Source organism: Cladophialophora immunda (genome assembly GCF_000835495.1).
Source record: "Cladophialophora immunda strain CBS 83496 unplaced genomic scaffold supercont1.6, whole genome shotgun sequence".
NCBI classification, from domain to species: Eukaryota; Fungi; Ascomycota; class Eurotiomycetes; order Chaetothyriales; family Herpotrichiellaceae; genus Cladophialophora; species Cladophialophora immunda.
The window spans coordinates 3,138,431-3,557,082 of NW_015622546.1; the positions used below are offsets into that span (position 1 = coordinate 3,138,431).

Here is a 418,652-nt window from a genome sequence, read left to right on the forward strand (position 1 = left end):
GGTCGGACCGACGACGTTATCGTCCTCTCGAATGGAGAAAAGGTTCAGCCCATCTCTCTACAAACCCAGATTCAAGACCATCCTCTCCTGAGGTCGGCCGTGGTTGTCGGCCAAGGTAGATTCCAAGTTGCCCTGATCATCGAACCCGACTGGCAAAAATGGGACCCCAGTCTGCCCGACCAGGAGCTGATCGATGAAGTGTGGCCCACGGTCGAGAAGGCTTGCCAGTCCGTCACGGCGGTAGGAAAGATTTTCAAAAACATGATCATGGTCTCGAAGAAAGACAAGCCTTTTCCCCGCGCCGGAAAAGGTACCGTTCAGACGGCAAAGACCGTCGTCTTGTACAAGGATGAAATTGAGGATCTCTATGCCAATAGTGATAAGGTCGAGAACGCCATATCGTTGCCGGACCTGGTCAATCAGTCAGCGATAAAAGAGTTTGTCCGGCAGATTGTGTCATCATTTCTGGACGTCGATGATCTGCAGGACGACGACCACCTCTTCTCTCGCGGGCTGGACTCGCTACAAACCTTGGGCATGGCGAAGATGCTACGTTCCGGAATCGAACCTAAACTCAATGGTGCGGTCAAGAATGGGAAGCCCATTTTGACGCCCAGGACTATCTATCAGAACCCATCAATCACTGCGCTCACAACCCTGTTGATCACTCTCCTGACAAGCGCGGTGGCTCTTGACTCGAATGAGGCCAGCTCGCAGTTAGGGAACGTGCTACGAGAGACACAGATAGAGTCCATGGTACAGCGGTATACCAGCGATACCATACCCAAAACAAAGAGGAATCCAGCCCGCGGGAGACAAGATGGTCTGCACGTCATCATCACAGGCACTACCGGCTCTCTTGGGCCACACCTTCTACACAGTGTGCTGTCCGACTCTCGAGTGTCCAAGGTATACTGCTTCAACCGCTCATCCGATGCGCGGCAGAGGACGGAGCAGAGTTTCCAGACACAGAAACTGTTAAATTTGGGTCCCAAGACGGAGTTCTTGGTGGTAAAATTCGGTGCCAATGACTTTGGCTTGGACAATTCTAAGTATCAGGAGCTGCTGGAGAATGTGGACCTCATATTCCACAACGCATGGGCCGTGAACTTTAACTACATGCTGGAGACATTTGAACAGACATTCGTCAAGTCTGTCAGCGACTTCAAGGATCTCAGCCTGCGAAGCGTCCATGGTGCGCATGTGTTTTTCGTCTCATCGATCGGAACGGTGGGAGGCTGGAGGCCATCCCCGGACCGGAATACTAAGACAGAACGGATCACAGTACCCGAGTCCGTCATGTACAACGGGTCTGCCGCGATCCAGACAGGCTATGCTGAGAGCAAGCACGTCTCGGAGCGCGTCTTGGCCTTCGCGGCGGAAAATCTTGGTGTGCCCGTGAGTATCGCCAGACTGGGACAGATTGCGGGACCAACCACACCTCACGGCAAGTGGAATGACGCAGAGTGGCTGCCGAGAATCATCAAGACGTCCAAAGCAATCGGCAAGATTCCTTCGACGCTGGAGGCCATTCTGGGAGACGGTATCGACTGGATCCCCGTCGATCTCATAGCCGCCGCTTGCACTGAGCTAGGCTTCAAACGACTCGCCACTCAGGACACTGAGCCTCTGGACGTATTCCACCTCGAGAATCCGAATCTGTCACAGTGGCAGGACCTTCTTCCTGCTCTCCAGAAATACTTCGCTGCTAAAGACAGCCCGGCAGAAATCGTCCCTTACAACGACTGGCTGGACGCGATCCAACAATATGTCAACGACACAGGTGCCACCGCTGTTGATCTGCCGGTTTTGTCCATATGGGATTTCTACCAAGGGGCGAGAGACGCGCCGCAGCGTGTGAGGCCGGCAACCTCAAACACACAAGCAAAGTCGAAGGTCATCGCCAACCTCGAGCCGATCGGTCCTGAATCCATGGCCACTTGGCTAAAGCAATGGAGGTATTAAGCAAAGTTTGACAGATTTACAATGAGCTTTGACATGCCGTAGCAAAGGAATGTACTCGTAGGTAAGGGTCATGTGCGTACCAAGGACATTGAGAGTTGGGTTATTGTACAGACCAAAAGATCGCTGATGCTGTCACATACACACGCTGACTTTGACACTGCACATGTAAGAAAATTCCGGGGTATTTCGTCCGTCCATCCAGTCAAGTTCTCGCGGAACAACCTATACTTGGATCTGTACTCTGTACTCGTACCCTACAAACTTGATCCGAGGCTGGTGGTGGCCCGCCTTACGCAGCAGGTTTCAGTGGCGGGAGGGTTACTTAAGGAGGCTGTTTAAGGGTGGCGGTGATAGGCCTTGGAGGCGAGCTTGGCGTCGTCGTAACCCCCCAGAATCCCTACCATTAGGTGGCTGCGCCCCTCACTGCCAGTGCCAATGCACCATTCGCATCCCAGCCCAGCCCGTTCCGCTTCTCCTTGTGCCTCCTGGCACTACCGAAACCGAATCGATGCATCGTCAAATATCCTTCACTTGCTGCTACCTTAGGGCCTGCTTAGCTGAGCGCTTTTGAGAGCTTTTGGCCCCCAATCTGACCAAAAGCGCTTGTGCTAGATAGGTCTTTGGCTACACAGGCGCTTTTGATTATATCAAATCCATCAAATTTTTGGTGTAAAAGCTGTCGAACGCTATAGGTTATAGTACCTCTTATATATCCACAATTTTATAAGCGTATAAACGCGACGAATTACTAGATAAATCCACATCTAACAGTCAATTTATGGGTAAGAAGCGAGTAAGGCGCTCTTACGGAGCTTTGTGGTGGCCCATAGATTTAACGATTGACCAAGGCTTAACTGGGTTGAGCGAGCGAAAGGAAGAGACGAAATTTGCCAGGTGCGTTCGCTCGCAATACGCTAGATAGAGATTGATACGTTGCCAGTAACTTCAAGTCCTCTCGCGGTTCTCGGTTCCGGCTTTCCAGCGCTTGGAGCGCGATCTTGATCTCCGTCAGTTCAGTCCGAATCTCGCGGATGATGTCGCTTTGGCTCGCAATAGTTTCTTTCAGGTCAGCCACAAGGTGCACGACCGCGATGGTGGCTTCATTCGTCTCTTGAGCACCTCTGCATCCTCGGGCACAGGGTCCACCTTCCTCCCCGGCCACCGTGATTGTCTCCAAGTCTGAGTCTTCATCTCTGCTCAGCTGAAGCGCTTTAGCACTGGGCTTTCTCGCTCTGCTCGAAGGGGCTCGTTGTTGCTTTGGTGTCGCTGGTGTTGCAGTCTTGCGTGTGGGCGGGCATCGTCCAATCGGGAGTTGCCGACGCTAGCGCGCGTCGGGCGCGTCAGGGCCTGAGGCCTTCCGAAACGCCTCTCAAGGGTTCCTGTTCACGTTCTGCCCGAATATCTGATCCGTCCTTTCTCTTGATACCGTCGTTTTCTTTCCCGGTTGTACGATTATCGATAATTCTACAGTCGTTCCCGAAACTGCCCTCCCTTTCGCACACACATTGCAACTTTGTCCCAAAGAAAGCTAGTGAGAGAAGTGGATTAAATCTTACTGCATATGTAATAGTGCTCTCTAAAATATCCTCTAATTATCGATGATTTCCCTGTACCGTGGCATTACTAATGCGGTATGACTTACTGTAAAATACGTCGGATTAAAACCGGATCACTGCCAGGTTACACCTTCGAATGCTTACGCCACATCTGCGGGATGCTACATTTCTTTTACCCCTCATCCTACATGGTTTATTTCAACGGAGCCATGGGCAACTCATTGCCATCAAAGCCTTCTTTAAGGCGTCTCGAGGCACTCTGAAACTTCCAAGTAACGGGAAAGCTCTCTTTACTGATGAAGCAAGATGATTCTTCACAAAAGTAGACCCAACGCTGAGATTCACGACGTCTCGGAAGCCTTAGAGAAGCTCGCTATCCTAGATACATCTACTAAATCCGAACATACAGGGGAGTCGCCTAATGTAGTTTTACCTCTGGAATCTTACGGAGGACCGGATGAAGGGGGAATTATAGGGTCTTTAGACAGTGAGAGTAGTGACTAAAATCAGGGGTTAGAAGATGGCGACCAGTTGTTTCTTTTGAGCCTAATCAACACTGAACAACGTCACTGGTTACACGAAAGGCCAAATCTGGGACTTATCAGGTTTACGCTTAGCGAAAGCGTTTTTATTAAAGGATCGCCCATACTTACCGTTTACGCTCCGATTAGATAATTTCCAATTCGAAGGGCATCGCGGACTGCCTCGATATTGTATCGAGGTTCTCCCTTCCAGCGGTGCAAGCGTTAAGCGGCTGGAGTTACAGGGAAGATAAATTTACCTTATGCATTAGTGGCTGTCTCTGGACGGAGTAAGTTTTCGTTGCCGCAGACCTTATTAGCTTCACTTTGACGCCCGATGTTAACGACCATGGACGACTGGGATGGTTCAATGCCTCCCATGTAGAGAAGCAGGCTGTCGCATACACACTTTGGTACCATACAAGCTTTAAAAATGAATGGGCTAAGAGTATCACGGGGAACCTTAAAAAAAGTACTACGGCAACCACACGAAGCCTTATGAATGGCATAATCACCCCCGAAAAGCATCAAGAAACCGTCAAATATATTCGGGAGGTTACCAGTGAAATTGAGAACCCGAGGGATGAATTACAAAGCCAGCGAGAAGTGCTATTGAAACAGGTGGATATCATGATCAACAGAACCCAGTGCGCAGACTGCAAAGCCTTTATCGCGGCCGTGGAGGCGTTCTTCAATTTGCGCATCATAGTCCATGAGTGTTCGACATATCCAGACCACAAGCGGCCGATTGAAACGGGCCTATGAAGTTTTATCCATATACTGCCTTTTTGCGGTATTTTCTACTTCCAGTCGCTATAAAGCTGTTAGAAGGCGACTTGTTTATGCTGTCAGGAGATGATAATGAGGCCTGCGACAGGGAAGTTTCGTAGGTGCCGTGGTTCAGGTCCGCTGTCATAGTCAATGGTTAATTCAACCTCTTGAGAACGTGGTGGACGGCGATCTCTTTCGGGTGGGCAGGAATCAGAGTCAGATGACATTATTCGCGACAAGAGCCTCACAAGAGGCCATGGATTTCCATGTTCCGGAAGTCGCTTGTAACAAATAACGCCTTATGGAGGTATATGTGTGTAATATTCTTGCGTAATGTAATTCTGGGGTTGGCGGCGCGAAGTACGCAATTTAGAGTGCTATGGCCCTCGAGGCGCAGGAGCAAAACCTTGCAGAATGTCAGAGAAGGTGGCCGAAGTCAATGGAGTTGACCACAGGAAACCCGTGAATGGTTGCCAGGGTCAAAGGGCTCTCCCGACAGCTTTCATTTTCCTACCACGTCAGAGGCAGGCTCGAAATTACGTCTCATCAGGTGCGAAAGAGCCTTCCCTTCCTGTCCACACGCGAGGTATCAGTCTGGGACTTCGCTCCCGAAGCTCCGGTCGCGATCGTCACAATCGAAGCCTGGAACGTGAGCTGGCGAATCGCGGAGGTGTTGGCGTAAGGCCATCTCATTGGGAAAACCACGATCGCAATTGAAGCAATAGTCCCATGATATCTACCGCCTCTTGCTGGGGAATCACGAGTTTGTGTAACTGTAGCAGAGCTGTCGGCGTTGCATGACTGCCACAAAGGCGTTCATAACTAGGTACAGTACGATAACTATTGCGACTGTACTTGAAGCATTCGAATCGAGGTCTCCACAGTCTCCTGGTACAGCTGCCACGCCCGCGAGAACATGTTGTTAGGTTCGTTCGATGTCGATGGTGTGTCAAGGGTCTCTCTGGCGCACTGGATGATTCTGTCTACTGTCAGCGTATATTTCACATCCGGATTACGCTCACCACGTCTCACTTTCCAGGCATCGCCGCTCAACTCGAGGTGCTGGTGGGCTTGAAGTTCTTTCGCTAGGACACGGTTCTTCGGGGAACAGGCATACCATCGAATCTGCCCCATATCAGCTTCGTCACGAGCGGCGTTAAATTCCTGCCGCAGTAAATCTTCAATCTCGGCACGTGTGAGAAGTATCTTTGGTGCAGCTGGGTCAAAGACAATGTAGGAACCGTCCACCACCACACAGTTGTACAAACGTCCCGATCCTCTAGGATGTTGAGTCATATAGGCGGCGTCATTATAAACTGTTTGGAGTTGTACACGGCGTGAAGGCGTTTGAGCAGCTTTCCCGTAGCAGAAGCGGGCATGGTCGTAGAAAGGGAAAAGTTGATCAACGTGAGGCTTGAAGATAGACTTGATGAACGCTAAGCGGCTCGGAAACACTCTGTCGCTCTTTGCATCCCCAAACATTCAGCGACAACCCATCAATATGAGAAACTGGGTTGCCATGCCGCAGTCGAGAATGGTGGGTCCGAGGAATACCTCATTCATACCTCGGGAGAAATGCCCGATCCGTAGATGGACCAGCTCCCACGTGCCATTGTCAACAACGTGAGACCAGCTCTCCGGACAGCAGCGTGTCGCATCCGGTTCCCACCATGCGATAGGCTGGTCGGGATGTAATCAATTCCATGATGCGGTGAATCTTTTCGGATAATGGATCCCTTTTAATTCGTGCCCAAAATGCCGAGCCCTTTCAGTCTCGTTGAGGTTGAGATATACTGCCGCTTGCCGGACCCCTTCGATGAAAATCTCTTCATCACATGTTGGGGATCCTTCTCTGAGCCTCGTCAGATAATCATCCACCTGCTTCGAAAGTTTTGACCCAAACCAGACTTGTATGACAGCGCTTTGCCCCAACACATCGATCGGAGTGTCCGCCGTGATCTCGACAGAGCTGATCCTTACGGTGCCGATGGAGTTTTAAAATCCAGGAGGAAGATCGTTGTAAAAATGATGGAAAAGAGGGACGGATTTGTCACATCGCAGAAATTGTTGGAACGCTACGAGAAGATGCAGCCAAAGGTGGCAACTCCAGCTACGGCGAAAACCAGCCTGGACCGATCAAGAAGGAAGAAGAAACACCAGTTCTCTTGGAACATATACAGCTTGCAGAGCAAAGACACCGTTGCTGCAAGACAATAGATCACCGAAAGACATCGAACATGCAGTAGTTTCCCCGGAGGACGACAAGCTCGAGAAGAGTGAGCCAAATCCTACAAAAGAGTTATCACTCTATCCAGACCCTTTCAAGCAAGAGCTATTGCCAGAAGAAATAACATTACCAATTACTCCGATCTTACCGCCATTGATTGACAGCGCCATCAACGCTGCTAACATTGATCTTGCTGCAATATCCGGCACAGCAGAGACGTCTCAGCGTCCTTCCTTAAGCAGAGTGATTCCCAAAAATCCAGTCTTGGGCTTGAGGGTGGATGCTGCTAGGCGGTGGTCTAATATCATTTGCTCCAGAAACGAAGTCAATGCAGTCTCGAAGCATCACTAGAAACGAGCCCTCATAATCGGCCCTGATGACGGTAAACACAAGGCCCGCCAACACATTCTTGCATTGATCGAGTCCCGACTGCCCACAAGCGCTGGCGACGACATTTCGGAGGTTGAAAGCTATGAGGGCAACTTTTCCGATTCCGACCACGCGGAGAAAGCCTTCATCGAGAGCACACGAAGATGCGAGTGCTGACCCGCTCTTCTCACAAAGCATTCGGATTAAGCGGCGTTGAGAATCCAGACCCTGTCGGGATCTCACCGATGCTGCTAGTGTCTCAATCGATCGCCAGTGGGTTGTTAGGATGACGTCGGTAGTCTGTTTCTGCATGGCTGTCAAGGAACCGGGACTCAAAGTATGAGAAACTGCCTGATTGATGGCGATATATGAGGGGTCAAACGACGGCATTCCATCCAAGTGGAGCCACTGTAATGAGTCTGCCTGAGATTCTTGAGTAGCAGACCCTGTCGCTCCTGCGTGGACGATGGCCAATCTCAGGAGCAGATTATCAATGTGCCTCTCCCAGACATCGTCTGCGGCATTTTCTTGAAGGATTCTGGCGCTCGCGGCGACTGAGGTCGTTCTGTGTTTGTAGAAGCTCCCAGCACCATATATCGAAGATGTAGCAGCCTCAGCGATAAATAGGGTGAGCTCAATCCGAGCAGAGCGGCGCAAATCATCTCCTGTCGGGCGCTGTCCCAACATTTTCATAGTGACAAACCGAAAAAGATCTCTGGTTTCACTCAAGTAAAGAAACGCCCTATTATGTCTGCTCAAAACGTTATTGACACAAAACAGGAGGAAGGACACAACGACTGTGTCTAGATTCGGGCTCTCGGCGAAATCGTACTCAGCTCTACTTTGTTCTAGTGCCGTTATCTGAGCTTGGAGAGCGCTTTTGCAGTCTTCGCTAGGCTTCCGCCTACAGCTGCGTCCCAGATTGATCATCGGAATCGCGAGCAGAAGCATCTGGAAGTGAATATCCGATTCAGTATCGGTAGACATTATTCGTCGGTAAAGACTGCTTTTGTTTATAATCGGATAGACTGGGTATAGCTCATCAAAGAATTTGTTGATTTCTTCCATTCGGCCCTGACTGCTAGATATATTTGGGGCCGTCGATGCCGGGGCTTGCCAAGGAGAAGCTGGGCCCGTTGAATCAATATCTTGCACGGAAAATATATCTCTTTCGAACGCCGATGCCGTGCAGTCGCCCTCGAGTCGGAACGTTTGCGTGAATGGCGATTCAGCCATCGTCGAGAAATCCTTTTCGAGATCATCTTTGTTACACTCTCGGTCACGAAATGGGGAGTTATGGCACAGTCCGCCCAGGTCACCGTGGCACAGCCAGTTGGGCTCGTTTTCTCTCCCGCCGGTACGCGAATCTTGGACGTCGAATTGGAAAGCAGGAGGTAGGTTCATGTTAAGATAGGTGGTCAGATCTGAGGGTGAGGAATTTGGAGTATCTAAATCGTTGATCGAGTCGACACGTTGCGACGATGTGGTCTCGACACACCTGAATCCCGATCTCCTGTGTCAGTGGCAGCTATTAGCGTAATCTCGTACGACACAACTTGGGTCAATTACGACTCACTTATTTGTATAAGTCGTAGATGTCTCAGAATACGTGCAATTCCGACCACAACGCAAGCAACGAGAGCAAGAACGAGGTGAATTGGACTTTGTCAGAGACGGGTTGCGAAGAGTATTAGAACACTAGTTTGGTTACGTAGATTCAATAGCTGTTCATAGACAGTTTTGATTGGAATCATAACATACTCGCGCCTTGCGTACCCGGCACCCATCACAGGCTCGACTAAAGCGTCGAGCCGTCGTATTCTGTCCGATCGGGAGCACTGCGAACATACTATGAGAATTACTGCGAGAAATAGAAATCAGGAGGGCGATAGATACTATAGAAGAAGCATGGTTCCAAGGTAATGTCCAGCGCACGAAGACACGATGAAAATAGGTGCATGCTCCTTTTACATGAGCAGCAGAATTGAAGGGTTCCGAAGTACTTACAGTAGGGGAGATGTCTCGCTTGGCATGCGGGGTAGGACTAGTGCTTACCTGGGATCCTGAGAGAGCTGATTACGTAAAGTGATTTCATTGGTTGCAACTGCTCAACTGTGTCCCGGCCTGTCTCGTTCTGATCGAGACTCTTCTTGTTTATATACAAATTAGCCTGTGAGAACCAGCCCTCTCATGAACCAATCTTGACAGATCCAGATCTGTCAAGCCAATCGTCTCAGGTCGTAATCGTGAAAACGGTGGCAGGAACGAGGCTAGTGCTAGAGCCTTGGTGCCACATTGCCGCCTGTCAACATTACCGTAAGGAGACCCTCCTGACCCTCGAATACGCTCATAATACGGAGTACTGGAATCGCCTGATATGTGATCAGCCAACGCGAAGTCTTGCGCGGCAACTACTTAGCGTAGGCTTTAGGGAGATGGAAGGTAGTTTGTAAGATTGTGCGAGACACAGAGCGTTTGACGGGTTTGAAGAATTCCTTCACGGGCACGGAAAGACTGTTATTTGCTCGTGTTCTACATCACTATTCTAAGCTCAACACGTCTTGTCGGAATCCTCTGTGCCTCTGTTTCGACCTGAACGCTGTGCTACAGATGATCTGCCCTTTGTGAATGCTGTATTCAGTATCCTAACTTGATTTGCCGTCCATTGCTTTGTCGCATTCGATGTGACTGCCCAGACAAATCCATGTGGAACGCCAGGAAGAACCTCTAGGCTAGATTGTACTCCAGCATCACGTAACTTGAAGGCGTATGCAATGCCTTGGTCGCGGAGGAAATCGCATCCTGTAACCGTGGTGTGGACAACCGCATGAGACGCTGGAACATGGTGTACAAGCAATGGAGAAACAAGCGAATGTGTCCGAGAGAATGAAGATGGAGGTGCGATATAATCTTATTATGCGATCATTAGCTCCCGTCGGCTTCCCCAATTCCGAGTCGAAGTCACTCACCAAATATCTGTCTCATGCGTCCCAACCAAGTGCTATAATTTTTCAAATTTGTTTGGCGTTCTTGAAGGGAATGGATGCCGGTGTAACCAGCATTGAAGGCATCAGGATGACAGGTAACGGGTACCACGAGTGAAACCAGCTTGATGCGCGATGGGTTGTGCGTTTCCGCGTCCCTCATGGCAACAGTGGCCGCGAGATGCCCTCCAGCAGAACAGCCCCACAGTGCGATTCTTGATGGATCGATGTGGTAGGTTGTCGCATTCCCAATAACCCACTCGACCGCTTGAAAGCAATCGTTGTGGATGGTGCGAACATCATTTTCTGGCGCGAGGCGATAGTCAACGCTGAAAACGACGGCACGAAGGTCATTTGCAAAAAATGTCGCCAGATCTGTGAGTTACGAGCGTCGTCAGCCCAAACTTCGGGACACAAGACATAGAATCATGAATAATTGCACACCTTCATCACATGTCGGGTCACTATGGATCCAGCCACCGCCGTGGTACATGATCAACACCGGCCTTGGACCCGGATCACATCCATCTGATGGATTGTAGACGCGTATTCCAAAGGTCTCGGTGACATTATAGCAAATTGTGACGTTTGATATGGTGACAGGGACTGGCTCGCGAAGCGGCGTACACTGGGGCTTGTGATTATATTCGTGGTATACAGTCTTAGTCCACTGGCGCATGGCTTCAACATCGCCAGAAGCAGGGATAGCATTCCATTTCACGTCCATTTTGGCCATTTCCTGTCAGATTCGTCAAACCACACTCAATATACGTCTACATTATCAGGGGGTTCGTCAACTCTACTCACTGATAGCCAATTACGATCGTAGCATTCGATCATATTGTCTGTGAGTCGTGGCATGCCATGCCTTGTCAAGGCCATCAGCTCTGCTTCAGATAGCTCGATGGCCACACCATTTAGATTTTCGTTGAACATCGCAGGTTGAAGACGTGAGATGGAATTGAGACCTGTCTGTGTGTGGGAAAAAGCCATATCGAGGTGTGATTTGATGTGCAGCTCAATACCTGGATGGTGAGGGTTAAAATTGATATATTTGACCAGACTAGTTCGGTAACTAGTTAGTAGGATAACGACTTTCCAGGGTCGCTTACATGGCCAGGAGTAACACTTCTGTTTTGGGAAACTACGGGCCTGGCCTGCCTAATTTGGAAATTATGCCGGGCGCTGCAATTCTCTCCAGGTAATGGATCTCTTCCCATGACCTGCTCTTTCCGTGCTCAGGATCCAAGGGAACATTTATGCTCTTGGAGAGCCTCAGTGGATTGGAATATCTTTTGCTACGAGTAGAGTGCACTCTCCGCCCCTACCGAAATCGCACCCATCCTCCGCTCAACATTCCCTCAAGATGGGCAAAATACACGTCGACGAGAACAAATACGGGCATGTCGAAACCGCCATAGATGAGGCAGCTGGCGCGTTGGACAATGATGCCTACGCTCGTCAACGATGGTGGAATTGGCGAATTGCGGCCAATGGTAAGATTTCACCGCCTCGCGAAAATCTTAATCTGATTTAAACGTGGCTTTAGTGACAATAATTGGCATGTCTTGGGGACTTTTTGGCTATGACAATTCCTTCCTGTCATCCGAAATGGCCCTGCAACTGTTTGTCAAAAAGTATCAGGGCCATGGAACGACCTTCACAGCTGTCAATCTCAATGTTCTGACGGCAGTCCCAATGACCGGTGCAGCACTAGGGAGCTTCATTTCCGCTCCACTGCAGAGAAAAATTGGAAGAAAGCGGACCTTCCTGACAGCCTACATGTTTTTCTGCATCCCAGGCTCACTTCTCCAGCTGTTTTCTCCCAATATGGCAGCTTTTGTTATAGGACGAATCTGGAACAGTAGGGCTGGATCAGACCCGATCAGATGAATCTAATAGCTGACATACATTTAGATCTTGGTATTAGTATCCTGAACACGGCCTGCGGTCTCTACCTCGCCGAGTTGGTCCCTCCTTACATCCGGGCGAGGACCATCGGCTTGTGCGTCGCGTCTGGAAATGCCGTCAGCGTCATCGCAGCTACTGTTGTCTGGGCGAGCGAGAAGCTTGACAACGAACAACAATACAAAATTCCTCTCTACGTTCAGGTCGGCTTTCCCGTTATGTTGGGCTTGCTCACATTAATTACCGAAGAATCGCCAGCATGGTACATGCTTCGCGATGAGGAGGACAAGGCACGCAAGGCCTTGACGAAGCTACGGAAAGGGAATACCAAGATCGTCGAATCAGAGCTTTCCGTTCTCCGTACTCTTATTGCTGAGGACCGAGCGCGCCGCCAAAACATTCGATTTTGGGAAATATTAAACAAGGCCAACATTCTGCGCACGTTAACTGCTGGCGCGTGCTGGAGTCTCTGTCAAGTGGGTGGTCAGCTCTTGGTTCTCGTATATTCAACCGTGGTGCTCATCCAAAGCGGCGTCGCCAACCCTTTCGAAATCACGGTGATAATCTTCCTCATGTCCTTCCTAGGTGGACTAGTCGGGGGTTATCTCATGGACAGGATTGGCCGTAGGCCTGTGGCATTGACTGGGTTTGTGATTCTCTTTTTGTTGGATGTTGCAATCGGGGGTCTTGCTTGTGGACCACTCGCTACCGGGTCTCAGAGAATCGCACTGGCTGCTCTTTTTATTGTCTTCGCATTCTTCAATTCCATGAGTTTCTTATCACTGTAGGTCATCACTTACGGGTACTTACGAGACTGGACCGGACGCTAACCGCTTATACTTAGAGGAATCCTCCTACCGGCTGAAGTTCCAGCTTTGCAGTATCGAGAAGCAACTTCTGCGTGGGCTGTGTTTTTCAACTACGTTACCGCAACTATTACCCAGTTTGTCGTCCCCCAGCTCACCACCGCTGCCGGCTTGGGAGCCCGAACAGACTTGATCTTTGGTGGTTGCATGATATTCGTCATCATTGCAGCATACTTCTACCTGTAAGTGAGCAACGTGACCTGCTTGCATTCTAGGACGATATCACTAAAAGATGAGTGCCACTAACACTGGTTTGGCAGACCCGAAACAAAGGGGAGGACGTTGGCTGAGATCGATGAATTGTATCGCTTGAAGCTTCCCATGCGGAAGTGGAAAGGTATGTGCCTGATATTACCCTTCTATGGAGCGCACCTGTGTTCCCCGCCAAGATCTGGTCCAGTGCACCGGCTGAGAACATGTTTCCTCTAGACTATCGGCACCCAGTCATCACCCACCCAGGCATGTGATGACCACGCGACATTGGTGGGAGCGCAAGCCATCCAGCACCGCGGCGCGAACCCTCCGTTCCAGATCGTCAAGAATGTCCTTTCTCCCTGTAAACATAGTGTTGGGTGGACGGGGTACTACCCAATGCATATTGCTTCTCTCTAAGTTTGTGCCTAGAGAGGTTAGGTATGAGGTCAGTTGGGTGATGAATGGTAGACTTACTCTGCGGAGACCGACCGAGCTCTTTGTTAAGCCGGATGAAAGCGTGTTCTCCTTCTCCATAGATGAGAGGCATGATTATATCAAAGATCCCGAGTAAACAGTATGCCTGGTCCTCCTTCTTCTTCGTCTTCCGTTTAAGAGCCCACCGCATGCGCTCGTCCACACTAAATTGAGACAAGCGTGAGCCAAGCGCGGTAATAGGAATACCCGTGTACCGCAAGTTGTAGCTGCGGAGCTCTGCATGGATCGATAGTGGTTCCAACAATCCAAAAAATCCTGACCGCAGTGTGAGACCTTCGAGCATTCCAGAAGTGTATCGAAGGGCGTCTTATAGTAGGCCATTTAGGTTGCCGGGTCCCGTGGAAGTGGAGATATCTTCACTTTCCAGAGTAAGGGATGTTAGATTTTCGCAATGTACAAAGGGAAATATCCGACTAGAGGCCATAACGTTATGCAAAGAGAGATAGCGGAGCCTCGGGAAATGTATCTCGAGCTTCCCGATCAGATACGCGCCATAGTAGAAGAGGTATTGCAATCCAGCCGCTAATCGATCGAAGAATCTTCGGAGTCTATTACGAAGGGATCACAAGCTGTGACTGATACCTAACATGCAAGCAGATTAGATCTCTTGGAGGATATTCTAACGGGTCGATATGAGTGGGTAGGAAGCATGAATGGCATTCAAATTGCCATACAACAGTCGCGGTGGGCTGTTCAGGTCAATTCGTCCGACAATCTCGATCCGGTGGCCTTGCTGAGCTATCTAGGGAACATGCCTTACAGGCGATTCGAGAGGGTAGGGAGGATGGAAGACCTGGATGAGGCTTTTCAGGTGGCGCAGCAGGCTGTCGCAGTCGCTCCATCTGACCATCCTAACCTAGCAAGCTACCAAAACAATCTGACGGCTAAGCTTCAAAGACGATTCGAGTGGAAAGGCACAATAGATGATCTCAAAGAAGTGTCAAGTCTCACGGCTGGATTTAGATAACAAAAGAGCGATCTGGTTTTGAAAACGAGCTTCTATAAATGCAATGTGACACACCCGAGCGGTTATGGTCACTGAGCAGCTGTGAGGAGGAAATCCACCTCGATATGGCTAGACTATCATCCCTGGGGTGGCAACGGAGTCGTAATTGATAATATCATCTGTCAAATTGCGCTATCAATCTTTCATGGGCCTTGCGCTCTTTTCAGCTCAAGTAGAGGACCATCCCGTACAGCGATGAAACGGTCTGCCAGCTGGTATTCGCCACGCCGCCGTCGACCCCATTGCAGAGCTGGATCGCCTCCTCCTGTCCGCTCACTCGGAGCCTGGCGAAGATCGTACAAGAATAATGCTGTGGCAATGGCAAGTGAAAGCTCAACATACGCCAAGCTCTTTCCTATACAACCTCTCGATCCGACGCTAAAAGGACAGAAGGCTGACTGAGCCAGTGCCACATTCTCCTCGGTCACTCCAGCAGCATCATTCACTCTCCATCGTTCAGGTTTGAAACTGAAAGGCTCCGGAAAGTATTCTTCGTTATGGTGGATGGCGTAAGCGGAGACACCCAACTCTGTACCTTCCGGCAAGTGATAGCCATGCACGTCAAGTCCACCTGCGAGTACCTTACGGGTGAGAATCCCAGCAACAGGTGGGCTCATCCGCAAAGCTTCATCGATACAAGCTCGAAGATAGGTGAGGGAACTCAGCTTGGGACCAGTGCGGATTTCTTCAACGTCGTCAAATGTGGATCGGACGTCCCTGGTGAGCCGGTCAAGGATGTGCTTGTTATGGACCAGGTAAAAGAATGTTGCAGACAGTGCCGTGGAGGAAGTGTCTGTTCCAGCGACGATGAGCACAATAGAATCACCTTTTAGCTCGTCGAGTGAGATTGTGTCACCGCTTTCGCGGTCTTTGCCGCGGAGGAGGTAGTGGACGAAATCTCGCCTTCCAGCTAGGTCCTTGCCAGCATCACCTTTCACACGCTCTTCCATAGTCTTATGCGCCCAGCCAATGAACTTCAGGTTCTGCCTGTGACTCTCACCGCCCACTATTTCCATGAGTTTGCTTCTCATCAAGGGGGCAAGAAGTCTTTTGATGGGCGTGTTTCCAAGCTGCAATTCCACGTTGACCAGCATCAGTATCAGAGAGCTCCAAGAAGTGGGGAGATCAAGGGACCGTACCGAGTATAACATTCCCGAAAATGCCGGGATAAGGTCTAGAACAAAACGAAAGGCATCGGATGTCAGAACCTGGAATGGTTTTCCAAAGCACAGATCGCCCAATATGTCAAGTGCGAGGTAATTTGACCAGGAGCTCATATTGATTGCAGTACTCCATCCATCTTTGCCTGTGCTTTGGTCGATTTGCTTGTCAAAAATATCGGTCCATTGGCTGATATTCTTCACAATAAGCTCTTCGGCTCCACGCACAGCGTTGTCCGAGAAGGCATGAGACATGAGACGCCTTTTCTTCGCATGCATGTTCTTGTCAATGCTGCTGAACACAGTCCAATTCTGTTCGACTGCGTAGACAAAGTTATACCACCAACCTTTCTCGACATTTGCTCTGCCAGATAAATAGATTGCCTGTACCGCCTCCGCTGTATTGAATGAGACCAAATTTGGTGACAATCTCACCACGGGTCCTGCATCACACCCGATAAGTATTGTGTTGAATAAAAGGCCCGGTTTGATACTCACCATAGAGATCGTGATAGTGCAGAATACGAATGTGTCGATCACCAGAAAAATGATCAAGCGCATCGGGCCACCCGGAGATTCTGTGCAGCAATGGGCCAGGAATGCTCGCCAGCGGATGGATGTTAAGTCGATATAGGATTGCGCAAATGGCCTGTAGAACAGAACAAGTTAGAAAAGTGACCAGACCAGAGCAAGGATGCTGCAGGCCAGTTCAACTCCCTACATATAGTACGGCAAGCTCCAAGAAAATGGTCCCTGTGTGGATCGATGGCGCGAACCAGTCAAGAAAGTGCACGAGCTCCATTTTGTCCCTAGACAATCAATGATCCCATTGAGAGAGAATAGAGGATGCTCAGAAGACATTGATATCCTTTTATATGGCCCCCATCCTCGTGCTAAGTTGAGCGGTCAGCGGTCAGCACCATCACTGGTTCATCCAGGCATTTCGCTGTAACCGGGAACTTTTTGCTCCTATAGTTTGACGGCTTTGAAGCCGGCTAAGCCTCTAGTGATCTGATTGGCTACGTACCTAGTCAGACATGGTGCTAAGTATAGATGGTTATGGAAGCTTGACCTTTTGATTCATCAACAGATGCAACAACAATGACAATATCTGACTCATCCGTCAGATTTTGGATAACTGGTACTGTACAGGTACTCCAGGAAAGAGAAGGAAAGCGGTGCCGTCTGCCATAAACTCCCTTCACCAATCTCCTTTCAGCACCTTGATCATATCATCGAAGGCGTTAAACTCTTCCGCTTCATCGACAGTATCTGATCCAGTCATGTCCAAGAGATGGTAGATTTATTAGGACCTTAAACGAGTGGATTAAGTACTCTATTTTCTGTAAGAGAGAACGCTTCTCTTTAATCTATTTATATATTTTCTATATGTTGCAAGGGTTAAAATAGTACCGATAAATAGCTAGACGAGATAACGATTCCTAACGCTGGAAGGCCGTTCCTGAAGTGACAAGTCGGAACTCTCCTATTCCTAGAGGATTCCAAGTTAACGAATACGGCGGACGGAGTTCGATCTGATTAGCTAGTTAGTACTAATAATTAGGCTCTGACATGGGTGTTAGAAACGGCCTTACATGCGACCTAAGGGCGGGATGCCCAGGAGAAGGTCTACTAAGTGCGGTAGCTAGATAAGAGGTATAGGTAAAGGCAAGGTTAGGGTTACGTAGGGCACGTAACGCCTAAAAGAGGAAATATACGATATATTAGTATATTAGACTATACTATACTATACTAATATACTAATATACTAACGTGGTGCATAGCGAGCGACGCACTTTCCGCCCTATTTGTCACCTTTATCTTCTTCCCGCTACTACTCCACCACAAAACATAGAATCTACTCAGAAAGAAGCAAGAATACTCCTTGCCCTTTAAGCTCTTAAACGCGATCCAAAACAGAGCGTACGATCTATTGCTAAAGCCTATAATATCCCTAAAGCAACCCTCCGCCACCGAAGCTAAGGTCGACCTTCCCGACGCGACTAACTAGCGAATTCTCGAAATTTGACCGACTTTGAAGAATCAGTCCTCGTACGAGAGGAGGTCCTTAACCTATATTCGCGAGGATTTCCTCCCCGACTTAGTAGTGTAGGAGATATAGCTAATAAACTGCGTACGACGCGTAGCGCGTCACGCGTCGGACCGCGCTAGGTATCGAACTTTGTTAAACCATATTAAGAGCTACGAACGCGATTTACACGTAGATACGACTACTAGAGAGCCTAATGCGAAGATCTATATACTATACTCTTAGTTTCCGGCCTTGGCTACTTCGTCCCACTACTATATTACTAAGTAAACTACCTTGGGTTTACTTAGCACACCTCACGTGTTGTATAGCGGCTCGTAACACCTTCTAGTACCTTCTATGAGTCAGGGTTGATATCTCTTCTCGACTGGGAATCTCGGCAATCAACAGGTAGAGAAGGTCTTGCTGCATCTGGGTTGAATTCAAGTCACGATCATACAATGCAAATTATTCTGGTGGAATAATTCCTTATTCGCCTTGTCAAGATAAGAATTTGTCCGATGCGTGGCTTGAGCTTGTGCAGCGACTTCTGAGGCCCTCGACACGGCCGTCGTTACGATCGACGCAATCATGGATGGGGCGAAGCTGCACCAAATGCAGTGATGTTGATGGCGGTGAAGATCCCCGACGACTGAGACGATTTGTGTAATTCTTTCAGGAAGGCGAGAAATGCTGTCTCGTCGATATCCTTATACGTTCCGAGGTTGGGAGCGTGTGCGCGAAGAAAGCCTCTGGTTTTGTCGTGTGGACGTCTTTGAGGCAGGATAACCGGAGACGCTTTCGCTTCAGACCCTGTATCTCGATAAGCAGGAGGTCGCTCCTCTATCGCCTCGAAATACGAGTCGTCGTTGATGAGATCTTTCTGGCTTGGCCTTCCCTGAATGTTTTGCTCTGCTGCAGTTGTCTTACTCGCCTTCTTGTGCGCCTGGAACTCGGTCGCAAGCCCAACGGCAAAGCCGACGCCTTGGATGAGGTGACCTACTGTTCCACCACTCTGTTGCTTTGATCGACCCATGCTTTTCAGCCCTTGTATTTGTACCGGAGGTTTGAGTCTGTTTTCACCAGTGTAGAAGGGGCCTGTATGCGTCTTCCTGTTGTTTGAAGTTGACCGAGTTTTGATTGTTGCTGGGATTGCTTATTTATTTTGGTGGCAGGGGGGGGGGCAGTCGCGGATTTATATACCTGCCCTGACTGGGTTCACAACTGATACTCAAGTTACCTAGTAGCCTCATCGAGCTGAACCAAGCGCAACATCAATCTCACCCTGTACGATCTGAAGCATTACGGCGAACTCTCCTGATTTGTACACTGAGGGCCACGCTCATAGACTATTTACAGACACACGTCTCAACCTGGCAAGCAGCCACCCCACTGCGCAGTTCCGTTCATGAGGTAAAAGGCTCACAGGCATCTGCAGCTATATTGTGATCTTCAGAGTCGCCAACGATTCATATTCAGCCGTCCGGAGTGGAAATCAATCCCTTGGGCGACATGTGCCAAAGATCCAAAAGGACGAATTGGTCGATGTCCTGGTGGAGACACTAGGAACTTCTAGAGTGGTTTGATCGTCTCCTGGTACAGTCTCCGAATCAGGCAAAGAAACGTGAATGGTTACGCCAAAAGTGGGAAGCCAGATGAATAACATCGATGAACTCCTCAGATATTTGCCCCCCAAACCGATGTAATTTCCAAGCAGTTCCCGAGATCGCCTGATTTCCCCCCCCAGAAATGACGAGCGGATTCCTCGCTCAACAGCGCAATTCCAGACTGGCTTCCCATCACGTAAAAAGATTCGACTGGAATGCATGTGGCGGTCGTGTTGCTAAGAGGATCAGACGGTGGTACCGATAAAGCGGGAAAGCAAGAGAGTGAAGAAAGAAAATGGGAAAAGAGGGTCTAGGCAGCTTCATAGTAGCATGGTCGTCAAGTACCAAGCATCAGTCATTGATATTCCCGATTGCACCGTTCCTTCCATTTGGTGCTAGGCCTGGGAACTGGTGACCATCAGGCAACAAAGATCCCTCCCAAGAAAGACGACATATAGGACAAATTTCCAGATCCGTCAACCAGGTATGCTTCTCGAAAGGAAAGAGCAGAGCACCAGAAAGACTCAGCTAATCACTTCGGAGTCCACCCCGTCTGTTTGCAATACCGAGGATTGAATGTATTTGGTTCGTGGAGGTTCGCCAAACGAAGGACGCCATGCTCCTTCCATGGCGTACCAGTAAACCGCAGCAGCAAGAGGCCCTTCTGTACCGGACGAAGGCCAACAACCTTAAAGCGCTTTTCCGTACCTTTTCGCCATGACGTTGACCACATCTTCGGTGAAGGTGGAGGGCAGTAGGAGCTGGATTTGGAGTGCTTCGAGCTCATTTGCGTTGAGTAGGTATATGTGGTATCCTCAATCTTGATCGTCGTCCGTCTCATTTTAATAGGGATGAAGCTCAATGTGAGTTCAAGCCAGTCTCCTTCGTCGAGAGTCTTAATATGGAGTGGTCGATGGGTTGTGGCCGCCCCGTCGTATCTGCTCCCGGGCGATGGCAATGTGTTCCTCGAGCGTCTTCTTCCGCGGCGCGCCGTCCTCGCCCAACTGTGCCTGGCCCATGTCGACGTGGATTCCGTCCCTCTCGGCCCGCTCGCTGTCCATAATGTTCATCTCCTGTTCCACGCCCTTCTTGTAGCGGCGAGGGAACCACCAGCAGATGAAGAGGAACATTGCCACCGACAAGGCGGCGAGCACCGCCACGGGCACGACAACAGAGTTGTTCACCATTTTTGCGCCCCCCGGAGGTTGAAGATTGAGGGGACTTAGGAAGGGTTTCTGGACACAAGGAGCGTCCTGAATGGTTTTCGGCCAGCTAAATGAGAGAAAGCGCAAACAAGAGAAGTACTCGGCACCCAGAGAGTTGGGTTTACAGGATCGTGGACATAAGAAGGCACGGCTTTCAAGCAACACCAAGCTTTTGTTTAAACAATGGGGCAGGCTCTTCTTCGCTCAGATCCCACGGCGATGGAGGCAGGGTTGGGGCGAACTTATTATACCCTTTCGCAAAAGAAGGCGAAAAGAGAAGTAGATCCGGGGGCACCACACACCGCACCTATCAAGGTCTCCGCGCGAGGGCATCCACGAGGCCATGCATGGGGTTGAAAGGGCGGGGAGGAGGCCTGGAACCCTCAGGCCTTTTGGAAATCGACCCATTGACCCTTTTTCCTTTCTGGTGGTGGTGGGCGTTGCATCTGGGCGATTTCAAGGATGGCAGGTTTTCTAGAATGCAACGCTGAGACGACGCCCCCGCGGCGTGCAATTGGTGGGTGATGGAATGGCGGGGCGATGCGCTGATGGGCGCGACGGCGGGAGACTCCATAAAGGGCAGACCGTGCATATGATGTTCCACTGAAAAGCCACCTGTTAGACCACTAATTAGGGCTTGCTGCGAAGGGTGGTTGGTGGTGGGTTTTTCCAAGAGGCTTCTGGGTGGCACATCCGTCATGATGTGGGCAAATGCCCATAAACAAGCTCCCTGGGAAACATGTGCAGATTATTATATGTGTGGAATCCAACGAGTATCTCCCTGTTCACCGCGTTTACATTGGAGACTGAGGTTGGGATAGGCACACCCAAGCAGTCGCCGTCTCCAAACGAGCACCGACAGACACACCTCTCTAAGCCCATGCAGGGATAGACTCTCAGTCGAGGGAGGAAGTGCTAACCACCTCAGCTCATCACCTCATCACCTCATAATCTCAGAAAAGCAGGGCCACGATGGAAAGGCTAACCCTAAAATAACAGGCCAACCACCCCGCAACAAGGGGCGTGGTCGAGATCCCTTGCATTCCCGAGTCTCCGCGCACCCTCCCTTCCCAATCGCCTAGAAACGTCCCATTATGTAGGTAAGGGGAGTAGTACGAATACGACAATGTCTGGGTTCGCCCACACGTACATTTTGCGGGATCCCCGCTTCCTACAAATAAGTAATCAACTCGTTCGTATCGAGTGTGTGAGAGAACCAGGTGGAGTACGTACATAACCCGGGTAGTCAACCGGTTGACCGTCAGACGTGGTTGATTTGTCCGCCCATCGACATGTCCAAACTACTTGACAGCTTCGAAGAGTGACGTTCGTGGTGTGGATGAGCCGCAATGTATTCGCCGATAAAAGCCAGCATGTAATCCCATACAGCGCCGAGTTCACTCCAGCTTCAAAACATCCCAGACCCAAAGCCAAAGTAAGCTATTAGCAGGCCGCAGACCAGATAGACGGGACCTCGAAGACTAGCAGCGGAGTTGGTCGAGGAAGAACCTCCACTGCCGCTGCCGGAATTAGAACCAGAAGGACCGGACGTTGAGTTCGAGGGCGAGGCTTTCAAATTGGCGAGTCCGATGGTCCCATCGTCCAGGTTATGATCAATGTATTTGCCTTGAAAGAAAGCTGGAGAAAAGAGGCCGAAGAATAAGCGGGTTAGCATTTGACATCGATCTCAACAGGGGAAGGGCATTGCAGGTCATGGTCGCAATGGCGTCAAGCGAAAGGGGAATGAATTAAGAAAAGGCGACCGTAAAGGCGAGACAAAACGGACTCCACAAGGCAAGAGATCACGCAAAAAAAAGGGCAAGCAGAAGATACGTACATTGGCCCAACACCCACAAGCCCGGCAGGTCCGCAAAGTCCTGTCCGATCAGCGCAACGGTGCAGTTCGGATCCGAGGCGTTTGTCGAGGGAACCAGCAGGCTGGCGATGGCGACGTCGAAGGTCTGGGCTGTGACGCTCTGATCCGTGGCGGTGACATTGCTGGACGGGAAGCGGAACCCCACCGTGGCGTTGATCGAGCAGGAGACTTGCGCCGTCAAGAGAAGACCGTCAGGAGTCGATGCGGTGGAGACGACGGCACCGAGCGAGGTGAAGAGCTCGGTCACGGCGTCGGTTGGGCTGCGACACACATCCGCCGTCAGTACACAACATGCTGTTAGGGTTGGGAGAGGGACGGGGCAGAGGAGGACGTCGTATATACCCAACAACCGCGGCGCTGCCACTGTCGAACTCGACAATGGCGTCCTTTTCCAGCGTTTGCCCTCCCACGACGATGTCACCATACGTGAACCACTCTTCGGCGATTGGCGTGGTGGTCAAATTCCCATCAAACAAACCGCTACCGAGTGTGCCAACCACCAGCGATCCAGAGGCGGCGTCACTCAGTGCAAGCCCGAAACGGCACTCATCCACCAGGTCGTTCTCGCAGAGATTGTGGAACCAGGACGTGGCATTGTCTGCTGCAAAGCGTTGCGCCCCGAATCCGATGATGCCGTCGTGAGGATAGGTCGTCGACGAGTCGGACGCGTTGGCGACGCCGAGGGTCTGATTCTCGACCGCGAGACCCGAAAGGGTCACCGTGTCCTGATAGAGCGTCCCGTTGATCTATGTGACACCATCAACAATGAGATTTCTGGCTGCGAGCGGCGGCTGAATTGTAAGGGAGTCTTACAAACGCCGACCCCGTGCCATTGCCCTCGGCCGTTCCATAGGCGACGGCAAAAGGCTCATTCGTGTTCACCGAGTGTTTGGACGGCTTGTATCTTCCCGCGTTGAGAACCACGTTTGTCGAGCCGGTGTCGACAAGCAGATTCATGCCTGAGCCATCTCCGGCCTTCACGTCGGCGAACCAAAACCCCTGGCCTTGTATATCAGCGACGTTCATGCATGCAGTCCGTCACAAAAGCTTACACCATCAAAACTCAGCGACTGCGTAGCTTTCTTGGGGTCTCGTTTCGAGAAATTGTTTAGGGCGTTGTTTTCCGATGCGCAGGAGGGAATGGTGAGTATCGAAAAAAGGAATGCGGGCATGAGCCCTCGTCTTGACATCTGAGAGCCCATTGATCTGGGTAGTAAGCTTCCTAGCTATAGCTAGGACTTAGAAGTTGAATGATTGAAATGCCACAAATGGGCGCGCCCGGCGTAAGGAATGGCTAGAAGACTGCAGCCGTAGCCCAGCTCTGGTTGTATACTCAAAAAGGGAATGCTTGGGATGTTCTCCTGCCGGAACTGAGGGAAATGGAAGAAGAAATAAACAGAAGAGAATGAAGCTTGGAGAGCATCGCCCTGGCTGCTGCGAGATGGCGGCTCCTAATCTACCTTTGTCGTCGATGTATGGAGGTGCTCTTCTTCCATCACGTCCGCCCCAGTTTGAAAAGGCCCAGTTTCGACCAAAACGCAACAGCGAATGCGCGCCAGGCATTAGTTCATTGTCAGAGAACCCGAGTCGCTGGCTCCGTGCAGCATATCACGCCCCGAATAGCTGCTATTCGTAGAGAATCTCATAGAGAAGGGCCCTGCGTATCAGTCGTGCAAAACCAAAACGAGAAAGCTTAGGTGTGATATAGACGAATGTGCCGAATAAGTTAGAGTATACGAGCAGAAGCCAACAGAAAAGGGTGGTGACAAGGATAAGAGGGAGTTAGCTCCAAGAGGTGTTAGTCGGAAGATCGATGAGATGAGTGGAAGCGGGTCTTGGACTGTCGCCGGTGTATCAGATTCGTCCCAGCTGGACCTTGTCAATCTCAGCAATGCTTTCGTCTGGAGATTGACCTCCCAATTTGATACACTTCCAAGAACCGCTTGGGATGGGGCTTCCAGGAAGACAAGGTCTGGAGAACACGCCAGCAAGGTGAAGCACCTTTTGACATGTAGCTGGTCCCCCACCGCTACACCTGAGCGCATGTGCTTGAACACTTCTTTCTCCCTAATTCCGCCAGCTACCGAGCCGGGGAATAATATCCGTGTTGCTTCAAACCCTCCAGAAGCGTTAGTGCCCACGAGCGCCCAGACTTTTCGGTTCTGGGCGACCCAGGCGTCGAATTTTTCATCACCCAGGCCAGATCTTCTCGACATGGACCTGCAACCTGTTTGGCAGCATACTCTCACAGCCCATCGCGTCTGCTTGATAGAATGCTTTGCCGTTGGTCTGCTCAGATGGAGGGAATACTGGCTCACTTTATCGCTGATTTTAACCGCTTCGAGACGTTTGCTGTCACGCCGAGTCGAAGCATCCACAATCCAATCGTTCATTTGACACAGACTTGATGTGAGGGCGCATTTGAAATGGTGCTCTCGTGTCGAGCTTGACTGTGGACGGGCGGAGGATCTTCGACATGAACTTCGTCCACCACTCGGATGAACTCGTGGTAAAAGTGTACCATCTCCATGAGGCCTTTGATGGGCATCCTCTCATCCACCGTGTGCATCCGGGTCCCTCGGGGGTCATGACTCGCTCGCCAGGGAGACATGCGGTATATTTGTGGCGAAAGGTCCCAATAATATCTGGTGTCGGTGTTGCCTGCGGTTCTCAGCGTGTGATCGATGAAAATACGAACCCACTCGTCGAGTCGACTTACCACTCAACAGTTCTGGCGCAACGACAACGTCGTCCCCAAACACGCCTTTGATGGTACCTGCAAGCAATCTGAATCGAGCATCCTCTGCACAAGAAACCGGCGAAGATTCCAACTCATAATGTGCAGAAAGAGTGAGGTCGCCACAATCGGCAGTGTTGTTATCTGCCCTCTTTGGAACTCTTGGTTCATCTTGAGCCTTAGCACCGAAAGGATGCAGTTGGAAGCCTCGCTCCTGGGCCCAAGGCGCAAGGAGATGAACATAATGGTCTTTCACAGCCTGGACCGAATCCTGGATTGCAATGCGATGGTTGACAAGGACGCTGGCATTTTCTGGGAGCGAATTCACTAGAGACCTATTAGCCTCGCTGTCGACTGCAGTTCTACCCGTTTCGACAATGTCAAAGACCAGCACACGTTGACCTGCCTACCTTTGTCTCCACCTTGAATCACATCAACCGCCGTGGATGTTCTGACCATGGCACGTCTCTCGCGGTCGCTCTCCATATAATCGAGAAGCTTCTTCGAGCTCTGTGCGCCGAGAATCGCCTCTCGCAGATCTTCAGGCATCTGCTTGGAATACAGCGCTGCTTGTCGAAGGTAAGTCAGAGTTGGATTGTTTCGAACCAGCTGTGATTTGAATGGATGGTCTTCAATCAAGCGAATTATTTGAGCCAAAAAGCCAACTGTCTCTGGGTCAGAACGTTCCGCCCTGTCAAGTGAAATAGGGAGACAAACTAGCTGTATGGTCAGGTGGTGTAGACGAGTGACCTCCTGGCACATTGACAGTCACAGTGACATCGATATATCCCTTTTCTGCTGTTGCTGGTAGGGCGAAGTCGGTCCCAAAACGATTCTCAATGCCTGCGATACCCTCGTCGAACTGGCACTCGAGGTCAGCAATGGTCCAGCACGGTTGTCGAATCAACCCACAATCATTTCGATACCGTCCTTTCCATATCTGTCCAACAATGTCTCCGCGAGGCACCTGGCGCCGTAACTCTGTTCGGCTCCACCCTCCTCGTCGAAGCCGACCGAGACAATCACGGTCCGATGTGGTATGAAGTCGCACGCAAGTAAACAATCGATAGCTGTCAACATGGCAATGAGGTTCGACTTGTCGTCTTCAGAGCCACGACCCCAGATATATTCTCCGTCGTAGTGGCCCGAAAAAGGCGAATAGGTCCATTCTTCGGAGGTTGACTCGCCCGCGGGGACCACCTGAGCCATGTCAAACGAATTTATTTCAAGTGGTACAATATGTTACACCCACGTCTGAATGTGCCATGAACAAGAGGGGTTTCATGGCATTTTGTGAACCATGCCATGTATATAACAGGCCATGCTCATTGATCGTTTCGACTGTGAGTGCTTCATATCTGGGGAGATAGTTAGAACCACAGAGCATGTAATCGAAACGACATGCTCACACTCTGGGAAATGTCTTCCTCAGATAATCCGAGAACTGGAAGAAAACCTCCCACCGAGGATCTTGCCCAACGTGACCCATACTATCATACGTAACCGTTGGTATCCTGACCGACTCGGCTAGGCGTGCAGCCACGGCGTCTTGGAAACTTTGAGCTTGGAAGAGTTGGTGGACATTCTTGTGGGTGACGTCCTGCCGTCTCCGAGGATGCATGACAGGAGGCTGATGTAGAATTCTGTTCAAGACCATCTTCAATGACAGCCTGATTTCCCGAAGATTGGAAAGCTGCTAGAAGCAACTGAGTGATATCGAGATCAGAGCGAGCGTCAGGCGTAGAGCTTATATCGGAAGGCGGGGTACGGCCTTCTTGGTGAATCTGATAAACATCAAACGAAGGAATCGTGTTCAGGAAAGTCGCCGTCCTCTAGTCACCGTGCGGGTTTCGAGGGAATTAATGGGAACTTGTTGACTGAGGTTTCCGGTTTGCCTCTCTGCGTCCCACTTCCTCTGAGCTCGCGCGTTGACAGAGTGTCAGAGTCGGACTCGGCTTGACTATTGCAAACTGTGGAGTATTGATAACGATTGAACGAGGCCGGATTTTGAGGGGCGTTCGAGAACCATACCATACTAGGGAAACGTAGCATAGACACACCCGGGTTCGACCAACAGCCTGTTTGAGAATCTGACCGTCGGAGCCTCGAGCTCTCTCGACAGATGCCCAATCCAGCAGGTGGCGAGCGTGGAAACAAACAGGCGCCGTACGCAATCCACCTTCGTGTCGGGCCTTGGTTGACGTTATTTCTCTACCGAACGCCTTTTTGCGGTCTAGTGTTGTGTCATTTCCTTCGCGTATGATTGGGCCAATCTCAAAACATCAGGATGGATATATAAATTATGTTATGGAAATAGGCGTTGATAGGAGCCACACGAATCGATATCGCCCGGAAAAATGAGACCTCGATAGTCTTAAAATGATTCCTGCCTCTGTGCAACCTGGCAGCCTTGCCTGATCCTTCGGTATCGGAGGGAGAGGAGTGTCCAGACATCTGAAGGGATGCGCCTTGGACAGCTTAACAAGGTACGGACTCCGAAAGTACTTTTGAAAAAGGTAAAACCGGCACCCGGTTAGCGGTGCGATGGATCATCCCACAAGCTTACAGGGCAATATCAGCCTAAGCAGACGACAATCCGCACACGACGCGAGGTAGCTATGGACCAAGGCAAGCTGAGAAACGGTGGTCCAAACCTTCCTCGTCTGTCGCACTCGCGCACTCTGTGGTGCTTGGTACTCACTATCTTGGTGCCGCCCCTCAGATTTGTGAATTGGGGGATACCCCAAGACCGTCCTGAAGCTTCAGGGTGCAGTCCCATGGCAGACCAGGTTCACGGCTGACAAATCCAGTGAATTTCTGCTTGCGGGGGAAGGTATCATAAGTCTGACATCCGGCTCAATCGCATCTCTGAACGAGTCCTGGTGTTTGAGCCGTAGTCTATCTCGCCCAACACAGAAACGTGCTCGGTACGGATGTGATCGTCGCTGGTGATTGTAGTGATTCCTTGTTTTCGTAGACGAATGCCGGGAATTGTCAGGATGTCGGTACGCTATCACAGGCCCCAGAGACCAATCACTGTGCTCCCAATCAAGGCGTTGAGGATGGCACCCCGGAGGAGGATCGCGACAGTGTCGGCAGATGCAGAAGCCACATGGAGACTTTACTCCGGATTTGGTCCGGCGAGCCGGGAACCTAAGGTATGGTTCTCGAGTTTGCTGCCAACTTGGTCAGTTCCTGGATAGTAGGTGATGGAATCAACTTACTAACCGGAATAAGAGAAGTCGCATATCAGGGCACCACACATATCCGTGTCCATGTTGTGGATATGTCGCCAAACTTGCAGAGCAGCTGATGCTCTCATCAGGTGCCCTCGACCTCTCGGACATCCAAACAGCGCACCCTCACCCGTCGTCTTCTCACACCATCCTGCAAGAGTCGGAAATCATGAAGTGGGTAAAAGGTCAAACCCACGATGAATGGTTGGATGGCCTGTACAACACGGCGAGAGGTAATCGAGGCTATCAAGGCCGAGTCGTCTGCGTCATCATCAAACTCACAACATCTTCCTCAAACAGCAACGATTTTCTTTCCGCCTGCTTCATAACGGCACGCCAACTCGGTCCAGGTGGTGTCCTTGTTTGACCACAGATCTTGCAGAAAGTGAAGGATTCCAAGGTAGTACTTGAACCCCATATCCTGGGCGATGTCGGCATACGTTTTTGCTACAAATGCCTGGCGTTCCGGATCATCGCAGCATTCGGTGCCTGCAATAAACACTGGCCACGGCAAGTTTTGCAGGCATGATGGTTTGTCTTCAAGCTGATTCAACCTTTCAAACAAGACCATGGTGGAGGCGTCGACCTCCACTGGTTCGACTTGGCATCGGAAGAGGACTCTGTAAGTGTAAAGAAGCGCGGCATGGTGGTATATGTCGACGATCCGAACAAAATCCCTCCGCCTTGCGTCTCGCGGTAGCTCGAGGACACCGGCTGCCATTAGAGTAGACCCTCGGGCCTGCTCGAACCCGGCGCGTGCATCGGCAGAAGTTATTGGGAGGTCGGCAAGGTTGAAGTTCCCAGGTGACGCCTTTTTGGGTCGTTCTCGTGACCATACTGTCACCCTGTGCAAGAGAGACAGGAATTCGGAAAAGATCAAATTAGAATGATCGGGTGCCGGAAGGATCACCTCTACAGTGCTCAAAGGTCCGAAAATCGTGGTGCAGGCCAAGATGTCATAAATGGAAAGCTGGTTCCGGAGGAAGTGAAAGAGGGCGTTATTCTCTCGGTTTGTTGTTGCGAGGGCATTCACCAACGTCCTTGCAGCTTGACGGTGTGAGTCTGCCGCCGCGGCGCCCGTCTCTGTCTCTGTCATTTCGTAGTTAGCCAGGGTAAGCATTGAGGCCAGCATCCACACAGCAGTATCTGCGTCTATTTGGCTGCTCAGGTCAAAGCCTGCGGCCAACTGACCGGTCACCTGCTGAATCTGTTTTGATATCATGGTAACGGCAGCATCACGGGCGCGAGCGGGAAAGCTCGTTTCTTTGCCCGTGGTAACAGCAAGATGCTGAGCTGAGATGGCCAAGATGGCGAGGAGGAGCACCGGCTGCTGGTCGGCCAAGGGAAGGACCAGTCGGCGGTATTCGTTCTTCTCGGAGTCTATCCACACCATCAAGCCCGCAATCTGTTTGTCATAATGCTCCAGTAACCGCAACCTGGTGGCCAGGTCTGGAAACCCAGGAAACAGGGTTTCTAGAGGGTCCACGAACGGGGCGGGTCGAACAGTGCTGTTCTGTTCGGGCGATTTGACCGACTTGGGAGAGGTCGAGTCCTTGGAAGCAGTGCTGCTGGGTTTAGGCGGCGGTTTGTCAATGTGTGGCGTGGTGCGCCCCTTGAGGTGTCCACGAACGGCTATACCATTGGCCCATCTCAATCGAGGGCCGTAGCCGGGACAAACTAGTCCTTTCTTCGAGCATTTGAGACATTTGGGGAGAGATCTATCGCAGCGGATTCGTCTTTTGACACAGGTTGGACAATCTTTGCAACAGTCAGCCTCCTGATTGGCAACTTCCACCTTGTCCTCTGGCTCAGGGTCAGAGGAGAAATTGCAAGTATGCACCTTGTGGCCCGACGGTGGGCGGACTCGACCCTGAAGCCTGACTTGAAGCCTTCGCCTCGTCGTGGTGAACGGTATTCATGGCGTGGTCTCGGCAGTTAGCAGGGCCTGCAGGCGGTGTCGCTGCTCATGTTGGACTATCAGATGGGTTAGATGGAACCAGCAGAATGCCTCACGGTGTCACCGGGCACAACATGCTTTCGGCAAAAGACGATCCAGGCTGAGTGAAGGGGGGGGTTTGAACTCGAGGTGTGCAAAGAGCTTATCGGTTGCGGCTGGACATTTGCTTGGGGATGCCAGCACGTGGCATGTAACACGTGACACGGGCCAACGAGTCAACGAGTCCGGAGCAAATCCAGCCTCATTATTCAAACACCCCGCACGTCTGGCCAGTTGCACCATCAAAAGTGCCGTCACGAGATCAATCGGTATCAAATACGCCTTTATTTCCACCTAGAGTAGGTATCCTTGGCAGGTGGGCGTTCACAAACTTATGTGCTCATCATCTCCCGCTGCTATGGATGGAATCCCTATATCCCGGATCGGAAAAACATATTGCGACCAAAGTATCAACCAGACGATATCCACCGAGATCTGGGGAAGGGTGGCTATAGATCCGTCTTTCCGTCTTGTCGTCCTTCAGAGACTTCTTGTTCTGTTCGCCGTGCGACTCCATTTTGATTGTATCGCGGCTTACGCTTATCATCTTTGCAGCTAGGAGCACGCGGAAGGCGGAGAGCTCTCAAGACTAAGGCTAGAACGGGATATTGACGAGAGAAAAGCCCGGTTGTTCCCGTTCGTCTAAACCTCCTCTTTGATCATGGTGCTGGCCTTGATTTGCCCAGCTCCTCAGCGACGGGGCCAAAAGGACCTGGCCGTTGCAAACCAACCTCTTTGGGCACACGGGGGGCCCTTCCATCTGCACCCAGCAGAATCTGTCGACCCCCTCAAGATCCATCAGCGCGTTCTCCATACCCTATGCTATCATATTCCTTTCAAGCAATTCCATCCCCTCTTATCTCTTGACAACCCTACACCACCAGACGCTCGGCAGAGAGATAGCGAGTCTCGATAAGTGTGTCCAGCTAGACTCTCTTTGGTGGCAAAAAGGAGAACACGGTGGAGTGAGCAGGAGAGGAGCGAGCTCCCACGTGTACGCAGTAATTTAAACTTCAGCCATTTGACATCCTGGGTCACTCAATCTGAACTCGGATCAGAAAGCTGGTGCGAACATCTCTACAGCAAAGGGACGATATATTGTGCTCTATTCCATGAGTAGAATTACACCCTTCCGCCTCCTTCTTGCGCCCAGTGGTCCGCTTTTGGGACTCCCAACCGTTGTTGTTTCGTCGAGATGGACACGATCAAGGATGATACGGTCGGTCTGAGCAGCGATGAGAATACACTCATCAGCCTCGGCCACAAGCCAGAGCTGAAGCGGACATATAATTTCTGGAGCTGTGAGTCTCGTGAAATGCCAGTTCGGGACTATCAAGTGGCTAATAAGCGCTGGGGCAGTGATGGCGTACCAAACCACCATTCTATGCTCATGGAGTTGCAACATTGTCATGTTCTACTACATATTCACCCTCGGTGGACCGGTTTGCCTTGTCTGGGGAACGTGAGTTCAAGTGTCAAGGGCTTGTTTGTGGAGGCACGCCTCTAACGGATGCAACCTGCAGCGTCGTGGTCACGATCGGGCAACTCCTCGTCATGGCTTCACTGGCCGAATACTGCTCCATCTGGCCTACCGCAGGAGGTCAACAATTTTACACCCAGGTACGCTTCCTTGCCCCGGGGACAGATCGTTGGACACTAAATCCTCTAGGTTGTTGCCCCCAAGAACTCACGACGCTTCCTATCGTACCTAGTCGGCTGGTGCGTTCTGGTGGGAGAAATCTCAACCGCCAGCTCCTGTGCCTTGAACAGTGCAGAAATTGTGGCGGCTCTCGTTGAGATCATACATCCAAATGTCGACTGGAAGGTGAGGATCACTGTGATATTCCGTTAATGTTGTACCTACTAAATCATCATAGCCCTACATGACCTGGCTTATCTATACGGGCTTTTTAGTGGCTCCTGCGCTGTCGAATTTGCTTCCAAAATATCTTCCTGCCCTGCAACTCTTTGGTGCATTCTTCAACATCTCGAACGCGCTCATCTGGACAATTGTTTTTCTGGTACTAGCCGACAAGAACAGCTCCAAATTTGTCTTCACGGAATTCCTCAACACGTCAGGCTGGACCTCCAAGGGATGGGTCTTCATTCTGAGCATGTACGTTCCCATATACGGTCTCTATGGAAGTGATGGTGTGATGCACTTGGTCGAAGAGATGAAAAACGCTTCCCGTGATGCTCCTGTAAGTGCCCGCTTCATTGCCGTGGAGCAAGGTGTACTGACTATAGAACAGCGAGTCATGGTGTGGTCTATGGTGTGGGCTGGCGTAACTGCCTGGCTTTCGGCCATCGTTATGTGCTACACAGTGGGCCCCAACTGGGAAAATTATCTCGAAGCCACCTCCTCCTATGTGGTAAGGACCACAAACCACGCTGGCGATTGTGTCACTCAACTAATGACTCTTCAGGCATGGTTCATGGACGTGCTGAACTCGACATACGGCGGAGGAATATGGGTTGCTGTCATGATGATGGGCCTGAACGTACGTGGCTCAGTCAAGACCGGGGTGCCTGTAACAAAACGGCTGACCGTGGACAGTATCTGATCATTGTCAACATGAACACCGCCGGGTCACGTCTCGCGTGGTCAATGGCTCGCGACAGAGCTTTCCCTTACTCGGACTATTTTGCCCAAGTCAACAAGCGATTTGAGATGCCCCTCCGAGCCATGATGGCCTTTATTGTGCTGAACCTCCTCACAGGCCTCCTGGTCCTGGGGAGTTCGCTGGCCTTTTACGCCATCATCTCGGGCGGTGGCGTCGCCTTGCAGGTCTCTTACTGCGTGCCGATCCTTTGCGTGGTTCTGCGAGGTCGTCATCACCTGCCACCGCGACCCCACTTCGACCTTGGTCGATGGGGCTACGCCGTCAACATTGCGGGTTTGCTCTGGAGCATCATCGTGGTTCTCTTCTATGTCTTCCCCCAGTACGTCCCCGTCGTGGGCGAGATAGCGAACATGAACTGGGCCATTGTCATCCTTGCCGGAGTCGTGGTCTTCGGTGGAGTGTACTGGTTCTGGAAAGGCCGGCACGAGTACCTGATTTTCAGCAACTCGATCCTCGACGACAACGTTGTTATTCACGGAGAAGCGGTCGTCACTGGCCGGGATGCCGCCGCCACTTTTGGACAATCTCAGCCCGAAAAGAGACTCGACCTCGAGTGAATGTGTGTCTGGGAGAAAAGAGCAGGATCTCAACGGGTGGCACAATAGATGGGTTTCTGAGCGAACACGGACTTTTGGGATTTTCGGGCTCTAACTAGCCTACTTTCAGCGTGGATGGAAATGCGATTAAAAGGGATGTAAATTCGGAGGGCTTATGAGGGTCTTAGGGTCGTTGGCAAAGAATTGTCAGCGAAAAATGGATTGCAGATAGGAATTCCTACGAAGAATGATGCCTAGACCGGTAAATAGTGAATCAGCGAGCATGCCGAGTGGGTTTATGCAAGTCACTTGCGCGCGGGGACGCGGCGGCTTCGCGATCGCGTTTTGCTCAAAAGTCCGGAGCCTCAGTGCTCCCCCCCCCCCCTATTGCGACCTCCATGCCTAGGGATTAGTGGCTTGCGGCTGCGTCGAGTTCGCCAGGGATCGACTTCAATTCTGTGCAGGACGGCGTAGCTATTCCCATTTGTTCACTGTTCTCTGGCAACTGTCGACTCTGCCTGCCCTAGACTTCCCAAAATGACTCGAATCAGCGAATGGCGCAGGCTGCCCATCTCCCTGAACGAACTGTGCCTCGCAACCACCCTGCGCTGCGGGCAGTCCTTCCGCTGGCGCCAGTGCGACGACCAGACCTGGGCATGTACCCTTCGCGGTCGCATTGTGCAATTGTCTCAGCCCGACAAATCGCACATCCAGTACCGCTCGATATGGCCTGCATCTGCGACCACCGGCTCGGCTTTCGAAGCGCCTCTGACACCTCCCTCGTCCATCCCACCGAGTGCAGTTCCAGACGAGGACTGCGACGACAACGACGACACCAGATCCCTGATCCAGCACTACCTCAACCTGGAGCCGAATCTTGAAACCCTCTACGCCCAATGGTCGGCGTCGGACGCCAACTTTCGCAAGAAGGCGCCCAAGTTTACAGGAGTGAGGATCTTGCGGCAGGACGCTTGGGAAGCGTTGATCGGCTTCATTTGCAGCAGCAATAACAATATCATACGCATCTCGCAGATGGTGGACAAGCTGTGCACGCACTACGGGACATACATTGGCACTCTGGAGGGTCGACCGTACCATGACTTTCCGGAGCCGTCAGCACTGACGGGCAAGAATGTCGAGAGCCACCTCAGAGAGCTGGGATTTGGCTATCGCGCAAAATACATCTATCAGACTGCCAGAATCATTGCCGAGGATCGAGAAGCTGGCTGGATAGATACCCTTCGGAACCCGGAGTCTCCTGCGTACGGCACCACCAAGCCGTCCCCCGCCGGCGAAATGAAGCCTGAAGGCCGCGACGGCTATCGCCAGGCACATGAGCAACTCCTCGAGTTGCAAGGCGTGGGACCTAAAGTGGCGGATTGTGTGTGTTTGATGGGGTTGGGTTGGGGAGAAGCAGTGCCGGTCGACACACACGTATGGCAGATTGCGCAACGAGACTACAAGCTGGGGAAGGGGAAAAATAGCAGTATGACCAAGGGGACATACGACGCGGTCGCGAACCATTTCCGGAGGATATGGGGGAAGGAGGCTGGGTGGGCGCACAGTGTGTTGTTCACGGCGGACTTGAGGACGTTTGCCGAGAGACTCACAACACGAGTGGAAGTCAAAGTCGAGAAAGGGGAAGGAGAGAAAGGAGAGCAAGGAGATGATGAGGAGCAGAAGGTTGTAAAGAAAAAGACTGCGCAACGGGTATCCCTTAAGCGGAACCCTGAGGAGGAGGATGAGTCCAAGACCGTGGTGCACATTGAAGAAGAGATAACGACGACTTCCAGCGAAAGGGTCAAGCGGCGACGACGTAAATGATGGAGCTGCTTGTCCGTGGTGTTGCTAGCATCCAGGGTATCGGACTCTCGAAACACGGGTGTTGATCACGGATCACTCAATGGGGACCGTCACCACCATTCAGTGTTTCAGTATCACGTGTGTTCGTGTCTCCTCTTTCTCGTGGGGGGCTTGACGTGTGTCAGACAGTAGCACCTCGTATGTAGGAAAAGCAGCAGAGCAACATTGGCTGGTGCTACGGAATACGTGCTGGCCGTCGACTCGTCGAAGTCCGAAGGGCTCGAAGCATGGGGTTCCCTGACCGATGACGACGGTGTTCCAGCAGCCGAAGTGTCGAGTTCCTGGTTTTTCTCCCTGTGGACGAGTACTCGCACATTGTTAGTTTCGATCGTTTGATGGCAGCGATTACGCAGGTGACGGAAACTTTTGGCCAGTGCCACTCCGCCCGGAGGACGGAACCCAGCTGAAGGTCAAATCAAATTGCGCTTGGAGCCAGGAAGACTCGGTCCCTCCCTGTGCAAGCATGAGGTAGGGAGAGGCTATACTACACTCCTTTGGGGAAATTGCACTTGCCGCGGCGTCAGATTTGAGTTGAGGCAGAGAACCGGGCGAGAGCTGGACATTTTGGAACGTCTTGGGACGTCTTGCGTGTCTGGACGGGCGTTGGGCCTCTCGTACACAAACAAATCTGAGAAGTGCGCGGCCGCAGCCATCTCTGGTGATTTCATTCGAGAAGGGCAGAAGATTCTGTGGCCGTTCTGTTGTCCAGTCGATCGGAGAAGATGGGCGTTGAGGGGTGTTTCTGGGCCGCCATTGGCGGCAGCAATTTGGGGCCCAGATTGAGGCTGGGGAGATGGATGGAGGAGCCTCGAGCAGCTTACAGGTGGCCTCGGTGGGCTGCAGGCATTCCACGGGGCCTGACTGGGTGACTGGGTGACGCCGGGCATTTGGACATCCGACTCTGCAGCAACCGAAGGAGCCCAAAAGCTTCTTGCGGATTGTTCCTGGGCCTCCTGGGCCTGTCGTGCCAGATTGACCACTCTCGGGCCTCTGCTGGGTCGCACTTGTGCAGGTGGTACAAAGCCCACGCCGGCCACCCCCACTTAGCCTAATGGCCTTGTTTTCCTGCCCAGAACTTTCCCAGGCTCCCCCAGTGGCAGCTGGTGGCTTGCCCCGTCGCAGCCTCCAACATCTCCTCCCATCAATTGCGTTGCACATCCCATTGTTCGCATTTTCCGCTACGGACAATCTCCTTTCGTCACTGGCAGCTTCTTTTCCAAGGATCTTCATCTTGACCTTCCCGTTCCCTGCACCACCTCGCAAACCACCGCATCCTCAGCTTCACGACTGTCACTCCTTCCTACCCGTCGTCCTTTTTTCGCCATATCCCCCCCTCCCCGGCCTCTTGACCACAACACCGTCCCTAGGGTTTTGGTTTGGGTTTCGGTTGTGCAAAAACAACATCAACACACCCTCTTAATTCCTTGCTCCACCACCAGAGCACCACTCCGTTTCGTCCCATCCCTGCTCCTTCTCAGTCCTGTGCCCACGCGTGTTGTCTCCCGTCATCAGTTTAAATCCATCGCGCTCGACTACGTTGGACGACCCCCAACTCCGAGATCCCAGTTTTAGAAGCTCACCACCACCACCAGCACCAGGCCTGTGGTCCGCGTCGTCACCGACTGAGCATGCCTCTACGAATATCACCGTTGTAGCACCCTCCCTCCTCCGTCTGGTCGCTACGGCGCAGGCACAGATCGCGTCGAACCATGCATCTGCTGTCACGGTTCGGCTCCAAGGTGTCGACCGCTCTACTATTGCTCGCGGCGCAAGCGGTCTCACAGTCCGTTCCTCCACCTAATCTCGACATCAAGTCCCTGGGCCAAGTTACTCTCGCCGGCGACTTCGACGCCATTTCTATTTACACGTCAATTGGGCAACAAGAAGGATCTAATGGCACACAGTCGATATTGTCCCAGCTACCAAATGGGGGCTTCGACATTTTGTCCTCCACCGACGCCAGCATCGAAGCACTCTGTCCGCTGGTGGTTAATAGCACACTCATGGGAATCGTGGTTGGAGGTAATTTCACCAGTGTCGGAGGGGTCGCAGCGCGATCTCTAGCTTGGATCAACGCAACCACCCTGGAGGTCCAGGCGATCGGCGGGGTGCAAGGCACCGTCTCGGCGCTCTATTGTGACGAAGACAATTCAATCCTGTACGTTGGTGGTGCTTTTGACGCGGGTAATTCGACAAATGCAATTGGATGGGCGGCGGGTGGCTGGTCCAGCTTGCCCTTTGCGGGTTTCGATGGTCCAGTCAGCTCCATCACCAAAGCTCCCGACGGCCACATCATCTTTGGAGGTTCTTTCACGGGCCTGGGCAATATATCGTCCAGTTCCTTGAAGAACCCCGAATCTCAGGTGATCAATCTCTCGACCGCTAATCTCACCGCCCGCGGGAACACGAGCACGGCAGGCTTGGGCGATCCGAAGAACGTTGTCTGCCCCTCGAACAGCTCGGATGGCTCATCTGACTTTTTGCTGGCCGACAATACTGCAGGTAGTTGGCGTGCGGACTTGGCTTTCGGTTTCGAGCCAACCAAGCTCCGACTATGGCAGACAAGTCAGAGTGGAAAAGGTACAAAGACGTGGCGATTTACGGCACACCCTCTCGATGGCATCCTCAACTTCACCACCACAGACCCTGCCACTGGAGATCTCATTTCTTGCTCGTCAACATGTCCGCTGGCAAAGTACAACGCGTCCCAGCCGTATCAAGACTTTTATTTCGTCAATCTGGTAGGCATGAACAGCTTCACCATTGATATCTCGGCTTGGTACGGAAATGGAGGTGGCCTGGGGGGCATTGAACTCTTTCAAAATGACATCTTTTCTTACGCCGTCGAAGCGTTTAATGAACCCACCTGCGAAACCACTGGCATTCGATCCGAAGCCACTGCGACGGGATCTTGGTATACGACTCCTTCGAGGGAAAGCGTGTCCGACTATCTCACAGTTGTGGTAGGTCCCACAACCGTTGATACCACGCTCATAGTCTTCGAGCCCGACGTACCACAGAGTGGGAATTACTCCGTCATTGTCTATACCCCTGGCTGTCTGCAGGATAGCTCATGCTCAGCACGCGCCGTTGTTAATGTCACTGGCAGCCTGACGCAGGACGGAAAACAATCTTTCGGCACCACGCTCTTCCAAACCAACGATTTTGACAAGTACGACATAGTGTACCAAGGGCATGTGGACGCCACCACAACAGGTTTTCGACCATCTGTGACACTCAGGCCGTCAGGACAACAGGCTGCGCAACTGGTTGTCGCGTCTCGAGTCAAGTTTGGCTTCACCTCCACAACCGGTGGTTTAAATGGCTTGTTCGACTATGATCCCAACAATCACACTATCGACTACGCCACAGCCGACTTCTCCAAGTCTGCCATCAACAACGCCGGCACCACCCTCAAGGCCAATGCGAATGTTTTGGCACTGGCAACGCGTGACGACACCATTTACGCAGCGGGTCGGTTCTCCGACGACGTCTTCGAGAACATTATGGCATTCCACAACAATAATGCATCCTCTTTGCCCGACGGTGGTCTGAATGCGGCTGTGAACGACATGTACAGCTTAGATGACTTTCTGTATGTTGGGGGCAATTTCACCAACACTGCCCAGGGCAATGTGAACGGACTGAGGAATGTCGCTGCGTACCAGTATTCAAAAAATACATGGGTCCCACTGGGCGCTGGACTGGACGGCCCAGTGGAGGCGGTTGAACCGATGCAACTAAACATCTCCCAGAGTGGTGGTCCAGAGACTGTGGTCGCCTTCAGCGGCTCTTTCACGCGGATTCTCGCGTCTGATTCTACTTCGGTGTCTCGGGTGGACGGATTGGCAATCTGGGTTCCCTCACAGAAGGGCTGGCTGGCGAATCTGAACGTCCCAAAGGAGGCTTTGGTTGGTAAATTGTACGCTGCGACGTTCCTACCGAACAACACCTGGCTCGGTGCGGGAACAATCAACTCCCTCGGACTGGCCATCAGTGGCGCAGCCGGCCTCCAGTCTCAATCCGGTGGTCAGGTCGCACTTTCGCGACTTCCTGTCGATATCACGCCCAGCGATGCTCAGTCTAGCACAAGAAAACGAGCTGCCCAAGCCACGCAGAATGTGACTGGTGTCACTACAGGCCTCTATTACACCGGCAATGGACAAAATGTGACCGTCATGGGAGGACACTTCAGTGCAACTGCAACCGGTGGATCCGCCATCGAGAATCTCATGTTCTTGAATGGTTCCAATAACAACCGGGTGACGGGACCTCCCGCAGGGATGGATGCCAGTTCAACCGTTCTGGCCCTCGCTCTCTCGGAGAACATTCTTTTTGCTGGTGGCACCATCTCCGGGCGTGTTGAGAACACCAACATCAACGGCCTGGTTTTGTACGACATGAGCACCGCGGCATATCGAGCAATCCAACCGGCAGCTTTGCAAGGTGATAGCGTGGCAGTCAATGCCATAGCTCCCCGGTCAGGCACAACAGCCGTGTATGTGGGTGGCACATTTGACCGGACTTCGCAAGATCTCTCTTGTCCAGTTGTTTGCATGTACGACACCTCAACGAGCCAGTGGAATACAGTCGGGACTGGATTGCAAGGCACCGTTTCATCTCTGTTCTGGAGGACCGGTTCAGATCTTTTGGCTGCTGGCAATCTGAAGGTTCAAGGCAATCAGACGTCCCTTGCGACTTACAACACTGGCAGTCAAACGTGGTCTGTTTATGAAATTGCTGGTATTCCTGGACCCGTCACGGCGTTCTGTCCTGCCACCACCGATGCGAATCACATGTGGGTAGCAGGTACGGCGAATAACGGCTCAACATTTCTGGTAGAGATCGAAGGAGTCAACGTGAGACCAGTCGCGGATGCCTTTGGCGCTGGAACTACTATTCGCGGTCTGGAAATCATGCCCTTGACTCGCGATCACGGGTCGACCCCATACCTCGACAACGATTATGCCTTGCTGGTGACAGGTCAACTCAACATTCCTGGTTTCGGAAACGCAGCAGCAGCGTTGTTCAACGGCACCCACATGGAGCCTTTAATATTGGCTTCGACAGCGGATGGAAGCCCTGGCAGCATAAGCCAGGTATTCTCCTCTCATACCAATGTTCTCAGATCAAGTGGTAAGTAACTCTAGCTCTTCTCGAAACGATCACCGCTGACTTTTTTAAACAGAAGGTGGGCATTCCTTAGGGATTGTCATCCTTGTCGCCCTCTGTGCTGCGTTAGGCACCATCTTCCTAATAATATTAATCGGCATCATCCTGAACTACATCCAAAGAAAGCGCGCTGGATACAAGAGCGTTCCCAGCGTGCCTTACACGGACAAACATTCCAACATCCATCGGGTGCCTCCAGAAGCTCTATTGGGCAGTCTTGCCTCGAAGCCTGGAGTGCCGGCGGTGTGAACAATGGAAACAGAACATAAACGAGGCTTGAACCTCGCAAAAAGGGGATGATGATGATGCCATGATACCCACGATATTTTTTTTGTTGACGACTGCTGACTCGGCGCGGCGTTATTTCTTCTCCCCAATTCGAGGGGAGATGGAGGTCTGAGCGAATTGACTTTCTTCAGCCTCCCAAAAGCACGCTATTTTTGTTCATAGAACGGGTGGGCCACTGGACCATTCTTTACTAATGTCATCTTGCTGGCGACTGAAAGTTTCTTTCGTGTCATTTTCGGGGCGGACATGGGGACACATAGTGCATGGCGCTTTTGGCGTATGTTCCGAGGACAGGGAGATGACTATTGATATCCAATGTTTGTCAGCCGGGGTTTGCTTCCAGCCTAGAGCTGGAAGAAGTTGAGCGGAGGTCAAAGCTGTCGGGGGCGATGACAATGGGGCCAGGAAGAGATGGAGGGAGAAGAACGAGACGAGAGCACGACCCTCGGAGCTATGGTTTCCAGGCGATGCTGTAATGTAATTGAGCGACCAATCCAGAATCCGTTTGTGCCATGAGCATGTTGTTGTCGGTGGTCCTTCCCGGCTCTTATGCGCTTGAGGTACTTGTGTACCGAGTACCTCGTACTCGTCTCGCTGCCGCATCCCTCTGACGTTCCAGTCTTTCTCTGACGAGTCTAGTGCGTTGGCCCGCTTCTGCGACGGCGTCACCATGTGCTCCGCCCCCATTGGCTGGTGGTCCTTGTTCGGCCTGGTCAGTGGTGAGGCTTGTTCCGAGGCGTCTGGCTCGGCCGTGGCCCCAACGCGTTGCGTTCCCTGCACCGCCCGAAGGATTCGCGGATCTGGGGATCTCGGAGGCCCGAGGCCCTGATGTGTCCTTGTGCATGTAACTCGTATGCATGCATCCTCGTGCGTGGGTGGGCGAGTTGCTTCTTTGCCCTTCCTTCGGCAACGACGCGAGTAAGCGAATACGGGTTGAGGACGGTATGTAGTAAGACTCGGTATGCATGGGATGCATGGATGCATGGATGTGTGGATGTGTGGATAGATAAACCGGGAGAGAGGGAGAGACTGGGATGTAGGTAGGTATGGACCTATGTACTACCTACCCCCCGTAGACACGTACATACTCGGACATGACATGGGCGGGAGAGAATGGGAAGAAGAAGACGAAGACGAAGAGGTTCTTTTGTTATTTTTTTGTTTTTGTTTTGGCTGGCTGGCTGGATGACTCGCTCGCTACGTACCTGCTCATCGACCTTCCTTGGTATGTATGTCCTCGGTATGCATGTTCAAATCGCTGGTGTCCGTTCTGCTTCATCCTTCTGCTTACCTACCCGTTTCTCCCCTCCTGACTCTGTACCGACACTACCAACACTTCTCCTCTGTTATGCTATGCTATGCTCTACCATCCCATCCCATCCCATCCCACCCCAGCCCACACTAGGGTATAGACACCATGGCTGCACGACACCACGCTACTCGCACCCCCTACGTACAGGTACTCGGATTTTGGCCGTCCGCGAAACGACCCGGTTTCCTCCTCCGTGCTTTGGGAGCGAGGGATTTACAGTATGTATGTAGCGTGTGTATGTATGCATGTATGGATAGATAGAATGTGGGAGGATACAGCGTCCAGCAGTGCCAACCCCAACCCGCCACGGCAGACCGGGGCAAACACTTGACATTGCATTGCAGATTACACCGAATGCCTCGCTGCTCTTGATGCTTCTTTTCATCATGTACACCAGTACAGTCGGCACCTAGATGCCTAGGTATGTACTCGGGGAGGTCCTCGGGAGGTGGCTACTATGTAGCCCTAAACCCTAGGTCCTAGTCCTGGCTCTGGCCCTGGCCCCTGGCCCTGGTCCTTGAGGCGGGACGCAGATATAATATGCAGGGAGAATCCTTTGAGCCTTTGAGCGAGCGCGCGGAGTTCCCCTCGAGGCTTCGACGGGGCCCTGGCCTCGCGAGCTACGTAAATAACCTACATGCCTGCCTACCTGTCTACCTACCTACCTATACTAGTACAGTAGATTCCATGACTTCCCGTCAAGGCCTTGAACCACAGGACCATATGTAGGCTGGGAGCAAGAGACTCCCGCATATCAGAGAAGACGAGAGAAGAGGAGAGAGAGAAACAGACAGACAGACAGAGGGCAGGAGGGGAAGTGTGTGGGTGAGAGTGAATATCGTCCCAAGGGAAGAAGAGGCATTGGGATATCTCTCCTCTCTCTCAGTCCTTTGCATACCTGATCGTTCCCACGCTCCCTCTTTGGTGATGGTGGAGAGAATGACAGACTGGCTGTACCGCGTAGGATAGGAGCGTCGGATATTACAACACCTGGCTGCCCGAGGCGGGGATCTGGACGTGGAAAACCAAGAGTCGTCGCTATCCCCCGTGCTCCAGGCGAGCTGTCGTAGCTCAAGCTCCAACCTCGACATCACCCCTCGATACCTCGCCTATGCGTCGTCTCGTCTCGCTTCGCGTCGACTGCTGCAGCTTCGTTGTTCTTCCCCTCTCTCGTCTGTATGCACACGCATGCATGCATGCATGCATGCAAGAGTACCCAAGACACCCATGTACGGGCCCCCTCGCAGAGAGCTCCGGGGAGTAGCCGTGTAAGTTTCGCTAGCTACCTACATACCTAGGTAGAGCAGCCAACACCGGCGACGACAACAAAAAACGACAACAATGATGGATGACAAATTCCGAATCCTGGGGTAGGGGTGGAAGGGGGAGGGAGGGGGGGGGGGGAAGCAAGCACAGGCCAGCTCTTCTTTCCTGTTCCCCTCTTTGTCACTCTCGACCCGCATCCTGCATCTTGCCTTTTTGCTCTCTCGCCCTCTGGCTGGAGACTGTGCCTGGGTTTCATGACCCGAGGACGCACAGCGCGGCGTCGAGGACCAAGTATCAAGCCCAGGGTCTTCCCTCACGCAGGACGCGTCGGGATACAAGGTCCGTTCTTCCCCGGGTCGCGAAAAGGGGGGGGGGGGGCGGAGCCAGCCGGGGATGTTTATCCTTCCTTCTCCTTCTCCTTCTCCTTATTCCTCCCGGGCAGAAAAGGCGGGAATTGGAAGGGGGACAATGCCGGGGGTCAGCACTTACAATATCCCTATGAGTACATGACTGGTATGTAGCATGTATTCGTAGCACCGCGGAGGCCAGTGGTCGGCTCATTCCAGGGTGAGCGGAGAGGCGGAAAAGAGCATTACGTGCACTTGCACAGAGGCGAAGGGCATGCGCTAGCCAGGACTTCTCGTAGGTGGCAGAACAATCACACAAACAACCAGATGGAGGAAAAGGGGAGAGAACAAAGGACACTCAACACTCAACACTCAACACTCGGCCAGTCGAGGTGTTGGGCTGATCTGCAACCACTAGCGAATCGCCCCGGCATGACCGGGCACGACCAGGCAAAGACGGGCGGAAGCGCGGGGATGGAAACAAGCCGCGTCTTGGCGATCCACGCACAATGCCTCACTAGGCAGGAACTAGAAGTTAATCCCCGACACTGGGTGGCCGGTTGCCAGTTGCCAGTTGCCTGCTGCCCGCTGCCAACTTGCCACAAGGATACAGTAGTCCTCTTCCCCTACACCGTCCTTGATAGAGCGGCCCCTGGGGACATACTCGTACAAGTCAAACGCACCCATGTTTCCACGCCTCATGCCGGGTCGCGTGGGATGCGAAGCGGAAGCCGACGGGCACCACAGCCAACAGGGATCCGTCGTCGTCGTGCGGTGTCCGAGTCTCACGGCGATCCGTACCCACCGCGCCACCTCGTATCATGCATGGCTGCCCAAGGGAAACGTGGATCGTGCTTGATCGCTAAAGGGCTCTGAACAACGTCCCAAGAACCCGGACAGACGGTAAGGGAAAAAAGCTTGCTCTCCAGCCCGGCGGAGCCAAACATCGGCCCCTCCCTGTGCAAAGGTTGCAGCCAGTAATCCATGCACCGAGTTGGGGCCGAGCAAGACGCAACGAAAGGTGTCGTGATGGGTGCTCGGAACAAGAAACAGCACAGACCATGATCGATGAAAGGACAACGTTCTTTTTTTATGTCACGAACCCGGAGATTTTTCTCTTCCCCTATCCAACTCTTGGGTATAGTTCCAAAACCAGCCTTTCCCCGCAAATACACCATTGACATTCATTGCTCATACACTGCCCCTCGGACCAGACGGATTGGTGTCTAGGACACCTTGATCGCCCAGTCTGCCATCGCAGGCAGGCAACCACGTCGTAACTCTGTCCCCTAGAGGGCGGAGCCGAAGGCTCTGGAGTAATATTCGACCGTGAGGTGGCTAAGGTTAGTTGACAGCACACCGCCATACCACAACTGTGCCCAAGCTTGACTGCATCCGTGGGGTCCGGAACGACCCTTGTCCTGCAGAGTGAAGCACGGTGCAATGCTCTGCAGTACAGGAAGGTGATGTCGAGACACGCACTCGGCCTCGTGGCGGTCGATAGGACCTCGTGGAGACCGCCTGGGGAGAATCGCTTTTTAACTGTTCAAGCAATCAGAATGACTGGCACTCTCGCCTCTCTTCAACCATGACCGTACAGGCTCAACACTTGCTCTTCTTCTTTGGACGGCCTCCGTCCATATACCACGTAATGTCTCTGATAGGAATGCACTGACTTCGTGAGTGCTGCTTTGCGGACGTCGGCTAGATGCACCTCGATCTCGTCCCGGGACCACCTGAGGCCGTCGGCACCGAACAGCTTGTACGTAAAGCCTTGTAACCCAGCGAGCCAATTAGCAAGCCACCAGCCGCCAATGTTCTTGAGGCGTGGATCGCGGGGCCAGGGACCTAAAGGAATCTTGGAGATGTGCTCGTGAATGTCCACGTAGCCCGCTTCTTCCATCCAAGTCTTGATGTCGGCTGCAACTCGAACGGGTCGCGCGGGCTTGAGAGCTTTGGTGGCGGCATAGTCCAGATGCTCTTCCCAGGCCCTCATGGCCCAACCTTCGGGGATAGTGTTGTCGTCGGATACAGGCTGGGGATGGATTTCGTGACACTCCAACCATCCGGCCCCGGGACGAAGATATTTCCTGGACGTCCGGATCAAGTCTTCGTACGAGGTGAGGGATCCAGCCATGAACCGGACGTGGCAGTAATCGACACTTCCAGGTTCCCGGACCCAGTCCTCGTCGGCACAGTCTTGGATCTCAAAGTAGACGTTGGATGGGACGTCATCAGGCTGAACGGCTGAAAGGTCCACGCCTGTGATGGTGGCATTGGGGAGCGCGTTGGAGTCGGCAAGTTGAATCGGCCAAATCCCACTAGCATATAATCATTAGCAGAGCACAGAGGTGGGTCGAGCATGAATCCTATGCGGCACCGAGAAGAACTTACGTGCCCGTGCCTATATCCAACACCGTCAGGACAGAATCTGGGTCAAGAGGGGCAAAAAACAGGCGGCCATGGAGTCGATTGAGGATTTCGTGCTGCTCATCCAGTCGAACCTGTTCGTTTTCGTCGTTGGGGAATAGATATGCGCCTTCTTTATATCGGTGGTACCTTCGACCCCAATGGATCGGGTAGTCGGTGATACTGGCCGTCAAGGACCGGGTATCGTAGTGAGCACCGCCCTCGGAGGAATGCGTTGATTCTGAGTCTGGTACTAGAGGGGAATCCATGGTTTGAACGGGAGTAGTCGAGGGTACTGGGGTGGCCGAAGACGACATCTTGGAGCGAGGTACGAGCTGAAATGACCCTGCCAACCAGCCATAGGCCTCAAGGGAGGAGAACCTTAATGCACCTGACTTGGTGTCGTCAGAACCTGGCATACGATGATTCCCAAACTTTGTCGTGTTTGCGGCTGGATGGAAATAAGGTTGGCTCAGTCAGACAATTGGGAGAGCGAAGGGGGAGGGGGGGAGGTGGGTTTTCGGTCGAGGGTGGTAAGAGGGGACCTCGTATGCTTGGGGCGACAAGTGGCTGCAGGCGGACCCAAGAGGCCGGCAAAGGCTGATGCAGATGATGGAACCCGACAGCCAAGTGGCCACTTAGTCGAAGGATACCGTGCAGTAGGCTGGGCGGCAACAAGTTCCAAAGGGAAGCTTTTCGATGGGATGAACGTGGTGGAAGCCGGGGAGACGACGGCCTGGGCGGTTCGGTCGGAGAGATATTCGGCGGAAGGGCCTCAAGGCTTTCTTGAAGAGGTGGTTTGACCTGGAAGAAAAGGCTGTGAGAAGGCGGGGATCGAGCAGAAGAAGATTGAGAGTGAGAATGAGAATGAGAATGAGAGAAGTAGTTAGGAATGCAGTGGTTTTTGGTTGTGCGGTGCGGGCTGAATAATACTTGTCCAAGTCATCCACCACCACCACTGCCACACAGCCCAGCAGCCAGCAGCCAGCAGGTGTCGTTGTTGTTTTAGAAGTTCGAGTTGGATGTGGATGAGCACCCACGAGAGGGGAGGCCAGGAAAACCCGAAACTGAAGACCGACCAGACCAGACCATGAGTTCGAGTTCCACAACCTTGAGAGTCGAGGCCTGGCCTGTTGCTGGAAAGGTGTCGTGAGGCCGTGAGCCAGCCCGTGAGCCCGACACCCAAGGGAACGTGCAGCAGTATCCACCGACCGAGTGTTCAGTCGTGATGGAAGATCAAAGTGTGGAGATGGTACGAGAGCATGACAGTGACAAAGTGACAAGTGACTGGCCTGCAGATGGTGAGGGCGTCAAAAAGGCATCGAGGGGGAGAAGCCCGGCAAAGGATGATTTGCAGCGGCGCAGCACCGCACCAAAGTCACCAACCGACCAGCTAATCAGTAACAATACCCAGATACCCTAGGGCAGGTGCTTGGTATCCATTTACCACTCGAGGGCGGGGGAACGATTGACTTGACAGTGGTTATCAGTTGCGCAATGGCACCCACTAGCTCCGTCCCATGCTTAACCCCTCGCTCCCAAACCCACCCAAGATCCAGTGCCTAGTCCCCTGCTCCGGCCCCGGGGATACATACAAGGTATGCCGCACTGGGCACAGGGCATGGGCACTGGACACTGGGCAGTCTCCTAGAGAGTTCCACCAACGACAATCCCTACTGACCGGTGCTGGGTCTTTGGTGGTAGTACTAATTAAGTCTCAACTGCCCTGGTGGCCCCGGCCGCCCCCGCTTTCCACCTAACAGTTCATTTGCGTACCTAACTGATGCTCCTACATAATACCTAGACCTAGGTATGCACTTAGCCCTCCTTGCCTAAGCACCCCCCCGTGTCGCAGGTGTCACCAGACCCAGACTCATCATGCACAGGCACGTCGTGCGGACCATCTGCAGACCTCGGGACCCTCTGATTTAGCTACTGTATTATTGTTTCCATGGCCGACCCGAGTTTCTGGTTCAGGTGCAGACGGCCTGCAGGTGGTGCATGTGCCGCACATGCTGACAGGTTACACAATCGCCCCTCTGCTGTACACGGCGGCGTGTCTGGCCCAATTGCTTCATCAGTTCGCTTCTTGGGTGCCATCCATCTGGGCCTCTCCAGCAGTGCCGACTTTGTCTCCGTCCTTCACCGCCCTCGCTTCACCATCCGGTTGGCTCAGCCCAGCTTGCTTCCCAATTCCCTCGCCCTGGACACATCGCCGATGCCCGTTTTGGTGCCTGAACCATTCTCCTTGCCCTCGACTCTCGTCTATCATGTGCCGTTCACCCGCTCTCCAGGACGCTGGCATCCTCCCAGTGTTCGGAGCCGCTCACCAAAGCAGGCTTTGCACATCCCCCCACGCTTCCCGACGGCTTTGTTTACATTTTTCCCTAACCTCGCTTCCACTGGATTTCCGCAATGGTCGCATCCCGCGTGATCCCATATTGCGCTGTGAACCTCCCCGAGTCATTTACTCAGCAGGTCGCAAACCCCAATTCTCCGAGCCTGAATCAGTAGTTTCATGCACCTGGACGCTTTCGTCGGGCTTGCACGACGCGGCCCAGTATCGCAGAGTTGTCCCTTCCGTGTGCCCTGGTCCTCCCTCCTCACTTGCAGCGCTTTTCCACAATGCTGGCCCCATGTTCTTCATACTCCTTCTTGGATATCCACATCTGATGGAATGTGCCTAGACTGGCCACGATGCTGCCTCCAATCCAGCTTCCAAACTTGCGTTCCACCGGCATTCCCGAGGCTTGAATTCGCACTCGCGTACTGGGATATTGCTTGGTCAACTCCTGCTGGATCCGGTCTGGTAACCCCCGGATGAGCGATCCTGCTCCCGTCAGGACCACATTGCCAAGCAAAAACGGTCGGATGTCCACGTCCACCTGGTTAAGGCTGGCCTTGACCAGCCCTGTCACTGTGCCCTGCGCGTCGGGGGCTGGGTACAGTTGAGCTTCCTCGGACTCGGACGGGGGTGCATAGTAGCACTGCGGGTCGAATATTGACTCCACCAGTCTGAATCGTTCAGACGAAAATGTCTGGTTATACCCGTCGGGGAACTCAAAGGGATGCGCGTATTGTTGCTCCCGCGCTATCATTTCGCCCTGTCCTCGAAATGGCGTGTTGGGATTCGTCCATGCCTGCAGCGCGATCTCCTTGAATTCGAGAACGACCTTCTCTTCCTGATAGCGTCGGAACGATGGTCGTGGCGGTTGGAACCCTTCTGGGAATTGCTTCAACACCGCATTGGCCGGCTGGCCAGCATCCACAGGCTGTTTCGACTGAACAAGATAATGGGGCGTGATGGTTATCGGGTCTGGCTCGTTGGCTTCGAGCATGTTGCGCACCTGCGACGATAGGAAGTTTCCTCCGATGTTCGACCGCATGATACCCTTCTTCAAAATCATGCCATCATGCACCGGCGTGACTGAAACCTGGGACGCGCCAAAATCCAGCACCAGCGCAGTGGGCCTACCCGCGGCAAACGCGCCCATCACACCAGCCCTTCCAAGGTAGAATGCTGGCGCTGACCAGGACTCCAGCGCAATCTCCACGCACTTTTCTCGCGCCTTTGTAGGATTCCACGAAGGTTCGGTCATGAAGAGGGGGTGATCTTCCAGGCACCGCTCCGTGTCGACCGCATCTGCCATTGCCTTCTGGAGGTCTGGTACCGCCGTCGGGTCATTGAGCCAATCTTGGAGTGCCCGGTTCGGTCGCACGCCCGTCAGTTTGTGCGCGAACGAAAACTTCCACAGCGCCTCGGCTGCATCCCAGTCTTCCACAATGCCGTCTCTTCCCATGGGATTTTTGATCTCGACATCTTCACGCGGCAAATCGATTGCGTGGTCCCCAAAATATCGGGTTGAACCGGTCGAGGCGTAGAACGTAGGGACAATCGACTTGGGAGTATCTTCGCCCGCAAAGCCGGCGCGCACGCTGGAGTAGCCTGGGTCGAGCACCAAGGCAGCGACTTCATCTGTTCAGTTCCCCCAGGATTAGCAAGCAGACTAAGGAGGCATCAACGACGACATATTTGGGTCCCAAAAGGGACGTCCGATTCGTACCTCCAGCGTACTCTGCGGCTTTGGGCTCGTCTCGCGACGTCAAGGTAGTTGCCATTGTAGCCAGGTTTGATGCACGAGACGAAACGGATTCAGATGCGTGTCATCGAGTCGCCCAAATGCGTGTTTGCCTTGCCCCTCCAGACGGAATAGCTCTAGCTTGATCTCAAATGAGGTGCCGTCCCAAATAATTGGGAAGCCCTTTTGCGACGCGCCGCGAAAAGTGCCAAGGACGCTTTGCGGAAGCGGAAAAACGAGACGCCGCCCTCCCCTCTTCCCTCGCAGCCTTGCGCTGGGCTTGTCCAAGACCAAAGTCAATACTACTTGTCCATCGCAAGCTACAGGACTTAAATCACCCAGTTGATAGATGGAAAGACTTATAATGGGATAACGTGGCTCAGGGATTTCTACGTCTGGGCTCATAAAGTATCACGAGTTTCTGTGCTAAGATGGACATCGAGATTCCCCCGCCGCTGTCCGCTCACACTTATATCTGCATTGCACAGCAACCAAGCGTGAATATTGAAGAGGTTGGCGTGTGCACTCCACTCAACCAGGTGTTGATGTGTTCTCAATAGAAGGGGCTTTCAACCCGTGAGAAGCCCACATTAGCAGAAGTCACAGCTTTAGTTGACGATAGTCGCAAATACGTGATTCTTTGCGGCAGGAAGGGGTGGCGATGTGGAAAGGGAGAGCACTGAAACCAGAGCAGAAGTCGACGTATTCGGCAGATAAGACAAGAACTCCTACCTCGGTCATTATCAAGCTGGGATCCTAGCTCTCTTATGTCGCCGGCTGGTAGCTTGGAACCATCTTAAAAGAGATCTTGTCAGCAGTTTCGCAAAAGAGCTGGCAGACCAACGGCCTCAGCTGCCTGGGAAAACATCCAATTGGTGGCCCCCATGGGCATGCCGAATGACGATCAGCACAAACAGTGATTAGTTGAGCGAAAGATAAGGGATGATACACAATAAAACTGCACTCACACTTGTTCAAAAGGCAATTTGCAATGGCTTACCTGGATAATTCAATTTTCCCACCCCCTCCAAAGGCAACGGAAGAGCGACTTACCTCAGTCGATGTTCAATTTGGAGGCGATCCAACAACTTTATACCACGGCGCCCTTACCTAGAATCCCTTGCCACTGTTATGGTGCGTCTGTCATTTCCGCGTCGTCGGGCTGATGGGACTTGGCCACATATTCAAAATGTTTGTACCAAAACACTTTCCATAACTGATATGCCCAACGCCTGTGTTTGGAATCGGAAGAAAAGGCATGGGCAATACTAGGCCCGTTCGTGGCGTTCTGATTGGGGTGCAGCGACGACTTCAAGCGTATGACATGTTCCTCGTAGTGTTTAGCTGGACCGCTTTCGAAAACGTTGCTCCAGAGGACCAGATGCTCCTCTAGGATATCGATTGTCCAGAGTTCTTGTGGCCCTTCTTCTCGAGTCAGCGACCACCTGAGGAAGTCGGACATTGGGCTTCCCATGCGATCCAAAGCCCAACAGACGAGATGTGATTCCGAAGGTGGATTGCGACATTCCGCCAGGCGATCACGGTGGGCGCTAAGACACCCGATAAGTATGGCAAACTGAGTGCGAACAGCATGTTCGGGAGTGCAAAAATCGACAAACGCTTCCCAATCCCCGGTGGGATCAAAAAAGGCCTGTTCGGTGCCATGGTCCAAGACTTCTCCAGGTTCCATCATGCTACTGCAATAGAAATGGTCGTATGCACGGGTCTTTTCCAGCAAAGCAAACTGAACGATTGCTTGATTGAAGTTAGCGTGGACACTGTCTGTCTTTTTGCAGGAAAACCCGCAGTCGTGACCGCAGTTATGGCATCTAAATGTCGAATCGAAGCTTTGGTACATTCTTCTTAAGGCTGTATTTCAAAACTTTGTGGGAATGAGGACTGAAGGCGACCAGTAAATGATTATTCGTGTGAGCGTCTATAGGATGCTGTTCATAGACCGATTGATGGCGAGAGAAGTACAAACCATGGAATCAAAAGGCTGTCGATGGTCGGGGCAGTTTTATAAAGTTCGTTCTTTGAAGTATTGACCTTAGATTGTCGTCGAATGGGCTTTGTTTTATTAGCTCTTGTTGTCACAATGGTCGCAGTACAAGTCGGTGTCTGAAGGGTATTGTCATTGAAAGCCTGTTCCTTTATACACAACAGTCTTTGTGACGGTTGAGAACTCACCAACCTACGAGTAGACCGACCCTTGGTGATTTGGCCTCCAGAATGTGATCGGCCTAGAGAACGCTGCAAACCGGTCCTTTCTCTTTGGTGGAGCAGGGACTTCCACTTCATATCTTGCCCTCTTCAGCCAGCCTCCGGACTCGATTCAGCAACGCGGTGCCCTGGCGCCCGAGCTTTATTTTTCCGTCTTTACCGGGTCTTCTAGCCTTTGCCATGGCTTTGTTCTCCTTCTCACGAGCCTCTCTAGCTTTCCTTTTCGCTTCAAGTGCTGCTTTGTGTTCAGCTGCAAGGTTTATTTCTTTCTTGTACCGTGATTGTTTCGGAGGGCGTTTTCTCGATTGATTGTCGAAGTGGCTATTCTGTTTTCGAGCATCGTCCTGGTCGAGTTGCATTTGTCTGTCGCGCGCCTCTGGTCTTTCGAGCATTGCTTGTCGGTCCGGATGTAACTCAAGGCTTACGGGAGCATTTTCGGGAGGGAGGTCATTCGGGCCGCTCTCAGTGTTTTGTGCAATTCGTGCAGCCTCCTCTTGTGCCTTGACTTTGGCATAAGCCCTTTTCACCTTTGCTTTTTGGATGAGGTCGTTTTTGATTTTTTGTGCTAGCAAATGTCAGTTCAGGAGCACACTATACTGGGCGAGAGCATTACTCTTCCGCCGATATGTGCCATCAGGAAGATTCGCTGGTCCAACAGAGAATCCCTTGCGTTTCTTCTTGTCTGGCTGCTTTGCACCAGCAGATGAATCATCTCTGGCTCGCTTGACACTCATCGCGTTTGGTCAATCCTGGGTCCTTCAGAGCCAAAAGAACATATCAAGTTTGTGGCTAAGAAATATTGGCAGGAGGCGTTTTGCAGTTTGGTCGTGACTTGTAGAAAAATAAATTGGAGTGATGGTACATATGGGTTGGCTAGTTGTGGAGTCGGTGGTGCCTCGCAGTAATAAGTTCTCCAAGATCATGAGGGGTATTACTCTTGACGCACTCCGTACAACAACCTCTCACGTCGTCGCCTGACTAGTAAGTAGCAGAATGTCCAAGGTTGCAGCGCGATAGCACTTATACATGACTGATTTTCTTGGAAACGATGAATATTTCATCCCACTCATATACGCGATCAAGCGATCCTTCCACACTGACCGGTTTGCACGTAACCCAGATCTGTTCTCACTGTGATATCCGTTTTGCTCTATTTCTGCCACTGCAAGCCTATGAACAACTGGTACACACTCCAGAGCATCGACCGATGTAATTCACCAAAATATACGGTACAAGTCGCTGGAAAGTCAAGACCAGGTCAGACGATCTTGACCTCCATCCGGCGTGCTGCTTGAAACCACGAAGCGAGACAGAACGAAACTCCAAGACGAGTGTATGTTGCTTCGCCCGGAACCGCTTGGAGCACGAGGCATGTTCCCTGCCCACTGTTGATTCGAGGGTGCCATCTTTCAACTGCAATGCACACTGCCTGCTTGCCGTTGGCCGCTGCAGGCACGTCTAGTTGAAATGGCTGTCTTTCAGTACTGTGAGAAATAGGACTACCGCTGTGGGCACGTTCGGGATTTTCGACATTGCCAGTGGCTGCGTGGTTCTCGCCTGAGTCCATGAAGTTGTGAACAAGACTCATGAAACAGTCGCGTGTTTGATGGTGTCCAGAACCTTCTTGTTGAAGAGTAACGGAAACCGCGGGTCCTGCAAGGATCAGAAAAGCCGCATCTACGGCTCCAAAGGGATCCTCGAGGCTAGTCGGAATGGTTTGAACATCCAACACTTCTGCAACGACCTCGTTCTCAGGGTGCCAGTTGATGTGAGCTTCCATTCGAGCACGTACAGCGATCCACGACCACGACGGACCACAGTATTTCTCAGGACGATAGGTCTGGGTCTCTCCAGGGGGCGCTCGAACAGCTCGCCATAGCAGCCCTGATGGGAATTCATACCTCCATAGCCCGGCGCAATAGTTGCCCAGATCAGTCGAGGCAACCAGTCCAGCAAAAGCGGACAGGGCTGGCAGCCTATCCCTCTCGTTGTGTAGTGCGCATGCAGAGTATGGCTCCACCACAGAATACCACAGCTCAACCTGGGACGTTGGAGTTACAACGCGACTGAGAGATTTCAGAGTTTTGGTCTTGAACGTCCCTGATTGTCTTTGAGGTTTGATATACTTGCACTCACAATCAAGATTTTCTCCACACTCAAAAAAAATCTCCTCGGCTGAAAAATGCACTACTCTTTTTCCAAGGAGTCGCTCTTGAAAGCACCAGGCTCGTTCGAACAGTGGCGTTGTGTTGAAACAATAGGGGTCACTTGTCAAGAAAGCATCGTGTGAAATGGCCTCATTTACATGAAGGTAAGACCTCTTGCGTGGATGAGTGTCATGGATGGTTATTCTTTGCGCCCCTCGTCGATCGTGGAAGAGGCCCGCATCCCCAGTGCTCCCTCTGGTCGCAGCAATGACAACGTGTGCCTGGCTGTAGACCAAAGCCATGCGCGCCGCCTCTCGCGCAAAGTCTGCTGGATCGTCCTGCACGATGCAGAGCGAGTCGATCCAGACATATTTCAGCCCAAGCCGACGAACGACTGCGATGGTATCGCGAAATGTTGGTGTCAGATCCTCCCATTCGATCCTTTCCAGGTGTCGTTGTAATGTGTCAATCTTTGTCTTTGGGACTGCCTTGAGTCGATCTCTTTTGTCGCCCCAGCAATGGCTAAGTGCCGCAAATTGCGTGTCATTGCTCGTGATTTCTGAACCGATGGCAAGCCTAATACTTTCAGTCTGGTCGTCAGGACTCACATCTACCAGCCGCGTAGGGAGTCCTCTCTCAGTCATAACAAGTCCACACCCGTGCTCCCGCATGCACTCATCAATCCAGTGTTTGATCTTGTCAAAACAGAGATTATCGTCGGACCTTATTGGCGGTAGTGTCCGACAGAAAAGGCGATGATCCGTGGTATAACCTGCCGACAGGTAAGTGTCCATCGCAGAGGAGACGAAAATTCCCCACCTTCGTCCGCATACAGCTCGAGATCAATGCTCCCATATTCCTGGCGTAGCTGAGCCAAATTTGGTTCCAAAGTTGGAATCGAGCCGTCAAGGAGCCATCTGACTCGAATCCTAGAAAAATCGCCTTGATACTCGAGAAAACCACTGTTTCTTATGTGCACCTGAATTCGCCCAGGATCGATCCCAGTAAACCTCGTTTGGAACAGGGCGATACTCTGCACAATGAAACAACATCTTCCACACCCGGCCGTTGCAGTCCTCTGAAAATCAGAGAGTGTCGGCCAAAATGTGTGTACCCTCCTGTGGGCTAGCACGTCCGTACACGAGCAAACTCCACGAAACATGATGCGATACCGGAATCCATCCCAAATATCCCGGCACCTAACATAGGTCTTGGATGCTCTCTCCGCCGCCCATGCAGCAGAGTCCTCGAACCGAGAGCTATCATTGAATTGCTTCCAGCCTCTGACGCGGTTCACGTAACCGAGGAAATTCTCATTTTTCTTTGGTAATAGGCGTGTATCTCTTTTCCTGAAGCTGTTCCATTCGTCGGCAGTGATCTGCACCACCCTGGGTTTAAGACCATCGAGGCCGGGAGAGTTTGTGGTATACATATCAGAGCTCCTGGTCGTCATCGTGACCCCAAACAGAGGAACGGGCTAGAGCCTGCTTGCTGAAGGCTGTCGTATTGCGGATGTTCTAGAGAGGCATTGAATGGAATGGAGGCATATTTTAGTACCCTGTATCTCTAGGTCTGCTCTTTTGTGAGGGAAATCTATGGCGCCTGCACCTTTGTTTGCTAGTATCGGACAACTTCTTGGTGCTCGAAATTCTGGCGGCTCTTATGATGGTCAAGAACTTGGAATGTGTCATGTTTGCGGTGTCTGCGGTTGCCTTGCTGGACTGTACGAGGTACATTAGTATGCAAGGTGCTTTTGTGACCGCTCAGCCCCCTTTGTCCCAGATGACACTGACATTCCTCCATTCAAGTCGAGGAGACGTGCAGCTCGACGAGTCGTGGAATTCAGTTAGATACCTTCCCGTTACAAGGTGATTTTGGGGACTGAGGTCTGGGTGGGCTCTTACCCGGGCGTCGCGCAAAGCGGGTGAGGTGTGGGTGATCAGCAAGCGGTCTTCGCTCGCCCTCTAGGTTCAATCCGTATGACAATTCTGGTGTGTCTAGGTAGTCGGGGAATGGCGGGGTGGAGTTGACGGTTGAGCGCAGCAGCCAGCACAAAGGCGGGCGTGGGCGGGCCTTCTCCCCTTGGCGCCCATTGTTGGCGCATCCTAGGTGTGCTGGTGTGTCAAGGGTGTGACCGGATGACTCAATCACTCCACCACCTGCGGGCTGTTCTTGTACCTCTCATCCGGGCACCAGGCACTGGCTCTTCAAACCACTCTCTTCTGACCTCGTACCTGCATTCAACTCTCCTCTGTTGCTGCTTCTGCTTGACTATTTGACACTGGAACTGCAGTCTCTCATTTCCTCCCACCTGTCTGTATCGAAATCACCTCTAGAGAGTCTCCCACTCCTGCGTTCCCACCGCCCCGTCCACCGCCGGTAAACTCCTCAACGGATCAACTATGCAACAATAGCTTGAGCTATCTCGTCTCTCCTGGCCTCTCTGGTCCGGCCGTGATGTTTTCCACCTGTCAAACCATTCCACTTGGGGCTCATTTTGGCAGCCTATCACTTTTGGTGCCTGTGGTAAAGCGTCTGTGGTCTGCGGGGGGAGAGCATGCCCTTCGTCTGGGGTCGTGAACGATTTCCAGAGCCTCCAGCCAAAAGACGGAAAGTGTATTCGGATATGGCCCGGTACAGTGCACCACAGTATGAGGACAACGACGAGGAACAATTTCCATTTGAGGATGCACCAAGTTCGGAAGGATATATTGCCTCCAAACGAGAGGAGCACGGGGAGAAGCATGAGATATCAATCCGGACAAGTGATAGAGAAGAGCTGATCCAGTGCATTAAACGGGGCCAGCGGACGACATGGGTTCCCAAACCTGGACTGGAGGCTATATGTGCCGAAGTCAACGCCGACCAGGACGCTTCTTCACCGCCTACCTTGCTCTCGCAAAGGTCTGATATTCAACCTGAGCAAAGCACAAGGACTCGCGTGGGGAAGGAGGACACAGGGATAAGGCCCCCTCCACTCTCCGCAGCCGATGCTTTACGCCGTTCAATGTCGCCCTTGCAAACGGGCGAATTTCTTGGTGACCTCTGGGAGAGGACAACGCGGATTCCCCAGGAATCTGCACCTCTTTCCACACCCAGGAAGCAGGATGTTCGACACGAGTACGGTGACTCTCCTCCATTCTGGCAGACTGAAACTTCTCCAACATTGAGTCTCAAGTCGCATCAGGGTTCTCCTTCGGACATCCTCAGAAGGTCGCGTGCCCCCTCTCTCGGAAGCAGCTTGTCTTCAAGTTTCGTCATGAGAATCCCCACGAGTCCCCTCGTTCACGCGACGAACAATCCTACACTGGATTTCTCGCCGAGGGATCCACAGAAGGCTGAAATGGGAAAATCAGCAAGAAGGAGAACAATGCCTCCCAACGCCTTCGAATCTTTGCACATCTCACCCGTGGACGCTGCCACGCCGAACTTCAGCCGGCCATTACCATACGTCCAGTCGCAACACCGTGATGGTCCCTCGTTTCCCCATGGACACCGACCACGTCGTTCGTTAAGCTCTTTCACATATCAAGCTGCTATAGTTCCACAGGTCCCTCCCTGGCTGAAACAACGTCGACCTTCGCTGGCAGCTGACGGATCTCCGCGCCATCGGGCATCGATGGTCGGCTCTTTCGAGGAGTCGATTCTTCGAGGTAGGATGTCTACCCCGCCGTCGAAGCCTCTTGACTTTGTGGCACAAATTGGAGTTATGGGAAAAGGTAACTGCCCGGCCAGCCTGAAATGTCCGGCCCACGTAACTGTACCGTTTCCGGCGGTCTTTTATAACTATCCTTCGGCGAGTGCGTCCAGATCAATCTCAGACGATAATCCTAGTCCTTACGTTGGCAATATCGACCTGGAACATAATTTGAAAACACCGCAAGAACCACGCCGTCGCACGCGACGGTCTGAAGCTAACCTTGATCCCGAAGCATTGGCAGCCGAAATCACAAAGCCGGAAAATACGGCTATTGGCAGAGCTTTAGCTAAGGAAGCACGGGAAAAGAAGGAAAATACTACAGCATCGTCCAAAGTTCCTCCTGGTGGAGCATACCGCGTGCCGCAAAAAGGGCAACTGCAACTGATTATAAAGAATCCCAACAAGACCGCAGTCAAACTATTCTTGGTCCCATACGATCTGGAAGGCATGCTTCCTGGCACCAAGACATTCGTTCGACAGCGGAGTTACTCATCTGGTCCGATTCTCGAAACTGGAATCTTGGAGAAACAAGCTGCCTGGGCAGATCGAGACCCTTTGAGCACAAAGGACATCCTTCGCTATCTCATCCACCTCAAATTTTGCTGTACGGCAAAGGGTCGTTTCTATCTCTACGACAATATTCGCGTGGTCTTTGCCAACCGCGTGCCAGACGACAAGGAGAAGCTACGGAACGAAGTTCAGCTGCCGGAGCCTAGATACACTGCCTATAAACCGGCAGTGGGGCAGCATTCGCGAAGCCCGAGCGTGGCAGAAGAGAAACTCCCTGATCGATCGCAAGCTCGAGCTGCTCTTGATTTTGACAAGTTGGACGATGTCGTGCGTTCAGGCAGCAGAGACAACCATTTCATGCAAACGGAAAGCTCACCTCCTACCCCATTCGACCTTCCGGCAACCTCGACTTTCGACCATGACTCGACTGGGGTGGGGCACGACGAGGGATCTGGACTTGAGCGCACACTTTCTCCCACTCCTGGCTTTCTGCCTTCAACGTCGTCGCGAAGTTCGCCAGTGCCATGGCCGACTTCCAATGGTTCTTCCATAGCACAAGGCTTCACTTCCACTCCAGTCGAGGCTGGACATGGATTACTGTCGCGCAAGCTCAAGGAATTCAACGGGACAGTTGCGGGGCAAAGGGAGTAGCGCCCGATAGACGGCGCTTATCAGCAGAATGACGGAGTTCTGGGCGTCACAATCGGAACTGGGACTGAAATAATTGGAGATACCCCCCTGTTTCTACTACAAGGACTCGTAGAGAGGAGTACTGGCCAAAGGTCCGGAGACATACTCATACACAATTTCAAGGCATATTCTTTTCTCCTGGTAGCCTGATGCCTCACCCGAGTAATCATCCACCAAAGCCACAGCGGAATAGGTCATGGGGCCGACGAGGCAGGCTTCCACCCCCTGTGCTCCGTACCCCGTACATGTGCATCGAGCAGCTGATTGTGGCTGCTCCCCCTTGGGTAGGGCAACTGGCCTTGATTTTTTTCTAAGGGTGCGCGTGGGGGCGGAGCAAAGCATCATGCGTCCGCCGCACCAACGCTCCCCATTCGTCATCTTCCTTATGCACAGCCTAGGGACATGCAGCCACTGACAACCGCAGCTACGCCGGTCAAGCTCTTCCCATCTGGTTGCTTGTGGCATAGTTATGTGAGCTTACGGGGGCATCTCATGGGCCGGGCCCTAAGTTCCTGTCCTTTCAGAAGGGGTAAACTGTTCCACCTGGCCCTGCGAGTTGCTTCCTTGGACCCCTCCGTGTGTGCGGATGTGCGTGTCTGTGTGGAAGAACTGGAAGTTGTGCGGCGAACGGCTAGATTCCCGCCAGTGCCAGTGGTCCAACTAACCTGCCTGCGACGCACAGTCCACTCAAGTTACGACTTTCAACCGCAACTACTCTCCATCATTCCAACTTCACCTTCAACTCCAGCGAAACGCCGATAGCAATCCCTTCCTTTCCTTGACGCTATCTCTCCGAGCTTCCACCTCTCCCTGCCCAGACCTCCCTCTGTGTTCCATAGCCTTCTCGATGCAACAACCATAGCTCCTCCTTCCCGTCCCACTCCCTTCCGAACGTCGATGACCTGGGGAGTCGTCCCAAGCCGAAGATGCACAAGATCAGCAACTTCACTGGCCAGGCCCGTCATGGCTGGGAACGGATGACTCCTGCAGCGTTTGGCATGTCCAGATTCCACCAGGACCTGTCAACGCCGCAACCACTGAGACGTCCACAAGGCTCACCAGGAATTGTATCCCAACCGGCATCCGAGGCCACATCCGTCAACCTGTCCTTCAACGTACCCTTCGCCTCGAACCTTGCCGGCCCCAGTCCCGACGAGATCCTTCACTCGAGCCCTGGTGCTTTTCAACGATGGACGTTCCCAGCAGGTACCCCCGAAGGCACACCTATCCACAAACTGCCTGTCCATGTGCAAAACGAGGAGAGGCTACGCTCTTTGTGTGCATACATCAGTGACCAGAGTGGTGGCCACATCCAAGCGACTGTCACGTCGTCGGAGCCCAAGGCTGGTCCGGCCCTACACCGAAAATCCCAAGGCCTGGTGACAAACGTCTGCATATCAGGGGACGGGGACTTGGTCTACAAGATGAGATCGAAAATACTGAATGAGACACCAATCCTGATGGTATGAAGCATTCAAGCCCCCTCCATCCCACCGGTCTGGGTTGTTGCTGACAGGTGAAAGCGCTCTGCAATTGTGGACATCGACCCGGCATTGATCTTGGACGGTGCAGAGACCGGAATCCGCTCCAGTGTCCTTAGCCACATTGACCTTTGTGCCAAATATACCGGAACCGATATTTTCCTCCTCAAGCCTCGTAACGCCGAGTCGTCTGCTGCCAGTGCCTCTTACGGCAACGGTGTTGACAGCGGCCTGGATCAGCGGTATCGAGTAAACATCTTTGGGGATATGGAAAGTGTGGAACATGCAAAGACCCGGGCATTGATGATGATTGACCAGATAGTAAATCCTCCAGAGTCGCCGCCCGCATTGGATCGCAACTGACACATGGACAGCTCAAGCATAAGATTGACGTGATCAAACTCGAAGTATCGATGCACACTTTGGTTTCGGGCCGAACTGGCAAGAACATCAAGATGATTGAGTCGGCCACCAAGACTGCTATCTACTTCCCCCCTCCATTTCCCGGAGTGTTCGGTTACGTACCACCTCACGCCACGCGTCGAGCTGCGGACGAAGTTTTCATTACAGGAGAAACACAGGAACGTATCAACCAGGCGAAGCAGAAGCTGAAAGAGCTGGTCATGGGCATCAAACTCTACTCCAAAGACGCCGTTGTGTCTGCAAGCAAAATCGACAACATCCTCCTCGACCGCCTGGACAAGGTCCGGAAAATCATGGAGACGAACGGTTCTCACGTTCTTTTTCCACAGCTTGGCAGCCAACGTGGGCTCGTCCGAGTCCAGGGGACTGAAGTTCTCCATGTCGAGAGAACGGTGAAGGAGATCATGGCTCTTGTATATCGCCCGCCTCTCTAGATTGTGTCTGGCACGAGTGACTGACCATCGTTGAACAGGCTGGCCAGTTCTTCAGTGCTTCATGGTGGATCATGATGCCTGATCCTTCGCAAGGTCCCACTCTGCGAGCTCCGTCCCCCGAGGACATCCGAATCATGCTGAGCGACATTTGCACAAACTCTGGCGCCGATATCAGTTTCGAAAAATTCACCTTCACCATCAACGGCTCTGACGATGCGGTCAAGGCTGCAATGATGGTTATTAACCAGATCCCTTTCGTGAAGAGAACTCCATATCAGATGCGGGTCAAGATCGAGTTGGCAAACGAGCACAAAGAGTTCGTAAGTGGCAAGAAGAACGGCAAGATCAATAAGATTATGGGGCAGAGTACGAACCCTGGACCAAAGCCGAGTTTGACCCAAGTTAACTGTCTCCGCAGGCAATGTCCAAATCATCTTTGATGGTTTCAACGAGTACAATTTCTATATTGACGTGGTTGGAACTCAGTACGAGGCGACCAAGAATGGTTTGGATCTTGTGGAACAAGAGATGCCGGCGTCAATTTCGTTCCATGTTCCTGACCAATACCACAAACGCATCATTGGCATTGGTGGTCAACACATCCAACGCATCATGAAGAAGTATTCCGTTTTCGTGAAATTCTCCAATGCCATGGACCGCGGAGGAGTGGGTAAGGATGATGATGACATCAAAGTTGACAATGTCATCTGCCGCACACCAGCACGCAATGCGCAGAGTTTGGACTTGGTAAAACAGGAGATTATGGACATGGTGGAGAAAGCAGTAAGCGATGATGATTCCCTGAGTGATGCGTCCATGTCCTTATCAGATGATTAAATTTAGGACGCCGAGTTCGTCTCCGAGACCGTGGTGATCAATAGACTCTACCATCGCGAACTGATTGCCAGGCTGCCTGAGATTGAGGAGCTGGAGAAGAAATGGAACTGCAAGATTGACTTTCCCAACACCGAACAAGCCAGTGATGTGGTCACCATATCCGGTCCAGAATATCAAGTTCCACAAGCCGTCGACGCGTTTCTAGGAATGGTTCCAGAAAGCCACGAGATTGCTTTCCAGAAGTCGGACGAGCTGGATGCCTTTTTCAGCAGCGCGGAATTCTACAACGATCTTCGTCAGAAGTTCCGGAACCAGTACGAAGTAGACGTGCACGCGAACCCCGAGTTTAGCAGTCTACCGAAGTCAGCTACGGCGTCTGTGGAGCGCATTGTTGGACCCTCTGAAGGACGACTGGTTCTCACATACACGCGGAACAATGCCGGCGGCCTCAAAGACGCCATCGACTACCTCATTTCGCAGCTTGTGCCACACGGACTGGATGCTACCACTGTCAAGGGGGCAATTCCTCGCCCAAAATCCGACTCCTTTGAGGACTCGCTGCCTTTCTTCGAATCCAAGCTCTTGCAAAATGCGCCATCCCTCCACTCCACAGATTCACCAACCCGATCGAGCTTCGCTGATGGAGAGAACACATCGGTGTCTGAGCGAGCCTCTCTGTTTGACCGCCTCCGCAAGCCCGGCAGCATCTCGTCTTTTTCGTCATTCATGAGCCGCAAAAACCAGAACAATTCTCCAGGGACGTTCTTCAAGCATGCATCTTCTAACGCGAGCAAGGCATCTCTGATCTCCATGGAGAGTCGGGAGAGCGGATACAGAAACTTTTGGAACGACAGTGGCGTCAATCTCCCCGAGGAAGAAGTTTCCAATTCTTCAATGAGTGGTGGCTGGCCATCACGTTTTCGAGAAGACAAATTCCCCTTCGGCACGGGTGGCAGCATCTCCGGAGATCGAACTCCCAAGCATGAGCCTCGTGCAAGCTTCGACTCGGGCAGGCCACCAACATCACATTCTTTTTCTTCATACCCGGCACCGATTGGGCCACATCATCACAATCAGATCCTGGGCAGTTCGAACGGACCTGCCAGCAATTTGAATCTTCCTTTACGCTAGGCTTTGGAGAAGTCTGAGTTGATCAGAAAAAGTGAATGACCAATGATACCCCGACATCGATATGCAGTTATGATTATCTGCCATTATGTCTAGCGAGATACCCTTTGATGCTACAACGAAAAAGTCAAGAAGAGAAGGAGGAGGGCGCTGACAGTTTTGGATTTACCGCTTGTTATGGAACCCAAGCAATGAGTTGCACTTACGTTGTTTGCCTGAGGTCGGGCTTACCAAAAGACGATTTCCTTTACTTCCATGTCTGACAGACGCTCGTTAGGTCTCTGGTTTTCCAAGATACCCTACACGATTCACATGCGTGGGTGGTGGTTGCAAATTGTCCTGATTGAAGTCATGCAGACAAATTGCCGCTGCCGCTTGGAGTGGTGAAGTCGAAAAAAAAAAGAGATATACCCCAGAAAGCTATCTAGAGTAAAATGCATATCCACATGAACGGAGGCTTGTGATTGATGATAGATGTATGTATGTTACATTTGCACGAGCGAGACTGGGTCGTCGAGGCAGCCCCTTACATTAGTACTTGCAGGAGTATTTCTAGGGCCAGTCACGTGAACGCAATCAAGGCGGCGAGGCGGCTCCCCAACTGTTTCCGTGCGGCGCGACCCTTGCGGGCTTCCAAGTCGCGTCAAACCACTTTTGCTCACGCTTCCCAGTTTGTGTTGCAGGCAAACATTGACGTTGTTGTTGCATCCTCTATTCCCCCTCAACCGGCTCAAACTGGTGGACATCATCGTTTTCATGTCTCTCGTCGGCATTGGCTCCCTGTCATGCAACTCTCCGGCGATCAACTAGCTGCCAAAAATGGCAGATCTCAATGTCAAGGTTGGGCAAAGAGTAGAGACTCAGGACGGCAAGCAAGGCACCGTTCGTTACATTGGGCACATACATGTTGCCTCGGGAGAATGGCTGGGTCTCGAACTGGCCGATGACACAGGCAAGAATGATGGTTCCGTCAAAGGGGAGCGATACTTCAACTGCGCTCCGGGCCATGGCATCTTCGTCCGCAAGGAGTCGGCTGTGAGAATACTCAGTCAACCAGGTCCCGGTGCAAAGCCCAACGGAACATCGGCTTCCAATGGACCCGCACCAAAGCCGAGACCCTCCAGCATAGTTGCTGCAGACGTTGCTAGAAAGAGACAGAGTCTGATGAGCGCCGGTTCCAGTACGACTACAGGTTCAAGGTCTATGAGGATATCTGTGAGCCAACCCCCAAATGCTTGCGTTTTCCGGCTAACTTATTGTTGCCAGTCTCCAATCAAGTCCCCTACGAAGCCTGCCCCGTCTTCCGCTAGTTCATCCACCTCTACTCCGAGAACAGGTACTCCAGCGACCACTGCACGAACCTCTGATTCGAGTACAAAATCGAGGCTCAGTTTGGCTGGGAAATCTACAATGCCCCCACCCGCTTCAGCACACAGGCCGAGCGCCTCAGCGAGTAGGCAGTCAATAGGTGGTCCTGTCAAACCCCCGGCGACGAGGCCTTCTTCAATACAACCACGCCCTTCCATGGCCGCTTCCAGGCTGTCTATGACCCCCAAAGCTCCACCTCGGGCTGAGAAGAGCGAGCCCCTTGTCGACAGTGTTGATGTGAAACAACCACCCCCGGTCGTGGAAGAACGACCGACCCCGACCCCTTCCCCAGACGCAGAAGAACCCGAGCCTCAGGAGCCATCAGTTATTGAAGCGAGAGTTTCAGCCACTGCCACTCCACGTTCGCAACCGCCGGCCGGTCCAAGGAATGGGTTTAGTTCTGCTGCCGAAGACAGATCCCGACAAGCACAGGTCATCAAAGCGTTAGAGACGAAAGTTCGGGCACTCCAGAAGCAAAGGCAGGAGGATCAAGCTCAAATACAAAACGTGCAAGACCTTCAAAACCAAGCGACCCGCTACGAAGGAATCATCCAAACTTTGCAGAAAAAACTCAAGACCAACCAACAAGAGATTCAAGAACTGAAAGCCAAGTATGAGGACGCAGAATCTCGTGCTACTCAGGTACCAGACCGTAGTGCCGAACACGACTCAGAACTAGAGCTCGCGACACTTGACAAAGAGATGGCTGAAGAGCGTGCCGACATGTTTGAGAGTGAACTGGAGGCCCTGAAGCTCAAGCATGAGGAGTTGGAGCTGGAAGCTGAAATTCTGAGAGAAGAGAACCGGGAGTTGGCGTCAATCATGAGTCCTGAAGAGAAGGCAAGCGCCGGCTGGCTTCAGATGGAACGTGAGACGGAGAGGTTGCGTCAGGCACTAGTCATGCTCAGGGACGTGACGCAGCAGAACGAGGGTGATTTGAAGAACGAGATCAAGGAGCTCCATGAAACCATTGATGAGCTCGAGCATACAGCTTCGAAGTATGAGGAGGTTGCAGCGAAGCTCAGCAGGTCGGAGGAGACCAATCAGCACCTCAGAGAACAGCTAGAGGCTGCGGAGGCGAACGATGAAATCTTGGATACTCTGGGCCAAGAGCGTGACCAGAACCGAAACATGATTGAGCAGTTGAAGAGGCAGGTGCAGGATCTCGAGGAACACATCCAAGTCGCAGATGAGCTCGAGGCATTCCATGTCGAAGAGGAAAAGCGGCTACATTACCAATTGGACGAAAGCGAGGCGATGCTGCACGACAGACATCGACATGCTGCCGAGCAGGAAAAGACGATTGAAGACCTCGAATACACACTGACCAAATTCCGTGATGTCGTGCAGGGCCTCCAGGGGGACATTGACGAACTCCGACGCTCACGCGAGATTAGCGAACTCGAGGCGAGTGAGATGAGTAGCAAGTCCCGAGCGATGATGGATCTCAACCTGAAGTTACAGAACTCGGCGGCCAAAACTCAACTGAAGGCCATCGACCTCGAGCTTGGGAAGATGCGCGCTGAGCAGGCTAGTTTACATCTCGAAATCGTGCAGCACTTCGTTCCAGATACATTTGATGTCGACAAGAAACCTATCCTGGCTCTTTTATGTTTCAAAAGAATCCGGTCGAAGGCACAACTGTGCAAAGTCATACTGGCGGAGCGAATGCGCGACAGAGCTGAGTTGCATGAGAGTCCTATGGCAGTATTTGCTGTCATGGAAAGGATGAATTTCATTGCGAATCTCTGTGGACGATTTGTGGAACACCTATCTACATGCTCAACGGACGAGTTCATGAGATATGCTGGTGCCCCGTTCGAGCTGGAGCCTGTGGAACAGGCAATGACCAGCTGGGTGGAGGCCTTGCGCCGCGATGAACTCGGCCATGAAGGATCCGATTATCTCCAACGCATGGCTGACATTCTAGTCGATATGTCTGAGAAGTTTATTCCGGATACTCGCGAAACTAAAGCCATGGAGATGAACTCATCCATCTCGATGGTTGAGAACTACGCAGATAACATTGCCAGCCAAGCACAGATTTTGGGCAAAGCAGTACTAGCCAAGTTAGGAACACCGAAAGACGACGACGAAGACTCGATACTCTTCGAAAAGAAAATGGATCAGCTTGGTATCAAGGCCCGAACGATCAAATATGTTGCTGGCAAGGTGATACATGCAGTGAGCGATCTCTCGGCACGCTCAATGTGCCTGGGCGAGGCCATGTGGAATAAATTCACCGAAGCTGAATTGTGCGCCGAAGCACTGTCGCACTTGACTCAAAGAATCGGAGAGTCGGTTTTCGAGGAGCTTAACAAGATGGAGATGGATGAAGCACTTTCATATTCAAGGATTGTCGAGCTTATGACCGCGGTCGCATCTGGCGAGCAACAACGGAGTGAGCCACAAGGACCTACTTCAGATGACGTCTTCGAGATATTGTTGAAGCAATTGCAGGTCCTGCAAGGAAAGATTGACGACCTGAATGCGAAGTCGGGCGATATAAGTTGCGCCATCGAGTTCGAGAAATTTCCCGCGCCATGGACTGCTCGTGCCCGTGAAGTCAAGGCACAAAAGGCTCTGTCGCAAGATCTGCAGGACGAAATGTCTCGGTTGAAGCTGAAAATCCAAGAACAGACCATCAGGATCAGCGAAAAGGACAAAGAACTCGAGGAACAACAAGTCAAGGTCGAACTACTGGAATCGAGAGCCAAGGACACAAAGGCTAAGGATGACGGCGTGAAAGAGATGAAAGAAGAAATCACCAGGCTTCGCGCAGAGAATTTGGCGGCTGTTGAAAACGTCCAGCGGCTCGAGACAGAATACCAGGCCCTCCTCGAGTCTCAAGAGAGTCAAAAGATGGAACTGGAGGCAATCAAACACAAGAGAATGGCAGACGGACAAGGTCTACCACTTGGGCCTGCGGATGAATCGGCGTCGTTGCGCCTTAAGGCTGAGGTAGATCAGCTCAAGCTGGAGATCATCGGTCTGCAGGCAGCGGTACGCTTCCTGAAGTCCGAGAATCGGCAACTTAGGGTACCCGTTGGCGATATTGCGCAAAGAGCTGTCGAACATGAATGGCTTGGTCTCAACCATCTCAAGGCAACATCGACCAGAGACGCCAACACTCAACAATTGCGGACTGGATCGAAGGAAGTGTTTGCAAGTTTGATGGACATGGCAAAGACGGCGAAGCCTGTCAAACTCAAGCGCACAGCTGTTGCTAGTCAAGATGCGACTGCGAAGATGTCGTACTGGCGAGCACAAACAGACACCACATTGTATCAAGTGCTCCAGCGGAAAGAGGAGCTGGAGCGATGGAATGAGATGAAGGACGACTTGATTAAGAGAGCGAGGATCGTGGCTCGCTCGAAACATGTCCTCAACTCGAAAGCGCCAACGCAGAAATACCACTCAGCTCCCAAGGTTGGCGCCTTCAAGGTGGCTGATATGGAAGATGGCAACCTGGAATTCGGCATTCGAGTTGATGGAGTCTGTATAGTATGACAAGGAAGTCTGTTCTAGTGACTGGGGGTATCCAGGAGCATGTAGCCCCTTTGTGAATGTAATTTACGAGACTGCTGCTAGTCTCTCGAGGATATCATTAAGTCGATACGCCGTACGGTGCGGTATACGCGCGCCCATCAAAGGCTCTTCTTCAAGACCGTCTGCGACTCCGAAAATGGCAATGGTCACGAGCGAGGCTGAGATTTGAGGGCCAGCGCCTTTTCTGGAATCGGAGGGCGAGACGCGCAACGTCCGGCTCCAAGGACCGATAGAGCCTGATCAGGCACCAAGTTACCAAGACGAGGCTAAGCAACGTCTATGACGACGATCTTCGAGGACCCCATAACGGGAAGGCAATACGGAAACAATGCGGCTTGATTTGATTTACGGCCTTTAGTAACAGGGGATGGCGACAAGTACAGACCGGTTGTTCTGAGGCTGGGGCTTATGGCGACGGCAGGGTGAGCGAATATGTACTCCGTACTCCATGCTCGGCACCTGGGCAGTCTGCGCGAGTCTCTGATTACGACAGAATTACTTCGTATGGTTGCGGTTCCTGTCGCTCAGCAGTGGCGCCGCGAAGTCGCCGACTGCGATAGATTCGACCCCGGTGTTTCTATAGCCGCGATGGCCCCTTGTTCGGCTGGTTCTCGACGTTCGTCATATCCTGGCAGATTGTCGTCGGGTCGTGTGGGCGTAGCTCGTTAGCGTACTGGGAGGAATAACACGCGGATCGACGGAACCGTGAAGCGCCCTGCTTTTGTCCACCAACTTGTTCTAGAAAGTCATTCGTGTATTCCTCCTTTTAATTCCCCGCTCTTGCTCTTGTTTTCATGTTACCACGCCTTGGCACTCGAGGGATGTCTTTGTTGCTGTTTGCGGAAAGGTCTCTCGACGGTGATGGGTTTGTTCCGAAAAGCTTAGGGCCCCTGCTGGAAGGATCGAATGGATGAGATGAGAGGTCGATCGCGGAGTCAGGAAAGTCAAGGGAAAAGGCCAAGTGTGGCTGTGTAAGTTAGTGCCGTGATGCTGAGTGATGTGATGGGTTGAAGGCCAGTTGCGGGTGGGGAGCAGCTTTCTTGTCCTTCGCTTCACAAACGTATCGCACTTCCTTCTCTCACCACGCACCCGCTGCAACTATTCGATTTCCATCCCGGAGACCAGTTCTTGTCCATCTGCCTCTCCCCTCCCCGCCACACCACACCACACCGCGCCTGCCCATCCCGACCGAGCAGCAAAATCTCTCGTCCGCAGCGCCTCGCCCTCGCCAAGTCCACTTGGCGGGTACATCAGAAGGAGACAAGAAGCATCAAAGCTTCCTGCGTCGCTTTGCCCAAGAGGGTCCTCATCCTGGCTCGGGAGTAGGGCAAAGCTCTTTCTCCTTTGTTTGCCCAGCTTCAAACACGTTGTTGCTCAACTGGGTTTTTCTCTCTGCTCGGCTCTGTCTTGGTGGTAGATATTCCTGCCCCCCCAAGATATCGAATGGGTACGTGCATGTGCTATATTACACCAACTCCCTTCCCGTCGCAGCACATACCTTTCCCTGTCTGGTATTTCCTCCTGTTGCTTTGGTCGCATTCACTTTCCCCGTGCAGTATTGGCTGACTTGAATCTGGCGCCTGCTATGGCGTCGCTGCGGAAGACATCTCTAGCTGCTAGCAATCTCCGCAAACACTTTGCTCAAACTGCGCACCCTTCCCGCGACGATATCCATATCATGCCTGAAGACGGCGGCATCAACGGCCGCGCAGACCCAAACGAAAGAACCGGGTTGCTCTCCCGAATTACCACCACCGACTCGGGGACGCCCTTTCACAAGCATGAAAATGTCTGGATCAAATACCCTTTCCTCGTGCTACACTTGACCTGGGAGATTCTCAAGACCAACTACGTCAATGTCTTCTTGGTGTTTGTACCTGTGGGCATCCTGGCGGGAGTGTTGGACTGGTCACCTGTGCTTCAGTTCGTTTTCAATTTCATTGCCATCATCCCATTGGCGTCTCTCCTCGCTTTTGCCACGGAAGAGCTTGCCGTTCCTTTGGGCCAGACAATCGGAGGGCTTCTAAATGCGACATTCGGAAACGCCGTCGAGCTGATCGTAAGCATATACGGCAAGACCCCAAATTTGGACCAGGTGCTGACGCTGGAAATAGGTGAGCATCATCGCTCTCCAAAAGAACGAGATCCGCATTGTCCAAGCTAGCATGCTGGGCAGCATCTTGTCCAATATCCTTCTCGTCCTGGGGTGCTGCTTTTTCGCCGGCGGCCTCAGATATCCCGAACAGAGCTTCAACTCCACCGTGGCATCGACAATGTCGTCGCTCATGACGGTCGCCACCTCGTCATTGATCATTCCCGCCACCTTGTACGCTGTCATGTCCAACAACAAGGCACAAGATGATAATATCATGATTCTGTCTCGCGGGACGTCCATCATTCTACTGCTCATCTACGTGGCATATCTGTACTTCCAACTCAAATCGCATGCGAACCTGTTTGATGACTCTGAAGCGCAAGGGCAGGAGGGCGAGGAAGCTCAGCTTTTGGGGCCTTGGGCCGCCGGCCTTGTCTTGGTGGTCATCACCCTCCTTGTCGCTGTCTGCGCCGAATATCTCGTCGGCAGCATCGACTCCATTGTGGAAGAAGCTCACATTAGCAAAACCTTCATCGGCCTGATCTTGATCCCCATTGTCGGGAACGCCGCCGAGCACGTCACGGCCGTGATAGTTGCGTGGAAGAACAAGATGGACTTGGCCATTGGAGTCGCCATTGGATCCAGTCTACAAATTGCCATCTTTGTCACACCTTTCCTGGTGATATTGGGTTGGATTATGAATAAACCCATGACGCTGCACTTCGAGACGTTTGAGACAGTCAGCTTCTTTTTGGCCTCATTGGTCGTGGTGCTCTTGATTCAGGACGGAAAGTCCAACTATCTTGAGGGATTGCTCTGCCTGGGCATGTATTTCATCATCGCATTGGCGTTTTACGTCCTTCCGGACGACGCCGGCTCCGGCTTGAACTTGGGGAAACTCTTTGGCGGCAGCGGCAGCGGCAGCGGGTGAAAACTTTCAACAGCAGGGTTCTCACAGAGGTCCGGGATATGAAGAGGAGGGTATTTCAAAGCATCCTGCTCAATTTCTTTTCTTTCTTGTATTTTCATTTGTGGAAGGCTTTTCTATGGCATGCCGCCAACGGTTGTAGCTCTGGGGCGAACAGAGCAACGGCAGAAGGGCGACGAGGAACAGTCGTCAAATTTCGTGTCTCTTCGGGTTTGCACCTGCAAGGATTCAATCTAAACAGCAGGGATTGATCACATGGCGTTGGGACGGAATGGAAACAAATCATGGTCCTGTTGACTTGGAGGTTCACTCGATACCCCGGTTTTCCACAAAATTATACTCGGTTCGGCTTTGGGGAGGGCCTAGGGTTTCAGCGTCTCATATGTATATGGCTTACTCTGAAAACACCACAGATTGAACAATAAAGACTTGAAACCTGCGATTTGTACATATTCCTCTGTCCACCCATATTTTTTTGAAGCGGCAACAATCGCCTGCCAGAAGGGGAAGCGGCTCTTGGCCGCGGACGGAGCTGCACCTCCGCTTCAAAGGCCATTGACGAGAACTGCCTCTCCAAAACCTTGAATCACTCTCTATACCTGCGCACTTCACGCAACGGCAGTAATGGCGCCTCGACTATCCCTCTTCACAGTACGCTCAGTGCCCTTCAGGACGAAGCCTACGGTTCCGCAGAAAAGATTTGCCCCTGCTCCTAGTCTACTGCAGCGGCGTGCAGCAAGCGATGATGCAGCGTCCAAAAACCAGTCTCCCAAAAAGACGCCCCTTCACCCTCAGGCAGAGGGCCCCACCATGGACCAGTTGCCTCATGTGACAGAAGAAGCAGCTGCAATTGACAAATCGATGGGGAACACGCCTCCAGATGTGGAACAGGGAACGCCGGTGCAGGAGGTAGGTGCCGACGTTCGATGAACTGCTCGAATTGTAGTGCAGTTCAGTTGCAGTCTAGAGATACGGCGGCTGACATGTCTTTGTGACGGAATCTGTGCAGATATTCAAGCGCGATAAAGATGCCCAAGACAAAGCGCCTCAAGTCATGAAACAGGACTTGAACCCGGATTCTAGCAGCAACAACGAGTCCCCCTCCGGAAGCCGTTCCTTTTCGACCGCTGCCAGGAGGAATGCCGCAGAGATGGAGGTGGCACCAAACTTGGGAGGATCGGTAGATCACTTGGTTCAGTTTCAGGATACAAGAGTTGTCGGCCTGGAATACCCGGACGCGGGCTTCGGGCACAAGTTTGGGTTACCGGATCTGAAGCCGCTGGGCAAAGCGGTAAATCTCAAGCGAAGATATGATCCTGTGGTGGAGCAGGTGACACGAAGTCTCATGAGGGATGGCAAACTGAGTCGTGCGCAGAAGGTAAAATCCACTTCGTTGCCATTATACCTGGTGCAATATGTGCTAAAAGTGTTGCGCACAGAATATGCAGTTCATCCTCGATGCCCTGCGAACCTCATCCGCACCCCCCTCCAACAAGGATCTCATTAGTCCTTTACCCATGCAGTCACTTCCCTTGTCACCAGTCGCCTATCTCACCGCCATCATCGACTCTGTTGCCCCTCTTGTCAAGATCCGCCAACAAAGAGGTCTGCTGGGTGGTGGTGCTTCCATGCCCATTCCCGTCCCTCTACGCCTTCGTCAGCGGAGAAGGACAGCCATCCAATGGATATTAACTTCCGCGGAGGGGAGAAGAGAAGATAAACTGGCGGAACGTGTCGCGAAGGAGCTATTGGGGGTCGCTGAGGGTAGGAGCTCTGCGTGGGAGAAGCGAGCAAGGGTTCACAAGATGGCAATCAGTGCAAGAGCCAATGTTAAGATTGCGGCGAACGGGAGGAGGATCAGGACCAAGAGTATCAGAGGGAAGTGATTGTGCCCTGGTCTAAGTCTTGTGATGAACCCTCAGAAGAGCAAAAAGAGCAAAAACTTAACACGAAGCAGCTCATCTGGTTCGTGATAAGCGAAACTCGCCCTTACGGGTTGGTTTTTCTCGGCCGGTTTTACTACGGGTAATATATAAGTTGAGTCGGAGGAGGTTCGAGGGTTCAAATCGAGGTCCTGCTGCCTGCTAGCCCGTTATTGCTAGTTTGACCTGGCAGGACCCAGACTGGGTGTCGTCAGATACGAACTCGATTTCGCCCTAGTCGGGGTAGGGGGTCTTTGTGTGACAGAAATTGGGGGAAGAAACATGATAAAGGTGGAATTTCTGTGTGCATGTGTGTGGGTGGGTTTGTTGTACCGCACCCGGTACGTGGTGGTGGGCACAAGGCTGGCGATGGCGAGGCTGAGATGTGTATACAAACCGCGGGTCGGAAGAGACGAGACCGCTTCTCACGGGCGCGGCGTTGGCTCCATCATGTACAGTACAAAACTGGACCAAAAAGTTCGGGAATGGAATCCTGAGTTGCTCTTAACCTCAATTCAAGCTGGCGATTGAAACAGCACGGTTGACAGCGCCCTGTCAAAGAGCCCCAGTGAGATGCAGTATTTTCCCCCAATGGGCTGTCATGGTCGATTTTACCTTGCATGGATTTCGAGCCCCAGCGTCTTTTTCACCCACAGCCACCTCTCCAGGCCGACGGCCGCTTTCTGCTTTGCAGAGATGTTCCCGCTATGGCCCAGATCTCGGATGATCCTCAAGTGCGTCGTCCCCTTCGGCGTCCCTTCATCCTGCGGCTGATCATCGCCACCACCTCCGCCTCCACGACCAGCGTACTGTAACGCCGCGGCCATCTTGCAGCTGTGCGAATAGCTCACGAAGTCATCCTTGTCCCCGGCGGTCAGCAGCACAGGCGGATACCTCACGCCGGGCCGGACCTTGTCCAGCGGCGACCACTTGTGGATGAGGTCGAACTCGACGGGGTCGTGCACGTCGCCGATGTCGTGGGCCCCGCGGTCGCTCCGCGCCAGCCTCTGGCGGTGCAGGACGTCCACGACCCCGGCGTTGAGGATGGCCGCGTCGAACAGGTCGGGCTGCTGCACCATGGCCGCCGCGCAGTTCAGCCCGCCCATGCTCTCGCCCATGAGGATGATGGTGCGGCTGGCGTACCGGGCGCGGAGATGCGCCGCGGCGGCGTGGACGTCGTCGAACAGGTTCTGGCGCCGCTCCCGGCACGCCGCCTCGTACCACGTCTGGCCGTACTCGCCGCCGCCGCGGACGTTGGCGATGGCCAGCACGCCCCCGAACGTCCGCAGGAAGGCGACGAAGTCGGCGCGGAAATGCGGGATGACCGAGATCCCGAACCCGCCGTACAGGTACAGCAGCACGGGGTCGCCCGGTTGGATGGCCTCCGGGTCGGCCGAGGTGAGGAACATGGGCACCCTCGTGCCGTCGCGGGAGGTGTAGAAGATCTGCTTGGTCGACAGCTGGGGTGGCGGGTCCGCCCCCGTGAGGGAGTTCTGGTTCGGTGGGAACAGCTCGATCGGCTTGAAAGGAGAAATGTCCGGTCCGTCTCCCTTCCCATTGTCCCCGGCCGCTCGAGCACACCAGACCCGAGGGGGATAGCAAAAGGACGACTCGACCAGAAAGATCGTCTCGGTCGAGGGGTCGTATGAGGCGTCCAGGATGGTCCACACGGGGACACCCTCCAGGGTTTTCAGATGTCGGCCTGTCGGGGAGAAGATCTGGACCTGGTCCCGCACGTCGATTGAGCGCACGACCAGGATGTGTCCGGCCGAGAGCATTCGTGCCAGTCTCAGAGTCTGCTGGCTGTGGGGAGCTACCACTTCTTCCACCGCTCCGGTTTGCGGGCGGTACGCCATCACTTTGCCGTTGTCTGCATTGGTCCAGAAAAGATGTCCGCTGTCGCCGGCAGTCGTAGCGTCTGAAGCCGTGGTCTCAGAGAAAGTCCCGATGTACCTGGAGAATAAGTCAGCGTGGCATCACGCAGCACACACTGCGAGGATGTTTCTTTTTTGCTGAAAAGGAGCGAGAAACACGGAGGAACTTACTCCCACTCTGCATCAGACTGCCTTGACACCACACCATCGAATCTCAGCCCGAGCTTACCTCCCCCTTGGTGGCCAGTCTGTGCAGCGTCTTGCCCGGGCTCTTGCGCATTCACCGCGGCCGACCACACCTGACAACCTCTACCCCTGTCATAGACCTCCAGAAAGACAGACCTGTCGTCCTGAGAAACCACAGCCTTGAAATTGTACCCTGGATGTTCAGCATCTGCATAGACGACCTCGTCTTCTTCCTGCGGACGACCAATCTCGTGGAAGCGAAGTTGAGAGGCGCCATTGCCTCCCTGCCCTGAACTCTTTCCGCCCTGTCCGCCACCGGGTTGATGGGGATAGAAGAACCCTCGGTCCCCCAGCCACGGAACCACCGAGGAGGGTTTGCTCGTGAATCTGGTGCCGCGGATTTCATCGCTCAACACCTTCCCGGTCTGGACGTCCATGACGCGTATGACGCCCCAGTCTGCCCCTGCATCGCTGGTCGTGAATGCCCAGTACTTCCCGCTGCGGCTGGGTGACGAGGCCGTGAGCACGGCTTTCTGCTCTCCTTCATCGTAGAATATAGCAGGCTCATCCGCGTTGTGACCGTGGACATCGCCATTGCTCTTCCAGGCCTGTTCCCCGCCGCCGACGACATTGGATTTGGGAATCCGGTAAGACACCGCGAATTCCTTCCCTCTGCCTTGCACTCGGAAAACGAGATCCTCTTCTATCACCTGTGGCACGCTCGCGATCGCCGTCAACCCGGTCATCGCCAGCAGTCCCGTCGCCAATTGCTGCTTCGCTTTTCCCAGGCTCTCGTCGCCACTGTCGTCAACGTACGCCGCGAAAGCGGCATTCTGCGCCTCAACGAATGCTGCCGTCTCGGGACTGCTGGTGTCTTCAAGCCAGTCGTACGGGTTCGGGAGGTCGATGACGCCACGTTCAGCGCTGGCGAAAGTGTCGGTGGCCTGCGATCGGCGGGCGAGCGGGATGATCCCTTTCGCCATGCTTGAACGAGGTGCTGGATCTTGGTAGCACGGAAAACGACGCTCTACAGCGTCCGTATGAGAGGAGAAAGGGTGACGGGTTTATACTTCAACTAGTCTCCAAGATGTTCCAAGAACGCGGAATGCGAACCGGACCCTTGTCGCTTTGACGAGGTCTTTCAACCGCGGAAATCTTTTGGTTTTAACAAGAAGCTAGGAGAACCAAGGCACATCATTCAGAACGTTCTACCAGCCATCATCGCATCGTGGCCGTGTCGTGACATACCATACAGCGCTCTCCCGAGCAAACTCAGTCGAATCACTTCGCAACCAATTCCTTCGACGGGACTCTCACAGGACACTTCGGGCCCGAGACGGAGGGCGCAAAGACGTGCTGGAAGCCTGTCAGCATAAGAGGGAAAATGTATGCGCACAATTGCCTGTCTTCCTGTACACATAAAATGATTTTATGAGGGGCAGGAGCGACAAGAGGGAACCGGTGGGGTTAGTTGGGTACATGGGTGCGAATGTACCGTTCTTTTCTCCGGCCCCGAACTGGGACATATCTGCGAATACGATTCATGGGTTGTAGCGCACTAGTGAAATGGTCCAATGAAGATATTTCGGTACATCCTTTGCGAACTAATGCAATGCTGGCACTCCCTGCCGAGGTTGTGCTGTAAATCAGCGTGTGTGTGGCTTGAGTGGACGAGAGGATGATCGAAGTCGCTCTCGCGCTCCTCTTGGGAGATGTCAGCCTTGTCTCTAGCCTTGCCGGGTCTTGGCACCCAGGGTCCACCTTCTCCACCCAATCGAACCTCTGAGATATTGGCGAAAACGAATTCTGTACGGTGACCGGTCCGGGTCCGGGACCGGTACTCTACGAATCCTCTCCCCTGCAGGTGTATGCCGCACTCGTATTTCGTATCAATGAGCCCCCCGGGCGAGGCGGGCAGGATGGGGACAGGGAACGGCCGGCGGGGTAGCGGACAGTCAGTGCGGAGAAATCGTTCCTCTTGGTACGGAGGAGTCGGCTCTTCATCAAGAGTCTCCCGGACGAGGAAGTGTTTCGTTGAGGCACGGTATCGTTGGTTTTTTGAAACAAGATTTCCTTCACCGAGGAACACGAATGTGGGAGGACATGTATGTGTATCTGATCTAGTTTCATGGACAGCATATCTACACTGCCTGCAGAATACCACTGCAGTTTCTTCAAGGTGGATTTTCGCTTGTTCATCCAGCAATTGCTAGATTTCTGGTGGATGTATTTCTGTATGTGCTTCCCCTTTACCATATCTCCCTCGATAATGAACCCGCGAATACCTCCCCTCTCCGCTCTACACATCTCTTCTCTTCCCCTACGTGTTTGCTAAAAGACGCAAGATGGCGACGACTTAGCACATATAGCGAAACACCGGATTGACTTGATCGGTCATGTCTGCGAATGCGATGCTTGGATCTGTGATTAGCTCCGGGTGCTCTTCCCTCAGTGGAGCTTTCTTCTTGTTGCATCGGAGATAGTAGAGCCTGTGTTCCCCAGTAGGGTCACGATGGATCAGCAAATGGAGTTTGCTGATGAGGTGGAAAGGCGGTTCTGAAACGATGACCGTGCGGTGATCATTCAACGACTTACCAAAGGAGAGCAAAAACCCCCTCGCTCGCGCAGAGCAAGCTTAGCGTCGTGATCTGTCCCGTCGGATATCCTCGCGCTGCTTCATCGCCCTTGTAAGCCCACGGCCCAGAGAAGCCGCCTAGATTCGCGAGCACGAAGATGGTCGCGTTGGTGACTGTTTTCTTCGTATGTCCGGCTATATTGGAGGAGAGCAGGGCGAATTGCTGCACCAGAGCGCCATACAGGGTAGTTGACTGTCGCAGAGGAGTCAGGTAAAATGGTCACGCGTGCCCGGACCAGAGTCCAGGAAGAAAACAACTCACGATGTAGAGCCCTGCGAGAAGTGCTCCCTTGTTCGAGCGGTCGCTCTTCCATAGAAGAATGTTGCCAGCCATGCTGGGCAGGAGATAGAGCATAGCGATCAAAATCCGTCTTCGAGGAAATAGTGTCCCCAACACACCAGAGGACACCATGCAAACAATGGCTACCGCGCTGGCAGGCATTGAGAGGACGAGAGCCCTCGAGTTCGAATATCCGAAAGACGACACCAAAAAGCCGCCGAAGCTGCGAGCAAAGACACGATGTCAGTTGCGCGAAGACCATCATCACAGAAAGACGCCGAGCATCGCATTACTTACCTTCCAATCGCGTTGTTGACAAAGGCGAACGTGAAGCTGTAGATCCCATAGATGTACAGTTGAGGATCCATAAAAGCCTCCTTGACCTGCTTCCATTTGAACTTACGGGTCTGGATCCCGGTGTTGTTCTGAGCGAGTCTGCGTACTGCGATCTCTTTCTCCCTCGCCGTCAGAAACCACGCCTTCATCGGAGTGGCAGGAAAGATCAGCGTCGCAAGGACCCCATAGCCCATAGTCACCGAGCCGAGGATCACATAGATCCATTTCCAGGGGCTACTGGCATAGGCACCGTGAATCCGCACTGCCCCAAAGTCGATGCCTTGTCCCGCCAAAGAGCCGATTGCTGTGCCTGAAATGAAGATCCCGGCGCGCAGTGGTTGCTCTTTGTTCTTCCACCTGTGACGAAGCTTAGCCAAGCTGTGGGTGGTGTGGGTGAGGAAAAGTCATACCACATGGAGGTAATGATGATAGACAGCGGCTGGGTCGCCACGGCGAAGCCAGTAAAGAATCTGTCAAATCGTCAGACGAGATCCAACGTACTCTCTCACAGGTCTCACCGGAGAGCTGTGATTTCCGCAAAGTCGGTACAGGCAATAACCAAGATTGCCGTCATGCCGATGTATGCGATGAGAGCCCCGAAGAACTTCCCCACTGGCAGATATTGCGCGAGGAGGAGCAGTGGATATTGGCCCTATCCCATGTTGTCAGCTTTTGCGGAGTTTTCGGCCCTGTATCATCTCACAGCCACTGCGCCCAGTGTAGCGATGCTTGCGGAAAGCTGGTATTTCGAGGTTTCGATCACGGGCTGGCCCCCAACCAACTTGAGAACAAACAGCTTGAGGTCTTTGACCAATCCAAACAGAGCAGCGAAGCCATAGGCCTGGGTGTCTGCATATGAGACGATAGAGCCAATGAAGAGCTGGTGTACGAAACCCCGAGTCAGCCATCTTGGACAATGATAGTAGTCTCGATGCACTAGAAGCGTCTCATCTCACCAACGAGAGTATAACAGCGTCAATCTTCCAGACGACCTTTTTCTCCTCTGCCTCGGTCCATGTAATGCCTTCGCTCTCGGCTGCAAACCTCAAGGCATCGTCAACATCTCGAGTGCGTGGCTTCAAGTCGACATTCTCAACCACATCAGCCGAAGCATGCTCAACCGTATCAGTCTCTGTTTTCGCAGCCATAGCGAAGATTAGATTAAGGACTCCAAGGTCGGGTTTTGTTCTTGACAATCGCAGATTGTATGAGAGAAGAAGGACGATGCTTGTCAACGAGTGAGAAAGTTACCGCAAGAGCTTTTTGAATGTCGAACTTCCCCGGAGAAGATATGCAAGAGACCGGGCTTGAGCAGTTCATATGGTTCGAAGAAGTGCTACAGAGACATTGGACGATTATTCGTAGCGAAGCAGCCTCAACCAACAAACGTCCGGACAACTATCTGCTTCACACCTTCTTCACTATAGGACACCCACCGGGGCCCCGCATTTCGCCTGTCCAGGTGCCACGGGGACCTGTGATAGACAGTCTACTGGAGGTGGTGGCTCCGCAGAAGTACTGAGACGTCAAAGCATCTGGTTCAGGAGCCAGTTTACCAACGATGCCAGTCCGAAATTTCCTTCCTTAGGATAGTGGTATGAAAGAAACTTGGAGTGAAGGCCGTGGCAAAGAGTATCTGGGGACCGCTCGCCGGAGCCGGCAAATTGCGAGCATTGTCCAGTCTGGGGAAAAGACCACTAGTGGCGACGATGAGTAGGAATTTGCCTTATCAGGAAAGTGGAGAGCCTAGAAGAGGAATAGTTCATGAGGATTGCCCCCTTTGTTCTTTTCTGCGTTGGTGCCATGGCTTCCTTCTCTCCCGATCGATATACAGCACATCACTTAACATGTTCATCAAATATTCCGGCCAAGCATGAGCTTTGCTAGCCGTATGGCGCTCGATTAGCAATGTTTACCGATGATCTGGGTCACTAACATGGGGCGCAATCGAGTTTTCTGCGAGGCACCATGACATGCACGTCCGGTGACCGAGGCTGCATTAGTGCGAGCGCTAATTTCACGATGATCAGGGTCAAAGAGCCGGGGAACGGTGCTGGTCTGGCCTAGGCCTGTCTGTGGTGCCTCAGCTTCCCAAATCCGCAGAACCCCGACATGGTTGGAGGTTGGATATCTTGCTTCCCCGGATACACAGAATGTGTCGTCGAGAAGTTGCGGCCGAAATCTCGGATCAGAAATATCCAAGTCGAAAGTCACTAAAGCGCCCGCAAGATGAAAGCAATTAATACTTGCTTATGGTTTCTACCCGGGAAAAGCATTGGCTCATGATTCTGCGACAAATCCAGTACGTCGGGCAATGGCAGCAACTCGAAAGACTCTGCCGTTGCACAACGGCTGGAGATACAAAGCTCTCTCTCCCTCGACATCGTCACAGCTGAGCTCATCGCAACCGAGCAGACCTCTTCCTACAGAAATTCACCTGGATTTGCTGGCCAATGGAGTCATTCCAGACCCCTTCGTCGGGAAGAACGAGGAAGCTGTGCAATGGGTTGGAGAGCAGACCTGGTTGTACGAGCTATACTTCGAACTGCCTGCAGATGCAATTGGGACGCCACATCAACGTGCTGCACTGGTGTTCGACGGGCTCGATACCTTCGCCACGGTCAAGCTCAACGGTCAAGACATCCTCAAGTCCGACAATATGTTCGTGGGCCACAGAATCGAAATCTCGGAGGATATGCTTGTGAGGAAGAATGGTTGTTTGACTGCGCAGTGCCTGCAAATCATCTTCGAGAATGCAGAACGCATTGGGGACCAGGAGGTTCTCAAGTATCCGAGTCATGATTGGTTCACCTTCAATGCTGGAACGGCACGCTTGGCGACGAGGAAAGCACAATATCACTATGTAAGTGCTTGGTTATATCCGCCACATGCGACCTGGTTCTTGGCTGACCAGATGGACTGCAGGGTTGGGACTGGGGTCCGAAGTTGATGACCTGTGGACCTTGGAAGCCGATTTACCTGGATCTTTATTCTTCGCGTATATCAGACATTTCCGTGCACACAACTTTGGGCTCTGATCTACAGTATGCAGAGGTACAAGTTGTGGTGATAGTTGACGGGCCAGCCACACAAGCAAATCTGAAACTCTGCCGCGCCGGTGTGGTCCAGCAATCTCAAACAGTAGATGTTGAACAACATATCGCGCGGGCAGTTTTTAAACTACAGACCCCTGATCTTTGGTGGCCGTTCACCCTGGGAGAAGCAAATTTGTACGAAGCCAGCGTCTGTCTGTACCAGCCCCAGGATTCGGAAGTGAGTATCGTGGACGAAATGAGCAAGGCCTTTGGAATTCGGAAAGTGGAATTGGTTCAGCGTCCGCTACCCGACCAAGAAGGCAGCACTTTCTTCTTCAAGATCAACAACGTCCCGATCTTTGCTGCTGGCTCGTGTTGGATCCCGGCGGACTCCTTCCTGACCCGAATCTCTGCCCAGAGATACAGGGACTGGGTCAAGCTGGCTCGCGATTCCAATCAAGTTATGATCCGCATTTGGGGCGGCGGCGTATACGAGCACGGATCGTTTTATGATGCTTGTGACCAGATGGGCGTCCTTGTCTGGCAAGACTTCATGTTTGCTTGTGGGAACTTTCCAGCGCACGAGCAAATGCGAAACCGCGTCGCAGTGGAGGCGGAGCAGAACGTCCGGCGACTGAGACATCACCCATCCATTGTGCTATGGTGTGGGAACAACGAGGACTATATCATCCCAGTGCTCAGGCAGATCGAGTACGATCAGAGCGAACAGGACGCCGGGAAGATCCTCAAATCGTCCTTTCCTGCACGGTATTTCTACGAGCATATGCTGCCGGCCATTTGCAAGGACCTGAGCCCAGCTACCCCGTATTGGCCCGGATCTCCGTTCGGCGGCACCATGGCCAATTCCCAGCAGGTCGGTGATATACATCAATGGCACGTCTGGCATTTGGAAATGTTTCCATACCAAGACTTCCCCAGACTTGCTGGCAGGTTCGTCAGTGAGTTCGGCATGCAAGCATTACCCGGCCTCAAAACTGTCCAAGACTTCTTCCCTCCAGGATATAGTGTGACTGTGGATGGCGACATATCGGAGGATGAATGTTTGAAATGGCACAACAAAATGGAAGATGGAGGTGACCGGATAGCGCACTATGGGAATGCTAACATCAAGTTCGAGACGAGATCCCTCCCTGCGTACATCTACTCAACCCAGCTAATCCAGTCCGAGACGCTTTCTACGGCTTATCGATCCTGGCGACGGCTCTGGCGAGGCTCTGGAAAGGAGTATTGCGGCGGAGCTCTTGTTTGGCAACTCAATGACTGTTGGCCGGTGACATCCTGGGCTCTTGCCGATTACTATCTTCGACCTAAGATGGCATACTGGGCGGTGAAGCGTGAATGTGCTGGCATAACTGCCGGTATGGCAAGAGTCAAGAAAGATAACAGAACCGATGGTTTGGAGGTATGGGCGGTCAACATGACGCTGTCGGATATCAAGGTTGATGTTCACGTTGACGGGTGGAGCGTCGTGACAGGCGAGGCCGTTTTCCACCATGTGATGCTCAAAGCTGTCACTCTGAAGATGAATCAAAGCACGGAGCTTGGAAGGCTGGACCTGAATGCTTGCGTCCCTTCGCGGTTCCAGCCTTCCGACAAATACTCGGGGTTCGAAGCTGTAGTGTTTGCAGTTCGACTGGTCGAGCCTTTGTCAGATGGGAAAGAATCCGTCAGCAGTGCTACGAAGCGTGGAAGCCCTCCGAAGATACTGGCTCGTCACACCAATTTTCACGAACCGCTGAAGGAGGTACCTTTCCAGGCGAGGGCCAGAAATCTTGGTTTGAGGATTGTGAGAGATGGATCTGACACTGTGGTGGAGGCGACTGCCAATCTGCCCATCAAAGGCCTCCTGGTACAGGTCGCGGATGATCCAGATGCGAAGTGGGAGGACAATGGCGTTGATCTAGTCCCTGGGCAGCTTGCTGGCTTGAAATTCATGGGCAGAGGACTGGACGTCGGTCAAGAACATCGCCTGAGGGCTCGATGGATGGGTGGAGATTGGAGGGGAGAGGACAATGTCAGGCCGTCACTGTAGTGTTGAACCATGGCTTAGGGTATGGTCATCTCAAGGACGTCGATTGTCCAGTTGTGATAGATGCAGCAATGTGAACCGTGCTTATACCCAAATTGCAAGCTGCGGTAGTCAAACAGCTGGTCTGGGGCGAAGACTACGTGTAGCGCAGTTTGATGCACAGGAGAAACTTGGGTGAGAAGGATATTAGGGAATTAGGCAGCTGGGAAGGGCTGGCGATTATTGTTGCTAGGCTTGATCCTCACTGGGTTTTAGGCTCGTCTTTAACCAAACATGCCTCACCAACCACATGTCTTAGGCAGTAGGAGGCACCCCTTGAGTGTCCCTGGCGCCCCTAGAGTCAGCGCCTGCCCGTGCTTTGCCACCGGTAGCTTCATCCTGCATACCACGGCTTGCCACCTTTCCCTTTCCCTCTTTACTAAACCTGAGCCGCGCCTTACAAAGCATCTCGCACCACGTTTCTTCAACTTGATCAATTGAATAGAGACAGATGAAAATCTGCAACTACCCTTCGAGTGCCACATCGCCGCGGCGTTCACGATGGCGACGGCTGAATCGCTTCCGCAGAAGCCGCTTTTGGGCTCTGCGCCTGTAGCATGCTCCGCGTGTCGGCGGTTAAAGGTGAAAAGCCGCAACAATGAACCCCAGACCGCAGTAGTCACTGACTTGACGCCCGCAGATGCGCTGCATAGGAGCCGACAAGCCCCCATGCGTCCGCTGCTCCAGAACGGGTCGAAATTGCGTCGTCCATGCTTCTCGAAGAGGGCAACAACAATCGGCGAACTCTCTGCGCAAGAGGCAGCCACCAGTCTCATCACCACCTCCAGACGCTTTATACCAGCAGGCCAGTCAGAGTACGACATGTGCTGCCACCGGCTCGGTACAGCGCTCGCCCCTGGCTCATCCAACATCGCCGCCGGCATATTCACTTCAAAGCCCCTCCTACAAAAGCGGACGTGTGTCTCCTGCTAGCACTTCACGGCCGGACCAAAATGTCTCATCCAGCTTGCCATCAGTCTACTCCTCATCCCCCTTGGATGTGCTTGACTCGGTTGCATCCCAGCAACCGTTGCCAGAGCCTTGGTCCCAGCTTGAGTCGGATGGCAACGCAGCGCCCTTGGGGTCATCGTCCAGAAGAAACCCGAACGACATCCCCGACACCACTTTAGTGGAGCTCATTGAATTGTAAGGATCCATACATGTGCCTTAGCAAGGGACAAGCGCTGATCAACCCATTTGACGGCAGTTTCCGGGAGAAGATCCTGTACTATGTGCCTGTTATTGACGACGCAGATCTCAGGGACTCACTGTATGTGGTGAAGCACAAGCGGCCACTCGCTTATTGTGCAAGTTTCGTGGCATCGCAGTTCATCCCTGGAAGTACCAGTGTTCGCGAACAACTGATCTGGCCCATCTCAGAGTTCATCAGGGCCACGAGTGGACCTCTGGCAGAGAATGAAAACATTGTGTGGACGCAACTGCAGGCCTTTGCGATCCTCTACGCGTACCGCCCAGCAGCAGACATGTTTCACGTCGCAAGCGCTCCCCGGGCTCCGGGATTTCTGAATCATTGGGTGTTGAAATATTCTATCGAAGCATTTGCCTTGAGAGCCGGTCTTCACCGCTCTATCGATGGCCTAAAGACCCTGCTGCAGCAGAGCCCAACAGATATATCGGTCTCACCAGCCTTTCAGAGATACGTCTACTGGCTTTGGCTTGTCACCATGTCTCATCATTTCTCTTTGATGACGCGCACGCCTCCTACTATCAGGGAAGACAGCACTATCAGTTCAGCGGTTGACCTCCTGAGAGATGTGCCAAAGCCAACACGTGTGACTCGCATCCTCGCCGAGGTCGATCTTTACATGCTGTGGCAACAAGCAGGTCGAAGTGCCCCAGGCCTTGCAGAATGGTGGTGCAAGCCATCCGGCGCCATGAACATGGAGGAAGTGGCAGCAGTTCTGGAAGACATGGAGGGGGCGCTTGAGGTCTGGGGTCAGCGATGGGGACTCCGCGGAGAATCCAATATGACTATTTCGAATGTGGACGTGTCCAGGAACGGAGCTGTGGATTTCCACTTTCAGAGCACTCGCTTCTGCATCAGCACCTTCGGCACCAGGTACATTCTTGAAAAGGCAAGGTCAGCTCTCGACGCTCACACTGCATCTCGCCGAGCCCTGGCTCAAGTGGCCAGAGAATCCGTGGTGAAGTCTGTCGAAGCAGCCCATGCCTGTTCTCGATGTCTCATGGACATTCCACCTCTTAGACGCGAGAACATTCGATATATGGCCGACTTCGGGTATGCTCTGATAGCATTCTGCTGTCTCTACATAATTCAGGCTTGCGAACTATTCGGCCCCACCCTTCCCAACCCGACGAAATACCTAGATTCCGTTGAAGAAGTGGCAACGTTCATGAGAGAAATGGCGGTTGCGAATAACACCACCCCTCAGTTCTATGGCAACTCAATATTACAACAGCTCAAAAGGGTCCCTCGGAACACGGAGTATTCCGCCGTTGACAACCAATTATGGCCAGAACAGCATGAGCGAGCTGCAACGAGTCGTGCAACTATCTCCCAAAGCCCGGCAGCGTCGATCTCAGGAGGATACCAAGTTCGGATGGCAACCTTTGACGATTTACCCGAAGCCGATGGACCGGAAGGTTTTTCGCGGCCCAGCCCACAACTTTCTAACTGCCCCATTTTCGACCCTAGCTGGGGGACGCTTCTGAGATAGAGTCCAAGGAACAGCAGGCCTTGACAGTCGGTCCGGTGGTAAGTTGGAAGATGGGTATACACAGCTTCAGAGGTCACTGAAACAACTCGTATCTTCTGAAGCACCACGGCCGTGGATGTCGTGCCATGAGCATTGGTGCATTCCATTCCCCAGATTTGGAGCAAGCCCACCTTTAGTGATCGTCGCTTGGAGCTCACCAGTGTACCAATCAGAGCATTCCTTGACGGACGCCTCTCTGGCCAAACCAAGAAATCCGGATGGAACGGACAGATGAGCGTCCACTAACATTAGAATTGCCAACTGTTGGACGCGAGATTGGAGCAGGCCATGCAGCTCCAGCTTTCCAAGGGAAGGCAGCACAATTGACAGGGCGTCCTCTCGACATCTGACTGGCTGGATCGACCAAACCTTTGTGGCTGCCCCATTTGCAGATGCGAGCGAGGCAGATCTTACCAAATCACAGAGAGACATGGGGAGACCCTGGAGCAGCAGCAGGGAAACAGCCCACATGTTACCCAGCTTGGGCTTGGCTGCAACCTCGCCTCGACTTCTTCCCTCTCCATTGGCATACCGTCAATGCGGCAGCCCCCCGAGCTGCTGTGTCGCCCACCCACGACAAGAGATCGACTCGCAAAACTCGCATTCCAGCTGCCAGATAGAGTCCGTGTCTGACCTGGCGAGCTGGTCTCACAGTTGATCATCAGAGTCTTGCACCTTTACCTTTCACAGATCTTGCTCCAGCTTCTTTCAATGCTGAACGCTGTCAACCTGGCGTAACAGCAAGGATTGAAAAGTCCAGTACTTTCGCCCTCGCTTTCGCGGCCAATCCTGGGCGCCACATTCAACGCCCCAAAATTTCACGATCCAACGCTAGGCTCTAATCTCCAACTTTCTCTTAAGCCCACCTCGGAACGTTCATCCGGCATTCGCTGGACTCTTTCCTCGCAACTCTATCATTCTTGTCACTCTTCATAATCCTATCGAAGCTGGAATTTGTGCTTCTGGCTTTCTCTTTTCTGTGACGCAGCCCTCTATTCTCAGATTGGACATCCGACGCTTGCCGCAAGCCCGTTGGGAGGGTGCCAATCGAGCCAACATGCCAAAACTTCTGTACCATCCTTTAGCTTCGACTTTGACGGGCGACCAATTTCTCGACCCTGTCACTGACAGTGTACGAGTATGAGCTTTGCCACTCTATGGTGGGCCTGCCTAATGGCTTGCCGGGACTTGGGACCGCCCTTCCGTACCGCACCGCGAGGACGGGTTGGACCAGAATCAAAACTCTCAGCAAAGTCTAACAAGAACGACCTGGTGCCTTGCGATGTACATGGGATATGAAAGTCCCACTGGGCCCATCTCGGCCTACTCTAACCAGGTAGACACGATTCAGAAGACTTTCCATGGCTCGACGGCACGAAAACGCCGTGTTTCCGAGTTGACAGGTCGTGCACTCCACTCTCTCATCCTCATGAGGATGAGCGGGGAGAGCAAACAGTTTTGAACTCTGAATCGATCCCTTGCAAGTCTGGCATCCGAAGCTTCTTTCAAAATCGCCATTGGCCGGAGATAGCTGCGGTACTTCGCTAGCCCACAACTGACATCTTGGACTTGAACAATTCAGGTGCGAGCTTGTTCTACAGACCTCGCCACGGATTGAAGTGGCAAGGAATGGCATCTGGACCCATGAAAATATTAGCAAACCCAGGGCAACGGGGTCGTGGTGCACAGAAAGTTGCGAGCGCCTTCTATATATCGGGTGTTTGACACCCTTGGGTGTTCGGGTACGTCTACACCTTTTTCTGAGGTTACCTTTTCACGGCGACTTGCAGCACTTTCAAACATGTTGGATTCAAAGGATGCCGTCCTCGTGGCTACAAGCCTTGTGCTTGCCGTTTCGACAATCGTCTCAGTATCGATCGAGCTGGAAAGGCAATTGGCGACCGTTGGACGGTTGACCGCAAGCAAATGTGAGTGCCTCGCAGAAAAACGGGCGACTGATCCATCGACGATGGCTGACTTCTAGCAGGGTGTTTGGTGTTGAGTACGGTACGATAGACCCTCCTTGCAGTTTCAGACCGTCACTCATCTCGATCCAGTTCTTCGCTCTGGTGATGACTTCCATTGTCTGTGCCGGTAAGAAAGACAAACGAAGGTATACTGTTATGATGACTGAGACGTACTTCAGCGGCGGCCAAAGGACTTGGAGCTTCCATTCCTGCCATCGAGTTCCTCCGCAGAGAGACCCTGCAGAAGGTGAGTTCTCCTTTTCTCATCGGTTCCTTCCTGTCACGTCTGCTGACACGAAAATAGCTCATCATTGCGACCCTCCCCCCTTACTTCTTGTGCAACATGTTCGTCAAGCACGCATGGTTGACGTTCTACTACGGCCTGGCACAGACCCGTGCCCAGAGATATTTCATTCACTTCATGCAACTCACTGCAGTAGCCTTTGGCCTCAGTTCCGTTTTCGTCATATTGCTGCAATGCGTGCCCTTGAATTACGCGTGGCGCCAATACCACGAACCGACCAGTGAACTCGACAAGGGAAAGTGCATCAACTTGTTGGCCTACTTCTATTTCAATGCCAGCTTCATGATTGTCAACGATGTGGTCATGTACTTGATACCGATGGTGTTTCTCTGGAAGGTTCAAACAGTTCGTGAACATCGGTGGAGCTTATATGCGTTGTTTGGAATTTGTTTCGTGTAAGTGACAACTCTCTTCCGTTCAGTTGAAGGATAGTGCTAACGTATTGTTTACAATCAGGGTCATCTTGGCCAGTATCTTTCGGCTCGTCGCCGTCTATGAGATTGACACTTCACCCAATCTCTCAGGTATGCCCACCTTCACCTCGCCGCCGCCCCGCTCCACCCTGCTCCCACCGACTTTCTTTGAAATCTCTCTTCGTCTCCGGGATCCAGGCCATCGACATCTTGCTAATCAAACGTGCCCAACCAACAGAAAACTACGCGCTGGTCTTCATCTGGGCTAGCGTAGAGAACCACATCGGCATCTGCGCCGCCTGTGCCGGCGCACTCAAGGCAAGAGTGTGCTTGACGTACCGAAAGGTCAAGATGCTCTCGGTCGACCTGCGCAACAAGTCGTGGCTTGCGTCGATGTCGACACCCGGGTCCGGGTCGACATCCGCGGGGACACAAACGGAGACCCTTACCCGGAGCCAGGTCACAGAGGACCGAACTCTCTATGAGCGGACGGGCAGTCTACCGTCGTTGCACGTGGACCTTCCACTCGTGTTCGATAAAGAGCCCGCCGGCACGGTCACAGAACTGCTTGAGATCCAATCTCCCAAGTCGGTTAGCAGCCCGGCTACACATTCACGAGCGACGTCGGAGGACAGTCAGACCTCCACACTTCAGCACTGAGCTGAGAGAAGCTGGTGGTGGGGGATTCTTCCAGGACAAGCCCGAACGTCACACAGGCACCAGGCGTCCCTGAGTGGTACTAGTGGCATGGATCGTGTCCTTGTTGTTTGCACTAGCACACTCCCCCTCCCGCCTCACCCCCACTATCGGCTTCATGTATACGTGGCCATGTATCTTTATATGGATGGATGATTGAATGGTTGAACGATGGCTCTTATTGATGCTCACACGAAAAAAGGACAAAATGCAGCACGCGAGGAGTTTATGAATAATGTATGGAGCAAGACGAGAAGGGAAGCATGTGTGAATGACAAAAAGAAAAAGCAAATGGACTCGAGGGCTGTGTTTTGGCGTCTTGCTCTCTGGGGAGGTCATGGTGATGGCGATGGGTTACGGCTTATGGTTATAAGCCCAGGGATGGTTCAGGCGATGGTCAAGGGTGGTCATATAGCCATTGGCTGTTGGCTATGTGTTGGACGTGGGCATAGGATATAAGGGCTAGTTACGTAGGTACATAGTCCGTCACTACAGATGCGATGACACATTTAATACCTATCTTGCATTTGTGTTGTATTGAAGTGGTTCTGCCCAATGCTGAGGAGGGAGATGTCCTCTTGAGAAAGAGTGTCCGAGGGAGTGTCGGAGATGAGGTCTTGTCTTTCACTTCTAGTTAATTCGTTTTCTCTAGGGCCAATGGAGACACAAGGAAGCACATGCAAGGAATACTTATATTAGTTGGACCCACGCGTACATACGTCCACACATACGTCTGAGACATACTGCACATACTGCACATACTGCACACCACTTCCGTCCCTCCGCTTGAGTTTGAGCCACCCCTGAGACGCGAGCTATCCGATTCTTTACACGACGACGTGATAAATGGCATAGTCGACCTTCTCGACGCCCTTGGGGCCGAGGACCAGCGCGACCTTGGCGACCAGGACGGCGAAGTTCATCCACCAGTACTCCTTGCTGGACGTGTTGCACCAGAGCACCTCGGTGCCGTACAGCGCCGCGGGCATCTCCTCTGCCGCTTCATCCCCTCCTTCGCTGGCGGCTGGTGGTGGTGCCCCGTCCAGGGCGCCCATGACGGGCTTGATCAGCTTGTCGTACCCGACGCTCTGGAACTTGAACAGCGTCGAGGCGCCCGTGGCCGGGTCCGGCGCCGTCTGCGCAACTACCCGCAGGTCGACCTCGAGCATCAGCTCGTCGACGTGGCGCGTGCAGTAGTCGCCTCCGCCGGGCAGCACGGTGGCGACCGTCGCGCCCGCCGGCGTCGTCAGCTCGCCCGCCGGCGTTTCCACCCAGCTGATCCGCCCGCGCGGCGTGGCACCCGCGTCGAGCACCGTCGTCGGCGTGAGGCTGAGGTTGAGGACGTGTTTGAGCGTCGGCGCCGAGGTGTTGATCGAGGCCATGGTGTTCGATTTGCCTGTGGAGTGGTTGGACTTGACTCTGGTATCGCAGTATCTCAGGGTTAGGGGATCGGTTTTTGGTGCTGAAACAGATCTCTCGAGTAGCTATGTTGTGTTTTCTGGGTGTGGACTGGAGACCCTGGCCCTGCCGTGCCGTGCTGACCTGAGATGAGCCGTGGTGGAAAGACGGGAAGTTCAGCCCTCCCCCATCGTCCAGACAGGCGGTGGTTATATACGACCTCCAGCTGAATCTCACACTTTGAGCTAAGAACGATATCAGCCAGTGGTGGGCGACCCTTACCGCGAGATTTTGACTTTGAAACGACGAACCCGACCTGCCTGATCAGGACCACGTTCAGAGCCCGTTAAGTGGTTACGTGCGAACCGTTGTGCCGCTGGTGCTGGTGCTGGTGTTGCTGCTGACTGCGTCGGGTCGAGATACGCGCGATTGAACTTATCAGTATCCCTCACAGGCTCTCACACACCCCAGCTAAGTAAACAGGGCGCCTCAGTAAGAGGCTAAGAGCCTGGATCTCCCATTGCGATCTGCTTTACATGGTGGTGCTTACGGAATCGGGACCACTGGGGCGACCAACCAGGAAACAGAGACGGCAAAGAACGCGATCTGCTGTCCATAAACAGATACAGTTAGCAGCAGCAGCAGCAGCTGTGGTGGGCAGAGGGTTGGCCCGTTTGCCGAGCTGACATCAGGCAGAGTCGGTGGCGTAGAGCTGCTGTGGCCTATAAGCAGTGCGGCCCAGAGCTTCCCCAGCCTTTATCCGAATTCGAATTCGAAGTCTTTGATCTTGTTGGACACCCTGTGCGTGCTTCTACTCCGAGATTTCTCCCCAGCCCCTTTCCTTATCTGAGGCAAGAAGAAGATCTGGTCCGCCACCGTCGAATCCCGGGGTTTTGAATTTTGGCCACGGTCGGTCTGATCAGTAACCGGGCCTTCCATGAACCTCCCGGCGGACAAGAAACAAAAGTCACAGACGTGTGTTTGAGCTCCTCTCACGGGCGACGTGGAAACCAAATGGTCTCTTCAAGGGACGGAGCCTCATACGAATCAATCTCTAAATGGACTCAGCTGAAGAGCAAGGCGAATGTCGAACTCCAACTGGCTCATGGTTCCAAACATCCCATCCCCGATGGGCGATGGTTCTGCCTGCATTTGCTACCCTGACCGGAGCCCGTCAATGTTTCTTTCAGCAGCGTTGCACCGCTCTGCATCTCGAGATTCCAAGTTAAAAACCCGCAATAGAGCAAACTCACGCCACTTGACGATCATTGCAGTCGCTCGCTGACAAGGATGTCGTATCACACTCCGCGGAGGGCAGGAAATCTGTGAAAATCCACCCTCTCGCTCGCTGATTGGCATGCGCTTCCCGGGTTGGAGGCGAAGCGGTAAGAGAGCTGAAATGCTGAGGAGATCTTCGGTCACCGTATCGACGAGCAACCGGGCCGAGTGCCCATTGAGAAAAGCAGCCGTCTTCGCTTCGAGCTCTCAAACCACATTTCCAGCCTTGATGGGTGGTGACAAAGGTTCATGACTTCCTCACGGAGCCAACTCAATGAGCTTTGCAGCCTTTGGACCAGTAGAGATACACAGTCTACGAGACTTAGAGTTTGACTACTGGCGATGGATGACATTGCACTTGTCGTTACGTGGGGGCCGATGCGGTTGTTCAGTCTGGCAAATGGCAAGAAATACACATCCGAGCGCGGATAGAAGTTGCTGGCTGATGTGAAGGATAGAAACTTTGCGCAGCAACTGCAGAAACAGGCGATGCGCCTCCAGATTACGAGTAAGTCTTGCGATCCCGCTGTGGCTAGTCACCGAAGCACAGCCAAGGAGAAATAGCTTGTGCGCCATGATAAGTGGTATAGAGCAGATAGGAGGACGAATCAAGAGATGTTGGATGAGAGTTATGCATACGCATACAGTCCTGGGCTACTGGTGTTGGTGCAAGCACCGTACTCGATCTCTCCCTCGGTCGAGCCACGTATGAAAGGTTTGGGCACAATACATCCCGGTAACGTGCGCCTTTCAACCGTCGAGAGCCTTTCTGTCAGAGAGATTATGTTTTATTCGCTGAGAGAGACTTCTATGTTTCGCTTCAGAGATCATGGTTGCGGAACAACCTTGCCTTCACAGCCGCCGAAATCGACAACTGGTCTTCTGTTGCTGCCAGCGGTCCCGACCCTGAACTTGACGACGTCTCCATCCTCCAACCAGGCCCGACTAATCTTTCTCTTGTCTTCATTCAGCGCACTTCCTTCCAGTGAGTTTGAACCGTTACGAGTGGCTTCCAGGAGGCATCCAAGCTCAGATGGGGTGGAACCTGACAATGTTCCCGTCCCGATGAGATCTCCTGGTTTCAAGGGGCATCCGCCGGCCGTGTGATGGGCGATCATTTGGGCGAACGAAAAGAGGATATTTTTCGTGTTGCCTTGGACGAGGTGATACTCTTGGGAATTCACTGTGACTGTTAGTAATTTGACAGGCCCGGCTGCTTCTCTACCCACGTTCAAGAAAGACATCGACGGGGATGTCGTAAACAGTATCCTCACGAGCTTCCTGCAGATAGGGTAACAGCGAGGCATGCTTGTCAAAAACATGAGCGGTCGTTCCATCCAACAGGGGAGGAGTGCTTACCGATGGCACCGGCCTTGTCCGAAGTGGTTCCAGTGCATCTAACGGGACGACCCAGGGAGATATGGTGGTGCAGAAGTTCTTGCCGTTGAACGGTCCCAGCGGCGTCGCTTCGGTGCTTTGAATGTCTCTTGCCGACCAGTCATTCATAAGCACCACGCCAAAGATGTGCTCTTCGGCCTCGACCACTGGAATAGCGGTACCGTGTTCGTTCCCTTCCCCAATGAAGGCAGCAAACTCGACTTCGAAGTCCAATTTTTGGCTGGGCCCGAATGCTGGCGCCCCATTTACGAGAAATTGGCCTCGAGGTCGACGAACAGGTGTGCCTGATACCACGACCGAGGAGCTGCGCCCGTGATAGCCAAGAGGCATGTTATACATACTCTCAGGCGGCCGAGTTCCCGGCCGGAGAATGTCGGTGCACTACAGATTGGTGCGATTAGCATGTCAAGAAAAAAAAGGACAGGACCACGGTGCACCGACATTTTCAGCATGGTAGGGGCTGGTAAAGAAGTCGGTATAGTCACCAATGTCAAAGGGGAGATGCATCTGGGCTGTCTGTCTGGGGACAAGGGCTTCTTTCTTCAGCGCGGCGTCATCGCGCAGTATATGTCCAAGCGAGGTATCTGCCCTGAGGACGCTCTGCAAAAAGGCCCGCACTTTGCGGTGCACGCCCTGGCCCAGAGCGGCGTATCTGTTCAACGTCCGCTCTTCCAGCGTGGTTTTATCGATGTCGAGGGCAGCGAAAGCCCCCTTCTCGGCCAGAACCTTCAAATCGAGAATGTACCGTCCGATGGCGACGCCGATACGCCGGTCCTTCTCGGGAGCGCTAAAGATCCCATAAGGGAGGTTTTGCACCGAGAAGCCCGACTGGTCGTCGTCCTCCACCCAGGTGTCTATCGTCGACATACTTTCCCAAGACGATCCAATGTGCGGCGGCAATTTCACCCGCAGAAAAAAAACAAAATCAGGCGTGGGAGGCGACTATATATATCGACATGCAAGCCCCAACGCCACGGCGTCGGACACGCGTGTATGTAAGGCAGTCTCGCGCCAGTGACTCGATCTGTTCTAAGAACGACCTTGCGAATTCTCCGCCTCTGGCAGGTCGGCAGCTGCATCGAGTCGGGAAATCGCAAAAATTGCGGCAATTTCCCGACCATTCCCGTGTAAGGAAAAGCGACTATTGTCTGGGGCATTGGATAGAAACCAAACGATCTACACGTCCAAGCACCGTGATGTTTTGTCTTGAATGAGGTTCGACACCCTACATGAGCACAAAATTTGAACATGGGCTTCACTCTGCTTGTTTTGATATTGTAAAGACTCTCGGGAGAAGTCTTGTATCCCCAAAGGTGTCAATGCAATCACAAGAGGAAGATTTGTTGTGTAGCTGATCTTGCTGTTCGCGTGGACGTTCAGGAGAAGCTTGCCATTAGTATAGTGTCCGCAGGAGGTGCTTAGCAGTTAGATCCCTACACGAGACGAGTCCGCCGCATATCGACTGGCAAGGCTTGATTGAGACGTAGTCGGGCTGCGAGGTTCTTCTTCCAGGCCCACTTTTGCTGTCTTGTTTTCCTGGCTGACGCGACATCTCCATATGGGGCTCTCCTTTGGTTTGGAGGGAATGGAATGGAATCTGGCTTGATTGACGGGTCGACACAGCCGGTGTGTGGCTGGTTGATTCGTCGCCTGACTGCTCTACCCCAGTTGCCCCCGGAGTATCACGTGGATCTCCGTACCGGGAGTCCAACTTGTAGATTCCCTAGATTCCCCAGTTTTGCCGCCATCTCGCACTGTAGAGCGACTGTCATTTATAAAATGTTGTCACGCTGAATGTACAGAGCTTGAGCACGGCTCTCCTTGCAGTACGCAGAATATTGGCAAACCATTCCATCTTGTGGATGCTATCGACCTACTCTGGAATCCTCCCCCAAAGTCAGAATGTCTAGCACGTACTTCATCCGAGGAGCGACGGTGGTGTCCATCGACTCTGAGATCGGGACTGTGCCCAACTGCGATGTACTCATTCAGGGGGAGGACATCAAGGCCGTCGGCCCAAACCTCGAAGCCCCAAACGATGCTGTCATCATCGACGGTACCGATGCCATTGTATCGCCCGGCTTCGTCGACACCCATCGACACACTTGGCAGATCCAGTTACGTTGCGTTACTTGTGACTTCAGTCTGTTCGAGTATTTCCTTCACATCCGCAACAACTTTGGATCATGCTACCTGCCGGAGGATGTCTATCTGGGAAACTACTGTGGCGCGCTTGAGTCGCTGGACAACGGCATCACCTGCCTCGTGGATCATTGCCACATTCTGAACTCCCCGGAGCATTCAGACGCTGCCGTCCGCGGCTTGCAGGATGCTCACATCCGAGGAGCGTTCTGCTACGGGCTTTACAGAAATCCAAAGTACGCCTGGACGCCCGACGGAGTGCTCACGGACGCGGCCGAGCCTGACTGGCGGCTGGAAGATGCCAAACGGGTCCGAGAAAAGTTTTTCAGTCGAGCAAATGCAGCCACTGACCTTCTGCGTTTTGGTTTTGCGCCAGCCGAGATTGAGCGCTCTTCTTTGGAACAGAGCATCAAGGAAGTCGAGTTCGGGCGCTCGCTGGGGGCGGCGGTGATCACGGCACACGCGTCCATGGGAAAGTACGACAAAGGTTATCACCTGGTTCGCAGGCTACACGAGCGCAAACTCCTCAAGCCAGATCTGCTCCTGAGTCACTGTGCATCCCTCGATGATGACGAGCTGCAAGCGGTGCGGGAGACAGGCGTGAGCTTGTCATCGACGCCGGATACAGAGCTGCAGATGGGGATGGGCCAGCCCGTGGCCTTCAAAGCGCACAAGCACGGCTGCATTTGCAGCATCGGCGTGGACATTGTGTCGAATAACCCGGCCGACATGTTTCAGCAGATGCGCCTCCTCTTGCAAGCCCAACGACACAAGGACAATGAAGCGGCCGACGGCTCGCCCCTCAAGGTGTCGCATACGTGCCTGGAGGTGTTGACACTGGCCACTCTAGGCGGCGCCGAAGCGATGGGCCTTAAAGACGTCGTGGGAAGTGTCACTCCAGGAAAAAAGGCGGATCTGTTGATCACCAAGTGTACGAGCACTAGGATGACGCCGGTAAATGACCCGGTAGCGGCGCTGGTGCTGTATGCCAATGCCAGCGACATCGACACGGTGTTTGTCAACGGGAAGATTGTGAAGGAGAATGGCAAGCTCGCTGGAATCAAGTGGCCAGAGGTCCGGAAGAAGCTGGTTAAGTCGAGTAACGATATCATGGAGAGGGCCAGGGCGGCAGATATGGACGAGATCACCAATCGTGTTCTGAAGGTCTATAGCCCCGTTGGAGGCTTTGATGCTAAGAATTCTCATATGTAGTTCTCACAGGACATAGCTTGCCAGGACCGACTAATGGTAAAGAATGTCGAGCCCTGCATTCATCACACCGGGGGTCCGCTAGCCCACTAGCCGCCCATGGGGCAGCCTGGGAGTGGTCTGGAGCGACCGGGCGCGCTAACACGCAGCGCTAGTGGGCTCAGGCGGCCCCACAATCGCCCGCAATCAACGTTCTGGCGGAGCCTGCCAAGCTCCCCCGCGTCAAGCTGCTTAAAACGCCATGGCATGCTCGGATCATGGCCAACCACTTGTTCTTTCGACAGAAGACTATTTTACCATTTGATCCAAAAGTAATCTCTCCTTTCCCCCGACTGAATAATATAACGAGCCTGCTTGCAGAGGCGGGCGCTTTATCACTGGCCTTTCCACCTCTCCAGTTCACCTTACCATTGCTGTCTAGATGTCGCTCCTTGCTGGGGCTGGGCGACCCAGAACAGCCTGTCTTGAGTGCAAGACACGAAAGGTAAAATATTGTCCAAGCATGTCGAAACCCAACAACTGCTCACAATCGCTCAGCTCCGTTGCTCTGGTGAAGGCCCGAGCTGTGCTAGATGCATCAGGCTGCGCCTCGAGTGCAGATATATGACCAACAGCGCACCACGGCATGCACGGCACCGACAGATGTCCGCGGTCGACTCATGGGCGGACGCTCCCAGTAATCCCGTGCCAACGGAGCCAGCCAAGCTCTCTTCTATTCCTCCACCTTTAGCTCAGACCAGTTACATAGGAGTTCCTCCAGCTTTGCTCCGCGACCTGGTCGAAACCTATTTCAGCCATGCTTACAACGCACCGCTTCTGCTTCATAAGCAGACATTTCTAAATGAGGTTTCAGAAGGCACGGTCAAACCCTGGGTTGCACTCGCCGTATGTGCGTTTGCTTCCAGGTGAGACTCCCGGGACCTCCACCGTGCACAGAATTGTGATTGATTGTGGTGCAGTTTCCACCGTAACAGCAACGGAGATCTTCTGCTTAAGAGCAGCGGATTCGGGGTCGAGTGGGCAGAACGTGCTGGGAAACTCGTCTTCGACGTTATTGAGAGTCCGCATGAGGACAACGTCGTCACTTGCCTAATTCTTGCGCTGTTTTGGTACCAACAGGGCTCATGGCAACGGTCTTATATACACAAAGGTATGTTGTTCTGCAAAGTCCTGTCCTACAGGTTTTCCTTCTTGGCGTCGAACGAGTCTCTGTGCCGCAATGCTTACCACGAGTCCGGCCAGGAAACGCTGTACAAACAGCCCACCTCCTGGGCATGGGAAAACAGCCAAGGCTTGATAGACAAACTCTTAGAGCAGAGTTACGTCGCCGGCGCTTCTGGGCCTGCTACTTGATCGAGTGCCATACCTCGAACTCGACCCACGTCCTGGATGCCTCCGATCACATCTACAGCCTTCCCCTCCCGTGGACTGAGGAAGAATTCGAAAACGCAAAATCTGAACAACCCGACGTGCTTCTTGCCTGCGAGCAAAGCACTGGTGGAATCTTCTGTGAAATGATAAGAGCCCTCTGGTTCTGGTGAGTTGGGACGAAGCCTATTGGGATTACGTGACGTGGATTGACAGCATTTCAGGGCCCAGGTTTACCGTTTGATCAAGACGCCTGAGCTCCAGCATGAAGTAAGCATCCACGACATTCATTCCCTCGACACAAAAATATCAGACTGGTGGTCTAGAATCCCAGATTGGATGAAGCTCAATCCTGGTGACCTCGCGCGGACGCCGCCGGCATGCCTACCAAGGCTCTTGCTCGTTCACGCAGTTTACCGTCAGTGTCTCTGTGCCCTTCACTCTTCTATCATTCCCCTATTCTCTTGGGGCCGCGATGGGAAAAGTTCTCTCCTTGCACGGCAGATCTCCGCTCAAGCGGCCTATGAACATGCTTCCGCTGCCTCTGAACTGTTCAGCACCATTTTCGAATATCTACCCGATCCGAATGCTATGCCAAGCTTTGTCGCCTACAATGCTTATTGTGGTTGTGCTATCCAAGTACCCTTCATGAGCTCCCCGAACACGGCAGTCAGGGAGCGCGCGGTCCGTAACGTGGAGACCAACAGAAGAGTTATTCACTTGGTGGCGCAATCCTGGAAATATGCCGATCTCCTGGTGAGTCAGTTGTCTTCCACGACAGCGAGGAACTGAAATACTAAATTGCCCACAGGACCGTTACAGTTCTTACCTCCTGGCCGTGTTCGAAAAGCACCCTGTATCACTGACCGGAGAGCCCAAACATCTGGAGGCAAGCACGTTTCGGGGATTACGAGCGCCGGCGCCAAGGGCAAGACTTTCGATATTGTCTCACAATCGCATGGTGTGCGAAGACGACTGTTGGAGTTTGCCAGGCGAGGAACCGAAGGATCTTGACTTCGAGCACCCTCAGGAGGATCAGTCTACAAGTCCTTCGGGAGCAGAACCGCATGCTGGTAGGTCGAATGCTCCGTGTCGCATGGAAGAACCTCACCTCGGTTGAAGAACAAGACATGCTTACTTACATATTACGCAGGTGCAATGGCCAAAAACCAGGCCGCGGCAACTATTATGTCGGGTGTGCCACAGCTGCACAATCCGACGGTTCATTTTCAGCAGATGTTTGGAGGCTTCGACGGTCAACTGCCAGATGCTTCAGGGTCGTTTCTCGGCGGTACCGACATTTTTGTCCCATGGAACTCGAGCGACGAGGCGAACGCAGACTTGGCCCTGTTTGACATGGGTGTTCTCAATGGCACGTCAGCAGATTTATTGTCGTACCCAGGCTAGATCCACGCCGGCCGCACCGTGCGAGACGTCTGCGAAGCGAGCTTTCTATGAGACAAGTGTGACCATGGGACAACTTGTTCTCGTTCTATATATGTGCGGTAGATCCCCTGATCATTCGTTCCCACTTGCAGGGATCTCACCCTTGCCGACCCCCAAATCCTCCCCCAAAACGTCGTCTCCAAGCTTGAGCGCCCGAGAATCCTGCAACACAAACACCATTCTCGCCCACTCGGTCTTGCTTGGATTTTCCCACGCGTGCATGGTGGCTCTCTGCACCGCCACGTCGCCGCGTTTCATCGAATGCACCTCGCCAGAGTCGAGAACCATGTTGACCTCTCCCTCGACAACGATGCCGTAGTCGAGGGACTTGGTGCGGTGCATGATACCCTCGCTGCCCGGCGCGAAGTCGACCATGCGGCACACGGTGCCGTGGGCACGGACGAGGCCCAGCTTGCCCGAAGACATGACGGACTGGTGGGCCGAGATATCCTGGTCGCCGTTCATGTCCACTGGCATCTCGGATGTGGTGTAAATGACGTTGAAGCGGGTCTCAGGACGGACATCCTGGAATGTCGCCGGCGACGCCGTGTGGACTATCGAGGCGCCCTGCGCATCGTGGGTTGTGACGAACGTGGTGGGCGTGCGAAGGTTGGGCGGCGGGTGAGATACGCCGTTTGTTGCCATGCTTGGTGAAGTGAAGCTGATGAGATCACGGGGATGAGGACTGTGGTTGGGGGATGGATGGACAGAGCACGTGAATTTCTCGAGCTGGATCGACGCAGTGCTTTGGACATTATAATTCTGAGGAACGACGGGTCGTGGGAAATCTATATCAGGCGTCGACCCAGCGGATTGTCAGGCAATCTTGGTTAGGACTAGCTCCTGATGGTTGTGCCCCAGCTACAAAGCCCGGGCGGCCCTTGCAGACAAGCGGAATTTCGTCCTCCACTCGTCCAGGGCTGCCCATCCCATAAGCCGATTCAAGAATCCAACGTCGCCTCGGACTGTACTCCTCAATTTTCCGCGCCACGAACTGATCCCCGTCCAACATCGCGGAGTATCACGTGCAAGGCCCTGAGCAACAGGCCTCACTAGTCCGAACTAGGAAGTCCTTCGACGGCCTGTGGAGAACTTGGTGGGTCGGAAAAGTGCGGTAAATCTCCCCATCAGAACCGACAAAGCATCGACAGAACCGCTTCTACGCTTTTCAGGGCCTAGACTCATGACCGGTCGGAGGACGTCGACAGGACTGCGTAGAGTAGTCGTGCCGGAAGAGCAGGATAAATGAAGGCCGTACAGATCAAAGCGTAGAGTTGACTGGGAAGCTTGAGATGGGGTCGGCGCTGGCCATACACTCATTATTCCTGTCATAAGCTATGCATGCGACAAGCTTTGTGATCCTATATGACAATGTGATGGCATGCATTACGCGATACTACGTAAGGAGGGTGTCTCAAATATCTTGATCCAGAGCTGCTTGGGCCATGGCAACACTGAATTGTCACTGTGACAGTGGAGGCGCATATCTTAAAACATTCGAGTTCCAGTAAACCAACAGGGGACACGCGAAGCTCAGATCGTACAAGAGAACTTGTTCTGCACTAAATTGAGGTTTCGGTGCGTCGCCCACAGTCAGAAGCACCGCTATATTCGGTGGCCACGTGGGGTTGAGAAATGTTTAATTCATAGAAGACGTATTCGTCTAATGGCTCCATCCAAATTCGGGCATACAGATATGGCAAGGAGTGAGGCCTGGATCTTTGGCATATATGGATACGGCGTGCTCAAGACAACGTCAGGCTGTCTCTACCGATCAAACTGCCCATCTAGAGACGAGGCATGATAGGTCTTGTAGTACACGGACCAAAGCTAACATTGTCGATTCCAACACTTAACCAGATGACAATCAGTGAAGCTGACGAGGGGGCCCTAACAATAGTTCCGGCAAGCCTAAGTGACCAGCTTGGCAGTCCACTTCCTCGCCCTCGCGCCGTAAATGTACATGGGAATCGTGGTCAGGAAAAGCAGGCCCTCGATCAACACCATGTACCCCGAGACCTTGGCATACCCGTCGCGCGTGAGCCAGGGGTTCACGGCGAAGCTGACGGCGAAGGCAAACGTGTTCTTGAACGCCGTCAAAACGGTGATGGATTCGCCGCTCAGAGGCTTGTAGCAGTCGACGACGTACGTCATGCCCACCGCCGGGACCGCACACAGGACCCCGTACGTGATGCCCGAGCCGACGATGGCGATGTAGGGATCCAGATGGTTCCCCAGGCCGCAGCCCCACATCAGAAGGCCGACGGGGCCCAGGATGGCCGATGGGAGAATCAACCAGAGCCGGAACTCGGGCTCGAAGTAGCCCATCCGGCGCTTGGTGATCCAGTGCACGACCCAGTCACTGGTCGGGCCGCCAAAAGCACAGCCGAGGATGGCTCCGATCAGATACTGCGGAAATATGGTCAATGAGAGAGCGCAAGTTGTGAGAGTTTGGGAGGAGGGTTACCGAAATATTGAGGTTTCCCACGCCAAACTCGGTAAACCCGTAGATCTCGGGGAAGGCGGTGGCGTTCGCCGTTTGCTGGAGGACCACCCAGCCCAGCGTGATTCCGTAGGTGACGGAGCCCCAGACAACGGCCGGAAACTGGAGCAAGAGAAGTGGTCGCCACCACAAATGCCACATAGATGTACGGCTGCAGATGAAAGTCAGCAAGATCATGGGCAAAAAGATGCCATTACACCGGCAACAGGGTGTGCTTACCTATCGTACCAACCGGTCAAGCCTAGGCCTTTTGTCCAACGACCTCGAAGTTGAGCTCTGAGCTCGGCGAACTGCGAAGCTTCCATGCCCTCGCCAACCTCGCTTGCCAGGGGTCGGTTGAAATTTGTTTCGGCCTGGAAGACGACGGTCAGGAGCAGACAGACTCCAGTGAGAATGGTGTCCATCCAGAAGACCCATCTCCAGTCCGTGTTGTAGTGACCTATCAACCCGGCGAAGATGCCTCCGATGGCTGAGCCGGCCGCAATCATGAGGCTGCGCAACGTCAGAAATGCAGAGTCCACGAGACGGGGGGCTTTATATTGACGTACGTGTAAAGGCCGACCTTGGCGCCTCGCTCGTGTAGGAAGTACAAGTCGGCAACCTAGAGCAGGTCAAAGAGGGTGTCGCTGTCAGTTTGGGAACCGTAACTTACGATGGCCACACCAAGCGCTTCTGAACAGCTTGCTCCCCAACCTTGGACGATCCGCGCCCCCAACAGGGAGCCCCAGGAGCCCGCTTTGGCAGACCAGATGGCTGGTTCTCCATTAGTATGCAAGCCTGACGCGTGAGGAGTGATGGCATCGACCCACTGGAACCGAAGAAGACCGCGGCGCAGATCACCAGCACCGGTCGTTTTCCAATCTTCTGTGCCAGTGGCACCCAGAACAAATTCTGACAAGATGGATCAGCTATTTAGGCTTGTACCCGTAGGCCCATCTTATCACTCACCCCCAGACCCAAAGTCAGAATGTTGCAGGTGATCAGGTACGTGGCCTTTGTCACACTGATGTCGAACTCGACAATGATCGGGACGAGAATGGGCGAGATGCTCGCGGTGATGTAGTTGGACATGAAAACAAAGAAGCAGGTCGCAACCATGACGAGAGCCTTGCGCCAGGGGCTCCATGTCTATACGGAGGCACACGGTCAGAAGGTGCCAGCCAAATGAATGGGAGCTCCTGTGTCCTTACGAGTGGATCCGCCGGATCGTTGGTGGGACAAGGAATCAGATATTTGCCTGTGACCTTGCCATTGGTATCCTCTGAGCTCTGTTAATATGTTTGTCTCCTCATAAAGATGGTGGCCTTGTACCTCTGTACAAATGTGCAGCCTCTACGAGGCCGTGACTTTGAAGGTTGAGCCTTTCTTCCGGCTCAATCTCGAGATGGTCCGCCCAGAGACGAGGGTCGCCCTCTTTGGTGATTTGTGCCATTGTCGTGAACGTCGTGGATCAAGTAGCAGAAGATGCGCAGAGAAAGGGCACCATCGCTCCGTACACCAACGAGGTTTTCTCCTCCCTGGCTTTTATAATACGCCAGATGCCATTGACAATGGCAGGGACGGACGCAGAAGTCGATTCCAACCTCCACGTGATATTCCGAAACCCCGGACAAGGCAAAACCTGGAGAACAAGGATCAGAACAAGGATCCACTCCGTTACGAGGATGAATGTTCGAGGCGCCCACAGACAGCTAAGCCTCCGACGCGGAGAACGTGCGAGGTGACTGCCGTGGTCAAGTCGTGAAAGCATGAGAGTGCCCACCAAACGCAAGACTCTGCATTCGGCTAGCTCTTAGCTCAAGGGTTTTGAGGCTATTCTTATGGCCAGACCTCGGAACATGATTCTAGCCTCATAAATAAAATGACTGGGACTCAGAAGCGCAATAGATTCAGCCGGATCCTCTGCGCAGCCAGGGTTGCTGACTTGTTTCCAGAATGGGGGATTGGAGCAGCCGACTCAAGCACTTCTGGCGAAATACTCCACATCCCAATCGTCCGTAGTGCCCTGTATATAGACCGCAACGTAGCAATGAAATGCAAAGGCGAATCAATCTCTGGACGGGAGAAGTGTTGCAGTGCACAGAAATTTATCTACGAGGTAGACGGAACACGCCCGTGATTAATCCCAACCAGTCTGGCAAGACACCAGCGACTGCGACATGAACGTCGGTGAAGCCAAAACAGTTGGTGATGCATAGCACTGGCGCCATATTGGAGGAAGTCACTTTGAGGTCAAGCGCCCAACATATATAACTAAAATCGATACAACGAAGTCCGAGTCGAGCGAATAAGTGTTGTCGCAACTCGGCTACCCCCCGCTCACATACCACCGGATTCGGTGGCTATCCAATCAATCAGCAAAAAGGCAGCATGTCGTAGGCGACACGAATCTTGCCAGTCACGAAGTTCTGAATAAGGCGTGGGAAGTTTTTGAGAAAGGGTTGATATTTCAGTCCAAGCGGGAAACGCTCGGCAACGATTCCTCAATGTAATCCTGGTAACGTCGTAGAAGACCTCGAGTTGAATAGAGCTATAATCGGACATGGTGTTTCTATATGAAATGTAGCGGTATCATTTGGGGTTCTTCTGACACTCCCGAGCATGTTCAAGGGTTGGGCTGGTGAGGCTGAAGTGGAGTGGGAAAACCGACCTCCACTTTGTTCCTCTCGTCGAAATGTTGGAGAGTCTCATGTCTTTGCAACTCACCGCTGTGGCGAAGAGTTCTGTTCCTAACAAGGCTTCCAGCTAAACTCGGCGGCCCACTTTTGGGAGGTGTTCGAGATCGTTGATTTCGACCAGTACCTTCCCAGTCCAATACGTGGCTAATCTGGGTAACAGCTGGACTCTTCTCTTCATCACTTAGAGTCCGTGGATTGGAGATACCTCCAAGTCTTCATGTTAGCCACTACAAGCAATTTTTCTTGATGGGGACCCGGGACATGCATGGAATCAACATACATACCCCTATCGACTTCTTCTATGCCGCTCCACAACCCTGATTCGATATCGCGTGTCATTCTTGACGCTAGGTACTGAAAACTTCACACCCGGTGGCTGAGGCCGCGAGGCTCAGGCAGGACTCCGAGCTGGGAAGATCCACTCCGAATCGATCAAGCGCCAAAAGACCTTTGACGGGCTTCCCAAGGTCTCAATGGCACCGCTTTTGGCTTTGAAATCAAGCTCGGCGAATTCTGCGCGGCTGTCTCTGGTAGAAACCAAATGGGCGAGGCAGCCTCAGCCAGGCAACTGCAGATATGCAGTTGAGGCCGAGGGCCGCCTAGCCAGGCTAACCCAGGGCTGAATCCGATGAGGCGCTTCCAGAGTCCATGTGACTTGTGGCTTGCGAGAGAACCGGTGCCACTGCAGTAGCCTTCATCCCTCACAAGCCACTAGACGCCACGATCGCCCAATACTTGAGTTGTCCTTAACTGTCGCTACAATGGTCGCAACGTTTGAATACTCGTAAAGTAACGTCGGTACCGGGAAATCCGCCTTCGGTTTACTTGTAGGCGGTCCAGCCGGTTCGGTCATGGTCGTAGGCTGTGCACCCGCGCCTTTACGCCGCCCAACTTGGCCCACTCGGGAGTGAGCGGGTTGCGCGCGACGCAGCATACGAGGTTACAGAGTACGAGGTAGCTAGCCACCACCGAATTCATAGCATGGAGAAATATACACTAGCTAAATTTGGTGTAGCTCGATTCTGCCAAGCACTAAGCGAATTCGCGAATGCGCGGTCCCGAGTCATTCCCAACGGGACCTTCATCAACGTCATAATCGTCGTGACTATCGTGCACGAGTCTGCACGAGCAGCGCGCTGTTGCGCAAACCTTTTCGACACTGTAATTCGGTCCTATTGTACCTAAAGAAGGCTACGTCCTCCTAAGAGAACTTCCTCGCCCTTACCGGTAGCATCTCCTCTGACGGAGCTTCGGCGTGGACATGTGCCAGGGCGAACACAAATCCTGGCGAATACGCACCTCCAGCGTATCATGGCGAGCTTCTCTAACCAAGAGCAGGCAATGATGCTGTTGCAATTTCCGATGAATATGACAGCAGCAATGATTTAAAGAGTTCTAGCCCCCGGTACACGTCTCATCTTCTCACCGTCCTTTAGATTCCCCATTCCTCGCGCGATCTCAACTGTCTCTTACTATGCGACTGTTCTTCTCCTCTCTGCTTTGCCTGACAGCCTTAGCCCGAGGTTCTCCTATTGTCCCAGTGAAGGCCGTGAAATCATGTCAAGATTACACTGTTCCTCTTACTGTGACCACTCTGAACCTTAAGTGGGCCCTCGATACGCTCGAAACCAACGAGGATGCGGCGGCATACAGCATTCAAGGAGCACGTCGCGATGCCGTGACCGTTTTCCAGCCAGTCAATCCTCCCACTGCACCCGAGACAGCTGTCTACACGGTAGCCGGCACCTTCTGTCAGCCAGCCAGTGGAGGAAATGGAACGGTCCTGCTAGCCACACATGGCGGAGGATACGACAGATAGTACGCTTTCCAGCCCGCGGCCTACAAGTACGTGGTAACATCCAGAAGCTAACCGATGGCAAAGCTACTGGGATCCCTCCATCCAACCGGAGAATTACAGCTTCGTGGACTATGCCGTCGCGCGAGGCTATTCGATCTTCTACTATGACAGAGTAGGTCTCGGCCTATCCCAGAGGTAAATTCCCTCCCGAATCCTGCTCCGCTAATCATCACTAACCATTTTCCGCAGCCTCTCTGGATATGTCGCGCAGACTTCAATCCACACGGCCGTTGTCAGGGAACTTGTCAAGGTGATCCGCTCCGGCAAATTCGGGCATCCTCCCGCCAAGGTCGCCCTGGTGGGCCATAGTCTTGGAAGCGCGTACTCGAATGGTGTTCTAAACACCGATCCGGCTCTGGTCGATGCAGCGGTCCTCACCGGCATTGCTTACAACGTCCTTCCTCCCCCAGGAGGCGACACAACGCGACTCGCGAAGCTAGAAGATCCCTTTAGATTCGGAAGCTTCGACGGTGGCTGGACAACCTGGTCCGACGTCTACTCAAATATCCAGAGGTAAGACTCCCGGTGATGTACCTGCTGGCCATCGTCCATCGGCTGACCGAGTACTTACTCTTACTTAGCTTCTTCAAACCTCCCTTCTACGATCGAAAGGTGGTGCAATGGACCGAGGACAACAAACAGCCCACTGGCCTATTGGAAGGAATCAGTATTGGAGCGGCCAACTTCTCGTCTCCTGGCTTCACCGGCCCTGTCATGGTATGTCTCTGTTCGTCTGATTACGAAACCTTTATGCTGATCGTCCTTTAGGTTCTGAGGTAAAATTCGTCTAAGATGCGAGTTACGTTCCCGAGGCTAACATGATCGTAGCGGTGAGTACGACCTGATTGCCTGCGGAGGATACTGTCCGGGGTTCCTGGAAACAGGCCCGAGTCAAGTCTTCCCGGCGGCAAAGCCTCTTGTCACCTATATACAGCCGAAGAGTGGCCACGCTGTGAATTTTGCTGTAAGTTCACGTTTCGCTCCATGTTACCCCCCCTCCCATCCTCGAAACCAGGAACTACTAGTAATCGATATCCCCAAAATGCAGTTGAATGCCACTGGGTCGTTCGAGGTCATCACAAAGTTTCTGAAACAAAACGGCATTTAGCCGTGGCCTTTCCTTGACGAGGCCTATGCATCTACACGCCATACTAGAGCGACACCGCTGAAAAGGACGACTACTTAATTTGGAACCATGAAAAGCGAAGAACATGACATTTCAATTCGATACCTCGGCGGCCTTGGCTGAACGGGGACAGTTAATTATCAAACTAGGTATATAGGCTACCTAATAATACATACTGTACAGCCCATTTTCAGACTCTATGCTATAGGGTGCAGCCATCAATACCCACGGTTCTGTTCCTCGATTTTGATCGACATCGCTTTCCCAATGTCTAGGACTCTGAGCTCTAGTTAGAAAATAGGATGGCATGATAGTTCCTGCTTGCAGCTTTCGTTATTCACTGGCAAGCCCTACAGCTTCAGACGCCTTGTTCGCCGCCAGTGTTTTCGACCGCCATCCGCGACTGAAGATGGTAATTGGGGCACCACGGCACAATGATGCCGTTCCATCTGGATCGAGTGGGAAAGTCGCATAGGTTGGAAGCCAGTATCGAGGGAAATCCGGTCTTCAAAAGCGGCGATACCTGCCGCCAAATTCGGCGCGGGGCACCCGTTGGCACCTTACTAGATTAGGTGACGCGAGGAGAGCTCGCGGAGGCTAGCGACGGAGGCAGCCGTAGGACGTTGACATCCTGGATTATTATTGTTTCCGCAGCTCCTTCGGAAAACTGATGCAGTAACAACCACCACACCACTACCTTTACTCCTTTTACCTACACTTGTTGAATCCCTTCAATCCTCCCGGGAATGTAGACTGTATGCTCGGCAGCTGCTACTCCTGGAGCAGCCGCAGATATGGCACAATCACCTGGCGCCTTGTCCGAAATGTGACTGTAACCAGACACTTATGGTCTTCCTCGGCAGGATGTGCACGCAGAGCGCACACTGGGCTGCCACTCTTCTCGCGGAGGAGGGAGACGGTCAGACGGCTCACTCACTCTGCATCGGCGCATGAGAAGCCAGCATCGCCCTCGCTCTCCACACCGCAGACATCCTCACTCCTGGACCCGTCCTCCCCGCACAGTTCCCTGGACTCCTTCCACGCCTACGCCCGGCGCACCGGTCTGGCGCCGACCAGCACGGTCTACGCTGGCACGACCTACGAATACCTCGCACAGTCGACCCTCCGACCGTATGGGTTTAGTCTGCATCGAGTGGGCGGCCGAGGCGATCGCGGCGTCGACCTCGTAGGCATCTGGGAGGTGCCCGTCTTGTCACACTCGGGTGATTGGAAAGAGAAGAAGCACACCACCGGTCAGGGGCATCATTATGCGGGAACTGAAGACTTCGAGGGAGTGGAGACCCTGCAGCTCAAGGTCCTCGTCCAATGTAAACGGCTGGTGGGCAGGCACGCGAGGATTGGGCCGAACTTGGTCAGGGAACTGGACGGGGCCGTCAGAGCGACCAGAAGTGCAGCTTTGGTTAACATGGTCTACACTCAGAACAGGACCGCGAGCATGACAGCCGAAGATGGGAATTCGGGGAGCTGCAGCGAAGAAGAGCCACGACTGTCGGGATTGCGGTCTGGGCCCGCCATCGGCGTTCTGGTAGGCACGAGGCCAGCGACCAAGGGCGTGGTGGACAGTATGAGCCGGTCGACACGTGGCTTGGTCTGGGTCATGATGGAAGAAGTCACGGATCAGGACATGAGCCCTGGAGAAGAATTACCACATGCGAGTCGAGACGAGTCCGCTCCCCCAGCCAGACGCCCTCACTCCGCTGCGGGGCTGAAAGGCCGCATCAAGCAAATTCTCTGGAACCAGGCTGCGCGTGAGGCGGGACTAGAAGGCGTCGACGTGGTGAAGCGGTACGACTCAAAGGGCCAGGAAGAGGTGGTCCTGATGCGTGGCGGCCGAGTGTGGGGTGGAGGTTCAAGGAAATGAATCTTGAAACGTCGGCTTCAAAGTTTGCAATGTAATATAAATACCCCAGCAAACTGCAAAATAAACGGCAATATCAGTTATGGTATCGTACATTGCCTTCCCCTTCCCCCCTTGACACAACATCACCTGCGAATATGTCTGGCTCGCATCGATGTCTCTCCCCCATTCATTTCTCTATGCAAGCCCCCACGACATGGCGTATGTGCACTGTGCTGCCCATGAAAAGAAAAAGCAAAGCGATGCGGTGGGTGGGGCGCACCCACTGAACAAAAAAGCACACAAACACAAGATAGAGAGAGATCTATCCCCTCTTGGCTTTGTCCCGGACGTCAGATACCCTGCTGGTGGGAGCCAGCCTATCAAGCTCGGTCTCGGATCCCAGGCAACAAGAACAAATGCAACCATCTCGCATCCTCGGCACGACCACCCTCCGGGCTGGCTGACCCGTGGCTCGCGCATTATGTGCTCTTAGATGCTCGCGGCAGGCCAGCTGGGGTTGATGCGGTGTCTGCCACTCCACCCATCGTCAAACAAAGGAAAGTTTTTAAAGGTCGATCGCGCTGTGTCGCCGTTTACAGCTTGGCCTTGGGCGTCTCCATGCTGGGGAGGAGCATGTCTCTGACGTCGTTGGCGGCTTCGTTGAGGTAGAAGCTCATCCGTTCACAGCCGAGTTTCTTGGAGACAATGTTGAATTGTAAACTGCGGGTGATTTGTTAGAATATTCAACCACCAGCAAGAAACGTAGTGTCAGGGAGGCTAGACAATAGAAGGGCAAATGGGGGGGGGGGGGGGGGACAAAGAAGCACACATACCTGTTCTCATTAATCATATAAGCAATACCCCATCCTTGGTCCACAACTTGACTCCATCCGTAGCCGTTAAAGTACTCTGAACTCAGCTGGCTGCTCGAGATATACCAGGTGCTCGAGTAGGTGTACGCGGGATCGGTGAAGACCTCGGGCGTCTCCTCGCCGGGCTGGATGAGTTTCTTCAATCCGAATAGATGACGGTCCACGCCATACCCGTCGCTTGCATCAGCGGTATATTGGACATGTGCTTGAACAGCAGCACGGAAGAGACGTTCGCATTCCTCGCGAGAAACAGACGGGTCGGCCACGGCGTTGCAGAACGCCACGCTCTCATCGGAGACCGTGCGCGTGGTTTCTGTTCGGCCCTGCTGGTACTTGCGGGTTGCGGCGGATTCGTATGTGGGTCGGTTCTTGCCGTACATCTTGTGGTACGCCAACTGGATGACCATCTGCACGTACGCGTCCGGGGAGCACTTGAACTTCTTGATCAGTCCCTTGCCGTAGCCTTGGTATGCTTGCACGCGGAGGTCGTGGGAAGCAATGACTTGACGGAACTGGGCCTGCGCACTGGCCACGTCGTCAAGCACGGCTGCGGAGGTTTCAAACTTCAAGGCAACAGGGTCGGGCAGGTCGGAACGGATGGACGGGTTGTCAAAGTCAAGTTTGTTGTGAGTGATGTAGGCGTTCACTGTGTCGCAAAGACGGTGGGTCGGTGTGCCATCCATCATGGAATGTTCGCCCATGAAGCCGGCGGTGCCGTTATCGTTGATGATGAATTGGACAGGCTTGTCGTACCATCGGTTCGAGCCGTCGCCGTGCCAGTAGACGTGAGCGCGTTCTTCGAGGGTGATGGGCATGCTGGAATCTAAGCACACGAAAAAGGATGAAGACTCGATCTGTTTCAGGACTTCGGCGTTCAATGGAGATGCGGCCAGGAGGTTTTCGCGGGCTGTCGCGCCTTGATCGCGGGGGAAAGAAGTCAGGGCCCCGATGGGGTCGGCCAGCTGGGCATTTTTGTAGACCTTATTGAACTGGAGCTCGAGCTCGGAGGTGTTGAGTTGCCTGCCAGACACGTGGGTCTGAAGCTTCCAGAACTGGTTGTTTCGCATGACAATAATGTGCTCGTTGCCTGCGGCGGGGTACTGAATGGGATAATCGACGGGGTTGGCGGCGACTCGAGAGGTGTTGAACATGTACTGGTAGCTGCTCATGGCCATGGGCTTCTTGCGCATGTACTCGGGCTCCAGAGTCCCGTCGTCAACCTGTCTCTTGAACTCGAGAGCCGCGGTTGTTATGGCAGCGGCACGTTTGGCAGGGTTTCTTCTTCGGCGGTCGTCGCGGAAGGAGTAGAAGTAAGAGACATAGGGCACCACAGGGTCACGGTAGCCCAGGTATGCAGCCTCGTTCCACCAGTCAATTATCCAGTTCTTGACATTGGGATCTTGTGCCTTGGCTATTAATCTCTCCTGCAGCTTCTGGCCAATGCCTCCCGGTTTGTTCAAATCAGCTACGGCCTTTTCGGAAGCAGCATACTCCTCCTTGGTCAGGAGAGGGTGCAGGCTTTTCAGATAGCGGGCGGAGGTTTCTTCGAGGGAAGGGACCGGTAGTCTGGGGAGAGATTCCTCGAACCGGAGCATGGGGCCTTTGGAGAGGTCTTCTCGGTATTCTGCAGCCATCCGTGTGTGTCAAAAGTGTTTTCTTCTTCTGCCGGGTGTTTCCAGTGTCAACTCACCCTCAGTCACCCAGAATTGAGGCCTGTTCGAGGCCTTCCGCTTGTTTGTAGGAGCCATGGCGAAGGCCTGTGAGCGTGTCAGTTTCCCCCACCTGACGTCAACTGGCAGCGAAAGACGATCACCTACCTTGAGAGCAGCCGAAGATGGAGAAGCACGGGGGATGGCACGAAGAGTTGTTTGTGCTCCTAGTCGAGGCAGTGTGGGAAACATCCCCAAAAACACAAAGTCAAGAAAGAGTAAAAGCAAGGAGGGACACAGCACTGGCACCGAAAAAAAAAGTCTATGGCTGGATATAGCGAGCGATCGAAGGTGACGCGACAGTTTTTAGATCGGAGGGGATTCGGAGAGCATTGGACGAGAGATGCAGGCGAAGGGCACACGAGGCGAGAAAGAGGATTGAATTGCCGCGGCGAAGTCAGTTAGGACGGTGTTTTTCGCGCTGGAGTCAACGGCTTGACGGTTGCGAAAAGGGAGAGACCGAGAGCCGCCCAGGGCTGCGGGCTGCGGACTGGCACGCTGCGCAGATACAGGACGAGTTTGATGTCCGCTGAGCCGAGGCACATCACCTCAGCCCACGGCCACTGGCTGCTCGTACCTTGGGAAACGAGTGTCACAGCGAGGTTGCGTCACACGGGCAAACATCGGTAACCGGCCAGATGGGAAAACTCGGAGACCAGCAGCGACAGACACCCACACACCCACACAGCCCACGGCAGCCTCACAAACGACACCAGGATACGCACGGATGGCATGCGGAGCCACACGCTGGGTGACACCTCCCTCTCTCTTGGTGCCTTGTCCCTTTGATCCGCTCCATTGATATAGATGCTTTTCATTCCCTGGTATAAAATGGCCCAACCCCGTTCTAGTCCTCCGCCGCAAATCTGTGCAACGCCACTCCCAGACTGACTGCGTCCTCGTGTTCATCTTCTCCCTCACGCCATGGTTGCAGCGTGTCCAGACTGCACAGATGTCGCATCGTCGGTCGTCCATGCGGGCAGTTCCAGGGCTTGTCAATGGTCCCCATGTTTGCCACCACCTTCTTCATCTGCCTTTTGGACAGTGTCTTGCCGATCATAATGCTCGATCGACAGGCTCGCATGGCAAACATCTTCCTCACTTTGCTGGGGCGAGGAATATCAGATTCGCCACGCCCAGGTGCATCGGCCAACAGCTGAATTAGTTCCTCCAGGTCTTTCATACCAAAGACAACTTCTTTGCTGAGTGGCAGGCTCACGAGGTTGCAACGTTGTCCAACCATTCGTTCTCCGCTCGTGTCTATCTCTACGAGAAATCCGTTCTTCTCCAGAGCGTCGTTGTTCTCCAGGACGATTTCCTCTTCCACTGCCGTCAAGTCGAGTGTCACGGGTCGGACGAGCCTTTGGTTGCCCACGACAGTCTCGGCCTGCAGTCGTTCAAAGTTGTATTTTTCGTCGGATGCATGTTGGTCAATGATGAACAGTTCGTCCTGGGTGGTTTGGATCTTGTGGTCCGATCCCATCTTGGCGGGTCGCACAGCCAGAATGAAGCCGAGATTGAATTGTCCAACAATTCTCATTCTTGCGAAATCCGGCTTCGACACGGTCAGTGAAAGCCTTGCTTCTGGGTCTTGTGCAGCGCTGTCGTCAATTCCGTCAGCTTGCGAAGGTCGGCGGTTCATACTGGCCTTCGCTAATTCATCGTAGTCGCGCATTTGTCGGGACACGCTTGAGATCGAGAACCCAACTGTCGCTAACAGATTGGTTGTGGACTCCTTGGCTCGTCCTCCCGCCAGGGCTTTGGTTGCTCGTTTCAAGTTTTCTTTCGTTGGAACGGCAGAGCTGGCTTCAGCCGCCTGGATAAGCTCCGCCACTTTGGCTTCTTCGATCCTTTTCTTCTCCTCGTCATCCATATAGTCTGCGTCGGATTCTCCTTCCGTGTCTGGTGCTGCGTCTAACTCATTCTCGTCCGCAGCTTCGTCGTCCTCCACGCTCTGCTCGTCCGAATCGGATTCCTGCTCAGCGTGAAACTCCTCATTCACCTCTCTATCACTGTCGCCAAGTTCCGTGTCAGCTTGTTCAACAGCGTCACCTTCCGCTTCATCCAGAATATCGGAGCCTCGAGCACCAAATCTGCGCAACTTTTGAGAGAACTGCAAAGTGCCTGGACTTTTGGTGCGCTTTTGCATGTGGTTCGCGCCTTTCAGACTGTCAGGGACGTCACGGTTCTCATGCGGTTTGGGAAATTGACTGCCTAGAATTGTGGTAAAGGTCCGGTCTCCAATCGTGACAGTGGCAACTTCTGCTGGCATCCTCTTTGGCCTCATGCGGTCAAAAGCATTCTCTACGATCCCCTTCTCCTTGTCGTGTCTTGACTGCACAACGGCTTCGATCTCTGGCGACTGCTGTGCATTATCTTTGCGCGTAGTGGACTGGTCGTACAATCTGGGTTGAGCTTCAGCCATTCTCGCGTTGAAATCACCGACATGTATCTTGACTGGATCCGACTGGGAAGGCTCTTCTTCATCCTCGGACTCTTGGACCATTGCATCTGTCTCAGCCATTTCTTGCATAGTATCATCTTCAACCGCTCCTTCTGTTGGTGTATCTTGCCCGCCCATCCCTTCAGTTACTTCGTCCGCGAATTTTTCTCGTGGCTTTCCCAACTTTGACTGCAATCTTCCACTCGGTGCAGGCCTCTGTGGCGGACGGGAGAATTTTTGCAAGTCATCCTTCAATGATGCTGTCTGGGAGTGCTCTTCTTCAGATTCATCCTCGTCTTGATTGTCGTCGACGAGATTTGCGGGCTCCAGAAACGAGGTTTCTCGACTTACAATTTCGGAACTACGGGAGGACGTCTGGCGCTGGAAGTTCAATTTCTGAAAAGCAGGTAGCTTGGGCGTGACAAGCTGGGATTGAGGGACCGTTTGATCTTGCTGGTCAAACATTTCATTAAGTGCAGTCTTCAGACTCTCAACAAGCGATGCCGAGTCATGGATCAGTATTGTTCGTTTGTCTGGCGATACATTCACGTCGTAGGCATTGGTGTCCATTTGAAGATCAGCGACGATAAAGGGTGACTGGGAGACGTTAAAAGCCTTGTATACTTCATTGATGGCTTTTGCGATCTGAGGCAACCCGCATGGTCTTCCATTGACGAAAAACATTTGTCGATCAGGCGTCTGCCGGCCTTCTCCAAAAACTGGCTTTGAAATGTGGCCCTTGACAAGTATGTTTGTATGCTTTTCTTTTCGGGCCATTTGGGTCAATGTGGGGTGATAATCCAGCTCAAGGTCCAGAGCAACCAATGCGCTTAGTGTCTTAGCCCCAAAGACGTTTGCAATATTCTCCCGGGTTGTGGCATTGCCTTTGGTAGAAAAGACCGTCATGCTTTTCCCTTTGGGCATGGCATTCTTGACGGTGAATTTGACGTTGACGCCAATACAAGCATAGGCCTGGAGTAAGCCCAGGACTTTTCCATACTCCCGTTTGATATTCTTAGTCAGCTCTTTGCGTCGCACAGGAAGACTCTCGAACAGATTCTCCACGCTAGCAATAGTGCCTTTTTGGGCGGCAACGACGGTGACAGATTTGAGCTTGCCCAAGGAATCAAAGTCGAGCCGTTTGCCCTTGGGTGCCTCATCCGCTTGTGCGGTTACGACACCGAATTTGGATAGAGCACAGAGCGAAGAGAGTGCCTCGCCTCGAAAGCCAAAGGTCTGTAGACTAGAGAGGTCATCGAAGCTGGATAATTTGGAAGTGTAGTGCTTCAGGGCGAGTGTCTCATAGTTCGCTGGGGCAATGCCGGAGCCGTTGTCTTGTACTTCAATGGAATCCAAGCCATGGTTTTTGAAGCGGACTTCCACAGCAGTGGCACCTGCATCAAGACTGTTCTCAACCAGCTCTTTAACCACGGAACAAAGGTCGACGATGACTTGACCAGATTGAATCTGGTGAACTGATTTGGCCTCGATGGCCTTGATTGTGGCCATCCCAGGCCATGTTTCTTCCGCCGGACGACAGGGAAGGGCTTAGATCGATCAGCTCCGCCGTCTCCCGCTCAACCAAGATGGAAGGTCGATCGCAATGGATGATATTTGGGGGGAGCGCGGTCAACATGAAGGTGAAACCAGGCTGACGCTGATTCGCGGAGAATCGACGTCGCTGCCAAGCTTGCCAAGCATGACGTCAATTGGCCGATCTGAGCAGAGCGGCGATTTTCGACTTTGTAGATGTTGATGGCGAAACCAGGAGGCAACTTGCTCTCTGTCAACATCAAAAACAACAGGAGACGCTCGTTCTGGTGCCAAAATACTCGCTTTCTGTGAGATATAACACTTTCTCCAATGCTTCAAGATCTACCCGTTGAGGTAATACAACAGATCGCCGCCTACTTGCCTACGACTTCATCCATCATCAACCTCTCGCTCGCAAACCACAAGATCCATTCGATTATCTCAGCAGACGACTATAGCGTCTTTCGAAAATTTGTGCAGAGGGCCTTTCCGACAATCAATTCACCACCATATTGGAAAGATGTCGCGCGCACCTTGACGTCACGATCTCGGGCCTGGGACCGCAGGGCATTTATCGCTAGAGAATGCTGCCCACCCGTTGACAATAGCGACTATCCACCCCAAACGACCCCTGGTCTTCCGGTAGGCTACCGACCAGCCATCGACAGTTATGAGACATGGCAGGGAGGGTCATGGGCAGACCGGAAAGAAGTGCTCGCATGGGGAGCAGCTGGGAGACTGCAGCTTCGAAGTATTCAAAACGGTGTGACGACTTGGAGCTCATTCAGAGTTCCAGAAGACCATAGACAAGAACTGGATATTCTGGATGTCAAGCTTTTACGACCCCATCAGCACCAGAACTCAGATGGCGAGACAATTGTCCTGCAAAGAGCCAACCGTGAAGTCATCAGTGTCGAGACTTCCTCTAAACCTGTCGTCTTCACGCCAAAGTCTCGCTATTCGAACCTTCCCGATGAGTTCACCTGTTTAGATATCAGTCAGAGTGCTGAGCCTGTCCTTGCAGCTTGTGGAGGCCACTGCATCAACCTCTATCCGGTGCATAGTCCAGACCAAGCTGTGCGGCCCGTTAGCTCCCTCAAAGTGGAAAAGAGACACAGCCTTCGATCACGCATGCGATGCGTCAAGTTTCTGCCCGGAAAAATGATCGCAGTTGCCAACCAGTTCCTTGAGGGTCGCGAACACGCCCCGATCAATATCTACGACATCAACCCTGCTGGCCTCTCCTCGACGCCAGTAGCTGCATTAATGACTTTCACCGAGTCTAGTCATCCGTGGATGGGCCGCCATAGCGCCAATACCATTGCCCGGCTAGATGACGTGGGAGTAAGTGGAGGCCGCCCTCAACAGTTGTTCCTGTCCGGCTGGACCGATGGAATTGCTCGGCTCTATGACATTAGAGTCCCTCGGAGATCAGTGGCGGAGTACGTTGATCCCGTGGATGATGGGCAAATTCTTTCTCTCCTCCCAGTTGGCCACGAACGCTTCTTTGCCGGCAGTCATCAGAACGGCTGTCTGAAGTCCTTTGACTTCCGCATGCCAGGGGCTAGGGCGTACTCGTATCTCGATGCACGACCACCACAGACTGTCAAACGTCGGACGCCGCAGAGAGACATCAACATCTTCCTCACCCCCACAGTCAACATCGGTGAACGACTCTGGGAACCTCTCCCACGTCATCCTCGTAAACGCTCTCAACGCTACCGTGGCTGTGTGTATTCTCTGTCAAGCCCTTCGTCCAGCTCTCCCACGATCTTCGCTGGGATAGAGAACCATGTATTACAGCTTGACTTTACTTCCACTGATGACTTTCGCAATGCTCAGAGAATCTCGGGCACTAGTGATCCAAACGTCGATGACTGCCAGGATGAGAAGAACAGGATCACCCAGGATCAGATACTGAACTTTTCATGTTATGAGAGACCAAGGGAAGGCAAAGAATCCACGGATCCCGTTCTGCTGAGGAAGCAAACGGACTTGGTGGAAGGGTCAGTGGAGGATGGTGTAGACAGCTATGGGCGCAGGGAAGACGGATGGGACGAACGATGGCGGTTGAACACGTCCGGCAAAGACCGGGGGTTCAGGGATCCAGGCTGGCGCTCCGCTAGGCGACCGTCATGGGGTCGGCGCAGCCGATAGATCTTATAGAGGCCAAGTACGGCGGAGGAGTCAGGTCACTTCGAGCAAAAAAACCTGAAAAGACTTCGGCAAAAGGCTACAAATGTGGTATCAGTGATGCCGCGAGACAGAAGACATCATTTTTCGGGTACGGGTAGCCAACATTTGATGGTTCGTCAGTGCACAATTTCCCTTGGCCGCACAACTCACAATATGCTGCGGCTACACAAGGAGCAAAAATTCAAGTCCTTGCAAGAGCAGAAACGACCGTAGCAAGAGAAGGCCCTCCACTTTTGGAAAGTGCATTGTAGGCGGTATGGAGGAGGAACAAGGCTGGATGCCGTTGCGACGAGGCTGAGGTCGTTCCAAACATGCCAAGGCAAGACCTGGACGGGGAAACAGGTCGCAAAGACTTAGAGCTCATACACTCATGTTGACGCCCCTGTGCTTACCTGTCCTATAAGGCATCCTTACGTCTCCAAAGCTTTGGAGCAAACCCCCAGCGGCAGATGAGTCCCCCTTAACGTTCCCCAGCCGAGGGTAACCTGCCTACGACATGCGGAGAAACACAGCGGTCGTTCACCAGAAATCTCTCCTCACGGCGAAGCCTCACTCTGGGGCGGCATACTCCGACGTCGCGGGTCGACGCCAGAATATGGAGATGAATAGACAGGTAGGCTTCTCGGGGGTTGGAGACGAGACCATAAGTTCAGCCTCTCTCTCGATACATGCCACCTCGCATCATCCAAAGATCGTGCGCTGCGTAACAGGTTCGACCTCCAATCCGTGACTTGACCTGGGAAACGGAGCCAAGGATTCACTCAAAATACGTGGGGAGACATTGAGATCAACCACGAGCGAGAAGAAGGAGGGACAATATGGCAGCGCCAGAGAACGCCATCGCCTTCATAGGCAAGCATCCCCTTTCCTCGACTCTGGGTGTCCACCTTGCCAACGAAGCTCAGGCCTCGGCGTCATGGGTTACAACATGGCCGTCAACTTACGCACCAAGATGCCCAAGGACATGACCCTCGTTGTGGGCGACATGTCTCAGACCGCGATATCCAGGTTCCAAGAGCAAATGAAGGACGTGGGACCGGTGGCCGTTGCGGCAAACGGGTCCGAAGCGATCCAGAAGGCTGTAAGTATGCGTCGACGACAACGTATGGCTCACCTCAATTGAGCGCTTGCTTAGAACACGATCATCACGGTCCTCCCTAACGACGCCGCTTGTGACAGCGTCTATCTCGATCCGTCAACAGGGGTCCTCGCCGGCGTCAAGCAGGCAGGTTCTTCGCAGGCAAAGATTGCCATGGAGTGCGGCACCATGAGCCTCGAGATCATCAACAAAGTCCGGGACGCCTCCTCGGGAAGTGGCCTCACATTTATCGACAGCCCCATCTCTGGCGGGCCGCTCGGCGCCCAAGCAGGCACACTCACCATCATGGTCGGCTGTGACGAGGCCGTCTTCCCCAAGATCAAGCCTCTGCTCGAGCACATGGGCTCCGGCGTCCGGCGGTGCGGCGTCGTGGGGACAGGCACGGCGTTCAAGACGATCAACAACTACATGTCCATCAACAACGTGCTGGTGGCCAGCGAGGCGCTGAACATCGGGGCCAAGCTGGGCCTCAACATGGAGGACCTGATCGACACGGTCAACTCCAGCAGCGGCATGAGCTGGATCACGCTCAAGAACAACCCGGTGCCCGGCATCACGCCCGGCGGCGCCGCGAGTAACGACTACAACGGTGGTTTCCGGATAGAACTTGGCCAGAAGGATCTGACGCTGGGCGTGCAGTTGGCCAAGATGGTTGGGGCGAGGCCCGTGGTTTCGCTCGAGACACTGAAGACCTTGGGAGAGGTTGCGAGTGATCCGAGATACGCCGGAAAGGACTTGCGGGTAGTGTACAAGTGGCTGAACGAGCAGTAGCGAGAGATTCTTGTCGTGGCTTCTTCAGGCCGTGCTGCTGGAAGTACATCCTCTTATTGTACCGCAGTCGATGATGCTCGTCCGGTAGCATTACTAGCGGACAGCGTACCAACGTGCGAAATAGGTCAAGTAGATGGCATTAGAGATCACGAGCGTCTAAAAACACATCCGACAGCTAGATATCCTCTAGACTCTCCCTGTTCGGCCTTGTGCCGACGGTGAATGAGAAATGCGTCATATCTAAAAGCAGCGGAACCGTGTAGACCAGTTGGGCGAGTTATCGATAGCATGATGGCCTCGGCGTCTTTTGCCGCGAAGAAAATAAACTGCCCATTTCGAACTCAATCCAATCTCGAGACCTTCAATCAATCCAGCTCTCTTCTTCCCATCTTCCATCCCACAACCCAACACCACCGCCTCAATCTGCACCATGTCCACCGCTCCCGCCCCGTCCCTCCGGACCCTCTACCGCCGTCTGCTGCGCGAACTCCCTCCGACGTCTCAACCCCGGCACACGCTGCCGCGATCGCCCATCCACGCCTCGATCCGCTCGCACCTGCCTTCGCTCCAGCAACAACAACCCCCGTCAGAGACGAATGCCCCTTCGGACCAACAACGCGCCCGCCTGCAGGAGCTGGAGCAGTTCGTCATGTACCTGCGCGCGCAGCGCATGTACGGCACCCTGCTGCACCGGTATAACCCAGGGATGGGCATGGACGAGGAAGAGAGGGTGCGGTTGACCGCCCGGCGGGTGGGCATGGAGATGCCGGTCGAGTATGAGTGGAAGGTGAAGCGGTGAATACCCTCGTATGATATCACCAGAGAAAGGAGCTGGGAATGTGAGGTCTCGCCTTGGGGAATCGGTGGTGGAAAGTGGCAGAGGGAACGGGAGGGTGCCTCGCATCGGGAATCTTCGAGTTTCGATGCGCTGGTATTCTGGGCATGCCAGCGGGATTGCATTAAAGGAAGGTGTCGCCAGCACACTCAGTTGCTGCAGCCAACAGCTTCGAAACGCAGCACGCTTATGCATCGACTCGCCGCTCAATGAGATCAAGGGAACCGATACAAGACACCGGCGTCGACGGCCACAGCGACACAGCACCCCAGCTAAATTCATATACGCGGCAAATCATGAAGCAAAATGACCTGTCCTGAACAGACCGCAGGCGTCCCACTCAGCCGCATCAGAAGGTCCATTCAATCCCTATCTGTCCGCTGACTCAATACGTGCACAACAACCAGCGCACACCAGCCGACAAGATGATGCCAAGTCCTGGATCTCATCGGAAACTCGGCGAAAGACACGAAGAATAGTCGGCACGACCAAAAAAATCAAGCCACGCACATCCAGCCTAGTCCCGCTACGATGGGCGTCAGCTATATACATCCGCATTGGATCATACTCGCCAAAGGCAGAATCATTGCCCAGTCCACACCGGTGGAATTGTAAAGTTGTGTAGAGAACGGGTAGATATGGTCTGAGAAGACATGGTGTATGTAGATCGAGTCTAGAATTATTCATCGTGGGAGAATATCGACCAAACTATCCATGGACGGAATCAAGAGACATAGGTCCATTATGTGTTACCATACAATCTATCCAGAGAACCCAAATACTCCGCATATTGACAAAAACATTCATTCCTGCTTCGATCAAATCCAATACTCCGGAAATGTCTCTCGTCCCTTCGTCAGCCATTTCTCTCTTGACGTCTCTTGGTCGCATCCCGTCCCGTTTTCCATCCATCCTCAGTCAGTGAAATGCTTACCCAAAATGCGTGCAGCATCCGCCGTTCGATACTCTCTTTTGACGCCGTCCTCTCGAATTACTCCGCTCAAAACGCCGTGATCCTGTTCGATGTCCCCAGAAACCATTCCCACGCTCGTTGGCGCCCTCTATTTCAAAACGCAAAGAAATCTTGCACCCCATGAAGATCCTGGCCTTCAGTGGCGTGGAATGCTTGCAGGTCGACACCATCAGAGAAGTCAAGATCGAACATGCTGAAGCCGCCGTCAAAATCGAGCATCATGGGGTCAACGTCAAAGTTGTCGCCGGCATTCCCAACATTATCGAACTCTTCAAAGTCAGGGTCGTTGTTGAGGTTAGGGAGGGTCCCAATGTATGGCGACGCAGCGGATAAATCTTGCCCACTGGTTGGCAGTGACAGCGGATCAGCGGATTTCTCGGGCACGAACGCTGCTTGGGCTTCGTTGACCAGTCCGTGCGCATCAGTCAAAGGAGTCGACATAAAGTCCATTCCGTCCTCTCCAAATACTTCAAAAATCCCGCCCTGCTGAAGGCCTTCCAAGGACTGTGCGTGTGCTGACGGACCATGCTCGGTCCAGGTTCCATGGTCGTTTGTGCTGTCCCAAATCAGTGCCGTGTCAGGAGATGTGCTGTCCCCAGTGTCTGTGAATTCAGCTTGGGTCGGGTTCTGAGGGTCGTCTTCACCGAGCGTCTTGCTGGTAGTTGTAGCAACCTCCATCGGACCGGGATTCGGAGAGTTGGTGTTGTCCTCCTCATCAGGAACGTCCTCTTCCCACTCGTTCCACGGTTCAGCGCGTAACTTGGGGTTCCCAGATTCTTCACCTGCTTGTAATAACTGCAGCCGCGCGATCTCCACTTCAAGCTCCTCGAAGACGTCTTTATCGCCTACAGAATGGACCGCAGCCATCTCCCTCCCCTCTCTCAATTTTGCCCGCACTTGATTAAGGTCGTGTAAACGGAGTAACGATTCAGCGTCCTCTGGGCCATATACATGACAAGCAGCGTTGTAGGCTTTGAGATACCACTCCTCTGCCCCAGAAAGGTCTTGTGTCTCTTCACAAATCCTTGCAAGCCCCTCTAGAGCATTCAAGGTACCTTCCGATATATCCTCACCGCCTTGGATGTAGGCATCATCTCGCTCCAAAACTCGCTGCCAAAACTTTCTTGCCTGGTCGGTGAAATAGTGAACATAATTTAAAAACCCAATCTGGAACAATACCCTTCTGCAGGACTCGTGCTCTTCGCCAAATTCGTCCACGTTTCGGTGCAGCAAACTATGCCAATATTCGGAGGCTGTACGAAAATCCTCGTGCTCGGTCAAGGCCCTGCCAATATCAAATTCAATTTCGAAGACCAGCATAGAATCGCACTCCTCTTGCCTCCGGGTCACGTCTCGCATCAAGTTCAACAGCAGCCATGCTGACATTTGTTGTGTCTCGTGGCTTTGTATCACTTTTAGAATCATCGATATGGGGTGACTTTCTTGAAGAACGATCTTGGCTACACTGAAGAGGTAGGAGTATATCCACTGTTTCGCTGGATGACTATTGCCCCCAAAATTTAGGATCCAGTGATATAGCAGCAGTTCGGGGAGATCTCGGCGTTGCTGCTGGAGCAACAATGGTGCATGATTGTGCAGCGATCTCACTGCGTTCTGAGTGATATGTAACACACCACTTTCGAATGCAGTGCAGACGTGATAGGTAGTGTCGAAGAACACGACTGGAGTCGCTACATCCGAGTCGGCATGACGTCCGGTGTTGGCCATCTGTGGCAGAAAGTAGTCGTCACTTTGCTGAAGTCGCCATCCGTAATAATTGTTCACTTGAACTAACGCCAGCTCGAGGTCGTGCATGTCTTCAGACTGCTTCAAGAAGATCCTTGGCATAGCCGTTGGTCGGCGTGGATGGTCACAATTTGGCAGCTTGTGCCGATCCAGGAAACTCTTCAGAGTGTGCAGATAAGCCCTCCCTGGAGAAGACCTGATGTTTGTCGAGTTTCTCAATGGGTTGTTAGCAGACAAGGAGCCGACATATCGTTTGACACGTTGGATCGGAATAGGTTGACCATTGACAATGGCTGTCGGTGTTTTTAACCCAGCCTGCACAAAGATTTCGAGAATGTCTGCAACCGCGGCCAGTTCCTCCTTTTTGAAGTTCTTCCTTGTCCCCAGCTGCTTCATCCGGGTTTTGTACATGGACAATCTTCTGGAATTAGCAGATAATATAATTTAGAGAGCTGTCGCCTACCCTGCTTCAAAGTTGTGTTCTCGTGCAAGTCTCGCAGATACCTCCGACAGGGGAAGGTTCTCACGAATGTACAACTGATGCCAATATTTCCTGATACGTTGCCACTCTGCTTCGCTTGGAGCCCGCTTTCGAGACCGTTTGAACTGTGTACGAGCCATGTCGTCAGAGAGCAACTGATGTGATGGCAGGGAGGGTCGAGATTTGTCACTTCAGCCTGATTGAGAGCCGGGCCAGGGTAAAGGATGCTAAAAAGGCAGCAAATGTAGTAACAAGAGATGATTCACAACAAAAGGATACCGCACGGAAACGGAGAGATACCTAACGGCCCAGAGACATTGAGATAGGCGTGTGGAATATATAGCATACCTTGATCAGCTAGAAAGCTTAGCAAAAGTTGTTAACTTCAAAGGCAACCACGCTTAATCAGGTTAGATAGGTTGCGGGCAGTGAGGCTGTCATGGAACAGGTCAGCCATCTTGTGCCGTCAGGCTTCTGGCACAACAACTTTTGTCGCGGCCAATCATGATTGATCAGTGCTCGTGATCTGGTCGCACATATCACGGCACGAATTGATCGTCAACAGGCTGGTGAAATCTCAGTGCCCAGAGCAAGGTTTGGTTTACCTCGCCCTTCTATTCTTTCAAGCCCGTGAATGCCGTTCACTTGCATGCAATGAAAGATGAAAGGTAGTGGCCAGGCAATGGAGAAGAAGGACCTGAGAGAAAGAGAGCAAAAGTACTTGTCGAGCCTACCAAGAACTATTTCCTTGATAGGACTAGTGTAAATTCCAACCCATGCTAACCCAAGTAAGCGAGACGGCGAGGACGGTCCGTGTACCACCTGTCAAGAGCCGTTGACATGTTCTTCCACGGCCCCGTTTGGAACTTGCTACTTCAGTGTTTTCAGGAAGGAATGGCAGGTCTATCCAAGAAGATGCCTCGACCCTACGTATCATAATTCCCTGCTAAGTTGACATCTACGGCGCTCCGAAAATATCTGTCCGAGGGCTCCCTTTCCAGATAGTCAATATCTTACATCAGTGGAGAAAATAGCTGGGCACTGGGTCTATGTGATGAGTACTGCAGCTAAAATACCTATCATACAGCAGCTCCAGAGCGAATGACTACTACCTAGGTAGTTGGATAATAGATGTGGATTGAAAGGGTGTTTCGAATTGACGTTGGGGCTATAACAAAGTGAAAGCTAGTATTCGTGTTCAACATTCTCCCCATTTGCACACGTCCTCTGTCGCTGATCTCGATTCTTTTCTTGGTGACACAAGGTACAATGTCAAGATAGAGCTACAGAATGGAATAGGACCGTCCAAATATCCTCAATTCGAAAGGGAATTGAAACGGTGCTGTTCGGGTTTCTTGTGTGGGTCGGTTTCGAAGCTGCGCGGTCTGGCTAAGTCCTTACATGCCATCACAGCAAACTGTAAAGTGACTATATAGTCCACGACCTTCCCATTCAAGCAACACGGTCGTCCCTGTAATTGGCTGCCGCACAGACTATCTTGAAGTGGTAGCCGAGACGAAATCCAAGCGGCGAGAATCCACTTTCAGGGTCCGGGTGCTCAGCGGCAGGAAGGGGACGTAGCCTCGTCCCGAAAGCCAAATTCGACAATCCAACATTACTTCTTTGGGTGAAAGCTTTCATTCAACCCGTAACCATCATCAAGGCCAAGGACATACACTGGCTCTACTGCAAGGCCAGAAGCTGATTCATGTCGTCCATGTCAAAGTTGAACTCAGGCAGGTCATCCTGAAGGAAGGCCAATAGATTCTGTGGAGCAACAGCGACATGTCCGTCATACACTGGCTCAGCATCGAGGCTTTGCGGAACATCAGTCGCCACGGCATTGAAATCCCATGCACTAGGGGCGTGATCTTCCTGCACGTTTTCACGCCAGGGCTCTTGAGAATCTGTGTCCATGTAAGAGTCCAAGAACTCGGAGGGAAACGCCCCGTTGCCATCGTCCACGTCCTGCGCCGCTTCATTCGTCAAAGCGGGAAGCCAATCCGGTGCCAGCGGGGACAAAGTCTCCTCCCCAAACATGGCGAAAGACTCGTGACTGTAGTCGATGTCAACTTGCCCTTCGGGCGCTCCCCCACAAGCCTCCACATCCGGACAATCTTGTAGCGGGCTGCCTTTCGCTCCTTGAGCATCCTCTTTCTCTTCCATCTTGACCTCGACCAGACCGAGCTCCCCCAGTTTCTGAAGCGCTCTGAATTCCTTCAGCAGAACCGAAATATAGGGGTGTGAACGGCCGAACTTGTCGGCCGCCCAGACCAGGGCCTTGCAGTAATAGTCTTGCGCTTTCTCAAACTCTTGTCTCGCAAAGTGCAATTCCCCCAGGGCCGCCGCCGAGCTGATATAGATCCCGTTCCGTGAACAGTCGTGGGGATTCTTCTCGCCCATCTTCACGAGCTTGACAAAAATGTCCTCGGCTTCGCGCTGCGACATGCCTTCATTTTGCTTCTCCCTCGCCTTGCGTGCTCGCGCGGCGTCGTCCAAGTACAGTCTGCCCAGCGCCGCCTGCATGGATAACGTGTAATGATTGTGCTCGCCGAGGGTCCGTCTGTAGTGCGTAAACTTCCTCTCGAGCAGGTCTTTCGCGTCCCGCCACTCAAGCCTGGCCTGAACCCTGGAGATGTAGTTTGTCTCCACGGCGCAGATATAATCGCGGTCGAGCTTCACTCGATCCCCGCCTGCTTCTGCCAAATCCATCATGACTTTGAGCGCAAGCTCCGCAAATGTATCGAGGAGCTCCATGTGCTGCCCGAGATACGCAAAGACATCCAATATTGTTGTGAACGGATGGCATGGCCCGAGCGACGGGGAATTGGCAGACAAATTACGAACGTATTTGGCGACTTTGACAAATATGTCGGGCTGTCTGACCCAAGCCTTCGCAGTGAATATGTTAATGATTTCCTTCAACAGATCTGGCTCCCTCTGTTCGAGGGCTATCTCCAGATCGAGGCACAAGTTGTTCATCTCTCGTCGGCCGAGTGCCTCGTGGCCTTCCCGCAAGAGTTGTAAGGACGTGAGGAACCCGAGTGTGATCTCTCTGGGATCCGTTTCTGCGCGCGTCGTCGCCTTACGTTTTGCTCTCACCGAGGAAAGCGTTTCGGCTCTTTCAAGCGTGGTATACCAATGATTTTTGACTTCACCTAACACAAGCTCTATCTTGTGATCGGGAGGAGATGTTTTCAGGCAAATCTTTGACAAAATCGCTTTCCATCCCACGTCGCTCTGCAGCCAGGAGCACTTGTACTGAGGATCAGAACCAAAATGACGGTAAACACGATCCCACGCATACGGACGACCGTCTATTTCCATGCAGGTGGGCAGCGTAAGACCCGAGTCTGCACAGCGTTTTGCTTCTTCGGCAGCAGCTTTATGCTCCTTTTTCGTAAAGTTCTTTTTGTATCCCCACTGCTTGAGTCTCTCTTTCAACATGTGATCACTGCACAAAGTGTTAGCCTCGTCCACCTCAACATCTCTTTGTGACTAACGCCGCCTCAAGCTCATGTTCCTTAGACAAAAGGACGAGTATGTCCTTCAGTTTCTTCCCCTCTTCGATGTAGTATCGATGAATGAATGGTCTGACACGATCCCATTCTTCCAAAGATGGACCCTTTTTGCGAGACAAGTTTGGCTTCCTGACCGCGGAGCGGGTAGATCGAGTAGAGGTACGCGCTCGTAGAACGGGAGGGTTTGGCATAGTAAGATGTCTGTCGAATACGTGGGGAGAGGTTCATGCCCTAGTTCTGCAGGTTATCAGTATGAACGAACTGTGAGGTATCGTTAATAGCGCAGAGATGCGGACGCTGGTACTATCAAATAGGGCTGCACCCGTATGTGGTTAGGGGAAGGAAGCTGAGGAGAGATGAATAGCTAGGCCGCGATGTTTGCTCTGTGATGCCTGAGCGTCTCGCCCTGGGTCTCCATGACTCGACCTGTGAGGCTGCGCAACGAAAGCCTGCATCCGCTGTAACATGTTCCCTGTCAACCCGGCAGTGCAACACGCCATAGCCTGCTCAATAGCGGCCGGCAGTATTGTCTAAAGCAAACCTTTCAGAGTGACGAGATAACATTCTTCATGCTCGCAGGCCTGGTGTAATGGCATCCTCTTGCTCAGGAGATCCTTGCCATCTTCTCACGACTGAGGCCCATCCGGCACCGATCAGCCACTGAGGAGCGGCAACTTAGCGAGGAGGGAGTTGATTGGCGCCACTGCAGCCTCCCTTTCGAATGCGGTCCACAACATCGTTGTTTCTCAGTTTGAAAAGCTTGACCCGTACAGAGAACTTGTAGGACATCTATTATATGAGATTGTTCCAACATGCCAGCAGTTTCCTCCACGGATACCTTGCCTGAAACCTCAAGAAGAAGCCGACGTGGAAAACGTGAACGATAAACTCCTAGGCGAAGCAGACTTGCAAGGATCGGCAAGGGAAGTAAACAGGACCAAATACCCAGTATGGCACATCTATAACAACAGGTGAATGGTGGGAATAAGGAATATTCATACTCGATGGGCGACGTACTGCCAATACTCACCTTTGCCCTCTCCAAACTCATAAACCGGACCAGACTCCACGAAGCGACCAGCAAAAAGATCCCACCGCAGATTGGCAAACGCTTCAAGTCTCCCATTTCGAAGAAAATTATAACTTGTAGAATATATTTGGCATTCAAGACCTTGTGCGCAAGCTGCAGACAAGGCTGTATCATGAGAGCACATGCCAGGCGTATATGGGGTATAAGCAGGTAGAATACATTTAAGCTTCATGCCAAAAGAGCAATAACACCTGCCAACAGACCGGCGGCACTGAGGACGAGTTCACCACTTCGTCGTCTCTGACCGTTGGCGGTATTTGTGCTTCCAGTAGTTGGCGCAACAGCGCCGTTGGACTCGCTGCCTGCTTGGCTTGTTGTGCTGGTCGCAAAGCTGCTTCCAGTGCGTGAATTGGACGCAGAAGTTGTTGCTATACTTCCAGTCACTGTTCCTGGTAGGGTAACAACCCCAACCGAGTTGATCGTTGCCGTTGGGACGTTACTATCGGTACCATCGCGCCCAGCTGAAGCAGTGGAAGCAACTGGAACGACAGTTGCTGTTGTGACCATGGTCACCGGCCCATTATCTCCACTTGAACTCTGGCCACCTTTGGTACCGAATGTCAATCCAGTAATCTGGGCAAGGGTATCCCCATTTCCAACAGCCAATATCTTATAGCCCGACCCCGAGCCTTGTATGGTGCCGGCTGGTACAGTGTATGAGCCAGTATATGAAACGACTCCAGTTGCAATGGTTAGATCGGTGTCCGAATCGGAGCTGGTAAGTTTAAGGTCAATAGTTGATGGATCCGTATAACTGAGAGACCATGAAATGACCACGCTCTTGCTTGGGTCTATTTGTGAATTGGAGCTTGGGGCGGTGAATTCGAGCCCAAGAGAGGAGGACAGCAGTGTCGCCAGGCAGGCTACAAGGTGGAAGTGCGAGCGCATCGGCGGGATTGACGGGTTTTGGTGCGGTTTCCGCCTGCGAACTTCGATGGGGCTTAATGCGGGATGGGGTATCTCGTTGGCAATGCTCCGCAGATATTGGCAAAATGAGGGTACAACTAGCAAAGCAATAAAGAACGGACGCACTTGATGATGGTCAAATGCAGCACACAACTCCTCCGCTTTGAGAAAAACCACGAGGAGTGTGGAGGAATCGATGGAAGACGCGCAGGGAAGGGTGGAAACAAAAGGGAAACGCAGGCGTCATAAGGCCCGCGGACGCAATCAAACCCAGTTGCGCCTTCTGTCTGCATTGGGAAACTTGAGGCAGATGAGGCTGAGGGGCTTTACCCCTTCCGGCTTCCTCTAATTCATGCGTGTGCGCCTCATACGCGACAGTCCACGAGTATCTGACGGGGCAAGCGACAATAACCTGAAGTCCAGCTAAAAATAATTCGCTTAGAGCTCGCAGTTCGTAGGCACTGAGCGCTTTGGCACTCCGGATACCTTCATCCAAGACACCACGATCTGCTTTCAGCCTTGCGACAACCTGCACCGCGAAATTGAGAATGCTGAGCATCCCGAATTCGGGTTCGTCGGATAATTATACGATCGTGATTGCCATGTAATCCTCGAGCCCTAAGAATAAACTCCTGTCAAGCAATACATCGTATGTATAAACGATAGTTTACCAGAGGCCAATCTCGTAGCATGATAGTCCGGTGTGCAAAAGAATTCCGTCTCTTAGCCAGGGATCCCTCCCAAAATGTCAACACAATCGTACTTCCCCAGGTCTACAAGTCAATCAGGCTTCCGCCCTGTTGCCCCACCGGTCGGGCTCCAAATGGGTTACCGTTCTGCTGGCCATATCCGCCCGCAAAGCCACCTACTGGTCCAGTTTGAGCCGGCATTTGTTGGCCATATCCGCCTTGTCCCTGGCCGAACCCTGTAGCTTGCGCCGAAAAGAATGGATTGGTGCCGGTCTGAGCAGCACGGAGGCGATCGAGACCTTGCCCAGCCGAGTTGACAAAGGTCCCTGGCGCAGTGTGCTGGGCAGGAATACGCAAATCGCCCGTGTTTCCAAATGTATCCTGTCCTTCTCCCGAAGCCAGCAAGGCATTGAGTTTGGCATGCTGAGGATTGACTGGCTTCTGCTGTTGCTGAAAGGCCGGTTGCGGCGCCGAGAAATTCGTGATCGGGTTGGGTTGGAGGGGCTGTGTAAATTGCGTAGTTGGCTGCGACTCGAACAGAGTGCCCAACGAAGGTTGAGTGCTTGGCCGAGCGAAGGGCGAAGGGGATGACTGCGGCGGTTTTTGTGCGAAGGGATTGTTGGATCCGGTAGGCAACGGTTGTAGAGCATTAGGGACTTGGGGCGATGGAGAGGCCCAGGGATTATTGGTTCCAGGCTGCAGGTTATTTTGTTGAGATGGCTGTGCTCCGAACAGGTCACCGGAAGGCTGCACACCATACGGATTGTTGGTCTGAAAGGCAGTCTGCTGGGGTTGAATGGTGTTCTGCTGCTGCAGGAATGGCTGTTGGCCAAATTGATCGTATCCTGTCGGTTGCGTAGGTTGAAAGCCGTTAGGGAATCCGGCTTGGTAGCCGGTCTGTTGCGGTTGGGAATACTGATTGTTCAAGAACCCGGTGCTCTGTGGTTGCTGTTGAAGTGGATTGCCAAACCAATCCACAGCGGGCTGTTGCTGGTAGCCCTGATTGTATCCGGTTGGTTGACTTTGCGCCGGCGGAGGCGCAGGAGTATCGTCAAAAAGCGAAGTAGCGTTTTGATCCTCCAACTGCCGGGCGCGCTGATCTGCCTCTTCCTTACTGAGCTGGATGGCTCTCATTAATGCTGGATCATTATCATCGGCACTCTTGTCCTGGTTCTCTCTCCGAGCCCTTTCCTCCTCCTCAAGTTTGCTGAGTCTCGTCGCCTCCCGGATATCCCGCTCTTCCTGATCTTCGCGGGTGTCGGCGTGTCGGTCTGTGTGCCTTCGTTGTGGATACGTAGGACCAGCAATAGCCTGGGGCGCATATTCGTCGATCCCTGTGACACGGGTTTTCCACAGCTTCCGATCGGAGCGCTCGCTGCGAAGACGCTCCTCGTCCAGAATGAGCGAAGTCAATTCCTTGGCAGATGTACGGACTGCATCAATCAGCATATGCGATTTCGGTGAGTGTTGCGAAAGAGCTCACCATTCTGCCCGACGTCTCTGCCATCTTCGTCAATGTATTGGAACTCTCGCAATGTCTTGATGATGTAAATGTTCTTTCTGGCCCAGGTGACCACCAATTCGGAGCCCTCGTGCAGACAATAGTCGAGGACTTTCAGCGACTTCAGCACGTGTCGCCAATTCTTGCCCTTGTCGTTCAACCGCTTATCGAGCATATCCATGATCTCGTAAAAGTCACTTGGGCTGTACGGGCGGCGTCAGCACAGGCAGCAACCCCCTCATCAGTCGGATCTTACTTGTTGAACGTGAGGGCAGCGATCTCAGCCATGTCCGTGCCCGTCGGGCCCCACGGATCGTTGGAGGTAGCTGTTTTTCCATTGATTCAGCATCTGAATGAAGGCATCGGTGGGTGGCAGCCAACACGTACCATTTCGCACCTTGACCTGAACGCTGCTATATCCCTTTGTGACATTTTTCACACTCCTCACGACTTTCGACATACTTCCTCCTTTTCTGTAGATGGGCGCAGTCTGCAGCGATGTGCCTCTGTAGATGTTCTCGGGAGGCCGCTGGCCGCGGGAGTCCTGGCTGAGTTCGTTGGAAACTCCGACGACGGTGCGGCGACGCGAGGGTTGATCCCGAAACGAGCGGCTAGGCGTCTCAGTGACCGAATAGCTGCGGCCGGTTCGATCGGTCACTGTGCGCACAGTTGGGATGTTTTGGTAAAGAAGAGGTGAGGCGAAGAATGCCAGATTGACGGATGGCCAAGGTGAACGTCCGAAGAAGCCTTAAAGTCGTTAGGTAAGAGCAGTGAACGTCAGGTGGGCGGCAAGGCAAGCGCCCGCAACAGCCCACACAAAGCCCACAAAAAGTCTGAAATGAGCGGTGCCTTAGGGATGCTCTGTGCTGCTCCGGGGCGGCGTGGCGGAAGCAGAAGGCTGCTGACGATGATGACTATCGCCTAGACCGACTAGCCAGGTGGAGGGAGATGATGGCGTGGCGCAGTTGCTGCCCGTAGTGGCTAATGATGGGCAGTGAGGTCCACTGACTACTGAATACGCAGTTGATTCCTTGATCTGACGCGCAAAGTAATGGCTTTTTCTCTTCTGGTCAGGTACAAATTAGAAAAAAAGAGGCGGGAGGAGCAGCAAGGAGTCAGCGAGACATGATATCAAATACTATCAACACCTCCTCTTGGGCGAGGAGGAGGAGACGGTCCATGTGACAGATAGCTGGCGCTGGTTAGTGTGCTTTTTCCCTTCGTCCCCTTGTCTTCGTTTACTTTGCTCTCAACCACTCTGTGCGCGCTGTGCCACTGGAACTGCAGTTGGCGGCCGCGTCAAGCTTCCTGCTTGGCAGCTTGAGGCTTGAGCTCGCTCCAGCGGTGTCAGCGAGGCACCGACCGTCCCGAAGCAAGCCATGCAGCCATGTTGATCATCCCAAACAAAAATGCCTCGCGCAAATCAAGCACCGACTGCGCCTTTCCTCACCATGCCGCGGCTGATAGAATAGAAGAGCCCGTGGAACCGATGCTCTAGCCAGTGGCACTAGCGAGACCAGCTTCGTCCTTCACTGCCGCATCTCCCCAACCCGCATCAATCTCGCATGCTTGATATCCGATGCCTCCTCCATGTGGTTCCTGATCTGACTGTACTTCTGGAATTCTTCCGTGTTGGCAAACCCCAGGTGTTGTTCAATGCTGTCCCAGCCAGTCAAGAGCACGAACTGCTCCTTCGGTTCCTCCTCTTTGATGGATGGATCGTATCCTCTGTCGAGGCGCCATCCCCAGACAAGTCGGCCTGGTTCCCCCACGTAAGACTCCAATACATGTTTGTTGTCTCGGAACGTAGCCATGAATCGTTCCCTCTCACCACCTTTGACAATGTGTCGGCCAATTGAGAGGACGTCTCGCTGGAGAGGTAGTGGTTGTGTGCGTTGGTCGATATCGAGGTGGAACATCCATTCCACCGTGACCTGGTCTTTGAGCAGTTGTAGCAGTTCTTGGTTTTGAGGCCCAGGGATGAACTCGTGCATGTGGAAGTCGACAGAGGGCCACGATCCCAGAATGAAGATGACATTCGGCTCCTCGACACAATGGTAATACCAGAATTCAAATCCGCTGGCCTTTTCCATCACGTCTTTCGCCTTGGCCAAGTTGGCACGCAGCGATGGGGATGAGACATCGGTGCCACCTTGCAGCCGGAGTCGGGCCAGCTCGGTGACGGCCATGGTCAAAGAGGAATCAAACAGTACCTCCACTGCAATACAAGCGGTTCTGATGGAGAGGATCTAGTCATACTTCAATTTCTAGGTCGGGACTGTGGAAGTATTTACGGTTGAGCCTCAGGCATTCGTCACATGCCGTCTGCCTGTGGACTTCATCCTTCTCTCACTCCAGTTGCTCAAAACAGCACTTCATTCGGTATTTGTTAACCTTGGCCAGACCCACGAGACACGTGCCATTATCAATTATCAATTAGCTCTCATGGGGGTTTAGTCCGTGCGACTTCTCCAGGTAACGGACTCTTGGTCGGTTTGCTACCCCCTTTTGATGCCTTGCTATGTACAAACCCCTTGTCTGTTTCCCACTTTGCACAATCTCATGGCAGATATCCCTGGACCGCGGCACGTACATGAGCCAGCAAATCTAGCTTCCCTGCACGGAGCCCGGCGTCGGCTCATAGTAGTGTATGGCACCCTTGGCCTTCGCACAGGTGGTGTTTGGACTCGTGGCATTGACCGGGATAGAATTGCCGTCTTGAGGACGTCCAACGACCTGGACACGCGTAGTAATCGTTAGCCACTACAGCCCAAAGCAGCATTCCCCCGGAAACCCATCCTAGGGCCTTCAGCCTTGTTCTGGGAAAGGCTACTCACATGCATGTAATACCACACTTCGCTGATGACGGTGCGGCCACTGTCAGTACTATTTGCCGCTATTCCTTCTGCCGTCGTATTATACCTTGGCCCGGTACATCCGACATATGGCACCGCGCCGTATTTCTTCGCTAGTTGGCCCTGGATGTCCCTCAACGTATAGGTCGTGCTGTTGCTGGGAACGATCTTGGCCTCGTTTAGCCACTCCCACGTCGGCAATCTCTTGTAATACTTGATAGCCGTCTGGAAGAAGTCCAACACGTCTTCGTGTTCGACGTATTCAGGCCCATAACAAGGTAGATCAAAGGTCGAATAGCAGGTGGCGTGTTTGGAGAATTCGTGGCCCCAGAAGTCGTGATTTGGGCCGCCTTGGTTGATCCAATACTTGTTCATCCAGTCCAACAGGTCATACCGGCCGAACGGCTCAAGAAACGTTCCGATATTGGGACCAGTATAAGGAGGTACCACAGTCCCGTTGGGCAGACCGTTCGTGGTATTGGGCGAAGGAGCTGGGTCGTATTGTCTCGCTAGGTCGCAATACTGGCCTTAGAGTAAGAGTTAATTACTTACTATATCTATAGATAAGTTAGGTATATATAGCCATCGCCTTACCAAAGGAACCGTCACACTCATCTGGCCAAAGTCCATGAAGCGTGAAAGAGTTGGGTGGTAGCTTTTGGCCTTGAGCTTCGAGACCAGTATAGGTGTTCCAAAACTGTGTCGAGAGAAGAAGGCCCCCGAAAGTCTCCGTGCAACAGCTGTCGACTTGGTCAGGAGTAGCTCCTGGAGAACAGGAGAGGACAGCGGGGTCTGCCAGGTGACATTAGAGAGATCTCATGCAATTGTGGAAAGATAAGAGCCGGAAGATGTCCCTGAAACAGCTCTTCACTTACCTAGGATGCAAGTGTGGTTCTGATTACTTTCACCATAGAGAGAAGCTTGCACTGCGCTCACCAGAGCCACGAGGGACGCGGCAGACTTTATCGAGGCCATTCTTGAATCGAGCCTTTGGACCTGAAGGTATGGGGGACCCGGAGGAGTGATGAAGACACAACCACAACCACCCCCGAGATCGACATCCAGAAGACAGCTCATATATAGTATATGACATAGCTTGAGCAAGTCTGCAGTAGCTCCGGCGTCCTTCACTTACCTGGCCATGCCGCAGGGTTGCATCCCAAATCGATCTTGCATCCGCAGAAATCCATCATGGTCTCCACAAAGCAGATAAGGGACCGAAATGGTAGAGCTGGGCATTTGACGAGTCGCAATGCGTAGTTCAAGCACCTGTACACTGAAATCGAGCGCGGAGCATAAATAGGAAAACAGTCAAACGGTTCAAAAGCTCCCGCCAAGATGCAAGTATTCTATCCGGTGGCACCACGATGAATTCGAAGGTACATGGGCACAAAGCTGTTGGAAGCGTGCATAATTGATTGGCAGACGGCACCATGAAGGTGGGACTCTCGGGCGGCGAATTTGAGGGTGAGAAGAGAGTGATCAGTGGTAAAGTCTTGGGTGGCAGAAGTGACCATGGTGGATGCTAAATGACTGGCTCGGATCTTGCCGCCCTCGCAGAACAAAAGTGTCGAAGGGCCAAGACCGAGATTGGGCTTGTATCGTAGTCTTGTCAAAGGAAGTACAGAGGAGCAGAGTTAAGCTATAACATTCCAACATGCTGATACCATTCGGTAGGGAACAGAGGGAATCAGGATCTCTTGCCAGAAAGAATTATATATATATATATATATCTAATTTCCGCCCAGGGCAACCAATCACAGAAAGGAAGTCATTCATCTGGGCGATAGTCGGTTTGTCCGAGCATCTCTTGTCCTTTTGGCAAGTCGGGCGCACTCGTCGTGGTTGGCTGAACGGGCGCTCGACTGGCTGCAGCATTGAGCCGTTCATCTAATGCCTTGAGGGCCAGCGCGCGCCGTCGTTCGGCCTCTTCCCGTTTGCTCATGCCCCGTGCTCCGCGTGCGTGTTTGTTGAAACTCGGAAGGCCTGCTTCCCCTCTCGCAGCGGCTTGTTCATTTCCAGTCGCAATTTCTTCCTCCGAAAAAGGCGTGCAGATCTTCAGATTGCACAGTAGAATGTAGACTTGGTTGCAAAATGCGGCAATTGGTGGTTGGATGACATCAGGAAAGAACGTCGCAAAGGCGAATGTTTCGCTAGCATCGCCCTTCAAGCCCCGGCCATCGGTCCCCGTCCCTGATAGATCAGGCTGGCGCTTGTAGAAGCGGAGGTATGTCCAAGTTGTGATCAATCCGTACCAAGCGAGGAAAAGAGCAACGTCGGTGCCGATGATCAGACCCGACAAGGTGTTCAGCGCGAGGAAAACTGCCGGAAAGTGCTTGACGCGCATCTTGATCATGCCCTTGTATATGCTGACGGTATGTTCGGGGACGAGCTGCTTGAAGGCAACCAGGAATGCCGCCTGTGTCGAAATGCCCCCCGTTATGGGAATCATGGCGCTTTCAGGATTACCGGTAAGGGCGCCCCAGATGATGTAGGTCGCGACCATCAGGAGATTGGGTATTATAGAAGAAATCAGGATAACGTAGACAAAACCCTGAGTTCCCCACGCTCTTTCAAGGTATTTCCCACCAAAGAAAATATTGATGCCGTTGATCAGGAGGGTAAGGATATTTTGCTCGACAAAGGTTGCGCTGAGAAACGTCCAAGGATACCATATACATTGAGAAGGCACCAAGGCTAGATATGGGACAATGGGGCGCACGGGCGGATTCGTAGTTGCCGGGTCGCCAACACTCGCATTGTCTGTCGACAGCCTCCATCGGGCAATGTTGTAGAGGAAGGATAAGGACACAAGAATCCCAAGAAGGACCCGAGTAACGGGAGGGAGGTTGATGCGGATTGCCATTGCGCTGGGATCGAAGGCCTCAATCACATCCCGGCGCTGTCAAAGAAGACAGCGATCCTGATGACCGGGGGCGGCGCAGTCGAGATGTCTGAAGCACGGAGGATGGTCGTGGGATTGTGATGCAGGATCCTACACGATGTCAAAAAGTCGATTGAACCCGAGGAGGCCGGAGAGATTTGCGCAGCAGGGCCCAGGAGTCGCCTAGCCGCTTCTGAATCGCATGCAGGCGCTGCTAACTGTAACAGGCACGAACGGGGAGGTGGCTGAATTTCTTTGGCTTTGACCAGAAGAACGCCAGATGTTCAGGAATAATGCAGGACGACATCGAACATGAGATCTGGTGGTTATCGACAGCTGTCATATAATTTGATTACATTTGTCCCTCATGACCAGACACAGTTGGCATTGCGTTCACCCTCTTGACGGTCGCACAACAGGCTACGGTGGCAGCTGCTTCTCCCTGCCGCGGTCGTGGTCACGAGATACAGTGGCAGGTCGATGAAGATGATGTGGCGGATCGAGTCACTCAACGTCGATCTACGGGTAAGCTATGAGTAGTACCTAGTAGTAGTAGTAGTTGTACGAGAGGTGCAGCAGTTCGGGATTTTTGGGGTGGTGAGGCATAGGGCAGAGGCTGCGCGGACACCTGAAACTCGAACAGCCCGCTGCAGGTGATTGATTGGTTCCAGGCGGGGGGTCCCTGGGGGTTGCAGGTGGGTGCCAGGGATGCCGTGCTTGGCTCTCCCGCCCCAAACCCACTAACGAGGTGGTGCTACTGGGCCCCAAATGGCTAAATGGGTCCCCCCCAAACCGCTGCCACACATCCAGCCCAAGCGGCCTAAAGAGCCTAGCAGCCTAGCGGCCTAGCAGGCTGTTCTCTCGGTTCTCACAAGTGACAAAGTGACAACCTTGCCATTCCATCCATTGTAAAAGCCATCTCCATTCACCACTTTTCCCCGAGAAACCTGGTCAAAACACGTTGCGAACTGGCCATCGCCCATCTGCACGCCTTCAACTTCTTTTCCCCTTCAATCCTGTACAATTGTCACGCTCGAGACCGTGTGTCGATCATCTTAATACCTTTTGTTTCATTATTTTGTTGCGCCCTGCTAATAGCTTCCACCCTCACTTTTGTCCACCGGCAATCCATCCTCATTTTCCTCACCAACCAACGACATCGGGGACGAGCTAAATCATCTTGCGCATCTTTCCTTTCTGCAGTCTCTGTCGTCTAATTGACTTAGCATCCCAACCCCCGGTACAGGGGACTGCGATTTGCCGGCCAACGCTCCTCAAAACTTGGACACGAAGAGACGACTCAGTGCCGGGCTGCAATTCAAGCGGAATGTCGGCATGGAGACCGACGCTGCATCAACGTTCAGCGCAAAGCCGCCTCCACTGACTTCAGACCAACTGAATTATCTGATATGGAGGTGCGCGCGTCTGCTCTCGTCCCTTCTGAGCCATACTGACGAATTTTCGCAGATATCTTCAGGAATCAGGTAGGAACCGTGTTCCGGGATCCACCGCTGGCTGCAAAGCACTAAACCAATCCCAATAGGCTACGCCGAGGCTGCTGTCAAGCTTCAACGCGATTGGAATGTCGACGCTGAGAGCCTCCCATTTGCGAAGTGTGTCAAAGGCCACGCCCTGGTTTCTCTTGTGCAAAAGGGTCTCCGCTATCACCACTTATCGCTCACAATTGACGAGGTATTCTAATCCACTCACCTGTGGGTGGGAATTGTGCTCCCGCTAACCCCGATCCAGAATGGCCGGCCCTCCAAGCAGCTCAATCCGTCCATGTTCTTCTTTGGCCCTGAGAGCGAGAAACCCCCCCGAGAACTGCCCGATGAACCTGTCATTTCAGCACCTTCTCCAATTGAATCCGTCTCGGAGTCCCGAAGACAGCCTCGCGATGGCATTACAAACGGTCTTCAGGAAGCCTTGGCCGCACAACCCGCGCCCAAACGAGGCCGGAAGACAGCACCCAGCTCAGAACGTAATGGAAGCGTTGCGCGCAAACCTTCAGCGTCTGCGAACCGACACGGCCATGCATCCGCGATGGATGTGGACATGCTGAATGGCCACCTCGCCCCTCTTGTCGACGCCAGGTCACCGTCTGCCACCGAGCCTGGTGCGGACGAGAATGGCCCGGTTATTAATGGCATCAAAGCTGATGACCGAATGGACATTGACGAAGAATCACTAGCCGCAGATCACCACAATCACGAACCACATATTGAGCTTGTGCTACCGACTGTTCATACTCTAGCCACGGGCCAAAGCATCGGTGTTCAAGTTGCTCCTGCCAAAGTTGCAAACCTTAGCGCATCCACCACCATCCTTCAAATACCTTCCGGTAATAACCATGAAGCCTCGAAGCCCCTTACTCGTATTGCATGGCGTCCCAGAGACGACAAACTGCTAACAGCAATGGGAGACGATTTTTGCGGGTTCTGGAATGCTGCCGACCAGGCTCCAGATGCCATCGGACCACCTCGCTTCCAAGAGCTACTAGAATCCGGAGACGGGAAGCTGATAAGTGCGATGGCCTGGGAGCCAAATGGGGAGCTTCTTGCAGTCGCAACCTTTAGCGACCAGTCTGGACAGATACATTTGTTTGATGGCCAAGAACTTTCCATGCTTGAGGCGCTACCGGCGTCGCAAAGAGCGATCACATCGCTCCTGTGGCACCGAAAAGGCTCGCACTTACTCGGCATTGCTCCCTACGACTCCGACACTGCGGATCCTTCTCAAGCTGGAGGCTCCTCCATTCTCCTCTGGGATCTGTCCAAATTGTCGGGCCTTGCGGAACCGTCAACGGTCCCTGTGCCCGAGATTCTGGTCGACGTGGACAGTGCTTTTTTTGACGGCAATGGCATCATCTGCGCTGCCGGGCAGAATGCAGTCTACTGTTTTCGGGCCTTTACAGACATCGGGAGTAAAGAGAGGTGGACTTCGGGACCTAGCGACGGCGACCAATGGACCTTTATCAGATGCGCCTGGCACGGGGAACACGACGCCATCTTGGTTGCAGCATCCGCCGAGACTGGTTCTGTGTGGATGCCGGCCCAGAACGTTTTGAAGAGAGGGGCACATGATACACCTATCACAGGGCTTGAACTTCGGCCTCGCTTAACCAGCACGTTCAACCCTTCGTGGAAACAAGAGTTTGCCACTTCTTCCATGGACGGGACTATCAAAGTCTGGCAGTACGATAGGGAAAGCAATTCCATCACGTCAGTGTGCAAACTCATCATTGGACACGGCTCACCTATCATGGCGCTGTCGTATTCTCCCGATGGGTTCTGCTTAGCTGGAGCCAGCTACGATGCTGCTCGCATCTGGAACGCCGAGCATGGTCACAACCTGATGGCAACCTGGAAGGACGAGCAGAATTTATGGAGAGGGTCGCAACTGAAAGATGATGACATGATGAGCACCGGCGGCATTTCAAGTGTTAATGGCGATACGATGCAAACGAGTTCTGATCACGCACTGATTTGGGATGGCCAGAGCAGAAGGCTCGCCTTTGGCCTTGGATCTCAGGTAAGAGTTGTCCGTTTTACGCACTTCATTCGTGCTGGGCTCACATGTTCAGGTCGCTCTCATTGGCTTCCAACGGTGAAATATCTCACTCGCCTTGGCCAGCGTCGACTGGATTTGAAGAATCGATGTACTACTAATATGTATGACCATCAACATCCAGGGTATCGGAGCATGTCCAATTGTTGCTGGCGCTATACTGGATGATTGAACGCCGTGATCAGCAGGAATTAAAACATGGTATCATGGAAGGTACAGGTGGATGCAACGAAGACAGGAAATATCCAAGGTTGGGCAATGCCAATCAGCGTTGGACACCCATTAATCATGCTCCAGTGGCTGTCTCAAATTCACCCCATTCATTGTCGCTGTCCTCTGGGATTGTTCTGAAGTCCTTGGCTGGAGCAAATCTAGCGGCAGTCTGCGACGATCTCAACTCCTCCTCCACATCGCGGAAACCTCTAAGCCACGCTGTGACACCCTCCTGTAAGGCTCTCGCATCGGAAGCGCCATCGAGATTATAGTGGCCCCGAGCGTCAACTGGTTCTTCCACATAATAGCGGCCACGAAATCTACCTCGGCCTCTGGTAACAATTTTCCGGGGATGAGAAGTTCGGTCTGGTGTGGGAGAACCATTAATCCATCCTTCCAGACCGCTCACCGCGCTCGACATGGCCTTGACCGCCGTCTCCTTCTTGGCTGATTCGGAGTGGACCTCACTCAACTGGATGTTGAGACTCTCATTCTGTTGGGTCAGGGCGCGATTCTTCTTCCTCAGGGTGACTATCTCTTCGGCGAACTCTCGTACCCGCCGTTCTTGTTGGATACACCGCTGCGCGATCGCCTCGAGCTTTTCGACTGTCAATTGGTGCAGGTGTCGTTGTTCCTGCTGCCTCATGCGCATGGATTCGACCGTGGAGGTCAAGTGTGTGCGGATAAGCTCAAGATCGGCCTCTGTGGCACCCGACGTCTGAGGCAGAAGTGAGGGCGCAGCTTGACTTTGCTGCGTCGTCTCGGAATCACTCTCTTTGTCAGAGAGCGACTCGTCCTCCAGTGCAGCCTCAATCTCGTCCACGGCTTGTTCAATTCTCCGTCTCTTTCCACCTCGAATCGCTCCGTCCTGCTCGCAGGCCCAAATTTCAGAGACCAAGCCGTTGAGGCGGTCGGCAATTGCGGTTTCGTCGTGTGTCCCATCTGGCTGCGAAGGGTTTGATTCTTTCTCATGGGGAGCCGGTGACCGGGTCCTCATGCTGATGGCGGAGTCGGCGAAAAGCGAGTTGTTGGTCCAGGCCGAACTGGGTCGGGTTGGAGATGCGGCGGCGACGCTGTCAGGCTGATTGTCCGCGGGGGACATAATTGTGCGACTTTGGGGATGCTTTGTGCTTAAGTGACATGTGCGACTGTGTAAATAAACCTCCGAGTTCGATTGTAATGTTTCTTCTGGTGTTGTTCGAATGTAGAGAATGAGCGCAGCCTGCCAGCTCGAGCAGAATCCCGATCGTCAGGGCAGATGGGAAAATGTGCATGTGCCGCAGCTGGTCGTGGCTGGTGCTTGAGTGGCTGGTAACTGACAGACAATTGGCCTTGGAATGCGATGAGGGCCCTGCTCACTTCTGCCGAGGATATGCCGGGCCCATACTTGCTCCAAAACTCAAGACAGCGGTGACTCTCACGACAGTCTCACGCATAGTCCATGTTCCACTTGCTTACCGCAGCCCCTCCGTCAGGATACAAGATATGCAAACCCTCGTCTCCGAGGAATAGCTTCTCACCGACCGCGGGCCTGAAGAACCAAGGGTTGTGATCCGACATGCCCCGTTGCTAGAGTGACTCACCCCAATATCCCTCTACCTGTGGTGATTTCCTCCATGGTATTTCTCGTTGGCACCACTCTTTCCACCTGTCCTATGGCTCACCTATACCAGGCGAAAGTTCAGCCTTCCCTTGAGGAGGTCTCCTCTATCCTCTCAAAATCTCGATCGTCCAAATTCCCTCCGAACCTCGTGCCGCTCTGTGCCCAAATCCCCGCTGACCTTTTTACCCCTACACAAGCGTATCTAAAAGTATCAGAGGGCTCAAAACTCTCATTTCTGTACGAAAGTGCTGCAACTACCGGGACAATCGGGCGGTATAGTTTTGTCGGAGCAAATCCCCTCAAAGTCATCAAATCTGGCCCGGGCCATGGACCGGAAGAAGATCCCCTCCCCCGCCTCGAGCAGGAGCTGTCACAGTACAGAGTCGCGCCTGTGCCATCCCTTCGACTTCCGCCCTTGACGGGAGGGGTTATTGGATATGTTGGGTATGATTGTGTCCGATACTTCGAGCCCAAGACCGCTCGACCTATGAAAGACGTCTTGAAGCTACCCGAGAGCTTTTTCATGCTCTATGACACAATAGTGGCTTTTGACCATTTCTTCAACGTCTGCAAGGTCATTACATACCTGAGGGTACCATCATCAGGGTCGGCCCCAGATCTGCAGACGGCGTATGAGAAAGCATGCGGAACACTGCAGAGAACGATTTCCCTCCTGCAGGCGGAACACATACCTCTGCCATATCAGCCACCTATAGCCCTGAATCAGCCTTCGAAATCGAATTTTGGCAAGACAGGATACGAGGCGCATGTTACACGGCTTAAGAAGCATGTGTGCAAAGGAGATATCATTCAGGCCGTTCCCTCGCATCGAATATCGCGGCCTACGACGCTTCATCCGTTCAATATCTACCGGCATTTACGAACAGTCAACCCATCGCCGTACCTTTTCTATATCGACTGCGAGGACTTCAGCATTGTTGGTGCATCACCGGAACTGCTGGTAAAAGAAGAAGCCGGTCGGATCATAACTCATCCCATCGCCGGCACGGTTAAGCGAGGTCAAACTCCTGAAGAAGACGAGCGTTTGGCTGAGGAACTGAGCAATAGCATCAAAGACCGTGCCGAGCATGTCATGCTGGTCGACCTGGCCCGAAACGACATCAACCGCGTCTGTGACCCCTTATCCACTCGCGTCGACCGACTCATGGTCGTGGAGCGATTCAGTCACGTCCAGCATCTGGTTAGCCAAGTCTCGGGCGTCCTGAGGGAGGGCGAGAATCGCTTTACGGCTTTTCGGAGTATTTTCCCTGCGGGCACTGTGTCGGGGGCGCCCAAAGTGAAGGCTATGGAACTCATTGCAGAACTAGAGCAGGAGAAACGAGGTGTCTATGCCGGTGCGGTTGGGTATTTCGGCTTCTCCCGCGTGTCGCTCGACGGATCCAAGATTGAAGATGAAGGGGCAATGGATACCTGCATCGCGCTACGCACAATGGTGGTGAAAGATGGCGTTGCATACTTGCAGGCCGGCGGAGGTATTGTCTTTGATAGTGTGGAAGAAGATGAGTGGATCGAGACGATGAACAAGCTGGGGGCGAATATTAGGACCATTGAAGAAGCAGAGAAAAGGTATCTAGAGCTAGAAAAGCTGCGGAATGGGGCTGCGGCTACGCAGCCAAATGGTGTCGCTGTATAGATCAAGTGCACATCTAAACCAGAAAATACCACAGATTCAAGGGACTCTATCATCATCGAACACTGCCGAGTAGAAAACGGTGGGTCGGCCCTGAGTCCACCATAGCGAGGCTGGAGAATGTGCGTTCTGAAAACGGAGGAGTGTTTTGAACGTGAGCTAAACCGTTTATGGACTAGCATACTGAGGCTTGGCGAGAAATCGCACAGAGGAAATTATCCTGGGTCGATTGAACTTGCACTTGGTAGCATCTGCAGCCAACACTTCCGTCTTAACTTCGACAATCCTCAACCGCTGGTACCTGTCAAGGCTCTCCTTAGTCTTGACAGTCCTGATCAGCATATCATCGACAAGATGAAGTTGAATATTTCGTACCCGGCCAACGGGTCGCAGAAACTGATCGAAGTCGAAGATGACCGCAAGCTGCGCGTCTTCATGGAGAAGCGCATGGGCAACGAAGTCCCAGGTGACAGTCTAGGAGATGAATGGAAGGGCTATGTATGAGCAGCTTTTCATGTTTCTTCATGGTATACGGCAGATGAAAGGGAACTGACGGCTTTTGTGCGAAACAGATCTTCCGCATCACCGGTGGTAATGACAAGCAAGGCTTTCCCATGAAGCAGGGTGTCGTACGTGCTGCCATCCCTTAGCTTGGTGAAAGCGCCAGCGAATCCCGACGAAGAATCCTCGCTGAGACTTGTTCATAACAGATGCTTCCTACTCGTGTCAAACTCCTCCTTGCCGACGGCCACTCCTGCTACCGACCTCGACGAACCGGCGAACGCAAGCGCAAGTCTGTCCGTGGCTGCATTGTTGGCCAAGACCTTTCCGTTCTGGCTCTTTCCATCGTCAAGCAAGGCGATGGTGAGATTCCTGGTCTCACCGATGTGGTCAACCCCAAGCGCCTGGGTCCCAAGCGAGCCACCAAGATCCGAAGATTCTTTGGCTTGAGCAAGCAAGATGATGTCAGGTATGTGCCTTGATAAAGATTATTTGGATTTACACCGCCCAGTTGCCAACACGTTGTTTACAGGAAATTCGTCATCCGCCGCGAAGTCGTCCCCAAGAAAGAGGGCGCCAAGCCGTACACCAAGGCCCCTAAGATTCAGAGACTTGTCACTCCCCAACGCATGCAACACAAGCGACACCGCATTGCTCTCAAGAGAAGACGCGCCGAGGCCGCCAAAGACGCTGCGAACGACTATGCTCAATTGTTGGCTAAGCGTGTGCATGAGGAGCGTGAGAAGAGGACCGAGTTGAGGAAGAGACGTGCCTCCTCGATGAGGAAGGAGTAAACGCGCAAAATGTCCCAGCAAGATACCGTTTCCACAAAAGCTTCATGCATACCACCTCGCCCAAATCATGGAAAATGAAGGGTATCATCTGAGCTTATTGGAGAAAAGTTCTGACGTGGTGGTTCCGGGAGGCCAAACGCATAAACTGCCACCCAACGACTAAAGATCTCGGGGTTGAAGTTGAGGAGAGACATGGAGAACGGGGAATGGATAGTGCAGAACACGGACTGTGGTGTGGTGTCGCTGATACTGGTGGAGAGTCAAACATCAAAATCCAGTTTCGCAAGTGGCATGAGACTCATAGACCAGGTGAAAAGCTCAACTGGGCAAAAGGAAAGATCAAATACTACGTCCTTTTCCGCCAGTGCTACTCTACATCTCCTCCACTTGTTCTTTTGTTTCGTTTTCATGAGATTTCACCTCACCGCGCAGACCGAAGTACGATTCTGGCCATCGCGAGTCTCGTCCCTTGGTGACCCTTCGGTTCCCATCTTGCTCAAGAGTGGCAGACCAGTGACAGCGCTGCAAATTGCCAACCCGAGGAGCCCCGCCAACCAGGCGCCTGAGTCAGTTTCGCGGGGGATCCTGATCCGCGAAATTTTTCGGTTCAGCTTAACTTTTAACCTATGCCAGACTTAAATGTTCCTCCTGCTCTCGCTGCCGCCCTCCAGAATGCATCTTCGGTGACCGCATCTCCTCAAAACTTCTCTGAAGCCATGGCGTCAAACTCCATCAAGCTGTTGACTGGGAACAGTCACCCCGAGCTGGCGCATGCCGTCGCCAAAAGGTATTTGCTGCCTCCCACGACCGTTAAGATGCGCACAGTTGGGTTCATTTTCCGCGAAGCTGACTCTTTGGTCGCCCATGTCTCAGGCTAGGTATCGAGCTCGTCAAGATCATGGTCTTGCAATACTCGAACCAAGAGACCAGTGTCACGATCGGCGAATCTGTCAGAGACGAAGATGGTATAGCATCCCTTTGCTGCGCGAACATCATACCCTAAATCGCACCCTCTGTCTGTACTCGGGTTTGTCTGCAGAAGCCTAATCCATGGTGAAATAGTCTTCATCCTTCAGTCTACCCGCCCGAACGACATCAACGACGGCCTCATGGAACTCCTCATCATCTGCAACGCCTGCAAGACCGCCTCCGCCCGTCGTGTCACCGCGATCCTGCCGAATTTTCCATATGCGAGACAAGATAAAAAGGACAAATCGCGAGCTCCTATCACGGCAAAACTCATGGCAAATATGCTCCAGACTGCGGGTTGCAACCATGTCATTACGATGGACTTGCACGCCTCGCAGATCCAAGGCTTCTTCAACGTCCCGGTGGATAATCTCTACGCGGAGCCTAATAGTGTGAAATGGATTCGAGAAAACCTTATGCATGCGAGCGAGAGCGGCGTGGAGATGAACGGACCAAGGCAGGAGTGCGTCATTGTCAGCCCCGACGCTGGGGGAGCGAAGAGAGCTACTTCCATGGCCGACAAACTCGATTTGCCGTTCGCTTTGATCCACAAGGAACGATCTCGACCTAACGAAGTCTCGCGCATGACCCTCGTCGGCACTGTGAAAGACAAAGTTGCCATTGTGGTGGATGATATGGCAGATACGTGTGGCACGCTCGCAAAGGCCGCCGATACACTGATCAAACACGGTGCGAAGGATGTGGTTGCGCTGGTGACTCATGGGATCTTGTCCGGGAAGGCCGTCGAGACTCTGAAGAATTCGTCGCTGAGCCGCTTGGTCATGACAAATACCGTCCCAGTCAGCGAGGACAAGATCGAAGGTCTCAGGGTTCCCGAAGGCCAGAAAGGATGCAGGCTGGAGTTTATTGACATTGCTCCTGTCCTGGCAGAGGCCATCAGGCGGACGCACAATGGTGAAAGCGTGAGTTATCTGTTCAACAATCCGGTGTCATAGGCTGGAGGCCACATGTCGCACATGGCACGTTCGCCGCGGCAGACGTGGCATGGACGGATGGTGCATTCCTGTTCTCTTCACAGCCGATGATTTGAGATGCCGCGGGGATAATGCTGCTGGAAGCTTTAGGCATCAAGGCTGCCATCTCCTTGAAGACGTTGTTACTCGGATGAACTACCTATTTTCGCTAGGTTTGGAAGCCAGTCCCTTCCTTTCGATTTCTACGGATACAGAAATTCCCAGACCTGGCATTTGAATGGACTTGCCGGAAGCTTCTGATTACCAACATTCAATCCAAAGTTGTACCTGCTCGGGGTAATTTGAGAAAGAAAGACTCGGGGGCCTCGTCCCTTCTCAACCCCGATATGCGCCTATGGACTCAACGAGTGCTTGCTCGTCCGGGGTTACCCTGTGCCGCCGCGAGCAACGGGTCATACCACAGCCATGGAATACTCGAATCGGGGTTGGGAATGTATGGAAAGGCTATGAGAGACAAGATGAGATGGACATGACTGAAGAGAGGTCGAATAGGAGGAGAAGGAATCGGAGGGACAGGTGCAGGACTATAGATGCGCGAGTCGATGCAAATGGCTCCGTGGGAATGTGGTTCAGACAACCTTGGGTGTTCTTTCTGGCTATTTGCGCAGGGAATTAGACTTGGAACTCAGACCATACTATCACACATGTCATTAGAATCAATAGAGCTGGCCATCTAGGTATGTACCGAGCATGTTGGTGGGAATGTGTATGTGAGGTAGGAAAGACGGCATGGCTTCACAGCTTCAGCCAGCCACAAAATAAGCTCACTGCCAAGGCCGCTAGCGGCAGGTCCAGAGCTTGGCCTTTATCAACGTCCGCAGTCGATCCCTGATTCTCCATCATCTCCAGCATCTCCAGACGGACTCGGTTACATACTTTGCCTAAGCAGGCACAGAGAAACGCCACGAATGAACACGGAGAATCTCGAACCCAGATCTGTACTCGCACATTATGGCGTCGAGAATCTGTCTGCACCCGCTACTGGACGGAATTGAACCCCAGAAGTTGTACCTGACAGACTTTTCCACAGCTCATCCTCCACCCGCTTTCTCGTAACTGTTATTCCCTTAGCTGCCTACCCTTTACTCGTATCTTGCACCCAGCGGAGATTTTAGGTGAGACTTGACCGCAGCCATGGGCCTGAGTCCATGCCAGGACGGGAACGTTAGCGCAACCAGCATGCCTCTTCTGGGCACTAGTAGGGATGCCGTTGTCGTCCAGCATGGTCTCGACCGTGGGAATAATTCATGGCCTTCCTCTTCGAGAAGGAGGAGCTGGACAACATTCAGGGTCACAGCTCGCGCCAAAGCCCATGATCGCAATGCTCTTCACGACTTGCTGGCCAGATGCGTGCAAACCAGCTCGAGAATTCCTGCGTTGGTGGCAATAACGACCTGTGGATAGGAGGTTCAGCCGGTCTGGGGTGAAGCCACCACTGAAGATCACTGCTCTGTGCAGAAATTGAGATCGACATGGGAATTTGGAAATGCCCATACCACTCCAGGAGCACATGCAGGTAAGGATGGAGCTGAGCTATAAAACCAGCTCTGTACACCCTTCTCCTCGTTGTCTATTCCGTTCCGCGAGTGTAGGGAACTCCTCGACTTCCTGGTCTTTCATCCGATCTTTCAACATGAAGTCCTTCCCTCTTCTGCTCTCTTGCTTGATTGCGGCAGTCGCCGCAGCCGGTTCGGTTTGCTCTAGTGGAATTTACGGATTGCTCGCGCCTCTTAGCGGATATGCCCCTGCTCAATCCTTCTGCTCTAGCCACTATCCGCCTTCGACGGTGGTCACTACTGTGACATTGGTCAGCTCGGCCCCAGTCAAGGTCAAGAGAGGTGTCAGAACCACAACGACGACGAAGACAACCACCAAGCCACCTTCTACCACTACCACAAAGCCTCCCTCTACTACGACCACGAAGCCTTCTTCTACCACAACCACAAAGTCAACAACAACATCTGTTGATCCCAAAGCGGCACTTTTCTCGACTTTGTTGTCTGAAGCAGCCGCCATCGCCTCAACTTTCTGCTCCTGTATAGAGAGCATCCCTACTAGCACGGTACGCGGGTCATCTTTGCGACGTGAGGGCCTGAAGCCTAACTGCCGGTTTTTAGAAAACAATAACACCGTCCACGACGACGACAACCACAACCACAACTACGACGACGACGACGACCACCACCACCACCACCACAAGCACCATTCCGACCACTACACCAAGCACTACTACAACTACGACAACGACAACGGTAAGCGCGAGCTCAGCCAGCATATTATTTTGAATGCTAACACTCATTAGACGACCACCACCACCACGACAAGCACTGCACCATCTCCTTTCTGCACACAGTAAGTATACTCCCACTCACTGTCAACCCTCGCCACATCCATCAAAGTTCCCGTCATCCACCCCCTAATGGCCTCAATCGTATGCCGCTATGCGTTGCGGCCTCCCCAAAAGCCCGATCCCGTACAGCATCCAACTGACCCCCTTCCTTAGAAACTACTTTGCCTGCACCGGCAGCTCCGACTGTATCAGTCTCGACGGAGTGACAGATTGCACCTGCTACTCGCGCGCCTCGGGTTGCGGGACCGACGGGGACGGCGTTTGTCTCCCCACGGATCAGTACGGCAGCACCACATCCTGCACTGACGACTCGGACTGCTCGTCGAATAGTTACTGCGTGGCCGGCGACGGCGGCTCCTATTGCTACTACCCGTTCCCAGCCTGCGTCGGCGAGGCCGCGACCAAGCGTCTGTTCCGCAGAGAACAGGATGACATGACCAAGGCGAGGCTGCGGAGGAGGGATCGGGGCACGCCACTGTGAAACAGTTGGAGGCTTTGTCCTTCCTCACGCATCCTTGGGAGCTATGGGGTTGAAGGTTGGGTCACAGAACACGATGGGCTCTCCACCCAGAGAGGATGCTTGTGAATATGGTAGTGGACCGTCCTTGTTTGCAGCAGATGAATCTGAAAGGTGATAGTAATAAGTTACATTGAATGCCAGACAGACAGACAAAGGCAAATTCCCACCCCTTCATCGTAATTCTGAAGCACTGCAGACTTTCTCGGTTTTTCTCTACCTTCTTGCCTGAAGAGCAATCGAATTCTTCGAGAATTGTAAGATGGTGTTGCGTGATAATGGAGTAAGCGGGTAGTGCCTGTGGAGTAGAGTGAGGTCGCGAAGAAGGCGTTTATACCGAGTAACCGTGTCCGTGCCGTCAACCGCTAATATTGGTCCCACTGCCAGTCGCGGGGCTCCCAGGCACGCTCCAAAGGCCAGGCGCGAGCCAGCACAGCCTGGGCAGAAGGGTTGAAGAGGTGTGCGCTCTGAAAAGCACGAGACCAGCTTGGATCCCGAGGTGACGGGGTCGGGACTGGCCTGCTTAAAGCAAGGTCTTGTCTCTGACCACGAATGTCTGCTCTTGTGGCTCCAAGGAGGTGCTGGCTCGTGTTGACTCGCGTTGTACAACGGGCTCAACTGTCGCGTGCTACCCGATACGCTGATTTATATATACTTTGAGTGCGTCTACTTCAGACGTGTGAGGTTTGGGGTTGCTCATCCTCATGGACTGTTTGTGGATGGTAAAGCGAAGGCAGCTCTAGATCACTCTGAAAGAGAATTCAGCCCTAGGTATAGCTCTCCACTGGACGAGCTTGTTGGTCGCAGGCCTGGGCATCTTGAGCGATGCGGACTGTTGAGGAAGGAAGCTGTGCCAAAGCAAACATCCCTTCGGAAGGTCGTTAGCGTGTCCTTTGGTTCCCGAATCGAGCCCGTCCTGTTGTGTAACGCAAAGCGTTCGGGGTCCTGGATGTTCATGACAACGCTGAAATAATCCGACGGCAAGCTTGTGCAGTTTCCATGGCAAATGCTTTGTTCCGACGCCATGCCTTCCTTGTGCTCTCACTCACGCAATGTTGAGAGGTCGTGTACAGTCTGAAGTATCGGGCTCTTCAGATCTTGCTGTGAGGACTCCGTAAAGTCTACCACCGCACATCTGGCCAGAGCGTTCCATGGTTAAAGAGGCCAATACTGTTCCTGTCGACGGGTCTGCAACCTTCTCATCCGGTGTGAGCAGATATAGTTCATTGAGCCGCTGCTCTTCTTAGGCTTCCCCCAGGTAGCCGGCCGTGCAGACATCGGAGGAAAGGAGAGCCACATTCCAAAGAGATGGGCGCAGATAAAAGCAGTTCACAGAGTAAAGTGAGTGTTTGACGGTGTCGGTTGATATGATATTGGAGAGCTGAGGATTGAGGATTGACTCTGTGATGGTTGCAGACAAAGACAGAAGAGGTTGAGAACTGGAATTGGGAGAACGCAGAGGGCCTTTATATGAGAAGAAATGGCGCAGCTGAGGCCGCGATCGGAGAGCCGCGCTATACAAGTGAGGTGACACCCAATGTGAGGTGTGCAGCAGCAACAACACGTCACTCACTTGATCTTAACTTCAGGCTCAATGTGACGGGTACTCGACTCACATCCTGGTTTGAGGCATGGCTTATTACCGCAGATCTGTCTTCCTACCCGTCTTCATCGACGCCTACCTCCTCAGCTCCGAGTCAGTAGCTGGGATGGTTGGCGAACTGATCCTTCTCTGTCTCAACGCCGTGCCCTTGCAATACTCAAAGACGAAGAGGCAAAGAGCCACCAAGCAGAGGGCGCCCAAGAACGTGAACGTCCATCCGATTCCCACTGCATCTATCAGGTCCTGAAGAAAGGACACGGCAACTGCTGCCATTGTACAGCGCACAATGTTACTAGCAGCCTGAGCGGCAGCGGGAGTTCGATGGTTCTTATCCACCAGAAGTGTGTTATAGATCTTCAGGTTTTTTAATGCCTTAGTTAGCTTGGCTGATCAATGCCTTGGAAAACTCCTTACACTGAAGTCTAGTTGCATGCACAATCCCGCAACAAATTGTAGACATAGTGGAATAGCAATGTGCTGGAATGGTATTAGTTCACGGGGTGGGCAAAGGCGTGTGAGGGTTTCTAACCTGATGATAATCCAAGACCCAGCCGAAAGCGAGGACCGAGCATATGGTCACGAACATGGGTATCCATATAACACCGAGTCGCACCTTCTCGATGGCGAAGTTGTCCAGGTCATCTCCGGCCACTTTGTCGGTGCAAAGACCGCGGTTTGTTCTAGTTCTGCGGTAGGCATTGTCCATCAGCGGACCGGAAAAAAAAGTCGAAACTGTTCCACCTATACCGAATGGGAGGTATATGAGGCCTGCCTGCCACTGGTTCAATTTGTAGATGTCAATGAGGAGCGTCGAGAGTGATGTGTTGATACAGGTGTACACAACGTAGAGAAGGCCACAAGCGGTTGTGACAATGACATTGTCGAGACGGAGAAGTATCGCCAGCGATTTCATTGGATTTGGTATTCGCCAGTTGTGATTGGAAACAGAGTCCACGTATTCCCAATGACGCATCAGGCTGGTCACTGGCAATCTGAGGTATTTGGGCGGCTTGACTGATCCATTGCCCACGATTTCGCGTGACGTCTCCGGGAGGAAGAAAATCATCAAAAGTAAGCATGACCCTGCAGCAATGCACAGGAACCAGAAAATCCAAGTCCAACCTGCTGCGTAGGTCAGAGCTCCGCCCAGTATGGGACCGATGCTCGGCGCGATAGTTATGCTTGCCATAGTTCAGTCTCGGACACGATATGCCTGGGTTGCAAACTTACGCGAACGAGACCGCACTGGCGAAGGAACCTCTCTCCGCGGGAGACGCGACGTCAGTAACGACTCCATACGCAATCGAGAAGGTGCCTAAACCCATCAGTAACTCATGCGAGCCTCGGGTGGGAAGTCGAACCAGATATTGCCAAAGCTTGCAAAACTCGAAGCCCGAGGAGTGCTGAATATGTTTTCGACAGAGCAATGGCCATGTTTGCAACAAGATATAATGTCAAAGTAGCGACATAAATTGGCCGTCGACCTAATACATCAGCAGTGCTCCCTACCAGCGTAGGAGCGACCGTGGCGACGGCCATGTAGGTTGTGATGGTCAAATTGACTTTCTCAACGGAGACAGACAAGGCCTGAGACAATGCGTGTAAAGCCGGATAGTATATAAAGCTGCTTAAGGTCGAAAACCAGGCAGCATACGAAACCAGGGCGAGAATGCACCATTTCTCGGCCGTGGTACAGACTGAGTACCGCTCAACTGCCTCAATTTCAGGATTGCCGTTCATCTTTTCGGTAGCCATGATCTCAGCACCAGAGTCGACAGTTCAGGCTTTGAAATAGAGGTCTTTAGAAGCAGTACGTCGTCGGCTATCACCACGCATCAGAAAGTATGATCAAGTCTGCAGAGCGAGCACTCGAACTTGCCTAATTGAATATTTCTCTCGTCCGCTGGTGTCACCACTTTGCGTTGATGTCAGCCCTCTACTCTTTGGAATGTCTGTTGCATTCTTCGTTTGAGTGGTTGTCTCCACGGCTCGCCCTTTTTTTCAGCGGCGTACCTAACAGCATGGCGCCGCCTCAGTTCTACTCGTATGCAACCTACCACATTCCATCGTCACACTGTACACCATATCCATCACCTCTTCTGTCGTTTAGCAAGTGGTTTGCTTGGTATGCATCGATATCGACGTGGGTGTGCTTCTCTTTCCCTCTACCGTGGTTTAGTTCAAGAGATCGGCAACCTAACAATTGAGCGGTTCTGCCCAGCCAGTGCCCATAAGTCGTCTGGTTTCGCTCCAGACGTGAGAGATGGGAGATTCGTCGATATGGGAAAATGGCGTTGAAGGGAATTTCCTTGTCCACAAAGCTGTCGCTGCAGGTAGGAATATCTCGCCACTACTGTTGGCCGGGCTGAGATTGATGCCCAAAATCTAGTCATGCCTCCAGGAACCAAAGTGGTGTCCGCAGAGACTTCTGGTATCTCGGCTTGGACGAAGACGGCAAAAGTCTCGGCCATTCTACCTAATGGAAATCCCAAGAGATATTTCTTGAAAGTCAGTCACTCTCCGGTTGTGTGATGTCTCCTCAGAACTGATTGGTGTCGAACAGTGCGCCATGGGGAAAGGTGCTCGGGTCCTGGCTGAAGGTGAATATCATTCTGCATCTGCCATCAATGCTGTGGTGACGGGATTGGTGCCCAAACCAGCTGGATGGGGCGAGTACTATGTTGATGGATCACCCGTGTTTTTCTTGCTTGGAGACTTCCACGACATGGATCTCTCTGCCGCTCCGGAACCCTTTGACTTCACGGCTCGCATAGCAGAACTCCATCGAAAAGGCACGTCTCCAAATGGCATGTTTGGATTTCCTGTCCCAACAGTTATCGGCATTATGGAACGCACTGTGACCTGGGAAACAAGCTGGGCTAAGTCATTCACCCATCAACTGAAAGATGCCATCAAGTACGACAATGAGACAAACGGACCTTGGCCGGAATACGACGCTGCTTGCCAGCAACTTATCGAAGTTGTGATACCACGACTATTGGGTGCGTTGCAGTCAGATGGCCGTGATATTACGCCGGCATTGGTGCATGGCGACTTGTGGGAACAAAATGTCGGTATAGACAAGGAGACGGGCAATACAATTGTCTTCGATCCCGGATGCACCTACGCCCACAATGAGATGGAGTTTGGCACATGGAGATGTTCCTGGGCGTTTCACTTCAATTCTCCGACATACATGCGACTATATCAACAACATATTCCCCCCTCGGAACCCGTGGAGGAGTGGGACGACCGCAATCGGCTATATAGCATCCACCCCTACTTGACCGACTCGGCTGGACATCCAGGGAGTATATCAAGGCAGATGTGAGTCAACCCTCCTAGCCTAATGAAATGCCACTAAACAACATTCACAGAGCATACAATGAGATGCTGTACCTCTGTGAGAAATATGGACCTCTAGACACCCTCGAGCGATATGACCCCGAGAAGGATATTAGTGTTACTGGTGCATATACGCCGTTCGTCATGACCCAGCTCGAATGAATTCCAGGATTGTGTTCCATTTCACAGAAGCAGTTGAGGAATGGTATGGCGGAGATTGAAAATAACAAAAGTCCCAAATAGATACTCCACGCTGGGGTTATTAATAATATATGCCCCACTTGTAGACAGCCGGATTGGGACAGTGGATTCACACGAGGCGCCTAGCCTCGCTAAGTCATTCAAGGCCCGCCAACGTCGGAGAAATACCGAGTAGGGGGGCGACCATCTCACTTGGACGTCCCATCCCCCTTTCCGTCATGCTGACCAGATCTCACCTTCTCATCCGTGGCTCCGCATATAGGGCTGCCTTGGGGGCAGAATGTCTGAAGCTCACACAAAGGCAGGCTGAGAGGTCGAAGTAAGGCTGGCCCGCCATGTTCATCACCTACAACGACCTGGATGACATGCGCGATGCCCGCAAGCGCTCGCAGATCAACGCCTACGTCAACCGAGGTCGGAGGGTCAACAAGGTCAAATCCTCGACGCAACGACCGTCACGCCCGCCTCTACAGTGGCAGGCGCGCCATCCCATTCGAACGTCGACTCCCGCCAAGGTCGAGCCAGAGTTGCTGGCACAGGCGAAGCATGTCGCCGACATTCGCGACCCTCACGTTACCGAGGAGATCATTTACGCGTTACTGAAAAGACGGCGTCTGCCGAAGCTGTCGCTCCAGTATGGCCTCGGTGGCCATCGCAGAGATCCATTCGCATCGTTCCCCATTCCTCAATCCGGACAGGTTGAGTGGGCGGCCGATTTCTGTAAGTGCCCTGGATCCGGGGTATGCATTGCTACCGGGACGAGATCCTTCAATCTTTTTTCCTGCCCAAAGCTAACGGCTACCCATCAATCAGTCCTCCAGGATTACGCTACCATGAATGCATCGCTATACTCGGACGAGTCGGGAAGAAACTGGCTCACTGGCACGCTTTTCCCCCTGGCCCTACAATCAGACATGCTCTTCGAGGCCCTCATCCTTTCCATGGCAAGATATTCTCACCCTGCGGGTGCCAACGCGCTCGTGCCAGGCGGTGTACACTTTGCACATCTCCGTTCCAGCGTCCTTGGGAAACTCCATCGGACGCTTTCCCAGGACAAGGAGATATCGACCTCGGACACAACCATCCACACCGTGATATGTTTGATAGCTGCAGACGTTCGTTGAATCTCCTCTTTTGCAGGGTGGAGAGACTGGAGCTAACCAGATTCCAGTTCTTCGCCGGTCACGATGACCATGCAGCAACTCACCTCAAAGGCCTTCAGACGCTCGTTTCGCTCCGTGGCGGACTCGAGCACGGCAAATTTGATCGCCAGACGAAATACAACCTGGCGGGGTATGTTTGTACTGCTCTGTAACGAGAGGCGAGGATGCTGATGACACTTTTCCCCAGTACACATGCGTTATGTTCGTTTGCAGAGCAACGCCTGCAAGAGTCCTCGCCACTGGCAGTCCAGCCAGAATCCGAACTCACCTACCCAAAGCATCCATTCTCGCCACAGCTGTGCACGGAGATTGCGACCCTGCCACGTGGCATCAGCGACATTGCACTCGACGGCAGAATCTCCACGCAGATCATCGAACTGCTCTGTCGCCTCGCCCACATGGCCCAAGAGACGCCCCTGACCAAGCGCGCCACGACCGAGGAAATCTACAACGTGTCCGTCGACCTTCTGACCTTCATCACGCGAACGAACCTCTCCCCTCTCGAACGGAGTGTCTGTATCTTTTGCTGGCTCTTCGTGCTGAGGGAGCAGCCGGACCGGAACGAGAGCCAGAAGTTTTACGGACAGTTTCTGGACAACATGCGGCGCCGGATCAAGGAGACGGCGACGTCCTTCATGTCGCTGGAAGGCGCGAAGCCCGACTATGTTACTTGGGGGGTGGCCATCCTTGTGGTCGAGAAGAGCTCGGAGCGGATCGGCCTGACCGAAGATGAACGCGCCGAAGTCTTTGAAGAGCTAATTCGGCGACACCCCGCAGCGAGGAGGTGGAAGGAGACGGTCAAAAGCCTCAAGCGATTCTTCTTTCTCGACGCGTGGGTGGAGGAATACCGCGTCTGGTGGAACAAGGAGATTGGGAGATGCAAAAGGCGATCTCAAGAGCATGAACGGAGTTGACGCGTTGGCTACGTTGGACTACCGTGCTCACAGAGTTGAGAGCCCGTCCCGTCAGAAACCTGCCCTTTTCCATCCCCTGAATCTCAAGCGACTCGACCGGTGTACAAGCTGCAGTATAATGCTTGCACCGTCAATCTCCCCATCCACTCTGTGGCCATCATGGCTCCATCACGACAATACCGCCGCTTCTCCCCTGCTTCTCAGCCACGTCGAAGGCCTGCTCCCACTCCTCCAACTTGAACGTGGCCACGACTCGCGCCCCCAGCGGATTGACGGCGTCGGCCTCTCGGTGCAGCTTGACCACGCTCGTCTCGACGAGGGCGATCAGCCGCTTCACGTCCACGGGCTCGTACATCCACTTGCCCTTGAGGGTGATGTCCTTGCGCATCAACATGCCGTGCGGCAGGACGACGTCGTGGGTGCCTCCGCCCATGAGACACATGCGGCCGCCGTTTCTCAAGGCGATGACCCCGGCCTTGAGGTGCCGGGACTCTGCCGCCGCCGGCGGGGAGATGTCGAAGAAGACGTCGATGACGCCGCCCAGGCCCTTCAGCGCCTGCGAGTCCTCCTCCCAATCGCCCGTGAGCGGGACGGTCTCGATCCTGCCCCTCTTCTCCGGCGCGATCGCTGTTTTCAGATCGGCCAATATCTCCTGGTTGCGGCCCATGCAGATCACCCGCCCGGCGCCCAGCTCGAGACACAGGTGCACGGCCGCAGACCCGAACCCGCCGGTCGCGGGGCTGACGACGACGGTCTCGCCGGGCTTCAGGTCCACGCACAGGGGGCCCAGCCCGCCGTAGGCGACCAGCATCTTGGGGATGAACATCAGATCCCCCAGCCGGTAGCCGAGCCGGGTGAGGAGCCGGTCCTCGTCGAGGACGAAGCAGTTCTCCAGCGGCCAGCGCACGTACTCGGCGTAGGTGCCGTCGCGCCAGGCGTCGCGGAACAGCCGGGCCGCGGCGGGCGTGTGGCCGTGGGCGATGGCGCTGAGGAACGTGGCCCCGGCGGCGCGGTCGATGTCGTCGCGGCCCCGGATCGTCACGTCGAGCAGGCACAGGTCTCCGACGCGCAGGGTCGTCGCGTCCGGCCCCAGCGCCGCCACGCGCGCCAGCGCCGTCTGCCCCAGCGTCAGCGGCGTCGGGTACGGGTACTGGCGCACCCCGTTGTAGATGTCCTTGGTGTAGCTGATCACCGAGGCCTGGAGCACACGCAGCACCGCAGAGCCGGGTGTTACCTGTGGGGTGGGGATCTGCTGCACGGTCGGGGGCTGGGCGTAGACATCCTGGCGCAGGGCGCGGTGTGTGGGCGGGATGGACGACATGGTTGTTGTTGTTGCCTGTATACGGCTGGCTGGCTGGCTGTATGGTTATACGGGGAGTAGGATGTTGTGATTATCCCTCCCTTCTGATGGAGAGATAGCGGACGAGACGAGAGTCTTAATATATACCTCTCTTTCGACCGTGCTCTCTCAATCTCACCCCTCCGCTTCTGCATGTCGTCACCACCACCACCACCACCACCACCACCACCACCACCACCACTCCGCCCATGATTTAGTTACTTGGTCGAAAAGTGTCACTCCATTGAATTACCCCGACTCCGTCTCTGATAGGATCCGTCTCTGATAGGACGTATGAACCCGTGGATGTGAAGGCCTGAGAGACGACCTGCTGGATTGGATGAACATGAACAGCCATCCCTCAACCCTGACCAACCATCAGCATCAAAATCCCCGAAATCGAAGATCCGGGCGCCCTAAACTTGCACACTTACACGCCTACAACGCTACTCACCAAACACCAACACAAATGCAAAGACCCGATTCCAATGCACGCCGTGCGCGCAGCGTGGTAAATCCACGCAAACACCGCGCCTCTTCGCTCCTAACTCCGACGACGTGCGTGCCCGGGGGAGAAAATCGAGAATCTCTCCGAGTATAAGACCACCGACGACTCCCGCACTCGTCGCTCACTAACGATGTTAACAACTTGCAGCACAGCCGCGAGATGTTCGTTAGAGCACGGATCTATACCCTTTCCGATGGATGCGGTTTAGCGCTGGCGCCGATCGGGGGGAGGGGAGCTAGGACCATTAACCAGCGGGACTAGGGATGCAACAACTTACTCATCCAGTACCTACTTGGACCTAGGCAGTATCTCCAGTACTGGGGGATGGAGTGCGGAGGCTTACTACATCGACTCGTGTGCAGTACAACAAGTCTAGCACCGAGGCTGGCGTTGGATAGGTCGGTTTCTAGGTTCGAGAGAGATATGGACATTGGACATTGCGGCCTTAACTCCAGCCAGTCACACACGACGGCCCTACATACACCACGAATCGAGCACACGGGCATCGGACGAACTATTTCGCCCTGCTGGCTGGGCCCCTGTCCATCACGACCACATTGAAGAGAGCCGCGGCAGCTGCGTAGGGGCTGCTGGAAATATGCTGGAAGGATGCTGGAACTATAGACTGCAGTGGGCAGCACCAGACAGCACGGAGCCAGCACTTCAAGGCATGACTTCGTCCTTGTCACTGCCCAACTCCTGCTCACCTACAGCAAGGGATAGATCAAAAACCTCTTCTCCAGACCCAACACCACAACGCATCTGTAATTTCGAACGCATCGTCATATTTGATTGTTAATATTTCAACATCACCCTCTTCAAGCCACGTATGCCCGAGCGAGGCTTTGGGCAAAGAGTCGCCAAATAATCACCACGTCGCAACTTCGGCTTCAACCTCAGACGGCTTTGGAAATCCTAGTCCTTGTCCTCGTCTGGATCATGTTCTTCTCCCCTTCGGGACCACTCTCCCCTTGCGCTGCCAGTCCGACCACCTTCGCCGACAAAGAAGAAGTCGATCCAACGGGCAGCGGAATGTTGGTGGTTTTTTTGGGTGCCGGCGTCCCATTCACGCTCCCAACATTTAATTTCCTGAGCTTGCGCACCTTTCTGACACCTCTATTTTGTTGCCGAAGGAGCGAACGCCGCTTCTCGGCCCCTTCTTCACCTCCTCCCTCAGACACGGAGTTGCCATCAGATTTGCCTTCCTGATTTCGTTCCTCGTCTGTTTCCTCACTCGAGCCCTTCGTAACTTGTCCGTCCTGGAAGGTCGCAAGCTTCTCGGCCCAAGTCACTTCCTTGCCTTTGTTATTCTTGTTCTTGGACGCAATCTCTGGGTCTTGCTGTTCAGCCCCATCCTCTTCCGAGAACTGTCTGGCTTTCAGCTCAGCGTTCAATTGTATCAACCTGACCTTCGCCGGCACCGCTCCATTTTTATTATTCTTAGTGTTTGTGCGGGTGGCCACGGCAACAGATTGAGCTTCGTGGTTGCCAGCAATGAATTCGGTACCGCCGAGTCGCTTGAGGGAGATACTGCTCGGGAGACTCGTGACGGGTTTTTGAAGTCTCGGGAGTCGGGTGATGAGCCGAGAACTTCTTCGAGGCGAGACGTTGACTTCCGGCTCTTGGGTTGCAGGAAGATTCGTTGGTGTTTCTTCATCATCAGCTATTGGTACCGAAAGATCAGTCACTTCCTCAATGTGAGAGAACTTTGACTCTTCCTGTAAATCCGCTGACTCCGCCATCTCGTTCGGTTGTGCTGGGCTTTCGTGGGGCGTTTGTTCTTTGGCTGCTTTCCGTGCTCGAGCCCGGGACAGGAAGTCGTGCAGGAAGGCCGTGTCGTCGTCATCATCAAGCGGAGTGCTAACTGATTCTCCAGTGTCCTGGGCGCTCGACACAGTTGCTGAAGATGAATGTGAGTCTTGCTCTCGTTCTCCACAAGAGGCGGTGTCCCCATCGGTGGGCTTCATGGGTGTATTTATCGAAGATTGCATAGCTGTAGGCGAAGGCGAAGAGGCACGAGAAATCTTCAATGGACCAACGATCGGCGAAAGAGGTTGAGGCAAACCCACTGCCTCTGAGGAAGCACTGTCGCTGTCTAAGACAGTTGTAGTACCCGTTTCAATATCAGCACCTTCACCCTCAATCCAACGCTCAGCCCCTTCATGGCTTCCGAGGATAGGTGAAGCTGTGCCGTTTTCAGGTTTCCCGCAGTCTTCGTCGTCCTCGATGCTATCGTGGGCCTCATCGGGGGTGTCTTGATCTTCCAAGTCTATTTTGCGGTCAGCGACACCCCCGCATTCCAACAATTTTCGTTTCGGGCTGGCTGTCGTCAATCCATCCTCGTCCCATCGAGAAGCAATGTAGTCAACATTTTCTTTATCCTCTTCTCCGCCGAGATGAGCGATCCTCAATCTCTTGACCGGTCGTGTGTTCAATCTCTTGGTTTCCTTCTTCCAGTTCTCCCCGATATTGGACCTGATGGCACCTAGTGGAACGCGCTTCCATATCTTCTGTGCGTCGTTCCGCGCCACAAATGGCGTTGCCGGTCGTCTTTCCCACGCTCTAGGTAGGCATTTGACTTGCCGAGGAGTAAATGTGTAAGGCTGTGGAGGGCTTGTAGAGTCGTTGTACGCGTCTAGTGCTTGCAGCGGCGTTGAAGAGTTGCCAGAGTAAGTTGACCGTCGAGGTGACTTCCTATGCGGTGAGCTCGAGAATGCCATCGATGGGCCCTCGCCCAGAGTATGAGGTTCTTGCGGAGGAGTGTCGATAGCAGCAGCCGAAGCCATAATGATATGTCGGGTACTCTGCTGATTGAGGCTGCGCCAGAATTCGGACAGGTCAATAAAGCGTCTAGATACGTGGACAACAGATAACAAAGCAATACAAGTTCTGGCTCATAGACAATCAGCAGCAGAGAGCAACGACGCCTCTCGCGCGCCGCTCCAAGTGTTGCAATTGCGCACTGAATTGGCTTCGCGCGACCTGCGATGTTTATGGTGACGGAAAGGGCCTAGTCGTGTCCGGCGCACTTGCCTCAATCAGCTCCCACTTTCCCTATTAACAATCACATCCTCCTACTCGATACATCAGATCCGACGAGAAAGAATGGAGCGGAGCAAAGATCGAGTTCAAGAGCAATTAATCATGTGTTTTCTGCGCATTGGCAGCTTGCGTTAGGCCGTTTGCCATGACTAAGTCTAGCTTTCATCAAATCATATACACGAACGTAACCCTCGGACCATACCCATCCAGACCCTCCTTTGAAAGCCTCCTTCCCATTCTCCCTTCTGTTATTATCACCAAAGTCGACAGCCATAACTGTCCGACTCTCCGAGTCTGTTCGCATAGGCAACATCCCCGACCCAACCTCCGCAAAGTGTCAATCGCTATGCAAAACATGCTCGTGCTGGTGTACAAGGAGGTTTTGTGTATACATGACTCATTCAAATCCCCATCCCAATTGTTTCCGTGATATTCCAAGGCGCCAGAGACATGAAAGGAAAATGTCATCCCAGTGTGCGTGGTGTAAATCCTGCGTCATGCACAAAGGATAATGCTAAGGACAGTCAAGAAAGGAAATGTTTGAAAGGATCTGTGGGCCCACGTTTAGTGTTGTTGGTAATGCACATGGGGCATGAACTCGGCCGCTTCCACCATAGGTCCACGTGGGTAGGCCGTAGGCGGTGCACTTTGTGGTGCAAGGGTGACCGGGCTGTCGTTGACAAAATTGGCATATTCCCATGTAGGCATCCGCGTGACTGGAGCCGTCATCGGGTGGGCTGGCATACCCATCGTCGCTTGGGTGACTGGAACTCCGTTCTGGTAGATATATTGGCCGTTGACGTCGTAGGCAGGAACGTACTCAGGCATCTGGAGCTGCAACTCGGGTGGTCCAGTCACGACAGGTCTGGGCACGCGCATCTGGACAGCTTGGGGCATGTATCCCATCTCGGAGTTCATCGGATACCCCGCGGCGGCCATGTATTCTGGATGGGGCGAAGAAGGATATTGATATTCGGACAGACCTTCCCCGCTGTAAATGGAAGAAGCGGGCGTAAGAAGTGGAGCCGCAGTCGAAGAATAACTTGCAGAGTACTTGGAGATGATCTTCTTCAATGCGGTCGCCAGGATCTTCCATGGAAAGACTTTGACGTCCTTCTCAATGTTGCGTGGCTTTGGGTGAGGGAAGCCCATGATAACCTTGAAAAACTCCTCACTGTCCGGTCGAGCCTTGGAGACAGTCAGAGGCCGGAAGCCTTCGAGGTTGCGGCGGATGCGGTTCTTCTCCTCAACGGTGAAGCGGACTCCAACCAGGGCTTCGAGAAGATAGATGGTGTCAACTGAGGTGACGTAGTACTCGTTCTTCTCTTTCCACCAGATGCAGCTGATGCAAATGCTGCTGGCTTGGCGATCCTGGGGAGCGACACCCTTGAAGTTCGCCGTAATAGTGCTGCCGGATTGGTCTCTTTCGAACACCACCAGGCGTCGGCGAGCTTCCTTCTCCTCGGCAGTCCAGTCTTCTTTCATGCTGTCCAGATCACCCTTGAGTTTAAGATTGGCCTTGAGGGTTGACAAGGTATATGGGTTGAAGGTCTGAGTCTGTCCGATGGCAATCGTCGAGCAAGGGGCTGTTGGCGACTGTTGCATAGTGGACGTGCGAACCAGCTTGGGGACTGACGATTTCAAAGGAGAGCTTGTTGTAGGACGGGGAATGGGCGTCATGGGCGCTGCCGGGCTCTGTTCGCTCTTGACGGTGGTGAAGGAGGGGCTGAAGGCAGGCGTATGTGGCGACGGAGCAGCCAATGAGACCTGAGACGCAGTTGAAGTTGAATAGTGGTGACCAGAAGGTCGAGGTGACGCGCCATGGCTAACGCACGTAGGAAGGCCAGTGCTTCCGGTTGGGGTCGGCACGAAAGGGGAATAAGGGGATGTTTGACCGCTAAGGTCGTAGTAGTCGCCATTGGGGTCCTGGACGTGGACTTGAGCGAGGACTGCTTTCTTCTGAGCTGGGAGGTCGTACTCGGACTCAGTCGAAGCCTTGCGTTTCCGGGGGAGAGTTTGAACACTGTGAGATGAGGGGATGCGCTGGTGATGCGCGTTGGCCACCCTCAGATCTCTATCTTTCCGCTCTCTAGACTCCACGGAAGGGGCACTGCCATGCACAAAGCTCTTCTCGGAGGAATATCCGCTTCCAGCCAGATACTGGAAGTCGGCTTCCTGGGGGTTTCCAGGTTGGAGAAGAGGATGATGATCGTACGGAGTAGGAGGAAAACTGCCGTAGTAGACCTGATTGTCGATGACAGGAGATTGAAACTCTGTTGTCAGACGCGTCAGTCACAAATACATGCTCTTCTACAAAAGGAGAACGTACTCATGAGCCCTGTTTGACCCGGTCCATCATAGCCAGACATGGAGAAGAGCTGGCCAGGTTTGGCCTCGAGGCCGTCCTGGAACTGACTTGCAAAGTGCTCTCCAGCAAAAACTGCGGGATCGTACGAGTCGTCGACTATGAATGGAGTGCGGAAGTCTGGGAAAGACTGAGAACATGTCAGTATTTGAATCACTCCGAGAGAAGGGTCCCAACACCTTGGCTGTGGAGGCTAAGACAAGGGCAGGGGGGGCGCAAGATTGGACTCACCTGAAAGTGGTTGAAAGTTATGGACGCCAGGTTGACGGTATTTTGGCAAATTTCTTGAAAACAAAAAATCACTAAGCGAGCGACTGTGTGCTAAACGAGTGTGGTGGGAGGCTAAATGATGCCTCGGATCAAAGCGAGTGACGATTGCAAAATGCTATCGAGATTCGAATGTCTGGGAGGTCAATATCGACGTTCTCCAGGGGGACATTCGAAGATGGGCGAAGAATTTGAGAAGCTGACTTGGGACTCCTGGAGCGTAGGAGCCGACGGCTGGCTGAGAGGGCCGACGAAAATGAGATGCGATCTAGGCCGATGTTGCCAGCTTGGGCGATTTGTGATGAGACCGAGAGCTCCTCGTTCCCGAAGAGGTTTGGATGTCGGGAAGGTGAGGCAGATTTAATCTTGAGAACAAAGAATTCCAACCGGTTGGAACGAACTATCAACACTGATCAGCCGAACTATCGCCAGACCAGATGGAAATCCAGTTACCAGGATCTCCCTATGCTAGGGATTCTCACCTCTTTGTCAGGGTAGATCGAGACGAGTTGTGGCAAATATCTGGAAGGATTTCCAAGGGTGGGTCGACTGGAAGAGCGTACCCTTTTTACCACCAGCAAGAAGTAACCTGTTGTTGGAGAGCGTCAGTGAGACATCCAGGAATCCAGGGAGAGAAAAATGAAAAAGACAATTTTTAACACCCAGGCAAGGACACGATGTGCAAGCAAGGAGTTGTCGTGGGTCTCGTCATATTTGACGTTCCCAAAGGGATCCGAAGATTGGTAACGAATGATTTTTGACGAACAAACGGTACACTTACCCAGAAGGCTGGATTTCAACTTGAACCAGAGGCAAGGAACCTGGAAAGTGGTCTTCCCTTTGTACTCTTTTGGACGGGTCTATCCGTCGAGTTTTCCCGGGTGAGTCGTCACCAGACGGGTGGTTGCGCAGCGAAAGGGTCGTGGGATGGTGAAGTTGCCCACGGGGTTTCCAACCTTTTTCGTGCAGTGAAAACGCACAAGAGACGCCACGAATGTACCAACAATAAATCGGATGCGAGACAAAAGTTGAGTAAATATCGACAGATCTCTTGTTCCACGATCAAGCGAAGGTGGTTTTTCCCCTGCTGCAAAATTGAGGGAGGTGGATTCGAAGGATTTGGGAAACGGTCTTTTTTGAGGGGGCGAGGCTTTTCAGCGAACCAATTCGAAAAGCGAAGGACGTGAGCGATTGATGTCCAACGACGGGGATATTCGAAGTCGTGAAAAGCGAGTGTGAGTGTTCAAGTCGAAGTAAACGAAAGTATGGTCTGCGAACAGAGCCAGAAAACTTGGGTTGAGCGAAGGTGGTGAGGGATGAAGGGATGATGAAGCAAGTGGAGCGGAAATGGAAGAAGAGGAGCCGAGGACCAGGAGGGGGGAATCAAAAGGCTATATCGGCCTCGACTCAGCAGGAGACAGGCCCAACAGGTAAGAGGCAGTGAAAAGCCGCGAAAGGCGAGGATGGCAAAAAGACGGATCAATCAGGTCACGCAGAAGTGCTCGGCGAGTGAACGGGAGAGGTTTCTGTGCGCGAGTTGAGGCAGGTTCGGTGGCAGTGAGCGACTAGTGGGCTGATGGAGAAGCGCAAGAGGTCAGTGTGGAAAAAACCGATGCAGGGAGTTGGTGGTGGAGGTGGTGGGCAGAGGGGCTTACCGGGGGGGGAGTGATGGACAAGTTAGCAAGGTGGATATGGAGCCCAGGGCGTGCCAGGTGAGGGTGAGGGTGGATGGAGCATTGGAGGATGGACACGACGGCACGACTTTCTCCTGCTGCCACTCGTCCTTTGTCGAGGGATGCGAGGGGACGAGGGAAAAGGAAAGAGAAGAGCGGAAAGGCCAGGATTAGCACCAAAAGCGGAGTCCAGCCGGAAGGGCAAATGGTGAGTGGCTGACACGACCCAAGGTTTCGATCACGGATCGCTGAGCTGCGGCGAGCAGCGAGCAGCAGACAGGACGAGGACGGTACAGCCATCAATTCCTGACTCGTACAAGAGCCATGAAGCGTGGAGTGATGTGCTGAGTAGCGTCTGCCCATCTCTTCTCACCAACAAAGGCTCCTACCCTTGATCTGAACATCCCTTTTCTCTGACAAAGGGAGTTGCAAGTTGTGGGTTGAAGAGGCCGTCACGTTGTCGTCACCAGCGCGGGCCATCCAGGTCACGGCCACGACCACGGCTACGGCCACGGCCACGGCCACAGTCAATTGACTTTCAGCTCCTACAGTCTGTACGAGATAGTCGAAACAGCTAGCTCTTTTCTCCCTTCTCTTGTTACCAAACCGAACTTGTCCAACACAATGAGAAAACAGTGAGGAAAGCAGAGGCGGCTAGGGCTGGTTGGTTGGTTGCGACGTGCAGGTGCGCAGCAGGCAGAGAGATTCCCGTGCGTTTGTGAGCTGTGTGTGGCCGGCAGCTGGCGGCATAGTGGACATCCATCCGCCTCTTTGGTTCTTTTTTCCTTTTGCTCCCTCTGCCCATTGTGTATTGATACGTGTTGTGTGCGTACGAGCCGATGCGATGACAAGCTGGAGTCAGGGATCATGATGGAAAGGAAACAACCAACCGGGCCAAAAGGGAGATCCACCATGGGCCCCCCCAGAGGATCAACCACCCTGAAAGGCCAAGGGAGGGAAAAGTCGTGAGCGAAAAAAGCGTGGCAGCCAAAGAACAAGCCTTGCCGGAGGGTGGATGTGAGGCTTGCACAGCCGCAACGGATGGGTAAGAAGAAGCCGAAGCAGGAAAGAGAGGGGCACAGAAGGGCACAGAAATGGAGAATCGCTCCCTGAAGCCTGCAGCAGAGGGCGAGGGATGAGGTCACCCTTTGCCCACCCTGCCCAACCCGCCCGTCCTATCACGTCCCTATCGCCCAGCCTAAACCCGGGAGAGCTAGAGAGGGGACACTTTGATACCACTGGTGCGCTGGTCTCCCTAAGGGCCCTTGTTCCCCTAGCCCTAGCCTCGAGCCTGCTCCCCCTAATGAGTCCCTGTGCCGTACCGACGACTCGCAGGCTCTTAGCAGCCCTTAGCCAGCCCTTGCATGCCTATCCCTGCCCCTGAAGCCCACATCTCCGCATGACTTGCCCCCTGCTAGCTGGCGCTGGTGGCCCCCCCGTCTTCTAAAGATAGACCACCAACCGCCCAACCGACGAGTTCTAGTCCTCTCTTCGCAGGCTGGCCTCTACTCGCCTCTGCTGGCCCTTTTGCCCCCAGCGACACGCTCTCATCCGGCTCGCCCGTCGCAGCATTGGCCGTTTGCGGAGGCACCTCGTCCTCTTCAACGTTACGAAGCGACCTTGGGCTATTGGCTGTGGCCTTTGTCGATATCGCTTCTGCAATGGGATATCTGTCCAGCGTTTCACGTTGCGGCAACACATCTGGATGTGTAGGTCCTCCGTCCCGATCACGTCCATGCTACGCAGGACGGGTACCATTCCCTCTTCGCGTTGTTTGTTTGGGGTTGCAAGAATTGATCCTCGGTGATTGTCTTGTTCTTGGTCATCGTGCCTCAAAGGGTTCGCCACTCCAGACGACACTGCCACAATCCACCACGCGCTGCACATCCACCTCCCCCGAACAATTTATCCTTGAGACTACTACTGCTCTTTTGTCTGTGTGGTCTTCCATTCTGCCGGTTCTTGCCGGCTAATCGCTCTAGAGGGAGTCGTCCCAGCTCATGCAAGACCTCACATCTGGCCCCCCTCCCACCAAGCGAATCCTGGATCGTTGAGGAGAAGGACCCCAACGATGCTTGCAAATGGAGGTACTGCATATCCTGGTTGCACGGCCACGGCACTTCAGCTGGACTATCCCTTTTTCCCGACCCTCGACTGCAGCTTAAGCGAGGTTGGAAAGAACGTTATTCATGGTCGTGCAACTCCGTGGCCACCATGACCAGCAAGCCCACAAGCCAGTGTTCACTATGATACTGGCTTGAGTCTGGGGAACTTCGGCCGTTCATCGCCGGCGTCGTCCTCCAAGCCCGCCAAACCCTCGTGCAGCAGCCAGGGGGCGGATGCGGCGCGGTCTAAACCCGGTACAACAGCGAAAGATGTGCCCGTTACATGACTGGGTCACAATGCTTTACTGGTACGAGTAGTTGAGGCCTGAAAAACTTGGGCTGGGAGACACTCGACAGCGCTAGGGACATCTCATGCTGCTACTGTTTGCTCCGCCAGCCTTACTACTACTGCTCGTACCGTACCAACTTTCTGACACTTGCTCATCCTACTTCCGGTCCATGCCGGATCGAGACTCCACCACCTGCTTGCAGAGCTACTTGTATGGGAGAATGTTCCTACTCCATCGTGGGCATCCAAAGAGGCCCGGTCCCCACTTCCTTGTCACGTTGTGTTAGTGAGCGCCGTTGAGATTGTCAATCGCGTCGTGGATCCATCCTACAAGAGGCCTGAACAGGTTGACCAGTCTCTCTACGAAGCACTGGATCTGTTTCGCCATCTCCATTTCCGCTGGTCTCCGCGGCTCTGTTCTGCATCCTCCATGATATCGCGCCGCTCAACCTCGCATGGGCTGACATTTACGTGACCTTGGCGATTGATTGACATCTCAACACTGTTGGTTGCACCGCTGACCAACCAGTTATCCAGAGCGATCCACCATAGCAGAGGCGCGTGATCGTGGAGGACGCGCCCATCCAAACAGCGAATGCGAGAAAATATTTTGTGAGGCTGTGAATTTTCCATTAGCGTCTAGCATTCTCGGGATGGCATAGGATCTCCCATTTCTATTTTTGTCACCATCTCCTGGCTGGCTCGCTTAAACAGGGTCCCTTTCCCCTTGCAGAGGCACCGTCACAGAGTGAGCTTTTTTGCCAGGACTGGTGATGGGCAAAGTGGCCGTGTTGATGCGAGCGAATTAAATGTCTTTGCACTGGCCTATCATGATACAAGGTGCGGGATGTGGCTCCGCCTGGGCCTGCGGGTGCACAGCAAGCCAAAACCAGGGACCGAGCCTTGTCCAGATGCGGCCCGCTGGAATGATATGTGCCACTCGACCAAAGGGCTCGCCCATCACCGCACCGCGCAGTTTGCTATTTTGCATCACAAACATCCAGACTCTCTGGACCCCTGGGCCAGGACCAAAGGGATGGGCAGACGCCCGTTGCGACGTTTTCAGGCACAGAGACCGCCGATCTGATCGCCCAGGCGGTTCAGTGATCTTCGGGCAGGTCACCTGTTTCAAAGTCAGTTCGACCTCGATGAATCGACTGCCATGGGTGATCTGCTCTTGACGTTGGTGCTGCCATGACTATCGGGCATCGGCGTTGTCGAATGCTGCAGGTTCTGTTTGTGGCATTTCAGGACAATTGGAAAGCAGGCACAGCAAACTTGCTGGCCATCTCTACACCACTCGTTGCGCCAAGCAGTACCTAATTGCAGCACAGAGGTCTGTAACCGGGCCAGATGACGAATTCCGTGTCCCCAACAGGACGGTTGTACCTTTTCTTGTGCTCCCTACTTCGTCCTCCGTCGTCTTGACCGCCTCTCCCTATGACGTGGAAGATCAGTGGCTTACCAGAAAAGTAGCATCAAACCACTTGACCGGATCGCCTGTGTCCTAGGCCTCATCTTTGGATCGATGCCGCAGGTCGCACGGGACCTGCAGGACATGCATGTTGCCTATCGTCCTGTGAACCAAAGACATTGTTCGTCCCTGGCCCCTCGGAACCAACCAGCTCGATTCCCCTTTCTTCGGCACGACAAACAATAGTCGGGCTTCAATAAGGTCGCTTGCGCAAGGATTGCTGCATGAATTATAAAAATAGGAATGCACAGGTGCGATAAACACGAGCCCATCCATACAAATCGAAACACCAATCCCCGGTGATTCGTCTAGCAACGGCAAGGCACAGCGAAGGTTGGAGGAGACAAATCAACATCTGGCATCTATCTGTGGATTCAAGGCTAATTTTGGTTTCTGAATCGACTGCTAATAATACTCACAGTTTGCTCTCAGCGCCTTCTTTGGAGATTTCGACCACCAATTTGCCGAATTGGCTGCCTTTCTTCATTTCGTCGAATAAGCCGTTGAGGGCGTCCAGATCAAAGCCTTGGACGACGCGCGACACCACTGGCCTGACCGTCTTGGTTTTGATGAAGTCCACCATGTCTTTGAATTCCTTTCGGGACCCCATAGTCGATCCCTTGACCTCAATGTTCTTCAAGACGGCTTGCATGAGGAAGGGCATCTTCGGTCCTATTGTCATGCCGTAGACCGCGATCACACCACCTGGCTACAGAAGATGTTAGCATGCAACGAAGAAGAGAATTGGGACCCATCATACCTTGAGCAGCCTGGCCCCGACGGAGACGACATCCCCACCAGCACCGTCGACAATTGCGTCCAACTGCTTGTTCTCTGCCGGCAACATGGCCTGTAATTTCTTGTCCCAGCCTTGTTCCTTGTAGTTGATTCCACCCTTTGCTCCCAGAGCGACCGCCTTCCTGATCTTTTCTTCGCTGCCACTGGTGACCCAGACATTGGCGCCGGCCGCTTTGGCATACTCCAGGGCCATCAACGCCACTCCACCACCAATCCCTGTAATCAAGATGTTCTTGCCCGGCTTGAGATTCTTTTCGCCGCACTTGACCATCACTGCTCGCCATGCAGTAAGACCGGTGAGGATAAAGGCGGCCGCTTCAACTGAGGAGAGGTGCTCAGGCGCCTCTTCGAGTTCTCCTTCGTCAATGCACATGTACTCTTGAAGGGTGCCATTTGCATTCGTCTTTGTTCCTCCTAGAATCTTGTATCCGCCCTTGTCCTCTGGTCCATCAAGGCTGTCCTTCCAGCCGGTCCCGGGATTCACGACAACTCGCTTGCCTTTCCAGCTCGGATTGGCTTCACTACCAATGGCCACAACTGTGCCGCACCCATCGGCCAGGAGAGGAATGCCGAACGCTGTGCCCGGATACAAGTGTTGACGGATGAAAAGATCGCGGTGGTTCAAGGCGGCGGCGTGGATCTTGATGAGGACTTCTTTACCCTTTGGCGAAGGCTTTGGGACTTCATCCAGTGAAAGCGGGTAGTAGACCTGTCCGGGCTTGCCGTCGACCTTTGATATGGAGATTGATTTCGGCATTTTGTGGAGGACCGTCGCGGCACTGGATCTCCAAGCACTAGTCTTCAAATGTCAAGCAAGCACAAAGCCACTGGAGATATTTTATAGAGGATTCCTCCTTCCCCAGACCAGTCGTACAGCTTAGAAATCCAGATTCGGCGATATCTCGCGGTGAGTGGTAGTCGGTGTTCTACTAGCAGTATTTGACCAGCTTCACAAAATGTATCGCGAGTATCGAATTCTCATAACGCGGAGCTGTTACCGATCTCGCTCAAGATGTGGACAATGGGGGGATGACGGGGGCTCATGGGGGGATTTCCTGAGCCGTGGCCGAGTAGACCGAGGTATGAAGTCATTATCGCCGTTGTAAAGCCGTGGGCCCTATTCGGTACTTTATACGGACCAATCAGCGGCGGTCTTAATAAGAAGGTTATATCGGAACTGGAAGAACAGTTTCTCCATCGGTCATGGAGGGGCAGGCACGTGGTTTCCCCTGAACAAAGAGAAGAGAGGCACAGGGAGTAAACCCGCGCTCCCCCTACTCCCCCAATGCAACAAGGCTCGATCCATGCAAAGTGAGGATCGTGGATCATTCCCTGGATGAATATCTTTCTCCCAGCCAGGCCAGTCAGCTTGCTGCAAGCCTGTCAGCATCCTCATTCGATTCAATCTCAATCCATATTACTGTCCACACCTCCTCGCCTCCACCGGCTTCAGCTCTCTCTCGATTTTGGGGTTCAAAAAGAGGGCACGCCTGAGGAGGAACAGTTGGCTCGCCCGGTCCGCGATCGTCGTTGCTTTTCTCGTTGCTTTGGACTAGCACGCCGAGACTCCATCAACGAAGGATCACAAAGAGGCCTGACGCCAGAGAGGCGGCCCCCATGATTGGCCCATCGCACCCCGAAACAGCCCAGCGACAGCACCCAGCCACGACCAAAGGGGCTCGAGATGGGTCCTCGTCTCCCTAACAAAAACTCTTGTGTGCGCTCCCAAGCGTTGAAGGATGTTTGTTCAGTGGCCAGCACCGCGCGGAACGCACAGGCGCCCTGGGCGAACAAGACCCGATCGATGTCCTTGGCTCTGCAGAAACTGCGGCTGGATTGCTATTCCCGCCCCGGACACGCCCTTTAGCCCCCCCATGAAATCTCGTAACCGTTCAAAAATCAGAGTTTCAGCTCAACCTTGGACTGAGTCACGCAGCGGTACTGCCACATTGGCACCGACAAAGACTGATTCCCTGCCGTCAGTTGTGTTTCTTTGAACCGCATATACTTTGTTGCTGGCGCGCCCCAATACCAGGGTTCGAGCTGCCTTGAAAATCTGAGAGGGGAGGGGTACGGACTCAGTTCCCGAAGCTTCATTACTAACTCGTTCCCCCTATTTTGGGCTTGTTGCTCCTGAATGCGCCTTCGACACGACATCCCTCGCTATCCATTTTTCGATTGCCAGCCAAAATGGGCTCTTTTGGTGAGGTCACCGAGTTCGGCCACGGCTTCAAGGCTCAATTCTTATTTGATCCCAAATATAACAACTTGAATCATGGTATGCTCATCCACACCGCTTCCTTTCAGAAGAAGGTCTTCTCCTGAACGCCAAGCCCTGCTGCTAGTTCAGCCTGTCCATTACTGTCGTCTGGACATTATGGGGCCTCAGATCTCGAACGGGATAAACAGGACCTAATTGAAGATCTGTAGGTTCATTCGGTAGTTACTCACTACCTGTCCGCAATGCGCTACGAGGGTATCAGAAATTGGCCGAGGCCGCCCCAGATAAATTCCTTCGCTACCAATATATTGATCTTTTGGATAAGTCGAGGGAGCGGATAGCGAAGCTTCTCAACGTGCCCGCAGACGAGTGCGTTTTTGTGCAGAATGCTACATCCGGTAGGTGCTTCAGAACATTGGACTGGTCATCGAGCATGTCTAATGTTGCAGGTGTCAACACCGTTTTGCGCAATTTGCAGTACAAGGAGAAGGACTGCATCATCTATTTCGATACCATCTACGGGGCCGTTGAGAAGACGCTGGCTTCCATTGTCGAGACAAACCCGCAACTCCAGCTTCGCAAGGTCGGACATGGACAAGACTTTGCCTACTCACTACCTTGCACGCATTCCGAGATCCTCAATGCTCTGTCACAGACAATATCGCGAGTCTTGTACGATGGGTTGAATCCCAAGGTTTGTGTTTTTGAGACGATAGTGTCGTTGCCCGGAGTGCGGTTCCCGTTTGAAAGGATCACCAAAATGTGCAAAGAATATGGTATTCTTAGTCTGATCGATGGGGCCCACGGGGTTGGCCAGATACCCCTGAACTTGTCCCAGCTCGACGCCGACTTTTTCGTCAGCAACTGCCACAAGTAAGTGGAATCGGCATATGAGACCAGCATTCTCGCAACGGGAGGACTCTTTGCGGGTATCTGACAGGATACAGGTGGCTATTTACCCCACGAGGCTGTGCCGTTTTCCACGTGCCCAAGCGTAATCAACACCTCATTCGAACCACCTTTCCGACCTCACATGGTTTTGTGCCCCAGGCATCATCGCCGATTCGGAACCCTCTCCCACCGAGCGACAAATCAGATTTTATCAATCTATTTCAGTTTGTTGCTACTGCAGACAATACCCCTTACTATTGTGTCCCGGCAGCCCTCAACTTCCGGCAAAATTTATGCGGTGGTGAGGAAGCCATCTACAACTACATCCGGGACATCGCCCAAAGAGGGGCCGACCTCCTTGCCATGCTTCTCGGGACTGAAGTCATGGACGACTTGGATGCCGGATATGGATTGCGAACGATGGGAAGCTACGAAGCCAGTGATAAGCGCGATGGAGGACGGATTGGTTGGGCTGGCGGCATCAGGGACTGTGCCATGGCCAACGTGCTCCTGCCAATCACCATCATTGGCGCCTATTCTCGGGGAAGCCTCAGCATGGGACCTGGTGGAGCCGGAAGTGCAGGTGGGCTGTCTCCCGCTTTCCGACAGTCGTCGTACGGATTCCCCAGTGCCAGCGTTGCTTCGCAGCTTCGATCATCTTCTGCCAGCTCGGGAGGAAACCTCGGCGAACCCCGACGGTCCAATTCGCCTCTCAATTCTCCGAGTCTACATTCGGCGGGTCCGATCATCATCCAGGAAGCAGACGTAGCTACCCATGTTGCCTGGATGGAGAAGACGCTGGTGGACGAGTTTAACACGTTCGTCGCCATCTATGAATACGACGGCAAACTGTGGACTCGAATCTCGGGCCAAATCTATCTGGAACTCAAGGACTTTGAGTGGCTGGGAGGAGTGCTGAAAACACTGTGTGAACGAGTGCGCAATGGAGAGTCTCTGCGGGGGAGAGCAAGGACACCGGGGATTGAGAAGGCCGAGTTCGAGGCATTGAGCTTGAAGTCGCCTTTTGCATCGAGACAAAACACTGGTGAGGTGCTCAAGCGGTTCGATGTCACCCAGGGAGGATGGGTCGATGCATGAATGAAGGATGAGTTGTCCTGGGTTATGTGGCGTCTGGCCGGGTTGCAGCAACGAAGTATGGACCTTCACCGTCTTTATTTTATATTCCCCCTCTTTTCGAGCTACACGTGTCCCATCTGGAGTCCGGGGGAGGGCCGAGGAGATGGTCGCAACCATCAGGGCGCCAGCGGTCACGGATGTGGCCTAGTTGCGGAGAAGAGCAACGGATGATTGACGTCTTGGGGTTGTACATGTTTGTCATGGGAAATGCCTGGGTACCATAGTTTTTGCGTATGAATACTACCGCCGCGCTGATGGTCAGTGGTGGACATGGCGTCAAGGGTCGAGGCAATTCCGCCATTTCAAGTACTCGTCAGACCGGAGGCATCCTCCGTCCACGGGGCGGAGCCAGGGTTAAAAAGGGTGAAAACTTTGATGCCGCACGTGAGTGGCTCCCAGCCAATTGCCAAGCGGCTAGTGCGCGCTATTACCCCAGATTTTGGTCTGCCGAGCCCGCCGAGTCCCGCCCTCCGGCCATCTGTCAAGGCGAAAACTCTTCCTCCTACGTAATCTCAACCTCCTGTTGACAACACGTTATTCCCGGACGCGCCTCCCAGCTGCTGCGGCCCTGGTGGTCTGCTGGCCAGTTTTTCCCCCTCGTGGCGTCAATCGCCGTCATCGTTGGGACCCCTTGCGTGCCCCGAGCCATGCTAGGAGGCTTTGCCCCCTTGGATCAATCTAACAAGCACTTGCATCAAGTAAGCATTCCGTGGAAACGCCACGTATTATTCCAGCCACCTGACCTCCAGAAAGAGGGCCGAGATCCCTTTGCCTCCGGCCAACCTCAGGTCTTTGTTCTCGTTGTCTGGCCATCCGTGAATATCCCTCCCTCAACCGAACATTCATGCTTTCGGAAATCTGGCCGCCGTCCTCTTTTACCCTGGGGCCAGCAGGGGCCAAAGAAAAAAAAACAACAAAAGTCCACTAATCCGGGGCAGAATGATTCATAGCCTTCCGTTAACTGCTTAGTCGACAAGTCAAGGCTCTGCAGAGCGGTGGTACGCATTACTCACAGTTATTGCTCCGGCCTGCCAATGTCACTCGTCCATCGGAAACTGAAAAGCAGTGACACAGAATCTTCCTGCCCTTCTCCTCCCTTTCCCATGTTTCTATTACCCCCATGTTTCATAATATTTTCCTAACTGGTCCTCTTTGAACACCTTTGTTTGTTTCCCTGCATCTTTCCCTTGGATTGCTGGTGGAGTTCGCTTGGACACTTTGCGTTCTTTGGTCATCTGGTAAAATCTAGAGGAATTCTTAAGAGGGAGCACGGTGGAAAATAAGCCATCATGTTGCCTTCTGACTTTCCAGACCGTGGCCCGTGCCCAGACCACAAAATTACTACTACTACTACTCCCCAGAAACACGAAAGGCCTGAGGAACTGCTGTTATTCAAAGCACATTATCACCATCTCATCGAACCGCCCGAAGAAATGACCGCTTCCAGAAAGTTCTCCTACGCGTCAGTCAAGGAAGAAACAGGTACGTTATCACCACCACATCGGATATGGGTCCCCGCCGCTGACCACCATGGCCCAAAGATGATGGCCTCCCACAGTCATTTGGGTCGTCCCTGTCATCTCAGGATCTAGAGGAGGTGGAGTGGATTGCATGGCCCTGCAGTCAGTGGTGTAAGACCAAGGGGTTGTGCTCGTATCATTTCAGTGGCTCCCACGAGGATCATGTCAGAACCAGGCTGGAAGGATATGCTCGCAGCAATCCACGAAAGCTGGAAAAGATCCTCGATGAGCTGGAGAAGCGGAGAGCGGCGCAGAAGTTGTTCAACCTCCCCTTCGCCAAAGAGATTACTCGCGTCCACCCGCGTCCGGCCGATTTCAGTCTCGAGGTATGGCGAGAGAAAGTCAGAGATTCCATTCGCCTGACCGACGAGTTCGATCGCACAGGAGCAGACACGGCAATTGTCGACGACTCGGACGAGACTCTGTCGCAGGATTCGAGCTTTTCACGCAACGAGGGCGTTCCGTTTCTGGAGGCTATGCCGGAGGAAATTCTGGAGCTCATCCTCTCTTATGTGACGGTTGATCACACGGCAGATCCCTATGCTCGCCCTCATGTCGATCTGGCGAGTTGTTCACTCGTGTCCAAGACCATCCAGGCGGCTGCCGTGCGGGTCTTGTACCGACACGTCTCGATCCCACAGTCGAGGGCCTTCGCCAAATTGATGCGAAGTCTCAAGACCACCCCCCAGCTCGGAGAATTGGTGCAGTGGCTGGACTTTTCCCATTACTCCAACATGGGCTTTGGCAGCGCACGCAGCACTCGCAACCAGACTCCCTTCCTGAAGCCCGAGACGCTCAACGCATGCCTGGATGTCATGCCGAACTTGCGGGCCTTCTTGGTCCACGAGCATGTCGATGAGGAACTCGACATCAACATCATCTCCAAGGTGTTCAACATGCCCCTGATGCAGGCGCTGGACTTCTGCGCCTGCTCTTCTCGGCCCTTTGCCGAGGCCTTCACCGCCGTCACGACGCAACTTTCCACTCCACTCCAAAGCCTGCAACGCCTGTCGCTACACGAATGCACCACGCTGCAAGAGCCCGTTTTCGAATCGCTCCTCCCGCTGCTGACGAACCTGACGCATCTGGACGTCGCGCATACCCTCATCAACGACAAGGCACTGCTGTCCATCCCGCCGACCGCCAGAATCACGCACTTGAACATCGAACGCTGCACGCGTCTGACAGGTTCGGGCGTGGTCAAATTCCTCACCACCCATCCCGCCGTCAGGGGCAACGTCGTCTACCTGAACCTCGCGGCCGACGCGTCGCGGCACAGACTGCTCGCCGAAGACGAGGTCACCAGACTGCTGGAATCTTTGCCCTCGAGTCTCCGATCCCTCAATTTGGGTGGGGCAAAGGTCAATTCCACGCACATTCCGGTGCTCCGGAGTCTCGCCACGCATCTCGAGGAACTCGGTCTGCGTGGCGCGGACCTCAGCCTCGGCAGCGATATCATGCGCCTCTTCAAATCTTCACCCTCCGCTCCCTCCGAAGCGGAGGATCACGTCACGCACAACGATTCTGTCGCCACCGCAAACGATGACTCATCGCCCACTTCGGCGCCGTCTCCCCAGCACAGCACACTGCGCTACCTCGACCTCACGTCGGTCCGCTCCGTCACACAACTTTCTCTGTCCTACTCGCCGTCCTCGCTCACGGACAGAGACACCCTGCCGCTCGAGGTCATCGAACTCGGCGGCGACGTGCTGCAGGAGATCAAGCGACGCACCGCGCACGCGAGGAACCGCGGGAAACTGGAGTGGGTTGTCAAGGAGCTCGGCCGCCGAGGGTGGTACGTGCGCCAGCCTCTGCCCGGGACGGGCGTCGACAACGGCGCGCGGGCGTGGAAGATGGGTGCGCGCTGGTGGGGGATGAGGAAGATCCCGATGGTCGAGCAAGATGTCGGTGGCATGTACGGGTATTTCATGTTCAAGAGGTCGTGACGGGCGAAATCGACCACCCTCAACTCTTGATCTTGATTGCCTTTTCTCTTTTTGCTTTTCAGGGTTTCCATAGCGTCTTTGGCATTTCTCGATGGCGTTTGCTTGGTTTTGGGTTTTGGGTTTTGTTGGGTGTTCGGTTCATATGGCATGGTGCATGGTGTATGGTGCATGGGTCGTGGTCATACGAGGCGTTGGACCTTGGTTTTTACCACGAGACACGACATGGCATGGCATGACATGACTACGATGCGAAATGAAATGATTGCGCGCGATGTGCACAACACAGCACAGCACAGCACAACACACAAATACGGCAAAACTTGAGCGATGGAGTCTGGGTTGTTGCCGGCAATATGTCCTAGGATGCGATTACGATTATATACTCCTCTACTATACTATACTGTCACGGTCACGGTCATGGTCATGGTCATGGTCACGGGTTTACTCACGCAGGCGGTCCTAGTTCCAAGGGAGCGAGCGTATCGGGCTTGGGGGCGGCATAGTGTAATATTATATAGTGGAAATCGGAAACATGGAAATAAGGAGAGATTAGCAATATACATTGGATTCCTCTGGTCGAAGCACTTTAATCAGATCATGGTGAAAGAGGTCGTACCTAACTAAGTACACGTGGTGGAATTGTTCTGTGGATTCGAATAGCATGAGGGCACCTTTTGCTTGGTTGGGACGGATGAATGCCAGTCACTTATACTCTTCTGCGCTTTTATCTCCCTACTCGGATCATCATCAGTGCTACACTCGTGCCTCCATGCTCGGGCATACCACGGGATGTCCTCAGTACAAGAGAGACTGGACATTATATAAGTCGTATGGAAGAGTTGTCTCTGTGAAGGCAAAAGGCAAATGTGCCCTGTGATGCCCACATTCTTCCTCATCCTATCTGCACGGTCACAGTTTCCCATTGGGATAGAAAGTCGTCCAGTCTCAGCCGCTCCAGGTATGTGAGCGACAGAACCGCCGACAGTCTGATTGTTCCTACACGCTCAAACGGCTGGTCGAGTCCGTTCAATGCCGCCACCACCAGCAGGGGTGCGGAGCGATCCAGGTCATGTCCTTTCGACCGGTCGACAAAGTCCAAAGCAAGAACCGTCCCGCACGTCTCAAGGCGTCTTAACTCGTCGTCTGAGCACAGTTCAGTGTCAATGGGCACCGATCTCTCCGTCAAGCCGGAAACGAAGTTCGCCCTTACGCGCTGAGTAGACGATGGACTGAAAATGAGGTTGCGAAGCTGACAGCCTCGACTCCTGACGCACAGAACTCGGGGCATCTCGTCGATTATAGCCTCCGCTAACATGGAAAGGTCGTTCAAGCGCCCCAATTTCCCGGTGTCGCATTCCTGCACTGACACCTCCACGTCGTTCGACCAAGAGCCCTCCGAGGCATGTTGGGCTGGGGAAATTGGGATGACCTTGCCGCCGCTCCATCCTATCCAGGACCAACTCGGAAAGCAGTGTTGTCGGCTATCGGTTTGACGCCTTGTCCACAGAAGTGAGAGAGCAAACAGTGCATCAGGCGCGAGCCGGTCTTCCCTCCATCTTTTGCCAGGCGGGATAGGCATGCCAAATATATGTTGTAGACGGGTCCGCCCTCCAAGCAACAACGGCTCTTCGAGAAGGCCGAGAACAGCGTTCAACCTGTCAGACTCGTACGTTAAGCTTCTTCTTGACACTTGGGAGATGTGTTCCCAGGCTCTGTCAAACTCGTCCAACTCGTGTTTAGTACCGCCGAAGTAGGCGACCGTCGGCTCAACAAAGAACTCCTCAAGCGAGCCATGAGCAGCGATGGTCTCGCATGTCGACGATGTACCGCATTTGAAATACAATTGTTGGTGGGTGAAGTACAGTCGTCGCCTAGATGAGACTTCTTCCTGGTATGTCCATGCTCTGGTTATGTATTTTGAGCGATTCCTCGCCGACTCTAGCGTGCCCATGGTGGAAACCAACCGACAGCCTCCAACTTCAAGACAAGGCTGCACATCACGACGGGCAGTGCTGATGCCTGGGAGACCGTCGTCTGCACTGTTCCCATGTAGAGCAATGATGGTCAACTGAGCCGCTCGGTAAAGCGAGGCCATGTTCTTCAGTTCGCGGTGAAACTCATGCTTGTTATTCCGTCGAATGCAAAGCCGGTCAACCCACAGGTATCGAAAGTTGAGAGCTTTGGTGATAGTGATGGCATCTTCAAGCACCCGTGGTAATGAAGGTAGATCATCGTTTGTTTCCTGCATCTCACTCGGACACGAAGAGGTTAACGCTGAGCCCCAGACATAGCTAAGAGCGGTGTAATCAACACTACCGTGATTACGGACAAGCCTCCTGTCGTGACAGTCAAACAACCACCGCGGATAAGCAGTAGCATTGGCATAAGGTCTTGAACATTGGGGGTGAAGTCTCCTGCAGGTCGCTATCCAACTGCTTACAGCTTCAAGGTTGATAGAGTTGGCGTCTATCTTGCAGCCTTCTAATCGGGTAGGGGCAACGCTCCGGTTTATGGGTAATATGAGACCAGCATCTCGCAAGAGACAGGTGGAATCGCAGATGAATTGACGCTTTTCGAGATTCTCGTGCCGATTCAGGAACTTTGCCAACGGCAATTCTCGATCTGTACCGACAACCCCAAAGACCACGTCTGGGTGCGGACAGTCAAGTGTCGGAACACCACGGCGGGTATACAGATGATATGCCATCAAAAAGGTCAGAATGGGTTTCGGCCTCTGAGGGCTGTTGTTTGAGATTCGGTCCAGGAATCGACACAGGGGACATGACTCTTCATAATTCTTCGGAAGTTTGATCACAGTGACGGGCGTGGTGTGTCCTTGGGCAGGGAAAAACACTCTTTCCAGCCGCAATGAAGCACACTTCCGGCAAAAGTCCTGAGACTCTCCCCAATTTCCGTAAGGCTGAGAGGTGAGGCTCTGGCAGTTGATGACCCTCCCATCCGCCATGATCGCCACAGGCGAGGAGATAGTAGTATACACTCACATTAAATATTGTCACGCAACGCAGGAGGGGTGTCTCTGGAGTGTCCCGCATATATCAACTCTTCAAGGCAGATATCCAAGTGAGTTTGTGCATTCGGCGGCCCCCTCCCTCTAATCAGTTTCAAAGGCAGCGTGGCGCAGCGCCAGACCACCTCCCACCCCAATCCTAGCGAGGCCTTTGGGAGGTGGAGAGGGCCCAATAGCAACGAGGTGAGGAACTTGTACGGGCGCGGTAGAAGGACTGGCATTCCACATGGCGGTTTTGAGAGAACTTGTTATCGGGCCAACCCTGCCAGCGCAAGGCGATTGGTGTCGAGCGCATTGCATACTTGGCGGCTCGTGGGAGAATATGAGTGGAAGAAGCTGCAACACCGGGCGTCGCTCGTTGGGCCTGGACCAAACTCAACTTCCTCGTTTCGATGCAGGTGCGAGGTGGTTCTGGTTAGGGAGGTGACCACTTGGTGAAGCCCTTTAACCAGGCTTTAAACTGAGGCCACCAGTCTTACACTGACCAAGTTCGACAAAAATAGAGAGCGGCTCGATCGATGGGGAGGAGACAAGTTTGGGCATTGTTGGCACCAGAGTCATCTTATTCTTCGTGTTATACAGCCATGCGGGGTGTTCTGACCATGCACTCGCTCAAGACATCAACCCCCGCGCTCTCAGCCTGCCGATTGTGCATCGACCGTGCTCGCCCCCTTCCTGCAGCTAAGTCTGTGATGTACAAAATCGTCGACAGCGGCCCACCCAGTCTATTCCGCGCTATGCTGAAATCCTTCCTCTTTAGACCGCACCCGAGGTATTGAGCTGCCTACCACTGCTTTGAAAGAACGGGCGGCGACCTTGCGTCCGTGTTCTTGCGAACATGTGTTTGTACAATCCGAGGGAGTCCTGCATATGTCCACGCTCTAAACCTGAGCGGGGCCAGGCCCCCCCTAAACACCGTGCCGACCTCCTCTTATGAACTCCCCTTGAGCATTGTACACACGATGTGGCAGAGGTCATCAGAAAGTTGTCCTGTCAGAATGGTTGGCGCTCTCAAGTCTTCTTCTTCGGTCCCGAGATCAATGGGTATAAGCGGCCTAGATGGTGGTTTATCGTGGATTTGCCTTTCGGTGGGGTTTTCTGGCAGCGCATGGATCAGTCAATGCACGATTGTATTGAAGTGGTCGTAAACCAATCCGAGGGTGCAACATGCGCAACGTACGGGTGCATCCATGCAGTCTCTCAATGCTTTCTCAAGGTGTCCGCAACCTCCAGAGGCTGCGCCCGCGGCCCAACAGTCTGTAAAGAATCACATCAGTATGCTTTGCGTGTGTTATAAAACTTCTCCGGCCCTTTGCACAGAATCCGTGGCGGCACAATGCATTTTGCGCACAGTCTCGCTCTATCGTCCCAGCTCTTGTACCTGTGGGATTCTAGTATCTTCTAGAATATCTCGAGCTCCCTTCACTTCCTTGGGCACGAGGTAGAGACGTACTCAACATTGCAGTCATGGGTCCTAGACACGGATTCGGCTCCTGTTTGTCCGGATGTCTGATCTTTAACCGCGAGACGGTCTGTAGGCGGACTGGGTTGATTGCTGTCGAGGAGCCACGGGGAGGCATCCTGTCTGAGATTTGGTAGAGTATATATCGGGAACAGGAGTCGAGAGCGTAAGGATGGGCAGATGGTCAGCGGAGGCAGGGAAGCTCCACGGCTTTGGGGAGATGGACAATATTTGCGACGTGCCCCTGGAAGCACCCTCTATGGGGTGAAAGTACGCGCTTGTTGAGGATTTGAGGAGGCACAAGGATCTGGAGCTGTGACCAGTAACTCAAAGCTGTCGAGACAGAAAGCTGCAGATGAAGGAAAACTGTTCTGGCGCATTGAGCAAAAGTGGAATTTGCGGCAAAACCTCGGCGACGAGGCTGCAGCCTTTCGCGTTCGAGACTCAAAGGCAGACAGACAAGGCTGCGATGTAGATAGACCCCTTGACGAGATGCCTTGATATTTCAGTCGAATACATAACAATTCAAGCCAAAAGAAGATCTTCGGTGTTAATGGTATCTTGAAATAAATCTACAGGTTATATGTAGACCATTTCTGAAGCCAGGCTACTCAAGAGGTAGAGTAGGGCCCCGAGAGCCAACAGGCGATATAGGAACTCCTCTCTCACCGACCTTAATCATCGGAAAATATCGTCAAATGTCATCTTTCCGATTCGAGTACCATCATTGCTCGATATGGTAGCTTGACCTCCAGGGGCCATGTTGTTATGATTATTGAAAACAGGACCCATGTACCCATCCGACAGCATCAAGCGGTCCGGATCATTGCAAAAGGCTTCGAAGGTGGTGTCATCCGCAAACCCAAAGTCCTTGAGCCCTTGGGTCCTGTCAACAGTCCATTGTGTTGTATCCAGTTGAGCCATCTCGTGGAATAAGGCATCGATCTCGTCTCCGTTAAAGCTCGGAGACGTCGCCAACCCCGAGATGTTGGCTTTTTTCGTCGTGAAATTCGGACCAACGCTAGCCTCATAATTCTCCTCGGGCAGGTCGATACTCATAGCACTATAATCCACGGATGTCGCTTCATTCGGCTGTGACTCCTCTAGTACACCTGCATATTGAGGTATGTCCTGGTATTGAAAGAGGATCGGCTCCCTTGCGCCAGCTCCTACTGCTCCTTGATTTCTGCGAATGCTTGGAACGGGCGCAAAATTGGTGTATGTTGGTGGCGTCTGCAGGGTACTGTTGGATGGCAACACTGGAGCTCCATCATAACGGCCTTTGGACGAAATCCGCATACCACCATCGTTGGAAGATTTCGCTCCCGGCCAAATCAAGGACAACCTTGACCGAATCTGGTCCAACCTTTCCTGCCACAAATCATGACTGCCCAGGGACGATGAGGCCGTGTTGGTTTGTGCATTGATCAGATGGCAAAGTGGGATCAGCATGGATGGAACGCCACATTTGTCGAAGAGATTCCACGAATGTTCAAATAATTCCAGGTTCTCAATGAATTTCCATTTGAGGCCCGGCTGAACTCCAACGTTTGATTGAGAGCTAATCGTTTGAATTGCAAAATGACACGCCTGCAGAATCATTTGATGTGGTGGGCGTCGTATTACGTCCGAGACTGTGAAAGGGTACTCCCCGCTCAGCGAACCCAGTGATGATGTGACGTGCTGACTTATTGGCATTCCGCTGGTCATCTGAGAGGCTTTGGTGCAAAAGGCATCACTGGCAACCATACAGAGCTCCGTCAATCGGTTGAAGCAACTGATCACAAAAGCTGGTTCTCTGGACTCGGCGCCATCATTACCAGCTGCTGCCTTCCACGGTTCCCACTCTTCGTGTCCGTCTTCCTCGAGAAGCTGAGTAGGATCCAAATGACCACTCCGAAGATGTGACGGCCTCTTTACACAGACTGCAATGAGGGTATCCAAGATAAAACAGCCTTGTAGAACTGCCTGCCAACCCTTCTCCTTCCGACGAGGGGCTTCATGTCCAGATGCCGATGTGCCTTCGTGTCCAGTAGCGCCAGAATCTGAATATGGACCGATGAGATTCTTGGACAAGACCGATTCCGGCTCCATTGAGATCAGCAAAGCTCGTATAGCAGAGCCCACTAGCATCCAGGCGGAGGTCCAGTCGCCAATTCCAATATCAAGGAGAACCAGTAACAACAAAGCCTGAACATGACCAATCGAGAAAGGGCCACTCTCGGATGGTATCATCTTCCTCGCTAAAGAGCGCATTTCGGTGACGGTTTGTCCAGGTATCGCATCAGGCGCCGACCAAAGGTGGCCGGTCTGTTGGTGGGTGTAGGCACAAACGGCCCACATACAGGCAAGATCGGCAGTGTCGAGACGATGCCCTTTCTGAAGCCTGGTATGCTCGTAGAACTTTCGTAAGGTAGAAGGCCTGTCCAAGATGGGAAACCAACAGTGGGTGAAGGTGAAATACTGATCTAAAAGTCCCGCGGCTGAAGATGGAAGAGGCACTTCTTCCGGGTTCGTAGTGCTGGGTCTGTTCTGAAGCAGAGGCTCTCCAAAGCCAGGTCCAAGATCGCGTATATTGAGACTGCTCACAGGCTCGTTACTTCCTGACGTCTCAATGACCTTAAAATCTGGCGCGAGTACAGCTCTATCATTTCGAGTATCGCTCAGAGGCTGTGCTGCTTCGTTGTCGTCTTCGCAGTCGCGCTTACGCTTTTGGTGGATTGTAGGGCCATGCTCGAGGCGAGAGAGGAGCTTTTCCAGGTCTGCAAGCACATTGGATTCTTTCCATGCTGTGTGAAGATCGTCACCAATCTTCTGATGATTCCATATCTGTAGCAACTCTTCCTCATTCTGGTCGACTACACGCCGTACCGTATCATCTAGCCCATCCACTTTCTGTAACATAACAGCCCATAGTTTCTCCAGGCCACGGACATATCCCTCTGGTAGTCCTCTCTTTTTGTTCCCGGCGACATATAAGCACGGTTGTCCAGCATTGATACAATTTGTGCATTCTGGTTGCTTCGCATCGCACTTATCTTTGCGGGCTCGACAGCGGGTGCAGGCGCGTGAAACACGGGCTCGTGATCGCTTTGAAGCGTCCTCTTCGTCGCTCGTCCGGGTCCGTCGTCTCTCCGCGTCCGTGCTACGTGAAGCCATCACAAGGAGGTAGATGTGCGACAGCCATGTTCAAAGGGGCGTATGTTCTGTGGGAAGAGGTGAGTCGAACACATCAGGATCGGGGAATGCTTTCTCATAGGAGCGTCGTCGCAGATTCCATCCTGGTCTGTGTCTGGTCTGTTGAACGTCTCGGTGGTTGCCCAGACTGATGTCGATCGGATGAAGCACCTGCTCGCTGTCTGCGGGGCGGGAAAGCTGCGCCTCACCAGCCCACTAAAGCAACATCTTCCCACCCACCAAACTCCAACTGTACCTAGGTACACAAGAGGCGCACCGACCGATTTCTCTACTCTCACGTCTCCCTAACCCTGTGGTCATTTGACGTAGCACTGCTTTGCTTCTTCCAAAACGACTACCAACATGACCATTGAGGTCCCAGAAGTACACGCTCAGGCGAAACACTTTCCACACGAGATTGAGGAAAGATGAATGGTCACTATGGACTCCCAGAGCAGATCTAGTCAAGTTGCAGGGGATGGGCTCAACGGAGCTTCACGCCACAGTCGGCCTCGACCTCCAGTGTCTGGCACAGCCTCGCCGCGTTCGGCCACCAGTCGAACATCATCAGCCCAGCAGCTGCACGACGCTGTTCAGGACGAGTATACCTCGCAAGACACTCCAAATCGCTATGTGAAGACACCAGTCCCAGATGGCTCAACCTCTGGGCGCCTCTTTCACCCTGAAGCATCTCTTGTCCTGGTTGGAATCAGGGCGTCTGGAAAGCGATCCCTGGGTCTCATTGCTGCCACTGCTCTTGGACGGCGCTTCGTCACCGAAGACCATTATTTCCAGACTCTCAACGGTCTTTCGAGACAAGACTATCTCAAAATCCACGGCAGTGAGCAATTCCATCGGCAAGATATTGAGACTTCCAAGCGAATGCTGGAGGACAACAAGTACCGATGCGTCATCGACTGCGGTCTCGGAAGCCTCACAAGCGGACTTCAAGAATACTTGAGACTCTTCAGCCGGACAAATCCGGTGGTGTTCGTGCTCAGAGACATGGACCAGATCAAAGCAATTCTCAACCTGGACGATCGAGCTGCAAAGTTGCTTGAACAGGGTAATTTCACACATCGAAAATGCTCCAATTTCGAATTCTATAATCTGGAAGATGATTCTATGCACGGCTCTGCTGATACAGAAATGGCAGACCGCGCATCTCCAAACTACTCCTTTAAACTCAGAAGTGCTCAGGCCGATTTTTCGTCTTTTGTTCGATTTATTACTGGTTGTTCCTTGACTGAACCGACCTTGCTATCTCCGTTCTCTCTGGATGGCCCCGTCGAATTGCGGTCGTACACTCACGCACTGCTCATAAGGGCTTCAGACTTTGCCGACGGGCGAGTGGATTTTGGCGCTCTTGAAGCTGCTGGCGACGTCTTGGAGATTTATGTTGACCAGTGGCAGTCGAATACGACCAGAGTGCTGAGCAAGATGGTGGCAACTGCTCGGAGAACGTTGGCCGTACCTATTCTCATGTCAGCCAGTCGCGGACTATCTGAATCCCAGACGATGGAGACTTATATGGCGGTCCTATTGCAAGGACTTCGACTCGGAGTGCAGTTCATCTCCGTTGATCTTGACCTAGACACCAGCCAGATTGACCGTCTCAGAGCCGTCAAAGGCTATACTAAACTGATTGGCAACTATACCAACTATGTCTCAAAGGAGAATGGCTGGAAGGACATAAAACTGCGAAATTCGTACAACAGAGCACTTGATCTCAAGTTTGATATGGTCCGTCTTCTCAATGTTCCCACGTCTCGCCAGGAGAATGACGCAGCGATATGGTTCGCCGAACAACTGAAAGACGTTCCCGGACCTCGACTTATTGCAATAATATACAATGTCGGATTCCTGGGTCGGACATCCCAGATAATGAACCCTGTGTTGACAACGGTTACTCATCCCAGTCTCCCCGAGGGCAAAACAGGTCGTGAATATAGCTTCCGGCCTCTACTATCCTCCAGGCAGATCGTCAGCGCTCTTTTTGACAGTTACGTCTTCGATTCTCTCCAATTCTATATCGTCGGAGCCAACGTCTCGGCATCTTTGTCACCGGCAATGCACAATGCTGCTTACAACCTCCTTGGCCTGAAACACCGCTATAGCACGAAACCCATCAACACCTGGGAGGATATTGAAATTCTTGCGCGGGATGACGCTTTAGGGGGTTTAAGTGTGGTACAACCATACAAGGTCAAGCTGGTTCCTCATATGCATTCGCTTAGCGGAAACGCCAAAGCTATTGGGGCCGTCAACACACTGATTCCTCTGCGGCAACAAGCTGCAGGCCTCACCCCATCACTAGACATACAAGCCCAGCTGAGGAATCGTGCAGGGAAAATCATCGGCTGGTTCGGGGACAACACTGATTTCATAGGCATAATGAACTGTGTCAGCCGAAGCCTATCTCCACGCAATGCAATCCAGCCGAAGACTACCAGCCTCGTGATTGGTGCTGGAGGTATGGCGAGAGCTGCGGTATATGCCATGCTGCAGATAGGCTGCAAACACATATTTGTATACAACAGAACTGTCTCAAATACCCGAGCTCTCGCCCGGCACTTCAATGACTGGGCTCGGTCTCAGACAAACGGGCTCGTATCAGCGAATGTCCAAGAACCAGTCAAAGTCATTGAACGTACTAGCGACCCTTGGCCTCCAGAGTTTGCGCCTCCGACTATCGTGGTGTCATGTGTTACTCACGAGCTGCTAGATGGGAATCCAGGCGCAGATTTTGAGATGCCAGAGCAGTGGATGCAATCACCAAGTGGTGGTGTTGTCGTTGAAATGGCATACATGACCAAGGAGACACCACTGATCAGGCAGATCAAGAGATTTCGAGCGTCAACGCAAAGACCCTGGGTTCTGATTGATGGTATCGAAGCCCTGATCGAGCAAGCTGTCGGTCAATTCGAATCAATGACTGGAAGGAAAGCGCCTAAGCGCTGCATGGCAGAGGCCGCCCATGCGTCAATTCAGAAGAACACGTCCTATCTGATCGACGGGGAGGAGTTTTTCACATAGACAACAAATTGGTCAGGGTTTTCGTCACCAAACCCGCCCGATGGAAATCTATTCAGACATAAGTACAAGTTGCGGTATGTTCAGTACATTGCTGTCAATTTCTTTTCAGTCTGCGTTGGTCATCTGTCTCTGCACCGCCTTTCGGGCCACATCACGCAGCCTGTCGTCGATTTCAATGCCAGTCCACAGACTTGCTTGCGCAAGTCCCTGTCCTATCATGGCTTCAATACCGCCGACCACCTGCCAACCCGCTTTTTGAGCTAGTCTGGATATTTCAGTATCAGGAGAGGGATGATAACACATCTCCAACAAAGCACCCTTCTCGCCTCCGTTCAATAATATGGAGAGGATCTCTCTGACAATTTTCTCTGTCTCTGTCACAGGGGTGAAGTCCGGGACTGCGCTGACTACTGCTGCTGGTGATGGCAGTGATTTGGCTTGGTCCGTCGTGGATACGTATATCAGGTTATCTCCGACTCCTCGAGCTTGACATTCTTGAAGCACAGCCTCGACCTCACCAGCATCACGGTTGATTATGTATATCGGCGAACAGCCCATGAATTGCTGTAGTGCATACAAAGCTGCTCTGCAAGTGCCACCGCCTCCAACGACGAGACCAGGCTTCCCTCGGTAGGGAGAGCCTTCGACATTTGTGAGAAAGGCATCCCGGATCCCCAGACAGTCAGTATTTGTGCCACAATATATCCTTGATCCACCTGGGCCGGTCTTGAATACAATTGTGTTGACTGCCCCGATCGCTTTCCCTTCATCTGTGAGTTCGTCGAGATAGGGGATGACAGCAACTTTGAACGGCATGGTCACCCCGCTTCCCATGCATTTTGGGTCACTCTTGAGGTACCTCAAGAAACATTCGAGGTCGGTCGTTTCGCAGAGCATTTGGCCCCATCTCTGTCCAACGGCGGAGTAGATGGCATGATGTAATGAGGGCGATTTTGAATGGGCAATAGGATATCCAACAAGATAAGCAACACGATCAAGAGAAGAGGTGTCCGGAGGTGAAAATTGTGCCATGGCTGGGTGTACACTGAAAGGGAAAGCCTTGCATCTAATGCTGGTTGCTGGTTGCTGAGATCTGATGTTTCTGGCACACTGAAGCTCCCTGTCAATCCGACTGTCAGACGGCTTTCGATGCCCTTAGAAGCTATTCACGACAAACTCCAACTTCTGGAATGGAACGGTCCCTTGAACGTCGCCTCCTTCTTCGTTGATCCTCGAATATTGGCGTTTAGCTTGATGGGCACCAAGACGAGCTCACTGATCCTGCAATCGTGTCGTCCATTGCCGATGCAATAGCAATGCAAACCCCGACAATGCTGGCCAGCCACGTTCGGATCGTCCCCCGCAGATGCGAAAAAAGCCTTTGGGAAGGTGGCGGAGGCAAAATCCTTACAGGATAAAGTCTTTTCCGCCATGTCGCCTTTCACCGGCTATTCATCTGCCAAAAAGCCGAATGGCCAGGAGGATTCACTCCACAACTGGGGGCTGATCCCCGTCGATGTAACCGGCAATGATAGACGACGAGCAGAAGAGTTCAATCGAGGACCCCGGATGGAGAGCCCACCATAAGCTCGTGGAGAAAAACTCTTCTCCGGTGGTCGTATTTGGCAGTTGTGAGCATCCAACAGGCTGTCTGGTAGTCCAATCTCACAGCTCCCTCCTCTTGGCCCTTTTGTATACATATACTCCGCCTCATTCTGGTGCTTCCCCAGACTCCTCCATCCGCAACTCCAGAACACATCTTCTTCGACCCTTTTTGAATTCTCAACGACATCATTCAATATGGGTCTCCTTCACTTGGTCGAAGACCGTCCCACTCCCAAGGATGTCTACAACTGGAGAGTCTACTTTTCCGCGGCGGTGGCTGCGTCTGCTGCCATGATGATCGGGTACGACTCCGCCTTCATCGGGGGTACTCTCGCCTTGACGTCGTTCAAAGACGAATTCCACTTCGACAACCTCTCCAAGTCGGCAGTCAACCTCCTTTCAGCCAACATTGTCTCCTGTTATCAAGCAGGTGCCTTTTTTGGCGCCTTTTTCGCCTATCCCGCCGGCCACTTCCTTGGACGAAGAATCGGACTCCTCATCTTCGCCGCCGTCTTCGTTCTTGGTGCAGGGATGATGTTAGGAGCCAATGGAGCCCGTGGCCTGGGTCTCATTTATGGAGGCCGTGTGCTTGCTGGGATAGGAGTTGGTGGGGCGTCAAACCTCTCGCCGATCTATTGCGCTGAAATCGCCCCTCCGGCCATCCGTGGCAGGCTGGTTGGACTATACGAAATGGCCTGGCAGATTGGAGGGCTTGTTGGCTTCTGGATCAACTATGGCGTCTCAGAGACCATGTCACCCTCCCATGAGCAATGGATCATTCCGTTTGCCATCCAACTCATCCCGGCTGGGCTTTTGTTCTTGGGCGCATGGGTCATCAAAGAATCGCCCAGATGGCTCTTCTCCCGCGGACGCCGTGAAGAAGGAGTCAAGAACTTATGCTGGCTGCGAAAGCTTCCGGCCGATCATATCTATATGCAAGAAGAGATTTTTGTCCTCGACAACGCCATCGAGCTTCAACGTTCCACGGTCGGCTTGGGCTTCTGGCAACCGTTCCGAGCAGTTTTCACCGACCGCAAAGTCACCTATCGCTTCCTCCTTGGTGGTTCCCTCTTCCTGTGGCAGAACGCGACAGGAATTAACGCGATAAACTATTACAGTCCCACGGTATTTAAGTCGATTGGGGTCACCGGCACCAATACCTCCCTCCTAACTACCGGCATCTTCGGAGTCATCAAGACCGTCGTTACTTTGTTTTGGCTCTTCATTCTCATCGACAAACTCGGCCGCCGCGCGCTTCTCATGTACGGGGCCGTCGCGGGCTCTCTCTGCATGTGGTACATTGGAGGCTATATCGCAGTGGCAAAACCTGCCGACCATCCAAGCGATACGCTCTCGTCGGGCGGTATCTCGGCTATGGCTTTCTTCTACCTATGGACAGTTTGTTATACGCCATCATGGAACGGAACTCCGTGGGTTTTGAACTCGGAAATGTTCGATCAGAACGTTAGAACTCTGGCGCAGGCATTTGCCGCTGCGAACAACTGGTTTTGGAACTTTATCATTGCTCGGTAAGTCGATACACTTCTGCACGCCCCGAAACGGAAACTGTAGCTAACGCTAGCAACCCCAGCTTCACGCCTCAAATGTTCGCCGCAATGTCCTACGGCGTATACATGTTTTTCGCCTCCCTCATGCTCTGCGCCGCCGTCTATGTCTACTTCCTGGTACCCGAGACCAAGGGCATCCCTCTCGAATCCATGGACCGCCTCTTTAGCCGAGAATACCCTGCGAGGCGGGCACACAAGATCGTCCTCGGCCAGATCCGCATGGAGGACCAAGAGTTCCGACGGCAGAGTATTGGTGGTGAAAAGGAGTCTGTCGAGGAACGCGAGGTTGCCGTGGAGAAGGTGTAGATTGAAAAACCAAGGCTACATACCGCTCTGGAGATGGACTTGGAAGCGGAAGCCAGCCCTCAAGGATGAGCTTTTGACTATGCTAGTATAGCTTTGGATGCATTCGTGTGATGAGGGGAGATTGCCCATTTGTGCAAATACTGTATTGTTCTGTGGTGGAAAGGATCGGTATACTTCCTCTGCACTTCATCGGGAACGGAACGCAAATAGTGGTCCTAACACAATGATATCGATGATTGAGAACGGAGAATCTGTAGCGTCTTGTCCCGAGAACTGGATCTAGTAGAAGAGTCCTTGGAATGAAAAGGAGGCGAGTTGAGAACAGCAATCTGCTCTCCCCTACCTAGACCGTGAAGCTCGATATACTAGGACCATATGATTACCTCCCTGCTAGGTGCAAAGAGCCACAAGTGATAACGCCCTTATGATCCAAGGAAAGCTACCTCCCGCTCGAGTCATTTCCTACCCACCTACCCACCTACCTAGACACTTGTCAATGCCACCGTCCAACCCTTTTCCTGTACCCTATCTTCGCGCTCGCCTCCCTCTCCTCCCTCAACCGCACGTACCTCCCCCTCCACCTCCCCCGTGGTCTCGAACCCTTCGTCCGCGTCCTCCTTGTCCCAGCGCTGGGCCCAGAACTCCAGGGCGGCGGTGTACCCGTAGACGCCGAGGCCGAGGAGCACGCCGACGGCCTGGTCCGAGAAGTACGAGTGGGTGCGCCAGGGCTCGCGGGCGTGGATGTTGGAGACGTGCACCTCGACGAAGGGCAGCGCGGTGGCCAGCAGGGCGTCGCGGATGGCGACGCTGGTGTGCGTGAAGGCCGCGGGGTTGATGATCACGCCTGTCCTCGTGCGTCGGGGGGTGGTGGTGGTAGTGGTAGCACTAGGGAGCGTGGACTGTGTCGATGCTGATGTTGGGACTGGTGGCGGGGTGAAATGCGACTGGATAAAGTCGACGATCTGCCCCTCGTGGTTCGACTGGAAGGCCACCACCTCGATCTCGAGCCTCTGGCCCCGCGCCACGATCGAGGTGACCACGTCGCTTAGCGTCGTCGAGCCGTAGATGTGCGGCTCCCGCGTGCCGAGCAGGTTGAGGTTGGGGCCGTTGATGAGCAGGAGTTTCCGCTTGGGTCGTGCGGGAAGAGACGTCGGGACATTGGTGGTGTTGGTACCGGACATCGTTGGCAGTGTCGTTTTGACTTGGAGGCGAAGGAGAGGAGTGAGTGGGATGGGAAATAAGATATGATATATCAGGGGAATCTATGCAACAAGGGATTGTTTTTCTGATTGATGAGGAGGAAGAGGATAGTCTCTCCCGGGGTTTTGCTTTGGACGACTGCGTGATATTGATCAACGACCAGCTTCTGGGCTTGAAGTCCGCAAAGCGAGAGACAGGCGTAAAGTGGTATGAATGTCTCACATGCCTCCTGCAGAAGTATCACTGAGCCAGATCAGCAGCAGAGGCGAGGCTGTTTCTGGTAGCTGTCGATATAATATAATAGTCTTACCTCTGTACACACTATTCTAAACAGCAGTCGAGCAGATATTGTATACAGACAGTGTCATGCTGCCATTTCCCCACTCCGACCGCAACCCCAAAACCAGTCAGACATGCAATCAGAGTCTAGGGACAGAGACCGTCGCCTGAACAGCGCCAGCGGCGGACAAGATGATCGACCACTGCGCAGGGCCGACGTGGACGGGATAGTTTCCTCTGACGCCGCCAGATGCATTGCGAAAGAGCTGGAAGCGGGTGAATGCCCTTTCTGCTCGTCGGCAAAGAACTCGCCCGGGTCAGACAGAGCCTTCAACAGGGGATGGGTTCCGACGAGGGGCTGATCGGCAACTGAGCCCGTGGATAACCGACCCGGGTCCTCGAATCCTTCGGGGCGTGTCGAGCGGGACTTGACTCCTGGTAGCATGGACTGACTGACAGATAGACTGACGGACATAGACACAGACACATCTACCTTCCCCTGCAGCATTCTTCCGGAACCGGGACATTCTCGAAGTGTAATCTCGTGACCCCTATACAAGACCGGGGATTTCCAACCTGTACCCCCCCCCCCGGATATCCGAAGAGAACATGCCCGACGACACGAGGCAGCACACCATCTCGGACGAAGAGCTGGGGGAGATTTACGCCTTTGCCATCCAGCTGGGCCGAGACGCGGGACAGATCCTCCTGAAGAGTCTCCAGCGGAGGCGGCGGGACGACAGGGACAACAGCGACAAGGACCATGCCAACGCCGGATCCCCCCAAGAGGAACTGGTGATGCACGAGAAGCTCAACGCCGTCGACATCGTGACCGCCACCGACACCGAGGTCGAGGAGTTCATCCACTCGGCCGTGCGCCGGCGGTACCCGTTGCACGCCTTCGTCGGCGAGGAGATGTACTCGCGGGGCGCGTCGAAGGAGTACCTGGTGCGCGCGGACCGGCCGACGTGGGTGGTCGACCCGCTGGACGGGACGGTCAACTTCACGCACGGCTTCGGCATGTTCTGTGTGAGCATCGCGCTGGTGGTCGGCCACACGCCCGTGGTGGGCGTCGTGCACGCGCCGCTGCTGGGCCAGCTGTTCTCGGCGTGCCGCGGCCGCGGCGCCTGGCTGAACGAGACCACCCGGCTGCCGCTGCTGGGCCGCCAGGGCGTAGGGCCCATCCCCCGGGCGGCGCCCGCGCAGTGTATCTTCGCCTTCGAGTGGGGGAAAGACCGCCGGGACGTGCCCAACGGCAACCTCCACCGCAAGGTCGACAGCTTTGTCAACATGGCCGCCGAGCTGGGCGCGCGCGGCGGCAAGGGCGGCATGGTCCACGGCATGCGCAGCCTGGGCAGCGCGACCATGGACCTCGCCTACACGGCCATGGGCAGCTTCGACATCTGGTGGGAGGGCGGCTGCTGGGAGTGGGACGTCGCCGCGGGCATCTGTCTGCTGACCGAGGCCGGCGGGCTGGTCACCACGGCGAACCCGCCGGACGACTGGGAGACCGCGGACATTGTCGACGCCAAGCTGGGCGGGAGGCTGTATCTTGCCATCCGGCCCGCCAGCGACGGTCCAGATGGCGAGACGGCCAGGCAAGGCCAGGAGAGGTGCGTGAGGGAAGTGTGGAAGAGGGTCAGGAGATTGGACTATTCTAGGCCCGGGGCTTGAGGAGAAACCCTCGATACGTCGCTGCTGCAAAGTTTCATGTACATCATGTATCCCTCTATATCTCTATATCATGTCAGGGGTATCTCAAACGTGTGGAACAGCGTCGAAAAGGTGGACCATACACAGGCCCCAACTGCCAACTCGTATCTGTGCATGCATCTCAAGAGTGCAGGTTAAACACGATCCACCTCTTGCATCATGTCTGCTACAGCCGCGGACTCGAACAGGGAGAGGCATCAGAGGCGATTGAGCGGGAGTCGGTAGCGCTAGAGATACTGACACTGAGGAGACAGTCAATATCTACATCGTCAAAGCCTGAAGGGAACACACATACCGACGATCGCTCCGCGGTTCAGAGTCTGCACTGGTTTCCTGCTTGCGCCAGCCCATATGCTCTGCCAGTCTCCTCCATGCCACGGCTCCCCTTTTGGCGTGGTCCTCAGGGACGTCCTTGCCGGGCTGATTTGCTGTCCGGGAGAACAATTCAAAGGAGATGTGTCCCCTATATCCGGCGTCGCACACCGCTTCCAGAATCTCCAGGGCGGGGAGGTATCCTTTGCTCTCGAAGGGGAATAACCGGGCATTCCGTGACCAGGACATTCGCGCAGGCTGCTCGGGGTCGTACCACTCATGGCCGGCTCTCAGTGGAGCATCCAGTCTCTCGCCATCGCAGACCTCGACGTAGAACACTTTCTCCAACGCCTGCGGCAGCTCGTCCCGCAGCTTCGAAAGTGCGTTCTGGGTGTCTTGGTAGGCCGTGGGGTTCAGGCCCGACGGCGACGCCGGATCGGCAAAGACTCGCCCGGCGAGATTGAAGGCGTCGATGCATGTCCCGAAATTGGGCCTGTCCACTTCCAGCACAATCGACCACGCCGCGTCCCACGTGTCGACGTGTGTTCCCCAAGCAAGAGCCTCGTATGCGAAACGGACGGGGGGATCGTGTCGAAGACCAATCTCTGCAACTTGTCGCAGATCCGCGACGATCCTGTCCCGGTCGCCGGTACACTGTGACGCAGGGAGGAAGCTGGATGGGATCTGGATCAGGTCGGTGCCGAGGCGCTGGGCGAGCTGGATCCAGAAGTGCAGGCTCTGGATGGCTTCCTCGTGGGATGACGAGTCCAGGCGACCCTCGTAGTGCATGAACGGTTGCAGGCAGAGGATTTCCAGCTGGTGGTGGAGGCAGAGGTCGTGGATGTACTCCGCTGCCGCAAGCTGTCTTTCTTGGAGTGCTGTAGAGTCGGTAAATGAGGAACCGGGTGGCAGGGCCGGATGTGAGAGAGGTAGAGCCTTTGCCACGCCTTCGAGGTCCTCGAAGAAGAGTTCAACGGCCTCGAAGCCGTATTTCTCGCAGAGCTCGATTTTGTGCTCCAGACTGTGGTACCACGCTCGGCCTAGCGACTGGGAAGCCATGGTGGGAATGAACCGTGAACCCATGATGGCGTTCAATCAACTGCAGCGTTGTGAGACTCTTTGCTACTCTCGTATGATCGGGAGAGATGCTCTCTCTCATCAATAAACAGTCGAAGGACATATGGTTGATTGCACATGTAGAGCCGCAACCATCAAAGCATTTTAAGGACCATCCGAGAAGATCGAAAGGCTGCGCCCCAATCACCGGGGTGCAATCGGCCCTTTGCCATCTGACTGGCCCCGTTGGAAGAAGCCGTTACATGAGAGACGGACTAGCCTTCACAGACAATTCACCCGCCTCCAGGGAACGCAATAATGACCGGATGACATCAAGGCCAGGTGCCTCGTTCTAGAAGAACCACTCCCAAAAGGATCGCCGTGATGGTGAAGGGCGGAAAAGACCTTTGCCGCCATCATTGTCGGCAACCGGCCCGAGTCACTGGGGGTCCTCGACGTCCAGTGGGACTCGTTGCTGACCGGATTCCAGGAGGATCCTCCAGCTGTGTCGATGTAACGTTTGGGACGAGGCATGTGAGGGAAGTGGTGGATGGTATCGACTCCTCCTGATGTTTTGAACGGAGATTGCACATGTGGATGAATCAGAGGAGGGCGAAACACCCGGGGATGGTTCGTCATCAATATCAATCACCAGGAAAGACGAAACGGTAGTGTTTGGAATGAAATATATGTACAATTTTATTCCACGTCGTCTCTCTCAGTCGCAATGGAAGGAAACGCCCGTACGCTTCAGAGACGCAGCCTTGTGCTGCTCAGAGAGTAATATCAACCCCATGATATTCGGATCGGAAACTCGACCTTGCAAACTTCCTCCTGAGACTTCATCGGGCAACCACCCTCCTCCACAGATCCCTTTATGATTTATTGTCCAGGCGCGATGAGCAACCCTTTCTTCGCAGCGTCAGGCTCCCATCCACCCGCCAGGGCTTCGCCACCGGCAGCCTTTGAGTATTCCTGAATGCGTGCCTCAAGCTGGGGTCGAAAATGGCGAATGAGACCTTGGACAGGCCATGCGAAAGCTTCACCCAAGGCTGCAACACAGTAATTAGTGTCCATGTCCATATAGAGCGGCGGGAGGCTTCGGAAAGGGACAGAAAGGAAGAAAACGCTTACCGCAAATACTATGCCCCTCAACTTGCTTCGTGATCTCCTGCATCATATCAATCTCGCGCGCTCTTGCCTGGCCCTTCTCAAATCTCTCCATAATCTTCGCTGTCCACGCACTCCCCTCTCGACAGGGCGTGCACTGCCCGCAACTTTCATGCTTGTAGAAGGCGCTCAGTCTGGCAATCATCCTAACCACATCAGCAGATTTATCCATCACAATCACCGCCGCGGTGCCTAGACCGGATTGGCTGTCCTTCAAGGCGTCAAAGTCCATCAACTGATCGTCGCAGACATGTTTGGGTAGAATTGGTGTCGACGAACCACCCGGGATAATGGCTTGCAAGTTGTCCCAGCCGCCCCGGACACCGCCACAGTGCTTCTCAATCAATTCTCGGAGAGGAATAGACATCTCTTCCTCGACAGTGCACGGGTTGTTGACGTGTCCAGATATACAAAACAGCTTGGTGCCCTGGTTGCGCTCGCGACCGAAGCTGGCGAACCATTTCGCACCCCGTCGAACGATGGTGGGGCAAACTGCCACTGTTTCGACGTTTGTGACGGTGGAGGGACATCCAAAAAGACCGACGGCCGCAGGGAAGGGTGGCTTGAGGCGAGGCTTTCCAGCCTTCCCCTCGAGTGATTCGATGAGTGAAGTCTCCTCTCCACACACGTATGCGCCCATGCCTCGGTGTAGGTAGACATCAAAGTCGTAGCCTGAGCCGCAGGCATTCTTGCCAAGCAAGCCTTCTTTATATGCCTCTTGGATGGCGCGCTGGAGAACAGTGGCTTCGTGGTAAAATTCGCCGCGGATGTAGATGTACGCTGCGGTGGCGTTCATGGCGCGACCAACCACCAAGCACCCCTCGACGAGTTTGTGCGGATCTTTGCGCATGATTTCTCGATCTTTGCAAGTCCCCGGCTCGCCTTCATCGGCGTTGACGACCAGGTAGCGTGGTTTCTTATCGTTTTCCCAGCCCTTAAAGTTCATGAACGACTATCATTCCCTCGGTTAGCATTCCGTTTGCCCATCACGCTCTGCGCCAGAGACGTACAAATTTCAACCCACTCGGAAATCCCGCACCGCCTCTTCCTCTCAAGCCCGAAGCTTTAATCTCATTGATCAACCAGTCATGGCCCTTCAGTAGGATCTCCTTGGTTTTGTACCAGTCGCCGTATTTCATGGCGCTCTTCAGGTCCGTGCCATGGTGGCCGTAGAGGTTTTGAAATATCCGGTCCTGGTCCTTCAGACCGCCATAGCGTCTCTGCTGGGGTTGTCCTTCTTGGACGGTGGCGTAGGATCGGCGGGATTGGAGGGTGGAGGAGCTGGTAGCGGCGATGGAGGAGTTGGCTGACCGTGAAGCTGTGTTGGAGGCCGCGCGGGCCACGTTTCTCGCGGCAGACGACCGGACAATCATTTTGGGAGGGATGTGAGGACGACGGGACACTCCTAACGAGTGTGGCGGCGGGAAAGGAGGGAGGAGGGAGGAAGCAAGGACGTCGGACGTGGAGAGGAGAGGCGTCAATCAATACGAAATCAATGGTTGAAGTCTTCGATATTGAGCTCCGCTGATTGGTCAGAAGCTTGGCCTCGTCATAGATGCCTTTCGGTCGGCAATACTTCGGCTTTCCATTAACCGCAGCCTCGCCCTGATATGCTGACAGCATTTACGCAGAAATAACCATCTATTGAATGTCTTATTCATGAGAAGGCTTCGGTCGTCTGAAATACCAAAGTCTCGGCAATAACAACTCAGGCTCACGCGAGCAGCAACACCTATTTACCCTTGAATATTCATCAAATGCTTCTGGGCAGAGTCGTTCGGAATCCAGGGCCGGATGGAGCTGGTCCCAATGTTCCTAGTACTGCTGCCAATAAATCAAAACCGATATGCCATCTCTCGCTCCATCGGCATCTGCCTCTGCAAGATACGATGGGACAATCACCTTCTCTTCCTCCATGACATTCCATCCCCAGCATATCCTCTCTGGTCTCAGCCATCGTTTGACGCTCGACTCCACCGCTATTGTCGGAGACAGGGCAGCCCGGGCGGCAAGCAGGTTCATTAATTCAGCTGGTGGTTCTTCTCCAGATTCCCAAGGACCAGGAGTCGGTACATATGCCCAGGACTCGCTATCCGGTGGATACCATGTGACTAGCTGTTTGACCCACTCCGTGATTCTCTGGGGGAGTTTGACTCCGTGAGCATATTCGCTGTACAGCGCCGAAAGAGTAGCGGCAAGTTGACCTTTGATGACGCTCGTTGGACCCGACGTATCAATTGATCCTTCACCATGAGCGTTGCTCTGAAGTTGTTGGCTCAAACTAACCAAGCATTTTCGGACGCCTTCGGAATTCGGAATCATCTCGATCATGCCATCCAGACTAAGAAGCTCGGACGGGCGAGTAAGCCGAACGTGCCTATTACCTAGGAGTCTCAGATTCGCCAAAGCAGAGCGTGAAACTTGGTCCTGCATGGTGGTCAACATCCGTTCGGGGTCGACGGTCCCACTGATGGCGCATTTCAACACGAAGGTACAAAGTGCAACCGCTGTTTCGACAATCTCCAGCTGGCTCTCGCGGTAGACCTTGGCATTTTGTTGTTTCGAATTGGCAGGCTCCAGTCCGGGAATGGTTCGACGGGGATCGGTGCTCCTCAGCCTTTTAGCGCGCGCAATGCATTCTCTCAGAAGTTGGCTCAAGGTCGCCAATATAATACGGCGGTCTTGGAACCGGGGCTTGTCGGTGAGACAGTAGCTCATCAACGACTGGTTTCTCATTGTCATGCTCTGCATTTCACGGTCATTGGCGCACAGGATGGAAATACTGTCCAACAAATCGAACGAAAAGAGCGACGACTCTAGAACTAGCGCGGACGTCGACTCGGGATGTTTGTGGTTGAATATGAAGCATCTCCTTTCAATGTCTGATCTGATGTCCTGTTTCCACGCCCGGCGAGCCACATCCAAAGGCGACCCGGGCGGCGCCTTGATGCTGACGACAAAATGGTCGAACGGGTTGCCTGGAATGGTGAAGCCGTATGCCAGCAGGAGACCCTCATTGTCCCGGGGACCGTAGTTGTTGTAAAGCTGCTGCCCCGACTCATAGGTTTCGAGAATCTGTAGCCCGACGAAATGGTACTGGGCTTGCCATTCGATCTGAGCCGCGGGTTTGTGGTTGAGGAGATCAAGGAGTGGAAGTAGTACTGCAAAACGGTCTCCAAAGAGCTTGACGAGGTTGTACGGCTGTTGGCTGCGATGGATGGTCGCAAGGTCTGCGGGCAGGGTTGCATCGAGAACCTGTGAAGTGAAAGAACGGCTGCCGAAAATGGTGGCCGCCCAGCGAAAACGAGGCCTATGGTCTGTTTGTAAGTCATGATGGGTCAGAGAGAGGGCAGTTCATGCCGGCGTACCATGTGTAGGATCCGTTCAGCGCACTGGGCCAGCCCAGTCCCCTCAGATGAGCCGAGCCTTGTAGATACATGTCTTTCCATTTGGCAGCTTGCGTGGAGAGGCCGCCTTTGAGATTGGTTCCCTCCAGCCACATGGCATCCGCTTCCTCGTCGAATTGCATCGCGCTGATGTCTTCCACTGTGGGCAAGGTAGCAATGTAGGGAGCCCACCAAGAGTTCTCGCCCAGGATCAGCTGCTCCATCAAAAAGAAGGCTTGCAGAGATTCGGGTTTCTGCGACTGCTTCCTTAGGAAAGACATCGGAAAGCGCGTGCCATGATTTGAGAATGGAGTGATGTCGAAGGCATTAAGCACTGATAGTGTGATTGGCATCGGGCAACTGGCGATACGCGTCCCGCTCACAAGAGATTGTCCATCAGCGACTACAGCATGGTAGCCGTTGCGCGAGCTGAAGGCGATCTGAGCGTGCGGGTGCAAGTATCCATCATTCTCGAGGACCCAACCAACAAGGCGACGGTGGTTGCGGAAAATGTCTGCTGCTGCGGCGTCTTCCACGTTCATCCGCAGCGGAGGCGTAGAACTTTGGGGTCTCTTGTCAATGACATCTGGATTCAACGTAGTCTCATCAGGCTCCATGTTGTTTCTACGTTGATATTCGTCGCCAATAAAAAGGATATAGAGAAGCACCGTTGTGGGACGTTCCACCAGAGAAAATCCTTGTCAGAAAAGGTACAGCAGAAGAAAAGGAAAGTGTCAGACCCCTATCTATTTATGCAAAGAATACCGGAAAGAAAGAAGTGAAAGGTGTTTGTGCAGAACAGCATTAGATATAGAAAGATATCATATAAAGAGTTTGTTTTGCTGGCATGCAAATCGAGGTGAAGGAAAAGTGTGGGCAAGGTGGTGTGGTGGCCACAGTGAGTGACAGCAATCTCTTCTAACTATTCGCCGTGAGCTCGTGATCCACCTTGAGGATGCAATAAAGTGACAGAGATTCACTCATGGCTGCTATTGATCTTGAAGATGCTGGGGAGGGATGAACGTGGTCTTTGTTCTATTATTGTATCCTGTGGCATACTTGGCGGGGGAATGGCGTGTGTTGGCATGGCTCATGAAGTAATTCGTGAGAGGGGAGAATGAAAGCAGGAGTGAAGGAGTGAAGGCTGCTTTAACTGGAGCTTTAACCAAGATGTTGGCGGAGCAGCCCCTTAACCGGGCAACTGGGGGCCGGTGAGGCTGCCAGTAGGCGGTTTCTCCAGCTAAGCGTCTCAGCTAGTGATCGGCTACGCACCCCCAGAAAGCCCCTAGAAGGACTTCCCTGCCCTTGCCTGTGACAAGTGGGGACGCAAGTAAACCATTGACACCACGCCCAAACATCCAATATTAATATCGCAATGCCATACCTTCAGCCTTGTCGCCCTGTTGTAGTATCACAGCATCTCTCCGACATCCAGCTCTTAGTGATGACAGTCAGAAAGAAGGGGAAAATGAGTAGCTCTAGAGCTTTGGTCCCAAGTATACTGGACGCGTCTCGAATATACAACCACCAACAACCGTTCAGGAGAGGAGCATTGTGGTTGTGACCTGGTGGCATCAATGGGCCATGAAGCATCTCTAGGCAATTCAGAACGCGACCGTTGTCCTGTTTTCCCTTCTAGTCAGACACGCCAGAGCAATACAGGCAGTATCTTGTTCTTCAATGAGCCGCGAGCAGAGGCCGTGAGACTGTTGTCGGGTATCTCCACCTGTATCTTTTTTCTCCAACTACTATGGAGGCGAGTGGCAAGGTCGAGTCGTTAAACACCCTCAGAACACGGCAGGTTCGCGAGCGGACAACTCCTTAGATACCTCTTCGTCGCTCGCCCCGTATCAACCAGAGAGCCGAACTTAATCAATAGCCACCGCGATCGTCCGACGAAAGAAAAGAAAAGAAATAATGCCTCTAGGGGTGTCCTGGATGACACACAATTAATTTGCCCATGTCCCTTGTAGCACCTTGCTTTGACCTTGGCCGGAATCTGGGACAGCGACTGACTGTGAGACCGTCTCGCGCGTGCAAACCATCCTCGTCTCCTGTTTCCAGATCCTTCGCTTCTTTCAGTCCGGGAAGTTCGAGCAGGTGGCTGAGGAGCTGGCCGATCAGAAGAATGGCTGTAAACGGCACTCATGCAGTGAACGGCGTCAATGGTACCCGATCAAAGCATGACATCTCTGCCTTGAAAGTCAACCAATCGCGGTTGATGGATGCCATTCACAGTGGCTGCAAGTATGGCGCTGCCCATCGCTATGGAGAGTAAGTGTAAAAGTCACCCCTAACCCCCCCATAGAGAACTGCTCCTGACGCAGTGCTCGACCAGTGACCCTGTCGAAACTGGAATGGCAAGGCTGAGTCTCAATGACGCGGACAAGGAAGTACGAGACTGGTTCATGGGCGTCACTGCCTCGTTGAATTGCAAGACAACTATTGACCAGATGGGAAACATGTTCGCTGTGAGGCCCGGGAAGAACCCCAAAGCGCCTCCGATCATGATGGGCTCGCATCTCGACACTCAACCGACAGGCGGGAGATATGACGGCATCTTGGGTGTCAACTCCGGGCTTGAAGTCCTGAGGGTTCTGCACGAAAACAATGTTGAGACCGAAGGAAGTATTGGGGTAGTGAACTGGACCAACGAAGAGGGCGCGCGCTTTCCTATGATGGCCGTGTCGTCTGGCGTATGGGCTGAAGCGGTGTCTTTGGAAACGGCCTGGAATCTGCCCGAAGTGTCACCAGGAGACGATGGACACCGCAAGACAATGAAGCAAGAACTCGAAAGGATTGGATATCTCGGGTCACAGCCGGCGTCCTACAAAGCATTTCCCATAGCCGCCCACTTCGAAGTTCATATCGAGCAAGGTCCCATCCTGGAAGCGGAGAAAAGGAGAGTAGGGGTCGTCAAAGGTCAGTGACTGTCGAGCATATTGATAAGACCGCAATCTGAGTCGTGACAGGTGTGCAAGCATTCAAATGGTTTGAAATCACAGTAAAGGGGCGCGATACTCACGCCGGAACCACCCCTTTCACGGCTAGGATGGACTCGATGCTGTGCGCTGCAAAGCTGATTGTCGAGTCCAACGCCATTGCGAAGAAACTTGGAGGTCTTGCAACGACCGGCATCCTAAACCAACAGCCCGGGTCGATCAACACCATGGCTCACACGGTGACCTTCACTCTGGATATTCGACACACTGAGGATGCCAAGCTCGCCGAGATTGAGGAAACATGTCGATCAGAATTCGCAAGGATTGCAGAGAAAGAGAGCGAGAAAGGCTGCAAAGTGGAATGGAAGGAACTGGTGGACAGCCCGGCAGTCAATTTCCATGCCGACTGTGTTGCTGCCGTCGAGGCGAGCGCGAAGGAGGTGTGTGAAGACCTCCCCATGACTGCCGACGATGGGCAGTTGTGGAAATATATGATCAGCGGCGCCGGTCATGATAGTTGCTACACAAACCGTCGTTGTCCAACAAGCATGATCTTTACCGTCACCAAGGACGGAATCAGTCACAATCCGAAGGAATACTGCAGCCCGGAAGACTGGTAAGTCAATCGTCTTTGCTGGACATCCTTGACCTGCTGACACCCATGCAGCGCCATCGGTGCCCAGGTACTGCTCGGAGCGGTGCTGAGGTATGACAAACTGCGAGCTGAAAGAGGAGACCTCGCCTGAAGCCGGGAACACCAAGGGGAGGGTCAAGAAGACAAGCTGGAAACTGGGACTTGTGCTGCCTTGTCAAATTCTCACAAAAGATATCGCTCTATTGGTTCTGTTGGCCGATCTTGATGTCCCGAAATATCCCATGGCCTTGCTCGTCATGTTCCGATATTGCGCCTGTGCCTCAAGGAAAATCTGTTATACAAGTGGTCTTCTATCGCTGCCGTGCCTCGCTGGATACGAACTCCGCCCGAAAATGAGCCACCACACAAGCAACTCCAGGCTAACGTCGGTATGGAAGATACCCGGGGATTGGGTCTCATCTTTCCACGGATTTGACCACGTCGGCTTTCTTCCTCTCATCTTTGACCGCCCTCGGTCTCGGAGGTCCAACGTTATGTTCTGGCTTCTTCCCGTCTAGCTTTTCCACTTCTTTCTCCCATCTGGTAAAATAATATCTCATTTCGTCTTCGCAGTCCCGCTTGTCGCTTTCCCTGCATCCTTTTAGATTGACCACCAAATCCCCTTCTTGCCACATGCTGTCGTGAGTGCGGGTGAGACCCGTCAACGGGTCTTTCGCCGGTGGTGTGGCGTAGTTGTAGGAATTGATCCAGCGTTGCTCGATCAGTACCAACTTGGCTAGAACCGTGGGGTGCCATTGGACCAGGTGCTCGAGCGCATGGTTCTCTGCTTTCTGAAATGCATAGGCACGGTATAAGGGATCGAACCAGGCATCCAGGAAGTAATGGGCCCAATTGTCTGGCGTTTTGGTGCTGAAGGGGGTGTTGCGCAGGATGAAAGAGGTATGGGCAAGATTGTCCATGTCTTGCGACAGTATTAGGTGCGTGCGAGAAGGCTTGAGGTGAGAGAATGTGTGAATGACCGAGTCTGGTGGAACGACAGGAATGTCCTTGAGCATGAGCGACTCGAGTGGTTGGAGGATGTGGGACTCTAGTGACACTGAAGGATTCGTTATGAAGGCGTCGACGGACAAGGACCAGAAAAAGGTGCTTGTGGCATGCTCTGTCAAAGCATGTCGCATTGCTGGTATCGTCGACCAGGATAACGGAGAAGGGTCAACGAGGTGGAAATACGCCGTCGTGTTGGTGTAGAAGTTCTTGTACCCTAGATCACCATCAGCTCACTCTAGTCCAGTGTCTCAAGTGCAACATGCGCTACCATGTCTCCTGGCATAATCATCTCGGTTTGTCTTTACTATCCGCATGTAGTCTTCGTTCATGGTCTCATTGTCAAACACCGTCACGAGAACAATATCTTGAGGCCCTTCAATTGAAGTTGCGCCATCGTTGTGCTCCCCTGTTAAATCGAACGAAAGAACAAACCGGACGACAAGGTACAACGTCAATATTCCCAACACGAAGTAGGCACCGAGTTGGAATTGCTTCCGCCGTCTCTGGGATGCGGCAGTCAAGTTGCTGTTCCGAACGTAGGGAGGAGGATGGGATGTTTTGCGCGGGGGGAGGGCGAAGTGCATTGTGAGCTGCCTCTGGGCAAATCAGGAGGCTAAATCTCAAGCCGCTGCTCGACAGGCCATTGTTCGTGCTCACATCACTTGGGCTGAGATGGATATGGTGGCAGAAAGTGGTTGCAGGCGGCGCCAACTTCCCTAGGAGTCCTCACTCCACATTCTCCAAAGTAGCCAGCCTCGCAGCCTCGCAGCCTCACAGCCTTGCAGTCTGACTGTCATCAAGTGGTCTATGCCACTGCCAGTAAGAACCACTGATAATCTACTCCGGATTATATTATGTGCTCAGAACGGAAATATTCTCATTTACAGATGACCACAAGGCCTAATTGAGGCTGGCTCGTTTCTATGGTAAACTGGTCTTGCTATCGAGATTCCCGGAAAAACTGAAGTTACTCTGATCACATCCACCGCTCTGAAGCCTGTCCCTGGCTAATTCGACCTCGCATCCATATCCAGTCTGCTTGCCTTGATCCAGCCGATGAAGCTGAAGGGCTGATGCACACAATGCTTGATTCTTGGCCTGCTCCCATATTAAATCCGCAAGTGAGCCTTCGCAAAATAGTGTCGCTTTGTGGACCTCGTTGGCTTGTTGTTGGCCTTTTGGATGTAGTTATGGTCATGGGCAGTTGATGAATTGCCAGATGATCTCTGAATTGGACGTGACTTTGTAGCTAATCGAGATGGGCATCGTGAGGTCGGCAGCATCGTGGATGTTGAGAAGATGTAAGGTAGCCGGTTCTTGAGTTTGATCGCGCGCAAAATCGGCAGGTGCATTGAGAATAAATTTGATGTCGAGAGAACCATAGCCTTCGGGGTCTGTTGGCTCTGGAGCGCCAGGGCAGGTGTAGACTACATTAACATCCTTTGATGCCTGGCCATTGCTGGCTGTGTCCGTGATGTAATCGTAAACGAGATTGCAATAGTCGCTGGTCTTTGACGGGTCTCCGCGATTTTTGACATTGATATTCGCCTCGTACGTCAAACCACACTCTGGGTCCGGCATGTCAGGGTCGATGTTAAATGTAAGAACATCGTCAGCATGTGAAAGGTCCGAGGATGTTTCGCTGCGGGCGATAATGACAGCTTCGAAGTGAGCAAGCTCCGCGTTGACTAGGTGTAGAAGGTAAGTGATTAGCCCCAGAATGAGCTTCATCTCGACGACAGTTTTGCCGCTGCTAGATGGAAAGGCAAGGTGTAGGTTGAAAGGTTGCTGAGGTCGAGTCAAATATCGATTCTGCCGTGTCTTTTGGTCGAGAGAACGTCTCGAGATCTTTATAGGCAAAGATTGCACATTGGAGCGTAGCCTCTTCACTTCACTTGGCGGGAGCCCGGTATCATCTGATGAGACAGTGAAGCAGCGAGACAGCGTGCGATGTCATGCTTTATTACTGTCAGATGTAGCTGACCCCTGCCTCAAACTCGCTTCAGTCCATTACAGTTCAAGTCACTGGGGTTGCCTCTTTCCTTGAGAAACATTAACCGGATCTCTGATACCTTACCAGATCCCTGGTAGCATGGTGAATTTCTTCTTCTTGTATTTGTCACCAAACTCCTTGCGGTATCTTCGCTCCTTTTTTGCTGCCCATTGCCCCATCTGGAGGACGGAGACGACGAGAAAGATGAGCACTCCCCAGCTCAGGCCGCTCAGAAGATAAACCCCAACCCAAGAGATGGTCTCCGTCATGTAGTTGGGGCAGGTGACGAGATTGAACAAGAACCCTTGTGGGATTCCCCGTTCGGACCCTCCCGCACTCCGTAGTCCTTTCAACGTGAGGTGTGTTTGGAGATTGCCCAGTTCCCCGAGTACGAAGATGACCAATCCAGGGTAGAAGAGCAGTGGGTTCGGGTCTTGTGCTGCGGCGGAGTAAGGGGAATAGATGAAAGCTGCAATCATGAGACCAGAGAGAATCCAATAATGGAAACTGTTCTTGAAGATGTTGCGGATAGGCATAGTAGCGGCCGAGAAGCGGTGGACAAACAACGTCTCGAGCTCTCGCTTGGCGAAGTGCAAGCATATCAACACACACAGCAGCTGTTGTAGTTGAGATGCCTCTTTACTGGCGGATGGGTAGATGTACGGTCGGAGGGCCAGCATCAATGGATGTATCAGGATCGGGCCAAAATACTCGACCAGGAAGACAGTCCGCCATGCCACTTGTGTCCCCAGATCTTTGACATAGACCGTACTCTGATCACGTAGACCGGTTTGATGTATCGATGTATCCTTGGCGTTGACCACGACACTGCCATCGGAGCCCTTTGTCACGCGCAGCTGGTGAATCGAGTATTTGGTCCTGCGTGCAAGTTCGGAGTACAACTCGGCTGCGGAGGCATCGGGTTTCAGGTCGACCGACTCCGGTAGGGATTTTATGGGCTTCCCTATGAAATTGTTAGCAGGGAGGCGTCGAGGAGGGCAAGATTCTGCCCGGGTATTGGTTCCAGCCCGCTTTTACTTACCTCGTGGGCGTATTTGCAGTGTGATGGGTTTTGACGCCATGTTGGCCGACCGAGCTCCAGCGGCTGAGAGAATACGAGACTTCGGAGGACACCCAAGACAACAAGCGAGGGTAAAAGATGTGGGAGAGAAGCGAGTCCAAGGGGACAAGGCAAGGACTATCGAATCACAGCCGCAAGGCGAGCGCAGTTGCGAATTGTGGCGGATGGTGGCAGTCTCCTTGAAAATAAAGGCTGCGTGTTCAACAAACTAGTGCGAGTCTGGAGTCTGGCGCTCTACGGCCTCACGGCAGTCGCCCATTGGACGAAACCCCCTTTTACAGCCCCGCTTTCCCCTTTTGAGGGACTTCCTGCTCCATTCGGCGCTATTCTCCTTGTGGCGCCTTCCTGGACCCTTTTAGTCCTCGCCAGCCCATTCAGCCGTACAAGGGGCTGGCTGAGAATGTGAGAATGAGTACGAGTACGGAGTATTGTTAGTGAGATGTATTGTTATAAGCGCTGTTTCTCCCTTGTGCTCTGGCTGTCAGCTTCCTTTCCTACCGACGAACGCAGGTGAGGGGACTGTTGGCGAGCTACGAGCATAATATCTATCCGCACCTGTCAGCTCAGCCTCACTTCCGGTACTTGATCCTCGTTGAGGTTCTATTGGCCACGGTTGTTGTATAGCTGGTCGCACCTTGTCGTCTGAGGCTCCAGGAGGATCCAACATGCCATTGAGCTTATCAAAACTGAAGGGTATGCTATGCATCCCTGAAAGCTCTGAAAGTAACTCAAAGGATGTAGGGTCTAGATCGGCCAGGGAGTCTCGGCCAGATAAGACGCCAGTTGTCCAAGAGCGACCCCGTTCGAGCGACTCCAGCACCTCTGCATCGACTAGTGAAACCAAGAGATCAGATCAGATCTTGGACGTGCTCAAAACCTTCAACTTAAAGAATCTCAGGACCGTCAAAGATGTCGCCTTGCAGCAAATTGACGGCGAGCCTATCGACGACAAGACATACCTTATGGAACGAATCGTCCAGCTGGTAGCGGACCTTCCCATCTCCAGCAGAACGAGCGCTACTCTTACCAATGCGTTCCTGAACCAGCTGTGGACAGACCTGAAGCACCCACCTCAATCATATTTGGGAGCGGATTACGTCTATCGCAAGGCTGACGGAACCAACAACAATATTCTCTGGCCGCATCTCGGGGCTGCAAAGCAGCCCTACGCTCGAACGGTGCGGCCCAGACTGATGCAACCCGTTGCCAGGCCTGATCCTGGAGTTATCTTTGAGAGCCTTTTGGCTCGCAAGAAGTTCAGGCCACACCCCAACAAAATATCGAGCGTACTCTTCTATGTGGCCTCGATCATCATTCACGATATCTTCCACACTAACCACGAAGACTATAGTATCTCCGATACTTCGTCCTATCTGGACTTGGCTCCTCTTTACGGCAGTTCTGCGAAAGAACAGGAGGCTGTCCGGACCATGCGTGATGGGAAACTGAAGCCCGATTGTTTCTCGGATGTGCGAATTCTCGGCTTTCCCCCTGGTGTTGGTGTTCTTCTCATCATGTTCAATCGCTTCCACAATCATATAGCAGAAAACCTTGCTCGCATCGACGAAAGCGGCCGCTTCTCGAGGATTCTCAATCCACAAGGGAAGCCGAGGCCTCCCAACGCCGAAAAGCTCTATGACGAAGCGTTATTCCAGACGGCAAGGTTGATCACTACCGGACTCTACGCCAACGTCATCCTGAAGGACTACGTGAGAACGATTTTGAATTTGAACCGGGTGGACTCGTTATGGAACCTCGACCCGAGATCTGAAGAAGGCAATGCCATCTTTGGCCACAAGATTCCAGAAGCTACTGGAAATTCTGTTTCGGCGGAATTCAACCTGGTCTACCGGTGGCATTCCTGTGTCTCCGAACGAGACGAACAATGGACAAAGGAGGCTTACACAAAACTCTTCGGGCACCAAACCTCGCTGTCCATGGGTCAATTCCTCGGTGCACTTAATGAATGGGCCAAGAAATTGAGCCCGGATCCGGTCAAGCGAGAATTTGCTGGTCTTCAGCGCCAGCCTGATAACAAGTATCCCGACGAGGAACTGGCGGCCATCTGGACTGCATCTGTCTCGGACGTTGCGGGTAGCTATGGAGCCGCCCACGTACCTGAGATCCTCAAGAACGTGGAAGTGCTGGGAATCATCCAAAGTCGCTCTTGGAACCTGGCGAGCCTGAACGAGTTCCGAGAATACTTCAAGCTCGAGCCACATAAGACGTTCGAGGACATCAATCCCGACCCCCTCATCGTCGAGCAGTTGCGACGTCTCTACGGGCATCCAGATAACGTGGAAATATACCCCGGCGTAGTCATCGAGGCGGCCAAGGAGCCGAAACTCCCTGGCAGCGGATTGTGCACGAACTTCACCACCTCGCGAGCGATCCTCTCGGACGCAGTTGCGTTGGTTCGAGGTGACCGGTTTTACACCATTGACTATACGCCGGCGAACCTGACAAACTGGGGATTCACACAGGCGGACTATGACCTAGCCATTAACAACGGCTGTGTATTTTACAAGTTGGTGCTGACTGCGTTGCCGAACAGCTATCGACAGAACTCTGTGTATGCACACTACCCGCTAGTAATTCCAGAGGAAAACAAGTCCATCTTGACCAAGTTGAAAAAGGCTGATCTGTACAATTTCGACAAACCAACTAATCTTCCTGCCACTCTGGCACTTGGCTCTTCCGAAGCCTGCAGGACCGTCATGGGTGGTACGTCTGCTTTTCGTTCATCTTGGGATGCGCAGCTGTTCTCCGCCCAGGGGCTTCAGCATAACGGGGAAAGGGCATCAATTGTCGCCCATAAGCTGCTCCAAACTGAAGGACTGCAAGCTGCCGCAGATGCCTTCTACAAGGACGCGATCACGACTCTGCTCCGGAACAATGCGTATCAGCTTGCAGGCTATCACCAGGTCGATGTCGTTCGGGACGTCTTCAACATTGCTCACGCGCAGTTCGCTGCGAATCTTTTCCTTCTACCTCTGGGCAGTAAAAGCAAATCGCACGCGAAATACGCCGAACAAGACATCGTTGCCCTTCTTTCCGCCATATATAGCTGTGCCAACATGGAGCAACCTGCGCGGCGGTTTGCTGTTGTCAAAAAGAAACAGAAGGCGATCTTGCAGCTTGCAGCGCGCTTGCAAGAAGAAGTAAGCAACGGCATCAAGGGCAATTTCAGTCTACACTCGCACTCGCCCGTACAGCTTCGAAGCCTTGCGGCACAAGTGATCCAAGAAGCCTCGAAGAGTGGACTATCTCCTGCTGATATTGTGTGGTCTCAGCTTCTCCCGTTGGCAGCTTGGGTATTTGTGAATCAGTCGCGAGTCTTTGCTGAAGTTCTGGATCACATTCTTGGTGAAGGAGACAAGAAGACGGATATCGCAGAGCTGAAGCAGATGTTGGACCAAGAGGGCTCATCATCGGCCAAAGCTCAGTCATACTTTCGTGAAATTTGCAGGTTAAGACCATCGACGCCGATCTTCAGAGAGGCGACGTCTTCGCAAACCGTGATCGATGGAAGAAACCAGATCCAGGTATCTGCGGGGCAGCGTATTCTTTGTGACACAGATCCGGTAAGTTAGACTTGCTTCAGGGAGAATGCTTGTGCTAAGAGTCGATGACAGACTGCGGCGAACCGTGACAGCACTGGGCTATCTGATGCTGGCCAAGGCCAGCCCGAAGATCCGCTCCTCCCATTCGGCGGCGAAGTAGCCCTTGGGGCTCGACTGCGGCTTGCAACTTTAGGATCTACCCTTTCTGTCCTCTGCGGTCTTGAAAAGTTGAGCAGAGCTGTCGGGCCGACGGGGCAGCTCAGGCGACTGAAGGAGGGCGACGTGGTGAACTATTTGAACGTCGAAGAGAGCATGGTACAATCGTATCCGGCGTCCTTGACAGTCAGATGGGAAGCATGAAGAGGGTAGTACTGTAGGTCGAGACAGTGGTTGGAGATATGGCAATAATGAGCACGGGCCGGATGGTGTTCCTTTGGTCTTTGCAGCTTGTAGCTAAACTGGGCGCTCTCGGCGCCTATTTAGCCCCCCTCGTTCCCCCGGAAGACCCAGCCTGGTAGCCTGGTGAGCCGTGGGCGGATGCGGCTAGTACCTGAGGGGAAAAGGGCACGTCATTTCCCACTAGAGTCTCAAGGCCCAAGCGCGTCTAAAAGTCAAGTAAGTCGCCCGAACCATCTTCACTTGCCAGAAGTGCGGCAGTACCCAGCAGGCAGTGAAGTGCAGCACAAAAGAATCGACGCCACACGAGAGACAAGTTTCAGTTTCTTCATCGCTCCATCACCTCCAGTTGAGGCCTGCTTTACTAGCAAAGCTCATTCTTCTGTTGCCATCTGTTGCAGCCTCACTTCCTGTACACTACTTTTACCTACTAATTCCGTCCCTGATTTCATCCTCAGACAGAATACGGAGCTGCGTCTGGGCGCAGGTGATCGCGGCCGCATAATTCGCAACGCCCTGTCTTCCCTTCAAAACTTCAAGCACTCTTTCGCTCCAAAACTCCCCTGCCGATTCAAATCGTCTATCTCATTCAGCGGAATCCCACGAATCCAATCTTCCTGTCCACATTGCTCTGCCAGCATATCCTGCCCGCCTCATTTTGTGACCCTGGTCTATCATCTAGTTACTGCTTCTGGGAAGGCTGAACACAATTTCACTCCTCTAATGCAGCCTATGGTGCCTATCTACGGGGCCTAGTGAAGATGGGGAAGGTTACGAGGAAGCCGCAGGAAAAGCACAAGGCGTCGTTGGTGAGTTTTGTTTCTGCTGCCTCATCCGTTTGGCGTTTGGCGTTTGGCGGACAAGGCTAACGTGACTGCGACAGTCTCCGGCGGTATCAGATCTGGTCAAGCAAGTTTCCACCGTCCCTTTGGCTGACCTTCCAGCTGTCTTCGCCGGCTGGTCACCGAGATGGCCCTATCCTCGTGGTGATCTCAACAACTGGATCGAGCCTCTCGACCGATTTGACAGCGTCCTCCAGTCCTTCAACTCAAGATATGGCCTGGACAAAGGTCCCCAGAAAATACCCTTCGGCTCGTCACTGCTACTTGAGGGGAGCCCTGGGATCGATGAACAGGGATTGAAAGAGCGTGGATTTGGCCCAGAGGGTGACAGAGAACTGGTCGAGGCTATCTTGGGCTTTTCAAAGCTTCTGGTTGAAAAATGTGCGAACCGAGCCATCTACAGCAGCACAGACCGCCTGAATGATCTGTTGCATACGACTTCACTCTCGCTACTGCACCACACTCTCCAAATCACTTTCTCCCTGGCACAACAGTACAGAGGTATTCGAACCTCTCCTGGCCTGAAATTTTACGATTTCGACTTTGAGCGTATCAAGAGGCTAGCTGCGCCTTTTGGACCAGTCCCTGCAAGCGTCAAGCGTGGGCCACCTTCTCCAGTCAAATCCAAATCCAAAGAGAAACTTCAGCATGGCGGCGGCAAGCCGAGACGCGGGTCGACAACATTCAATCCAAATGACTTCCGGGCTCTTTGTAAGGAAACCCCACAGCATGGTGACCGCGGGAAATCCTCATCAGCTGGACTTGATCGAGATTCTCCTTCGTGGGCTCATAACGTCAGAGTCTGGTGGGAAACCTCGACGTCCGAACCTGAGCCTGTCTCTGTTGATGCATCGCAATCATCAGAGCCTCCGCCCACGCCTACACGCATCCGCCCATCTACCACAGGACCCGATACGACGAATGCCAATGCCTCATCCAATGAGATTGACAGCAGTAGAGTTGTCCACCGACCAGCTGAACCAGAGAGCAGTTTGAAGTTCCTTGAATTTTCTGCCGCCGATCTGCTAGCCACTACTATTGAGACGATCTTACACGACCACCTATCTGATGATATGCCCTACAAGGTTCGATACGAGCTGCTGCACCAGCTCCGTGTCGCCTATGCCTTGATGACCTCATCGAAGACTCGGAAGGAGCTATTAGCGGTGCGACTCTTAGCCGTGGCCAGTTTGGCTCATGTCATTAAGGAACCAGACTTCACGCAGAAACTGTTCTCGGTAGAGAAGCCTCAGGAGTTCATCCAACAAGTTCTTGCCCTGCTTCATGACACAAAGAAAGGGCACTCTGGTGTCTCCATCTATCTGCAAACTCTGGCAATGGAGACGATGTCTTTCCTGACACTCTCCAAACCTTTTGCTTCCGAGATCCACGCAGCATTGGGTGCAGGATCAAGCCAAGGCCTCCTTTCTCAGCTGATCCAGAAAGGCCTGAACGACATTGCTAAAGAGCATGACAGTACTGATAACGTGGCTGGTGATGATTGGAGAGCTGCCATCTTTTCACTGCCGAGGACGCTCATCGAGGTCGCTGGACACCACGGACGCTCCAGCGAGGCTGTTATAGCTTCGAGTTTTATCACCTCGTACCTGTCTGGTTTCGGAGTCACAACCTCAAAGGCCATGAGAGCGCACCTGTCGATGCTAGACTTCATCAAAACTTTCTTCCATCACTTCAAGGATGGCCTGGCAACTTTGTTGAGTAATAATGCTTTCGAGGCCATTTGCAATCTCTTGAGCACCCTTGTGATAAGCGCTTGGGATCTTCGGAATGCTGGCGAAGGGATACTGGCACAGCACAAGACGCGCGCCATAGATTACGAAATCCCCTACATGCACCAGCAAATAATTCGATCCATCATTGATATGATCAATGACATCAGCGGTCATCAAGGTCAGCAGGCTGATAGAGTCTTGAGAAGTCTGGTCGATTCTCAAGCTTTGCTCCGTGCCTTTCGACTCATTGTCGACCACCTCCCCGCATTCGGTGCACATACATGGAGCGAAGTCATCAAGGCGATCTGTGGATTTCTCCACAACGAGCCAACAAGCTATACAGTGATATCCGAAGCTGGGATCATTCAGAGCATACTCAATACGGTCAACCCGTCACCCAATCCCTCAGAAGCTCCGGCGAATCAGAAGCGGTCGAAGTCGATATCCTCAGTTCCTGAAAATCGACCGCAAGGAATTCCACCTGTTTTTGATGCAATTGCCAACGTATCCCAGGCCTTCGGCGCTATTTGTCTGACGAGTGCTGGCTTCGACCTATTCAAATCCTCTGGTGCTTTGGAGAAGTTCTTCGAAATCTTCGAGTCACCAGCACATGTCAAGGTGCTCAACGATGGAAACATGCTGGCAATGCTCGGTTCGACGTTCGACGAGCTCGTCAGACATCACCCAAACTTGCGTACTTCCGTTTTGAGCGCAGTGATGATTATGCTTGGTCGCGTGCGACACATAGGCAGGTCACTCTCCGTCAACTTCGGTGCAGGAGCAAAACTGTGGCTTGGTACAGAGGATGAGCTTGTCCCCTGCGGTGGACGAGAGGCTCTTTCGTTGGAGATTCTGCCGCCTGTCTCAACTAATGTTGACGAACCCGTCCCTCCCAGAAAGATCGACCTTCCGAATGGTGACAAATTGATTCTAGAGAATGAGGTCCTTCCCCCGAGCACCGTTAACGCAACACCAAGCGATCAAGATGGCAATGGGCTGAAAGCCAGTGATTACGCAAGACCTGCGATCGCGTTCTTGCTGAATTTTTTCGAGCACCAGGCTCATTGCACCAGCTTCCTGGAGCAGGGTGGGTGTGACCTTGTCTTGGACTTCATTACATTACCCAGCCTACCGGTTACAAGTCAACCTTTTGACCGAAACGGAAGTATGTTTCAGGAGCTGGCCGCGGCTGTTCACATGATGGCGGAGACCAAACCGCACGTTGTCCTCCCAGCTCTTGTTGACCGCGCGCGTTTTGCGTGTTCCGAGCTGAAGCACTTCAGCCAGTGTCAGCCCAAGGACTGGTCCTGCTATTTTGGCCCTCTGGTCAAAGCTGTGCCAGGCACCGGTGGCACAGGCAAGGGTCCTGCTTCCCAGCTGTCTGAGGTGGAGGCAAATGGGACGCGCATAGTCAGAAGCATGATGGCCGTCTTTTGTCTGGCTCAGGTGTTAAGCGAGATTTTCAACATTCCGATCTACAGTCAGAGACACATGCAGAATTTCCTCTTCGGGCTAGTGAACTTGGAGGACGTTTTCGCCGACATTGCTGAAATGATGGGTGCTATATCAGCAGCCTGTTGTCGCGAAGATGTCGCGCTTCAGCGCTCGATCCCCGAATCCTGGATCTCGGCAACACGCCCAGAACACTTCTCAACTGGTGATGATGAAGTTGACAAGCTTCTGAGTGTCCGCGACATCGCCTCTCGCCATAATGGCCAGCTGACACCTGAAAATGGAGAAGGTAGAGCAGCCCCCGGGGGCGACATTGCCGCACTGAGTAAGGACAAGAAGACGCCATTTTTCAAGAATGTCCAAACTCTTCGCTTTCTGTTGATTGAGACTCCTGCTGCCATCACAGACTTTCTGTGTCGACTTGGCCGCAACATTGCTGCCCGGCGTCGCCCAGATACCTTCGCCAAACAGAAGACCTCCTTCGTGGCAAATGCACTCGCGTCAGCGTATTTGACACAACTTCAACCATACTTCCTGAATCCGAGGACAACGCAGAACGGTGACGCCGATGATACGGAACCCCGCTTCACTTACCTTGTGATTGCTCTAGACAATGTACGGCGGAGCTTTTACGACGATAGTAGTTCCGGGGCGGGACCCGTCGCAACACATCCAGCCCGTCAAGGATTTGTTGTCGAGGCATTCCGGAAAGCTGGGGGTGTCAAAACTCTGACGGAGATCGGCACGGAATTCTTCGACAAATTGAAGTCTTGCAAAGTCGAGCATGCTATCTTTTCGGCAAACACAGGTCTCAAAATCTGTCTCGATATCCTGGAGGAATTTACCGATTCAAAGTGCATTATTGAGTCGGCGCAGTCGAACAACATGAAGACCGTAGACCCTATGAGACAATGCTACTTCGTTCCGGCTCAGATTTTACTCAACCTGCGGATGGAAGCACTCCCGTTGACGCGTTTGATCTGGGCGAGTGAGTACGCGGACCAAGCTTCCAAAGACGTTGTGCAGAAGCTGGTCTCGATCTTGAAGCACGTATTTACCGGTGACAATGAGATGGAAGCAGTGCAGTCCGATAGTGGACACCCTACCGTGGCACCGTTTTTAGCGAGGAAGCTGGAGTTCGACTCTTCGAAGGTTAACGCTCTGAAAGAGAAAGGCTACAACGAAGAACTCGTGCGTGAGGCTTTGTACCGGTCGAATTCACAAGCGCCAAACAATTCCACGCCAGCAGAAGAGTACTGCCGAGCACTTCTAGCAAACCCTCGCCGGAGACGACTACCTGTTCCTGAGAGAGATAATGATCATACAACCGCTCTCGGAAACATGCCCGATGTGGTGACTCCGCCAACAAACTCGCATTCATCTTCTGGCTGGAACTCGCTAGGGTCAGTGCATACTCTACTTCCAAATGTGCATCAGGCTACGGAAGACAACGAGATGGAAGACGTCACTGCTTCTAACCAAGCTAGTACCACGTCCAGATCTGCGGATCATGCTACCACGAGTGTTTCTTCTGCAATGGATATCAGCAATCTCCTCAACAGCGACAGTGAACCTGAACGCGAGGCACCCCAGTCTTCCGAAGTGGATCTGCCACGGTTCTACTCCGTTCAATCAATCAACGCACAGCGAGCACTCGTTAGAGAGGACCTGGCTGAGCGGTGCAACAACATTCTCGATAACCACCCAAATTTGACTTTCGAGCTGTCTGATTTAATCATTAGTGCAACAAAGAAATTGGGCGAAGATCAGGCTAATGAATTTTGGAGAACTACGTTGGATCTTCTCACCAGTTCATTATTGTCGATGCAAGGCGAGGATGACATCAACGAATCCCGTGGAAAGAAGATCGCCGCCGCAGCACACCTGGTCGCTCTCCTTATCCAGGACGGGGAAGTGTTCAAAGAGACACTCGGCATATTCCAAGAGTCATTCGAAGGCATTCTTTCATTCTTACAACTTCCAGCTGCAGACGGTCGGACCGATGAAGGCTCCTTTCCCTGGGTCGCGCCCATCTTGTTGATCATTGAGAAGATGCTATCCAAGGACTGTGAGCCAGCAGAAGTCAAATGGGATCCACCCACGGACATTGATTCTGTCACATCGGCTGTGCTAACCACGGTTTCCGTGTTCGAGATGGAGGATAAACTGAAACTTTTCGAAGCACTTGTCAACCTTCTTCCACGTGTAGGAAAGGACAAAGGTATGGCCTTGGCCATCACCAGAGTTCTAGTCGCTCTCACCCGAACTCGAGAAATCGCCAGCAGATTAGCCGAGAAACGAAACCTACAGAGACTCTTCCTCATGGTCAAGCAGCTTACCAATGGGGTGGGGCATCGATTGCAAAGCTGTTTTATGCTTATTTTGCGACACATTGTCGAGGACGACGCAACCCTGAAACAAATCATGCGTAGTGAGATCAAGCTCCTGTTCACCTCTCGCAACACGGCGCGACAACCAGACACCAATACTTACATTCGAGAACTGTACCACCTTGTTCTACGCTCGCCCTCTATCTTTGTCGAAACGACAAATGAGATTGTCAAATTATCTTCATGGCAACCACATGCTGGAGGTGTTGCCGCTCTGGCGCTGAAGCAGAACGAGGAACCTAAGCCAATCGATCAAGGTGAAGAGGGCGTCCAAACCCAAACATCCGAAGAAAGCAGGACCGATGCCACGCAACCAACAGCCAGCGTTGAGACCCCTCAAGATCACGTCGAAGAGAGTAACAAAGGCAAGGCGCCCGAATTGAAACCTCCAGTTGTCGAACATCCGGATGGAGTTATCCACTTCATCCTGTCGGAGTTGTTGAATTACAAGGACGTCGAAGACAAGGAATCTCCGGCCGAGCCGTCGGGAACGTCGACTGTAAACGGGACATCAAATCCAAATCAACAAACTGCTACTGCAGGTTCATCGGAGAGGCCTGTCATTGACGGTGCCCAGCCGAAATCAGAGAAAGCGAAGTTCAAACCAGAGGAGCACCCAATCTTTTCCTACCGGTGCTTCTTGATGTACAACCTGACCGAACTTCTTCACTCTTATAACCGCACGAAGATTGAATTTATCAATTTCTCTCGCAAGGCTGATCCAATGGCAGTCACTCCATCGAAGCCACGTTCTGGAATCCTCAACTACTTCCTCAATGGACTGATTCCGTCTTGTTATGTTGACAAGGAAGATTCTCTACAATTCAAGAAGAAACTGCTCACAAGTGATTGGGCTATCCGGGTCATTGTCGCCCTATGTTCCAAAACAGGGGAAGCGGGCATGACTGTTTCAGCTCAGAGATATTCGACGCAGCCGCAAGTCGAGGACGTGGATGATGAACCAGACCTGACATTTGTGCGCCGCTTTGTCCTTGAGCACGCGATCAAAGCGTACAAAGATGCGATTTCCTCCAATGAATCCCTTCAGATGAAGTATAGTCGACTGTTGTGTCTCTCTGACATGTTCAATCGTCTCTTGACCAAGCCCGTCGTCCCTGAAGGGTCCGCTGGCTCCCAAAATACTTCTTACAAGGTCCTTTCACGGATGATGTTTGAGAAGAACCTAATCTCAGTCTTGACCAGCTCGCTTACGGAGATTGATCTTGCATACCCTGGCTCCAAGAGAGTGATCAAGTTCATCCTACGCCCATTACAGGAACTCACCACATTGGCAATCCAACTCAGCGTCACGTCGCCTGACCTGCTGAATTCCGTGGTTGGGAACATGTCTGAAGACGTGATTTCATCTGCCTCTTCAGTCTCGGACATCGATGAAGAGCGGGAAGAAACCCCTGATCTTTTCCGAAATTCCGCGCTCGGCTTACTTGATCCTAACCGGGATCCTGGATCTGATTCCGCGACCGATGAAGAAGATGAAGACGAAGGGATGTATGATGACGCCTATGAGGATGAAATGGAGTACGACGACGGCATTGTTGTCGCAGGCGGAAACGATGACGAGGCTGTCAGCGATGAAGAAGGCGAAATGGGGCCAGACGGTGAAATAGAGGGTCTTCCAGGCGATGTACCGATGGACATCGAATTCGTAGTCAATGATCCTCACATGGATGTCGACTCGGATGAAGATGAGGACGACGACGACGACGACGACGACGACGAGGACGACTCGGATGAAGACGAGGACGACGAAGACGAAGAGGGTGAAGACTTTGAGATTGGTGAAGACGTGGACGCGGGTGAAATCAACGGGGACGAGGAAAATCACAGCCTCAATGAAGGACCAGAAGACGATGGAGATTGGGAAGACGAAGACGACGACGGTGATGACACAGAAAGTGCCGAGGGACGACTTCCTATCTCCGCGTTCGACCAGGATTTCACCTTCTCTGCGGACCTGATGCCTATTCCGGTTGAACAGGACCGTGACAACGGCAACCCCCCTTCAGCAGGCGTACTCAGCAACCTTCTTCGGGTTCTGGGTGACCACGACCTCGATGGCCCGATGGGAGGAATGACAGAAGAAGGGTTACCAGTCCTTCGTCCCACGGCGGCCATGCGTCGTTCTCGTCCTACAATAGCTCCAGGTGTAGTCCCCCCTCCAGAAATGACCTTTCCAGAAGAGGACGAAGAGGAGGACGAGGATGACGATGAGGACGATGATGAGGACGGAGACGACATGGATGAGAACGACGGAATGGAGTATGGTGACTTTGACCGCTTGCTAGCTGGTGGCGCCCGCGATATCATCGAGCACAATCACTTGAGATGGGAACATCCGCCCCTCATGCGACGTCATCGCCCACTTGGTGGCTCAGTCTGGAATACCCTGACTAGGCGGATGGACGTTCGTGACGACCTCAACCCATCTGGCCGCTCAGGTCGCATATCCGGTCATGTAAGGTCTGGCGATGATGGCACAAACCCTCTATTACGAAGACCTCAGCCGGAGGCTCGGCAGAGAACAGAGCACATTGGGACCAGCATTCTGCTTCCGCATGGGCTTGAGATGCTTCCAGGAATTCCTGGTTTCCAACCTCTTCAAGCCACTATCAACACAGTCGACAACCGCGGAATGGGCGGCGGGCATGGAGCTGTGCTTGACGCTATTTTCTCGGCTCTTCAGCGTGGCGAGATTAGTGAAGGCGAACAATTCCGCCTTCGCATTCCGGTTCTTACAGACTTTCGCGACCCCTGGCGATCATCAGGGTGGGATCCGCGCCATCATCGTCATGTTTCCCGAGAAGACTCGCAGCGCGGTAACAATTTTGTTCCCTCGCCGACTATGTCGCGTTGGCAAGAAGAAGTACGACTTCTCTACGGCACTACCTATGTGGAGAAGATCCAGCGTGTCCAAATTTGGCTCATGTCGGTCATGGTTCCATTTGCTCAGCAAGAGGAGAAAGAACGCAAACTTAAGCGAGAACAGGAACAGCAGGCGGAACGTGAAGAAATGGAAAGATTGAAAGTGGAAGCAGAGCGTCGCAAGAAAGAAGCCGAGGAGCGTGAAGAAGAGCGTCTCCGGGTCGAGGCTGAAGCTGCAGCAGCCGCCGAAGCCGAGGCCCAAGAAGAGGATGATGAGCATGAAGATGGTAACACAGTTCCTATGGAGGATGTACAAGATACAGATGTAGGGCTTGCGCAGGAGATCACCGAAAACGAAGCTTCGGCTTCGACGTCTGACGCGCAGCCTCGCGTTTTCACTACCATCAGAGGCCGGCAAATCGACATTACGGGACTGGCGATCGACATCGAGTATTTAGAAGCCCTGCCGGAGGAACTCCGCGAGGAGGTCATCATGCAGCAGTATGCTACTCGGCGTGAAGAAGCTCGTCAAGAAGGGACCAATACGTCTGGCATTGATCCAGATTTCCTCAATGCTCTCCCGGAAGAGATCCGAGAAGAGATACGGCAACAAGAAGCTCACGCACAACGTCGACGAGAACGTGAAGAAGCTCGCAGACAGGCTGCGGCCAATGGAGGACATGCGCAAGCGGAAGAGATGGACAACGATAACTTCTTGGCTACTCTCGACCCAGCGTTCCGTCGTGTCATATTAGCAGAACAACCACCGGAGGTCTTGCGCCAGCTTGATCCCCGGCACGCTGCAGAAGGTCGAGCACATGCCAGACGTCTATATCAGTATGTCAGAACTGATGCGGATGCTCGTGAGGACCGTTCGGGCGAAGACGCGGGTCAACGCGACGGCAAGCGCCAGATTATCCAAATGGTCGAGAAATCCGGGGTCGCGACATTGTTGCGCCTGATGTTTTTGCCTCAACAAGGTTCACTCCGCACGAACTTGTGGCACATCCTGCGTAATATCTGTGGAAACCGACAAACGCGATCAGAAGTCGTCAATCTTCTGCTGCTTATTCTTAAAGATCTTATTCTCAAAGAGGGCTCAACAGATGTGACGGCTGTTGAACGCAGTCTTGCCAACCTATCCTTGAAAGCGAAGGCAACTGTCGGGCAGAAGACACCTCAACCACTCAAACGTACGCTTTCGATGCAACCTGCTGGTGGTATTAGCGAAGAGGTTACTCCTCTTGTTGTTGTACAGCAGTGTCTTTCTGCCCTGAGGCAACTTTGCCAGAGCAACTATCACACCCGAACCATCTTCATCCGAGAAAGTGACGCCAGTCTAGCCTCGAAGAAAGGTAAGGGAAAGGCCAAGGAAGTGAAGGCAGTAAGATATCCCATCAACGACTTAATCGGCCTCCTCGACCGGAAGTTGATTGTGGAGAGTTCATCCTGTCTTCAATCACTTGCTGAACTCTTGTCTGCGGTCACTCAGCCTTTACCGAACCTATTGAAGAAGGACAAGGAGAAAGCTACCGACGAAGAGAAGCCGACCGAACCTGACGGGGCAAGTACAGAAGAAGGCGTTTCTGCGGGAGCACCTACTGAAGCAGTCCAACCAGCTCAACCAGACGCGGATGTAGAGATTCAAGACGCCCCAGCACCTGCTGCTTCGAGCGAAGAGAATGAAGCTTCTGCAAGTGCGGCTCACCAGTCTGAGACGGCGGAGAATGGCGAGAATGACATCGCCGACACTAGCAATGACGACTTGACTACCGAGGGGGCCAGGGCCAAGAAGGCATTTGAGCCACCTGAGATTTCGCACCACAACTTACAACTCGTTGTGAGCATCTTTGTTGCTCCCGAATGTAATAGCGACACTTTCCACTCTACCTTGGAGACGCTGTCCAGTCTGTCATGCGTTCCTGGCACCTCAACCGTTTTCAGCAAGGAGTTGATTCATTACGTCAAAGAACTTTCGGAATCCATCTGCAAAGACCTTGAGGACTTGATTCCTCAGCTCAAAGAAGCACAGTCAATTACAGATCTCCATGTGCTGTCGTCGATAAGATTTTCGCATGGGGGTTCCGATCAGGTCAAGCTCTTGCGAGTTCTCCAGGCATTGGACTATCTATCTGCGCCTAAGGCCGAGAATGAGGAACCCGAGGGAAATGCCGTGGCAAAGAGCATCCTTACGTCTTCGTACGAAAGCCTTGCACTTCGACCGTTGTGGAGCAAACTGAGTGAGTGTTTGACAACTGTCCGCGAAAAGGACAACATTACCAGCTTTGCCACGATATTACTTCCGCTTATCGAGTCCTTGATGGTGGTCTGCAAGAACACCTCTCTGAAAGACTCGGTTTTGGCCCGTCAAATCAGAGAACAAGTGCCTGGAAGTCCTGCGCCAGAAGCTATGGATGATCTTCAAGAACTATTTTTCAACTTCACCACTGAACACCGGAAGATCCTCAATGATATTATTCGCCAGTCTCCTAAGCTGATGCAAGGAAATGGAAGCTTCAGCCTCTTGGTGAAGAACCCCAAGGTGCTCGACTTCGACAACAAGCGAGCCTACTTTACCAAGCAGATTCACTCTAGATTGCACCAGCAACGTCACATTCAACCGCCTCTGCAGCTAAACGTCCGCCGCAGCCAAGTGTTCCTGGATTCTTACAAGGCCTTATATTTCAAATCCGCCGAGGAGATGAAATATGGCAAACTCAACATTCGTTTCAACGGCGAAGAAGGCGTTGATGCAGGTGGTGTCACCCGAGAGTGGTTCCAAGTTCTTGCTCGAGGAATGTTCAATCCAGATTGGGCTTTGTGGCAGCCTGTGGCAGCCGACCGCACCACGTTTCACCCTAACCCTCTCAGTTGGATCAATGGCGAACACCTTCTTTACTTCAAATTCATTGGTCGCATCATCGGAAAGGCCTTACACGAAGGACGAGTCCTTGATTGCCACTTCAGCCGGGCTGTTTATAAGCGTCTCCTCGGAAAGGAACCTAATTTGAAAGATCTTGAGTCCATGGATCTTGACTACTACAAGAGCTTGGTTTGGATTCTTGAAAACGACATCACCGACGTCATTACGGAGGACTTCTCTGTGGTTGAAGAGCAGTTCGGTGAGGAAAAGATCGTGGATCTGATTCCGAATGGGCGAAACATCCCGGTCACGGAGGAGAACAAGAGAGAATACGTCAATGCGCAGGTCCGCTATCGCCTCACAACATCGGTGAAAGACCAGCTCGAGAATTTCGTCAAGGGTTTCCACGACATCATCCCGGCAGAACTCATCGCGATCTTCGATGAACAAGAGCTCGAATTGCTCATCTCTGGACTGCCAGAGATTGATGTGGACGATTGGAGAGCCCATACCGAATATCACAACTACAATGCCAACAGTCCCCAAGTGACCTGGTTCTGGCGCATTGTCCGTGGTATGAGCAATGAAGAACGCGCGAAATTGTTGCAATTCGTCACTGGCACCAGCAAAGTCCCTCTCAATGGCTTCAAGGATCTCGAAGGGATGCAAGGAAATACTTTGTTCAGTATCCACAAGTAAGTTTGTCAAATACAGGTTTGAGCTTTTGCACAGATATTAACAAGATTGCCACAGGGATCCAAGTCAATCTCGTCTGCCAACGAGCCATACATGTTTCAATCAGCTTGACTTGCCTGCTTACGATGACTACGATACTCTCAAGAACAACTTGATGACAGCAATTAATCTCGGCGCTGATTATTTCGGTTTCGCATGATCGGTCGGACTCGCTCGGTGTGATAACGGGAAGGCCAAAACGTGCCTGGCATGGGTTGTAATGGTGAACAGGGTTGGGCAGTGATATGCGAGGCATTTCTCCGGTGATTTCCTTTTCTAAGAGTGACCCTTGATGTCTACAGAGCACCATCATAAGACGTTGTGGGGGTCCGGGCTGGTGCAAATATGCGCGCAAAATTGACAGAGTACTATGGCGACCACAATGGATGGATCAACATCGATTTCTACGGCGTGCCGGTGGTGATTTGGGCCTGAGCTGAGATGTGCAGATCTCAAGTTGCAGGTCGAGACCGTCACTGGACACCAAATGCATAGATAGATCACTATTAGCTTAGCTGATAAAAACATCATGCCATGACTGCTGCGTGCTCGATCGACTACTCCGTAGATTTCCCTGAGATGGCGCCAGATATGAATAGCCTTCTCATTGTATCGCTGCCTGATGCTTCTATAGCGCAAAACCAAAGATTGCCTATCGTTTCTTCTGCTCCATGCGAGATATGCAACGGTTCCGGCACGATCTATTCTCCAGGCCGTTTCTCGCATCATCGTCCCGAGCTTGGTTGTTGCGAGGCTGGCCAATCGTCTTCTGCTAGGCCTAGCGCCTCTGCCAAGAAGCGACTTTTCCTCTTTTGGCCAGCCCACACTGCGAACTTCCACATTTTCGAGTTACAGATTGATTTGAGACATTGCGAGACCTCCGCTCCTCCCTCAAACCACTTTTTTCCTTATACTTGTTACAAGTCAAACTTCCCTTCCTCAACCGACAAAATGGTAAGCTGAACCGTCGTCTCTGTCTTCCTTCGCCATACTACAATCTGCGCATCGATGGCCGCCCTCAGCGGATGGGGTGAAACCCGATGCGTAGCAATATTTTCCGCCAGAATTTGCCTGGGGACATCATGAGCGTGAGGAAGGATTCCACAGCCTGACCTCTTTACTGAGGGCTCAGTCAATGAATCATCCCGCTCACTTTGTCGCCTTGCTTGATTCTCGGTGATGACTCCGGCTGGAGAAGGAGAATCTCAGAATGCAGCTTGCCACTGCTCTGGGCGTCCCTTCTCCTTAGAGTTCAAAGAAAACTTTTGTGTCAGTGGGAGGATGTTTACTGACGTTTTCTTTGCTCAATGACAGCCACCAAAGGGGAAGAAACCCGCGCCCGCGCCTTTTCCGCAAGGAAAGGCTGGTGCTACCAAGAAGGCTGCCAAGGTACGTCCCTGCTCTCTGTATTTTCTGCGAACCCTTCATTCTCTGCGAAATCAGTGGATGAGCTCTTTGGTAAGGGTGGGCTGAGCTAACTTGCTGACTCGCGGCGGTTTTAGAACCCTCTCCTCGAGAAGCGCCCTCGGAACTTTGGCATCGGTCAAGATGTCCAGCCCAAACGAAACCTGTCTCGCATGGTCAAGTACGAACCCGCCCATTGATATCTCTACAGCCGGAACAGGTGGTCTGACACTTGGATAGATGGCCAGAGTACATCCGCCTGCAGCGGCAAAAGAAGATTTTGAACATGCGCCTCAAGGTCCCTCCTGCGATCGCTCAGTTCCAGCACACTCTCGATCGAAACACCGCGGCGCAATGCTTCAAGTTGTTGAACAAGTACCGCCCTGAGACCAAGGCACAGAAGAAAGAGAGACTCCACCAGGAGGCGACTGCTGTGCAAGAGGGGAAGAAGAAGGAGGATGTGAGCAAGGTGAGCATCTTGGACTCCGAAATTATCTGGATACTCATGCCACAATAGAAACCCTACACGGTCAAATACGGTCTCAACCACGTCGTCGGCCTCATCGAAGCCAAGAAGGCATCCCTCGTTCTGATCCCTAACGACGTCGACCCCATCGAACTCGTCGTCTTCCTCCCTGCTCTCTGCCGGAAGATGGGTGTCCCTTATGCCATCATCAAGGGAAAAGCCCGTCTTGGCACCGTGGTTCACAAGAAGACCGCTGCCGTGCTTGCTCTGACGGAAGTCAAGGGCGAGGACAAGTCGGAGTTGTCCAAATTGGTCAACGCCATCAATGAGGGCTACACCAACAAGTACGAGGAGCATAGGAGACACTGGGGTGGTGGGATCATGGGTGTCAAGGCCGTCGCCAGGATGGATAAGAAGAGGAAGGCCATCGAGAGTGCCATCAAGATCTAAGCCACCCGCTCCCCTTTCGCCCCTCCTGTTCTTCCGGGACCTCCTGGGAGAAAGAACCCAAGGTGCAACTTCTGAGACAAATGGCTTTCGATTTGCTCATGTCGTGTCATGGGATGCGTGCTGAATGTTGAGGAGGAGAACGGTCATTGAACGTTGGCCGGGTACCTGTCGACGAAGAGAGAGATTGACGCCCGGGACCGAAGCTATGGTCCGCTAAACAAACTGTTGCCTTGCGGTTGTCATTGCCGGACTGATGGAAGGAGCCGGGGTCAAAGGCAGCGGCCATCGAACTCCCCCGGGTCTGCGCGCAAGCAAGCACTTACATACCCATCTCGTTGTGTGTGAGCTACGTGTCCCGGGCCTTCGTGGTCGTGATGATGGTTCGCGTCAAGGTCAAGGTCAAGGTCAAGGTCAAGGCTACCGGCACAAAAGCGGCTCTTTTGAGACGAAGTAAAAATAAAATTGATCCATGCCAACAACACTATGTTACCTCCAACCACGGCAAGCCTTTCTTTCGTGCCTCGTGCAACTCCCTTCGAACGTCGCGATTCTCTGGTACAGGGAGCTTCCTGTTGCCACCCATGTGCCCTCTTCCCATTTCAATCGGTTTCGTAGTCCATTTACGTAGGACCGTGGTCGTCCTCCCCCCACGGGCGGCAGGTAGGCTTGAGCAGTCCACGAGTAGGCGGCACTCCAAAGCCCTGGATGAGTCTACGGGCCAGACAGGACATGTCAAAGTCTGAGGGCACAGTCTCCCTGGGTATCAATTGATTCTAACTTGGCTCGGCCGTTCCTGGGAAAGGTCCATTACAACGCCAATCGACTCTATCTCCAACTCCTCCCAATTTGGAAAGCTCCAGTGGAAACAACTGAACGAACCCTTTGGTCGTCGATGCCAGGGACAAGACCACAAAGAATACGCGGCCGTCCGACGAAGGCAGTGAGTGATGAACTGCGCACTGTACATTAAACAAACCAACTTTCCAAAGTCTCCTCCGCCACGTGTGTGCCATGCCCTGTCTTGAGCACAGTATGACACCCCAAAAAGTCCCAAGGAAAATAAGTAACAGAATTGCTCGCTTGCTCCATCATCGGTACAGTGCTCCTAATCAGCTAAGTCGAATCGCTTTCCGTTACCCATGATAGCTCCGATTAATGCCGCGACAAGCCCTGCCGTGCCTGAAGCAATCCATGTCAGTTACAGACACACACGCCCATCGAGTTTGGGGGGACAAGGGGGCGACTTACCTTCATTGCTTCAATCCTCGCTTTCAACTGGCTCGTCACTTCTGCCGCCCGCTTCCAATTCTCTTCCGGCCTGCTCCCTGACTCCCTAGGTCCTGCTCCTGCAGACAGACCAGAGTCACTAGCCTCTCTGCTCATGGAGTATGCAGGTGTATGTCCAGATCGCTGTGGACTAGTCCTCCCACTAGCCCCATTAGATGCCATAGGCGGACTGATTTTTCTCCTCGTTGCACCTAGAGGGTCAATCCCGAGCCCATTGTTTTCTTTCTCCTCACTAGGACTGAGGTCGAGCCGATTACCATGGGACGTGTATCCGCTCTGCGGTCTGGGTTTTGCGCTGCTGGCCTGCGATTGTGCCCGTCCACTCTGCGTGCTTGCTGAGCTTCCGGTGCGATGCAATGCTGTGCTGGTAGGCCGCGATGCATGAACATTTCCGTTCGTAGGGTATCGACTGCTCAAGGAAGGGTCTTCGTATATGCCCCCTGCTCCACCTTCACTGCCAAAGGTCGAGGTTTCATCCAATGCTCGGCCACGAATCATATCCTCTCGTTCTCGACCAATACTCTCACGCCCGAGTCGCGACACTTCTCGCTTGTAACGCTCGCTTTCTTTCCTAACACTCTCGACCTCTGCTTTCAAGACATCGCATTCACCTCTCGCCCGGACTAGTTGTGTCTCCTTGGCTTTTATCTGCAGAACATCGCGTGTATGATCTTCGATCAGCTGTGCATTCTGGTTCTGAAGCTCTGATATTTCTGCGGTGAGTTTGGCATTGCTGCTTCGAAGACTGTCGGTCAAGGCTGTGAGTCGTTCTTTCTCCGCGCGTAATTCCTCCAGCTCTGCTCGCTCCACCACCGAAAGCGCATTTGATGGTGGTGCTGTCGATGGAGGCGATAGTGGAGCAGCGACAGCCGGTCTAGACAAAGGTCGGCCAGCAAGTCCGCCTCGACCCATGCCAAACTTAGATGGAGACGGCACTACTACTGCTGCCTCTTCGTCGCCGTCTGTGCTCGCTGGTGGTGAGATGACTCGCCGCTGGGGGCTTCCAACACCCACCGAAAGACCGCCAGGGGCAGGTTTCTTGAGCCCGCCGAGCTTCAGACCAGCGGGCTGCGCTAGGCCCGGTCGAGCCAGTCCGCCTGGTTTGGGAAGAGCTTTCCCTGTAGATTTGGGTTGTAGAGGCGTGGGTTCCTCGACGGGAGCAGGTGTGGCTACTGGTGCTGGCTTCTTTGCCCCGGGTGCAGGTTTCTTCGAACCTCCCACAACTTTCCTGCCAACGGCAGAGGTCGCTTTAGCGGGAGCTGGAGCAGGCTTTGGCTTCTCTTTCGCTTTGACTTCGGCAGCATCGAAGTACTCCTTAATCTTAGATTTTCGAATGTCGTCCAATCCATCTAGATAAGGGTTCATTGCACGCTCACCAATGATTTTCATGAGTGTCCCCAGAATTTCAGCACCGCCGGATCTGATATTTTCGGTTGACTCGGTCAAGAGCTTCGTAGCTGCGTCGGCGATGCGTTTTTGCTCCTCTTTGGAAGGCACGTCTCGGGTAGTCCGCAGGCATCTGACAAGGAATTTTATTGTTTCCGCCTTGACATTGGGGTTTTTGTTGGGCAAGAAGCCCAAAGTCTCCTCGAGGCATTCGCTGAGAGATGTTGCAGCAAAAACGGCGTCCAGTGCAGCTCCTAGAGCGTCCGCAACGGACTGCTTCTTTTCTTTGAACCTCTCCATCATTGGCGACATGATTGTAGATCTGTATTTGGCAAAGGGCTTCCTAAGACCCAATGCCAACTTCTCAACGCAGTTGGCGGCCACTGTCACCACAGCAATATTGGCGTCCTTCATACACTTTGCGAAGACACGAACTACATCGTCGAATGGTGCCTCTTTTATCTTGGGGTGGTTCAGAATGTTGAAGAGTGCATCAAGAGCATCTTTGCGTTCTTTCCACTTTGTCGAGCCGACCATTTCGTGGAAATCTGAGGGGATCTTCGAATAGACCTCAACGGGTTCGGCAAAGTCAAAGGCATTCATTTCGGCTTCCTCTTCTCCCTCTTCAGCCGCTTCCCCGTATTCATCGTCCGCACCGCTGGCTGCTGGAGGCGCTGTTGCTAATGCGGCTTGCTGTGATCTCGTTAGGCGTTCCTGCTTGGGCGGCGGCTCTTCTTTCACTTTCTCAAACAGCTTTTCCAGGTCTTGTTGCTGTACTGGCTTCAGTTCGCTCCAGAATATGACCTTGATCGCCTCCTTGAGCCATCTATACAATTCGACGGCGAGATTTTGCGCTTCGGCTCTGACATTCTTATCCGCGTGACCGAAGACCTTGGGTAAAGCCTTTAGGACAGCTTTGGGTTCGACGATCTTAACACCGAAGTTGTGGAAAATAGAGGTGATTGCATTAAGTGTCGCTGCGATGATCTTGGGTTGCTTGTGAGAGAGGGCAGGCAACAGTTCTTCGATCACTGGGTCGGATTTGTCAAGCTCGATATAGAGCAGTATAGCCTCTAGAGCACTGGCTTTAGCTTGAGGTCTCGTTGAAGACAATCCCTTCTCGTAGAGGGGCTGCAGTGTGTAGTTCCGGGATTTGATGGCAGCCTGTTGACCACCATATTTGAGAAATGCGCACAATGCAGCCAGCCCTTCTTGCTGTGCAGCAACATTGGAATCGCCAGCAGCCGACTTCCAGAGACCCGGGTCTTGTAAAAATGGTCGAAAGGCGGGGTCCGACTCGTCGGGCGAGAGTTCAAACACTTTGGCGGCGGCCTCATATCCTCCCTTGCGGGCCTTCCAATTCTTGTGCACGAATCTATCGACCAACGGCAGTTGTGAGAAGTCTTCCTCTTGGTCAGCCATCGTGGTAGGGGAGAAGATCCGTAACCGAGAGAAGAAATTGACGGAAGGTTTCTTTCTCCTGGGACGCGCAAACGGGCTATCGGAGAACATTAGTCAAGCGCGTCCATAGGAAGTCAACGGGAGCATATGATTCAGGAACATCGTGACTTGGTTCGACAGGGACTCACCTGTTGTTATTGTTGTTTTGGCGTCATGCGGTCGGTAGTCTTCAAACGACGATGCAGTCGCGACCGCAGTCTGAGGCCTTTCGCAAGTGCCCACCACAAGTCTCGAGGGGTATGCGACGCGTCGATGGCTTGTTCGGAGTGGTGTTGCTGGCAAAGACTCAGTGAAATCAATTATATGCCAGATATCGCGGGCATGAAAAGTGTCATGCGGGAAAACTATTGCGGTGGTGTTGGAGATGCAGATGGGGTGAAGTTTGCGACATAAACATTGGCTTGTGCCTATGACAACAAGAACGACCAAGTCGGTCTCCCTGCACATTTTCTCATTCACTATCCTTCAACTGCCATCTGTGTCGGAAGCCCATCCTCTGGTTTATACTACCACGTCTTTGCCCTCGAATGCTTCATTTCTTTACTCTACTCCGTGCTAGCATCACCACAGAAGCGGTCGACTGCAGCTGTGGTAGACGGTCAATCGCTTCCAGCAGTACGGCAGATCAACACCCACAATTCTTGATGAAATCTGCGGACCAAGTATTCCGTTGAAGATCCTGTACTGGTCACCGCATGAGCATCTAGAGTATTGGAAACGTCCGACAAGGGCCCCCGAGCCCAAATAATTCAGCAATGAGCCAACTGCTAACCTCTCGTCAAGCGGAGGAACTGTAAGGTCTCGTGCTATCATTTTTCCCAGCTTTGAGACTGACGCTGCTCTTCCTAGACACAAGTCGATGGTCGCGTATTTGCTCTCGATTGGCATGACTGAAAGTGCAAATACCTTGCGACGTGAAGCGAATTTGGCCGACACCTTTGACGACGTGACCGCAAAAAAGTACGAAACCCTGCTGGAAAAGAAGTGGACTTCGGTTGTCCGCCTACAGAAGAAGATCATGGATCTCGAAGCCAAGAATGTCGCTCTTCAACAAGAGATTGAGACTGCTACACCGCTCTCCTCCAACAGAAAAATCGACCCCCAGACGTGGTTGCCCAGAGCCCCCGCCCGACACACCCTACAAGGTCACCGGGATCCTGTTACCGCCGTCGCATTCCATCCAATCTTCTCCTCACTCGCTTCTGCTTCGGATGACTCCACGATCAAGATCTGGGACTGGGAGCTAGGGGAGCTCGAAAGGACACTAAAAGGTCATACGAAGGCAGTGCTGGATGTCGACTTTGGTGGTCCAAGAGGAGGCACTCTTCTGGCCAGTTGTAGCAGCGACCTCACTATTCGGCTGTGGGATCCCAGCGACGAATACAAGAATATCCGGACGCTACCAGGTCACGACCATTCTATCTCTTCTATTCGCTTTATTCCTTCGGGTGCTGCTGGCGCCCCCCTATCTGGGAACACCTTGGTATCTGCATCAAGAGACAAAACACTTCGGATCTGGGATGTCACAACTGGATATTGCCTCAAAACATTAAAGGGGCACACAGATTGGGTTCGGGCAGTGGTCCCTTCGATCGATGGTAGATGGCTGCTAAGTGCTGGGAACGACCAAATACCACGGCTCTGGGATGCAAGCTCGGGCGAAGTCAAAATCACCTTCTTAGGCCACGAACACGTGGTGGAGTGTGTTGCCTTTGCTCCGAGCTCGTCCTACGCCCATCTCTCCAGCATTGCAGGTTACAAGAAACCGCCTCCGGCTAGCAGTAGCGGAGAGTTTCTCGCAACGGGAGGAAGAGACAAAATCATCAAAATCTGGGACAATCGAGGAACATGCCACAAGACATTGGTGGGGCATGATAATTGGGTACGGGGACTGGTCTTCCACCCTGCTGGCCGGTATTTGATTTCAATATCTGACGACAAAACCATCCGATGCTGGGATCTATCTCAAGAGTGTAAATGTGTCAAGGTTCTGGATGATGCCCACCAGCACTTTATCACCAGTATCCGGTGGGCACCCGATATTCCAACCCAACCAAGCGTGAACGGGGAGACGAATGGCGCAGGCACTTCTGTCAAGAAGGAGGACAGCGGCGGAGGGGGCAAGATTCGCTGTGTCATCGCCACGGGCTGCGTCGATTGGAATGTCCGAGTCTTTGCTGGGTGAACAAGAGCGTCGGGATGAAGAGAGGGAGTTTTCGAATTGCTTGGGAACCGTCTGGCAGGAACGCCTCGTGGGAGCATTGGATGGTAGAACAAAATGATGAATAGGACGAGTGTACGAGTACGAGTCACGAAATATATGAAACACAGCCGCTTCACGTCCAAGATCGCAGGGAAGTGCGTTTCACCTCCAATGAGACAACTCCACCACTTGTCCACATTCCTGCTTGTGGACGCAGACTGTTCTCATGTTCGAGCGTAATCTTGTACCATAATTACCAGGATGAAGGTCGCCACGACGGCCCAGGTCCCTCCGACGAAATTTGCTTCCCGTTCCGTCGGATTGGGGGAGAGTGCCGCATGGGCTTTTTTCGCTACAAACCATCCAATTCAACCAGCTCAACCCATCAAACGACGGTCACGTTTTGACGAACAGAGTCCATCACTATCATCAAGCCCTACTCGCATCCTTCTGCCTGTGCCTATATCCATTGCCTCCGGGCCAGGAGGGAATTGAACATCACGCCATTCAGGCTGTGTTCGCTGTCTCAAAGCTCAATTTCAACTGACTGACAGCTTCACAGTTCTTCGCGGTCTCCAGGGCAGTACCCGCGGGCATTCCAGCCGATTGCGAAACAGGCCGGCTGAGAATTTGCCTCCCTCCTCACTCAGAGCAGTCCTAGCACCTAAAGCACCGATCAAACATGAGCTGTGCAACGGGCAGTTGAACACCCAGCCTTCCCACGTTCCAAAGAGCTCCAGATGCTCCACCCTTACGACAGCAGCAATGAACTCATTCTTTGTCTTCTCTACATTCCACTGCTTATTGTTTCGGGTGCACGGTGATTGGCACCGCATTTTCCCGTGTTGCGTTCGCCTGGGAACAAAGCAAACCAAGACAACCTATCCTGTCGCCAGCCTCGCATGTTCGCTCATCGCTCATCGCCATGGCTACTGACGATGCATCCCGTCAGATACTCAATACACAGAGACAAAGAACCACGAAAGAAGGTGAGGCGAGGATGGCAAGCGCTCTCTTTGATGCTCTACAAAGAGCTATGGCTCTCCCCATCAGCCATTCGCTCACTTCCCCCTTGAGAAGAGTTTGGATGGCCAGAGTACAAAGAATTCCTTTCTGTGCGCTATGACTTCAGCTACCGGTGACCATCACCTCCCCAACCTTCCGGCATGGTATCGTTTGCTACCCAAGCCTCCCACTGGGCATAACCTTGCATTACGACGTACTTCGTCCCTAGCGCAGCATCATTTATTCCATGACCGGTCTCCAACCAGACATGCTTCTTCCCAAGATGGTGGCCCGGCCCATCTACCTGAAAGTTCAAAGCATACTGGTGCCAACCGTGAAGAGTATATAGAACGACCCCAGGAAACTGCCAATGGTGACTCTGGGTCCACCTCTCCCTCTCGCCGAGGCCGTTCTTTGGAAATGGAAACCCAGCCTCATCCAGCTGCTGTGAGAAAAGGCTCCAATTCCAGAGAGAATATCTGTTTGTGTCCAGCGAGTCCCAAGATTCCCCGACCTCGAAACTGTAAGAGTACCTGTGTTCCGTGTGATGATCGCTAATCAACGAGTGCTGACGCTGCAATAGCCTTTATTTTGTTCCGCCAACACCAACAGGCCAGTATCATAGCACAGAATCCAGGCATTCCGAATCCGGAAGTATCAAAGATCATTGGGGAACAATGGCGTGGTCTGTCCGCTGAGGCCAAAGAGGAATGGAATCTGCTTGCGGAAGTACGTTGAGATAAAGATTGCTGTGATTATCAAACAGACAAAGAGCTTTGTTTCCCTAACTTCTCACGTTCTTTAGGAAGAGAAAGCCCGCCATCAGCAGCAGTATCCCGGTTATCGTTACCATCCACGACGCAACGGCCGGGTCAGCAACCAGTCTTCCTTATCTGGCCCTTCGTCTGCAGAAGCCCAAGAGTCTTGCTCAAAGTGTGGAGGCAAGCCAATGAACTACTACTCCAACCCAGCTCCCGTATATACACCGCCAGCATCTACTACACGACCAACGATGGCTGTTACGGTCCCTGCAAAACGTGGCTACGTCGTCAGTGCTGCACCTCCTGGCTCAAGAATTCATGGACAGCCAGCCCTTTCGCCTGAGCATGTCACTTTCCAGCGAGTCGATCCTCGATTAGTCTATGCCGTCCCACCTCCCTCTCAAACACTGCCCACTCCCCCATCCGCAGAGTCACAAGATGCAAAGAGGCGGCGTTTCAATGGCAATGGTCTTTACCTACCTGCTCGTGAGGTTTATCCTGAAGCATCATACTCATATGCCCACTCTCCGACTTCCAGTGGTGTATATGCTCGTCAAGAAATCTTGCAGCACCCCCAGCAGATTCCCATCCAGCATGTCCAAGTTGCCAAACCGCAGATGGTGTCGCCTCCTCGAGCAGCATACCCTCGCCCACCGCAGCTGCAACCTATTCGACCACCGCCTCATCATCAGAAAAATCGATCGAACGTAGCCTTGCCTCCCATCGAGACAATGGTTACGCAGACCCCGGTCAAGGCGCCGTCTACACAATCTCAGAGCTCTGGAGTCGAGGCTATGATCATGTCCATCCCAGTGTTGAACAAAATCAAAGTACTCTCTCAGATCTCTGGCCCGTTGCCGGCTCCAGGTCTGGCGTCACCAAGGCCACAAATTCGAGGAGCCATTATTGCCGTCGAGGGGATGGACGCTGCCAGTGTCGACAACATGACCAACTCTCTAGCTGAGCAGTTGGAGAAGGAGGGCAAGTTTGCCGTGAGGATATTTGGGGGCCCCGATCCATACTCTATGATGCGTGGCGCGAAGGCAATTCCTAGTGCAGGGAAGAAGAGAGGCATGACACCAGATGCGTATCTGGATGTAATGAGTCAGTGGCACAAGATCAACAAAGACATGGTCGAGTACATTACTTCAAGGCCAGGGCCAGGGTCACAGTCATCTCCCATCATGATCGATCATCAAGATGAGGACCATCCCATGACTGAAGCAGAGGATCACCCGCAGCCACCAATGCCGTCCGAGAGGATTCTACAAGCGGGAGTCGCCTCGCATTCATCCAGCGCGGTACAAGAGAGCAGGATCGATCAGCTTGACTCAGCCATTTCACCCAAGACGATCAGTAAAGCTGCCGATATGTCCATCAACTCGCCTTTCGTGAATTCGGTTGGGCATAAGGGTAGAAGCCAAAGTACACCAGGCTTGTGGGCGAACAAAGAGTTAACAACAGGGCCGGACACGCGAGCAATACAAGCGCCGCTGACCTTCCCACGCCCTCTTAACTCGAAGCGCATTCCGCCTCCCCCAGACACGCCTCCGCCATCCACGCCTCCGCCTCCGGCCGTATCGAACTCTCACACGCTGTCGCGGGTTCCACCTCCTCTGCCAGCATCTTCGGTACCTCGTCCAGCATCTGCCCAACCACCAGCAACGACCACCTCTTGTACCAATCCCAGTGAAGCCATACCTATCGCCATCGTCCCTCATTTCCAGCTCACCACCGTCGACGCGAATTCCATCAGTATGCCTATAAATGACGGCTTCTCCCCGCCCGCGCACTGGCAGTGGTTTGCTACACTATGGCGAGGGAGCATCGGACCGGACATCACCATTATTATAAGAGGAGCGGATGAAGAACCTGCTGAAGGTGTGGATGTTGTCAAACAGACACCGATTCAGGGCAATCATCCTGGTGTTGTGGGCGGCGCACATGGTAACTCGGGCGTTGGCAGGGACAGAGTCTCGAGCGTAACTTCATCTCAATCCCACAGTGGAGGAACAGGAGTGGAGATCCGACTGCAAGATTCTAGGGCTGTGATTGTGAAAACTGGTCTAGCAGGATTGAATATGGCAGCTGGCGAGGACGCGAAGGGAGCAGGGAAGACGCTGACGGGGGCACAACAGGCTAAAGAGATGGAAAACTGGGACAAGGCGAAGAGGAGGGTTGGATTTGAGGTGGAAGAATTCTTGCGGAGATAAATTTGCTATACCATATGACTCTCCTACTCTGGGAGACAGAAAAGGGGTTGGACGGGGAAGAAGTTGCATGTTTTCATTGCTTCTTGTGTTACTCGGGCATTGGTCCAACATTAGAGGCGCAATGACGATTCTAGTCTTCTATGTCCTGTATGAATATAGCCCCCTTTCGTCGAGCTCGCATCACAATCTAGATCTAACCTCGGGCTTCTTTTCACGGTCCTCTTCGTCCTCCAGTTCCACCAACAAGACGCCCTCGGCGACGTCGTCGCCTTCCTCCTCGTTCTCCATCTCAATCACCCACTTCACCCTACCCGCCCTCGGCGACCTGACTTCCAATTCCATCTTCATCTGCTTGACGAATGCAATCACCTCGTTCTCGCGCACTTCATCGCCTACGTCCACGAGCACTTCGACCAATTTGCCGCTCATGGGCAGAACAATGTGGTTCTTTTTGCTGGGATCGCCTCGTCGGTGCGTCGAGGCGGCGGCGTCGGCAGAGGAGGTTGTGCTGTTCAGGGTCATCTTGTAGGACCGGGGTTTCGACCCAGGGACGGTGTAAGAGATGTCGGCGATGAGCGCCGTGGGGAATTCATTGCGTGTGACGCGCGAGATGGCGAGGTGATGAGCGGGCGGCTTGACACTTGAGGGTTTCTCGGCGGGATTCTCGAGCACCAGAGTCCAGGCGTCGCCCTTTCTGAAGAGTGTTGATGCGCCGCCGACGGCGGAGCCTGAGGCGTTGCTTGACAAGGACAGGGCTGGAAGGGATGCATCCCGTTGTTCACTGACGGCGCCGAGCTGTTCTCCAGACGGGACGAGGTGGTCCAGATTCTGCTCCAGCCAACTTGTATCTGCGTTGCCGGCCGCGAAGGTCCTGTCTGTCAGGATGGCCTTGAGCAGGTTCAGATTCGTCTTTACACCGAGCACCTTGGTCTCTTCCAATGCTCTTTGCGCCTTCACGACGCATTCTTCCCAGGTTGCCGCCGTGACAATGATCTTTGCCATCATATTGTCAAAGTCGGAGCCCACCACTCCCCCTCGTGACAAGTGGCTGTCGACCCGGATGCCATTGCCAGACGGGAACTGGATGTCGCTGACCTTGCCAATACTCAATGAGAAGCCGGAGAGGGGGTCCTCGGCACAGAGTCGCAACTGGATTGATGCTGCAGGCGGTGCTTTATCAGCCTCCCGCCACTCTCCCAGTCTGATGTCCGCTGCTCTCTGCAGACCCTGAGCGAGAAGAAGTTGTTCCTTCACCAGGTCGACCCCGGTGATGCATTCGGTGATGGTGTGCTCGACTTGCAGTCTGGGATTGATCTCGAGGAAGAAAAACTTCATCTGCTCGACGTTGACGAGGTACTCCCAGGTGCCCAGGCCCAAGTACTTCAGCTTCGTTGCCATCCTCACAGCCGAGTCGATGACTTGTGCAATGACTCTCCGATTCTGCACGGGCGCCGGCGCAACCTCGACAATCTTCTGAAACCTCCGCTGGACGCTGCAATCTCGTTCCCACAGATGCTTGACACCGCCTCGACCATCGCCGACGATCTGGACTTCAATATGCTTGTAGCCATCTACAGCGGCTTGTTCGGCAAAGACCAGGCGACTCGGCGACTCGGCTACACATCTCTGCACAGCGTTGTCTAGCGAGTCCTGGCCTTGGACTAGTCGGATGCCTCGTCCACCACCACCGTCCACAGCCTTGATCATCAGCGGATACCCAACACTGGCAGCGAACCGCCTGACATCCTCGACGCTGCCAGTCGGCCTCTCCATAGCCTTGAGGACCGGAACATCACATTCAGCCGCCAATGCCTTGGCCATCAGCTTGTCCCCCGTGCGTTCCAGCACCTCCCAGCCAGGCCCGACGACCACGCATCCCGCCTCGACCCACATCCTCCTAGAAAACTCTGCGCTCTCGCTGAGGAATCCATATCCCGGGTGTACGGCGTCGATTTGATTCTCCTTGACCAGGCCGATCAGGTAGTCGATGTTCATATACGATGCAGGGCCATGAGCGGCTTTGATGGCGTGGTGAGGCCGGCCCAAAGAGATATGTGTGGAGTCGTTGTCGGTATATATCGCAAAAGTTGTGGGAGGCTGTGGCAGTTCATGGCATGATTGAAGTATTCGAATTGCGATTTCGCCACGGTTCGCGACGAGGATGCGTGAGATTGGGCGTTGAGGAGGTGGCATACTGATGTTTCTCCCAAAATAGGGCTATGGTGGCTGTCTATCCAGTCTTTGGGAAATTCTACGAAAAGGTCTATCATGGACTTCACATGCTCAAGCGGAAAGGAAGGAGAGGTCTTAGACAAGAGGTCCCGGCCCTCATGGTACCCTGCTTCGACATCTCCTGGCCCTTCTCGGATATCCTCAAGCAGCTCCCTTACTCCAACATCTCGCCAAACTGAACCGAGGCTGTTCTCCGGATCTGTGAAGTTGTGGGGGAGAAACCGACAATTAGCCACATTGGCGTCATACGTCCCCCAGACGACAACACGGCTCGACGGCTCCCACTTACATACCTAGGCATTGCAGAAACCTTGTCGCTGGCTTTCGACCTCTGTTGAGTCTCTGAGAGACTCTTTCTTCTTTCGGCTTTTCGGACTGTTGGATTGGGAAAAAAGGAGGGAAGAGAGAGACCATAGTAGAGACAAAAAAGGGGCTCATAGCCTGCCCATTGATCTGGACTGAAAAGGGACGGGACGTCCTCATTTACATGGTCGAAGATCAAGAAAGAGCTTCTCTCTCCTTCGCAATTACTGGGCCTGTTTCATCAGCGCAAAAAAAGGACGGATAAAAGATCAAGGAGAAACCGCACGCACAGAATTTGAAAGGGAGAGGAACCATGGGCTCCAAAAAGTCCACCCTCTCGCCACCCTCGTCTGGAGCTGGGGACTCTGAAAGCCCATCCTCGTCAACGACTATCAATGACCCTGTCTACGCCCAGCCGACAAGCGCACCGTCTCAGCCAGCTGTCCACAACTCATATACACGGCCATCGGTCGCTGGCGGCACTGGTGCGGGCACAGGAAAGACGATCCGGTCTATTCGCAAGTCGATGCCGCGGGAGCCGACCAGACTGCGCAACCTGCGAATCAGAGCCAGATCAACGACCCGGTATACGGTCAGCCCCAAGCAGCTCCCTCAGCACCAGATTCTCCTGCACCGGGCCCCGGACAGGGCAAGATCTCAGCGGCAGATGATCCGGTGTACTCTCAATCTCGGGGCGTGAGAGGTGGCACGCTCAGTGACCCCGTCTATGCACAGCCTGTTTCCGCTGCTGCATCGCCCGGTCTGCCGGCACAGGGATTACGGGCTGGTCGGGTCCAGACGACAGATGATCCTGTCTCGTCTCAATCAAGTGCAAGGGGAACCACCGTTAATGACCCTGTGTACGGCCAGCCACAGTCTATTTCGTCTTCGGCACAAATACCTCCCACCCCAAGCTCTGGAATCGGCCAGACACCACCGTCCGATGACCCTGTCTCATCTCAACCACAGAGTTTAAATACAACGAACACGACCATCAATGACCCCGTATATGGCCAGCCGCGAAGTATTTCGTCCAGGCCAGAAAACCCGCCCGCCCCAGAGCCTGGAGTGGGCCAGACACCCGCATCCGACGACCCAGTATCCTCTCAACCACAGTCCAGCTCGACAGCCTCAAGCCGCCTCAACCAACTGACGTCCCAAATCTCCCCGGTCCAACCGGAACCACAACCCAACACGAAACGGGCGCGCAAGCCCAAGAACTCCAGATCCTCAGACCCCTCCGCCGACCTGCCCGCCGACTACAGCGACATCCTCACCCACCTTCGAACTCTGCGCACCATCGCCACGACCCCCGACACCTCGTCGCGCGGATACATCCGGCAAAAGACGTCTGGGAAGCTGTGGTCGCGCGAACGGATCGCCACGTTGCTGGACCCGAACACATGGCGTGAGGTCGGCTCCGTCACGGGGACGGTGACCTGGGAGAAGGACACGAGCAACCCGCGCGCCGAGCACGTCCGGGGCTTCATCCCCAGCAACAACCCGCAGGGCTTTGGGCGGGTGACGTGCCCGCGGACGGGGATCCGGCGGCAGATCTACCTGACGTCGGACGACTTCTCGATCCGGTCGGGGCACGCCGACGGCTCGGTGGGCATCAAGACGCTGTACGGCGAGAAGCTGGCGCTGCGGCTCAAGGTGCCCGTGGTCAAGCTGGTGGACGGCTCCTCGGGCGGCGGCTCGGTCTCGACCATCATGACGCAGGGGTACTCGTACATGCCGCACGTGACGGTGCTGTCGACGGTGGTCAAGCAGCTGAACATGGGCATCCCGAACGTCGGGGCGGTGGTGGGCCCCGCGATCGGGCTGGGCGCGGCGCGCGTGGTCGCGACGCACTTCAGCGTCATGGCCGCCGACATCGGCAGCCTGTTCAACGCCGGGCCCAAGGTCGTCGAGGGCGCCACCTTCGAGGAAGGCCTGAGCTTCAGCGACCTGGGCGGGCCCGGCGTGCACTGCACCAACGGCACCATCGACAACCTCGCCCGCGACGAGCAGGACTGCTTCGACCAGATCCGCGCCGTGCTCGCCTACCTGCCCGAGTGCGGCCAGTTCCAGCCCCCGCCCACGCTCCCCGCCGACGACCCCGTCGACCGCGAGGACCTCGCCCTCCGCAGCATCATCCCCCGCAAGAAGTCGCGCATGTACAACCCCTACACCATCATCCTGTCCGTCGTCGACGCCGGCTCGTGGTTCGAGATCGGCGCCCTCTGGGGCCGCACCGGCATCACCGGCCTCGCCCGCCTGGGGGGAAGGCCCGTCGGCATCCTCAGCCTGAACTGCGAAGTCAACTCGGGCGCGCTGGACGCCATGGGCAGCCAGAAGCTGATGAAGATGCTCAAGTTCTGCGACGTGTTCAATTTGCCCGTCGTGCAGTTTGTGGACGTTCGTAAGTGATTGATCCCTCTAGTCTCCCGTATTTTACCCGCCTTCTATATTCCCATCTTGCGTTCGTGTCTTACATCGGTCATGGCTCCACCTGCTTGCTGCTCGTATACTAGAACTCTTGCTCATGGACATGCGCCGCTGTTTCTACTCCATACACTGATGTATTCCCTACGACAGCTGGCTACGCCATCGGGACAGTCGCCGAGCGCACCGCCACTATGAAATGGGGTGTCGAGCTCGGCAAAGCCTACTACAGCACCACGACCCCGATCTTCAGCGTGGTGACTCGTCGCGTGTATGGTGTTGCTGGCGGCATCATGCTTGACAGCCGCGAACCTTGGATGCGGATCGCTTGGCCTTCGGGCAACTGGGGCTCTTTGCCACTGGACGGCGGGATCGAGGTGGGTCACCGTCATGAGCTGAAGACGATCCGCGAGAAGGAAGGTGAAGAGGGGTGGAAGAGACGGTACAAGGAGCTGGAAGATGAGTACATCAGGTTGATGAACCCGGTGCGGACGGCGACGTGCTTCAACGTCGAAGAGATTGTCGATCCCAAGGACACGAGGAAGATCTGTTGTCGCTGGACGAGGGAGATGTATGGGCTCCCAATGCAGGAACGGTTGGCGGACAGAGCCTCGGGCAAGCTCCATGCGGTGTTTACTTGAACGAACCTCACACAAGTCCGTCGCCGCCGAATGCCTTCACCGGCAAGTAATTGACGATGTTGGACGCTGCTCCGGCATTCGAGGCGCCTCTAAGCCGCGGTGGCTCTTGAAAGAGCTACACCTCTGTGCTTTCCAGTTTGATGAGTGCTCCCACTTTCCAGCAGGAGCAAATGAAGTCCCGAAGCCAAAGCTCCTGACTCTATCCCTAATCGCCCATCTCTTTCTCCAACTCTTCAAAACCATTGGGCGCGTCCTTCAATTCCTGGGTATTCCCAATACCCTGCAACGTCAAGTAGACATCCGTGCCCCAACCGTACATGCTCTGTACGGCGATCCCCCCGCCGAAGTACTCGGCGTAAGCTCGTCCCAGGGGTAAGCCATAGCCCAAGCCGGCAATGGAAGACTGATTCGTTCCACTGTTTGAGATGGCACTCAAGCCCTCGGAGCCATCGCTGCCGGCATTGGCCGCTGCCGCGGCTTCTTCGTTGTTGAAAGTGGTAAAGCTGTATGACCAGATGTTGGGTAAGGCATCGGGTGGGATACCGCCGCCTCGATCACGAATGCGCAAGGTGATATAAGGGGCGGCCGAGTTGAGAGCATCAAGAACATCCTCGTCAGACGAAGCGCAGTACTCGTCGAGCCCTTCCTGGGAGAAGTCATATGCGTTCTCTTTGCTGACCGACAGCTTCTTGAGCGATTCCAGCTTCGTGGTCTGTACGTCAGGAGCGGAGGCAATCGTGACCTCAATGGGCTCCTTCTCGGCGCCATTCTCGATCGTGGCGCGGAATGCATTTTTCAAGAGTTCCGTGATGATGTACTCTAGGTGCATGGGAATGTGTGCAAATTCTGCATCTTGGTCTCCATTGATCACCAAAGAGACCCGAACGCCGTATTTGTACTCACAGACCTCGTTGACGAAGCCCTCACACCGGCGCACGATGTCTGCAGGGCGGAGCGCAAGGTCGATTACCCCGACGTGGGTTGGGTCGGGTTTCTGCTTGGCCGCGTCTCCCGTGGAAGCCATATGCAGGGCCAGATGTTGTTCCGCAACGAGTCTGGTACCTATCCGTGCACGGAGATGTTGGTCGAGAAACCGAGTGACTTCTGCCGGGTCCACGTATTTCCTACATTGAAGAAAGCCCTGTGCAAGAACTGGGATGGTGTTGGAATGTGTCCGAACCAGATCGGCCATGGCTTCTGTAAACTTCATCTCTTCTTCAATGGTCTCGATAGGTTTCTTGTAGAAAGGTTCTAGGGTGGAGAGAGAATGTAGGTAGTTGTTGTATATCTTCGAGACGTTTGGGTTGGACACCACGATGAAGGGCAGATTCCGAAGAGCTTGGATGCGATGTGCGAGGCGGGCCGGGAGAAGGGACAACGTGAAATTTGCGGAGGAAAGAAGAGCAGAGTCTCGTAAGGGAGGTTTGCCATGTCTGTTTGTGCTAGAAGTCAGGCGTCGTCCGCAACCAGTCGATGGAGAGAGATATTTACCTGACTAGATCTGCCAGAGTAAGAGGTCGGCGAGGTTGCGCTGCTAGTCTCTGTATTTCTTCATCCGAGATGCTTGCATTTGACGGAGGATGGGACCACTCGTTGATATCGGGCGGAAACGGTTCTTCTGTATTCTGCGTTGTCCATCTTCGCTGGCCAAATGAGAGGGGCAGAGCCCGCCTGCGGAACGCAGTTTTCAACATTGTCTCTCAGCAGACGCATTCATTATTTGGAGCAGATTGGGAGTACAGTAAATTCCTGCGGGTCGGTGCCAGGAAAGAGGCGAAAAGACGACGCTCCGTATACTTATCTGTGGTTGAGTTTACGCCCTTGATCTGTAGACACACGACACCAGCATTGAGAATGACGCAGTGGGAGCAACTGCTCTCCGCATGGACGAAAACGGAAATATAGCCGAGCTGGCGATCGATTTCCCTTTTGGTCATGCTACAGCCACCCCCGCTGCTCTCCTTCAAGTCGAAGAGGGACAAAAGCAAGGTCTCAATGACTTAGTTTAGTAAGCCAAATGATTGAGTCCATTGACTCGCCTCAGCTGTTGGGTGGGCTGGGTTCCCTACACATCTTCTCAGATTGTAATTCAGCATTTCGTCTTGTCGAACCAAAGAACGAAACGTCTGTCGTGTGTATCTATGAACCGCCGGAAGCCGCAACACCAGCATACCCACGAAACTCTCCTGTCTCCTTCAACAGAATTGGAATCTCATCCTCCGCCAAAGATGCCATCAGCCCCTTCTCCTTCGGCTCCCACCCCAGCGCTCTCAGCCGATTTGCTCTGCTCCTCGAGTTCGACCCAACCACCCAGGCTGTGTACTTCCCGAAGAGATCGTCAAAGTCACTCTCAGGAATCGACTTAGGCTCCGGTGATTTGATCCGCCCAGCAGCATGCAAGGCCTTGCCGACCTGTGCTACTGCATCTCTCCAAGCGAATTCTTGGCCGTTCTCGCAGAAAAAGTAGGGGTTTTCAAGGACCTTGGAGGCGTCGGTTTGTTCGAGCCAATGGAGCAGCGTCAGATAACCCCGGGCGAGGTCCAGGACGTGGATTTCGGACCACACGGATTCACCCTTGCCGACGTAGCCTGCATAGCCGTGTTTCAGCGCGAACCGAGTCAATGTCGGCAATTGAATGGAGAGCCGCTGGTATTTGGGGTTGGCGCCGTAGATCAAGGGCGGGATCATGATGACCAGTTTCGCACTGTTCCCCAGTCGCTTGCGAGCGCGGACAATGGCGAGGTCGATCAAGCGATGGGAGGCGCTATCCGGGAGCGCATCAATGTCTTCGGGCTTGTCATCGTAGAAGATCTTGTCGGACTTGTACTCGCCCTTGGCGTCGTCGCTGAGCAGCGAAGTGCCGCTCGTGTGGATGAAGATGGTCTGCTTCCCCTGGCTTGCGCGTTGCTCGATGCCTGCAATGACGGCCTCGACCGAGGGCAAGTGGTCTGCCGTCGCCGTGTGGATGACAATGTCACTTGTGAGAGTCTGTTTGACGATCGTGTCTCGGTCGTCCAGGCTGCCGAGAACGGTCTTCGCGCCGCTCTGTTGAAGTTCGGTCGCGTAAGCCTCACGACGCGTCAGGGTTGTCACTGTATAGTTCTCCTGGAGGAGGAGATCAACAACCTCCCGCCCAATGAAACCAGGGCCGATGAGAAAGACGGATTTGCCAGTGGTCGCCATTCGTGTTGGGGGAGGGATTTCCTCTGACAAGATTGAACAAGACTAGTGTCTGGGGGGGTTAATGGGATTTGTGGTGAGCTCGAAGTGTGTGCATTGGAAACAGAAACTTGTTAAAATCCAAGCGCAAGGCTTTTATACCTCGTCTCTTCCTTTCGTCATCGAGATCCTGGGGCGATATACCGAGCGACCATTATGCATAACAGCCCCGCTGAGGGGCGGTATCCAGGGTGCTAGCACAAGATCTACCACGGGGTGGCCAAGGGGATGCAATCACCCCTGCAGCGAGGTTAAAACCATGAACATCGGAATTGTCTACATTGCGTGGTCGGACCGCAGGACTTGATGGAATTTTCGATTGGAGATGGAAGAAAAGTGAAGGTTGCATTAGTAATGATGGCCCGCGGAAGAACTTTGATCCATTATACAGACCATATTAGGACCAACCAGCGAGCCAGGTTGCGGACAGGCCCGTTTAAGCCTAGCTTGATGCTCCGTTACCCCGCGGCTTTACTTGTATAAGTAATAAAGGCGCTAATGGGCTCCGCCCGCCGTGGAAAATGGGTTCCATGTTTGCTTTGCTCTATTCGACTTCATACCAGTATGGTGTTACAAATCGATGCTCACTCACCTTTGCTCCGCACTGGAGCTATTTCATTTCAGAGATTTCAATCTCATCGCCTACTAGCGGGAATGTGTATCATTGATACTAGCGTTGTCTCGAATGCCTCCAAGACTCTCCATGTATACATTTTCAATGAGGTTGCGGCCGTTCTGTTGAGCTTTGTCTGGTGCATCGTGAGCGTAAATTTTCCTTTTCCCTAATCCATAATTGCGGCAAGGACGAGCATGTACTCCGCTCCCTGGGTGGTTTAGCCCTTCGTCATCCTAGAAACCGGCAGATTCGGCTTGCTGTTGTTGCATCTTGACCTTGGCAGGCAAGCAGGCCGGGGGGAAGTTGGCATTTCAAAGATGCAGCACGAGGATTCAGTGGTTGACTGCCAGATTTTGTTGGCTACAAAGCGCATGAGGTTGCCAAGCACTGATAACCACGCCTAAGACCTTGGTCTATATTGTCCGTATCTGAGAATGAATAGTCTGACCCTCCCTCGAAACCCTCTGGGAGGACCGCGTGCCGGTCATCGGGACAGAAACTCAGTCGACTTCATTCTTCACATTGTCTAGGCGCAGGGAAAGATCCATATCGCACCACAGACTCCCCGGCCCTCGCTGTTGATCCGTTGCGCGGGTGCAACTTCTGGATATCCCTTGCGCAGTGGCCGATCTCGCATATTCCGAGGTCCGCAAAGTATAACCCCACATCTCGGTGCGATGCACGGAGCTGGCACGATGTCATCCACACAGGTCGACGAACATAAGAAGTAGTTCAGGACGCCACATGGGGATTCATTCAGACAAATAGATCTTTGAAGAAAGCGTCGCAACGTCCTCTCGCCTCGTCTGACGGATTGATTGACGTCCTCTTCAGCCAACACTAATCTGCAAAATGCCGTCCACTGTCACCAAGCCCGACATTGAGCACTTTGTCCCGGTTGAACCGACGTCTGAGCCTTTGGAATATGCCGAGCTGGTCACGTTGGACCTCTCCACGTACGACAATGGACCGGACGCCCGCAACAGGCTTGCCGATCAGCTGAAGCACGCCATGCGTACACAAGGCTTCTTCGTGGTGGTCAACCACGGCATCTCAATCGAGCAGATCGATCGGCAGGTAGATATTGGCCATCATGTGCTCACCAAGACTCCGTTGGACGAGAAGCAGCGTCTGGAAGGCAGGATGAAACAGGAAGGCAGCTACCAAGGCTTCAAGCTGCGCAATTACTGGCAGATCGACCAAGGCGTCAAGGACCAGATTGAACAGTATAACTGGAACAGAGACCTGACCTTGCGACCACACCCTTCGACTTTCGTCCCGTTCATGGACGAGGTTCAGGAGCTGAATGAGTTTATCCACAGGGAGATCTTGTTCCGGCTGTTGACCCTGTTCGCCATCTCTCTCGATCTGCCGCAGGACTTCTTCGTGAACCTCCACAAGTATGATGTCCATGACGATTCCTGGTTCCGGTACATGATGTACTTCCACAGCCACAAGCCAGAGGACATGGAGAAAACGGGTGGCGTGTGGCTCAAGGGCCACTGCGACTTTGGCTCGGTCACCATGCTGTTCAGCCAGCCGATGGCGTCGCTGCAGCTCATGGACCACTTTACCGGCAAGTGGCGATGGGTCCCGTACGTTCCCGGCGCAATCATCGTCAATGCCGGCGAAATGATGGAGTGGTGGACGGGCGGTTACTACAAGGCCACAATTCATCGCGTCTGCCAACCTCCTCCGGATCAGCGCAACCAGGACCGCTGTGGCCTGTTTTACTTTGTTGTTCCTAACGACGAGGTCAAGATCAACACCCTCCTGGAGGAATCGAGCGTGCTTCGCGAAGCTGGCGTCCAAAGGAAATTCGAGCCCGGTACAGAGCCAACGTCGAAGCTGTACAGGTCTGCCCGCATTGGTGCTTATGGGCAGACTGAGGTATTCAAGGGCAAGGGAAAAGGCATCCAAGAGGAGACCATTGCCGGTATCAAATTGAAGCATTACAATTGAGCATAAGGCTTCGACCATCGAGAGGGTCTGTGGTGGAGAATGGAGAGAGCCCATAGTCGAGGATGTTGAGGAAGGGGAGGAAGAGTAAGACCCAACCTCGTCATACTATCGAAATGTTATAGTTACCTGCATGTATTTATTTTATGTTCATGATTTTGACCTCATGAGTTTATATCTTACTTGCACATTTATTGAACACAACCTTCCTTTATCTAATCTACTTCGAAGTAATTACGTGTTTTGGTCCCGTGAGCTCTACTTGCTAAGTGTGGCGGCATAAGCTCTCTTGATCCTGCTGTCGAGATTGCAGTCTCTGTCCGACCTAGATTGATAGATGTCTCCAAATAAGCGACACTCCGGACACGCGTGGGAATGACAACGAAGCGAAGCATATGATAAACAGCAGAAGTGATTTCTCTAAATAACGCGGCTAGATTCAAGGAAACGTAGACTTCCGACCGAGGAGGCGCTGCTGTACTTCTTGGTTCGGCGCTCAGGACATGCCAACAGCCGAGCATAGATAGAAAAGAATTCTCAGCTAATTAGATACCTGGCGCATTTTCCAGTCTCTATACCTGGGAATACAGAACCTTCAGCGGCACAGTACGGGGTACTGATATCTCAAACCTAGGCAACTCTCACGGCTTGGCTATTACAAGCTATACCTGAATTCCGGATGCAAATGGCCGAGCCGCGCAGGATCTTGCTGCTCCAGCCGCCAATCGCGAGCACCTTTTTCTCTTTGCTTGTTTTCCCAGCTGCAGTAAAACATGGTCAAGGCCGTCATGGTGCAGAACAAGCAGGCCGCACCAATGTTGATGCTGTGCCCCATCGTGTATTTTGGCCTTGACTCAGGTCAGCGTATTGGTCCAAAATCCAATCGCACAATGCAGTGACAGACGTACGCATCTTTCGCAATATATGAGTACGTTGCGATAAATGCCGCAGAATTGCCAATGGCAAGTTGCAACCCGGTTGTTGTCGCGCGGACGTAATGAGGGGCTGAATTGTTGCTCAGCCATGCAAGTGCCTGCACATATCAGCCAAAGGACAAGTTGGGTTGACAGAAGGTGATCTCACTAAAGGCGAGGAAGGGTACAGGCCCGCTCCAATGATGAACGTGGCTCCGTACTTGACTCCAGGGGCATCTGAGGCGAGAAGCATAGAGTAGCCGACCGCTACGAGAAGGCCCCCGGCGATCATGAAAGGCGCCCTCATGGAGGCTTTATCCGAAAGCCGGGTGGCGATAAGGACGCAGATGAAGCCCAGTAGGTTAGGTGGAGCGGTCAGCAGTTGGGCTGTCGTGGAGGTGTATCCGAGGGAGTGGACGATCGTCGGGAGAAACAGAGCGTAGGACTGGATGGTCAGTATCTCGCCCCTTACGACTGTGGGATACGCACATAAAGAGACACAACGATCATCAAGTAGCCGAGGGACATGAGCCACGGCAGTGGGCAAGCGAGTGATATGCGGACCCAATGCCATGAAAAAGTCTCCTCTTCGACTCTGGATGCGCTGGTCGGTCCTTGCGCATCTCCGTGAACCCTCCTGTGCGCTGTAACTCGTTCCTCTTCAGTAAGGAAGTTCGCGTGCGTGATGCTGTCTGGCAGGAACAATGCTGCCGTTATTCCGACGAGAACCGTCGCAGCCTACAACGATTCGAAGTCAATTGAGGATCGTTGAAAGTTGGCCACCACTTACACCTTCCACAAAGAAAATCCACGGCCAATCTGCAGGATGATTTGAGTGAGTGACTTGGATTCTGTAGGATCATCATTTCTTACTGTGATAAGAGCCAACCTCAATCTTTGCGAGGCCAGAAGCGAGCAGGCCGCCGAAGGCGCTGCTCAATGGGGCTGCACAGTAGAAAAGTCCAATCCTATACGCCATCTCACTGCGGCGGTAGAACATGGCGAGGTAGATCAGAATGCCCGGCACGAGACCTCCTTCGAATAGGCCTAACAAAACGCGACCTGCGATCAGTCCTCCCAAGCTCTTGGTGAAACCCATACAGGTGCTTCGTGTGTGTGTCAGCCACCGATTGGAAGATGTAGATGACCGCAACTCTTGCTCACCAGACAATACCCCAGCATGTGATCAGGGCAGGAAGATAATAGCCCGCGCGACAGTATTTGACGATCCAGTTCGAGGGTATATCAACCAAGATGTAGGGGATGAAGAAAAGCATGAGTGCTAGATTGTACTCGGTGCCCACAAGCTTGAGGTCCTCTGAGATGCCGGCAATGTTCGCATTCCCGATGCTGCTGCGGTCGAGGAACGAAAAGAGCCAGATGCCGAACAACCATGGCAGGATGTGTCGATCGAATTTGTGTCTGACGCGCTTGTCGAGTCCTGGGTCCGGCTCTTCGAGGGGCTCTAGGGTTTTGATTGATAGCTTGAGATTCTCCTCGTGGACTGACACTGGCCCGTTGTCGCCAGGCACCTTTTCTTCTCCATGTTCGATAGTGGTATTCATGGGAGCTGGTCCAACTACGGGGTGAGGACCCGTTTATTTGAAATGCCGAATTGACGGACTGATCCTGGCGGAGGAAATGAAAAGTGGTTGAGGCGCGGGAATGTGCAACAAATAGGCATCTCAACAAGGCGACCGTTGGCAATAAATACTGCTCTCACGATAGAGCAATGCATGCTTCGGCGCCGTGTTTTCGGGCAAAGCGAAGCCCGCTTTCCCCGGATTCGTGGGACTCCGCAAACCATATACAACTAGCGATCGTCCAATACTGCGGATAGCGTGCTAGCTACTTGCCTAGCATGCTCTGAGCCTTGTGGTGCGAAAGGCCCAATAGCCGATGTTTGGCCTACCGTTATCAATAGGGGCAGTTGTCGTTACAGTTTATGACCAAAATCTTGGAATCTCGCACAAGAGTCTAACAGAATGCGGTCAAAACCTATGTCCGGCCGTCAGTATACTCTTGGATCCGCGGAAAGCTGAGGCAGACCTTCGGGAATCGGGATCAAATTTGAAGGAGAATCTGGTGCTGTCACTGTTTTGATATTCCTATATCTAAATCCAGACTCGGCCAATTTTCGGTAAAGAACTTGTCAAAGACAGGCCACTGTAGGTCTGGTATTGGGGTCAAATCCAAATCGACCAGGTCCAGCTGGTCGTTGTCCAAGCCGGGAGCGAAGTGGTCAAGAGCAGGGTTGGTATTTTCGTCCACTGTAGAATCAGTTAGGAAGGATGTAGTGCCACGAGAAACGCACTGCAGGAGGGGGCAGTCATACCATGGTTGTCTCCATATACATTGCTTTGCCCTCCAAATTCTTGTCGCCACCACCAAAAGCAGTCGTAAACCATACTCATTCCCAGTCTGGCCTTGCTTCTGACCCTGAGACTATCCACAAGGCCATTCGAATACTGGAAGACTTTCCTGCTGGTCCATAAGTTGGTGAGGATAATGCTGAACCGAGCAAACGCGTCGTCTGGGCGCACGGCGTGTCTCTTGTGGTAATTGATTACTGCGAAGTAGGCGCGCTGGCCGCGCTCCAGATCCAGCTGTTGAGCAATCCCGGCTCTTCCCAAACGTAAAATGGTAATCACTGCGCTATGCAGGAACTTCGTGAGGTATATAGGCCCGTATTCAGCCATGCTGAGCTCCGCATCTAGCTCCATTGCGAGCTCAATCGTCCTGTACGCGAGTTCGTACATTGCCAATAGTGTAGCGTCTTCGATTGCAGATCGGTGCTTGAATAGGTGATAGCTTAGGAGATGAAGTTGAGCTGATAGGACATAGAACCGATCTGATCGTGTTAGCGGACGATGAGGAATGAGAATCACTCTGGCATTACCTATGCGTTCTGGTGAATCGGCCTCTAATTGAACTAGCCGATCCACAGCAGAGCGAATTATCGGGTCAAGCGCAAGGGCTAACTCGTCTGCAGGCTTGTACAGCGCGTGATTCTGAATGTAAAGGATGGTCATACTGAGAAATTCGCTGACTTTCTTCTGGAACCGGAAACTTGATGTCACGAAAGAGCTGAGTTCCTCTGAATCGTCGCCATATGTGTCAGGGATCACAAGTGGAGGTGTTCCATTCACCGTGATAATCCTGCTCGAATTAAAATGAACTCTGCATGCTCAACAGATGGATAGCACAGACCTTTGAGAGACAATTACGCATAGAGTCCATAGCTTGCCACGTGCAATGCGGTAGGTGGGATCTTGATTGACTCTAGTTCGTGCAAACTCTTGCCCAACACCCGAAACATGTAGTCCGATGGTAGTAGCTAGTTGTAGGACCGCTCCAGCGAGAACTGGAGTGATATCATTGCTCAGGGCTTCGAAAGGCATTGGCCATGAGCACAATAAGAGGAATGCCTGTATGGTCAAGAGAACGGGTTCCTGCGCGAACAAGGCCAGCTTGGCCAGCTTGGAGACTTTGGGACCAAGCAAGATAATGAGGGTTGGATTGTCAGCGTATTTACGGGAGCCCACCGCGACGATTGTCCAGAATAAGAGTGGTGATTGTTGGTGGCATTCATTGGGAACCATGAGGCTCCCATCCATGGGCAGGTAAATCATGCAATGATCTTTGAATCTGCCGAAAGCTTAGTCTCCATGTGCCATTCGCATCAAGGTCCCAGGCTTACAATGCGAAACAGTGGTCAATATCCCGAGCAGTGATTTGGAGGTCATCCAGACTTTGAGGTGATGTCTGGCAGTCTGGGCTGGATATCTGCTGGAGACTACTGGCAGGCTCATGGTCAATGGAAACTGGGACTGACGCCGACGGAGAGGCGCGAGAGAAAATGTTGGTAGAGTCCTGTCGTTGGGTTGGCACAAGGGGCGTCTGTATGGCAGCGGTTGACGGAGACGAAATGTCAGCTGGAGGGACAACGACTTCCTGAACTTGGACCGATTGAGAGCCATTGCTGGACGACAAACACAGTTGCTTTCGCAAAGAGTCTAGCTGGCTCTGCAGCTCCGTCTTCCTAGGGCAAGGTTCATTTGGACAATTCTAAGAACATGTGGGGAGAGACTAACGTGGGACGCCGTTGTCGTCTGAATTCCTTCGAATAGACACACTGAACGCCAACCCGACGACAGCGGGAGCACGGGTCTGGGAAAGTATCAAGCCGGTCACACCGGATCTAGGCTTGGTCAGGGAGCAGCCGGAAGGCATGGAGCCTTGGGGTAGGAAGCAACGTACCTTCTGTTGCCGACATTCGGTACAGGCCATGGCTCGATCCTACAGCACAGTGCGTGAGATGCATCTGGAGACTGGGCTGCACAGACTGTGCAGCGAATGTGGGAGGAGGAGAATAGAAGAATGCACCTGCGTTCATTCACTGGAATGCTTCCAATCGCGACTTTAGCCTACACGTGCGCAAGCAAGTTGCGCTTGGAAGTGTTGGGTATGGAATACTTCCTTACCTTGGTACGTTCGTATCAGGCATTACCTCGCAGATACATTCCACCGTGCGGAGTACGGAGATTGCTGACCCCGGTGCCCCGCACCGGCCCCGCCCCCGCGCAGCCCTCAATGTTGGAGAGAATCATATCCGCATGGAAGCTCTTTCGACAAACACCCACCAGCATCCCCAGTAAAGGTCTAATATAAGCCACTTTCCGAGCCTCGGGTCTCTATCTCGGCCTTTGCGAAACTCGGACTGCCAATGATTTTGTACTGTCCCGCGCGTTGACTTTCCAATCATCAGCAATCTTGAAAAGCAATTATCAACTACTCTAGGCCGCAGCGTTACCGGGAATCCCTCCCTGACAAGCAAAATGTCGGGCGCAGTGCATGACTTCTACCAACATCCAAGCAAAGTCTCAACTTCTAGCGGGGCAACAATCAATTTCCATGCGAGAGGGTTGAGTGGGCTTTCGCGGGGTGATGTCGTGCTTGTCCTCCTGCACGGCTACCCCCAATCGTGAGTTGTCGGCCTAATTTCGCGATGTCTATCCCTCGGTACTGACCATCACAGGAGCTATATGTCTGTGCACCACTCCTGTCTCAGGGTTACCGACTAACGGCTAGTGCCATACAGGTTTCGATCGGTACAACCGTGTTCCACCCCTTGAGGAAGGCACTAAATGTACTGATGAATGAGCCCTAGTTGATACCTCTTCTGCCTCCCGAGCTGCCGCTTTTTGTTCCAGATGTAGGCTCTGAGGATTTTAGGAAAGAGAGCATACACTGACCTCGGCATTTGGCTTCACTTCTAGCTTCCCGGGTATGGTGACAGTACAGCCAATAGCTTGCGACACGATAAAAGGACGGTTGGAAATACCGTCCTGGAAGCCCTGAAAAGGAGCCTTCCGAGCCAGGGAGATGAACGCCAGAAGATAATCATTGCAGGACACGATCGAGGCGCACGGGTCTGCCATCGTCTCGCCGTTGATGCTCGAGATACCCCCTCGTTTGAAATAGTCTCTGTGATCTTCCTCGACATCGTCCCCACGGCAGTCCAGTGGGACACGTTTGGCAGCTCCAAAAGTGCGGCCTCCAGATTCCACTGGTCGTTTCTCGCAAATGTGGAGATCGCCACCAAGCTCATCACCAGCCATGGCGGAGGCAACTGGTGCTCCGAGCTGATCCATCGTTGGGCTGGTCGCAACGAACGAAGGAGGGCTAGAGTTCTGAATCCAGAAACCCTGGCTGTCTATTGCCGTCATTTTGACAAGGAATCTGTCGTCAGGGCTAGCTGCGAGGATTACCGTGCTGGGGCTTTCGAAGATGACGACCTCCAGAGAGAGGATCAAAAGGCTGGCAACAAAATCAGGATCCCGACGTTGGTGATCTACTCGGAATCATATATCGGAGCCGCTTACAACGTGGAATCTACATGGAGGGACTGGTGCGCGGATGGGACCAAGCTGGAGACCAAAGCCATAGGAGACGGCACGGGACATTTTCTCCCCGAGGAAGCTCCAGAAGAGACAGCCGAGATCATGAACATCTGGCTCAAGCAGTGGATAAAGTGATGGCCTATCTACTGCATCGGCCCCAGGACCGAGAAAACCAGCGTTATCTGCTTGGATTGGTCAAAACAACGTCATGGTCGATGAGCTGTCTTTAACCTCTATTCGCTGCTCCGGCCGGACCAACCAGGGCATTTAACAAACTGTTATTGTTTATACTGGGTATATAGCCGACATATACTCTCGGAATTGCACAATTACCACCCGTGGATGCCTTGCTTGTAGCCACGCCCCGGCGAAATGAAAGGTGTTCCCTGCCCACCCTCGATCCGTCTGGAAACGGAGAAAGGCGTCGGTTGTATTATTGAGGGCGCCTGACGAGAGTGTGTGTTTGTGCTATGCCCGAAGGCCATTTGTACTCTTCCGGTCCATGGATCCCATAACCGCAGGACTGAACGATAAGGTATCATGCCTGGAGACTTCCTCATTCGATTGACCCGCCAATTCAAGCTTTTGCCGGCTCAGAATAAGAACGGCGCTGCCAAGGTTCGTGACACTTACGAGTTTTTGGCGTATCTTGAAACACACAAACGTCTTCAAGATATTGACTTCCACTTGCTCTCTCCGCTGACATGTTCATATCTGCAATCTTTACTCGCTGACTCGACTCGACTCACTGTTGATGACAGGGGCACACTCTTCGAGAACCTGACGAGGCGCACAATTTTCCTGCTCGTCATGGACCGGATGGAGCACACCCGGCTCCGGGTCATACACAGCTACGACCAAGTTTCGAGACCTTACAACAGAGGTGCTTCGTGGCTCGTCCCTCCTCCTCCTCCGTACTCGACTTGGCCGAAATGTTGGACGTGCCAAGATCTCAATTTCCGTCGCAACCGAGAAGAATATACCAAGTATCCCATTCAGGTTGCGGTCGATGTCAGGGATCTCATGGGTTCCGCAGGCGCTGGCTGCGAGGCCTGCGCCACGCTGTGGAATTTGATTCAGTGGTTCCGTGGGGGGATGCATGATGTCAAGTCTCTTGTGCTGAGCTCGGTGAAGCCGCGGTCTCCTCTGGTGGTCTTTGTTGACCTTGAGAATGGAGACTCAGAGTACCTGGAGATTTACACGCGAGAGAGTATGTGTTTTGTGTTTGTTTCGTACCTTTTTGCCGCTTCATCCATTATCGCCCGCAGAGCCCAGTACAACTTACCGCGCTATAAATCCTCTATCTTTCCTCGTGCGTTTCCTAGCTATGCTTGACCGTTTCGGGTTCGATCACAGTACGACTACTTTCTGCGTTACGCATTGTGCTTACCTTCGTTGCAGATGAACCTGTGAAGTGGCCGATAATCGGTGCGGCTCGTGAGATATCACTGAATTCGTCGTCATACGCCTGTATGAATCTTGCTTCCCAGTGGATCAAAGAATGCACAGATACGCACGCTGATTGTCGACGGCGTTCCAGACACCCGCTACCCACGCGTGTCATCAATGTCGGCTCAGATGTTCAAGATCCCTTCTTGTATGAATCCCGCGGCGAGGAGGCCCAGTATATCGCCCTAAGTCACTGCTGGGGTGACTCGGTTGCATTAACCACCACCAAGGAAAACCTTGCCGACAGAAAGAAAGGCGTCCGTATGGATGACCTTCCAAGGACTTTTCAGGATGCTATCACCGTCGCACGTCGTCTCAATATCGAATATCTCTGGATCGACTCTCTGTGCATTATCCAGAATGATTCTGAAGACTGGGACAAAGAGGCAGCCAAGATGGCGGACGTCTATGCCGGAGCCCACTTCACAATCGCAGCTGATGGAGCTGCGGACTGTAACGGCGGTCTCTTCGTGGGTGGGGATCAGCGAAATACAGAAGTCAAGTATCATTCCGCCCCGGGCGTCTGGGCGAGCAGAAGCAGGATTTACATTCGAAAACAGATGGTACGGACAAGTTCAGAAAGCGTCTCACATAGCATTGGCCCGTCCGGTAGAAGCAAACTGAATACCCGCGGCTGGGTCCTGCAGGAGCGCATTCTTTCGCCACGCACGCTCCATTTCACAGCAAGCGAAATGTCGTGGGAGTGCGTGTCGAGTCTGAAGTGCGAGTGTCAAGTTGAGGCAACCAGCAGCTTTGCAGTACAGACTTTCGAGCAGAAATATGTCAAGGATCACGTCAAATGTATTGCCGATGATGGCACCATTGACGTCTGGCCACACCTGGATTGGTCCAGCGTGGTAGAGTCGTACACAACGAGGGACCTCACAAAGACTTCGGACCTTTTGCCGGCACTTTCAGGGTTAGCAGCCGCCATGTCCAGATGCACCTCATACTCGTACCTCGCTGGAATCTGGAAAGAAGAGCTTCCGTGGGGCTTGCTTTGGGCCACCGAGGTCTGGGAACGACAGCATGATAAGATCTTTACCGTCAAAAGACATCATGAATACTACGCCCCGTCTTGGTCGTGGGCATCTGTCACCGGCTATGTTCGTTACAGAGCAAGTCCGACAGCTCTGGGAGGCCAAGGCCGCATGCATTCTGCTATCTCCATCCTGGAGACGCACTGCGAGCCTGCTGGTCCCAATCCATACGGCCCTTTGCGCAGTGGGTTTATGAAAGTATCAGGACCGGTAGTCCAGGTCCGCATCTGGCCAACAACGCGGAGTAAAGTCCACGGACTCAATCTAAGTCACTGGGATGTTCATCCGTCTGTGCGGCCTGATGAGGACAACGCCTTCCTCATTGTTAGCGAAAGGGACATCAAACATGGAACCGACGAGAAACACAGTGATAGTGGGTTTCCCGAGCCAGAATTCCACATGGTGCCGGACGTCCTTCTCGATGACTCCTTCAACGACCAAAGCCGCGACATCAATGCCAAAGGACCGGTGGCAGTCATCTACAATCGCCGCAACCATGCAAATTCTGCTAACCTAGACGAAGAGGCGCATTGTCCCTACAGCGTCCTGGAACCCGACATCAAAAGCCATGATTACGGTGTGGATGCCAGCCAACCCCATCTGTTGCTTCTGACGGTGTACTGGGAGCCTAGCGAGAGCCGAGATGACGGCAAGCAGGATTTCTGGGCTATGGTGTTGAGAATGGTGCCGGGAGACGAGACGAAGTGGCAGCGCGTAGGCATTATGCGGAGTTTCGGGGGTTATGGTTGGAAGGAGTGGCAGCAAGTTTCCAGTCAACGGGAGGTAGTCATCGTATAGGAAACATTCTGAGAACAAAATTTGGCATGAAGTGTGCCAGACAGTCTGTCTTAGCTGCAAGAACCACTTACCAGGTTCCTCGCATCAGATATTTCTTTACCAACCTGCAACTTCATTCCTTCGATCCTTCTTTGGAGACGTCCACCCCGGCAACTCTGAGTGATTTTCGCGACGTCGTCCTCCACTTGACAGGAGGCCCCTCAGTCAAATACGTGTCAAGTCTCTCTCTACCAACCCACAGAAATCCTCAACTCCTACATCACCCTGTCTCGCCGATATTTCCTACGGGACGTTGATTTTGGCTCTTAAGATGTTGCATTCAAATATTTTCATTGCATTACCCTTCCGGACTCATCTTCCTGCTCATTCGTTGGCCGTTCCCGGCCATCTAGCGCACTATCGAGCGACATTCCAGGGTCTACCCTCAAGCTCCGTAACCCTGCATGCCTGGTTGTCCAAGACGCAACTGCCCGAGGTCTGCTTCAGCGATGTTGATAATCACGACCGATCTCGGTTAGACCAAGGCCGAGTATCGGCGTCAGTAACCAATCAACAAGTAGATTGTGTCCGGGCCGCAATCGGCGCCGATGCCACTTCAACCAATCAAAGGACGATCACAGGAATGACCCGCCAAAAAGCCTCCTCACTCCACAATCTCGTCTCCTAGACTGTTGCACTTGGTCGTCTTTGGGTATACGAGAGCCAATCCTGCTTAAGGCCTCTACCCTGCCGGAGCTGTCACTGTTTAAGTGCTCTGGGCGGCCCGATGTGCATACTGATTGTGGACAGGTGGATATCCCCTGCATGGAGAACATCAACTCAAAATGCTTCAAGACGCTGTTCGTCTCTTTCTAATGGGCAAGACTCCTCTCGCTTCCGTTTCTTCTCGCCAAAAAGCTCAGGAACAAACCTTCGAACCTCAGTAAAGTGAGCTTGACTGAGATAGTGACCGACGACTTTCCCTTGTCGCAAGCGTTTCCTGCGCCTTGAGCGAGACAAATCCAGCAAGCACCAATTCCATCGAAGAGGGAAAATGACTCCCAGCGCTGGGATATCTCCATCCTCCGATGCCACCTCACCCAGTAAGCCCGACGGCATAACGGGCCAGCTCTGCACCTGGATCACGAGCACCAAACTGTCTGATATCCCCGACCATGTCATCGAGCGCGCCAAATACCTGATCCTGGATGGCCTTGCCTGCGCGCTGGTAGCGGCGCACCTTCCATGGTCTGAGACCGCCGTGAAAGGCGTGTGCACCATGGAACCTTCGGGTGTCGGCCAATGCACACTCATTGGCTGGGGGAGGGAGAAAAAGCTGTCCCCCGTGGCGGCTACCATCTTGAACAGCACATTTATACAGGGGTTTGAGCTGGACGACTACCATTCTACGGCCCCTTTACACTCGAATTCCTTGTTGATCCCGGCGTTGCTGGCTTCGGTGGAGGCCGCACCCTCGAGCTCGAATGCCGCCGACGCCGCCGATGGAACGCTCTCCTCCGGCGCCAATTTTCTGCTGGCCTACATCGTCGGTTGTGAGGTTGGACCACGGGTTGGATTGGCCCTACATGGTGCCGACTTACTGAGCCGGGGCTGGCATAGCGGCGCCATTCAGGGGCCCTCGGCGACAGCGGCCGCCGTTGCTTCGTTACTTCGACTATCAGGCGCGCAGACCGAGTGGGCGTTGGGTACGGCGTGCACACAAACGGGCGGCCTCATGTCTGCGCAGTTTGGTTCCATGGCCAAACGAATGCAACACGGCTTCGCCGCGCGGAACGGCCTGTTTGCCGCGTTCATGGCCAAGGAGAATTACACGGGGATCCAGGAGGTCTATGAGGTCCCCTACGGCGGCTTCTTGAGCTGTTTTGGCCAAGGCGCAAATTTCGAGCCCAAAACCCTGCCCGAAGAGCTCGTCAGCGGCCTCGGCTCGCGCTGGGAGCTCGAAGGGATCCGCGTGAAATTGCACGCCGCCATGGCCGGCCTGCACGGGACAATAGACACGGTGGCGGGTTTACAGCGCTCGCATCCCGAGCTCTTCGCACCGGAGAACCTGACCAACATTGAGAGCATCGTCACGCAACACGCACGGCCCGCGTTCGAGCATGGCGGCTGGATCGCGGACCCGACGCAGCCGCTGTCGAGCGTCGCCGCGCAGATGTCGATTCAGTACGCAGCCGCCGCGCAGCTGGTCGATCGCCAGGTGTCGATGGTGCAGTTTGGCGCATCCCGCCTGAACCGGCCTCTGCTGCGCGAGTTGATGGGCAAGGTCACGCCGACGCACAACAAGGCCTTCGATGCGACCAAGACGTCCAGGTGGCAGACGGTGGTCACGGTCAAGTTTGCCGACGGCACCGAGGTCCAGGGTCGCGTCGAGGCGCCCCGGGGCATCAAGCCGCCGGTCAGCAACGAGGATATCGTGAACAAGTGGCGGGAGTTGACAGCAGACATTCTGAATCGTGAGAGACGCGATGCGATCGAGAGGTGTGTCCTGTCCTTGGAAAAGACTCAGGATGTGAGAGAGCTCGCGGCGTTGCTGGAAGAGCCGGTCAAATGTCCCATTGATGTTTGAGTCAAGCGGCTCCATCTTGCTATTGTGTTTGGAGAAGAAAATAGCCATCGTCTCTTCTCCTCCACAGATGATATGGAAACAATCCGGGTCGAAGTTGATATAGAGGAAGCTAGGCCCGGTGTGTTGCCGTCTAGAAAGCTTACATTCTCTTCCTTGTTACAGTTTCTTCTTGTGCTAGCCTAAAAGGCGGTTCTGTCGATGCTGCTTTGAGACAAAGACCTCCAAAATGATGTCGTCATCCAGTACATTACAGGTTCAACGGTTCAGGTGAACTTGCTCATGGGTCAGGCGATTTGATGGGATGTCGTCCGACAATTGATGAACATCGGGAGTACATTTATTTGTGCAGGAGAACAAGGCAGAACTCTCTTTTGTTATCTTTCAAGTTACTTCTGAAAAAATAGCACAGGGGTATGTTCCTGTGGTGCCTCCAGCAGAAATCATTACTACTTCAGGATCGAGGAACAATTGAGAATCCCTTCGCAAGAGCCCCACATGAGCTTCCTCCTTGATTCCCGCATACCCATTTACAGAATATACCTGAAAGCCAGATGCTGGTCACCCTCGTCCTCCAAGCTCCGCTCAGCGTGCGGATGAGGTTCCCCAGAGGCGCGGTAACGCTCCACCTCGGCGTCCTTGCGCCTGTTCTGATATCTCATCCAGAAGATACACGACACCGTCATGACAATCGCGAGAGCCAGCATTCCCAGGACGATGGAGTGTCCCTTGATGAAGCGGGGCGGGTGGTCGTAGACGTGGGTGCCCATGATGGAGAAGCATTGACCAAAGATCTCGGCCATGGCCCAGGTGGTGCCGCGCTTTGTGAAGCCGCAGGTGTTGATGCCGAGCCACGAGGTGAGCAGGATCACGCTGGGGTAGAGACCCGCTGTGATCAGGCAGGTGGCGAAGATCAGGACCGGGACAGAGCGCACGGAAAGCAGGATGATGTAGCCGATGCAAGAGACTGACAGGGTGACGACGAGCAATGGGCCCTTGGTGTTGTATCTGTCGGACAGGAAGCAGATTGCAATCAGGAACACCGCGGCACAGGCGTAAGGAATCACAGTGAAGAGCTGCGCCTTGTCTACAGTGGATATCAAGCATTAGCAGCGGCACTGGCAAGCATGAAAGGGGAGGAAGAATAAGGAATGGAAGAGGGCGTGGCGTACCTGCAGAGTACCCGAAAGATTTGACAAACGTCGGGAGGAAATTGCCCACGGATGCAATACCAAGTGCCACGCCGGCGTTGATGACGGCGAACATCCAGGATTTGGGGTCTTTCAGACACGTCCAGACTTGCCTCAGATCGACGCTTGCCCCGGTGGTGTTATAATCCTTGGATCTCTCAATCGCGAGTTTGAGCTCGGCCTCGCTCAGCAGCCACGTTTTCAGTTTTTTCATACGGTCGGCAAAGTTGGGGATAACCAGAATGACAGTGATGCCAACCGCCACGGCTAGGACGCCTTCGATGATGAAGAGCCACCTCCATGGGGAAAGTCCAGTGCTCTCCAGTGTTAGATGCTTCTGGATGCCGTAGGAGATGAGCCCCGAGAAGGCACCCGCAACAGTGGCAGCAGAGTAGAAGACGGCTGGTTCGGCACGTCAGATCCGCCAGAACAGCTCAATGTCGAGGGACTCACCACTTCGAGAAGCAAGTTCGTTTCTCTTGTACCAGAAAGACAGGTACAGGCCCAAGCCCTGAATGAACGCCTGCGCACACCCGATGAGGATTCTGAGCACCAGGACAGTGGCATAGTTATGGGCGCCGCCAATGCTGGCACAGAAGGCACCAAAAGTCAGCACACCACCGCCGATCAACGCTGGTGCTGTCACCCAAGGCAATCTGAGACAGACGTTCCCCGGAAACATGCAAATGATGTAGCCGACAAAAAACATGGTCTGTTTTCTCGGGCATCGAGAAAGAATCGTTAGTCACTCTGCACTTCTGGGTCAAAAGGGGGAAAAGAGGGTAACCCACCAGGCAATTATAAAACTCATTCGGAGTGAGGGATAGATCCTCTTCCAAGCCCATTAGCCTAGCATTGCCGATGCAGTTGCGGTCGAGGTAAGCGACGAAATAGATGAGGGAAGCGAGCGGGATGAGGATCAAATCCAGCTTGAAGACGAGACGTTTCTCCTCTCGCTGCTGGAGTTGATTTTGTTGCTGGTGTCCAACGAAGGCATTGCTCTTGACATGTGTATAATCTGCGGCATCTTCTAGCATCTCAATGTTGCTACCAAGCCCATGCTTAGAAAGATCGGGAGTGGTTGAGTCTTGCATACTGGGCAACGCTGGGAGGGTGACTTATACTTGTCCGCAGAGAGACACAGTGAGACAAGTAGCTGTTAAATTCTAGAACCGTGGGAGAGGCAGGATGGAGAGAAGGAAAGGATGTCGTATGTGATCCAACGCCTACCTGAAAGGGGGGATTTTATAACTCTTCTGCGACCTGCCCAGGCTGGGGTCACTTGGCATGTCCGATATCATGCGGTTTCCCGAGTCTGGAGGTTCCCCAGAATATAGCACCATTCATCCCGCCATGTACCTTTCCAATCGTGGGAAGAGAAGGGGGTTAGTTGGTAGACGGGTGACGGAGATGTGCCAGTGCGGTTTGTTGAGAAGTTCTCTCAGAGCCAATGGACGTCCCCGACGCTGATCGGCCCGATTTGCGGCATTGTATCTGATTGGCTCCACCCTCCTCTCAGCCTTGGCCAGCCGAGGAATCTCCACTCTCCGCACTGAAGTCCCCGGACACCGACGCTTCTTGCAGGTCTTCTCACTTCGATTCTTCCTCCTCCCTATCATAGCCTTGGAGCTGTATTGGACTACCAGCTGCTCGCTGCTTTGTCCGCCAGTTGTCTTCATCGGAGCCAGTCCAGACTCTACGGCCAAAGGCCTAGCAGAACTTTACCAGGACGAAACTCTCCCCACTTCGTCCCCATCTTCAACTGTCCTCGACACTACCGGACGAGAATTGAGTGATGTGAATCTAGGATGGAACCTCATCCGGGCAATTCCAGTTCAACCTTCGCAGCTAACAGTCGCCCGCTAGTGCCTCTGGCGTCACGTGGCAACATCGAGACAGCTCCATCTCAACGGTACTCGGCCCCTGGAAAGCGCAAGCGAGTTGCATGTAGAGAATGCCGCCAAGGAAAAGTGAGTGGCTGCGGCCTCGTCCTCGCAGGATCTCCGATCACAATCTCAAACTACAACATTGTATGTATAGAACTGACAGGTTCGCCAGTTACGATGCGAGAGCACCAGTCTTCAGCAAGTCTGCATAAGATGTCGAGATCTCGGCTTGTCATGTGTCTATGACAATGACTATAAGAGACACAATAAACGAGTGTGAGTGCAGTGCCACTCCTCGATGACACCTGCCACGGATTTCCTGACGAGAACAGGAAGCTGCGAGAACTCGCAGAAGAAGTAGAACGACTCCGAGCAGCCCAGCCTCACGTCGCGAATATATCCCCGCCGGCCTTAGACGATTCCTACTCGCCGCTGGACCATGAGAAAACAGATTGCCCGGTTCCAGCCTCCTATAGAACTCGAAGTGGCCAGGTAGACTCGAACTCCTCACCACTCTTGACGGACGCGCACTTTCGCGAACCACAAGCTCCTGCTCAAGTACAGCTGCTCCCAGCAGTCAACTCGCAGACACTCGGCAACGTGACTCTCACATCTTCTCAGATAGACAGGCTGTTTCAGACGTAAGTACAGACCGTATGAACAACACAGCCGCTCATGGGTGAATACAGTTTCTTTTCCCAGTACCACCCATTCATGCCCTTCGTCGAGACAGATGGCTCACCTGATGATTATTATACAAAATGTCCACTACTTTTCTGGACTATTATTGCCATTGCATCCAGAAGAGATGAGGAAGAACCTACTATGCTCACCAGTCTTTCGCAAGCTGTGCAAGACCTGCTGTGGCTGACAGTGCCCAAAGTTCCGCATTCTCGCCTTGAGCTGAAGGCCATGATCTTACTCTGTCTCTGGCCATTCCCCACTTCTTCCATGAGCACCGATCCATCTTACATTCTGGCATCAGTTGCGAAGACCAGTGCAATGCACATTGGACTACACAAACCATATTTTGTCCAAGACTTCTCACGAGTCAAATTTCGATTTAGTCCCGAGGAGCTGAGGGACGCCCTGCTGGTGTGGTCAGCATGCTTCATTGCGGCGGAAAAGTACTGGTTATGTCTTTGTCCTGATATATCATATATCTAACAGTGTCTCTAGCATAACATCTTACATTGGACAGTTTCCTTTGTTTGTCACCGACGCTACACTCGATATGATCTGCACTTCCGACAACCACGGTAATCTCCCTCTGGAGATTTACCATATGGTTCTTATAACACGGTTTTGCAATCGCTTTCACAGAGTGATGGCGAGCCGAGAAAGACGGATGGCCAGTCTTGGAGAGAATGATAGCGGAGTCCTGCTGCCTCTATATGAGTCCGAACTGAAAGACCTCCGGTGGGTGCTTGGACCAGACTTGTCCAGTGAGTTACAGCTCCAGCCCGGACGCACTCTCATTCAGGAGCCTAATCTAGACACAGAAACGAACGAAATCGTGTTTCTTTATGCTACACTTCAGCTCCGGAGCTACTATTTCCTAGAGCGTTCTCACCAAGCAGCACAGAAAGAATATATCCTCAAAGCATATCGTGCAGCGCTGAACATCATTTGGAAGTGCCAGGAGAGAGAAGCGCATTCTAGGCTATTGACCTGCGGTCCAAAAATTTTCACCCATGCACTATCTGTTGCTTGTAATTTTGCCTTGAAAGTCCTTCGCAGTGGCTTCTATCCGCAGTTCGTTGACGTGGACGAGGGACGCAAAGCATTCAATCTCGGTATAAGCCAGGTCAGGAAGTGCTCCATTGAAGACAACGATCTACCAGGAAGATATTCAAAGATCCTTGCACAACTTTGGGGGGCCACGGCGGAACCCAATACCCTGCAACCAGAGCTCAGGGTGAGAAGTCGCCTGGGAGCTAGCCTGCTCCATGATACCCTCTGGAAATGGAGAGAAAATTTTGGAGGACAGCCTTGTGCTAGAACCGCCACAGCCACTCAGTGCGAGAATGGGAACACTTCATCGGATGCCTCGTTGGACATCAACACTCAAGCCATCTGCGCTCAAAGACCCGGGGAACCAAGCCTCAACCCGGACCCTTCCATTGCTCAGATCGATACAGGCCCTAAAGGACCAAACGCCCCGATGCTATCCCGTTCCACGTCAATGTGGCTCGAAGAAATTGGAGAGATGGACATGGGGTTAGTTGATGAGAATAATAATCAGTGGTTTTGGAACCAAAGCGGAATCTCGACTTTGATGGCTACAGACCTGGACGACATGGAACTGCATTCGGACTACATCTTCAACACCCAGCGCGAACAGGAGCCTCCTGAATGACGACATCCCCCTTTCTATGTACCAAGCTTGAATAGAGATGGATCTTCTTTGAGGAAGTTGGACCATCCTTTGTAGCCATTGCAAGCTCGGTATCCGAGCATAGACGAGAGGATGGATTATGCACAAGCCGCCCTCGTGGTTTCAGAATATAGTTTTTGCTGGTTCCGATGCTTTGCACCAAGGGCATTTGTCCCTGCTTGGTGATTCAATTCCAACCAGCAGGTTAGTGGAACCTTCTTCTTCCCGTCCTCCATCGAATAGACACAGTGTTTGGGATTCAATACCAGACGAGCCCAGACTCTCTTAGTTCCTCTCGTCTGTGAGCAAAAGATCGTTTGCCACCGTCAATAAATACATCTACCAAGTGGCTACACATGGTAGTAGGATTCACCAATGCTATATAGTCCGGTAGCGGGCCGAGTAACGGCTCTGTATGCTGTGAAAAATCGGTTCAAACCCAGGCCGCATTGCGGCCGGAGCCTTCGCAAGCGCTCCGGATCTTTATACCACTGCTTCTCCACCTGGATACCCCGCTCACTGATACGCCTTCAATAGAACAAGGGGAGCCAGGCCAGGAATGGTGACAATGTGGGAGTGAAGGCCCAGAGCCAGTCGGTTTATGCCTACAAGCAGGACACCAATTGTTGTGCTGTCTAGTGAAGTTGGTCCCTTCAGCAGTTGGTTCCACCTGGAGCTTGCATATGCATTTTGGCATTCCTCCGGAGGCAAAGCGGACCGAATAGACTGGTTGAGCCATATACAAGACTTGCAACGTAGGCAATACGCCAGGATTTTCATGAAAAGAGGCCAACGCTCTTCCCCAAGTCGAGCGACGTGATCAAGACCGTTCACAATCCAGCAACGCAATATAACATTAAACCGTTTGCACAATCTTCTCAAGAGTACTGTAATTGATTTCATCATGGGAAGCGCAGCGACACCCGCAAACATTCAAGGTTCTGCTCAGACCTTCGATGTCATCGTCGTGGGAGGCGGCAATGCCGCCCTTGCAGCGGCGATCTCAGCACACGACAACGGCGCTCGTGTGCTTGTTCTAGAAGCCGCCCCCAAGGAAGAACGTGCCGGCAACAGTCGCTTTGCAGGCACGGTCTTCCGGGCTCCGCACAAGGGGATGGAACATATCAAGACCTTGCTATGTGAAGAGGCCATGGACGACACGAAGCTCTGCACCATTGGCCCCTACACGGAAGAGATGTACTTCAGGGATCTTTCCAAGACTTCCCACGGCCGATTGGACAAGGACATCGCGGACGTTCTGGTCAAGCAGGGCTGGGAGACGCTGGAGTGGATGAAGTCCAAGGGACACAAGTGGGAGTTGATGATTCGGAAGTATCACAACGTGGATAACCTGGCTGCCCGAGGGGAGATTATCAACATCAACGCCGGCGCCGCGGTCATGGCTGTTGGTGGCGGCGTAGGGCTCACAGATGCGTGGTGGACCGCAGTTGAGAGCCTCGTGCCTGGAGGCAGAATGACTCTCTGGTACGACAGCCCGGCCCACGACCTCATCACGACCGGAGACACAGTGCACGGGGTCAAGGTCCGGCACCGCGAGGGATTCACGGACGTCTACGGCAAGGTCGTGCTCGCCAGCGGTGGCTTTTCATCCAACCCAGCCATGCGCCGCCAATACCTCGGAGAAGGCTGGGACCTGGTTCTCGTGCGTGGAACCAAATACAACATGGGCACCATGCTCAACCGCGCCGTCGCCGCGGGTGCTCGTCCGGTTGGCCACTGGGGGGCCGCCCACGCATCCCCCCAAGACGCCGACGGGCCTCTGACGGGCGACATCAATGTCTCCGTGCACATGCCACGGTACGCGTATCCGTACGGCATCACCGTCAACATCAGGGGCGAGCGATTCTTCGACGAAGGGGAGGATGACTTTGGCAAGACGTACGCAAAGACAGGCAAAAAGATTGCGGATCAGCCTGAAGCCCGAGCGTTCCAGATCTTCGACCAGCAGACCGTCCACCTCCTGCCCAAGCGATACCAGACCGCGACGCCCATCTACGCCGACACCATCCAGGAGCTCGCGCAGAAGACAGGCGTCAATGCCGCGGGCCTGCTCAAGACGGTCGAGACCTTCAACGCCGCCTGCTCCGGCGAGGTTGCCAAGTTCAACCCTACAAAGCTGGACGGGCTGAGCACGGCTCTCGCGGCAAATCTTCCCTTTCCCAAGACCAATTGGGCCACGAGGATCGAGAAGGCCCCCTTCGTCGCCTACGCAGTGGCTTGTGGTATCACATTCACATATGGGGGCATCGCCACGGACACCGAGGCCCGTGTATTGAACAACGAGGGACGACCCATGCCTGGCTTGTGGGCCACGGGTGAAATTGCTGGTGGTCTCTTCTATCACAACTACCCGGGGGGGTCCGGATTGACCAAGGGCGCCGTCTTTGGCCGTATTGCTGGTCGCGAAGCTGCTGCCGCTGCTTTGGGGAAGTCCGAGGCGGTGAAGTCAAACGGGGCGTAGTATAACTATAGCCATGTCAGTCACCGATACAATATCCTGGCTTGATCTTGATGTCAATGAGAAAGTGGCGGTGAGCTTGGGAGATAGTTTGTGGGCTATTTTATTTCGCTACGTTAGCAAGTCGCGCAAATTCTCCTTCTTTTCCCTCCATTCAAATTTTCTTTCGTGCCTTCGATTGGTGTGGAGTCTGTTACCTCCATCATGTCAATTAGTATATGAAATGTATGCCTGGCACGAGAAGAAGGTCTTCCACGAGATGCCGGTCACAACGATTACCCACTTGCTAGACCAAATTTGCCCATGGCGGAGTGAGGTTCTTCGAGGCTGAGCCGAGATTATGCCGAGCAGACTCAGCCTTGCAAGTGCCTTGTCGGAAAGCATAAAGCGGCAAGCCGGAATGTGGCTCCTTCAACTTTGCGCGGGGAATGATCATAGAGCGGCATGTGATCCTTATGATCGGGCTGCGGCGCATGTCACCAGGCTCGATATGCTCCTTCAGAAGACCACGTCTTATCTCGAGCGGCGTTGTCAGTCGCCCCTATATTCCATCGATCCTGTCCATACCCCCAGACAACCTGTGTCTATGGCGGAATAGTCATCACTGTCCAGGCTAGATGGCACTGCCTCTCCCAGGCTCCCCGTCGTCGTCCAGGGCTATCTTTCTTGAAAGGCTCAAGCAGAGCTTCAGCGGCGCAGACCCTCGAGTCTGTGTCGCTTTCTGGCTCTTTGGTAAGTCTCCAGTGCCTGTTTGGCAGCAACACTTCCATTTCACGTACCTGATCCCTGCACAAAGTGCGAAGTATGAAATGGATTCGCATGCTGAGATTCACGATGCGCAGGCCTGATCAACAATGTCCTCTATGTGATCATCCTCTCCGCTGCGCTTGACCTCGTCGGTCCCAACGTCCCCAAAGGAGTTGTCCTGCTCGCTGATGTGATCCCCTCGTTCGGGGTCAAATTGTGCGCTCCGTACTTCATCCATGTCGTCCCCTACTCTATCCGAATCCTAGTCTTCGTGGTGCTGTCCGTGGGTGGCATGCTGCTGATCGCCCTCACACCGGCTTACACAGATGGGGGAACAATCACTACCAAGCTGGCCGGGGTGATTCTGGCATCACTGAGCAGCGGCGGAGGAGAATTGAGTTTCCTGGGTCTCATCCATTACTATGGTCCTTTCGGCCTTGCAGCATGGGGGAGTGGCACTGGAGGTGCTGGATTAATAGGAGCTGGGGCATACGCACTTGCGACCACGACGATGGGCCTGAGCGTCGGCACAACATTACTGGCTTCTGCCTGCCTGCCCGCCATCATGCTGGTCAGCTTCTTCCTTGTCCTCCCCTTGGAGCCCCTACGTTCACATTCCAAGAGACATCACGGCGGCAATGCACTACTTCAAGATGACGACAGTGTCGAGCAAGAGCAAAGAGAGGGACTTCTTGCTTCGCCAGATGCAGTGAAGCCCCCCTTTTCCTTGAAATCCAGGATGTCGACTTGGTCGTTGTTTAGATACAACTTGACCCGGGCTAAAGGGCTTTTCTTTCCTTACATGCTACCACTACTTATGGTATACGTGGCCGAATATACCATCAACCAAGGCGTGGCGCCGACCCTGCTGTTCCCGCTTCAGAGAAGCCCCTTCAAGCACTTCCGAGCATTCTACCCGACCTACAATGCGACATACCAAGCAGGGGTATTCATCTCTCGGTCGTCAACGCCGTTTCTCCGTATCCACAATTTATACTTGCCGTCCCTGCTGCAAGTGGTAAATTTGGTCGTCTTGACGCTACATGCGCTGTTCGACTTCATCCCCAATGTGTACATTGTCTTTGCCATCATTTTCTGGGAAGGCTTACTGGGCGGCCTCGTCTACGTTAACACGTTTGCCGAGATCAGCGAAACGGTGCCTAAAGAGGACCGCGAATTTTCGCTATCAGCGACCACAGTGAGCGATTCGGGCGGAATTTGTATCGCCGGCTTTATCGGCATGGCGTTTGAAGTTTGGTTATGCAGTTGGCAGGTTCGGCATGGGAAAGACTATTGTACGAAGCTGTGACGCAAGTCAGAAAGGGTGTTTTATGAGGAGGTTTTATTTTGTCCTTTATGGGTGGGCGAGTACCTTGTACGCTACTCGTCGGTGAGGCTGTCTCAACATGAATAAGGTACCGCAGGCTGTATGATAAGTGTACTGCAATCTCTAGGAGATGTAGACCAGACATGCAAATCACAAGAATCAGCCATCCTACTGGGTAAAGTCCCTCTTGAATGCTTTGGGATTCGGAAGTAAGAAAAGCGCCATATCTGCACACAATCGATAGCGCGGAGAGCCACTCAAGGCGCAATGGAGCAATGTTCCGTGCCGGAAACATGGTCGAACCGTACGTCGGTAGTCAGAAACCTAGATTCGGACAGGTGCAAGAGAAAGGAGCAAACAATGTGTAACGGCTAGCGAAGGGGGGGGAGTGGACAAGATATAGAGACGACGGAGGCGCAGGCACATCTCCCTGGGATGATGAGCATCTGCCATTTGTTCTATGGACGGAAGCAACCAGAAACCACCCCGAGGTGTCACCATCACACTCCTCTCCACCCAGCACGCAGTTTCAACAGCATCGCCCACTACTGCTCCGGACTCCATGCGTTCTGCAAGGTTCAACTAACTCGAGGTACGAGCTTGTCGGCATGCCGAGCCGCAGTAGTGGAAAACAGGAACAAAGCTTCTTCTCCAGCCTTGCCAAAGTTTTTTTCTCGAGCTTGATATTAGGATTTACTGCTCCTCCGTTCGTTGTCTCTTGCTGCCTGCCCTCGATCCTTTCTTACAGAGAGCGGTGAGGCTGAGGATTTAGACCCTATTTGAGCAGAACTCTACACGGTACGCAGCCCAGCATTGGCCGCGTTCACCGCCGATCGGTAGGACCCAATCGCTTGAACCAAGGCACCGACCAAAGGCACATGGACAGAAGAAAAGCCATTGAATCGACAGTACATTGGGCAACGGAGAGGGCAGGTTGCAGGTTGCAGAAGCAAACAAAACCACCAAGCTTGGGATCTACAGCACATTGCGAACCAGGGCGCCATCTTCAACGAATCAAGTCCGGGCGATCGCCGCCTACTGAGATCGGGGAGCCAGGCACCTTGACGCGAGCAAAGAGATGGATTCCAACCGCGGCCCACGAGACCGACTGTTGAGGACGGCACGCTACGGCCGACCGAGTTCTGAGAGCGGACGCAACCCTCCCTTCCACGACGAAAGAGATCCGTCTCGGACACCAGACAATGGCGGACTTGATGACACGCGAGTATTGCAACCACAGCCTCAGCGTCAGCACCACGGACCATCGAGAGAAGGGTGGTTCGGGGGAAGGGGACTGCCAACAGAAAGCCGCCGATTCGAGGCTCAGGCTGATTATGAGGATGATGCCACAGGACCAGGTACGTGTGTGTGTTTTGTGTGTGAGTGAATACGCAAATGCTGTGCTTTGTGAGATTGTCAGCGAGCAAGGCCTCGAAGCCGTACCAATGAGAGCGGAGATATATTTACTCTGGGGGTTTGTCCAACCCAATGCGCGCCATTGCATGCACGTTCCCGCAAGTGCCCCTAGTTTTGTCAGCGTGCAGATGCTGGACATGTCATGCAACCGACAGAAACAGCCACGAGCAGCGCAGCGGCAGAAGCCTGGCCAGACGCAGAAGAGATAGCAGCAGCAGCAGCAGCATCAGCAAGGACCAGACAATCAGCACCGGCGCGTCATGTCCGGGGGTATAGACGCATCTTGATGATTATCGCCAGGTTGATGATCAGCTCTGCCTACCTACCTACGTACCTACCTACCTACACCGTCTTCCGACGCGAGGATGTCGCCTTCGCCCGCGTACCGCATCGGCCACAGGGACCCTGGTCAGGGCCCAGAACCCTTGAGAAGAACGCGACGTCATGGGCGAGATAGACTTTGCGTGGCCTTCCTTGGGTTGGGCAGGCGTCCCTTTAGCTAACGAGGAGGCGCATCCACTCGCCGGCACGCCCCTTGAGCCCTTGGGACGCCAAACGATCATGGCCCTTCAAGGGCAGGCCACCTGCAGGCTGCAGCTGCGCCTTTTCTGATCTGGCACACGGGATCCCTGTTTTGGGTGGATGAACCGGCCTCTCGAACGGCACCCTTGTTGGACTGGGTCTAGGGGCGGGCGAGGGGGGTGTGGATGACAACCCCCGTCAGTTGTCGCCTGGCTCCACCCGCTACTGACACTGACGAGCTGGGTACCTACCTGACCTACCTGACCTGCCGAGCTAGGTACCTGGGACCACCTGCTCCCCCAAAGGGCGGGTGCATGGGCCTGGGTACGGGCATGGAACCCCCCCCCCTAATGGGGTACCTTGGTACCTATACCTAAGCTAGCTCGCTCAGGGTCTGCTGGTTCCTTGCTTGCTGCTTGCTGCTGAGCTGCTGCTGGGCTGCTGCTGGGCTGCTGCTTGCCCCGGAAAGCTCGTCGGGGGGCGGCGCGCTGTTCTCTGGGCGTTCCACCTTTGCACCCAGATCCACCCCAAACTCGCTGGCGACACCGCATCCACACCATCACATTTGCGCATGATTCTTTCCATCTCCATCTCCATCCTCATCCTCATCCTCATCGTCCTCGTCCTCACCATTCATTCTCATCTTCCGCCCTTACAATCTTCACAGCGCAAGATGCACTATCCTCCACTCCGTCTCCTTTCCGCCTCCACACCATAACCAGCCCATTCTTGTGCTATGCTTCCCGCTGCCGCCACAGGCACCCTTTGCATGCTTCGCTAACGTCTGGTTCCTTTTTTTCCGGCTCCAGTCGCGGCGGTCTCCACATCGAATTCTGCGCAGCCTCCGCATCATTATTTGCTACACCAGCGTCTCCTCCCTGTTGATCACCACCCAGCAGTCCACCATCCTTCACCTCTACAAGGACGCTCTCAACCTCACAACCCGGCCACCATGGCAATGCCAGGCCACTCACCCGCATTCAACGGACCTTCGAGTCCTCCTCGGTCATTCACTGGTATGTCTTGACTCCTTCCCGAATCATTTCCCCTGCCATAATCAGGGAGCGCTATGTTGTGGGTGATCATGCGACGACTCATTCCTCCACGCTTTCACTCTCCCACACTTCACTCTTCTCTTCACACGTGGACTTCTATGCCGCCACCTTGTCTGACCTCTCTGTCTAGGCTACTCCGAACCTCCGCAACCTCCAGCAATGTACGGCCTTCCTCGCACCATGCTGCCGCCGTCTCCACAGCATTACCCTCCTCCACGATATTCTCAACCGCCTTTGACAGCGAACTCTGCTGCGATGACCGTCAACAATGGAGCTCCACTTCCCCATAAGAGGCCAGGAAGTAGCATGTCGATATCGTCGATGTTGGGTTCCGAACCAGAAAAGCCGGCCCATGAACAATATCACAGCCATGCCCAGCCGTCCAGACCACCTTCTGGCCAGCTCTCGCATCCAGGACCCTCCATGTCGCTGGGCGCAGTCATGTCACCGCCCCAGTACCCAACCAAACAGGGCCCGGGTGAATACTCGTACAAGCCAAGATCAAAGACTCCTGACAGGATGGCAGGCACAGCGCTCGGGGCAAGACCGCATCGTTCAAGTTCCGGAACCATGACCCAGCGACCAGGGCCATTTTACGAACCTCCGCGATCGGGACCAGTCCAGTCAAATATGAACCCGTATCCGGAACCAAGATATACGCCTCCTTTCGGTCCTACGGTAATGCCCAAGGATGAATTTGATGACCGCGCCCGTCGCACCAGTCTCGGTGGCATTCTGCAGCGACCAGAAAGTCAGCCCCCGCCGACCAACATCTCGCCGCCATTCCCGCCCACGTCACATCCACCAGCTCGACCAGAGAGTATACCTCCCTCTCTGCCGCCGATCGACCGGGCGGGGGGTCAACCAATGAGCGGTCACGATCCTCCACGTTCAAACGGGCTGACTGGGCCCTACGACACTCGTCCACCCAGCTTGCCGACTTTGTCTCGTCTTTCACAGGCGGGACCTCCACCACAGCCCGTGTCTATTCCCCATGAACGGCCGGCCGCTCAATCCCTCTCCCCAGAAATGAGACGCACTCATCTAAACGGCGGCGAGGGTCGACTGGCAGGAATCCTCAATCAACAAGGGGAGCCGATCTACGGCGCGCCAACCATGATGCGACAAGACTCTGTTCAGTCACTAAGCGACCGCTCCGTCCTTGGCGATCGCTTGCGCACTAACCGAGCCTACTCTCCTTTTGCAGGGTCTGTCGCGTCGGGGCCTTTGGAAGAACAAGTCCGGAAAGGCAGCGAAGAACTATCGCAACATAGAGCCATTCTCGGTTTGGCCAACGAATCGAAACGTGGAAGATATTCACCCGTACCCCAAGCGGTGCAAGGTGCACAGGCCCAGACCCCAGTACCGGATGCTGGCATCAAGACCGAGCACGGCCGAGTTTTTGCTGGTATTGGGAGTGGCCTGGGTTCTACATCTGCTGCTCCCACTCCCACACCGCAGAATTTACCTGCCAGCCCGTTCAAGCGGGATGAAGGCGGTGCTCGCCTGAGTGAGGAGAATCTGATGAAGATGTCTCGAAGCACCTCGGGGATCAGTAAACGCAACCGGAAGGCTCTGGATGAGGATGTTAGAGCGGAAAGCGATGTGGGTGAGGTGAAGAAGCCGGGCCAAGGGCGGGGCAAGAGAAGCAAATACTCGCATTCCTACAAATTGGACCTTGAGGACACCCCGCTGGGACAGCGAAAGAACGGGGCATTTTCCACCTCAAATCCTGTTCGACGAGGAGAGACCCCGACGTCCAATCCTGCGCAACTGCTTCACCATCCGCAGATTCCGCGTCCGTCGTCGGCGGCAGGACGAGCTGCTACATTCAAACCCAAGAAGGTGATCAGAATATCCTCGGTCGTGGCGCAGGCGCGACGAAACCCGCGTCGACATCTTGGGTTCTTCAAATATGAACCCGTCGTGGGTGTGCCCGACTTCGACCGGGCGCAGCCGCAGAAATTCGACGTTTCAATCCGGCCCAATCTCCTGCCTTCCTTCAAGGATCCAGATCACATCAACTGCACTTATACCGTCAAGGTGTCGAGCCTGTGGCTTCAACAAAAAGAACGGAATCTCATCGGCTGCGAACAATACCTCTGGGGGTCAGGTATCTATACGGATGACTCTGACCCAGTGGCAGCTGCAATGCATTCTGGGTTCATTCAGTCTGCCCACGTTGAAGATGCTCTTCTGAAGAGGCTCATTGACGAGCAGAATCCCAGAATCGAAGGTCTATCGGCGCCGGATACGCCAGCTCTCGTCCCAGAGGGCAAGGATCTTCACATCACTCTGGTTGTGCTGCCACAGTTGGAAAGTTACGCCGACAGTGTCCGCTTTGGGATCAAGAGTCGCAGTTGGCCTGAACTTGGTGCGGACAACTCGGCAGAACACCCAGCACCGCATGATGGTGTGAGTTTTATGGTTCTCAAAACTCAATTCATCGATGACGGCGTGATGAGCCGGCGCCTTGGGCGAACGGGCGAGGAGAGACGCAAGCGATTGCGGGAGGAATTGGCCGATCGCAAACGTGGGCTCGAACTTATGCAGGCAAAAATCGCCCTGGCCCAGGCTAAGGAGAAAGAGAGATTAGCCAAATTAAGTCGCCGCAGAAAAGAGCCACAAGTGGGTGGTGGAAAGACCGCTGCGAGGACAGAGGAGAGAACCTGGAGCAGTAAGGGTCTTCCGGATCGTTTGCATGAGGGAGAAGAAAAGGAGAATCACTTGCCTGCCAAAGACAACGCGGGACCGCAAGCGCAAGATGGGGGTGACGGAGACCGGGCCGCTGCGACGGAAGAAATAATGAAGCTTGACGGAGTGGGACAAAGCCCCGATTCGTGGATCAAGCAGCTCAACGACGTCGCTGCCACTGCTTAGAACGCAAGTAAACGGCGCCAGCACCACCAGCTGGGCTTCGGATATTACTACAACCCCGCTATGTCTATGGCGTCTTCATATGCCAACTCGCAGCACGTTCAGGGCCACGACTATCGATCTCGCATCGCCTCAGATGTGGCCATCCCGTCGATCGAAGATGTCGGTCACTTTTGTGTCAAGCGAGAAAAGGTCGAATCTGCTCGCCCACCACGGGTGAAGCAGGAAGTGGAGGACGATTTCGAGGGTGAGAACTGGCTGGACGCAGATGAAGATGTCCTTCGCGGTCGACTTCGCAAGCGAGGCCTGAAACTGGATGAGGTCCCGCTGTTTTGAACAGGTTGGGTGAGGATGATGGTTCTTGATGAACGGTGCTATTCCTTTTGGATTTCCTGCCCCAGCTCGGGCATGACCAGGGCTTTGCTTTGCGCGTTGAAAACACCTGCTGTGCTTGCATTGCTCTCCAATGGGAGGGTTTGAATGAGAAGACACAATGATTACGATTTGGCCATGAGCATATATCACGGATGAGATAGACCACTTGGATTTTGCACTTTGAGCTGCATGACGGACTTGCTTGGGCCAGCTGGGTGTGGGAGAGGCGTGGGCGAGGAGCCGTGCAGGGCGTTGTTACGATGACGCCTCCTGGCCTCATGCCTGTGGTTTGCGGCATCACCAGAAATGAATGGGGCGCTGTTAGGAGAGGGTGGACGTATGTATGTATCGAGGTCTGTACTGTGTCCGAGTCGAAGAGCAAGCAGCATAACTCGACTCTCGCAATCAATCGCTCAAATCAATCAGTTACTCAAGAAGTGTACGGACCTCGCATTACTGGAGCTGTAGCTTGGTATATGTATATCGCGGGGGCGTAATTATTAGAGGAGGCGTCGAAGGACTGTGGCACTGTCTATTTTGTTGTCATCACTGTGTTCGTCATTCATGAGTTCTCGTCCTGGCCTCTGAGGGGTGTGTGTCTATCTATCTATACTAACACCAACCATCCATCCCCTCCTTGCTATATATTCTACACGGTACGGGGTGCATTACATCTTCCGTCCCCCGCCTATGACGAATTCTCATCGACTTCTTGGTCTGTACATGTGTATATGTATCAGTTGCATGTATCTAGAGGTGACCATGAGGCTACCTATGCCTCACCAAGAGATTCCTCCCCTATCAAGACCATGCACGCAGCTAACACCTCCTCTCCACCACGGCCTCACGCGACACGCCGCCTCTCCCTCCCACCCGTCTTCTCGCCGCCAAACAGGTCGCGCCAGAACTGCTTGAAGCCGTAGCTCTTGTCCCCGCTCTCGTCGCGGATCGTGCCCTCGTGGCCCGTCCACTCGTCGCCGCCGAGCCGCTCGAGCACGCCGCCTTCCCTCTGGGGGCGCACGACGCGGATCTTGGCTACCGGGGGCCGCGTGCTGCGCTCCCGGATCGCGTCGGCCAGCTGCGGCGCCACGTCCGCGAAGCACCGCCGCAGCTCGCGCTCCAGCGTGAAGTACGGCTTCTGGGCGATCTTGGGCGCCATCAGGTTGTACGAGCGCGTCAGGGCGTTCAGGTTCGCCACCGCCAGCGTGTGGTAGGCCAGTTCGGCCTTCTCCCATGTCGCGTCGCGGAATGGGTGCGGCATCGGGAGGACCTGGCCGGGGGAGGGGGAGGGGGATGACGAGGGAGAGGCGGAGGATGGGGAGGAGGACGGTGATTGGGAAGAGGAAGGGGAGGTGGATGTGGGTATGGGCGCCGGCTCGGATAAAGTAGATATGATGTCTGCAGAAGCTGCTGCTGCTGCTGCTGCTGCTGCTGCTGCTGCTGGGGGCGGCGCATCCGTGCTGGGGCCAGCGATGGGCACATTCTCCGCCGGCTGCTCGCTGACTTCGATCTCAACCTGCTCCTCTCGCGGCTCGGTCGTCTCACCAGACTCCCCGGGCACGCCGGCGGCGATCCTCTCCTCGACACTCACGGTCGTCAAGCTGCCGTCGCTCGCAATGCTGCTCAGATTCTCGACCCGGCGCGCCGGGCGAGGATTCACCCTCTCCTCCGCCAGCGCGTACCCCCGGGCCCGGCGCACCTGGTCGTCGACCGAGCCGCCGCGGCTGGAGATCATGCGGGCGGCGTGGCGGCGCCAGTCGTTGCGCAGGCGGCCGCGGAAGGTGGCGACGGCCTTGACCAGCTCCTGCTGCTTCTCGATCCAGGGCGGCACGATCTCCTGCTTCTGGATGATCTTGTTCATAAAGTACTCGGTCGTGTCCAGGAAGGGCGAGTTGGCATTGTAGTCGCGCTCCACGTTGATGCCCTTGCCGCGGCTGATGTTCTTGAACTGGCCCCGCGCGATCGCGTCCTCGATCCGCTCGTTCGCCAGGCTCGTCAGCCCCGTGATGCTCGTCGGCATCGGCCGCGCCCCGGGAGAGAACCGGTCCTTGAGCTCCCGGCGCCACTTGGCCCGCTCCTGCTCCGTCATGTCGCTCTGCTGGCTGATCGCGTAGATCGACGTCTTGTCCCGTGCCCGCGCCAGCCGGTCCGCCGCCGAGATGTTCTTCTTGGGCGCCGGCCGCAGGTTGATCTTCGGAGGCACCGAGGGCCCCCGCGACGGCGAACGCAGTTTCTTGTGGCTGTCGTCGAGCATGCGGAGCACCGAGTCGTGCGTGGTCTCGGTGCCTCGCCAGGGTTCTGCGCCCGCGATGTCGCGCGTGCCTTTTCCGGCAGCATTCTGTCAACCATATAGATGTATTAGTCCCTTGTTATGGTTCTTCTGCCGCTGCTCTTGCCATGACGGGAGGAATAACAGAGGGGGAGGGGTGGGGGGCTTTTCTTCGTACAGGCATCGTGACTTGGCTCGCGGCCTGCTGATTCTGCGCCGCAAAGCTCGTCTGCGCGATCCTCTCTTCCAACTCCTTCTTCAGCTCTTCCGAGAACCCGGCATCCTGCATCAATCGGCGGTCACTCTTGCTGCCCGTGTCCATGGTCTCCTCCGCCATCTCGGCCAGCCTGCGCGATATGGCCCCCTGTTGCTCTTCGCCATCCTGGGCGTTGGCGCTCTTGGTCGTGTGCGAGACCTCGGCCTTTGGGTCTGCAGGTCCATCATCGTGCCGGATCGCTGTGGTGCTGAAAGGGTGGCGACGGGGACGACGAGGGATCGAGCTGCTACTACCACAGTCGAGTGAGGGACCCCGCAGCCTCTGGGCCCGGAGACAGCGGGCACAGGTCCAGAGCTGGGAGCTGGAGCTGCTCATCTTGGAGGCTGGGAGAGACGCAAAAGTGCACGACAGAATCTAACCAAACAGAAAGGAAAGGCAAGCAAAATGGATGAAAGTACAGTGTGAATTGGATCAGAAATGAGGATTTGGGATGTACATGTCAACGAGACTGCGAGCTCTTTTCTCCGCACATTCCGTCCAATCACGACAGTCATTTGGTGTGAATGCCATTTCTATATCAACGAACTATGTGTGCTCTTTCGCAAGGGCTATGTATTGTACATGCCAGCAGGATATCCCAGGAGAACAGGTTTACCCTGGTTGGCGAGATTCTTCTCCCATCTCCAGGAAACCCACACCTACACAAAACTCTGAGAATCTGTCCTGCTGAGTCCACCTCGAGGTTGACTTGTGGCTGTCTGGGTTTCACTGCGAATCAGCACTCGATTGACGAACAACGAGATCGACGTGGGCAGTGACCGTGTCGTAACTGTCTCCTCCACTTCTACCCTTTTATACTTGTGAAGCGGCATCGGTCAATTCCATGACAACTTCTGGTGTGTGGAGGTAGGGCTTCCTGTTCTCCGATTTCGCCCCATATTCTTCTCTCCCAATGCGTTTCGAGGGAGAAGAAAGGAGGGACTTCACGAACATGTAGACAATAATGCAATGGCACATGCTCGATATGATCCACTCGCACGTGAAAAACAGCCGGAATGGTCTGCTGCGCGCGTGTCCACCGTGACCTTCTTTGCCGCTAAGCATCATCGGGCCCTCCGCCGAGTTGGTGAATGTCAGAGCAGATTGCTGCTCAGAGAAGCGAGGGAAAGCGACGGTGGTACCCTGATCGCTTTCAATACCAATGTCAAGCTGGGAGGCTATGTCGTGCAGGAGACTTCTGGGCTCCACGGATCTGTCTCCCTCTAAATCCTGCGCATCGCGATGGAGATTGAGGTCGGTAAGGGCGTTGTCTGCGAGGGGGACGCCTGATGCACTCCGAGGAGTGTTCAGATGAACAGGAACGATGAGGTACTGTGGATCCGAGTTTTGGTCTGATGGGCGAGGTTGTGCTGATGGAGTAGCACCAAGAAATGTCTGGCGAAGAGGTGCCATGTCTCCAAGTAGGGAAGCGTTGACGAGAACTGCAAGAAGGCTTAAGGGTGAATGCTGTGGACGGCGAATTGTTGATTGTTCGTCCTTGGAGCAATAGTCGAAAATCGTGCAACCACTGCTAGGTTGATGAAGTAGCTCCAAACCACGCAGCGCATTATATGTGCACGCATGTAGATGAGGACCTTACAGAACGGTGTGGCTATTGAACGGAGTCATGCCTGGCGGGCAATGAGTGATCGTCTGGGACAGGCAAGAACCCTAAAACCGTTCCAAAGCAAAGAAGGGACTGTTTTTAACCTTGCCCAGTGCCAGCATCTTGAGCCATGGTTCAGCTGAAGTCCTCCTTCGAAGATGTTGTGGTCAGCCTCGCAAAACCTAGCCAGGACATCTGAATGGGTAATCCATGATCCGCTGTCCATTTCCACTGGAACCTCCACTGATGGTGGCAGATTAGGTCCGTCGAGTGGAGGAGAGTCATCGATGACTGCTGTCTGATAACTGCCTTTCACCAAGACTGGCTGGTCCTTCTACGTTGAAGAATTTGCGCATCGGGTATGTCCAACGCATCCAGTATATCCGGGTTGTTCTTGAACTCTGGGCTGTTGATGAAATCCTGCGCCTTTGACATATTTCTCTCGATGATGATACCGGGCACTTCGCTGTTGTATACTGCGAAGTCGGGAACAGCAGTCGGATCATGTCCTGGGCTGGCCAAGACTTTGGCCAGATACCTCATAAGGGACGTCAGTGCCCGGCGCTTGTTTTCCTCGTCCGAGTCTTTCGTGTTTTCTAAAGTGGTGGAGATAATTGCAGGCATGTAGTACGGCAGAACGGCAGTCTCATAACCATTGCCATCGACATTTAGACCCGCCACAAGCTGATCCTTGTTTTGCTGGTCTAGGGCGTTGAATGCTTTCGAAAATAGCTCAGCTTGCTCTTTGTCTGTAGTCCGGCCCATGGTCAACAAGCGGAGGAGTGCCCGTTCTTCTCGATCGCTAACACTAAGTCTGCGGAATCCCTTGATGGAAAGCATGTTTCCACGTTTTGTGAGGACCTTGTCATACCCTTGACGAGGGTTGGATTTGCCGGCAATAATATCGAGGGACACCTCATGCACAGTTTTGAAAGCTTGGAAGACGGGTTCGCTAAAGCTCTTGGAGCCACGAGGGTCAAGGTGACCTAGAGCGCCGGCGACGTCAAGGATTTGCTCCATGAACTTGAGTTCGAATGCATGTTCATGACCTCGCATGGCCAGCAATCCTTCTAGATTAACAGGCACACTTTCGGCCTGAGCCAGTTGCCCTGCATTCAGCTCCGATCCTAGCTCCAGACCCAGCATAACCTCCTCTCGTTTCTCATTTGTGAGATAGTTTAAAGCGGTGATCATCCCAGCGTTGGCTGCTGCTAACAGTACGGAATCGTGATTCCGATCCCCCAAGCGCTCGCCGGTTCCAAAGAAGAAATCTTCTTCCAAGTTGGTGTCTTTTCCCAAATCATTGATGATCATTGACACCACCAGCGCAAAAAGGTCATCTGGGCCCTCTATTCCTCTCTCGAAGAGGTCGCGCAGCCACTCGAATGATTCCTCTGTCAAGCGTGACTCGGGGGCTTGGGGTCGAGTGAAGCGTTCATAGTCACGATTGTGGATCCAGCGAAGGGCAAGAATTCCGACAAGCGTTCGGTTGACCTCATCATAATTGACCCCATAGAGGATTTGCGACGGGCTCAACGTATCGTCTTTTCCATTAGCTGTGACGCGTTGCTCCTCGGTGCCCTCGACGGCTCTAACGTTTTTCAGTCGTTCAAGTTCAGGGGAGAAGGCGTCTTTGATTTGGTGAAGGAACGTAGTTTCGTCCAAGGAATAAAAGTTCCCGGTACGGATGGTCTCTTGGAGAGAGCACATCGGCTCAGATTTGGCCGTCATCTGCGTTGTCGCAAAGGTCTTGAAAGATGAAGATCCTTTCTATCGCCACCCGATCTTGCGGTTAATGTCATGATCAAGCGCGACTCGGTCTGCTGACAGGGGCCGCACAATGATGACTCCTACGTAAAGTCAGATCGAGGAGACAGTCACCGCCTTCTTGTGAATAGTGCACGAAGAGGGACGAGGGCCATCGGGATGTGGCTGTGCAGGTGCAATTTCCTCCCCCTTTGGACCCCGATCTAGGGAGCAGCGCAAGCCCCTTGGTGATGGTGATATTGCTCTCTAGAGAGCTTGGAAAAAGTCGAAGTGAAAAAGAAGTCGGGCGAGAGGAGGAGAATGCATTCTCTGAAGAAGAGACCGCTTGAGGCTGAATATCTGCTCTGGCAGAAGCAAGGCGTACTTGGTTGAGTAGTGGGCGAAGCAATCTGGGCTAGAAGAAGGCAATTGGGGGAATCGGCCTGGTGCGCAGTGTCAAGCTGCAATGCGACTGGCCAAACAGCCAGCAATGCCCCACGACGCTGATTGGCCAGATCTACAATGCCGCTTTTAGGGTCTTGGTATGCGGCGACGGTTTGACGAGCTGCGGATGAGACCAGCTGCTGGAAAAGAGTCAGTCACCGTCGTCAATTGACACAAACCCCCAATGCCACGCAGTTTCTGTTGGAACATGCACGACCACCATGTCATCGCGGGCCCAGGCTCGGTGAACTCCTCTACGTTATGCTCACTGGACAAACATCCTTCTGACCCGTCTGTGTCATCTAGCTCCAGATTGCTAGCCTGACCAGCAACACCGGACTGACAAAGGAAGGGGCTTGGAAAAGGCGGTGCTGCAGCTGATTGCCTTTATTTGGCAAGGAAACAAGGAAGCAAGAAAACAGGCCACACAAGTCTAGACAAGATGCATATGCTGTGAATCCATGCAGGTCAGCCTTGCGACACCACCACAAGATGGGACTTTCAGACACAAAAGTTGGAGCATAGCGGCCACCATGTTCCCATACTACCCGGAACCCTTGTGTTCTGATAGCCTCCATTCGGCCCTATGTTATAGGTAAAGTGGCGCCTGAGATGGACGCAGATCCATCCCCATCCCCATCTTTCTCAGTATGGACACCCGCAGAAGGACTGGAGAACATGCCCAGTTGGTGGCCTTCGTGCAAACAATGGTGTTGGAATAAGTTGGAAGAGAACGGCATGTCATATGCATGCGTGCATGAGGTACGGCTCCTGTGACTGGCGCTCTTCAATGGTTTAAAGAAAGATGAATCTTCTCTGCACCACTCCCTGGCACCAGCTCAACCTTTCTTTGCCCTTTTATTGTCGCTGGCGTGCCCTCATTGCGACCCATCGACGGCTGTAGGTGAATCTGCGCTAGATCGATTAAGTCGCACGTTCCCTGTCTGTTTTCATGTCCTCAGTCTTCTGCACGCATCGCCCGCGCCTCCTTTTCCTGTCTCTACTGCTGGTTCGACGTCCCACCTCCATTCCAGCCTGTCCAGCGGAGTCCTTCCCCTTCACCTCGCGACAGCGCGACAGCGCGACAGCGCATGATGACAGGCTCACCCCGGGCTGGTGGTCGACCTCCACCAAATCCCTTCATGCAGAGCCTTCACTCTTCTGCTCGAGTGATGCCTAGCCGCAAAAGACCGAAAACCCTCAACACTAGCATCCCCAGCAACCCTCGGACTTCTGTTCCCGGCCAGGCTTCTCAACCTTTCTCTTCAGACAGACCAGGTGAAAGTGATGATCTCGGAGCCACCGCCGTGCTCTACAACTTGACTTTGATGCCATCAGCACCTCCACCTCGAATTCGCACCGAAGAAAACAGCCCCCCTCCGGAGCTCTCCTCTATTGTTGAGTCTATCGGACGTCCCCGTTCTCCTAGCCAACCACCTCGAACTTCCAACGAAGGAGAGGCTTCCGTAAAGAAAGCTATGCAGGGGGAAAAGGAAGAACAAAAAGAGACCGCCGCCAAGGCAAGAGTCGCTAGTGGGGAAGGAAAGACAAGAGCAAAGCGAAAGAGAGCCAGTTCGGATGGAAGTGATTTTGAAAAGTACATCCAAGGCAAAATCGATCGTGCCAATAACCCTCCCACTTTCATCGGACCTATGAAGTATCCGGGTAAGCCGCTTCCTGCAACACTCGCCGACGCAGGTGAATGGGACAAAATGCTCTGGACGTGGAAACTCAACGGTGTGGCGCATCAGGATGTTGAAAAGGAATGGGAGCGGTTGACGGGAGAAGCGCTGAGTAGGAATAACTTGCTGGTTCGGTTTTGCAGGCTGAAGGAGCAATTTGCCGTGAGCGGAGAACTCGAGGTACGTCCAGCCTTGCTTTCTCACTTCTGTCGTCTCGCTATACTAACATGTTGCCCAGTTCCCAGACTACTGGCTCAAGCGATGGCCCAATGATATGAAATACAAGATCATCTCTGACCGAAAGAAAGAGGAGAAGAGAAATGAGATGAGGTTGATCGACGCCAGGACTAGGGCAATGAAAGCGATCGAACCCCTGTTGTGGGAAGCCGTCCGGAGAATCTACAAAGAGGAGCACGGAGAGAAAGTTTCCTGCCAAATATTGAAGGCACGATGGGAAAAGATCGCAAAGAAAGTCGAGTCGAATGATCCCAAGGTCGCAGATGACCATAAGAAGGCGCAGGGAGAGGCGGAAGACAGACAGATGGTGAACAATGAAGAAGAGGCGTGGGAAAGGCAGGGTGATGTGGATGGTGGCGGTGAATTTGAGATGGCGTATGAAGAGCAGCCAGCTCGCGAGAAGGGGTGAACAACGACGACAGCGTGTTGCCAATGTGACCGTCGAATTGGGCGTGGATGAGGCTGTGATGGACCAGACAAAGATCCAGTAGACTCGAAACGGAGACTGCACCGGCAGTATGGTCAGCACAAGCAGTTGTGTATGTAGAGTGCATGAATACGAAAGAGGAATCTGGCACATCTGCGGAAGATCCTGGACGAAACCGCAACGGACAAGGCAGTGCCACCATCCCATGCCATACCATACCATTCCCTGTTATGCATTAGGAAAGAAGATCTGGGGATCATCGCATCGACGTATCAACTTGGAGTCCGGATTCCACTTCGACTTCCGACTCCCGACTTTCTCCTCGTGGTTACATCGGCGAGGCTCCCGACGGATATGCACATAAACCCAGTCACGGCTCTCCGCATTTTCTCAGACCAAAGGCTTCAGGCTTTCCTTGTTTCCTCTTCTATTCTACGAGTGCCCCTGCTAGATCTGCTCGCAGCCGACACCGCGGCTCAATGGTACACCATGGATGGAAGAACCACCTCTAGCTCACTAACTGCGTCCATTGGGCTCGAACCGCAGGAATCCATTCAACTGCGCACCGCGGACGATGAGTCTGGCGACGAACGCATCGTCGTCCCTACCAATGCACAGCCTGCTATGCGACCGGTCTCTCGGAAACGACAGACAGTCATCCTCTTCTGTGCCTTCTTCGACGTCGTCATCACCATCGGTCTGAATCAAGCCTACGGTGTCTTTCTCAATTATTACCTTTCCGACGGGAGCAGTGCGAAAGATCCGTTTCTTTCGCCGAGCGAAGCTTCCAGCAAGGCAATGCTGGCATTTGTGGGCACTCTGGCCGCTGGTTTGACCTGGGGTGGGAGCATTGTTGTTAACCCGCTCATGGCGAGATCCAAGGATCCAAGGTGGCTGACCGGCGCGGGAGCAGTGCTTATTGGAATGGGTTATGTGCTTGCGAGCTTCTGTCACAAGGTCGGCGCCCCTTTGGCATTCATGCTTCGACTATCCTGACCCTCGCTCATACTCTTGTCTAGGTATGGCAGCTCCTTCTTACACAGGGTCTGATCTACGGCATCGGCACCTCTTTGATGTACTTTCCCATCCTCGCCGTGGCGCCAGAGTACTTTGACGCCCATCGTGGCTCCGCTATGGGCTTTATTCTGTCAGCAGCCGGAGTAGGAGGGCTTGTCTACGCACCTGCAGCCCGCGCACTCCTGGCGAATATGGGGGCCGCCTGGACTTTGCGCATCTTTGGGCTCGTCAATTTCGTCTTGTGCATCCCCATTGTGCTAGGGACGCCACAGTCACGGAGCCTCTCCAAGCGGCCGACGTTGGTGGATATCAGGCTGGCCAAACGGCCCACCTTCATTCTACAAGCGACAGCTGCAATGGCTCAGGCGGCAGGAAATCTGGTCCCGCTGACCTTTCTCCCTGAGTTTAGTACGAGGTTAGGGTATACAGCTGCCTTGTAAGTACCTACACTGCCAAACTGACAGCGGCTCATGAAATATTTGTGCCAGTGGTGCGGGGCTTCTCTCGGTGAACAACGCTGTCAACACGATTAGTCGGATAGCGATGGGCTTCATCGCCGATGTTGCAGGCAGACAAAACACCCTGGTCCTCAGCGTCCTTGGTAGTGCCATAACCGTCGTGGCATTTTGGCTCTCCAGCGCCTATGGGGCTGATATGGGATTGTGGATAACGTTTGTGGTGACCTATGGCCTGTTCGCCGGCGGTACGTTTCCCTCCTTTCACGAGCGAACCAGCATGAAAGTTGCTTATGAGATATTCCCAGGATACAACTCTCTCTTCCCTACCACGGTGATCGAGGTGTTCGGTGCACAGGCATACGCGTCAGTCAACGGTTTCATTTACTTCATCCGCGGTCTAGGGGCCTTTTGGGGCTCGCCAGTGGGTGGTGCATTGGTTGCAGACGGCAAACATCCGCAAGCGTTTATCAACCTCATCTGGTATGATTTTGGACTGCTGATGCTGTCGAGTATCTGTGTGATTGCGGTCCGCGGGTTGGATGCGGCAGAGAAAGGCCAATTCAAGCTGAAGGCTTGATTGATTCTCCCTCTCGCTCGGCGTTCAAAGAAGTGTTACTACTATCATGGAGAGAATCCCGACTCAAGCAGTTCATTCCGATATCGGTGGGCGCAGCCTCGTCCTCGGGCAAGGCTTCCCCGCACTTTGCCGTATTTGGCCGTGAGGAGGCTGTAGCATACAAGTTCTCCACAAGCACCACTCCACAACGTAGACTCGCCTGATACTTGCTTCATTTGGTTGACTGCTGGCTTTCCCCTTGGTCTCTTCTCGCACATGAGTGTACTTCATCTGCAGATCCCTCGAGCAAGCATACCCAATATTAAGTGTCCCTAGCCTTTCGCGCCGACTGTCACGATGAAGAGACTTGTTGGCGGCCTTCCGCGAACTCTTCCAAGACCCTTGTTCCGCAGCTTCAGCACCTCAAGACAATGCCTTGCCGACCACGTCAGAATAGTCGAAGTCGGGCCCAGAGACGGCTTGCAAAATGAGAAGAGCACAATATCCTTGGAAACAAAGCTCGAGCTTATTCGGCGGCTGGCGCAGACCGGCGTTACGCATATGGAGGCGGGCTCTTTTGTGCCTGCGAAATGGGTGCCACAGGTGTGTGACCGCCGGTAATATCCATACAGGAATGAAACAACTGACATAATGTTCACAAGATGGCCTCGACGGCAGAAATACTCGAGTCTGTACTGACTCAACCGCCTCCTGCACCACACGGCATCGCATACAATTACCTCGTGCCGAACATTCGCGGACTCGAGAATCTCCTCAAGATATTCCAAGCCAACGGCGCCCGCAATCCCTCAAGCTATCCTACGCCACCGCCGTCCCCCGGACCTGAACAGTCCCAAGGCCAAAGTTCCTCATCACCGGCTTCCCAGTCCTCGGCCGAAGTTCAGTCGGGGGATTCAACCGAGATTTCGTTGTTTGCCGCAGCAACAGAGACGTTCTCACAGAAAAACACCAACTGCAGCATCGCAGAAAGCTTGGAGCGATCGAAGCCAATCATGGAGCTCGCGAAGCAGCATAACATTCGCGTGCGCGGTTATGTGTCCGTGGCATTGGGTTGTCCATATGAGGGGCCCGACGTCAACCCTCACAAGGTCGCGGAAATCACTGCTACGCTGTTGGAGATGGGCTGCGACGAAGTTTCCGTCGCCGACACTACTGGGATGGGAACCGCGCCTCGGACGCGAAAGCTGCTCCAGACCTTGAAGGAAGCGGGCATTCTGGATGAAGATCTTGCCCTCCATTTCCATGACACATACGGTATGGCGCTTGTGAACACTGTTGTGGGTTTGGAGCACGGTGTTAGGATATTCGACAGTTCTGTCGGAGGACTGGGTGGTTGCCCTTACAGCAAGGGCGCTACGGGCAATGTTGCGACTGAGGATCTGCTGCACCTGGTGCACAGCCTAGGCTGTGAGACCGGGGTCGATATGGTCAAGATGGCGGAAATCGGGCAATGGATTACTGCGCAGCTCGGCAGGCCCAATGATTCAAGGGCCGGGAAGGCCACACTGGCAAGGCTGAAGGAGTCGTAGTGGACTTGGGCATGGTGATATAACTGAAATGTCAACATCCATACTCAGTGTGCCTTGAAGCAGCCATGTATGAGTCGGTGGTGGTGTCGTGGTCCAAAATTGAACACGAGGCACTGACAGCACAGCCTCACTGTCTCTACACGTGGTGATTTCCCCCGCTGTCATCCTTATGCCCCCAAGAACGTCAAATCCGAAGTCCAGGCCAGCTTGACGATAGGGCCCAGAGTCGCGAATACCTAAAATGGGGTAAGTCGGCGCCACTCAGCATTGTAGGCCTAAAGTGCGAGGTGTGTGTCTTCGGCGTCCAGTCCAAAGCACGAATTGATACGATCCCTGCGTCCCGAGTACAATAGGGCCTAATCGCAGTCCCCTTCCGTGGCCAAATCAGGCAGCTATCTGGAGGTGTTCGCGGTTAAATCTCCTCAAGCGACGTAGCGTCGATGGACACCTTTATACTGAGGCCTCCCGCGGTGATTTAGCGCCATCTTCAGTGTGTGTGTGAGTCCTCGTGAATAGCCTATATAAGCTCAGTCGCCACATTGTCTCTCTTTTCAGTTAGTCCTGTTCCTTTGTAGTCTCATCGTTAGCAAGCAAGGCAAAGCACTAGACGGCACCTTACTTGATTAGGTGGCGGGAGGAGACCCCACGGTGACCTCGAGGTAATCACGGAGACTGCCATTGGATCCTAATAATAATACTCGGTCTCGGTCTCGCTCTTTCAGGCTGAACCCCAAGCCAAGCACCGCACGACGCACAGATATCGCTGGATAGTCCTCGCAGTGATACGATGATGACTGATCAGCCTATCGAATAAGACAGCAGGCATCAAAAACACAAGAGAAGTAACAACTTTGTTCATGGGTTGTTCGACAAGACCATCGCCTCGCTTTGAGCTGAGATCAGCCGTTCTTCGCGACTGATGGGGAGGGGAAGACCACCATATCCGCGCAGCGAGGACGAAAGGGTAGCCATTCGACGGGAGAAAGTCAGGTTGAATGTCCAAGCACACAGGGAGCGCCAGAAGTTGAAGAAGCGGCTCGAAGCCCTCAACGCCCCATACCAACCAAGGCTCCGCTGGGTCCAGGAGACGAAATGGCAGTCGAAGAGGGCGACAGACACTCGCGACCAGAACCAGGTCGTGAAATATGCTCCGACACGCTGTGGAAGGTCTCCGGGATCGCACTGCAGTCTCCTCAACCATCCAGGTCCTGAGAAGCAATACACGCTCGCGCTGTTGGCCCTGTTTCGATCACGCTTGTTGCCAGACCGCGTGACGCTCCGACGCCCAGGACCTTCGGAACAGCGGTTGACGACACCTTGTGCCCCCTGGGTTGTGAGAGGGTACGAACTCGCTGCGGTCAAGGAAAATCCTCTCATGATCGGCATGCTTCGTGCGCTGGGGCTCGCCTTACTCGGGGCTGATCACCAGCGCGAGGACATCCAGATGGTGGCACAGCGCACATACCAGACGACTCTGCCAGCAGTCAGTCGACAACTGGGGCTTCTGATGAATGGTTGCAACCGCAGCTCCAGCGACTATCCCACATTAATGTTGTCATGCCATGCGGCGGCCATGTTCGAACTGAATGTCGGCGGGTCGCTCCTCGACCTGAATCGCCACGTCCGTGGCCTCGGCTGCTTGTTGGTCCATCGCTTCCTTGAGTCAAAATCGATGCCGGACGACGTGTACGATCTGTTGGAGGAATACCGGCTTTTCGAGCTCGTGTTTTGCTTCATCAGCCGCCAAAAATCCGTGCTGACCGGAACACCCCTGGCAACAGAAGCTATAAGTACCGACGGGCGAGATCTCGGGAATCAGCACATGAGCCAGATCAGCAGATTGGTCCGCTGCGCCGGCTCTGTTCCTCCGATCATGGTCTACGTCGATAGATTGAAAAGCGGCACCTTGACCGGCGAGCGGGAACTTGCACGCATGAGCAAGTTCTTAAAGACGCTCTCTTGCACCACGACTGGATTGCAGATCTGGTGTGAAGACTTCCTTGCTAATGATGCTCGGTCGGTCGCCGAGTCATCGAACTACACTTCTGGGCACGGCGATCTCGCGTTCCCGAACCTTGAAGTCCTGACGGCTTGGACCTACTACCTTTCGTTCAAAATGCACACTCTCGAGACTTGTATCTCTCTGCTCGAACATGCCACGTTGACCCAATCATCCCTCAGAGAAGTCGAGTACGTTGAGGACAGCACGAAATGCATCCAGTCTAGCGAGACGGACGAAGAGGTCATCCTGTTGCGCTCGGACCTGCTCGAGACGACGAAACTTCTTCTTCGGTCTTTGCCGTATTTCTCAGAAACCAGCCTGGGCTATATCGGGCGCTCATTGGTCGCATTTCCCCTGGAAACGGCGAAACGTACTCTGCTGCATGAATTCGAGAGACGATCGAGCTTGACGTTGGCGGGAAGTGAAGCTGCTTGCGTAGACTCTTCGGATCACACGGTGCAAGACATTATAGAGGGCATCGCCGCCTTGAAGCTAATGGCTACCAGCGCAAAGGCATCAGGATGTGCACTGTTCTCAGACTAGAGCGACCGACACCATGGGCGGATTCGATGGCGGAGGTGCTATCATCAATACACGAAGCGCTCGAATCCCGTCGATCGGATCGTTCTCTACACGTCAAGTCCTGGCGATATACTTTGTCACCATATGTCGCGTTTACAAGCATTGCTTAATCATTCCAGAAATGCTCACAGAAGGTGTACATTTTTTCAGACTAGGTGCCGGCCTGGTGCTGTCGCTGTCTATTGGCAAACTTGTTGGTTAGAGACGACCCGATTGTGATAGATGTGGTGACTTCAGCCCATCATCGCCGCCTCCAATGGAACGGAAGTAACGGTGAAAATCATACTCGTGCATACTCGTGGCCAGCATCAAAGGTGAATTTCACATTCCCACGAGGAGAGACATTATCACTCATCGGGTTCAAAACCCATGGGGACACCGAGCAGTGACAAGTCCGCTCTTGGACAGGTATAAGTTTCACCTCAGACCCTCTGCATGGTTTTGATATTTCCCTGCTCCTCTTCCTAAGATTCGGCTACCCAACCGCACTCAACCATGAATCTCAAGGGCCGCACAATCAACACATCCTATACTTACTTGGTGAACGATGGTATCCTACCTGCTGGTGTCCACCATTGCCAACATGGAGTCGCAACCTGCCTCACAGAGCATTTCTCCAACAGCATGGGTTTCTATAGGACTTTCCGACAATGTCCAGGCGTCCAGGAATTCGCACCACACCTTGGCAATGAGCATGGCCAAGGGCGGGTCGAATTGGAATTGGCAGGGGATGTACGGCTTGTTCTGGACGACGTCGTCTGCAGTCCTCATTTGCCTCGGGTGCCAGTGGCGTACGACAGATTGTTTCTGAGTCTGCACAAGTTCTTGGACAGCGGCTGCACGCTGGAGGTCGATGAGTATGACGCCTGGATCCTACGACCCTAACGGGAACTTGTTGATCTTCGCGTTCAAGTCGCCCTCGGTCCTGGACCCCGAAATGCGCGTCGTGCTTGGTCCATTCGCCCGAGCCGTCCATGGTGTGCGACTCCCTCAGTCACTGCAGAATGCGGTAGTGGGAGAAGGCCCACCAGCCAGAGAGAGACCACCTCGAGAACTACAAGCTGCGATATCAAGGGCAACTGCACGAGACGGAGAGAGAGCAGCGGGGCCGTTGGAGAGACAAGTTGGAAGGCTGACTGCTCCAATGGCGAACAACCCGACCAAGCCATCGTCAGACGCGGGCAACAAGGCAAGTCACAAACCTGGGACGAACTTCTCCCGACCTTCACAAGGCAATGGGTCAGCGAAGCCGAGGGACGCTGCACGCAAGCACTGGGCGAACCTGGCGTATCGAGCATTGCCACCGGCGGGCAAGGATACGAAGTAGCCATATTGCTGGCTGGCTGGGGACGTCTATTGGCTTGGATCAACACGAAGCAGAGGGTTACATATACGGACCGCGAGGGGAGATGATTGATTACATGAGACTGTCTACTGTTGTCTATTGTTGTAGATGCGATGCTCGTCTGACCATCGGCCTCCGTCAGCGTCTCGCGTAAAAAGCTTGTCAAGTCACCAGTGGCGAAGGGCGTTAGTCATCCATCGTTCCATCTTCCGTCCACAACTTCATCTTCATCTTCATTCCTCGCCATCATCAAACCATCATCCGAGGCTGTTGCTGCTTTGTTCCATCTGACAGTGAGACTCGCTCTTTTCATTCCTGTTCTCCGTGTCCATGTAGTTATTTCCCGACTACCTTCCCCACCGTCTTCCTTGCCGGCGTCCTCCACTTTGACCGGTGGTTGGCTCAATTGTGTGTTTCCGATTCTCTATGGCTCTGGCAGCCCGTGCTTCGAACAATGCGGCCATCTGGAAGTAATGGCGTCGGCGGCAGCGGTAGCGAGGATGTCCTGCCATTTGAACGAAATGCTGGGCTCATCATGGCCGTAGGTTGACCAGATCCCCTCTGGGTGGTCAAGGACATTCGGACGGACACTGACTGAAGCGCAAAGACCAATAACGCAACCACAGCCTTCAAAGCCAGCACCGAGCGCCTGTACCTACCGAAGCCGCATTTCCACAAGTTCTTCGCAAAAAAGGTCAAACGTGCTTCCCCGGCGGTCCATCGCGGCTACTGGCTTCGCATGCGCGCCATCAAATGGGTGATTCAGCAATTCCTCGAGAGACCCTCGGACCAGAAGAAAGTCATCATCAACTTCGGCGCTGGATAGTGAGTCAAGATTCCTTGCCGCGACCTTTCACAGGCTAAGAACGGCCCGCCAACTCGTTCAGTGACCCTTTGCCATTCCGATGGTTGTCCCAAGAGGCCGGGCTTTGTTCCGGCGCCAAATTCGTCGACGTCGACTACGACCTAGTGATGGAGACCAAGAGGGACATCATCATGAGCACGCCCGAGCTGAGAGACCTGCTGCATTTCTCTGGCTCATCTTGCGGCGGCAGCGACCCTGCCTTGCTGGTCGACAGCGAAGAATATGCGGCAATCGGCTGCGATATGCGCAACCTCCAGAGATTGGAACGACTACTCAAGAAGTCCGTGGTCAGTCTGGATGAGTGCTCTGTCCTTTGCATCGCCGAGGATTCCATCTCCTTCATGCCCGTGAGCTCTGCCGACACCCTCATCTCTTGGTGTTCGAGACTATCGAAGGGTGAGTTGGCACTCTGATCTCACTCGAAATGACCTCTGTATCGCTTTCCTGACTGCGCATAACCATTAGATGTCGCCTTCTGCCTCCTCGAGCCTTGTAGCCCTGATCAGCCTGACAATCCTTTCACGAGGAGGATGACCGATCACTATACTGGCCTCGGCACGCCCTTGAAATCCATCTTCCAGTATCCAGATGACCGCTCCCAAATCCAGCGCTTCAGCAACGCAGGGTTCGCCCAGATTGATTACCAGTCGTTATGGGAGCTCTGGGCCGATCCTCGCTTTCTCTCTCCGTCACAACGCATGGAGCTGGACCACGTTGAGCCTTTCGATGAGTGGGAAGAATTTGCTCTTTGGGCGAGCCACTATTGCCTGGTCATTGCACAAAATGGCGTTCATCCCGTCCTTCCAGGAAAACTCATGAAGTCTCGCGCCGACTCAGTTTCTAGCGAAGCTTCTGATATCTCGGCGAGGACTTCCTCGCCCTGCAATCCCGACTCTGAGCATTTCGCTTACCGCTACTACGACGACCCGGGCGAACTTTGCCAGCGTCATCACGGATCAGCATATCCCATACCCGACCAAGACGCTGTTGCAATCTTTGGCGGTGCCGGATCAAAGTCGTGCCTTTCGACGAGTGCCGTTTGCCGACCACGCCATCTGAACGAGGAGACACCCATCGTTTTGCCTCCTGAAGTCGGTGCTCGATGCTGTCATGTCATAACCGCACTGAACAATGGAGACAACATTCTGGTCGGTGGCCGACTGTCGCCAACTCAACCTCTAAAGGACTGTTGGTTACAGAAAGGGAATATTTGGTATCGCATCCACGACCTGCCCGAAGGACGGTATCGACATCGGATAGCCCCAGTGACCTTGCCTGACAATGTTTTTGGTGCCATTTGCTTTGGCGGCAAGGTAAGCCCAACCAAAGTGGCCACCGAAGTGCTGCTGTGGGAGCCAAACAAAGGCTGGCGTGAGCTGCGCATTTTCGGTAAGGACCCCAAACCTAGGTTCGGACCAAACTTTGTGTGTCTCGGTTTCAACCATGGCTTGTTGTTTGGTGGCATGCGGCAAGACGGCGTCATATGCCAGGGCTTCTGGCGGTGGCGACTGGTGATACGCGATAATGCCGTGCAAGCACTAAGGTTTCGCCCTTCCCACGGATTGGATACCAGCATTGGGTCATACCAATACTTTGCTCGCTTCGGTGCTTCATATGGCTTTGTACAAGACTACCTCCTGATTATCGGCGGCATAGCCAGATTGGGATGCATACAAAAAACGTACGAGATCTTGTCTCTGACTGGGACATTTTCGACTTGGCATGACGAGAGCAAAGAGCCAAGCTTCCGCGTCGGAGCCGTGGAGGCAATGTGCTCACAAGACTGTCCGCGGCCGTTCCTCATCGGCCATTCCACACTTCGAACGCGGACAGGCATGTATGTTATCCTGGGTGGGGGTGCCGACTGCTTCAACTACGGCGAGTACTTCAACAAAGGTATCTGGGTTCTGTATGAAAAAGAAGCTGGCCTTGCCGCTGACTGGGTCACCGTGCCCAGCAAGGCTTCCAAATATCCTCCAGCGAATTCGGACTCGAGCTTAACTGCGGTTGACAGGCGGCCCGAGGGAGTTCTGATTGCTCCGGCCCCGTTGACCGATCCTGAAGACTTCCACGCCGCAGTGCGTGTCTCGCGACCTCTGCTCATGAGCGGGCTTCCTCTGGGGTCGTGTCGGTTGCATTCAGTCGATTTTCTCAAAACAACACTTCTCCAGAACACCATGAGCGAGGAGATGAGCACTCTCCTGAAAGGTTCGACACATGTGAATCTGTCGCTGAGCCAAATCTTGGAGGCGCTTGGTATGTCGTCAACGACCTTTGGCATTCGCAGTCTAGCTGCCAGACCGGAAGACAGCAGTCCAACATCCCCCCAGAAAACCCACCCTGACATCGGTGATCAGTTTGAGATTCCTGCTCAGCTACGCAGCGTCGGGCCTCTTATGCACTCGCTCCAGTTGGTGATATCAAAGAAGATCTCCACCAAGCTCCAATACAGTGCCATGGCAAGCATCGTGTTCCAACTCCATGGCACCCGGAAATTACTCCTGTTCCCACCCTGCGACCAAAGCAAGCTCGAGTTCCCACCTGGGGCAACTACGAGCCATCTTGATATCTTCTGTGACAAGACACCATTGCAGGAGCACATCTTCTACGCACCGTCTGGGACTAGTCCCCACATCGTCATACAGAAGCCCGGGGACGCCCTTTTCATTCCACCTTTCTGGTCTGTGGCCAGTGTGATATACATCGATGGCATCAACGACAAAGACCGGCGTTGCAATGGCGCCTTCTCGTCTAGTACCTCGAGCGAGAAGCTATCCAGTGCCAGCAGCAACGGCTCAATTTCGGGAAGTGAATCTGTGTCCGATTTCAAAGAAAAACGACGCAGTCAGAGTGACTGGGTCGACGCGACAGTCAATCTCTCTTTCCGTAATCTAAAGCGCCATCTGATTGCTGCCAGTCCCCGCCACGAATCATCGCCTGAGCTGGCAGCCTATGAGGAGGGACGAAGGGACCTCGAGAATGTTGTTAAGAGATTCACTTCAAATGTTTGCCAGCCTGCGCCGGCGCTAAATGGGCAAACTGCTCTTAAAAAATCCGCTGCGAGCTCAAATCTTATGCTTGCGAACATTCCGAAGGACGTCGCGAGAGCTTACCTGCAAAGATTGGGCAAAGAGCTATTAATGCAGGCCGACGAGTTGTGAAGGATACCTGACAGCTTGCCTACTCTACAAGTGGTAGTGCATCGGTCATTCTTGAATCTGTTTTCGGCCTCTTCGAAATACTGGAAAGTCAGAGAATACGATCTGCTGGACCAATTATCACTGGCTCGGTCGGTGCCTTTTGTACCTGAAATGCAGAGAGACGAACGCAAAGTCCTCATAGTCGACCTTCCCCATGATGATGATGATCGGGACCAAAGTCAATCCGCGGTGCAAGAGTCTCCTCCAAGGGCCGACGCTGAGTGCGCTCGAAGCGGCAGACGAGCGCTGTCAGTTCGGTGTTCTACGGTTATGCTGGCGTTTGGCCAGATGACTGGCCGGTTGTAGAATTGGAGACAATTGAGCGCGGTCATCAAGAGGCCAAACGCAGAAAGCAGTGCTGGTCTCGAAGAGTCAGACAGTGTTTGCCAAACGGGCCAGGATTGTCATTGTTACGACTCAGGCTTTTGAAGTATCAGGGCGACCGATCACAACTCTTCACTTGGTGATCATATATCAGTCTGGCTCAAAGGTGGATGCGGACTTTGCACTTGACTCCCTCTATCCCGGACATTCGTCGGTACCAGAACACTCAACCACTTCCAACATCACTCAAGGACCAACAAGGACGACCCGCGCATTCTTACCTCTGACGACAGCGGCTCACTCAATATTAACATCCATCAATGCCTCCGCAGCAGGAAAGATGGATAGTCTGGAACGACAGCCCGCACCACTACTGCCACGAGCGATCTCTCTTCTTCAACCTCGACGAAGACCTCTCAGCGGATCGGACCAAGGATTTCGTGGTGCTTGGGAAGGGCGACGTCGTGATCCCCATTACAAGAAGCGACAGGCTGACAGCCATCCGACTCCAGGACGTCTTGTACTACAAGACGGACAAGCCGCGGAACATAATCAATCTGAAAGCCTTGCAGCGCGATTATACCAGATTGGTTCTGAGTCAAATTATCAAGATTGGGATCTACGGCACTGCAATCGAGCATGTCGATGAACCAGGGAAGGCGCTGCTAGTTGTGGACGAGTACGATGCTGAGCGTTAACTCTCGAGAGCTGGGAGCAGATCTGTCCGAGAGTCTGCTGGTGCACTCTTTGCCTCTGGAGTTCAACAAGACCATGCACCCCTAGCAGCCACGGAGATCGCAATGCTATATATTGAGCACTGTGACGTGACTGAGACTGAGGCCGCATTATGAACGTATTGGGTGATTGTGAAGGTGAGATGGACACCGCACAAGTGAACTTTGCTGACATTTTTAGGCATCACTGGATATCTTCCTCTCTTTGTCAACTTGGACCATCCACGGCAAACAAGACAAGTGACAATGACTGGAGCACCGTGAGACAGCAAAGCTGGCACTACTCTGTCGTCGTTCAGTGATCACTCCCCAAACAGACATATTTCACAATCGAAATGGTGACTAAAGCCTTGAAGCGCAGAATTCAAATCCACTCCCAACGTTTCCCCTCTGTCCGTCCATTCTTCTCCTTCCATCTTCTCCCCATGCCGAAGACGCTCCATCGTTTCTTCCACTCCAAACCTTTATCATCGCGCTTTGCTTCATCTCCAGAGCGAATTCCAACTTCAGGTCCCGAACAACATCAAATCCAGAGAAACACAACCAAATATACTCACCACCCACAAATGGCTCGGCTAGGCGGTCGCGATCTGATCCCCCTCCCTCCATCAGGCTTGGTGTACGGCGGCGGCGGCTTCGGCTTTGGTGGCTTCTATGGCGACGACGACGTTGACGAGGTCTACCCACTGCCACCGAGACGACCCCCAGGCGTGTTGATTCGCCAGCCAACCATCCGCCGCACCTCGCGAGACATCCCCTTGCCCGACTCGTATCCTTATCCGCCCACGCCGCTTCCCCAACCGACCCGGTTTCCTGAACCGCCGCGAGGATTGGCCCAGCATACGCAGAGCATGAAATTCACGCCGTGGATCCTGAACCTGGCTTCCGAGACGCACAAATGCGCAGATCTGAACTTATTCCGCCTGCCTCGGCGGGTGCCCAGAGAGTCGACTCCCGCCGGTAGTAGCAGTGGTCGCGGCGTGCAGCAAGGCCAACGTCAACAAGACCCGCAGAGGAGGAGGCGCGGCACGGTGGTGCTCCCGATCCAGCCGGGGCCCAAGCGCCAGATCGAATTCGACGTCAGCGTCATGACCCTGTCGAACGTGCTGTACACGCCGGGGGCAGAGTATTCGGAGCTGAGCTGGAAGCTGCTCGCGCAGCAAGGATTCACCAGGCACGTGCTGCACCACGACCATATGCACGACGTGACACACGTATCCTCGCCGCGGCCGCCGCGTCGACCGCCCACAACGGCCGTGGAGATCGGCTGGCGCGGCATCCGACGCGTGCAAATGCCAACTTCACTCTCCAGTCCGAGCTCTCGTCCCCCGCGAAGCCGGTACCCTGACCCGCGCGGACCCGGCCCCAACGACCGCTGCGGCCGGCTGGACAAAGAATCCAGCGTGATCCGCCACCGCGGCCTGCCCGGCGTGGACATCCTGTGGGTCGGGTACGACAAGTTCATGGACCCGCGCCACGTGCACGTGCACATGACCGCCGCGGCCATGGTGGACGTGCGCCTGTGGAGCTGGGGCGTCGAGATGGGCGTCGTGGGCAAGAGCGCCGGGTTCCGCGGGTGGGTGGACTGGATTGGGCCGGACGACAACGCCGCGGGCGCGGGCGCGCAAGCAGATGGGAATGGCAATGGCAATGGAGAAGGGAACGCGGATAGTGGTGAGGACCTCTTCCGCAAGATCGTCCAGGGCGGGTTGCGCGCCGGGGAGGACTTGGGTGTCGTGTAGGAGGAACATGTCGTGCAGTGAGCCGGTGCCATACAACGAATGCAGTAGCAGGGCAGCGAAGCAATTCCTTTCATTCTGTTCCTTTCTCTCATTCCGCCCTTGTGTGGCTTTGTAGCTACTGTCTAGTGAGTTGTACCGGTGGCCGGGAGTACGATACAGGAAGAGAACAGCACCGGCGGCCTGGCTGAGCGAGGGACTGGGATGAGATATCAGGGGGTGTATGAGATGGATGGACGGACGAGTGGATAGATGGGACGCGATGGGGCACTCATGGAACCACGGAGAGCGTGCAAGACATCTATACTGAGGCGTTGTTGAACATGCAGAAGAGTTGAATTGTCATGTAGAAAGGTTGCTGTGTTTACCGCTGCGAGTCCCACGTGCTCTCCAAGGTGCCCTTGTATCTCACTCGGGCAATACCAGTCCGGTCAATTAGGTCAATTAAGTCACTGGGAGAGTGAGCAAATCCAATGTAGATATCTTCCAACTAGCTCTATGTGCGCCCAGCCGCTTCCCCGGGCACGAGACACTCTACGGAAAGACCTCAGCACCGTTCCTCGCTCGAGAGTCCCATTCCGTGCCTTGGGAGAGCTACCCCGTCAACATCACCGTTGAAGCCCAGCATCAGCATACACGCTCCGTTTCTGTGGTGGCTGGGATCCAATCCCGGAGCATTGCCGGGCTCCTGATGGCAGAGCTCCCAGACAGTCATCATGGCGCGGCCTGGCCAAGCTGGCGGGGCGTTGTCGCTCTCGAACCAGGGTCCGGGACTTGAGCGTCCAGAGTCGATGGCCTCGGCGCGTTTCCGTGCCGGCGCGGCAGACGTGGTTCTCGTGGTATCAGAGGGTTGTCGACCTCTCGTCTGGAGAAGGCTTCCCATTCTCGGCGGTAGCGGGCGGTGTGGTGTGGCGAAATCGGTCCAGGCCGAGAGATGGTGGTACGGGCGGGAGAACTAGTGGCGCGAGATGGCGCCGTTGTGGCGATGTTCGCCTGTGCGTCGTTGTGGGAGGCTTGATTGCATGAGGATCCAGCCTTGTCCTCCTTTGAGAGATCGCGGAGAGACTGTCGGAGGTGGCTGCCTCGACCTCGCTGGGGAGGGGGTGGTCGCTCGCGAGTAGGATAGCGAGGCTGTCGCCCTGGCGGTTGTCCGTGACTTGACTGACCGCATTGATGACCTTCGGGTCGCGATGTGGACTGACCGCCATAGAGCCTAACGACAATAGCCCTCTCGTCGAAATCGAAGTCTCGACCGTTGCTCAGCACGCGACTTCCACCGGGACAGCGTCTAGGTCGGAGCCCACGTCTCAGCGAATGTGCCCCGACATTGTGGTGGCGTAATGGAAGCACCCAGTCCTCATAGTCTTCGGCAAAACTAGTGTGTCTGTTATCCCAAAGTACAAAATCGGGATCGCTGGGACGGAAAAGAAGGACGCTCCGATCGCCACGGTCGATCCTGTCGAGCGCAAGGAGGTATGAGCGGCGCAACACGGTCACTGCGGTCTCCACGTCGCCCCAGCAGACCATGCTTATTAGGTCAAGAGTTCGGTGAACCTGGTGGCTGATCTGTTCTCTTTGGATTCGCTGTGCTCGCTCTGCGGATGCTGGAATAGCCTTAGAGGGAGACCTAGCACCAGACTGAGCCGGAATAGCACTGTCGGGCTTCTGCTGCGGAGCCTGCCTAATATCTTCTGAAATGTAAGGAGATGGAGATCCTGTCCGTGAGGATACAGGCTCACTGTCAAGCGATTGGGGCGAATCAGACGCTGCGTGGAGTTCTGGCTGGCTGAATGGGCCTGCTTCTTCTAAGAATGGTCGGGGATGTTTTGAGTTCTTGCGCACCATGCTGAACCACACGGAGAATATGTTCAATAGAGAAAGAGAGCAGAGGGAGGGATACAAGGATTGAGGAAATGCCCATCTTAAATAGCTGACCGAGAGAAAGTAGACACTTCGGATGCCCGCAAATGACAGAGACGAGGCATTAGGAGGCTGACTCACAGAACGGTGGCTGTGAACAATCGAGTTTCAAAGAACGTCGATTTCACGAAACCCCATCACACGGCTGTTTGATCCCCAACCAACGAGCCGGTTACTGTGAGATACTGACTCGCCATACGAGTTTGAACCTGCAGAGAGCGGCGGCAGTGAAGAGTTTGAGGGCGATCCAGGAGTCATGTAGGATTTCGGAACCAATTGGGAGAAAGCTGTAGCTGAAACCACTTCCAGAACAGCAGAATGGTGTACAGTGTGTTGGGTAATGTACATAAGTCCAATAGTGACATGCCGGGCGTTTATGCCTCGTTGGCCATTCTCTCGGCAGCTTCTCTCGCTCTTTTCAAATCCTCCTTTTGTTTCCTGATCGCATCCATGCCGGCTTTGACGCGCTGCCTGTCTTCCTCTGCCTTTGCGAAGAATTCCTTTAGTCTCTCCATTTGTTCATTTTCTTCGGGGTCCTCGGGGAAATCTTCGCATTTTGTTGTGTTCTGGAACCACTTCCATATGCTCCCTGGTTGGTGCGGCCCTAAACGTAGTTCCACGCTCCTGCTGAAAATCGATGTCGCGGGAGAGGTTGACGACGAGGACGGTGATGTACTGGTGGCTGTCTCGTCGGAACCTTGGGATTTCGTCTCGATCGCAGTCCACGTTTCTCGATATTCGCCGTCGTTGCTCGTTTCTAACGAGGTCCCTTCCAGCACCCTTAACGCTTGCTGGTCGGCACTCTCAAAAGTCAATCGGAGCCGGCTGGGCCCCTGTTCTACTCTGATTGGCAGACCTGGGTTGTGGTATTTCAGCCGTGGCAGGTGGTCTTTGTGAAATATCCTCGCGGGTCTCGTGCTTTTGTTCCATTGCTTTCGATCATATTGTAGGCTCAGCCGCGTCAATTGGGGGGAAGGTGGAGGAGGCAGAATGGCTGCGCCTTCGCCATGCCGGACTTTGAACAGCTGAAAGGATGAGCGCGCACTCGCTTTGTCGAATGTTGGAGATACTTACTTTCTAGAAAACGTCAGCAACTCCTCTCCAGGACCGAAGAAAACACTCACAGGTTGAAGACCGCGCATGCGCTTCAGAACATTCACCATTTTGATGCAACTATCGAAGCTCTCATCCAACCTTAAGAAGAGGCGCAATGGATAAAGTAAAGTAGAACAAGCAAAAGAGAGGAAGCTCCGCAGTCTGTTCAGGAAATACCGCCGCTAGCTAGCCTGCCAATACACACCAGCTGCTTGCTGCGCAAGGAACCAAAAGTTCAATTGTCAATCTTTCGTCCTGCTACAAACGCGCCGAGACAAGGCTACGGCTCGGCATGTTTGCTATCAGGCGGGTCTGCAGCAGGAAATCTGAACTCTATTCGGACAAGGCTCTCCCCACAAAGGGGTGGTCTACGTTGTGCGCCGGCAAGGTTCCTCATGATAGGAAGTTTCAAAGACGTGCTGTTGTCGTGCAAGGAGAGAGCTCAGAGCAGACATGCACCCTTTGTTGCAGAAGCTTAGCTTGTAGTCAAACATGCCAAGGTCAAGATGATCGTGGCAACAACAGCTGTCTTTCAGAACGCAATGGACATTGCAATCGGTGTGACTGTTGTATGTTGTCGAAGGATTCATGGATCACGGAACTCTGAGTGCTCCTTTTGCATACCGCTGTGTGTGAGTCCCTTCGAAGCGAAAATATGGCACTGTTTGGATGAAGACCTGGCGAGGCCTTTGAAGTTATTGTCTTCAAAAAGGCCGCAGAGTTGGAGCAGGGCTGACCGGTGTTTATGGACGGTTCGTCTCTTTTCCACCATCATTGAGTATTATCTTGCGTCCCGAGCCTTTTACGTCATTTCAAATCATCGGGCGACGTCGAATTTCGTTGAGTTTCGAATGTCGTGAACGACATGGTTTTCAAGCTCATGTTCGACTGTTTTCTGAAATAGCAAAACCCTTCGAAGCGCCGATCTGGAAAGTTCTTGACTTGTGGTATTACTGCATGATGGCTATCCTAGCTCGTCATTGCAATGCTGAACCCATCTGCCTTGAGGACCCAACAGTATCTGGGCTCTTTTCCATTGTCAGAATGTCAACGGTTGTGAGACGAATCATTTTCCCTTTCTCAGAAGACGTTTTTCCTTCCTCCGTTGTGAGTGACGCGTCGAGGATCAAAGTTGCGCGGTCCAGTCAGATGCAGTACTGGCCAGTGTTGTGGTGCCGGCTTCTCCTTCTGGAAAGAAGAGTGTTGGTGTACTCTTGGGAAGTGATGGGTGCTGGTGCTGTCTGAGTGGTTGAGAAGGACAACGCGGAGAAGGATTTCAATCTTGCATATTGGCGTCTGCAAAAGGCGCTGTCTAAGAAAGCACGAGTGTGGACAAAGGAATGTCGAAATGGGTAAGAGGAATTGAAAGTAGACAAAGGTTCAACGGTAGAGAACGGATGAATGTCTGTCAAGAGGTTGGATTGGTTGGCTATGGATCTCATCATTGATCTATAGGACTGGTGCGGTGGCTGGAAGATCTGTGCGTTGACAGAGCCCACAGCCATTGTGGAAATGAAATTCGAGGTGTGACAAGGTCATCAGTGTCTGTGATAGACATGGCGGTTCCTGTTGCAGTCAGCACCATTGTGCCAGACAATCTCATCGGCTGAGCCATTGAAAGCAGATAGCCAACACAAAGCTGCCGGCCTCCCGAGCTAACTCACCACCTGCCTGTCCAGAAGACGCCAGGGAGAACAGAAAGCCTGACACCAAAGCATAGCCTGCGCCCTCTCTTGAAAAGGAAGAGCGCAGAGAACAGAGACCAGAGCGCAGGCAGTCCGGCACCCCTTCCAACTTGGGACTGGCGGCTCTGGCAGTGAAGACTCTTTCTCTCTCTCTTCTCTCTTCCCCCCTCCCCTTCGTCATCTCCGTCATCATCACCCTCCTTTCTTCAATCATCTTTCATCAGATCTCAACGGTTGCAAACATTGTGTGTCTTCAACGTCCTGTAGCCTCCGTGAAAAGCTGTCTCTGGAGGCAGCCTGCGGCGCTGGCTGCGCTGAACTGTGTCGACACTTCACATTCGTTCCCTCGCACATCATCCACCCTGGCCCTGTTACAAACTTCATTGCCACCCTCCACCTCGAGACCTTCTGCCAAAGCCTGAGCAGTCTTCACAATGGCTGGCGACCATCTTGTTTCCATTGCTGAGGACGACTCAGGTGTTCGTCACCGAGCCGTCACCATCCAGACTCACAATGACGGCGAAAACCCAGGCAATGCCAGGGTCCGGGCACCATACCGCATTGTGGAGGTCGAAAAGAAGGAGCCGCATCGATCCTCTATCTTCTCTATCGCCCTTACCGGGATCAACATCATCAGCATCTCCGCGTACTTAGGAGTGCTCTTCCTTAACGTCCTTCAGACATATTGGCAAGGTCAGGGGTTTCCCAAGGCTGCTTACCTCTTCTTCCTTGGGCAGTTCTATGACAACAGTAAGTGTAGTAGTCGCTCTCTCCTTGTCGACATCGGCTAATGCTGTCATAGTATCATCAATCCTAGACGGAGCCTGGCGTATCGTGGTCGGACTTGTGCGTAATTCCAAACCACGACCGACACTTCGCATCCTTGGTAACAATGTTCCGGGAGTCGATGTCGTTGTCGTTTGCTGTGGTGAGCCAGATGATGTCGTCTTGGACACCGTCAAAGCCATCTGCAAGCTTGACTGGCCCGAGGACAAATTCAGAGTGATCGTGGCCGATGATGGGAACGTGGAAAGCCTTCGCCTTCAAGTCGAGAAACTGCACGGCAGATATCAGAACCTCTATTACCATGCCCGCAAGAAGCCTAGTGATAACAACCACGGATACAAGGCCGGAAATCTCAACCAGACCATGCGTGAGTTTGTCATCGACCTTCCTGGAGGGCAGAATGATTTCCTGGCGGTCTTCGATGCCGACATGATGCCTGAACCTCAGTTCCTGCGAGCCCTTGTCCCACACGCTCTTAGAGATGTCAATGTCGGGATGGTCACTGCCGCTCAAGTACGATACCGTCTTTTCATTTGTTTTCCAGTGTACTGACAGCGACAGCACCACTATAATATCCCGAACGATGACCCCCTGAACCAAGCGAACATGACTGGGACTGGTGCGGATGATGGACTTCGGGACTCAGTCAACGTCGCCTGGTGCCCCGGCAGCGGTTTTGTCATGCGCAAGGCAGCTTGGACGGAAATTGGTGGCTTCCCGGAGTTCTCCATCACAGAAGATCTCATCACCAGCTGGTTCCTTCATGGCAAAGGCTGGAAGATCCTCTTGATCCACGAGGTTTTGCAATGGGGATTGCAACCAGATTGCATCCTGACCCATCTGAAGCAACGTCGTCGCTGGGTGAGCGTGAACTTGGCCTTTGTAAAGTCCGTTGATGGCTGACTTAGTGACAGTGGACTGGACATATCCGTGACGCTCTAAAGATGAACTTCACCTTGTCTGACTACCGCCTTAAGGAAGCGTCGCGGCTTCAACGCATGGCAATGCTCCACCATAGCTGCCGACCTTACTTGATGACATTGACCAAGCTTGGAAACTCCATTGTTGCCTTTGTTTGTCTTTATCGCGGTCGGCCCGTCATTGCCACTCCAACTCGCAATGCGCTGTATTGGGCTGTGATGTTCCTCGGGATCATTCGTATACTGGCACTCATTGGAGATATCGAGTCGATCTTTGGTAAATACTACCTGAGTGTCCGTCGTCGCACTGCAACTGGAGTCTGGATGGGTCACCACTTCTCCCGTGATGTTCTTCAAACCTTGCTCCCAAAGCAGCTGGGAGGTCTTCGGCTCGGGTTCAAAGTGAGCGGTGTTGGAGGATCCTCCATCAAAGAACGAGATGTCAACAGTCGTCCACCTCTTTCCACGAGACTCTGGGCTCTCCATCGTCGTGAAGGCATCTTGTGGCATGTTGTCCTCTTCTTTGTCATGTCTATTGTGGTCATCTTCAGAGTCCAGGCTGAGATTAAGGCATCGATCGTCGACGGCAAGTTCATCGCTGACAAGGCTTTTTGGCTTCGGTTCATCGCTTCGGTTGGCTTTCCTGGGCTTGCCGTCATTGAGACGATTCCGCTGTACCTCACACCTGTTGTTTATGCCATCTGGCCACCAACGATGCCAGAGCGTCGTGACAGCATGGTGTATGACGACAAGACCGGACTGTGGAAGCCAATACCGAAGTACACGAGCATCAAATGGACCGCAGCTAGTTAGTGGCTAGCTGTGCCTCACGTCCTCGGTGTTGCTTGGATGGCCACTGTCCTCGTCGTTATGTGGCGGATGTAAGACGACACGTGATCGATGGGTGATGGGTGAGTCGATGGAAAGATTCGGTAGGAAACTGAAGTTGACGACCAAAAGAGGAACCTAGTGAGTCTGGCATCAACACTTGGCATCGCAGCCCCTTTCTGACCGCGCCTTACAGAACAGAACGCATAGCCATCAGTATCAGCACACCTCAAATCGCGACAGGAACAGAAGGATTGACACCAAGCAGAATTCGCACATGGGATATAACACAAGAGCTCAAGGAATATCCTGTTTGTCATCACTTGATCATCGGTCACTGTGATGTTGAAGGTGAAGGTTTCTGCCAGGAGCGCATCGGCAGACAGACAACAGACGGAGAGCTTTCCCTTGTCCTTCTCTTTTCTCTCTCTCTCTTCCTTTGATATCATCATCAGTCACAGGAGCCCAGGACGGCCAGAGCTTGCTCATGCACACTCGCCTCGTCAGGCACACACTCAAATACAGTCAATAGCTTTAGCATTAGCATCAATGGAATCAGCCGGAACCAAACAGCTGAAATCAAGCTTTCCGTGCATTCTCCAGCACCTCCTTTGCTCTCAGTTCCTCGTCAAAGGCATCAGGATCCTCCACCTCCCTGTCCTTCATCCGCTTTGGCCGCAGCCCTAGTTCTGCCTGATGGTCCCAGATCCGATCGTGTCGCTTTGCCCATCTTTCCCTCCTTTTCTGGATCTCCTCCTCGTCCCTCGGCCGCCATTTGCTCTTCAGTATTCTCCGTATTGCCTCTGGAGACACTTGAAAATGTTCTGCGAGAAGGGGGGTGGACCAACGATCGGGATCTTCTTCGTGCAGAGCGCGGATCCCATCCATCGCGTCAGGAGAGAGCTTCTTCCGTGGGTTCCATCCTTCATCACCAAATTTCTTTGAGAGGGTAGCCTTTTGGGCCTGCCATGGCTCTAACTTCTTCCGCTGCTTCACGGTCAAGTCTCGCAGCTCTAGGCGCGATTTTCTAGGCCTTGAAGCAGCACCAATACCCACACCCAAATTTGCGTCGAGATTTCTCTCGTCGGAAGATTTGGACCAAGGACGTCCATGTCTGTCTCGAAACTGAGCCTTGGACGAGATCACGACCATCCCTTCGTCCTCGTACTGCCCCTCCCTGTCACTCCTGCGGTCATATCCACCGACCGATCTTGTTTCACTGTATTGCGGTCTATCCTTCCCTCTCGTTGGTGCCTGTCCGTCCCAGAGTCTGTGGGCGACTGGCGCGGCCGCGCGTGATTCGGAGGAGTATTTCCGCCTCTTGTGGACGTTGCAATCTCGGGACATAGACGTCGTCAGGGTAGCGGATGTCGGTCGCGTGGTAGGCTTCAACAACGATGTGAATGGATCTTGCGGTTGCCGTAGTGGAGAGGACGCCATGGTATGTGCACGGCGAGATAATGCACACGGGGGGTGTCTTGAGATGGTCTTGACTGTCCGCAGCAGCCTGTTGCTCGTCTGCATGTTGAGGGATATTTTCTCTTCCCAACGATCTCCCGCCCTCACAGTTGCGTCCCCAGACTCAAGATGTTAATGAGGTAGGCACAGAAGGTAGTTTGGATCGAGTTCAAGGACGGTGTTCACCTGCAGCAACGAAAAACCTGGGCCAAATTTCCCAAAGATCCATCACGCTGCATGACTAAAGATGCCGCAGATAAGCGAGATCTTGACTCGTCAAAAATGATCATCGGATCAATGACTGACATCAAGATTCGAACGAAAGTCTAGACCTCGTCGAGGAACATAGAGTACACTCCTATCGTCTTTCAAGTCTCTCATTTGTTCCCCCGTTGTTTGTATGCCACCTGTCCCAAGACTTCCTCCACCGGTCCGATAGCAATATGGCCTGGCCGAATCCATTTCGGCGGCGAGATGAGAACACACGCACGGCCTGGGGATATACCTTCCAGTTGACGCCTAGCCATCTTACTCCTGAACAGGCTCATCCTTTGAAACACAGTTATGATGTTCTTGGAGAAGAATGCTACGAGATCTTATGTCAGAAGGACAGCAGCCCTGCAGACGAAGCAAAGCTACAGAAGAGGGACGATGCTCGATCAGAGAGCGTGGCAAACCATTTACACCAGTCAAATTCGACTATAAACGGCTCCGCTGATACGAATCGACCGCCGACACCATCTCCGAGATCGAAACGCGATCTCTACCTCCTTCTCCGGGACCACCACGCCGCACATCCTAAGCTTCAAGAACTCTGGGACGAAGTCACCACTGTCCCCAGCTGGGTCGACTGGGCCCAGATCTGCCGCGGACAGGACGTCTTCTACCGCTATGGTGCTGCCACACTCACAGGGCTCGCGTACCAATCGCTCCTCGGGGGCATGGGCGCCAACCGCGTGGTCGAAGTCCTCGCCCGCACGGGCGGATTCTCGGTCAAGGTGGCGCGGCACCGGCTGTTCGAGACGACGCAGCACATCCTCGAGTGCACGCGGTCTCTCGAGAGCATCCAGCCGGGCGGCGCGGGCTTTGCAAGTTCCGTGCGAGTGCGTCTGCTCCACGCGGCCGTGCGGCAGCGGATCATGCAGCTGTCCAAGACCCGGCCGAGCTACTACAGCGTCGAGAAGTATGGGATCCCCATCAACGACCTCGACTGCATCGCCACCATCGGCACCTTCTCGGCCACCATCATCTACCTCTCCCTGCCTCGCCAGGGGATCTTCCTGCGCAGGCAAGAAACCGAGGACTACATCGCGCTGTGGCGCCTCATCGCGCACTACGTCGGCACGCCGACGGACTACTTCGAGACGCCCGAGCGGGCCAAGTGCATGATGGAGAGCCTGCTGCTGAACGAGATCAACCCGTCCAACACGAGCCAGGTGCTCGCCAACAACATCGTCCGCTGCCTCGAGAACCAGCCGCCCACGTTCGCGAGCCGCAGCTTCCTCGAGGTCAACGCCCGCTGGCTCAACGGCAACGAACTCGCCGACGCCCTGGGCCTGGGCCGGCCCGGCGCCTGGTACTGGGCCCTGATGGCCGGCCAGTGCATCTTCTTCGCGTGCCTGTGCTACACGTACCGCGCCATCCCGGCGCTGGACCGGCGCAAGATCGAGACGCTCCGGAAGGTCTTCTGGGCCGTGATCGTCGAGGGCAAGCACGGCCTGGGGGGCGAGCAGACCGTCTTTGAATTCAAATATGTGCCCGAGTTTGGCCTGGGGACAGCGAAGGGCGAGGACGACGAGAAGAGGGCCGGCGAGGTGGGCATTGAGAGGAGGAATCTGAATACACTCCTCGCTGCGACGGGTGTTCTGGTTGGCGCAGGGTGGTTGGCCGTTAAAGTATCAACGGCGCTTTTTGGGAGGATATTCTGAGACACCTGGGGAGAGACGAAGCATTGAAAAAGGGGACTAGAGACCATTGCATAACGGAGCAAGGGACGTGGCGCATTTACGCAGCGAGGTTTTTGAGTTTCCGCATCTTTGGGTATTCTCCCAGATGGGATCTTGCCCTGGGTATCATGTTCATTACAGCAAATGCAAGGGCCAGAGCACCGCCTGGTCACAATCACTCCGTCCCCTCCTCATTGGCATTCCAAGTTGGACATCACAATCCGTGTCTCTATATCTATGCCGTCTACGACGTCCAGTAACCGAACATATCCAATTTCAACAGCAGGTATTCGAACATGTTGACATCCGCGTCGTCGTCATCGTCATCGTCCAATTCATCAGGTAATCTCTTCCCCGGCATCTTTTCGACTGATTGCGCTTGTGAGCGCAATAGGTCAATGAAAAGCGTAATTTTGCTTGTAAATTCCTTTTGCAGTCGTTTCATCGTGGTCTCATTGGTGGTACTACCGCTGGCATCGCCTTGGGTGCCCACTGATTCGGGGTCCCTATCGACGTTCTTGCGTCGTTTAGCTGCGAATCGAAGTATCACACCATATATGTCTTCCAGTATTTGCCTCAACCTAGCTTGGTTCCGTTTTAGCAGGAGGGCACCGAGGATATTGTTCAATGTTCGCTCATGCAATACACGGAGGTGGTCCAAACTCCGTACGATAAACAAGGTCTGACCATAGTCCCTGTTGTTGAGATGTTCCTTTGCAGTATAGAGGACTGTCTCGAACTTCTTCCAGTTCAGCTCAATGGCAGTGTTGTGGTAATAATCAGCAACACTCGAGGTGAAATGATGCATCATGACAACAGTTTTGTGATCTGAGAGACCGCTCCTAGGCGGCTTCTCCGACTGATGCCGAAAAGCCTCTCTTAGCATGCTTTGTGATACTGCTTGCATTCGCAGCATCCGCAGAAGATGCTGGAACATTCGGTCATATTTGTCCAGTATTTCCGGCGTGATGACTGCCCCTAATATTTCACTGGGTGCCGTATAATGAAGTCGAAGGAAGTCGAGTGCGTGGATTGAATCCGCGTCTCGACACTTTTCGAGCTCAGCAAGAGGCAGATCCCGAATCGCAAAGGACATGGAATCGTCCAATGTGCGATCTGCTAGATTGAGGCTGTCTGATAGGATGCTCATGAGCACCAATCTTAACTCTGAGCCCGCAGGTGGCCACGTGTCTCGAACATGCAACCGAAGGCCAGTGATGGCAGTTGTTCTTCTGTAACCTTCCCCACTGTTCTGATCCGGGTCAAACAGAGCTATGCTGAGACGAGACGAGAAGAACGCATTTCTTAGCAGATGGAGATCTCTCTGCAAATTGAGATGGCCGAGAAGATTGTGTTGTTGGAAGAGCAGCTGCAACACAGAGTAAGAGAGCAACCTGTGTTGAGCGGAGACGAGGGGTGTGATGGATAGATTGAAGGAGGGGACGAGGTCCAGTTGCAGAGGCGAGTCTCCGAACTCTTGTCCCTCAAGGTACATAAGGACCTGATCTTCGAGTTCGTCGTATTCCCTCTCTTCCAAAGGGTGCGCACTGTTGTTGAAGATGTCCATTTGTGGCCGAAACGCACAGACAGTGTCCGCTTGCACGCTAACAGGGCCCTCCAGGTCGAAGCTTTCAGAGGCAGGCGTGTCAAGGGAACTTGTAGATGTCGAGGATTCCGCTGAGACTATTAACGATCTCATCGCCTCCTCATATGCAACAGCCCGCGCTTGAAGTTCTGAAATGATTGGCAGTGTGAACCCAGCCTCGAGTTCCTTTAATGGTGAAGACTCGAGTACAGTGGCGGAAAAGATAGAACTGGTTGGTGAGTGACTGCTCAATATCTCTAGGCTCTTCTGAGCCTCGGATATCGTACGCGAGAGCTTCGAGTCAACCAGTAATTCCCACGCTGAATTATGGAGGGGCGAAATTCCTGCGAAGGAGACTCTGGGATTCCCGTGCTGTGCAGAGCTAAGTCCAATCTGTTGGCTCAGAAGAGCTAGCATCGGCCGGCATGTCCGTGAGAGTAGCATTTCCATGAGTCCTGCTAGCCCAGGGTGATCAAGTGATGGTCCAGCGGCTTTTTGTATCAAGGTAAGGATGATCATATCTTCCACTGGATCGGCCTGTACAGCGCCGACACATTCTTTCAGCATATCGACAACTAACCCGACCTTTCCCATAATGCCCTTCAACTGGAGCAATGACGCAATATTTGATCTCGATTCGATGAGGTATCTGTGGATGGAAAAGAGTACAGACCTGGAGGCGGACAGGAAAGTTACTTTAGCGGATGACAGGTTCGAAGAGTTGTTGTCCAACGCTCGGAAAGAGCTCATAAGGTATCTGGTGTCTTTCCCGATTCTCGAAAAGACGTCGAAGCAATTCTCCACCAAGGTCGAACTGTATCCACGCGCCGAAAGAACCTGCCATTTGGCCACGAATATACAATCTTTCTCCTCCCAGCTGAAAAGGACAGAATTTCGCCCCATGCACAGTTCAAAGAAAGCGTTTAGAAGGATGTCTGATTTAACATATCTTGCAGGACTCTGATGGGTTGCCTCGAGGATGGAGTTAAATACTCTAGGATCAGTCTCGCTGAGATATGCTGATGCTGGCTCCTGATGATTTTCATTCTGAAACTTGTCCCAGCTGAGTAGATTTTCCTTTCTCTTTCTCTTCTGAATATCTGGCAAGATCCAAATATCGCCCCATTCTTCTTGCACGCTGTCGCCATCTAGGCTCTCGAACTGGTCATTTTCGGAGTCGGATGTGTCCGCAGACGACGATTGTGACAGGTCCTGGAGAGCCACATCCTCCAATTTCAGCTGGAAAACATCTGATTTGAGAGTGGGGAGAGGTCCCAGCACAGAATCATCTAACCGAAGGAGTTGGCTTTCGAGATGTTGATGGAATTCAAATCCGTCCCAAATTTCCTCAGAGGGCAGGGGTACAGGGATTGAGTCATTGAAGTGCTCTATAGAGAACGGATTCAGTGGCTCTGAGGGTGGCATCGTGGCATGTTTGATGGCATCGTGGGATATTCGTGGACTCTCATCCAGTAGTGGTGGGTGGGCAAAATACGCCCATGTCTAACGCGTAGAAGGACGCAGTTTGACGCGTTTTGGCAGTTCGCCGCTTTAAGGGCTGGGCAACCTCTTTGGGCTATTAGGGTAAAGCGGCGTTGTCTACATCGTAAATCTGTAGTCCTCTTCCTAGATACATCCAAAGAACAAGCATTTACTCCGTACAGCTCAATCACGTAACCATTCTTAGGTCGAGAAGTGTCCGGTGTGTGTGATTTTGTACTCTCACTGCGTAACTGAACTCATGCCGTGTTAATAGCCATCCTATCAGAGTCAGGGACTCTGGATATTTTCGAGAGTGACGAGGTTCAGAAGATGACGATATAGTAAGGACAGACTGGATTCGGAGTTGGATATTGTGTCTCATCTACAGGAGCAATGTCGAAGTTCTGAGCCACGTGGGAATGTGGTCTTCTCCCGACATCGGTGTTTTTGGTGATGTGTTCATTCAACCGGCCAATCGACAGCCACAAGAAGCTCATAAGATCTCATTGCCACTTCTTAAGTTGGACTCCCACCTGCATTTCATGAAAGACTGTGAAAGACAGCCCGATTTCAATTGCCCGAGTGCAATTTTTCTTTGACGGTCAGCCCACCTACCTTCTCCTCATGTCAAGTCGGCCCTATTCCCGAATAAATGCTGCGGTATGTTGCGCGAGAGATGTAGGTTACGGACGTAAAGCTTCTTCCTTGTTGAGCTGGCAGAAATGTTTGAGCTGAAGATGGACTCGGATATTCGAGACATCATCGACCTGGAATACACCACCAGGTATGGTCTAGACACTTGTTCTCATGTTGAGCCTGACAGGCGGTGTTTCTGCCGGAATCATTTTTGTTTTAGGGGTTACGTACAAAGACAGAAACAGAAGACAGGGAATGGGACGTCGGTCTGTCTACCTTGGCTAGGAGACATGATTAGGTCAGTCTTGCCTTTCATGGTCCGCAATCTAATTGATAGCCAACGAAGAAGATTGAAGGTTCTTGAGTACAACGTATATGTTGATTACCGTTCAGCCAAGTCTGGGGTTTACGAAGAGATTCGCTAGGGAAAGCAAAGCTATCCAGATCACCAACGCCCCACTACAGTTATCAAGCAGCTTGACATCCCAGACATGGCTTAATCTCTACGAAGCTCTCGCGCTGAATAATGCATAGGTGAATCCGTGGAACCGAGGAGAGAACAGCTTTCTGGAGTTGAGAAGCTAATTTACCTGCTTCGGAACAGGCTGGGAACATCACCCCTTTTCCTTACGCGGTGGTCAGAGCTACCTCTTGCATGACCATTGTCAATTAAACGGCTCTTACATGTAAGAATGCTCTGACCGGTGCCCGCAAATGGTTTGGCTTTGGAAAGCTACTGCGCCAAGTGTGCCCAATGGAGAAGAACGGCCCCAAAAAGGTAATACCCACTTTTCCATTTCATTCAGCCTCGCTGATAGATCACGGCGTACTCCATTACAACCCGAAGAAAGCTGGCTTTGGATCTCCCGAGATCCTAAAGCAGGTAGAGGATCACTTTGTAAAAGTCTGTCACGGGGTATTACATGCATCCCGTGCATCCACGTCTCAACCACTTATCTCCGCCGGATTTACTCTCACACTGAATAACCCTAGTGTAGGACCAATGTCGACCAGTTGATCTTTCAATAATCCAGGCCAAATCTCCTATCACCGGAAACACAATGATTCTGAAGGATTGTGAGTGTCTCATAACTCAGGAGGATGGAATCTCACGCAGCCCTGCACAAGGACGTGTGCATCGGAGGGTTGCATTCGCAACGCTTCTAGAGCACGAAAATCGTTAAACAACGGGTTGGAAATGAAACGGCGGACTCTGTAGGGACAAGACCAAGCAAGTGCATATGAACAGCTAATATAGGCGGCTTAGGATTGATATCTACGAGAGAACACTGGCTCCCTCGTCTTGTTTGACAAGAATGGGTACTTTTATCAAATATTGGCTGAGGCCCGAAATAACGGCGATGAGCTACATATGAGACCTAAGGACAGTGTCGACTTAAAATGTTACCGAGGTACCTGTGTAGTCCACACTGGCAGCACATAAGTGGGAAGGTCCTTCACGTTATTTTTATCTATTTCCTCGAGCGTCTCTTCATGAGTCTAACTTTAATCATGTCTCAACTTCATCAGATGTCCGCCATGTGCATTGACTTAGCATGGCAAAGCTTTAGTACACCCTTCTCTTCCTGGCAAGAGGCCAATGCCAAATCAGAGCTGTCAATTTCTCGGAGGTCGCCACAGGCCCCTCAAACAACGTATGTTTTACCACTATCCATCTTGATCAGCACCGCCCGTCCAAGCAGCAGCAGTCTGTTTGGAGGGTGGTCGTGTTTGACCCAGCCCCCCTTGCTGCGATGAGACTGATATCAGCGGCGGGAAGGGCGTTCGGAGTTGGGAGGGCGACAATGGCTGGACCGATCATCAACACATGAACCGAGACATGGAGTCTTCGTCAATGAGAAGAATGTGACTTGCCTGATACGAAAACTGAGAGAAAAACTAAACCAACGGTTTTGATATACATCTTGTCTTGTTGAGAAAGCAAAGCTATACGTCGGACTGATGATTCAGTGGCTGAACGAAAGGGATGATTTCGGGATGTGCTTTCAGACTTCTCAATTCCGTTGAGGCTTCGACCACATTATATATCTTTCATTTTGGCACCGACTCACCGCATGTCGTTCTTGTTCAATCGGTCTGGATCATGGAGCCACTAGGGTCTTCACCACTTGCACGTTGCCACGACTCCGGAGTCCAGACCATTCACAAAGATGTCTCTATTTCAATCCTGTACAGACCCACCATACGGTTAGCGGTGATTGTCGGTCTGTCTTCGAGTCGCAACATGCATACATCTCACTTGTTCTCCATCAGCATGAGGGTTGGGGGTGATTTGATTAAATACCCTTTCCCTAACATGGCCTCTGGGCTCTCAGAGCAAACACAGACCCATATCTGCTTCTGCTTGTATCAGCGGCACCAAGTGGGACGGCCAATCTTCTGACCGTGTCGTCGCATCCTTTGGGAGATTCGGCACTGTCTGAATTGAGTGGCGGAGGACATCAATCGCTTCAGCTTGTCTTCTAAGATCTATAAAGATATGAATCTCCACCGTTTGAGAACTCACTGACAATGAGCTTCATTTGAGTCGCACAAACCAACGGTAATACTCGCGAAGTCATTGTCTAGCCTCTCAACAAGAGTCTCTGAGGCTACCTTCTCCACGCAATGAAGGCCCTCGCCACTCGGCAACTTACAATGGCCACCACGCAGAGGAGCCATGCCAATAATTAACTCTGCGAAAGGATTTCTCACCGCTTTAGCTCCATGTTTGCCTACCATACATAAGGCCAAGAAATGCGCCCCCATAAACCTAGAAAAGTCTCGGCCGTCCTCCATCTGGAGGTATGTGGTATTTCTATTGGATACCAAGGCTGCAACAGATGGCTCGGTCTTTAGATTGCCGGCCTGGGTTGGTGGCAATGGGCTGCACCGCGTCTTCCACCTGACTCGACTCTCTTCGAGTCTGGACTGTGGTGGGAATGAAGGATTGAACAGCTCCAACTTCCCAGGTATGATATCTGACTTTGTAAATACTGACACGTACAAGGTTTACATGCTACTGTGCTGTTGGATGTATCCCGCAGTTGGGAACACTCCCCGTGGATAATGCGCAACCGAGCTACAGACACTAGACTAGACCTGGTGAAGCATAAACATTGTTGCTTTCAAAGCCCAGGTGTGAGCGATCGCTAATCTCCTCCTCCAGGATTTTCAGGTTCAACCTGGTCGGCTAATCGTCTCCTCTATTCGGGACCAGAGATTTTTCACCCTGTGAAGGCCTATGCTATGTGGAAGGGCAAACCGTTTGTGCGCGGTATTTTTGTTCCTCTCGGCCGCCCTTGCGCTTGTCTTGCGATTTTACCTAGTTTACGAGAACAAGAAACTCGACGAGAAGTATGGCGCCATCTATACGGTTCAGACTCAAGGCGATGATAACGGCAGCGGCAGCAATGTTGTGGATATGGATATTGGAAGGAAAAATATGGCATTTTCTTCCGATACGCATTTTGATTCTCGTTTAGCTGGAGAATCGTGCTTTGGCAGTTCGTCAAGCTTGCAATTTATCGAGGACAGTTTAAAGCCACGTTGCTTTCAAGATCAACAACAAAGATTTCTGCAGATGGGGACCAATAAATCATAGACTCGCCATTGCTGTCCATCTATCCGCGTAAGTTCGTGAGGCGAGCCTCTCGAATGAATGGCAGCATTCTGGATGCAGATGGAACTCAACCATGCCCTGCCTGAGATAATCGTTTGGCATAGCCAATGTCCTCATAGAGAAAGATATCTATTTGACCAACATCCATATACGTGCTCGGCAAATTTGATAGGTCTGTAGCTCTTGCGGGTGCTGCGTACGCGTCAATATCGCCTCGCCCAAAGTTCTCTCTAAGAAGTGCCCCCCCCCCCCCCCCAGCCGTGAGGTTGTCTGTGAGGGATTAGTGTGCTATCCGCATGGTCTGCGCTGTACAGAACGCCTACCATCATATGTCGAAAAGGCAAACGACTCCATGTGCTCGTCAGGCTTAGTCGTTCGATCATGAATTCTGTCCTTGTCGGGCGCCCTTTCAAGATCAACCTGAGCCATTGTGACAACGAGCCTCTCACGATGGCCGACTTTGAGCAAGATTTTCAGAGCTTGGAGTTTGCCGAACACCCCCTGAAGGGCTCGTTTGCCCCATATCAGATTCAAATGTCGAGGTTGTGTCTGATTCTACGGCAGGTCGTCGCGACGAGGTTTGACCCGGCTCCAACGCATTCGAGTTCAATCTGACAATTAAACAACGTGTTGCAGGACTGGCGAGACGAATTTCCTTCAGAACTACAGTGGGACGGCACCTTCAAACCTACAAATACGTTAGCATGGAGTCTTTGTCTGATCTGTGATCACAACATCATCCCGCAAACCTAGGTCACCCGCCTCAGCGGGCGGCTCTTCGGCCTGGAACCACAGACTTGCTGGACAATGGTGCATCATTCTCTACAATTTCGGCAGCAGAGAAGATTATCTCTCTGATCTACAAGATCATCCGCAGACGGGCACAGTTCCTCATGCCCCATGAAGCATTTTCCAGACTCTTCCTTGCAGAGGTAGTGTTCTGGGCGCAAACCAAGAGCCGCCCGACTGTGGCTTCCCAACTCTCCGCTCACAAATTGCCAGATGGTGTGGCTCAACGCCAGTGAGGCCTGGGACTCGGCGCCATGGGTGTTGAAGCTCTTCGACAACTTGATGGCCAACATGAAGAGTGAAGGCCAGACTAGGAAGACACAACAGGGCGCACCAGATATGCCCCGGACTGGAGCCTCCACTCCGATTGAAGGGCCCGTGTTCGAACAGGCCAATGTCAAAGCGGAAGTGACTATCCATTTACACCTCATCATACAGTGCGTTACAGGGCAACCTCTTGCTGAGGTAGCAGTCAGTGCTGCCACTTCCAGAGGTGTTTGCTATCGAATGCCAAACCTAGAACCGCTGCCAGCACTCACCCTAAACTATCTGAATGATAATCATCCCGACTCGAGTTGCTCCGTTAAGGTGTGTGGTGATATCAGCTGGAGAGACCGGGGGGGGGGGGGTAGAGACAATGGTGTTTATTACTATCTAGGAGTCCTCTAAGGTTCAATGTTGTACAGAATTCGGTACATCTGCGTTGGACTTGAAAATGCTCGCACAGAAGACGTTTGGTCAGCCAAGCTTCCCTGCATTGGCCTGCCGCCAAGCGGGCCCCTTTACCCTCATCCACCAAATAACCAGAGCGCCCGTGCTCACGAGGATTCCCAAACCAGTGAACATCCACCCGGTTCCCTCAGCACGGATCAGCGGGTCTCCCAGGATGGTGCCGATACAGGAGAAGATATTCCGGAGGAAGTTGGCGACCGCGACGCCATTGCTTGGTTTGTGGGGGACAAACTCCGTCAGCATTGTGACGGCCAGTCCAAAGATGAGCATTGCGGAAAGACCGAAGATGAGGGTGGCCAGTAGCTGCGTGAGCTCTTCGTTAGATGTACTTCAGGAGGATCATGCTCTCACTAAAGCAGAAGCAAGGGGGAACAGAATGTTGACAGAAGAAGAGAGAGAAGCACATACCGGCACGACCCAGAATACTCCCTTGTCGGCGCTCCAGCCATACCAAAGCATGGATATGGGGAAGGCAACGGCAGCAACCCAGGCGTTCTCCATCATTCGATCCTCAGGGCGCAAGATTAGCTTGGCATTCTCATCATATCTGTTTTTTTGTTTTGCTTCCCTTGCCATGACGTAGTCAGCCCACCTGCCGCTGAACAAGGCCGAGATCAAAAACCCGAAACCGGCAGGTATGTAGGTCAGGCCGACTTTGGAGACGGAGAAGTTGTAGGGAGACCTGGCGAAGACATCTTGAACCGAAATGTTTACAATATATAGGGTGCCAAAGGCAAGCGATGCCCAATATGCTGTGAAGAGTATGGGAAGGTGGCGCAGAAGTAAAACCATCTTCAATGGGTCGAGAAGTACCTGCAAGGACAGCCGAAGGACTCGTCTCGTCCGGGAGCGGGTTGTGGAGGCGCAGGGCATGGTATCTTCCTCGCGGGAAACGTCCTCACTGGAGTCCTCGCGCTTCCTGACAGTCTCGGGAAGTGCGAAGAGAAGAAAAGCGAGGCTGATTCCTCCATAGATGACCAAGAACCACTGGGTGCTTCTCCAGCCCCATTGGGCAGCTAGGAACCTTGTCGAGGGCATCAGCACGTATATCGCTGCGGATTGACAGATCAGAGAAGAAGGTCCTAGGGGATTTTAGTCATCTTTTATCCTGTGAGACTTACCCGCCGATGATGGGTGCGAGCAGTGGTCCGCACAACGGTCCCATGTAGAAACGACCCATCGCTTTACCTCTCTCAAAAGGCTCCCATATGTCCGCCAATGTACCCGCTCCCACTGCTTGGACCGATGCACCGGCGCCACCAGAAAACATGCGCATAGCAACGAAGACACCTATCGATCGGGCCGTTGCAGAGAGAATTGCGAAAAGGACGAAAAGAAACAAGGAAACGAGGTAGGTGGTGCGACGGCCGGCCGTTTCGCTCAGTGCTGACCACCAGAGTGGACAGAAGGATATGCTGAGCATGTAGAGGGCGACGGAGAGATTGGTGACGGTTGGACTGGCATGGAGGTCTCGGCCTGTATCAGCCAAAGCCGCTGTGCAGGGGTCAGCAGGCTGAAGTCGAGTCTAATTCAGATCAAATAACTTACGATAAATGATGGCACTCCCAAGTGACGTGGCCGCAGCGGCAAAGGCCACCACGAACGTGATGAACCACTTTCTGCCTTTAGGATAGAGATATGGGTCATCAACTTCGGAAATCATCGCCAGGGACGGGAAGAGACCTCTCCTTGCGGAAAGAGGGGTGATGGTGGCTTGCTTTTGTGATTCCAGGTTGGGTTGTAAGTCCGCAGCCGTGGTATCTGTCGCCTGATCCGGGAGTTTTGAAGAGACTTTCTCCAGGTTTGATCTTTGCTCCATTTCCAGTTCGTGGAGTGATGGTATTGCCTCTGATTTCGCCTCATGGGCTCTTATGTCTTCGTCGCGGCTTATGACGTCGTTGTTCTTCGGGGCAGTTTGGGTTAGATGCCTGTCTTGTTCTTCCATGGCGCCTATGTCTAGCGGGAAACAGTGCGCAGACTGATCCGATCATGGGTTTCTTATGTCATTTCTGCGTAAGTCGGTGTGGTAAACGCAGCGCTGGCAGTCTAAGGCGTGAGAATACTTGAGCAAAAGAGCCCCAGATCCAAAGAGAACACACCAAGTAGAAGAGAAACAGGTCATACGCAAGAGTCGAAATCGAGATTTGTCATTGAGGGAAAGCACATTGCTGCGGGTGACTGACTCACTCATAAAGAAAATTAACGCCGACTTCGGTGAGAGACTTGGATTCCACCTCTACCTGTGCGAAACAACGACGAGAAAATCGAATGCATGGTCAGAGGCACGCGCGCAGTTGCCGAATTTGTCGCACTGTCGCACCCAGCTTAGGGGCTGCGAAGTGGTCGGCAAGCTTGCCGGTGCCATTAGCGAATTGATTGGGGGTTGCTGGAGATCAGCATCAGACGCTCCACTGTGTGTAGATAGGGCCTAGCCAAAGAGGTCTAGTGAGGTCATCTATGCTCGGCCTTGTAGAGTTTGGCAACAGGTGCGGGACGAGGCTGCAGGATCGAGGATCTTTAGGTTGGGCCCAGTCTATTCAAGGAGCTAGGAACCCCCATCGCGCAATCGGTAATTCCAAAGTCAAAACAGCGCACTTCGTGCCGTACGTGGGTCGATCTGACGAACGAGAAAGTCGGGCAATACGTTTCTCAAGTTCATATAGTCAGAGCAGGAGGATGCGGAAGACGCTTCGGCGGATGCAAGCTGAAGACCGAGGTAGACAACCCCCTCCCCTCACAAGACATCAGTCAAGAATTGCTATGCGGGAGTCCGGTTTCGCCCTCCTGCCACCACGTGAATATGGGGCGCACGTGAGTTTGAGAATGTCCATATTGAGAAGCTCCAGTCCATGCTTCCCGCCCATGCAGCCTCCTGGCGCTCAGACCTACTTATCCATTCAGAGGCGTCGCAGGTAAAGGGGCGGTGATGGAGGGAGGCATGCATACTCGGCGGTGATTGGCTGCCTCGTCCTCGTCCTCGTCCTACCTTGTCGCCCTAACTAGACCCGTTTTGGCGATTCTCAAAACCCCCTGCCAGCCGCAAGAAGTCACTGCCCTTCTCAGCCTTATTGAACATCTCTTCATAGACCATGGATTTCCTCCATGAGTTTGTCTTTCAATCGAATTCTACAGTCATTGTTATTTCGAGCATCGCCGACCTCACCACCAGAAAGGCCGGACCAGAACAATGGCAGATCCGGCGCAGTTTCGGTTCAAGCAGCAACATCCGAATATTCCGTCCAAGAATCCAAGCCTTTCCAAGGAACGGTGGGAAGGGCTGAAGCCAATGATCTCAGGGCTCCTCCTCCAAGGAGTTCCCATCTCAGAGATCCTAAAACGACTCGAGTCCATGCATATTCACGTCACACGGAGTCAGATCACCACCCAGCTGAATAAATGGGGGATTACCAAAGACAGGGCGCAACTTCATCAGGGCCCGAGACTTGACTCTCAAGTTGCTCCAGTTGTCAATCAAAACTCTGCCGAGGCGTCATTTTCAGACATGGACACAGAGGCTCTGCCGTCTGAACGCCGGGCAATTATGGATTTCGAGGCCGTTGCCACCTTACAACAACTCGAATCGTTGAAGATCGAGATAGACACAACTAATCAGCCTGAGAACGCCGACGCATCTCGATTACTTGGTGAAAGTTCAACAAATCTCATGGACGAAACAGGTCCGGATGCTGCTCTGTGCGTGCCAAGCATCGGTGACCTTACAGCCCTCCTGAGAGCCTTCGAGGACCCTTATGTCTTGCCCACCAAAAGCCCACTCGCAGACAGAGCTCAGATATTCGACATGGAATCTGAAGTAGCGATATATTCGACGTTTGACATGCCTCCATACGAATTATCGAGCTTGAATCTCGATTACCAGCAACTTTTTATGCACATACATCTCTCAGCACCAAACGACTGGTCTATTATCGACGGGCTGAGTCACATGGGTATGCTACTTATCAACATGACATGCTTTTCTGATGCCTTTGATGTTTTGTTCTTCGTGACTTCCACACTCAATGATGCCATGAGAATGCGTATATGGTTTAGTCGTCCTCACTTTCTGTTCATTGCCCTGAGCTGCATTCGTTCTGCGTACACTCTGGAGCAAAAGCAGGCTGCAAAAAAGCTGATGAGACGGCTAAGAATCTGGGTTGAAAGGACTCAGCCATATGGAGAGCCAGGATCTGCGCGGTGCATACGAGAGCTGCTTCGAATTGGAGTGGATGGACAAAAGGAGCAGAGCCTTGACGACAGGGCCATTTGGAATTTTGGATCTGCACTTCCTCTGGTGCTCCCTCTTCCCACCATGGTCCGAGAAGGTAAAGAATCGGTCCCTGATTACTTCTACCTTTCTCAAGAGGTCCAAGAAACGATGCTCTTCGCTCTATCGCTTATACAACACGGCCAAGTAACGATGGCGGCCTGGAAACTCGAATACCTCTTCCGGAACGGTTTGCCTGCCAAGCCTACTGATCTGGCACATGACATGTTGTTTCAGCTCTTGGCAGATCCCCGCGTGCCCTATGCACAATACCTGCATGATAAGGTACGACCGAGCCAAGGGAACTCACGATTCCTTGACCGGCTCTCGGGACAAGCTTTTGTGACGTTGATAACTGTTGTTTGCTTGAGGTGGAAGCTCAGAGACACTGACGAATCCACGGACCTTCGTTGGCATGAACACCGGCTTTTGGCTGGTCTTGATTATGCAATTACCGACGTTAGACAAGCCTTGGAGTCGGGCCCAGGAACCGCCGATTACCGCAAGGTTATTGATGAGTATCTGCGCTTGAGCTTAATCGATCCAAGTGAGCAGGTTCGGGCTGTTCGGCTGAGAACTGGGGCTGCGCGTATCGCTGCAAGAGTGGCCGGTATGGAATCCATCTTATCAGAAGCCGAAGCATTTATTAGCAACATCTGGCGTCCGATGCAGCTAATTGAAACAACGGATACGGAGATGATCTCCTCTGCCGCGAGCTCGGATCTTCTTCACCAGGAGCCTGAGAAATCTTTTGCCAGAGATCCATGGCCGGGCCCGACCCTCGCCAGATCTTTGAGGTCGTCGATAAGCTCGTCGTTTCGGTTGTTCAAGTCTGCCGGGCGTCGAAGCACAGCCTCAATTTCTCAGCGTTCTATGAGTACCATGTCTATAGACAGATTGTCGGAGCGAATGAGCTGGCGATTTAGCGTTGCCACGGGCATGTCGTCGAATCCGTCAATACGATAACCTATCTATCGAACTCAGGGATTCCACCCAAACTTTTCAAACGGCAATTCGAGAACACCGGAAGTCCGGCCTTGACCACTCCGGATCTAAAGGCGTGTGACTGGTGCACCCACCGCGCATATCTTGAGTTGCAGAAGGGATAAATCGACGCCAGTCACTGCTGGGTCCCTAGATCAACAGGAAAAGTGTGTCTGGTAGCGGCGGAGGGCTGGAATGGGAGGTGGGCCATCCCTGAAGTCGACATAGCTAGAATGGATTGATACTCTCCATAGTATGGGACTTTGGTGTTGGGTTGCGCTCTGAGACTGACTACCGTCACGAATTCCTTGTACTTAAATAGCTATGTTAGAACTTATAAGACCAAGTCTGGAAAAAATATCGATGCTAGCTGCCATTCCACCAGGCATTGGAGTACCGAGATTGAAAGACACCCGCGCATCACGTTCGCAGATGGCGAATTGGAAAGTGACCATTGGGGAGCGGCTCTGAAGAATATACACGTCCATTTGTCCTTGAAGGCATAGACTTGGGCACCTGAGGTCCGAAACTGATCCCCTTGCAAAGGGGGTGGATGCAATGTTTTGTTCGTGCAGAATGGGTCGCACCCCCTCTACTGCCCTTGGGCAAGACTCCCTTCAGAAATCCACTCTCACACTGTACATCCTGTATCTTCTGATCCTCCCTGATCCTCTTGCCTTCCTCTACTTTGCTTGTTGCCCTGCTTGTCATTTCTATCTCGATCCCAGTCAAGACTCTCCTGCTTGTTTATCTCCACTGCTCAGTCCTTGTCCTACCGGTCTGTTCGGGTGTTACTCGGTGGGTAAGAAACGGGTCCTGCCGAAACTCTTCGCGAAGCCTAGGAGAATGGCGCTGGACTAGATACTGGTATTTTGGATGGTAAGCCGATTGTCTCTAAACGACTTACGCTCATTACAAATATATGTGAGGGAGATGGGAATGCGATTGATGGTGCAGAAGGTATCGAAGCCGCCTGTGTGGAGACTGTGCGCAAAAAATGGAACGCTTCCACGGCTGTACGGCAACGAACCAATCTTGAAAGCTCCGAAATACCTCGAAGTGTTGCCAGATCTGTCACAAATTTACGCTCCTCCCCAACCTCACGCCTCGTCTAGGGCGTTCTGACATATATATAGTTTATTAAGGGGCCTCTAGCCGAAGAGATTGGATTGACCATGTCTAAAAGACCTGGAGATTTGCCACAAAAACTCACTTGCTTCAATTTGCCAGAAAACTTTGGATGAAAGACTGGTTTGAATATAGGTCGCATGCAACAAGAGTGGACGATTGGTTGTTGCATATGGCTAATACACTTTCCGCCTCCCGGATTCGGTGCGGCCTGCATATGTAGGGCATATGCGAGTGCCGCAGCCCTATTTCGCTAGATTCAAGAACATAAGACCATCATCCTAAACAAGGCAAAAGGTATCTACATTCAAGCCACGCGCGATCAAAGCTTCTGGGTTTAACCGAGGATCATGCTTGATAGTCTCTCCCGTCTGGTTATGTTGGAACCACTGGAATATGACCGGATCATCCGCGGTCCTAGGAGGGCCAGTAACCCTCGTCCACTGTTCCAGGGGCCTGAGCCTTGGGTCCTCGTCTGAGAGCACGTTGGTTTGTGGGTTGAAGAACCTGTATGCTGTTAAATAGCCAGCGTCGTCCTCAAAGACCTGCACTCGCCATGGACTGGGTATTTGACCCAGCAGCGCAGTGGCGTCGTGTAGCCCGTAGACGAATGCATCGCCGATCAGGGCAAAAGTTTTGGGATTTCCCGACTGTGTCCGCAGCAGCACTGGAGCGTCGTAACCGAGGAAAACACAGATGATGTCGCCTAACTCTTGTTAGCTGGCTATGAAATGATTGCATCTTGATGAGTCCGAGCCTTGGCCACTCACCAACTTCACAACCTGCAGGTCCTAACCCGATATATCCCCTGTCAGTGACAAAGTACCGTCGACCCTGAAATAGTCGCAAGGCTCGTTCCTCAGAGAATGCAATCGAGACCTTGGCATGATTATTGGAAGCGGGCAATCCGGTCTTACCCCGTTTCCCAAACAGAGCGTTTGGAGAGTCCTGTGTCAACCAAGTTTCCAAATCTGGAAACTTGAGCGTGGGGAATCTCTCTTGTACATGATTCCCAGCCACTGTCTTTGCGTATGCCACCCGAAAAGGCTCACCTGTGACATACAACGGTGCAGTGTCGAGATCGTCAGGCTCCAAAGCCCTCACATCAGCCAGCGTCTCTAAAAGATTGTCGCTTACCGGGATTGGTTTCATCACATGTGTTATTCTGGCGCATTGCACTCCGGCTACCTTCAAGAGGTCCTGCTGCAATTGCTCCTCCCATCTACATTCTGCCCAGCACCGTGAGTACCCAGCGGCGAGCTGCATGCCAACCTCTCTTCCCACCGCCGGCGGTGCCGAAAAGTCGGGCACCCACGAAGGAGTTCCGGACTGCTCTCTCCTAGCGAGAGAGCATGCCTCGAAAAGGTCAAGTCGCTGCACATGCTCAATGTGCACCAGCATGACCTCTTTATAAGCATGTGCGACCGGTAGGTCATAGCGGGGCTCGATCCGAGAAGAAAACAACGCCGGTAGCAGACCGAGGAGACCATAGACGAGATCCCGTGAGTCGAAACATGCCCTTCCATCCACCAAATTCAGAAGATTCCAAGAGATGGGGTAATTGAACCCCATTTGCGCTAGACGCTTCACTAGCCGCAGCCTCATTCGCGGAACGAGTGACTGTGGGAGGTGCTCGCTCGTATACAGGAAATTGACTGCGTTGGTAAAACGATCCCAGCTTATGGAGCCGTTTCCACAGCACAAAATTACCTCCTTGTTGAGCTGGATCTCCTGGATGACCCACAGCCGTTTGAAATAGTCTCTATCCAAGAGCTGAGCGATGCCCATCCAAGTGCCGCGATCGTACGGGAGCACCGTCCGGTTATCCCAGTGTCTTTCTGTTGCCTCAGGGGTGGCGATGACCAAATTGTCGACGGTCGTTAGGGTCTGACTCCCCAGCAATTCGAGGGTCCGCATCGCGTGGCTACCGTTTGCCGAATCTGGACCCAGCCATGCGACCACGCGCTGGGCACGCGAGTAGATATCGACCATGCGAGGAACCTGTTCGTTGCGTTCGCTGACATCCGACTGATTGATGCAGAGGGCGTCGATCCACATCGTGCGTGGTTTATCAGGGTAGCGAAGATGACGAATGGCAGAGGCGAGATTCTTCCTGATGGAGAGCTTCGAGGAGGCGGTGCCGGTTGCGATGTATACTGTTTCAGGATGAAGTGGTGAGTCCCATGCGTAGGACAAGGCTTCATATCTCGGCTCGTAGTCTTCTGTCCCTTCGTTCGACTGGAGGTACAGGGATGGATCGATAGTATCGATGGGGTGCGTCCACGATGAGATCTGTGACCCTGTTTCCGGATTTTTGTAGGAGAACAGGAATCGATAGCTTGCGCGTGCCTCATGAACATCCCAGTTTGGGGGCAGTGTTTTCTTCAACTCTGTCAGGGCCATCCGTTGCGAGACCGTCGGATGAAGCGGCAGCAGGGGAACATGTGAGATCTCAAGAAGAATGATGTCCTCAAAATGACCGGGGAGAATTGTGACAAAGCGAACGTCATCCTTATTTTGCAATTTTTTATATGCATAGTTTGGCGCCGCCTCTTCGACGGCGATTGATAAAACGTTCATGTTGGTAGGACAAGTGGTGGATGGATGCGATTGCTCTGCTTCAGTTTGGTGGGGCGTGGGTACTAAGATTACACCAGAAAGCCTCTTTTTATTAGCACTGTCCTATAAAGTTGTTTATTACAACTCACCTTCTTTTTAACTTTATTATCTTCCTTGAAGTAGCAATATCAAACTCTCAAAGCTTATCTATACTATTAGAGATACGCACAGTTAGTGGGCACTGTTCGTCTGGCGGAGAGCCTACACAGGAAAGCAGGTTGCGTGGGAGAAGCAATTATCCTAGCCAGTTGAAATGTGCCTCGTCCAGGCAGCAATTTGGCTTGAAATGACGCCCTGACCACTCCTGGTAACAATAGACGAGCCAAGACCACGGAACCAGGCCTTTGCGAGTACTTGGTTTGACCCTGGAATTTTGGCACCGCCCCTCGAAGAACGCTTGCGGGAAGTAACTTAAGGAGGTCAAGCGGGAGATTTTTGTAGAGAGACTTGGCGCACCTTCGACCTTCGATGAGTTAAGAATGCTCGAGACCGGTGAGTGGTACATCGCGCATTTGGCTTCCTCGCGATTGTTGTAGCAAAAATTGCTGTAACAGATCATGTTCCAGGATACCAGCCAGATGGTCTCGCACAAGGACGTTGCCCCGTCGTCACCATTGCAGTGCTGAGGCAGATTCTGCTGTAGCCGAAGGTACATGGTGGAGGATTTGGTTGTGAAGAAAATTCGGGTGACGGAGTCCTTTCTGTCATATCTGACACTGTTCAGTGCAGAATCTGACAACTCGAAAGCTCCTGCCCGGTTTGGACATCCGGGAAGTTCACCATTTGATCTGCCTCGTGATCACCAATATGCAATCGGCTGCTGCTATCTGCGAGAGCAAGAAATCTATTCGGATGCTTAGTCTGTCGTCGATACGAATGGTTCACATGCTGAAGTAGTAAGTGGCCGGAAAGGGGATTCTATAGTGTTCAGAATTTGGACGAGATGGATACGGAAAAGCCTGCTGTTGATACGAGTTTCACTCAAGGACAAGAGTTTTCTCGAATCTAGCTTCCTCTAACTAAAGCATGGTGATTCTGGAGAGAAGGCATCGTATTTCGACCTTTCAAAAGCCATGTGAAACATCGGAAACTGGGAACCCTGGGGGTCAAGTTGTGGGAACCTTTGCAAACTCAGGGCAGTGCTCACGCTACTCAGGGGCATTCCTTAGGGACAGTCAAACTGCGCTGGGCCGTCTGCTTCCATGCGTCCACACTTCCTCCGCGACCTGTGTCTGCAACTCCCGCTCTTCATCGCCAAGCTTGTCACCAAAGACAGTTGCGATTTGCTCCAAGCTCTTGCCCGAGGTTTCCGGAACGAAGAAGAACGAAAACACCGACGCTGCAAAGCAGAAGCAGCCGAAGAAAAGGTAGGTGCCCCACCCGAGCTTGAGCTGCATCTCGGGGACAATGACGCCGATGATGAAGTTCGCAAGCCACACCATGGCAGTCGCAACACCGACGCCCTTGGCGCGCTTGGAGTTGGGGAATACTTCAGCCGGCAGAGTCCATGCCAGGGGCCCATAGGAGCAAGCATATGCTAGGACGTAGATGTCTGAGAAGGTCAGCAGAAGGCTAGCCATGTAGAATATAGGCACTCACAGATAAGAGCGACACCGAACCAACCCATGCCTTTGTGGCTAACCCATTTGTCGTTATACTTGCTCACGATCCCGGCCATGATCATGTGCGGGATGCCCATGGCAACGCCTCCGAAGATAGCAAGCTTGCGCCGGCCCAGCTTGTCAAGAAACAGAAAGGTGGGGATACCGGCCACGAACTGGCAGATGTTGACCATGCCGCTGAGAATGAGGGACATCTCATAGCTCTGACCCAGAGCGGCGAAGAATATCGGCGCATAGTACACAAAAGCGTTGATACCTATTACCTGGATTAGTAGATTCGTGGAGGCAAGAGAGCAGTGCTTACCGGAGAATTGCTGGAAGAACGGAATCGCAAGTGCGACCATAGTCCTGCGCAGGTACTTCGGCCTGAAGAGGTCACCCCACTGTTTGAACTCAAGGAGGATGATATTGGTGTCGGCGCCATGTTCCCGTACAAGTACCCGCTCCTGAAACTCGACCTCACTGAGAATGCCTTTCCACTCCATTTGGACGCGGTTGTCTGTTTCGGGGAGTCGTCGAAGCTTCTGGAGAGATTTCAAGCTTTCTTCATCGCGGTGACGCATGGCAAGCCATCTGGGGGAGAACGGGAAGAACTGCATGCCGATGCCGACCGTCAGGGCGGGAATCATCTGCAGGAGGAAGGGCAGCCTGAACGCCCATTCGCCTGCGATATCGCGGGTGCCGTACGTGATCCAATAGGCGATAATGGCCCCGATGACAATGGATATAGCTTCCAGCACCAGCAGGGAGCCTCTGAGGTTTGGGGGTGCGATCTCGGAGATGTACAATGGGGCTCCCATGGCAAGGGTCCCCACGCCGACACCACCGATAGTGCGCCCAGCAACGAGGGTTCCGAAGTTGTGCGAGGCGGTTTGGATGATGGCCCCAACGCAGAAGAACGCCGTCGCCGCGGCGAGACCCAGCTTTCGAGAGTAGCGGTCGGCAAGCATGGGGAAGAAGAGACAGCCGACAAAGGCGCCAAACTCTAGCATACCGGTCATAAAGCCGGTGTTGAAGCCATAGTGGGCGTGACCTGGGGCCACCTCGGGGAACTGCTTGCGGAATTGCGGCATTGTAAGGATAAGAGAGATCACACCTTGATCGTAGCCGAAGGAGAAGCCACCGAAGGAGGCCAAGAGGGCGGCACCAAACACGTAGGGGGATCGCACAATGCCGCTGATGCCCTTGTTATCATAGCTGATGTCGACGATGGACTGGCCATGGGAGAGATGGAGTTCATGGTGCTCGACACTGTCGGTTTTGCTGATATTGGCCTTTGGGTTATTTTCAACCTCCGCCATCATGGTTCTTGGCTTCGATAACGGGCAGTCTGAAAGCCGATGTGGAACGGAATACCTGTGGAGTAGTGCTGGTGAATAGCCGATGGAGATTGGTGAAGAGAGGGCATCCTCATGATTGAGGAGGGAAGCGATACTTATGTATGAAAAAGTGGCTCTTTTCTTTTCATCTTCTGCCCCGACGTCTGGAGCTGATGGGCCCCGTGGGGAATATTCCGTTTTCACCTGGTTGGTTTAGAGCCACGGGGCGAAGTCTCTGGGATGTTCCGAAAGAAGGAAAGCGTTTGTAAGCACTGCTCTACGATTCGTCGGAATTTTGAAGCCCCGCTCGGACATAATAAAGCAGCCCACATCGGATTTATATTGAATACCGTCTTATGCGCGATTCTGGTAGGTAAGGAACTTTTGGGAAACCCGGTACTATAGAGTTGCATCGGACACAGCTTGCAAGGGCGCGATACGGCCGGTGAGTATAGGCCCTCCGTGTCTGCGTCGGAGCAAGAAGGGTTGTCTGCTGGCGATGCCAACATTTGGCGCTCTTTCTCGTCTAGTCCGCCGCAAGGTGAGCATTGATATCACTTCTGCACAGCTCCCGACGACAAATGAAGGTGCTATTATTCGGCCCCAGTTAAGCACACACAAAACCGGTCTTTACGCTGCGGATTTGAGCAGTGCGCCCAGCGGACAGACTCCCGTGGAGAGACTGCGGTTTTGGGTTCTTGTGGTAAGTCTGATTTCAAGGCATCCTGATCAAAATCTAACCCAAGTGTTTTTATAGCCAAACTGCATGCTTTATTCCACGCTCCAAGCCATCATTCAAGCTAGCCACGAGTGTCCACACATCGCCTCTTTTCCCACTGATCCCGTAGATCTCAACTCCGCCGCCCTCCTGACCAAGCACTGCCACGTATTTGCCGTCGTCAGTGAGCCGCATGCCGCGGATAACATCGACGTTAGTCCGCACGTGCTTGATGCTCTCCACATTCTTGCCATTCTCTGATAGCAGAATAATGGCAATGGCGTCTCCTGCGGGCAACTCTTTCGGAACGCCCTTGAGGTGAGGTTCACGTTGGGCAATGTGTCTCTCCCACCTATTGCTGGCATATAAGACGTTCGGGATAGTGGGGTGGAGGGAAATCTCGGAAGAATCCATCATGGACTGATGCAAGGGGTGGACGCTTGGAGGGACAACGGTGGGTGCAAACCCATCGATCGGCTGGATGTCTTCCGCTGGGGCCGTCGACAAGTCAAAAGGGATGACGGTGTGCGAAAGTTCACCAATGACATACATGATTGCTTCTAAGCCGAGTCAGCTAGGTTTTCGAAAGCAACTAGAGAGACATGCCATCAGGAGTTAACACTGCATGTCGAGGTCCTGTGCCTGGAGGACACTGAAGCCAGCCACATATCTCAAGCTTCATCCCCTCGCGTCGAAGAATCCACACCCGGTCCGATCCCAAATCTGGAGTATACAGCAACCCCCTTTTGTCTTCGAGTATCTGGTGTACGTGGCATTGTCGCTGTCGGGCTGCGTTCGGGCCGTGCTCAACCGACTCGTAGGGAAAATCAGGAAGAGCCTCTACCCGCGGAGAGTCTCTCAATAGGAGCCCCTCTTCTTCTGTGATGGTGATAGGATATAGGGCAACAGATCCTCCGAGATACTGCCTGTCGTGAGCGAGGAACGTGAAGTACTCGGGGTTACTTACAGTGGCGAGCGCAAGAGCAGACTTGTCTCTAAGTGTGACGACTGTCCAAACTGCATTAATCAAAAGGATGTAAGGTAGGGTAATGCATACTCACAGTGAGCAGGAGCTCCCAGGGTAGATTGCTGGCTCGTAATTTTGCATGTCTTTTTCACATGATCGATTTCGAAGCTGTACAGAAGACCGGACTCCAGACCCTCGGATAGACCAACTAAGAAATCAATGCTCCCTTGCGATGATGAGCGCTCTACCCAGGAAGCATTGAAGGGCGCCGGATAATTGGCCAGAATGCTCAATTCGTTTTCGATCAGGTCAAGGGCCAGTATGGTGAATTTGGATCTGTCACCGGAGACCAAAAGCGAACGTTTCATGGAGTGCTGTTCACTTTAGTGATGAACTGTTTGATGCAAGACTTGCGGCGACAGTGGCGTACGCGCTGGCAAGGCTTATGAACTCGATACAGTGGTCAGCGTGAACTCATAGTATATACGGCCACCAGAGTTATAGTTGGGCGCTGAAAGTGTTCGTACTCACATCGTGCGAGAACTTTCTCCTGTCAACAACATTACCATAACCTGTGCCTTTCTTTCAGCTAAATTGCTAGGAAACTGAAAGAATCGGCATAACCGGGGTATCTGCTGGTATGCCGGAGGTAACAAACTGCTCACTTACCCTTTTCCCAAAAGAGTAAATCCGATAAGGAGACTCTTCATTTGCCACTGCAACCCCTTGAATATCCGCCCTGTGGGAATGTCAATGCCTCAGGATTAGGCAATACAGTGGCCAGGCTAAACCACGTTGTTGACGTGACCATCGAAATTAATTTTTTTCATATCCTCATGCTTCTGTCTCGAAGAAGCGAATTTACTGAACCTCTTCCACCACAATGGCACCTCCCACTCATTTCAAGCTTAACACAGGCGCTCAGATTCCCACAGTCGGCCTTGGTGGGTGTCTATATTATCGACATCGAGACGGGTACTGATATTATGCACAGGAACCTGGAAATCCGAGCCAGGAGAGGTTCGAAAGGCCGTGGCCTTTGCCCTCAAGGATGGATACCGTCACATTGATGCAGCACTGTGAGATTTGCACTATTGGCCCGGCCAGTTCTCACTAACGAGATGCAGAATATACGGTGAGACGAGGTACGCGCGTTGATAACGGGTCTAATGACATTTCTCAGGGAATGAGAACGAAGTCGGCCAAGGTATCAGGGATAGCGGCGTGCCTCGTGAAGAGATCTTCATCACCAGCAAACTCTGGAACACCCACCAACCTAATGTCAAGGAAGGGTTGCAGAAGAGCCTCGACGCTTTGGGTGTTGACTACCTTGACCTCTATGTAAAGTGTCTCTGGGAAAGACGGTTCAAGCTTCGGACTAACAAACGCGATCAGCTTATCCACTGGCCTGTTCGACTGGTTCCGGTGAGAGGCGTTGCTCATTGTTCGGATTCATAAAGCTGATTCCACCACAGAACGAGACCAGCGAGCTTCTTCCCGTCAATCCGGACGGTACGCGCTCGGTTGACCGATCATGGGATCAGAACGAGACCTGGCGCCAGATGGAAGACGTGTACCGGTCTGGTAAAGTCAAGGCAATTGGCGTCGCCAACTGGTCGATCCCCTATCTGGAGGAGCTGTGTAAGAAGTGGACGGTCGTTCCAGCAGTGAACCAAGTCGAGCTTCACCCGTTCCTTCCTCAACACGAACTCAAAGATTATTGCGACAAGCTGGGGATTCTGCTCGAAGCCTACTCGCCTCTTGGCTCCACTGGTAAGCCTGACCTAACGATCTCGTCGTCGACGCCTTCTCATATAAGCTCCCTAGGTGCCCCGATTATGTCGGATCCCGATATTCAGCAGATTGCCGCGAAGAATGGCGTCACGGCCGCCACAATCCTCATCAGCTACCACGTCAACAAAGGTGTCGTCGTGCTTCCAAAATCCGTTACCGAGAAGCGCATCTCCAGCAACAGAGAGGTCATTCCGCTATCTCAGGAGGACCTGGCTCAGCTCGACGGTCTGGCCGCCAAAGGCAAGGCACAGCGTCTGAACACGCCTCTCTGGGGTTTCGATCTCGGTTTTGACGACTGGTACGGCCCCGTCAAGTCGAAGTAACCTGATATTATCAGGGTCTTAAAAGTTAGTCCCTAAAAGAGATCTGTCCGTATTTCATATAGGTTTCCAATTATGTGTCACAAGGACAAGGATATTGTCGGAGTCGAGACCGGCGTAGAGCTGCGTGAGATATTCCCAAGCAAGGACGACCACCCATACATACAAGAACAACAACGGTGTCCTATACTGACGTTTTGTGGGCGTGTCTTCTTCAGAAGCCGTCGACTTGAACTACAGCCATTTTTATCTGCATCCAGTTGTCTCGCCTTCAGGCGGTAATAACGTAAAATGAAGGTAAGAACACGTCCCGAAGAAACGTCGGAACTCATAGCCAGAGTTGAAAATACAAGCATAACCATTAAATTCTATTTATCAAGTCTATACCTTGTAAGGTGCCGGTGCGATGCCCTCTTTCAAAGCTTTTATCCGCATGGCAAGGAGCTTGGAATGGAAGCGGGTATACGGAAGGTATCCTACCATGATCCAAAAATTGTGCACTCCTGTCTCCCGGTAAGCGGTCTTAAATTCACCTTCCTCGTCGATACCCCAGATGGGACCGCACTGATCAGCAACTGTGTCGCCAAGAGTGGAACGAACAGAGTCGATGGTATTGGAGAAGCCAGTCGCGAAGACGATCAGGTCGAACTCGCGCTGACGGCCTCCATTGAGGATCACCTTGTCCTCGGTAAAACTCTCGATATAGCCCGGTTCGACTTTGATCTTGCCATTGATGATGTGCTCGCAAGCACCAGCGTCGAAATAAAAGCCCCCGTTACGCGTCTGACCAAGGGTTGAATTGCCGGTTCCACGTTGACCACGCCATGTTCGAAGGCCACGATTATTAAGTCCATCGAGCAAAGGCCGGTCAAGATCCTCAAGAATCTTGGCGTTGCGCTTCGCAAGTTCCTCGCCGGGCCCGATGGGCGTGGCAAAGAAAAGGCGGTCCTGTTCCTCGAGATCAGGGCGGTTGCCGTTGGCATCCGGCGCATAGTTGCCGATCATGCGCGGAACAGAGTGCGTCAGGGACATGATGTAGGTTGGCGACCGCTGAAGGAGGGTAACGTCGATGCCGCGGCGCGAACAATCGAAAGCCGTATCGAACGCGGAGGAGGAGCTGCCCACGACGCAGACCTTCTTGCCGACAAAATCACGCGAACTGTCGTGCGCAGTCGAGTGGCGGAGGACACCACCCTTGAAGTCTGTCATACCGGGAATGACAGGCATCATTGGGACGCCGCAGAGTGAGGTCGCCATGACGAGTTGTTTGGGGTGCAGTGTGCGGGTTTCCTTGCCTTCTTTGTTGATCACTACGGTCCAGTTTCCCTCGTTGTCTTGCTCAGCCTTGATTACCGACGACTTCGTCCACACGTTGAGCTCGAGGGCCGAGGCATACCACTCCATATACAGGCCCTGCTTCTGAGCGGGAGTGTATGTGGGCCAGTGCTTGGGGTACGCGAAATACGGCAAGTCATCGGCCCAGTGCGGAAAGTGAAGTGACAGGTACTCGTATCGCTTCTTCCAGACGTCACCAACCTCCTCGTTGCGCTCAATGATGAGGCTGTCCATGCCGAGCGCCTTACACCTGGCAGAGAGCGCGAGGCCGCTACTGAAAGTTAGCTCCTGCAGGCCAGGGGAAATCTAAAGACTCACTTCTGGCCGCCTCCAATGATCAGAACCTCGGGGTTGGCTGCGTCGACATCCTTGGCCCTCTGATTCTCCCAGCTAATCGGACCGGTCATGTGTCCGTCAGCTGGGGCAATTTCAGGGAACTGCTTAAGTTGCTCGGCAACCGTGTGCATGGTGTAGATCTTCCAGCCCTCTTTGGTGAGAACCGAGTTGATCACAGCCGAAGCAATAACGAGCTCTGTCTCGAAGGATACAACAAATTGTAGTTGAGCAAAGTCGGCGAAGGGACGGGCCACATTTGGGGCGGGTTTCAGGAACTTGAAGTTCGTGGCCCTGGTAGTGGGGAACAGGTCCGTGGCGGCCTTCAGAATTGCAGGTCTGAAGTTGAAGGTGCGGTAATCCCAGGTGAAGGAGAGCTTGTCCCGCCAAACACCTAAGCAAGAATTAAGTCATATGGCACAGCGGCGAATAAGGAGGAAACTCACCATGCTCCAGGAACGCATCAGTGAACCCCTGAGCATCTCCCCTCTCCATGACCTCAGAGAGGCGTTGCACAACGCCCTCGGCCTCTTTTTGGGCATCGCAATCGCTGGGAATCTCAACGCCAAGAGTGTCGGAAGTTGGTAGAGAATGATTGTACTTGAAGTCATACATGAAGTTGTCAGCGACGGGAGGTTTAGCAGCAGGCTCCAGCTCGACATAGCTGACGCCGACTTTGGCCTTTAGGTCGTCAATGTCGACCTTGTTGTCGATGGCAGTCTCATAAGCCGTAATGCGAGGCATGTCTGCGATTGTGAAGTTGATGAGTTGTCTGCCTCTCCATTCCCAGAGGCGCAGCTGCGCTCATTTTTCATGTATACACCAGGCCTCATTACGTCCGGCGAAAATGGGGGATGATGCGGCTGCTTTCAGCGACAAAGCATGGATCGGAGATAAAAACTTGCTGATGAGCGTTTGCCACTGTTCAAACACTTGCATCAGGTGTGGTACCACTCTTTGGAGCATCTGTTGCCAGTTGAGATCTACGGTTAAAATCGACCTATATGTGGGTTACGGTGTGTGGGTGTTTGAACATTGGCAGAGCGATGCGCGAAACACGGATCGGATTTCATTATATCCGATATCACATGACCGGGCGAAAGCTCTGCTTTGGTCCGACCTTGGCACATCGACATTTGCTCCGCCGATTTCCAGTACCACTTTTGTTCGTCAATTATACTCACCCACAGTGGACACTGACCTTAATCTCAGCATGGTCGAGAAGTTAGGACCGGACCAATCAACCATATCGGACAAAGCCTTGCGCCGTCTCCGCAGCGATGGTAATGTTGACGAGGTTTCGAGAGCTTCTAAGAAGCAGCGAAGACAGCGCCCGTGCTACAGTTGCGAAGGTGAGTCGATCCTTGGGACCGGTAGGCTCAAGAATAGAGGGCTGATCCTCGATCCCCAGAATGTCGCAGACTCAAGATGAAGTGCGATCGGCAAGGTGAGGACTAGACCGTATAGAAGTTGTCCATAGGCTGGAAGAGATATCGCAGTGCCATGCTCAAATTGTGTCCGCCGGCACCGGGTTGAATTTTGTAAGAGGGCCGCGAGCAGCACCGCACCGTCTCGGTTTGTTCACCGTCACAATAGCACGAATGTAGCTGAATTGGTATCACAGTCAAGATTCTCAAGAGCCCACGGAACAGCAGCAGGGTGTCAGACAAGCTCAGCAACCGCAGCCTCCTATCGAATCAACCCAGAACATTTCAGCCGCCTACCCTGCCCTCGACCCTCAACATGCACGGCAGGAGCAACAACCAGATCACCTTGTTCCCTCAGAGTCTCGGTTCCGTGATCAAACAATGATACCAGCGCAAGGATCCGAGGGTGGAACTGCGCTTACAACTATTCACCATAGCCACGACAACCTCGACCAACTCGCGATGCTATCCAGTGAATTCGAGCCATATACTGTTCAACGCCCTCCCTCATACAGTTCTGCTTCGGAAATTGCTGGAAATCTGTACAGCGGTCCCGGCATAGCTAGCGGTCACAGTAATCATGCCTTGCCATCCGCTGACGACGCCGAACAGAGTGGCTCCTACGGTACATTGATGCTAAGTAAAGGGGGTCGGTCAAAGTATCTGGGACCAACCGCAGGCAGTGAATGGTTGAAAGATGTATGTCTCCTACGTTTAACAGCACAGAGAGAGCTGAATTATTCTAGTCTGAAACGCAAGATGTATCTGACACTCCATTGGTTACCCGTGCTTCATCCCCGGAGCCGCCTCAAGCCGCCGTCCATGTTCAGTCTGCTGCTTCGGCTTTTGGCACCGCCCCTATTGCCTTTCCTTTCAACACATCAACAGCTCGTATCAGCACTCGGGATCTGCTTTCGCATCTGCCTCCAAGAGAGGAAGCGTGGATACTGGTCGAATCATATTATCGCTATTGTGCTTGGCAGTAAGTGCCGAAGACGAAGAATCAAAGAGGCGTCTAACATGATCTAGCCATGACGTTGCTCCCAAGACCCGGTTCCAAAAGACATTTGATCGTGTCTATAACCTGTCGGAAGGAGCTTCATCATCTCCAGTCAACCCTCAGGAGATCGCTCTCGTTTACATAATTCTAGCTCAGGGGACCATGTTCAATATTGAGATGCCCAATTATGATCCGTCAGTCGAAGACTGGCTACATCTCTCCGAACGGGCCTTGGTCAAGGGACGCTTTCTATCAAACAACATGGTGGCTGGCTTACAAACTCTGGTTGGTTTTGTTTGCACCGCCTGTAGCCGGTCGCTAATAACTGTCAGCATCTAATGGCTCATCTGCATCTGTGCGCCACCAAATGTGAAGTCTACCCTCCTCGCGGCGCTGACAAGTTGCTAGGCATTTGGACAAAGGGCGATGCGGTGACAATGCTTGGCCGCTGTGGGGGCTAGTTATGCGTTTAATTCAAGCGGTAAGTTGTAGCTCTCAAAGAGCAACCATGAAGCTTAAAGTATCTAGATGGGCATGCATCGGGATGGTGCCCGCTGGAACCTGCCCGAGGATGTCGTGGAAGAGAGACGCAAGGTGTTTTGGGAGTGTAATGCTGCCGACACCTTCCAGGCGCATTGTTTTTCAAGACCGTATGATTTTTCCATATATGGCCCATGAAAAAGCTGAATTAGGACAGGTGCGCCATTAACCCTGAGCATTGTGACACGGCCTTCCCTTCGGAGGCGCTCAACCTCAACGGGGAAAAGAGCTATTCCTTACTACGGTTTGAGCTATCTCAGCTGTCGTCCGAGTCTGTATTCTCAAATCCGAATGTAAGTCACCGCTGACCAGGCTTCAGGATCCTCAATATGGCAATGAAGGTGCGGAAACCCGCGTATTCCGATGTCATCGACCTAGACCTCCGGCTGTATGTGCCTACAAACCAAACTTTGTTTATACGGTGAAGCTGAAGTGGTCTAGTTGCGAATTTGAACGCAACCTTCCATTCTCTTTACGTTGTCGAGCAGCGCTTTTGTCAATGCCCTCTCGGTACCCTCAGTCGGAGACAGCAATTGCGGCATCTCCAGAACCATCCCGCAGGTCGATGACCATATCCTTTCAAGTCCATTCTCCTCTTCTGTCAACTTCAGCCTTGCACTGACGTCGTCTAGCAAACAAATCTTGCGCTCAACATCTCCGAGACGATCATCAATCTACATCGACCTTATTACGCGAAAGCCCTTTACGACGACGTCGATGATCGCGTCAAATCCGTCCACGCGCCTTCATTTTTGACTGTGATAGAACGATGCGCGGTGAGACGGAGCGTGAAATTTCTCTGGCCGTTATCTGACGTTACCAGATCATCATTGCCATGGTCACCGACATCCATGCTCGATTTCCGGCTGTTAGCATTCGGCAGTGGAATTTTTGGGTGAACACATTGATCCACATCACACATGAGTCCGGGAATGCTCATGCTTTCTCTAGTACCACGTATTTGGATCTGCTCTATGCTTAGGGACGTTGGTCCTCCGAGATCCAAGCAACTCTATGGCCAACTTTGTCTTGGCACAGATCGATGCAGCTATCGACTTATTTACGTCCTTAACACAACTTGGCACCAATACCCCCAGATACCACCGTAACCTACAGTGGCTTGTCAAGCTGCGTGCTCGGGCGTCGTCCAAGATCTCTCGGGCGTCTACTGCGCAAAAGGCCAATGCGGAGCGAGGCGCGGATCCGGACGTGAGAAGGAGTAGCGAAGATCGAGAGGACGGCGAAGATGTCGAACTGCTTGGGTGGCGCACCAGGCTCATCGAGCGGGCGGGTCAAGATCGCCTGACCATCCGAACGATTCGCTTCGCAGCGACGCCAACCGGCTCCCACATCACAGACATCTCGGGTCATCCACCAGACAACCGTCAGCCAGTAGGTCCTCAGGGTCAACCCAGAACCGCAGAAATGATGATGCCGAGCGCATCTCTACCCTTCCTGACTCCTGATCCAACAGATGATCTTGTAAGGTTGACGACCGAGTTGGTGATGGCCTGCGCTGACATGTCCTAGCTACGCGACTTCTGGGACCCAATGCTCCTCCAAGATATATTTGGATCCTCCCACGATCAGGCAAATGTGAGTCCAATTTGCAGATGTTTGTTTCAGCAGCTAACGACGGGTGTAGCTCTTCGGAAACAACGGATCTGCCTGGTGGGAAGCCGACGCGACCGCCGCAGAGTCGACTCAAGCACGACCCTGAAGGTTCCCACAACTTGGGCGCGGGTTCCCAATCTTGGGGGGTGTCACACATCATCCAGAAGGCCCAAGTTCCTGGCTCCTTCTCGGGTATTGTTGCCAGGAGGAGAAGGAGTACATCATACCGAGTACCCTTAAGGGTATCTCTTTATCCAACTTGCTGCCCTCGCTAGGTAACTTTTAATTAACCAATGACGTGCGGAGTTTGGCACGCCGCTGGTCCAAATGATGAAGCACTAGTCGACGCCGTGACGTCCTTCTTTATCACCGCTTGGTAAACAATTTTGGCCCCCGGTAGGTGCCCGGGGAGTATATGCTAGGTTCCCAGCTTCAACTGCTACTGATGCGCACTTATTTTCAGAGATTGTTGCCAGGATCAAATTTTCCCGATGAAACTGCCAGCACACACTCGTTCCTATTGACCAAACTACATATGGGCAAGTCCAAGCCATCGTAATCGCAGGCAAACGGCCTCGGTCGATTACAGAAATACGAGGAACCGCTTAGCTCTGCCGCTGCAGCGGAAGTGGCGAGGGAAATTTTCGGCACTCAGGTTAGTCTTCTCATCAAGAGTATTTGTATTTGTACTTGTGACGAGTGTGGAACATGGCAAATCTAATTATAGCCGCTTAGAGTTTACTCGTGCCGAAGAGGATGGTTGTCCTCGAGTTCTTTCTCTGTGTGTGTGAGAGAGAGAAATGTCAGCGCCACGAGTCTTACAAAAAACAAGGAGGGAGAAAACACGTACTTGTCAAGACGCCACGAGCCTTGACTGCCATCTTGGTGGCCGGGTCCTTGAACGCCACGAGCGGCTCCATGGCCACTCGGAGATCGGTCTGGTCTTTGCCCAGCGGAGCGTCGTAGTCGACGGCGAAGACGGAGACGGTCCCGTAGCAGCCTTCGTCGACCACGCTGGTCTCGCCGGGCAGGGCGCAGTTGCCGTTGATGCAGCGGTTCACGCCCGTGGCGAGATAGTTTCCGTAATGGAACGTGCCCGTCGTGGCGTTGTATAGGGCCGAGTCGGTGAAGCCGCCTCCGGAGAAGCGAGTCTGGATGAAGGGCGGGGCGACGCAAGAGTCGTTAGTGAAGGAGGTGATGACCGGGGTGTTGACACTTTTGAAGGGATTGCACATTAGTTGTTGCGCTCTTTTCTCTCACCCCACGACTCAACTCGTGTACAACTTACTTCAGCCCATAGCCGACCGGCATCAGCCTCTTGCCCGGCTTCGTCCCATTCACGAGTTGTCCGACAATATTGGCAGCCAGCCGGCCCTGGATGGTCGCCGGGTCGGGGTGGCCTGAGGCTGTGGTCTTGTTGATCCAGGTATATGCCCTCTGCTCGGTGTTGCCTCCGGAGAAGGCGATGCCGGGGATACCTCGACCAACGGCGGCGTACGTGCCTCCCATCGTGCCGCTCAGGGTGTACAGAAAGCTGCCCACGTTGGTCCCGTAGTTGGGCCCGCCCACGTACAGGTCGATGCTCTTGTTGGCGTAGTGCAGCGGGAGCACATGGTCCAGGGCCACAAAGGTGCACGCCGCGGGGGTTCCGTTGTAGTACCAGATGTCCGGGTCTATGGGGTCGCGGCCCAGCGCTGGAGCCCCCGCGGGCACCAAGTCGAACTCGGAGGCCGTCGTCAGATTCGGCGACGACGAGTACTCGGATCGGCCCCCTTGGCCGCTCTCGTTGTCGACCGGCGCGACGACCACTACGTCGTGCCCGTCCGCCTTGAGGAAGCGGTAGAACTCGCGGAGCTGGGCACTGCCGAACCCGTCGTCGTTGCCCATGAGAATCGAAACGGCCGCAGACCCGCCGCACAGGGCGGACATGGCGGCCACAGAAGACAGAAGCGAGAGCTTCATCTTGAACAAGAACTCGTTAGGCTGGTTGGACGACGGCAGGGATTTGGGTGAACAAAAAGCTTGCAAGCTCTGGACTCTTGAAGCTCCAAGCCTGGGAAAGAAGCTCGAGAGAGAGGAGAAGAGCAAGCTCGCTGGGCCGCCATCGGATCACCCAGTGCCATTTTAATAAACCGGCTCCCTCTCATCGAGGATCGCCGTCAAGCTTTACGATATGTTGATTAGGTTCGGCACAAACGGTAGAAACTCGTGATTGTAACGTCTCATTGAGCACACGACCACATGCCCGAGCTGGCATAGTGCGATGGCACCAGGAACCGCGAAGGATGAGGAGTCGCTGGATTGATTGGCTGACGATAAGGCATCGGCGAGCTCCATGAGGTCGAATGAAGCATTACGTAGCTCGATGGATGCTTTGCTGCCTCGGTAGCCTCATTAGCCTGTCGCGATTATCTCTGAGAGTCGCCCCAAGTGAGGACCTTTGGTCTAAGTCGATCGGGAGCGAGATCGGGGGGGTCCTGGTACTCATCATAGACCTACATTCTTCTGGAAAACTGGGTTCATACTCGGTTGATTATGCCCGTTTTTGAGCCACATTCCGAGCCCCGCAATATGCGGAGAATGCAGATTGCTATTGAGAACGCCCGAGTCAGTTATTCACAAATGGCAAAGCTGCAAAGATTCTAACACACAAAATTCAACACAACCCATTCCTCAGCACTGTCCCTTCCCCTCTCACACCATTCACTGCCTTGGAACCGCCGCCTTTGGCAGCCTCCATGATAGGTAGGCCGTTGTCGTCAAAGAAGACAGGCACACCGTTGCGGAACGAGTACTGCAGAGCGGTCGCAATTTTGGCCGCCTCATAGGCGTCATCTGGAGCGCAAGTGAGGGGCTCGTTGTCGAGGACGGCAGCGGCGAATTCAGCAAGGTCGTTGATGAATGATTTGTCGTAGAGAACAAAGGCGTCCGGTGTAGTGGCCGTACGTACGCCGTACGAGTCACGGACCTCGACACGGTTCACTGTGGAGTTGCTGTTGATGATCGAGTGGCCCTTGGTACCACACACTCGGGTCATGCCCTCGAAGCCATTGGTGAGGGTACGGCCCAAGTGAGTTGTGAGGACCTTGCCATTGGCAAATTCAACCATGCCCCATCCGTTGTCACAGTCGCCGTACTTGGCGAGGTCGCCGTAGACAGCCTGTTGACCCATAGCAACGACTCTATTTACCTGCTTCCTGGGGTTGGCGAGGCCAGACTTGACATCCAGGAAGTATCGACCAATGTCAATCTGTTCAGTGTCAGCTAATGGACGAAATCAGGATCCGCCGGACTGACGTCGTGGACACCCATGTCAAGAAATATGCCTCCTGACTGCGCAGAGAAGGTCACAAAGAAGCCTACGAGGCAGTCAGCCAGCCTATCTGGGGTTTAAAAAGGCGGAGGAAATGCTTACCAGTAGGGTCCTGCTGGTCAAGGCATGTGGACTCGACAGCATGGATCTCACCGAGCGAGCCGCTCTTGACCATTAGCTTGGCAGCACGATACGAGTCATCATCTGGGGCAGATCAGCGCCGGAAAATCTGAAGCACAGATATCGGCGTCACTCACATCGCCGGCAGAAAGGCACCAGGAACTTGAGATGGGGCTTGGAAGCAGCTTTGGCGAGAACCTCTTCGGTCGTGGCGACGTCTACTGAGATCGGTTTCTCGCACATGACGTGCTAGCAGTAGTGAGCTTCAAGTACCTCCCAGACCCATGGCTAACCAAACGCTGGGCAAACTCACCAGACCCAAGTCGAGTCCCCGGATGATCAGGGGAGCGTGAGTGGCCGTCGCGGTGGAAATGAGGATAGCGTCGGCGCCGCTGTTCCTCATGCAGTCCTCGGGATCCGAGAAGAACTTGACAGACGGTGGGAGATTGGCCGCTGCCCACTCGCCGCTGCCGGGCTTAGTGTCACAGGCGGCGACGAGCTCAATGCGAGGCTGCTGGAAGGCGAGGATGCGAGCACGAATGGCTCCGAGGCGGCCGAGGCCGATCAGGGCGAGCTTGAGACGAGGCTGAGCGACCATCTTCGATCTGTATCAACAGTGGTGGCTTGACTAGGATAGAGTAGTAGTGACTAGATGGTGGTGGGATGATTTGGGGCCAGACTCCATGGTCTGACCTCCGGGCTCTCAGCTATAAACACATTCTTTCGCGCCGGACGGTTCACAAGACGGAGGTATACTGGGTAAGAGTACCCGGCCTCGCGTCGGGGCTATGTACTGGATACTGTAGAGCCAAGTGCAACTCCGACGGTGAGCTGCAGGCGGATGGACAGGCAGGAGAATATGTCCGATGGGCCACCGGCGCTTTTTCAACCAGAACAAAGAAATCTCCGATTGTTGCTCTCCGTGGACGCACCTTGCTTATGTCCGATGTATTGACCCGACGATATCCGTTTCATATGCATGCTCCACCAAGATCATGTTGAAGCGGCTCAGGGAGGGCGAACTGTGTATACATCCTAGATGAAGGCCGAGATTCCTTCTTCTAGCCGGTGGCCAAGCCTGCCGTGGGATACAACACCATGCCAACCTTTTCGTAGTATTGACTTTGGTTTCGGTCAATTGGGGCTTCCTCTCACAGAAAGACATAACACAACCATCGACGCGGCAGGCTATGTATCTATTTGAGTCCATGGGTTGTAAGACATGCAACGGAGAACTGCAGCAAAGTATCCCTCATTGTGCTCGAGTCAAAGAACCGTGGCTTTGGCAAGGCTGCGGCCGGGTTGGTGTGATTGGCCGAAGTCGAGCCTTGTTCCTTTTGACTTGCGTAGTCTGGAAAAGGAAACTAAGCCGCATAGCGAATCAAAATGGGGAGCGTCAAAACTGGCCAGTCTTTCAACAGCCAACGCGACCTCCGACCCCCAAAAGGAAAAGAACAACTTAATTACAGTCCATCACGGAGTTCCAGAAGGAGGGCTTCCCACGGTGAGGTAAAAAAGCACAGCGCCGAATCTCCGTCAGATTGTCTCACCTAGGCCGATCGACTTCGTGCAGTTACCGAGAACGGCAGAGGATGATCTCAGGTGTTGGGGCCAAGGCACAAATCTGAGGAGATCACAGGAGTGCGCATACGACTTCTATACACTCTCCGGAACAACATTAGAAGCTCACTCATGGCGACGGCCACAGCCCCCGTCATGGAGGCATCATCCAGCCTCTCGACGACACATACTCCTCCCACGGACGATACCCACCTCTGGACTCCGGCGCAAGAGTCGGCGCTTCTTCAAGCCATCGTCCGCTGGAAACCGGTGGGGATGCACAAGCACTTCCGGATGATCGCCATCAGGGACCATCTCTTGTCCAGCGGCGCCATCGATCCGGAGGACAGCCACACCTCGATAGCCGGGATATGGCGAAAACTGGCGAGCCTGTATGACTTGGAGAAGCTGGATGAGCGGGAAGACTCGATCATCTTCGACGGGTCCGGCGTGGGCTCCGCCAGCGTGGAGACAGACGGTGGCAGCGGAGGAGGAGGAGGCCGCGGTGGCGATGAGTCACGGAGCGTCAGTAGTGCCAAGGGAGGGGAGTACTGGCGCGAGTTTGAGCTGCCCAGGGACGAGTTTGAGGAGATGCTGTGGGAAAGACGGCTTGCTCCCGAAGCCAGTGCCGAGAGCAGTCCTCTAACGCAGCCCCCGAGCCCGGATGTCGTTTCCGCAGCTACCAGGCGGGAGAGCACAGTCGCAGACACCGACGAGCCGCGGAGCTCGCCGGTGAGTGTCTCGGGTCGGGCGTCAGGGAGAGGGAGAGGGCGCGCTTCGGCCCGTACAGGCGGCGGTGGAAGGTTGTCGCGGCTGCAGAACGAGTTGGAGACGGAGAAAAGCGAGAGGGGCGGGAGCAGAAGGACCAGCAAGGCTCCGAGCGTGGTGGAGCAGGAGGAGGACCGGATCATGGAGGACGCGGACGAGGACGGCGAAGAGGAGCAGGAGGAGAGCGGGGCTGGGGAGGAGGAGGAGAGCGAGGAGCACGAGGAAGAAGAAACCGAACAGAAGAGGAGCGGGCCTTCGAAGCGAGGACGAGGGGGAGGACGTAGAGGGAGAGGCAGGAAACGCCGAAGATGAGCATGTGATTGAGACAAAGACAAAGAGAGACCGCCTTCAGTTTGGGGTCGTGATCCATTCATATCCAGCCTTGCGCCCGGCTTGAATCACAGGGGAAATCGGGGATGCCATTCACGTTACCGTGGAAAGCCAATGGTACCTCACTATAGCCGCTCTGCACGAGGGTATCAAACCTGATTGCGCTCCAGGCGCACTAGAGAAGGACCAACACGGTTGGAGTTATCAGTCCCGTTATCAAATCCATCCTTCCTCCAACCGTTCTGCCTTTACAATTCCTCCTAGGCCGCTGCTGTGACCTGCTGTCTCCCCTTGTCTTTGTCACTACTCCTCTGTTTCTTAAAACACCCGAAGCTATTTCGACTCCCGTCCCTCAGTTTCTTCAACACGATCCGCATATCACCGAGTTCCTGCTGCAATCTCGTCCTCGCGTCGTTTGTCGTCCTCTTGTCTAACTCCGTGTATATCTGGCCTTGAATCTCTCCTGCCTTGGGTGTCGAATAATGCGTCATTGTCTGCGCGATGAACTCCGTGTCAAGAGTTGCTTGCATCAATGCAGGAAGGCTGTATGTGTTCGGTTTGCGATCTTTGAACCCGTCAAGGAGGGCTTGCGAGATATTCTCGAGCATATAAGACAGGATTTCCCCAAGCAGAGGGCTGTTCGCGCCTGTGGTGCTTGGGACGGTCGTAGAAACTTCCGTGTGGACCATCACTAGTCTCATCAACGCGGCATAGACATATGGTCTGACTTGGTCGGGTTTCGGATTTGTGGGCACCCAGCTTGGAGAGTTGATGCCGTCTTTGATGATTTGTGTTAAGTTCGCAACCATGGGTCGGGTGTATGCGTGGAACAATTTCGCGTCGATTTGACCAAAGACGTCTTTGATGGTTTTGGACTCTTCCGCCAGTTTCACAGAGAACGAAGACTCAAACAGTTGAATAAGTGCGGGTACATACTCATTCCGCAGAGCTTTCAGGTTCGACATAGTCAACAACAAGCGCACATTGCGGCTAGAGGCGTTGACGGCATCTTGCATCAACGTTTCGCTTGGGGCAGCACCGACGGCAATTGAGTTAAGGCTCGTCACCAAGACCCAGTCATCCTCGTCACCTTGGCTCAGAGCCTCTGTGTTTTCGAGCATCCCACTGACTGCCTTGTAAATGCTGCTGACGAACTGAGTCCGCACCATTTGCAAAAGCTTCGACGGCGGCGGTGTGATGATGTCGCGACCTCCTGGCTTGGTGGTCGTGTCGGAGAGATACAGCACTTGTTGCATACCTTGCAACACTTTTCTCTCAAAGGCTTCAAGGTACATGGGCATGCGGGTTTGATCGCGTTTCTCTGGGGACCTCACCCAATCCTCCATTGACTTGCAGCTTTCAGCATCTTTGCTCCAGGCTTCACAGACAGCTCTCATACATCGCTCTCGAGCTCCTGCGATCATGGTCTTGATCTTTTCATACATTGCGTTGTTATTGCTCACCGGACCCAGAGCAACCATTTCGCTAGCGCCAATTCCGACAAGGGTGAGGATCTTCTGAAGATAGTGCACAGCGCTCAGCGCGTTGGAGTGAGGTGGCCAGAATGCATAATCTTCCCACGGCTCGCCTTTCTTTGCGGCTGCCGCAGGTAGGTCGTTGGGATCTAGTCTGCCTATTCGGCCATCAGTGGGCGAAAAGGCAGCTCCCATGTGAGGGGTGGTGGGTGTACCAGCGGATCCTGGTACTGGCGAGAATAGCGACGAGATGTCTTCGGCGGGCGGATCGGCAAAAAGGGAAAAGACGGCATCCCTCAGCTGGCTGACCAGTTCAGTAGTGCCACTCCGCAAGCCGTTGGACTCCGATTCGGACATTTGGAGATGCTTGCTGCTCTCCCCTTCGTAGCCAGTGGGCAAGCTTTTCTGTTTGCTGCCATCGATGAAAGACTGTGCTGTTTCCCAAAAGTCGACAACCTCCCCTAGCAGCCCGCTCGACAGCGATAGCAGCTTCGTGAAGTAAGTCAGGATGCAGTTCCAAAAATCGATGACATCCTCAGTGTCGAGAGCTTCGGGTCGCTCCTTGGACGCTTGCCGCAAAAAAGCCGCAACGGTCTCGGAGGATGGACGTTCTCCAACTGCCAGTCTGCGGCGCAGGATCTCGATTTCAATCTTGGATCTCTCCACGACTGCAGCAATCTTGTTCTTCAAGAAGTCGTATCTGCTCAGGAGATACACCCAGATCGGACTCTCCTCCACACCCAGATGTAACAAGACCGTGATGAGCTCCATGTGCTCTTCCGCTTGGGAGACGCCGGGAAGCGGAAGAGTGGCCGATGTGCTGGAAAGCCTGCGCCAAATGTCCCGCTTCAGGACCTTTATTTGTTCATCCACGTTTGACCACATTTTACCAACGATGACAACTCGATAGACTTCATCATCGGTAAGACCCCGGCCGGTTTGTTTCACCTCTTCGCCCATGGCTCGGGCCTCGGCAGTATATCGACGAGCAGAGTTGTGTAGCTCTACAATTCTGTCATAATCTCTCTGGCTGATAGCTTCACTCAAGCTCGAACCCAGCTCAAAGATTGCCCTGTCCTTTTCCAACGCGTTCAGAATGACTTTTAATTTGGCTTCTCGTTCCTTCCCACCCAGAGCTGGTCCCCAAACATCCTCGGCCTTTTGGCTGACCTCCGACAGTGAGATCTTCATCCCTTGCACGCCATAGTCCGTCTCCTTGCGTAGCGCATTTTTGCTCGGCCGTTGAGAGGACGTCATTCCAGTGGCGCTGCCACCGCTGACGTTTCGAAAGTGGATGCCACTCACGCGACGAGAATGGCGAGGAGACGGGGGAGTATTAGCATGCGAATCAATGCCCTGATTGCGCATTTCCGTATAGACATTGTCAATCGTCGCTTTGGCTCGGACGAATCGTTCAAAGTTGGTCTCCACCAAAGCTTTGAGTGGCGCCGACTGCTGGTCAATGGACCTGGCCAGATATTTGGATCCCTGTATAAGGTCTTCTGTGGTGTCGTTGGAGTGGGTTGTCGACAGAAATAGTTCGGGAGAAAATGTGGTTGAGGAGAGCATGAATTTGTTTCTGTAGCGGATATCACTTTCCACTGGTTTACCAAGGTTTGTCAAAGAGGTCACCACGCTCGAGGGAGCACCCAACGGATCTGGTTCATCTTTCTGCACTAGGTTTGCTCTTCCCTCGACCGTCCTCTGGGATCCGGGGAGAAGACTCTTCCTCTCGCTAGCGGTCCTTTCCAAGGCTGAGTAACGAGAGCGAGACCGCCTGACGCCGGCGGCATCCGCGTCCTCATCATCGCTATCCAGCTCCTTCGGCCATTCTGTGGGAAACGGGTTGGGTATGTTGTAGTGATTCAGCACGTCTCGTGCCTGGGCCATAGCGAACAAGTTGAATGCGGTTCGTTCATCGATGTCCTGGAGACACAGTTTGTTGTTTGTCCAGTAGTGAGACGCCGACGACCCAGGAGGTTCGGGAGATTTCTCGGCATCACGTGCATGATTACATAACTGAGTTGGAGCTGCCCCCCCTGCAGTCTGTGATGTAACTGGCACGTTCCTGGTCGATAAAACATTTCAAAGAACGAAGCTCCACCACTTGAGCTCTGGCACTATCTTTGCAAAGTAAAGGACTGCGCCAATTTCTCAACTCTACTCCTCGCTCCATGTGGTGAACAGGATTCCTTGCTGAAGCTGTTTTGCTCCTGTCGCTCAGCACTTGCCCCGACATTTGCCCATCATGATCGCTACTCGAGCATTCGCTGCTCCAGCTCGTCAGTGCTTGCGAAAAGCTTGCACCCAGCCAACATGGGCTCCCGCATACTTCCAGGTAACTCTCTGGTGCTGCCAGAAGCTTCGCAGTACCTGATTGACTGATCCGGACTCTCCAGACTCAGCCTAGACGCTACGCTTCGACCGCGGAAGAGGACAAGGTCGCGAAATTCAAGGGCAAGAAAGGATCAGACGGGAACTATACTGTGACATTAATAGAAGGAGATGGCATTGGTCCCGAGATCTCGCAATCCGTCAAGGACATCTACAAAGCTGCAAAGGTGCCGATTGTGTGGGAGCCTGTCGATGTTACGCCTCGCTTGAAGGACGGCCGGACGGTGATTCCTGACGAAGCCATCGAGTCCGTGAAGAAGAACTATGTCGCGTTGAAGGGGCCTCTTGCAACCCCCGTGGGCAAAGGCCATGTCTCTCTCAATCTTACTCTCCGACGAACCTTCAACCTGTTTGCCAACGTCCGGCCGTGCCGCAGTATAGAAGGCTACAAGACCCCCTACGACAACGTGGATACTGTGCTTATTCGAGAGAACACCGAAGGAGAATATTCAGGCATTGAGCACGTTGTGGTGGACGGTGTCGTGCAGTCCATCAAACTGATCACCCGCGCGGCCTCCGAGCGGGTCCTGAGATACGCGTTCCAGTACGCCCGGGACGTGAACAAGAAGAAGGTCCGCGTGGTGCATAAAGCGACCATCATGAAAATGTCCGATGGTCTCTTCCTCAGCACCGCCAGGGATGTCTCCAAGGATTTCCCGGATATCGAATTCGACGCGGAACTGCTCGACAATGCTTGCCTGAAGATCACGACCGACCCGGGTCCGTATTCCGATAAGGTTCTGGTCATGCCCAACCTCTACGGCGACATCCTCTCCGATATGTGTGCCGGTTTGATCGGCGGGTTGGGTCTCACTCCTTCCGGCAATATTGGCGACGAGTGCTCCATTTTCGAAGCTGTGCACGGCTCCGCCCCGGACATCGCAGGCAAGGCCCTGGCAAATCCTACTGCTCTTCTGCTGAGTAGCATCATGATGCTGCGGCATATGGGATTGAACGAGCACGCAGTCAAGATTGAGAACGCCATTTTTGCGACGTTGAAGGAAGGCAAGGCCTTGACGGGAGACTTGGGCGGAAAGGCCAAGACACACGAGTACGCAGCTGCTATTATCAACCATTTGTAAATTCCCAGAATGGACTTGGGGCCGGGAGGTATCCGTTATGGCGGGAATGGACGAAACTGGTTGCACATCCTCGACGCCTCGGGAACACAGAGACGAGCTGGTTTAATCACGTCGATGCGTGGTTTCCGCCGCCTTCTACAAGCCATGCGAATGTGGGATGGCAAAGGTCGCGAGGATGCAGAGGCAAGACGTCACTTTTTTTCCGTACTTTGATTTTATCTGGTCTGGTTGATGTATGATCTACAAGTATCACACTAGAGCGATCCGAGTCATGCAAATAACATGTATTGATTGAACAAGAGCATGCGAGTTTCCACTGCAGGTGTGCCATCCTGTCCATTACACGGAGTACAGCAGAGCATATCCCACGACTATCTTCTGTCCTCCAATTGCCCAGACGAGAGAAGCCTACCTTGTTGATGAACACGCCCGATGGGATTGCTGGGTGGCCCGTTGGGTAAGGCTGAGTGAGGCATTTAAAGGCGCGAAATGTGTGGGCCGGAGGAAAACCCGGAATGCCCGGCACTGGTCACGGTGCGATGATGCTGGGGCGAAAGGAGGCCCACGACACGAGCTCCAGGCAAGGCTGTGAGCGTGGATTTTCTCGATCTCGTCCTTTTCGATTTTCCGACAAATCATCGAAGCCAGATCAAGCCTCCACAGGTCCAACTTTGACGACCTCTCGTTGCCTCATCTCCTTGACGCGTCGCTCCCTCTCCGCGCCCTTCTCCGCGCCCCTCTTCTTTCTCATCAACTTGTCGAACCGTCCTCGCGCTCCGAATTTGACCTTGGTAATCATGTCGCCGGCTTGTCCCTTGGACAGATCCCATTCGGTCAAGGGTTCTTCGTCAGACACCTCACGCAGCCGATTGAGGAAGTCAAGTTGCCCCTGCGAAGCGGGAGATTTGCGCCAGGAGGACGACGTGGCGATGAATATGCGTTCAAATTTCTGGGCCGCAAACGTGTCGGCAGCGTGGAGGGCGTCACTGAGCGTCGCGGCGGTTGCCACGGTGCGAGGACGGGACCAGGGAGATTTGGATGCCTCGGTGGGGGGAAGAGAGTGTTTCCATATAACAAGGAACGAGGCGTCATGGGACCCAGGATCAGAGTCGGGTTTGCTCCTAGGGGAGTTGGGGGGAAGACGGCGTTCGAGAGTGAGAATTCCGCCTTTGGCCGCAAGAACATATTTATAGGAATCGATTTGGACCCAGGCATTGGGGGACATGGCTCGCAGGTGTCGTTCGCCTGAGGTATCTTCGATGAGGTCGTGTACAGAGTCATAGTGGGTAAAGTCGAGTTGGTGATTGCCGGAGACACCATTGGAGCCAATAAGGTGTCCTGATACTCCCGAGGAAGCCTCTTTCTCAATCCGGCTATCCTTCAAAGCTTTCAAATCGCCCACTTTGGCTGACTTGACCATCTCAGACGGGTCGAGGCCGAAAAGGGTCGGAACTGTTATGATGCCAGTCTCCAGGGAAGCAACCATATCAATGACATGACAGTCCTTCTTGCCCGGATATAATCGCATACCGCGTCCAATCATCTGAACAAGCAGATTGCGGGATTTGGTCGGCCGCGCAAGCAGCACGCAGTCAATATTGGGCACATCGGTTCCTTCAGTAAAGACACCACAATTCAACAACACGGGGAATTCGCGGTTCTTGAATGCATCGAGTCGTTCGCCACGGACGGTTTTCTTCGTATTGCCGGTGATCGATTGCGCATTGACACCGTGTTTTCGGAACGTGGATGTCAAGCTCGCCACGTGGTTCAGATCGACGCAGAAGACCAATGTCGATTTCCGATCTCTGGCTTCTTCCATCCATGCCCGGACGGTGATTTCGTTGGTGATTTCAGTATTCACGGCTGCAGAGAGTTGACCCGTCTGGAAATCTCCATCTTTGCCACTGCGAACTCTTGATAGATCGGCCTTCGACCTAACCGTCGTGAACATGACGTCCGAAAGCCACTGTTCACCAATCATGTCGATGTAATCTTTATGATAGACGATATGATCGATCGCCGCGCCCAGCTTGAGGCCATCGAAGCGAGAGAAAGTGGCCGAAACCCCAACCAGTGCTGGACCAGTGCCTGCTTGCTTTTCCAGACCAAAATGTTGGAGAACTTGTAGATACCCCGGAGCCACGATGTGATGGGCTTCGTCGACGAGGACCAGTTTGAACCTTTCGGGTTTGTATTTGCTCAGCCGCTCGCCGGAGACCATGCTCCGGACAGATGCCACGGTAATGTCTGCGGCACCCGAAGCATGAATGTCTCCCATCTCAATGTCTATGCTCTTTTCAGGGTATGCTCTTTCACAATGACGTGCTGCTTGCTCAACGAGCTCTCGCCGGTGGGCAAGAATGAGGGTCTGCTGCGCAATTGGGGTCGGCGGCTCGATTCGATTGATCAGTTGCGTGAATATTACCTTTGGAAGCAGGGTTAGCATTGCTCACTTGTAGCCACCGCCCCGACACCAAGCGTACCGTCTTTCCACTTCCAGTCGCTAACGAGATGCCCAACCGCCTGTGGCCCTTCCCCAGATACGATAGAACCGACTGAATGCATTCTTCTTGATATGTTCGAAGTTGTATGACCTCGTCACGCACAACTGGCGGGGTGCGGCCGACGACGGTCGCCAGCGACCGATACGCAGGGTGTGGGCTCAGCAAGCATTTTGCTGGACGGCCAAGTGCAAACAGCCATCTGGAGGATATTATCATAATCTAGCACGACACATCGTGGGACGATTAATGGCTTGGGGCAGAACGCGGTTTAGACACGGGAGATTTATTTTGCGTCAGATCATTGGACATCAACTACTCCACCAGCCTAGTCCAAATCAGAGCTCATCATCGCCGACCGTTGGAGCCACAGTCAACACTCCAACACACTAGATCCGTCCTCCTTTTATGCACATTTGACTGGAGGGATTTGTTGCTTGCAGCATTTAAAACTATCCAGCAATTGATATACAGGAGGTTGCAGCTGTTCCGTTACTGGTAGTATGACCAGCCGCAGAAGAAGCATCATCCCCGCAACAAAGACTTTCAACCGATTTGCCTGCTGAGGCGAACCTTCAACCGGACCACTTTCAGTATTGTCCCCTCATGTCTCTATCCAGCTCTTTCAGTGACTCAGAGCTTGCCACTGTTTTGTGCCTGGCCAACCGCCTCTGCAAGAACACGTCTGCCCCAACGGGATTGGATTTGTCGAGTGGAGGTGAGTTTAGAGGGACCTGCGGAACCAAAACACAGGCCGGTGCGTGTGTCTCAAAATGCCTATTTTTGCATGCCAAAAGTTAGCATGAATGTTTCATCCTGGTAGGGATCGTCGAGACGTACCACTGGTACAGCAGCTCAACTCCAGAGTGCTATTTTCGCACCGGACAATGGACTGTGATTCTGTTGGACCAGTTGTTCAAAGCAAAGTTCGGACCGAGGACATAAAAAGAAAGCCCCCAAAATTCCCGTCAGTCTCGAAAGACCGACGGAGTTTACAAGGACTATAAAAGTCCAGGGCCTCAGACAAATGTTGACCTCTTCGTCGCTCTTGGCTCCGAAAGTCGTAACTATTCCTCCCGGGCGTGAGTTGGGGTACAACTCACCCAAAATCATTGTCTGAAGCCTTTGGGCACCCAAAGAATCATGAGCTCTTCAAGTGGGATCTGCCCACACTTTCTGACTTTGGGCTTCGTTGCCAGAAAAGGTGAAAGGGCAGATGGGAGCGAACAACGAAGACGGCCAGTTGCAGGGCGGTGGTGCACAACTGCGAGTCAAGTCAGGAGAACAGCCACAAATTGAGCTGGTATCTTGCTTACCAGTGTACCAAGGCGATTCTTGACGGCGAGCGGTGTGTTGCAACCTGTGGACAGCACAGAGCTAGGCGATGGCATAACCGAGGGGGGAAGAAGACGACGAACAACTCAGAGTGAGAGACTTTGGAAACCAAGTACTGAGCATGAGCTCGAATGTTGCAAGCCAGCAGTGGAATGGTGGATAGAGGGAATCCTAAGTGGTGAGAAGCAAAGAGACGCATGCAAAGACTAATATCTGGTTCTTGGCCGGGTACAACTATTTGGAAGGCACAGCGAGTGTATTGGCAGGTATGCCACCCTGCCTCCTTTGGGAAACTACTCTTACCACAGCTGTCTATCTATCCCCGGTGCCCTGTTGCTCATTTCGTGGAGGGAAAGAGCAAAGCGTGCTCGGGCAGAGCTTTTGGCCTGATCAAACCGCAGAACACCCTTTTCCCTTTACCTGAGCGCCATGACCATGGACTCATGAAAGACCCACGATGTCCCAGATAGGTACCAGAGCAGGGGAATGAGAGACACCCGCGCTTTTACCGCTCGTGACAGACAGGAGAAGACAGGCTGTGTGTTCGGCTCGCAGCTTCCGTCTAAAGCTCGACTACATCACGCCATGTGCCACTAATCAATGGGGTGGAAGGAAGGGGAGGAAAAAGCAAGAGCATGAAAGTTGCAATTTGCTCTGCCTAGAGCAAAGTATTGTCTGTCCTTGGGCTGAAAGCACTTCTGAAGACCATGCACGCGCCTTCATATCGGGTAGGCACTTCCAGCCTCAGTCAGACCCACAAACCATCCTTCAACCAGATCTGCCAAGTCGCAAGGCTGAACTGCCCCCTTCAGTGCTTCTCCAATGTCGCTCTCCGTGGCGACTTGACATTATTCACAAACAGAAAGGCGTGTCGAAGGAATGACCAGCTAGATTGCCAGAGACAAGCATAGAACAAATATTGCGTCGAACTAGCAACGCCAAAGCAATGGCTAGGAATTGTCTCTCCATCTGTAGCACAGCCAGGTGGAGCATTTTGGGACAATATGTTCGGAGCAAAACTCATATCAATATGTTATCGGTTGATCACAACGGTATTCAGCGGCGACAACGCACCTACTTTTGGCACCTATTTGGGACAGCGGCCGGCGTTCGGAATGGATCGACACCGCCTGCAGCGCCGTTATCAACATCAGGGTGGGAAAACTTTGTGAAACATGGCCCATCCGATCAATCTGAACCTTTGGGAATAGAAGTACGGATAGCGAGGTGCTTGAAGGGAAGAAGGTGGTGCCGGTATCAGGACCTACGCCACACAGCGGGTACTGATCGATTGGTTAACTGCATGCAATTGCCTATCTGTAGTTCCTATAGATAACGACTCAACGCTTGGGAGACCAAAAGAAACAGTCCCCAGGCGACTCGGTAGGGGAGCGATCCTTTAGCTTCCCCGCCTTTCCTGTCACGTGGAATGAGCGCTAGGCCGAATGCATTAAGAGAGCCTTGTGCCCTAACCTGATAGCCTCGCACCATAGCCTCGTGCACACACCTGATTCACCTGCCATGCCTCACCCTCTCGATTTGTGAGGGTAAGGTAGGGCAGCTGAGAGAGGCTGTTCGTGACAGCCGGTCAGTTGCCGGCAAAACTTCGACCTTGTGATTGCTTGCATGGGAATTCTCGAGCTTAGTTTCGTATTTCGGTCTCCCTAGTCAAAGTTCAATTGAATTCACTCTCAACATTGGAATTTTCAAAGTCACAACGCGATTATCGCCCTGAATTGTTGCTGAGAGTGTGCCGCCTTTACTCCTCACTACTGACCACTCAAGCTCTACCACTAATGCGAGTAATAAGCCTTGATACTTCGGGGGCGAGACAACCTTGTCGCCAACCGCCCACCTGGCTCGTGCGAGATGGGGTGAGCCTCTCTAGGAGGGAATAGCCGCAGCGGTCATCATCGTTGGCCTCTCGAATGCCCAGGTCTTCGGTGAGAGGGACCTTGTATCAGTGTTCCTGTCTTTCAGAAAGTGTCCCCGTGCTTCGATGCCTTGCCTGTCTCGAACCTCGCTGCGGTCCAGTGTCGCATTCCCGATCCTGTGAAATATAACAAGGCAAGAAGCAGATAGGAGAAGAGGACAACCATGGACAACACTACGAAAGGCGTGACATATCCGGCAGACAGCACCCAGGGGAAGACCGCGTATGAGATCCCGAAAGCCGCAAAATTCTTGACACCGTTCAGAACCACGAGGACCGCATCTGTCCGTGCCTCATAGACGTCCAGAAAGTAGGTGAATAGTATGCTCAGGCATCCAATAAAGCTGAAAAATGCTGGGGGAAATCGCGGTCAGCACGAAGGCGTCCAAGGAAAGCACGGAATGAGGCCATTGACACTTACAGCCGAATGCACCTGCCATGGGCCCTAACCAGTGACAGTGATGAGCATTACAGGCACCAAAGAGCGCTGTTCCCACGATCCCCAAGACTGCCGGCAATATTGCGAGGATGAGACGCTTCTCGGGAATCACTTCACGTCTGGACTCTGCAGCGAGACGCACGGCCCTCATCTCATAGACATCCGATAGATACCCGCAAAGAAAGATGGCAGTCAAAACGCCGATGAATGGTGAAAGATTGGCAAGCCCAGACTCCTTGACATTGAAGGAGTATACCTGCTCGTAAGAAAATGTTGCGACCGTCTGCGAAGGTGGGTTAGTCCGCTGACACAAAGGACACGGCGTTATGCTTCGAGGGTTTCCATCCCGTGTGAATGATATGCACTGACCAAGAGGAATTGTGAGCTCATCAATCCGAGAGCCGCCCAGATTGTGGGAATGAAAACAACCGGATGGAGAATGTACGGAAATGGATACAAAAAAGCGGACCAAAAGCTGAGAACAGGTCAGAAAAGTAATCAACACACGAATGATTTCGTTCGCAACGCGCCTGTGAACTTTTGGCCGGCCTCCTCCACTGACGCCCCAAAAGCGCAAGTTGTCGAGCAGTGTTCGCTTCTGTCTGCTAGATGGATGGTCCCTCGTGTACTGAGTCTCGGGGTAGAACAGGAGCAGGATGAATGCACTGCCGAGCGTGGCAATGCCCATGAAGTATTGAGTCCAACGCCAACCAACAGCTCTAGTTGGACATGCCGTCAGCTGTATACTCTCGTTTCGTTTTCGTTTCGCTTCGGACCACACTCACTCAAAGATGTAGGCACCAATCAGCGGACCCAGCGCGAATCCAGACCCTTGCCAGACCACGATGAAGGTGACCACTTTCGCCCTGTCTTTCAAGAAGAAAACATCGCCGGCCACTTGAGGACCAAGAGTCTCTGGCGACGAATAGAAGAATGACGACAAGATTCGCGCCCCTATCAGAGATCCGAAACTCGTGGCCTTGGCTCCCCAGAACGCCATACACGCGGCCGCCGTGGCAGTCAGCACAAAAGTGAGGCGAACACCATAACGGTTTCCAATCGCCACCCAGACAATCGACCCGGTACCATACATCAAAGCGACTGCTCCGATGAGGTATGTCGTGGCGGCGATGGGCACAGAGAATTCAGCGGAAATGCTGTACAAGGCGGATCCATTGATGAGCGCATTCGCTGTACCGAGAAAGATCCAAAGGCCGAGCGCGTTGAGCAGAAGCAGCTTCTGAAGAGTCGGCCAATTGAGGGGGTCGTGCACATCGGCAGGGGCAACCTCTGCGACCTCGACATGGCCACCTTCATTCACGTTGGCGGGATTTGCCTCCGAAATCTTTTCGTTTGGTTGTGTGGACATTTTCTGTAATAGCGGATCTCAAAACAAGCAAGTGATTCACTGTTCGAGCACCATGAAGAAAAAAACTCGCTCTTGACGACTTTATATCCGTGTATCCACCCCTATGCAGAGCTCGGTAAGGAACCGGCACTACACTTCTGCCCCGATCCGAGTCCAAGCGGGGGTTGGTTGTGAGAAGAAGGCAAACTTTCAACAAACTTGAACGAGTACTGACCGGACTTGCCATTGCGGGGACCCCGGGTCCAGGGCGAGAACGCCTGTGGGTTGCCGGGTATGTTCCGTCTGCATCAAAAGAATACAGACTTTGGACGAGCTTCAAGCTAGCATGGCATGAGAAGAATCCTTTAGAGGCGGAGGCTTTCGGCATAGGCCTGCGTTCACGCTCGCAATCTCCCACCCGTCCAAGTCTGACAAAGACGGGCAGAACGGGCATCTGATTCAACCAGGGTGTGAAGCCAAGTTTTTTACCTGATGGTGCGAAATGGTGCCGTACATGCCAGGGTAACGAAAACTTGACTCTCTTAGAACTATCCTTTTCTGGTTTACTGGCAGCTGGAAGCTGTACACTTGGTTTTCGAGTCTAAATCCTCAACAACGATTTCGCATTTTCCCAACCGATCTTAGCCCTTGTAGCCTGGCTCATCTCCAAGCCGTCGAACCATGCCCCGATTTCATCATAGTCTTCGTAGGGGTAGTCTACACTATACATGACTCGGTCCTCGCCGCAGACCTTGACGGTTGTTGCGAGAGCGGCATCACTCATCACGCCTGCAGTGGTGATCCAGAAATTCTCTTCCCAGTATTGCTGTAGAGGTTTCAAGCAGGGAACATTGTCCCTTTTGAAGTGCCTCAGGCGATGGTCAATCCTATACAGTGAGTGGGGAATGCCCTCGCCGCAATGTCCAATTATGATCTTCAGCTTTGGGTGACGATCGAAGAGACCTAAACGAAATAATCAGTATGGAGCCACTTGTTCCACCGACGTTGGACTTGCCTGATATCATCAGACGGATAACGTGAGCAGCTGTCTCTGCACCAAATCCCCACGGGCTTCCCGCAAGGTATTCATAGCCTTTATACACTCGCATCTGGTCTGCCGGTGGAGGACGTGGGTGCAAATATAGTGGAACGTCGAGTTCTTCGAGTTTTGCCCAGAATGGTGCGCACTGAGGTTCATCCAAATACTGCACATCGGTGCTAGAGATGTTGGAAAACCCATTGATCAAGATACCAACGCAGCCCAGATCGCGGACGCATCGCTCGACTTCGAGAGCTGCTGCTTTGGGATCCTGCATGGGCACACAGGCGAAAACGCGAAAACGCTCGCTGTGGGGACCAGTACGATAGCGTTGGTATAGTTCGTCGTTGACTTTACGGGCCAAGTCGACGGCTGTAGCTTTGTCTAGAATCCCTTCGATGCCCGGCATGGTCAGGGACACCACAGTGAGGGCAATACCAGCCCGATCCATGGCTTGGACTCGACTGTCTATGTCGAGGAGACGATGCTTGACATCTGCAACATAATCGCTGGCAACATTCGGAAGCTCGCCGGTGAACTTCAGTGGGGGCAGTGTTGTTGTGGGATCAAAGACAGTTGTGCTTGCGGCTTCCTCGAGGGCAATCTTGAGAGGTACCCGAGTTGCAGAGGTAAAAGTAGGTCGGTCAATAACAAGCCCATGAGTGTAAGGCGTCGACATGGCGGAAAGGCGTGAACTTCGTGGAGGACAAGCCACTGACAACAATAATCAAAGTGCAGTATTCACTTCCGCGCCAGGTGCAGTTACGGGAGTCTCTTTGCAATATCAAGGGCCTTATAAGGCTCCCACATTGGCTTGGTCCTCGTCATTAGTCCTGGAAGGCGGTGTTTTCCAAGGTCGATTCATAGTCCACCGAGACTTCGAGGCTAACGAGAAAAGGAAATGCCCAAAGTGTGAGTGTGGAGCTCCGGATGAGAACAAACTGAGGGGAGCGGGGAAGTGCCCCTTGGAGCGCTACCTATGGTTTCATCCCGCGCTCGCAATCCCGCGGGTTTCCAGCGGTCGCCTCACCAACTTGAAGAAAGTGGGTCGAGGGTCTTGTCGCTCAGTTCGACCTCGTGAGCTTACGAAAACGCGCCGCTGGTTGGAACCCCAGACGCTATCATAATTGAACATCCGAAAAGGTTTAGACCTCACGTCGCCTTTCCAGGTGTAGGTCCTAGGGATACAACTTTCCGCTGAAGCAGATGCTTACGCACACCCTAGTCTCGCATATAGCCTAAGTCTACAGATTCGAACGTATGCTGGGGATCAATGAGATTTGTTCTTGCCACTTCTACATTCTGCTTTGCCCTTGCAGCGATCAAGCTTAATCCATGACCTCCATTGCCATCTCCTTTGCAACAGTCATCAAATCTGCCTTATCCCAAGGGCCTGCCTGCTCAGGCGGGACGGTGTGCTTGTACAGCGATCCAATCTTGCAAAGCACTCCCACCAGGCCTGCGCCACTTGTCCAAATGTAGACCTTTGCATATCTGCTCACGATATTGAAGCTGAAAAAGGTGCCAGGAGGCACATATGCCGTCTCACCAGTGTTCACTCTGGCCAGCGTAGCCCGCTCAAGTAGGATTTCAACCGCTCCCTCCACGACCGAAAATGCGTGGTGGACCGACTCAAAGCTCATCTGGTTCGATAGAATGGAGGAGCCATGCCAGGATGATCCTTCGAGACAACCAAGCTCAAATCGTCCTGCCGCTTCCGCTATTCCAGAAAGTGGGCTGCAGACGAGGCCGCCGATGAGATACCTCGGGCCTGTACCCGCCCTCAAAAAATATGGCTTGACGTCGCCTGGCAGTACATCCTTTTCATCGTCCCACGGCTGAGGAGCCACGTAGGGATGGTCCGGCACTCGGATGACATCAAATGTTTTGGCAGCTTCGAGAACCTTGGGGAAAAGGACTTCGGAGACCTTGCGGTCGTCTTCGACACGAAATAGAGGTCCCGAGTATGCCTCGCCAATCACGCGGAAAAAGTCTTCCCAACCACCTGGCACAATCAGACTCAGATACTCGGTGTAGTCCCCGAGGACCTGATATTGATGCACAATGTTCGGAGGCACACTCGCGTAGTCGCCGGGCCCAAGTGTACGACACTGATCGTCAGCCCAGACGTTGATGAAGCCTTTCACAACGAGAAAGATGTCGTGCGCATCTCGATGATAATGGAATCCGATGGGGTCGCTCCCGATGCCACCCTGTCCAAGCACGGCGAAGGCGTTGTTTGTTTCCCGGCCTGTGATCAACAGACGGAAGCAGGACTTGGTTGAAGGAAGGTAGATCACTTCTCCACACAGATACTCTAATGTGTAAGCTTGTCCAGGCTTCCCCGGTGGCACTCTTGAGGCTTGTAGAAGCTCCGGCATTGTTAATGGATGGTGTTTGTTGTTTCCTTCAGACAAACAATTTAGAAAAGGAATAAGGAAAAACTCGAGGATGAGAAGTACACAAGTATAACTGCGGTGGGCTTCAAAAGTTGCGAAGTCGAGTCGGATCTCAGACATCTGGTAACATCCGAGCGCAGCCCATCCTACTTCATATCCTAGTACACATGGTGGGACGGGGCAGCTTCGACAAGAAAATATCTCGGGAGCATAATTGACCCTGTCCGGCATGATTGGAATTGCTACAGGACTTGTGCAGCAATGGGCGACGGTGTTCCGAAGAGGTGGACCACGTAGAAATCGACATGACCACGTCATGACCAGGTGCGGGAATACTCCGAAGCGTGCCGAGTAGAGGAGGAAGATGAAGCAGGTATCGAGTGCCACAAAAGCCCCTCCATACCCTTTAATCTGGTTTCGACACACTACATTGAACATCGGCAACAATGGACACATTAACCTCGCTTGGAACATCATTGGTGGATATTCTACATCCAACATATCGCATCTACGCTCCTTTGTTGATGAAAAACGCCGACGCAATTCGGTCAACAGCCCGTCGGACCTATGCTTATGGCACACACCCACGCCAAATCCTAGACTTTTACAGTCCCTCATCAGAGAACTCTCGGCGTCTCAACAAGCATTCAGTCCTGATCTTCCTTTATGGTGGCGGCCTGGCTCGCGGCAACAGGGTGGATCCTGATTTTGCTGAAGGACTGTTGTACGCCAATGTCGGGTATTTCTTCTCAGAACAATTGGGGATTCAGGTAGTCATACCAGACTATCGGCTCCTGGCACATGGAGCCACCTTTCCCTCTGGAGGAGAAGATCTAGCACTCGTGGTGGAATGGGTGTCCGATCATCTGTCAGACAACCACCGATCGCTGGATATCTTCCTCATGGGACATTCTGCAGGGGGACTTCATCTCGCGACGTATCTGATGGCTTCCGAGCTTGGCAGCAGGCGGAACATATTAACTGGAGAAGACCTTGGAGGCGCAAATATGAAAGCTGTCATATTTCTGTCAGTTCCGCTCACTTTTGACGACGCCAGAGGTACGCGGAGGGAGAACTTTGAGGCTTACTATGGAAAGGACCTGGCCCGACACTCACCGCTGGCGCTGTTCCTGGACGGTTTGAAAGACGAATCACTCAAATACTTGGCGGATGCTTCAGTGGCTATTTTAACCTGCTCACTCGATCCCGAGGTTGAGATCCTGGCACCCACGGCAGCTTTTGTGAAGGCCTGGCAGCACTCCGCTTTGTTTACGCAGCTGGCAGTGGTGAAGGTAGACGGTCACAACCACTTCAGTCCAGTGTTAAGCCTTGGGACCGGAATCCCAAGTGAGGAATTATGGGGTCAGCAGCTTGTAGATTTCATGATTGTAGCTTCTGAGAAGGAATCAACCGGACGGAGACCAGCTTAGCCAGCGACGAAGGTGAAGCGGACAAAGATAATGAGTCGGCTCCAGCGCCAGTCACCAATCCATTGATCCAATAAATTTCTGCATCGAAATTTCGTTCACAGCATGATACTAGTGATATGATCCACATAGACCGGTGGCGGTCTTGTAGAGTTATGCATACGGTGCGCGAAGTAGTGTAATACTCAGAGCGAGGAAACCCGCGCGTTTCCGTGTCCAGGGAGGCATCGGAGCCTTTGCCAGCAGCCCCTTTCCCCATCTTTGAGACAGGGTGGAGCAATCCTCCACGACGTAGCAAGGTTTGTACGTGATGGCCGTTCAAAAGATGGTCTGGGCCTAGATCAACTACTGTAGTTGGCGCTGGCAGGTCCCACGGTCCCATGTTACACGGATCGTTATCGCAATGAAGTCAGCAAGGAATTATCCGTGTCTCCTAGAGTACTTTCCGGTAGCTTCAAATATCTATTAATGACTTCGACTTCCACCAGCCTTGTACGTGCCTCAAGACTCATTCAGCCATGGCAGGCCTCCCTAATCGACCAGAAGACTTCGCAACTGCCGAGCACTCAGCATCATACTTGTCCACGCCAAACGGTGTCCAAGTTGAGGCCATGAACGGTGCTCCTGCCAACGGTGACAGGCACGATGTCCAAACTTCTCAAAACATTGATGTCGATGTTCTGATCGTCGGTGGCGGATTTACCGGAGTATACGGCATTCATTATTTTCGCAAACTCGGTCTGACCGTCAAGGTCATCGATGCCGGTTCTGGCTTTGGAGGAACCTGGCACTGGAATCGATATCCAGGGGCTCGGGTAGATAGTGAATCCCCGTACTATTCACTCACCATTCCTGAAGTATATAAGGATTGGTACTGGAAAGAACGATTCCCGGGACACGAGGAGCTACAAGAGTACTTTGCACATGCAGCAAATATTCTTGATTTGAGAAGGGATGCGATATTCAACACACTTGTAACCTCTGCTTTGTACGACATAGAGCAGGGCAAGTGGAACGTACACACCGCTGATGGAAGCACGGCCAAATGCAAGTATCTGGTCATGGGCACAGGTTCGACATCAAAGGTGTACTATCCAGATTTTCCAGACCGGAATAAATACAAGGGCCACCTGATCCACTCAGCGCGTTGGCCCAAAGAAGCAGTGGATGTCAAAGGCAAGAAGGTCTGCGTCATCGGTTCTGGGGCAACCGGGGTACAGATTGTACAGACCCTCGCGCGCGAAGAGTGCCATCTTACCGTATGCGTGCGCACACCCAATACAGCAATCCCAATGCGGCAACACAAGATGACTCGGGAAGAGCAAATATCGCCAAAGTGCTTCTACCAGTCCATACTGATGGGAGCTCGAGACTGTTGGGGAGGTTTTCCTTACAATCCAGCCCCAAAGCACTGGACAGAGGCTACACCTGAAGAGCGCCAGACATTCTATGAAGAGCTTTGGTTGAAAGGCGGTTTCAGCTTCTTCGTCTCAAATTACATTGAGCTGCTCAGAGATAGGGAGATCAACAGAGAGATTTATGCCTTCTGGGTCAAGAAGACGCGAGCTCGGATTCAAGACCCGGTCAAGAGAGACATCATGGCGCCGTTGAAGCAGATGCATTGGATTTTCACCAAACGGCCATCCCTGGAGCAGGACTACTATGAGATGGTAGATCGGGACAATGTAACGGTACTAAACTTGAAGGAGCATGGGATAGAACGGTTCACAGAGAAGGGCATCGTCTTCTCCGGCGACAAGGAGCGAAAATTCGACATCATCATTTTTGCAACCGGCTACGATAATGTCTCGGGCAGTCTATTTGACGCTGGACTGCTCGATACCGATGGAGTAAAACTGACGGAGAAATGGAAGAACGGCATCTATACTTACATGGGGCTTATGGTCAACAAGATGCCCAATATGTTCATGACCTATTCACCGCAGGCTCCCACTGCCCTTTCCAACGGTCCGCCACTCATCGAAATACAGATAGAATGGATCGGTCAGGCTATCCAAAAAATGCGCGAGGAAGGTGTGAAATACATTGATGCCCAAGCTGCTGCGGCTGAGCGCTGGAGGAATGAGGTCCACGCCATTAGCAACAAAACACTCTACCCGGAGACAGACAGCTGGTTCATGGGCGCAAATATACCGGGAAAACCAAGAGAGCAGTTGATCTATTTAGGGGGCCTGAACCTCTACAGCAAAAAAATAAGCGACGCTTTGGACGGGTGGAAAGGGTTTGATGTTATCAAAGAATAGTCGAAGAACAACAAAATACCCAACTTGAAGTGTAGCGAGACTGCCTATAGATATAGTTCGGAAAAAAAAAAATTCATGACGTGTTTTTCCAACTCAACAGGCAGGCATTCAGAACAGAAGATTTGTGCTGGGACCTAGTAAGGCATTTGTAGGATTTAATGTTATAGCGGCGCTCGAGAAAATGTGATGACAACTCAGTCTGAGTCTACACAAACACAGCTCCACCGCCAACATTGAACATCTGTCCAGTTATGAACTCAGCCTCAGGACTCGCCAGATACATAAATGCATGGGCCACATCTTCTGGAGTGCCATTTCTCTTGACTACCTGAAGATCCACGACCTTAGAAAGCCAAGGTTGCATTTCTGGGACCGCTGTGGTGCGTTCAGTCGCAATCATTGTGGGTGTGACGAAGTTTGCCGTGATTCCCGGGCCTGCCTCGACGGCAGTTGCCCTCGTGAAGGCCGCAACTGCACCTTTGGATGCTGTGTATACGGAGAGTCCAGGCTCCGGCTTGAGGATTGTTTGACTCGAGGTGTTGATGATCCTTCCATACCCGGCTTTTTGCATGTATGGCAAGACTGCCTGGGTCAAAAAGAAACAGCTGTCCATGTTCACCTGGAAAATCTTTCTGTACTCCGCAGCAGTCGTCTCCAGTAGTGGCCTTGCAGGATACATCCCAGCCAGGTGTGCCATTATGTCGATCTTGCCGTATTGCTGAATGATGCCGTGCACGAGTTCATGTACTTGGTCTTCCTGTGTCAAGTCGCATGCTCGAACGAACATCCTTCCACCATGCGAGCTCAAGTAGGTTTCAACTTCACGCAGGCCTTGCTCGTCAATGTCCACCAAGATGACCAGGGCTCCTCGTGCGGCAAAAAGGTGTGCCACAGATTTTCCAATTCCACTTGCTGCACCTGTGACGATGGCCACTTGGCCGTCGAACTTCAATAAGCCCACTCGGATAGGAGCACTGCTGTCTCTTAAGTTTGAAGTCATGATGAAGGTATTGCTTTTCAAAGAAAAAAATCCCGCAGTCAAAATCGACCTTCTCATGGACTGTCGGGGTTGTGGGAAGAGGAAGATATAGTCCACTACCTCGACACAAGAAAGCGGTGGAAAGTATCCAAGCTTGGAGCACTTGGGGTGCAAGGATACCCTATATTACCCCGTCATCAGAGTTCACCCGCTTGAAAAGGCTACACATCTTCCCACGGAGTCGGCCTTGACACGGTGGGACCAACATTGGCTGGATTTTATCAAGGTTTGATTAGTAGAGGTCCATGCGAACGAATTTTGCAAGCAAGGATACCACAGGAATTATAGTACATATCACGGATGATAGCCTTAGTTTCTATGCTTCTATTACCAATGACAATTGATGAAATGAAATTCAGACCTTGGATGTCTCGAGCGCGTCATATATAGCTGTCACATATGCCTTTGTGCGCACCGACCCCAAGAACGTCACCTCCAAGTTATTCATGGCATATGAAATGGTGATTTTACGCTCCAGATCCATAATCACGATTGAGCCGCCAAATCCACCCCAGGTGCAGATTCTTCCCGAGGGAATCCAATCGATCCATGTACCCGCCGAGGGTAGAGCGAAGCCCGTACCCCAGCGAATGGGGGCCCCGAAGTTCAATACCTGGTCAGTTCCGTCCGCCTGAACCTGGAAGACCTGATTGATGGTGGTTTCAGACAGGAATTCCTGACCATCCTGGGCGCGGCCGTGTCTCGAAATGACAGACATGATTCGATTTATGCCCCTTGCGTTTGTGTGACCATTGCCAGACCCAATTTCGGCCTTTCTGAACTCTAGGCTATTGGCAAAGTCTATCTCCATCGCAGGATTAGACAATGTTTTGGCCATGATTGAACTAGGCTCGATCGGCGGAAACTGCATTGGAGGCGGAAATATGTCGCTCCTGCGTGGCTCATCCCGTTCTTGACACCCCAGCTGAAAGTCCGCTCCAAGCGGGGCCGATATATCTTCTGCAATGAACTGTTTGAGACTTTTGCCAGAGACTCGTCGCACAACTTCCCCAATCAAGTACCCAGACGACAGTGATTGATATCCCGATGCCGTGCCTGGCTCCCACCACGGTTGCTGTTGGGCGAGGAGAGCTGAGAGCTTGGGTACGTTGACCAGATCCTCGATCACTAACGGCTGATCCCATCCTGAGAGACCAGAGGTATGGGACATGATGTGCCGTATCTCGATATTTTGCTTCCCATTCGCAGCAAACTCAGGCCAATACTTGGCCACCTTGTCGGTCAACTTCAGCTGCTTTCGGTCCGCCAGGAGAAGTAAAGCAAACGACAAGGTCGTCTTGGTCATTGAAAAGACATTAACTATCGTGTCGCGTTCCCACGGCTTCGAATGGTCGCGGGTCGTAAAACCTCCCCAGAGATCAAGGACGTCATCACCATCGACGTTGACGACAATCGACGCGCCCAATTCTTCACCAGACTCGACATAGTTCTGCAGAAGTCGACGGACGGCTTCGAATCTTTCTTGACAATGACCGTGAACAGTGACTGCCATGGTGGACTCTATCGCTGCTTTCCTAGAAAGCACTCGACGAATCTCTTCCTTCGGTGTAGAAAGATGAGTTGAGTACAGCTGAAGCGCTTTCGACGCAACAGATTTATGTCGCAGTCAAGGTGGAGCCGGGAGAGTTCTTTCATTGCGCGACTTCGAGAGGTAGCAAAGATTCAAATTCAGTGGGACTATGCGAACACAGCTGCTATGCTTGATCGCGATCACAATAAAGTTCTTGGTCCCACAAGAATGAGAGGCGACGATGCGATGATGGGTTGAATGCCCTGGTACTTGGCGATGGGGTTGTGTTTCCAAAAAATTGGTAATTCCATCCACGGAAACCCGCGCGTTCCCGTCTCGGCGGCGCCAAGTTCACCTTCACTTCACTTTTTCCACCCGCGTTCATTGCTCCCACTCTCCCCTGTCAGAGAAAGATGGAATCCCGCGGATTACCTGATCGGAATGGCTCACAGAGACGCCCAGCAATATCCCGTCGCTCAGTAAGTCCAGCTCCGATGTGCTAAGGATTGAAGAGTCTATGATCAATGAAGACTGAGGCAATTGCTGAGAGTAGTGTGACCAATGTCGCGCCCGAAAGGTCGGTTTTCCCCTTCCCAGACGAAACGAACAGTGAAAAGCGAAGATCTCATTCTTACAGAGGGCTTAGATTGGTTGTGACCGAGCTGTGCCGTGCTCTCATTGCATCTCGGTGCGGACTGAGTGTACTCATAGTGCAACTCGAAGCACCCCTTTGGCCTCCAAGCAGAGGGTTTTAATATCAACGGAATAGTAAGTGGTCTCGTCGTGCTAGTGCCATAGTCTCCTCGCCATGATGCTCACTCTTTTTCGACCAGCGAGCGCAAGATCGATGATCTCGTCAAAAACGTCGACGAAATTCGACGTTTGCTTACAGACACTGCAGCTTCAACGCCGAATGCAGACCAGCGCGGCAATGCTGGATCCTGGTTCTCGAGTTGCAATCGAGCCGCCAAAGAAGTCCCTAAAATGCTCCAATCTGTTCCTGCCACTGCTGGATCAAGCGCTCAATGGGAGCACTCAGCCCACCTCATCGACTTTGTCAAAGACATAGTGGAGGACCGGAGGAAGACTGTGCCAGGAGACAGTGCAACCATGGCCTCCTTGAGATGCTTCGTACGGACTGCTGAAGCCCAGAAGATTTTTCAAACGCAAGTGATTTCAGAATTCACGGGGGCCAAACAGGAGGAGGACCTGACCCTGCCACCTGTGGAAGCAGCAACGGCGGTCATTCGATGGGCGAGAGGTTGGTTACACAGCTACACTGTATCGAAGGGGCTGACTGACATCGATCATAGACCATGCTCAGATCGCTACGATGAGATGGGTCTCCCGAATACTTCCTCTCGAAAAGTTTGCAAAGATTTGCCAGAAACTGTATTTCCCCACCGGCGATCACGACCAAGTCGACCTCGTTGTTGGTAACGGCTATTTGTCTTATATGTTCTCGGAACATGCAAATCTTTCCGGCCTGCAGGAGCACAAGGATTATGGGTATTGCTGTCGGATAAACCTCCGCAATGCTCTCTTGCGGCTGCCACTTCTTCTCAAACCATGTATGGAGACCATCGCCGCTCTGACGATCGGCGTGAGTTTCTCTTTGCCGCAGGATGCCTTGTCAAGTTCGCTGGCTGACAATGGAACAGGCGGCCAGTGCGATTGAATCCTCTCAAGCAGCCATGGCTTGGAGCTTCATCTCCGCTGCCTCTAGTCTCTGCATAACGTTACGCTATCACTGCGGTCCGGCCTCTGACGATCCGCATGATGTACCTCAAGCCGACCGAGAGCGCCTCTTTTGGACAGTCTATGCCATTGACAAGGCCCTCTCTCTCCGACTGCGTCGGCTTTCCAACATCCGTGACTCTGAAGTGACATTGTCGATAGACCAGTGCGATATTCGAGAGGCGAAGCTAGGCAGAATACAAGGCCAGATATACGAGCAGTTGCATAGTCCTAAAACTCCCAACAATGCGACTAACGATAAACAACGAAGTAGCGCCGTCGAAGTCCTAGCAGAGGCAACACGAGATTTGATCCGACAAACAAACGCAGAAATTTCGGTATGACACGCCCCGACAGATTTCGTTCAACACTGATATAGGTGCAAGGATGCCTCAAGACAGCTTAGTGCTGTTGACGAAGAGAACATACGCCTTGTGTACCTGAAGGCCGAGCTTGTGTGTCAGTCCTCTGTGCTTACATCGATCTTACATGCAGCGCCCGGCCAGAGGGATGCTGCGCACAGCGGGTCAGATGAGTGTGTTGCTGCCGCGCGGTCTGTCTTTCAATTCCACGCAGAGTTCCTCAAAATGGCACGGTTTTTGAAAAATGACCCTTTCTTGATACAGAGATATATGAATTGGTAAGCGACACTGATGTATCATTCCGTTAGAGGACTGGCCACAGAGCTGCTGACCATGTTTCGAAGGGCGCTCCTGAATATTCCATTTGTGCCGTTCAATATCTTGTTGACTCGCACCCTCCAACAAGTCGATGACGTCGACCTCGCTCGCATGGAGGGTTTCACCAATTCGTTGCAGCTGGAAACGGACATTGGCGAAGGGATAACTCACCCTCACAGCCTGTACAAGCTCTTGTGCCGGGCTGCACAGTGCTACATCGCCGAGCGTACCCAGTCCAGGACTTACGATCCCACCTTGACCGAGAGTTATGTGGCCGAGTTCAGCGAATTCGAGTTTAGAAATATTGGTGGCGACGGTCATACGACGCCGGGGTGGTTCGACTGGTATAACACCGATCAATGGATGAATTAGGGGTAGCATAATTAAGTAGACGTGTTTGGGTGCCCTTCTTGATCTTCCAGCGATATGAAAGGGGTTGAATTCAAGCAACCTGCGCCTTACATCTCTGGCTCACTACCTTGATACTTGTGAAAACCTCAGCAGGCAACAGCCTGGCCGGGGTATGGCCCTTCCGAACTTCGAAACATAGAAAAATGGGAACCCCGGGGCTAAGCTTTGGCCCTTTTCATACACTGACGGCTATACTCCGTACTCAGGCTGCTCAGGGCAAACCTCAGGGCTTGCTGAGCGGTGTTCAGGATCGCATAGTTACAGCACCGAATGGCTTAGTCACGACTCACATCAAAGGGCGAGATGTTCAGCTCTGGAAACGGGAAATCGACTTTGGATAATTAGGTCAAAGTTCGCAGCTGAGTATCTCGGCATACCATAAAAGAGCAGGATAGTAATTTGCAAGATTGCTCGCTGGGGTTCCAGATGATCTACTTTGTACATTTCAGGTAGAAGGTGAAACCCTTATGCTCTACTATGTTCTAATTCAAATGTTTGCACAAAAAGTGGACAAATGTGTTTCCTTTCCTCTTTTGATTTCATCGCATTGCGCAGTCATGACGGACTGAAATCCGACTCGGCTTCTGTGGACTGGAGTCTCATCAGACATTGCTCGATTGCGACACATCAGTTCGCAGCATATACAAGCGTGCCTCTTCACTTGCAGAGAAAAAGATTTCATAGACGTCCTTCCAGAACATGGAGTCCTGGAGTGCGCCTTTCCGTCCGAAGGCATTCGGGAGGCCAATATTGGTCGACCTGGGTTAACACGATCAGTGAGGTGCAGCTACAACATATCGCAGAGGTGTTTCGTTCACTTACATCTCTCTCAACTTGATACCCCAGCAATCGCGGTGCCAATACTGAATCTCTCCAGACCAGGGCTTCTCCCGGTTCCTTGGCCCTGATCTTCCGGTCTCGTTCCTCTTGCTCAGGCCCATCATGCAGATGATAGAGGTACTGTTGCAAGTTGCCTCTTTCCACGAGCATTTGCGTTCGCTCCTTCCGACAAGCTTCGTAGATTGCAAGCAATTGCTTCTTCACGGCCGCCGATGTGGGATCGGGGGCCCGCGAGAAGACTTCGCCGAGCACAGCTGCATCTTCCAGGCACATGCCTGCTCCAGAAGCAAGATAGGGCAGAGTGGCGTGCACCGCATCTCCAAGCATCGTGAAAGTCCCCGACGCATGATTCCACGAGTCCATGCCGACGCGGTACATAAGCCGCCATTTGGACACCGACTTACACAGTGCCAGGAGCTTGGGGATCCGGGGATCCCAGTCTTTGAAGAAAGCACGCACTTCCTCAATGTCACCCTCCATGGTATTCGCGCCTCCGACGGGCATATCGTCGGGGGCGAGGAGGACCATGTTGAACAACTCGCCGCCTCGGAGCACATAGTTCACCACATGAGCATCGGGCCCGATCCAGTAGTTGACCTGTTTCTTTTCGACAAATGACGCCAATTCAGGGTCGTGGAGCATGTCTGCGGTAGACAGCAGGAGCCGGTAGGCGAGGTCGCCCGTCGGCGTTGGGGGGTCTGGACGACCAAGCATAACCTCTCGTAGCGTTGAGTTGACCCCGTCGGCGCCCACAACCAGATCAGCGACGTATTCTTCGCCGGACTGCAGGATCACCGTGGCCGTGTCGGCGTCGTCGCTGGCAATCTGAACATCCGTCACTCTTGCTCGCACCTTGATGTCGGCGCCCAGTTCAATTGCTCGGTCAAGCATGCATTGATGAAGATTGGCACGGTGAAAGTCCCAGTAGCACGTGCCTGGATATGCACTGGCGCTCTCGACAAAGTCCAGGTATGAGATTAAATTGCCTTTCCAACCGATCATGTTGGCCTGCGACGGCCTGGTGGCATATTGCTCAAGACGTTCTCGCAAACCCCATGACTGAAGGATCCGTGACGAATTCGGCAGGATCTGGATCCCGGCCCCGACCTCGCCAATCTCTTCCGCCCCTTCTAGAATAGTGATTTTGTGGCCGGCGAGTAAGAGGGCAATGGCGGCGCCGATGCCTCCCAGACCGCCGCCGACGACGATAATGTTGAGCTGCGTGGATGGATGGCGGCTTAGAGGCGACTTGACCGGAATGCCCGAGGATGTCATGTTGGCGATAGGTAGCACAAGGTACAGGTTCTCACGGAGAGGTCATCCTCCTTTACATTTCTTCATCACAGCTGTTGAATGGAAACCCGTGGTCGGGAGAAGAGAGCGCACGCCACACGTGCAGTTCCGATGCAAGCACTCACAATTCCTGAAATCACCCCAGCGGGAGATGGGCTTTCACAAGTTACTGAAAAGCACTATGTCGTGGACTCGTGTTTGGCTATCAGGAGCTTATCGCACACTGCTGGTATTATCATGCATGCCTCCCGAATTGGTAATCGACTTTCCGTCAAGAGTGGAGGAACCCCCCTCAAAAAGGCCCATGATGCCAAGCATAAAGATGGGGGAACGTGCACCTTGCTGGCTTCTAGACTTTGTTGACTGTATGGTATGGAGTGTTCGGACACATATGCAAGTCGGTGCTGTGGGAGGGTGTCAGCTTAGAAGCATTCCCGTGCGGCCCACCGCGACGACTCAGAGTACGACTAGGTGGTAGGTCTAGGCATGTAATACCCAAGGACGGAAGTTCGACGTGGTCTACTTGACGAGAGACATTCGATTGTATTGAAAGACAGAGTCTCCGACAGTGATGGCGGAGCTACTTGTAGTACTGATGTATTGCCCTGGCACAGACGTAGTCGTCTCAGTTCCTAGGCGGCTGCTTCAGGATATCGCCCATTGGTGCCGGCATCAGGGCGCCCTCGGGCGGCGAGTTCTTGCTCTTGAAGTCGTCGCACATCTGCTCCATGGTCACCCACTCGACGCCTTCATGCTTGTTGATATGCTCGATGATTCTGCGTTCAAGAAAGTAAACATGGGCGTGGACAGTGAGGAAGAACGGGTGGGCATTAAGGGGCACTTTACCTCTCGTGCATGAGGATGACGTGTGGCCGTCCCGACACGTCCGGATGGATGGTCATGGGAAAGACGAACTCGTCATACTCGCGGTAGTAATAGTCGAAATGATCCTGCATCACTGGTGCATCAGCACGCCCTGGCCTGTTGGCTGCAGACTAGATTCATGCGCGAGATATATGTCGTACCTTCCAAATGTCCTCGATGTCTCGAGGATTCACCCATCCGTGACTGTTGGCCGAGTTTTCTGCGAAAGTCAGACAAGCTGTCAGCAACGATCTTTGGTTTCTATAGGAGGGTTCCTAGTGGCTGTTTGCCGGTGACATGGGGAGCTCCAACTCACTCATGAACATCATCGGTGGTAGGTCGTCGATGTACCACGATCCCGGAATCTCGACCAACCCGGTCATTTTGCCCTTGACCAAGGGCTTCATCCACTCGACGGCCTTTTTCGAGTAGTCGATCTTGGTCCAACTGTCCCCGGCGCGGAGCCAGTACAGCTGGCAGTCCTCATGGCCCATGCTATGGTCGTACTCGATCCCGTAGGATAGGAGCAACTCCGTCCCTGCCTCGCTGACCTCCCACCACGGGGCGACGCTGCCTCGAGGGGGTTTGCCGCAGAAGGCGGTCAGAAGCCGAAACGTCTTGTCCAGGACGTCTTGCTGCTGCTCGAACGTCATATCTGACGGGTTCTCGTGCGAGTAGCCGTGCAAACCGATCTCATGCCCGGCGTCCCGGACCATGGCACACTCTTCGGGGAACGTCTCGAGGGAGTGGCCCGGAATGAACCACGTCGCCTTGATGTTGTACTTGTCGAACAGCTTCAGGAGGCGTCGGGTGCCGTGCGTGCCGGCAAAGATGCCTGTTTCTCCCAATCCTGGTCAAACGCGAACTCTCCACTCCAGGTTACGGGACGCAGAGGTCAACATCGAGTAGTGTTTATGTGCGGTGAGGAAAGGTGGTCGGTTGAGGCACTCAGGGGGAAAGAAGAAGCAGGCTGTGAGAGCCTTTGGCGGTAGACCTACCTCGACTAATGTCACTGGTCGAGTCCTCGCCGCCGTAAGAGCCCAACCAGCCAGCGACGGCATCGATGTCGACTCCGTAGCTGACCAGGACACGTTTTTTGCCCATTCTTTCTTTCTCGGAATACTATAAATAATTGTGGAAGCCAACCAGGAATGGAATGCTCAGTAGCAACTATGCCTTCGCGGTTCGAATATTATTACCTTTCTTTGGCTTGTACCCTGAGTTTGTCATTGGCGAGATGTGGTTGCTTGTCGTGAATCCTCGCCATGAGGAATTCCGCTCTTGGAGGGTGGCCAAGAAAGCGAGCATCATGGGAAATCGGCCACAGGCTCGGTAGCATTCGGCCTGCGGACTGATGTGCATCCATGGGTTTGTCCTAGGTTCCCTCGAGCGATAAGGTCGAGCATTGGATGAACTTGAATTCCACCGATTGAGCTTGGTGAGTGGGCGCCAGCAAAATCGAGGTCGGCGGACTTGAGCGACACTCCGCCCTGATTGGAACCAGACTCAATCGATATCGAGCAAGACTCCTGTCGGGACTGTGCGGTGACTCTCATACTGGCCCAGCGACATCGGGTTCATCAAGGATGGGGTTCCTTGTCTGCATCCAGAGCCTCAAAGCTTCGTGCTGTGGGGGATTCACGCTCAATACTACTGTGTGTTTAGGAACTCTGCGGCTTGATCGAAGGGCCGCCCCTCGATAACGCCTGGGAACACTACTTTACTCTGTGCCAGCGAGAAATCATGCTGCAATCTTGATCACGTCCCTCCAGGTCGCTGTGTGTTCGGTCGTGCTCTTACTGACAACGAATCTGAGCAAGAACACCGAGTCCAGGTCGCCCCCTAAAGCGAAAGCCTCGCACGTGACATTTTTGAGCGATGAGTAGAGTAACTACCCTCTTTTGTCTTTTGCGGTCTGTTGGTGGTGCTGGCAGTCTCTAAAATCTAACTGTATCTTGATAGTTCTCTCTCCAAGGCCGGACAGCCCTGGTAACTGGAGGTGCCCGGGGTTGCGGTCTGGCCTTTGCAGAAGGTCTCGCAGAGGCGGGCGCCGATGTGGCCATTTTCGACGTAATTGAGCCCGTCCCGGCTTTTTTCGACATTGAGAAAACTTTCGGTGTGAGAACAAAGCATTACAAGTAAGCCTACTTTCCGTGGAGCCAATGGCAAATTGTTTTTGTCCTTGCGACAGAAACTCGTGTGGAGCTAACGTTTTATTGTTTGTCGGACCAGCGTCGATGTGAGTAGCATTGACAGCTTGACGGCTGGATTCGCTGCCTTCGAGACCGACTTTGACGGCAAACTCGACATCTGCGTTCCCTGTGCTGGGATCAACAAAAACCTGGCCTTCCTGGACACATCGTATGAGAAGCACCAGCAGTTGTTGGGTGTCAACGTCATGGGTGTCTACCATACCGCACAGCTCGCGGCTAAGCAGATGATCGAGAACGGTACCAAGTGTGGCAGCATTATCCTCATGGCCAGTATCGCCAGCTACATGGCAATCCGCAGTCAGATGAGCAGCGCATACTGCGGCACTAAGGGTGCTGTGAGAGCCATGTGCCCGGCGATTGCGGCTGAGTTGGTCCCATATGTGAGTACAACGCCTCAATGTGAAGACTTCGAAAGACATAGCGAAGAGGGGCTGACACTTGGAGCTGCAGGGAATCAGAGTCAACTCAATATCCCCGGGATACGTGAGAACGGAAATGACTGCTCCGGTGAGTGAGGCAAAAGAACCATTGAAGAATATCGAGTATGTCTTCGAGAGCTGACTCTGCTGGCAGTTCCCTCACTTGCTTGAATCTTGGAAGGACGAGATTATGAACCGGAGAGTCGCGTCTCCGGACGATATTAGAGGCGCGTGCGTGTTTTTGGCAAGCGATGCCAGCCTGTATATGACAGGACAAGATGTCTGTGTTGATGGCGGCGTTACCAAGTGGTAGTGATTCGTAGTTCTCGGAACGTAACCTACTCCGAGGCTTTCAGGGAGTTAAGATGCATAAAAGGCCAAAGATCGCTATTCTCTGTCTCTTTCTCTATCATATCTAAAGAGCATACAAATACGAGTTGCGTCGATGAATTATGACTTCATAAGCTTGTCTATCACAGAAGCCACGCCCAACAACTTCTCTTCCTCAAATCTGCGCGTGATGATCTGCAAGCCGATAGGATGTCCATGCATGGTCTCCGGATCGTACAATTTCCAATTCCAGGCGTCAACCTCATTTCGAGCCTGGTAGTCTGCCACGTCACAAGCTGCCGGATCCTGGGACACATCGACTTGCCCAGCGGGGAATGATAAGGCCGGATAATCCACAAAGTTCCAGACCTTGGTATATCCCACCCACCGACAAGTGCGATGGGGAACAGCCACATGAGGCATCGTGGGCATCAGGACAACATCCGCTATCCGGCCAGATCGGGAGCCTTTGGTCTCATTCCACTTCTTGTGATAGGTCTGCTGTGCGGCGATCTTGCGTCGGTTGAGTTGCCAGTACTCGTAGACTGAAATGGCTTTGCCTCGATTGACGAGAGCCTCGACGTGAGGAACGAATGGCTCACCGCCAGCCTCAACGTCTCGGCGGATGTCTTCACCACCGTCGGCTGTGTAGAACAAATCCTAGAGGCGACAGTTAGAGAGAACCATAAAAAAGGAGGGAGCCTCCCGGCTACTTGACGTAGGCGGAATGCTGAGAACTTACCATAATCTCAATGCATTCCTTATGTCCGGATGAATTCCACGGCACGATCTCATGGCCCGCAGACTCTAATTTGGATACTAGGCTCTTCAGGACTCGTTCAATCGGCGGATGCACCTTGATAACTCCGTCGTCGACGAGGACTCCTATCGTCAATGGTCTTTCTTGAATTTGTCGGTACTCGACCTCCTTCCATGGCATTGGGATGACTTTCGGATCCAGGAGCCATGGTTGCGCCTCGATCACGTTTTGCATCACCGATAACAGCGACGAGAGGCTCCGACACATTGGCCCAATAGCTGAGGGGACATGCTCTTGGCCTTCAGTCGAGACCGGGACGCCCATGTACGGTAGTCTGGAGCTCTATTTCGTCATGTAGGTTAGTCAATCCGGAGAGCAAACTATGGCTGTTGAGCATTGATACCACGCACCGTCGGCTTCAAACCCCATAGACCATTCAAGTGAGATGGAATTCTTATTGAACCTCCGATGTCCGTACCCCATCCAACCATCGACCCTTGGAGAGCAAGAAGGGCACCTTCTCCTCCCGTTGAGCCACCGGGAGTGTAAGCTGGATTGCGAGGGTTGGTGGTCAGACCCCACAGGGGACCTTCCGTTTCACACCACTACATACACCCTAACATGAGCGAAACAGTTTCCAAATCGTGCCATTTACCGGAATCGTGCTCACCATGATGCTCTGTGGAAGGTTCGTCTTTGCGATGATGACTGCACCCAGGCTCCTGAGGATCTGGACAATGACGGCATCACTGCTTGCGGGCTTAAAAGCTCTCCCAACGTATCCCAACGTTGTGTCGACACCGTTGACGTCGAATTGATCCTTCAACGTGACAGGAACACCATGAAGGGGTCCAAATAACTTTCCGTGTTGCTTGAAATACTGGTCCAGCCCCCCGGCCTGCTCCAAGGCGTCGTTGAAGAGTACTTCGGTCAAACAGTTCGTCTATCAGGATGATTAGCAGCGGAACATTCAAGGTTCCCAGCTTGGATCCGGACCTTTTGGTGTGCTTCTGCTGCTCTGGAGTGACATCAGTCATTCCCCCTTGTCTATCTTGACGTGCCAGTTAATCACCATACCTTAGAATATAACTTTTGGTGACGTCGAGCGCTGAGACCTTTTCATTTTCCAGCAGACTCGTCAAGCTTTCGATACTGTCAATCTCCGTGATAGCCTCTACATTGTTGCGTTCGCCATTAATCGTGCCCAAGTACGGCTTGATAAGCTGTTCTCGAATCTCGCACTTTCGCCGGACTACGTCCTGCCATGACTTGCTAGACATCTGGACTCTCGACGACCTGTCACCATAGACAGACCTAGGGAAGATGTGATTTCAAATGTCTTTCGCCTGCAGCACTGACTGGTACAAGCCTCGCCGTTGTTCGTGACATGCGCCGCGCATCCAAAGCCGGCGAGAAGAACTCGGACATCTGGCACGGAGTATGACGCTGCTTTTCAATTGGTGGATGTCCCTGCAGATGTTCGTTATCGGCCCTGCTGGTCAACGGCTTTCTTGCGCCTTAGCCGATTATCCCTCGGCCAGCGTGAACTGACCCTACATCCTCAAAGCAAAAGTGGGGTGGAGCCCCCCGGGTCGTTGGATCCGGTAATACCCAGTTTGCAAGGCCCCTATTAGACTCGCATTGATGCTCGCCCAGGACTGGCAGCCTTGGGGATCGTCCACTGCCAATGAAGCGGACTCGATCTCAGGTGTCGCCGACGACGGCTCCCGGCGCAGATAATGGGGGCTGTGATGCTCATATCAATGGGCCAGACGACGAAAATGTCGAAAATGTCATTATTGTGGGCGCTGGGCCGGCTGGGCTAATATTAGGGTGAGTTGCAAATTGTTCCCGGCTTTGGAATATCAGAACCTGTAGGCTGCATTGCCTTGGGCGGGAGCTTTGTGAATTCTGACTAGAAGATATTCAAGGTCGAACCTAGCTCGCTATGGCATCAAGTCCAAGATCGTTGATGATCGACCCGATAAGACTTCAACAGGGCGGGCAGATGGCCTGCAGCCAAAGACCATTGAAACTTTTCGACAACTGAGACTGGAAAGCTCCCTTCTCCAAAAGGGCGTAAAAATCTACGATATATGTTTCTGGGTACGGTTCCTTTCTGTTGATCCCATCAGCTGAGGGTGTCTGGACCCTGCTCTAACCAGGAAAGCGTGTATAGAGCTCGACCCCGACGCAATGTCTGCATCGAACCAGGCGAGAGATCCATTACCCCTCCAATCTGGATGTCAAGGACCCGTTCATTCTTCTCGTCCACCAAGGAATGGTGGAAGATATCTTCATTGAAGACATGAGGGAACGTGGCGTCGAAGTCACCCGAAGCTTGCCATTTCAGCACTACGTGGCCACCGGGAATCCTGACGCCCCAATCGAAGCGATTTGTCAAGACCGCAAGACTGGGCTCTCTCAGACACTGAGAACCAAGTACCTTGTTGGCTGCGACGGGGCACATTCCAATGTCCGGAAAAGCATCGCGGACGCCCAGATGGTCGGCGAGAGCAGTAACTCAAAATGGGGGGTTTTAGACGGTATGAATACTGCCACTTTGCCTTTCCGTGCAAGTCCCTAGGTACGTCCTAACACGAAAATACTATAGGGGTCATCGAGACCGATTTCCCCGATCTCTGGAGTAAAGTGGTCATCCATTCGGAGACCGCAGGCACGGTGCTCTGCATCCCGAGAGAACGAAGCATGACCAGACTCTACATCGAACTGGACCGCAATCTACAGGATACTGTGCCTCCCGAAGCCACACAGGACTATGTGATGCGAAAGGCTCGAGAGATCATGGCGCCGTTCACCGTGGAATGGACGAGCGTAGGTAAGTGGATCGAACAAACCACAAGGGCGTTTGAGCCTGTTTCGATCCTCACTAACTTCGCTCTCTGCCAGAGTGGTTCAGTGTCTACAAGGTTGGACAACGCGTAGCCAGCACATTCTCCGCCGAGCATGACCGGGTTTTCATCGCAGGAGATGTGAGTCGCCAGTGGTACCTGCTCCCGCCTTTGGTCCAGCGAGAAAGGGACCCAGAGGCTGTCTCAACTTCAAGCCGCTGACTGGACTCGATAGGCTGGCCACACGCATTCGCCCAAAGCCGCCCAAGGCATGAACACGTCCATGCACGACACCTTCAATCTAGCCTGGAAACTCAATCTCGCGATCCGTGGTCTCGCGCGCCCTGAGCTCCTGTCGACATATCAGCAGGAGCGTCGCAAAATAGCGCAAGACCTCATCGACTTCGACTTCGAACACGCGGCCGCCTTTGCCGACGGCGACTCGAAGGCCCTGGCCGCGAACTTCGCCACCAACGTCGGCTTCATCTCCGGCGCGGGCATCAAGTACGGTCCCAACGTCCTGAACTGCCCCGAGCAAATCCCCCACGGGGGAGTGTTGCGGGCGGGCGAATTGGTGGCGCCCGCCCGTGTGACGCGCTACATCGACGCCAACCCCGTCGACGTCCAGCTGGACATTCCAATGCTGGGGCAATTCCGCGTGTACTTTTTCGTGCCCGACATCCATGCTTCTTTACAGTTCCTGCGCTCGGTCTGCGACTGCATCTCCTCGGCGGAGTCGGTCCTCGGTCGAGCAACCGCGGCAGCCGCCAGGTCCTATGCGACGCTCAACCTGGGACCCGTGGAGGCGGATGAGTTCCTCCAGCCCGGTCGGTATACGTCTGTCTCGCGGCTGTTCACGTTCGCCACCGTGACCACGATGCCCAAGTCGGCCGTCGAGATTACCGATCTGCCTCCCTTGTTGCAGAAGAGCCGGTGGACGTTCTACGTGGATGACCTCTCAGACCACAAGACGGGCAGGTCATGCACGGAGAAATGGCTGGGGACGGTAAGACTAGACGAGGTGGCCATTGTCAATGTCAGACCTGACGGCTATGTGGGAAGTATTGGGCGGTTCGAGAGTAAGGGCAGCAACGGTGCTGCTGCTGCTTCGGACTGGCTAGATTCGTATTATGGCGGATTTTTGAAAAGATGATAGGACTGCGAATATCGACCTATTGCAACGGCAAGGCGCATTCGATTGTTACCTAGAAGGTTGGTGATACTTTGTGTGCGAGTGGTCGGTTGGAGGACGAAAGAGTAATACATAGTAGCTATCTTGTCATAGACTATTGAAATTGGACCAAACCCAACTACTTCAGAATCGCCTCGTACTCGTTGATCGTGCCCCGCCCTTGTATCAGGCCTCTGAGTACCTTCATCGCTTCGTGTACGACCGCCCAGCGAATGTTACTCAGATGCTTTGCGACCACCGCCGTGAGACCCGACGTAGGATACTTTCCCAGTGCACGCCAGATGTTCTGGGGCCCCGCGCTCGTCATACTGCTGACCAGCGCATTCATTTCGGCCTTGGCGTGCCAGACGTTGCCGTAGTCAACCATGTCATCGTCCGGACGAGGATGCACTCTCGGTTCATTCCTACCAGTGCCACAGCCAGTAGGATTATCGGCTGAGCTTGACGGCCCGAGTGGCGATATGTCGACTGTATTGGCGTAGTGGAAGGCCCAGCACGTCAGTGTCGACAGGTACAAGCACCAGGGATAATGAAATGTGTCACTGGCGTCCCAATTGTCGAGGTTCATAATTCCTTCTCGCAGCAGATTCGCGGCGTGCCAGGCCGCCATGGCCGCGGGTGTCGACCCTGCCGGTTTAGCCCAGTCCTTCACCACGCGGCGCGATCGTTCATAGTCGGTGCGGGTGACTGGCAGACCGAGGATATGGTTGGCGCCGGCATAGATCTGGAGGTCGAGGATCTCGACGTTGAGGGTGATGTGGGCGGCGTGGTAGATGGCGATTGTGGCGGTGCTGAAGCGGGTGAACTCGGCTTTCCTCTCCGGACTGTCGCTCAAGGAAAGAGACATGTTCATGCAATACGAATCAAAGTCGGCTTTCCAGGCGTCAAAGGACTGCGCAAGCCGATCTTGCCATCGCGTCTCGTCGGCGGACTGACTCAGGCTGACTACGCCTGCGTGAGAGGGTTAGTGAAATGCCCTTGGAGCATTGCGTCTCGAAAATAGATTGAATCAACTCACCCAGAGCAGTCTGGTCTCTACGTTTCAGGTCCCACTGGACCGACATGAGTCCGTGAAGGACAAGGAGGCGCGATAGTGCATTCAGTTGAGGCAGCTGCGTGTCAGAGTCTGGAGTCATATACGCTTTTAGGACCGACAGATAGGGAACCTGAGGATCCTTCCTGGCATATTTCCACCACTCCTCTGCCGAAGTGGCCTCCCATGCCGTTTGATTGCATGGAAGCGTTGTGCGAAGCTCGAACGACGACATGCACAACGACTGCGAGAATAAAACTGCATGTTGCGTGTCCCAAAGGAAGCAAAGGAAAGCCAGTCTGTTGCTTACATTAGTTGAGTGCGGCGTTGCTTGAGAAGGAATATTGAATCTCTTGCCTCTTCCGAAGCTCAACGTCAATTGCTTTCCGCCAGTTCGACTCAAGATCCCCTAGAGCATCGCTGAAGTTAGGCTGTCTTACTGTCTGGCAGTCGCTTCGCCGAATCAAGCTACCGGAGGTGTCAGCATAGGACGCATGGTCAACAAGCGAACCCACTAGCACTTACTTGATCAACAGTCCATGGAACAGGTGGGACATATCATGTTGCCTTTGACCAGCACGCGACTTCCCGAAGCATTCAACGAGAAGTATGGTCTGCAAAATCCACAATTCTGGAGTGGCGGAGAAAGAGGAATGCTGGAATATCTGTGCCCTTAGAATATCATGAATGCAGACTGCCAGGCGATGGATAGCTTTGTCGCTATACGTGGCCCCTAGTAGGAGTACAGATAACAAGAGTAGAGGTTCTGCTTGGGACGGATTGAAGGTGGGTTGATGCAAAAGAGGGTATGTGACATTGAATCGAGAGAAGAACAGCTCTAGATAGTTTTGCATGGCAGACAGGGACAACAGGGGGTGATCGTGCGTGATTTCCAGACCTTCTGGAGTTCTGAGCCGCGCGTTTATGAGTAGATCTAATAATCTGATGCGAGAACTGTCGTCCATGGCAGGCATCATCGTGCGAGGCTGTATCGGCGAGAAGCCCTGCGTATTTGTGTATGGAGTGGGCTCATCTGAATGGTGGGTCGATGGATATGCGATCGTGTGATTCTCCGTGGAAGCCCGCGATGTGGTCGATGGACGAGACATACCAATTTCGGGTGCAAGATTGCCTGCTAAATTTTGGTCCATTGGAGGAAAGGATGTAATGGTGGGCGCGACGGCTGATCCGGTAGAAGTCATGGAACTGGACTGAAATGCTTTTGCATTCCGGGAACCTTCCACGGAGCGCAGGTGTTGCAGTGAGGAATGCTGTGTGTAAGACTCCTCTGCCATGTCGTTGCTAGTCATCCTCCTACTGGAGCTGAATGTAGTAGGCACTGGCAATGGTTGAGCAGGTTTCCTTTGCATGTCATACGATTGATTCTCTTGTGAAGGTCTCTGAGATTCTGGCACGACGCTCGAGTTGAGCAGCATATTAGTTGAGATTGGTGAGCACGTCGCATCGCCAATGTCAAACAGCCAGTTGTAATTGTGCATTGTCGTGAAAGGCATGTTGAATGAACTCGCTTGGTGAATGTTAACATTGAGGTGGCTACAATACGGACTCCGCAACTGCACTCACCAGTGTCAGGATTGAACATATCACCAAAGGGCATATCGTCTGCGATATTGAGGGATGCGGCTGAAGTTAATCCCCAGGAGGAATTAGCCAGGAAGTCAAACATATTCGGGGCTACCGTGGAGTCCATAAAGTCTTCCTCATCCGGCAAATCTGGTAACTGGTGGGTGAGCTGCTCAAAAGATTCGACGCTCAGCATTGATTTTGGGGGCGATGGTGGCTCTGCGTGGAGTGCTTGGGAATTATAGCCCTCGGCAAATGCTGATTGATTGTGGTTGTTGGGATCTGTGGTCGACTTCTTCGCTGATACCTTGCATATTTCGCCTGGAGGTGGTCGTTTCTTGACGATGTTGCCATTGGCATCTTTCCAGAGCTTCTTTCTGCTCTCAATGATCCCAAACCCTTCACCACCAGCTTCTTCATCTCTCTGACGGTGTCGAACCATGTGTCTGTCTACGAGGACCGTGTCAATTCATTGGTTATCATTAAACAACCACCAACATGCACCATTACCTACCCAAAAGGTCGGGTCTTTTGAAGTGCAGACCACATCGGGGGCAAGTGCTCGAACCGTCGCCGTGGTTGAGCATGTGGCGCTGAAGATGATCAGACCTGGTAAACGCCTTCTCACAGCCCTCGTACGAGCACATGTACTTCTTAGGCCGGTTGCTGGATGTAGACGACATGGCAACGACGATTGTCGGCCCGGAGACAAGATGGCAACTTTCGGTTTGCATGAAATTAGGCTGATGAACGTGACCCTCTCTGAAGAGAGCGCAGAAGAGTCAGAAGACGGGGGTGGGGGTGCTAGCAAGATGTGGTGAGATGGTGCAGAAGCGCGGAAACGGCAGCTGCAGGGCAGCAGTTGTCGAGATAAGTACCAAACCCAGTAAGCGAGATACAGGTGGGTCCTAACAACACCCGGGTACGAAAGCCAGCTACTGTAACTACCTAGTAGTTAGACACATCCTGCCCAACGGGCTAAGCGAGCGACCATAGACTAATAACTGACAAGATGTCTCGCGACCACTTCTTTGGGAACTGAGCACATATTAGCTGGAACACGGACCTCGCGCGTACTATCGTTCAAGGCCGTCCATCCAGCCGGAATTGCTAGTCGTACGAGTATTATTGTTGACAAATGTTTTCTCTCAATCCTGTGGGCACTCGAACATCAAGGCTCTATGCAGAATCTGTTGACTATCTATGCCTACATAGAATCAATTGCTCCTGCTGTCTATGTCTTTGCTGCAATTCCCCTGATTGGAGGCCTGCAAGAGAAAGCGGAATACTAGTATTTCCTGAAGCAACTACTGATGCGGCCTTTGGACTATGCGGCAACGTCAATGTCCTTGTAATATGGATAATCAACATAGCCCTTGCTGGGCGGTTCGGCGCCGTAGAAAGTACTTCGATCGTAAGGATTCAACGGGAGTCCCTCTGCTAGTCTTCGAGGGAGGTCCGGGTTGGCAATGTAGTGTCGACCGAAGATGATTGCATCGGCCTCGCCTGACTCGATCTTTGGAACAGCATTTTCTGCATTGAAGTTCCCAGCGGCGACAAATTTGACCCCTCCATTCTCAAGTATCCTTCGGAAAGGCACCAGGGAAGGCTCGCTCTTCTTCGCAGGAGTGGTAGAAAGTGCCTCTCGGCAAGATTGTTGGAGTGCCAGCATCTTTCCAGTCTCGTCCAAGACTTCGTCGAATCTGGGCTCCACCATATGGACATATGCTGGGCGGTTGGCCTCTGGAAGCTCAACTATTCTCTCGCATAGGTACGCCCAGTGTTCGTTGGGGTTCGAGTCTCTGGTGTCCTGAAAGTAGTTGTACGGTGACAGTCTGATGCCGACTCTCTCTGCTCCAATGGCCAATGTCACCGCCTTGATGACTTCGAGCGGGAAACGGGATCTATTTTCCATGGAGCCACCGTACGAGTCCGTCCTAGTGTTGATATTGTCGTGCAAAAACTGGTCCAGGAGGTAGCCGTTGCCGCTGCAGAGAGTTAGCCATCGGCCACAGTGGTAGGACTGTAAGCAAGTTTACCCGTGGATCTCGACACCGTCAAATCCAGCTTCGATCGCACGGACGGCAGCGCTAGCGAAGTCTTGTACAATATCTTGGATTTCTTCGACGGTGAGAGGTATGGGGGGTGTTGAATCATAATCCGAGCCATCAAGCGCCTTGCCCGTTATAGGAATACCGCTGGAACTGACACAGTCACGGCCATCGAGAAATGAGGGCACCGTCGCACGGCCAACATGCCATAGCTGGCAGAAAATGAAGCCACCTTTCGCATGAATGGCTTCCGTGACCTTCTTCCATCCGGCTCCCTGACTCTGGGTGAATATACCTGGGACGCCGGGATAGCCGCAAGCCTGCACAAGGGTTAGAAGTCGTATAGGCGATTCTCTACTTCGGGAGACAAACATATCGACTGATCGGACAAGCCTCCGTGAGCTGGAAGCCACCCTGGCTTGCACGTTGCGAGTAGTATTCCACGTTGAGATCGCTCGGAACATAGATACCAGGAGATTCCGCCGGGGCTCGCATTCGAGTCAGCGGTGCCATCATCACTCGGTGTTCTAGATTCAGAGCACCCAGTTTCAGCGGCTTAAACAGCTGAGTGTCTTCGAGTGGCTTGAAGCCAGTGGGAGAGGTTCTTGAAGGCATCCTTCTCCTTTCTGTCGTTCTCAGCTCTCGCTGTGTGCGCCTTTGTGGCTGGGGAGCGTTCCAAAGAAATAGAGGAGCGGGCAACGACTCTCAGATGTGACTTTTTGTTTCAGTTGACGGATATCCGCATCGAGAAGAAAAGAGATATGTCACCCTGCAGGCCACGAACGGAGCCATGTTGTCCACTTGCTCAGGAGTGGGCAAAAGCGTTGCATTCGTTTGACCAGTTCTTCAGCCCAGGTGTACGCGCGAGGTAGCCGGACCCAAAATGATGCCCCTTATTCACCAAGGATGCCGCGAGTGCTAGATGCGGCGATGCGGATACATCATGCAGCCCAGCGTTAGGCGACCGAGGCGAACATGGCCAAGATCAAGAATGGGGGAAGAAGGGAAACATATTAGAGCAACAAATCAGCAGGCGCCGCACATATCCGACTGGCGTTCTCGCCTTATCATCCTCCTACTCGGCTATTGTATTCCGGCCCTCAATTCGGATGCCACGAGAACAAGTAATTCGAAGTTGATTGCATTGTTCTCTTAAGCCGCAAGTGGCATTTCGGAAAGGCTTTCGCGAAGTTCTCGTCATTAAGTGGGAACAAACGCACAGCGCGATTGGGCGATCAGTCGTGAAAATACCCCATAGGGCCTTTCCTCTCATCCGCCATCTTCTCTTCTTGACGCGTTATTTTCTAGTTTTGCGGGGTGAGCATGGATGAGGAGATGGAGTTATATGTAATATTTGTACTATTGATACTGTCCTATCTTTATGTTACGCAATGTACGAGAACTTCCTCCATCGAATTAAAGTCGTTTTCTCTAGAGCCTTTGCGCGAGAAGGTCACAAGGTCGTTTACACGGTAATTGGGGCTGGAGCAACCTGAAACTGCGGCGCGACCTCGATCGTCTCATAGGTAACCGGCATTTCAGCCTTGGGATACACACCCGCAAGACGCATACGGACATACTCGCCGTTGGTCATAGCCTTGTACTTCTTGGGACATTCGTCCGAGATACACGACGGGAGCGTCTCCATAACGGCATCGTAATTTGCTATTTTACAACATCAGCCCACGGCCATGGCTCAGAACAACAAGAAATGAGACAGGGAAAGGGAAGTCTTACCTCCAAAGAAGAAAGGAATCGAGTATCTTGTACGGGCTTCACGGTTCGCGGCTCGATGCAATGTCGAGACGAATAAATCGTTGGTCCACACAGACATAGCGTCCCCAATATTCACCACAAATGTGCCTGGGATGGGGTCGACGGGGATCCATGTCCCATTCTTCGACACTACTTCCAGCGATTTGTTGTCATCCTGGAGCAGGATAGTAAAGAGTTCGTAGTCCGTGTGCGGAGCGATCGAGGAGCGTATATCCGGTTTCTGTAGCTTGCCTGGGTAATGGTTTAAGGTCATGATGGTGCCGGGCTGTGTGCACAAGGCCTCGAAAAAGTCCTCATCGAGATCCAAACTCAGTGCAAACAACCGCAGCAGCGAGCGCGACAGCGAGAGCATCTGGCCCATGTACTTTTCCATGGCGCCGCGCCACCCAGGAAGCTTTTCCTCGGCAGGCCAGAAGTTATCTCCGTTGTTGTTGGGAGAGTGCGTTGGGCTGGGATCACAGCCTGGTTCGTACCCGATGTTGTAACCCTCCAGTAATTCTGCAAGACGTATTTAGTTAGCCATGGACTCCGATGCTTCTCTGGTGCACAGGGAATATCCATACTAGCACCTCCAACGATTGTCTCATCAAAATCAATCTTCTTATAGCCGTAGAACTCCTTGTTGTTGGTGATGTCGAGCTTTATCTTCTCCTCAAAAGGCAACTCGTGGAAGAAGCGTGCCGTTTCACGAAAACACATGTCAATGTCCTCCTGGGGCACGCCATGGTTGGAGATGTAGAAGAAGCCAGCCGTCACACAGACATCGTAGATCTTCTTGGCTACCACTCGTCGCACGTTGATGTCTGGGTGGCACATATCGGACAAGTCAATCACAGGGACTTCGGTGAAGGATCCTGCGTTCTGGGAGTCCTTGGCCGGCGAGACCTTGCGCCAGCCAATGCCAGTATTGATGATTTCTTCTTGGGCTGCCATTGTGCTCTCTCTATGCCTTCAAGCTTTTCGGGTCTTGTATTCGAGTATTGAATGATAAAGATGAGCGCCTGTCGATCGTAGATGCGGTTAGCGTGTCTAGCGTATGTACTTGCTATCTGCAGTATGTTCCTTCTACCTCCCATGTCGACCTAGCTACTCTCTCCTCTCCTTGATATATTCATTCATCAGCTCTTCCACAAGTGGGGGATTCGTGTGCTGCCACGAGTCAGGGTGGGGTGTCCTTTTGCATCGTTGCCCCTTATCACGAGTCTCCCGTTCAGCCTCGGCTTATCAAATGCGCCCGGACGCTTACTGAAGGAACAAGCACAAAGTCTAACCATCTTGACTCGTTCCACGGCCGAGAGATAAACATAACACAGAGCCAAGGCTTATCCTCGCTATCACAGCCGAGCCATTAGCCCAAAGTAAATGGTCGGTTCGAGGCTCCAACCAAGACTGCCATTCTGGTTAGTCTCCCAATTTTGGTCTACCCCGGGCCCACCGGATCCACTTCTCCACCACTCTGGCCCGTCTTCGGCTCGTCTGGCTCAACACTGGTAACTTTAACCGCAGCTATCCTGTCGCGATTCAGCCATCTGCCGCCCAGGCATGTCTCGCTTGTGTTCTGTCCAGCATGGTGTCCCACCTGTCCCTGCGTATAGGAAGTCCACGGTAGACAGCTGCCACCGAGGACTGGCGCTCGCTCATCTAGACAGTCCAGATTGTCTGGTCGATATCTCCTATCAATCATTGGGTTGGTATCCTTTCAGCCACACCCCACCCTTGAAGCGGCTTGTAGTGACCTATCATGTGTCTTGTCGGTTTCGGGAGCCTCTACATGCTTCCAAGACATGGACACTTGATAGCAAATACTCAAATGTAAGGCAAATGGTTGTATAAAGAAGACCCATCCATCAACCCCTTTTTTGCAAGGGCCAACAGCTCTGTTTAGTTTCCTCGGATTGGCAGTATCAGCACGATGAAGACAAACGTGGAATTTGGGAGTTGGAAGATGCCGACCAAGGCCGACCTCAAGGCTCGTGCGACGACCTTGAAGGCCTGGGAGTTGGAGAAACAGCCCTCAACGTTTGCTCCGGACGGAGTTTGGTCCAACAGAGGTATGTGGCATCAGCTGTCGACGAGATCTAGCCTCATTTTGTTTTCACAGACACGGACCCTCTGCCGATGGAGCGACGTACCTGGGGCTTTCTCACTTGGTTCGGATATTGGTGCTCGGATGGTCAGACCACCCTCTAGTGACGTCGCGCAGGGAATTGACTGTAAAACAGCCGTCAATGTCACCACCTGGCAAGCCGCGGGAACTGTGATTGCTTTGGGGTTGTCCTGGCGTGAGGTATGAGAGAGATTTGTGATCTTTCAGATTTTCCAGACTAACATTTCCAGGCCATTCCGACGTAAGTCGAAAACGGCCCCTGGTCGAAGGTCCAAACTGACTCTCCAGCGTCTTCGTGGGAAACACCCTCGTCGCGGTCCCGATCGTCTTGACAGGGTGGATCGGAGCCAAACACCACATCCCCTTCCCCGTCATCGCTCGCGCCAGCTTCGGATACTACTTCTCCTATTTTGCCGTCCTCTCCCGTGCCACTCTAGCCCTGTTCTGGTTCTCCGTCGTCTCGTACAGTGGCTCGCTCGCCATGCAGCAGATGATCAATGCCATCTGGCCTTCTTTCCGCGACCTCCACAATAGTCTTCCCGCAGGCGCTGGCAGTAAGTCAATTCTCCGGTTGAGGGACATTCTCTGATATCTATAGTCACATCCCAAGGACTCATCAGCTACTTTCTCTACTGGCTGATGCAATTCCCCTTTCTGATGATCAACCCCGAGAAACTTGGCTGGTTCTTCTTGTTCAAAGTCATCACGACCCCTCTCGTTGGTCTGGCCACCATGGGCTGGATCGTCCGTCAGGCTAATGGCGTGGGTGGACTGTGGAACGCCCGGCCCACAGTCTCGGGAGAACAGTTGACCTGGCTCTGGATCGCTGCGTGAGTCGTCAAGTACGGGAAGGCTTTAGACCGTGACTGACCCGCCGGTAGGATGAACGCAGCTGCTGCCGGAAATGCGACAATCGCCGTGAACAGCGCCGACTTCAGCCGCTATGCTCGAAAGCCCGGATACCAGTGGGTGCAGTTCCCTCTGGTGCCCGTCTTCTCCACCATTTTCGCCGTGCTTGGTCTCGTCTCTACCAACGCGGCGAAAGTGGTCTATGGCAGGGACGACATGTGGTCGCCCTTGGCCATCACGGACATGTGGAGGAGCCCTGGAGGTCGGGCGGCCGCTTTCTTTGCTTCTTTCTGCTGGACTATTTCACAGATTGGCACCAATATATCATGCGACACCATTTCGGCTGCGAACGACTTCACCACTTTGAAGCCAAAGTACATCAACATCCGTCGCGGAGTGATTTTTGTCTCGTTCATTGTAGGTCATTTTGTCTCGGGCTGGAGTACTGTCGCTAATGATTTCGCAGGGCGGCTGGGCGCTTGTGCCGTGGAAGCTGGTGTCGGCTGCGGCGGGATTCTTGAACTTCCTCTCGGCGTATGCTGTCTTCCTGGCTCCCATTTCTGGCATCATGGTTGGAGACTACTGGATTGTTCGACGACGTCAGATCGACATTCCGAGCCTGTACCGACCCCATGCTCGATACCGATACTGGGTAGGTGAAGTTTCCTCAAACGTTCGAACAGTACTGATTGTGACTGTAGAAAGGAATCAACTGGCGCGCGCTGTTGACTATGCTCATCATCGTTATTCCAAATCTTCCTGGTATCGCAAAGGCGGTGAACCAGGGAGTCAACCTGCCCGAGACCTCACTGAAATTCTACCGAGTAAGTCTGGAAGCCTTTTCTCTTTGTTCAGATTGTTGACTCGGTCACAGCTCAACTTCATCTGGGGCTGCTTCGGTGGCTGTCTCATCTATTCCGCCTTCCATTTCATTGTCCCGGCTAAGGAGACCTATATATCCAAGACCATCGAGACCGATGACGACGCATCGATTAATGATGTGACGACGGTCATTGTCGGTGTGCCTGCGGACAAAGGGATCGGATCGGACGCGGCCAGTCTCGAGGAGGGAAAGAAGTTGGCAGAGGTGTGAGATTCTGTAGTCGCGCCAGGCGATGTAGTGCAATAGATTGAACGAGAATAATGGCGCAGAGGGATGAGTTGAGTCGATGTCAGGCTGTAAACGACCGGAATCGACCAGGAGGCAAGACTTCAGTTAGAGTAAGTATAGTACACGAATGTAACTTTGGAACTATCCGCACCTCTGAGTACTAGGAATCGCCTGATAGTTCTAGGCATTATCTCCTATATTGCCTAATATTTGCCTAGTAATTGGTGAGATCGCCAGGCTTCTTGGCCTGGAATTGAAGCACCATTCCTGACGCTGCATCACCAGATGGATGACTTCGAAAACATAACTATACAGCCAGATTGACAAACTCTGTATTAGGAACTGCTGTCTCTCACAACGCTGGGTAGACACCTAAGTTTCAGTACGTTAATCAATCTAATTACCAGATAGGTGATTGACCGTTATCCGCCAAAGGCCTGGCGGGGAAAGGTGGAGGAATGGGTCCAAGATACGAGTTCACGCCCTTCGTCTCCAGTATGTCCCAAGTCACTCGATAAAACACGCAATCGCGTCGATAGGGCATTGGTGGGCAGATAAGCAATTTTCTCCACCCTCTGTATATCATCGCCGCATCTACGCGGCTCCTGAGAACTCAGATAGGTGTGCACATAAGCGCGTATACAATCACAGACAAGACTACAACCTTCGTGGGGGATATCTGACCAAACGGCCAGTAGTGTCTGCCTGGTCTATACATCCCTCTCCTCTTACTAGTGTTCATTTCTTCCCGATATTAGATATTGGTGTTCCAAGGATGGGGGATCTTGTATAAGCGGCTATCATCCACTTCTCTCTACTGGTTACCTGTACGACTATAGCGCTGATACACGAAAAAGTGGGAGATCCCTGAATACCTAAGGATATTCTTGCTGGCTTTTATCGACTTATTCGATAAGCGTTCGCCGAAGTAATTGACTGTTGCCTAAGGAATATCCCTTCCACCCACATGGAAACCCCAACTTTCGCCCAGTTAGGAGACTTCCAGGTCCAAGGGTACATCAATCCCCATACTCAAGTGGCCAACTTTCTGGGCATCCAATATGCAACTATCCCTGCTCGATTCCGGCAGGCACAACTCGTTGACACGGCCAATATCGCCGTAGAAGGAAGTCTCAATGCCACCCAGTACGGTCCACGCTGTCCCCAGACTGACCGTCGAACTCGCGGTGACGAGCATCTATTCGGAGAGCTTCCTCGCAGCTTCGACTTTCCGAAGGATGAGTTTGGCTGCTTGAGGCTCAATGTATACACCCCAAGAGACATCCCCGCCGGGAAGCTGCTACCGGTTCTCGTCTGGATCCATGGCGGTGGATTCACTTTTGGGGACGGCGGTGCTGACTTCGACGGTAACTATCTGGTGCAGCATTCGGTTCTCTCGGGAAGGCCCATCGTCTACGTCGGCATAAACTACCGTTTGGGGTATTTGGGGTTCTTAACATCAAAAGAGCTCCAGGCCGAAGCTGCCAGCAATGGGGAGGCGGGTTTTGCCAACATGGGACTCTATGATCAACGGCTCGCACTTGAATGGGTATGTATGCAACCATGCCGTACGACATTCTTGTACTGAGACATTGCAGATTCGGAAGTATATCCACCATTTCGGAGGCGATGCCTCCAACATCACTCTAGCAGGCGAATCCGCCGGTGCATGGTGTGTTCTCGCGCACCTACGATCCAATGTGCCGGTATGTAAAAGAGGGTTCGTCATGTCTTGTCCAGACGTGGACTTTCCCCGACCGGAGGAATCGCAGGCAATTTTTGATCAGCTAGCCACCCGTGCAGGGGTTTCTGCAACCGCCTCGGGCGCGGAGAAGTTAACAGCGCTAAGAGGCTTGCCGGTGGAGGAACTCGATCGACTTCTCGCCGGTCAGATGGCAACCCCGTTGTGGGATGAATCTTGGTTCATCTATCATGAAGGGCGGCAACCGGTCGCTGGGCCAGCGCCATTCGCTCCATGGGTCTCGGGCATCGTCGCAGGACACACAAAAGATGAAGTCGCTCCGTGGATAATGCGATCGCGAGCCTGGGGGTATGAGCAATACAGAGAGCGGATCCACGAGGCCGCTCCTGACGAGCCAACAACGACGAAACTCTTGACCGTATACGGGATTGCTGCGGACGCGTCCCCGATGGCCAATTTCAAAGCTTACTCCGACATGGCCACAGATGCCTTCTTTTCGCACCTGACTCTAATGCTTGCCCGCGATCCTAGTACCTCTGTTAGTCTATATCGGTTCGACCAGGGTGATACACTCTCCCAGGGCTCACTGAGAGGTTTGGCGTATCATGCTCTCGATAACGCCTTCTTCTTGCGACTGCCATCAGTAGCAGGGGCCGAGGCCGACTGCAATTTTCAAGAAACGGCCGATCTGTTCTCCAACTCGGTACTCGAATTTGCCTATGGGTCACAACCGTGGGAAGAGTACCACCAGCAGAACAGGATCATGGTCTTCAATGGGAAGGAGAGTAAGCTGGTCGAATCCCCAGCTCCAACCCGGTGGACACGTATCATCGAAGATGCCAGATCGGCGCTGGGCGCAGCGGCATGGAGAGCAGCGCTGAAGCTCGTTGGACTCCATCATAGCTCCATAAATTGAACCTAAACGTGCCTAAGCCCTTCATGCAAGTCGTCCATATCATCGACCAGCTGGCTAGATCTTCCTGTGGTGTGTGAATCATCAGCAAACAAGTTCAAGGGAGGACTAGCTAGGTTTGTCAGAGGCACTCATGCAACAGATGCTGGAAGACCCCAAATATTTCTCAGCACAGAATGACCATTTCGATGTCTTCCATATTCAGGGCTCTATCATAGAATTACCTTCAAGGAAAGTAGTGCGCTTCTATGTCTGCCAGCAACTTAGGTTGTCCAGAGCCCGTGGGATCCCAGCCGAGCTCTCTCTGCGTCTTCTCGCTCGATGCAGGATTGTCCGCCCCGAACACCAAGGCCAGAAAGCCAAGGGTCTTCATAGCCTCCTCAACAGTCTTGCTTTCCACTGGCGCCTGCAGCTTCTGGCCAACAATATTCGCTATCTCCTTCATTGGAACACCTTGCTCGGCGACGGCGTGGTAGGATCCACCTGAGGCACCCTTCTCAAGCGCCAGGCGGAATAGGACGGCTGCGTCCTGACGGTGAACGGCGCACCAGCGGTTGGATCCATCGCCCACAATGCTGACCGAGCTGGTCTGTCGCGCGACGTCGATGAAGCGAGGAATGAGTCCTTTGTCATCTTTCCCGTGGACTGTGGGTGGCAGCCGCACGATCGAGCCGCGGATCCCTTTCTCCTTTGACAGTTTCACAACAAGGTCCGCCGACTCCTGCCTCATTGCGAATGGTGTCCCACGCTCAGGCTCAGAGTCTTCTGTGGCAAGCTGTCCTTTCACTCCTAGCATTGTGCCCGAAGCGATGACAAGGGGCTTTCCCGTACCCGCTATGGCGTCAGCCATGGCCTCAATTGCCGCCCGATCGACTGCCGCGGCTTTGGCATAGTCACTGAAGTCGTGTATCTACAGCCCGTGGTTAGCAAGTGTTGGAAAATGTGCTCGGTCTTGTGCCGTAGCGTCTCCCACGAGAAGAGGTCTCTTACGAATGCAAGGTGAATGACGCCGTCAGCTTTCTCCGCACCGCTCTTCAGACTCTCCAGATCTTCGAGGTCGCCCCGGTGGACCTGTGCACCGAGCTTGGAGATTGTATCTGCAGATGCATCGCTTCGTGCGAGTCCCAGCACCTCGTGGCCGTGATCCAGGAGTTCTTTGATGGTTGCACGACCGATGAACCCAGGAGCACCGGTCAGAAACACAAGCATTTTTGCTGGAGTAGGGCGGTGATGGTTTGAGAGAGATCTTTTATGTTCTGGCAGAGGGGCTTCCAAAGGGACAGACTCAGAGGACTGATGATGGACAACTTCAAGACTGGACGCCCCTACGGATCACCAGAGTCATTTATATTTTGGCCGGCCACTGCCATGAACAGCAGAATAGCACTGAGCATGCACAACTCGGATTTAGAATGCTCATCTTGCCCTAACAAGGGGCCCATCACGGCGCGTAGCTTTCTAAGTCCGAGCAAACCGCCTGGATGATGACTCTGTGGTTGTTCGACGACGTGATGGAGACGGAGATGGCGATGGAGGTGAGTGGTGTTCGGATGGTCCCGTTCAACCCCGGAGGGTCAGAATGAGACGCTAACCACGACTCGTATTTCTTGGGGCAATGAATGGGTGCGATACAACATTGGGGGCCAGGAACGGAACTTTCGAGGCCCGAGTCCGACTGGCAGTCGTTTTGATTGTTGGTCCGACCCAGACGTGTTTCTCAGCCTGTCACGAAGCCATTCGAGTACAAAGTGGGCCTAATTTGGACAGACTGGGTCAATAGGCAACATTCGATCCGAAGCAAAGTACAGAGTAATGAAGTGTCAGCCCTGATCCTAAGCATTATCTGACATCCCTCGTGCAGATTTGCACATCAAATTAGACGGCTTAGACTGCTATGCGTGGTGCGCCTCTCCTTCGGGAGATCGATGTACGGGATTCAGCACTTAGTACTCTCTGGCCTGCATTCCATCCAAGAGAGCAACAGACATTGAAGTATATCTTTTCTACTTCACTCCATATTTACATGCTTCCGGCCTTCCATGCCCGATAGCACAAAGCATCATTGAAGGATGATGAATCTGGAGTCTGAAGTCAGCCTTTCCACACCACGCCCCCCATTGCACATTTAAACCCTTTGTCTCATATTACGAGACACCCACAGTCTTGTGCCGACAAACATCAGGCCTGACACCGCCATGCAGACACCCGTGAACACTTGCATCGGCACGTAATTAGTGCCTTCAGCGTTTTCAAGAAGCCGTCCGCCGATAGGTCCGCCACCAAGGACAGCAAAAGAAATGGCGCTGATGCAAAGTCCTAGAGAGAAAACCCTTAGATGTGCACACAGGATGACTGTAAGTAAATGGCTTACCATTCCATGTGCCGATCACTTCCGGCGAGGGTGCCAGCAGAGATACACACGGAGAGAAGATGGCCTGGAGCGCTCCGGAAAGAACACCATATACCACGGTCCACACGATGACGCCCGCTGGAGTGCGCGCTCCTATCCAGGCAAAGGCGACAACGGCCGATGCAAACGTTGTTACGATCAGAGAGTCGAAGAATCCCAAACCAGCGTCCGCTACGATACCCAAAGCGTAGCATCCAAAGAAGCCGCCGGCGTTCAGGATCGATGCAAGATAAAACGCTCCTCTTGCCGACGATCCATACTGATAGCCGTATAAAGCAATATAGATCTGGAAGTGGATCAGTTTGTGCTCAGGGCCAACCGGGTGGAGATGCCTCACGTAGGGCATATATATCCCAAGGTACATGATGAATGTCGCAAGGGTGAATAACAATGTCCGCTTATCAGTGAAGAAGGTCTTAGTTTTGATGGGTTCGCGTGGCATATCATGTGGGAATCGTGGCTGGATTAGGAGTACTGCTGCCACCATCAAGGCAAGCTGCAAGAATCCAATGGTCCGTAGAGTCCACCCAAACGAGATTCCATGATAGTTGACGAATTGATCCACTAAGATTGCCCAGATGACGCCTATCCGCGGGAGGCAGTGACGTTAGCGAACGGATACCGTCACGTAAAAGTACTCGAAACACGTACCTCCAACGTTCTGGCCTGACATGACCAAGCCGACGACAAAGCCTCTTCTCTTGAGGAACCATTGCGACTGTATGGCTAGAGCCGGTGTAAAGGCGAAACCAATCCCTAGTGCTGAGCAGAGGCCCTGAGACAGAATAAATTGATAGTACTTGGTTGACACTGACGCCGTCATCGTGCCTAGGATCATGAAGAAGGAACCGAAGGCCATTGGGATCTTAGGCCCATATCTGTCAGAAAGGCGACCGGCCCACATTCCGAAGAAGAAGCATCCCCATGTCTGTAGACTAGCGATCCAAGCAATGTCATCAGCCGAATATCCACTCAACACGACCGTACTGTAGTAGCTCTGGAAAACTGAGAAGCCAGTCAAAACACCAATGCCTGCGATGAATGACAGCCAGCCCCCGAGAACAGTCATCCAGGCTTTATATCCGCCGTCTGGAAAGGTCTGGTCGCTGCTGTTGATGGAAGGGATTACCATTGCTGCGACGGGCTCCTGGGATCCCTCGTGGCTCGTGTTCAACTCGAGGTCGCATTTCGAGACGACAGGGCTTTTCTTCTCGCCATCTCGTTCGGCGTATAATGACATCTTGGTCGCTATATCGAGGCAATGGTGAATGCTCCATCCTATATGAACGTCTGGTGATCTTGCTGGTATTTGTATTGTCCGCGTCTGCTATGTTTCTGCCGCGCGATAGACAACTGAGTTGAGCTGAATGCTTCAGGCTGTTGCGGAAGCCAGGAGATTGGGAGCCGCGGCACCGGTGAAGCCGCCAGCCAGGATTTGGGTTTAGTTTCTTGCCTTTTGGAGACTGGGTTATTGCCCTAACCTGATTAGGAAGGTTATCCGGCTAGTTTTTACACGCCGGCAAGTCAAACTGCCGTGCGACCGTTCCCACTAGATAGAACAATCAATCAATTCATCAAGTTAGTTCTACAGGTTATGAGCGCCTAAACGCTTGATTGCGCGTTACTCAAGCGTCGTTTGGTTCATCCTAGGTCATCCTTTCCTGGCTATCTAGCAGGAATAACCTATCCTTCGTTCTGCGGGTTGTGTTGTTGGTTATGCAGCAACGGTGTTCTGGTTGGAACCGTGCAGGCAGTCAAACCAACAACAAATCGCGCCCACCAATCTCAGGCGATTCTATCACGGATCGGCCTGTTAATCCCTCTGTCATTGGACAGACTAACACCGCGGGGTGCGTGGCTGTGCCTGGATCGCCGAATTAGCCTCTGGCAGAGCGTCAACCGAGCGCTAATCGGCCACAATCGGAAAATTCCTACCAATCCTCGATTACAGCCCCTACCTAGCCTATCCTACCACGAATTCCTAAGCAAATTAAAGCAGAAAAGGTGGAACAATAGGTAACATAGGGAGGTCTAATAATCGCAAGAATCGCTTGATCCTCCAAGGTAAGTCCAATTACGCAGTCTAGTTGCTAGCCTATGAGATGGAACTCCACGCTTAGGAGTGCTATACTGCGATCTCGCGACCGGTAGTTATGAATCCAGAGACACTAGATACCAAAGCAAAAGTAAAAGTAACGTCGGATTTCCTAGTGCGTAAGCAACTACGACCTGAAAAGGGTTTTGATATCCCTACGCTTAACGCGAACTATGATCAATGGCTTAGTCAAGAGATTGAGAGATTTGAGAAATGGGAGATAGTGAACTTAAAGGCACAGGGGGTGATCTACAATCTCTGTGCTAATCACGTCAAACCACTCATTGTATATAAGAAGACCGTAAAGGATATTCTTGTAAAGCTAAAATAGGCTTACGAATAGTAAGGCCTCGCGGTAGTCTATTGACAGACGATACTGGTCAACAGTTACCTATCTAAACAGTTCGCAACACTGGAAGAATACGTCAATAAACTACGCGCCAATCGATCAGGTTTTGAGGCACTTGGACACAATTTCAATGACGATTTCTGGGTGTCTATCTTTCTCAATGGATTGGGCGAAGATTATGAACTGGTGGTCTCACAGATCCTCGACACAGAGAAGGGCAAGATAGTCTTCGATGAAGCGGTGCAGAAGGTCTTTCAGTATGATTTGCGTAAGGCAGCGTAATCGACAGGTAACAATTAGGCCAATTAGGCCAATGCTTTTAAGGCTTAAGGCTAGTTAAGTGGTAATAATAATAAACGCGGTAACAAGTCTAATAGCAATGCTAATAATGGTCAAAATAAGAATAAGGACTCAGAGAAATGGGCCTGTCGAACACATAAGATAAACGACCATAAATGGAAGAATTGCAGATCGAATCCTGATCGTGTTGATAACGACTAACTAAGTAAGGATAAGGGTAAGGAAAAGGTAACTATTAACGCTTCGATTGCCGACTAGATTACTCCTAAGATACTTAGGTTCCTTAAGAAGAATACGACTTCTAGAGATTCTAGCGAAGATGGGGGGGCATCGGCTAATCGAGCCTATTTCTATTTAATCGCTACGTCTGAGATCGCTGTTTATGGTGCTAAGGAAAAGGGCTTCCTGATCGACAGTGGAGTCTCCCACCACATGACCTATTCCAGGACGAATTTCATCAACTTTCGTAAAGGATCGATGACTACTAGATTAGTAGATCACAGCGAGATTGAGGCTGAGGGCTATGGCGACATGATCATCGATTACAACCTTAATGGCGTCACAGTGCCTATTCGATTCGATAACGTCTGGTACTTCCCTAATCTAGGTGTTAATCTCTTGAGTATCTACGCGCTTAAGGAATAGGAAATGGTCGCTATTCTTGAACGCGTTCCTGGCCTTACTAATATAGGTCTATATAAGGGCAATAAGAGAATTATAAGTGTGCTAAAGGAGGGACGACGTTACCTACTGGGCATAAAGGACAATGTCTCGCCTCTTGTTGAGATTTATCGCGAGGACTCAATTTCAGTATTATCTGTCTGAGGTGGTGAAACGGCTAGGCTATGGCATAGACGGATGGGCCACCTATCGCCTGACTATCTCAATCGACTCAAGAAGGTTACCGACGGCGTCGATTTCACAGATTCATTTAGAAAACCCTGCGAAGACTGTATCCTTACTAACTAACCTCGTGCTCCGCGTAAGGGTATAACCAGCGGCTTATTAACTAGACTAAATCAATTGATTCATACCGATCTCGCTGGGCCGATAACTCCTGCTTCGATCAATGGCAGCAAGTATGTGATGACGATCACAGACGACTATTCCAGACGAGTAGTCCTTTATTTCCTCAAGAATAAGTCTAAGGCGTCACACTAGATGAAGTATTACGTCAATCTTACGACGAACACTAGTATGCCTATGGCATTTGTTCATGTTGACAACGGTGGTGAATATGAGGGTTCTACATTGCTCAGCTATCTCAGAGAGGCTGGGATCTATCAAGAGGCAACGGTTCCTTATAGCCCTGAGTCTAATGGTGTTGCAGAACGACTCAATCGAACGCTTACGAGCAAAATGAGGTCTATGCGGAAGGACTCAGGCTTACCAGAGGTCTTATGGGAGAACCTGTTGCAAACTGCCGCTTATTTGCATAATCGCAGTCCTAATAGATCTATTGGTTAGATAACGCCATTCGAACGATTCAATGGTAAACGTCCTAATCTGAGTCATCTACGAATCGTTGGATCGCGCGTTTACGTTCATATGCTAAAGGAGAAGCGTCAGGGTAAGTTTGCTGATAGATCCAAGGCTTATATCATACTTAGCTACGGTAACTCGCCTTCCATCTACTGGGTTTACGATCCTGTTGATCGCAGAGTGTTTCGATCAAAGGATGTGGTGTTTGATGAAGATAACTGTCGCTGTCTCGCGCCAATTGAGACAATGGACGAATTCGACAGCGATGAAGACATCCAGGATGCGCCACTGGTTGATTACTCAGGATTTATGAGGGAAGAGCCATTGGATCTACCACAGTCTCGTGTGGAACAAGATCAGGCTGTGATTGATCTGGAACAGGAAGATGCTATTCAAGCGCCTCGACTACCTAATCTTCTGGGTGCGATGCCGCCTGTTCAGCCATTGGCGCCAACACTACGTCGAAGTGGTAGGGTCGTCAAGCCAACGCACAAGGCTAAGGAAATGGCAGATCAAATGGCTAGCAGGGCAGTCTGGATGCATCTCGACATGGCGGCGATAACTGGGCACAAGGTTGTGTCCTATAGCCAGGCCATGAAGGGGCCAGATCGTGAACGCTGGAAACATACAATTGAACAGCAATATCAGGCCTATCTGGACAATGGGACTTGGTCAGTGGTGCCGATTCAGCCTGGATCGAACGTTCTCACAGGCCATTGGGTACTAGTTGAGAAACCAGATCGATTCAAGGCTAGGTGGGTCGTCCATGGCAACAAACAGGTTCGTGGCGTCGACTACCACGAGGTTTATGCGTCGACTGCGAGATCAGGATCGATTCGACTACTCCTTGCGATCGCTTGCATTGAAGATCTTGAGTCTGCGCAACTGGACGTGGTTGACGCGTTCCTCAACTCAGGTCTTGCAGAGAAGGTTTATATGCAACATCCTACTGGTTTTGGTGGAAAAGGCACTTGTTGTCTACTCCTCAAAGCGCTATTCGGTCTTTGTCAATCGCCGCGTGAATGGTGGCTGGATATCTCGCGCAAGTTGGCCTTGATGGGCTTCCGGAGATGCCAGGGCGATCAATCTGTGTTTGTTAATCCACAGGGTGTGGTCATCATTCTGTACGTGGACGATCTCGCTCTATTTGCTGCAGACGAAAAGGCAATCGAGAAGGCAAAGACTGAATTACTAGCGTCTTACAAGCTGAGAGACCTTGGAGATTTGCAGGCATTTGTTGGTATTCAGGTCCTGCGTCTGCCAGGCAAGGTCTTCATTTATCAACAGGACTATTGCAACGTGATCCTGGAGCGATTTGGCTACCAGGACAGCAGATCCGTGAAGACACCGTTTGACGACAAGGTCGTTTTGGTTCCACGACAAGATCAGTGTCCACAGGCGACATTGAAGCGTTTTCAAGAGATGAATGGTTCGGTTGCCTGGTTGGCGAATCAGACTAGGCCAGATATCGCCTATGCTCACTCGAAGATCGCACAGTTCAACGCTAATCCTTCTGATGTTGCGGTCGAGTGCATGAATCATCTATTCAGATACCTGGCAGGAACGAGATCCTGGGGCATTCTCTACGAAAAGGACACTGAGAACGACGAGATCGTTGGCCACTCGGATAGCAATTGGGGCGATAAACACTCAGTTGATACTAAGTCGACATCAGGCTATTTGTTTACGCTTGCAAACGGACCAATTGCGTGGTCATCAAGAAAGCAGAGAACGACGGCGACGTCCTCAACTGAGGCGGAATACATTGGCCAGTGCAATGCCACCAAAGAGGCAGTTTATCTGAGGCAGTTTATGAAGGAACTAGGTCGCGAACAGTGTGTTGCGACGACTGTTTACGGAGACAACCAGGCAGCGCTAGCCATGGCGCAAACACCATCGACGCATGGCAGGACTAGACACGTCGAATTTCAGTACCATTACACACGCGAAAAGGTCGCAGATGGAACAGTGGCGTTCTCGTTCGTACCAACAACGGAGATGGCTGCAGATGGGCTAACTAAGCCATTGAATCCTGTTATGTTTGACAAGTTCAGGCAGATGATTGGGATGACGACTCTGGAACGAGTAACGAACGCGAACTGACGAGGATAGAAGCGACAACGAGGTTGCGAGCGAATCACGAACGAGATCGATCGACAGCGACGTCAATGGGGCGATCGACGAACAGATCGATTGACAGAACGATCGATTTACAGCATCAAAAGGTGAATAGTTAACGGGCACTGTTATGGTTACAGCAGGCCAAATCACAGCGCGAAGTGTCATTGAGTTGCCAGGGTTAGACGGGCCAATCAGATCGCGTGGATCAGGACAGGCCAGGACGCTTTGCAAAACAGGCGTTCCTGCGACCTAGTTATCAGGCAAAAGTTCAGTGTTTTACGTGGTTTACTCATGTTTTCGCCTAGTAAATTTGGCTGTGAACGCCATCGAGCGACACACGCCACTACAGGCTAAACATCGATGCCACAGCGGATTTTTTCATTTTACGGCAGATTTCGTGCCTTGTGTGGGGGGGTATTGCCCTAACCTGATTAGGAAGGTTATCCGGCTAGTTTTTACACGCCGGCAAGTCAAACTGCCGTGCGACCGTTCCCACTAGATAGAACAATCAATCAATTCATCAAGTTAGTTCTACATGGGTTGTTCCCTACCCCGCTATGTACATCTACATCTCGCTTACAGGAAGAGCTCGAGATGGAGCATTACATATCGACCAGTTGTACACGCGTCGGTTGGAGTCTGGCTGCACCTGTGGGACGATTCCGCGAACTTGTGGGCATCAAAGCGCAGGCCAATATGAAGCTCTTAAGGTTGTTACTCTGGTCGATCTTGACCAAGCCACCAAGGAGGTCGTCCACCGCGGGCACCACCGTCGAGGGTCAATCCAGGTTGAACTAGCCTTTGTCTGTGCCGATAGACCCCGGTAACTGAGTGGCAAAAAGCCGCTATCCCCGTCTATCGATCCAGCCACCTATGGTCCCTTCGGCACCCCGATCGCAAGAGAATCCTGTGTTCTTACATTGTTGCACACAGCGCCCCTCCATCTGTCTCTGCAAGTGACATACTTTCTCTTCGGTATAACAGGAATTCCAGCAGTCAAAAAGACTTCATGCCGTAAGGTCAAGAGACTCGGGAGTGACATGTCCATCTTATCTTCTGTAGATGGAGTTGTACAAAACTTGGATGGTGTTTGCGATCCCGAAGCCAACTTTTGCGCTATGGCAGTCTCTCCAATCTTCGATAATCACCTGAACGAGATATATCATACAAGTTGTCAGAAGAAGTGTAATGGAATCTATACTTCGACAAATGACGATGGCGCCTGGTGGAACGTTATTGATTCTTTGACCGACAAAGCAGTGCAGCCACAGCTCGATTTTGACGAGCAAGATTGGGCTGGCATTCTTCCTCCTTCCATCGATCGACTCTCCTCCTTTATCGCGCCAGAAAACAATGACATAGAGACGGGCGCTCTATATGACGAAGCCGATCTCACCGCCGGCGGCTGCGAGATAGCCGCTGAAGTTATCGAGCCGTATAGTCCAACCTCTGCCACAAGCACTCAGCCAAACTCCCCCAGTTTATCCAAAGTCCACGCTTCAGGCCCGAGCAACAAGCGTCGACGCAGGCAAAATCACTCGTGCGACCCGTGCCGTCTGGCGAAACGGGCATGTGATCTATCACCGAGCGCCAATATTCACAAGAACAGACCAGTGAAGGGTTGTTCAACGTGCAATACTCGTGGTCTAGAGTGTACAGCTAGCTGGCTTGCAAATATAAAATCGAATCGGCATGACTCTAAGCATGCAAGAACAACCTCATGCATTCTCAGAGTCGACAGCGCCGTCCACGACAGAATGCTCAAAACAAACAGGAGTGGAGTGAACCTGGCTCGCGTCCAACGTCTGACCACTGTATCAGACCAGGAATTGGGCCTGACTAGACAAATCACAGCGAAACAGACGTGTGAACAACAATTTAACCTCTATGTGGATATTTGGGAGATGCCTATGAGGGAGTGCCTCTCACATGCATACTCGAGGTCCTCCAACAGCTCCGGCTTCGAGGCCTTGACCAAATTGAGCACAAATGCTTGCTTTGCTAAGTATTTTGGCGAAGCTCAGTTACTGGTCAAAGGCTGCTGGCAAATGGCTTCAAATGCGTGGGGTACCACCTCATCCGCACCACATCTCTTTTTTGTCGTCGCCGTGCTGGATGCTCTTTTCCAGCACGAGGGCAGGTCAAACCCCCGCGCTTCAACAGAGGCGCGGGAAGCAGCCATTAACGAGACGTACAGATGGGTGGCCCTTGCCACCGCGACCCAGTTTTCGATTAGGAACGATGAGTGTGACAAACCATCCTTACAGGTGCGAGACTTCGCATCAACTGCGTGGCGGAAGGCGAGGCAACTGGTCTTTGAGAACATCGCGGCCACCAGTTCATTCCGCCTGGCCCTCGCTCTCCTTCTGTTCGGTCTAATTCTGCCCCCTGCCCAAACGCATCCTGAAAGCGTGGAAGATGCCACTTACGCTCAATCCGAAGGCGTTCGACGACTTCAGTCACTATGTGCTCAGGCACACTCACTTTTCCTTGACATCAATCGATCGAAAACGCAGGACTTGCAAGTGGGCATGTGTGTAGCCAAAAGAAAAGGTAACCTGGTCCATGCGTTACCTTCTCAAGTTAGGGAATTGGTCTTGGAATTGATCGCTATCGTCCGCTCGCTAGCGGACATTGTCAACTGGGTGGCGATCGGCCATTCTTGGGGACAGGTTTACTCAAACCCTCCCGACCTCTATGAGTGTAACGTCTCCGATGAACGAGCGACACACGCTGCCCACGGCACCGAGGGAATGACACGACGTGAGCGAGAAGTTCATGGTGTTACGACGCAAATGAGAACGAATGGGACCTCGGTCACAGTGCTTTGGCGCCAAAATATTGAGGAAGAAGTGGTGCTCTGCGCTGTCCAGGGTTCCGTCTCCATCGTTGTTATGTTGTGGAAGTCGTTGGCTCTCCTGATTGTAGCAGTGAGTAATGTTGCGGAGGAGGAGGAAGACGCCGAGTATGGAGAGATCGAGCGACAGTATGCTTCTATTTGCGCACTCATTGACGCATGGAGAACAGCTTTTGGCACGTTCGACGAGAATACATCGTTGAGCCTTCAGCATTGCGGCTCAAGTCTACGACGCAGTATATTGTTTTGTTCGACTGACGGCGATTTAGCCGTTCTGCGACTTTATGAGGTTATTCTCAAATTGGAGACCGATCTCAGACAGCAACCTTCAACACCGGCAAAACGACAACTCTTAATAGCGCTCCAATCATCCAGTGCCCGTCGAGAAGAGGATCGGCGTATCAGTGCCATGCAAATATCATTCCTGGCTGCCAATAGCCAGGGGATCTCGAGTCCGGGCTTTCAAGGGAGAGGCGGTTTAAAAGCCTATGTTCAGGACTTCGCCGCACACCCGGTAAGTTCAGCTGATTTGATACTTCACTACCTCTTGAGACTCGACTAAATAATCCATGCAGCTTCCGAGCTTGATGATCCAGGCACTCTCACTGGCAGCCAAGACGTTCAACGATGAAGTTCACAGTTGCCTGAATCGAATGGACACTGAGGCCGCCCGTGCTATGATGGTACATCTGGATGCTTGTCTCGACGGGTTGCAGGGCCTGAAACAAAATCTGGCAGTGTTTCCAGATATTGGCCCTACGGTCTAGACACAGAAGCGTGCTTGATTTTGAGTGGGCCCAGGAGACAGGGGCGGATCAGAGGTGCTGGCTGATGGTCTCACACATCTGTCTCTAGCAAAGCTTGCGGTCACGGCTTTGTAACAACATGTATATGAAGGTTTCCCGGTTTGATTGCTTTTTAGCGTACAGAATGATCTCGTTTCTCTTTGTCACGGCTCGGCTGCGAAGGTTGGCAGGAGAGCTTCTCGGAACTATGTTCTTATTTGGAACGGCTACCGAGAAGCCTACATCCTGGCTGCCGCGGATCCCGAAGCTTGCCATTCCAGAAAGTTCACTTACCCCAGTCTCTCCAAGGATAACTATCTATCATAATACACGCCTACTGAGCTAATGCTCTTGTCTGAGCCGTGGTTCCCCGTTGTGTGAATCCTGAGGCAGCCGCGGCACCCTTCAGCACCGAAATTGGGTTTTCCGACATGCCAATTCTGGGTATGGACAGACGGTCTGGCATGGCGAGATCATGGTCACCTTCGGATAAGAGCTATTCGAATACGATTCTTGGCAGAGTTGAACTCGAAAGCTTCGGAGCCGTGAACAGCTTCTCTAGAGAGTAGGATCTGATATGCTTGCCGCCTACGCTGCTCACCACCGCGGCTAGGACGTATGCTCTGCAGGACCAGCTCAAGAAAGCTGCCGACTTGTAAGTAATGGAGCATATAAGACAAAGGCCAATTGTCTAGCTCGCCGGCCCTTCACTTCGCCCAACGTTACCTCCACCCAAACCTCTTAAACTCCTCAATGGCTGGGGGGCCGAAGAACTCCAAGCCGGTTGTCTTTATCGGCGCGGGCGATGTGATTTGTGGCAAGGCCATCGAGTATTTTGCCGGAGCCAGCGACTTGCCTATTGTACTTGCTGATGGTGATGAGGACACCATTCGTCAGAGCACAGCCAATCTACCGCCAGGACGAGCCACTATTAAAAAGCTCAATATATCTGAGCCTGCCGAGCTGCACAGTGCCATTGCTGGCGCTGCACTTGTTGTACTCGGAGCCCAGCCATATTACTGCACTTCAGGCCTGGTCCTTGCAGCCTGCCTAGAAGCCAAAGTACCCTATTTCGACTATTCTGACGATGTTAAGAGCACCCAGGAAGCCCTCGACCTATTTGACCGGGCCAAGCAACAAGGCATTCCTTGCTATATCAACTGCGGCTCCTCTCCCGGCATGAGCAATATCCTTGCCGTCGATGCTGCTAAGGAGCTTGATATCTGTGACGCAATCGACGTAGCCTGGTACGTTACGGATCGTGGCGGTCAGAACGGCAAGGAAGTCCTCGAGCACCTCATGCATATTACAGCTGGGCCATGCCTGACCTGGGAAGATGGCAAGCCGGCAATTCATGAGAACTGGGTCGAGACTGCTTACGCAAACATGATCCCAGGCGAGCACGAGGTCCTCCTGCATGAGACAACTCACCCTGAGCCAGTGACGCTGCCGCGAATTTTCCCCAGAGCGAGGCGTATTCGCTGTCTCGGTGCTCTCAATCCCGTGCCTTTCAACGGCTTTGCGCGAGGTCTTGCTTCTGCCGTCTACAGGGGAGCTTTACCTATGGACACTGCTATTGATTTTCTCTGGAACCTGGCGAAGCGACATACTGCAACTTCTGAAACTTCTGGTGGGGGTTGGATCGAAGGAATCACGGCGCAACTCAGGGGTGGCGAGATCAAGCTCAAAGAGTTCTACTACTTGGCTCTGCGCACTGCAGGATCCTTGAACCCGTGGCGCTACGCGATCTGGGGAATGATCCAGCAAATACGCGATGGTGAATGCTCTGCGATGGATGTAGTCCGCTTCATGGTCGACTCAGCCCGCGGTAGGCATCCAGATTACCGTGCTGGAATTGTTGTGCGAGCTCTGGGGACTCGCAACGGGCACCCGACTGTCGTTGTTAGACGGCAAGCTACGACCAACCCAGATCTTGAGGAGAGTATGGCTGCGAATATTGGGTTCGCGTGCGCGACGTTCCTGCTCATGGTGTTGGAAACAGACCCTGATGGCCTGAATCGCGCGGGTGTCTTTTGTCCCGAGGACTGGGCGGATGTGCAAGCCTACTACAAGGGGATGGAGCGTCTAGGTCGCCGACCGGAAGACATCATCGAGTCGTTTCGGATGTAGATGGGGAACGGCGTCTTTTCTGACCTGCTCAATGCGGAAAGTGTGGCACTACTTCATTTCATACTACCAATCCATTTCCGCACACAAAACTATGAACCCAAAGACCGCACGTTACTGGACAAGAATGCGGTCGACTAGGAGAGGGTCATGGTTTCCGGAAGAAGAGATCAACAAGACTCTGGGGCTAACAACAGGCTCAGCCAGGTGATTGACAACATGATTATCTTCTTGTATTATTTCCTGACCCAGATTCAAAGACACGTATATGACCGTTGATTAATCTTATCACGCATCCGGCTAGACGAGGACGACGTATCCTGTACCTCCCGCGCGGAGGTGAGTACGCAGGTTGCTTCTCAAACCGTGGACTGCGACTTGACGGCTATTCATCTCTCAAAGAAAGACCGGAGCGCCGCCTCTACCGACATGGTAGCGCCCGTCAGACGTCCTTCGCTCGCCAGATATACCTCTGGAAGCCACTCCGGTTTGGGCTCTCCCAACGCCATACGGGCAATAGCCTCGCCTGCCGACCAGCACTGGCCCATGCCATATCCGTTGAAACCAACCGCGACCCACTCGCCACCGTCAATGTTTCTGCCACTCAAACGCGCAGGCACCAGTCCCACGATTGGGACCTGGTCCGCCGTCATACTGAGGATCCCGCTCCAAGTCCGCCGAGGATTCATGGATGAGATGGTGGCACCGGTCGTGCGATCGGTCCAGCCCGTGGCAAAGATTCTCTGAGGCAGTAGTGCTTTGAGATTCTCGGCCGCGTCGGTACTGACTGCTGTGTCGTCGGATGTGAGAAAGTCGTCCAGTTTTTGCTTGTCCCCCCCATAGAACAGATCGCCTGTCTCGGCATTTTGCTGCATCCAATACAGACCTTGCTCGACAAGCTTTGTCTCAGGGTCCCAACTTTGCGGTACGTGCCAGAGCCACGACACGGCGCGGTTCCCAAACTGCGGGCCGGGTTTGTCACACGACATTGTCAATCGGCAGGGGAAGACAGGGCCTCGGAGCTGGGGCAGGAGGTGGCCGACAAAGCCACTGGTGCAATGGAAGACCTTGGCTGCACGCACGACGCCTCGAGGAGTGGCCAGGGTGTAAGGATAGGCCGTGTCAGGTTCGTCCGAGATGGTGATTGATGTCACTGGTGTTCTGGTCTCGATCGAGAATCGGTTGGGATACCGGTCGAGCAGGCGCTGAAAGAGTCCAGTAACCAGCCGGTACGGCCAGAACACGCGCGACTTCGTGGTCACCGCACCGAAGATGTCTTTCATGCCATATTCCTTTCAAATATGTCAGCGCGCTCGACAAACAACATACCGCTCCATAGGTGGGTGCCACCAGAGATGCCTTGGACGAGTGCACGCATACCTTTTCCGCGTCTTCCTTACTTATCGGAACATACGTTCCGCTGTATTCTGGGACGAATTGCTGGTACATGCGGAAGGACTCGACAAGCTTGGCCATACCGTCCGCGTCTCCAAACGTGATGAGGGTCTGAACATCCCGGATCTGACACTCCTCGTAGAGCTCCTCCGCTTTGGCCGTTTTCATGATTTCAGTCAAGGTTCTCTCGCAAAATCGGGCAATCTTCGCCGCAGCCTCTGTCCCAAACGCCTTAGAAAAGGCCGCAAAGAAGCTCGGGGCGTGGCTCATGAGAAAGCCGCCGTTGCGGCTCGTGGCACCGGTAGTCAAACGGCGGGCGTCGAAGACTGCGACCGACTTGTTGCCCGATCGGTCATTTTCAAGGAGGGTTTTCGCGGTACTGCAACCCGTGATGCCAGATCCAATGATAGCAAAGTCCACACGTGCGGGAAGTGTACTCGATTGTACTTCAGCAAGTGGATGTGGCGGTTCTTGCCAGGCCGCAATCGTTGGGCTTTGCGATGGTATTCCAGGGTCTCGGCCGATTTGGCCAATCATTTTAGCCAGAAGCTCATGCGGGATCTCAGGCGTCGCCATGGTGTTTGCGTCCAGTTGGTGGTTGATTATCGTCAAGTGAATTAAAGGCTTTGAGTAGCTATCGCATGTACTTAACTCCTGACGCCGACCTTACATGGAGGGACGTTCTATTCCTTGAAACCCATTTCTGAGAGGAACCGCGGGTCGGAAGCCAAACTATCAGGTGGAGTACACTCTTTGTTTCTCAAATCCAGGGTTCCCCATTTGCCCGACCTCTATTCCAGCGACCGCGGCTACCAGACAACGTGTGGCTTGACTGAGGGGACTAAAGCGTGCAAGATCCGTTCACGAGGTTGCTTTGGAAGATTGGGGTCTGTGGTTGTCGTAATAACTGTATTGCTTTACCGCGAAGGTCGTTATCAAGGTTTACCAATCAGCAGAATACCTAGTCCGACAATGGAAAGAGCATGATAGATTCGACATGGTCATAGGGCCTGTCAAGTTATACTACCAAGTTATAGTAGTCGACAAGAGGATTACTGGTCTACTCTAAAAACCTTTCGTCGAGAATCTCACGAACTGCTAACAGCGCCTTTGGTCTCCTTGCTAGCCCCTACTGCAAGGACACCTTTTCATGTGAATAGAGACGTCAGATCACATTGAGTAAGGGCCCAAATCTGGACTGCTCACTATCCTTCAAAGCCTAGAATAACAGCTCAGGCTTGTTTTGCAACCTTCAAACTAGCAGGGTTAAGCAGTGATTGACCCGAGACAAATAAACAATTTAATGGTCCATGGTACAATACTGTCCACTTATGGACGAGGCTTCAGAGAGCCCGCAGCATATAACGGGTAGACCAGGAAAAAATGGATATCTTCTATCAAGTCATGATAATGGCCCCATCAGGACCAATCCAAGCCTTTATTGATATTCCCGTACCAAGCAATGAGGATGTCCTTCCAATAGTACGACCTGCGCCGCCATGGGCCCCGATCTCCAGTCT

The 418,652-nt window shown here is 53.1% G+C and overlaps 111 protein-coding genes across 122 annotated transcripts; 60 read left to right on the forward strand and 51 right to left on the reverse strand.

The window, feature by feature from the left end:
- Positions 1–4,540: 4,540 nt before the first annotated feature.
- PV07_10563 (uncharacterized protein) lies at positions 4,541–4,807 on the forward strand (the record flags this gene model as incomplete). Its single annotated transcript, XM_016397901.1, has 1 exon — positions 4,541–4,807. One exon carries the CDS (start codon positions 4,541–4,543, stop codon positions 4,805–4,807), a length of 267 nt encoding a protein of 88 aa, XP_016245092.1.
- An 846-nt stretch (positions 4,808–5,653) lies between these two features.
- On the reverse strand, positions 5,654–6,295 carry PV07_10564 (uncharacterized protein; the record flags this gene model as incomplete). Its single annotated transcript, XM_016397902.1, has 1 exon — positions 5,654–6,295. One exon carries the CDS (start codon positions 6,293–6,295, stop codon positions 5,654–5,656), a length of 642 nt encoding a protein of 213 aa, XP_016245093.1.
- Positions 6,296–11,759: 5,464 nt separating this feature from the next.
- PV07_10565 (uncharacterized protein) lies at positions 11,760–14,824 on the forward strand (the record flags this gene model as incomplete). Its single annotated transcript, XM_016397903.1, has 6 exons — positions 11,760–11,889; positions 11,943–12,257; positions 12,311–13,085; positions 13,146–13,349; positions 13,428–13,504; positions 14,460–14,824. 6 exons carry the CDS (start codon positions 11,760–11,762, stop codon positions 14,822–14,824), a joined length of 1,866 nt encoding a protein of 621 aa, XP_016245094.1.
- A 3,817-nt stretch (positions 14,825–18,641) lies between these two features.
- On the reverse strand, positions 18,642–19,088 carry PV07_10566 (uncharacterized protein; the record flags this gene model as incomplete). Its single annotated transcript, XM_016397904.1, has 1 exon — positions 18,642–19,088. One exon carries the CDS (start codon positions 19,086–19,088, stop codon positions 18,642–18,644), a length of 447 nt encoding a protein of 148 aa, XP_016245095.1.
- Positions 19,089–20,555: 1,467 nt separating this feature from the next.
- PV07_10567 (uncharacterized protein) lies at positions 20,556–23,930 on the reverse strand (the record flags this gene model as incomplete). The annotated part of the gene is made up of 6 exons (XM_016397905.1): positions 20,556–20,931; positions 22,289–22,502; positions 22,702–23,000; positions 23,083–23,486; positions 23,554–23,739; positions 23,793–23,930. The coding sequence occupies 6 exons, from the start codon at positions 23,928–23,930 to the stop codon at positions 20,556–20,558; spliced, it is 1,617 nt and encodes a 538-aa protein (XP_016245096.1).
- Positions 23,931–27,759: 3,829 nt separating this feature from the next.
- On the reverse strand, positions 27,760–30,770 carry PV07_10568 (uncharacterized protein). Its single transcript, XM_016397906.1, has 3 exons — positions 30,554–30,770; positions 28,706–30,471; positions 27,760–28,653 (listed from the first exon to the last, which is right to left on the reverse strand). The coding sequence occupies exons 1-2, from the start codon at positions 30,630–30,632 to the stop codon at positions 29,006–29,008; spliced, it is 1,545 nt and encodes a 514-aa protein (XP_016245097.1). The 5' UTR covers positions 30,633–30,770; the 3' UTR covers positions 27,760–28,653; positions 28,706–29,005.
- A 749-nt stretch (positions 30,771–31,519) lies between these two features.
- PV07_10569 (uncharacterized protein) lies at positions 31,520–34,129 on the forward strand. The gene is made up of 8 exons (XM_016397907.1): positions 31,520–32,010; positions 32,069–32,171; positions 32,233–32,329; positions 32,379–32,534; positions 32,587–32,910; positions 32,962–33,081; positions 33,136–33,210; positions 33,267–34,129. The coding sequence occupies exons 1-8, from the start codon at positions 31,905–31,907 to the stop codon at positions 33,888–33,890; spliced, it is 1,605 nt and encodes a 534-aa protein (XP_016245098.1). The 5' UTR covers positions 31,520–31,904; the 3' UTR covers positions 33,891–34,129.
- Positions 34,130–34,284: 155 nt separating this feature from the next.
- Positions 34,285–35,979, forward strand: PV07_10570 (uncharacterized protein). The gene has a single exon (XM_016397908.1). It carries the CDS (start codon positions 34,407–34,409, stop codon positions 35,691–35,693), a length of 1,287 nt encoding a protein of 428 aa, XP_016245099.1. The 5' UTR covers positions 34,285–34,406; the 3' UTR covers positions 35,694–35,979.
- Positions 35,980–36,890: 911 nt separating this feature from the next.
- Positions 36,891–41,708, forward strand: PV07_10571 (uncharacterized protein). Its single transcript, XM_016397909.1, has 2 exons — positions 36,891–40,868; positions 40,921–41,708. The coding sequence occupies exons 1-2, from the start codon at positions 37,442–37,444 to the stop codon at positions 41,151–41,153; spliced, it is 3,660 nt and encodes a 1,219-aa protein (XP_016245100.1). The 5' UTR covers positions 36,891–37,441; the 3' UTR covers positions 41,154–41,708.
- Positions 41,709–45,157: 3,449 nt separating this feature from the next.
- Positions 45,158–47,864, reverse strand: PV07_10572. 4 transcript variants are annotated; one of them, XM_016397911.1, is made up of 3 exons: positions 47,460–47,864; positions 46,512–47,330; positions 45,158–46,438 (listed from the first exon to the last, which is right to left on the reverse strand). In XM_016397911.1, the coding sequence occupies exons 2-3, from the start codon at positions 46,943–46,945 to the stop codon at positions 45,700–45,702; spliced, it is 1,173 nt and encodes a 390-aa protein (XP_016245102.1). In that variant the 5' UTR covers positions 46,946–47,330; positions 47,460–47,864; the 3' UTR covers positions 45,158–45,699. The 4 variants fall into 4 exon arrangements, with proteins under 4 accessions (XP_016245102.1, XP_016245104.1, XP_016245103.1 ...); XM_016397913.1 differs by having other exon boundaries at positions 45,158–45,659; positions 45,731–46,438; positions 46,512–47,864; XM_016397912.1 differs by having other exon boundaries at positions 45,158–45,659; positions 45,716–46,438; positions 46,512–47,864.
- A 405-nt stretch (positions 47,865–48,269) lies between these two features.
- PV07_10573 (uncharacterized protein) lies at positions 48,270–50,747 on the reverse strand. Its single transcript, XM_016397914.1, has 2 exons — positions 50,591–50,747; positions 48,270–50,502 (listed from the first exon to the last, which is right to left on the reverse strand). Exons 1-2 carry the CDS (start codon positions 50,643–50,645, stop codon positions 49,130–49,132), a joined length of 1,428 nt encoding a protein of 475 aa, XP_016245105.1. The 5' UTR covers positions 50,646–50,747; the 3' UTR covers positions 48,270–49,129.
- Positions 50,748–51,734: 987 nt separating this feature from the next.
- PV07_10574 (uncharacterized protein) lies at positions 51,735–52,295 on the reverse strand (the record flags this gene model as incomplete). Its single annotated transcript, XM_016397915.1, has 1 exon — positions 51,735–52,295. One exon carries the CDS (start codon positions 52,293–52,295, stop codon positions 51,735–51,737), a length of 561 nt encoding a protein of 186 aa, XP_016245106.1.
- Positions 52,296–52,515: 220 nt separating this feature from the next.
- On the reverse strand, positions 52,516–53,681 carry PV07_10575 (uncharacterized protein). The gene is made up of 2 exons (XM_016397916.1): positions 53,442–53,681; positions 52,516–53,393 (listed from the first exon to the last, which is right to left on the reverse strand). Exons 1-2 carry the CDS (start codon positions 53,560–53,562, stop codon positions 52,903–52,905), a joined length of 612 nt encoding a protein of 203 aa, XP_016245107.1. The 5' UTR covers positions 53,563–53,681; the 3' UTR covers positions 52,516–52,902.
- A 208-nt stretch (positions 53,682–53,889) lies between these two features.
- PV07_10576 (uncharacterized protein) lies at positions 53,890–56,203 on the reverse strand. Its single transcript, XM_016397917.1, has 2 exons — positions 55,795–56,203; positions 53,890–55,747 (listed from the first exon to the last, which is right to left on the reverse strand). Exons 1-2 carry the CDS (start codon positions 56,135–56,137, stop codon positions 54,087–54,089), a joined length of 2,004 nt encoding a protein of 667 aa, XP_016245108.1. The 5' UTR covers positions 56,138–56,203; the 3' UTR covers positions 53,890–54,086.
- Positions 56,204–57,169: 966 nt separating this feature from the next.
- PV07_10577 (uncharacterized protein) lies at positions 57,170–60,014 on the forward strand. The gene has a single exon (XM_016397918.1). It carries the CDS (start codon positions 57,533–57,535, stop codon positions 59,834–59,836), a length of 2,304 nt encoding a protein of 767 aa, XP_016245109.1. The 5' UTR covers positions 57,170–57,532; the 3' UTR covers positions 59,837–60,014.
- A 441-nt stretch (positions 60,015–60,455) lies between these two features.
- PV07_10578 (uncharacterized protein) lies at positions 60,456–64,734 on the forward strand. Its single transcript, XM_016397919.1, has 6 exons — positions 60,456–61,338; positions 61,399–61,677; positions 61,731–62,192; positions 62,252–62,579; positions 62,632–62,996; positions 63,057–64,734. Exons 1-6 carry the CDS (start codon positions 60,802–60,804, stop codon positions 64,179–64,181), a joined length of 3,096 nt encoding a protein of 1,031 aa, XP_016245110.1. The 5' UTR covers positions 60,456–60,801; the 3' UTR covers positions 64,182–64,734.
- A 92-nt stretch (positions 64,735–64,826) lies between these two features.
- On the forward strand, positions 64,827–69,163 carry PV07_10579 (uncharacterized protein). Its single transcript, XM_016397920.1, has 2 exons — positions 64,827–65,393; positions 65,445–69,163. Exons 1-2 carry the CDS (start codon positions 64,998–65,000, stop codon positions 69,054–69,056), a joined length of 4,008 nt encoding a protein of 1,335 aa, XP_016245111.1. The 5' UTR covers positions 64,827–64,997; the 3' UTR covers positions 69,057–69,163.
- Positions 69,164–70,159: 996 nt separating this feature from the next.
- PV07_10580 lies at positions 70,160–72,619 on the forward strand. Of its 2 annotated transcripts, none has more exons than XM_016397922.1 (3): positions 70,160–70,606; positions 70,709–71,154; positions 71,210–72,619. In XM_016397922.1, the coding sequence occupies exons 2-3, from the start codon at positions 70,774–70,776 to the stop codon at positions 72,119–72,121; spliced, it is 1,293 nt and encodes a 430-aa protein (XP_016245113.1). In that variant the 5' UTR covers positions 70,160–70,606; positions 70,709–70,773; the 3' UTR covers positions 72,122–72,619. The 2 variants fall into 2 exon arrangements, with proteins under 2 accessions (XP_016245113.1, XP_016245112.1); XM_016397921.1 differs by having other exon boundaries at positions 70,160–70,542.
- On the forward strand, positions 72,597–74,645 carry PV07_10581 (uncharacterized protein). Its single transcript, XM_016397923.1, has 3 exons — positions 72,597–73,027; positions 73,128–73,496; positions 73,558–74,645. The coding sequence occupies exons 1-3, from the start codon at positions 72,743–72,745 to the stop codon at positions 74,002–74,004; spliced, it is 1,101 nt and encodes a 366-aa protein (XP_016245114.1). The 5' UTR covers positions 72,597–72,742; the 3' UTR covers positions 74,005–74,645.
- A 10,331-nt stretch (positions 74,646–84,976) lies between these two features.
- Positions 84,977–87,174, forward strand: PV07_10582 (uncharacterized protein; the record flags this gene model as incomplete). The annotated part of the gene is made up of 3 exons (XM_016397924.1): positions 84,977–85,057; positions 85,116–85,621; positions 85,683–87,174. The coding sequence occupies 3 exons, from the start codon at positions 84,977–84,979 to the stop codon at positions 87,172–87,174; spliced, it is 2,079 nt and encodes a 692-aa protein (XP_016245115.1).
- A 1,840-nt stretch (positions 87,175–89,014) lies between these two features.
- Positions 89,015–90,557, forward strand: PV07_10583 (uncharacterized protein; the record flags this gene model as incomplete). The annotated part of the gene is made up of 7 exons (XM_016397925.1): positions 89,015–89,141; positions 89,201–89,220; positions 89,271–89,307; positions 89,360–89,427; positions 89,485–89,879; positions 89,941–90,008; positions 90,136–90,557. 7 exons carry the CDS (start codon positions 89,015–89,017, stop codon positions 90,555–90,557), a joined length of 1,137 nt encoding a protein of 378 aa, XP_016245116.1.
- Positions 90,558–98,660: 8,103 nt separating this feature from the next.
- PV07_10584 (uncharacterized protein) lies at positions 98,661–101,047 on the forward strand (the record flags this gene model as incomplete). Its single annotated transcript, XM_016397926.1, has 6 exons — positions 98,661–98,923; positions 98,978–99,168; positions 99,261–99,555; positions 99,611–100,142; positions 100,198–100,459; positions 100,540–101,047. 6 exons carry the CDS (start codon positions 98,661–98,663, stop codon positions 100,791–100,793), a joined length of 1,797 nt encoding a protein of 598 aa, XP_016245117.1. The 3' UTR covers positions 100,794–101,047.
- Positions 101,048–107,131: 6,084 nt separating this feature from the next.
- On the forward strand, positions 107,132–109,140 carry PV07_10585 (uncharacterized protein). Its single transcript, XM_016397927.1, has 7 exons — positions 107,132–107,831; positions 107,896–108,006; positions 108,061–108,384; positions 108,453–108,588; positions 108,640–108,647; positions 108,700–108,835; positions 108,920–109,140. The coding sequence occupies exons 1-7, from the start codon at positions 107,488–107,490 to the stop codon at positions 108,977–108,979; spliced, it is 1,119 nt and encodes a 372-aa protein (XP_016245118.1). The 5' UTR covers positions 107,132–107,487; the 3' UTR covers positions 108,980–109,140.
- A 519-nt stretch (positions 109,141–109,659) lies between these two features.
- PV07_10586 (uncharacterized protein) lies at positions 109,660–110,971 on the forward strand. Its single transcript, XM_016397928.1, has one exon. It carries the CDS (start codon positions 109,755–109,757, stop codon positions 110,877–110,879), a length of 1,125 nt encoding a protein of 374 aa, XP_016245119.1. The 5' UTR covers positions 109,660–109,754; the 3' UTR covers positions 110,880–110,971.
- Positions 110,891–113,935, reverse strand: PV07_10587 (uncharacterized protein). Its single transcript, XM_016397929.1, has 4 exons — positions 113,548–113,935; positions 113,421–113,487; positions 111,692–113,354; positions 110,891–111,578 (listed from the first exon to the last, which is right to left on the reverse strand). Exons 1-4 carry the CDS (start codon positions 113,629–113,631, stop codon positions 111,452–111,454), a joined length of 1,941 nt encoding a protein of 646 aa, XP_016245120.1. The 5' UTR covers positions 113,632–113,935; the 3' UTR covers positions 110,891–111,451.
- A 233-nt stretch (positions 113,936–114,168) lies between these two features.
- On the reverse strand, positions 114,169–117,495 carry PV07_10588 (uncharacterized protein). Its single transcript, XM_016397930.1, has one exon. The coding sequence runs from the start codon at positions 117,389–117,391 to the stop codon at positions 114,287–114,289; it is 3,105 nt and encodes a 1,034-aa protein (XP_016245121.1). The 5' UTR covers positions 117,392–117,495; the 3' UTR covers positions 114,169–114,286.
- Positions 117,496–117,648: 153 nt separating this feature from the next.
- Positions 117,649–119,782, forward strand: PV07_10589 (uncharacterized protein). The gene has a single exon (XM_016397931.1). It carries the CDS (start codon positions 117,746–117,748, stop codon positions 119,570–119,572), a length of 1,827 nt encoding a protein of 608 aa, XP_016245122.1. The 5' UTR covers positions 117,649–117,745; the 3' UTR covers positions 119,573–119,782.
- Positions 119,783–120,001: 219 nt separating this feature from the next.
- PV07_10590 lies at positions 120,002–121,646 on the forward strand (the record flags this gene model as incomplete). Of its 2 annotated transcripts, XM_016397932.1 has the most annotated exons (3): positions 120,002–120,463; positions 120,517–120,692; positions 120,747–121,646. In XM_016397932.1, the coding sequence occupies exons 1-3, from the start codon at positions 120,430–120,432 to the stop codon at positions 121,479–121,481; spliced, it is 945 nt and encodes a 314-aa protein (XP_016245123.1). In that variant the 5' UTR covers positions 120,002–120,429. The 2 variants fall into 2 exon arrangements, with proteins under 2 accessions (XP_016245123.1, XP_016245124.1); XM_016397933.1 differs by having other exon boundaries at positions 120,002–120,692; positions 120,747–121,481.
- A 181-nt stretch (positions 121,647–121,827) lies between these two features.
- Positions 121,828–123,128, forward strand: PV07_10591 (uncharacterized protein). Its single transcript, XM_016397934.1, has one exon. The coding sequence runs from the start codon at positions 121,912–121,914 to the stop codon at positions 122,278–122,280; it is 369 nt and encodes a 122-aa protein (XP_016245125.1). The 5' UTR covers positions 121,828–121,911; the 3' UTR covers positions 122,281–123,128.
- A 149-nt stretch (positions 123,129–123,277) lies between these two features.
- On the reverse strand, positions 123,278–125,898 carry PV07_10592 (uncharacterized protein). Its single transcript, XM_016397935.1, has 3 exons — positions 125,865–125,898; positions 125,499–125,641; positions 123,278–125,453 (listed from the first exon to the last, which is right to left on the reverse strand). The coding sequence occupies exon 3, from the start codon at positions 125,444–125,446 to the stop codon at positions 123,383–123,385; it is 2,064 nt and encodes a 687-aa protein (XP_016245126.1). The 5' UTR covers positions 125,447–125,453; positions 125,499–125,641; positions 125,865–125,898; the 3' UTR covers positions 123,278–123,382.
- Positions 125,899–126,740: 842 nt separating this feature from the next.
- PV07_10593 lies at positions 126,741–129,628 on the reverse strand. Of its 2 annotated transcripts, XM_016397937.1 has the most exons (3): positions 129,334–129,628; positions 129,020–129,274; positions 126,741–128,970 (listed from the first exon to the last, which is right to left on the reverse strand). In XM_016397937.1, the coding sequence occupies exons 2-3, from the start codon at positions 129,226–129,228 to the stop codon at positions 127,200–127,202; spliced, it is 1,980 nt and encodes a 659-aa protein (XP_016245128.1). In that variant the 5' UTR covers positions 129,229–129,274; positions 129,334–129,628; the 3' UTR covers positions 126,741–127,199. The 2 variants fall into 2 exon arrangements, with proteins under 2 accessions (XP_016245128.1, XP_016245127.1); XM_016397936.1 differs by having other exon boundaries at positions 129,020–129,628.
- A 397-nt stretch (positions 129,629–130,025) lies between these two features.
- On the reverse strand, positions 130,026–131,281 carry PV07_10594 (uncharacterized protein). Its single transcript, XM_016397938.1, has one exon. It carries the CDS (start codon positions 131,013–131,015, stop codon positions 130,296–130,298), a length of 720 nt encoding a protein of 239 aa, XP_016245129.1. The 5' UTR covers positions 131,016–131,281; the 3' UTR covers positions 130,026–130,295.
- Positions 131,282–131,351: 70 nt separating this feature from the next.
- Positions 131,352–134,112, reverse strand: PV07_10595. Of its 2 annotated transcripts, XM_016397939.1 has the most exons (4): positions 133,611–134,112; positions 133,480–133,549; positions 133,206–133,426; positions 131,352–133,155 (listed from the first exon to the last, which is right to left on the reverse strand). In XM_016397939.1, the coding sequence occupies exons 1-4, from the start codon at positions 133,681–133,683 to the stop codon at positions 131,807–131,809; spliced, it is 1,713 nt and encodes a 570-aa protein (XP_016245130.1). In that variant the 5' UTR covers positions 133,684–134,112; the 3' UTR covers positions 131,352–131,806. The 2 variants fall into 2 exon arrangements, with proteins under 2 accessions (XP_016245130.1, XP_016245131.1); XM_016397940.1 differs by having other exon boundaries at positions 133,206–133,549.
- A 431-nt stretch (positions 134,113–134,543) lies between these two features.
- Positions 134,544–135,456, reverse strand: PV07_10596 (uncharacterized protein). Its single transcript, XM_016397941.1, has one exon. It carries the CDS (start codon positions 135,410–135,412, stop codon positions 134,753–134,755), a length of 660 nt encoding a protein of 219 aa, XP_016245132.1. The 5' UTR covers positions 135,413–135,456; the 3' UTR covers positions 134,544–134,752.
- A 12-nt stretch (positions 135,457–135,468) lies between these two features.
- Positions 135,469–137,335, reverse strand: PV07_10597 (uncharacterized protein). Its single transcript, XM_016397942.1, has 4 exons — positions 136,954–137,335; positions 136,673–136,870; positions 136,061–136,605; positions 135,469–135,959 (listed from the first exon to the last, which is right to left on the reverse strand). The coding sequence occupies exons 1-4, from the start codon at positions 137,153–137,155 to the stop codon at positions 135,831–135,833; spliced, it is 1,074 nt and encodes a 357-aa protein (XP_016245133.1). The 5' UTR covers positions 137,156–137,335; the 3' UTR covers positions 135,469–135,830.
- Positions 137,336–137,710: 375 nt separating this feature from the next.
- Positions 137,711–139,272, reverse strand: PV07_10598 (uncharacterized protein). Its single transcript, XM_016397943.1, has one exon. It carries the CDS (start codon positions 138,942–138,944, stop codon positions 137,850–137,852), a length of 1,095 nt encoding a protein of 364 aa, XP_016245134.1. The 5' UTR covers positions 138,945–139,272; the 3' UTR covers positions 137,711–137,849.
- Positions 139,273–139,876: 604 nt separating this feature from the next.
- Positions 139,877–143,998, forward strand: PV07_10599. 2 transcript variants are annotated; one of them, XM_016397945.1, is made up of 6 exons: positions 139,877–140,377; positions 140,430–140,446; positions 140,506–140,654; positions 140,712–142,493; positions 142,546–142,779; positions 142,827–143,998. In XM_016397945.1, the coding sequence occupies exons 1-5, from the start codon at positions 140,298–140,300 to the stop codon at positions 142,570–142,572; spliced, it is 2,055 nt and encodes a 684-aa protein (XP_016245136.1). In that variant the 5' UTR covers positions 139,877–140,297; the 3' UTR covers positions 142,573–142,779; positions 142,827–143,998. The 2 variants fall into 2 exon arrangements, with proteins under 2 accessions (XP_016245136.1, XP_016245135.1); XM_016397944.1 differs by having other exon boundaries at positions 142,546–143,998.
- PV07_10600 (uncharacterized protein) lies at positions 142,621–144,032 on the reverse strand. Its single transcript, XM_016397946.1, has one exon. It carries the CDS (start codon positions 143,842–143,844, stop codon positions 142,816–142,818), a length of 1,029 nt encoding a protein of 342 aa, XP_016245137.1. The 5' UTR covers positions 143,845–144,032; the 3' UTR covers positions 142,621–142,815.
- Positions 144,033–144,173: 141 nt separating this feature from the next.
- Positions 144,174–146,046, forward strand: PV07_10601. 2 transcript variants are annotated; one of them, XM_016397948.1, is made up of 2 exons: positions 144,174–144,361; positions 144,416–146,046. In XM_016397948.1, the coding sequence occupies exons 1-2, from the start codon at positions 144,359–144,361 to the stop codon at positions 145,997–145,999; spliced, it is 1,587 nt and encodes a 528-aa protein (XP_016245139.1). In that variant the 5' UTR covers positions 144,174–144,358; the 3' UTR covers positions 146,000–146,046. The 2 variants fall into 2 exon arrangements, with proteins under 2 accessions (XP_016245139.1, XP_016245138.1); XM_016397947.1 differs by having other exon boundaries at positions 144,174–146,046.
- A 196-nt stretch (positions 146,047–146,242) lies between these two features.
- Positions 146,243–147,644, forward strand: PV07_10602 (40S ribosomal protein S6-B). The gene is made up of 4 exons (XM_016397949.1): positions 146,243–146,494; positions 146,569–146,625; positions 146,707–146,966; positions 147,030–147,644. Exons 1-4 carry the CDS (start codon positions 146,351–146,353, stop codon positions 147,289–147,291), a joined length of 723 nt encoding a protein of 240 aa, XP_016245140.1. The 5' UTR covers positions 146,243–146,350; the 3' UTR covers positions 147,292–147,644.
- PV07_10603 (uncharacterized protein) lies at positions 147,645–150,119 on the forward strand. The gene is made up of 3 exons (XM_016397950.1): positions 147,645–148,078; positions 148,165–148,256; positions 148,354–150,119. The coding sequence occupies exons 1-3, from the start codon at positions 147,918–147,920 to the stop codon at positions 149,214–149,216; spliced, it is 1,116 nt and encodes a 371-aa protein (XP_016245141.1). The 5' UTR covers positions 147,645–147,917; the 3' UTR covers positions 149,217–150,119.
- A 769-nt stretch (positions 150,120–150,888) lies between these two features.
- PV07_10604 (uncharacterized protein) lies at positions 150,889–152,086 on the forward strand (the record flags this gene model as incomplete). Its single annotated transcript, XM_016397951.1, has 4 exons — positions 150,889–151,317; positions 151,373–151,507; positions 151,558–151,607; positions 151,759–152,086. The coding sequence occupies 4 exons, from the start codon at positions 150,889–150,891 to the stop codon at positions 152,084–152,086; spliced, it is 942 nt and encodes a 313-aa protein (XP_016245142.1).
- A 5,404-nt stretch (positions 152,087–157,490) lies between these two features.
- PV07_10605 (uncharacterized protein) lies at positions 157,491–159,703 on the forward strand. Its single transcript, XM_016397952.1, has 4 exons — positions 157,491–157,991; positions 158,085–158,386; positions 158,443–158,564; positions 158,622–159,703. The coding sequence occupies exons 1-4, from the start codon at positions 157,607–157,609 to the stop codon at positions 159,346–159,348; spliced, it is 1,536 nt and encodes a 511-aa protein (XP_016245143.1). The 5' UTR covers positions 157,491–157,606; the 3' UTR covers positions 159,349–159,703.
- Positions 159,704–161,851: 2,148 nt separating this feature from the next.
- On the reverse strand, positions 161,852–164,142 carry PV07_10606 (uncharacterized protein). Its single transcript, XM_016397953.1, has one exon. It carries the CDS (start codon positions 163,979–163,981, stop codon positions 162,092–162,094), a length of 1,890 nt encoding a protein of 629 aa, XP_016245144.1. The 5' UTR covers positions 163,982–164,142; the 3' UTR covers positions 161,852–162,091.
- Positions 164,143–164,322: 180 nt separating this feature from the next.
- PV07_10607 (uncharacterized protein) lies at positions 164,323–168,657 on the reverse strand. The gene is made up of 6 exons (XM_016397954.1): positions 168,525–168,657; positions 167,651–168,442; positions 167,352–167,458; positions 166,834–167,269; positions 166,567–166,732; positions 164,323–166,510 (listed from the first exon to the last, which is right to left on the reverse strand). Exons 5-6 carry the CDS (start codon positions 166,604–166,606, stop codon positions 164,802–164,804), a joined length of 1,749 nt encoding a protein of 582 aa, XP_016245145.1. The 5' UTR covers positions 166,607–166,732; positions 166,834–167,269; positions 167,352–167,458; positions 167,651–168,442; positions 168,525–168,657; the 3' UTR covers positions 164,323–164,801.
- Positions 168,658–172,747: 4,090 nt separating this feature from the next.
- On the reverse strand, positions 172,748–174,273 carry PV07_10608 (uncharacterized protein). Its single transcript, XM_016397955.1, has 2 exons — positions 173,171–174,273; positions 172,748–173,119 (listed from the first exon to the last, which is right to left on the reverse strand). The coding sequence occupies exons 1-2, from the start codon at positions 173,963–173,965 to the stop codon at positions 172,826–172,828; spliced, it is 1,089 nt and encodes a 362-aa protein (XP_016245146.1). The 5' UTR covers positions 173,966–174,273; the 3' UTR covers positions 172,748–172,825.
- An 805-nt stretch (positions 174,274–175,078) lies between these two features.
- PV07_10609 (uncharacterized protein) lies at positions 175,079–177,774 on the forward strand. Its single transcript, XM_016397956.1, has 4 exons — positions 175,079–175,486; positions 175,639–175,827; positions 175,879–176,302; positions 176,377–177,774. The coding sequence occupies exons 1-4, from the start codon at positions 175,399–175,401 to the stop codon at positions 177,416–177,418; spliced, it is 1,743 nt and encodes a 580-aa protein (XP_016245147.1). The 5' UTR covers positions 175,079–175,398; the 3' UTR covers positions 177,419–177,774.
- Positions 177,775–178,084: 310 nt separating this feature from the next.
- PV07_10610 (uncharacterized protein) lies at positions 178,085–181,503 on the forward strand. Its single transcript, XM_016397957.1, has 3 exons — positions 178,085–178,155; positions 178,211–178,939; positions 178,999–181,503. Exons 2-3 carry the CDS (start codon positions 178,747–178,749, stop codon positions 180,921–180,923), a joined length of 2,118 nt encoding a protein of 705 aa, XP_016245148.1. The 5' UTR covers positions 178,085–178,155; positions 178,211–178,746; the 3' UTR covers positions 180,924–181,503.
- Positions 181,504–181,815: 312 nt separating this feature from the next.
- On the reverse strand, positions 181,816–183,888 carry PV07_10611 (uncharacterized protein; the record flags this gene model as incomplete). The annotated part of the gene is made up of 1 exon (XM_016397958.1): positions 181,816–183,888. One exon carries the CDS (start codon positions 183,886–183,888, stop codon positions 181,816–181,818), a length of 2,073 nt encoding a protein of 690 aa, XP_016245149.1.
- Positions 183,889–185,942: 2,054 nt separating this feature from the next.
- On the reverse strand, positions 185,943–188,739 carry PV07_10612 (uncharacterized protein). Its single transcript, XM_016397959.1, has one exon. The coding sequence runs from the start codon at positions 188,570–188,572 to the stop codon at positions 186,092–186,094; it is 2,481 nt and encodes an 826-aa protein (XP_016245150.1). The 5' UTR covers positions 188,573–188,739; the 3' UTR covers positions 185,943–186,091.
- A 283-nt stretch (positions 188,740–189,022) lies between these two features.
- On the forward strand, positions 189,023–191,626 carry PV07_10613 (uncharacterized protein; the record flags this gene model as incomplete). The annotated part of the gene is made up of 1 exon (XM_016397960.1): positions 189,023–191,626. One exon carries the CDS (start codon positions 189,023–189,025, stop codon positions 191,624–191,626), a length of 2,604 nt encoding a protein of 867 aa, XP_016245151.1.
- Positions 191,627–191,731: 105 nt separating this feature from the next.
- Positions 191,732–192,984, reverse strand: PV07_10614 (shikimate-5-dehydrogenase; the record flags this gene model as incomplete). The annotated part of the gene is made up of 1 exon (XM_016397961.1): positions 191,732–192,984. The coding sequence occupies exon 1, from the start codon at positions 192,656–192,658 to the stop codon at positions 191,732–191,734; it is 927 nt and encodes a 308-aa protein (XP_016245152.1). The 5' UTR covers positions 192,659–192,984.
- A 442-nt stretch (positions 192,985–193,426) lies between these two features.
- On the forward strand, positions 193,427–195,105 carry PV07_10615 (uncharacterized protein; the record flags this gene model as incomplete). The annotated part of the gene is made up of 2 exons (XM_016397962.1): positions 193,427–194,760; positions 194,823–195,105. 2 exons carry the CDS (start codon positions 193,427–193,429, stop codon positions 195,103–195,105), a joined length of 1,617 nt encoding a protein of 538 aa, XP_016245153.1.
- A 482-nt stretch (positions 195,106–195,587) lies between these two features.
- On the reverse strand, positions 195,588–196,498 carry PV07_10616 (uncharacterized protein; the record flags this gene model as incomplete). The annotated part of the gene is made up of 1 exon (XM_016397963.1): positions 195,588–196,498. The coding sequence occupies exon 1, from the start codon at positions 196,284–196,286 to the stop codon at positions 195,588–195,590; it is 699 nt and encodes a 232-aa protein (XP_016245154.1). The 5' UTR covers positions 196,287–196,498.
- Positions 196,499–197,171: 673 nt separating this feature from the next.
- On the forward strand, positions 197,172–198,452 carry PV07_10617 (uncharacterized protein). The gene has a single exon (XM_016397964.1). The coding sequence runs from the start codon at positions 197,194–197,196 to the stop codon at positions 198,256–198,258; it is 1,065 nt and encodes a 354-aa protein (XP_016245155.1). The 5' UTR covers positions 197,172–197,193; the 3' UTR covers positions 198,259–198,452.
- On the reverse strand, positions 198,300–199,783 carry PV07_10618 (uncharacterized protein). Its single transcript, XM_016397965.1, has 2 exons — positions 198,593–199,783; positions 198,300–198,539 (listed from the first exon to the last, which is right to left on the reverse strand). The coding sequence occupies exons 1-2, from the start codon at positions 199,690–199,692 to the stop codon at positions 198,464–198,466; spliced, it is 1,176 nt and encodes a 391-aa protein (XP_016245156.1). The 5' UTR covers positions 199,693–199,783; the 3' UTR covers positions 198,300–198,463.
- Positions 199,784–200,187: 404 nt separating this feature from the next.
- PV07_10619 (NADH-ubiquinone oxidoreductase 51 kDa subunit, mitochondrial) lies at positions 200,188–202,322 on the reverse strand. Its single transcript, XM_016397966.1, has 3 exons — positions 201,846–202,322; positions 200,800–201,787; positions 200,188–200,717 (listed from the first exon to the last, which is right to left on the reverse strand). The coding sequence occupies exons 1-3, from the start codon at positions 202,206–202,208 to the stop codon at positions 200,548–200,550; spliced, it is 1,521 nt and encodes a 506-aa protein (XP_016245157.1). The 5' UTR covers positions 202,209–202,322; the 3' UTR covers positions 200,188–200,547.
- Positions 202,323–202,457: 135 nt separating this feature from the next.
- On the reverse strand, positions 202,458–205,081 carry PV07_10620 (uncharacterized protein). Its single transcript, XM_016397967.1, has 2 exons — positions 204,204–205,081; positions 202,458–204,145 (listed from the first exon to the last, which is right to left on the reverse strand). The coding sequence occupies exons 1-2, from the start codon at positions 204,836–204,838 to the stop codon at positions 202,651–202,653; spliced, it is 2,130 nt and encodes a 709-aa protein (XP_016245158.1). The 5' UTR covers positions 204,839–205,081; the 3' UTR covers positions 202,458–202,650.
- Positions 205,082–206,065: 984 nt separating this feature from the next.
- PV07_10621 (uncharacterized protein) lies at positions 206,066–208,092 on the forward strand. The gene is made up of 4 exons (XM_016397968.1): positions 206,066–206,495; positions 206,560–207,143; positions 207,194–207,779; positions 207,831–208,092. Exons 1-4 carry the CDS (start codon positions 206,182–206,184, stop codon positions 207,907–207,909), a joined length of 1,563 nt encoding a protein of 520 aa, XP_016245159.1. The 5' UTR covers positions 206,066–206,181; the 3' UTR covers positions 207,910–208,092.
- Positions 207,830–209,500, reverse strand: PV07_10622 (uncharacterized protein). Its single transcript, XM_016397969.1, has 2 exons — positions 209,074–209,500; positions 207,830–209,019 (listed from the first exon to the last, which is right to left on the reverse strand). Exons 1-2 carry the CDS (start codon positions 209,387–209,389, stop codon positions 208,214–208,216), a joined length of 1,122 nt encoding a protein of 373 aa, XP_016245160.1. The 5' UTR covers positions 209,390–209,500; the 3' UTR covers positions 207,830–208,213.
- A 499-nt stretch (positions 209,501–209,999) lies between these two features.
- Positions 210,000–210,536, reverse strand: PV07_10623 (uncharacterized protein; the record flags this gene model as incomplete). The annotated part of the gene is made up of 1 exon (XM_016397970.1): positions 210,000–210,536. One exon carries the CDS (start codon positions 210,534–210,536, stop codon positions 210,000–210,002), a length of 537 nt encoding a protein of 178 aa, XP_016245161.1.
- A 342-nt stretch (positions 210,537–210,878) lies between these two features.
- On the reverse strand, positions 210,879–211,880 carry PV07_10624 (uncharacterized protein; the record flags this gene model as incomplete). The annotated part of the gene is made up of 2 exons (XM_016397971.1): positions 210,879–211,762; positions 211,841–211,880. 2 exons carry the CDS (start codon positions 211,878–211,880, stop codon positions 210,879–210,881), a joined length of 924 nt encoding a protein of 307 aa, XP_016245162.1.
- Positions 211,881–212,309: 429 nt separating this feature from the next.
- PV07_10625 lies at positions 212,310–216,020 on the forward strand. 2 transcript variants are annotated; one of them, XM_016397973.1, is made up of 3 exons: positions 212,310–212,572; positions 212,621–215,463; positions 215,515–216,020. In XM_016397973.1, exons 1-3 carry the CDS (start codon positions 212,545–212,547, stop codon positions 215,800–215,802), a joined length of 3,159 nt encoding a protein of 1,052 aa, XP_016245164.1. In that variant the 5' UTR covers positions 212,310–212,544; the 3' UTR covers positions 215,803–216,020. The 2 variants fall into 2 exon arrangements, with proteins under 2 accessions (XP_016245164.1, XP_016245163.1); XM_016397972.1 differs by having other exon boundaries at positions 212,310–215,463.
- An 84-nt stretch (positions 216,021–216,104) lies between these two features.
- Positions 216,105–229,275, forward strand: PV07_10626 (uncharacterized protein). Its single transcript, XM_016397974.1, has 3 exons — positions 216,105–216,647; positions 216,722–228,696; positions 228,755–229,275. Exons 1-3 carry the CDS (start codon positions 216,600–216,602, stop codon positions 228,894–228,896), a joined length of 12,165 nt encoding a protein of 4,054 aa, XP_016245165.1. The 5' UTR covers positions 216,105–216,599; the 3' UTR covers positions 228,897–229,275.
- A 332-nt stretch (positions 229,276–229,607) lies between these two features.
- Positions 229,608–231,472, forward strand: PV07_10627. Of its 2 annotated transcripts, XM_016397975.1 has the most exons (5): positions 229,608–229,690; positions 230,051–230,125; positions 230,239–230,321; positions 230,381–230,609; positions 230,658–231,472. In XM_016397975.1, exons 1-5 carry the CDS (start codon positions 229,688–229,690, stop codon positions 231,054–231,056), a joined length of 789 nt encoding a protein of 262 aa, XP_016245166.1. In that variant the 5' UTR covers positions 229,608–229,687; the 3' UTR covers positions 231,057–231,472. The 2 variants fall into 2 exon arrangements, with proteins under 2 accessions (XP_016245166.1, XP_016245167.1); XM_016397976.1 differs by having other exon boundaries at positions 229,608–230,125.
- Positions 231,473–231,784: 312 nt separating this feature from the next.
- Positions 231,785–235,552, reverse strand: PV07_10628 (uncharacterized protein). The gene is made up of 3 exons (XM_016397977.1): positions 235,319–235,552; positions 232,305–235,227; positions 231,785–232,235 (listed from the first exon to the last, which is right to left on the reverse strand). The coding sequence occupies exons 2-3, from the start codon at positions 235,149–235,151 to the stop codon at positions 232,209–232,211; spliced, it is 2,874 nt and encodes a 957-aa protein (XP_016245168.1). The 5' UTR covers positions 235,152–235,227; positions 235,319–235,552; the 3' UTR covers positions 231,785–232,208.
- Positions 235,553–235,580: 28 nt separating this feature from the next.
- On the forward strand, positions 235,581–237,627 carry PV07_10629 (nuclear distribution protein PAC1). Its single transcript, XM_016397978.1, has 2 exons — positions 235,581–235,983; positions 236,040–237,627. Exons 1-2 carry the CDS (start codon positions 235,946–235,948, stop codon positions 237,373–237,375), a joined length of 1,374 nt encoding a protein of 457 aa, XP_016245169.1. The 5' UTR covers positions 235,581–235,945; the 3' UTR covers positions 237,376–237,627.
- A 33-nt stretch (positions 237,628–237,660) lies between these two features.
- Positions 237,661–241,492, forward strand: PV07_10630 (uncharacterized protein). The gene is made up of 3 exons (XM_016397979.1): positions 237,661–238,921; positions 238,982–239,127; positions 239,204–241,492. Exons 1-3 carry the CDS (start codon positions 238,516–238,518, stop codon positions 241,370–241,372), a joined length of 2,721 nt encoding a protein of 906 aa, XP_016245170.1. The 5' UTR covers positions 237,661–238,515; the 3' UTR covers positions 241,373–241,492.
- Positions 241,493–244,220: 2,728 nt separating this feature from the next.
- Positions 244,221–246,975, forward strand: PV07_10631 (uncharacterized protein; the record flags this gene model as incomplete). The annotated part of the gene is made up of 3 exons (XM_016397980.1): positions 244,221–244,336; positions 244,405–246,311; positions 246,488–246,975. The coding sequence occupies 3 exons, from the start codon at positions 244,221–244,223 to the stop codon at positions 246,973–246,975; spliced, it is 2,511 nt and encodes an 836-aa protein (XP_016245171.1).
- Positions 246,115–248,787, reverse strand: PV07_10632 (uncharacterized protein). The gene is made up of 2 exons (XM_016397981.1): positions 248,467–248,787; positions 246,115–248,408 (listed from the first exon to the last, which is right to left on the reverse strand). Exons 1-2 carry the CDS (start codon positions 248,667–248,669, stop codon positions 247,181–247,183), a joined length of 1,431 nt encoding a protein of 476 aa, XP_016245172.1. The 5' UTR covers positions 248,670–248,787; the 3' UTR covers positions 246,115–247,180.
- Positions 248,788–248,819: 32 nt separating this feature from the next.
- Positions 248,820–250,503, reverse strand: PV07_10633 (uncharacterized protein). Its single transcript, XM_016397982.1, has one exon. The coding sequence runs from the start codon at positions 250,156–250,158 to the stop codon at positions 249,115–249,117; it is 1,044 nt and encodes a 347-aa protein (XP_016245173.1). The 5' UTR covers positions 250,159–250,503; the 3' UTR covers positions 248,820–249,114.
- A 5,271-nt stretch (positions 250,504–255,774) lies between these two features.
- Positions 255,775–257,973, reverse strand: PV07_10634 (uncharacterized protein; the record flags this gene model as incomplete). Its single annotated transcript, XM_016397983.1, has 7 exons — positions 255,775–255,953; positions 256,019–256,534; positions 256,583–256,842; positions 256,894–257,331; positions 257,384–257,725; positions 257,778–257,884; positions 257,944–257,973. 7 exons carry the CDS (start codon positions 257,971–257,973, stop codon positions 255,775–255,777), a joined length of 1,872 nt encoding a protein of 623 aa, XP_016245174.1.
- A 548-nt stretch (positions 257,974–258,521) lies between these two features.
- PV07_10635 (uncharacterized protein) lies at positions 258,522–259,721 on the forward strand (the record flags this gene model as incomplete). The annotated part of the gene is made up of 5 exons (XM_016397984.1): positions 258,522–258,667; positions 258,722–258,730; positions 258,785–258,794; positions 258,854–258,898; positions 258,963–259,721. 5 exons carry the CDS (start codon positions 258,522–258,524, stop codon positions 259,719–259,721), a joined length of 969 nt encoding a protein of 322 aa, XP_016245175.1.
- Positions 259,722–260,126: 405 nt separating this feature from the next.
- PV07_10636 (uncharacterized protein) lies at positions 260,127–262,873 on the forward strand (the record flags this gene model as incomplete). Its single annotated transcript, XM_016397985.1, has 2 exons — positions 260,127–260,796; positions 260,988–262,873. The coding sequence occupies 2 exons, from the start codon at positions 260,127–260,129 to the stop codon at positions 262,871–262,873; spliced, it is 2,556 nt and encodes an 851-aa protein (XP_016245176.1).
- Positions 262,874–273,878: 11,005 nt separating this feature from the next.
- On the forward strand, positions 273,879–275,608 carry PV07_10637 (protein btn1). Its single transcript, XM_016397986.1, has 2 exons — positions 273,879–274,100; positions 274,211–275,608. Exons 1-2 carry the CDS (start codon positions 273,986–273,988, stop codon positions 275,422–275,424), a joined length of 1,329 nt encoding a protein of 442 aa, XP_016245177.1. The 5' UTR covers positions 273,879–273,985; the 3' UTR covers positions 275,425–275,608.
- A 2,724-nt stretch (positions 275,609–278,332) lies between these two features.
- PV07_10638 (uncharacterized protein) lies at positions 278,333–281,315 on the forward strand (the record flags this gene model as incomplete). The annotated part of the gene is made up of 2 exons (XM_016397987.1): positions 278,333–278,396; positions 278,566–281,315. The coding sequence occupies 2 exons, from the start codon at positions 278,333–278,335 to the stop codon at positions 281,313–281,315; spliced, it is 2,814 nt and encodes a 937-aa protein (XP_016245178.1).
- A 60-nt stretch (positions 281,316–281,375) lies between these two features.
- On the forward strand, positions 281,376–281,648 carry PV07_10639 (uncharacterized protein; the record flags this gene model as incomplete). The annotated part of the gene is made up of 1 exon (XM_016397988.1): positions 281,376–281,648. The coding sequence occupies one exon, from the start codon at positions 281,376–281,378 to the stop codon at positions 281,646–281,648; it is 273 nt and encodes a 90-aa protein (XP_016245179.1).
- Positions 281,649–282,240: 592 nt separating this feature from the next.
- On the reverse strand, positions 282,241–284,639 carry PV07_10640 (uncharacterized protein). Its single transcript, XM_016397989.1, has 2 exons — positions 284,135–284,639; positions 282,241–284,025 (listed from the first exon to the last, which is right to left on the reverse strand). Exons 1-2 carry the CDS (start codon positions 284,546–284,548, stop codon positions 282,532–282,534), a joined length of 1,908 nt encoding a protein of 635 aa, XP_016245180.1. The 5' UTR covers positions 284,549–284,639; the 3' UTR covers positions 282,241–282,531.
- A 386-nt stretch (positions 284,640–285,025) lies between these two features.
- PV07_10641 (uncharacterized protein) lies at positions 285,026–285,625 on the reverse strand (the record flags this gene model as incomplete). Its single annotated transcript, XM_016397990.1, has 1 exon — positions 285,026–285,625. One exon carries the CDS (start codon positions 285,623–285,625, stop codon positions 285,026–285,028), a length of 600 nt encoding a protein of 199 aa, XP_016245181.1.
- Positions 285,626–286,130: 505 nt separating this feature from the next.
- Positions 286,131–287,549, reverse strand: PV07_10642 (uncharacterized protein; the record flags this gene model as incomplete). The annotated part of the gene is made up of 1 exon (XM_016397991.1): positions 286,131–287,549. The coding sequence occupies one exon, from the start codon at positions 287,547–287,549 to the stop codon at positions 286,131–286,133; it is 1,419 nt and encodes a 472-aa protein (XP_016245182.1).
- Positions 287,550–288,883: 1,334 nt separating this feature from the next.
- On the forward strand, positions 288,884–290,533 carry PV07_10643 (uncharacterized protein). Its single transcript, XM_016397992.1, has 2 exons — positions 288,884–289,870; positions 289,929–290,533. Exons 1-2 carry the CDS (start codon positions 289,100–289,102, stop codon positions 290,334–290,336), a joined length of 1,179 nt encoding a protein of 392 aa, XP_016245183.1. The 5' UTR covers positions 288,884–289,099; the 3' UTR covers positions 290,337–290,533.
- A 253-nt stretch (positions 290,534–290,786) lies between these two features.
- Positions 290,787–292,475, forward strand: PV07_10644 (uncharacterized protein). Its single transcript, XM_016397993.1, has 4 exons — positions 290,787–291,311; positions 291,374–291,807; positions 291,860–292,074; positions 292,135–292,475. Exons 1-4 carry the CDS (start codon positions 290,844–290,846, stop codon positions 292,404–292,406), a joined length of 1,389 nt encoding a protein of 462 aa, XP_016245184.1. The 5' UTR covers positions 290,787–290,843; the 3' UTR covers positions 292,407–292,475.
- A 93-nt stretch (positions 292,476–292,568) lies between these two features.
- PV07_10645 (uncharacterized protein) lies at positions 292,569–294,142 on the forward strand. Its single transcript, XM_016397994.1, has 2 exons — positions 292,569–292,988; positions 293,048–294,142. The coding sequence occupies exons 1-2, from the start codon at positions 292,743–292,745 to the stop codon at positions 293,933–293,935; spliced, it is 1,134 nt and encodes a 377-aa protein (XP_016245185.1). The 5' UTR covers positions 292,569–292,742; the 3' UTR covers positions 293,936–294,142.
- A 712-nt stretch (positions 294,143–294,854) lies between these two features.
- PV07_10646 (uncharacterized protein) lies at positions 294,855–296,480 on the forward strand (the record flags this gene model as incomplete). The annotated part of the gene is made up of 1 exon (XM_016397995.1): positions 294,855–296,480. One exon carries the CDS (start codon positions 294,855–294,857, stop codon positions 296,478–296,480), a length of 1,626 nt encoding a protein of 541 aa, XP_016245186.1.
- An 898-nt stretch (positions 296,481–297,378) lies between these two features.
- Positions 297,379–297,846, forward strand: PV07_10647 (uncharacterized protein; the record flags this gene model as incomplete). The annotated part of the gene is made up of 1 exon (XM_016397996.1): positions 297,379–297,846. The coding sequence occupies one exon, from the start codon at positions 297,379–297,381 to the stop codon at positions 297,844–297,846; it is 468 nt and encodes a 155-aa protein (XP_016245187.1).
- Positions 297,847–298,318: 472 nt separating this feature from the next.
- PV07_10648 (uncharacterized protein) lies at positions 298,319–301,890 on the forward strand (the record flags this gene model as incomplete). Its single annotated transcript, XM_016397997.1, has 4 exons — positions 298,319–298,405; positions 298,472–298,689; positions 298,752–299,125; positions 299,195–301,890. The coding sequence occupies 4 exons, from the start codon at positions 298,319–298,321 to the stop codon at positions 301,888–301,890; spliced, it is 3,375 nt and encodes a 1,124-aa protein (XP_016245188.1).
- A 683-nt stretch (positions 301,891–302,573) lies between these two features.
- PV07_10649 (uncharacterized protein) lies at positions 302,574–302,951 on the forward strand (the record flags this gene model as incomplete). Its single annotated transcript, XM_016397998.1, has 1 exon — positions 302,574–302,951. One exon carries the CDS (start codon positions 302,574–302,576, stop codon positions 302,949–302,951), a length of 378 nt encoding a protein of 125 aa, XP_016245189.1.
- A 602-nt stretch (positions 302,952–303,553) lies between these two features.
- On the forward strand, positions 303,554–304,729 carry PV07_10650 (uncharacterized protein; the record flags this gene model as incomplete). Its single annotated transcript, XM_016397999.1, has 1 exon — positions 303,554–304,729. One exon carries the CDS (start codon positions 303,554–303,556, stop codon positions 304,727–304,729), a length of 1,176 nt encoding a protein of 391 aa, XP_016245190.1.
- A 711-nt stretch (positions 304,730–305,440) lies between these two features.
- Positions 305,441–306,571, reverse strand: PV07_10651 (uncharacterized protein; the record flags this gene model as incomplete). Its single annotated transcript, XM_016398000.1, has 1 exon — positions 305,441–306,571. One exon carries the CDS (start codon positions 306,569–306,571, stop codon positions 305,441–305,443), a length of 1,131 nt encoding a protein of 376 aa, XP_016245191.1.
- Positions 306,572–306,583: 12 nt separating this feature from the next.
- Positions 306,584–307,938, reverse strand: PV07_10652 (uncharacterized protein). Its single transcript, XM_016398001.1, has 3 exons — positions 307,771–307,938; positions 307,721–307,723; positions 306,584–307,671 (listed from the first exon to the last, which is right to left on the reverse strand). The coding sequence occupies exons 1-3, from the start codon at positions 307,807–307,809 to the stop codon at positions 307,021–307,023; spliced, it is 693 nt and encodes a 230-aa protein (XP_016245192.1). The 5' UTR covers positions 307,810–307,938; the 3' UTR covers positions 306,584–307,020.
- Positions 307,939–309,573: 1,635 nt separating this feature from the next.
- PV07_10653 (uncharacterized protein) lies at positions 309,574–313,602 on the reverse strand. Its single transcript, XM_016398002.1, has one exon. The coding sequence runs from the start codon at positions 313,482–313,484 to the stop codon at positions 312,540–312,542; it is 945 nt and encodes a 314-aa protein (XP_016245193.1). The 5' UTR covers positions 313,485–313,602; the 3' UTR covers positions 309,574–312,539.
- On the forward strand, positions 309,861–311,945 carry PV07_10654 (uncharacterized protein; the record flags this gene model as incomplete). The annotated part of the gene is made up of 4 exons (XM_016398003.1): positions 309,861–310,176; positions 310,229–310,725; positions 310,774–311,073; positions 311,127–311,945. The coding sequence occupies 4 exons, from the start codon at positions 309,861–309,863 to the stop codon at positions 311,943–311,945; spliced, it is 1,932 nt and encodes a 643-aa protein (XP_016245194.1).
- A 135-nt stretch (positions 313,603–313,737) lies between the features above and the next one.
- Positions 313,738–315,618, forward strand: PV07_10655 (uncharacterized protein). The gene has a single exon (XM_016398004.1). It carries the CDS (start codon positions 313,862–313,864, stop codon positions 315,344–315,346), a length of 1,485 nt encoding a protein of 494 aa, XP_016245195.1. The 5' UTR covers positions 313,738–313,861; the 3' UTR covers positions 315,347–315,618.
- Positions 315,484–318,422, reverse strand: PV07_10656 (uncharacterized protein). Its single transcript, XM_016398005.1, has one exon. The coding sequence runs from the start codon at positions 318,372–318,374 to the stop codon at positions 315,609–315,611; it is 2,766 nt and encodes a 921-aa protein (XP_016245196.1). The 5' UTR covers positions 318,375–318,422; the 3' UTR covers positions 315,484–315,608.
- A 4,717-nt stretch (positions 318,423–323,139) lies between these two features.
- Positions 323,140–324,035, forward strand: PV07_10657 (uncharacterized protein; the record flags this gene model as incomplete). The annotated part of the gene is made up of 5 exons (XM_016398006.1): positions 323,140–323,267; positions 323,326–323,387; positions 323,443–323,624; positions 323,692–323,915; positions 323,999–324,035. The coding sequence occupies 5 exons, from the start codon at positions 323,140–323,142 to the stop codon at positions 324,033–324,035; spliced, it is 633 nt and encodes a 210-aa protein (XP_016245197.1).
- Positions 324,036–334,380: 10,345 nt separating this feature from the next.
- Positions 334,381–336,128, reverse strand: PV07_10658 (uncharacterized protein; the record flags this gene model as incomplete). The annotated part of the gene is made up of 3 exons (XM_016398007.1): positions 334,381–334,757; positions 334,805–335,083; positions 335,132–336,128. The coding sequence occupies 3 exons, from the start codon at positions 336,126–336,128 to the stop codon at positions 334,381–334,383; spliced, it is 1,653 nt and encodes a 550-aa protein (XP_016245198.1).
- A 6,698-nt stretch (positions 336,129–342,826) lies between these two features.
- On the forward strand, positions 342,827–346,300 carry PV07_10659 (uncharacterized protein; the record flags this gene model as incomplete). The annotated part of the gene is made up of 17 exons (XM_016398008.1): positions 342,827–342,896; positions 342,944–342,965; positions 343,025–343,060; positions 343,238–343,739; positions 343,787–344,022; positions 344,070–344,325; positions 344,373–344,395; positions 344,449–344,521; positions 344,569–344,690; positions 344,738–344,851; positions 344,900–344,968; positions 345,022–345,163; positions 345,213–345,356; positions 345,404–345,475; positions 345,532–346,062; positions 346,111–346,176; positions 346,226–346,300. The coding sequence occupies 17 exons, from the start codon at positions 342,827–342,829 to the stop codon at positions 346,298–346,300; spliced, it is 2,553 nt and encodes an 850-aa protein (XP_016245199.1).
- A 257-nt stretch (positions 346,301–346,557) lies between these two features.
- PV07_10660 (5'/3'-nucleotidase SurE) lies at positions 346,558–348,290 on the reverse strand. The gene is made up of 3 exons (XM_016398009.1): positions 347,483–348,290; positions 347,045–347,409; positions 346,558–346,973 (listed from the first exon to the last, which is right to left on the reverse strand). Exons 1-3 carry the CDS (start codon positions 348,154–348,156, stop codon positions 346,933–346,935), a joined length of 1,080 nt encoding a protein of 359 aa, XP_016245200.1. The 5' UTR covers positions 348,157–348,290; the 3' UTR covers positions 346,558–346,932.
- A 2,770-nt stretch (positions 348,291–351,060) lies between these two features.
- On the forward strand, positions 351,061–352,523 carry PV07_10661 (uncharacterized protein). The gene has a single exon (XM_016398010.1). The coding sequence runs from the start codon at positions 351,320–351,322 to the stop codon at positions 352,265–352,267; it is 948 nt and encodes a 315-aa protein (XP_016245201.1). The 5' UTR covers positions 351,061–351,319; the 3' UTR covers positions 352,268–352,523.
- On the reverse strand, positions 352,298–355,698 carry PV07_10662 (uncharacterized protein). The gene has a single exon (XM_016398011.1). It carries the CDS (start codon positions 355,648–355,650, stop codon positions 352,546–352,548), a length of 3,105 nt encoding a protein of 1,034 aa, XP_016245202.1. The 5' UTR covers positions 355,651–355,698; the 3' UTR covers positions 352,298–352,545.
- A 137-nt stretch (positions 355,699–355,835) lies between these two features.
- Positions 355,836–357,625, forward strand: PV07_10663 (isocitrate dehydrogenase, NAD-dependent). Its single transcript, XM_016398012.1, has 2 exons — positions 355,836–356,098; positions 356,160–357,625. The coding sequence occupies exons 1-2, from the start codon at positions 356,009–356,011 to the stop codon at positions 357,234–357,236; spliced, it is 1,167 nt and encodes a 388-aa protein (XP_016245203.1). The 5' UTR covers positions 355,836–356,008; the 3' UTR covers positions 357,237–357,625.
- Positions 357,439–359,989, reverse strand: PV07_10664 (uncharacterized protein). The gene is made up of 2 exons (XM_016398013.1): positions 359,723–359,989; positions 357,439–359,664 (listed from the first exon to the last, which is right to left on the reverse strand). Exons 1-2 carry the CDS (start codon positions 359,957–359,959, stop codon positions 357,886–357,888), a joined length of 2,016 nt encoding a protein of 671 aa, XP_016245204.1. The 5' UTR covers positions 359,960–359,989; the 3' UTR covers positions 357,439–357,885.
- An 8,690-nt stretch (positions 359,990–368,679) lies between these two features.
- Positions 368,680–369,663, forward strand: PV07_10665 (uncharacterized protein; the record flags this gene model as incomplete). The annotated part of the gene is made up of 1 exon (XM_016398014.1): positions 368,680–369,663. One exon carries the CDS (start codon positions 368,680–368,682, stop codon positions 369,661–369,663), a length of 984 nt encoding a protein of 327 aa, XP_016245205.1.
- Positions 369,664–373,318: 3,655 nt separating this feature from the next.
- Positions 373,319–374,476, reverse strand: PV07_10666 (uncharacterized protein; the record flags this gene model as incomplete). The annotated part of the gene is made up of 1 exon (XM_016398015.1): positions 373,319–374,476. The coding sequence occupies one exon, from the start codon at positions 374,474–374,476 to the stop codon at positions 373,319–373,321; it is 1,158 nt and encodes a 385-aa protein (XP_016245206.1).
- A 403-nt stretch (positions 374,477–374,879) lies between these two features.
- On the forward strand, positions 374,880–377,347 carry PV07_10667 (uncharacterized protein). Its single transcript, XM_016398016.1, has 8 exons — positions 374,880–374,973; positions 375,048–375,071; positions 375,141–375,262; positions 375,328–375,755; positions 375,808–376,097; positions 376,156–376,569; positions 376,618–376,871; positions 376,938–377,347. The coding sequence occupies exons 1-8, from the start codon at positions 374,908–374,910 to the stop codon at positions 377,281–377,283; spliced, it is 1,944 nt and encodes a 647-aa protein (XP_016245207.1). The 5' UTR covers positions 374,880–374,907; the 3' UTR covers positions 377,284–377,347.
- Positions 377,348–388,203: 10,856 nt separating this feature from the next.
- Positions 388,204–389,353, reverse strand: PV07_10668 (uncharacterized protein; the record flags this gene model as incomplete). Its single annotated transcript, XM_016398017.1, has 2 exons — positions 388,204–389,036; positions 389,104–389,353. The coding sequence occupies 2 exons, from the start codon at positions 389,351–389,353 to the stop codon at positions 388,204–388,206; spliced, it is 1,083 nt and encodes a 360-aa protein (XP_016245208.1).
- Positions 389,354–389,429: 76 nt separating this feature from the next.
- On the reverse strand, positions 389,430–391,385 carry PV07_10669 (uncharacterized protein; the record flags this gene model as incomplete). Its single annotated transcript, XM_016398018.1, has 4 exons — positions 389,430–389,586; positions 389,644–390,646; positions 390,703–391,152; positions 391,217–391,385. 4 exons carry the CDS (start codon positions 391,383–391,385, stop codon positions 389,430–389,432), a joined length of 1,779 nt encoding a protein of 592 aa, XP_016245209.1.
- A 5,056-nt stretch (positions 391,386–396,441) lies between these two features.
- Positions 396,442–398,578, forward strand: PV07_10670 (uncharacterized protein; the record flags this gene model as incomplete). The annotated part of the gene is made up of 10 exons (XM_016398019.1): positions 396,442–396,580; positions 396,631–396,702; positions 396,752–396,816; positions 396,867–396,877; positions 396,925–397,190; positions 397,235–397,466; positions 397,518–397,902; positions 397,952–398,137; positions 398,187–398,309; positions 398,360–398,578. The coding sequence occupies 10 exons, from the start codon at positions 396,442–396,444 to the stop codon at positions 398,576–398,578; spliced, it is 1,698 nt and encodes a 565-aa protein (XP_016245210.1).
- A 985-nt stretch (positions 398,579–399,563) lies between these two features.
- Positions 399,564–401,214, forward strand: PV07_10671 (uncharacterized protein; the record flags this gene model as incomplete). The annotated part of the gene is made up of 2 exons (XM_016398020.1): positions 399,564–400,145; positions 400,195–401,214. 2 exons carry the CDS (start codon positions 399,564–399,566, stop codon positions 401,212–401,214), a joined length of 1,602 nt encoding a protein of 533 aa, XP_016245211.1.
- Positions 401,215–401,437: 223 nt separating this feature from the next.
- PV07_10672 (uncharacterized protein) lies at positions 401,438–404,861 on the reverse strand (the record flags this gene model as incomplete). Its single annotated transcript, XM_016398021.1, has 5 exons — positions 401,438–402,121; positions 402,202–402,536; positions 403,583–403,907; positions 403,959–404,206; positions 404,273–404,861. 5 exons carry the CDS (start codon positions 404,859–404,861, stop codon positions 401,438–401,440), a joined length of 2,181 nt encoding a protein of 726 aa, XP_016245212.1.
- Positions 404,862–405,774: 913 nt separating this feature from the next.
- On the forward strand, positions 405,775–406,347 carry PV07_10673 (uncharacterized protein; the record flags this gene model as incomplete). The annotated part of the gene is made up of 2 exons (XM_016398022.1): positions 405,775–406,017; positions 406,087–406,347. The coding sequence occupies 2 exons, from the start codon at positions 405,775–405,777 to the stop codon at positions 406,345–406,347; spliced, it is 504 nt and encodes a 167-aa protein (XP_016245213.1).
- Positions 406,348–418,652: the final 12,305 nt, after the last annotated feature.

Bases quoted from the DNA above. Each gene is read 5' to 3' on its own strand.
- PV07_10568 (XM_016397906.1), bottom strand. From the start codon at position 30,632: ATGAATACCGTTCACCACGACGAGGCGAAGGCTTCAAGTCAGGCTTCA. The intron at 30,472-30,553 runs GTGCATACTTGC...ACTGTTGCAAAG, and splicing joins GCCCACCGTCGGGCCACAAG to ATTGTCCAACCTGTGTCAAA.
- PV07_10569 (XM_016397907.1), top strand. From the start codon at position 31,905: ATGGACACGATCAAGGATGATACGGTCGGTCTGAGCAGCGATGAGAAT. The intron at 32,172-32,232 runs GTGAGTTCAAGT...TGCAACCTGCAG, and splicing joins GTTTGCCTTGTCTGGGGAAC to CGTCGTGGTCACGATCGGGC. The intron at 32,911-32,961 runs GTAAGTGCCCGC...ACTATAGAACAG, and splicing joins ACGCTTCCCGTGATGCTCCT to CGAGTCATGGTGTGGTCTAT.
- PV07_10570 (XM_016397908.1), top strand. From the start codon at position 34,407: ATGACTCGAATCAGCGAATGGCGCAGGCTGCCCATCTCCCTGAACGAA.
- PV07_10571 (XM_016397909.1), top strand. From the start codon at position 37,442: ATGCATCTGCTGTCACGGTTCGGCTCCAAGGTGTCGACCGCTCTACTA. The intron at 40,869-40,920 runs GTAAGTAACTCT...TTTTTTAAACAG, and splicing joins CAATGTTCTCAGATCAAGTG to AAGGTGGGCATTCCTTAGGG.
- PV07_10572 (XM_016397911.1), bottom strand. From the start codon at position 46,945: ATGCCAGGTTCTGACGACACCAAGTCAGGTGCATTAAGGTTCTCCTCC. The intron at 46,439-46,511 runs GTAAGTTCTTCT...ATTATATGCTAG, and splicing joins TTGGATATAGGCACGGGCAC to TGGGATTTGGCCGATTCAAC.
- PV07_10573 (XM_016397914.1), bottom strand. From the start codon at position 50,645: ATGGCAACTACCTTGACGTCGCGAGACGAGCCCAAAGCCGCAGAGTAC. The intron at 50,503-50,590 runs GTACGAATCGGA...GGAACTGAACAG, and splicing joins AGCCGCAGAGTACGCTGGAG to ATGAAGTCGCTGCCTTGGTG.
- PV07_10575 (XM_016397916.1), bottom strand. From the start codon at position 53,562: ATGAGTGTCAAGCGAGCCAGAGATGATTCATCTGCTGGTGCAAAGCAG. The intron at 53,394-53,441 runs GTAATGCTCTCG...GACATTTGCTAG, and splicing joins TGGCACATATCGGCGGAAGA to CACAAAAAATCAAAAACGAC.
- PV07_10576 (XM_016397917.1), bottom strand. From the start codon at position 56,137: ATGTTTCGTGGAGTTTGCTCGTGTACGGACGTGCTAGCCCACAGGAGG. The intron at 55,748-55,794 runs GTGGGGAATTTT...ACCTGTCGGCAG, and splicing joins CGAGCTGTATGCGGACGAAG to GTTATACCACGGATCATCGC.
- PV07_10577 (XM_016397918.1), top strand. From the start codon at position 57,533: ATGCCCTTCGTCTGGGGTCGTGAACGATTTCCAGAGCCTCCAGCCAAA.
- PV07_10578 (XM_016397919.1), top strand. From the start codon at position 60,802: ATGCACAAGATCAGCAACTTCACTGGCCAGGCCCGTCATGGCTGGGAA. The intron at 61,339-61,398 runs GTATGAAGCATT...GACAGGTGAAAG, and splicing joins ATGAGACACCAATCCTGATG to CGCTCTGCAATTGTGGACAT. The intron at 62,193-62,251 runs GTATATCGCCCG...ATCGTTGAACAG, and splicing joins TGAAGGAGATCATGGCTCTT to GCTGGCCAGTTCTTCAGTGC.
- PV07_10579 (XM_016397920.1), top strand. From the start codon at position 64,998: ATGGCAGATCTCAATGTCAAGGTTGGGCAAAGAGTAGAGACTCAGGAC. The intron at 65,394-65,444 runs GTGAGCCAACCC...TATTGTTGCCAG, and splicing joins CAAGGTCTATGAGGATATCT to TCTCCAATCAAGTCCCCTAC.
- PV07_10580 (XM_016397921.1), top strand. The intron at 71,155-71,209 runs GTAAGCATATAC...CGCTGGAAATAG, and splicing joins GAAACGCCGTCGAGCTGATC to GTGAGCATCATCGCTCTCCA.
- PV07_10581 (XM_016397923.1), top strand. From the start codon at position 72,743: ATGGCGCCTCGACTATCCCTCTTCACAGTACGCTCAGTGCCCTTCAGG. The intron at 73,028-73,127 runs GTAGGTGCCGAC...GAATCTGTGCAG, and splicing joins AGGGAACGCCGGTGCAGGAG to ATATTCAAGCGCGATAAAGA. The intron at 73,497-73,557 runs GTAAAATCCACT...TGTTGCGCACAG, and splicing joins AACTGAGTCGTGCGCAGAAG to AATATGCAGTTCATCCTCGA.
- PV07_10585 (XM_016397927.1), top strand. From the start codon at position 107,488: ATGCGACTGTTCTTCTCCTCTCTGCTTTGCCTGACAGCCTTAGCCCGA. The intron at 107,832-107,895 runs GTACGCTTTCCA...CCGATGGCAAAG, and splicing joins GGCGGAGGATACGACAGATA to CTACTGGGATCCCTCCATCC. The intron at 108,007-108,060 runs GTAAATTCCCTC...CATTTTCCGCAG, and splicing joins GGTCTCGGCCTATCCCAGAG to CCTCTCTGGATATGTCGCGC.
- PV07_10586 (XM_016397928.1), top strand. From the start codon at position 109,755: ATGCTCGGCAGCTGCTACTCCTGGAGCAGCCGCAGATATGGCACAATC.
- PV07_10587 (XM_016397929.1), bottom strand. From the start codon at position 113,631: ATGTTTCCCACACTGCCTCGACTAGGAGCACAAACAACTCTTCGTGCC. The intron at 113,355-113,420 runs GTGAGTTGACAC...GGATGGCTGCAG, and splicing joins TCAATTCTGGGTGACTGAGG to AATACCGAGAAGACCTCTCC. The intron at 111,579-111,691 runs GTATGTGTGCTT...AATCACCCGCAG, and splicing joins TATATGATTAATGAGAACAG to TTTACAATTCAACATTGTCT.
- PV07_10588 (XM_016397930.1), bottom strand. From the start codon at position 117,391: ATGGCCACAATCAAGGCCATCGAGGCCAAATCAGTTCACCAGATTCAA.
- PV07_10589 (XM_016397931.1), top strand. From the start codon at position 117,746: ATGCTTCAAGATCTACCCGTTGAGGTAATACAACAGATCGCCGCCTAC.
- PV07_10591 (XM_016397934.1), top strand. From the start codon at position 121,912: ATGTCCACCGCTCCCGCCCCGTCCCTCCGGACCCTCTACCGCCGTCTG.
- PV07_10592 (XM_016397935.1), bottom strand. From the start codon at position 125,446: ATGTACAAAACCCGGATGAAGCAGCTGGGGACAAGGAAGAACTTCAAA.
- PV07_10593 (XM_016397937.1), bottom strand. From the start codon at position 129,228: ATGCCAAACCCTCCCGTTCTACGAGCGCGTACCTCTACTCGATCTACC. The intron at 128,971-129,019 runs GTTAGTCACAAA...CACTTTGTGCAG, and splicing joins GAACATGAGCTTGAGGCGGC to TGATCACATGTTGAAAGAGA.
- PV07_10594 (XM_016397938.1), bottom strand. From the start codon at position 131,015: ATGCGCTCGCACTTCCACCTTGTAGCCTGCCTGGCGACACTGCTGTCC.
- PV07_10595 (XM_016397939.1), bottom strand. From the start codon at position 133,683: ATGTCGAAAGTCGTGAGGAGTGTGAAAAATGTCACAAAGGGATATAGC. The intron at 133,550-133,610 runs GTACGTGTTGGC...ATGGAAAAACAG, and splicing joins TCAGGTCAAGGTGCGAAATG to CTACCTCCAACGATCCGTGG. The intron at 133,156-133,205 runs GTGAGCTCTTTC...TGATTGATGCAG, and splicing joins CAGAGACGTCGGGCAGAATG to TCCGTACATCTGCCAAGGAA.
- PV07_10596 (XM_016397941.1), bottom strand. From the start codon at position 135,412: ATGGCCGTCACCGAGCTGGCCCGACTCCGGCTGCAAGGTGGCACCGAT.
- PV07_10597 (XM_016397942.1), bottom strand. From the start codon at position 137,155: ATGAGCTGTCTTCTGGATGTCGATCTCGGGGGTGGTTGTGGTTGTGTC. The intron at 136,606-136,672 runs GTAAGGCGATGG...TCTTACTCTAAG, and splicing joins TGAGTGTGACGGTTCCTTTG to GCCAGTATTGCGACCTAGCG. The intron at 135,960-136,060 runs GTGAGTAGCCTT...ACGCGTGTCCAG, and splicing joins AAGTGTGGTATTACATGCAT to GTCGTTGGACGTCCTCAAGA.
- PV07_10598 (XM_016397943.1), bottom strand. From the start codon at position 138,944: ATGGCAATCCGCATCAACCTCCCTCCCGTTACTCGGGTCCTTCTTGGG.
- PV07_10599 (XM_016397944.1), top strand. From the start codon at position 140,298: ATGGAGACCGACGCTGCATCAACGTTCAGCGCAAAGCCGCCTCCACTG. The intron at 140,655-140,711 runs GTATTCTAATCC...ACCCCGATCCAG, and splicing joins TATCGCTCACAATTGACGAG to AATGGCCGGCCCTCCAAGCA. The intron at 142,494-142,545 runs GTAAGAGTTGTC...TCACATGTTCAG, and splicing joins CCTTTGGCCTTGGATCTCAG to GTCGCTCTCATTGGCTTCCA.
- PV07_10600 (XM_016397946.1), bottom strand. From the start codon at position 143,844: ATGTCCCCCGCGGACAATCAGCCTGACAGCGTCGCCGCCGCATCTCCA.
- PV07_10601 (XM_016397947.1), top strand. From the start codon at position 144,359: ATGGTATTTCTCGTTGGCACCACTCTTTCCACCTGTCCTATGGCTCAC.
- PV07_10602 (XM_016397949.1), top strand. From the start codon at position 146,351: ATGAAGTTGAATATTTCGTACCCGGCCAACGGGTCGCAGAAACTGATC. The intron at 146,495-146,568 runs GTATGAGCAGCT...TGTGCGAAACAG, and splicing joins GAGATGAATGGAAGGGCTAT to ATCTTCCGCATCACCGGTGG. The intron at 146,967-147,029 runs GTATGTGCCTTG...CGTTGTTTACAG, and splicing joins AGCAAGCAAGATGATGTCAG to GAAATTCGTCATCCGCCGCG.
- PV07_10603 (XM_016397950.1), top strand. From the start codon at position 147,918: ATGCCAGACTTAAATGTTCCTCCTGCTCTCGCTGCCGCCCTCCAGAAT. The intron at 148,079-148,164 runs GTATTTGCTGCC...CCCATGTCTCAG, and splicing joins GCGCATGCCGTCGCCAAAAG to GCTAGGTATCGAGCTCGTCA. The intron at 148,257-148,353 runs GTATAGCATCCC...ATGGTGAAATAG, and splicing joins ATCTGTCAGAGACGAAGATG to TCTTCATCCTTCAGTCTACC.
- PV07_10605 (XM_016397952.1), top strand. From the start codon at position 157,607: ATGTTCATCACCTACAACGACCTGGATGACATGCGCGATGCCCGCAAG. The intron at 157,992-158,084 runs GTAAGTGCCCTG...CCCATCAATCAG, and splicing joins TGAGTGGGCGGCCGATTTCT to TCCTCCAGGATTACGCTACC. The intron at 158,387-158,442 runs GTTCGTTGAATC...ACCAGATTCCAG, and splicing joins TATGTTTGATAGCTGCAGAC to TTCTTCGCCGGTCACGATGA.
- PV07_10606 (XM_016397953.1), bottom strand. From the start codon at position 163,981: ATGGCTTCGGCTGCTGCTATCGACACTCCTCCGCAAGAACCTCATACT.
- PV07_10607 (XM_016397954.1), bottom strand. From the start codon at position 166,606: ATGTCTGGCTATGATGGACCGGGTCAAACAGGGCTCATGA. The intron at 166,511-166,566 runs GTACGTTCTCCT...GTCTGACAACAG, and splicing joins GGGTCAAACAGGGCTCATGA to AGTTTCAATCTCCTGTCATC.
- PV07_10608 (XM_016397955.1), bottom strand. From the start codon at position 173,965: ATGCCGAAATCAATCTCCATATCAAAGGTCGACGGCAAGCCCGGACAG. The intron at 173,120-173,170 runs GTATGATGGGTC...CATCTTCTGTAG, and splicing joins TCGGGGCCAGGCTGCTCAAG to CCAGGTGGTGTGATCGCGGT.
- PV07_10609 (XM_016397956.1), top strand. From the start codon at position 175,399: ATGGGCTCTTTTGGTGAGGTCACCGAGTTCGGCCACGGCTTCAAGGCT. The intron at 175,828-175,878 runs GTAGGTGCTTCA...CTAATGTTGCAG, and splicing joins TGTGCAGAATGCTACATCCG to GTGTCAACACCGTTTTGCGC. The intron at 176,303-176,376 runs GTAAGTGGAATC...GACAGGATACAG, and splicing joins TTCGTCAGCAACTGCCACAA to GTGGCTATTTACCCCACGAG.
- PV07_10610 (XM_016397957.1), top strand. From the start codon at position 178,747: ATGTTGCCTTCTGACTTTCCAGACCGTGGCCCGTGCCCAGACCACAAA. The intron at 178,940-178,998 runs GTACGTTATCAC...CATGGCCCAAAG, and splicing joins GTCAGTCAAGGAAGAAACAG to ATGATGGCCTCCCACAGTCA.
- PV07_10612 (XM_016397959.1), bottom strand. From the start codon at position 188,572: ATGGCTTCACGTAGCACGGACGCGGAGAGACGACGGACCCGGACGAGC.
- PV07_10617 (XM_016397964.1), top strand. From the start codon at position 197,194: ATGCCCGACGACACGAGGCAGCACACCATCTCGGACGAAGAGCTGGGG.
- PV07_10618 (XM_016397965.1), bottom strand. From the start codon at position 199,692: ATGGGTTCACGGTTCATTCCCACCATGGCTTCCCAGTCGCTAGGCCGA. The intron at 198,540-198,592 runs GTATGTGTGTTC...CTGTCTCCTCAG, and splicing joins GAACCGCGGAGCGATCGTCG to TGTCAGTATCTCTAGCGCTA.
- PV07_10619 (XM_016397966.1), bottom strand. From the start codon at position 202,208: ATGATTGTCCGGTCGTCTGCCGCGAGAAACGTGGCCCGCGCGGCCTCC. The intron at 201,788-201,845 runs GTACGTCTCTGG...AGGGAATGATAG, and splicing joins TTCCGAGTGGGTTGAAATTT to TCGTTCATGAACTTTAAGGG. The intron at 200,718-200,799 runs GTAAGCGTTTTC...ACTGTGTTGCAG, and splicing joins TGAGGGGCATAGTATTTGCG to CCTTGGGTGAAGCTTTCGCA.
- PV07_10620 (XM_016397967.1), bottom strand. From the start codon at position 204,838: ATGGAGCCTGATGAGACTACGTTGAATCCAGATGTCATTGACAAGAGA. The intron at 204,146-204,203 runs GTACGCCGGCAT...AACAGACCATAG, and splicing joins CTGAACGGATCCTACACATG to GCCTCGTTTTCGCTGGGCGG.
- PV07_10621 (XM_016397968.1), top strand. From the start codon at position 206,182: ATGTCCCTTGTAGCACCTTGCTTTGACCTTGGCCGGAATCTGGGACAG. The intron at 206,496-206,559 runs GTAAGTGTAAAA...GTGCTCGACCAG, and splicing joins GCTGCCCATCGCTATGGAGA to TGACCCTGTCGAAACTGGAA. The intron at 207,780-207,830 runs GTAAGTCAATCG...ACACCCATGCAG, and splicing joins TACTGCAGCCCGGAAGACTG to CGCCATCGGTGCCCAGGTAC.
- PV07_10622 (XM_016397969.1), bottom strand. From the start codon at position 209,389: ATGCACTTCGCCCTCCCCCCGCGCAAAACATCCCATCCTCCTCCCTAC. The intron at 209,020-209,073 runs GTAGCGCATGTT...ATGGTGATCTAG, and splicing joins TGATTATGCCAGGAGACATG to GGTACAAGAACTTCTACACC.
- PV07_10625 (XM_016397972.1), top strand. From the start codon at position 212,545: ATGCCATTGAGCTTATCAAAACTGAAGGGTATGCTATGCATCCCTGAA. The intron at 215,464-215,514 runs GTAAGTTAGACT...AGTCGATGACAG, and splicing joins TTCTTTGTGACACAGATCCG to ACTGCGGCGAACCGTGACAG.
- PV07_10626 (XM_016397974.1), top strand. From the start codon at position 216,600: ATGGGGAAGGTTACGAGGAAGCCGCAGGAAAAGCACAAGGCGTCGTTG. The intron at 216,648-216,721 runs GTGAGTTTTGTT...TGACTGCGACAG, and splicing joins AAAAGCACAAGGCGTCGTTG to TCTCCGGCGGTATCAGATCT. The intron at 228,697-228,754 runs GTAAGTTTGTCA...AGATTGCCACAG, and splicing joins ACTTTGTTCAGTATCCACAA to GGATCCAAGTCAATCTCGTC.
- PV07_10627 (XM_016397975.1), top strand. The intron at 230,322-230,380 runs GTACGAACCCGC...ACACTTGGATAG, and splicing joins AACCTGTCTCGCATGGTCAA to ATGGCCAGAGTACATCCGCC. The intron at 230,610-230,657 runs GTGAGCATCTTG...ATGCCACAATAG, and splicing joins AGAAGGAGGATGTGAGCAAG to AAACCCTACACGGTCAAATA.
- PV07_10628 (XM_016397977.1), bottom strand. From the start codon at position 235,151: ATGGCTGACCAAGAGGAAGACTTCTCACAACTGCCGTTGGTCGATAGA. The intron at 232,236-232,304 runs GTAAGTCGCCCC...GGATTGCTTCAG, and splicing joins CGAGGATTGAAGCAATGAAG to GCACGGCAGGGCTTGTCGCG.
- PV07_10629 (XM_016397978.1), top strand. From the start codon at position 235,946: ATGAGCCAACTGCTAACCTCTCGTCAAGCGGAGGAACT. The intron at 235,984-236,039 runs GTAAGGTCTCGT...TGCTCTTCCTAG, and splicing joins TCTCGTCAAGCGGAGGAACT to ACACAAGTCGATGGTCGCGT.
- PV07_10630 (XM_016397979.1), top strand. From the start codon at position 238,516: ATGACTTCAGCTACCGGTGACCATCACCTCCCCAACCTTCCGGCATGG. The intron at 238,922-238,981 runs GTAAGAGTACCT...ACGCTGCAATAG, and splicing joins GATTCCCCGACCTCGAAACT to CCTTTATTTTGTTCCGCCAA. The intron at 239,128-239,203 runs GTACGTTGAGAT...CACGTTCTTTAG, and splicing joins AATGGAATCTGCTTGCGGAA to GAAGAGAAAGCCCGCCATCA.
- PV07_10632 (XM_016397981.1), bottom strand. From the start codon at position 248,669: ATGTTGAAAACTGCGTTCCGCAGGCGGGCTCTGCCCCTCTCATTTGGC. The intron at 248,409-248,466 runs GTAAATATCTCT...TAGCACAAACAG, and splicing joins ACTCTGGCAGATCTAGTCAG to ACATGGCAAACCTCCCTTAC.
- PV07_10633 (XM_016397982.1), bottom strand. From the start codon at position 250,158: ATGGCGACCACTGGCAAATCCGTCTTTCTCATCGGCCCTGGTTTCATT.
- PV07_10637 (XM_016397986.1), top strand. From the start codon at position 273,986: ATGGCACTGCCTCTCCCAGGCTCCCCGTCGTCGTCCAGGGCTATCTTT. The intron at 274,101-274,210 runs GTAAGTCTCCAG...CACGATGCGCAG, and splicing joins TGTCGCTTTCTGGCTCTTTG to GCCTGATCAACAATGTCCTC.
- PV07_10640 (XM_016397989.1), bottom strand. From the start codon at position 284,548: ATGAGCAGCTCCAGCTCCCAGCTCTGGACCTGTGCCCGCTGTCTCCGG. The intron at 284,026-284,134 runs GTACGAAGAAAA...TATGGTTGACAG, and splicing joins CGAGCCAAGTCACGATGCCT to AATGCTGCCGGAAAAGGCAC.
- PV07_10643 (XM_016397992.1), top strand. From the start codon at position 289,100: ATGATGACAGGCTCACCCCGGGCTGGTGGTCGACCTCCACCAAATCCC. The intron at 289,871-289,928 runs GTACGTCCAGCC...CATGTTGCCCAG, and splicing joins CCGTGAGCGGAGAACTCGAG to TTCCCAGACTACTGGCTCAA.
- PV07_10644 (XM_016397993.1), top strand. From the start codon at position 290,844: ATGGATGGAAGAACCACCTCTAGCTCACTAACTGCGTCCATTGGGCTC. The intron at 291,312-291,373 runs GTCGGCGCCCCT...ACTCTTGTCTAG, and splicing joins TTGCGAGCTTCTGTCACAAG to GTATGGCAGCTCCTTCTTAC. The intron at 291,808-291,859 runs GTAAGTACCTAC...TATTTGTGCCAG, and splicing joins TTAGGGTATACAGCTGCCTT to TGGTGCGGGGCTTCTCTCGG.
- PV07_10645 (XM_016397994.1), top strand. From the start codon at position 292,743: ATGAAGAGACTTGTTGGCGGCCTTCCGCGAACTCTTCCAAGACCCTTG. The intron at 292,989-293,047 runs GTGTGTGACCGC...AATGTTCACAAG, and splicing joins CTGCGAAATGGGTGCCACAG to ATGGCCTCGACGGCAGAAAT.
- PV07_10652 (XM_016398001.1), bottom strand. From the start codon at position 307,809: ATGGTGAATGTTCTGAAGCGCATGCGCGGTCTTCAACCT.
- PV07_10653 (XM_016398002.1), bottom strand. From the start codon at position 313,484: ATGCAGACGAGCAACAGGCTGCTGCGGACAGTCAAGACCATCTCAAGA.
- PV07_10655 (XM_016398004.1), top strand. From the start codon at position 313,862: ATGGCCTGGCCGAATCCATTTCGGCGGCGAGATGAGAACACACGCACG.
- PV07_10656 (XM_016398005.1), bottom strand. From the start codon at position 318,374: ATGCCACCCTCAGAGCCACTGAATCCGTTCTCTATAGAGCACTTCAAT.
- PV07_10660 (XM_016398009.1), bottom strand. From the start codon at position 348,156: ATGAAGCTCTCGCTTCTGTCTTCTGTGGCCGCCATGTCCGCCCTGTGC. The intron at 347,410-347,482 runs GTAAGTTGTACA...TCCCTTCAAAAG, and splicing joins CCGGTCGGCTATGGGCTGAA to TGTCAACACCCCGGTCATCA. The intron at 346,974-347,044 runs GTACGTGTTTTC...TCACACACACAG, and splicing joins GGCTCGTGGCGTCTTGACAA to AGAAAGAACTCGAGGACAAC.
- PV07_10661 (XM_016398010.1), top strand. From the start codon at position 351,320: ATGGCGACGGCCACAGCCCCCGTCATGGAGGCATCATCCAGCCTCTCG.
- PV07_10662 (XM_016398011.1), bottom strand. From the start codon at position 355,650: ATGGCCCAGGCACGAGACGTGCTGAATCACTACAACATACCCAACCCG.
- PV07_10663 (XM_016398012.1), top strand. From the start codon at position 356,009: ATGATCGCTACTCGAGCATTCGCTGCTCCAGCTCGTCAGTGCTTGCGA. The intron at 356,099-356,159 runs GTAACTCTCTGG...CGGACTCTCCAG, and splicing joins GGGCTCCCGCATACTTCCAG to ACTCAGCCTAGACGCTACGC.
- PV07_10664 (XM_016398013.1), bottom strand. From the start codon at position 359,959: ATGATAATATCCTCCAGATGGCTGTTTGCACTTGGCCGTCCAGCAAAA. The intron at 359,665-359,722 runs GTACGCTTGGTG...CTGCTTCCAAAG, and splicing joins CGACTGGAAGTGGAAAGACG to GTAATATTCACGCAACTGAT.
- PV07_10667 (XM_016398016.1), top strand. From the start codon at position 374,908: ATGGAATCCCGCGGATTACCTGATCGGAATGGCTCACAGAGACGCCCA. The intron at 375,072-375,140 runs GTCGGTTTTCCC...CAGAGGGCTTAG, and splicing joins ACCAATGTCGCGCCCGAAAG to ATTGGTTGTGACCGAGCTGT. The intron at 375,756-375,807 runs GTTGGTTACACA...CATCGATCATAG, and splicing joins GGTCATTCGATGGGCGAGAG to ACCATGCTCAGATCGCTACG.